We start from the raw sequence: 576716 nt of genomic DNA on the forward strand, positions 1-576716 counted from the left end.
CACTGACAAGATGCAGAGCCTCCTAAATGAGCAACATCAGGGCGCCTACATATTTGTTGGCCAAATACCTGACGGGAATATTAAGTCCTTATGTGGGTAAATGCCCTCATCACATCCGTAATTCCGTGGATTTTCTTAAACGCCTTGACAGCTTCAGGTTGGATGAGTCAGATATCATGGTGAGTTTTGACGTCGTTTCCTTGTTTACGAGGGTACCCCTGCGAGAGTCACTAGAATTGATTAGTCACAAGTTTGACGAGAAGACCAATGAACTTTTTAGGCATGTCTTGACTTCCACGTATTTTCTTTTTAATGGAGAATACTACGAACAAACGGAGGGAGTCGCCATGGGTAGCCCACTCTCACCAGTGGTAGCGAATTTGTACATGGACAACTTCGAGGAGGAAGCCCTGTCGTCATCCGAATGGAAACCTACTTGCTTTTTCCGTTACGTGGACGACACGTTCGTCATCTGGACACATGGTATGGATAAACTCCTTGACTTCCTTTCACATCTAAACTCTATACACCCCAACATCAAATTCACTATGGAGACTGAAACGGAGGGTAAATTACCTTTCCTTGACGTCTTGGTCAAGAGAAGGGCTGCGGCACCCTAGGTCATGGGTTGTGTCGGAAGACAACGCACACTGATCTGTATTTGCACGCAGACAGCTACCACCACCCTTCACAGAGGAATGGGGTACTATCTCTGACGCAGAGAGTCTACCCCAGGAATTGGAACATCTGAGAATTGTATTTCGAAAAAATGGGTGCTCAGTGTGGCAGATTCAACGTGCTCTCCGCCCAACCACTACAGCACAACCTGTAGAGATGGATGAAATCACGAGGGAGGAGGTAGGCACTGATTTTATTCCACATACAGGAGCACTCTCGGGGAAAATCGCCCGCATATTGAAGAAACACCGGGTCGGAACTGTGTTTTTCCCTCCGGATAAAAGTCGTGCACTGCTGGGGAGCGCCAAAGATGACCTCGGTTTGAGGAAGGCCGGGGTGTACCAGATTCCGTGTCAATGTGGCAAGTCGTATATTGGTCAGACGATGCGTACCGTCGAGGATCGATGCCGTGAACACCAGAAGCACACTCGACTGATGTATCCGAGTAAGTCGGCGGTCGCTGAACATTGTTTGTCGGAAAATCACGCTATGGAGTATGAACGCACGAGGATTCTGGTACAGACGTCGAGATACTGGGATAGCGTTCTTAGAGAGGCCATCGGATTCGCACCAATGACGATCTCATAAACCGTGACTGTGGCTATAATCTTAGCAAGGCTTGGGAACCAGCGATTGGGTTAATCAAGAGTAAATCGAGCAAACGTATAGGAGTCAGGCTCTACTGCTGTTTAGTAAGACCGATACTCGAGTACGCCTGTCCGGTGTGGGGATATGCAGCTAAGTCGCACATAGCGCGGCTGCAGAGAACTCAAAATAGGGCACTGCGACGGGCATTACACGTCCCCTCTCGATTCCCCACGGCAGACACACACGAAGCCGCGGGGATGAAACTGCTGACACAGAGATTTCGAGAACTCGCGGCCGCGTTCTACCGAACCGCGCCCAACTCCGAAAACCCCCTCATTAATACACTAGGGAACTACCCCAACAACACAACAAAATTCAGGAGACCAAAAGCAATCCTGGACTAATCACAAAACATCTGATCACCAATGCATAAAAAGTTAGGCCAGAACCAAAAGTTAGGGGCATGCCCTGCATGCCATAAATCACTGCACAGCCAGCTAGAAGGAAATGTCAGAAGACAATACTCTTCAATGCAGACATTCTCAAGTAGGTGTGAAAATCATATATGCAACGACGACGAACCGAACCCAGTTCCCTCTGAGCAGCCATAGTGTACGGATCTCTGCGACGGCACGTTCACAGGAGCTCAGTCCGTCAGTTCACCTGATGATGGCTACATGTATGATCGCCGAAATATTGTGTCCGTTGGACACTGTAGACCGGCAGTACACCCGCGGATATTTTGATTATCTCACTTTTGTTTGTTTGTTTGTTTATAAGAGTTGTCAAGTTTGCCACCAACCCCGCATCTAATTTGAACCACCTATATATAAAGGGAACGAAAACTTTTTTATCTGAACTCCCACGTGCAATAAGTTTCTTAAAAATTTCTTACATCTTGTTAGTCATTGTTGTTAGGGTCTTCAGTCCAAAAACTGGTTTCACACAGCTCTCCATGCTACTCTATACTGTGCAAGTCTCTTCATCTCCAAGTAACTACTACAACCTACATATTACTGAATCTGCTTACTGTATTCATCTCTTGGTCTCCCTTTACGATTTTTGCCCCCCCCCCCCCCCTCACACTTCCCTCCAGCACTAAATTGGTGGTCCCTTGATGCCTCAGGATGTGTCCTACCATCCGATCCCTTCTTCTAGTCTTACACAAATTCTCTTCTCACCAATTCTATTTCATACATGGCTACACTCCACATAAATACTGTCAGAAAGGACTTACTGAGACTTGATTCTATACTCGATATTAACAAATTTGTCTTCTTCAGAAATGCTTTTCTTGCCATTGCCATTTTACATCCTCCCTACTTCGACCATTATCAGTTATTTTGCTTCCCAAATAGTAAAACTGATCTACTACTTTAAGTGTCTCATTTCCTTATCTAATTCACTCTGCATCACCTAATTTAATTACACTACATTCCAGTTTCCTTGTTTTGGTTTTGTTGATGTTCATTGTATATCCTCTCTTCAAGACACTGTCCATTCTGTTCAGCTACTCTCCCATGTGCTTCGCTGTCTCTGACAGAATTACAGAGTCATCGCTTTTATTCCTTCTCCAAATTTTTCTCTTGTTTCCTTCAGTGATGGTTCAATATACAGATTGAATAACATTAGGGATAGGCTACAACCCTATCTTACTCACTTCTCAACCACTGCATCCTTTTCTCGTCCCTCAACTCTTATGACTGCCATCTGGTTTCTGTACAAATTGTAAATACCGTTTCGCTCCCTGTATTTTACCCCTTCTACCTGTAGAATTTGAAAGAGAGTATGCCAGTCGACATTCAAAAGCTTTCTCTAAGTCTACAAATGGTATAAACTGCCTTTCCTTAACCTATCTGCTATGAGAAGTTGTAGGTCAGTACTGCCTCCTGTGTTCCTACATTCCTCCAGAATCCAAACTGATCTTCCCCGAGGTCGGCTTCGGCCAGTTTTTCCATTCTTCTGCAAAGGATTCATGTTAGTATTTTCCAGCCGGAATTAATTAAACTGATAGTTCAGTAATTTTCACCCCCGTCAGCACCTGCTTTCTTTGAATTGGAATTTTCTTATTCTTCTTGAAATCTGAAGGTTTTTCGCCTGTTTCGTACATCTTGCTCACCAGATGGAAGAGTTTTGTCATGGCTGGTTCTCCCGGGGCTATCAGTTACTCCAATGGAATATTGTCTACTCTCAGGGCCTTGTTTTGACTTCACTCTTTCAGTGGTTTCTCAAATTCTTCACACTGTATTATATCTCCTCACTCATCTTCATGTATCTCTCTTCTAGTTCCATAAAATTGCCCTGAAGTACATCTCCCTTGTATCTCTCTATATACTACTTCTGCTTTCCTGCTTCCCCTTCTTTGCTTAGGACTAGCTTTCGATCTGAGCTCTTGATGTTCGTACACGTTGTTCTCTTTTCTGCAAAGGTCTCCTTAATTTTCCTGTAGGCATAAAGTACTTGATCCATTGTTCATCTTCTGAAAAAGCGATCCTAGCTTTCTATGAGTTACTGTTACTCGTCGCAAAGGCTAAGAAAAGTCAAAAGCTAATCATACTATAACTGTACATTGTTGCTGTTTGTATGCATTTTTCATTATTTTTAAATGTGTTACCGAGTTCACACAAAATAACACCTCCCCCCTCCACCCCCGGATATAAAGGATTGTGATACCAAAAACCAACTTACATAAGACGTCAATAGAATATAGCAAAAGTGCTGAGTGTTATTCTACTTTCTTCACAAAATTTTGCGGTTGTATAAACATTAGCATGTTTGATAACATAAAACTTGTAACATGATCACATTATTCGTGACGAATTCTAAATGACAAAAAGGACATTCTATTTAAAGCACAAATAAAAGGGCATTTCTTAAAAAGAAAAAGAATGAAACTAAATGTGAATGAAGATTTTTTTTTAAACTGTTTTTGTTGTTTGTTTATTCATATGCAAATACATAATTGAATAAAATTTTGTGAATGTTAAAAAAAGATTATAGACCGAGTCATGGCACAAATTTTAATTCGTTTCTCCAGCTCCTGTCATCATCAAAGATTATATGACTTGCTTTTGAAGTAGTCGTTAGCTCTGTACAAAATAGCATTTCGTTTTTAATAGTTTTGTTTTGTACGTATAGAACAAAAACCAACAGTTCACAACAGTCTGCAACATCTGTACTCTTGTCTAACCATATTGCAAAAAATTCTGATTCTTTCACAGCTGCACTACCTGATTTGTTATGTCTTCGGCTTTATCATCAATTCAGTGTTTGATAGTGTTGTCAGAAAATGGTATTTGTGAAAGTTTCGGTTTACTTTATGGTCGAAGAACAATATCAGTGGCTTTCAACAAATAGGGTTTGACTTTTCATAGCCTTTGCGATGAGTAGCGGTTAACTCATAGGAGATCGCTTTTTCAGAAGACTGAGCAATGCATCAAGTACTATCCAACTTCATATGTTTCAAAGTAGCACATTATGCAGCAAAAAACTCCATGAGCTTACCTTTTAATCCTTTTTTCTGAGCTTATACACATGACACTTGGTGGTTCAATGACTTGCTATGAACAAACTAAACCAAACCATGGAACAATTAAACATTTTTAGGCATCCATTTTTTTTTAATATATGTAAGAGGATGACTTCCCAAGGACAATGAGATGATACTATCAATTTTTTTTAGAAACTCCAGAACAAAATAAGATGTCTACTGGTTGCTAGATTATCTTTTGTTCACAAAATGTTAACTAAAATTTAATTAGTTGGTGGTATTGAACAGTCTGAAACACGGAATTACACACAAAACGACATTGCATTAGAGCATATTACTCTTGTTCTTTTTTCCTCTTTTTTTGTACTGCACTTACGACAATGCCTATAGTTCACAATTTTGTTTGGCAGATGTTCACCCACGATAATCTGAGTTCATCAGGAACCCCACTGCTGTTCAGTTTTCTTTTTCTTTTTTTAAATGAACATAGGCAGACACCGACATCATTTCTGTGATGAGAATTCTGACAGCAATTCTCTTGCCAACTGTAGACTCAATGTTAGCTGATGTCCATTTCCTGTGGCTGCTGCATGCATTGCGAACACACTCACAATTAACTAGAAAATAAAAAGATTCTGTGTCACCACGCTAGAGATTACCATCCAACTTCATACCGTCCTCACTTCTGATCAAAGATATCCACACCGCCAGTTACGCTGTTGTAGAAACGTCTGTCCTAGGGAGATGTTGCTGTATACAGAACTATTACTGTTCTTGTGTCTTGCCACAATCACAACGACTGAATCTTTGATCTGTGCTTTGAACTCGCCACGTGAAAGTTTATCGTTTTTCTTCATTTTCTTTCCAGGCCTTTTATGTTGACTCTGTCAGTGCCTACAGAATATATTTCTTTATCCAAAAGTGTTTTCATTAGGGTGCACTAAGTGAAATAGTTGTCAAATGCAAAAATAGATTTACTGTTTTTCAAAGGAGAACACAATACAACTCCATCACCAAGAGGGATATTGGCATTATTGTCTTCCCCTTTTCTGTAATAGCTCCGAAACTTCAGACCTAGTACCCTCTTTTTGTAGGCTTCATGGGCATATATTGTTTTATGATTATATGCCCCTAAGAAATTACTGTTTAGGGCCTCAATTAGTAGCATGACTTCACACAATTTATCACAAGCCGGACCACCTTCCCCACTGCCTTCGAATTACCGTTGAGACGAAGTCTTCTGAAATTTTTTGAACCTTTTTGGGGTCATCACTTTCGACACTGATTCAACAACCAAAAGAGTATCTTATTTCCCGTAGTCTGGTAAATATTCCAATTTGTGGATGCCCATAATGATGTGCAACCCAATAAATGTTTTGATTTCAGAGTCTCTTTTGTCCACCTAGCTCTTAGTTGTTGCAGATGTTTCAGAGCTCATTTGAAGACTTTATCGCTCTTGGGATGCATACAAATTCGTTTATTCAACAATATTCTGAGCAATACTTTCACTGAAGATATCAAGAAAATACTCATATGGACTATTCGTTTTAGAGTATGCTTTCTTTGGCAATTCTAACCTTTCTGTAACAGGATATATGTCTGACACTTAGGCAGTGTTTCATCCCAGTCAATTTCAGGGCTCTTATCCCACAGAGCTCAATTTTTGTCGACCATGTGGAAGAACTTGAGACCGAACGCAGTACATGGACTGAAACACCGTTTGATATTGAGGGCACTTGTTATTGAAAAGTAGCAAGAGATTGTGAATTGATATTCAGTATATTATTTTCCTCATCTGTTGAAATATAGTCTGGTTCAATGTCGGAATGTGATTTGTCCTCAAGAAGTGAGAAGAGATACTCGAGCACGTCTTCCTCTCTGGTAAATTAATTCTGCAATAAAAAATACCTAAGCTAATTGACTATGCCTAATAAGACCTCAATCAATTGGCATATTGTATACAGTAAAAGTGTGAAACAGTGCTACTTATATGGCCAACTTGGACCGTGGGAGCAAATATTACCATATGTCTACTACATATTTTAATGTGTTAGTGTACAGTAGATTAGAAATTTTCTTTCGTGCGTTAACTTCAAGAAAATTGCATAAAATACGAAATAAGTACCGCGGAGTTAGTTAACAAACGCCACTGTCTGCAGATAAGGAGACACAACCGCGGAATAACACCCAAACGAGGTCTTTCTGCCACCACATTGAGCACAACGTAAGTATAATACTCTGTGAATTATTGCTAGTGTGACTGCTGACAGCGGCGGAAATTTTAATGTGTTTCTCATTCTCATCCGCAGATGGCAGCACCATTAAGACGTGGGAACGTCGAGTTCCTTTGACCCTGGGTAACTATCTCCAGATGAGAGCGTATTAATGGTTAACCATAACCAGACGTACGCACACATCGCAGTACCCACATCCTGCGACACCTCACATTAGTGAATACTAACCCTTATGCAGAAATGGCAGTAGACCTTTTGAGTTGGCCATCATGCCGGTGTGGGCGTGGAGGGGCTCCACCTCTATTATTAAAAAAAATTGACCCTGGAGGACATTAAAAGTATGTGGGAAGGTGTCTTCCCATTGCCCATGAAAGGTTATAGTGCTATGTTAAGTCCACAGATAGCGTTCGAGACAACAAGATCTCGTGGCATCATTGCCCACTACTTAATAACAAATAACATATTGCGGCTAGTGGACACCATTGTTTTTTGCAGCAAACAAAACCATATTTAATGTAATCGTCACTGTATTTGCGTTTCTGCGACAAACTTCAGATCAAATAAAATAAAATAAAACAGCGATGCAGGTCGACAGTTCACTTTCTCACAAAAAGTACACACGACTAAATTGTTTGATCGATGCGCTTGAACAACACGGTCCAAGAACCACACAAACACTGCTTTTAAACAAAGCCACTACTGGCAACAATTGCTATATGGTCGAACCTGTGAGAAATTCCATACAGCAGTCGTCATTTGGCACGAAGAGTTTCGAATCGGACCGACGAGAGACGATGGCCAAGTTTTCGCACGCCTACCGTTCTCGTACGCTAAGAATTCCAGAGGTCGGATTGGTTACGGTCAGTTACTGCGCTTGCTTTCAGACCAATGATCTACGACGGAAATGACTGTCAGAGTACACAGGAAATACTGGGTACCCAATACACAGATTGTTGCAAGAACGAACATTTTTGTCTTCATTACATAGCTACTTTTTTTAAAAATAAAATAATGCGTTGGTACCGCTTGCCCCCCTTCATAAGTTCCCCTCTGGGGGGGAGGGGGGGCGGCTGGGATCTCGCCCCACATTTTGAAAACCAATGGAGTAGGCAGTCGTATATGTTCATTTGAAAATGCTAGTAATTTTTAGAAAAACACCATTTATGACAACTTAGTTTTCCTTCACCGATTTCACTGCATGGAGTTCTCCCTGACACAGGACAAAACTCTCTTCCTCAATTGTCTCCCTTCACCTGTGCCATCTATCTTCAGTATAAAACAGTAGTCAGCCACCACATTTACAATCCACCTTTCCTGCTCTCTCTTTCCCATCTCTGTGATGTCCTGGTGGAACCGTTTTCCTTGTTCTTCACTGATGTCTCCAAAGTTTGTAGGGAGAAAAAGCAGTATGTGAATGTAGAAAATGAAGATTCACACTCATGCGATGTCCGAATATCATGAAAAACTGCAAAATTGTGTTAACCATGGGTTTATAGTTTTGATTCCTGTTGTCCAAAAAGTAGGGGACTACTTCTTTAAAGTAAAGCCCTTTTTTCCATAGAATTCACTGTACTTTTAAAATAATTGTTTTTCATTCAATTTCTGATCTGCATCCCGAGAAACATTCCTTCTTTAAGTTTCTCTTAAGATGCATCTGGAAATCTTGTTACCGAGTACAGGGAGCATCATAATTTTTTACAAGTGCTTTTGTAAACTGATCCATTAATTCAAGCTTGATCTGGAGAGGAGGTAAGAGTATCTTGCTTGGTTGAACGATTGGTTCATTTGGTATAATCTGTGAACCAGGTTGTAGGGTTTTTGTTTTGGACCAATTAGTTAACTCACAATGCTTGCCTTTGGCTCTGCTGCCCCAGTCACATATGAAACCAAGCACTTTTTTCCCTATCTGGATTATTGACCAAGTAACATTCCAGCTGCTTTCAAAACTGTGCTGTCAGATGATTTTTCATGGTTCAGATATTTCAACACAGCTTTGAGGCTTTCATATGTCTCCTTCTGGTGAACTGGGTTTACAGCAACTTCTGTCTTTATCACCAAGCCTTATACCAAAGTATCTGTAATAGACATTTTGCACAGAATTATTAATATCCTGTATTTGCTTAACAATTACATAGCTATCACAAACCAAATATGTTTGCAGTTCATAAAACATTTGCAACAACTCATTTCTAAGAAACTGCAAAAGAACATTTAACAGCACAATTACAACCTCACAGCCCTATAGCATGTCAACAATGAACAATAAAGTTACCTGCCAAACAGTCACAATGGTGCGACAAGAGTAGCAAATTACTCTATTTTAACAAAATAAAATTTCTATTACTTTGCAATAGAATTTCTCTCTGTCAAACTTTGGATTAAATGGGAAATGAGTTTACTTCATTTGTGGAAAAGAAACTGTGCATGACAGAAAGAAACTAATGACAGATATGAAATCAGTACAGAAACGTACTTCAGGAATAGTTATTATCATGCAAGTATCAAACATCATGTGATTCTTCAGTTTCTCTTGGTGTATTTGTTGATCGAACAGTCCAAAGATGTACTGCCGAGTCATAGTGTCCAACGGATGCAATGTTTCGGCAATCAGACATTTCACAGTCGTCAGGTACGCTGGCAAACTGAGCTTACAAACGCATGTGGCCAACTTACATCCCCTCCCACCACAAACCGTTCCCCTGCGTTCCGCACCCTCAGCATGAATATAGTTGCTCCATCCGTCCTGGTTGCCAGATCGTTGTGTTTGCTGAGTGTCTTCTTAATTAGACCTAGTGCTGGTTCGAAAGTCTTGCTGAGATTATAGGCAAAGCCCAGATTGTTAAAATTATCACCGCTCCAAATTTCGATGGGTTTTTTAATGACACTGTCCCAGTAGTTGGAAATTGCTGCTAACATCCTGGTACATTCGTATTCCACAGCATGCTTCCCTGATGAACTGTGCTCACAACCACCTAATTATTGGCGTATACTAGTTGAGAGTGCCTCTCGTGTTCTCGGCATCAATCTTCTATGGTGTGCACTGTTTGCCCGCTGGAACGGGATCTGATATACCCTGGCCTTCCACAAACCGAGGACATCTTTTACACACCCCAATAATGCCCATGTTTTACTGGGCAGGCAAAAGCCATTTCTTACACGGCACTTTTTCAGTATGTGTGTGAATTCCAATTAGTGCGCCAGTGTACAGTCTAAAGGCTGTGGCTACCTCTTCCTAAGTGATTTATACTGTCTCCACAAGTTTTACTGTAGTGATGGAGCGAAGAGCACGCTTAATCTGCCACTCTGAGTATAAGTTTTTTTTTTTTTTTTTTTTTTTTTTTTTTTTTTTTTTTTTTTTAAAAAAAAAAACAGTACAAATGTGTTCCTGTTACTGGGGCAGTCTCTTGGTATCTGATATGGTTTACTAGTATTTTTAGTACCTCATTCCTCTGTGTATGGTGGTGGCACTGTCTGCATGCAAATACAGATCAGGGTCAGTTTTCTTCGAATACACACTGTTGCCCAGGTTGCTGCCAGCTCTTCTTTTGACCATGACGTTCAGGAATGCTAGTCTTCCTCCTTTTTCAGTGTCCGTTCTAAACGTGATATTGGGATGTATGGAGTTCAGATGTACAAAGAGTCTGTCCCTTCCATGGGGCAGATGACGAACTTGTCATCTACATAACATAAAAACCAGGTGGGTTTCCGTTTGGCTGACATCAAGGTTACTTCCTCGAAGTACTCCACATACAAATTTGCAACCACTGGAGAGAGTGTGCTGCACATTGTGACTCCCTCCGTTTGCTCATTGTGTTCTCCGTTACACAGAAAATATGTCAGGTTGGGACATGTGTGAAAAGGTCAGTGGTCTTCTCGTCCTATTTCTGACCAATGAGTTCCAGTGACTCACATGCAGACATCTGGTGAATAATGAAACGATATCAAAGCTCACCTGCGCCCTGAAGTTGTTGAGGCATTTCACAAAATCCACATAACTGCAGATGTAATGTGGGCATTTACCCACATATGTGTCTCTGGACAGTATTTTGCAAGCAAATATGTAGCAGCTCTGATGTTGCTGACAGTGGGGTGTAATGCCAGCCCATCTTTGTGGGTCTTGGGGAGTCCATTAAGTCTTGGTGGCACAAGTCCTTGTGGAGATAGTTTCTTCGTAACCCCCTCTGGTAACTCCGATTCCTTGAGAAGTGCCCTAGTCTTTTTCTCAACCTTCTTAGTGAGGTAAGCATTAATAGGAGTCATTATTTAGCAGGCTCTGCATCTTTTTGGTGTAGTCGTTATGTGAGAGAATAACAGTAGTATTGTCTTTGTCAGCAGGTAAGATAACAATTTCTCTGGACTCTCTCATGGCAACATATCTGATTGCTGAAATATTGTGCTCGTCAGACACTGTGGACCGATAGAGCACCCGTAGACTTTTCATCATCAAACATCATGTTGTGTAGTGTAATCAGTTACAGGCACATTTGCTGAGATCAACCGTAAACGTCGAGGAACTAGAAAACAATCAGTAAATGGTCATATAATTAAACTATTAAGACAGAACTTAGTGTTCAGTTTTCTTAGTTGCTGTTCCCTTCCTAAGATAAAAGTTCTTCATTACAAAATGAACAATTATCTTTTCTTCTGAGATGGAAAGAAATTCAGTAACTTTAGTTATCTCAGTTAAACTCATAAAGAAATAACAATGCTCTGTAGTTAAGTATTAATATTTCTCATTTGAACCCACTTGATCAAGAACTATTTTTTTTGTCAAAATTGATTCAGGCAGTCTGACAGTGTAATTTTAAATTACACAATATGAACACGAGCAACGAAAACATCTTTGTTCTTGTGTCAGTTTGTTTATTGCATCACTTCTCTATTGAGCATTTATGAAACAGAACACCATTTTTATGTTGGCATTATCATCTGGAATTGTACAGTAATGTTCTACAAGTTTCAATAATTCCAATTTCTTCATTATGAACAGTATGTTTCAACAGAGGTAAGAACAGAGCAGGTTGGGATAGTTGGTCAGTTGGTTGGCGGCGGGGGGAGGGGGGGGAAAGGGGACCACACAGCAAGGTCATCTGTCCCATCAAATAAGGGAAGTAAGTTGGTGGTGCCCTTCAAAAAGAACCATCCCAGCATTTCCCTGAAGTGATTTAGGGAAATCACAGAAAACCTAAATGAGGATGGCTGGGTGAGGGTTTGAACTGTCATCCTCCAGAATGGGAGTCTATTGTGCTAACCACTGCGCCAACTCGCTTGGTATGGGGTGAGTTATCATCTGCTGATCTGCACATTCTAATTGCTCTGTTCGAAGTGTATCTCTTTACTTCCTCACTAAAATGCCTAACAAAATCTAGACAGGCCGAACTTGTATATATTTGACAGTAAATAATCATAAAAGTGGCACCTGTCCAGCCAAAGCCAGACACCTGGGAACTTAACTGCACCGCTTCGTAAAATCGTGGCTCTACTCTCACACACGTGGAATGCAGGCTGCACTTTACTTGACACAACCACCAATCAATGACACGTGCATACAGTCGCACAAAAAGATAAATATTTATGGTTTGCATGGTTGGCCATCGCACTGAACTGACACCAGACATGCAGGTCATGGGCGTAGCTTCAAATGAGAACAGGAGAATTTGACAAGCAGACAAATACCTCTTATTTTGGTATAAGGGATATGACTGGCATACCTAGGGAAGGCAAACAGACCACCAACTGCTAAGGGAAGCCATGACAGCTCAGACACTATGGACTGAAAGTCAGAGTGAACGAAGGCTACGTGTCATCAGGTCAGAGCCTGTAGGCAGAGAGAGGGAGATCCTTCTATAATTGACACTGTGGTCGCACCCTCACTTACCACACCTCTCATTTGCTGCTGTAGGTGATGCCTGTAGAGCTTGCCTACCCAACTAACTGGCACAAACTACTTGTGGCCTACAACATGCCCAAGTCAGGGGAGTAGTCCTGCAAACTGACAACTTTCAGTGTGAAAGAAAGAAAATTTTATAAAACGAAATCATTAATTAAATTATTCCCAAATTTCTCCCTGCAGCTGTCTACCTTCATGCTACATTTAATATGCACTCTATTAGTTACCAGCAAGGTAATGGAAATTTGCGTTCCTGAACAGTGAACCAAGACCAGGGGGTAGATTCTGTAAAGATGTTTCTGAATTCACAGCATAGTTTTTGGTCCTGGAAAACTTTGGCTTGGCTTGACGTGTTATTCTGAAATGTACCAGCACAACATCACGGAAGGAAAGCAAGAAGAATAAACCACCATTTCTTATTTTTACATCACCTTTCATAAAATCTGTATTGCGAACAAAGATTTGTTTAAAGGTTTAATAAATTCTGCTAAATGCTCCCATCAACTGAATTTATTATTAAGTTTTAATCTTATTTTCATGTTTTTTGCACATGTTGGATGGAAACCTCATGCAGACTGTGTGTTCACTAGTTAGCCATTTTTAGCCAACAATTGATAAAGAAAAGGCAATATATATCTATATGTACAGTTAGAATAAATCCAGTTTATTTAATGTTTAATCAAAATGACATGTATATTTTAAATTCAGTTATTGTTCAGTGAGCTTAACAGCATCAGCCATGGTAAATTTTTGTTTGTTTGTTTCAACCATTTATTTCTATATTTTTAGTGTCAGTTGCACAGATGTCACTGACTAGAGGTCAATTTTGACGTTAGTTCAGATATTGAATTTAGTTCAGGTATCTGTCCTGTTGTATAACTTTAACGTGCCTCAACTAAATCACATTCAGTTTTGTTCTAAATTAGCACAACATCCCTACGTTCAGATATCGACACAGTTATTGTGCTTCAAATGAATTATACATTGTAGATACACAGTATTTATTGTTGAAAGTTTCATGTGGTAAAGATGGAGGGAAGTATGCAGAAAAAGGCACTGTTCAACACTTCTTCATATCTGAAAAACATTAATACAGTAGGGACCGATGACCTCAGCAGGTTGGTTCCTTGGTAATTTGCACACATTCATACAGACCATTCTTACAGAAGGCCATGTTGGATCAGTATAAAGACATAATAAAAGGCAAAAACTGATAAAGTTAACACATAAAAAGAAAGAAAAAAAGAGCAATATAAAAAAGGGATCAAGAAAGAAATGTGGTATTTTGCATATTAACGAACATTCCTAGTGCAAAAGCAGTGGTAAGTGAGGGGAAAAAATCTGAGAACTGACCTATGGGACCTATGATTGAACCTCAGACCATCTGCATCATAGTCCAGCCCATAACCACTAAGAGACGTAAAGAACCTTCATCTGACACTAATTGATTTATGTCCATTATTTCTTTTCATCAACACGCATGCACTTTTATGAGCTGTTTAAGCATATTTTTGGTAGTTAAAAATTCAACATGAATCATGTAGTTACTTCTCTAGGAAGCTTTTTTGTCAGAAATGCTACACCATTATTGTCTGCTGTAAAACTTCATATACTTTATTATTCAATGGAAATAGTTTGAATTTGGCTTCCTTATTCTGCCACTGAAGTGTCTATGAAATGTCTAAACCAGTTATATTAATTATGAGTCTTTACCAAGAATAGTTATGACATCAGTTATTATCTGGTCCCATTACTTACATCATTGATAACCTGAAAGAGCATAAAAATGATTTCGAACTTCAGTAATATGGAAGCCGCCTATTCACATGTTTACTTACCTTTTTTTATGTTATCAACAACTTTACTTCTTTTCGACATGGATTGGCACAAAATGAACAATTTCTTGGTAATGTTACTGGGTTGTGAACTAAACTTTTGCCAGTCAAAGCTGATGGTGGTTCTAATCTCAGTTGCTTTATGCAACCAGTCCTTAGTGTAATAGTCTCACAACAGGAAAATTTTATCCTCTTCTCTGCGCTTTTTTACCTCTTGCTGCCAGCTTTCTGTAACTATTTTTTTCTGAACCAATTTATTTAACTCTAGTATAAATATGTATAACATGCCCTTTTCCCATAAACAACAATACTGTCTATATTTGTTGCCACAACTCTTATTTCCACATGATAAGAATGCATCCACACAACACATGACAGAAATAGCTTGCTATATTCCAATTCTCTTCTGTGCCTCCTCTCTCACATACATACATACATACATACATACATACATGCATACACCACATATCTCTCTCCTACTGAAACAATCAAAATATTGTGTATGCCTTACAGCCATCAAATATGAAACTGGAGTACAATGCAAGATGTACATACATGATTTTAACCACAAAAACAAAGAACAGTGTTTCATAAGTTTTTTATTACACAGCTTTTCACTTAAACCTCCCACGAGTCTTTGGCATTTAACATGCTATTAAAGAATTATTGTGCTATACCATGCCAAATGACATGTAAGAGAGCTGCTGTTAACACCCATGTGAAATTTTAACAAGTAATACTTTTTTGTTTATTGTTTGCCTATTATTTGCACTCGACTAGAAGAATTCTATGCAATGCTTATCACACACATTGTTATATCAACATTATGTACACAGCAATGAAAGAAAAACAATGCACATTACTATACAAACATACATTTTCTAACCATAAAAAAATAAATTACTAATAAAGACATGGCCCCCTAGTTGTTTTAATTAGGTACTAAACATAAACAGTCTATGTCAAGGAGGAGATGCCTTCATTTATGCAATTCCTGTGTACACAGGTCTGTTTAATACAAAAATGGAATGCAAAAATTCTGTTCTATTAATGTTGTACCAAATATCACTTCTACTTCATTCTTTTAGTCTCAGTGTCAGAGGGCTAATTTACAATTACTTTGTTACATATTTAAATTATCATTACAGTGGTCACAACACACAGAGGTGACAGAATAGTAGTGCTACAAAGACAAAACAAAACACTAGAGCAGTTTCCGTGTTATCCATTCCAGTTGCCTTCTTATTTTATCTTCTAAATTTGTTTATCTTACTCTTGTAACCACAGAAATAAAGCCTTGTACATTGCAATGACCTTCTCACAGTAATAAATCTTGAAATGGAAAAATTTGCTGCACACTTGGTTAATTAAATCTGCACTGTTTCGAAACTGCTCCAAAGCTCTGTTAAACTTAATTGCCATTCAACAATTTCCAGTCTTTTGTTTTTAATTCACTTCAGACTTGGGTACAGTTAGGTACACTGTGTAAAACATACTTTAGGCATTCTTAGCAGTTTATTCTTCTGTTTCAAAATGTTATAAATTATTAATTCTTGTCAAAATTCTGCAATTCCTACTAAACTAATGTCTATGTTCTCAACAATCATCATAACCAGTACTATTCCATATAGCAGATCAATTCCATAGTCCAGAAAATGATCCAACCTTTGACTTTCTTTCTCTCTTTTACGAAAACTGAGCTGACTAAAAAGGGAATGGGAGAGTCATGGTGTGTGCGAGAGAGAGAGAGAGAGAGAGAGAGAGAGAGAGAGAGAGAGAGAGAGAGAATGTCACACCACTACATCATCCATGCCTGCTATTTGCGACCTGGGAGAGACAGAAATTGCAAAGGAGTGTAATGATTAAGTGAATGCCTTTGCCAATGAGTAAAATATTTGATCTAAGATATGATATGAGAAAAGTGAGTAAAATGAGGGAGGTACAGGTATAGATCAAGCAAAAACAGAAAAACAGTAGAGGGAACTGTTGCCTCATACATAATAGTGTGCTCTGGGAAACATAAAATGGTTTGACATAAATAAACATACAAAAATTTGCAGTTACGTGGACACCAAAAGTGTACAGACAAATTGCAAGGAAGGGCGAACTTACAAATGTGGGCAGCAGTCAGAATGACCAGTTTATTTAATGATTCAATTTTTTGGCCGTTAAAGCTCCACAATATAGCAGAAAGTATCACAATGCACAAAATAATCCACAATCATCACCACCACTACTTGGACAAGATGCCATTTAAATAGTTGATATATATGCCAACACTTCTGAGAGGAGTTCTATTGATACCATAAGGCCTATGTATTTGGTAATCTAATATTAGTATTGGAACTTGAGAAAATCATGGTGCTGTACATGTTTAGATTTTTAAAATAAAAAATAATGGTTTGCAATGAGAAAAAGAAAGAAGACACAGGTAGTTAGTAGAAGAAAAATGGCATTTTATAAATGACAAATATGATACTTTGGACAGTTGATGTTGATCTTAAACTAGCAATTTATTCTTCAGAAGTATGATCGTAACTTTTTATTCAAGTCAAATAGCAGCCAGGAGGAAACAAGGCAATCTCAATGGTACTTACACTTTCACAATTCAGAAGTAAGAAGTAGAATGACTCAGCAAGGTCAAACAGAATGTCCTTTTCACAAAACCCAATTAAAATATGGCCAAAATAAAGAAAATAATAGCTTAGAGGAACAGATAACAGCAGCTGAGCAGATTTTTCAGCCTTTTCATTTCTCGGAGATTAGGGTTATGAATTTTTCACTTGCGTATAAAAATTGTACAACTTGTATTATGTAGAACACACAAAAAGAGTCATGTTTTGATACAAGTCTGGCAATATACAAATGCAGCATTACAACGAAAAAACATTTTTATTTCTGTACTACCCAAGTGCTTTGACTTCTTCCTAGTTTAGTAAAATACTGTAGGTATGTGCCAAGCTTGCCCACTTGTATTGTGAATATAAGTACAGTTCTGCAGTTACGTTACATCTCTTATATTGCACAGTCATTTATTTGTTGGTGTGGTGACTGTCTTCACAGGTTTATTAAGTATAATAAATGCCTGTAATATAGAAAGAACTCATATATATTATTTTTTGGGCTTTACAACAAAAATACTAAATAATAATTTAGTATTAAGTGTACAAGGCAATCACGTTTTAAGACTGATCTCAGTTGAACAAAGGATCAGTTATATGAAAATTACGACATAACACAATGACTATCATGGACATAACACAATGACTATCGTGACACATTTACTTCGAAAATGACAGCACATCACAGAGAACTGAATTCCTCTTTAGCTTTTGTATTCAAAATGTGAGAGAGGAAGAGATACAGAGAAAAAGAAAGAGAAGGGAGGGTAGGGTGAGGGTGAGGGTGAGAGAGAGAGAGAGAGAGAGAGAGAGAGAGAGAGAGAGAGAGAGAGAGAGAGAGAGAGAGACTATGTATACCGAGCCATGTTGTGACTGATTTGTTTTCTTTGGGCTATTTTCACCACTCTAGTTCATCTTTTTGGTTTTTCATGTTAAGATTCATAAGTTCAAGGTATGAACAAAGTAAAAATTTGTTTGAATGGGACAACATGCAATAACAGACCCGTAAACCAATTAGAAATACAGACAAGTAGTAGCTGACACAGATGTTGCCATACTTGTAAGCACTGCAAATGAGTTGCCAAATTAATAACACCAAGTGAATAAAGTGGTGAAGATTCAAGGGAAAGAAAATAACAATAAGCACTGTGGTCTCGTATCTGCACCATGATAAAAGATGAATTTGGAACAAAGCAATATTTTGAGAAGAGGGATGTAATTGCTGTCACACAGGACAAAAATAACCTACTTTCACTTGTGAAGTATGTGTTCTTTGTAACAGCTGCTTGGTTGATTAAAGGCAACACTTTTTCAGAAGGTAAATGTAGATTTGTGTGATGCAGCAAATGCTGTACTTAATTTAGAAAACATTATATGATTAAATGTTGCTTGGTTATGCTTCATGTATTGTATTTTTTAACACAGAATTTAAAACCATGGGTTGATGAGAAACAAGCAATAAGAAACAGAATTAATCTTTCAGACTGCAGCAATTTCATACTGTACTGAGACCTCCTGAAGCTTCAGAACGTAATCATTATTTTTGTTAAACATTCAAAGACTCGAAAACAATATTTTAGGGCGTATGATGGTGCATAACTAAATTTACACAAGTGTACAGGCAAACTATGATAATTTAAAATTAATAGCTTAAAAGGATCTAACTCACATTGTTCCAGCAAGTGTAAGAAATGTAAAATGTGTTTGGTATCACTAGCATTAAAACACAATTTATTAAAAATAGATCCACACTGACTGCCATTTCTGAACTGTCATATAATGTCAACAGAAGTAAATTAGAAATGCACATTATTTTCTGGCATTCTCTATTTTATGAATGACAAATGCATTTTAGGTCTACTTTCCAGATTTAGCTTTCAAGGTGAAGGGTGTCTAACATATACTTAACAAAACAGACACCAAAACCCAAAATATTTAAGTCTATGTTGAATGCAAAAATAGATAACAACTTAATAATTAATGTGTTGCTCAGTAAGCTAGGGATTAAATTCAACAAGCAAACATCTAAGTAGCAACATATGAGACCATAAACTAATATATCGTTTACACCAGCCACACAATAATTACACAAGTCAGTGTTTGGTAACAGTATTTTTATAAGCTTTTAGATAAATCATCCTTCTTCTTTTAATTTAATACTTCATTTAAATAATGATATATGCAACATGCCATAGCCATCTTCCTCAGGTACCGCCGTTTGTAAACACACTTTTCTCTGTCATGATTTGTTCATCTATATTATAAGTTAATGACAAAGCTGCTGCACTGTCTACAAAGTGAATGGACATACATTATCTTCTATATGTACTTTCCAAATTAACTAGCAAGACATTATAGGCCTAGTAATCTCCTCTCATATTATTGAAAGATGGCAGTAGGCAAAAAATAAAAATAATATTTCCAATCTAAAGCAGGAAAACACACAAAAGTTTCAACAGACATAAAATTACTTCAAAAATCCTAGAATATTGCAAGAGATCAAGCAAAAATTATAATTTAAATTAATGTCCATTTCATTTCATATTAAAACTAACATAAAAACACTCCAGTTTTGTGCTAAGTAATGTCATTCTGAAACTTCATAATTTGTGCTAATACCTCAAAAGAACAAATAACTCCAATTTTCAGCAAATGAACTAAGTGTATCTTTACTATGACAGAATGTATAGAACACACTTTTTCATATATATATATATATATATATATATATATATATATATATATATATATATATATATATATATATATATATATATATATATATTCATTTCTTTCCTGCTTGAAAGTATTAGAACCATTGAACATAATACTGGCAAATTTTGCTGGCAACAAAAATATTTATTTTATTTATAAATACTATCCAACATCTAAGGCTACCAAGTGGAAAGAATGCCAGTATTGGAGTGCATAATTCCAAATCAATACTTTTCTTGTAAATACTGGGAGACTACAGACACAGTATCAAAACATAACTTCTTTTATACAAACCAATATTTAGGACAAAATGTAGATTAATAGCCGTATAACAAAGATTAACTGGAAATTTGAAAATTACACTTAATAACTGTAACAACAATTCTTCTTTCAGAAGAACAAAACTAGCAATTAAAATAATTCATTCAGAAGAAGAATAATTATTATTACAAAATGTAAATTAACAGCTTTATAACAATGATTGACTGAAAATTAAATTTTAGTAATTGAAAAAACAATAAAGATCAGTTTACAAAGCTATTCTAACAATAATAATTTAAAAAGACTCACAAAAAAGCTGAAGAAACAAAGTTCATTGCCATATTCAGCTCCACCACAAATGGAACTTCAAGAAATATTTGTGGAAATTCCACTGCTGTCAATTTACTATGTATTTATAACTACGACTTATTATCCAGACAGCATGAGAAAGAAAAGGAGGGTGGTAGAGACTGACACAGCCATAGGTCATTACAAGAACAACAACAAAGGGAGGAAAAACTCACAATTATTAGCATTCAAGAATTAAAATCTGAAGCTATTTCAAGTTATTAAAATTTCACATAAAACTAGTATCTGACTTGGAGCATCAAATGGCACTGACTATACATATGACTGTTGAGACTGACATTTATTAACACTCTGCAGCAAATTAAACTTACAAAATACAGTACAAAAGCATAACAAAACTATGATACACTTATTATTTGGTGTTCATACAACTTGTCTTCCAAAAAGACACAGCATTCCTCACATTTATGCCCAATAATTTGACAGTTGCATTACTCATAATTCCAGCTTTACCAATACATTAATCAACTACGTAACAAAATCCATTATTGTTTGTATCATCAATACTGCTAGTCATAATACAAGTTGCACCTTATGGAAATGAAAGAGGATTTCACATGATACAATACCTCCTGAGGTGAATTGACACACACCAGGCAATGGTGTGAACTACTATTCTCTATGAAAGATGCTGGTTGCTGTGTATCACTAACACTGGGAACTATGTACCACTATCACCTGAAGCGTGCTGGGGCCGCAACAAAGTATAGCAGCGTTGGCACACACGAACTGGCTTCAGGATACGAAGTTTCGATATTTCTGATTCGAAACGACTACACCTAAAGTTTGGAATAAATTACAACAAAGAATTAAACTTTTGAAACCATAACTAGTGTATATAAGCTATTACTTATGATAATACTATACTATAGAATGTTAGAAATTTAAGGTCATGCCTGCAAACATCAAGCTAACCTCTCTTTTGATAGGTCACTACGAAAGTGACCGAAGTAACAATGATAGAATTATTTAATTGGATAAATAGATTTTTTTATTTATCCAATTAAATAATTTTATCAATAATTGATTGTTTTAGAAGTAACAATGAGTCTCACAAAATACTGACGCAACATGTATTTAGACTCACATCAACAAAATAAGTTTCAACATTCAGGGAGCCTCAGTATCTTGACAGGGTAACATAATTATCGATAAATAAAATGAAGTAAGTGCTGTTATGTACTTAGAATGTTCAAAAATACCTACAGCAAAGAAACAGTGGCGAGTGCCTATTCTGCATTTGTGAACAGTCTACAGCGATATGGTTTCCTATTTTTGGGTATTTAAAGCCTAGTAGAACACTGCTTTATTATTCAAAAATGAGCAATAAGAATTATAAAAGATATTACACATAGGGAGTCCTGTAGGGAAATATTGAAAGAACTGGAAGTTATGACTCTTCCATCTATATATGTTTACGAAAGTATATGCCCTTTGAAAACCCATCCCCGGTTCTCTCTCTCTTTTTTTTATTTTTTCTTTAAGACAGATTACCATGACTGTGAACTAGACACAGAACTGACTTTCATAGAGAAGTACATAAGAAAGTCCAGTATCACAAAAGTGCAATGTGCAAATATCATCCAAAAATTTGTTTTAGTGGCCTTCCCTTAAAAATTAAAAAAATATACATATAAAAAGCTGCACATTTTTAAAAACAAGCTTAAGAAAATGCTTATAAGTGAAAGCTTTTACAGTGTTGAAGAGTACATGAATTTTATCAGTTTGAGGACAACCATAACTCAAGTTAAATGTAGCCATGTGTCACTGGATATAGTATAAATGGAGATTTTGTTTGGTTTATGTACTTGGTTATCTGAATGATCTGCATATTCCTCTGCATCATTCGTATGCACACATTATTACTTAATGTTCTTTTATATCAACACATGACAAGTCCTAATCACAGAATTTAAGGAGACAATCATTCAACTAGATTACAAATGCAAACTTTATGATCATTTTTGAATGTAGTACGGTGGTAAAGAGAAGAGCAAACTGAATGAAAGATTATATATTCCATTTAAATATTTAATATATTCATACAGAGAAAACTTCACCTACTGGACAAAACAATTAGCACACTATTCAAGATATTCTGAGAAGAATGTTTTGTTACTGAACTTGGACTACAACCACTCAGCATTTTCACACAAAGAAGAAAAATGCCTTCCTCTCATGTGGACAAATTATGCAGACAAATATAAGAACTTGTCTGTTGCTTAGATACTGAAAGCACAGAATCAGGTATGCCCGGAACTGTATGAATGAAGATGACAGATTCTCAGCTGTGTGATTTATCAGTGTCTGAGGAGCCACTGGAAGGACAGAAGCTGGCCAATCACAATAGTGGTACAACCAATGCCACTGAATTGTCTCGAGGCATAATTTTATGATGTGGACACTCACTTTCTAACAAGAGGTATTCAGACTAGATTAGGGCAAGACTGTCAGTAAACAAGAACAGCCAGAGAAAAATTAGCTCATGTTCGCAGCCCACTGCAATAGGTGACACACAATGATGACATGCAGAGTATCAAAATAAAATGTTTGCACTTGTGTTTGTGAACGCATGCAGCACATTAGGTCATAAGAGTATTGGCCTATATTGACTGTTCCACAATGGCACTAGGGAACTGCCTGAAGCCACTGGGCACAAAACTGTTGTGGATAATACAAATCAAAACATAGGATGAAGCTTAACAACCAAAACATTCACCCATACAGATGTACGAGACAACCAAATATCGTAGTGGTGTTCCGACTGGGTGGACATGAATTAACATTGGACAATACAAAGATCTTAACATCTACTAATTAAGCAACGAAACATAACAATATTTATCCATATAGGTAATATTATTTTCAGTACAGGAATATGAACCATTGAAAAACATTTTGCACCATGTGCATATTTGCCAACTTCTTAGGGTGCAAATTCAAGGGGAGCAGAAAATGAAAGAATAAGTTTATCAAACATAAAAAATAAAAACACTTTACTTTGGGGGGGGGGGGGGGGGGACATAAAGCAACATAAAGGCAGTCTGTTTGAAAGGGGGTATCTTTCCTTGTCTATCAAATCAAAGTCTGCTGCTACAGAACTTTTAATCCTGTGCTGCTACATCTCAGTGCACTGTGACATGCTTTCACCTACTTGACATGTATCTCATATGTAGTAACAATAAAACAAAGAGCTGTATTTACTGGATTTATACATATGTGACTAGTTGCAATTTTACAAGAGACCAGCTTCAGGGCTCTGAGCGTAACAAACATATAATTTCTCATGCTGTACAAAATATGACCCTTGAATATCTGCAGTTACTTTCAAAAAATCATATACTTACTAAATTAGATTGAACCAATTCCAGTTACATAAGTGCAGGTCACATAATATTAGGTCGGTGCATAAGTTTGTAGCATTTTTCCATAAGTTTAATAAACACAACAGACACACATAAAAGAGACTACAGTCATCAGCAATAACTTCTGTTTCACTATTTACAACAGTCTGCCAACATTTTTGCAATTCCACAACTGTGGAAATCACAGTTTCAATGCGAAGAACTCTTTGACCAATGTTCGAAGCACATTTTCATCCAGAAAGGAAGGTCCTTGAATGTTGCTCAATAGAGAGTAGAAAAGGTGAAAATCTGACGGCGCAAATCAGGTGAATAAGGTGGCTGCAAAATGACTTCCCAACGCAACTCCTATTCATGCTTTTTGTCAGTGTGGCAGAATACGGATGGGCATTATCATGGAGTAGCATTACATTCATGCAGTCTTGCTGGTCATTACTCCGAGATTGAATCTGAAAGACATCTCCGTTGTTGACAATAACTGTTAACAGTGATGGTTACATCTCAGGGAAGCAATTCGTAATACACATCACCATCGCTGTTCCAGCAGATGTATAACATTATCTTTTCTGGATACATGACAGTCTTCGCACAGGGAGTTGCTGCTTTATTTTGGCTCAGCCATTCCTTTCTTTATTTATATTGGCATAAATACATCATATCTCATCACCCAATCTTTGAACCTGCTCCATTGCATGCAAATGTTGCACAATGGTGAAATGATCACAGTTCATCACATACGCCAGTTCTTGCATACACTGACTGGGATCATTGTAGATTGAGGTGTTTAAATGCTTGTCATCAAACCCTGAAGGTCTTCCTAAATGTGGAGAGTCACTAATGCCAAAACAATCCTACTTAAAATGAGAAAACCATTTTCCTACTGTGGTCTATCCAATGGGATTGTCACCATACATGGTACAATTTTGTTTCTGGCTACCTCTGCCTCTGTCACCCGTCTAATGAAAAACAAAAGAATATGTTGGAAATGTTACGTTTTCTCCACTTGGAACTCCATTTCCTGGCATCCACATCTCCACTCACTATCTCCAAATCACAAAATGACAATATGTAAACTTAGACAGCAACAGCGAACTACAAATAAAATGTGTCAATCGATAAATAAACTCACAGTAAGTGGAACAACAACATGCAAAACAAAAATGCTAAAAACTTATGAACCAACCTAATAATTATGATACAAGACACTGTCTATACAACACACTACAAATTTCAAGTGGTCCCTGACAAGCCAAACTCGTAGCATGTTGGGAGGTACTGGGAGCAATTCCATTCAGCTCATTCCTGCCTCCTGTAGATAGGTATTCAGAGACTGATATCATGCGCCCATGCATTATTGTCTCAGAAGATGAACTCATGATCAAAATGTCCAATGAGGACTGGACAATAAGTTGGAAGATCCTGTCCTTGTAAGGTACATCCCTTAAATTCCCTTTGATATCAATGAGGGCTGTCTGTCATCACACATGGTAAAGACTCAAAACATGACTGACCCAGCTTCCTGCTCAACCTGTGGTACTGTGCGCCTGAAATACACACTCCCTGTATCCATATTCTTTTAAGATGATCGTCAGGCGTCTGACAAATCTACCACTTGTCAGTGAAGAAAACCGGACACTATTTATTCAGGTTCCGTGCCCCCCTCCTTCACGCACCACAATGATGGGATGTTTGAACTGTTGTTTACAATGGATAACTACATGCCACATTGATGTCGTGGAGATGGGTGCATACTGTCTGGGCCAAGAAGGACCTCCTAGTTGACTCCAAAGAGGTGTACCTATGAGCCATTATTTGTAGGTTGTGGAGTTGTTGAATGTGCGTAAGCACTACAAAGTGATGGGACTCTTCAACTTCTCCCTGTGTAACTCATGACAAAATAATTCACAGGTGAATGGCTTGATGTCAGTGTCCAATGGGCACAATATTTTGGCAAGCGACCAGGCTGCCATTGTCAGACGCACTGACAAAATGCCTACTTTGGAGCTGGTGTGAGGCTTCTATCTCGTCTCTCCCTTCGACCTGCCACTCTGTCTGCAGTCCTTGCTCATGGATAGGTCTGCCAGCTCGTTCCGTCCGCTGTGCGGCCCAGGAATGTGTGCCATTACTAAGGATGTAGCAACTATCACAGTCAATCAGCTGTTCTGTTGCTTGAATACCAACAGATTCTTTAACACTGTCCCAGATGTTCGATGATCCTGTCAGCACCTTGTTGCAGTTGTAATCCATTCTGTGTAATTCAGATAGACGGTGTTCTGTGATTGCCAACTTGTTAGGCTACTGCAGTAGTGTGTGCCATTCATGTTCAAGGCAGTGATCTTTGAAAGCACATATCGTGAATCGAGTGACAAGTCGGAGGATGGTAGGGAGGGGAGGGGGGAGAGGAAAGCTGCACAGCAGCTTTTAGGCAGGCAGCCCATCAGACAATGGCAACACTGTCGCATGGTAAAATATTGTGCCCGTAGACACTGACACACGACTATGGGTGGTTTCGACCATCTTATGTCTCACAGTAATATGTGAATGTTCGAATGATGGTGCTGTATGCCGTCTAGCAGGTAACAGCTTGTGGTGACGAACCTCCTTATTGTAAAGTAACAATGTGTGCACACTCCAGACACACTTATGGACTGTGGGCTGCACACAAGTCATCCACGCTGTACCATTCAAACTGAAAACATTGCGTGTTTACTGAACTGAACTGTACTGAGAAAGCAGGATTAATTTTACCTCCATTACACAGGTGGCTAAGCATAGCTATTTCCTGTGGTCAAAAGAGCATTGGGAACTAAGTTTTTGATAAAAAAAAACTGAAAACTATGTGAGCCACGAACAAGATGCAAAAAAAATTTTTAGATAATTTTATAGACAAAGGCTATTCAGAAAGTAGATTACATTTTTGCCTACAGCAACAATGGGCTGTGCTAGTGAGAGCTTGTCACCGCCTGAGCATCTGTCCATTCAGTCGGCATCCAGCTGTGTTGTTTCCCATCATTCAACAACATAAGTTTCAAATGTGTGCTGCAGTTCAAAAATCCCCTAAGTTGCAAAGTGTCATCAGTAATAATGTTTTTGTTGGCAAAAAACCAGAAACCTATTGAAATTTATTGCCAACTGTGTGAAATGTACGGAAACAGTGTAATCACTGAAGGTGGAGTGTGCCAATGATTTATTACATTTAAAACTGGTGGAACTAATGTTCACGAGGAAGAGTGAAATGGATGACCAAGCATTGTGACTGATGAACAGGTCACTAAAGTCAATGAGACAAGTCAAGAAAACCATGATGGAGCTCTCATTTACTTTTCCACAAATTTTACAATGTCTGTTGGGTCAAATCGTTGCATAGAAGCTAGGCCAGCACAAATTTTGTGCAAGGTACATACCAAAAACCTTGAAAGAAAATTGCAAGAACCAGTGTATGGCTGCATCACTGACATTTATGGATTCTTTCCAAATCCACTGTACCATCCGTATCTTCCACCCACTGACTACCATCTGCTTCCAGAAATGGAGACCTGGCTCATAGCACAGCAACTTCGACAACAATGCGGAGCCGTGGGAGGGTGTTACTAACCCACTGAAGTCTCAAGTTGGAGACTTTTATAATGATGAAATTTCAAAGCTTCTTTGCTCTTATGATAAGTGTCTGAATTTGTATGTAGACTACGTTGAAAAGTAGTATTTAATTGCCACTTTCAAAATGAAGACGAAACATCATAATTTTTCCTACACCTTTTTAGTACTGAAATGTAATCTATTTTCTGGATAGCTCTCATACATTAGCACAAGTATTAGTTTTTACAATGAATTGTGAAAGATTCTACAATGGCAATGGAAATAACACATGCCTCAACTAACACAGTAATTGAGGCAGAAAATCTGCAAGGAAATGAGGAAATTTATCACAATATAAGAAAATCTCACAATGATACCTGGAGCAGTAGAGTCCTCCGCAACTACGGCAATGGTGACGGCGCTCGTAGAGTGTGAAGCGCACTCCGCAGCCTGCACAAGTGTCTGTCCCTTCGTCCTTGACCCAGTGATCAGCTACTGTCCGCCCCGGCTGATCAGACACACTCCAAGAAAACACTCTACCTCGTGCATCCCCCACGAACACAGCACGGTGATCTCGCGACACCGCAAGAGCCGTCACTGATGCGGGTTCTGCGTTGTCCTTGCGATCGTAGGCTGTGTGCATTGTTAACTTACTGCGGAACACTAGCTGCCTCTGCCAGCGGAAACCTATGATATATAACAACAACATAGTTCAAGTACAGGAATGTATAGGACAGTCAATTACAAATATTAATTTGTTACCTTCAATATATGCTAAAACAAACCCAAACCCAAAAATTTAAATCCTATCACATTCCAAGACACTTGCCCATCTATTATATCTGATCTATAATATGAATTAATATAAAAATTTTATTCTTATGTAATCGGAGTGTATTTATAAGAGAATTTTTGAGAATTGACGAATGATGCATAAATATGGAATACACATCATAGATGCTAATGAATGCATTACATACAGTCAATCATTGTTAAAAATTGCAAATGATGCTGTTCATTTGTTGTTTTGTAGTTTGCATTCATGATAAGAATGATTTTTTTTTTAGGACAGTTGAGTTTTTGGTTTCAAGTCAACAATGTGTGTTGACCAGTGAAATACAGTCATATAATTGGTACGAGGGAAGCATTTTCTTTGGAGTAAATTGGTTGCATGCTGCTGTGATCAGTAGTTCAGCTACAAATAATGTTATTTCCACATTTTAGTTTCCCTAAGTTTCAGGGAGAAGAGACAAAACCATTACTTACTGCAGTAACATATAATCTAGGTAAAGGATGATGTTTGGGAAAAACAGTGATAATCAGTTGACTGTAAAGAAAATTAGGTCTAGAGCAGTTTGTACAGTAATTGTTCCATTCATTATCTGGAATTGGTAGCTATCTATAGCCTGTACAATGTCCAACGAGTTGAACCGCCGCTTTCTTTTTTTCGAGCTATGTGGTGGTAGGTTGTCTAGAGTGGTGGAATAGGTTAAATTGTATTTTGATAAAGAAATGGAAGCTACTGTTAATATTTTCATATAGTTAGAGATGTTGTATCAAGCCAGTGGTACTAAGCCCCACATACAGGCAGTTTTGGTTACTGATTTGGGAGTTCATGTTTTATAGAACTGTAGGAATCAAGGAACAGCATTATTTTCTGCTTAAAGAATGGACTGCTTTAAATATCCATGTTTATTGTAACCTGCCTATTTTGGTGTGGTGAGACGCCAGAATTTGAGGTGGAAGAGATTTGCTTCATTGTGTAGTAAGTAAGTTGAATGTGGCAGTGGCAACTAGCCTTTTCTTTTCTTTTTTCCCCCAGAAAGACCAAAGGTAGTTTGATTCAGAGAACACTTTAGTACTAGAAGATAGCAAATGTATGCAAGGAATGACAGAATAAAAATGCATAATACTTTTCAGCATAAAAAAAAAATCAAAAAGCATGTTAAGTAACAACCACCTGTCCAGGTAAGCTACAGAAATGACAACAGCTTCAAAAAGAAAGAAGAAAGCCTCAAGGTAAATGGATTCTTGATCCCAGGTGAGAAACACAGTGGTAATGACCTCTGAAATACCTCAGACATTTGCATCAGAGACAAGCACTTGAAGTAGCCCTGAAGAAACGGATTATAAATTTTGCCAGCCATACTGGAGCTAGATTGTTAGGAGTGTCCCAGGGAAGTGTGATAGAACTGCTATATACATAAATGACCTGACGGATAGGGTGAGCAGCAATTTTTTGGCTGTTTGCTGTGGTGTACAGGAAGATGATGTCGTCTAGTGGCTGTACGAGTATAAAAGATGACTTGGACAGAATTTCTAGTTGGTGTGGTGAATGGCAGCTTGCTCTAAATGTAGAAAAATGTAAGTTAATGTGGTTAAGTGGGAAAAAGAACAGCTTGACACAGTCACATCAGTAAAATATCCGTGCATAATGTTACAAAGTGATACGAAATAGAGTGAGAACAACAGGTTGGTAGAGAGTAAGATTAATGCTCGACTTCATTTCTTTGGGAGAATTTTGGGTAAATGTGGCTCATCCATAAAGGAGACTGTGTATAGAATGGTAGTACTACACATTCTTGAATACTGTTTGAATAAGTGGGATACCCACCATGTCGAATTAAAAGAAGACATTGAAGAAATTCAGAAGCATGCTCCTAACAGGCTCAATCAGCATGCAAGTGTTATGGAGATGCTTCCAGAACTCAAATGAGAAGCCCTGTAGGGAAGACACTGCTCTTTTTGCAAGGCACTACTGCAGAGATTTAGAGAACTGGGATGTGAGGCCAATTGCAGAACAACTCCACTGCAGCCAACATACATTTCACATAAGGGCCACAAAGATAAAATGTGAGAAATTAGGGCTCATACAGAGGCATATGGACAGTCATCTCTCTCTCTCTCTCTCTCTCTCTCTCTCTCTCTCTCTATTTGCAAGTGGAACAGGGATGGAAATGACAAGTAGTGGTACAAGGTATCCTCAAATGCAGATGTCGACGTAGATGTAGGAATAATCTGTGGCCACTAGTTTGAATCCAGTGTGCCATCATCAATGGAGGGGGAATCTTTGACAACACTAGCCATTTGAGCTGGCGAAATGCCAGAAAAATCATCAAACAAATGTTGGCCAAAGAAACGGAGGCAGAGACAGTAGACAACAGGCAGTTTGTCAATATGTGAGCAAAAAAGCCTCAATAATTTTGACATTTGGTTTGTTAGGCTGACCTGCAGCATACATTTTATTAAGTATAATATATATTTCTAAATACGATTCATTCTCTGAAACAAGCTTGCTGAACGTTGGCTGCTATAGCATAACATCTAATTACTGTGGATAAGACATAGAAAAAGGAATTTGTTGCTACTATTAATAAGTGATTAAAATGCACTGGTATTCATAGGTTCTTCAGTAATCAAGCATACACGCCCAAGCACTGCATCTTACTGCAGTCATTTGTTCTCACCTTTAACTCGGCAGTTGTACTGTGTGAAATATTCTGAAACATTCGACATTTGCAGGACAATGAGATCAAGAAGTTACAAGCAGGTACTGCATTTTCCATCTCAAGTTTTTCAAAAATTGTGGCACACTTTTGTGGTAAACTGGGTTTCTGTGCTTGTTACATTTTCTCATACATACAATCGTACTGAGTGGTATTGAGACATTTAAAGCACATATGGTAGGTTTTCTTAGTGCTGTATGAATTATTCTGCATTTATGTTCGGTATTGGATGTGAAACACATGTGCCAGATGTTCTTGCTCTGTTAGAATGGCTGCCTTTGACGAGGATGTTACTGAACACATTAAAGAGGGAACATCCTCCAGCACTCTCAAAGTTTTTAATACCACATGAAATTTGCATTTTACCCACACCTTTTGCTGCAGCAGGTCATAACACACAGCAACTAATTAATATTTTTCTCTTTGTATGGTGTGTCAGGTGGCAGTTGACGCTAAATAACGAAAAGTGTGAGATGATCCACATGAGTTCCAAAAGAAATCCGTTGGAATTCGATTACTCGATAAATAGTACAATTCTCAAGGCTGTCAATTCAACTAAGTACCTGGGTGTTAAAATTACAAACAACTTCAGTTGGAAGGACCACATAGATAATATTGTCGGGAAGGCGAGCCAAAGGTTGCGTTTCATTGGCAGGACACTTAGAAGATGCAACAAGTCCACTAAAGAGACAGCTTACACTACACTCGTTCGTCCTCTGTTAGAATATTGCTGCGCGGTGTGGGATCCTTACCAGGTGGGATTGACGGAGGACATCGAGAGGGTGCAAAGAAGGGCAGCTCGTTTTGTATTATCGCGTTATAGGGGAGAGAGTGTGGCAGATATGATACACGAGTTGGGATGGAAGTCATTACAGCATAGACGTTTTTCGGCGCGGCGAGACCTTTTTACGAAATTTCAGTCACCAACTCTCTCTTCCGAATGCGAAAATATTTTGTTGAGCCCAACCTACATAGGTAGGAATGATCATCAAAATAAAATAAGAGAAATCAGAGCTCGAACAGAAAGGTTTAGGTGTTCGTTTTTCCCGCTCGCTGTTCGGGAGTGGAATAGTAGAGAGATAGTATGATTGTGGTTCGATGAACCCTCTGCCAAGCACTTAAATGTGAATTGCAGAGTAGTCATGTAGATATTGTTACCTCAGTTAAAATAATGGCAAACCTGACACAACACTAACAATGGACGTGGACATGGATATTTATCAGTGGCTGATTGCATCCAAAATGAAAAGGACTGCCATTCTTAGGCTTGAAGTATGCTCCACTATATTAACTAACAAAGAAATGTATATTTTACTTACCTTCTCTCAGTACATTCTGCAGATTTCTGCGGCGAATCCTGTTATTGGGTACACAGCTGGTGTCGACACTGGTCCTTGTTGTAGGTGAACTTTCAATCGTGTCTGCATGCTCCACAATAACAAATGAATCAGGAAGGCTAGTATCACTTTTGCTCGCACGAATCCTAGCACCCTCCTCACCCACTGCCACGACTCCACCGGCAGGCAGAGGCCCGTCGAGACCTGCTGAGTTGCTGTCACTCTCCGACAGAGCTGCCGACATTATCAGCGTGCTGCCTTCACTTTTGCGGAATTGCGGGTTAGCACGAGCTGACGACCTGCGGCGCAACACTACTGGTGAGTCTGAAGAGTCTGTGCTAGCACCTCTGACGGCGTGCTGTCGGTGCAAGTCGCCCTTGTGGAGGCGCTCGGCCTGACAGGGTGAAACTCCGCGCACCTCGTCCTTCCCAGCTTCCTTTCCCACATCGGAGTTGTCAGGATCGTTAGCACTAACAGACCTCTCCCTGGAACGAGTGTCACAAGTGTTAGCAGCGACTCTGTCTTCTGTAAATACTTCCTCTTCTTGAGGTACCTTATCATCATCACTGCAGGCTTCTTTCTCTTCTATGGTGGCAGCTTCTAGTTCCTTCTTAGATGTGTCACAAGCTGCCTCAGGTGCATCCTCATCTGACAAACTGCTCTCAGAGCCACTCTTATTTAGCAAACCTGTTTGGAAAACAAACCAATCTTTTAAAATCAGTAACACATTTACATGACAATAGAAGTTAAAAAATTATGAGACTTAGCAGTACTTATGACACAAGAGATGAATTTACTTACCAACAGCCAGAACAAGAATAACTGCAGGAAGATTGACAAAGAAGTTTAAAAATGCAGTTGAATTTCTAGCTTTCATAACTCTCAAAAAATTCTTTATCCTACAGAGAAGGAGGAAGGTCAAGGGAAAAATAACACAAGGTGCTGAAGGAAAGTAAAAGCCACTCAGTACTTCCAATCAGGCGATACACACAACACAAGAAATGAGGTGTTATTGAACCAGTTGATATATTTAATTAGTGATGATAAAATATAACCATAGCCATTGTAGCAGATAATATGTTTAAGATTTAAATGTGACGTGAGATACTTCAATAACTGTATTTAATTTTTGTACCAGCATCAGATTTAAAGTTTTTAATAGTGTTTTACACAATGGAAAATCCAGGATGGAAGTGTGGGCACTGTGGTTTCAGTTGCCCGAGACTGCAGTTGTGTGTGTGTGTGTGTGTGTGTGTGTGTGTGTGTGTGTGTGTGAGAGAGAGAGAGAGAGAGAGAGAGAGAGAGAGAGAGAGAGAGAGAGTTGCGTTTGCATGAGTGTGTGTTAGCGCGTATGTGTTTCTATTGTTGACAAAGGCCATTGGCCGAAAGCTTTAAGAGTCAAAATCTTTTTGTTGTGCCTATCTGCGACTCAGCAACTCTGCTACATGGTTAGTGGCAACTTTTCTTCACATAATATTGTTAATGGTGTTTTACATTGTCATCTTTGAGAACTGACAGTTTTAACTGAAAAAGAATTTGTTATTGAAGTATGTTCGAACAGTTTCTTAGTCTCAGCTAGCAGACCACCATTCTACATGCTCTCTGCCTGGTGTAAATTTTATGAAATGACTGACAGAATGACCATGGTTTCTTCCTTTGTCTACAGCAGTGACCCAATTCTATGTGGAGCATTTTGAGGACTGTCTTAAATTTGGATCACATTCATCCATCCTCCTCCTTTTGTTTGTTGATGAGGACAATTGTGATTTGGCTGCATGGTGCTGAAACTCCTCCATGGTCTAAATATGATGATACACAGATTTACAATAACTTACAATCAGAACCATTTGGAGGACTCCAAGATTAAAACTCTATACGTAAAAGGCAATGTTCTGATTGTGATTCATACAATGTTCTGATTGTGATTCATAATTGCACAGCCTGAACCACTAAGGACAGAAACTTGAAATTTCCAGAGAGGTGTTCTTGTGCAGTAGGCGTTGTTTAAGAAGGGATTTTTCAATACACCACCCCTAAGGGGCTGACAGGATTTTTGAAAATATGTCGCTATTCTGGCAATTTTGAAGCTGGACCTATGAAAATTGGTATTAGGTTTGTTCAGTCAGAAATAAAGAAAGGCATGTTTCAGCACTTTTGGAAATTTAGCCACTATGGGGGTGAAATAATGGGTGAAAGCTTCTTTTGAAAATAAATCATTATTAAAGAACAACTGAATTATTTTTAAAGCCACATCTATGAATATTTGTATTTGACTTTTCAGTTACAATCAAAATTTGAAAATGTAATCCCTAAGGGGGTAAAATAGGAGATGAAATGTGAAAGCTTTTTACAGCTAAATGTGTTAAAATTTGAATTTGGCTTATCAGCTGGAATTAAAGAAATATATGTTTCACTGTATAAGGAAAGTCAACACCTATGCAGGTGAAATTGGGCATGGAAGTTTGTATGGAAACATTTCATTATGCAGTAATTTTGAAGCTAAGTCCATGAAAATTTATATTTGGCTTCTCTATTAGAAATAAAAAATATATATGCATTTCACTGTTTTTGGAAGTTCAACCCCTAAAGGGGTCAAATAGTGGCTGAAGTGTTTTATGAAAATATTTCATTGTGAAAGCATTTTTAAAGCTAAATCTTTGAATATTGGTATTTGGCTCCTAAGAAATGAAATAATACATGTTTCGCTGTTTTAGGTTTTGAAAATTCAAGCTCTAAGGGGAGTGAAATAGGGCCAGACTGATGCATTGACTCACCATTATCCAGCCAAAGGACAGAAACTAGATGTTTGGATAGGGTGTTGATCTTATACTGTAGGCATCGTTTGAGAAGGGATTGTTTGAAATTCCATTCCTAAGAGGGTGCAATAGGGGATGAATGACTTTTTCAAAATAAGTCACCATTAAGACAATTTTGATGTAGAACTAAAAATATTGGTATTTGGTTTCTCTGTCAGAAATAAAAAAAAATACATGTTTCAGCATTATTGGATATTCAATCACTAAGGGGGCAAAATAGTGAGTGAATTTTTTAAAAAATAAATCATTATTAAAGAATTACTAAAGATTTTTAAAGATACTTCTATGAAAATTGGTATCTGACTTCTCATTTAGAAATAAAAGAATACATGTTTCACTGTTTTTGAATATTCAACCTCTGAATGGTGAAACGGGGGAGAAAGATTTTAAGAAAATATTTCATTACATTAAACAAGTTTTAAAATGAAATCCATGAAAATTGGTATTTCATTTCTTGGTTACCTTGGTAGCATATAAAGAAATATGTGTTGCAAGGGGGGGGGGGGGGGGCGTCTACAGAAATATCACCACAAAAATGCAAAAGGCACGATTAACAGAAACCATGAACTCCAAATGCTAAAGTTGCTTTTTTGATCAGAAGCGCATTTAGAAAAGACCATGCTTCCATGATCTTAATTAGCATGACTACTTTAGAAGGTGTTGCAATTTGTGAACAACACAAAAATTCTATTAAAGAAAACCAGAAAAATCCCTGCAGACATACAGTGTACGCATGTGAAGAGGTGGACGCTAAGCTAGTACTGAAATAAATTTGTTCATGAAGAATCATTTTGGTGAATGATAGTCTCCCTACGATGCTGCTAAGACAAGTCATTCAGCCAATTTTCCAACAATTCAAGAAGACAAATGATGTACCACACCTGGTAAAAGAAAGTCTTTCTCTCATGATTTCTTAGATTTATATCATTAATTATAGCTGCATCAGCTGAGATGATGTTCAGTTATACACCCAAGATCCAAACATTGTGCAGAAACCAGAGTTCCTCACAGTGTATAAAATGTCCTAACAATTTAAAGGTATGCAACTGAGTGATGAATGTGACAACTGCTGATATTTTGACAGTTGCACAACTCATCATTTTCAAGGCTCGCTCAAATGCAATGACAGAGTGCTGTGCAAGGAAATTTAAAACCTCGGTAGGTGGTAAGTAAGAATGCTGTATCCTTTCCAGTGTTGTGTGTCAAAGCATGAACACCATCAGCAAACAGAAAACATGATGGATTACAGTGACACAAAACATCATATCGCAACACATCAATGATGGTAGCACAGCAGAATGAGCTACAGTAGGAGCTAGGTGGCGATCTTTAGCTTCTAGAACTTCCTGCAGTCTTCCATCTTTTTTGTGGTGGGCAGGACATTATCTTGTCTGGACAACAATCGAGACAGTAGCGAGTGCGCAAGAGCAGTAGTGCGGCAGACTCGGTCGAGTGAACATATACTGAAAGAGCTGTGAATCACAAATATGTGAAGTCGGCTTAATTCTTTAATAATGCATTAATGGGAATGTGTTGTTGGAATAGGAATGTAGAATCATCTGTGGCTTCACTGTGGTGAAAGACTTTGTATAATTTTCCATATCATTAAACTCAATGACTGCAATGAAGTCCAATGTGTTTTTCATTGTTTGAAGATAAATAAATTTATATTATTTTATTCTGGAGGGGTCTTACCGTATTTCACAATTGATTTTGTAGTAAACAGCTGCTTATGCCAAGGTCAGTCAGGCTACAGTTTCATTTTTTTATGCACATCATGATTGAAGTAAATCTCTTTCCATATAGTCCAATTTCCAACCATTAGGAACACAGTCAAAAATTTTAAAATTATTGGATTACAAGTGACATTCATGCCATGGTGCACTTTGCTAACGTTGTAACGGATATTTGCAGAAAGAAGCTGGAAACCTCACTACAGGAGCAAATAATGTGGTATTAAACGGTTTGGAAGAAGTACAAGCTTTCAACAGAGATTGCAAAAGATTCCAAACAGGAGTAAGACTACACCCAATGGCATTTTTGTGCAGGTTCGAAAGCGTGTAATACGTATTATTTGTGGAGTAAACTCACAGACGTCTTGTAGAAACCTCTTCAAAGAACTGGGTATACTAACTACTGCCTCTCAGTATATTTACTCCTTAATGAAATTTGTCCTAAATAATATATCTCTTTTTCCAACAAACAGCTCAGTTCATACATACAATACCAGGAACAAAAATGATCTGCACAAGGACTTAAAAGCACTTACTTCAGTTTAAAAAGAGGTCCACTACTAAGGAACACTCATCTTCAATAATTTGCCAGCAAACATAAAAAATTTAATTACAAATAAAGATCAGTTTAAAAGGAGCCTGAAAGACTTACTAGTGGTAAACTCCTCCTACTCCATTGATGAATTTTTTAATAGAAACAAATGATGTGTTGTATTGTATATGTTTATACTATTAGTATTGTTATTACAGCGAAAAAAAAAAAAAAAAGAAAGAAAAAGAAAAAAGAAAGAAAGACATGTTCCACATCCACGAGGATCTCGTCAACACGGATCTATCGAACGAAAAACTAATCTAATCTAATCAGCGCTCTCCAAGAAATGGGCAGATGTAGAAAAGATACATCACATTGTGAGGCAAATGGAAGATGGAACAGCCAACTGAACAGATTCTCTAAATATAGACAGTATGATGTATGATGAGTTTGAAAAAGCTTTCATAGAGAAATCTTGGCCACAAGAAATGCAAGGAGAGGTCAAGGATGAACTGAGGCTACAAACATACAACAGATAGACGGATGGGTTGATAGTTGTCACGCTGGGATACTCACTAGAATTAAAGAGACATCTGGTCACACCAATGGGAGAGAAAACAATAGGATGGTCAATGAACAGAGCACTGGCACAATATGGAGATATTTCATATGGGGTTAAGGCAGAAAATATATATAATTGTATTAAAAACAAAGATTCCAAGACTTACCAAGCGGGAAAGCGCCGGCAGACAGGCACATGAACAAAACACACAAACACACACACAGAATTACGAGCTTTCGCAGCTGGCAGTTGCTTCGTCAGGAAAGAGGGAAGGAGAGGGAAAAATGAAAGGATGTGGGTTTTAAGGGAGAGGGTAAGGAGTCATTCCAATCCCGGGAGCGGAAAGACTTCCCTTAGGGGAAAAAAAGGACAGGTGTACACTCGCGCACACACACACACACACACACACACACACATATATCCATCCGCACATACACAGACACAAGCAGACATATTTAAAGGCAAAGAGTTAAGGGCAGAGATGCCAGTCGAGGCGGAAGTACAGAGGCAAAGAAGTTGTTGAAAGACAGGTGAGGTATGAGCGGCGGCAAGTTGAAATTAGCGGAGGTTGAGGCCTGGCGGGTATCGAGAAGAGAGGATATACTGAAGGCAACTACCCTCCCAACCTGGTACAGAAGCAGATAACCAGAGCCACTTCCTCATCCCCTCAAACCCAGAACCTCTCACAGAAGAACCCCAAAAGTGCCCCACTTGTAACAGAATACTTCCCGGGACTGGATCAGACCTTGAATGTGGCTCTCCAGCAGGGATACGACTTCCTAAAATCCTGCCCCGAAATGAGATCCATCCTTCATGAAATCCTCCCCACTCCACCAAGAGTGTCTTTCCGCCGTCCACCTAACCTTCGTAACCTCTTGGTTCATCCCTATGAAATCCCCAAACCACCTCCCCTACCCTCTGGCTCCTACCCTTGCAACCGCCCCCGGTGTAAAACCTGTCCTATGCACCCTCCCACCACCACCTACTCCAGTCCTGTAACCCGGAAGGTGTACACGATCAAAGGGAGAGCCACATGTGAAAGCACCCACGTGATTTACCAACTGACCTGCCTGCACTGTGACGCTTTCTATGTGGGAATGACCAGCAACAAACTGTCCATTCGCATGAATGGACACAGGCAGACAGTGTTTGTTGGTAATGAGGATCACCCTGTGGCTAAACATGCCTTGATGCACAGCCAGCACATCTTGGCACAGTGTTACACCGTCCGAGTTATCTGGATACTTCCCACCAACACCAACCTATCCGAACTCCGGAGATGGGAACTCGCCCTTCAGTATATCCTCTCTTCTCGATACCCGCCAGGCCTCAACCTCCGCTAATTTCAAGTTGCCGCCGCTCATACCTCAACTGTCTTTCAACAACTTCTTTGCCTCTGTACTTCCGCCTCGACTGACATCTCTGCCCTTAACTCTTTGCCTTTAAATATGTCTGCTTGTGTCTGTGTATGTGCGGATGGATATGTGTGTGTGTGTGTGTGTGTGTGTGTGTGTGTGTGTGTGTGTGTGTGTGTGTGTGTGTGTGTGTGTGTGTGTGTGTGTGCGCGAGTGTACACCTGTCCTTTTTTTCCCCTAAGGGAAGTCTTTCCGCTCCCGGGATTGGAATGACTCCTTACCCTCTCCCTTAAAACCCACATCATTTCATTTTTCCCTCTCCTTCCCTCTTTCCTGACGAAGCAACTGCCAGTTGCGAAAGCTCGTAATTCTGTGTGTGTGTTTGTGTGTTTTGTTCATGTGCCTGTCTGCCGGTGCTTTCCCGCTTGGTAAGTCTTGGAATCTTTGTTTTTAATATATTTTTCCCATGTGGAAGTTTCTTTCTGTTTTATTTACATCGTCAAATATATATAATTGGATAGATAAAATATCCACTCACCAAGTGGCAGCAGGAGAACACACATACATAAAAGGTGTTACAGTCTGCTAACTTTTGGAACCAGTGGCGGCTCCTCCTGGCAGAAGGGCTGAAGGGGAAGGAAGGAGGTGAAGGATAAGGGCTGGTGAAACCCTGATCCATGGTTCTGGGTGACTTTTGCAAACTCTACCTCTTTTCCTAAACCTCACCAGTCCTTTTCCTTCACTCTTCTTCCTTCTCCTTCAACTCTTCTGTCAGAAGAAGCATCCACTGGCTCCAAAAGCTGGCAAACTATAACAGCTTTTATATTTTTGTTCTCTTGCCACCACTTTGTGAGTAGATATTTTATCTATCCAATTATATTTTCAAAAACTGGTTATTTTCATTGGTATTATGACTGAGAAAGAAGAGCAAGCAACATTTATTTCAAAATGTGTAGAAGAAAGAGAGCAACAGGAAGGCCTAGATGATAATGGGAATAACTGAGGCCTGAATTACTGAATCATGAATACAGAAATGAATGGCTAACACCTCAGTGGGGCACCAACAGGCAGCCACACAAAATGTGGAATGATGGGTGGCAGGTAGGCACAAGTGTTTACATGAGGGAAGGTTTCTAAGGCTACAGTGAATACATCAACTTCAGCGTGGGCTTTCACGCACACAAACAGTCTGAGATGATACAACTGGCGGACAAAGTGAGGCATGAAGAGTGCCATGAAAAACGGGGACAGCAGAAACAAAATTTTGCAGGTAACGAGAGGCAGTACATTGCACCAAAAGGAGAGAAAGAATAAAAACATACCATTCTGTACTATAAAGAATGGAAGACATAATGTGGAATGAAAGATGTTTAGAAAAATAAAGTTAAAGAATTGCTCAAGGATATGCATAATGCTGCAAAGCAGTTAGAGAATAGTAATGAAATAAGTAACAATATAGTGCCTAAGGTAAATAAAGAAAACTGTTGGCAGTAGTAAAGTCATGTAACTTGCACTTGTAATACTGAGCCACTGAGTGAGCTTGCAATGTCTTTCTGAAGCAGTCAGAGATGTACATGCAGAATGCAGGTGGGTGCCACCATGGGAAAACAGATTGGTACATGTCGGCTGCTGAATCAGAAACCGTAATTAAAGAAGAGCCATGAGATGTGAATGAAAACAAGACAAACATCAAAACATTATATAATATGGTACTCACAAATACAGGTGTACCACATGTATGCATTCTGCATGTTGCACCTCCACAACCAGATCTAACAGTAATTATGTGAAAATAAATTTCCATGACATGAGAAAGAAAGTATGAATTGGAAAAAGGAAGATTTATGCAAAGAATTTTTTTTAGAGTCCCTGTGTTCTTTGAAAGAGAAGGAATTAGAAGCTACCAAAACAAGAATGACAGAGTTAGAAAAGGAAAACAGTTCAACTTTGAAAATCAATCAGACATCGTGAGGAGGCAGGAAGAAAGGTGATGGTGCAAAATTCACCAGTTTCAAGTGTATTCAATTTATAACATTATATCAAAAAGAAGGTGAATGACAATGACACAAACAAAACTTCAAACAAGGCTGTGGGGAAAGCACGACGACAAAAACAGAATCAATATAAATGGAAATGCGGACTTTAAAGAATGACGCGGGTATTTGCCATACTCCCATGGAGGAAGAGAAAGAAGAAAAAATTACGGCAAGATATGTGAAGGACAAGTGGAGAAAATGATGACACTGCATAACTGTGTTGTGCTCTCCCACAAAGACACCAATAACAAGGAGCATTACATTTGTTTCTAAAACATTAAATGTGGCACAAAGGAATTATTTACAAATTGAGAAAAAGGTGTCGGATATCATGTACTTTGTCAACAAGTTTCACATAATCGATAGCGGTCCAGCACTTGCAACCTCTCTAGACTCGCTGGCACTTGCAGTGCCGCCGTATGGCATGGACAGAGACAGACTTGCAGATCATACCAGCCGAGTTAGCTACAGGTCGTGAGTGAAGTCAGATTAGAATAGCCTTCAGCTCATTAGGTTCGCAGCCTCAAGTTCGCACATGTATTACTCATGTAATACCATCACTGTGTTATCTTGCTTTTTGTATAATCCAGTTAATGTTTGTTAATGAGTCATTTGTATTAAAGAAAGACAGTTGTTATTAGTTATGATCCTGGAGTGTAGTAGTTAAGTAAAAGTTATTTACCAAAGTATTCCAGTACTAATTATTATAAAGTGTTCCAGATTCCTACAAACACCCTGCTCATCATCCCACTGCAAATCCCAGGGGTACCGATTGAAAAGCATCCTGCATTTGTGTGAGCTCATGACATGCTACCATCGACCTTCACATCAACTACCAGACCTGTACCCACAGCCAGTCAGCCCCAGGACAGCATTTCAATGCCCTGACCACCTCTGGCAGAGTGTGTAGGTTGATTTTACTAGACCATTCCAGGGAGCAATGTGGTTGCTAACTGTTGACGCCCTCTCTAACTTTATATATGTGGCACAAATGGTTACAGCTACTATCCATTCCCTGACCATCATAACTGCAATAGAGAGGGCAAATTCCACCTTAGTTTCTGACAACATCCCTCAATTCATGGAACCTGCATTTCAGAATTTTTATAAAGACAATGGGCACTGAGCACCTGATCATCACCTCCTTCCAGCTCATGTTCAATTTGGAAGCTGAACATATGGACAGGGCCTACAAAAATTCAGATGTGCAATATAATGATGACAGCTGATACTGGGAAAACACTCACCAGTTTCCACACCACCTAATGGTCCACCAGTGCGAATGGACGGAGCCCAACCAAAATTTTACATGGGCGCACACCTCACACCCTCTCCAACCTGCTGTGCCCAACTCAGTGGACCCACTACCCATGCACACAGCCATATTACCTTGTGGGCTCCCATGCGTATCCTTATACTTTCAGCTGGGACTGCAGGACAGCCAATGTGCCATCGGCAGCAGCAAAGGCCAACAAATGTTTGAAGTCACAGTCGGCCAGAAACAGCTGGTCTGGCATCCGAATGAGTTCTGTCTGCGAGACGTACCTCTCATTCATTACATTTAGTTGCCGACTGGCTGCTATCTACACAACCTTACACAGTACATGCATACTGTAATGGATCTGGGAGATGTATTATTTTCAACTGAAGTTATCGATACTGAATTTAGTGGGCAAAGTGGTGAATGTTTTTCTCTTATATTTTTGTCGGAATTTTTATAAATTATAATCTACTTATTTTTTATGTTAATTTACTATTATGTTTAAAAATTGCAATATATTGATTGATATTGGTGGATATGACGGACAATATCAAAGAGACTTATTACAAGCGGAAGTTTGGGTGTCGTGTGGAATATCTTTGAAGCTAGAGTCATTTTTTGTCACTTGTAGAGTCGGCTGTAGTCGGTTGATACGCAGTCGTGGAACAAAGTTGTACTTCCCTGTGAAATAAATCGAAAGTGAATGATGAACTTATGAGTTTTTCATATTACTTTTTATATCAAGTAGCAGCAAGCAAGCACATCCAGAAAGAAAAATGGTATTAGAAACACCCAAATTGAGACAGACACGGTGAACAGCGGAACTTCTGCATCCAACAAACGGCATTATTGGAATCATACTCATATTAGACAACTGAAGCCACCTGAAGGAATTTAACTATTATATATATATACAAAAAAGTGACTACTTTATTTGAACTATGCCAGGTTTTATTACAAAATAACAATAGCGGAACAACAGTTTCACTACCCAACAGCCTGTCTGCTGCCCCTGCAACCTCAGCTCTGTCTTAGGCGTCAACAGCAGATTGACAGTGACCAGCAATTGGAGGCAATGGAGTTGGAACCACTTCCATCCCATAAGCCACCACAAGCTCTAGCCAACACCAGTTACGCCTCCCCACACAATCAACAGAGGTGGAGCGTTTTCAGGTGCCCATGGAGGCCAAGTCATCCTGATCTCCAATATAGTCAGCATCCACTCCCTTAGGCAAGACCAAGTTGCGACCCAAATCCCACTGATCAACTGGGAAACCCACTGCCTGAGTTGGCATCTGATCTGGCAGGTCACACTAAGAAACAACCACTTTGGAGGGGATTTCCGCACTTCTCTCCCCCCATCCCCCCCTAAACTATCCTCAATGAAGTCAGCACAGGCTGGGCCATTTTGAACCCCAAGTGCTGATTAAAAGTGGGGGCAGGAAGGGGGGGGGGGGGGGGGGGGAAGTGTGGTTAGAATCAGATAAATGTTTCGAATACTACTCGTAGCCTCAGTATGGATATGGCGGACAGGTCACAGAGTCGGAATACTCCAGCCGCAGCTTGCTGCCGTGGAGGTTGCATGAATAGCAGAAAACATATTATGTGGGCCTGTTTACTGACGTGAGAGTGCTGATAAATGTTGCAGCCCCACACTTGCCAGTCAGTGTTGCTAGTTCACTGAAAACTTAAGTACACACCACTAATTAGTAGGGTGTCTGACCTTGCCTGTATTATGTTTTTATTCGAGCTGCTCGCTGCTGGAATGTTTGTGTATGCATATAATGAGTTTGCTAAGCTATGGACTTTGTTTTTTGCTAGTCATTCATTTCATGATCTCAACTACCATCAACCTCAGGAACTGTCGACCGGTCTTTGTTTTACTGCCAGTGTGAGTGATTCCAAACTGTTTTCAACCTACAGCCTCATAAGCAAATACGAGGCGTGTTTTTTAAGTAAGTACCATTTTGAAATTAAAAAAAGATGTGCTGAGATATCTCAATAATTTTATTTTTACATGAAAGCCTGTACCTTAATCTACTTTTCTACATAATTTCAGTCAATGTTGAGGCACCTGTCATAACATTATACCAGTTTTTGAATACCTTCTTCATAGAAGTCTACTGCCTGACTTGTTAACCACTGGACCACCACTGATTTGACTTCGTCATTGTCTTGAAGACACTGACCGCCCAGGTGTTTCTTCAGGTGTTGGAACAGGTGGTAGTCACTGGGCACAGGATCAGGGCTGTACAGAGGATGATTTAGAGTTTCCCATCGAAAAGATGTGATGAGATCTTTGGTCTGACTCGCCACATGCGGTCGGGCATTGTCTTGCAGTAAAACGATGCCCTTGCTCAACTTCCATGGACTGTTGCTTTGACTCTGGTGTGACATAGGCCACCGATGTTTCATCGCCCGTAACAATTTGACTTAAGAAATCCTCACTGTCATTGTGGTACCGCTCAAGGAAAGTCAATGCACTGTCTAAATGTTTGGTTTTATGCACATCCGTCAACATTTTCAGTACCCAAGGTGCACACAATTTTCAGTAGTGCAAGTGTTCAGTCACAATGCCATACAAAACACTACTAGAAACATTAGGAAAGTCATCCTGCAAGTAGGAAATCATAAAGCATCTGTTTTCTCTCACCTTATTGTCCACTTCCTGCACCAAATTTTCATTAACGACTCCATTGTTCATCATGCCCACTTTCTTACCATTCCATCACTCATAATGTTTTCTCCGTAAACTGCACAGATCACACGATGAATATCAATCGCTTTTAGGCCTTTAGCACTAAGAAATACTATAACAGCCCGTACTTCGCAGTCGGTGGGACTCGCGATTATCAGAGGCATCTTAAAACACTCAGTACACAATGTAAACAAGGAAGAATCAGACTGTAATGGCATTAGTGCGTAGATTAAGGTACAGGCTTTCATGTAAAAATACAATTATTGAGATATCTCAGTATGTCTTTTTTTAATTTCAAAATGGTACTTACTTAAAAAGCCCACCTCGTACACAAAACTATCGTTAGGGTGTTTTTTAAAAAGGACCAAGACTGGGACTACACCTCTCTTTTTTCTCTCTTGATGCTGACAGCCTAAAGAATGTTATGAGTACTTGTTTACTTTCCAACTACATCAATGATGCTACTGGCTTCCCTTCATCTCTGGTGGTGTGTAAATTCCTTGATTTTTGCATGATATGATCACAATGTAATATGGTCAATCGTGGCACGTAAAACACCTGTACCACCAGAACACCGATTATGATAGCTCCTGAAAATAATGCTGGAAACTCATCAAAAAAATTGATGATCCTTTAAAGCTAATGAGGCAAGAAAACAGTGAAAGCTGTTTAGATGTAATGATCAAATATTGAGGAACTATGTACTCTTGTACCTCAAAGTTATCCATACCTTGGGAGTCTGCTGTAAAGTCAGCTGATATACTCATTTGCTTCACTAGATCTTGGACGCAAATGTTCCTGGTGTCAGTGGGTGCACACGGTTTGCCGTCACTGGAATCCACGTCTGCAACCTCTGACACCAGATTACTATCACTTCCTTCTTTCACCAGTGGTCTTGTTTCTTCTTTTGGTACTTGGACATAATCAATGGACCACATCTGAAATCGGTAAACCACATCAGAAAGACGTAAAATGTTAATTCAAAAATTGTTTCACAATAATAAAATGTATAAATTACACAAAGCAAAGAGAAAACTTGAGGAAAGGTAAGAAATGTGTCCCCTGTGGAACATGACAAAAAGTACTGCACAAATAGAAAAACCACAATTTTGCAAAAAAATTAATAAAGAATGAAATTCAAATCACAGGCATTTCCTTATTCTGAAATGAACATCAAGAATTACAGTCTGATACTTAGACACACACCATGGTTGTCAGTATATTATGTAGTTCATTAAATGTAAAAGGTTTACAACAGTTATTTTCAAAATACTGCTTATTTGAGTGACTGTATAAAGTATTGATCATTAGCCGAATCCTTTGTGTTTTGTGCAATCTCCAAACATTGAGATTGAGGAGGAGATCCTGTCAATATTCATTCCTGATACAATAAATTAGAAAACAATAATAACTAAATGATTGCTTGTACACTCATACGGAAAAGTTTTAGCCAACTGAAAGCAATTTCAATAAAATGATTGTGTATTTATATTAGAGAATGAAGGCTATAACATACCTAAAAATATAGGAGAGTCAAGAATCAAGTATATAAGCACTTGCATATGAGATTGGAGAACTGTAACTCAATTAATTCAAATTTGTTAAGTCAAATTAATGGTCAATGACATGGTCCCCTATGAGGTCTATGCTGGTTTAGAAGTAGTTTCAGTGTCTATTGAAGTAAGTACTGGTTGATTCTCCACACACAACTAAAGCAGTTAAAATAGAAAATACTCCAAGTAAAGTCTTCAGATGTCGTTTACCGAAAATGTACATGGAACATAATAGGACAGTTATGAGTAAACTGGAAAGTAAAAAGTAATTGCAATGTAGGTAGATGTAAAAGACAGGTTGTAGCCTTTGATATCAATTTGTAGTTTATCTTGAAGTAGAAAGCGCACACACACACACACACACACACACACACACACACACACACACAGAGAGAGAGAGAGAGAGAGAGAGAGAGAGAGAGAGAGAGAGAGAGTGTGTGGCCGCTGTGTCCAGAGACAGTGGATATGTGTGCGTGTGCAGGTGCGCGCGCACCAATCCTATTATGAAAATTACATTACAGTTGGTTCAAACTACAAATGGTTTAAAAATTAAGTACCAAAAGCTCTGAAATTCTAAAGAAGTTATTTACAATACTATAGTTGTGCAACTAATTTCATAAGAATTTTGAAGCTTTCTAAACTTAAATCTTAAACCATTTGTAGCTTGAACCAACTGTAATTTAATTTGTGATAGATCTGAGGATTGGCAGTTGGCTCAAAATCAGTCACGTGGAAATAAAGGAAAGTGATCCAGAGACTGAATGTGGACACTTTTATATAATTAATGATTGCTTATACTCACTGATGACTATACCCAGTTTTGGGAAATACTTAAGTAGTTTATTTATAAGTTGTATATTTCTTAGTTCACTATTTTGAAATCGAATTTCATAAACTGTTATGTAGAAGAAATCAGTATTCAGTACAACAAATTATTTTGAATGTTTTCTTCATCTATACAGAACTTGCTGACACCCTTTGAATAATATGACTATTTAATTCTTCACTATAACTAAGAAAAATTGACCATGACTATGATGTATAAAATGTTGCTAATTGTTATTTGTTCATACAAGCACCAGTGCTAGACCAGTCTGTGTATCAGTTACAAACTAGTCATGGAGCAGTTTTTTTGAGGCAGTTTTGTCACAGTTTTTGTACAATTTTCATACTCCATCTAAATCAGACAAGGCTGTAATAAAAAGTTTGGCAATACAAGTCTGCATGATATCAAAGATAAAGTTTTGTTGCCAAAATGGAAAATATATCTGGACCTACTCCTAAGTGAGAATAAAAAACATGACCATGAGTGAAAATGAACAAGATTCTTTCTAGAGTTAACTAATTGGTGTCATTTCTGGTGACTGTTCACAAGTTTAAAGCTGAAGGCTAGGTTAGAACACAGATTGAAAATTCTGTGGTCTAGCCGGGATCTGATTCTGTGACCTCTCTGTTTCCACGTAAGCAGACACTGTCATGTCAATATGGAATTTATGGATTCAGGAGGGACGTATTCAGTGCAATGAAGGACGGCAGCAGCGGCACACCACTGTTGCCAAAAGGGAGACACTGTTTGTTTGGCGACGCAGACTGAGTCAGAAAATTGGCCAGTCTTTGCAATGACATCTGGAGCACCGGCCTTTCAGTACGGTGGCCGATACACTGCTTGCCTTGATGGATCCCGAGCACAGTTCGTCTCAATGTTCAGCGGCATTAGAGCCAATGCTGTTGTTGCTGGCACGGGTGGCAGCTCTGAGTTCTGAATTTCACACGCTCTACACTCCACAATCACCTACAACCTTTGAGAGAAAGAGAGAGAGGGGGAGAGAGAGAGAGAGAGAGAGAGAGAGAGAGAGAGAGAGAGAGAGAGAGAGAGAGGGGTAGGCCTCCAGGCCCTAAGGCCCTAGCGTCAAAAGTCAGACTGACTGCAAATCTAGTCTCCTCTGTGCGGCAACTACCAATCTGTCAGTCCCACATAGTTGTCATTCTATTCCAGATTTCCCATAAGTAAGATTTCGTTACTTGCTGCCCTTCCTGGTGTTGCATGTTTAATGGGCAGCAGTTTTCATCCAGAACACGTTAATGTGCCGAGGCATGGTTTTCATTAAGTTACAGCAGCAATGTGGTTTCTTCCCTTGACGTACCTGTTACATTCTCCTGTGCCACCCAGATGACATCCCTTTGTATAGCATGGTATCACAGATTGCATAATTGGCAGATACAGCTATTTGGCAAGGCTGACATTGATGGCCACTTCAAGAGGGCGCCTTAGCCAGTGGAAATACTTTGCCAGCCTTCCCCAGAAGCTAATCAAACGCTGGAGGACATCAATGAATAAGCAGTTTATCAACCCTGCCATTGGCTGCCAATCGTGCAGACTGACTATGTTCATCGTGCAATAAAATAACCGGCTCTGCTGGGCCCCTATAGTCACTCTATAATCAGTTCACAGTAAATTCATGACATGACCAGTTCACAACATGACCAGTCCACAGTTGGAGTCCGCTCTAAAAAGCTAGCGAGCTACCATCTATGCCAGTCATCAGTGAGTTGTATGGCCATCAGTACACTGGACCTACTGGAAGTCATCTTGGAATACAACTTAGTTTCTCTTACAAGTTAATTTATACTATCAGACTTGCACTTTTTTGTCAGGTTGCAGACATAGTTACTAGAAGTTACCTGCTTCAGAAAGTGCTGTTTGTGTTCAGTTATACCAGAGTTCTACACTCCTATTACCTGTTGTAATAAATGCAGTTACTGGGCTTGCATTGTTTAGGTGTGTAGTTCTTTCTGACACTACACGGACAGTTGTTAACACACATTCCCACTTATCAACATACTGTCTCGCCTACAGCAGAGCACTCGCAAGCTACACTGGTGGCAGTTGATCACTACCAACCAACAGAACAGTGGCACAGTTGACACATATACAACAGTATGCAAGTGAGTTTTAACATTTGTAGGCGGTGAATTACGACAGGCATTTTTTATACAGTTACATATGTTTTTCTGTGACCTTTGAAAAAGCCAAAAGGAAAAGGTTCAACGATATAACACATGTGAAACTTTATTAAATAGTAAAAAGATAACAGTACCACATACTACCGTCTCACGATTAGGAAATGACATTTCACATTTAATATGCCTTGCTATATCAAATAGAACACCACATGTCACTCAGGTATGGTTCACTTGTGCTCTGCTGATGTAGCGAAAAGACAACTTGCTCAGGAGCTACTTGTACGAGTGTCAAGAAAGAGAAACTTGTTTTTGTTTCTGCTGAATGTCACTAAGCAGTGGAGTGATTGTATGCTGAAAGGTATCCTCATCGTCACAAGCCCTCATGATCTGGCTTTGAAAATATTATAAAATAGATCAGGTACTGGAAGTGTGAGAAAGTAAAATATACCAATGAAAAGTAACAGCAACTGAGAGTGGAGCAACTAACATTTTAGCAGCAGTAACAGAACGCATGTCACCAAGAATTTGTATGTTTTTGTTTGTTAGTTCTGAAAAAGGTCATTGTTTGAAAGCTCAGCAACAGCAATAATTTCACAATCATTTATGTGCTCGTCGACTGGTCAATGATATGATAAGACGAAAATTTAAACTTCCCATTTAAGCTTGGAAGAGGATGTAGATGAAGATGAAATGGGAGATACTATACTACGTGAAGAGTTTGACAGAGCACTGAAAGACCTGAGCGAAACAAGGCCCCGGTGTAGACAACATTCCATTGGAACTACTGACGACCTTGGGAGAGCCAGTCCTGACAAAACTCTACCATCTGGTGAACAAGATGTATGAGACAGGCGAAATACCCTCAGACTTCAAGAAGAATATAATAATTCCAATCCCAAAGAAAGCAGGTGTTGACAGATGTGAAAATTACCGAACCATCAATTTAATAAGCCACAGTGCAAAATACTAACACGAATTCTTTACAGACAAATGGAAAAACTAGTAGAAGCTGAACTCGGGGAAGATCAGTTTGGATTCCGTAGAAATACTGGAACACGTGAGGCAATACTGGCCCTATGACTTATCTTAGAAGAAAGATTAAGGAAAGGCAAACCTACGTTTCTAGCATTTGTAGACTTAGAGAAAGCTTTTGACAATGTTGACTGAAATACTCTCTTTCAAATTCTAAAAGTGGCAGGGGTAAAATACAGGGAGCGAAAGGCTATTTACAATTTGTACAGAAACCAGATGGCAGTTATAATAGTCGAGGGACATGAAAGGAAAGCACTGGTTGGGAAGGGAGTAAGACAGGGTTGTAGCCTCTCCCCGATGTTATTCAATGTGCATATTGAGCAAGCAGTAAAGGAAACAAAAGAAAAATTCGGAGTAGATATTAAAATCCATGGAGAAGAAATAAAAACTTTGAGGTTCGCTGATGACATTGTAATTCTGTCAGAGACAGCAAAGGACTTGGAAGAGCAGTCGAATGGAATGGACAGCGTCTTGAGAGGAGTATATAAGATGAACATCAACAAAAGCAAAACGAGGATAATGGAATGTAGTAGAATTAAGTCGGGTGATGCTGAGGGAATTAGATTAGGAAATGAGACACTTAAAGTAGTAAAGGAGTTTTGCTATTTGGGGAGCAAAATAACTGATGATGGTCGAAGTAGAGAGGATATAAAATGTAGACTGGCAATGGCAAGGAAAGCATTTCTGAAGAAGAGAAATTTGTTAACATCGAATATAGATTTATATATCAGGAAGTCTTTTCTGAAAGTATTTGTTTGGTGTGTAGCCATGTATGGAAGTGAAACATGGACGATAACTAGCTTGGACAAGAAGAGAATAGAAGTTTTCGAAATGTGGTGCTACAAAAGAATGCTGAACATTAGATGGGTAGATCACATAACTAATGAGGAAATATTGAATAGGATTGGGGAAAAGAGAAGTTTGTGGCACAACTTGACCAGAAGAAGGGATTGGTTGATAGGAAATGTTCTGAGGCATCAAGGGATCAACAATTTAGTATTGGAGGGCAGTGTGGAGGGTAAAAATTGTAGAGGGAGACCAAGAGATGAATACACCAAGCAGATTCAGAAGGATGTAGATTGTAGTAGGTACTGGGAGATGAAGAAGCTTGCATAGGATAGAGTGGCATGGAGAGCTGCATCAAACTGGTCTCAGGACTGAAGACCACAACAACAACATACTGTCAATTACATAATATGCCTAGAGAAAAATTGTGACCTCCGATCGTTTCCCTGGATTAGATCAGATCAGATTCCATTTTCGTTCCATAGACCCAAAAAATGAGAATGTCAAATAGAAACATTAAAAAGAGAAAAGCCTGGATTAGCATAAACATCCAGCAGTACATGCTATGCACGGACAATTTTTTTTTGCAGAATTCTTTATTTTAGTATTTAAGTATTTTTAGCATTAACACAGTACGTTTATTTACTTACCCTCGCCACACCATCTGTCGAGCCAGTCATGATCACATTCTGCGAGTCCCACTCGTGGGTCTGAGAAAATGCAACACACAGTATTTGCTGCATTCTATCTGCTCTGCCAACACATGTATTGACACTTGCAAGCTCGTCGCCATTAATACTCCACAAATGTAACCATGTCCCTGCACAGGTTGCTATCTCACCCTGCAAGTCCAAAATTACAACTATTAATAAAACACTTCACACTCTGGAAAAATACCGCATGTAAAGTTCAAAATTGAAATTCAAAAAGATCAAGGATTCTCATTTAATGTATAAACAAAACTACTAATGACATCCTCAGATGTGAAAATACATCAGAATTATACCTGTTAGTCCCATTTCGAACCCAAAACAGTTGTAGAAACAGAATATAGTTAATACAGTTATAAATTATGGTTCCATTTGAATATTGTATTGTATGGGTTGGTCATTAGAGAAAACAAGTGCTCTGAGATTAAAATGGTTATGAGAAACCTGAATCTAAATGTGACAATTAAAAAAACTGGTAATGTTAACTCTCAAGGATGTCAGATGCAAAGATAAAAGTTATGTTACAAAATAGTGTTTAATTAAACAAAAATGTTATCCTTATTACTTGAGCAGAAACATTTATTGCAACAATGAAAATTTCTTTGACAAAACTGAAACAATACCCGAGATATAAAGTTATTAGTGAAAAACAAGAAGAAGCAGACTGCGATTAAGTCATGCAGCACTTTTCTTCACTCACAAACCAGTTGAAATTATGAATTTAGTGTGAAACTTTGACTAATACATATTTAACAGTTAATAACGAGGGAACAGGCCTTATCATAGGCTGTATCTAATTGGAATTGTGGACAAAAATGTTCTAGACGTGATTCTGTTCTGTAATGATGTTTCTCATGGTGTTGAATACTATTAAAATTTAATATTTAGGTTTGCAAAGCAAATGCCTTGTCGGCAACATTAGAAGTGCTTTGAATGAACAGATTACACAGAGTTAAAAGTTAATTCCATGATTTTGTGTTACCATTACATGATGCTATGGTTATCATCTTACAAAGAGCAAGTGCAGCAGCAAAAGGTGAGTGGTGAGTTGTACTTAATTTACTGCCATATATGAGTACTGAATGAGAGATGCATTGTTAGTTGTTGCACGTCAAGAATGAGTGGCTGCTCAACAGAGACCTATGAGGAAATGGCTCTTGGAAAGAAGGAATGGAGCCGCAATAAGAGTTTAATGAGATGTGCCTGTCAATTTCATACAGACTGAACACAAGCCTGTATTGGGCAAGGATGGTGAAAGACATCAGCCTCATCCTTCCTAAGGAAACCATCCAAGAATTCTCCTTAACTGATTTGGAGAAATCACATAAATTTTAGATTTGAATAGTTCAACATCTGACCCATACACTTCCTGAATGATGAAAAAGTTTCTTAATCAAGGTAACTCACCGCCTTGATGGTCATACCATGTTGCCATTACTCTTGCATGTTGTTATTACTCTTGCAATTATTTTTTGTAATTGCTTGTTGGGATGTTATGCTTCAGAAAAATGGCAGTAATATGATCAATATGCAAAAAATCTAAATGGTGTGGACAAAAACTTATAGGTGAATGAAAGTAATGACTAAAGTTTATTACCCAGAGAACAGAAAACTGTGGATAAAGGGAGCAAATATCAGTGCCAGTGGGATGAAGGACAACACGGAGAAGGAAGGAAACAGTAGACAAAGCAACAACTGGAAAAGCTTATACAAGGATAGGATGTTTGCCCTATTTATAATAAATTCACATAATTTACTATACCTCTGTGTGGAATGCAAGTTAATGATTAAAAAATAAACATTCAGAAAGCAAACCATCACACACTGACATTTGAATTATACAATAAATTAACGGATGAATGACAGTAATGATTTTAAGCACAGCGCCACTTACAGTGAGTTCATTCACAGCAACGGCAGCTACAGGAGCAGCATGGCCCCGTAACTGCCGAACAAAGATGCGGCGCGACAAGTCCCACACAATAGCTGTTGCGTCTCGAGAGCCTGACACAATCACATTGTAGGCTGGGCTTGCAGCCAGGCATGTCACTGCATCAGTATGTCCGTAAAGGCACTGCTTTATGTTTAACTGTTTCTTGTTGTACTCCCAAATGGTCACAACCTAAGGGAATATTAGTTATACAGTACAACAGTGAGTTAATCTGAACAGAATACAAAAATTATTGGCATTAAAACAAATTACATCCTAAAATTACATCTTCCTTCAACAACATGAATAAAAGATGTACACACATAAGTTGCTGGCTATTTTTCTGTACAACAGAGAGGAGCAACCTATCAGTCCCTTACAAAATTTCCATCAGTTTCCAATAACCGGTATAATGTAAGCTGTGCACCATCAGGATCTTTTCACAAATTATTACGAATAGCTTTCACTCTTTCATTTTTTCATATGTGCGCTGTTAAAGCCCCAATTATACCTCAGACACGTACACTTTGTTAATCACCTCTGATGCATACACCAAATATTGGCAAAATGAAACACACTAACAGAGGACAAAAATTTGCTTTTCAAGGAAGACTCCATAGAAATCATCTGGACAGACAGAAATCATCTGGACAGACAGAAATCATCTGGACAGATAGAAGTCATCTGAACAGTATAAAATCAGTGTTATAGTGACTCACAAGCAGTCTACCTTGGTGTCAACTGTTGATTATATTTCTTTTACAGTAGAGTGTGTGTGTGTAATTGTGTGTGTGTGTGTGTGTGTGTGTGTGTGTGTGTGTGTGTGTGTGTGTGCGCACAGGCATGTGTGTGTGCACAGGCATGTGTGCGTGCGTGCACACGCACAATTTTGAGGGTGAAAACATCCTCTCCAAAAAGTAATATGACATATTTGGTTTTAAGTTAATATCTCTCAAACCATGAGAGAGATAAAATAGTTTAATGGTAATAACATTCTTAAAGATAGTATAATCACATTTTGCAATAGTGATATTTTGCAAAATACCCCACTACCATCAGTTAATTTTACAAAATTTTTATGATAAAAATGAAAGAAAGTATGATGCTAAACACAATCATGTACAACAATGATGGCTTTTGAAATTCCATTTTTGGAAAATAACCCATAAACCATTCACTATGGTAGTATTTTGTAAACTATAAAATTGTTACAAAATGTGATTATACTATTTTCTCGACTTAACTACTGTTAAATGTATCTCAAACAATTTGGTAACTTCCACGTTTTCGAAAATAATCCCCCAAAACCAAGTATAGTGAATTATTTTCCAGGGGTTGTTTTATCCCTTAAAAGTAAGATTAGGCATTTATAAAACTCTGTGTGTCTTTTACAAGGAAATCTGCCATCTTGTCCGTCACCAAATTTTACAAGAAAAAGTAATTAATTCATTGCATTTAAGCTCAGGTTATTAGAGACGTTTGTAAAATCTAAGGAAATGTTAAGCAATTTTCATGTTGCTGAAATTAAATCTAATGTGAGCATTGTAGAATTAAAAATGATGGATCCATAATGGCGACCTGATCAAAATAATTTTATCTTGCTCTTTGCTGAGCCCAGAAATAACCTACAACGAGGTAGCAACAATTTACTCCAATTTTATTTTCTTGTTGTATGGGCCCACAGCCTCTATAAATTTTTAAAGGATATTATCTTGCTTACAGGTATTAGAATTTTATTTCGCGATTCCAATTTCAGCATTAAGACATTTTCAAGAACAAGATTTATGCTTGAAAATGGCTTAATGCTGAAATTGCAATCGCAAAATAAATCCTAACTGCTGAAAGCAAGACGAAATCCTTTAAAAAACATCCCCATTTCATTTTTTTCATTTTTTTAGTTTATGTTTTTCATTTATTATTCTTTTGCACTATTTGTCTTGGTTCTATTTGTATTTTTTCCACTAGTGTGTAAATACAAAACAGCAAACAACAGCAAGTCAGAAAATAAAAGATATAGAAAACTAAAAGGAAACAAAGAAATGATAAAGACCAATTAAAGAAAATAATTAATTTAAGTTACTGCCACGTGGGTGGCGGGAACCATGGACAAATTCCAGCATCAGCTCCCACCTGCACAGTTCTGAGAAACTTGTGTCGGCGGGAAAGAATCTACATGGCGTGTATGCTGAAACAGGCACTGAGGTCACGACTACCATGTTGTAGAGCATGCTCTGCAACAGCATAGTGTGTGTTGTCTGTATACACCCACTGTCTATGGCCGTTCATCCTAATTGGCATCTTGCTGGTAGTCATACCAATGTAGGAGGCCTAACAGTGTTTACATGAAAATTTGTATACAGCATGTTTCATTACACAGGTGGCTTTCCCTCTGACAGTATATGTTTTGCTATTTGCAGGTCTGGTTTTTAGTTTTCTATGTCTTTTATTTTCTTACCTATCTATTTTTGCCCCCCCCCCCCCCCCCCCCAATCTCAGCTCTTATAAACTTTACGATGAGGATTGTCAGTATCACTGTCTTGCTTATTACCCTATCTTCCACCTTTATGCTCTCAGATTTTCAAATCTTGTCCTGTGCAGCCTCAACAATCAGTCTTTTCTTCTCATCCTGTCCGGTAAGTCTCCCCCGATGTGGGATCTGAGCGACTTTTCCAAACTCTCTCCATTTCCTAAACCTTGCCAGTCCTTTTCCTTAAATCCTCTTACTTCACCTTCAACCCCTCTGCCAGAAGAAGGAGCCACTGGATTTGCAACCTTACACATTTCTTTAACCTTTATGTGTGTTTTTTCCTGCTGCCACTTGATGAGTAGATTTTTTTTACCTATGCAGTTAAATTATGTTTTCAAAGATTGATTATTTTAATTGATATTGTAACATTTTGTAATTCATATGTGAGACCTATGCTATAGCATTACCTTGTAATGGCTATGTTTAACCTCTACTGTAGTTGGAGGTATCAATGGTTCTGTGTGAAGTATGTCTAGTAGCAGCAAACATAAAAAAAGCACATCGCTGAATGAATGGCATTTGAAACAGCATGGACACTAATGGATGATATTCGAGTTGTTAAGAACTTAGCAGGTGTTTATTGGATTGCAAGAGTATTCTCGCAAACAGTAGAAACAATTTCATTCCTGTTTGCCACAAACACTGTTTACTAAGAGGCAGGAAACTTGCCATAATAAGAACAATGTATGGTGGCCAAGAACCACTATATACAGGGCCTCAAATAGCTGGGAATGCTGCAAAATGCCTCCCAACTGAAGCCAAAATGCACTCAAGAAGGAAAGAAATACTATTAACATATGCTGAATGGCAGATCTTGGTTTATGACTGTAAGTCAGTTATTTTTTAGGGCAAAGTTGGCTGGCAGTAAATAATGTGGAGATAGATTTGGACAATACACTGAGATGGCAAAAGTCATGGGGTAGTGATATGCACATATACAGGTGGTGGTTGTACTGCATACACAAGGTACTAAAGGGCAGTGCTTAAACAGAGCTGTCATTTGTACTCGTGTTTCATGTGAAAAGATTTCCAATGTGATTGTGGCCCCAATGGCCGTCACTTAATGACCAAGAGCAACGGCATTTGTGTAGAGATGTCTGGCTAACAGACAAGCAACACTGTGTGAAGTAGCTGCAGAAATCAATGTGGAACATATGACGAATATATCTGTGTGTTGAAACTTGGCATTAATAGAGCACGGCAGCAGACAACCATCGCTAGTGCCTTTGCTAAAAACATGAAATCGGCTGCAGCTCCTCTCCTGGCTCGTGACCATATTGGTTGGACCCTAGGTGACTGGAAAACTATGGCCTCGTCAGATGAGCCCCAGTTTCAATTGGTAGGAGCTGCTGATAGGGTTTGAGTGTGATGCACACCCCTTCAATCCATGGACACAAGCCGTCAACACGGCACCTTGAAAATTTGTAGTAGCTCCATAATAGTGTGGATTGTATTTACACGGAGTAGACTGAGTCCTTAGCTCCAACTGAACCAATCATTGACTGAAAATGGTTATATTTGGCTATTTGGAGACCACTTGCAGCCATTCATGGACTTCATGTTCCCAAACATGGAATTTTTATGGATGACAACAAACCGTGTCACCAGTTTTTAGTGATTAGTTTGGAGAAAATCCTAGACAATTCTAATGGATGATTTAGTCCCCAGTCTGCCCAACATGAATCCCATCGAATATTTATGGGACACAATCGAGAGATCAGTCTGTGCACAAAATCCTCCACCAGCAACATTTTTGCAATTATCGATGGCCATAGGGGCAGCATGATTCAGTATTTCTGCAGGGGACTTCCAACAACTTGTTGAGCCCAGTACACATCAGGCTGCTGCACTATGTCTGGCAAAAGGGATATCTCCATGATTTTGTCACCCCACTGTAATTCATAGAAAAATAAGTATGAGAAGGAAATATTTGCACATTAGGCATATATTGTATAGTTTGTGAACTCAGAGAGAAGAACTGGACAGTGGGAGCAGGGCCCGCCCTTCCTGCTTTATAGAGTGCATCTGATGTAAGTATGTGTTGTGTTTTGGAGCTTGCCTCTGAGTCTATATCTTCTCTACTTGTGAACAGTAAATCATTTTTCCTCAGGAGGAGTCATAGGCAGTGCCAACTATGGACCAGAAACTGATCCCTCCAGTTTCTAGCACAAGCAGCATGAGATCAGTACACCTAAATGAAACATGGCAGGCATAAACAACAGCTTCCACAGTCCTACTACACTCTTGATAATTAAAAGCTGGCAGTCACCAGGCACAAAGTGCCTACTTTCCACAGAATTCTACCAAATTAAGAGTATTGCTGCTTTTTGATAATACTATAAACTCTTGACACTTCTTGTGAATGATTTTACAATTGATCACTAATTCTTAACATTCTCATCTATTACGAATGGTGATTGATATGAGAGTTTTGGAGTCCCACAGAGCAATGTTTATTGTGAGTGGATAGAGCCATCATAAAAAACCCTCATGTGCATTCCTTACAGAGTTACCAACAATGGTAACTGACCATAGTGTGTACTGCACCCCTGAGCCAATTAGGGTGGCCCTGCAATTTCAGTCCTGTAGCATAATGTTGTCATAGATTCTCCAGATCAGGCCTCCCACATGTCTCAAAACCACCTGTCTGCTGACGGTTCCAGCAAAAATGCCGCCTTATGTGAGTTTAGTTGGAACACCATGGTCAAGATTGATTTTTCCTGGAAGGAAAGGAGTACGATCTCAGAACCCAGACAACATACATTTGTTTCTTCCAGCATGAGGCACAGTCTGTAATTGGCACCAAACTTTGTCTTCAGTTGTTGGCAGAAAAGCTTCCAACTTGTTCAACGAGTCACCCAGGTATACACAATTAGAACAAGTGTTTATTCTTCCGAGTTCCTGCCTCCAATTCCCTCAGAGATACTATTACTCACTGCATGTACGAGTGAATGAAGATTAATTGGTGCCTCTGCTTCTGCAACTATTTCAGTGTGGCGTACAATGGTGAAGGTGGTAAAAGAAGATGAGTGTACGATGTGTAGCTCTCCTCTCACACAAAGCTTCCTCTGTACGTGGCAGCATTTACTACTGTCACTGACACACATCCACAATAAAATGAACGAGTAGTTTGCAAGCTTTTTTTTAAAAAAAAAAAAAAAAAAAAACAGAAAGAAAGTCCATGGGAGTAGTTCATCTAACACACAAAACTGCATCAGTTGCCAGTTGCACAAAATTTGGCAAACTTATTGTGCATCTAGAAACAGAATTTGCACTGGGGTTCCATTCTAATTAAAATCAATGAACTTTTATTCCAAAGCAGTACTATGTACATTCACACAGAACAAGAAATATCGAAGTTAATGAGTGGAGCAGATAAAATCAAAATTTTCCACACCATGTATAGTTATGAATAATAAAAGTACCTGAATTATGAATCTCTCTATCAAAAATCTAACATGCCACAAAATTTCAGTTGGACAGTGTAGAAATGTAGTACTAACCACATAATATACACTGCAATTAAGGAGAAATAACTGTTTCAAATGAAATATTACTGCCCAATTTGCGGAAATCACAAATGTAGGTCACAACCACCAATTTGGTACATATTACATTATGCACAGCTTTGAGAATTATAAAAAATACATGGTATATCATATTTGTGGCTGTACACCTAACTGCACACCTGACAAGCATGCATGTGAAAGTATGCTTGAGCATGTGTAGGGTAAATGTGCACTAGTATCAGGACTGTAGAAGCTGCTTGATGATTGATAAAATTTTATGCAAGCTTGTGCAAGTATGCGAGTGTGTGAATATTGAGTGTGTGAATATTGAGTGTGTGCGCCAAAAATGGGAGACTCCCCCAAGCGTACATCAGTTGTGATTTCAACTTTGTATAGTTGGAAGATTTTATTCATGTAGAAGTCAGACTTTACTGTGGAATATCAACACAAATGTGCATCATTATAAAGCAAAAAGGGACACTGTGTACCGAGATCAAATTACAGTAGGGGGAGGGGGGGGGGGGGGGGGCAGATTGGAAAGTAGTTATAAATTAGGGGCTGCTGCATATCAGGTGTAAAAACAGTGCCGTGGTACTTTCACAGTTAGTACATAATTTAGAAGATAAGTGATCTACGTTTTCCAGAATACTGGTTATTTGTAAAAACAAAGGTTCTGTAACTTACCAAACGAAAGCGTTGGTACATTGATAGCGACAAAAAACACACACACACACACACACACACACACACACACACACACACACACACACACATATATAAAGGCAAAGAGTTTGCCCAAAAACTCTTTGCCTTTATATATGTCTGCTTGTGTCCGTGTGTGTGTGTGTGTGTGTGTGTGTGTGTGTGTGTGTGTGTGTGTCCACGCGAGTATACATGTCCCTTCCCACCCCCCCCCCCCCCCAAGGTAAGTCTTTCCGCTCCTGGGACTGGAATGACTCCTTACCCTCTCCCTTAAAACCCACATCCTTTCGTCTTTCCCTCTACTTCCATCTTTCCTGAAGAATTAACTGTGGCTTGCAAAAGCTTGAAATTTGTGTGTCTGTCTGTGTGTTTTCTGGCTCTATCAACGTACCAATGCTTTCATTTGGTAAGTTACAGAATCTTTGTTTTTAGATATATTTTTCCCACATGGAATGTTTCCCTCTACTATATTCATACCCTTTTATTTGTTTACACAAAACTTTCATGTGTAGTTTTATTGTACTTATTCTGATTTTATACAGTTCAATGCACAATATTTTGCACCCAAGGGACTTGTCCTTCTTTACAAAGGACTACATGAACTCTTTAATGTGCTTAGCATCAAATGTAATGTTTCCAGCAACAGACCTTTGTAATGGTAACATGTACAAATTATCCGATGTTATGCCAGCATCAATTCTGCCATACTCCACATCACCACAATCTAGATATTCACAATAAGCAAGGGTTTGACTCATCATAATCATTAAATAATTATGTAAACCAACAGTTACTTTTATTACTTTATCAATCCGGCCTACTTTCAAATTTCTAGCCGTGTGGAAAATCCTAAGAAGTGCTGTAAAATTCCTGAAATGTGCTCAATAATATGCCTACTGCTGAATGGTAGCTGTAATATTTATTCTTACAGAGTTCAAGTCACACTGCCTGAATTGTTTTAGTGTATTAACCTCCAAAGTAAAAGCATCATCTCCTGCAAATACATATGGCACTTTTCATGAACTATTTGCAACCTTAGTTTCTCAAATTGTTAAATCTCCTCGAAATTCTCTATTCTGAAGAACACCACCACCCAATACTCTACTATCTGTGCCAAAATATAACACAATAAATCTATAATTTACACCTGCTATGGTAAGTAGGTCCATTCTACGAGTATATTTGTAATTAATATACAATGAGTGACTTACTGCTGAAGAAACTATCTCAGCATGTTTTCCATCAGTGCAGCAAAGTAAGTACAGAAAATTCCATCTTCCTGTAAAGTCATTACCTATTATGGGCCAGTCATGCGAACACACAGTCATCAAAGTTCGACATATTTCAGATATGAGCTGATGCTTGTACAAGGATGCTTGAGCCGTGTAGGGGTGAGAAGGATTTGTGCTCGATTGTGTGAAACGCTTGATCATGCGTGCTTTTCAAGTGTGTAGTTACATTTATAGCCACCTTAATGCGCACAAATTTTTATGCAACCAATAAACAACAGAAAATGATACCAGCAGCCAGTTTAGTCCACATACAACACATTAAAATGACAATATTTGAAGCCAATTTCCCAAAACCACATGATCACACTAGCTCACAAAGGAAAAACTGAATGTTGGCTACATGCATACATAACAAGAGACACAAATGAAAGTACAATCATTTTTATTACTTAGCCTCTGTATGTACCATATATTCTACATTAATGTGCAGAATTTGTACTCTAAAACTTAAGTTTATCCCACTAAGACAATGAAAAATGAAGGCCACATTCAGAGTGTATGTTCCTATTGTAGCCATTCATTCAAAGCAACCACTTCCTCCTCCTCCACAAAGAACTTCCTATTATTCTTTCTGCTTCTCTATATTGCTTGAGCTTCCATGCTTTTCAGTGTATTACCTTCTGTCTTCTTACTCCAGATAGGGCACTATATTCTGTGCTGTGACTCTTCCTTAATTCTCATTAAGAATGTGCATGCTAATTCTAATGTTCTCTCTCTTAATAGCCTCATTGGTTAATGGTTGCTGTTCAGATTGTTTTCGGTACTTAACAGCAGATGTCATACATTATATCTGATTGTGCCCCAAACCGTAACATTTCAGAGTTTCTCCACGGTGAAAGTGAATAGTACATGCTGTCAAAGTATAATCACCACTTTAGTGTCTTACATGTATGTATCCACCATCTCAAAATAACATATTTTGCCACTCAGCATGTCAGTGATCACATGTGTCTGAATATACCCTATGATATTTATGGTATCTGGGGAATGAGAGTCAGTACACTGGCATACATACCACCAACTCATTTTCAAGTTCACAAATGAATGTGGACACACTGTCCTCATTATGTACTAATGAGCATAATATTGCCATGTTGATGTGTGCGCCTGAAAGTAAGCACAAGTTCGAAACAGATTAAAAAATTAGATTAGATTAATGATTGTTCCATGGCTCATGAATATGACACTTCATAATGATGTGGAACATGTCAGTTTCACGAAAGTTTTTTACATGTTTAATTGTGTGATTACTAATTCATATCTAAAAATTTGATTGTTGAGTAGAAGGTGTTGTCATTCAGAAATTATTTTAATTTATTTTTAAATGCTGATTGATTATCTGTCAGACTTTCAATGCTATTTGATAAGTGATCAAAGACTTCTGTGGCAGCACAACTCACACCTTTTCCGCGCCAAGGTTTCATTTAACCCAGAACAATGAAGATCAGCCTTAGTAAAGTACTCATTTAAAGTAACAGCCTGATTGAAATCATACCATACTTTGAGTACGTTGGAGTACAAGTTGCACTCTACAGTTCACAACCTGCTACCAGATGGTGGGAGCAAGCTGCTTGCACAAAATGCTAGACACTCAGGTCTCATGCATCACATTGTTCAGCTGGATGCTCAACGTCATCAAACCACAGGGCACATCTGTCTCTGTAAATTTCTTTAATACATTTGCCTGTTTATTTAATTGTATTCCTGTTTTTGTAAGGAGATAGCATATAGAATCATTATCAGTCTAGCTGAAACAGAACTGCTGAAATGACTGCAGAGTTTTTTCAGAGGAGCCTTCTGGGCCCTTTGCTGAATATTGTTCAAATGTAACAATGAAAACTCCAAGTTGAAATATCAAGAATATTATGAAAAGGATAGACTGCTACTCACCATAAAAATGACATGTTGACTTACAGATTGGCAAAACAAACAGACTGTTTTACACTGTTTTTGGCAATAGCCTTTGTCAGAAAAGGAAACACACACATCAACACCTCACACACATGAACACTATCTCCGGCCATTAGAGCCAGAATGTAACTGTTGCATTGAATGAAAGCAGCAGTCCGGAATGAGGCAGAGAGGGATAGTAGGGTACACGTGGGGGCAGAGAAGTGTGCTGTCTGGCAGAGCGTGCAGGTACCAGGCAGTGGCAGGACAAGGTTGCCAGGCACATCACATCAGGAGCCTGTGGGGGAGGGAGGAAGGGGGGGGGGGGGGGGGGCAAGGAGTAGAAAAGTAGAGGAGCAGAGAAGGAGAAAAGATCAGTGGGTGCACACAATGGGGGGGGGGGGGGGGGGGTGATGGGATGTGAATTGGGAGGAGGTAATGGGACAGAGGGGGCAGAAACTGTTGGTGGAGAGTGGATGAACAATAGATTTGCTGTAAGTTAATGCCGGGATAATTTTAGGTGCAGAGAATGTGTTGTAAGGATAACTCTCACCTGCGTGGTTCCAAAAAGCTGGGGTGGAGGGGAGGACGCAGATGGCATGGGTTGTGAAACAGCCATCGAAATTGAGCATGTTATGTTCAGCTGCATGTTGTGCCACAGGATGGTCAAGTTTCCTCTTGGCCACAGTTTGGCAGTGGCCATTCAGCCTCATGCACTCCTAGCTGGCAATCATACTGACGCATAAGGCTGTGCAATAATTGCAGCAGAGCTGGTATACGACATGGCTGCTGTCACAGCTGGCCTAGCCTCTGTTGGGGTATGATAAGCCCATGACAGACTGGAGTAGGAACTACTGGGTGAGTGGACCAGCCAGGTATTGCACCTGGGTCTTGGGCCTGGGTGTGGCATATGGATGGACTAGGATGTTGTGGAGGTTGGGTGGATGACAGAACACCACTTTAGGGGAAGTGGGAAGGATTTAGGTAAGATGTTCCTCATTTCTCTTTGGGGAGGGGGGAGGATTGAAGATGTGAGCCAGGCAGCAGCAGAAAGCCAAGACACACGTAGCAACAGGGAAGTAACTGAGTTTGTGACTTTTACGAATTCCTAACCAGGAGCAAATTTTATATCATCATCTGTGTGTTTTAATAGTTTAGTCTCTTGAGTTTCTGCATGTTAATTTATTATCTAACAGTTCTGCATTTTAGTTTGCATCGGAAAGTAAACCAATTTTTTGACATATTATGCGTTCCTATCAGGAGCGAATAATTTAGTTTCACCTGAGTGCTTTGGTAGTTAGGTGTTTGAATCTCTGCATGTTAATCTAATTTCTTAGATACACTTCATGCATTTTCGTCATGTCTACAGTAGAGTTTTGCAGCACATGCCGATAGTCTGTTTATCTGCATAGTATAGTTTTCCACGGTCTTTAGTACGGACAGAGACTGCAATTGGTGTGCGCGCATGTGAGCTATGTTGGTAACACTTTGTTCTCAGTTCCAGGCGGTGATGGCCTTGGTTACACAGCTTGAGGCTTCGAGCGGTTAGTTCATGAGCCCACGCGAGTAGTAAACGGTTGAGAAAACACACTTAACCTATCCTGAGTTAATAACAAGCACCAAAATGGATATAGAGATTAGTGAACAGAGGGTTGTCATAGCAGGACTGAATATTGTAACCCCCAAATCCTCCAAAAATAAACAACAAATATACCTATTCAAAAAAGCAGACAAAAATTCACTTGACGCCTTCCTGAGAGAGAATCTACACTCCTTCCAAATTAACAATGTAAGTGTAGACAAGATGTGGCTTGAATTCAAAGAAATAGTATCGGCAGCAATTGAGAGATTTATAGCAAATAAATTAACAAACAACGGAGCTGATCATACTTGGTAAACAAAATGGGTCAAAATACTGTTGCAGAAACAAACAAACATGCCAAATTTAAACAGATGCAAAATCCCCAAGATTGGCGATGCGATCGTTTACAGAAGCTCGAAATTTAGTGCGGACTTCAAAGCGAGATGCTTATAATAGTTTCCACAACAAAACTTTTTCTCGAAACCTGGCAGAAAACCCAAAGAGATTCAGGTCGCATGTGACACATGTTAGCAGCAAAAAACAATCAATGCCTTCTCTGCGTGACTGAAATGGGGATACTATCGAAGACAGTGCTGCTGAAGCAGAGTTACTAAATGCAGCCTTCCAAAATGCCTTCACAATAGAAGACGAAATAAATATTCCAGAATTCGAACCAAGAACAGCTGCCAACATCAGTAACGTAGAAGTAAATATCCTCGGAGTAGTGAAGCAACTTAAGTCACTTAATAAAAGCAAGTCTTCTGGTCCAGACTGTATATAAATTAGGTTCCTCTGAGAGTATGCTGATGCGTTAGCTCCATACTTAACAACCATATACAACTATTCGCTCGATGAAAGATCCGTTCCCAAAGACTGCAAAGGTGCACAGGTCACAACAATATTCAAGAAAGATGGTAGGAGTAATCCACTAAATTACAGGCCCATATAATTAACGTCGATATGCAGCTGGATTTTGTAACATACATTGTGTTCAAACATTATAAATTACCTCGAAGAAAATGATCTATTGACACAAGCCCTTGTGAAACACAACTAGCTATTTATTCACATGAAGTGTTCAATGCTATTGACAAGGGATTTCAGATTTATTCCATATTTCTGGATTTCTGGAAGGCTTTTGACACTGTACCACACAAGCAGCTTGTAGTGAAATTGCGTGCTTATGGAATATCATCTCAGTTAGGTGACTGGATTTGTGATTTCCTGTTAGAGAGGTCACAGTTTGTAGTAACTGATGGAAAGTCACTGAGTAAAACAGATGCGATTTCTGACCTTCCCCAAGGTAGTGTTATAGGCCCTTTGCTGTTCCTTATCTATATAAATGATTTGGGAGACAATCTGAGCAGCCATCATAGATTGTTTGCAGATGACACTGTCCTTTATCTACCAATAAAGTCATCAGAAGATCAAAACACTCCAAAACGATTTAGAAAAGATATCTGAATGGTGCAAAAAGTTGCAATTGACCCTAAATAACGAAAAGTGTGAGGTCATTCACACGAGTGCTAATTACATGATAAATCAGTCAAATTTAAAGGCCGAGCCATAAATTCAACTAAATACATAGGAATTGCAGTTATGAACAACTTAAATTGGAAGGAACACAAAGATAATGTTGTGGGGGAGGCTAACCAAAGACTGCGTTTTATTAGCAGGACACTTAGAAAATGTAACAGATCTACTAACGAGACTGTCTACACTACGGTTGTCCGTCCTCTTTTAGAATACTGCTGCATGGTGTGGTATCCTTACCAGATAGGATTGACAGAGTACATACAAAAAGTTCGAAGAAGGGCAGCACGTTTTGTATTATCGTGAAATATGGGAGAGAGTGTCACTGAAATGATGCAGGATTTGGGCTGGACATAATTAAAACAAAGGAGTTTTTCGTTGCGATGGAATCTTTTCACCAAATTCCAATCACCAACTTTCTGCTCCAAATGCGAAAATATTTTGTTGACGGCGACCTACATACAGAAAAACAATCACCACAACAGAATAAGGGTAATCAGAGCTCATACGGCAAAATATAGATGTTCATTCTTTCCGCGCGCTATATGAGATTGGAATAATAGATAGTTGTGAAGGTGGTTCGATGAACCCTCTGCCAGGCACTTAAATGTTATTTGGAGATTATCAATGTAGATGTAGATGTAGATATATGTCATGGTAAATCTGTTTGTGGACTAGGTCTGGAGGATAGTGCCTGTCTGTAAGGGTCTTTGTGAGATCTTCTGAATACCAGGCAATGGAGTTCTTGTCACTGCAAATATGCTGTTTCCGTGTGACCAGGCATTATAGGAGGCATTTTTTGGGTGGAAGGGATGGCAGCAGTAGAAATACAGACACTGCTGGACGTTGGTGGTAATATAGACTGAGGTGTGAATGGAGTCATCAGAGATGTAATGGTCAACATCCAGAGAGGTGGCAGGCTGGATTGAGGAGGAGATAGTGAAAGAATGGGGGAGAAGGTGTTGTGGTTGTGAAGGAATGAAGATAGAGTGTGTTAGCCCTGAGGACAGATTATGGAGATATCATCAATGAACTTGAACCAGACCAGGGGTTTGGGGTTTTGGGGCGCTGGGAAGGTCTCCAGTAGACGGCCCACAAACACAGCTGTGATGAGACTTTGTATGTACATTCCCTTCAAAGGAGAAATAGCTGTGTGTTGGGGTGAAGTTAGTAAGATGTCTGAGGAATGAGGTAATGGGGTTTGGAGTCTGAAGCATCAGGGAGAAATGGCATCAACAGTGACATGTAGAGATCCAGGATGTTATTGGGTGGGGCTGATGGAGGGTCAGTGAAGGAAGTCGTTGCTATATCTGACGTGAGAGGCTAGATTATGGGTACCTCGTTGGAGGTGTTGATCAATGAAGGTAAATTTTTTTTCATTTGGGGCACAATAACCAGCTAGGATGCTTTACAACCCAGGCCATCTGGATCTTCATCTCCACTCCCAGCTTTTCTGAACTTTGCAGATGGGATTATCCTTGTAACACATTTTTCGCTCCTTAAATTGTCCCAGCCTCAATCTATGGTAACTTATTGCTTCCAGACTCTCCACCCAACAGTTACCCCCCACCCCCCTTATCACCTCCTCCCAGTTCATGTCCACTCACCCTTATTGTGCACTGGTCTTTGTCAATGCACCCACGGGTCTTTTGCCCTTCATTGAACTTCTCCTTTTCCGCTTCTCGCCCCCCACCCACCTCTCTCCTGGCCCTTACCCACGGGCTTCTGATGCTGTGCCTGGCAGCCTTGTCCTGCTGCCCTCTAGTCCCTGCACAATCTGCCACATGGCACTTCCCCCCCCCCCCCATGCAAATACTTGGCTATACCTCCCCATTCCACACACCACTCCAGATTGCTGCTTTTGTTCAATGCAGAAGTTGCAATTTGGCCACGGTGGCCAGAGTGCTTTTCTGAGGAAGGTTTTGCCCGAAAGCTCAATGTACAAAGAGTCCTTTCATTGGTTCAATCTGCAACTCGTGTGTCACTTTTACAGGAAGTAGCAATCTATTCTTTTGATAATATTATTCTTGAACTGACAGTTTTTAATGGTCAGGGGAACAAGTGCCAGTAGTGCTCACAAGACACACTATAAAGTTAACTATTTGTAGCACATATGTAACTCACTTGCAGAATATAGCATAAAAAATGACACATCTCACTTCACATGTTGCAGTCATTCACCATTTCACATTACATATCTTATTCCTCGATTTTGTGCACACTCTCTTTACAGTCTCTCTGTTCTACACTGTACTCTTCCATTTGGATTTTTTACTGTCTTTGATTTCACTATTCTTTTCTTGGTTTTCTGAACTTCCTCCTCCGTTTCCAGTTTACAAATATTCAATCTTACACATGTTCAATTCAAATAGAATCCAATGTTTCCAAACGTAATATATAGGGCTGAATGGAACAAAGCACTGTTCAGTTGTAATTTATGTAGCAACAACCAGTGAAATTTTAACGCACCCACCTGGATGGAAGCCCAAGATGATTTCATCAGCATCAACCAATTCTCAGGATGCCCCCGGCATTGAGGTGATGTATTTTACAGCACTAGCAAACTTAAGCATTATAGGGGACATGGTTTGTAGTGCAATTAATTATAGTAACAAGTAATTTATGTTACTTCAAATGAAATGGTAGCCCTACATACTTTTGGTTACTACGTTAACAGTAACATTGTTCTCTAATTTTTCCTTAACTCAGTTCTTCTCAAGAAAATTAAAAACACAATTTAGCCAGAATAATAGATAGGAAAATTGATATATGTTCAAGGGAATCTAAAAAATATACTACAGAAGAGATTAAAAGTTTGTATAACTTACCGTACTAGTACCAGCTGTGATAATTAGCTTAGGAGAGGGACACACACAAGCAACAACTTCCCCATTGCTCTGTACCATTGCCTCAGAAACAAACACAGCCTTTTCACTGTCATAATTACCAATGCGTAAACTGTGATCTGCAAAGCCCCAAGCCACGTACTTGTTGTACGCCGGAGGTACCAATACTTTGTTCTGCTCCACTGCTAAAATGTTTTTTTCAGCATGTAAGATTTGTCCAACTGGACCCTTAAGTTCTGCAACAAGATAAACAGTTTATTAAACATAAAATAATGGTTATAACTAATTCTTTACAATGACATTGTCAGTTTATGATAAAATGTAAACTGAACTCTTTTGTTTAACTCGACAGAAAATACATCCAAACCTAAATTTACTCCAATACTGAAAGTGTAATAATTACAAAATATAATAATGTTTATGTTATTGATCACTGCTTCAACATAGACACTAAGCAGTGTCAGGAGAACATCTTATCTACTGAAATATTCACCATAAGCTTGTAATTCAATTGTTCTTGTGAAATGTGTGAAAGATTACAAATTAACTCTTAACCGGAATTGTGGGTCATATGGACCCGCCGACAACAATAAAAACATCTAACAATGGAAACGCGTGGAGTTGCAGATTCACGCGCCAGTGTAATCTCAGTACATTGTGAGGTGCACCAGGGACTGGGAGCTTGCTGCTTGAAATTTACTGGAAGTGGAGGTAAGTGTCATCCCTTGGTCCAATTTGACCCTCGATTCCAGATATAGGATGTTTTTAGTCAGTGCATACTGACATATTTTGTGGTGTTTCAGGCACTTTATTGACACAATGTAGCGGGGTCTCACTGAGAAAGAAATCTGTGAATTATTATTAGATGAAAATTATTTATACACAGAATCTTTAAGTGATTTTCGACCTTGTTCTCAAGAGAACGTAAGTGGTGATGAAAATGCACAACAAGAAATTTCCTCCAATTCAAGTAATTCATCGTCTGATGATTCAGTAGAGAGAGATAGCTGGCTGTCTAGAACTTCTTATTTTCGAGGTAAAAATCAATTCAAGTGGTCTACTCATCCACTAGCTATGTCCAGAGTCAAAAACCACATCATCACTCACCTGCCAGGTCTCATCAGTACAGCTCGTGAAAAATGAAACATGTCACCAATTTAATCATAAGAGTTGCTGATTCAGATGAAATGATCGCACATATTTGCACTAACAGTAATCAGAAAATAACAGAACATTCAGAAAAGTATAAAACTAATGCTACTTACACTAACCATGTAAGTATTATGGAAATGAAAGCATTTATTATTTGGGTTGTTGTTGTTATCAGGTGTATTCAAATCTGGTCATGAAGATATAGTAAGGTTATGGGCAACTAATGGAACAGGCTGAGATTTATTCAGAATAACAAAGTCAGTAAAGCAATTTATGTTCTTGTTATCTACTTTGAGATTTGATTATGTGAATTCTAGGGAAGAAAGAACAACTAATGACTACACTGCTCTCATCTCAGAAATATTTGGAAATTTCATTCAGAAGTGTCAAAACAACTATAGCTACTCAGAATAAATGACAGCTGATGAAATGCTTTGCCCTTTTAGAGGGAAATGTTTTTTCAGGGTTTATATGAAATCGAAGCCTGATAAATATGGCATCAAGATTATGTGCCTTTGCAACACTAAAACACACCATTTCTACAATGCTTTCATCTATACGGGCAAAGTAATCACTAGTAAAACAAGCCAACTTTCAGTTCCAACACAAAATGTACTTCAGCTTGCAGAACATTTATTTGGAACAAACAAGAATATAACTGCCGATAACTGGAGCTCTTCTGTGGAGCTGGTTGACAAACTGATTGAAAATGATTTGACTTACGTTGGAACAATGCACAAAAATAAAAGGGAAACACCACCAGAATTTTTAGCCAATAAACAATGGGTTGGATCTATGTATTTGGTTTCATGAAGGATAAAACATTGGCATCTTATGTCCCAAAAAAAGAATCTCATCAATGCACCATGACAATTCAGTCAATGAAAACAATGGAAAACCTGAGATAATTACATTTTACAACAGAACAAAAGGTGGTGTCGATACATTAGATCAGAAATGCGCCAATTATTCAGTCTCTAGAAGAACTCAACAATGGAAATGTATAATTTTTTCAGCATTGAATGTTGCAAGTGCAAATTGAATCGTATTATGGAAGGCATCAAATGATGGGAAACATATGAAATGTAATCGTTACGTAAAAGAAATTGGACTAAATTTGATAAGGTTATTTACATAGAAAGAAAGATGGAATATTCTTCATTTTCAGTAGATTTGAAGAGAAGGATATATAATTTTCTAGGGGCAGCTGACGAACCATAAAATCACCTATGATTTGAAAAGTCACCTTGTAATCAGAGTGGTTCACAAAAAAAGAGGTAGATGTTATTAATGTGGTCCTAGAACTGACTGCAAACAATCACAAAAATGCAACAAATGTTTCAAATTCATCTGTAAATGACATGCAGAAAAAAGTGTGTTGTGTACCAAGTGCCATTCTTAGTTCAGGTGCTGATATAGATAACATTTGGACACTTCCATGTTTCATTTTATTTTTGTTTCTGACGGATAGCATAAAGAATCCCTATTTATGTTAAGGGGAAGTATGAGAAACTACAAAGTATATCTAGGTTTTATAATCTAAGCCTTTTTTCTAATCATGTAGCATTCCAAAGTAAGGTACTAAAAATTATTGTATAATATGAGACATAGGACTTGAAGTTTAAAAAATAATACAATGTAAGAGTTTTGCTCAATAATACTTGATTTATATTTGAAATAAAAATTATTTTGATACAATCATTACGTATGTACATATGAATTATTTCTTTTATGGGGATTATGTTGAATTTTTAGTCAAGTGTCCATTTGGACCTGCGATTCCAGTTATGTTCGTCAAAATATTGATTCCAATTAAGGATTGATAAAAACAGTTTGAGAGATTTTTCCTTTAGGGAATTCTGTACAATCTGAAAGAGAAAATTATTTATTAACTTACTAAGTCTTGTTAACCTTTACATTTATTTGTTTGTTGCTTATTTGCAGACATATATAGTAGTTATTGTCTAACAAATTACCCCTTCACTGATGGTTATTTGGTTTTGAGATCTTCCTCTCCAGGATATTTAAGAATAATCTGCATATAGGAAAAATCCTTTTTAATTCAGTCTCTAAAATCAGATGCAAAGTCGGAATGCAAAATTTTGACAATCCCTGTTTCAGTAGCTAAGTACAATGAAAACTTCAACACTACCACATTGTAAAGCAATATCTTTGAAAACAGGGTGAACGTATTTCAGATATCAAATGGGGCACTAAGTGCACACTGTCGTTCGTAAGTTGCTGTTGCTGGCATTAGTGAATTAACATATCTTAAAGAGCCAGCACCCAGTGAGATTCATATGACTGTTGACTGCTCGTACTTGAGCATCACCTCTTGTTCTTAGAGTAAGCTAACTCTCAGATTTTTGTCAATACAAAGAAATATCATGTTTTACCTAACAAAAAATGAATAAAACTGTACTAGGTAGGCTATACCAAAGTCATTGCATAGTAATTCCTACCTTTGATGGGTTGTAGTGAAGGTCGAAGATTATCCAGGTTATGAAAGAATAACCTGTCTCCTGTCGTAAAACTCAGGCCTGGTGTTATTGGGCCTGGATCTATCACTGATGTACGATGACTTATTTTTTTAGCTGGGTGCGGCTTCTTGAAGAGCTGTTTTGGAATCTGACCAAAGTTGTTGATGAAACCAATAGTAGCATTCTTCTTCAGAGGATCATCAATACTGAAAAAAATTTGAAATAATATATTCAGTTAATGTGACTTCAAAAGTGTAGCACCTGAGTAGGCTCAACTAAAAAATTAATATATTTTTCAAACACACTGACTTTTATCAATGTCTGACCATCTACTTTATCAAAACTCCATATTAGAGTAAAAAAGAATATTTTTTGAAATTATGTGATTCAGGTCACACAGGCACGAACCCCTTTTTTTTTTACACCGCAAATCTTTGAGAGTTAAAGTAATACTTTATGGTACATAAAACCACTGTGTTGACACTATTTTAATCTTTTTTTTTAATTTAACAAAAAAAGTAGGCTAGGTGTGGTGGGAAATGAAAGCAACAGTAGGTTGCTCTGACCTGGGAAAAATGAAAGTGGAAACCAATTCAACCATGTTTTGCTAAATATTTGCTTATTCCAAAGTAGCAATCAGATAACAAAGTCTTCAGATGAAAGAAAAACGTGAAAAGTCACTCCAAAACTAAGGATTCCTCACAAAATTTGATTGGATTAAAAAAAACCATGATCAGATTGTGATGAGGCTCAGTAATCTCTCTACCAGACAGAGGGACAATACAACAGAGAAATAGCAGTGGAAAATGAGTCTGAGCACTGTGATATCTGTCTCCCTCATAGGCGAATTTGATTTCATAATTATTCTTCCAATGAATTTTACTTTACTGGCAGATGTATATGATTAAATGAACAACAATAAGGAAAGAATAGATTTCTACTGAACTCAGAGGAGGTGCTGAGTCGCAGACAGACACAATAAAAAAGAATGCTGGAAATATTCAGCTTTAGAACAAATTTTTTCTTCAGAAGTGGAAAACACACACACACACACACACACACACACACACACACACACACACACAGATATAAAACAAAGATGATGCGACCCACCAAATGAAAGCGCTGGCAGGCCGACACACATACAAACAAACACAAACACACAAACACACACACACACACACACACACACACACACACACACACACACAAAATTCAAGCCTTCGCAACCAACGGCCACCTCATCAGGAAAGAGGGAAGGAGAGGGAATCCGGACTGCAGCTGCATCTGACATGAGCAGCAGTGTAGCTGGACTAAAGTGGTCCATGACCAACTGTTATATTTGATGTTACTAAGAGCCATAACATTTAAATATTTACATGATACTGGATGGTTTTGCTTGTGAGAGGGGAAAATAAGCACTATCCTTCCTTGAAAGTGACACGCTTGGCAATGGGGGGAGAAGGGAGGGGGAGAAGAGAGAGAGAGACAGAGAGAGAGAGAGAGAGAGAGAGAGAGAGAGAGAGAGAGAGAGACTGTTTTTTGAAAATTTGGTACATGAAATTATGCTTTCAGATTCAATGAATGGTTCATATCTGTCTTAGGTTTGATTTGTTTCCATATATCGGTTGCTTTGTTATTAATGTTATTCCTTACTTTTAGTTCGCAAACCTGTTCGGAATGCTTTCAGAAGTTGTAATTACACCATGGGAGACCCATATCATCCTTCACTAATACATAAGGAACATTATTATTGTTAATGCCTGACAAGACATTTGAGCTCGGTCCATGCATATTCCACATTGATAACCTCACAACTAAAAGTTTTCTGCTGGTTCCGCATGTGATTTTTATCTATTTACTAAATAAATTTATTTCCCTGCCTTCTTAAAATTTCTTCCAAACCAAGTAACCTGCTTGTGACAATACTACGAGAAGGATAGACTGCTACTTGCTGTATAATGGAGATACTGAATTGCAGATACACACAACAAAAAAACTTTCAAACAAATAAACCTTCGACCAAAACAGCCTTCATTGGACAAAACACACACACACACACACACACACACACACACACACACACACAGAGTCTCTGGCTGCGGAGGCCAGACTGCGAGCAGCAGTGCATGATGGGAGAAGCAGTCTGGGCGATGGGGGCAAGGAGGAGGCTGGGGCAGGGAGGGAAAGGGATAGCAAGGTAGGGGTGGGGGGATGGTGAAGTGCTGCTTTTGGGAGCATACAGGGACAAGGTGGAGAGAGGGTAGAGCAGGTAGGTGTAGTACGGAGGTTAGACAGAAGGCGGAGGTGGGGTGGGGGGTGGCAATGGAAAGGGAGACAAGTAAAAAGATTGTGGATGCTTTGGTGGTGTACATTGCTGTGTATTGCTGCAGTGGGAACAGGGAAAGGGGGAGGTGGTTGCAGGACAATAACTTATGAAGGTTGAAGCCAGGAGGGTTATGGAAATGTAGGATATACTTGCAGGGGAATTCCCACCTGCACAGTTAAGAAAAGTTGATGTCAGCAGGAAGGATAGCGATGGTATAGGCTCTGAAGCAGTCATTAAAATGAGGAATGTTGAGTTGGGCAATGTTCTCTGGGTGCTCCAGCGTTTTCTTGGCCACGGTTTGTCGGTGGCTATTCATGTGGACAGGTAGCTTGTTGGTTGTCATGCCCACTTAGAAGTCAGCGCAGTGGTTGCAGCGTGACTTGAAGATCACATGACTGGTTTCACAGGTAGCCTTACCTGTGGTGGGATGAGTGACGATTGTGATCAGACTAGAACAGATGGTGGGGAGGGGGAGGGGGGGGGGAGGATGCATGGGACAGATCCTGAATCTAGGTGTATTACAGTGTTATGAGCCCTGAGGCAAGAGTTGGGAGCAGGGGTTGTGTAGTGACAGACAAGGATATTGTGTACATTTGGTGGCAGCCGAATGCCACCGTGGTTGCATGGGAAGGATAGGGGGTAGGACATTCCTCATTTCAGAGCATGATGAGAGGTAATCAAACCCCTGGCAGAAAATGTGACCCATTTGCTCCAGATCTGGACACTACTGAGTCACGAGGAGGACGCTCCTATGTTGCCAGACGGTGGGACTTTTGGGATGTGGGGGGTGACTGGAGAGATAAGGTAAAGATAGTAATTATGGTCAGTTATGACCTTGGTACATTTTGAGAGGGATCGCTCATCACTAAAGATGTGATGGCGATAGGTGCCTAAGGTGAAGAGAAGGGATGGAATGGATGGCAGCTGTCAGAGCAGAGGTATTGCTAGTGGTTGGTAAGTTTGATATTGACAGAGGTACTGGTGTAGCCATCTGTGGTGAAGTTGAGGTCAACATTGAAGAACGTGGCTTGTTGGGTTGAGGAGGACCAGGTGGAGAAAATGGAGGAGAAGGTGTTGAGATTCTGGAGGAATGTGAGGATGCCCTCACACCTGATTCAGATCACAAATGCCTAATCAGGGGCACGGCTACCTGTGAATCACTCATGTGATTTACAAGCCGCAACCACTGCGCTGCATTCTATGTCATGACAACCAACAAGCTGTCTGTCTGTATGAACGGCCACCAACAAACTGTGGTCAAAAAACAGCTCGACTACCCATTGCTGAGCATGCTGCCCAAAATAATGTTCCTCATTTTAATGACTGCTTCACAGCCAGTGACATGTGGATCCTTCCAACCAACAACAGCTTTTCTGAACTGCACAGGCTGGAGCTGTCCCTGAAGTATATCATACTTTCCTGTGACCCTCCTGGTCTACACTTTCATTAGTCATTTCCTCAAACCAACTATCCTCTTCCCTGTCATTCCCACTCAAGCACTACATAGCATCCCCCCCTCCACCCCCATCTAAAGCAGAATTTTACTGTTCCCCATTCCTCTCCTGCTACCCAGCCTCCTCCTCACTTCCACCACCAAGACTGCTTCTCCTGTCATGTGATGCTGCTGGCAGTCTGGGCTCGGCAGCCCATGCATGTTAGTTGTGCACGCATGTGCGTACATGTGTTGTCTAAATTCCACTGAAGGCTTTTTTGGCCGAACACTTACTTGTTTGACAGTCTTTTTGTTGTGCCTGTCTGCAGTGCAACATCTCTATTTGTTGAGTAGAAACTATTCTTTTCATAATATTGTTGTTATTCTGTTCTGGAGTTTCCACTGTTTGAGCAACGTAATTGTCATATATTTCTTCTTCTTTAATTGAGGCAAAGTGGCTTAATTGTTGAAAACTCCAGGATATCACAATACTATTTGGGCTCTGTAACTGTTTGAGATAAAATGCACAAATATGCAAATTTGATGTCAGTATAAAGGCATGGATATCCCAATCAGTAGATGTCAATTTTAAATTGCCTGTTATTATCATGGTATGACTGACAAAAATTACACATCTACTGTTCTCCTGTTTCTCTTTGCTGCATTTATTCACTGAATCATTCAACAAAAGTGGCCAATTACAGTAACCATTTACAATTTCAGATCCTTCACTTTCACTCAGATTACTTCACATTCTGAGAAATTAACTATTTCACTAGACTTGATACAGGTATTGGCAACAGTAAATATGTCACCTGCATTGGCACCCAAAATATCTTTCTGATAATAGCAGTCAGGATTTAAGTTTTTACAGTCAATTATATATTTTTAGTGAGATTTTCATTCCCAGTCCTAGACAACAACTACTACTGTTAATCATTGACAATAATTCTGAGACCGTATTCTGCATGCCCTGACAGTTGACTAATATTTAATTTAAATTCTTTGTATGACCTAATAAGACATACTTTCCTCTCTGCAGCACACAATCTACAAGGTCAATATTTAGTAGCTCTATAGTAACTGAAATCTAACCAAAACCACATGCATACTCCATCCATACTTTGCAACTTAGCTGCTGCTTTGTGTTTGCAGCCACTCCCACCCCAAATCAGAGAAGCACCACAGTCGTCAGTCTTATAGTGCAGATCATTCTATCAGAATGGAGTTAAATAAAAATAACTTGCAATGATCAGGGTATCACAGCAGCATAAAAAATGGTTCAATCAGCTCTGAGCACTATGGGACTTAACTTCTGAGGTCATCAGTCCCCTAGAACTTAGAACTACTTAAACATAACTAACCTAAGGACATCACATACACCCATGCCCACGGCAGGATTCGAACCTGCGACCGTAGCGGTCGCGCGGTTCCAGACTCAAGCGCCTAGAACAGCTCGGCCACTCCGGCCGGCACAGCAGCATACCATGTCAAGTTCTGGTGCCTGAATCTTGATAAAATTTAAACTGGTTTGTACACATAGACTACTTAGCAAAATAACTGACTATCTTGGCATTTTCAGTGTGAATTTTGTCAGCTGACACAGACACCAGAAAGATAACCTATAAGTTCTACTTCAAGTCAGTTATTCGTTATGGCATAATCTTCCGGGCAAACACAGAATATGCTATGAGGCTCCTAGTATTACAAAACAAAGTAATTAGGACCATCTATGTTGCACACACACACACACACACACACACACACACACACACACACACACACTATATTTTGTTTCCATCACAACTACTGCAAAAGAGAGGATTTTAGACTTCTGATGCAATGTTTAAAACTGGATATATGTGGTTAAAATTTACAATAAAATATATGGCTGTAATACATTTAACACTGAACTTGGCTCACTGAAAAGACTGCTCTTTACTCTTCTGATGGAAGAGAGTTGTTATTCTATTGAATAATCCCTTAAGGATAATGACAGTGGTTTTTTTTTTTTTTTACTGAAAACTGAAAAAAAGATAAGATCCAAAATAGAAATAATCAGAATGATGCAAAATTATTATAAAATTCCTGAGAAAACAGGATTATGTGTTCATGGAGAAAAGACATAATATCTGGTCATAAGTAAGAAAATCTGACGTAATGTACATTTGGCTGCTTATGGATTCACTTTCAGGATAGTTGACTCAGCTACACAGAGAGCCTTTTTAGTAACAACAATACAATGGATACAGAAACAGATATCCATCTAGCAACAACAAACAAAACACGTTTTAGTTTTAGTAAAATCTTCAAGAAAAGTGCACTTACTACTAACTTCAGGTGCCCTTACACGTATTGTAACAGTAAAATTACACAGATGTGGACACACGGGAATCAGTATTTGAGTGGTTGTGTGTGTGAATGTGTGTACTGTTGCAAGAGAAAGAACCAGTACTCCAAAGCTAGTGTGAATATTGCTTTCTCTTATATGGTCCTGTGCTCCACACAGTGATTCATTGTAGGCAAGATGTCATCTTCCCTTTATTCTAAATATTGCTCCAGCCAGGAATTTCCATTATTACAGGAAATCTCATCTTAGAAACCCATATAAAATAGTGTAAACTTTTGGATTTCTCCTAATAAAAATTTATTCTAAAATTTAACATCTCTTATACATCAAATTATTTGAAAATTGTATGGAACGAGATGAATGAGTCACATTTCATACTCTAAAATGAGACAGGTAACATATTATACTTCCTTCGACGAAATGACCATGACAGGAAAATCTGTGGAAATGGAACTCACAAGTAGGTTTTTCGTCAGTGAACCTTCCCATACACTACTTGTAAGTGGTGCAGAAAAGAGGGGTGTGGAGATGGGAGTGTGTGAATACTGTAATAACAGAAGTTCCCTCCACCACCCTATATAATGTACTGTTTGTCCACAATAGTAAAAAGCTTTTTACTTTTGTTGCCAGTAGCAGCGAAACTTGACAATAGCTGAGAGAAACTCAGCTGTGTACAAACATTGGAAACGTTTCCACAGGTGTCGCCTCTGCTTTCGTATAAGCACAAAACACAGGTAACATTGCCAGCAGTGCAGAACGAACTTGGTCGGTAAGACATGCCTCCAGCCATTCTTGACTGCCACCGCATAAAGACTCTTCATACCATGGCCAAAAAGTAGGTGGCAGAAAACAGTAGCCTAACAAAAGAATTTTTAGAAGTTTGTGCAACAACTATAAAATTATGTATAAGTTGTGCACTGACAATGTTTTATCAAACATTGGTATGAACTTATACAAATTGCCAGCCAAATGCCAAATTGTCTGGTTTATGTGATATACAGACTTGTTTATAAGAACTAATGGAGAAGTGTAAAAAACTGACTTGTAAATGTCAACGTTTCCTTCATAGAAGAGATGGTGGAACACATTAACAGCCTCAACAGCAGCCTGTCCTTGCTGCTTGCATCCAAATATCAGGTCAATCCACTCGTGCAGATGCTGCGACACGTAGTCACACTCAAGTGCCAGCCGGTGCACCCGTATGAACTCTCTCGGATCTTCCTTGGCCCAAGGTGGCAACACTACATCACCCAACTGAACACCATTCTGCTTACAACCTGTAAACAGTAAAATATTCACACAATGTTAGAGGTTACATCTTTTTTAATGGCTCACATCCAGTAACACAAAACCGCTGTTTTTGGTGAATAATTTTCATTGACAGTAATTACAGATCACATAGAGTATGGTAAAAACAAAATGTTATTTAACATACTTTATTGCAGCTACCACCAATTTTTAAATTAAAAAAAAAAAAGGGGCATGCACATGAAATCCCACAAGTACACACTACACAGGATTATGGAAAACTGGTGGTTCACAAAGAGACCACGTGCATTTTGAAGTAAATTATAAAGCATAAAGAGAAAAGCTGTAACAGAGATGATGGAGCAAGCTGTATTTGTATTATGGAATGCCTGGTACCTAACACAGAAGAAATTTAGATGACTATGGAACATATGGAGAGAAAAGTTTAAGCAATAAATTCTCACCTAAATCGAAGTTATTTGAATTACAAAGGAACTCTGGGAGATAGAAAAATTCAGGTATCAGTTCTTTAACATCCGCCATATTATGTTTCGACGCTGATAACCATGCTTCTCGTACTGAGTGGAACATGCGATCAGCCAAATCAAAATGTCCTCCCTGTAGTAAAATACAATTTATGTCAAGAAAATATCAGTAAGTAATAACAAAATACAACACTCAATTATTTTCATAAGCAATTATTTTCATAAGCAATTACTTTCACAGAACTTAACATTGTAAACAGAATGAGATTTTCACTCTGCAGCGGAGTGTGCGCTGACATGAAACTTCCTGGCAGATTAAAACTGTGTGACCGACCAAGACTCGAACTCGGGACCTTTGCCTTTCGCGGGCAAGTTTGGTAGGTAGGAGACGAGATACTGGCAGAAGTAAAGCTGTGAGGACTGGGCGTGAGTCGTGCTTCGGTAGCTCAGATGGTAGAGCACTTGCCCGCGAAAGGCAAAGGTCCCAAGTTCGAGTCTCGGTCGGGCACACAGTTTTAATCTGCCAGGAAGTTTCTTAACATTGTAAAGTTTACAAGCCATTCTGAAACACTTAACGTCCATCTTGTTGCTGGACTTTAGGTTTCCCAATAACAATAAAATCCACTACAACATACTACAATACTGATGATCAGACAGATACAAATTACTAGTTGGCACTGACTGAACATATGCCATAGAAGTATTGCAGTGATCATGTTACACACACACACACACACACACACACACACCTCTCTCTCTCTCTCTCTCTCTCTCTCTCTCTCTCTCTCTCTCTCTCTCTCTCTCTCTCCCTCTCTCTGACCCTTTTGCAAATCATACACCTCATCATATAGCTCTAATCAACAGGACATAGTTTAAAAAACCAGCTGTATTGAAATAATTGTGACACGAGTGACTATTTCTCAAATAAATTATTAGCAGTTTACCTTTTAATAACATGAAGCTCACCTGCAAACGAAGGAAATGCTGAGTAAAAGGTTCCATTCTCACAAGATAAGAGCACACAATCATGGCTGATGAATAATGAGTGCCATAATGATAAGGTGGAGTCTCACCATGAGGATCGTCCCATTCCTTATACCTAGGAAAGTAAAATGTCATAGATTGGATCATAGATAACACGATTCCTTCAAACATCTTGACCTTTTTTTGCACTTGTTCACTTGTTTTGCTTTATGAGACAATGATATAGTGCAAAATGGGAAATTTGGACAAGATAAGCCTCATTTTAAATCAGCTTTATGGAATGTGTGAGGGGGAAAGGGGGGACATGGAATATAAATACATAAAATCCTAAAACTATAAAAAAAATTACCTTTTTTTGAACTGTTCCAATCTCTCTGGACTTTGAGCTCCCATCGGCTTTGTGAAATCCCTGAAAGTTTGCGAGTCAGTCAGATCTAACTCTTCACTCTCATAGTCAGCTAGTATCCACGGGAATACAGGGTACTGCATTAGATCATTATATGATCTGCCAGCTAAAGTATTCAGATGCATCAGGTACTGGAAATTGGAGATTTCCCCACGCTGGAAAAAAAGCAGTGATTCAGGTCTGACGATCAAATTTGAGAGGGAAAAGTCTATAATATTATAAAAATGAGGAACAAAACATGAGCATTAATAATATGAATAAAATGTTTACATCATTCCATATGAAATTAAGTTTAACTGTGAGCAAATTACCACCCATCTCTGTGTGACAGACGTCTCTCCGATTAGAGTGGAAAGTAACCCTGCCCCTTGTTCCACATTTGCCGTTCTCTTTTGACCAGCTACAGATTGCTGTGCACTATCTGCAATGGCTGTGGCAAATGTCATAAACCTGCAAAAGTGATTTTTTGGTTATATTTACAGAAAAAACTGTTTATATCAAAATGCAAGGAACTAACATCTTTAAATGTTCAAAAAATGATTATGTTGAATTCTGTACAGGAATTATGGACAAATAAATATCATCATCGTCGTCATCATCATCACCACCACCATCACCATCATCACCATTATTATTTATTATTTCTTTCTTATCTCAGACGTTATGTCTGGTCAAAAGTGGAAAGTGACGCGGACCTTGATCAAGCGTGACTTCCTTTTAACTGTACGGTATATGTTTTATTGCATTTAGGAACTTTCGGGTAATTGAACATGTATCAATAATTACGGATTTCTGTAGTTGTATATATAAGTTTGGATGTAGCTGTATTTCATTGATGTACTGGTGGATATTGTGTGGTATGACTCCTGTAGTTGATAGTATAATTGGTATAATGTCAACTTTATCCTGATGCCACATATCCTTGACTTCATCAGCCAGTTGGATGTATTTTTCAATTTTTTCTCCTGTTTTCTTTTGTATATTTGTTGTATTGGGTATGGATATTTCGATTAGTTGTGTTAATTTCTTCTTTTTATTGGTGAGTACGATGTCAGGTTTGTTATTTGGTGGTGTTTTATCTGTTATAATGGTTCTGTTCCAGTATAATTTGTGTTCATCATTCTCCAGTACATTTTGTGGTGCATACTTGTATGTGGGAACGTGTTGTTTTATAAGTTTATGTTGTAAGGCAAGCTGTTGATGTATTATTTTTGCTACATTGTCACGTCTTCTGGAGTATTCTGTATTTGCTAGTATCGTACATCCGCTTGTGATGTGATCTACTGTTTCTATTTGTTGTTTGCAAAGTCTGCATTTATCTGTTGTGGTATTGGGATCTTTAATAATATGCTTGCTGTAATATTTGGTGTTTATTGTTTGATCCTGTATAGCAATCATGAATCCTTCCGTCTCACTGTATATATTGCCTTTTCTTAGCCATGTGTTGGATGCGTCTTGATCGATGTGTGGCTGTGTTAGATGATACGGGTGCTTGCCATGTAGTGTTTTCTTTTTCCAATTAACTTTCTTCGTATCTGTTGATGTTATGCCATGTGTTGGATGCGTCTTGATCGATGTGTGGCTGTGTTAGATGATACGGGTGCTTGCCATGTAGTGTTTTATTTTTCCAATTAACTTTCTTCGTATCTGTTGATGTTATGTGATCTAAAGGGTTGTAGAAGTGGTTATGAAATTGCAGTGGTGTAGCCGATGTATTTATATGAGTGATTGCTTTGTGTATTTTGCTAGTTTCTGCTCGTTATAGAAAGAATTTTCTTAAATTGTCTACCTGCCCATAATGTAGGTTTTTTATGTTGATAAATCCCCTTCCTCCTTCCTTTCTGCTTAATGTGAATCTTTCTGTTGCTGAATGTAAGTGATGTATTATATATTTGTGGCATTGTGATCGTGTAAGTGTATTGAGTGCTTCTAGGTCTGTGTTACTCCATTTCACTACTCCAAATGAGTAGGTCAATATTGGTATAGCATAAGTATTTATAGCTTTTGTCTTGTTTCTTGCTGTCAATTCTGTTTTTAGTATTTTTGTTATTCTTTGTCTATATTTTTCTTTTAGTTCTTCTTTAATATTTGTATTATCTATTCCTATTTTTTGTCTGTATCCTAGATATTTATAGGCATCTGTTTTTTCCACCGCTTCTATGGAGTCGCTGTGGTTATCCAATATGTAATCTTCTTGTTTAGTGTGTTTTCCCTTGACTATGCTGTTTTTCTTACATTTGTCTGTTCCAAAAGCCATATTTATATCATTGCTGAATACTTCTGTTATCTTTAGTAATTGGTTGAGTTGTTGATTTGTTGCTGCCAGTAGTTTTAGATCATCCATGTATAGCAAATGTGTGATTTTGTTTGGGTATGTTCCAGTAATATTGTATCCATAATTAGGTATTATTTAGCATGTTGGATAGTGGGTTCAGAGCAAGGCAGAACCAGAAAGGACTTAATGAGTCTCCTTGGTATATTCCACGCTTAATCTGTATTGGCTATGATGTGATATTATTTGAACTTGTTTGGATATTAAGTGTGGTTTTCCAATTTTTCATTACTATGTTTAGGAACTGTATCAATTTAGGATCTACTTTTTATATTTCCAATATTTGTAGTAACCATGAGTCGGGTACACTATCAAAAGCTTTTCGGTAATCAATGTAAGCGTAGTGTAGCGACCTTTGTTTAGTTTTAGCTTGATATGTCACCTCTGCATCTATTATCAGTTGCTCTTTACATCCTCGTGCTCCTTTGCAACAGCCTTTTTGTTCTTCATTTATAATTTTGTTCTGTGTTGTATGTGTCATTAATTTCTGTGTAATGACTGAAGTTAATATTTTGTATATTGTTGGTAGGCATATTATGGGGCGGTATTTAGCTGGGTTTACTGTGTCTGCTTCATCTTTAGGTTTCGTATAAGTTATTCCATGTGTAAGTGTATCAGGGAATGTGTATGGGTCTGCAATGTAACTGTTAAATCATTTATTAAAACAAAGATTCCAACACTTACCAAGCGGGAAAGCGCCGGCAGACAGGCACATGAACAAAACACACAAACACAAACACACACACAGAATTACGAGCTTTCGCAACTGGCAGTTGCTTCGTCAGGAAAGAGGGAAGGAGAGGAAAAAATGAAAGGATGTGAGTTTTAAGGGAGAGGGTAAGGAGTCATTCCGCTCCCGGGATTGGAATGACTCCTTACCCTCTCCCTTAAAACCCACATCCTTTCATTTTTTCCTCTCCTTCCCTCTTTCCTGACGAAGCAACTGCCAGTTGCGAAAGCTCGTAATTCTGTGTGTGTGTTTGTGTTTGTGTGTTTTGTTCATGTGCCTGTCTGCCGGCGCTTTCCCGCTTGGTAAGTCTTGGAATCTTTGTTTTAATATATTTTTCCCATGTGGAAGTTTCTTTCTGTTTTATTTACATCATTGTTAAATCATTTAGTTAGATGTGAATGTGTTGATGTGAACTACTTTAGCCAGAAATTTGCTATTTTATCTTTTCCAGGGGCTTTCCAATTGTGAGTAGAATTAATTGCTTTGGTGACTTCATGTTGCAAAATTATCACTTCAGGCATTTGTGGTATCATCTTGTATGTGTCTGTTTCTGCTTCTATCCACCGTGCATGCCTGTTACGTTGTACCGGGTTTGACCATATGTTGCTCCAGAAGTGTTCCATGTCTGTTATGTTTGGTGGATTGTCTATTTTAATGTGTGTGTTATCTGTTGTCTGGTAAAATTTCTTTTGGTTTGTGTTGAATGTTTGGTTTTGTTTCCTTCTATTTTCACTTTTTTTTTGTATCTTCTAAGTCGTTCGGCCAATGCTTGTAATTTCTGCTTCTTTTCATCTAATTGTTCTATCGCTTCTTGTTGTGAGATTTTACCTAACCTTTTTCGTTTTTTTTCTTCTTCTGACATTTGATGTCTTATAAATTGTGTTAGCTGTCCAATGTCTTTTCTCAGTTTTTCTATTCTGATCTGTAGCCTGTGTTGCCATGCTGGTTTTGTGGGTTCCTTCTGCGTGTTGGTTGGTTCTGATCTCTGCCTAGTGTGTATATTTAGTGTAGTGAGTGCTCCTATATAAACCAGTAGTTGTAACTCTTCCATAGTTGTGTTTTCATTTATTTTGTTGTGTATGATTGTGTTGATAGTTTTTATTGTTGTTTCGACTTGTGGGTTATTTGGCGGTCTATGCAAGAATGGTCTAATGTCTGTATTTGTGTCTTTGTATTCTATATATGTCAGCTGAAATTTTTCTTCTATATCTAACGTGTGTCACTTCGTGTTCTATTTGTACTTGTTCTGGTGGCAGTCTTAAGATTTCGTTTTCCTCCGATTGTTTAATTGATGTGTGTTGTTCTTTCTTTGTTTGCTCTGGGGTGTTTGAGTCCATTGCTGTATTTTCTTCTTCTTCTGATTGCACATTATTTTGTTCCAGTATTTGTTGTACTTATTGTTTGATGTTTTCTAATTCTGATTGGGGTATCCTGTTATTTTTTATTATTACACGGATCTGATCAGCTAGTCATTGTTCTGTGGTTCCCTTTTTTTCAACAGAATTGAAATTCCATCTAGTCTTCCTGGTTTTGATTTCGTATGATATTTAAAATAACTGTTGCCACAACACACGATGGGCCTGCAAGATTAAATAAGCATGAGAAACCAAAGGTTGACCATGCCTGCTTTAGAGGGTCATTTTCTCTTCATTTTGCTGTGTCATTCATCATTTATCAGTTGTTACATCTATGCTGAAGTCAGCATATGTAACTACTTTCTTCTGCAGTTTTTCTGTTTTTAATTTACTTATCAGCACTTCATATGTACAATTGAAACTATTAAACAATAACTGCTATTTTCTCAGCATGATCATTCTCAGTGGTTAGCACATATCAATTGATCATGATGATGAAACTAACATGAAAAAGAATTTGAAATTATGTGGATCTAAGAATAGCTGAAAAATATGTTGCAATACTAATATGATTCAATATGTGGGCAGAAGAATTAAAGAGAAACACTGAATTATGAAGTTTTAATATCTGCCACCAGCTTCCTAGTATTAGTAGGTGGAACATAATGTCTCACATCTATGCTGAAGTCAGCATATGTAACTACTTTCTTCTGCAGTTTTTCTGTTTTTAATTTACTTATCAGCACTTCATATGTACAATTGAAACTATTAAACAATAACTGCTATTTTCTCAGCATGATCATTCTCAGTGGTTAGCACATATCAATTGATCATGATGATGAAACTAACATGAAAAAGAATTTGAAATTATGTGGATCTAAGAATAGCTGAAAAATATGTTGCAATACTAATATGATTCAATATGTGGGCAGAAGAATTAAAGAGAAACACTGAATTATGAAGTTTTAATATCTGCCACCAGCTTCCTAGTATTAGTAGGTGGAAAATAATGTCTCCAAGGATATCTATTCACTAAATCTCATGAAATCTTGACTGATATTATATGTAGAGAACAGTCAATTTTTCAACAATGTTTTCAAAATTACTAGCATGAAAGGCAATTTCATTTTCCTGCTTTAATTTTTTCATTCTGAAACTTCTACATATAAATCTCATGATGCCTTTCGCAAAGAATATGTGACACAAATTTAAAGTAGTTGAGTGATCACTTTACAATACTGTTACTACTTTAACCTCCATCTATAAAAAAATTCTGCACCTCTTTCATTTGGAAATATCTAAATACATGTTTTTGGTAATATGTATTACTGTATTAGTTAAACTGAGCACAAATATTCTGTAATTTATAAGATATGTTATAATAAACTAAATTTAAACATGATATTACCTCTGATACACCTTGTTACGCTGCTTTTTTTGAAATGCAAGTAAGTAATTGCGGCCATCTCCAGAAAACACTTCAAGAGCCATGGGTTGGAGAAGATAGCGCCTTTTATGAACTTCCCTGAAACAGTGTTGCAATTTAATGAAATGTTCAGCCAAGAATCACATAAAAGTTACAATCACCGTTGATATAAAAGGTTATGACCTACAGCTAATATGAAGACAGATACGTCCAGCAACATAAGCTTTCACCTGCTACATCATACACCACATACGTTCACAAATAAAAGCCACTACACCTAACAAAACCTTGTTATTCTATACAGAGTTCAGAACCATTGTTGTTGTTTTTTTGTGGTTTTAGTGCGCACAACTACAATGGTCATTAGCGCCCTGACTAAGTTAGGAATACACTGCGAGCCACAAGGTTAAAACAGCAACTAAAAGGGACAACACTATAAAAGACGTATTAACAGGCATAGGATTAAAAAACAACAGCATAATCAAACGTCCTTAGACAGGTGTGTCAAGTTGATAAAACGAAGAACGCGAGCAGCAGCTCCTGGGTCATCCGCTAAAATGCATCCAGAGTACATGGCAGGCCAAGATCAAGACACAGTGTAGTAAAATCCGGACAGGACGTTAAAATGTGGCGGACCATCAGCAATTGCCCACATGGACAGAACAGCGCCGGCGCAGCCGCCAGCAGATGGTGATGGCTGAATCGGCAGTGTCCAATTCGTAGCCAGGCCAAAACGACCTCCTCCTGCCAAGAAGGGCGTGAGGAGGAAGTCCAAGCCGCGGGAAGAGGTTTCAAGGCCCGAAGCTTGTCATCCATAAGTGCAGCCCAATCGGCATGCCACAGCGATAAAACGCGCCGACAAATGACCCTGCTACAATCTGATGAAGGGACACAACAAGAAGCCGTCCGAGACTGGAGGACCGCAGCCTTGGCCGCGGCATCTGCAGCTTCGTTCCCAGGGATACCGACATGGCCAGGAACCCACATAAAGCTAACTGGAGACCCGTCGTCCACCAGAGCGCGTTGGATCCGGTGCATGAAAGGTAAACCGGATACGGATCACTGAGGCTCTGGATGGTGCTCAGAGAATCGGAGCAGATGACATAAGCAGAATGTCGATGGCGGCATACGTAAAGAACAGCCTGGTAGAGGGCACAGAGCTCAGCTGTGAAGGCTGAACAATGGCCATGTAGCCGGTATTTGAAACTTTGTGCCCCGACAATAAAAGAACACCCGACCCGTCATTGATCTTAGAGCCATCTGTATAAATGAAGGTCATATTATTGAACTTCGAACGAAGTTCGACAAAACGGGAGTGGTATACCAAACCGGGGGTAACCTCCTTTGGGAGCGAGCTGAGGTCAAGGTGAACGCGAACCTGAGCCTGGAGCCAAGGTGGCGTGTGGCTCTCGCCCACTCTAAAGGTTGCAGGGAGTGAGAAATCAATGTGTTGAAGGAGGCGACAAAAGCAAACTCCAGGGGTAGCAGGGCAGAGACATACACACCCGTATTGGCGGCTGAGAGAGTTGTCAAAAAAAGGAACGATACGATGGGTGGTCGGGCATTGACAGTAGCCGACAGGTGTAACGACAAAGCAGTATATCGCGCCGGTAGGTGAGTGGCAATTCACCGGCTTCAGCATGAACTCTCGACGGGACTAGTATAAAACGCTCCGATCGCACGACGTAAACCCCGATGTTGTATGGATTTGAGGCAGCATAAGATGGACGGCCGTGCAGAGGAGTATACAAAGCTCCCATAATCCAGCTTGGAGCGGATGATCGACCGATATAGGCGAAGTAGGACGGTTCGATCCGCTCCCCATGACATACCGCTGAGAACAAGGAGGACATTTAGAGAACGGGTACAACGGGCAGCCAAATATGACACATGTGGAGACCAGCTAAGTTTCCTGTCAAATGTAAGACCTAAAAATTTTGTTGTCTCCACAAATGGGAGAGGAAGGGGACCGAGTCGTAAGGATGGTGGGAGAAACTCTTTGTAGCGCAAGAAGTTAATACAGACAGTCTTCTCGGCAGAAAAACGGAAGCCATTGGCGACACTCCAGGAGTAAAGACGGTCAAGAGAACGCTGAAGACAGCGCTCCAGGAAACATGTACACTGCGCGCTGCAATAGATGGTAAAATCGTCCATGAAAAGGGAGCCTGATACATCAGCTGGGAGGCAATCCATTATTGGATTGATCGCTATGGCGAAGAGAGCGACGCTCACAACGGAGCCCTGTGGCACCCCATTCTCCTGGCGAAAGGTGTCTGACAGGACAGAACCCACACGTACCCTGAACTGTCGATCCATTAAAAAGGAACGAGTAAAAAGAGGGAGGTGACCGCGAAGGCCCCATGTATGCATGGTGCGGAGAATGCCCGCCCTCCAACAGGTGTCGTAAGCCTTCTCCAAATCAAAGAACACAGCCGCGGTCGGGCGCTTCCGCAAGAAGTTATTCATAATGAAAGTCGACAAGGTAACCAGATGGTCAACAGCAGAGCGGCGCCTACGAAATCCACATTGTACATTGGTAAGTAGGCGTCGAGATTCAAACCAAACGAGAGTTAACCATTCGCTCCATCACCTTACAGACACAGCTGGTAAGCAAGATGAATCGATAACTGGAAGGCAAGTGCTTGTCCTTCCCCGGCTTAGGAATCGGTACAACAATAGACTCACGGGAACATGTCCCTCAATCCAAATGCGATTGTAAGTACGAAGAAGGAAACCTTTACCTGCTGGAGAAAGGTTCTTCAGCGTCTGAATATGAATAGAATCAGGCCCTGGAGCAGAGGACCGTGACCGGGCAAGTGCATTTTCGAGTTCCCTCATGGTGAATGGGGCATTATAACTTTCACGATTCGAGGAGTGGAAGTTAGGTGGCTGAGCGTCCTCTGCCTGTTTTCGGATGAGGAAGGCAGGGGGGTAATGAGTGGAGCTCGAAACCTCTGCGAAAAAGCGGCCGAAGGCATTGGAGACATCCTCAGGGGCCACAAGAACGTCATTCGCGACCGTCAAACCAGAAACTGGTGAGTGGACCTTAGTGCCAGATAGCCGGCGCAGGCTACCCCAGACAACAGGAGGAGGAGCAAAACTGTTGAAGGTGCTTGTGAAAGCAGCCCAGCTGGCTTTCTTGCTTTCTTTAAAAATATGATGACACTGCACACATAATCGTTTATAATTGATACAATTCGCCACTGTAGAGTGGCGTTTAAAGGTGCGGAAAGCACGTCGACGAGCACGTAAAGCATCTCTACATGCTGCGGTCCACCAGGGGACCGGTACGCGACGTGGAGAAGAAGTCGTGCGAGGGATGGAATATTCAGCAGCAGTGAGAATGACTTCCGTGAGGTGTGCGCCTGACTATCGCAGCTTGTGAAGCTTTGATCCTAAAAGGTCGCCCTGGAAGAGAAGAGCCCCCAGTCTGCTTTGGAGATGTTCCAGCTAGTTGAGCATGGTGAGGGGGTATGATGCAGGAGATGGATAACACACGGGAAGTGGTTGCTCGAATATTTATCAGAAAGTGCATACCACTCAAACCGGCGTGCAAGTTGGGTAGTACATACAGAGAGGTCTAAATGGAAATAGGTGTAAGAGGTGTCTGAAAGGAAAGTAGGGGTGCAAGTATTGAGGCAGACAAGATTGAGCTGGTTGAAAATGTCTGCTAACAGGGAGCCCCTCGGGCAGGATGCTGGAGAGCCCCAAAGAGGATGGTGAGCACTGAAGTCTCCAGTTAACAAAAATGGTGCAGGAAGCTGAGCAATAATTTGCATCATGTCTGCCCTGGTAACGGCAGATGACGATGGAGTGTAAACGGTACAAATGGAAAATGTAAAAGTGGGGAGAGTAATGCGGACGGCAACTGCCTGCAGGCCGGTGTGCAATGTGATGGGATCATAGTAGATATCATCCCGGACCAGCAACATAACCCCTCCATGAGCCGGAATACCTGCCACAGGGGGTAGGTCAAAACGCACAGAGGTGTAGTGTGCCAAGGCAATGTGATCGCATGGGCGTAGCTTCGTTTCCTGGAGGGCTACGACGAGCGGATGGTGCAAGCGGAGCAGAAATTTCAAGTCCTCTCGGTTGGAGCGAATGGTGCAAATATTCCAGTGAATAAGTGCCATCGTGAGAAGAAGGAGATGCAAGAAGGGGTCATCTCGAAGGCCGGTGAGGGCCCGGCTTCGAGCGAGCACTGCCGCCGCTAGCAGTAGGCGGACAATCATCGTCTATTTGTTCTATAGGTTCATTGGCCATCTTGTTAAGATGGCCGGGAGGGGGAGCTTCCTCCGCTGGTGAACGGCCAGATGTTCAGCTACCAGGGATGCGGCCAGGCGAAACGGATGACGGCCTGGGGCGGCAACCGCTGGGTGGCGCAGGAGAAGAAATGCGCCTTGGCGGGGAAGGAGAACTGTGCTTCCTATAAGCCTTCTTGGAAGGTCGTTTTTGGTCAATGGCTGAGTGTTCGAGGTACGTAGGAGGTTTGCACGAGACGGTTCCTTCTTGAATGCCCGTGCATTTGACTTCTGGGTCTTCGTCCTGGCAGAAGCTGATAAAGGTGCTTGTGTCGGAGGGGTGATGGGAGGAAGAGGAGATGTCGAGCGGGCGATCTTAGCACTGGCTGAACGGACGACCGTAGTGCTGAAGGCCAGATCGCATGTTTGCGTCGCCACCTCCCTGGTAGTCCGAGGAGAGGCGAGGACGGTACTGTATTTCCCCGCTGGGAGCAGCGTGGGCTTCCTACTAGCGAATAGCTTGCGAGAAGCCGAGGTGGACACTTTCTCTTTGACCCGAATTTCTTGGATACAGAGTTCTTTCTTGTTGATGGGACAGTCGCGGGAGGACGCGGCATGGTGACCGTGACAGTTCACACAACGAGGAGACGGAGATGGACAGTCACCCTCATGGGCATCCCTGCCACAAGTGACACATTTGGCCGCATTGGAACAAGACTGGCGAGTGTGATTAAAACGCTGACACTGGTAGCAGCGCGTAGGTGTCGGGACATAGGGGCGAACAGAAATAACCTCGTAGCCCACTTTGATGCGCGATGGCAGCTGAACACTATCAAAGGTCAAGAAAAGTGTCCGGGTCGGTACAAGGTCATTGTTGACCTTTTTCATGACCCTATGGACAGCCGTCACGTCCTGCTCAGCGAGGAAAGACTGAATCTCCTTGTCAGTCAATCTGTCAAGTGATCTAGTATATACCACACCACGACACGAATTTAAAGTGCGCTGAGCCTCCACCCGGACAGGGAACGTGTACAGGAGTGTGGCCCGAAGCAGTTTTTGTGCCTGAAAGGCACTCTCAGTTTCTAGTAACAAGGTACCATTACGCAACCTGGTACAAGACTTGACCGATCCGGCTATGGCATCTACGCCCTTCTGGATAATGAAAGGGTTGACAGAGGAAAAATCCTTTCCATCCTCAGATCGAGAAACTATGAGGAACTGTGGGGCAGGCGGTAGTACTTTTGTCACTGGTGGCTGCTCAAGTTTCTGTTTGTGGGCAGAAGTCGAGAGAGAAGAAGAAGAGAAATCCATTGCGGAGGAATCCCCATGATTGCCAGCATCTCCGATGGCGCGCTCCTTCCTTGTGGGGACCCTCTCAGAGGGCACTCCCACCTTAGGTGATTGTTCGCACCTCAGGTCACACATCCCTAGAAACGGACGGAGGGATCAATCGGCATGGTCGGAAGGTGTCAGCTCAGGCAATCACCCCTCCCTGGGCCTGGCCTTTACCAGGTACGTGCGTGCCTTACTTGTCTTCCCAGGGCGGGGAATTACGCGTTACCCCGTCACCGGCTACGCGTGCAAACGCGTGGGTCGGCCTTCAGGCATGCACAGGGAGGAAGGAAGAAGAGGAAAAAGAAAGGAGAGAGGGAAAGAAAGGGCAGACTGTCTCAAATGCCGAGGCGGAGACCAGAGAAGGCAAGGAGAAGAAGGCAAGGAGAAGAAGGCAAGGAGAAGAAGGCAAGGAGAAGAAGGCAAGGGAAAGAGTAAGTAAGACAGTGAGATGGAGAAGAACAAAGAAAGGAACCAACTAAAGGAAGGAAGAAACCAGAAGAAGTGAACAAACCAAAATGACCACAAATATAGGTCGTGGAACTGTCCGTCTCCAGACGCAGGCGCCAACTACCCCCTTGAGGGGGAGGGACTCCTTTTAGTCGCCTCTTACGACAGGCAGGAATACCTCGGGACTATTCTAACCCCCGGACTCGCAGAGGGGCTGAACAATCTTGAAAACTAGCAGCTAGCATGAGTCCAACCATGTGAACTATCGACACACAACCAGCATAGGTTCAGAAAAAAAAAAAAACATTCTTGTAAAATGCAGCGGCTCTTGATTCATGTGAAGTAATGAGTGCTATTGATAAGGGCTCTAAAACTGATTCTGAATTTCTAGATTTCCAGAAGGCTTGTGATGTACTGCACAAATGGCTAATCAATTTGCAAGTGTATGGAGTTCAGTCTCAGTTGTGTGATTGGATTTAGGACTTTCTATCAGAAAGGTCGCAATTAGTAGTAAATGAAAGAAAGCATCTACTGACAGTAAAGTTAGAATAACAGTTCTCTGAGGAAGCATTATAGGCCCTCCATGTTCTTAATCTAGACAAACTATTTACGAGACAATCGGAGCAGTTCTCTTAGACTTTTATTACTGAAGCTGTCACATACTATCCAATAAAGTAATTAGAAGATGAATACACATTACAAAATGATTTAGACAAGAAGTCAGCATTTTAAAAAAGTGGCAACAGACCATGAAATATAGGAAATGAGAGATAAGACACACAAGCACTAAAAAAATTTTTTCAACAATATCATGAGAAGGAAAGCTGCTACTCACCATATAGAGGAGATGCTGAATCGCAGGTAGGCACAACAAAAATTGTGGTTTCAGTTGCCTGGGATTGCAGCTGTGTGTGCGCGCGCTTGTGTGTGTGTCTATTGTTGACAAAGGCTATAAGCTGAAAGCTTTAAGTGAGAAAATCTTTTTGTTTTGCCTATCTGCGAATCAGTATCTCCCCTATATGGTGAGTAGCAACTTTTCTTCTCACAATATTGTTACATTTCATTCCGGATTTTCCATTGTTTGAAAAAAAAATCTTTACATGATAAAATCAAATTTCAAAGTTGTCACTTTCACTAAATACATAAAAATTACTATTATGAATAATCTACAATGTAATTATCACATGTGGTGGGGAAGGTGAACCAATGACACTGTTTTGCTGGTGAACACTTAGAGAGAATGCCATAGAGGCTAGTATGGCAACCATTAAAAAAAGTTGGCGGGCGGCATTTTTCAATGTTTTTAGGTGTTAATTTTCCTCACATGCTATCTGAGAGTGGTACAGTCAAGAAATACAGTATTCTGAAAATGATTCTTCCACATATGTTATAGAATAATCTTGTAGATTTAAATGTGGACTTCTGACCTGAGCATATCACACAACCTCTATGACAAAACTGTTAAAACACTGTGAATCTCTGAACAATATTTCTACCAATCTCTGGCGATTTCTTGAATGGGAGAAGATCGGAAATCACCTATACAAAATCCAGAGTTTGTTCTCACAAACACTTCCACATTCCAATTTCCCATCTACCTTACAGACACATTTGCTGTCAAATAATTGGAGAAGTACACTCAGACAGAGATGTCAAAACTATTATTCTCTTGTTTCTACATTGAAATACCACTATCCACCCAAAGATCCTTTAAACTTGTTCAGTTAGTTATGTTTTCCACAGATCATCTTCAAGTTTCTTATCAAAATTAAGGGGAACAGGATAGGGTTACATAACTTGATTTCAAATAATGGCTACATGCTGTCTATTTACAGGTTGCTATGTGACAAAATAAGCGGCTTGGCCAATCTTTAGAGTGCTACAAGGAGGTGTGTGGTGGATAGCCAGCTAGTTGCGTGTGGCAAGACTGGGTGAATTGGGAATGTTGGACAGGGCCACAGCACGAGCAAAGTGGATGAAGACTGGCTTGTCCACAGACAGGGCATGGCCCCGGGCAAAGCTCAAGGCTAACACACTTGGCAACAAAGGAGGTGAATGCCAACATGGCCTGGCAACTGAGTGTGTTAAATTAAAAGTATTGTACACCTACTAAAATTGCCAAAACCGCCTATTGCTGAGATACAGAAAATATAAGGACATTTTTGGAATTAGCGGAAGTCCTAAATGCAATAAAATTATTAGCATATTTATATGTCATCTTGTTTACAGGTCATTAAAATTTAAATGTTTATTTATTTATTATGCATAATAATCATTAGAAAACATCTTATTAACACATACAATACCCCAACAAATAGGTCATGAGCTAGCTCATTGTGTGATATCCATGAAAAGAAATTGTTGAATTATTTTTAATTTTAATTAAAATTTAATAAAGCAGAATTCTGCACACAAACACATAGTTAGTGTCAGCATGTTGACACAGCAGTCGGGTCTACATGGTAATGATTTATGTAAATATGACTTGTTATGTTTGTAAAAAAAAAAAAAAAAACATTAAGAATGTGCTGAGTCTTGTAGTGCCACAGTGATGAGTAAAACACAGACATGTATTTGACTAGCTTCTGTGATTTCCTTTCTGAACAGAAGTAAAATAATAAATTAAAAACATAAAATATAGATATTAGTTATGGGATAAGACACAAATATAAAAGGTAGATTTAAGAACATCTGTATTAAAATTTTATAATTTATACAAAAGAGTGTAAAGTGTATAAGGGGCGTTCAAAAAGAAACGAGCTTGAGACATAATTACAGAAGCCAGTACCTGTATGTTTGAAGTATTGGCCCTGCCTGTAGAGACACTTGTCCCACTGTGACACAAGGATGTGATGACTGTCTAATAAAATTCCCGGGGCTGCGATGTTAACCAGTTCCACGCATACAGTTGGACATTGTCGTCAGAGGTGAATCGTTTGCTCCTCAGAGCCTTTTTAAGGGGACCAAGGTGGTCCCCTACTGATTCACTTCCTGCAGCACAGGACAACAGTGGATGCCCTGTGTTACTTGCAAACCTTGACCACCCTTCGCCAAGCGATCAAATCAAAACGACCAGGCAATCTCACCCGTGGGGTCATTCTGCTCCACGACAATGCAAAGCCTCATACAGCCAACACAGTCTCAGCACTCCTCCAGAAATTCAAATGGGAGGTTTTCAGTCACCCTCCAAACAATCCGGCTCTCTCCCTGTGATTATGCTATAGATCCCCTTAAAAAGGCTCTGAGGGGCAAACGATTCACCTCTGACAGCAATGTCCAGCTGTACGTGCAGAACTGGTTAGCATCGCAACCGCAGGAATTTTATAAGACAGTCATTTACTGCCTTGTGTCACAGTGGGACAAGTGTCTCAGCAGCCAGGGTCAATACTTCTAACATACAGGTACTGGTTTATGTAATTATGCCTCCGGATCTTTTTTTTTTTAATGCTCCTTATATTTCTGATAAGGTGGGCCAAGGAAAGTAACAGACATGACTGCAGTAGGTGGTCATGTGACCAAGCTCTGGAGTAGGCAAGCAGAAGAGCCTTGTAATCTTTTTTTTGTTTTGGTTGCAGAAGTGAAGAGGGGTTTCTGATCTTTGTTGTTGGAAGAGCAGAGGTCTTTTTAACCAAGTTTCAGTAGAACTTTGAGAACCTTACAAAATGTTGAAATTGTTACACATGCTACAAACTCTGACATTCATTAGTCTTTGGAACTTCTGATTTGGTGCTCTGTATGACACACTGAATCATTTATCTGCTGCAGGTTTATTTAGAAATGTATGACCACCTTTTCATACTCCACTTGTCTGATTCTTTACTTGCAAGTGAAATTACAAGTTGAATTTAAACCAATCCATTAAACTACTTCATTATCCTTTGGGATACTACACCTCATTTCATTAGCAATAATTTTGATTTAATGTATTTGGAAACACTTGCCTAATTCTATAAAATTATGATGATTATTACACAAAGCCACATCAATGCTTAATTGTTTGGACCAAAAGGCAGCAGCACACCATCGACCATTACATGCAGTCAAGTCAAAGTTATTCTAGGTTGTGCACTTGTACAATCACTTTAGGTTGGTACTGACAGGGCCATAGTGATCATGCTGTTAGTTCACTTGTCAGAAGGTAGACAGTGAGCTCAAGTCTAAATAGTACACAGGCTTAACATACTGGTCCTAAATACAACTCATGTAACTAGCAATAAACCTAATGGTTTAAGATTCACATGGTGCCAGTTTTTTAATAAAAATTCATCTAACCCACACTGCTTTCAAGCAAGTGGTGTTAACTCTCACTCTGCACAAAACAAAGAACATAAAACTATAATCAGTTTTGGCACCCTATCCTCCAAAAACATGCAAAGGTCTCAGTTCTCTCCAAAGATCTCTCCTTTGGCTCCTCATACAGTTTAAATTTTAACTTCCAGAAGATTCACTTTCCTTCATGCTAACTTATCAGAGCTAAGCTAAAGAGAAGTTCAAAAACTGTCTCACTTGTTTCCTACAGCCATACAAATGAGACACTCCCCCACTCCCACAAAATAACCCCCAGCAAACCTTCCATAAATTCATCACGTTCAACCTTGCACCAGCTTTGTTGCTTACATTTTTATTTTTTGTACCATTCGCACGATCACTGAAAGAACTGTCATTCACAGTCTTGTATAGATCTTGAACTAATCAACTCACTGTAGCCAGAAGTTCCGGGACTTTCACAATTAATCTGGTAGAAAATCACTTCCAGCTGTTCAACACATGCATCCAGAAGTCTTCCTATAGTGATCCAAAAAATTCTAGCTTGATCTCCAATGCTTCCTCTTTATTCCTTCTGAATCTCAATATCCTCTTTTCAACTTCTTCACTTTCACTTGGTGGAGCTCCCTTCTTGAATACTGACTTCAATATTTATTCCTTCATAAAAATCACTGTCTATATTAAACCAACCAATAATGTCTCCACTCTGATAGCACCCTGCCCCATTCCATTCCAAAGTGTTCTACACTTACAACTTCATACTTATGCATGCTGCATCTGCTCTGACAAACATTCCAAATATGCTGAAATCTTTTCAAGACTAATGGAGACAGGCACCCGAATCCACATATGGTTCATAACACAAAAGATCTCCAATACATCGGAACTAATCCTTATGGAAGTACTATTCCACCATACATCAAATTTAAGAAAAACCTTGTCCAGACTTATGGGAATCTTGGTCTTGATGACTTGGCTCAACAAGTTGTATTCCAGCAAATGGGTTAGATGAAAGAGTTGCTGGTGTATCCACAAAATACTTTATACTCACTAAAATTCATTACCATTAGAAGCAGGCTATCTGTGAAAGCAGCCATCTCAAACACCAACCACAAGCACTGAACAATATTATATGCAGACATTATCATAACTCAAATGTCTGCCATATCAAAGCCCACAACTTAACTGTGACTATTTAGTAATGAGATAAATTTCACAAACCATGTACCATTCAAATTGATCCTGTTACAACATACACACAATTGCAATGCAGGCAAAAGTAGTTGCAAAAAGTACATTAAAATTTAATATTTTGTACTTTCCCTTGTGTATTTAAGAATGAACTTTAGTCTAGGCCAATGGTTCTGATCGTGAGGGTGATTACCCTCCTGAGGGGTAAAATGTAATCTTCTGAGGGGCAAAAACAAAAGGCTTGAACTGACTTTCGGTCACAAGACTAAATTATTTTTAAAAATCATTACTATTATCACTATTCTGTAAGACTGTAATACTGATTAAATAAGTTTTCCAATACTATACCAGAGAAGGGAAGTTGCTACTCACCATATAGCGAAGATGCTGAGTTGCGATATGCACAATAAAAAGATTCACACAATTAAAGCTTTCGGCCATTAAGGCCTTTGTCAGCAGTACACACACACACACACACACACACACACACACACACACACACACAAATGCAACTTGCACACACATTTGCAGTCTCAGAGAGCCGAGACCACACTGCCTCTCTGAGACTGCAGATCTGTGTGCAAGTTGCGTTTATGTGTGTGTGTGTGTGTGTGTACTGCTGACAAAGGCCTTAATGGCTGAAAGCTTTAATTGTGTGAATCTTTTTATTTTGCCTATCACGACTCAGCATCTCCCCTATATGGTGAATAGCAACTTTCCTTCTCTGTTTTTGTTACATTTCATCCTGGATTTTCCATTGTTTGATTATTACCAATACTATATTTATTTTTCAAATGCTAGTGTGTGACACAGTGAGCTGAGTGTTACAACTTGTGAAACAAAGGAATGATGATCATCTGCATATTGTCCAACCACAGCACAAGTACTGTGCATAATACATCTATGAACGTAAAATTGAAACCTATACATCACATATACTCCAATATCTCATGAAAAGACCTTGTCAGAATTATATGTAATTCCCAAAATAGGCTAGAATTGACTTCAATATTCAGTTTGCAAAATAAACAAGCTAATGGACAGCACAACACAACAGTAACTACACAATGGCTACAACAGTGCTGTAGGGTCTACACTTCTTTATTATTATTATTATTATTATTATTATTATTATTATTACTACTACTACTACTACTACAAGCGGCAGTAGTAAGACACAAAGCAAAGTTCTCGTAGCCTGAACCGTTCCAGTTTAGAGAGAGAGAGAGAGAGAGAGTGTGTTAGAAATTAGAAGTACCAACTGCCGCATCGACTCGTCAGTTACTGATTTCATACACATTTTTATTTCAAGTGGATACTGAATGGCTTTGTGAGCCATGGAGTATTTATCAAGGCCGTTTCTATGGTACAGTGGACAACCAGGGGAAATCTGGTGATTTTGGACAATACACAAACCGGTGTAACTCATGCACAATAAGGAGTTGCCATCACATGCACCCCCAAAGATAGCAAGTCTTAATAAAGAAGTAATCAACATGCAATCTCTAGAAGCATTACAAATAACAAGATTTCTCACCTTATATCTTCATAAGCAAATTTTGAGCACTGTCTCATAGCTCGTGAGCGTCTTGGACTGCCAGGACTCGGAAGAATTGGATCGTGGTCATGTTCAGGTAGTAATTCTATATCACGTATATCACGTGATCTATCAACAGTGAAGCCATCTATTACATAAAAGTGTTCTTTACCAAACAATAGAACCCCTTCAGTTGTGTCCAGGCCTTGAATACGTGCACATCTAAACATGTAACTGATCTGCAAAAAAGTAATTAGTCTTTTAGTACCTGTGAATCAACCTTATGATTAAAAGCAAGATCAGTAAGTAAAATGGAAACAATAAACCTTTTTACAACACATGTAGATATAATGGAAAATGAGAGGTATTAACTGAAGATGCTACATTAATTCTAAATGATCTTTCCACCAGAATGAGTGCCTGATGAAACAAATAAATACTGACTAAACAAAAAGCTTCAAATTCACTGCAAAAATATTGAACTGGGCAAAGGGTAATCAAATTTCCTCTTTTAACAGGACAATTTAATCCCTGATTTCATAACAATTTTAAATAACTCCATGATAACAGATGTCAGTTAGCCCACCCAGACAGCCAAGTGCTTTAAAGTGCCTGCTTCTAGGATTTGAGGAGGTGCAACTAAATCTGCCTCACCGATTAACGACAAGTGTTGGTGTACCTGCCGGCCCATGTACGTGAACACCAAGTCTCCACATTTTGCCTGTGACACATGATGTGCAAATACTTTAAAAAACAAACACTAGATGCAGAAAGAAGGGGTACATGTGGATTCCTCCATGGGGGAGAGGGTGCAGGGGAAGTTTCTGGCAGGAGTGTTAAAATACCTTTTTGAGTGGTGACCACATTGTAATAATAGCATATGTATAGGTGCAGTTGGTTCTCCATAAACGTTGGAGATGTATCATATGAGGACTGACCTGGCACTGGCTGGACATTGGTCACCCGAGAGGAAGGAACGGACTTCTGTTAGAGAATTAAGTGAAAGTATTGTCCCCTTATCTCAAGAATAATGCAAATCAATTAAATTTTTAAGTGCATCATTCAATATACAACAAAACAGAGATTTGCTTTTAAAGGCAAAAAAAACTGAAATTAACAAAACTGTAGTTGCTCCTCACTTAATTTTCTTCTTCTTCTTCTTCTTTTCTTTGCCTGTTTAATTCTCTTGCCCTTTGATGAAAACTTTACATGATCAAATTTTAATAATTTAAAGAATAAAATATTTAGCTCAACAGGCACACATATGTATATTTCTCACCCAACATAGATGTGCATATTACAACAGCACATTACCTTTTCTTGTTCTTCCAGTAAACGAGGAAGTGTATGGTTATCTGGAGCAGAATCCTGATCTTCACTTCCTGTTGTGTCTGTTGCGTCATCGTCTCCAGCATCTTCAGGTTCTGATATAGAACGATGCACACCATGCCTTTCCAATGCACATGGCACATGGTGCAGACCTAGACAAAAATAAATAATGCGCTGGATGTAGGTACACTAATATCACAAAAAATAGTACTCAGGTTAAGGACCCAAAGCATTAAACTACTAGCAATAGTAATAATGGAATCTTTCATTACTGTTTCTTTCATAATAAAAAAGTGATATCTTGAACTGCCATAGGTGAAACATGTCAATGTGATGAGCACAAATGCCCACATTCCATCTTAGTGTGACTTAATATCTAGCATCTGTCAATAAGAGTAATCAGTTATTGTAGAAGCAAACATGGTTGCTGTGCGGGCAATGAAACAAAAGTAGTAGCGGGTTTAATTAAGAGAGAGAAATCAGAATTCAGATCGGTATCTGGAATGGGGCAAGCTGGCAAGGACCACAGAGTGGCAGAAGGGAATGGTTCAAGAGTGAACTGAGTTGGGTGTCGGCATGGTGTTGCATGAGCCAGTAGGTGGAGGAAGACAGCCACAGTAGAGGTGCAGAAAAAATGCAGTATCCATAGGCGGTATCCCTTCACATTGTGAAAGGCGCACTGGTCCTACCAGTGCCCTCCAGCAAAGGAAAAAAAAAGTTCTTTCAATACACAATTAAGGTGAGGCAGGATGCAGTGGCAAAAATTAGATAAAATCAAAATACTGTAATTCAACAGCTACAGAGTTAAACTGAAGTACATTCAGCTTTGTGGAACAGATAGTGGCTGACACAGTGGTCCAGCGAGAGGAAAGGGAGGCAGGTACACCACTGTTAGGGACTCTGACTTCTGGCTATGAAAGAGACAGATGGGCATCAATGTCGCTAGCCCAAATGTCACAAATAAGCTTTGCATTTTGCTCAAATAGAACCAGAATGTGTGCAGTCGCTTGCATGTAGGTTGTGCAATTTTGTCATAGTGAATTAAAAGTTTTCTCTGGACTGTGATGATGACAGAGGCACAAATGAATGTAGTTCACTTAGCAAAGCTTACTCTGTGCAACAACACAGATGGCACCAGTCTTGGTAAGTCAGCTACTGTGCTCGCTCCTGCTGCTTACTTCTTATTTGTGGTCAAGCAACGATCAATGATAAATTACTGGTTACAATCGCAACTAATTTGAATTGTGTTAGTGGGGCATGACTGGGTAGTTCCTTAGCATTCTTCTGGAAAAGATCCTGGCATTGTGCAGGGAAGGCATATGCAGCAGAAAGAGCGTTATACTTGTGACAGTACAGTTGGTATTATCCTTATTGTGACAAGATTTATTGCAACTATGAACCAGATGGAAGGCTGCACCAGTGGCATAAGCACCACACAGCAAGGCATGACCACACAGCCACCATCATAGTGGATTCTGAGTCGCACAGTACAGAAGTGGTGTTGTTTGTAATAGTCTGTAAGAGGGCTTTATACAAGCCAACACACATAAGGATATACGTGACTTTTATCAAAACTTTGTTACTTTCTTTAGCGACGGCAAACCTACACTTACCTGAGTTCGTATTATGATTCGGTAGTGATACAGGATTCCCAGGGTGGTGAACAGTGCACGAGTGGCTGCACAGCACATAAAGTCAGACATGTTACAGGGCGAAGTCAGACAGCAGCTACTGGCCAAGCAGCAGCAGCAGCAAAAGGGGAAGTAACTGATTTTGTGACATTTTACGAATTCCTAACAAGGAGTGAATAATTTAGTCTCACTTCTGTGCTTCGGTAGTTTTGTTTTTGAATCTGTGCTTGTTAAAGTAATTTGCTAGACACATTTCTTGCATTTTTGTCAGAGTCTACATTAGGGTTCCATGGTGTGTGTTGATAGTCATTTGTTTGTCTACGTAGTGTAGTTTTCCATTGCCTTTAATGAAGTTAGGTACTATGATTGCTGTGTGCGGATGCGAGCCGATTTGGTTCCACTTTGCTGTCAGCTTCAGGTTGTTTTGCCTTCGGTTACATGGATTGGGGCTGCAGTGGGGATCACTGTTGTGGACTGGCCGTGGGGATACAATGGATGTCCAGCATGACCCACATGTCTGGCATTCGGTCCACACTGGTGGCCAGCCCAGTTACTGAGGTTGACCCCTCAGTCATGGCCAACTGGAAGGTCACCTCAGAATGTGGCAGGCTGCGAAAGACTTCCCCAAGTAGGGGAGGTGAGGACAAATGTAAGGCCTTCACGGCTATTCTGACAAACAGCTTCCAGGTGCTATCTGGTCTGATGATGTCCCTCTGCCAGATGCAGTTGCTTGTCCCATTTCAGAGGAACCTCTCAGCCTGCAAGAGGTGGGTTGTCACAGACGGTCAGATTATTGGTAACACCATGTTGACGACGACAATAATAACTATGCAGTTAAAAGGAATGATGATAAATAATTTTAAAGTAATTAAAAATCTGTCACTCTGCAGTGGAACGTGTGCTGTTTTAAAACTTCCTAGCAGGTTAAAACTGTATGCAGGGCTGGGACTCAAACCTAGAAGGAAGGAGGGAAAGTTACGGTTCACCATCCTATCAACAATGATATAATGGTGTCATTAGATGCGGAACACAAGTTTGTAATGGGGAAGGAAATCGGCCATGTGTTTTCAAGGGAGCCATCTCAGCATTTGCTTGAAGCAGTTTGGCAAAAGCTTTATTTTACACAGTTTCTCATCCAACAATGACTTTCTGCACCTTTATGAAATTTTGGTTTTGGGAAGGTATGTATTCAAAAATATTCTTGGGGCATTCATTATTCGGTCATTCTTGGGTCTTTTTTGTTAACAAATTTAATGATAATGTGTTAAGCTATGGATAGTTGTAAAGTCTTCTTATTTGCTTTGCTATTGAATGGTCATAATCCATGAGGGGAGTGAACTTTGAATTTCAGACTACACTCAAGGCCAATGAGTGAGCAAACGACTGTGTGAACTTCTACATCAAAATTATAATGTTCAGTCTCATAAATATGTGAACTGCATCACACTTACCTAAGTCTCTGATATCGTCACCATTCTCTGGCAGCTGTATGTCTGTTGTAGTTTCTTCAGAAGGAAGAGCAGCTTCCATGATGGGATCACGTTCACGCTCAAACAAGGTCTGGGGGCGGTATTTCTGATAAAACTCTTTACTGTCCCAGCTTGTTGCAACTTTGTATTTCAGTGCTCTCTATAAAATACAAGAAACATACATAATACAAGATACAAACATTAAATCATAATGCTTAAGAAATAATTAATGAAATAAATAAATTAATTAATGAAATAAACTGAAAAATCACTAAGGATCATTTACACAATAAATCAATGATAAATACAGATTTATAAATATATGGGTACATTTCTTTAAATCAGTATAGGTTCAGCTTCCTTGGTCAACACTTTTCATGCCCTGTGTATGTAAATTGTACTTTGTTGCAAAGTGCTAGCATCAGGATTGCTGGCATTTGGCGGTGCTTTTATTAACTTCATACAATATGAGTGGTGACAGAACATCTCTACCTCACTGAGGAGAAAGTCGAAATTTGCAATAGAATAACAATAGTTCAGTGACTGCCCTTCAAACTTGAAAGTATCTGGTGGAGATAGAGATGAGACATTGGAAGTGGAATATTAAGAGTGTTTCCCAAACTATCTGTTTTAGCAAAAAGAGTGTTTTGTGTTCCAGCCTCTAATGCGTTGGTGAAAGAAGAACTTTATCTCATATAGACAAAGCAGGCTCAATCCTAAACAAGTCAATAATATTCTGACAGTTCAATGTGATTATTATGTTAAAAGAGAATAATTTGAAGACTTGTTTCTTACTGTTAGATTTTTGATTTCTTTGTTCATAATATTCACACTAGTGCTGGCAGATTTTCTTACATAAGCTATAGTTAATAAAATTATAGTTAAAAAACAAAGCATGTTATAACAAAACAGCAATGTGATGTTCCAGTCAATGAATAACCATCACTACATCAGCTGGTAACCAGTTAACATTCCAGTGAAACTTTTAATGGTTTCTAAAATTTTGTTGCTGTTTGCTTCAAGCTCTTATCTCCTGTAAGCAGAGATTTGAAAAATTCGTATTTGCATAAATTCAAATACAGATGTGAATTCCAACTCAAAATGCGAAAAAGCAAATTTACCTAATAAGTGATATTTTACACCCAGTTGTGTCCAGACGAAATATTTTATCAGAGGTAGTTTGAAGTAAGTTTATTTTCTAAATATAAATATCAAGAACATAACCAGTTTGGAAAGATAATGAGTGTAATAATGTTTTTCCAGAAAAGAAAGAGCACCAATGCAATTGTTTATCAGTGTGCTCAATGCTCTAATGCCACAATGATTAGAGGCAGTTGAGGCTGTGTGTGTAAGATACACACTGCACAATGTACACCAAAGCACTCAGCTATGGGACCTACCATCTTGGAACAGATAAATGCATATGTCAGTCTGGAAGCAGAAGTTTAAAAGTGGTACAATGCGGAACCTTTTCATGTGGCAGTTTTAGGTAGTGAGTGTTTTGAACTGTGTATCTAAAACACTATGTAGTTTACAGCATTACCAATATCAACAAGCAATTGCACAGTAGCCATTACCAAAAATTTTGTTATGCATGTTGCTCACTGCTTTCCAATTTTGATAATTCCAGTTTGTCTACATTTGAAGCCAACTTATAAATTATAGTGCCTGCACTTTACACAATAGCGAATCGAAAACAAAACCTGTCAATGTAATTTGACCATGCTGACAGTCTCCCCCAAATGTGCAAATAGAGTTATTTTTGACTATTTCAGAATAAAAACGGTCTTGGTTATTTTTGGTTCTGTTTCTATGCTAAGTTCTTCATTGATTCTATTTGTACTGCTGTCAAATATGGGCTATGGGTTGCACATGAATGCCATAAAAGGTTGAAATAAATATCCTGCAGCTTTTGTAATTATCAGATTGTGTGGCAAAAGAAAAAAAATGTCGAGGAATGCATTAAATCAAAGGACTGTGCTCACCTGTGGGAAAATATTGCTGTTACTCAACAGAAACAATAATTTGTTGAAAGCTTAAATTTGGGAAGAGCATAGAAGTTTTGCTAAAGCAAGCATTCCAGTCAATTAGTTTCCCTGCTATTTGGGGAGCAAAATAACTGATGATGGTCGAAGTAGAGAGGATATAAAATGTAGACTGGCAATGGCAAGGAAAGCATTTCTGAAGAAGAGAAATTTGTTAACATCGAGTATAGATTTAAGTGTCAGGAAGTCATTTCTGAAAGTATTTGTATGGAGTGTGGCCATGTATGGAAGTGAATCATGGACGATAAATAGTTTGGACAAGAAGAGAACAGAAGCTTTCGAAATGTGGTACTACAGAAGAATGCTGAAGATTAGATGGGTAGATCACATAACTAATGAGGAAGTATTGAATCGGATTTGGGAGAAGAGAAGTTTGTGGCACAACTTGACCAGAAGAAGGGATCGGTTGGTAGGACATGTTCTGAGGCATCAAGGGATCACCAATTTAGTATTGGAGGGCAGCGTGGACGGTAAAAATCGTAGAGGGAGACCAAGAGATGACTACACTAAGCATATTCAGAAGGATGTAGGTAGCAATAGGTACTGGGAGATGTAGAAGCTTGCACAGGATAGAGTAGCATGGAGAGCTGCATCAAACCAGTCTCAGGACTGAAGACCACAACAACAACAACAACAACAACAACAACAACAGTTTCCCAGTCATCCCTTTTTTTCTAACCACCAATTTCTGGACACTAAGGCCTCATTTCAGGCATGTAGCATGACTATCTTTTTTATACATACATCTAATTATATAAAAACAGAAAATATTTAGATGTGAATTTTGTCAAAAATATGTGCTACATTTTCAGGTCCCTACCTATGAGTCACAATTAGATACTCTCACACTACAATATAGGTGTTAAGTACAATCGAAAATGATCTGAGCATAATTCTGTAAGCTAGTGGGAATATTGGGCTCCGGATGGAGTGTTACAGGCAAATCTGAGCCAATCTGATGGCATCAGCCCTCCTCATTGTGCCTCAGTTGATCACAGTACACCCACTCTGAACTGAAGTGTGGCACAAACATGTGCAGTCAGGCAGGAGTGGGCAATGTCTTCAATTTGCACAGACTTTGCTATATACGCTATAGTATGCATATGCTTTTCACTCCACCTACTATTGACTGAGAGGAACATAAATACATTGTCCAATTGTGAAAGGACCATTGACATGTTCACTTCTATCCATTGCATTAAGAACATGTCCTATGACTAGATTCCAGATGATAGGTCCACTCCTCCAGGTGTCTGTTAATGAGTTTGTCAGTATTGTATAACAGCTGTTTGACAATGGATGAGTGTTCTCCTAACGAAGCAGTGCTTCAATATGCAAGGACACACAAAATGTCATGTTGACCACAAAGAAGCCTCAAACAGATTGTGATTTCATGTTAATACAGGTGACATAATGATCTGAACACTTTATCATTTATTTTGGAACTATCCACATTTATCATTTTGGCATTATTCGCAATTACCATAAATTTAATATCTTAATATGTTTCTTAAAATTCCTGACATTGTATTTTTTTCTTACCGTCTTTATATTTTGGAAATGTCATGATGGCAACACATGCAAGTGTTCATGTTTTGTTTGTTCATGTTTTATCAATAGACTTCTCTCAACGAAAGAGAATATGAAAGACATTAATAATATGAGCAGTTTAATTTACATGTTTACCATACATTTGCTGATTATATCACTTGTGGTAGTGTGACCTACAAATGCTCAACCATTTCATTGTCTTCAAATACTACACACAGTACTGTCTTACTAATTTTGATTCAAAGCTTTGATTTACTACTTTACTTACATTGTCTCCGATTTCAAGCTCAGGTCTGTAAGGATAATGTATATAAAACAATTCATTTTTCATCATCTTCTTCCTCATTCTACATGGCCCCTCAGTCATATCTAGCATCCACTTATCTAACCTGGAATGAAAACAAAAATAAAAAACATAGAACAAGTAAATAACAACACTTTGTACTGAGATCAGTAAGTTCTGTAAGTAGCACAAAATAACACAATGAGAAACATTACTACCATTTTAAACATCAAATTAAGAAAAAATTGTGATGTAAAACAATTCATAAAATAAAAAATAAAACATGAAAACAAACAATAACAGTGATGCTTATTGTATGTGCCCACACATACTTTTCAAATCCTCCCTTACTGACACTTTTCGTAGCATTGAACAGGTTTTTGTATATGTATGTCCTATAAATTTCTAATCTTTGATGGTAACAATCAATGACAGTTTCTTTTACTGTGACATCACAGTTAAACTGCAGAAGTCATCACTGTGAACATAAGCTGTCTCGGCCTGCAGCTTCAACCCTGTCCACCAATTCTTCAGCCACTTATGGTTGACACCTGCTTTGATCTTTACACCAGCTTTGTTTCTCTCAGTCTACAGTACACAATTTAATCCACCTGGTTCATTCATTACCTTGTCTTCATAAATGTAACAGATTTCATAGTTTTTATCAAAGGTGTCAAGTTTCACTCACTTCAAATGCGAATCGCTGTTTGAATCTCATACACAGTAGTAGTTTTGATTCTGGTGTCTTCATAATGATTTGTCATCACTCAAGCATAGACTGCTGTTCAATGAAAATGGTGTATACTCCAGCCAAACAACCTTTTGTGGTGCCTGACCAGTACAACATCTGCACCACATGACTGCCAGAACTCATCAACAGCATTTGTTTTTCCAGTAAACTCAAACAGGAACCAATTAAAATGAGACAATACATATGTATTAATTACTTAAGCACAGCTTGTTTCAGTTGTTACACTTTGCAGATGACAATCTTTCTGAAAGAAAGAATATTCCAATGATTGACATGGTTGATCTTAATAACTTACGGCCCTGGAATACAGTCTTTCAATGCGAAAAACATTCCAACTGTGAGTATTGCTCATAATCAACTTCAGTGAAGGGAATTACTACGAGTGACAGGAAAACAGTTTTATCAGGGAGGAGACTGGAGTGAAAGATGTAATTATGGCCATACTGAACATAAAACTGAGGTGGACAGGCTTCTTGAAGGATGATATGTATGTAAGACAAAACCTCAAACATAAGAAAAAATTTGTAGGTTATCATTCAATATGATTTCTACTGATGAAGCAACTGTTAGCTCAACATACTCCCCAACATAATTGGTCTTGCACAAAATGCATGGCTGCAAAAGCAATCTCAACCAACATCTTCCACAAAACTTTTACAATTAACATCAACTCTCCGACTTACCGACTGCTTGTGACTGGCCCCCAAAGGCCCCGCTCTCGTGTCAGTTCTGTCTCAGTCTGCAGCCACTCCTCGAATACATATCGTTGAGTGTGAGTCTGAGTCTGGTGATGCATCTTTGCCCGTATTTCTACCAACTCCCTTACCAAATTGACATGGTTGAGAGTGTATGTGGCAACATCAACCATAGATAGATGGGACTGCTTTACACGCAACGTTTCCTCCTTTTTCACCTTCGTTCGACTTGCCAAGCGAGTCAGGCCACCAGTAACTTTCTGGATTTTCTGCAAGGTAGAAATAAATTCTGAATAATACTGATAAATGATCAAATTTTTAGAAAATGTTTTTAATATCAGTAACAAGAAGAAACAACCAGTGAAAAATGTACACTTACAGATTGTATCTGATTATGTAATTCCCAAGGAACCCTATAAGATGCTTTTCTTTCCATATCCACATAATTGAGCCACAGGCGGGTAGCTGATTCGTACACTTGTTCCCTTACAGTGGTCAAATCTGGAGCTTTGTTGTTTGGTGAATTAAGTGTTATTTTAAACACCTATAATGAAAAGAAAATTAACACATTTTAATCACATTCATGGTAATGAACACTGATAATATTATTCATTATTTTCAACTATAAAGTGTTGTAAGTGATATGGATTAAAATTTTACGTACTCGCACCTCCTTCCCATGTTAATCAAGTGATTATGCAAGAACTAATACAGTAGGTGTATGCTCTCCAATTAAAATTAAATATAATTATGCAAGCATTTTGAAAGTTTCTTTTGTCTACAACAGAAAAATAAGAGCACATCTGCTTTATTACAAGGGTAATCCCAAAAGTAAGGTCTCCTATTTTTTTTTAAGTACAGAACTCTGTTTGTGCGGCAGTTGGTCACACCGTTATGAAGAGTGTTTCACGCGCTGTGTGCAAAAATGCGCACGCCACACTGAGGTGCTCAGTCTTGGCTTGGCAGCCGTTGAGAATGGAGCTCCCATTGGATGTTACCACCAAGTGCGAATTGTGCGCAGTCATTCACTTTTTGAATGCAAAGGGCACTGTGCTGATTGAAATCCATCGCCAATTGACAGAAGTGTATGGTGAGTTGTGCATGGATGTCAAAAATGTTCGTAAGTGTTGAAGAGAGTTTGCAGCTGGTCGGACCGAAACTCATGATGAACACAGGAGCGGGAGACCATCAATTTCTGAGAAGACAGTGTTGATGGATGAGCGAAGCATGTATGAAGATCAGCGGATCACCCTAGATGATCTCTGCACATTGGTTCCTGAAGTTTCCCATAGCAACGCTCACAGAATTTTAACAGAAACATTGAACTACTGGAAGGTGTGTGCAAGATGGGTGCCACATATGCTGACTAAGACAACATGTGGCAATGAGCTGATGCTTCCTGTGCATTTCTTCATCACCTTGCAGCCAAACAGGACAACTTTCTGGACTCAATTGTCACGGGTGACGAAACCTGGGTATACCACTTTACACCTGTGACCAAGCAACAATCACGCCAGTGGCATACAAAAACTGCCACAGCGTCTACAAAATTGCATTGACAGAAATGGTGATTATGTCGAAAAATAGTTAAATGTTCAAGCTGTAAACTGATGTAAACCATTGTAGAAATGAACAGGTCTATGTACTTATAAAAAAAATAGGAGACCTTACTTTTGGGATTACCCTGGTATTTTAAGTCTGAAATGTGCCTCGTAAACTGAAAAACAGTTAAACATGACAAAGATGTGTCAAAGGCAACAGGAGAGAGATACTGAACATATCACCAGGAAATCGCATCCGTAAAATGTATGATTGAGTAAAGATTTGATGAATTTGTGATGTAGTGGATTTCCACTGATTTTGTGGAAGAGTAAATACAACAAAACACCTACTTATTAAAAAGCCTATCATTGTTTAAAACTGCTGATTTGATGCTATTTCATTGTTATTTCCCATGTGTAAGGTCTTTACATGACTGAAAAACTTTCAAGCATCATTTACTTAATAATAATTCTCAGCTATACTGAAAATTCTCAATTTCAACTTCAGACCTGAGATTTTACTTTCACAGAAAAGAACATTAATCAAGTAAATTAAGAAATATTTTACACCACCTATTCAAAGAGATTATGTTGTAATGATACATTATTTTCAATTCACTACCCCTATTCAGTGGAAATAATCAAAGATTATCCCATTTTAATGTTACTAAAAGTCACCCAGAAAGACTTAATGAACAACTGTTAACAGCAATAACCTGGGGGAAAAAGAAGCACCAAATCTTTTGAGAAATGATTTATCTAACTGTAAGAAATAACATAGATTAGAGGAACATTTAACATGCCTTTGAATGATACTCAAGATCATGTACAATAGCTGACATACTCATATGTTAGTAAAGAGATCAATGAGTGAAATTCCACCACACAAATATCCTCTCAGATTCTTTAAAATTTTATGATTCTAAGTTAAACATTCAACTTTAAATTCTCAATCAGCACAACATTTGCTGTACATCATTTCGAGAATCATTCAAAGGAACCCAAATGTTTTGCTAATCTATATTCCTACTATGAGACAGATCATTTCACAATACATCTGACTGTTTCTTTTTCTCTGTTTTTTAAATTTTAAGATTTGGTTCCGACAATCATGAAATATAATATATTCAAATATATATTGGTGTTGTTTTATTATTATTATTTATTATTATTGTTGTTGTCATTGTTATTAAGAGTTCATAGACCATGAAAAAAGGGCAAGTTTCAATTTATGCTGTGGGTCGATATTTTTTGACATTTCATATACAAAACTATCAAAAGCTATTTCTGAAATATTTCAGATTTTCCCTGAAATAACTAATTAACTTTTTCTTAATGACTCTGGTTACTTTCAGAGAAATTAAATCTCTTTTTTCCAAAACTAGATCTCGACTGGCCAGTTTGATACCCCACTTTCTAATTTCTCACTATTCATTTGGCTATGAAAATTCAGACAAGAGTTTCCCCTCATATACTAATCAAGTTTTTCTTAAGTACCCTTTTTACTTCCAAGATGTTAAATCTTTCTTTGCAAAACTAAACCTGGTTAATTTGATATCCCTTTTGTCCACTTCTCTGTCTTCATTTCACTATGAGAATTCAGATAAAAATCCACTGTGCAATTTCTAGGCAGTCTTGTTTCCACTCTGTGCAAACACTCCAAAAAGCGGGCACTGGTAAAGTTGTTATAAAGTGCACAACTACTTCCACAAACAATTTAGCAGATAAACACAAGATAAACATTTATAGCATGTGATTTATGTGGTATCATTTAAACAATTATGCCTACTCAATGCTGCAATCAAACAAAAGACTTGTGATGCCCAAGTTTTTATTTACTTCTTTCTCTTCCATTTCAGATGATCTGTTATCCTGTGTATGAAGTGCCTTTTTAATTCCTTTTGGAGAGAGTTAATTTTCTGACATATGACATGTATATTAGTGTTGAATTTTCAATTTGTTTTTCATGTTGGCTTTATAATGTTCCAGGCTTATGTTTACCACCCATGCATTATGTATTACTAGATCAATACTCTTATATCTCTAGTTGTAATTAAATTCAATTACTTTTCGATAATAGGAAAAAGGCTTTTAGAAGAATATTAGCAATATCAAACAATAGGAGTTACTCTGTACCATAAAGAATCAAAATCAGATTCAGGAAATTAATACAAGGAAAATGTTTAGATAAAACAATAATATACTTTATTCTCATCATCTCGAGCCTAGTTACCAAAATATAGATAATTGATCATTTAGCATTGTTTCAGTACTTATTTCTGCAATTTCAATATTGATGTGATTTTTATGTGTTTAGAAAATGTCTTAAACTTGTTTTCGCAAAGTAGGGAATATTATAGAATGTTTGATAATGTTGTTAAACTATTTCATATTATAAATTATGTTTTGCATTATTATAACCAGTAGTACATTGTAGGAAGAGTATAAATACTTGGCCTCGAGTACTGTTAGGACAAAAGAGTGTTGGACACACTAGAGGACATATCTGTGTGTACAGTTGAGATAAGTTCTTGGTGCATGATTCAGGTTATGATTTACAATAGACCAATTCATGTATCTGACACTGTCTAAACTGTCTAAAATAGCATATTAGAACAGTGCAGTGATGGATTATTTCGGAGCGTGAAACAGTTTAATTTAACATCACAAAAGGCAGAATGATATGTGACTTTATATTCGTACTTTGTTGAGTATTAGTGTTGAACAATGCAATGAATCGCACACACTCATTTCTATCAAATTACTGCATCTGAACTATTTAATATCACCGGTGTAGTATGTACTACCATCGGTTAGCTGTAGTAGTAACAACGAGGCTTATTACACCGAAGATTGATCATGAGTTCATAAGATACAGGGTTTGAAGTGAATAAATATGCATCCTTACCTTACTTCAGTTGTGGTCTACATCATTGTAGTGAAATCCATTATAGTATTCTGTATTTATTGACTAAGCGTATTTTAGCTCATGTATGCAGTCAACGAGGGACACCGAAGGCAAGATATTCACAAGTATTTAAACCATTTTTAACTACTCACTAACCAGTGGGACATTACAGCTTCTACACTCCTGGAAATTGAAATAAGAACACCGTGAATTCATTGTCCCAGGTAGGGGAAACTTTATTGACACATTCCTGGGTCAGATACATCACATGATCACAATGACAGAACCACAGGCACATAGACACAGGCAACAGAGCATGCACAATGTCGGCACTAGTACAGTGTATATCCACCTTTCGCAGCAATGCAGGCTGCTATTCTCCCATGGAGACGATTGTAGAGATGCTGGATGTAGTCCTGTGGAACGGCTTGCCATGCCATTTCCACCTGGCGCCTCAGTTGGACCAGCGTTCGTGCTGGACGTGCAGACCGCGTGAGACGACGCTTCATCCAGTCCCAAACATGCTCAATGGGAGACAGATCCGGAGATCTTGCTGGCCAGGGTAGTTGACTTACACCTTCTAGAGCACGTTGGGTGGCACGGGATACATGCGGACGTGCATTGTCCTGTTGGAACAGCAAGTTCCCTTGCCGGTCTAGGAATGGTAGAACGATGGGTTCGATGACGGTTTGGATGTACCGTGCACTATTCAGTGTCCCCTCGACGATCACCAGAGGTGTACGGCCAGTGTAGGAGATCGCCCCCCGCACCATGACGCCGGGTGTTGGCCCTGTGTGCCTCGGTTGTATGCAGTCCTGATTGTGGCTCTCACCTGCACGGTGCCAAACACGCATACGACCATCATTGGCACCAAGGCAGAAGCGACTCTCATCGCTGAAGATGACACGTCACCATTGGTCCCTCCATTCACGCCTGTCGCGACACCACTGGAGGCGGGCTGCACGATGTTGGGGCGTGAGATGAAGACGGCCTAACGGTGTGCGGGACCGTAGCCCAGCTTCATGGAGACGGTTGCGAATGGTCCTCGCCGATACCCCAGGAGCAACAGTGTCCCTAATTTGCTGGGAAGTGGCGGTGCGGTCCCCTACGGCACTGCGTAGGATCCTACGGTCTTGGCGTGCATCCGTGCGTCGCTGCGGACCGGGCCCAGGTCGACGGGCACGTGCACCTTCCGCCGACAACATCGATGTACTATGGAGACGTCACGCCCCACGTGTTGAGCAATTCGGCGGTACGTCCACCCGGCCTCCCGCATGCCCACTATACGCCCTCGCTCAAAGTCCGTCAACTGCACATACGGTTCACGTTCACGCTGTCGGGGCATGCTACCAGTGTTAAAGACTGCGATGGAGCTCCGTATGCCACGGCAAACTGGCTGACACTGACAGCGGCGGTGCACAAATGCTGCGCAGCTAGCGCCATTCGACGGCCAACACCGCGGTTCCTGGTGTGTCCGCTGTGCCGTGCGTGTGATCATTGCTTGTACAGCCCTCTCGCAGTGTCCGGAGCAAGTATGGTGGGTCTGACACACCGGTGTCAATGTGTTCTTTTTTCCATTTCCAGGAGTGTATATTTGAACTGGTATTATTGTAACTGTTTGTAGTTTCATTTATTTTCATTCAAATTTGAAAAGCATTTGGAACTGTGTTATCAAATGACAACCATGTGTGTTCCACTTATTACTTCAGATTTTAAGTTGAATTCTAACAGGTTTGAAGACGTGAATTATCTTGCACTGGTATCAGTTCACAGTGTGCAAGTTAAGCTTGTAGCCATGATCCAATGGTCTGGTGTGACCAAAAAATCGATTTCCTGGCAGGCAACTGTGTTTTGCTAAATTATTTTGACGAACCCAAATAATCATTTTGGCTATATACTTACACATTTTGAAATTAAAATTTAATTTGGATACATTATATTAGTTTATGCTCAAACTATAAGGTATATGTGTAAATCAGGTGGGGGACTGCATTTGGTGATCTGATTACCTTTTCAATGTTATGAAAAGGATAGATTGCTACTCACAACATAGAAGGGATGTTGAGTCACTGAGAGGCACAACAAAAAGACTGCTACACATCTGTGTTATAGGGCGAAAGGCCTTATTCTGCTTGTGGGAGCAGGCGGAGACATGGTGGGGACAAGGTAGGGCAGCTAGGTGCACTTGGGCGGTTTGAAAGACAGAAGGGGAGGGGGTGGCAAGGGTATGGGCAGGGGAGTGGAAAAGGAGAGTAATGAAGGAGGGAAAAAGACTAGCGGGTGAGTTTGTAGTATAGAAGGCTGTGTAGTGATCCAGTAGGAACAGGGCTAGCGAACTAGCGAAGGTTGATTTGATGCCGGCGGAGGGGGGGGGGGGGGGGGGGTTGGGATCATGTTCAGAAACTGGGCGGTCCAATTGTCTCTTGGTCACAGTTTGTCAGTTGCCATTCATGTGGACAGACAGCTTGTTGGTTCTCATGCCAAGTAGCTCTGCTTTTGGTAAGATAGGTGATGTCTCTGACTGGGCTCAAGTAGGTGGTGGTGGGAGGATGTATGGGACAAGTCTTACATTTAGGTCTATTGCAGGGATATGAGATATTGGACTAGGGGATGGAAAAGGATACTGTATAGGTTTGTTGGGTGGCAGATTAGCAGTGTGTCATGGGCGGCGAAGATGGATAGGACATTTCGCATTTCAAGGCAGGACTAGAGGTAGTCAACACCATGGCATAGAATGTGATTCTGTTGCTCCAGTCCTGGGTGGTGCTGAGTCAGGAGAGGAATGCTCTTTTGTGGCTGGAGAGTCGGTATGTGGGAAATGGTAGGTGACTGGAAAGACAAGACACAAGAGATCTGTTTATGAACAAGGTTGGGAGGGTAATTTTAGTCTGTGAAGGGATCACCGAGACCCTTGCTACATTTGGAGAGGGACTACTTGTGACTACAGATGCAAGAGCCATGAGTGGCTATGCTGTATGAAAAGTATTTCTTGGTATGGAATGGGTAGCAGCTGTAGAAATAGAGGTATTATTGATGGCTGGGAAGTTTGATGTGGACAGAGGTACTGATGTAGCCATCCCCAAGGTGGAGGTCAACATCAAGAAAGACAGCTTTCAGGCTGAGGGGGACTAGGTGAAGCCATTGGGGGAGGAGGTGTTGATGTTCAGATGGAATGCAGATAGGGTTTCCTCACCCTCAGTCTGGATCATAAAGATGTCATCAATGAATCTGAACCAAATGAGAGGTTGGAATTCAGGGTGGTTAGAAAGGTTTTCTCTAGAGCGTCCATGAACAGGTGGTGCCAAGCAGGTGCCCATTGTCATATCACAGATATGTTTGTAGGTATTGCCTTCAAAGATGAAGTAATTGCACGTGTGAATTTAGTTGCTAATGGTGACCAGATAGGAGGTTGTAGGTTTGGAGTCAATTGGGCATTGGGAAAGGTAGTGTTCAATAGTGCTGCTATTGAACACTACCTTTGCTAGCTACTGGCCACTACCTGTGGATTGGGAATGCTAGCATAGACGGTGGTGGCATCAATAGAGATGGGTAGGGTGCTTGCGATAAAGGTACAGGACCTGCAGAGTCAATGGAGGAAACAGGGCTTTGGGTTCAGTCCAATTGGCAGGGTTGGTGACAAAAAGGTCTTGCCACTGTAGGACTGGGGAAGGAGAAGTTTATCAATGCAGGAAAAGACAGATTGCTACATACCATAAAGAACACATGTCAAGTTGCAGACAGGCTGGCCCAAGATGCTGAAGTTGGCAGTTGTGTGCACCTGAGGTGTGCTTGCTTCTTCTTCTTCTTCCGTGCGCGCGCGCGTGTGTGTGTGTGTGTGTGTGTGTGTGTGTGTGTGTGTGTGTGTGTTTTACTGACCTGGAGTTTCCATTGTTTGAGAAGGGGAGGTTTACTTTTTCAGAAACTTAATAACCTTTTATCTTACACTTTATTTGACACCCACTACGGTTGATGCACTAGAAATCATTTCCTGTATGTGTATTTACTTATAACAATGGTGAACAGAGATGATATTTTCATCCTTGTTTGACTACCATTTCAACATGGATAAAGCTAAAGGTTTCCATGGTTGTTCATAAACAGTAATTACCATAATTTATGAAGTATGAAGTAATAAGAAGGAATTAAACAGTACCTCTTCAATTGCAGGTTTCTTGCACACGTACAGCTCTTCCCAGACTCTTCGTGCAGCCACTGCCATCAGGTTGTGGCCCTGGTGAGACGTCAACCTATCCTCTGTTTCATCTGTCTGAGGATTTACATGCCATGTTGTTTTTATGTTTGTGTCCAACCTGGAAAGAATTTCATCAATTACTTAAGTTAGATACATGAAAAAAATCTACCTATCCCATAATACAAAACACATTAGGAAACAACAAAACATCAATTGTATATATGAAGACAAATCACCACTCAATGGCCATTTGCTGCTCAATATATACAAATTTTTCCACTCCAAATTTCCTAGCGGAATAACTGAATAGTTACATCCAAAAGTAAACGTCTGGGAAAACTCATATCAATATGACCCAAAAAGGTTCTGGTCCTATGCAAAATCGCAAAGCAGGTCTAAGGCTTCCAGCAAAGTAGTCGAAGGTAGCAAAACAAAAGCCGAAGGTTTAATTTCACGTTTAAGAAATTGTTCACACAGGAGAATCGTATAAACATACCACAGTTTGACCATTAAACAGACTCCCATACAGGTGGTAGTAAAAAGCATCCATGGCATAGAGAAACAACTGAAAGAAACGAAAAGAAATAAGCCTCCATGTCTAGGTGGAATCCCAATTCTGTTTTAGAATGAGTCATCTACAGCATTGGCCCCTTAGTTAGCTTACATTTATTACAAATCTCTCACCCAACACAAAGTCACAAGTGACTGAAAAAAAGTGCAAATGGCTCCTACGTATAAGAAGAGTAAAAGAACTGACCTGCAAAATTACAGACCAATATCCTTAACATTGGTTGGTTGCAGAATTCTAGACCATATTCTCATTTTGAATATAATAAAATTTCCTTGAGACAGAAAAGCTTCTGTACACAAATTAGCATGGTTTTAGAAATTGTTGCTTGTGTGAACCTCTGCTTGCTCTTTTCTCACAGAATATACTGCAAATCATGGATGAAGATCAACAGGCAGATTCCACATTTCTAGATTTCAGAAAAGCATTTGACATATGGAACAGGTTCCCAGATACGCACGCGGCTCAGGCTTAAGTAATAGAACCCAGTTTCATTGACCTTGAAGGTGAGTGTTCATCACGAGAGAAGAGTATCGTTAGGAATGTCCCAGGCGATTGTGGCAAGAGTGTTATTATTGTCTATATATATAAATCATCTAGTGGACAGGGTTGTTTGCTAATAATGATACGGTGTATGGGAAGGTGTCATTGTTGAGTAGCTGCAGGAGGATACATACTGGCAGGCAGATTTTTTAATTGGTAAGATGAATGGCAACTTGCTCTAAATGTGGAAAATGTAAGATCATGCAGCTGAATAGCAAAAACATACCCGCAACATTCAGATACAGCATTAGTAGAGTTCTGCTTGATACAGTCATGTCTCTTAAATATAAAATGAAAAGAAGGGAAAAAATAGAAGTATATCTTTTAACAATACTCTAACAGTTAAATTCTCAGCAAGCTATAGGATGTAGGTGAAATTACCGACTGACTGTATTTAGACAGGTTTCTTTCCAGAACTGTGTAACATTACTGAAAGATAACATTAGATATCACAAGTAGGGCAGGAAAAAAAGATGATTTACCTATTACGATGTATATTCGTAAGCTTCCCCCAGAAAATGCTGTTCTCTGAACAGTATTTGTATAATTAAAAATTTCTCTTTTTTTCCTACTGTGTTTTCCAATACAGCATAAGTTAAGATTTATGGAAACATTGTTACATACTCACATAATTTTCATATCAGATGTGAGTTGCAATAAACAGTACGTTAGGCAGCCGACAAAATCCAGTTCATGATTTCCTGCACCAAAGATTAGACCTCTGAAATCAATAAAGTCCATAATTAAATTAAATGCCTTTGGAAATATTATTCTAAGTAAAAACGAAAGATAAGGTAAATATTGTATGTCATTGTAAACCACAGAGAAGCAAAGTAAACACAAATACAATGTGTGTAATGGCAGATACAACAACCTTAATTCCAACTGCGAGACAAGAGAATTTCGACATCTGTGCCACTATATAAGTCATTTGGATCAACTTCGTCATCAATGGATACCTCAACCTTCTCAATGTATCTCACCTCCTGCAGTTTCCTTTAACTTTCCCTGAACATTTTTCAGTACCTTGTAATACAAAATTATTTCCTGGGTGCTGCTTTCATACAACTTTAGTTACAGACTCTATTTCTTAAAATTTACCTCGAGTTATTCCTTATCTTTTCCCTCCCTCTTTTCCATCTCACTATCTTTTATCTTGCCATTATTTCATTCATTTATTTAGTGATGTGACTATCCTTGGCACAAATATTATGAATATTCCCTCTCCTCTCAATTATTTCCATTTCATTAGCTCTCTTTTACAGTTACGAAGACCATTTCATTCACCTCAGTACACTGTTCACCGTCTCTGATAACATTTAAATCACTAGAATTTTCAACACCCTAACCCCCGAATAGTTTGCTGGGAACAAACTTCTGATTGCAAATCTTATGAGCAAGTGTTTGATGCATATCTCAGGAACAAATATGACTGTTTTCTGTTCTGGCACATGATATTCACTGCCACTTTCTGCCGTATATAATTCAGCATAATTTTATTCATCTAATCCTTTGAAAAGTCTACAAATGTTCCCTTCTCTTTGGATGAATGAAGTCCCAGGATCAATTTACTGACATTCAAACAAATATTTGTGTGCGATTGTGGATCTGTGATAACAGCACAATCTGAGTTTACTTTTGTTAATATCAGCGAAGTTCTGCTTGTGGCAGACTTTGGTTTACTGTTATAATACTAGTGAATGCAATCAGTCTACAAAGGAGTACAAAAGACCTGTGTGATCCATCCTAGAATACTGCTCACATATGTGGCACCTATACCAAATAGTACCAACAATATTGAATGTGTACAGAAAAGGCCAGCACAAATGGTCACAGGTTTGACCTGTGGCAAAGCGTCACAGAGATGCTGAAGAAACTGAAGTGGCAGGCACTTGAACATAGGTCTAACTGTCCAAAGAAAGTCACTTCACAAAGCTTGAAGAACTGGCTTTCAATGATCACTCCAGGAATGTACTACAATTCCCTATATATCACTCTCAAGGGAATCAAAAGACAAGATTAAATTAAATACAGTGTGCAGAGAGGCTTTTACGCAATCCATACATGAATGGAATGGGAAGAAGCCCTTATAACTGGTGCAATAGAAAGTATCCTCTGCCATGCACTTCAAAGTGGTTTGCACAGGACGGGTGTCGATGTATATGTAGACAGGTTCATTGAAAATTGACCCCCGTTGCTTTGCATCAATATTTGCTCTATAACATAAATCAGGATCTCCACTGTTTCTATCAGTGCTAGTTCCACACTGATGAGTCAAACTGTTATGATGACATGCTTAATACTGTGTTGGTGCACATTTGGAAAACAGTACAGGTGTGATTCTGCACGGCATGGATTCGATAAGTGTTTGGTAGGTTTCTGGAGGTATATGGTGCTAGGTGTCTACACTCAGATCGTGTAATTTCTGTAAATTATGGACTGGTTGTTTATGGGTGTGGAGTTGGTGCCTGATAGCATTCTAGAGGTGTTCCATGGGGATCAGATTAGGTGAATCTAGTGACCAAGACGCCAGTACAAATTCACTATCATGCTCCTCAAACCACTCCAACACAATTCTGGCCTTGTGGCATGGACAGTCATCCTGCTGGAAGGTGCATGCCACCACTGTCGGTGGAGACATCAGGCATGAAGGGCTGGAGGGATGGAGGTGGTCTGCAATAATTGCGTAATCCACAACTGTTGTGGTGCCTTCAATTAGTGTGACAAATCCTATATAAGATGAGATAAATGTCATCAATAGAATAATACTGTCCCCACCGGCCTGTGTTCGAGGCACAGGACAGGTAGTGAGCAGTCGTTTGCGTGGGTTATGGATATCTGGACAGGACCATCAACCTAGTGTAACAAAAAAATGGTGATACATTCGACCAGGTGACACATTTCCATCCATCCGCAATCCAACCTTGATGACACTGTGCTCACTGCAATTGTAAACGATGACATCACTAGGAGAACACAGAGCTTCATCTCCTGTGAAGCCCCACATTCAAAATTGTGCGCTGAACAGTGTGCACCAAAGCGCTTATGCCCATACCAGCATTGCACTTTTGTCATCAGATATGCTGCAGATGCCACTTATCCTGCTTTATAGGGTGGAAAAACCTATGAGCTCCTGTTTCATTACGTGATAAAGTGTGTACATCTGGCACCTTGAAACCCACTCCTGTATTCAACCGTCCATCAAAAAGTTTCCACAGGTCCTCACAACAGTAGCACGTGAACAGCTGTCCAGCTTCACCACCTCCAAGATGCTTATTCCCATGTGCCAGGCCGTAGCACTCTGCCCCTTGTCAAAATCGTTTAAGTAGATGGATTTCTCCATTTTTGGCCCCTACAGTCACTAGAACTATACCAATATGTAATCCACTCAATTACACAGTATGTTGCTCAATGCTGCCCTTCAATAAATGAAGTGGAATGATGACTTTCTGACATGCAAACAGAGCACCTCAGGTGGACATCTAGATTAGCAATGCGCAATCATATCACAATCGATAAAGTTCGTAAGTTATATGAAGTAGCAGCAATAGTAAACACAAACAGAGAAAGCCTTCTATGATGGTATCGGCATGTTCTTAGAGCAGACACAACAACAGTAGCAAAGACTAGTTTTAGTTTGAGAGCACATGGTAAACAGCCTGTAGGACAACCCACATAGCAATGGCTTGATAGGTTGCACAGAGATCTCTACATTTCAGAGCTGCACCCCCATCCACCACTACATTGGATTTAATGGTAACAGAGTGCCAAAACACTGGGCATCGCCAGCAAGGAGGACAAATGCTAAGGAAGAAGATGACTGTCACTAGAATGATTCTGCATTTGTGCATCATAATCACAATGCCACCAGGTGACTCATAATTTCACAGTTGGTTGGTTGGTTGATAGTTATGGGACTAAACAACAAGGTTATCAGTCCAATAGCGTAGGAAAAGAGAGACTGATACTTACAGTAAATAAGACACATTAAGTTGCAGACAGGCACAATTAAAAGACACTTTAAAAAAGCTTTCATCTACGGCCTTCATCAATACAAGATGGACACATATCATTCATACACACAACCAAGCATATCACATGCACACATGACTGTCAATTGCAACATCTCTGGCTGGATGACTGTTTGAAGGTGATCAGTCCCACAGTCACAGGTAGCTCATCTGACGTTATTGATGTCCAGCAGAAATTTATTTGACTTATGAACATATGCAGGAGCGGTAAAATTGAGACACTAACACAATACTGATGCCGGAGCTGATAAATAATTTAAAGAGGAGTGAGTGTATGGTTCAGACTGGCACAAAGGTCAGAGCAGACAAGGGGTCCCCAACGACTCATATGTGGTGAGAGAAATCTTGCCAATTAAGAGGATAATAGTAACAGTGAGAAGGCTAAAAAGGTAATGGAAATCAAATGAAACTTCCTGGCAGATTAAAACTGTGTGCCTGACTCAGACTCAAACTTGGGACCTTTCCCTTTCATGGGCAAGGTAGAGCTCTTGCCCGCAAAAGATTCTGCCAGGAAGCGCACAGTCCATTGCAGAGTGAAAATGTCACTTTGTAATGGAAATGAGTCAGACCAACAATAGTAGAAGGAGTGGAACGAAATAATCAGGCTAGTGGGTGGATGGGGCCAGTGTGCACCCCCCCCCCCCCCCCCCCCCTCTCAGAGCTCTGCAAGTGACAGGGGCCAAACAAGCTGACAGTCAAAATGTTCTCGCTCATCAGTGTAATGCTCTTGTTTGTAAAATCCTGTGTTAGAGAAACAAGCCTTTCGGTCCAGTTCACTCAATTATACCTCCACACACCCCATTAATACTCTCACTCAGAGCTAGATAATGAAGGATGGAACATACATTTCCTGCAAAATTATTTGAAAATAGCAATTAATTCCTGCACTCGCAGCAGCTGGGAAATTAATGTGTGTCATCAGGCAAGTGGCAACATTTTCTGGAAATCCATTTCCTACTCACCCTCTTCAGGTGAAGACTGAAGAAGACTTTGCCATAATATGATGAGTACAAAACATATTGAAAGATAGCTTCAATAAAAGCACTGAAACTTAGCTGATAACATGAGATGTTAGAAAAAAATTCACTGAGGAAGCCCACATTCTCATGATGTAATTTTGGTAACATTATCCAACTTTCACATTGTAGAAAATATGTTTGGGATGACAGGCACCTCTGCTTAAAATATTTACTTGCTTCCCACGTTTCTCTGATAAAACATGTCATGTAGTCTATCATTCATTTATTTATTTCACATACAGGTTTTTAAGAACAACACTGAATAAAATATAAACAATAACATGTAATTTACAGACATTTAAAATTTTAATATAATCAATTGCATCATTTGTTGCCTTGTGAGTGGCATAGAGGTTGCACCACTGACCTGAGTATTAAGTATCAGAGAATTTTATATAGTAAACCTGATGGATTAGTACCAACACAAGTTTTCTTTTGAAAGAGAGAGAGAGAGAGAGAGAGAGAGAGAGAGAGAGAGAGAGAGAGAGAGAGAGAGAGAGAGAGAGAGAACAAGGTGGAGGGAGGAGAAAAAAAGAACAAAATTTACTGCTTTGTTCAAATGGTTCTAATGGCTCTCAGCACTATTGGACTCAACTGCTGTGGTCATCAGTCCCCTAGAACATAGAACTACTTAAACCTAACTAACCTAAGGACATCAAACACACCCATGCCCGAGGCAGGATTCGAACCTGCGACCGTAGCAGTCGCACGGTTCCGGACTGCGCGCCTAGAACCGCGGGACCACCGCGGCCGGCTTACTGCTTTGTGCTGGCTGGCACTGCATAATTGAAGAAATTCTTTCTTAAGCAAAGGAATGGCCAGAGTAGTAACCAAATTAATTAACAACAAGGAGTTTCTATCCAATGAGTACCATGGGGCAAATAACAACAACACCACTCAACTTACCGATGCGTGGTAAGTTTGTGGAGAGCCTCCAGTACAGCCATCTGATCAGCTATGTTTTCAGTAGAGCGGGACAATAGGAACAATATAGTGCGATTCAGGCAATGGTAAAGACCTTCCAAGGAAACTGTTGATGGGCGACGCTTTGCCTGCATTATTAATTTCACCACAAACTCAAACACTTCATGTGGATCTTTTGCAAAAGTACCTGCAATGTCACAGAAAGAATGGCAAAAGTGGTGCATATCAGTATGGTTTTAAAGCATTTAAATGCATTGCAGTAAAGCTGCACAATACAAAAACATACAATCATAAATATCACCAAATAACTACAGAAACATATCTATATATTGGGAAGCATTTTTTGTAGTTATTTTCATCCTCGTAAAAGCAATTTTTCTCATCATCATTATTAAATTTTTACACTGTTGCTACTTTAATTTTAAATGCTATGACATAACATAACACTGGCCTTGTCTTCCAAAATGTGAATATTGATATTTTGAATTTTCCTGTAGAGTGCAATGATGCAATGACAAAGAGCATAACTGAATTCGAGGCCTTTGTGAGCCTCATTTAGGAGCTCTTATACCTAAAAATACTTATGCTGAGCTTGAAATTTCAACTATTTTTCTATGTATATCAACTGGTTTCTAGGCTACAATCTGAAATTAATTACATTTCTCATTATACTGTTGTTAACTAAGTTATTTATTTAGTTAGTTACACCATCCATGGGTCACTTTGCATGATATATTTTAAATATGTAAAACGAATCAATTTACAGAATATTCTACTTATTTTGAACATGATAAATAATGAGTGATGTTATATCATTGCTTCATGTTCAGTGGAAGTAGGGGGAAGGGTATGGAGAAAGGAGGTTGCCTTTCTCATTTTAGTTTGCATGGGTTGCCTAAATCACTTCAGCTGAATAGTAAGGTGGTTTCCTGTCTAGCATAATTATCCATTTCTGTCTTCCCAAGCTGAACTACTGGACATTAGAGAAAAAAAAATTGAAATTGGAGGGAGGGGGTGGGGGGTGTGGTGGTGGTGAGGGGTTGGTCCATTAATGTGCTACTCCCACTCCCAACCCAAACCCAATGTCACAGGAGCCTTATCCCCATGGAAGACCCACATGCAAGACCTGCCCAGTCCACCAATCTAGCACTTCCTACTCCAGTCCTGCTACAGCCCTATCCAACACCATCAGAGGCAGGACGACGTGTGAAAGCAGCCATGTCACATACTAACTTGCAGAAATCAGTTCACAGCTTTTTATGTTGAAACTTTTGTGGATAAAAATCCTACATCAAGACTTATAAACACTTTTTTTTTAATCAACAGATCAAGTACCTCCCCACTGACAATGTCAAAGAATAACATTTTTATGTTGGTATGACAACCGGAAATGAATGGTCACCACTAAACTGTTGTCAACAACAAAGTTGACCAACCAGTGGCGCAACATGCAGATGAGCACAACATGCTCAACTGCAATAGCAGCTTCACAACTTGTGCTATCTGGATCCTTCTACACACAACCAGTTTCCTCAACTAGACAGACGGATGTTAGCCTAATCCTTCACTCCCATAACCCTCCCGGCCTCAATCTTTACTAACCCATGTTTCTACACCCACCCCTTCCTCTGTCCTGTCACCCCCTCTCAACCCCCGTCACCTTCTTCATGCGCTGCAACCCACTGGCTCCAGCACCCGCACATCGTATGCCTAGACCGTGCATTGGCTACACATCCCTCCCATATTCCTAGCTGGCAAACTCACTGCATTCCTCTGAGCTGCACATTCTGCCAGAACTTATACAGTAAATAAGCAACAAGTTTCCTAAAAAGTTATTTTATGAAAAAGAAGAAGGTACCCAGATGGAACTTTTTAATTGTAGCTTTACTCTCTATACTTAACTTCTCTATCCATGTGGTTACATGATGTCCAGACATGCACAGAACATAATCATTTCAAAATTTTGTAAACCTTCTACAGAAACAAGAAGCTCATTTGGCTCACTTCTTAATCCCAAAATTTGTCTGAGTCTTCCACCACTGTAATTTCCTATAAGACTAACTGCCTCAACTCTTTCTCTACCCCAAAAAGTGCCTTTTTGACACCAGTAATTGCAAGGGTTTATGCAATTGTAGCCCCTGTATATTTTTTGCAAGATGCTCAGCTAGGCTACCCTTCCTTGTCTTATCAGCAATAATGATAGTACCTTTAGCTGTTTGTATTTTTTTATTTATTTGTAACGGTTTTTGGTGATACAATCCACCATCTTCAGACCCCTAGATGCAGCAATAATATCATTTATCATGCCATACAATAGACAATATAATAAAAGCTATATTTACTTTCTAATGATGACATGTTAATTATTTTGTGACAAGGATAGATAGCTACTTATTGCATAGAGGAGACATTGAGACAAAGACAGGCACAATGACTCGGGTATCACGGGGATGTCAACCTCATCCCGTCTGTCCCCAGATCGGTCTGCCACTGTGGTTGCCCCGGTTGCTGCCCGCAGTGGGGCTGAGCCCTCACCTGTGATTGATTGGGAGGTCGTTCCAAGGCGTGGCAGGCAGCGAAAGGCGTCCCCGGAGGCTGATCAGAAAGCCTCCCCGGTGCGTCTGACAAACCGGTTTCAGGCACTGTCTCTGGCTGAGCCAGATGCAGCTGCCTGCCCTGTTTCAGAGGATCATTCTCAGCCTTCAAGGTCCGGGTAATCGCAGAGGGTGGGCTTATTGGTAGTTGGGAGCTCCAATGTTAGGCGCGTAATGGGGCCCCTTAGGGATATGGCGGCTAAGGAGGGGAAGAAATCCAGTGTGCACTCCGTGTGCATTCCGGGAGGAGTCATTCCTGATGTGGAAAGGGTCCTTCCGGATGCCATGAAGAGCACAGGGTGCAGCCAGCTGCAGGTGGTGGCGCATGTCGGCACTAATGACGTGTGTCGCTTTGGATCTGAGGAAATTCTCTCTGGATTCCAGCGGCTATCTGATTTGGTGAAGGCTGCCGGTCTTGCTTACGAGATGAAGGCAGAGCTCACCATCTGCAGCATCGTTGACAGAACCGACTGCGGACCTTTGGTGCAGAGCCGGGTGGAGGGTCTGAATCAGAGGCTCAGACGGTTTTGCGACCGTATTGGCTGCAGATTCCTTGACTTGCGCCATAGGGTGGTGGGGTTTCGGGTTCCGCTGAATAGGTCAGGAGTTCACTACACTCAGCTGGCGGCTACACGGGTAGCGGAGGCTGTGTGGCGTGGACTGGGCGGTTTTTTAGGTTAGAAGGCCTCGGGAAAGTGCGGGATGGGCTGCAATGTCAAAGGGTGCTTGGCAATTACAGGACGTGCTTGGATCAAGGAACAGTCGGAATTATAGTTGTAAACTGTTGTAGTTGCGCTGGAAAAGTCCCTGAGCTTCAAGCGCTAATAGAAAGCACAGAAGCTGATATCGTTATAGGTACAGAAAGCTGGCTAAAGCCTGAAATAAGTTCTGCAGAAATTTTTACGAAGTCTCAGACGGTGTTCAGGAAAGATAGATTAGGCAGAATTGGTGGTGGAGTGTTGGTGTCTGTCAGTAGTGGTTTATCTTGTAGTGAAGTCGAAGTAGATACTCCGTGCGAATTGGTGTGGGTGGAGGTTATACTTAACAGCCGAATTAAGTTAATAATTGGCTCCTTCTACCGACCCCCAGACTCCGATGATACAGTTGCGGAACAGTTCAGAGAAAGTTTGAGTCTCGTAACAAATAAATACCCCACTCATACGGTTATAGTTGGTGGGGACTTCAACCTACCCTCGGTATGTTGGCAAAAATACTTGTTCAAAACCAGTGGTAGGCAGAAAACGTCTTCCGAGATTGTCCTAAATGCATTCTCCGAAAATTATTTAGAGCAGTTAGTCCACAAACCCACGCGAATTGTAAATGGTTGCAAAAACACACTTGACCTCTTGGCCACAAACAATCCAGAGCTGATAGAGAGCATCATGACTGATACAGGGATTAGTGATCACAAGGTCATTGTAGCTAGGCTCAATACCATTTCTTCCAAATCCATCAGAAACAAACGCAAAATAATTTTATTTAAAAAAGCGGATAAAGTGCCACTAGAAGCCTTCCTAAAAGACAATTTCCATTCCTTCCGAACTGACTATGCGAATGTAGACGAGATGTGGCTCAAATTCAAAGATATAGTAGCAACAGCAATTGAGATATTCATACCTCATAAATTGGTAAGAGATGGAACGGATCCCCTGTGGTACACAAAAAAGGTCCGAACGCTGTTGCAGAGGCAACGGAAAAAGCATGCGAAGTTCAGAAGAACGCGAAATCCTGAAGATGGGCTAAAATTTACAGACGCTCGAAATTTGGCACGTACTTCGATGCGAGATGCCTTTAATAGGTTCCACAACGAAACATTGTCTCGAAATTTGGTAGAAAATCCGAAGAAATTCTGGTCGTATGTAAAGTACACAAGCGGCAAGACGCAGTCAATACCTTCGCTGCGCAGTGCCGATGGTACTGTTATCGACGACTGTGCCGCTAAAGCGGAGTTATTGAACGCAGTTTTCCGAAATTCCTTCACCAGGGACGACAAATGGAATATTCCAGAATTTGAAACACGAACATCTGCTAGCATGAGTTTCTTACAAGTAGATACCTTAGGGGTTGCGAAGCAACTCAAATCGCTTGATACGGGCAAGTCTTCAGGTCCAGATTGTATACCGATTAGGTTCCTTTCAGATTACGCTGATACTATAGCTCCCTACTTAGCACTCATATACAACCGCTCGCTCACCGATAGATCTGTACCTACAGATTGGAAAATTGCGCAGGTCGCACCAGTGTTCAAGAAGGGTAGTAGGAGTAATCCATTTAACTACAGACCTATATCATTGACGTCGGTTTGCAGTAGGGTTTTGGAGCATATACTGTATTCAAACATTATGAATCACCTCGAAGGGAACGATTTATTGACACGTAATCAGCATGGCTTCAGAAAACATCGCTCTTGTGCAACGCAGCTAGCTCTTTATTCGCACGAAGTAATGGCCGCTATCGACAGGGGATCTCAAGTTGATTCCGTATTTCTAGATTTCCGGAAAGCTTTTGACACCGTTCCTCACAAGCGACTTCTAATCAAGCTGCGGAGCTATGGGGTATCGTCTCAGTTGTGCGACTGGATTCGTGATTTCCTGTCAGGAAGGTCGCAGTTCGTAGTAATAGACGGCAAATCATCGAGTAAAACTGAAGTGATATCAGGTGTTCCCCAGGGAAGCGTCCTGGGACCTCTACTGTTCCTGATCTATATAAATGACCTGGGTGACAATCTGAGCAGTTCTCTTAGGTTGTTCGCAGATGATGCTGTAATTTACCGTCTAGTAAGGTCATCCGAAGACCAGTATCAGCTGCAAAGCGATTTAGAAAAGATTGCTGTATGGTGTGTCAGGTGGCAGTTGACGCTAAATAACAAAAAGTGTGAGATGATCCACATGAGTTCCAAAAGAAATCCGTTGGAATTCGATTACTCGATAAATAGTACAATTCTCAAGGCTGTCAATTCAACTAAGTACCTGGGTGTTAAAATTACGAACAACTTCAGTTGGAAGGACCACATAGATAATATTGTCGGGAAGGCGAGCCAAAGGTTGCGTTTCATTGGCAGGACACTTAGAAGATGCAACAAGTCCACTAAAGAGACAGCTTACACTACACTCGTTCGTCCTCTGTTAGAATATTGCTGCGCGGTGTGGGATCCTTACCAGGTGGGATTGACGGAGGACATCGAGAGGGTGCAAAGAAGGGCAGCTCGTTTTGTATTATCGCGTTATAGGGGAGAGAGTGTGGCAGATATGATACACGAGTTGGGATGGAAGTCATTACAGCATAGACGTTTTTCGTCGCGGCGAGAGCTTTTTACGAAATTTCAGTCACCAACTTTCTCTTCCGAATGCGAAAATATTTTGTTGAGCCCAACCTACATAGGAAGGAATGATCATCAAAATAAAATAAGAGAAATCAGAGCTCGAACAGAAAGGTTTAGGTGTTCGTTTTTCCCGCTCGCTGTTCGGGAGTGGAATAGTAGAGAGATAGTATGATTGTGGTTCGATGAACCCTCTGCCAAGCACTTAAATGTGAATTGCAGAGTAGTCATGTAGATGTAGATGTAGAATGCAAAGATCGCTAAACATTTAAGCTTTTGCACAAAAAAGTCCCACTTTGGAAATAGAAAATATACACACATTCACACATGACCACCGTCTCCAGCCACTGTGGCTGTCTCCATGTGGGCACCCCATTGAGGAAAGTGTCCATGTGTGTGTTACTTGTGCTCGTGTGAATGTGTGTGTGTTTTCTATTTCCAAAGTGGGACTTTTTTGTCCAAAAGCTTATATGTTTAGCAGTCTTTTCATTGCACCTTTCTGTGATTCGGCACCATCTCTGCATGGTGAGTAGCAATCTAGCCTTTCCATATGGACTTTTCATTGTTTGAAATGTTAACTACATTAGACTGAACCAATTTTCACTATACACGTGTGACACTACATTACTAAAACTGTAAAAAAATTAACTATAGCGTCTCCACTGCAACAAACCTCTATAGTTGTCCAACAGTGTCTAAAACTTATTAAGCTACAATAACCTTAGGAGCAGGGCTGCATTTCTCTTGTGTTGGTCACCTAAAACTTTCAAATGCTGAAATGCTGTGTACAATGTGTCACTTGGTGGCACACAACTAATCCATACAGCTAAAGGTATTATCATTTTTGTATGTTTACCCAGCACTGATCATGATGCTGCAAGACCCCCAACAATGCCACACTGGCACTTTATGACAAGTTGCCGACCATGTTTTGCCCAGGACACCCACTGGTTACATAGGTCTTTAGCCGGACTGTTACCTATGCCACCTGCTATGATCACCTGATCTCTTTCACCAAACTGCCTGTACAATGTTCCTATATCCTCTGTCACATAGTGAAGACTGGCACTTTGACATGCAGCATTCGGCCTATGCCACTCTAGCAACTAGTACCTAACAGAAGATTATTTTCTTTGTAGTGCCTTTTGTTCCTGATTTAGCTGTAGTTGTTTGTGTATCACATTACTCTATTTTCTGCTACATCTAGATGAGCTTCTCTCCAATTTCCCTATGCAACAAGTCACACTAATGGTCTAATGTAATGAGACAATATCTGCAGCCACTGCTTACCCTCATGAGGCAAAATATTCATTTTGTGAACAGCAATCAACAGCACAACATAAAGACATGGGAATTTCAATGTAAGTGATCTAAAATTCAAGCAGTTCTATCTTTGAGAATTGTTTGCACTGTTTTCATTTGTTACAGTTAAACAGGCCGTTTACTGCTGTAGGGCATCATCACCCCAATGAACTTTTGTCACTAGAGAAGAAGGAAAAAAAACCCAGCAACTGTATATGACAACAAATGTTAATAGCTCTCTGAAGATGAACCTGTTGGTTCAAAATTGGTAACGGGGCTACTTGTGTAAATAAACAGCATTATTAACAGTGCCTGGTTGCTGTTTTCTTCTTTTCAAGAAACGACTATTTTTCACACAGCCACAATACAGTCAGTAGGCCCATATAAAGGTACATGACACTGTAATAGTTTTCAGGGAGCGGTGAGGAATAGGTTGGGGAAGGTTAAGAAGGATTGAAGCTAGACCCACCTGTTGTAGCTGGAAATTTGGTCAAAAATTCATGCCTGGGAACAAGTCAGAAAGACTTGTTTTTAAATACTGATATTGTAACCATTAAAAAGCAACCATCTCCAAACAATATCTCTGCTGGTACATAAAATGATAATTATTGCCTCAGTTACTTATAGAAAGTATATGTCACACTTAATTTTCTTTTTTACCACACCTGATACTAACCAACAATACACTGAAACTTGTATTTAGTAGGAAGTTATGTACAATCACAAATCTTGTTTTGCAAGCAGCAAAACCTTTCCGTTGACCAAGAAGACTATCAGTTGGCTGCATTTATATAGCATATGCAACAATGTTTAAAAACTGAGCTAAACACAAATGAGATGGCAGTTAAGGCTGCAGTAAAGCAATTTACAAATCATAAACTTCATGTGAGTGAGTTACTATGAATAGTTGAAATTTTGCAAACTGCTGCTGCTTAAAACATTTGGCTAATTCTGACAGTAGGTACTGATTTTTCTAGTGATTTGATAAATGACATATCTCTTTACACCTACCCTCACTCCTCAAACCGACTTTTTTTCACTGATGTTCATTAGTTCACCTAAGCAAGACAAAGAACATAAACATGCAATTGTGCTAGAGAGGCAACTATCTCACTATTCAGCTGAAGTGATTTATGGAGACAGCTCCCCTTCTCCTCCCCTCTACTATTCACAAATAAGAAACCATGACAGAGCTTCACTCTGAATTGCGTTCACAAAAATTACATGTAAGAATCACATAAAAGATTTGTGACAACGGTAAGAGGGAGACTAGCAAATTATTGAACAGACAATTTAATATTTACAGTGCAACAACTTTAGAATGCAGAAACTGCAATAATGTGACTCACCCTGCCAAAGCTTGTCTACAATACGTGAAGCAAGGTAGCACACATTGGGAGCAATGTACTGGGGCGCCCCCCCAGGGACTACCGGCAGTGCAGCCTGCTCCCCAATGAGGACATCAGCCGCCAGCAGGTGCTCCATCAGAGTTCCCAACACCTCCGTCTGATAACGTGTCTGCTGAGACATGCTTGCATTTTCTGGTGATGCCTGCATAGAGAATGACACTCAACACTTAATTTGTTTCATATATTCTAAAAAATTCTATTCTAAACAAACAGACGAGTTCCTATTAAGAAAAAGGTTTTATGCAGACTACAGTACAAAACAACACAATCTTAAGAACTAAAAATTGACAACAAATAGGGAGATATCAGGATAAAAAAAAATCAGTCCATGATGGAAAATATTTGTGTTCCCTCACTGTAATAAAATTTTGTAATTTCACATTCATTAACAGAAGAGTTTGTCTGAATAAAGGTATGCGTGGAAGTTGCACTTGTGAGTGCATGTGGCCTTAATGGCCGAAAGCTATGATTGTGTGAATCTTTTTATTGTGCCTATCGCAACTCAGCATCTCTGCTATATGGTGAGTGGCATCTTTCCTTCTCTCATATTGTTACATTCCAACTTAAAATAGAACATTATCCCACTAAGTCTCCTATGACACAAAGCTATCAATTCAAATTTCCTGAACCGAAAGCAGGCTGCCAACTAAAAGAATCGAAGATCATACTGGGTAACATAAACATTTTGAAACAATCTTATATCGGGTGAATAATATTTCAATATGGATTTTGAATACCGGCAGAGTAACCAGTGTGGTGACAGACAGTTTGTATCTTGTGTTTATTTCCTTCATCAGCTTACTTATATGTACTGATGTTATCAGAAAACTTTGAGATCTTTTACACTTGGTGAATAAGACGAATGTTGGAAAGCTATCTGAAAGTAGTAAAGCATTATTCATAGCAAGCTCTACGCATCAGTGCTATGTCACACAAGCATACCAAATTTCATAAAAACTTTACATTCAGTACTCAGTCAAAGAACAAAGCTATTTTAAATTAATAGTACAACAATTTATATTCTACAGCTGTCCCTCAATGGCCATTAACAATAAACAATTTCTGTTCTTTTTGCAAATAGCATGTACATCAAATTTGAGCATAGTAATTTTGCAATTGTTAAAATAATTAACAGTATTAAGCAATATCAGTGGTCACACTCAAAATATCCAGTTTTGACAAAAAAGCAACACATTTGATACAGTCAACAGGCCCATATAAAGGTACATGACACTGTAATAGCTTTCAGGGAGTGGTGAAGAAAAGGTTGGGGAAGGTTAAGAAGGCATGGCAGGTCACCCAGACCCAAGGATGAGATGACCCACCTGTTGTAGCTGGAAATTTGGTCAAAAATTCATGCCTGGGAACAAGTAAGGAAGACTTGTTTTTAAATACTGATATTGTAACCTTTACAAAGCAACCATCTCCAAACAATATCTCTGCTGGTACATAAAATGATAATTACTGCCTCAATTCCTTATAGAAAGTATATGTCACACTTAATTTTCTTTTTTACCACATCTGATACTAACCAACAATACACTGAAACTTGTATAATCTGTGGTATCCCAGAAGAACAATTTATCAACGAATCTACATACCTCAAGGATCTGTGGTAGCCCAGAAGAACAATTTATCAACGAATCTACATACCTCAAGGACTAAGTCAATTGCAAGAGGACCTTTTCCAGGTGATGGTAGTGATAGCGAGTCCACTACAATCACACGCAGGAAGTCCATCACAAATTTCCTTGCTGGGTGGTTGCTCAAACCCGAATCCTTTGATGGAGATCTAACAAGGACAGCGGAGTCAGAGCCAGGATAAGTCTGAGGAAAGATAAATATCATGTTTCAAGATTACAAAATTGTCTTAAAAGTGATTGACATGTGCGGTTACTAAAAATGTGAAGTAGCAGGGAATATATACTTATCCATATGGTGAAACAAGGAGGGACAGTAGCCTACAAGCAAGATTCACTTTATGATGTAATTATGTTCAGTTACAATAAATGCCATAAAGGAATATAAGAGTGTTAGGAATTATAAAGATATTGGAGTATTTCAAACTTGATAGTTGGGCTGTTACAAGAAAATGGGAAAACGGGAAAATAGGAAAAAGGTGAAGTATACATATAAGGAAGAGTACACACACACACACACACACACACACACACACACACACACACACACACACTAGGTGTAGGTAAAGACTGTGAACTAACACTGTACTTTAACAATTTAGGTACATATAAATTCTATAATACTAATATTGGTATGCCACAAGTAATTGCAAAAGAATGGCAGAAACTGAAATGGCAAAACAAGTGCAGAAAAGGATGAGTAAACAGAATGAACTAGTATAAAGCAGAAAAATTAAGGATAGGTTATAACTTGTTTACACATTGAAGGTAATCTGCAGAAAATAGAACAGAGGAGTGAAAACAAAGTTTTACAAGCAGAACTGAGAAGAGGGAAAGGGAGGGGAAACCACTATAAATTAAGACTACATGGGTGAAAAGTATTGAAGGTTGGTTCAGATCTTCAAAGTTAAGAAGCTATAGAATTACAGTATTGAGAAGGGTGTCTAACAACAGCCCAAAGAGATAAAAAAAAACTGTTCCTATTATTTTCCGCAGTGTAATAAGCAAATGAGAACTTCTGAAAGGTTTTAAAGCTGTGCAAAAAAAATTAGCAGCTTAAAGACTTCAGAGAGAGTTAATTTTAAAAACAAAATATGACTACTGTTCAAGCAAAAATCATTATGGTCTACTGCAACTGTAATCAATTTCTTATAAACACAAAACTCATGGACTCAACATCATTTTATAGTCCCATGTCTTCTGCGCACCTTCACTAAAAATTCCAATATCCTTGCAACTGTCACAGGTGCAAATAGAACTCCATGTGCCCTTCTGTCCTACCCTAAACTCTAGTGCTATCAGTATTCTTCACAATAACAGTGTCAAGGAGCATTGAAAACATTAGTATCACACCAAACAAATGTACACAATATTCAATTTGATATGTTGGCATGATCATTACAAAGTATATTCCATAAATGAATGAATGAATTGACATAACCAATTTAGGTACATATAAATTCTATAATACTAATATTGATATGCCACATCTAATTGCAAAAGAATGCAGAAACTGAAATGGTAAAACAAGTGCAGAAAATGATGAGAAAACAGAGTGAACTACGCTTTTAGATGCTGATAATTCAGTAACTATAGTAGCCATATTAACAAGCAATAAAGAACTCAGTTTTGTAGTGAAGCCAACTACACACAGTCTTTATTTCATTCGGTACAAGTTGCCCCCAGGCCTCCTAACACGAGTAATTTTTATGATTTAAATTTTACAAAGCATCAAACAGTTTGCACAGGAATAGGCCAAATCTTCGTCAGCAAAGCCACTCTTCCAATAAAATCATGTCACAGGATCACTTGACTTATAAAACTGAGGGCTCTCGGAGCTGTGACTGAAAACTCTGCCTCTCTTCTGTTCCAAGCCACCACTTTGAGCAAGGGTTCCCACACTTTTCCTCTGATGGAACTGTTTGAGAATCCTGGTACTTTGATGAAACACATTGTTTATTTAAAATTGAGAAAAACTTGCTTTATCCAGTGATTACTTCATTTTTAAATCACAACTAGTGACACAGAAATCATATTCCTATTTTAATAGAATAAACAACTTGTTTAACTCAACTGTTGTGACATGGCTTCACCGTTTCCAGTTCTTTGTGTCCCTGAGCTAGTAAGTGGAGTGCGCACTGAGTTGAAACTAACAGCTTCACCTCTGCCAGTACTGTAGACATGGCACTGGGGAAAGTAAGATTGTAAAGGCAATTGTGATTCCAGCTCAGATTGCTCAGTCAACAGAGTGCTTGCTTGCCAAAGGCACAGGCAAAGATCCCATGTTTGAGTCCCAGTCCAACATACAGTTTTATCTGGAGGAAGCTTCAAATGAGTGCACACTAAAATGCAGAGTCAAAATTCATTCTAGCAATGGATAGTGTCTCAAAAATTTATCATATGATGCTAAGGAAATTAGATTAGGGAGTGAGACCCCAATAGAAGTAGAGACCAAAATAAATTACAACTGGGAAAGCTATTTCTGAAAACAAACACAAAAAAAAAAAGAATCGCTATCACTGAATATACATTTAAGTGTTAGGAAGTCTTTTCTGAAGGTACTTTTCTGGAATGTAGCTTTGTACAAAAATGAAATGTGGATGGAAAAGAGTTAAGAAAAGAAGAGACAAGAAGCTTTTGAAATGTGAAGCTACAAAAAAAAAATGCTGAAGGTTAGGTGAGTAAAATGTACAACTAAAGAGGTGGTACTTAATAGAACTGGGAAGAATAGAAATTTGTAGCACAACCTGATTAAAAGAAGGGATCAGCTGATAGAACACATCGTTATGTCTGAAGAGATTGTCTACAATTTTGTACTGGAGGGATGTGTGTAAAAGGGGTGGGGGGTGCGGAGAGCAGGGCAAGCTTGTTGAAATCGGAAATCAACAGCAGCAAAATTTTCGAAGTTGAATATATATTGGAAGGATAAACTAGACAACATTTTCGAGTGCTGTGAAAAACTTAATAATATCTAGTGAGATAATTATAGTAGTGGCAGAGTATGTCACAAGAAATCTTGAGTACCTTGCACGTAAATAAGTTAAACATGTTGGCATCTTTTCAAACATTTTTACATCTGTGGAACAATTGAATTAAGTGATAGCAGAATAACCAAAACCATGGGCTTTTATGGATTTTCATACAAAAAGGGTATTGTGCCACAAGAAAACTGAGCTTGGAGGAGAAACTAATTTCATTTTCAAATTCTGCACCAAGGACATACTTAAATTCATCCTAACCAAAAAAGTTAGTGATCACTGTTGTAAAATTACATATACAAAATCATAAAAATTGAAAAGCAACTGCAGATGACTAAAGATAACTTAAAATTATAGAATGACCAAAGGACTACGATCATGTGATCACGTAATAGAAGAGTGGCTGAAGTTAACAAAGGTCATTAGTAAGACAGAGTTGAGTAATCGAACAAAGAAACCCTAAATTGAAAATAGCGTTCAGTTATCCTTGGTTGTCTGATCAAATAAATATTGGCAATATCACTGTCTGTAAAAAATAGAACTGGACAGAACAAAACAAGATTTGTTAGGTTGCCAAGGCTCTCAGGCATTGCGTCAGATGATCCCACTGAAATTTCATAATATTTCAGTGCAGCCCCCACCCAATAATAATAATAATAATAATAATAATAATAATGTGGCATGTTGACAGAAAATCTTACCAATAATACCATGATGACTTGAAGATGACGAAGATATGATTTGTTGCAACATTATGTACCTTCACTCATGACACATGCAATTTCAAAAATCGTGTGCCCATACAGTACACAGGCTTGCTTATGGAGACCACCTGGGTTGGCCCCTGGTGCACTCTGGTGAGCAGCTAATGAAACAGTATTATTCAAGCAATCACAAACGAGTGCTCGGCCTATTCTGTAACCTGAATTACTGTTGTCCATTCAATTTGCTCAGTGCTAAACACTACCTGCACTTCATTATCTTATGTTGGCTCTATAAAGTTCTATGTTCCATAAATCACATTTATTGTTGCTATAGCACAATATTGTAGTATAAATGACAACATCCGAGAGTGAAAATAATTACTATGTTGGAAAAAAACTTAAAAAAACATAAGAGATGAAAGGGGAGGGGTTGAGAGAGAGAGAGAGAGAGAGAGAGAGAGAGAGAGAGAGAGAGAGAGAGAGAACCAGACAGACCACTGACCTTTACTTCATCGCCGGGTGTTGAAGCTGCACTACCTGCTTCACTTCCAGCTTGCCTGGGGAAAAGAGTGCCTGCCAATGCCCCCAAAACTTCACCAGTCATGCACACTGGTGTGAAATCTGCCATATTGTGGTATAAAAAGAATAGGAACTGTATAATTGTCACTGGGTAATCCCGCAACCATTCAGGTAAACTATCTGGGCTGTTAACAGAACATAATAAAACACAATAATTTGCTTGATGAGTGTTATATACATATTATTATTATTATTATTATTATTATTATTATTATTATTATTATTATCACAATAATCAAATCTTTAACTAATTTTTAGTCTTATGATTTATGGGGAGTATCACTTCTTTCCTCAATAAGAATTGAAGAGATAATTCTGTAGGAATTTGATGAAAAACAAAGGTCTTGTTAAGTATGCTGTTCCCTAACATTTTTAATCAAGCATTTTATGTTAATTGGGCTGACCCCCCCCCCCCCCCCTCCCATCATTTAGGTTCCATTCTGTGTGTCAAGTCAAAGTTTCTCACTCACAGACTGAATATGGTAAATAATTCACAGAATTCTGGTCTGATCTCCCTCTCATAAATACAAGGGATTTATGACAATATATACTAAACAACAAGCCACAGCAAAAGGTTCTAAACAGTTGCAAAGGAGCTGTTTACGCTATGTTTCTAATACCTCCATTCTGTTGGAAGGCTTTTGGCAATGGAACCTACAAAACTGTGCATATTATTCTGTGGCATTCTCAAATGGATGGATTCGATTGCACATGCTAAACATTGAATTCATTTGTGCCCATATCTAGAAACAGTATATTGTGAAAATTATCTACTTGCTACTGGAGTGGAAATAGTGGTCACCTTTTAATTGTACTTGCAGTAGGATGCATTTCTGAATGTACCCTCGATCTGCATATGATTGGAGATGTCAACCTTTAGTAACATGCTTCTTCATCACTGGACAGAAGGATCCATAGGTATAGGCAGTTGATTTATTTAGATAACTTCTTTGGCTCAGGATAAATCACCTACTTCATGACTAATCTCTTGCACCTCATTTTCCTCCTCAAAAACTGGGAATGAGCATGTGGTTTCTGCTGTGTGGGTTGTCTTGTCCCATTTTTCTGTCACCTGCCCATTACACACAAGTAGTGGCAGCAACATCACTGACACTTAACATATCGAAGAGATCAGTCCATGAAGTAGGAGTGAAAAGTTCACTTCCAGCATTCTAAGTAAATTGCTCCAAGCAAGAAGTATGGATCTGAATCTGCAGTTTTTCAAGAGGAAAAGAACATGCAAAAAATTTGTCTCAAAAACTCAATGTTGTAATCTTATTTCAACTGATTTCTGCATTCTTTTGTTATTAAAATGAGAAAACTATCTCAAGTGCCCCCCCCCCCCCCCCCGCCCCTTATCTCATTAGAACAATGAATAAATTAATGTGTATTGGCATTACGGTATTTTCACAAAGATGTTTTAATATGACTGTCAGCCGAAAGGCACTTGTAAAGCAGCTGTTATAACCCTCCCTTAGTCCAACTATACCATTGGGATTTTATGGTTTAGAATTGTTGAGCCCCATTATTAGCTATGACGTCTGTTGGCAACTCAACCATACTCCTGGAACCTGTTTTGCCTCAACAGCCACCCACATTATCAGCATGCAGTTCACCACATCTCATGGCAAGAGATAAAAGTTGTAAATACAACACATCCAAAACATTTGAAAGTCGCTCTGGATCGTACTCTGAACTACAAGCAGCAATACGAGAATATGAGAATGGAACTGGAAGCCAGAAATAATATCCTCCACAAAATCACTGGAAGCACATGGGCCTCTCTATCACAAACCCCGAGAATGACGGGACTAGCAACACGTCACAGTGCTGAAAAGTATGTGTGCCCAGTTCAGTACAAATCTACCCTCACACAGTACAAATCTACCCTCACAAACATAGTGGACAAGGTGCTTTTTAAAAAAAAGTAGGCTTATTGCACGTTGTCTTAACCAATTAACTGGCATGATCCCCATTTCAGGATTTGTTTTTGTAACAGTAATTTTGCATTTGTAATCATGTTGGCATCAATTGTTACTATTTTGGGTTGTTTCCAGGCCTTTCTCAAGCTTGTGCATTGATTGTTAGTTAGATCTTCTTACAGTGCAGGATTATTTGTATGAACACACAAAGCTTTCCGGCATTCCAAGTTTTGAACATTTTCAAAACAGCAACCAACACTAAAACCTACCCCAATGTAGCACAAATTGAACAGCACAAATGCCATTTGGCAGCAGTACTAAAAGTAAAGTCTGCAGTTGATTGTGTTGAATACTTTGATGAACAAGTAATGAACTTGAATGCTGGTGAAAGTGTCCAATATGCTACACAGAAGAATAATCACAGCTTAGATCCAATGAATACCAGAAAGTTCTTTGGTATACTGCTCTTCATTAGATACCATGTTCACATGAACAGCCATATTGGAATGAAGATGAAGTCTTTGATATAAGGTGCATTTGGCAGTGTATGAGCTGCAATAGATATCTCAGAATCAAGTGCTACATTGACTTCAATAACAACACACATCTCAACAAAATCCTAGCTGTCAAAAGGGATGAACTTTTCAAGATACATCCCATGATGGACTTTCTGAATAACAATTTCATTAAATTTCAAGTTTCTTCTGATAGCCTGAACACTGATGAGCAGAAGGTTCGATATTAAGGACACCATTATTTGAAACAATTCATTCGCAGGAAACCTGAGATTCAGGTTCAAACAGAGGGCCATGTACAGTTCCCATCATCTACTGCCTCACGAATGAAAATATTCCACTGCTTCAATTTAGAAGGATAGTGGAAAGGGCATGTTGTGCACAATCATCCACTGCTTCTCATCAAAAAGTGGTAAGACATCCATCATACCCAAATGCATCAACATCCTGTGTTCCAGCTGAACTTAGGACTCTCCAAACTGGACATGTGATCGCAAGCATGACATTGGGGAAACACAGAAATGTTGAATTTGCATAAAAAATGCAAGGAACCAATGCTTTGTGACCAATGGCCAACTCCATATTGAATGCTTTGTTGTTTGGCACAAAAATTAAATGAAAATGTAAAAAGAGAGGGTCATATGTCATGATCCCCATTTGGGGACCGAGGTTTTTCTTTTCATTTCACAATCTTCTTCCCAGTCTCTATGTCAATAAGGCAACCTAGAATTACATGTAGATTGAAGGAAAAATCATCATCAGGTAATGGATTAAGCCCATGCCACTTGTAAAACTCTACCAACTAGCTGTCATAGTGCCACCAGACTTTCATCATGAGTAGCTGCCAACACAGAAAGAACAAATCAGTCTCCTCAGGAAAACCACCCGTTACATAAGCACATTCCAGCAGCTGCAAGATTGAGATCCAGATCACTGTTGAGGCCAAGAAGAAGTTTCCTCAAGACCACTTCAGTCTCACAAGCAGCAGCAGCAGCAGCAGCAGCAGAAGCAGCAGCTATAGCAAGAACACAATTGTGGATCTCTCAAACTGAGAATAACTCCACCTGGCCTCTCCCTTTGGAGACCCTCCAACCTGGTCATGAACAAAAATGGATCGTGTGAAGGTCACTCAGCTGTCTTAATTCTGGAGTTGGAAGATACAGGAGTAATCTCAGAAATGGCTCTTCAACTATGCCCCCCATCTTGAACAGCAGAAGATCTGCTTACAGCCCTGGGTGCAACTGAAGGTGCACAATTTTGGTCAAGAGTAGTGTAGCTTGGTAATTCTTTCTTTTATTTGTTTGTAATGGTAATTACCACAAATTGTCTTTGTTTTCTGACTAATCAATAAATAACAGCTCTCCTTAAGATTGTTTTAAAGTTATTCTAGCATCCTCACAATCTGGAGCTAAAAACCTCTGTTTCCTGCAACATACAACATTCCTCTGTTATGCAGGGTGGTGGTCACTGAGTCACCAAAACTGGCAGAGAGTTTGAAAGTAACGTCAAACTGGTGGAAAAGATAAACTTTCACAGCTTGTGACAGTACACCCCTTTGAGGACTAAAAGATGATATGCATACAAGTGCACCCAGTCTGAGAGCTGAACAGGTGTGGTTGCCAAGCGTGTCTTTGGCAGAGGCAAACATCAGAAGTAAGGAGGCAGCTCATGGCTCAGCCTACAGATGATAGCATGTGTCATGTGCCTGTCCAAAGTGATTTGTCAACTTATATTTTTGTCAAGGTGCGAGGAAAGGAGATAGCCGAGTTTGAATGGACACATGTGGTGTGATCCGCGGTCCTCTGTGTCCACTGTGGAAGCATGTGGCAGAGTAACACACTTTTAAAACCATAGTCGCAGTAGAAGGTGCATGAAACACCAAAGCTAAGTAAAAGTTAAGCATTTCAGATTAAGGGTCTTGTTGAGACCAAAACAGATTAGCCTAGGCTGAAGCACATGGCACATTTAGTTTAGGAGTTCCACACCCATAAAGACATACAAATTATCATAAAGTAAGAAAATCAGTAACTTCTGTTATATTGACTATAGAGCCAAGTGATGCTCCAAAAGAAGTGTAAAGTAAAGTAGAATGCTGGTCTGATACCAAACATTAGGAATTAATATTTATTTATGAGTTACTAGTATATTTGGCATGTAATTTTAATAAAAATATCGTTAACAGTGGTAAAGATACCACATACCTTTTGCCCTCTTGGTTAAGCATTGTTCGGACCATTCCCAAAAGAACTATGATAGCTTCAGAACACAGAGACACCCGACTTGCCACACTTGTCACCGATTGGCTAACAGGTACACCAAACATGAAATTCCATACACTGTCCAGGTCAAGCTGAAAAGTAAAACAGTTACTCTTTAAAGTCTGGGAATATTTTTATTTTGGTCATATACACATTCGTAAGAATATGCAAAATTTCCATTCTCATTTTTATTTTCTGTCAGTATCCTTCAGTTAGCTGCTGCTTATGTATCTTGATGCCCTGGTTAATATTTCTAGGAAAAAGCATGTATATGACAGACATTACCTACAGACTATATTTGCTTCAGCATGATGACTTGTAAACATTGCCATTGAACATATAAGTAAACTAAGTCTTCTTTAGTGATTTCAGCAACATAATTACACTCTCTAAACAACACACTTAATCTACTGGTACAGTTATAAGAGAAATTAGATGAATATCTTTGTGTGATATATTTTTACCAACCAAATGTCATTCATTCGCAACATTCACATGTGTAACATCTCCTTTTAAGAACAATATATAAATTACATGCAACAGAACAGTACTAACCTTCGAGTCTGCAGGAAGCAGCTTCACTGGTTGTCCCATCATTAAAGCCATAAGAAGAAAATAAACCTCTGGTACATCAATGTGCAGAGGCATTAAGTACCCAAGCCTCTGAAACCCAGGCACTCCCAGTGCTTCTGCTTTTATTTCTCTACAAAATGGGTACTTTGGCGTAGATGGTGTAAACTGACAACCTAATAAAATAAAATTGTAAATGAGGAAGATGTTGAAATACCTGTATGAGTCATGATTGTCATTTGAAAGCATACACATTTTTGTCCGAGTATAAAGTAAGCAAATAATCCAAACTGGAAAACAAAAACAAACAATTACCTCCCCATGTCACACAATATGCATTTCACATATTCATAATGTTTGTAATTGCAAGACTAACCAAAATTCCAGTGTACACTGCCCTCAATGTTGAAATTAATGGGATTCCATTTTTACACAACTTATAGCCTCTTTCCCAGTTAACAAGGTTTTCTGCCATGTGTATCTGCATGGGCTCTTTAATAATGATACCCCAAAAGAAAATTATCAGTTGCCAAAACTATTATCTTATCATAGTCCACTAAATGTCTGGTGCATAAGCAATGTTCATCAATGGCAGACTTCACTGGTTGCAAAAGGTGAATGGTACACTGATGATGTTCTATGGCTCATGCGTATTGACAGTACCCTGTTGAATGTCAAAGTATTCATTTTCCTTACAGGCTGCTCCTAAGGTGTGTGAGCTCCTAAGTAGACTGTCAAAATTTGGAACTGTGTTTACCTTTTGCACAAGTGTTTTAGGAACAGACATGGTTTATGATGGATTAAGAAACTTTAAGTCTGCAAATTCAAACCACTATGAATCGGCTTACGGTAAACTAATGACTCAGAGTGTCATCGTTCTTCTACATCTTCATCTACATCTACATACACACTATGTGAACAACTGTGAAGTGTATGGAACAGGGTACATGCCACTGTACCACTTATTACAGCTTTTCCCCCTGTTTAATCCACCTTTGGAACACAGGAACAATGATTGATAACATGCCTGGGCACACTAATTAGACCAATATACCGTATTTTACAGACTATAAGATCCATTTTTTTCTTAGAAAAATTGCCTCCAAAATTCAGGTGTGTCTTACTCTCGAAATTAATACAAAAGTGCCCAATGTTTCATATAGAATTCCCACTAGTCTTCAAAATGGCCATATATTTGATGCTGCGTGAAACCTATCCCTATCTAGCAATACTAGATTCAGCTGGCAGCAACAGTGCACTGATGCTACAAACTTGAGTTGCAAGGATTCACAAGCTTACTAACACTGTCTCCCTCCCACCTCAATATCACAAACCCAAAAAATTGTCTGGCCTATGATGTGTCATTGCAATCTAATGTGCCAGTAAACTTGAACTGAAAGTGATTTGTGTTATTGGTAACAGTCCAATATTTTTGTTAGTAGCATATGCATAAGAGCATGGAAAGAGAGCAGCTGAGCACCATTTTGGCCCTCCAACTACAGAAAAAGACCACTCGTGACTGGTGGGCTAGAGAGAGAGAGAGAGAGAGAGAGAGAGAGAGAGAGAGAGAGAGAAATGGATGAGGAAGGCTAAATGTGCAAATAGAGGACTGAATGCAAAATGGATGATGATGATTTTCAGGGATTTTAAAGGTCAGTTTGATTTTATACATCAAGATTTTTTTTTTTAGTCAGACATTGCAATCTAATAACAAAATCGTAAAAATGTTATTTTTAAAACTAATTGCTTAAAAATTAATGTGCATCTTACAGTCAGCAAGATATAGTAGGTCTCTCAACCCCTAAAAGAGTGATATGTGAAGGGTTTAAGCATATTCCTACTGAAATAATTTAAAGCTGGTTCTTAAAATTTTGTAAGCTGCCTTTCTTGGGATAGTTTATGACTAACTTCAAGAGCATGACATTGCAGTTTCTTCAGTATCTTTGACACTCTCCTAAAAGTCAAGCAAACATGTTGCCCTTCTATCTTGGCATTCAATAACCTCTGTTAGTCCCATTTGATGCATGTCCCACACACTAGAGCTACATTCTAGGATGGATCGCATAAATTATTTGTAAGCAATTTGCTTTGTAGACTGATTTCATTTTCCCTGTACTCTGCCAACAAACCAAAGTCTACCATCTGCTTTACCCATGACAGAGACTATGTGATCATTCCATGTCATATCCCTAAGAAATGCTACAGCCAGTTATTTGTATGAGATAACTGATTCCAGCTATGACTCATTCATATTACAGTTATGGGACACTACATTTTTTATTTTATTTTATTTATTTGTTTTTTCATTCATTTTTGAAGTGCTCAACATTACATTTATGAGCATTTAAAGCAAGCTGCCAATCTTTGCAGCACTTTGAAATCTTATTAAGGTCTGACTGAATATTTAAGCAGCTGCTTTCATACAGTACTTCATTAAAGATCTGCAAAAAGTCTGCAGTTACTACTAGTGATGTCCACAAGATGCAACATGAGCAGCAAGAGTACCAACATACTTCCCTGGGGCACACCCAAAGTTACTTCCACACCTGACAACAACTCTACAGCCAAGATAATAAGCTGTGTCCTCCCTACCAATAAATCCTCAATCCAGTCATGAATTTCACTTTGTGTCCCATATGATTTTACTTTTGATAATTAGCATAAACGTGGTACCAAGTCAAATGTTTTTCAGAAACTGAGACATACTGCATCTATATGACTGCCTTGATCCACTGCTTACAGAATTTCATGTGACTTTAGGGGTTGAGAGAACTACTATATCTTGCTGACTGTAAGATGCACATTAATTTTTAAGAAATTAGTTTAAAAAATAACATTTTTACTATTTTGTTATTAGAATGCAATGTCAGACTAAAAAAAATTCTTGGGTTTCACATGATCAATGTTCGTGGATTCTATGCCGATTGGCACAGAGGAGGTCATTCTGCTCAACATACCTGATTATGTTTGCATTCAGAACATGCTCCAATATTTTACAGCGAATGGATGTCAAAGATATTAGATGACAGTCCTGAGGATCACTTCTACTACCCTCCTTGCACACAGGTGTGACTTGTCCTTTCTTTCAATTATTAGGCATGGTTTTCCATCTAATTGGAATATCCAAAACCAGCAAAAAAAAAAAAAAACATCTTTTTCTATTCCCATAGTAAACCAAATGTTCTAATTATCTCAAAATTAATATAAAAATGTCCAGTGTCTGATTTAGAATTCCCACCAGTCTTAAAAACCGCCATATATTTGATGTCGTGGGAAACCTATCTCTATCTGGCAAAACTGGATTCAACTGGGATTCACAAGCTTGCTAATACTGTCTGTCTCCCTCCCACCTTGCCATCACAAACAAAGACATGTGTCACTGCAGTCTTTGGTGCCAGTGAACTTTAATCAAAAGTGATGGAATTTTTGTTAGTAGCTAGTTTCTTAATGGTCAGTACCAAATAAAACAGTGGTGCCTCAAGGTGGAGTAACAATACTGTCCAGAACAGCAATTTGCCCTGTAAATAACTCTACACAAGGTCCAAAATGAGAGTGAGGACACAGAATAAAATCACTAACTTGGCAGCATGAGCTTCTAACAAATGTTTTAATACCACAGGGTCCAGAGAAGAGAAGATAATGTCTTCTTCTTGTTTTGGGGGAAGAGACCAACTGCGAGGTCATTGGTCTCATCGGTTTAGTGAAGGAAGTCGGCCGTGCCCTTTCAAAGGAACCATCCCGGCATTTGCCTGGAGCGATTTAGGTCAATCACAGAAAACCTAAATCAGGATGGCCGGATGCGGGATTGAACCGCAGTCCTCCCGAATGCGAGTCCAGTGTGCTAACCACTGCGCCACCTCACTTGGTAGAAGATAATGTCTCTTGTGGGAGATTGAAACATAGACGGGAAAAACGATGCCAGGGGCAGTGCATATGAATAGTAACTAGCTACTCAGTGTTCACCAGCAGTAACACAAATTTGTCACCTCAAGACGCAGAAATGATTGACATCTCTCGTGGATCGCAATGGCACGATTCAATTAAATTGTACACAGTCTTCATGCGAGTGTGCTCGCCACAATGGCTGGGTGCTCAAATCTTGCCTAGTACCCACATGGGTACATGCACTTGCTGGTGGGGAAGAATGTCATGCACAGTGTAATGAACAACTTTATATACTGTACTGTAGAGATGCCACAGCACTGGCAAGTTTCACGACTTTTTCAACAAGCATCTGAGAATGGACTCAGTACTGTGTACTACACTATTAGAGATATGAAGTCCATAGATACGTGGCATGTCCATCACAGTGTGTGCTTGGGATTAAACTCTGGTGTTGTAGCCCCAAAGAGAAATAGAGAACTGAGAACTTGGTTAGGTCAACACAAGTTTCTTGGTCTAATTAGCCAGCAACCACAACAGACATAGTGAGAGTCATATATCATCAGATTTCAAGATATCTGTCATCATGTGTAACATTTGAAAGTAAATTTATCGATCTTCGTCATTCCTGTGTATGTTGCAGATACCTCTAGTTTATCAGAGGCAGAATTCCAAGGTAATCGCTGCCCACTGACAATGTTTAGAATAAAGTCTGATTGTTGATGCTGGCTGCGAGCACTCAAAATCGCAGACTAATGAAGTACAGTCTGAGAGTCCAAGCCTAGAGGCTGGACTGAGACAATAAGTGGACCAGCACTGTTCTGATGAAATTGTTAATTTGTTTGGAATATGATTACCAGCACAGCTTTTGTTCTGTGTGGAATTTCAGTGGGAAAAGATTGATGTCATACGTTGGCATGCAGAATATTGCTAAACTGTGTGTGTTTAAAATTGCTTGCTATAGTGCTCTCAGCAACAGCAAAGTTTGTGATCTGCTAATGATGACTGTTATTATTTGAAGCAGTCATTATTCACTTTATTAAATTATCATCCATTGGAATGTGTCTCCTTTTATTAATGGTGTAGAGAAAGGCAATAATCATTGTACAATACCATGCACCCAATCGTGGTCTTATTAAGGGTGTTCAGTCACATGGCACAACCAAGAGTTTTGGGCAGAAGCAGACAGAGGTCTACGAAGAAAGAACCTCACTGCAGATGGCTGCAAAGAGCTAGGTGTGTACAGTTAGGGCATAACTGCTGAAACCAGTGTGCGATGAAGGGTTGCCACAATGCCATACATCTAATCAACTTAAAGGTCAGGTTACCATCCATTTAGAGACTGGGGACTGTCATTTTTACTTGTAAATAATAGATTTCAGTAATCAGTCATCCTTTGGAATTTTTATTGGCAGATTTAGATTTCAGCTAGAAACTAGCCATTCTCAATGCACTATCATTTTTGATTAATGAATATTCAATAACTGTGGATGAAGTCCGACCAACAGGCATTACATGCATTGATAAAAAATGATAGTGCATTGAGAATGGCTAGTTTCTAGCTGAAATCTAGATCTGCCAATAAAAATTCAAAAGGGCAACTGATAGCTGAAATCTATTATTTACAACTTAAAAGGTTGTGAGGGAACAGTATTGTCACATTAACATCTCTCTGGAGATTATGTGGCTACTGGAGGAGTTGTTAAGAGTGCGAAGTCTGATACTGTGGAGAGTTACTCATCCACTGAGTATATAAAGAGAAATGAGAAAAACAATTTTTCCTATAGTAATTAATGTTGATTCCATTATTAAATAGTCCATTATGGAGGTACGTACAGCAGAAATACTTATTAACCGAGACAGCAGCTATCAGTTGGTTAATGCATGGTATCCCATTATTTCGCAAGTTGTTCGCAGTTAAGCCAAAAGTGTGCCGATGGCCACAGTGAATGGCAACCAGCCAGATGACTGAGTTTGAAATTTACAGCATAAACGGTGCTACCTCCTGGTGGTGTGGTTGGTGTTGCAATCACGATTGTGATGCATGCCCCATACACATACTGTGCACAAATAATTAGTGTGATTTGGGTGGCCAGTGTCAACCTTTGATAGCTGATCTGAAGATGTCTGGCTGGTGCCCAGATGAAGTGTCGTGTGTGGTAGTAAATGACAAATGGCTGCCCTCTTGAAACATAGAGTATTCAGTACACTGGGAAAATTTCAATGTCACATTTGTTATAAATTAAAATGATAGGAAGTAAGGGAAAGAAGAAGCACAGAGTCAAACCACGAGACATACACAGAAAACTCAATTGGTGAGAACAAAGCCAGTAGAATGGAGAAATCTAGGTTTGAGTTCCATTCCAACAAACACTTGTACTAGCCACAAATATTAAACCTAGTTTATTTAGTGCTTCCATAGCTAAATTAGACCGGGTGCAACACAGAAAATTCCTTATTTGAAAGGTGCATTATGTGGGCAAACACATTTATGGATACTGGTAGTAATCAGAAAAAGGAACCAAACCCTTCAAGAGCCACCAGGACACCAGAAACAATGAGCAAGTAAGGCTTGCAATTTTGAATTACCCCAAGCGATCTGCATGCAAACATGCACTGCTCTTTCAATAAGGCAAATTCTTCATAAAGACTTGAAATTTTATCCATACAAACTGGCAGTGGTACACACACTTAATTCACACAACTTTGTTTCACAAAAAAATGCATGTGACACCTTATTAATGCACATAATTCTGTTTCACAAAAAATTCATGTAACGCCTTGTTAATGCACACAATTCTGTTTCACAAAAAATGCATGTGAAACCTTGATTGAAAATCCGCCTTATGATGCCCTTGTGTTCTTCAGTGACAAGGCACATTTTAATTTTCCTGAATGTGTGAATAAAGAAAACATGCAATACTCGAGTAGTATGAATCCCCAAGAATTTCATGGGCAGCCCCTGCATATAGGATATCTGACTGGTGTGCAATATCTAAAATTGGTATTATTGGCCCCAGGTTTTTGAAAAGAACAATACGGCAGTTACCATCACTTCTGAGTGTTATGTCCAGATAACTGAGGAGCTTTCTCTCACTGAACTTGAAGAAATGGATGTGGGAGATGTCTGGTTCTTATGGGTCTATCTTAACTTCTTAGTGTACACAAATCGTCCAAGGATCCAGGGTGAGCTGTGGAACAGTATTTCTGCTGCTATTGGCAACACAGACAGAAAGATGTTGGATGAAGTTGATCAAAACTTCTGCTTTTGACTCTCCAAATGCATTGAGCAGAATGAAGGCAACCTTCAAGATACCATTTTCTAAACCTAATGAAATAAAACTTTGAATGTACCTCTGTGTAAAGAAATGGAAACTAAACTAATATCACCAATACTTTCCGCTTTCTTCTTCTTCTTTTTTTAAATAAAGTCCCTGCACCATACCCTGTACTACCTTATACTTAAGTTGACAAAAGAATTCCCATTCTGAGACACTAAGAACACAGTCAAATAAAAATTAATGATGATTGTGCACTTGATTAAGTCTAGTATTTTTCACTTCTCCACATAAGTAAAAACATGTAGAAAATAAAATTAAGTTTGTGGTCTCTCCATGACTTTCAAAATTATAAAACATATGAAAACAAATATGATATACCAACACCTAACATAAAATTGTGTGAAACATCACTTGTAACTGAATTCCTTGTCCAACACAAAGTTTTTATTTGAGACAAGAAGGTTTATTGCACAGTTGAGCCAATGAAAACAAAGGGCTGTAGGTACACCAGCAGTAAAGTTCACTAACTGTATCTTCTGTGGCATGCCAAACTGCTCTTTTTTTCCTCCTTTTAGAATTTATCATTGGTAATTTCTTAAACACAGTCAACTGATGACAGACACTGTTAAGGCCAACTGAAATTTTTAAGTCTAACTTGTAGAGATGAAACAAGATGATATGTTTCACACCATAACAAATTTGATAGCAGAACATCAATAATTAAACTGATGAGATAGATCAACATACCCAGAACACTAGCTGCCATCTTGTTACGAGTCACTAGTTCGGCATCTCTCAACCATCCTCCGCAAGAACTACCTTCACGAAATTTCTGCAGCAATGGTGGACAGGAACACAGCACCACAAGTATCCTGAGTCCCCAGACAACTGTTGACGGATGCAGCTGGCCTTGGAGGAACAAGAGCACCCAGTCTAGACCAAGAACCTGGACGACCTCTTCGCAGAAGCTGTTAATGAAGCACAATGTTGTCACTTAATTATAGAAATGTAATTAACTCCCCACTCTGATTTTTCAATTAGGATTAGACAGTACAGGAGCAACAACATATAAATTGGACATTTAATTAATAAAAAAAGGCCAGATCAGTAATTTGACATCTAAAAAATTAAATTTCATTTGAAAATCAAAATTTATTCTTCTGTAAGTAATTCATGTCAATATTTTACAACCATGACTTATTAAAGTGATAGTTTGGTAATATTTGCACCTGTCAGCACCTGCCTTCTGTGGAATGGGGATTATTACATACTTCTTGAAGTCCAAGGGTATTTCTCTAATCTCACAAATCTTGCACACCAGGTGGAATAGTTCTCTCATAGCTGGCTCTCCCAAGGATTTCTGTAGTTCTGACAGAATGTTGTCTAGTCTAAGAGTCTTTCAACTTAGTTCTTTCAGTACTCTGTCAAATTCTTCTGACAGTATCGTACCAACCATCTCATCTTCATCTACTTCCTCTTTACTTTCTATAATGCTGCCTTCAGGTTCCTTAATATAGCCTCTCTATATACTCCTTCCACCTTTCCCTTCTTTGCTTTCCATCTGAGCTCTTAATATTAATACAGCTGTTTCTCTCTTCTCCAAAGGCATCTTTGGTTTTGTTATAGGTGGTATCTACCTTTCCCCTAGTTACATATACTTCTATACCCTTGAATTTGTCCTCTAGCTGTTCCCGTTTAGACATTTTGCACTTTCTCTCAATATCATATGTTATATGTCCGTATTATGATTCATCTGCTTCATTCGCTGCATTTTTATATTTTCTCCTTTCATCAGTTACATTCTATATCTCCTATGTTATCCAATGATTTCTACTAGGCTTTTAATTTTCTTTAGTTTTAAATTTCTTTTTTTTTAATCTACCGTCCATACTCAATAAATTGTGATTAGAGTCCACATCTGCCCTGGGAACATCTCATTATCTTATCATTATACAATCAATCTGAAATCTCTCACAGTTTCCATGTCTGTTCCATGCATACAACCTTTTTTGATGATTTTTAAATCAAGTGTTACTGATGATTAAATTATGCTCTAGTAAAATGCGCTGATAGCCTCCTCAGTATTGGAACCCTTTAAATATCCTAACTCTGACTTCAACAACGTATTATTTGCAGTCAGAGTGTTAAGAAGCCAATTGTATATTATGTGATTTGTCAACTTGTCCTCACAATGCTGCAGTTCACACATGAATATCTAGATGTTGATGTCCATTAGGCGCATTATTTCAGCAAGAGAGCATGCTGCTGTCATCATGTCCACTGATGAATTGACTGCTTATGAGCTGGGGTGTTTTTTTTCCCCCTCCCCCCCCTTCCCTCCAACTTGCCACTTGACACTCTATCTGCCAACTGTGCCCAGGAGCAAGTATGCGTCTAGAATCCCCCCCCCCTCCCCCTTCCACTATCTCATTTCTCAGTCCCATAGTTCATGCCCAGAGGTGCATACTACAGTTGTAGTCACAAGGGATGGTGGTCGAGTTTAGGCTTGTTCTGCACACCTACATCATGCATACTCTGACAGCCAATGTGCTTTCAGTAGTGTACTGAGTGCTCTGCTCTGAATGCCGTAGCTAATGAGAGCATTAAATGTGATCGTAGTAAGTTGTTTAGTGAAATCCTATTTCATTTGTAGCGAGTTGTCACCACTGATGGTGGTGGTAAGTGGTAAATTCTACATAAGCAAGCAAGAAACATAATTTACAGGATATAAGCTTCCTTCAAGTGGAAAGTACACACATGCACGTACCGCAACTGTCTCTCAGAATCATCAGCAATGCCATTCCCGTCCACCCCTCGACATGAGCAAACTGCCATCGTTCATGGGTCAGATTATCGTGGTCTCTCTGTGGTTGCTTTTCCTGTCCCTGAAGCCAGTTCATAGTGGGATATCTACTGCACTTGTGCCATTACTAGGCAGTCAGTTCATCAGCAGATCTGATGATGACAACATGGTCACTAGCCAAAATATTGTGCCCACTGGACACTGACATCTGGCCGTTCACCCATCGACCATTTCGTTGATATTATGTTTTTCAAAATTTTCAAGAATGCTAGAAAACTGCAACTGGACAGAAATTTGAATCTGATTTGTTCCTTTGTTTTCTTTTTTACACAAATTCTTAAGCTCAGTACATATCAGGCAATGTTTCAGTGAGAAATGACTGGTTACACAAATAACTTAATATGTTACTAAACTCAGAAACACATTCTTTCATTAATTTTGTTAATATTTTACTGTAACCACTAGAAATACTTTTATTTTAGATTTTATTGTGGACATTACTTCTACTGGTGTAATGATGGTAATATTCATATTAATAAAGTTATCTGTAATGACTGGTCTGAGATGTTCCATCACAGCATCTACTTAACCTGAAAGCCTCATATTGTTGTTGTTGTTGTTGTTGTGGTCTTCAGTCCTGAGACTGGTTTGATGCAGCTCTCCATGCTACTCTATCCTGTGCAAGCTTCTTCATCTCCCAGTACCTACTGCAACTTACATCCTTCTGAATCTGCATATTGTATTCATCTCTTGGTCTCCCTCTACGATTTTTACCCTCCACATACCCCTCCAATACCAAATTGGCGATCCTTTGATGCCTCAGAACATGTCCTACCAACCGATCCCTTCTTCTAGTCAAGTTGTGCCACAAATTCCTCCCCAATTCTATTCAATACCTCCTCATTAGTTACGTGATCTACCCATCAAATCTTCAGCATTTTTCTGTAGAACCACATTACGAAACATTCTATTCTCTTCTTGTCCAAACTATTTATCGTCCATGTTTCATTTCCATACATGGCTACACTCCATACAAATACTTTCAGAAATTACTCCCTGACACTTAAATCTATACTCGATGTTAACAAATTTCTCTTCTTCAGAAACACTTTCCTTGCCATTGCTAGTCTACATTTTATATCCTCTCTACTTCGACTATCATCAATTATTTTGCTCCCAAATATCAAAACTCCTTTACTACTTTAAGTATCTCATTTCTTAATCTAATTCCCTCAGCATCACCTGACTTAATTCAACTACATTCCACTATCACCATTTTGCATTTTGTTGACGTTCAACTTATATTCTCCTTTCACGACCCTGTCCATTCCATTCAACTGCTCTTCCAGGTCCTTTGCTGTCTCTGACAAAATTACAATGTCATTGGAAAACCTCAAAGTTTTTATTTCTTCTCCATGGATTTTAATACCTATTCCTTTTTTTTACTGCTTGCTCAATATACAGATTGAATAACATCGGGGATAGGCTACAACCCTGTCTCACTCCCTTCCCAACCACTGCCTCCCTTTCATGTCCCTCGACAATATAGTGTTGCATTTTACATTTATCCCATGAGCACTGTATAAATCACTCCAGTCTATGTCTTTGAGTACCTTAAAATAATCAGTTTTTGACTTATGGACTATTTTCAGTAACAGTTATGAAAAGTTTGTTAATAAGTTACGCAACACTGCGCACATCTGTTGCCAACATATCATTTACTCGCAGTACTATCTGCTCCTCTACATCTCTGATTCTATCAATCTCCTCCATCACTATATCCCATATTGCCTGTATTTCTGTTTTCTGATGTGGTTATCTTTTTCTCATAATGCATTTGCTTTGACATCTATATTACTATTTTCAGTATTTTGCACTGTGTCTTGTAATACGCTATAGCATCAACATCAAAGTTGTTTGTGGCTGACAAGTACAGCTGCTTTTTGTGTAATAAGACACCTTTTAGCCATGGTTTCCTTGTGTACTTTGGTCTAATGTGCATAAGTCCTGGTGGAAAACAGCTTTAAAATACAATTTTATCAATATAGTGTTACATTTTACATTTATCCCATGAGCACTGTATAAATCGCTCCAGTCTATGTCTTTGAGTGCCTTAAAATAATCAATTTTTGACTTATTGACTATCCTCTTGAACTGAGAATTTGTACATTTTATATCCCAATGAATACACTGAGGAAAAAAATTGCAACATCAAGAAAGAGTTGTGCAGTGTAAACAAAAGATGGCAGGTGGGTTGCTACATCTGAAAGGTGATGCTTTTTCCAGTTTCGCACCAGTCGCAGAAAAGTGGTGTTTGTAGTGCCACTATGAGGAAGCAAAATCATGTTTGCTTTGAATACATGCTGCAATGGTTGTGATCATTAATTACCTTTAAGACTAAACACGGTGAGTTGATGTTAATCAAGAATGTCTTTAAGGCGACAAAGATGCCAGTATTGACACCTCACTGAGTTTGAATGAGGTCATGTAATAAAGCTACAAGAAGCTGGATGTTTTTATCTGCAATATTGTAGAAAGACTTGGCAGGAGCATAGCCACTGTACATGATTACTGGTAGTGGTGGTCACAAGAAAGTATAATTGCAAGAAGATTGAACTCTGGAGAGTCACCTGGCACTACAACAGGGAAGGCCATTGTGTTAAGGTGTGTGGCTCTGTCGCATCATACTGCATTTGCACCAGCAATTTGAGCTGCAATAGGCACCACAGTGACACTGAACTGTTACAAATGAGTTACTTGAAGGGCAGCTCTGAGCCAGACACCCGGTAGCATGTATTCCACTGACTCCAAACCCTCGCCATTTGTGACTACAATGGTGTCAAGTGAGAGCTCATTGGCAGGCAGGGTGGAGGCCTGTTGCATTTTCCGGTGACAGATGGTTCTGCCTCAGTGCCAGTGATTGCCATGTGTTTGTTATGAGGAGGCAAGCTGAGGGCCTGCAACCAACCTGTCTGCATGCTAGACACACTGGAATTACATATGGAGTAATTGTATGGGCTGTGATTTCATATGACAGAGGGTCACTATCATGATTATCCCATGCATCCTGACTGCAGGTTTTTACGTCAATCTAGTGTGTCTATCTGAACAGCATTGCAGATGGTGTTTTTCAGCAAGATAATGCTTTTCCAAACCAACACTGCTGTAACCAAACATGCTCTATGGAGAGTCAACATGTTGCTTTGGCCTGTTCGCTCACCAGATGACAACTCCAGTTTCATTCACAACCAGCATTAACTGTTCCTGTATTGATTGACCGAGCACAACATGCATGGAACTCCATCCCACAAACTGACATCCAGCACCTGTACAAAACAATGCATGCACTTTTGCTTGCTTGCAGTCAACATACTGGCAGTTACACTGGTTATTAATGTACCGTCATTTCACATTTGCAATAACCAATCTCACAGTTACATTAATGTCTGATACTGCAATGTTAATCACTTAAATGCGTTACCTAGACAAATGTACACCTGAAATTTCATTACTCTACATTAATTATTCTTTGGTGTTATGATTTTTTTTCTCCTGTCAGTGTGTTAACATTTCCAACCCTCCTGACAGAAGAATTCAAGTGAGGTTAGTCATGGCATCTCCCAATATGTACAAACTCAACATTAGTATGTCTTGATGCTTGAGCAATCTAAACTGATTCACACTCTACATAGCAACCAACATATCTGCCAATACTTTTGCCTGGCCCGACCACAGTGTTTTCCCTGATGAAGCCTTTGCAAAGGGATCCAAAATCTTCTGTTATGTGACCCAGACCAGCACTAGTACATGCTGCAAAAATTAGCCAACACCTCAAGCATGAGAACTACTAAACAATGAAATTTTCTTTCTCTTTGCTGGCTTCCCTAAATTCTTACTGTTCAATTTATCACTGAAAGTTACTTGTGACTGTCCACACTTACTTCTGCCGTAGGGCCTTCAGTTGCTTATTGAAGCAACAGGTAAAACTTATTTTTCATATTCACCAAAAAGCTGTCAGATGAAGTTCTAAGCTTGTTGTCATTCTCTACCCTTTTTTACCTTTGTCCCTCCTTAACCTGTCCAGATTTTTCCTAGCCTTATCTAATTCAGCTTGATGTGCAGCAATTTCCCCCTAGTGTTCCACAACCTATGTATCTCCATTCTTAAAAACCACTGAAGAGCTGCATTTACTTCCCCAATTTCCATGTCTTTATAGTCACAGCTGAGGCTCTGTTTTCAGAATAATCCCTCAAAAACCTGGCTGGAGTGAAATATTTTTATTTTCTAATTGTTCACTGTACCTAACCTCTTGCCCATTCCAGAGACTGAAGCAACTTCTCCTCCCCACAGCATCTATGTATGCGCTCTTTCCAGTTTGCCAATTTTAATCTGACAAAGCAAGTGATGAAAATACCAAAAGACATAATTTAACAGTGTTAGTGATCCAGCTGTGGCTGGTAAGTGAAAATACTTCTTCTGTCACGTAGATCATTAATGTTTATTTTCACCCTGAATTTCTGTAGTTTTGTGAGTTTCTTGCCAGTGGAGCATCAGGCAAGTGTAACAGACCATTAAAAGCCCTCTCTACATACATCTTTCACAAAGTAGACAATCATTACTTCCACATGATTTCAGTACAATATCATCACTTGCTTCTCTTAGCTAGATCACAATTGCTGCAGATAATCAGTAGATAGTTTCTCTTTGTCTTTAAACAACACTTTTACTTCGAAACACAGTGTGTCCTTAAGAAACTGCTCAGATGACAAATTTAAAAATCTAAATTACTACTACTACTACTACTACTAGTAGTAGTAGTAGTAGTAGTAGTAGCAGCAGCAGCAGCAGCAATAAACAGCACCACAGCCAGAGGTGGCTCTATGTGAACAATCCAAAATGCATGTCTTTATTACTGTAACTAAAAATGCTAAATTTCTCTACCTCTCTACGACATATATTTTATAAAAGATGATCATACTCACGTTGTACTAACAGCACTCCGTGGTGTGAACAGGAGAGAGTGGAGCAATTGTAAACATCGATTACGTAACACTATTCCTGTAATCATGTCAGATTCTTCATCTCCATATATGGGTACTACTGCTATGAGACTCAGTTCATCTCCAGTAATGGTAGGCTGTTGCCTATTCTGACCTTCTTGCAACGTTATCTTCTTTTCATCTGCTGTAGGTGAAGTGGGAAGTGTTGCTGCTACAAATTGGCCAAACCTATGGAAAATATTAAATCCATACTGTACGCAGTATTTCTTCTTTTAAACAATTGAATTAATTAATATCCTTAATCCTAAACCATTTTTTAATTTATTTTAAAATGCACAAAGCAGCTGCAACTTGTGGTTTTATTTATGGTGAGATGTTCTTTACCATTCTGAGCTATAGCTGTGCCCATGTGCACCTAATATGGCTAAATGAACTGTCTGGACTGACAATCTGATATTATTAGATTTTGAGTGAGTATTTTTTTCGTATAAATACTAGACAGACAAACACATACTTAAAATGTATCTACTGATAAGAAGGCTACATAGGACAATGGAATGTAGTTACAGCTATACGCAGTGGAAATACTGCCATATGGTGAACTCAAGAAATGTAGACACACTTAAATTAAACTAACCATATCTCACAATATAACTGTTCACACCCTGATTGGGAGACAAAAGGATGGTGAAAATAGGGAAGAGTATTTGCAGACCTTGAGTCATGCAACAACTCATGCCAAAATAATTCAATGAATAATAGCATTCTCATAAAAGGTAAAGGTCCAGGTTTGAGTTTTGGTCTGGCATACGATCAAAAAGTTTTGTAAAAAACACAGTCATGGCAGACTGAAAGATTCATTCTGGAATGGTACGTACAATGTTGATAATCTTTTCTCTACCATGTCTGTTCTCTCTGAGATGCTAGAGTAGCAAAGATATCAGGAGAGGGGCAGCTTGACAAACAGGAAAAAAGGCACTTAAAAAATGGAGCTTTTATTCAGGCTGTGGGGCATAATTTTATAATTCCACAGGTAAAAATGTTGCCCGTGAAAGGTATGAATTATCCAGTTTTGAATTTGGTGTGCACAGTTTGAATCTATCAGGAAGGCTTCCCCCCTCAACATGTCCGGTAAGCCTTCCCTGATCCTGGCTCTGGGTGACTTCCCTGAAATCTACCCCTTTTCCTAGACCACTCCAGTCCTTTTCCTTCACCCCTCTTCCATCCCCTTCAACCCTTCTGCCTGAAGGAGACACTGGCTCAGAAAGATTACCTAATTAGAATCTCTTACACGTGTTTTCTACCACTGTTTGGTGAGTAGATTTTTTTATCCATCCAATTACCTCATTTTATCAGGAAGTTTTGTTACAAACAATCCTGTTGGAAGAACATCTGCAACTGAGCATTATAGCAGAGGTTGAAAATACCGCTTCAGTTGTAAATTACGTTATTTTCACATGACCAGTTTCGGACTGTCATAAGCCCATCCTCAGGTGTCGTAGCTGTGCTGTGGTTCCCAAGTGCCGTGTGTACCGGGCGAAGTGTGCTGGCTATGAGCGCAGAACAGCATACGCAGCACACCGCGCCTGGTAAACGCGGTGCTTGGGGACCGCAGCACAGCTACGACACCTGAGGATGGGCTTGTAACAGTCCGAAACCAGTCGTGTGAAAAGAAAGTAATTTACAACTGAAGCAGTATTTTCAACCTGTGAGGAAGTTTTGTAACAGCATTGATTCAGCTACCAAGTGAGAGAATCATTCAGTATACAACCTACCATCTAAGTCCTGGAAGACAGTGGAATCTGCATTTTACCTCTGTCGTGCTATGGATGAACTGCTTTGAATTACATTGACATTCCTTAATGTTCAGAGCACAGTTGCAATTTTAAAAAGTTTATGAACTATGCAGCAAATATTTACTTTATAATAAATAAAATTTTATTTATCCGCAAACACAACAATACTGCAAAAATTTGAAGTTCATAATACTGATAACAATAAAAGCTAATTCCAGCCTATTTTACCAACTATGCAAGCATTTCAAATTTATGGCAATGAGCAAGTAATGCCATGAAAATGTCACTTTTTATTGTAATCATACGCTATGAGCTACTGTTATCGCTAGAACACTGGAATTACCTCAATATTTTAGTAACAAAATTAGTAGTAATATATTACCACTGACCCTAGAAGGTCAGAATGCCTCGGAGTTCCTGCCAGAAGGGTGCCGAGCAGTTGTAACAAGACCTGTCGTGTGGGAGCACACGACACAGAAGGCAGGACTAACAGCAGGCGGGGCACTAGGCCAAGGTCTCTCACTGTACGCAAATTGGCACGCTTCTCACTAGACTCCGAGACTAGCTCCAGGAGGTGCTCAAACAGAGAACGCTGGAGTTCACCTGGTGCTTCATGCCAAACCTAAAACACATTGCTGGAATCACAACTACCTTCCAAACAAGGATAAAAAAACTGCACATCAACCTGACAAGTTCACACACCAGGACTTTTGCCTGACTTCATCTTCACTACAGGTCTGTTCCTGTTGGAATGTAACAATATTATGAAAAGGAAAGTTGGGGAGATGTTGAGTCACAGATAGGCACGACAAAAAGACTGTCGTAATATAAGCTTCAGGCAACCCTAGCCACACTGCAAGCAGCAGCAGCAGCAGCAGCAGTGTATGATGGGAGTGGCGACTGGGTGGGGTTAAGGAGGTGGCTATGGTGGGGAGGGAGAAGGGGAGTGCTGGAGGTTTGACAGAGGACAGGCATGAGGTGGGGAGGGGGCTAGCGGAGAAGGAGAAAAGTAACCAAGCTTGTACAAAAACAAATCTCCGGTGCCTTATTGTTCCAGTCTCCCACCACCTCCCAAAGGCCCACCATCTGGTCACAGAGGAGCATTCCCCCCATAACTCATTACCGCACAGAACTGGAGCAACTGCATCACATTCTCTACCAGGGTTTCGACTACCTCTTGACGTGCCCTGAAATGAGAAATGTCCTGCCCACTTATCCTCCCCACCGCTCCTGCAGTGGTATTCTGCCACCCACCAAACCTACACTATATACTCGTCCTTCCCTACACAATCCCTGCTCCCAACTCCCTACCTCATGGCTCATACCTCTGTAATAGACCTAGATGCAAGACCTGTCTCATACATCCTCCCACCACCACCCACTCCAGTCCAGTCAGAAACATCACCTTTCCTGTCAAAGGCAGGGCTACCTGTGAAACCAGTCATGTGATCTACAAGATATGCTGCAACCACTGTGCTGCATTCTATGTGGGCATGGCAACCAACAGGCTGTCTGTCCATATAAATGGCCACTGACAAACTGTGGCCAAGAAACAAGTGGACCATCCAGTTGCTGAGCACGCTGCCAAACATGACATCTTTCATTTCAATTACTGCTTCACAGCCTGTGCCATATTGATCCTTTCCACCAACACCAGCTTTTCTGAAATGCGCAGGTGGGAACTTCCCTGCAATATTCTACATTCCTGAAACCTTCGTTACTCATTGTCCTCACTCATCCAGCCTCTCTCTTCCCATTCCAGCATTATACAGCTCTCATTCCACCATCACACCCAGTCTTTCTACTTCTCTCCTTTTCTGCCTCCATTCCCTCCCCATCTCTCCACTGCCCTCCGTCTAACCTCCCAACTGCACATAGCTGCCCTACCCTCTCTTCACCTCGTCCCTGGTGCTCCCCAGCTCCACTGCTCTGTCTTTCACCCCCACCCTACTATCCCTCCCCCTCCCTGCCCCAGCCTCCTCCATACACCCAACAAGTCACCACTCCCACCATGCACTGGTGCTGCTGCTCGCAGTATGGCTACAGTTGCCTGAGAATGCAGTCTCGTGTGTGTGTGTGTGTGTGTGTGTGTGTGTGTGTGTGTGTGTTCGTGTGTGTGTGTGTGATCTATTTTTGATGAAGACCTCACAAGCCTATAGCTTTATTTATGACAGTCTTTTTGTTGTGTCTATCTGCGACTCAGCATCTCCTCTATATGGTGAGTGGCAACTTTCCTTTTCATAATATTGTTACACATGCGTACCTCTTATCCTGAGCTCCGAGTGAGCTGACATTCCTTTGAATCTTCACAAACCTATTCCTCTCCCCTTCCTCAGGAAGGAGCTATTAGTTTTTCTAACTAGGAAGTTTATCTTTTTGTTTCTATAAGCAGTACTATACACTTGCACTTCCTCAAGGTTAAGTATTGGCCCACAGTTCTATCACGAAGTAAACATTCCAATGCATACGCATCATAACAAGCTGATCATCAGCCAATGACATTAAAAATTTTACCTAGTGTTACTAATGACTCGTTTCTGAAAATGGTGTTTTGGAAGAAGGAAAAGTCATTTAGAAGTTCATGCAAACACAACTACAGAAAAAAATGGGCTATTGCTTTTGGGATGGTACGAGTGCTGAGAGTAATCTGAACTGTCCTGAAGATACTGAAAGCAAGATGTAGCATGTGGCTTTAAATATATATTTAGTACTTATTACAATAAAACAGACCCCCCTCCCCTCAAGTCAGTTTTTCTCGTAACACATATTTATAAGTAGCTAGTGATATTGTTTAGTTGAGGGAATCAATGAAATATTAGTCTGTAGAACATATGTTCACAGCGCACAACTCAGTAAGCTCTGCCTGGCTAACAACTAACCCTCCTGACCCCAAATGCTGAAGGTGAGTGAAAAAAAAAATTTACACATTTTCATTATATTTTCACCTTTCTTCCATCATTTGTCTGCACATCATTAAGGGAAAGAATAATTTCAATTGTTAATGTGCTTGTGCTGATATAATGGTCCAATAAAGTGAATGTAGTTTTTTAGCTCTTTTTTCAGAAATATTTTAAAACATGTAAATGGAGAGGATATGTCACACATTATAAAGAAGATGAAATGGAGATTCACAACTGCACTTGCTTTTCACTGTATTCAACAAAAACAAAAATTATGAGCCAAAAAATCTGCATTTTAAATTTGCATATAAAATTATCCTGCCTAATAAAGCTACCAACAAGGCAATATCTGTACCTCCACATCACAGAGGAGATCATGGAATGCAGTTGTGTTTGGAATAGTAGAACTTTCACGGCCACTGTCAACTGTTCCAACAAGGCTGAAAGTTAAATGTAGTATGTGGCTATTCAGAAGAGGGCGCTTCTTGCGCAACAGCATAGCTAATGTCTGGTATCCACGGCGACGGTCCATTTCTAACTGTGCTGATCTGTTGCTGCGAACGACACACACAAGTGCCTTGACTGCAGCGTACAAACTTTCCACATCTTGAGCCATAGCGATTAACCCTGTACCGAGAAAACAAGCTTAATTAGCTCATACAGTCTGACACAGACATGTGAGAAAACACTGAAACACTAATACTGTTTTAATGTCATTCTACCTCTTCTTTGCGGCAAATGACTTAACATATGCCTACAGTTTCATACCTAGTAGAACAGAACAGCCTCCAACATTGTCCACCATTTTGGTAACTGGTCTTGGGGAGAAGACACGTACTCCCAAGTACCCGATAACAACACCTCCAAGAGAGCGTGCAGGGCCACTCAAATGACCGGCAGAGTTATGCAGTATCCTAATTGGTGTAGCATTTTCATGAGATGACATACCAAGCTGAAACACATTTTGCAGATTTATGTCAAAACTTTAACAAGTTTTTAATGTAAGGCAATAATCTCCAAACATTTTCAGGCTACAACTTCATTATGTCAAGCGAAATTCCCTTCACTGACATCTTTAAGCCCTGGTTCATTCTGCACATCTTCAATAAACATTAAAGATTACGAAATACACTACAAGAACACAATATATTTCTGACAACACAATACCCTAGACTTAAGATTCATAACTGGCACAACCACTTTGATAATGCATACTACACATTTAACATTCAATACACACATGCAATACTAACGCACCTCTACTCGAAAAAGAAGGGGAAAAAAGCCATACATACCTGCTTGGCAATTGCTTTATTGTCAGCTCTACTGTATACTTTTCTGATCTTTGCCAATGTAAGCTGTGACACAGCTTTTGCATTTAATCCAAATATTACTTTCTCCTCTGCGATTAAGGATGGTAGTGGTTCAATCCCTAACAAAAGGGAAGACCACTGTAAAACACAAAAACTACTACAACTGACAAAATATTATTTTATCTATCAATTTTCTCTTTTAAGAATACATTAACCCACCACCTAGTAGTCTAAAACGAATAGCAGTTAAGGCATTGCTTCATAATGTTCATGAAAAAGATAAAAACACATTTTCATTTATAATCATTATTATATAATTTCCCAGTACCATGTACCACAATTGTACAGGAGGCATGCAAAAGAAAGGTGTTGACTAATTGTAGCGGTGCACAAGTGTTTCCACATTACATTAACCTAATATTAGATCTATAAACTAAAAGATATATTATTGCATGTGAAGAATTAGTATAAACTAATCGTGCACACAGGCACTTGAAAACTAACGTGAATTTCCAACTTTCAAAATTACTGAAATCCCTTAATCAAGATTAAAGGCAAGAGTTACATAAGAAACAGCAGAAAGAGGTATAGTTGCCGAAGACAAGGATAACCACCTTGTCATTCACCTGACCTACATAATATACTTTCCACCCCCGGGAACACACTTAAATCATGCCTCCTTACCTGTGTGACTGAACCCATTGTAAATCTGTTCTGAGAAAACAGGAAAGAACATAAATCATAGTTTCACTATTGTTACGAAAACTGTAACTAAAAGAATGGACACTTGTTAGTGTACACATGTTATCTGTCGGTTACCGTGCATGTCTGACCTAGCTTTTTATATTGATTTTACTGGTACTTAGATATTATTGAGAATGAATGGCCACAAGAAAATTGCCTACAAAAACAACACAGAACAATGTATTGCTGAATAAGTTATCAAACTTAACAGCAGTCACGAATTCTTATTTTACGGCTCATGCCATTATGCTTCCCTCACTCAACATTATTTCTTCAAACTTGTGGAAATGGGAATTCACTCCCCAACACACATTTGGTTCCCGTCATCAATTTGATTTTAATTCACACTAATGTCCTCCCCCATGAATATCAACCTTCTCCCCCCCCCCCCGCCCCCTCCCCCCCCCCCCCTCTCTCTCTCTCTCTCTCTCTCTCTCTCTCTCTCTCTCTCTCTCTCTCTCTTCCCCCCTGTCTCTCTAACTGTGCTGCCTTTGTTATATGTACTTTTTATTAACTTGACACATGTATTTTATTTATTTAATTAATTTTCTCATTCACCTACCTTCCCTCCTCATTCCAATTTTTTTCTTTCTTCCTGCCTTCATTTATCTTTTGCTTTACCAAGCATCCTGTTACTCCTTTTCCAGTTTAACACTAAGTGGAATATGTGATAGGTTCTAAATATTTCAACAAATATTTTGCAAAAACTGATAGGTTTATCTTTTTGAGACTGACCACTCCACAGTATTTTTGCATCTTTAAGACTAACATTTTCCCCCTCCAGCTTGTATGAAATGAAGTACATATAGTGCTACACTCTCATTTTTCTACTTGGCTGTTCTGCCACTTCTTTAAAGATGACAGAGAGAACTCCCATTAGAACACTTGAGAAGTTGGTGCCACACAATCCTTAGTAGTACTAACAAAGAAAATAATTATTGATAATATAATGTAAATGGACAGATAAAAAAAAAATCTACTCAACAAGCAGTGGCAGGGGAGCACAGACACAAAAGGATTTAACTTTCACAAGCTTTCAGAGCCAGTGGCTCCTTCTTCCGGGGGAAGAAATAAAGGGGAGTAAGTTTCCCCTGACGTGAGGTGCTGGGTGACTTTTCTAAGCTGTTGTTCTTTCCCTAAACCTCTCCAGTCCTTTTCCTTCACCCCTTCCCCTTCAACTCTTCCACTAGAAGAAGGAGCCACTGGCTCCGAAAACCTGTGAAAGTTAAATCCTTTTGTGTGTGTGTTCCCCTGCCGCTGTTTGGTGAGTAGATTTTTTTTTTATCTGCCCAGCTACATTATATTATAAGTAGTGATTAAGTATAATTGTACCCCCATCACACATTTAGCTCAAATAATTAACCAAAGTCTTTAGGCCAGGTGTCACACTGTTTTCCATCAGAATTACTTTGTGATAAGAAAACCATCTGTGCAAAATATCCTACACTTCTTTTAACAACATGCTGCTCCTGTATGTGACAGATATTGCTAGAAACATCAGAGCATACCAACAATTTTCAAGAGAACTGTTCCTCATTTTGTCTTTAGTCAATGATTCAGATTGATTTTCCTTTGATGACCACTTCAGCTGATTTATAAAGGCTGACTCTAAGAGACTATTTCATGCATAAATAGTCAAAATACAGTCTGGTATATTAGAAATATGGAGCAGTATAATACATAAGATAAAAGAATAACCTCCATTCAGATGAAGAGTCATACTACAGCATCACAGAATGACTCAGCTCGAAGTCTGCAAGCAACTTTAGGATGATTTATCATTACAACAGTCACATAAATGGCAGTACATATCCAGAACAGCGAAATCAATGGCCTCAAATGTTATCACCCCTTTCTTAAACCTTACCGAGACCTGATAAATTATAGGATCACAACACAAATGTTAATTACTATTATTATACTATTACAGATATGTGAGTAGTTGAAGCTTTCAAAATAATCTGACACATCAAAAAAATTTTGAAAATGCAAAAGTATGTTCTTGACTGCCTGATATTTCAACTGAGAGCCAACAACCACTTGGTTAGCCATATGTTCACATCACAGTGTCCTGAACTGTTTCAGTCACCACATACTTTCTTTTATTTTTGCACCTTCAAAATTCAGTAGGCTAGGTTTTCTCAAATAGCTCGCTTAGTCTAACACTATCATTTTGTGTAACGAATTAATTAATTTAACACATTCCACTCAGCCCATAGTGACTGCTGCAGCCTCCAGGTGACAAACTTTTTCCACTTCCTTGTGTGTCCTGCTCATAAAATCAAGAATTCAAGCAGATTACCATTTTCTTCATCAGTCAAACTGTTCCCCATTTAACAACAAACTTTTGCATGCAAGACAACTATGGAAATGAGGTACACCAATGAATATGTGAGAACTGATTAGACCTGTAATATGTTTTCAAAGTTACACAGCGCTTTGTGGAAGTAGGGACATCCATTTTGTGGCTCTCCAAAGTACTAAATGAGTGAACAACTGAGTTCCAGTCATCACCCCTTGGAAACAATGCATCATGAAGTAACAGTCAAGAAAACAGCACTGAGACACTCTTCGAATGCCAACTTTTAGGGAAATCACAACACAATGTAGTTTCTACGGGCACTGACCAGAATGAGTTAATTCACGCACAAGCCTTAGATCTCCTAATTTCTTTTAACTTTATCTGTACAGAGAATGTTAATTTGTTTTGTTGCATACATCCTGAGCTAGGTTTTACATTTGCACATTCTTCGTCACTGATTTTTTGCAATACAAAAATTCTCTTTTAAATACACAAACAAAAATAAAGTACAAGTGGTTCAAATATCCATAGTAATTAAAATGCAATATACCATTAAGTTCTGGTGCTTGTAAACTGCCCATATAGTGTGGCCCTAGTTGATGCAAAAGAGAGACAGTCTGTGGGCTCAGAACCTCTTCTAGCAAGTGGCAAGGTCCTTGTTTCCAAACAAGTCGCGAGTTGCGACGCCAGACTGGCGGTGTGCCTATGTACCCGTACACTGATGATGCCACAGTCAGATTTGCTGCACCGCCTCCTGGGTTCTGCGAGATGTAGTGTAGCTAGACAGAAAAAGAGAGAGAGGGATCTCAGTCTCTATTATTAATAACCAATGCACAATAGAGGTGACACATTATAGGAAATTTGTTAGCTATAAAATGCAATTTGCTGAAGAAAAACATTACATCAACATCATCTCTTTCATGGTCAGAAAAGAGCATAATGGTGTAATGTCTCATCTATAAATCAAACACTTGTACACTGCAGAAATGTGCTGAAACTATGAAGTATTTATACATACACAGTCTGAGATTATATGACAAGTTGTGATTTTATCTGAAGAAAAGTGAGTTGCATAAACTTAGCCAGTTGACATCATTTGACAAGTACAATTCTCCCACATGCTTCAGCAGATACTACAACAAGCATGTGGCATTCTGACATGTGTGTCCCTCTAGCATCACAGCTTGGAAAGTTAGAGTGCTTGGTGCAGGCGAGTCATATGGCCACAGATGTTTCTTCCACATACTTCAGTGTAAAGAAGCACATGGCTTTCCACTCCAATTTGTGAAGTGACTTCAGTGAAAGTTTACAAGAAAGACCACAATTCTAGTGATGAAAATAGTGATATAAGTGTAACTATTTTGTTCATTTATTTGTGGTAGAGGCCTCTCTTTCACAGACGCAGTTTTACAAGTAATATGGGATTATTCTGTCTTTTATGGCTGTAATAAAGTATTATATGGACCAGACGGATTTTGCTGTTTATTTAAAGCATCTTCTGTGGTGACTGCAAAAAAATAAAAGAGAAACAAATCTGGTCCAAATAATACTTTACTACAGTTTCAAAAGGTGTAAGAACTCCTATATTACTTATAATTGTTACAATCACTGAAGCTTCAAGAACAAGACTGGGCTTAATTTCCAATGAATATCTGGGAAACTGAAAATATGATGACATTGCCCATTGTCCTACAGTAGAGGAAATGATGTGACTGATTTCTAATGAAAAAATGCTGTGTCCCTCCACACCTTTCAAGACCCCATGTAAAGCAGTCATCAATCAAAAGACTGTGTTGAACACCATAGTGCTTTATGGGCATGGCAATGTTAGAGGTGGTACGCCGTCACTTGCTGACCTTTGAACTGATTAACCAACCCAGTTGCAGGCAGGCTTTTTCTGATCAACGAATACTGCCAAAGATGAAAGAACTGATAAGGGGCAGTTTACCACTGAGCCATTTTGAGATCTATCACACAAAAACGTTGTTCTGAACCTGAGTTGCTGGTAGTGCAGAGTTTCTAAAATATCCTACAAAGTATTTAGTACCTGTTATTTAAGCAAATGTATGTACTTTTCCAGCAGAGTGCCCATTACAGCCCATCTGCTGAAGCACATTTAAACTTGGCACAAGTGATTTAACAAAGATTCCACTAAATTCAAAAAATGCTAATTTCTGTTAAACTTTTAACTACAAGCTTTAATTCTAAGAACATCTATTCTCTGAGATTATTGTTGTCTGGTGCTTAACATCTGTTCTGAACTGTGGTCTTGTCACGAATATTTTTTGGCATAACACTACACGAAAGAGAATCTTAATTTCTCCAAATGTTGATGCAATATTCCTATGAGGACTATTACTGCATTGATTTGATTATTTCCTTGGATGACATTCACAGAGTGATGCAAAAATTTATAAATAGGGTACATATATTTTTCTGCACTATTAATTGTACAGCAGTTAACACTGCTGGTGCCCATCCCATGAAAGGTAACGGTTTCTTAGAATTTTTTCACAATGTAGCATCATATAACCCATACTCATTCTCTTTTATTATGCACCTCCAATCAATACACATACTATGTGATATGGCAAATCTCTTGCATCTCTGCAATTTCTCCCTGTTCTCATAGAACTGAAAGCCTATTTAAAGCTCGTGTTTCAGAGTACACCAACTGTAAATTGTTACGAATTTTGTAACTGCCTCTGGTATATATATTTGTCCATTGTACACTGCTTTTAAGGGTGTAATGCATAATGTCTTGGCTAAAAAATTTCATTAAATAACCCACTACGTAAAAACTATTACAGCATATACACAACATAACAAATCAAAATGACTGAATGGTGAAACACGAGTTCGCTATAAGAACAGTCAGAGACGAGGAGCATTATTAAAGAGAACAACCGAATACCACAGCATCAAAATGGTACATTTACTCTGTTATTCTGGAAAAATATTAAAAGTAATCAGCAAGAACTCCAGATGCAAGAGGTGTTGAGCATCAGATACGTACATAGCTAAGGTGCTAAAGCATTTGTTACTGTAGCTCATCTGTCAAATAGTTTCATTCTTCAGCAGAGCACATATGAAGAGGTCAGCAGAAGAAAATGCCAAGCATCATCTTAGTAGGGATTAGCCCGATCAAGTTATGTATTCTGCTTTCGAGTGCTCCATAAGCTGGCAACAACTAGTTCCATATGTACCATATTCCGGAGGTAAAATAGTCCCCCATTTGGATCTCAGGGCGGGGACTACTCAAGAGGATGTCGTTATCAGGAGAAAGAAAACTGGCATTCTACGGATCGGAGCGTGGAATGTCAGATCACTTAATCGGCCAGGTAGGCTAGAAAATTTAAAAAGGGAAATGGATAAGTTAAAGTTAGATATTGTGGGAATCAGTGAAGTTCGGTGGCAGGAGGAACAAGACTTCTGGTCACGTGACTACAGGGTTATAAACACAAAATCAAATAGGGGTAATGCAGGAGTAGGTTCAACAATGAATACGAAAATAGAAATGCGGGTAAGCTACTACAAACAGCATAGTGAACTCATTATTGTGGCCAAGATAGATACGAAGCCCACACCTACTACAGTAGTACAAGTTTATATGCCAACTAGCTCTGCAGATGACGAAGAAATTGAAGAAATGTATGATGAAATAAAAGAAATTATTCAGATAGTGAAGGGTGATGATAATTTAATAGGATGGGTGACTGGAATTCGGTAGTAGTAAAAGGCAGAGAAGGAAACGTAGTAGGTGAATATGGATTGGGGAAAAGAAATGAAAGAGGAAGCCGCCTGGTAGAATTTTGCACAGAGCACAACTTAATCATAGCTAACACTTGGTTCAAGAATCATAAAAGAAGAAGCCTGGAGATACTAAAAGGTATCAGATAGATTATATAATGGTAAGACAGAGATTTAGGAACCAGGTTTTAAATTGTAAGACATTTCCAGGGGCAGATGTGGACTCTGAGCACAATCTGTTGGTTATGACCTGTAGATTAAAACTGAAGAAACAACAAAAAGGTGGGAAATTAAGGAGATGGGACCTGGATAAACTGAAAGAACCAGAGGTAGTACAGAGTTTCAGGGAGAGCATAAGGGAACAATTGACAGGAATGGTGGAAAGAAATACAGTAGAAGAAGAATGGGTAGCTTTGAGGGATGAAGTAGTGAAGGCAGCAGAGGATCAAGTAGGTAAAAAGATGAGGGCTAGTAGAAATCCTTGGGTAACAGAAGAAATATCAAATTTAAATGATGATAGGAGAAAATATAAAAATGCAGTAAATGAAGCAGACAAAAAGGAATACAAACGTCTAAAAAATGAGATCAACAGGAAGAGTAAAATGGCTAAGCAGGGATGGCTAGAGGACAAATGTAAGGATGTAGAGGCTTATCTCACTAGGGGTAAGATAGATGCTGCCTACAGGAAAATTAAAGAGACCTTTGGAGATAAGAGAACCACTTGTACGAACATCAAGAGCTCAGATGAAAACCCAGTTCTAAGCAAAGAAGGGAAAGCAGAAAGGTGGAAGGAGTACATACAGGGTCTATACAAGGGCGATGTTCTTGAGGACAATATTATGGAAATGGAAGAGGATGTAGGTGAAGATGAAATGGGAGATACGATACTGCGTGAAGAGTTTGACAGAGCACTGAAAGACCTGAGTCGAAACAAGGCCCCTGGAATAGACAACATTCCATTAGAACTACTAACGGCCTCGGGAGAGCCAGTCCTGACAAAACTCTACCATCTGGTGAGCAAGATGTATGAGACAGGCGAAATACCCTCAGAATTCAAGAAGAATAAAATAATTCCAATCCCAAAGAAAACAGGTGTTGACAGATGTGAAAATTACTGAACTATCAGTTTAGTAAGTCACAGCTGCAAAATACTAACACGAATTCTTTACAGACAAATGGAAAAACTAGTAGCAGCCAACCTTGGGGAAGATCAGTTTGGATTCTGTAGAAATGTTGGAACACATGAGGCAATACTGACCCTACGACTTATCTTAGAAGCTAGATTAAGGAAGGACACACCTACGTTTCAAGCATTTGTAGACTCAGAGAAAGCTTTTCACAATGTTGACTGGAATACTCTCTTTCAAATTCTAAAGGTGGCAGGGGTAAAATACAGGGAGCGAAAGACTATTTACAATTTGTACAGAAACCAGATGGCAGTTATAAGAGTCGAGGGACATGAAAGGGAAGCAGTGGGTGGGAAGGGAGTGAGACAGGGTTGTAGTCTCTCCCCGATGTTATTCAATCTGTATATTGAGCAAGCAGTGAAGGAAACAAAAGAAAAATTCGGAGTAGGTATTAAAATCCATGGAGAAGAAATAAAAACTTTAAGGTTTGCCAATTAAATCGTAATTCTGTCAAAGACAGCAAAGGACTTGGAAGAGCAGTTGAACGGAATGGACAGTGCCTTGAAAGGAGGGTATAAGATGAACGTCAACAAAAGCAAAACGAGGATAATGGAATGTAGTCGAATTAAGTCGAGTGATGCTGAGGGAATTAGATTAGGAAATGAGACAAAGTAGTAAAGGAGTTTTGTTATTTGGGGAGCAAAATAACTGATGATGGTCGAAGTAGAGAGGATATAAAATGTAGACTGGCAACGGCAAGGAAAGTGTTTCTGAAGAAGAGAAATTTGTTAACATCGAGTATAGATTTAAGTGTCGGGAAGTCATTTCTGAAAGTATTTGTATGGAGTGTAGCCATGTATGGAAGTGAAACATGGACAATAAATAGTTTGGACAAGAAGAGAATAGAAGCTTTCGAAATGTGGAGCTACAGAAGAATGCTGAAGATTAGATGGGTGGATCACATAACTAATGAGGAAGTATTAAATAGGATTTGGGAGAAGAGAAGTTTGTGGCACAACTTGAGAAGAAGAAGGGATCGGTTGGTAGGACATGTTCTGAGGATCAAGGGATCACCAATTTTGCATTGGAGGGCAGCATGGAGGGTAAAAATCGTAGAGGGAGACCAAGAGATGAATACACTAAGCAGATTCAGAAGGATGTAGGCTGCAGTAGGTACTGGGAGATGAAGAAGCTTGCACAGGATAGAGTAGCATGGAGAGCTGCATCAAACCAGTCTCAGGACTGAAGACCACAACAACAACAACAACAACAACATGTACCATTTTAATATACTGTCTCACTGTTCAGTCTTGTTGTATTTATGTCCTTGTCTTTGAATTTAACCAAACTCATATCATGCAGTAATGCAAAAGATGCTATTTTGGACTATATCTGCATGGACAGATCACATGACTAATGGGGAGGTACTGAATAGAACTGGGCAGAAGAGGAATTTGTGGCACAATTTGATCAGAAGAAGGGACTGATTGGTAGAACACATTCTGAGGCATCAAGGGATCACCAGTTTAGCATGGGAGGGAAGCGCAAAGGGTAAAAATTCTAGAGGGAGACCATGAGATGAATACACTAAGCAGATTCAGAAGGATGTAGGTTGCAGAAGTTACTTGGAGGTGAGGAGGCTTTCACAGTATAGAGCAGCATGGAGTACTGCATCAAACCAGTCATTGGACTGAAGACCGCAACAACAACATATATGGAAAATTTGTTCAACAGTCTAACATCTAAACTGTAATACACGCTAAGTCTGCTCTCGAGCACAAAACTGCCTCAGTCTAAACACCTCTGTCTCATTTATCTACTGTACACCCCTGGCATGCTGTGTGTACACTGCTTTCCACTTTCTCATTTGAAGTGGACATGGTTGGCCATCTAAGTGTGAATAGGCAGTTCTGCCAGCAGTTCTCTAGGTGCCTCTGCTAACAGTATCCAGAAGATTTACAAATACTGGCAGTAAATTTGTCTTACTGCGTGGAGATTATTTTGAAGGCCAATAAAAGTTTGTTTTTTTCTTTTGTGTTACCTTCATATTACGTTACACACACCTCTTAATAGTCAGACAAAGAGTTGTGAGGCAATGAGGGCAGAAAGATAAGCTTACAGGAGTGAATTCCACATATCATGGAATTTACCTGGGAATATGTAGAAGAAAGCTTTACATTCAAAAAAATCAGGGATAGATGAAATGGGTGTCAGGTATTTTTGTTCACACAGAAATTTTAAAAAAATATTCTTACAAAGGTCCTAATGTTCACATGTGTTCTTTTTGGAATTGCAATTATAAAGTTAGAGAAATGAGGTCACATATGTAAGTCCACTGGCAAAATTCTTTTTTGCTCCATTTTATTAATGGAATATGTAGTGGGAGACCACAATATATCACACACAGAGTGTACATGCAGAGGAAAATGTACACATACACAAGGGTATTCTTTCTACATAAAGTACATGAATGTACACACTAAGAATACTGCATCCTATAAATTACTTTGTAAGAACTTTGATATGTGATACCAAACAGAGCAGGCAGTGAGGAGCAGAAAGGTACATTTAAAAGTAAACTGTCTCACCTCAGTACCAAACTGCCTCACCTCAGTACCCAGAGATGACAGAAGGTGTGCATTTGAAAATTGTGAATGTATGAATGTGTGTGTTTTCTGTATCTGAAGAAGGGCTTTGTCCAATAGCTTATTCTATTTTTAAATGTGCCTCTGTTGCCCAGCACCACCACCACATGGTGAGCAGCACTCTGTCCTATGCACATAGTTCAACAATAAAGGAAATTCATAGACGGAAAAATATGTAAAATACAGAAAAGGCAACCACTCACCTATAGAGGAAAAATGTGTGGCAAACTGAGTGCCTGCGTACGTGTGTGTGTGTGTGTGTGTGTGTGTGTGTGTGTGTGTGTGTGTGCACTTTTACTGGAGTAAGTGCAGAGCTTGAAGTCTACTGTCAATACTATCATGTGTTCCTGTGCACCAAACATTGGTCTGCTATAGGTCAGTGGTTGCCTTTTACTTATTTTATGTACTATTCTCACTACTGTTAACCCATCCCAGATTTTCCATTGTTTCTAAGAACTTTACACCTACAAATGTTATAATTTACTCTGAAATAATTTTAAGCACTACACACAAGAAAGTACCTTTCTTGTATGCACAGGGCGTCCATCAACATACAGGGAAAATGTAGAATTCTTAAGGACAGCTCTATTGACAATTAGCACTAGATGGTGCCATTGACCTTCTTGCAAAATTTCTGGACACCAAATTCTCACACCCGAGTCTCCCATCGGCTCTGGTTCCCATTCTCCTGCATCTGAAAATAAAAATGTGTGTTTACACAAATGGATAAAATAGAAAATACAGAGTGTTTGGAAACGCCCATTACAAACTTCTATGGCTTGTAGAGGGGATTGAGTACATAATATTTTGAAGAGGAACCTATGTCCAGAAACTTACCATTTTCATTCTACAGTCGTTTCCATTCAGATGTTCAAATCTTCAACTTCTGCTTGAGGAACTAAATTATATGTAATACGGTACAATTGTCAGGTAACAATTCAAATGGAGACTTAAAAAAACTTCATTTATGACTTCAGCACATTTATTTGTAATAACACTTGAACACTACTAGTTTACATTACTCCAAAATGAAAAAGAACCCAGCACACTGTACATAATAACAGTATTGAAGCATTAAAACAGCAGCTCAATGTGGCGACCACCAACGCTGTTACAGATATTGTACCTGCAAAGCATGTTCTGGTACATGCTCTCCATCCCACCTGGTGTCTCTTCAATTTCTAGCACAGCAGCCAGAACTAGTGTCAGCAAGATCTTCCTCTGACTCTGAGGGAGTCTTGTAAATTAAACTTTGCATATGATGCAACAAGTAGTAGTCCTTCGGAGTTAAATGCAGCAATTACGGAGGCTACACAGATGGACCACCTCAAACTATCCCTCTTTCAGCATATTGTTTGTTGAGATGTCTCTAACGGCACATGAGAAGTGCGGTGGTGCACCATCATGCTGAAACTACATTTCCAGATAGACAATCAGTGGCATAGCTTACAAGAACATGTACAGTGGATTCTGTAGGCAGATCAAGTATGCAGGTCCAGTTAGCTTGAGTGGAAGGAGGTACAGCCCAATTACTTGAGCATCCAGAATACCGGCCCACGTAGAATACCGGCCCACGTAGAATACCGGCCCACTTAGAATACCGGCCCACTTAGAATACCGGCCCACATAGAATACCGGCCCACATAGAATACCGGCCCACATAGAATACCGGCCCACATAGAATACCGGCCCACATGATAATACCAAAACGGTGCCAAAAACCCTGAACATGCTTGGCATGAGGATTTTTGTCTGCCCAGACACGGCTGTTTTGCTAATTCAGAACACAGCCCCTATTAAATTTATTTTCACCTGTGAACAGAACTCGCCGTGGAGTCGGGATGTGTTGATGCAGCAGTGCAGGAACCACATGCAGTAAATAACAACACCCATTGCACGCATATTTGTTCGAATAGTAGTTGACGGGTTCTCTTCAATGTGATGCAGTAGATCTTCTACAGGAAAATTTTTGTGAAACAGCTGACTAGCAGATCTTCCATTATTTTGAGCCTCGCCATATGCAAGGAGCATGTATGTGCATTTTGAAAACATGCACCGAACCATGTTTATTGTTTCCCAAACACACAGGCACTGAAGAGGTCTCACAGTTAAATGACATCAAATGACCATCTGATATAAAACATGCCATACTGTCTACCTATATTGTATACCAAGACAAGCAACTCTGAAACTTTTCTCTTTCCCTCAGCAGAAACTGTGGTAGAATGGGAACAGTACATTTCCGGACAAGGGTTCCTATTCACAATATTACATTGTAATCAGTCCAAGTATACAAACTGAAACAGAAGAAGTGGTAAACAATTTTCTTAAAAGTATCACTGACTAGTTTTTTGTGAATGGTCTCAATGTCAGTTTTACAAAGACACAACATATTCAGTTCTGCATATCTATGGGCACTACATCACTGATTTCCTCACCACATGGAGACGAAATAATAAATAAAGCGGAAACTTCAAAATTCTTAGGTGTCCATACTTATGACATTTAAACTGGAAAAAACACATTTTGGAACTCCTAAAACAACTTAATACAACTACTTTTGCACTTAGAATCACTGCAAATCTTGGAGAGAGACATAGCTGTCAGTTGAAATATTTTACATATTTTCGTCCCGTGTTGTCATATGGAATAATTTTCTAGGTTAACTTATCTTTAAGAAAGTGTCTTCATTGCTAAAACCATGCTGTAAGAATAATATGTGGTGCTCACCCACAACCAACTTGTAGACATCTGTTTAAGGAGTTGGATGTCCTGACTACTGCTTTACTGTATATTTAGTCCTTCCTGATATTTGTTGTAAATAATCCACTACGGTTCAAAAGAAACAATGATGTACATATTAGAATACCAGAAGAAAAAATGACATTCGTTACTCCACATTAAAGTTGTCTTTAGCATCAAAAGGGGTGCACAATGCAGCAACAAATATTTTGGATCACCTATCCTATCCTATAATTCAGAGATTATTTGCAGAAAATCAGTCAATGATATTGTTAAGAACATTGTTTAACATTTCTTCTGTTGCTGTATGCAAGCTTTCCTTCTCATCCTGTACAGTCAGTCTCCCATGACCTAGGGTTTTAGGTGACTTTTTCAAACTCTACCCTTTTCCTAAACCTCTCCAATCCTTTTCCTTCACCCCTCTTTTTACCCCTTCAACCGTTTTGCTGGAAGAAGGAGCCACTGGCTCCGAAGGCTTGCATAAGTGAAAGCTCTTTTCTATGCGTGTGTTCTCCTGCCGCTGCTTTGTGAGTAGATTTTTCTATCTATATAATTACATTGTATAAAAATGTAATTATATAGATAAAAAATCTACTTATCAAGGGGCAGCTGCACACACACACACACACACACACACACACACACACACACACACACACACACACACACACACACACACACACACAAGAAGAGGAAGATGGAGGAGGAGGAGGAGGAGGTTATAATCAGGTAAGCTTTCAGAGCCAGTGGCTCCTTCTTCAGGCAGAAGGGTTGAAGGGAAAGGAAGATGGGTGAAGGAAAAGGACTAGAGAGGTCTAGGAAAAAGAAATAGATTTTGGAAAAGTCACCCAGAGCTACAGGTCAGGGGAGACTTACCAGACGGGATGAGAAGGAAAGACTGATTTCTGGCAGCCCCCGACAATCAGACTTTTTATCTACACAATTACATTATTTTGCCAAACTTGATTGTTTCAATTACATTGTATGTATGCTTGGATTGATTACAACCGAGAAACAATGGCAGGCCATAGACTGTGTTTTGGAGAACTCCATATGTGATTTCTCTCCAATCAGAGGAATCTCCTCTGATTACATTAGTTGAATTACTAAGTACAGCTTCCTGTATTTGAGACAGGAATGGGAAGTTGCCAGAAGTATAATGCAAAAGGAGAAGGCCCAAAGGAAAAAGATGTGATCCAACGAAGTAGAAACAGGAGAATGATTTAAAGCAACCTGGTTGGAGCCATGCACTCCGTCTTCCGGCCACAAGGGGGCCATCGGGACCATTCGACCGCCGTGTCATCCTCAGCTGAGGATGAGGATAGGAGGGGCGTGTGATCAGCACACTGCACTCTCGGTCATTATGATGGTTTTCTTTGACCAGAGCCCCTACTATTCAGTCGAGTAGCTCCCCACTTGGCACCACGAGGCTGAGTGCACGCTGAAAAATGGCAGCAGCGCATGGCGGCCCAGATGGTCACCCATCCAAGTACTGGTCATGCCCGACAGTGCGTAACTTTGGTGATCTGATGGGAACTGGTGTATCCACTGCTGTAAAACTGTTGCGGTTGGTAGTCATACCAATAAAAAAATGTGTGCAATGATTGCAGCAGAGTTGGTAAATGACATGGCAGCTTTCACAGGTGACCCAGCTCCTGATAGGGTAGAATAAACCTGGGACAGGACTGGAATAAGAAGTGATGGATGGGTGGATTGGGCAGGTTTCACACCTGGGTCTTCCGCAAGGATATGATCCTTGTGGCAAGGGATTGGGATTGGAAATGGGATAGGAATGGACTAGGATGTTGTAGAGGTTGGGTGGGTGATGGAACACCATTTTAAGAGGGGTGAAAAGTTTCTCAGGTAGGATGTCCCTCATTTCAGGGTACGATGATAGGTAATCAAACTGGTAAAAAAGGATGTGGTTCTGTTGCTCCAGTCCAGGGTGGTACTGCTTGATGAATGGATGAATGGGACACTTCATTGTGGCAGGTTTTTGGGGGTGGTGGGAAGATGGGGGTGTGAGGTGAAATGGTACGGGAGATGTGTTTGCAGACTAGGTCTGGGGGATAATGCCTGCCTGTGAAGGCCTTGGTGAGACACTCAGCATACTAAGCAAGGGAGTTTTTGTCACTGCAGTTACCCTGTCCCCAGGAAGCCAAGATGTATGGGAGGGATTTTTTGGTGTGAAAGGGATGACAGCTGTCAAAATGCAGGTATGGTTGGTAGGTTTAATGTGGACAGAGGTGCAGATGGAGCCATCAAAGAGGAGAAGGTCAACTACTAGGTAGGAGGCAAACTGAGTTGAGGACGACCACGTGAAGTGGATGGGAGTGAGGTTGTGAAGGAATGAAGATAGGGTGCCTTGATTCTTTCTACATTCATATTTAGATATAAAGGAAATGGCTCAAAATGTTTCAACAAGAGCCACTTACTTCCATGGACATTAATAACCCGACTGAATTTTATCTATAGAGTAATAGAAAACTTTAGGACTAACTCAAATGCACACCACCACCACCACCACCACCACCACCACCACCACCAAAATTTTGAGCATAGGGATTTCAAATCCATACAGTTCTGATGTAGTAGCCTTAATGTATAAGTAATAATAATAATAATAATAATAATAATAATAGAAAAATATTACATAAAATTTCTTGAAAGTTTACAAAAAGAAAAAGATGAGCATTAATCTTATAATTTTATGATCATACAAACTCGAAGAAAGAAGGAAATGTAAAACAACGAAAGGCAGCCGTTCACCAGCAGATTAATGATGGGTGGTGCATAACCACACTTAAAAAATAAAAGTTCTTATCAAACCAGTCTCAGGACTGAAGACAACAACATCATTCCTAGTGCCTGCAATCATCCTAGCTACTTTCATGTTCCACTCATAGCAGGGAATTGTATCTATGCTTTATAGATATAGAAAAGGCATATGACCGGGTTACTAGGAGGAAGTTATTGTCTGTTCTCCAAGATTATGGAATAGGAGGCAAACTTTTGCAAGCAATTAAAGGTCTTTATATGGATAGTCAGGCAGCAGTTAGAGTTGATGGTAAATTGAGTTCATGGTTCAGAGTAGTTTCAGGGGTAAGACAAGGCTGCAACCTGTCTCCACTGTTGTTCCTATTATTTATGGATCATATGTTGCTAGGCCAGATTAAGATATGTGAACACAAAATAAGCAGTCTTGCATATGCGGATGACTTAGTTCTGATGGCAGATTTGATTGAAAGTTTGCAAAGTAATATTTCAGAGCTAGATCAGAAATGTAAGGACTATGGTATGAAGATTAGCATTTCCAAAAAGAAAGTAATGTCAGTGGAAAAGAAACATAAACGGATTGAGTGCCAAATAGGAGGAACAAAGTTAGAACAGGTGGACTGTTTCAAGTACTTAGGATGCATATTCTCACACGATGGCAACATAGTGAAAGAACTGGAACGAGGTGTAGCAAAGCTAATGCAGTCAGCACTCAGCTACAATCTACTCTCTTCTGCAAGAAGGAAGTCAGTACCAAGACTAAGTTATCTGTGCACTGTTCAATCTTTCGACCAACTTTGTTGTATGGGAGCGAAAGCTGTGTGGATTCAGGTTACCTTATCAACAAGGTTTAGGTTACGGATATGAAAGTAGCTAGGATGATTGCAGGCACTAGTAGATGGGAACAATGGCAGGAGGGTGTCCACAATGAGGAAATCAAAGAAAAACTGGGAATGAACTCTATAGATGTAGCAGTCAGCACGAACAGGCTTAGATGGTGAGGTCATGCTACACGCATGGGAGAAGCAAGGTTGCCCAAGAGACTCATGGGTTCAGCAGTAGAGGGTAGGAGGAGTCGGGGCAGACTAAGGAGAAGGTACCTGGATTCGGTTAAGAATGATTTTGAAGTAATAGGTTTAACATCAGAAGAGGCACTAATGTTAGCACTGAATAGGGGAACATGGAGGAATTTTATAAGGGGGCTATGCTCCAGACTGAACACTGAAAGGCATAATCAGTCTTAAATGATTATTATTATTATTATTATTATTATTATTATTATTATTCCTAGCTTTTTGTTTGATCTCATAATTTCTTTTTATACTAAAAAACTTTTTTAGTAAATCACCACACTACATGAAGCCCTAGCCCAATATGCAACTATAATCAAACATTACAACTCAATTACTTACTACTATGAGGCATCACAGTTTCTTGAGTGGAGACAATCACAGCCTTGTCCCTTGCTGACAGCACTACAGCTAAACAAATTAGATGATGATCACGGCCATTGCGAACAAGTGTGAGCAACCGAACACAGTGTGGATCTGTGCGTGGATCAGAAAATTTGTCTACACAAATCCATGATGAGTAGCTCAAACCAGTCTGTGGTGGGAACATTCTGTCACCTAAAATCCAGAAACAAATAAAATTAAAACGTGATACAAGATATAGTTCTTGTGCATGAGTATAGGTATGAAACTTCAGTGGTTAACAATGCAGTTACCATATTCAAGAAAATTAAAAATGTTAATTAGCAACATTTATCAATTAAATTTGCAAAGCATGTACTAAATATTGTAACAATGAAAGAAAACGGCTGGCTCTATGACCTAGAAAATTGTGCAGTCAGTGCTCAAACATTTGCAGCTTCTGCATTTTCCTGTAAACTTCCAAAACATTTGTCATTGATCATTTGTTACTCAATCAAGCAATGGCCCAGAGGTCAGTAAGTTTAGGAGATAATTCTATGCTATGACTACAGTTACAAAATCAGAAGGTGTCATTACTTGTAACTCACTTTTGTGTGTGACACAAACTTCAAAAGTAATTTATTTTCAAGAAAAAAGCAAATGGTATCAAGAGAGCACATAAAATAAGCTAAATTATAGTGTCAAATAGACAATATTTTTATAACAGCACATTTTATCATCAGACCCAGTGATGATCTACATCTACATCCATCTAAGTGCTTACAGATATGATTTTCCACACAAATCATACGTATTTGGTATAACAATTGTTTTACACACTCCTCTTGGCCGTAAGAAGAACAAAATTGAAAGTTGGAGTTTGAATGCATAAGTTTGCGAGATAGACAAGATAACTAATCCACACATAATACTACTAGTACATACAGAATAACATCTTTTGTGACAAAGTGTTGAATGACTGACTGCTGCTATCTGGATATATGGAAGGTCAGAAACTACCTTGTGAAACTAGTAAGTACTGTCTTCTTTTTTTAAATATTTTTCTGTGGTAGTTTATTTTTCCAGCAAGTCCAAATATGGCGTGAATTCAAATGTGCCACGAAAAATTGGATGCCATAGGCTGTTAGAACTATTACGGTCCATTTAACATATTGTGCCACACCTGGCATGTCAACTGAGAAGTAAGTCCTTGACTAACATACAAGATGTCCACAATTCAAGTTTCAGTTTCAAAATTCTGTAAACAGAAAACCACTGCTCACAATGACATCAAATTTGAACAGTGTATTATTGAAGCAAGGGGAAACAAAATGGAGAAAAAAACCAACAACAACAACAACAACAACAACAACTGAACGAAAATCGGACCAATAGATGGCACTGTAAGCATCGAAATATGCACATCAGCAGATGTGTTGGAACATTGCTGTTCCTCAGTTTGCATCTGCGTTGCCCAACATGACTGTCTCCATGAAGGATCACACACTGCTGGTAAAGCTCTTTTACAAGAATGGTGACTGTGCGCCAGTAGCCCTACAGAAGTTCCAGACATTCAAGGGTACGAAAATAGGCATTGGTCTGATGTCTGCTAAGACTCTGGAGCAAATGATTACAAGATTAAAAAATACAGGTTCTTTCTAAGTGCAATGTGGCAGAGGGAGGAAAGCCACTGATCCGACGTTTGTCAAAGATGTGGCCACAGCATTGCAGGAGGGATCAAGCGGTGGTGTGCAACTACGCAGTGCATAGGGAATTGCTTGAAGGTTTGACATGCCATTGAGAGTGGTGCATAAAATCTTATGACACATCCTGCTTTTCTATCCACACGAAATCACCCATATTAAGAAGTTGCTTCCTGCTGGCCTGCCACCAAGATATACTTTTGCCCTGGAATTTCTTGCTTGCATGGAAGAAGACAATGAATGGTAATGAAACTTTCTGTGGGCAGGCAATGCCCATTTCCATCTCCAAGGAAATTGTAGAATATGAGCAACAGAAAATTCGTTTGCTCATCAACTGGCACAACTTTAATCTGCAAAGGTGGCTGTGTGGTGGGGGTTGATGGCAGTTTGTTTCGCAGGGCCATATTTTTTCGAGGAGACAAATCCTGCCAATCCTGATACCTTGTCACTGGTAAATGCTGCGAGAGTCTTTTGCACACCAACATCATTCCAACCCTTCAGCAGCGTGTACATGTGGGTAGAATCATTTGTATGCAAGGTGGCACTCCTCCGCACATTGCACAGCCAGTGGAGTGTCTGCTGCAGAAGCATTTCGGAAATGTAGAATTATCAGCCATCATTATCCTACAGCCAGGGTGACCACATCACCCATCTCAGTCCTTGTGACTTTTGGCTGTGGGGTTTTCCGAAAGGTATTGTGTCTGGGCTCCACTTACAAATGTAGCTGAATTAAAGGCACGCATTTCACAACACATTCTGAATGTGACCCCCAAGACATTCCAACCTGTTGTGGAACGTGCTGTTTCCTGATTTCAACTTGCGGCAGAAAACAGTAGACAGCATATTTAACATGTCTTGCGCTAGTCTCATGACAATTAGAAACCAAAGTCATTTTGCTTTTTATGTGGTTTTTGGTTCCAGAATGACTAAAAACTGATTGCAATTCATCTGCCATTTGTAGCCGACTCCATTTACATTAAGACAATTGCAGCACCATTTACGTTAAGACTCTTGCACTACCATCAACTTGTAAAGTTGTCTTTACATCTTTTTGTGCATGATGTTTCCACCTGTGTCAATAATATGCTGATCAAATTTGACATCATTCTGAGCAGTAATTCTCTTTCTGTAGCATGTAGAAACTGAAACTTTAATTATGGACAACCGGTGCTTACAAGAGAGAGGTGAAAAACTAGTATTTATCAGAATTGAGCTGCTGTCAACAATAGATAGATCTGCTGCAGATGAATACGGTTTCAGAAGATCCAAGAAAAGAAGAGTCAGTCATAACATGAATGTAGCTTACTGCCAAGGATATGTGCTACCATAACAGTCAAAACACATTTCAAAAATTGAAAACGTAGAGTTTTGTAGCAATAAAAAAACACAGTATGTCAGGAAGAGGCTGTCAATTGTAGGGCTGACATTCTGCAAGACCTTCCAAACAATATGCACCAGAATGAATTTTCACTCTGCAGTGGATTGTATACTGATTTAAAACTTCCTGGTAGATTAATACTGTGTTCTGGACTGGGAATTGAAGCTAGAGATCTTTGTCTTTCACAGTCAAGTGCTCTGCTGACTTAGCTATCCAAGCATGACTCAAATGCGGTACTGGTGGAAGCAAAGCTGCAAAGGTGGGGTGTGAGTCACATTCGGAGAGTTCAACCGGCTGAGCACTTGTCTGCAAAAGACAAAATTAACTCTTGGTCCAGCACACAGTTTTAATCTGTAAGCCAGTTTCAATGCACTGCAGAAATACCCACATACCTATCTTCAAAACTGTTTACCTACAATGAAAAAACTCCAATTCAAAGCACATCTGTCTTACTCACATTCCATGACATTTAATCATTCTAATATTGACATTCCAGCAAATGGCTATTTCCTTATAGCATTTATTGGTGATGAGATGAATTGTTTTGAAGTCACTCCATTTCCTTCTATAAAAATTACCACCTCTTTCAAATCAGCCTCCTCCTTTCATGCTCCGCCTCTCCCTCTGCAATAAATACCTGTTTCCATTCATATACAGTTCTCACTCTTCTAATGTTTGCAATTAATCACAACACTTTCAGAAGTGATAGTGACCAAACATTATCTGACTTTAATTGCACAATTTTTGTCTGTAGTTATGAATGATATAAAATGTTTAGACATTACTTTTTAGGAAACATGACAAGAAATTATTTATATAGTAAGATAAATGTCCTTGTACCCGCATCTTTGAAACACTCATCTGGAAGACAGACACAACAACATGTTAACTTGAAATCCTGCTATAGAAATTATAAACAGAATATTACACAAGTAGTACACTGTAATGTTACTTTTATCAACATCTCAGTTTCAGGATCCCTCTGTGACTGAAAGCATAGTTCATACAAAAGATTCATTTAAAGTCAAATTACACAGATAGGGAAAAAATATAACAAAATTCACTTAATTGTGCAACAAAATCTATAAACAGGATTCACCTGATCCAATGCCGCCAACAACACTTGTATCAGCTGGGACTCCTAAACCACCCACGGTGACGACAGGTGGTCCTGATGGGCTCTGAGGTGCTACACTTGGCAGATATAAACATCCAAAACCCTCAGCTGACATATCGAATTCAACAAATGGAGGCAGTATGGAGCTCCCATGCACAGTACGAAAATCACGTGGTGTTGTCATAGATACAAGAGTTTTCACACGTGTTAATGGAACAGGACCACCAGGCTTACAATGAGGCGGTCGCAATGGATAAATACGGTCAACATCATCCATGGAAATGCAGCACAGTGGATCGCCAAGTCGAAGAAATTCTCTGCAAAAGTAATCAGTAGTCCCTTACTAATGGAAATCATCTACACAAGAACATTATAGATATATTTCAAATGAAAAGTTATTTAAATAACAGTTATATATTTGCAAATGAGATTTTAATTGTATGCCTTAAATGTATGCCTTTTTTTTACAGAATTATTCTAAAATTGGCAACAATTCCTTAGCTATAATGATGGAGTTCGTTCACAAAATCCAAAGAACAAATAATGATTGCTTGGAAAGACTAAAAGATTCAAGGACATCAGACTTTCTAATTTAAGTCATGCGGTCAATATGTTGTATTATCTGAAAAAGATTAATGGTCCAATTACTGTTATCTTCTTGCAAATAGTAACTGTTTCACTTTCAAACTAGAGCCAAAGTGATAAATTACCAACTGTTTGTTACTAATTGTCAAAATATGTAGCAGCCAGATATAAATAATATATAAAAATAGCAGTTGTATCTATTATGTAGCACTGTTATTTATTTAATAAAATGACAATACCAAATGCTGTCTCTTAGCATTGTCAACAATCTCGACACCTTTGTCCTACCATATTTCATATGCCATTATGACACACACTGGTGACTCATATTTCAGGATAGCAATCCCACTCTCCAGAACCTTGTTTCATGAACATGTCTTGGTTTGGTTCCTTAATCTACCTCCAATCAAGCAAAAATAAGAGAATGCAAGATTTTTCCAATTTATGTCAGTATCCATTTGTTATTTACAAGTTGTTGTTGTTGTTGTTGTTGTTGTTGTTGTTGTCGTCATCTTCAGTCCTGAGACTGGTTTTATGCAGCTTTCCATGGTTATTTACATACTGTTCAGAAAAAGACTGAGCAGCTGTACCAGCTCAGGTAATGGTGACACATTTTAAAATAGCCCTCTGCTTAGTGTAAACAACTGGATAGATAAAAAATCTTCTCGCAAAGCAGCAACAGGAGAACAAATATATAAAATATATTGCAGTTTGCTAGCATTTTGAGCCAGTGGCTCCTCCTTCTGGCAGAAGGTTTGAAGGGGAAGGAAAAGGGGTGAGGGAAAAGGACTGGTGACATTTAGGAAAAGGGGTAGAATTTGGAAAAGTCACCCAGAACTCCGTGTCAGGGGAGACTTAACAGTCGGGATGAGAAGGAAAGACTGACTGTTGGGGACTGCATCGGATGAGACTGGAAAATATCTTAGCTTAAAGGAGAGGATAGAGCAACATGCAAGACAAGGACTACTGCTAAAACACCATGCAGGAGTTAATAAGAGCAAAAAGCTAAGTGTATTGGATGTGATCAAGGTGGCAGAGGGGTGGTGAAAAATACACACGTCATAAAATTAAATATGTAGAAAGCAAAAAGAGAGTGAGGTAAGAAATAGATACTGTAAAGAAATGCTGAGACTGAAGAAATTAATGTAAATTAAGGGCAGGTGGGAGGCAAGAACCAACGACATCATGTAGTGCAAGTTTCCACCTGCAGAGTTCTCAGAAACTGGTGTCTGGGGACAAGACTGCAGATGGCACATGTGGCGAAACAGGCACTGAGGTCACAACTGTCATGTTTTAGAGTGTGTTCTGCAACCAGATATTGTGTGTCACTAGTGTATGGCCTCTGCCTATGCCCATTCATTCTGGTAAGTTGGTGGTAGTCATGCCGATGTAAGAGGTCAAACAGTGTCTGCATAACACCTGGTATACAACTTCTTGTTTGATGGGGTACATTTTATACTGGCTTTTATGCAAATGCTGTGAAAATGTAAACTTTCACAGCCAGAAATGTCACAATTAATAAAATGTTCTGGGCTATTATGCTCTGGTGAAATGGATTTCACATTAAAACTCAATGTTTCATCCCTATCTGCAGAGGCCATTTTCAAGGGGGATCGTAGCTTCTTTGAATGCGCAATTCACATCCTGGCTCAGTAGCGAGCCATGAGAATTTTAATGTGAAATTGATTCGAGCACAGTATAACACAGCCTGGAACATTTTATTAATTATGCAAACATTGTTTGGCCTCTTATGTTGGCATGACTACCACCAAGTTATCAGTTAGGGTGAATGGGAACAGGTAGAGAATGTATACTGGCAACACACGATATCCTGTTGCAAAGCATGTTCTACAACATGACATTCATGACCTAAGCACCTGTTTCACCGCACGTGTTATCTGAATTCTTCCCCCTGACATCAGTTTTGGTAGGTGGAAAAAGGCACTACATGATGTCATTGGTTCTCACCACCCACCTGGCCTTAAATTACATTAATTTCTTCAGTCTCAGAATTTCTTCACAGTAACTATTCCTCTCTTCATTTACTTTTTATTTTCTACTTACTTCATTTTCTGACTTGCCTATTTTTTCACTGTCCCTCTCCTACCTCTATCACATCCAAAGCACTTCGCTTTTTGTTCTTATTAACTCCTTTACGATGTTTTAGCAGTAATACTTGTCTTGCATATTACCCTCTTCCACCTTTACGCTCCCAGGTTTTCCGATCTTGTCCACACATCCCTAGCAACCAGTCTATCCTTCTGTCCTCACCCCATTTGGTAAGTCTCCCCTGACCCGGAGTTCTGTGCGACATTTCTGAGCTCTAATCCTTTTCCTAAATGTCACTAACCATCTCATTCAGCTGCTTTCCTTCCTCTTCAGTCCTTCTCCTGGAAGAAAAACCCACTAGCTCCAAAAGCTAGCAAACTCTCATATGTTTTATATGTGTGTTCTCCAGCCACTGATTGGTGATTAGTTTTTTTATCTATCCAATTACTTATATTTTCAAAAATTGATTATTTTTGTTGATCTACTACTAAGTATCTGTTGCTGTTTACTGTTTCATTGTTCTGCTCACCATGGAAGATCACAAGTCCACAGTCCCTTGTCACTACTGACAGTTACCATCCCATTATTACTTTGGCTTTGTCTCAATTCTCAGGTTAACAGCCACCACCGACAAAGGTCTAGACTACATTTTATTCACATTTCCATACCATTAAATTCAATTTCTGACATTAACATGTACTACTATTCTATTTCCTTGGTTCAGTCATTACAAAGTGTGTCGGCATAACCTCATGACTGTCAGGCACTTACTTCTTTAGTATTATGTAGTCTATCACTATGAGCTGTTCCTTAGAGTCAAGTTCTACCAGATATGTACCACTTCCAGTTTGTATTATGTGACTCTGAATCTTGTGTGCATCATCAGCAATTTAGAGCGTTTGCACTTTTAGTTCCAGTTCTTACTGTCTGTATTCTTGATAAATTTTTTGACCCAAACTTCTGTTGTCTCACAATGTATTTGTTTTCACATTTCTTAAACAAGATTTACATCATCTAATCTACTGTTTATTTTTTTAAGTATATTGTGGTTGTTTTAACTTCATCTTGATTTATTCATGCTGCTAACCTGATGTTTGTTATTTATATCGTTTGGCCAGAAAAGTTTTCTCTTCCAATGAAATACAATATGACATTTGAAGTGTATCTTCACATGTAAGAAACTCTGTTCGCCACAAACCTTCACAATCAGTCTAGCAACATATTATAATGTTTTTTACAGCATCAGGCCACCATTCTTTTATTAAGTGACTCCACTTCAATCTGGTAACTACTTTATACTGATTTCTGGCAAAAAAATACTAATGTGGCACTGCATACAATTAAAGAATACTGATTTCACGAAATATGACACACGGACAACAGATTCTAACCTGAGATCTCGTGGTTCCAGAGTTTGGGCTGCTAATCGCTCCAACATGTACTGAAGTGGAGGGTGAAGAGGATGCGTGTCTTCTTCAAGTGCTGCACGGCCGCATGCCAACAATTGTCCAGGTAGCCCAGCTTCACACATTATCTGCTGATTTCGCTCTGATCGAACAAGACTCTTCAGTACCTAGCACAAATAATACAAATATTTCTTTTCCCATTCTTTCACCAAATGATCAAACACATAAAACTAACTAATAATGAATTATGCCACAGTGCTTAAAAGCTATTTATTGCATATGAATTAGAAATTAATAATCTACTGGATACTGTAAAATGCAGATACACCTCAATACTACAATTGCCATATTTTTGTGGGTTCCACAATCCTACATAACCAGGTTTATGTACTTAAAGGACTCATCTCAAAACTGAGACAAGATCTGATCCTGCAACTCTGTCAACATGATGTTAAACCTTAATCTTTGTTTCTCTGATTACATGAACACAATCCTTTAGTTTCACACACAAAATGGAATGAGCACTGCAAGGTCATTTTTGATAGTCACTTTTTGGTTGGCTGAAATTACTGAAGTCACTCAACAACTGATGGCTTGAAATTGCTACATTACTCCAGACAAGTATAAAGACATTATTTTAACTTGTAACACTTTTTAAGAAAAGCTGTCAATCTCTCTACATATGAGGCAGCAGACCACACACACATAAGAGACAGTTGTAATTGGCAAGCTTTCGGAGCTAGTGGCTGCTTCTTCAGGCAGAAGGTTGAAGGGGAACAAAGAAGGGTGAAGGAAAAGGAGATTACTGCTTAAACATCATGCATGAGTTAATAAAAGTGAAAAGCTAAGTGCATTGTATGTAACAGAGGTGGGAGGGGAGGGGGGGGGGGGGGGGGGGGGAGGGGAGGTGCAGTGAAAAAATAGATGGGAAAGGCAATGAAAGATGTAGAAAATTAAAACAGAGTGAAGCAAAGAATAGTTACAGTGAACAAACATCTACATCTACATAATTACTCTGCAATTCACACTTAAGTGCCTGGCAGAGGGTTCATTGCATCATTTTCATACTACTTCTCTACCATTCCACTCTCAAATGGCGCATGGGAAAAAGAAACACCTAAATCTTTCCGTTCGAGCTCTGATTTCTCTTATTTTATTATGACGATCATTTCTCCCTACGTAGGTGGGGGTCAACAAAATATTTTCGGATTTGGAAGAGAAAGTTGGTGCCTGAAATTTCATAAATAGATCTCGCCACAAAGAAAACAGCGTTTGTTTCAGTGACTGCCACTCCAACTCGCGTATCATATCAGTGACACTCTCACCGCTATTGCGTGATAACATGAAACGAGCTGCCCTTCTTTGCACTTATTTGATGTCCTCCGTCAATCCTACGTGATAAGAATCCCATACTGTGCAGCAATATTCCCGCAGGGGACAGATAAGTGTAAAGTAGGCTGTCTCTAGTGGGTTTGTCAGATCTTCTAAGTGTTCTGCCAAAAAAGCGCAGTATTTGTTTTGCCTTCCCCACAATATTACCTATGTGGTCTTTCCAATTTAAGTTGCCCGTAACTGTAATTCCTACGTTTTTAGTCGAATTGACAGCCGTTAGATTTGTGCGATTTATCTTATACCCAGAATTTATCGGATTTCTTTTAGTACCCATGTGGATGACCTCACACTTTTCTTTGTTTAGTGCCAATTGCCACTTATTGCACCATACAGGAATTCTCTCTAGATCATGTTGTAATTGGAATTGGTCGTCTGATGATTTTACTACAAAGTAAATTAAAGCGTAATCTGCAAACAATACAATCTAAGGGGCTGTTCAGATTATCTATCACCTGGATCATTTATGTAAATTGGGAGTAGCAGAGGGCCTATGACACTACCTTGTGGGACGCCAGATATCACTTCTCTTCTACTCAATGATTTACCGTCTATCACTACGAACTGTGACCTCTCAGGGAGGAAATCATGACTCCAGTCACACAACTGAGACGATACTTCATATGCACGCAATTTGATTTATAGTCGCTTGTGTGGAACGGTGTCAAAAGCCTTCTGGAAATCTAGGAATATGGAATCGATCTGAGATCCCTTGTCGACAGCATTCATTACTTGATGGGAATAAAGAGCTAGCTGTGTTGCACAAGAACGATATTTTCTGAATCCGTGTTGATTATGTATCAATAACTCATTTTCTTCAAGGTGATTCATAATGTTCGAGTACAGTATATGCAACAAAATCCTACTGCAAATTGAGGTCAGTGATATGGGTTTGTAATTCAATAAGTCACTCCTATTTTCCCTCTTGAATATTGGTGTGACCTGTGCTACTTTCCAGTCTTTAGGAACAGACCTTTCGTCAAGTGAGCTGTTGTATATGATTGCTAAGAAAGGTGCTATTGTGTATGCATACTCTGAAAGGGTCTTGACTGCTTTACCATCTGGTTGATTTGAATTGTTTCACAACACCTAAGATATCTTCTTTTATGTCACTCACACTAACAACTGTTCTGGTTTCAAATTCTGGAATATTTACTTTGTCTTCTCTCATGAAGGAATTACGGACAACTGTATTCAGTAACTCGGCTTTAGTGGCACCCTCATCGGTAACATTTCCATCGCTACCGCGCAGTGACGGTATTTACTGTTTTCTTGCCACTCGTGTACTTTACATATGACCAGAATCTCTTTGGGGTTTCTACCATATTTTGAGACAATGTTTCATTGAGGAAACTATTAAAAGCATCTCACATTGACATTAAATTTCAAGCTTCCGTGACACTTTGCCAGTCTTGGGAATATTGCGTGCTTCTGAATTTGGCTTGCTTTTTTCGTTGCTTCTGCAACAGTGTTCTGACATGTTTTGTGCACCGTGGTGGATCAGTCTCATATCTTATCAACTTATGCGGTATGAATCTATCTATTGCTGTCGACACTGTATCTTTGAATTTTAGCCATTTCTGGTCTACACTTACATAATTAGCTTGGAAGGAATGGAGACACTCTTAGGAAGGCATCAAGCGAATTTTTATCTACTGTTTTAAATAGGTATATTTTGCATTTATTTATAGTGGTTTTGGTTGATATAGTTTTGAGCCCCGTTACAATCACCTTGTGTTCAGTAATCCCTGTTTCTGTCATGACGGTCTCTATTAGATCAGGATTATTTGTGGCTAAGAGGTCAAGTGTGTTTTCGCAACCATTTACAATTCATGTGGGCTCATAAACCAGTTGTTCAAAGTAATTCTCAGGGAAAGCATTTAGTACAATTTCGGAAGATGTTTTCTGTCTACCACCGGCTTTGAACATGTATTTTCGGCAACAAATCGAGGGTACATTGAAGTCTCCAACAATTATAACTGTATGAGTGGGCTACTTATTTGTAATGAGATTCAAGTTTTCTTTGAACCATTCAGCTATTATATCATTTGAGTTGGGGGGTCGGTAGAAGGAGCCAATTATTATTTTGGTACAGCTGTTGAGTATAACCTCTACCCATAGCAATTTGTAGATACTATCTATTTCAACTTCACTACAAGATAAACTGCTACCAACAGACACAAACACATCACCACCTACTTTACTTAATCTATCACTTATGAACAGTGTTTGTGCCTTTGTAAAAATTTAGACAGAATTTATCTCCGGCTTTAGCCAGCTTTCTGTTCCTATAACGATTTCAGCTTCAGTGCTTTCTATCAGCACTTGAAGCTCTGGTACTTTTGCAACACAGCTACGACAATTTACGACTACAATACCGACTGTTGCTTGATCGGTTCCTGTCATTTCTTTGTCCTGTACTCTTTGAGACTGGAGCCCTTTTTGATCTTTCCTGAGACAGACTAACCTTAAAAAAAATGCCCAGTCCACAGCACACAGCCCCTGCTACCCGTGTAGCCGCCTCCTGTGTGTAGTGGACACCTGACGTATTTAGTGGAACCTGAAACCCCACCACCAAATGGCGTAAGTCGAGGAATCTGCAGCCTACACAGTCGCATAACTGTCTGAGCCTCTGATTCAGACCCTCCACTCGCCTCTGTACCACAGGTCCGCAATCGGTCCTGTCGGTAATGCTGCAAGATGGTGAGTGGTGGTGGTTAGTGTTTAATGTCCCGTCGACAACGAGGTCATTAGAGACGGAGCGCAAGCTCGGGTTAGGGAAGGATTGGGAAGGAAATCGGCTGTGCCCTTTCAAAGGCACCAACCCGGCATTTGAATGAAACGATTTAGGGAAATCACGGAAAACCTAAATCAGGGTGGCTGGAGACGGGATTGAACCGACGTCCTCCCGAATGCGAGTCACAAGATGGTGAGCTCTGCCCTCATCTCGCTAGCAAGACTGGCAGTCTTCACCAACTCATATAGCCGTAGGAAACCAGAGAGAATCTTTCCCAATCTATAGTAACACACATGATTAGTGCAAACATGAGCCACCACCTGCAGTTGCCTGCACCCTGTACTCTTCATGGCATCCGGAAGGACTATTTCCACATCTTGGGTGACTCTGCACAGTATGCACACAAAGGGCACATTGGCTTTCTTCCCGTCCTTAGCTGCCATATCCCTAAGGGGATCTATCAGTGAGCAGTTCCAACCTGTTACGGAGATGTAAGGGTACAGCCTTGCAGCCAGCACCAACTTTCACCTTCTGTCCAGGGATTCGTGACCCCACCACAGTGAGCTAATCATCGTTAGGCAAGTATCAACCGGCAGAAACGTTTGAATGAGAGGGCACAGTGGCATCAGAGATCCCTGGTAATATTACAGGTTCCAGAGGCACCAAAGCGCTCACCTCGGGTGTCCCAATGTCACCGCAGCCCAGGGCAACAACCTGGAGCCGGTCGACCACGGCCAACACAGATTCCAGCTGTTTACTGATGGTGGCCAATTCCCCCTGAATCCGTACACAATAGGCGCATTCCCTATCCATCCCTAACAATTTTTTTCCTCTCTTTTATCTCAGAAGCTGTTCAAAACAAACAGATTACTGACAATTACAGTATTTACTTGAATCTAAGCCGCACTTTTTTCCGGTTTTTGTAATCCGAAAAACCGCCTGCGGCTTAGAATCGAGTGCAAAGTGGAAGTTCTGAAAAATGTTGGTAGTCTAGGTGTTGCCACAACTAACTTCTGTTGTCTAATATATGTAGCACTTCGCAGACACAAAGATAAATACTGGCACCCACCAAAACCTCTGCATCAGTAAATAAATTTTAAAAAAAGGTGGAAGATGAGCTTTTTTTCTCCGCCCTGAGTTTCAACCACTGCATTTTCATACATTATCCAACAAAGTAAATACAAATTCTGTATTGTTCATCTTCGAATGTAGCAGCATTTCAATGCACTACGAAAATCTGACTGGCAGGACTGTTTGGGATGTTTGTCAGTATGGCCAACTCTGGGTTCTGATTTTTTTCCTACCTGTGAGAAGGGATGGTTGCTAATAGGAACTTTTAAAATGTGAATCACATGCAGTAGTCTCTTCACCATAATAATAATAATAATAATAATAATAATAATACAAATATAAACATTTTGCCATGTATTGTTTCATGTTTGCTGCTATCTCACTTAAATCCTGTCTGCCTAATAAACTACGAAACTAGAGTGAGACTACAGCGAACGCAGAAGAATATACAAATCATGTCGTGTTTATATTCGTATTATTCTTATGCCGACAAGTGATACAGTCAGAAATGAAGCACGGCAACAAATCTAAGATGACTCTAATTTCTGTGCAGAATGTAATGTACTAAAGAGGTGTCTGCAACGATTTTCAAGTAGAGAAAAATTTTTGCTAAACTCTCATTCAGAACATCTTCTAACATACACAGTCTATTATTTGGTTCTTGTTGATCATTATCAAAGAAAGCAGCATTGTAAGTAACAACAAATAGCAGTCTCTTGTCATTGTTTCGCTAATGAGACGATTCCTCTCTCACTCTTTTTTTTAATTGTAAGCAGCAGTAGCCCACACAAAAGCAAGCCATGCCGCGAGTCGCATCAGAATGCGACAAACAATGCATGACACAGTACAGTAATGCATTTTCAGCTTTGAGTGACGTAAACACCTATAACAAAGAGAACGGCATTTATCAGATCAAAGAAAAAATAAGCAATCAATTCAAACCAGACGAAGCACGTGAAAAAGGAAGGGTACCCGTATAAATACGGACGGAGCGCTTGACGCATAGCAATGGCTACCTGGTAAAGCTTAACTGCTAAGCTTACGACTCGAACCAAACTACTATAGCTCTATCGTCTTTCATTTGACCTAAATTGTGTCTCATATTACAATGGACCAACTTTGTTTCGATTTGGAGGTGCGGCCTAAAACTTTTCTCTCCCCTTGAATTTCGAGTCTCAGATTCCAGGTGCGGCTTAGATTCGGGAAATTTTTTTTTCCTTGATTTCGAGTCTCATTTTTCAGGTGCAGCTTAGATTCGAGTGTGGCTTAAATTCGAGTAAATAGAGTACATGAATTTACACTACACAGGTAGTAAAACTCAATGCTGCAAGTCTCAAATACTATAACAGGCCCAAAATTTGTGAATTAAACTATGCAAGTACCCAAAAACATGCAAAGAAATTAAGAATTAAACTATAAAACAAAAAAGTGAGCTAAGAGTGTGATTTGCTGCTGGCTGTTGCTTATCCAAAGGTAGGAGGGAGCTCACTCAAATGCTGAGACGGAAGAGTTTTGATAGTGCAAAGGCATGTTTTCAAAAAGAATTGCAAGTTTTCTAATTTTTCCAACTTTTTCCTTGGTTTTTTTTATTTATCTATCTTTTGCCTCTCCCACTATTTCTAACTCTCCAAACTGCCCTCTCTTGCTATGATGAATACCATCTCATACTACATCCATTCTTTTCGAAAACATGCCTGTGCACTATCAAAACTAAGGCCCCACATTCTTTTCTCTGAAACTTGCTTGTCCCTTGGAGTTACTCCAAAAGGCCTAACACTGAAAGTCCCTATTTCCCCATCTGCAAAATCCTGCAGTTATCTGCTCCTCATGTTTCCTTGAATGGTATCATCTGCCAAGCCAACTTCAAACTGCAACAACATGCCAGACTTCACCTCAGAAAGCCATCCCACCTTCTCCTAAAGTACCTGAACAATTGTATTTTCCTTCCTGTCCCTCTGCAGCTCCCTAAACAGCCACACCATCAACTACCACTCCTCTCCAACAAACAGAGCTTCGCCAACCTCCTTAACATCCCTCAGCCTTCACCACTGACTCCCAGACCAAGAATAACGCATAGTCCCAAGAATCAGTCACAACAGTACAGTGTCCTTAACCTCTCGTCTAAAGTACTCTCCCCTCCTGAATTATCTGTATTGTCTAAGGGCCTCGCTTTCAGTCCTAAACCTTTATTTGACCATGCTGCTTTTGTAAAGGACCGCCTTTCATTCGCACATAATATCCATTTGAAATATCACTTTGCAACCCAACCCCAAAACCTTTCCAACAGCAAGCCTGACATTGAACCCTGTCTTGAACAGTTCAGACCATGATCCCAACTTGATCAACCACCTCTACCTCAAAATCATCCCTTACAAGCCTTCAAAGAATTCCTTACACCCACCATTGCTTCACAACCCTTCCTCAAATCCCTACAACATGACCCTAACCAAACCTGTCTTCTGCAAAGCTCCAGGCTCTATGTTCCCTAAAAGCTGATGAATCCATCAATATCCTCCCATCTGACAAAGGATCTACCACTACATTACTTGACCGAAAGAAGTACATTAGTGAAGGTCTACACGAGCAGTCTGACACCTCTACTTGCAGTGTCGGCCATCAAAATTCCATAACTGTGATTCAAATTCACCTACAGTCCCTCCTTAAAACCTCAGGCCCCTCACAAGCACTAACACCTCCGTCCACAGAACTTCTCACCCCTCTCAAAACCACGCAACCCCACCATTTACCTTCTTCCTAAGATCCACAAACCCAATCATCCTGGCCATCCTATAGCTGCTGGCTTCAAAGCACCTACCGAACGTATATCTGCCTTAGTTGTTCAACACTTGCAATCCATAGTAGACTCTCCTCCTAAATCATAGATACCAAACATTTCCTAGATCGTCTGAAATCTGTGCCTGCCACACTCGCACCACATACCTAGTTTGTCACCATTGATGCCACCTACCTCTATACCATCATCCCCCACATACATGGCCTGTCTGCTGCTGAACATTTCCTCGGTCAGCATCCAGCTGATTCCAAACCTATGACATCCTTCCTACTCACCTTAATCAACTTTATACATACCAACAACTACTTCATCTTTGAGGGGCAAACAACAAACAGATCAGGGGGTACAGCCGTGGGAACCAGGATGGCTCCTTCCTATGCCAAACTTTTAATGGGTCACTTGGAAGGGGCTTTCCTGGAATCCATAAGTCTTCAGCCCCTGGTTTGGTTTAGATACATTGATGACATCTTTGTCATATGGGCTCATGGTGAGGCTGACCTGCAAAAATTCCTGGGATCTCTGAATACCTTCTCTTATTTAAATTTCACATGGTCCTACTTTGAATCCCATGCCACTTTCCTTGATGTTGATCGCATCCTCACCAAAGGCTAACTACACACTTCCAACCACATTAAATCTACGAACAAATAACAGTACTGAGATTTTGACAGTTGCCTTCCCTTCCATGTCAAATGCTGTCTACCTTACAGCCTTGATATTCAAGGCAAACATATTTGTTCAGATACAAACTCTTTATAGCAATACACCACCACTCTCATCTCAGCCTTTGGTGGACGTGATTACCCCACCAGCCTAGTTAAAAATCAGATTTCCCAGACCGTCACATCTAATCCTGGTACTGCTGGTCACTCCACAAAACAGCTTTGAAATAGTGCCATGAAATGAGATCCATTCTGTTTGAAATAGCTTTCCATTGCCCTCCCAATTTCCACAATATTTTTGTCAGACCCTATGCTGCTTCTGCACCCATCTCCCTACCCTAAAACTCCTACCCCTGTGTCCATCCCCACTGCAAGACTTGCCCTATGCACCCTTCTACCATCACCTATAATAGCCCTGTAACTGGCAAAACATGTACTATCAAAGGGAGAGTCACCTACAAAATGACATGTCATATACCAGCTATTATGTAAACACTTTCAGCCTTATACATCGGCATGACTACCACAAAATTATCAATTGGGATGAATGGTCATAGGCAGAGGGTGTATACTGGCAACTCGCAATATCCTGTTGCATAGCATGCTCTACAACCTGACATTTGTGACATCGGTGCCTGTTTCACCACACACGCCATATGGATTCCCCCCCCCCCCCCCCCCCCCAATGTTTCTGAATGTTTTGGGCACAAAATATGTAGCAGAAAAGTTCATTAAGAATTGTTAAATTTCGACCAAAAATGATGAGTAGACATTGCTCAGGAATTGCTGAATGAAGTTGACAACTTCTAAAGGAAAAAGATTACAAAACATGGGTATATGGGATGTCAAAACCAAGGACCAATCGTCCTAATGGAAACTGCCTGAGGAGTAAACAACGAAATATTAATTAAGTTTGATCACATATGAAGGTTCTTCTCACTGTTTTCCTTGACTACAATGGGATAGTGCAGCTTAAGATCCTGCCTCATGGTCACATTGTCAACAAGGAATATCACCTGGAAGTTATGAGCTGCTTGCATGAAGAAAAGAACCGGAATTATGGTAAAACCACTTGTGGAAATGGCATCACAACACTGCTCCTGCTTGCATCTCAATGTGCTTGTTCATAATTTTTTGGCAACAACACATTGTGTTGCTTCGGCCACCGTATTCGCCAGACACGGTCCTCTGTGACTTCTTTCTATTCCCAAGGCTGAAGAGAACCATGAAAGGATGTCGTTTTGGCACCACTGATGAGATAAAAACAGAATCACTGAAGAAGCTGAACACTATAATGGCAAAGTGAGTTTCAGAAATGCTTCAAAGATTGTGGAAAGCACTGGTATAAGTGTATCATATCTGAGGGGGACTACTTTGAAGGAGACAATGTTGTTACTGATGAATAAATAAAGATTATTTATGAAAAACAAAAATTACTTTTTGATCACACCTCATACCTCCTTTTCAGATAAAAGTAAGTTAATCAAGTAATTCACACCACATTGTTTAAAGGGTTTTGGTGGAACAATATGTGGTTCACCATGAGGTTTCTAGGTATTATACATAAAAAGCACAGTGTAAGTGTGTATGTATGTCCATGATCTCCCCCCAAACCTCTGGATCAATTTCAACCAAATTTGGCACAGAAACAGTATGCATCACATATATCAGCACTGTAGGATTTATAACCACCTAGATCCAACAGGAGCACAGATACGGCCAAAAATGTGTTCTTCCCAGGCTCTCGTATAGAGGCTGTTTTGCATGACAAGCATGTTGTGTGGGAACAATATCGGCCTGCAAACCTACACATTAGGAGCAAGAAAAGGTTTTCTGGGCCCCAACATGTAACCTGCCCTGCAGGAAAGGAATGTTATGGGAGTAGTATCGGCCTGCTTTATGGAACTATATTTCAGGGGCTACATGAGCTAAAGAGCATGGCTGGGGACAGATTAAGATGGACAGAGGAGGGGATGGACAGGCAAGGAGGGGAGGAAATGGACAGAGACAGAGTATTAGAGAGAGAGAGAGAGAGAGAGAGGGGGGGGGGGGGGGTCATGAGGCAGGTGGAAGGTGTAGAGATGTAGTGGGCAAGTGGAAAAGGAAGAGGAGAAGACAGGGTGTAAAGAAAGAGAGGAAGGATGATTGGTCAGAGGGAAGGGGGAGAAAGATATGGTCAGAGAAGATGGGTGGAGAAAATGGACAAAGAGAGGGGGAGGACGAGATGAAGAGACAGAGAGAGCGAGGAGAATGTGGTGGACAGGGAGAGGGAAGAAGAGGGAGACACAGAGAGAGCCAGGTATAGGTGTGTTCAGAATACGTGTTGAATACATATATGGGTGAAACGATGGGGAACAGGACAGTATTCCACGAATGTTTCAGACTTATCAATTATTTATGGCAGTGGAGTCAAGTATGAAATAATTATGATGTGGCAAGGGACTAGTTAGTAGCAAATGAGTTGTCTCCTTCCAGTGTCAGGGCTTTCAAATTTTTTCCTCCCCTCCAGCACCTCTGCATATACCATCCCAATTTGTTCCTCAACTTCATCCAAATTAAACAATCTTGAAAAATTCCAACAATTAGAGATTCATCAGTTCTTTTAAAATTGTGTGTGTGTACAGCCTCACTCCAGTTGTTACTACTGTGGCAAGTAGTATGAAGATATTTCTTTTCTGTTACAAATATTCTTAATTTTTCTTTTTTATTTTAATTCTCGCTATAATCTGTATTAAAAAATGTGAAAATCCTACACACACATGACACTCAACACTGAATATTTAAAACAGGACTGGAAACTGTTAAACATGAGCAAGGTATAGTCCTACAGATGTCACAGGTTTATGCTTTTAGATTTTTTTGATATAATCTTTGCTCCCCCCATTAATAGTGGACCTTGCCACCATCTCATGGTGGACACGGGGAGGAGGGGCAAGGGTTACGTGCCTCAATCCTTAACAATGCAGATGGCCATTCTTCAACAGTGATTACATTGGAGGGGTATCTGTGCAGAGGCCAGACTAGTCTTTGGCTCCTGAAGATGGGAAGCAGCTTTCTAAATAATTTCAGGGGCAATAGTCAGAAAGATTGAGTGATCTAGCCTTGGAACATCAGCCATCATAGCCTTGTTATGTTGGTGCTGCAAATGGCTGAAAGTAAGTGCAAACTATGTTGGTACATTTCACCAATGACATGCTGGTCTACTGTATGATGATGGCAGCATCCTCTTGGGTAAAACTTCCAGAGGTCAAATGGTATTTCATTTAGATTCCAGAAAGGGACTACTCAGTAGGATGTTGTCATCAGGTACAACTAATATAGCTTTTTCCTGGTCAGAACATGGAATTCTAGAGTCCTTAATTGATTATGTAAGTTCAACAATTTAAAACAAAAGATCAATAGTTTAAACTTAGATATAGTGGGAGTGAGAAGTTAACAGTAAGAACAGAACTTTTCATCTGGTGAGTATGTGGTTATAAAATACAAAATCAAATAAAGATAATGCCGGAATAGGTTTAATAATGAATAAGAAAATAGAGATGTGGACAAGTTACTATGACTATCATAGTGAATTCTTTATTGTAGCCAAGACAAACACAAAGCCACATTCACCACAGTACAAGTTCATATGCTTACTAGAGCTCCACAGATGAAGATTGAGGGAAACAAGAGACTACTTCAAAAATACGTGAATTCTTTAGTTAAAGAATGCCCTCTATAATTATGAGGCCATGAAAATTTCTCATTGTCCTCATAGTTTGCCCTCTGTTTTATATCCCTTCCATAAACCAACACATATTTCTACACTTTGCTGATTCATGCCATCAATTTCAGAGGGGTTTCACTCATTTGGTCATAGATTTGACAGTACAAGTCACAGCCTTCACTAAAATACAACAATGTAAGTCATAATACGTTTAAAGATACATTTTATATTGGAAAAAACATACTGAATGCATCATATGGTAGCTGGCGGATATGACATCAGGCAAGGGGGCAGAATGTAGCTCTGAGAGCAAGGAGTGCTTGGCTGCCACGGGGGTAACATCTGTTGTATAAGATCATGAATGGTTCCAATACATGTGTTCAGTGGAGATCAATCAGTCACAATTATTCTTCAATGTTTAACAGTTTCTATTTCTATAAACTAGCTTTGTTTGCCCGATGGACTATATAACAACAAAAATAATCAATTACTGACAATATAACGTAATTACACAGATAAAAAAAAATCTACTCACCAAGTGATAGCAGGAGAAACACACACACACACACACACACACACACACACACACACACAAGTTTAACTTATGCAAGTGTTCAGAGCCAGTGGCTCCTTCATCTGGCAGAAGAGTTGAACAGGAAGGAAGAGTGGTGAAGGAAAAGGACTGGAGAGATTTAGGAAATGGGGTACATTTCACAAAAGTCACCCAGAACCTCAGGTCAGGAGAGACGCATCGGAGTGATGAGAAGGAAAAACTGATTGTCGGGGACTGCACCGGGTGAGATTTGAACACCTGAGAGCTTAAAGGTGGAAGATACGGTAGTATGCAAGACAGAGATGACTATTAAAGCATCGTGCATGAGTTGATGAGAGTCAAATATTAACTGCATTGTACGTAACAGAGGTGGTGGGGCAGACGGCGAAAAATAGCCAAGTCAGAAAATGAAAAATGTAGGAAACTAAAATGGAGTGAGGAAAGAAGTAGTTACCATGAATAAATGCCGAGACAGAAGAAATTAACGTAAATTAACCACATGTTCTTGATTCTCACCACCCACCTGGCCTTAATTTACATTAATTCTTTCTGTTTCAGCATTTCCTCACAGTAACTACTACTTTATTCACTCCACTTTAATTTTCCACATCTTTCATTTTCTGATCTATTTTTTGCAGTCTCCCCTCCCACCTCAGTTACATACAATGCACTTAACTTTTCACTCTTATTAAGTCGTGCACCGTGTTTTAATAGTAATCTCTGTCTTACCCTATGTTCCACCTTTAAGCTCTTAGGTTTTCAAATCTTGTCCAGTTCAGTCCCCAACAAACAGTCTTTCCTTCTCACCCGTCTGTTAAATATACCTTGACCTGGGGTTCTGGGTGATTTTTCTGAACTATACCCCTTTTCCTTCCCCTTCAACTCTGCTGCTGAAAGAAGGAGCCACTGTCTCTGAAAGCTTGCATAATAAACATTATTACCTGTGTTTTCACCTGCCGCCACTTGGTGAGTAGATTTCTATATCTATACAATTACACTATATAGCTTTGTTTGTACCCCAAGGAAAACGTTATTCAATCTTCTTCACACAACACAGAGAGTGCATGGAGGGTGTGAAGTACCTGTTATTGAGTGATGCTAGTCCCTCAATTCACTGCACTGTCACTCACAAAGTTATTTTAATCAAAGAACAACATCATAGATGCTTACCTCTGAAGCATACATCTGCAATGTGAGTGACAACTGAGCACAGTCTTGATGGTGTATTGAAGGCAGGAGATGAAGCATGGCTACAACCACACCTGGGTGGACAATAATTGGGTCCGGCGCAGGTGGATTCAAGTTTAGAGAATTCACCACCGCACGACGAGCTGATACTGGTGACTCTGGAGGACGATTTGACTGGAAACACAATTCATATTAGATCCACAACAATCGACTGGGATCTAAACATGTTTGCAACTTATGACTATACACAATACTTTTCTCATCTTAAGCATATATAAGCATCCCCATAAGGTTAATTTACTGTTAAATAAATGGCTATAAATGGATTGCTTTCTACTTAAATTAAGTGTTGAATCAGATAACATACAGGATGGAACACAAAATACTGCTTTTGAAACATGGTGCACTATAAATGAAGTTATTGGTAAATAAGCAGTTTCATTTGTACTTGAAACATTTGAGTGCAATGGAGGGAGATCTCTCAAACAAACTCTAATAACATGCTAAAATACATGTCCAACCCATTTTTCCCAGTGCCAAACATGGAAAAACAGTACTGTTTGCTGATGACATTAACATTCTAAACAGTGAAGAGTCGCCAAGTGTACTAAAAGAGAAAGCTGAAAGTGGATAGAAGACAATAAATAACCCTAAGTGTAAAAAAAAAGACACCCATGAACAGCATTCATTTCGACATAAATAGAAAACTCAAAACAACAACTGTAATAACATAAATAGAAAACATCAACTCACTTTGTTTTACTGTACACTTACCACTATGTACCAACAGACAAACTGCTGCAAAACTCCTTATACGACACAAAGTAACATCAAATAAAATCTTCCAATTTGTATCAAATAATGACTTAAAATGCTATTGCAGAGAGGAAATGACTAAAATTTCCTTATTGCTGACGGCAAGCTGTGAACACCATACCGCAATGTACGCAACACAAAATTTTAGCTACTTTTGTATGAGATTACATTAAATGTTTTGTTTTTATATATGTCTAAAAAGGGTACCTTAGCTGTAATTCTTCTAATCATATAAAATAAACCTTCACACAGTTTGTCGTACTATGAAATGTGATGCACAGATAAATATTTTTGCATTAAAGGAAACTAGTTACTGAAAAGCAGACATGCTGCGTCATTGAGGGACACACAAAAATGAAAGAAAACTTGTTAGCTTTGGGAGTAATCCTTTTCGAGCTAAAGTACACACACACACACACACACACACACACACACACACACACACACACACACACACACACAACTTTTGTGCCCCCAGTGAAAGAATGAAAGAATTTCTGCTCTTGTTTGATCAATATATCCAACCAACTGCATGGAACTTAGCTCCCATATCAAAGCCACTGTCCACTTCCTTTACCAACTCTCCTCTATGCTCTAAATCCACCACCTCATTCCTCATACAACTCACTGATTACATCCTGACTCACAACTATTTTTTCTTTGGAGGGAAGGTATACAAACAAATCCTCAGCGCAGCCATGGGCACCCACTTGGTACCCTACTAAGCCAACATGTTTATGGGACATCTACAGAAAACCATCCTACCTTCCCAAAAATCCCAACCCCTAGTGTTATTCAGGTTCACTGATGATATCTTAATGACCTGGACTTAGGGCCAAGAGGTCCTATCCTCATTCCTTCACAACCTCAACACCTTCTCATTCACCCACTTTACCTGGCCCCCCTCAATCTGATGCGTCACCTTCTTGGATGTTGACCTCCATCTCTCTGATGGCTCCATCTACCCTTCTGTCCTTGTTAAACCCACTAGCCATGAACAGTGCCTTCATTCTGACATCTGTCATCCCTTCCACACCAAAAATTCCTACCCATACCTCCTAGCCACCTGTGGATGACATATCTGTAGTGACAAGAACTCGTTTGCCCAGTATGCTGAAGGTCTCACATACCGTATTTGCTCGAATCTAAGCCACACCTGAAAAATGAGACTCGAAATAAAGGAAAAAAAATTTCCCGTATCTAAGCCGCACCTGAAATTTGAGACTCGAAATTCAAGAAAAGTTTTAGGCCGCACCTCAAAATCGAAACAAAGTTGGTCCATTGCAATATGAGACACAATTTAGGTCAAATGAAAGACGATACAGTTACAGTAGTTTGGTTTGAGTTGTGAGCTTAGCAGTTACACTTTACCAGGTAGCCATTGCTATGCGTCAGGCGCTCCTTCTGTATTTATACGGTACCTTTTTCACGTGCTTCGTCTGGTTTGAATCGACTGCTTATTTTGCTTTGATCTGATAAGTGCGATTTTCTTTGTTATACGTGTTTACGTGACTCTAAGCTAAAATGCATTACTGTACTGTGTCATGCATTGTTTGTCGCGTTCTGATAGTGCATGTTTACGGCCTGTCACCGCTCGCGGCATGGCTTGCTTTTGTGCACGCTACCACCACTTACAATAAAAAAAGAGAGAGATGAATCGTCTCATTAGTGAAACAACGGCAGGAGACTGTTATTTGTTGTTACTTACACTGCTGCTTTCTTTAATAATGATCAACAAGAACCAAATAATAGACTGCGTATGACAGAACATGTTCTGAACGAGAGTTAGGTGAAAATTTTTCTCCATTTGAAAATCTTTGCAGCCGCTTCTTTAGTACATCAAATTCTGCACAGAAATTAGTCATCTTAGATTTAAAAATCTAGTCAGATTTGTCTTTGTGATTGCACAGCCACTGCTGAGTGTTGTTCAAATGATTGCACAGCCACTGCTGAGTGTTGTTCAAATGATTGCACAGCCACTGCTGAGTGTTGTTCAAATGATTGCACAGCCACTGCTGAGTGTTGTTCAAGTTTGTCAAACTGTGTGTGTAGTTGATGTCATTTCTACTGACAACTTGTTTTAAATGTTGTCGGTGTACTGGCAGTCACTTGGTCGGTTGGAGCAGATCAGCAAGCAAGTCTCCGCATGGCCCAGTCGGCCGGGCCCGTTGGCGAGCTCTATGCAGTGTCGGATCATGTGGGGGCTATTCAGAGTGCTAAGAGGTTCGTGGTTCACTAACCACGAACATGAAAGTTGACTGGTGATTTTGTTACTGAAGCCACATCTGTTCACATTGTTCCCTTGGTTGTTGGTTTTCTGTTGGCTGTATTCCTGGGAGCAACAGCAAGTGTTCAATTTGGTGAAGATTTAGCTGCCATGTGGTGGAATTAACTATATTTGTTGGTTTGAAATTCAAGTGCACCAGCGGAAGTTTCTGCCTTGTTGCTGTTAGTATTCCGGATACCTGTCCTGGTCGCTGACGTAAATCAGACAGTGTCCTTCCTCACCTGTTGTCACTGTCCAACATGGTGTGTAATTTTGGATAGCTTAATGTATTGTGGACGGCTATGTCTGTAATGTTTTTGCTTTGGAATTCTCGTATAGTGGTCAGTGGTTAGCAATTTGTCTTGTCGGTGGGTCCCTGACTGTCTCTTGGTTGGGTTGCCAGTGGATAGAGAACAGTTGGACCGACTTCTTGTCTCACCTAAGCAAACGTTAAGATTTCAAGGACAGACCCAGCCCCCTGGAAACTTCTGAGTGCTGTTGCCTATACTGCCTTCTTATCAGCTTTTAATTGTGTATTTTTAATGGCTCATAGACAATGGTTGGAATTTGTATGCTTGTAATTGTGTTTTTTAAAACAAAGGCCTTCAACTGTTTTAAAAGTAAGTTTTTCTAAATTGGGCAAGTCTTACATTGTCTGAAGATAAAGCTTGGGCCTTCTGCCTGTTGAAAATTTATCCTATTGTTTTTAAAAGCATCAGCTTAAAGTTGCTTTAAAATTTAAGGATCCTACTTATCAAGTATTAACTTTTGGAAGATAAAGCTGTGGGCTTTCTAACTGTTGAAAATTTATTGTAGTTGTTTTGTTTTTTAAAAAGCATGGTGCTTTAAGTTTTAAGGTTCTTACTTATAAAGTATTACATTCTTTAAAGATAAAGCTGTGGGCCTTTTGGCTGTTAAAATTTATCATAGGTGTATTGTTCCTAAAATGATGGGCCTTCAGCCGCTATAAAATTCTGGATTCTTACTTATCAAGTCTTACATCAATTTGGCTTAAATACTATTTAGTGTTAAAAGCTTTGGGCCTTCTGCCTTGAAAAATTGATTGCCCCCCTTTTTTTTAACAATGGCCTTCAACCATTTTGGAGTAAGATTTCTTATTGGTCATAAAACTTGGGCCTTCTGCCTATTGAAAGGTTATAAATTTATCAGTCTTCAGCCACTTTTAAAAAACTCAATCTGACTGACTAGTTAAGTCTTACATTGCTTGGCCTTAAATACTGTTTAAGGTTTAAGCCTAGAGCCATCTGTCTAAAAAAATTGCCAGTTGTATTTAAGTCATGAGCCTTCAACCGTTTTAGAATTAAAGACTTTTCTGTCGATAGTCAAGCTTAGAAGTTGTGCTGTAATGTTTGGACAACTAAATATAAAGTGTTATGTTTGGAGTGTAACTGACAGCCACTCATTCTGGCCCCCTTCCACAATTCCTACTACTTGTCCTGTCCTGCGGGTTTATCAGGGCGTCTCACCCTATATCACTGTAACAACTGAACCACATCCTTTGTCAGGGCTTTGATGACATATCATCCTGACCAAAAATGAGGAACATCTTATCCCTTACTAAAGTGGTGTTCCATCGCTCACCCAACCTACACAACATCCTAGTCCATCCCTATGCCAATCCCAATGCCAAACCCTTGCCACAGGGATCGTATCCCCTGGGGTGGACCACGGTGCAATACCTAACAAACCCACCCACCCAACACTGCCTAGTCCAGTCCTGTCACAGGGTTATCCTATCACATCAGAGGACGGGCCTCCTGTGAAAGCAACTGTGTTGTACACCAACCCTGCTGCAAACTGTGCACAGCTTTTTATGTTGGTATGACAACCAACCAACTGTCCACCAATATGAATTGCCACTGACAAACTGAAACAAATTTGACCACGTGGTGGCACAACAGGCATCTGATTAGGACATGCTAAACTGCAATTGCTACTTCACAACCCAGACCATCTGAATCCTCCCATCCACCACTAGATTCTCTGTACTTCACAGATGGGAGTTATCATTTCAACACATCTTTCACTCCCATCATCACCGTGGCCTCAATCTCTGGTAACCAACTGTCCCCACACTCACCATCCAACATTTCCCCTGTCCTGCCACATCTTCCCTGTTCAACTCCCCATATCACCTTCAGCACGCACTGCTCACCTCTGGCTCTGACAACTCTGTGTCACATGCCTAGCCCACGTATCTGACACAGCAACCTCCTGCATCCCTAGCCAGCAAACCAGCTGTCTCCCTTCAAGCCTTTAGCCACCCATCCCCAATCCCTCTCCCTGCCTCCCACCTCTCTCTCCTCTACCCATCCCATTCAACACTAACCCCACTACAACCTATCCTATTCCACCTGTTGAAATGCACCACTGGCACTGCCCAGCATCATGTAGTCTAATAGTGTGTGTGTGTGTGTGTGTGTGTGTGTGTGTGTCTGAGCACTATGGGACTTAACTGTTGTGGTCATCAGTCCCCTAGAACTTAGAACTACTTAAACCTAACTAACCTAAGGACATCACACACATCCATACCCGAGGCAGGATTCGAACCTGCGACCTTAGCGGTCGTGTTGTTCCAGACTGTAGCACCTAGAACCGCTCGGCCACTCTGGCCAGCTGTGAACCGCTCGGCCACTCTGGCCGGCTGTGTGTGTGTGTGTGTGTGTGTGTGTGTGTGTGTGTGTGTGTGTGTCCAAAAGTTAGCAAGTTTTCTTCTCTTTTGTGTGTCCCTTTCAAAGACTCAATTTTCAGCTTTTCTCCTTAAATGTGAAAGAAACTTACATTCTACCAGAATTTTCATACAACATTTGTCCCACAGATATCAGTTAGAAATCAGTATTAAAAACCATCAACATTTCCTCAGTTTTAGAAAAAGAAGTTTTAGGTCTAATCTTGCACTTGTATTCAACTGTTAAATGTTCCCAAATATTCAGGCAATAAATAATAATTGACTGAAGACAGGATGGAAAGTGTTCAACATATGTGAGTCAAATGAGATTGATTTACTGTGTACTGCATAAGCTGAAATTTTTATGCCATTTTTCTTTCAAAACACAGGCGATCAAATAATAACAGTCTTCATGTTATATTAAATAATAATTTTGACAAACAGGAAAAACCAACTTTGAACCCTAGTTAGCCTGCATGAATAAGGACATCATCCAGAAGCTCAGCAATGTATCCATCTACATCTATGTGATTATTCTGCTAGTCACAATAAAGTGCCTGCCAGAGGGTTCAATGATCCACCTTCGAGCTGGCTGTCTACCGTTCCACTCTCGAACGGCACACGGGAAAAACGACCACTTATATTTTTTTTTTTTTTGTGAGCCCTGATTTCTCTTATTTTATCATGATCATTTCTCCCTATGTAGGTGGGTGCCAACAGAATGTTTTCATAATAGGAGGTGAAAACTGGTGATTGAAATTTCATGATAAGATCCCGTCGCAATGAAAAACATCTTTGTTTAAAAGATTGCCACTCAAATTCATGTATCATGTCTGTGGCACTATCTCCTGTATTTCTTGATAACACAAAACTACTGCCCTTCTCTGTACTCTTCCGATGTCATCTGTCAGTCTAACCTGCTGCGGATCCCACACCCCACAGCAATACTCCAGAATAAGGAGGACAAGCACAGTGTAAGCAGTCTTTTTAGTAGACCTGCAGTAGAACCGCAGTCTTTGGTTTGCTCTACCCACAACATTATCTATGTGATCGTTCCAATTTAGGTTATTTGTAATTGTAATCCCTAAGTATTTAGTTGAATTTACAGCTTTCAGATTTATCGTGTAATCGAAATTTGGTGGATTGCTTTTAATACTCATGTGAATAACTTCACACTTTCCTTTATTCAGGGTTAGTTGCCACTTTTCCTCACTATACAGATGTCATATCTAAATCATTTTGCAATTTGTTTTGGTCATCTGATGACTTTACAAGATGGTAAATGACAGCATCATCTGCAAACAATCTAAGATGGCTACTCAGATTGTCTCCTATTTCCTCAATGTAAATCAGGAACAAAATGGTTAGAAGGCACTTGTGAGGAACGGTGTTGAAAGCCTTCTGGAAATCTAAAAATATGGAATCAATTTGACATCCCCCGTCGATAGCACTCATTACTTCATAAGTATAAAGAGCTAGTTGTGTTTTGTAAGAACGATATTTTCTGAATCTGTGCTGACTATGTGTCAATAAATCGTTTTCTTGGAGGTACTTCATAATGTTCGAATACAGTATATGTTCCAAAAGCCTACTGCAAATCTACATTAGTGATATGGGCCTCTAATTCAGCAGATTACTCCTACATCCCTTTTTGGGTATTGGCGTGACTTGAGCAATTTTCCAGTCTTTAGGTACGGATCTCTCTGTGAGCTAGCAGTTACATATAATTGCTAAATATGGAGCTATTGTATCAGTATACTCTGAGAGGAACCTGACTGGTATACAATCTGGACTGGAGGTCTTGGCTTTATTAGGTGATTTAAGCTGCTTTGTTACACCAGGGATATCTACTTCTATGTTTCTCATCTTGACAGTTGTTTGTGATTGGAATTCAGGAATATTTACTTTATCTTCTTTGGTAGAGGAGTTTCAGAAAACTGTGTTTAATAACTCTGCTTTAGAGACAATGCCATCAGTGATTTCAACATTGTTTATCGCGCAGTGAAGGTATTGATTGAGTCTCTTTGGGTTTTCTGCCAGATTTCAAGACAGAATTTCGCTGTGGAAAATATTAAAAGCATCTTGAATTAAAGTACACACTATATTTTGAACTTCTGCAAAACTTTGGCAGTCTTGGGGATCTTGTGTGTTTTTAAATTTAGCATGCTTTTTCCACTGCTTCTGCAACAGTGATCTGACCCGTTTTGTGCACCATGGGGGATCAGTACCATCACTTATTAATTTATGTGGTATATATGTCTCAACTGCCGTCGATACTATCTCTTTGAAGTCATTCCACAACTTTTCTATGCTTACATGATCAGATTTGAAGGAGTGAAAACTGTCTCTTAAAAAGGTGTTAAGAGCATTTTTATCAACCTTTTTAAATAGATATACTTTGCATTTCTTTTTGATGGTTGTAAGTGTTATGGTATTCAGCCTAGCAGCAGCTGCCTTGTGATCGCTAATCCTTGTATTTGTCACAATACTCACTATTTGTCCAGGATTATTTGTTGCTAAAAGGTCAACTAGGCTTTCGCAATCATTTATGCTTCGAGTGGGCTCATGAATTAATTGTTCAAAATAATTTTCTGTTAAAGCATTCAGTACAATTTTGGGTAACATTTTATGCCTGCCGCCGGCTTTAAACGTATAATTTTTCCAGCATATTGAGCGTAGATTGAAGTCACCACCGACTATAATTGTATGAGTGGGGTACCTTTTTGAAATGAGACTCAAGTTTTCTTTGAACTGTTCAGCAACTGTATCTTCTTAGTCGGTGGGTCAGTAAAACGATTCAATTAATAGTTTAGTCTGATTTCATACAAAGGGCTGAAATAGCAATCAGTAACTGAAAGTAAGACAGAATAGAAAATTACAGACAGTCCAGCAGAAACAAAAAGAAATGCGGAGGGAGGTAGGGGAGGGGGGAGGGGGGAGGGGGGAGGAGGGAGGAGGGGGGAGGAGGGAGGGAGGGAGGGAGGGGGGAGAGAGAGAGAGAGAGAGAGAGAGAGAGAGATACTCAAAGTAAGGAGCAGCTGTATTAAGCTTTCTCTACTTAATTTCCCTCTTCTGTACCTCTGATTGATGTCTTCGATGGGTTGGAGATTTGAAGGTTACGGCCGACATCAAGTTAGGTTTTTCAAATGCATCAAGAGCCACATCATACAGCATCCGAAGAACTAAACATGCGTATGACAGCTGTACTGGAATGTGATCTGGAATGCTTAAAAAGGAACACAAGTGGAATTAAGCAAAAGAATAGCAATTTTGTTATACAATGAGAAAACTGCACTCATATCTACTGCTTATGCAAATAATCTGTGACAACTCTACTACTGCTTATGGAAACAATCTGTGACACAACTCTATCATGGATTCTAATTATTACCTTGGTTCGAGAACATTCCCTGTAAATAAATTATGGAATGTATTTTCCTCTTTCGAAAGCAGTGTGTCGTCACACTCTTCTAATTGTTGCTGACTAGAAAAACAGCCCAAGAGCCTCAGAGTGTCACAGAGACTTGTTAAGCATATCTGGAAAGAAAGAGGGACATTTATCATAATTTTAACAGTCTTTAATACACAGTGATACACGCTAAAACAGCAAAGAATATGTAAGTTCTGCTGTGGTGTCATCTTAAGAGCATCACTGTCAATGTTAAAGAATAAATGTCTTTAAAAAGCTTGGGATTTTTGTCTTATACAGGAGCAATGATTAAAGATTCAGAAATTATATTCACTGTTGAATGGACAACAAAAATGTTTATGTAATCGTACACATAGTTTCTTTAATGACACTGATGTAGGGTAACCATTAAACCTAATTTCCTTCCTTAATTTCCTTGTATTGAAATTTAATTTTGTTTCCAGAACAAACTTTAAAAAATCTCACTGAATGTGGTTCTGAATCTTGTTTCATATTTTCACCAGCTCATTAATTTGTGAAAGGAAAAGCAACTATGGCACATCCGGTAACAAATAAAGAGCGTGTCCACAATGAGTTCTAAAAATAACAACAACAGGATAGAGCACGGGATCTGTTGTTTATCAAATAATCAGAGGATGATTTAAAAGAAAAAGAAGAAAAAAAGCATTTAAAAAAATGCAGTTGCTGCAGACAGTGCCCAATGGTATCCACAAGAAGCTCTCAAGCGATAAAAATAGACTATTTTGTAGCATTCCTCAACAGTGTAAAATGTTCTCTTTCAACTGTTACTGTGCCTCAGTTGTGTCCTAGACTTGACCCAGCAATACTGTGGCTATTTTATTATTGTGGATGGAATGTAATAGTCAAGATCCATAGAGAAGTAAATGTTTTCATATACTTGAGGCAGCCAATAATGATTCCTACACTGACAACACATTTTAAGAACCAATACACTTTTTACATTAAAAGCACTTGATTACTGTAAATGACTTCCTAGTGGAATAATTTTCCAGCTCCTCTGAGTCATGTGCACTGATTGAGCTGCCATGATGGCCAAGACAACAAGCTCATGTTTTGGATGAGTGAGGTTAAATCTCCCCCTTGCCCTACCACATTTAAATTTTCCATGGTTTCCCTAAATTGTTTAATGTAATATCTGGTATGTTTCCTTTAAAAAGGGCACACCCAATTATCTTCCCTATCATTTCCCAGTATGAGCTTATGCTTTGTCCCTATTGACCCCATCATCAACAGAACACTGAACCCTAATTTCCCTTGAGAATCTTTGAGTCATATACCCCACATGAAAATAATCATGCTCACCAATGCTAGTATTAATTTTCCAAATATCAAGCCACCTTGTCTCTCAAAACTCTGTTCTTAGCACAGTATGGACTATGCTTCTCAGCATCGTTAGTTTATTTGAAGTGGTAGTAGATATAAGGTAATATTTCTCATACAGAATAAAAGTTAATTCCATCCTAATTTTTAATTAAAAAATCGCAGAAGTATCAAGTTTACTGTGTCTACCAAATTTAATTTAAAATGGATAGATTATTATGTAGGAACAATATGGTGTAGGTCAATTACATACAAAGCAAAACATGAATTTCTATCTGTCTGAATCTGCTTACTGTATTCATTCTTTGGTCTCACTTTATGATTTTTATCCCCAACACTTCCCTCCAATGTTCAACTGGTAATCCCTTGATGTCTCAGAATGATCCTATCAACCAGGAACTCCGTTTGGTCAAGTTTTGCCACAAATTTCTTGTCTCCCCAGTTCTACTCAGTACTTCCTCATTAGTTATGTGGTCTACCCATCTAATCTTCAGCATTCTTTTGTAGCAACACATTTCAAAAGTTTCTATTCTTTTTCTGTCTAAACTGTTCATTGTTCATGTTTCACTTCCATACATGGCTACACTTCAGACCCATACCTTCAGAAAAGACTTCCTAACACTTAATTATTTATTCAGTATTAGTAAATTTCTTCCTTCAGAAATGCTTTTCTTGCCATTGCCAGTCTACATTTTATATTCCCTCTACCTTGGTCATCATCAGTCATTTTCCTTCCCAGATATCAAAACTCATTTAATGCTTTAAGTGTCATGTTTCCTAATCTGATTCTGTTAGCATCACCTGATTTAATTCACATGATTTAATTCAGCTGCATTCCATTATCCTTGTTTTGCTTTTCCACCTGAGCTTTTCATATTGTCTTTCCCCCAAACGCCTCTGTAATTTATCTTTCCCCTAGAGAAATGCGCTTCTAAATCCTTACATTTGCGCTATAGCCATTCCAGCTTAGCAGTGTTGCACTTCCTACCAATCTCATTTTTTAAATGTTTGTATTCCCTTTTGCCTGCTTCATTTGCTGCATTTTTAAATTTTCTCCTTTCATCAAATAAATTCAATATCTCTTGTGTTATCCAAGGATTTCTACACCGTGTCTTTTTACCTACTTGATCCTCTTCTGCCTTCACCGTTTCATCTCTGAAAGCTACCCATTTGTCTTCTACTGTATTCATTTCCCCTGTTCGAATCAACTGTTGCCTAATGCTTTCTCTGAAGTTCACAACAACCTCTGTTTCTTTCAACTTACCCAGGTCCCATCTCCTTAAATTCCTATCTCTTTTCAGTTTCAGTTCCAATCTGCAGTTCATAACCAATAGCATGCAATTAGAGTTCACCTGCCCCTGGAAATGTCTTATAATTTAAAATCTGGTATCTAAATTTCTGTCTAATCATTATACAGACAATCTGAAACCTTCTGGTGTCTACCAGTCTCTTCCACATATTTTATTATTCTTGAACCAATTGTTAGTGATGATTAAATTCTGCTCTGTGCAAAATTCTACCAGGCAGCTTCCTCTTTCATTCCTTTCCCCCATTCCATATTCACCTATTTTTCCTTCTCTTCCTTTTCCCACTATTGAGTCCCAATCCTCCATTACAAATTTTCATCTCCTTTAACTATCTGAATAATTTCTTTCATCTCATCATAAATTTCCTCAATTGCTTCATCACCTGAGGAGCAAGTTGGCATATAAACTTGTACTACTGTGGTAGGCATGGGCTTCGTTGTCTATCTTGGCTATGATACTGTGCTCACTATGCTCTTCATAGTAGCTTACCTGCATTCCTATTTTCTTATTCATTATTAAATCCACTCCTGCATTACTCCTATATGACTTGGTATTTATAACCATGTATTCACATGATCAGAAGTTCTGTTGCTCCTACCACCAAACTCCATTAAATCTAACTTCCACCATCCCTTTCCCTTTTCAGATTTTCTAACCTACCTGCCCAATTAAGGGATCTAACATTCTACACTCCAATCCGCAGAATGCCAGTTTTGTTTCTCCTTACAACGATATTCTCCTGAGTAGTCTCTCCCTATAGGTCAGAATGGGGGACTATTTTACCTCTGGAATATTTTACCTAAGAGGATGCAGTAAAGCTGCATGTCCCCGGGAAAAATTAAGGCTGCAGTTTCTCCTTGCTTTCAGCATACAGCAAGCACAGCAAGGCCGTTTTGGTTCTGATCTGGCCAGATCAGTCAATCATCCCCTGAAACTACTGAAAAGGTTGCTGCCCCTCTTCAGGAACTACACATTTGTCTGGCCTCAAAATAGATACCACTCCACTGTGTTTGTACCTACGCTATGATTCGGCAAGCCACCTCATCGACAGCAAGGTCCGGATTCATGAAGGGGATACATACCAATGTCACAGTGATGAAAATGATTAATAACAACAAAGGAATTTGGGAGTGGGTCTGTTATAGATACAAAATAATGCTGTAACATTAATACAAGAAAGAGGACAATTTTTAGTGTGTTAAAATATCATATGGACAGACATAAAACAACTACTAAACATTTGCCTGAAAAATTACATACCTCATTATGGAAAAATTTTGCATTTGCAGGTTCGAAGCGCATGGCAACAGTAACTGTATTAAAGACCATGTGCAATAAATGCAGCACCTGGGTGTACGGTATACTCTCCCAGGGTTGAGATGGCTGTCCAGACAGGCAGCCCTCCATAGATACCAAAACACTCATTACATACACGAAGCCACCAACTTTGCGAAATACCGTACGGCATCGATGGCTTTCACGCAGGCAAATCAGCAATGACTATAAAAAAGAATACAACATCAAATTAATTTTGTTAGTAAGAAGTTTTGCACAGTTCAAACACTTCTGCAACTTGGTAATAAATGGTAATAACTTGAAGTACTACTATACATGCGCAAATAATCTGCACATATTTTTTCCTGAATGTATGGACGAAAAATTGGGGTGCATGGATTAATTGTAATAAGGTTAGTACTGTTCTGCCATCAACAATACACCCTGTTATCCTATAGTGTTGTTGGAGCCTCAGACTGTGAAGTGTCAATAATATGTTAGAAGTGAATTATTAAGCTTGTGCTAACTTGTTAATTAGGGCTACAAGTTCTTGTTATTACTCATACACAGCTAAAGACAGACTTAAAATTATTGAAGAAACAGAGAACACTGGAATCTGCAACAGGAAGAAAGTACGATGTGAGTGAGGGTTGTATTCATGACTGACAAAGAAACAAAATGTGGCTTCAAGAAACAAACAGTAATCATTGGGCATTTCGTTGTCAAAAAGTGAAGCACCTGGACCTCGAAAAAAGGCTTTTTGAATATGTAGACGGCAATTGACAATATGGATGCAAGGTGGCTAATGAGATGAGCCAACTCACAGCATTGCTTTAGCCAGAGAACTAGACATCACCAGTTTCAAAAGCTAGCTGGGGCTGGAAACCAACAGTTTTAAATTGAAATGGATTATGCTTCTGGAAGAACACTACCTTCTCTCAAAAGCATCCAGGCATTACAAGGTAAAAGTAGTGAAGTTTCATCACAATGTGATAAATTTGTGCAGTGGACATTCCTATACACAGGGTGAGTGAGGAGGAAAAGTACATGCTTTAAGGGGCGATACTCATGGCGATTCTTAACAAAAAAAACTCCTAATAAACATATGCCTTTTCTTAAATATTTCTGGGTAAACCAATGAAAACAACTAGGAACGGGAAAGATGTAGCATCGTCCTTATAACCTTGTCAGTATGCAGGATGGATGGAGAGGTTTGTATGGGCACACGACAGCAAGGTCTTCAAGTGCCTGCTCAAAACCAGATTGAGATGGGTGTCAAGAAAATACCCAGAACAGGAAGATAAAACAGATTGTAAAACACAGGTAACAAAGGTTAGAAAACTATGTGCACACCCACACCAAAGCATTGGACGAAGCATGGCGTCAGCAGTAAAACGTGGACTACACAGGAAGAAAGCGAAAACAATGGAAGTGGCTAGCTGCCCGCAAGGAAAAAAAGGGAGGAGCCAGCCACTCTGCAAGCCTAAATGTTTAGGTCAGAGTCCAGACACATTGTAAAACTGTAAAACGCTAGATACATTTGTCTCATCATCAGCTAAAATAGAGGGCAGATCCCCACCAATTTTTTTCCGCTGCCCTTGCATCACAGTATAACATGCATTCCATTAAAATGTGGCAGATAGAGATCTGCACACCACAAGCATCACAAAATGGAGGATCCTCCTGCCGTAATAGAAAGCTATATGTGAGAGGACAGTGTCTGATCTGAAGATGTGAAAGGGTCACCACATCCCGCCTGAGCAACTAGCAGGAGGAATACCACTGCCGAATTGCTGGTTTCACCAACCATAGCTTATTGGCAGTCACCTCCAGCCATTCTTCCTCCCACAACTGCATGCACTTCCTGTGGAGTGCAGAAATGACAGACTGCAAGGCAACAGGATACTGTGCTACATCCTGCTCTCTCCAACCCTCCTCGGCAGCTCGATCGGCCTGTTCATTGCTCCATATTCCGACATGACCTGGCACCCAGCAGAATGACACCTGCTTACCCTGCTGGTGGAGCAAGTACAGTTGGTCATATATCAGCTTGACCAACTCCGCAACTGGGTACAGATTCTGCAATGATTGTACGGCACTAAGGGAATTGGAGCAGATGAGAAACCGATTGCCTCGAATATGATTCAGCTGCTCCAATGCCTGCAGGATCGCGTGGAGCTCCGCTGCGAAAATGGTATATTCATCAGGCAAGTGAATCCTGGTGACATGATCAGGGAACACAACAGAAAAGCCATGGAAATCCCCTTGTTTGGAGCCATCAGAGAAAACTAAGGTAAAACCATGATGCACATGTAAAACTAAAGCCTGGGTCTCTAGAGGAGCCATGGTGGAAATCTGCTCCAACCTCAACATAAAACATTAAGACCAGCCATATCCATTGCAGAAAAGGAATCCTGTGCGCGAATGCCATAGGGCCTCATTGCTTGTTGCCAGTTATGAAAAATCCGTGCCAGAGGAAGCTGGGCAACGGTATGGTATGCAGGTGTATATGGTGTGGACATAGTTTTATATGCCTGCTGCATCGTAAGTAGCCATCACTGCATATGAAGTGGCGGTTCACCAGCCTCTGCAGAGAGGCTTGGTATGGAGCTTTTTCTGAATGCCCCAGTGGCCAACCTAATCCCTTCTGGTGCACAACGTCCAACATCTTTAAATAAGAAGGTCTTGCAGACCCATACACCAAGCACCCATAATCAAGCCGAGATCGCACAAAAGCCCTGTAAAACTGGAGCAGACAAGTCCTGTCTGCTCCCCATGTACTGTGGCTACGACATTTTAAAATACTTAAAGCCTTAAGTGACCATTGTTTCAGGTCTCTAAGATGAGGTAACCACATGAGCTTCAAGTCAAAAACGAGCCCCACAAACCCCACTGTGTTTTTAAAAGTAAGGACAATGTCCCTCATTCTAAAATTCAGGAAATGTTAAAATCGAACAAGAACGGTGAAAAAGAACAGACAAGGACTTCCCGGTGGAAAACTTAAAATCACTCTTCTGCGCCCATTGATCCAAACATCTAAAGGTAAGTTGAAACTGACACGTTGTCATTGCGAGGTTTGAAGAAGAGGAAAAAACAAGGAAATCATCCACAAACAAGGAACACTGGACAGGACTTTTCACTATGGATGTAATGCTATTAATAGCTTTGGCAAAGACAGTCACACTTAAAACGCTACCTTGAGGGGCACCATTCTCTTGCTCAAAGCGATCAGGCAGGACGTCACTGACTTGGTATCTAAAATATCGTGGCGAGAGGAAGGACTGAATAAAAATGGAAAGACAACCACGATAAACCACATTCGTGGAGCTGCTTTATGATGAGACGCCTCCAAGTAGTACCATAGGCCTACTTGATGTCAAAAAATACACCTAGAAGGTGATGACAGCATAGGAAAGCTTGTTGTATAGCTGCCTCCAGGAGGGCAAGGTTATCAAAGGTGGAATGAAACCTCCTGAACCCACACTGAAAGCGACTAAGGAGTTGCCACGATTCTAAGATCCAGACAAAGTGGTGGTTGACCATCCGCTCCAAGGTCTTTCCCATGCAACTAGTGAGTGCAACACTACAGTACCTACTTGCGCATGCGCGGTCTTTCCCAGGTTTCAAAAGAGGAATTAAAACTGCCTCACGCCACGAGCCAAGAAAGTGACCTGATGCCCAAATGGCATTAACAAGTGCGAGAAAGATACCTCTGTCGCGCCTTGTGAGGTGCCGTAGCATACTGTAATGGATCCTGTCGTGACCAGGGGATGTGTCACGAGCCACAGACAATGCACAATCCAGCTCCCACATGGAGACTGAACAGTTGCAAATTTCATTAGAGGTGGACTGGAAGTTCAAACTACACCTCTCAGCAACCGCTCTATGGTGATGGAAACCCAGATCCTGACTGGCTGTTGTGGTAACAGTGGAAAAATATGCTGCTATAGTCTGGGCAATGTCTCGTGGATCCATGTGGAGAGTGCTGCTATTCATTACAGCAGCCATGGGCCACCTCCCTCCTCTCCCACAAATTATCCTGATTGTTTCCCACACAATGGAACTTTTGGTGGAACAATGAATGGTATTCAGGAACTGTTGCCATGACCTCTTCTTCCTCTCTCAAATAATTTGGCGACATTTTGCCCTCGCCACTTGAAAGGCTGCAAGATTCTCAGCAGTTGGCTGACATTGGAACCTACGCAGAGCTGCACACCTGGTCCTGATTGCAGAGCAGCATTCTGCACTCCACCAAGGGGCAGGTTACCTCTTCTGGTGGCTCATGGACTGTGGAATGGATGCTGCAATCACGTGGTGGACCATTTTGGTAATATGATCCACCCACACCTTGACATTCGCACAGTGTTCGAACTAGGTCAACTGGCTATAAGTGTCCAGTCAGCTCTACTGAGAACTCATCATGGGGCTTTCATTTTGGGGCCTACACCATCTGGAAGGTGAATCCAGATCAGGAAGTGATCACATCCACGCAAGTCACTGGCCACTTCCAATTGAGCACTGTGGGCAAGAGCTGGAGAGCAAAGCGAGAGATCAATGGCAGAGAACAACCCAGTCCCTGTGCAGAAGTGAATGCTCTGTCTCACATTTAGCAAGTATGCACAGGATGACAGGAGGAGCCTCTCAATTGCTCTACCCCTGGGACAGGTAATTGTCGAGCCCCAAAGCACATAGTGGGCAATAAAATCACCACAGATGATGAATGGCTGGGGGAGCTCTGTAATAAGGGCAATGAGGGCCCTTCATCAAGGGCATCATGTGAGGGAAGTAAAGGGAACATATAGTCAATGGATGATGCACATGCACAGACGCAGCAATGGCTTGTAAAGTTTTCATAAGTGAGAGAGGCGAGGAGTGGCAGTCCATCCTGATGAAAAGATCTACACCGCCTCCAGTTCTCTCTCCACACAGGTCATCCCTTTTACGGAGTGTATAACCTTGGAGCGCAGGGGAGTATGAGGGATGTAAATAAGTCTCCTGGAGACACATACACAGTGGACTACCCTGTGAGAGTAGACGAAGTTCCACCACATGTGTCCTGAACCCCCGCCAGTTCCACTGAAGTATGGGAGCCATGTATGATGCGGGTAGCACCTTCATCCTATCTTTCTGACAGGGTGGGCATACTGCAGCAGGTGGAGGGGCAGTCACGGGGCAAGGTGATTGCCCCACACATACATCATACTCCATCAGCTCTGGGGAAGAGTCAGGGGTCAGGGAAAGGACATGTAAAATGACATCGACATGGTCAGACGGTTTACCACATGATCTGACCTGCTGTGCCTGCTTTATAGGAGCTTTTAGCAGTTTGTTGGGCTTTGGTGGAGCTGGCGTGGGAGTGGTAATGGCCGTACTGGGCTTCTGAACAGCCTCAGCTGTTGGAGGCGCCAGGGGCTGGCCCAAGTTGGCCACTGTACCCTTTTCTGCTGTTTGAGCAGAGGCCACAGCCTCTGAAACATTTGCTGCCTTGCAGGTGTACTGACATCTGCAGGTGTTAGTGCCAACATTCACCACCTCCATCTTCATAGAGGCATCCACTTTTGGAGTAGGCTTCTGAACCATTGCCGCAAAAGATGTAGCAAATGTGGGAGGCTTCATCGACTTGCTGATGCTTTTGGCCTCACCACAGGGGATATGCTTGGTTGTTTTTATTTACTGGACTTTGCATTCCTCTAAAAAGATTTGGCAGTCCCTACCCCAAATGGGGTGGGTTCCAGAGCAACCGATACATTTGGCTGGAGACGAGCAACCAACTTCTTCATGAGTGGCCTTACCACAATTGCCACAAGTCACTTCATCTTTACATCCTCAGGTGGTATGCCCAAAATGCTGGCATTTAAAACAGCACATTGGGGTCGGGAAATAAGGCTTCACAATAAGGCGAAGAAAGCCAGTCAACTATACCTTCCGGAGCCCACTCACGTTGCCGTTCCTCCTTGGGAATGTCTACTATATCCTGGAATGTCAAAGCACCTTTGGTATAATTCAAGGTGCTGTGCAGTTCACAGTCTATGGCATATTTCCCAAGGCATTTAGCAGTGTGGAGGTTAGTTGCCTGCTAGGAATTGGAAGTTTCCACTAGCAAAGTCCCATTGCACAAGCACTGCACCAATTTTAAGGAGCCACAGATTCCCTCCAAACCCTTTTGTATATAGAAGGGTGAAACCTTCTCGAAACACTACCCTCCTCCTGTTTCACTATGAGAAACACATTCCGAGGAACAGAATGTATTCTGTTACTGAAGACTGGACTTGTCAAAGAAGCCCCAGAGTCAGGGGGACTGACTACACGAGTCCGCTTGATAGACTGGGTGTTAGAACCTTCCAGCGGCCCACCCTTCCCACTGGGAGGAGAAAAAGAAGATTTCATAGGATACATTTCGGTCCCACAAGCAGCTAGAGTAGTAAGAGTCCACTCAGACAAAGCCCCACGTGCCTGAGTAAGCCCTATACAACTGAGGTGCGGCAAGTTCCCCAGAGTTTGCCCGCTAATGACTGTTCCACCTCAACAGCCATGCATCTCATCAGCACGCAGCACACCTCACGATTGAAGTTTTTCTTATAGAAGTTTATTACATCCTCGCAATCCGGGCAGTCAAGCCAAGATCCCTATTCGCTGAGACACACAACATTCCACCGCCGCACTGCACGGTGGTCACTGAAGCATGCCCAGAGTTTACGGTGACGGGGGACTGGCGGCGCTTACCAGCTCTAGAAAACTTGGTATTCCACAAACATGAATGATACGCAGAGTACACGAGCATGGTCTGTATCCCTTTCACCGGCAGAGTGTACAACATCTGCATGAAGAAGATACTGTCGCCCGGCAAGAATTCTGTCAATGTATCATTGCCAATGAGCAATTAATTCCACATATTGTGTTCACTGACAAGTCAACATTTATCTGCAACAGAATCAACACCATGTGCATCTCTCATGTATGGGCAAATGCGCATGCTACTGTCAAAACGAATTTTCAATGACATTTCTCAGTCAACGTGTGGTGCGGTCTTATTGATGACCAACTCATCAGCCCAGTTATTTTAGACAACTGTCTCACTGGGAAACGGTATCTTGAGTTTCTTCAAAATATGTTACCAAAATATGTGGAGGATATTCCGTTGGCAACATGAGCTCGTATGTACTTTCAGCATGATGGAGCTCCTACACATTCCATACGGCCAGTGACACAGTAGCTCAACACAGCATATCCTGGTAGTTGGATCAGTCGCTGTGGAGTCACTGCTTGGCCACCGAGGTCACGCAATCTTACCCCATTGGAATACTGTTTTTGAGGGTGGTTGAAGAGCGATGTCTACAAGCGCAGAGTGGACACAAGAGAGGAACTTCTTGCTTGTATTTTACATGCTTGTGCCCATGTAAAGGAATGCAAAACTGAGCTCTGATCGGCGACACACCTGTCTACAAGAGCAGTAACATGCATTGAAGTGGACAGTGGACTGTTCGAACATCTTATGCGAGGAAACATACACAATTAAACAAACCATAACATAACAGTTCTTAATCTACCATCACCTGCACCTTTCCCATTCCTAGCTGTGTTCATTGGTTTACCTGGAGACATTCAAGAAAAAGGCATATGTTTGTTGGCAGTTTCTTGTTCAGAATCACCAGTAGTATCATCCGTCAAAGCATGCACCTTTCCTCCTGACTCACCCTATATAATCGCATATTGGTAATGTGGATCAAATTCCAGTCTATTTTGAGATGTCACTAGACAACCAAAAACCAGAACAAGGAATCCAGCATCATGATATGAACTGGAGGCAATGAGAAGCAAAATTGTACAGTGAAGATGTGTGTAACTGGCAATGGATGAAAGCTAACGCCTTATGTGATACCTAAAGGGAAAACTATTCTGAAAAAATCAATGAATCCAAAAGGGTGGATGGACAATGACCTCTTGGTTGACTGGGCGACTCACATTTGGCAATGTTGCCCTGGCCATTACTGAATTTACATAACATGTTGGTCTTGGACAATTTCCGCAAACATACAGCTGAGGAAGTGCGAGACAAATTACTAAAAGGGAAAACTGAGTTGGTCATTATCCCTGGAGCCCTAACATCTGTCCTGCAATCACTAGATGTGTGTATAAACTGTCCATTCAAAGCCGTATTTCAACAGTGATATATGCAATGGACAGCCAATGAAAACCACAAGTTCATACCAAGTGGAAAAATCAAGCGGCTGGATTTGTCCCAGATTTGTGAGTGAGTAAAATGAACATGGGCCTCCATTCAGCTACCACTAGTGGAAAAATGTTACAAAAAATGTGTTATCACAATTTTATTGGGCGGATCCGAGAATGGCACTTTATGGAAAGGTGGCGATGACAAAATGATACTTCCACAACTGATGATGGCAAAAAAGGGGTAAATAGAATCATTATGTTAGAACAATTATAGGTAAATAAAAACAAATTAAAGCCAATATCCTCCTGCCCTCCTCCTTAAAATTCGGGTGCGCAGATTATTCGATGGCACAGATTATTCGTGTGTGTATATGGTATGTGTGACTGCCGTAGGCACTTTTAATATCTGGTATTTACTGAATTGCTATGAGGTGGAGAGAGAAAATTTTCTGGTGCAAAAAACTTGATGTTCATGGTTAGCTTTGCAAGATCATAAACTCTGCTGGTGGTAGTGGAGAATGCTTCCAGAGGGCCTACAGTGACAATAATTCACCAGCAAAGGCAACCGGTTTAGACAGCCAATGCATTCCTGCCCCTCATAACATTTCTGTAGAATAGCTTTTTTCTCCTACCAGTACACCATTGAAAAAATTGATAACTGACCTTCAAAATGTGGGCTTTTAGCTGCAGAGCTGATGCTGGTGCAGAATGCATCATACCCAGGAGAGTTCCCATGTCATCATCACCTCCAGCACCAAGCAGAAGTTCACGAACAATTCCTGAAAGATATGTCACAAAATAGTCCAGAATTAGAGAAAATCTTTTGTGTCATATTACATGTTATTGAAAATTAGATTTGGCAGTTACAGAACCTGTCACATATCACAGCTGTATACTGGCTACTGGTTATTTGTTCCGAGAATTGGGATGCGTACAATGTTATGACATTCAATGTGTAAAATCTTTAACATTTTTAAACAGATCAAGGAAGACAGTGAAGTTAAACATCTCACTGACAACATTCTAGATGGAATTTCAGCTGAGAAGGACAGGAAAGGTATTGTGTACGTCCTTGTTGAAGGGTTCATCTTGGCATTTACCCAAAGTGAATTTTGTAAACATATATCTGCATCTTTTTTAGTTAAGGATAACAGGTACCAGAATAATCTTCCTTCTCACTATTCTATTCACAGAAATTATGTGGGAAGCATACGCTGTGGTAGCCTTTTGCACAAGCCCAAATTTCTCTAATTTAACTATCACAGTTGTTACATTGGATGCAAGATGCAACAAATGATATGTTTCTTGTTTCATAATGGAATATGGGCTCTTTGAATTCTGACAGTACAGCATTTTTTGGAGCATCTGCCAATGGTGTTTGTTAATCCATCTTTACAAGGGTCTCAGAACAACAAATTATACTCAAGAATTGGTCACACAAGGATTTTGAGAGAAACTTCTTCATAGGTGATTTAAAATTCTTTAGGAACCTTCCTTTGTATCACAGTTTGGCATCTTACCTCTCAACACACAGATTCATGTTACCAATCTATATTAAATTTCTTCCAATAGAAACCACTGTATACTTGACAGTTGTGACTGACTCTTCAACTATGTAATCAAATGATATAAGGGATTTTCAATTATTTATGCACATTAGATTAAATTTTAGTAATTTTGGGGTTATCTGCAGGTCTTTGCACCAAGTGCAGACTGCAAATCAACATTATCCACAAATGTCATTTATGTAATGGTGTGAACAGAACTGTCACATATCACTTCCTTATGACATGTCATTTGCTGCTTTTGTTTTATACAATGTATCCATATTAACATAAGTTTCCCGGAGAAGTATTTTATCTAGCCACATGCCTGTCTCAATACTCCATATGCATATATTTCAGTTGCTGAACTATGTTGTGAAGCTGTACTGGCGGGTTTCTGGAAATCAAGAAATGTGCCATCACGGAAGGCCCCTTCACCTACAAACTTGTACACTAAATGAGTAAAGAGAGCAAGCTGGCCTTCACACAATCTCTGCTTAGAGAATCTGAGATGGTTGCTCCCAGAATGATACTCTGAATCTCAAAAAGTTGTCACATGCTAGGCATTCGAGTCCTGCATGATATGCAGGAGAGGTGGGAGACAAAGTACTAGAAGAAGTGAAACTGTGAGGGTGGGCCATGATCCATGTTTGGATAGTTCAGTCGACAGAGCGCTTGCCCGTGAAAGGCACAGGTCCCGGTTTGAGTTCTTGTCTGGCACACAGTTTTAATCTCCCATGAAGTTTCAAGAGTTATGGATGTTTATTTGGTGTGTAAGTATTATATTAATCAACCAATACTCACACATGACTGAAAAACGTACAATCAAGCTGGTGGGTTCTGAATTTAACTGCTACTGCAAATGAGGAGGGCTTTCTTGTGAACCAACACAGTTGTCCAGGATGTGTACAACTATCTTTTTGGCTGGCCTCCTTTCAAAATTGCCCTACATATATGCACATGCTCTGCAAATGCTCTCCTTCACTGTTGAAGTTCATTTGACTAAACTCAAATAATACAATCCATCAGTCTCAGGACTGAAGACCACAACAACAATCAGCAAAAGAAAGATACTGCAGTTATGTTCCATTAACACAAATTGTTATTATATACATGACTATTTTTAAATATATGGTTGTCCATTGTCAAATTTCTTAAAATGGGCTATAGGTAGGGCATTACTTTAACATTCACTAAATGATAACAGAAACACCCAATTTTATTATACATTATAGGTACAAAATTTATAAATACTAGTATGTTATGAACAGTTATCTATGCAGAGGGAAACAACATTGACCCCAATGAATTAAAACCACCACTTTAAGACTCAGTACTAAACAACAACAAATAGCTTCAAAAACACAGAATTAAAGTCTACAGAAACAAAAGATGATTAGGAAAAATAAGATCATACAAATTCTTGACAAATAAGCTATCATCTGTGTTGCACACTAAAATAAGTTTGATACAGTGATCTGTACGTGTTCATGACAGAAAACTGATTACCTTTCAAGCAAATGACTGAAATTAACATACTCAAGGTTTTAAAATGTGATTATTCAAAAAGAAGATATCCAATGGCTGCCAGATCAAACACACTCAAGACACTAATTGAGAAATCAAGGGATGCCAGGTGGTGTCATCTCTATACAATATACAGAGGTTGGACAAAAACATGAAAACAGCACAAGAAATGCATGCTTAAACATAAATGCAGGTGCTACATATGCCTGCAGATTGTTCTGTTGTATCTGACCACATCCAGTGTCCTCAATATGTCGTGTCACTCATGCTTATTACAGTGTTCTGTGTAGTTGTGAGTGTGTTATGTCAGGGCTAAGTGAAATTTGAACATGAGATGTTTCCATAACCAACACAAAGGAAGTGTCTGGTGTTTCAAGAGAGACTGTATTGAACATTTATAACAGGGAAAGTGAAAAAGTATTACCAGCTAAGTCACAATGCAGATAAAAGTGAATGTTGAGTGATCTGGCAGGAGGTCATTGAAGTGGATTGTGATGAAAAATTAGACAACAACTGCTGTAAAAGTCACTGCAGAATTGGATGACACATTCAGGAACCCTGCAAGTACCAAAACAAAATGAAGGGAGCTCTACATACTGGGAAATGCAGGGTGAACTGGTATGCCAAACTACACATCAGTGGTGCAAATGGCCATAACACAAGAATGTGGTGCCAAAGCCATAGAATATGGGTTGTGGAGCCATGAAAGAAAGTTATTTGGTTGGACGAGTCTTGTTTCACACTGCTTCCAACTTCTGGTTGAGTTTACATCTGAGTTATGCTGTCCCATGCATATGATGCAGACTGCTTGTAGCTAAGAGTGAAACATGGCGGAGGTTCAGTGATTGTTGTGAACCCATATCATGGTGTTTCATGGGTCCCATGGTACTAGTCACGGTCTCATTACTGTCGAAGATGACGTGACCATTTTAGCCAATCAGGTTCATCCCAAGATACAATATTTTTCCCCAATGATGATACTGTAATCCAAGAAACAGGATCCTAGTTCACACAGCTTGCACTGTACACAACTGGTTTTGCAAGCATGAGGATGTCATATCTTCCCTGGTCACCATAGTCACCAAAATCTCAATTATATTGAGATTTTGTCGTCTATTGTGGAGAGAAAGGTCCGTGACCGCTAGCCACCTCGATCACAGTTACCTGAACTTGCCACTATTTTGCAAGATGAATGATTTAAGATTCCCTTGAAAACCATGCAGAACCTGTATGTAACCACTCTGGGATGACTGAAAGCGGTTTTAAAGCCATCAGTTTTCTTATGATGTATTAGACACAGCAATGTGTTGGGTTTTTGGCGTTTCGATATTTTTGTCCATCCCCTGTACTGATTGTGGCCACAATAAGCTCTCAGTTCATAAAACTATCATAACACTCACGAGAAAGAGAGAACCGAGAACTTTTAAGACCCATTGGTTACGAGAATCCCACTTCAAGATTCAAGTGGGTTACCAGTAACACATTTTAGCTTGTTCATAAGGCATTAAGCATGAAAAAAGCTAGATGTTCAGCTCATTTCACTGAGAGTGTGAATAATGTCAGACCAATCCGTTTGCATTAGAGAATGATGGGTCACAAATCTGAGATGACTCAGTAGGCAAAGTTTACAAGAGTCTTACTTCTATGCATAGCATCCTTTGTTCTGTTTCCATCCAATAGAATAAGACGGAGCCATTAGAACATATGCTGTTCTCTCATAAATCTGTTCTATAGACCAATATTATGAAAAGGAAAGTTGCTACTCACCATATAGCAGAGATGCTGAGTTGCAGATAGGCACTATGAAAAGACTGCTGCAATATAAGCTTCTGGCCAACGGCCAACAAAGACTTTGTCGAAAATAGACAAAACACAAAACACACACACACACACACACACACACACACACACACACACACAAAATGACTGCAGTCTCTGGCAGCTGAAGCCACAGTCGTGTGTGTGACTTGCATTTGCATTTGCATGTATATATATGCATATATTTTCAACAAAAGATTATATTGTAGTAGTCTTTTTGTAGTGCCTATCTACTAATGAGGAGGTATTGAACAGAATTGGGGGAAAGAGGAGCTTGTGGCACAACTTGACTAGAAGGGATTGGTTGGTAGGACATGTTCTGAGACATCGAGGGATCACCAATTTATATTGGAGGGCAGTGTGGAGGGTAAAAATCGTAGAGGGAGACCAAGAGATGAATACACTAAGCAGATTCAGAAGGATGTAGGCTGCAGTAGGTACTGGGAGATGAAGAAGCTTGCACAGGATAGAGTAGCCTGGAGAGTTGCATCAAACCAGTCTCAGGACTGAAGACCACAACAACAACAACAACAACAACAACAACATCTGTGACTCAACACCTTTGCTATATGGTGAGTAGCAACTTTCCTTTTCATAATACTGTTACATTCCATTCTGGATTTTCCATTGCTTGAGTGTTCTATAGACCATTAGCACGCATTTTTGTTAGGTATATCAAAATCACTTGTTCAAAAATAGCTTAACAAAAATACAGCTTCCTTATCGATTTTAGCTATATGGATATTAGACTATGGTCCGAGGCATGTTGTGTGGCTAACATTTCATCTCTTAATACTGGAGACATTCTCAAATGCTATAAATGCTTTGTAATCGTTCAATGATTGGGGGATGACATTCTGTCATGTCACCCGGGTGGTGCCGAAAAATCACAGAATCGCACTAATGTGGGTTATGGAGCTTGTGCACCAAGAAAGATGGCGCTGTTTGCTTTATTTGGCAATAAGGCTCACAACTTATTTAGTTTCAGTCCTCCTGCTTTTCTGTTAAAGTTGCTTTTGTATTTTTGAATTTCTATTGGATGATAAAACTATAGTACCAGGAAACTGAATATGGTGGTTTCCTGGTCCCAGGGCGTGATCTGCCACTGTCGACTTATCCGTATTGCCATGACAACAATTGATCCTGTGTTCTGTAAACCAGGTGTCAGCAGTTTTCAGTTCCGATTCACACTTGACTGCATGTGCAAGGGAATTTGTACACTCCTGCTGCAGCAAATGGTGGGCTTAGATCCTCCACAGTATTAAAATATTAATGCAACCCTCTTGTCAGTTTACACACTATGACAATATTCCAACAAAGTATCCTACTTTCTGTATTACAAGTTGGGATATGGCTTTCTAATGTTCCCTCGAGATTTTGCATTTTACAGTTGGAGCTATGGCACTGATCCAGCTACTGAGTGTTGTAGTTTGAATTTCCAAGGATATATTTCAATTGTCATTTAAATTCAAACAATGAAATTAAAAGACTTTGAATCTGACACAAAGAGAGGTATTTTTTTTTAAACCACTGTTCAACTCTTCGCTGCTTTATGGGTGATAAGATAGCCTACAGAAAATAAAATGAACCTTTGGAAAATTATGATTGCAATTAATGCTAGTCAATAACCAACCATAAAAATTGTATGTGACAATTAGTTAACTACACATGCATTATTGCTGCTGTTTCTTCATCTTGTTGGGCTTTATGGAGCATGACAAGTCAATAATACATACCTAATGCCTGCTGCCTGCATTCAGAGTAAGGAACAAGATTGTGGGCACAGCGAGCACCACCACTTTCTCTGAAAACTGCTGCATTACTTGCATTTGAATGCAATAACAATGTTAGGGCTTCCATTACAAGCATTCCCAGTTTTTCACTTGGTGCTGGAATCTCATAATCTGCAATTCATTAAATAAGATAACTATAAATACCCAGCAACTGTTCCATATAATCACTAGTAATGTATATTCAGTACTAGATTTTTGCCAAACAGGCATATTGGAACTTAAAAGTGTTAAATCACACCTCAACAGGAGTCAGCAAAACAATAAAAAAGTTTTACAATTGTAAGAGCATAAAAAATCATCTCATTTGATTCTCTGCCTTAATATATACACATTCAATTAAAACACCATCTAGAAATGAATTAATTACTAATAAAATTATTGCTCCGTTACAGGCTGTTTTACAAGATTAACACCACACAAACTTCATAAAAGAAAGTGTACACAAATAACTTTTAAAAATGCACACACTTACACAACAAAAACACTAGTTAATTACAAAGCAACCATTTCTACCTCATTACACGAGTAAAACTAGCGTTATGCATTCCAGAATGGCACAGTTTATACTGTTTTATTACAAAGCAATTTACTACACTTTATTTCTTTTATTACACTAGTGAAACAAGCATTATGCATTCCAGAATGACACAGAGACAAAACAACAGAAAAGTGAACATAGTTTTAAAACCTTACAGGTGTCTCTGTCTTATCTGAAGACCTAGTCATTGCACCAAAGTAAATTAGAAGAAACAGAACAAACAGAAAAAATGAGAAAAGACAAATAGTAACTCAATTTAAATTTTTAATGTGAAGAGTACAAAATTAATATCACTGCTATGAGAAATTTCATTAATATGTACAAATACATATTTTTAACACTTGTAATGATAGTAAAGTGATGAATGAATATAAACTTATGAAAGCAATCAGTCATAAATACAGTGGAACTTCACTTACAGAGCACCTCCCACAATGCATAATTCACATGTCGTTCATGTACAATGGGGAAAATTTTCAACAATATGAACACCTATCACTGTCTGTAGTGGCATATGAACAATGCCTTTAGTACATACTGTAGTCTGGATTTGGCACTCTTTCTGGTACCATCTTAGTACAGCTTGTAATCACACATTTTTGTAAACTTTTGTACACACAATGTTTTGTTGTGTGCAAATTTTAATAACCTTCATATAAATGTCCCTGAAGATACAGCCGCAAGAAGACAACCATAAGAGAATGAAAATGAGCTTAGGAATAAACGTAAAATCATTGAAAAATGCAAACGTGGTGCGAGCGTTTCTGATTTAGCACACACATACATTAGGTCTACCTCAACTGTCTGCACTATCCTCAAGAACAAGGGACAAGATTAAGGAGATAGAGGTTTCAAAGGGAATGATAGGAGTATCTAAACAATGGTTTCGTATTCTGGATGATGTTGAAAGGCTGCTCCTTATATGGACAAATGAAAAGCAATTGCAAGGTGACACCATTAACAACATCATATTTGTGAGAAGGCGAGAATGATTTTTGTTGACCTCATTAAAAGGACGCCTCGATCATCAGCGGCCAAAGAAGTTTTTAAGGGAAGCTGTGGGTGAATCAAGAAGTTTAAGAAAAGAACCGACATCCACAGCGTTGTGAGGCACGGCGAAGCTGCCAGTTCCGACACAAAGGCAGCAGAGAACTTCTCCAGCAACCTCAAGATGCTGGTAGATTCTGAGGGTTATCTGACGTAACATGTTTTTAACTGTGCCAAGAAGGGTATATTCTGGGAAAAAAATGCTGAAGCATGCTTTATAACAGCAGGGGAGAATGAATTTCCAAGTCACAAGCCAATGGAAGGCCATCTCACACCGCTATTCACTGCCAATGCAAGTGGCAACTTGAAAATCAAACCATTGCTTGATTACCATTCAGAAACTCCACGAGTCTTCAATAAGTATAAAGTCCAGAAGAGCAGGTTAAATGTGATGTGGAGGTCCAGTAACAAGGCTTGGGTGACACGTGATCATTTTTCTGATTGGATCAATGAAGTGTTTGGTCCTTCAGTGAACAAATATTTGCTTGAGATAAATTTGCAACTCCACATCTTGGTTATTATGGAAAACGCTCCTGCCCACTCTCCACGCCTACAAGACCATCTTCTTGGATAATTTCAATTCATCAAGATCCAATTTCTGCCTCCCAACACCATTCTGTTAGTACAGCCAATGGACCAACAGATTATTTATAACTTTAAGAAGCAAACAATAGGAAATCCAGGATGGAGGACGGAATGGATAGCTGCTACTCTGCATCTCCTCTATAAGTTGAGTAGCAACTATCCTTTTTATGATACTGTAATTTTAAGAAGCTCTATACCAAAGCACTTTTCGAGCACTGCTTTGAGTTGACTGAAGCTGCCACTCTCACTTTCAGAGAGTTTTGGAAATATCACTTCAACATCATTGCCTGCGTCAAGATGATCAAAAAGATGTGGGAAGGGGTTACCAAGAGAACTATCACTTCTGCTTGAAAGAAGCTTTGGGCAGAGTGTGTTGTCAAATGTGACTCTGAGGCATTTCAGCCAGTACCTGTGGAGCCTGTCATCAATGAAACTGTGTCTTTGGCCAAGAGCATGGGACCACAAGTGGATAACATTGACATCAATGAGCTTGTGGAAGATCACAGCCAAGAAATAACCACCGAAGAGCTGATGGTGTAGTGTGTTTCACAGCAGGAAGCTGTAAGATTGGTTCAGAGGAGGAGGTGGTGGTGGTGGTAACAGCAAAGCAGCTATCTTCTGGTGCAATAAGAGAAATGCTGAAAGCATGGGAATCAGTTGCATCATACAATGAAAACCATCACCTCAATAAAGCAGTGGCTACAAGCACAGCAAATTTGTTTGACAATAATGCTGTCTCACATTTTTGGCAAGTATTGAAGCGTTGACAGAAAGAAACGACTATACATAGCTTCCTAGTAAAAAAGAATTAGTTATGTACTATGAATAATAAAGTATATAATGCAGCACGTATAATATTCTTCGAATAAATGGCATGAATAAAATAAAACTTTTATTACTTTTTCTGTACGGAATGCATTATTGTATTTTACATTAATTTATATGGGATAAATTGCTCACTTAATGAGTGTTTAGCACTATGAGGAAGATTCTGTAGTGAATTATGCTCACTATGCAGATTCCACTGTTTCCTTTAATTAAAAACTGCAGAAAAATAAATTGTATCATTTATATAGACATACTATATGAACCAGACATCCTAGACTCTATCATTCTTCCAAAAAAATCTGCAGGAAGGTACTGTGAGTGGGGGACAAAAACACACACACACACACACACACACACACAGAGAGAGACACAGAGAGAGAGAGAGAGAGAGAGAGAGAGAGAGAGAGAGAGAGAGAGAGAGAGAGAGAGAGAGAAGGCTATCTGAAAGGCTATAAATAGGGAACAAACAAAACAAAGAAAAATGTAATAACATAAAACTAAAGGGCATAGGTAGGTAAATAAATGATCCACAGGAACAAGTAAATTGTGAAAATGAATACTTTTAATTTATTGCAAAATAATGACAAAATTACTGTAAGAGGTTACACGACAATGATGTGGCTCACCACACAGATTCAGGTTAGGCAAACAGAACAAAAATTAAAAAATAAAAGCCAACAGTCATATGTGACCAACCGGTTAATGTAGTGAAAGAATACATAAACAACTAAATAGTTCAGGTTACTACACAGTATCTAAAACAAGTGAAAGTCATATCTCTATTAAAGTTAGTATAGAATAGACAAATTTACAAGCCTGTATCTCTGCTGTAATCACTCCCAAAAGTTATTAAATCAATTGTGAAAGACAATCTAATGAATTTCCTGAACAAATCTAGCCTTCCCAGCAAGTGCAAATCGGTTTCCGAAGTGGCAGAAGCACAGAATCAGCCTCAGTGGAATTTACTAAAGCACATAACAGCTATATTTTTCAATCTGCCCATTACCTTTGACACTGCTGGGCATAAAATTCTACTGATGAAGCTAAAACTATTAGAAATAAGAGGAGTATCAAACCCAGGAAACGGAGTGCAGAGGGTAATGAAATTTTAATAAAAAATTGATCAGCTCCATATCCATTAATGTAAGGAATGGAGATCCTCAATGCAGCAACGTAAGACCATTATTCTTCTTTATACATTGAGACACACAACTCACTTTCCACACAGTGTCAGGTACAGGGAAAAAATCACTGTGCAGATAAAAGCAACACTGTAATTACTGGTAAATCACCAGAACTCCTGGTACAGAAAGCAAATGGAACCCTCAAGGATTTTTACAGTTGGTGAATTACCAATAAACTAACACTGGTAATAAGCTTCACAACAAACATACTCTAAAACTGGCAAAGAAAATGAAGAGAAAAGAATTGCAGTTCTGTTGGTATATTAACGTCTCACGCGTAATTTATAAAAGCTGAGGACAAGCAGAATATTTTACAAGTAAAAGATTCTGAGAAAAATCTTAGGACCATTAATAAAAGATGGAGTATTTCCCCTAAGGCCCAAATGCAAAAATCTACAGGCAAATCCCTAAAATCATGATGATGTATAAAAAATGCAGCTTATGAGACATGTAGAAAGAATGGACCAAACAAGTTAACCCATCAGATTCACACATTCTTGAAACACAATATCGGTACAAACAAACAGAAAAAAACTTTAGGATTTCGTTTCAGCTACAGAACAGACTTGCAATCTGGAACATCAAAATGAGAAAAGAGAAGGAGCAAATAACACATATGGATGAAGAAATGGTAGTGCTTTCACTCATTGCAAATTTCATTTTTTATATTTGCTGCTGTACATTACAAATTGTACAGGACGGTATTTTTAAACTATGCTAGTAGGAAGTTCAGGAAGTGATGATTTTGTGTAGTATGAAATTCCCTTTTGTGAAATAAGAAGAAGAAGAAGAAGAAGAAGAAGAAGAAGAAGACCAGAGGGAGACATTTATTTATCACTGAAGTAAATCAGTACTTGACAAAGATTTGCAGCTTACACAAGTAACTGAAAAATCCACAATTTTTCAACTTTGGTATCAACAATAAATCCATGGATTCCATCACAAAGGCCAGATATTTAGTACTTTCTATCCTATTCTATACATTTCAGTTGATATAACGATATGAAAGCAAGAGTGTCGAAAAGAACTGACAGATTGAAATTTTGAAAAAAAACATAGGTAATCTACAAATAAGGGGCCTTACGAAGTACTCTTCAACCCACTTCAAGATATTCATTGTGGATTTGTTTAGAGAGCACCAAAATAAGTCAAACACATTCCACAAACTCCAAAGACAGTAGGGCATCAAAGAGAAGTATTATGAAAAACTTGCTCTTAATTTTACATGAATTTATTCACAGAATGAACATATTAAAAGCCCTAAATATGTCAGTAACGCAACAACAGTGAAATAATAGAAACTAGGGCAAATTCATAAACATACATGCAATTAGGCTTGGTGCATAATGGACATCCAAGAAGTCAAGTACGAAATGAAATGATGATGATGATGATGATGAGTCCCATACTCCGTTTACCGAGCGTAGGGGAGCGACGCGGGAGACCCGCGCCGCCATACTAGGCAAGGTCCTAGTGGAGGTGGTTTGCCATTGCCTTCCTCCGACCGTAATGGGGATGATTGATGATGATGATGATGAAGACGACACAAACACCCAGTCATCACGAGGCAGGTGAAAAATCCCTGACCCCGCCGGGAATCGAACCCGGGACCCCGTGCTCGGGAAGCGAGAACGCTACCGCGAGACCACGAGCTGCGGACACGAAATGAAATAGCAAGCAAAAACAACTCTGGTACACCATGCATCTTCTGATAGACGAGTCTTTATGGCTGAGCAGAGACTGTTGACAGCAATTGTGTGACCATTGAAGGAGGGGGAACTGCAGACACACACCGTTTCAAAGTATTGTTGCAAGTGAGTGAAATATCGGCACACACATCATTCACATGGTGTGTCAGAAATAGCCTGAAAAGCTGGTAACAGCACTGCAGGGGAGGTTGTACTGAGAAACAATTGTTAAGAAACCACTTTGCAGTTACAGAGTTATTTAGCACAGAAGTTAGCCAGTCAGGCCATCACTACAGGAAGCCTACTGTAGATGGTGTTGTCAAACGTGTTCGCCATTTGGTTAGCTGAAACTTGTATTTGCGCACACAAGGACGTGACTGGCTAACTTCAATGCTAGATAACTAGGAAATGGCAAATGTATCGAATTTTTTTCTTAACAATTATCACTCAGCACAACCTAACCTGCAACTCCCTTACAAACTTTTCAGGATTTTTTCTGATGTTATGTCACTAAAACTAAAGTATTACTCGCCATTACCCTTCTAATTGGATAGTATACACAGGGTTAACACTTTCATAAATAATGTTTCGGCAATAATAAATTCTACTGTACCACACACAGCTCAGCAGTACTATGCCTTCGAAAACTCTACTAACCTTTGCCTTCATCCACTGCTTGCTTCTTCTCTTTCAGCAGTGCAGCATACCTGTGCAAGCATGTTACAAATACTTCCAAGATTCCAACTTCTCTGTAGACATTCTTGAAAATTTCATTGTGTTTAGAACTGGAATACAGAAGGGTCTCTCCTTAACAACAGTATATATCATCAAAGGCATAACTTTCTCAAACTGTTAACCTTGAAGTAAGATTCACATCCTTTGCTTGTACAAATGTTTTAGTCACATATTTATGACGTATATTAAATGAGAATAAAAGCAAATAAGAAGGGCTTGATAACTGAAATTTGAGAAAGTTCTCAGTGAATTATACAAAAAATTATATAAATAGGCGTCACACACATTTCCACAATTTCTGTAATTGAAACTGTTATTTGATCTATGTGCCTGATAAGAAACAGATGTTAGAAGCTTTCAAAACTTGGGTCTGAGTAAATGGTTCGATTCTTTTCTTTAAGCCATTACTACTATTTTATTTACCACATACACATACTTTCTTTGTGGTACTATGCCACAAAATATAAACAAACATTGGAAACTCCGGGTTGGAATATCAACAATGTAGGAAAAGAGAGTGCTACTTACTGTATAGATGGCACATTAAGTTGCAGATGGACACAATTAAGAGACCCTTACACATAAGCTTTCAGACAAAGCCTTCATCAGATCAAGACAGAGCTGCCAGAGTTGGTGGTCATGTGTGTGTGTGAGGTGTGTTTGCTTGTGTGAAGGAATGGTGTGTGTTTCTGTTTTTTGTTCTGACATAGACTGCAGCTGAAACCGTATATGTAAGTGTCTTAATTCCAAACAGGAGTAGCAATCTATCTTTTCCTATGTTGCAGATAAAAACAAAGCCTTTTATGATCAATAATTAGTGCTTTATATTCTATCCAATTAAAATGTCCACATTAAAGTGAGATACATAAAGTTCAATGAACAAAACATTTACAAACCTCAGAAGGTTTTCTGGTGTTACAGTTCAATGGCCATTGGTGGTCCAGTTAAGAATTCATCTGACCATGGTCTTGTTTACCGCATTTACTTGAATCTAAGCTGCACTTTTTTTCCAGTTTTTGTAATCCAAAAAACCACCTGCGGCTTAGAATCGAGTGCAAAGTAAGCGAAAGTTCTGAAAAATGTTGGTAGGTGCCGCCACAATTAGCTTCTGCCGTCGACTATATGTAGCGCTACACAGGCATGCTTTGCAGGCACAAAAATAAATACTGGTACCAAAACCTCTGCGACAGTAAATAATTTTTTTTAAAAAAAAAGGTGGAAGACTAGCTTTTTTCTCCACCCTGGGTTTCGACCACTGCATTTCATATATTATCCAATGAAGTAAATACGAATTCCATATTGTTCATCTTCGAATGTAGCAGCATTTCAATGTACCACGAAAATCCGACTGGCAAGACTGTTTGGGATGTTTGTCAATATGGCCATCTCTACATTCTGAATTTTTCCTACCTGTGGGAAGAGATGGTTGCTAATAGGAACTTTTATGAATTGTGAATCACATGCAGTATCCTCTTCACCATAAGAATAATATGAATATAAACATTTTGCCATATATTATTTCATGTTTGCTGCTATCTCATTTAAATCCTGTCTGCCTAATAAACTACTAAGATAGAGTGAGACAACAGCAAATGCGGAAGAATATACATATTATGTCATGTTTATATTTGTATTATTCTTATGCCTAATAGTTATACAGTCAGAAATGAAGCACGGCAATCGACTAGATTTTTAAATCTAAGATAATTCTAATTTCTGCGAGGAATGTAATGTACTAAAGAGGCATCTGCAACGATTTTCAAACGGAGAAAAATTTTCGCTAAACTCTCGTTCAGAACATCTTCTATCATATCCAGTCTATTATTCGGTTCTTGTTGATCATTATTAAAGAAAGCAGAAAGCAGCACTGTAAATAACAACAAATAGCAGATAGCAGTCTCTTGTCATTGTTTCGCTAATGAGACGATTCCTCTCTCTCTCTCCCTCTCTCTCTCTCTCTCTCTCTCTCTCTCTCTCTCTCTCTCTCTCTCTCTCTCTCTCTTTAATTGTAAGCGGCGGTAGTGTGCACAAAAGCAAGCCATGCCACAAGTGGCGACAGGCCGTAAACACTCATTATCAGAATGTGACAAACAATGCAAGACACAGTACAGTAATGCATTTTCAGCTTAGAGTGACACAAACACCTATAACAAAGAGAACGGCGCCTATCAGATAAAAGGAAAATAAGCAATCAATTCAAAACAGATGAAGCACGTGAAAAAGGTAGGATACCCATATAAACATGGACGGAGTGCCTGACGCATTGCAAATTGCTACCTGTTAAAGCGTAACTGCTAAGCTTATGACTCAAACCGAACTACTGTAGCTGTATCGTCATTCATTCGACCTAAATTGTGTCTCATATCACAATGGACCAATTTTGTTTCTATTTGGAGGTGCGGCCTGAAACTTTTCTCTCCCCTTGAATTTCGAGTCTAAAATTTTAGGGGCGGCTTAGATTCATGAAAATTTTTTTTCCTTGATTTCTAGTCTCATTTTTCAGATGCAGCTTAGATTCGAGTAAATACGGTATGTGTGTAGCAACTGCTTAATGCTTCAGCTACACAAATTTGTTACCTATATTTCTTCCCTCATTTATATTCCAGCCATAACTTTCCATTATCATATGAATATAATATTTTATTGTTATATCAAGTTCCATTAAATTACTTTCACTTTTAAAAAATAGGTTAATTTCTTTACATATAGCCTTGGATACTTTAATTTCAAATATTATTTTTTTGAATTACTCACATTACTGATTTTTGCTCAGACTTTTATTTCTACTTAACTATAGAGTTCAATATATTAAAAACAAAGATTCCAAGACTTACCAAGCGGGAAAGCGCCGGCAGACAGGCACATGAACAAAACACACAAACACACACACAGAATTACGAGCTTTCGCAACTGGCAGTTGCTTCGTCAGGAAAGAGGGAAGGAGAGGGAAAAATGAAAGGATGTGGGTTTTAAGGGAGAGGGTAAGGAGTCATTCCAATCCCGGGAGCGGAAAGACTTCCCTTAGGGGAAAAAAAGGACAGGTGTACACTCGCACACACACACACATATCCATCCGCACATACACAGACACAAGCAGACATATTTAAAGGCAAAGAGTTAAGGGCAGAGATGTCAGTCGAGGCGGAAGTACAGAGGCAAAGAAGTTGTTGAAAGACAGGTGAGGTATGAGCGGCGGCAACTTGAAATTAGCAGAGGTTGAGGCCTGGCGGATATTGAGAAGAGAGGATATACTGAAGGGCGAGTTCCCATCTCCGGAGTTCGGATAGGTTGGTGTTGGTGGGAAGTATCCAGATAACTCGGACGGTGTAACACTGTGCCAAGATGTGCTGGCCGTGCATCTAGGCATGTTTAGCCACAGGGTGATCCTCATTACCAACAAACACTGTCTGCCTGTGTCCATTCATGCGAATGGACAGTTTGTTGCTGGTCATTCCCACATAGAAAGCATCACAGTGCAGGCAGGTCAGTTGGTAAATCACGTGGGTGCTTTCACATGTGGCTCTCCCTTTGATCGTGTACACCTTCCGGGTTACAGGACTGGAGTAGGTGGTGGTGGGAGGGTGCATAGGACATTTACACACATATTCTTCGAGATTTTATTCGAAAATTTTTTTCGAATTTTATTTTTTCGCAAATTATTTTTTCGAAACTTTTTTCGAAAAAAATTTTTTGTCGAAATTTTCTTGAATTTCTCGAAATTTTCTTGAATTTCCCCACCCTTTAACGTGATCTGGAGACAACATAACTACCCAACCTTTGCACCCATTGTTGTTCACCAACCTAAGTTCAGCACATGATCAACATAGCTCATCTCAACCAACACTTTTTCGACTTTTTTCACACCTTTATCTCTCCCTATATAAATCTCTCTTTACTTTCACTTTAACCTCATATTACCCTTTCCACCTACCAATACCATGTCAACCTCACAACATCCCTACAACGACCCCATTAAATTTTATTTACATTCCCTCCGCAAACATGCCTTCACCCTAGCCAGATTACGCTCCCATATTTTATTTACTCAGGCTTGTCTGACATTTGGCATTACTCCCAAAGGCCTCACACTTAAAGTTCCCATCTCTGGCTGCAATCCTTCTTTCCATCAGTCCTTATACCAGTTCCAAACAGCACAATCCATAGCCCTCACCCGCCTAATCCTTCACCTATACATCGACTCGGCCAATGAACACACCCGTCAACTCCTATCCCAAATCAAAGTCCTCAATCTTTCCTCTCCCACATCCACACCGGCTGTACATAGCATCCTCCTACAGGCCAACCGCAAATTAGAACAACATGCCACCCTCCACCTCAAAAAACTATCCAATCTCCTGGTTTCCCACCTCCGGAAAGGCAACTCACTCACCCTCCACAACCTTTCCAACAAACCTCAACCTCCTCTCATTGCACACAGACCCAGTCTCTCCCATCTACTCAATCTCCCACTTCCAGCTCCACTCCCCCCAACACCTCAAAACTCTAGTCAACACAATCTGGAACCACAACACCCCAATTCAGTAGTTAACCTTTCCTCCAAACCCCCCTCCCAATCCGAAACCTCTGTCCTATCCAAAGGCCTCACCTTCAGCCCCACTCCCAGGTTCAACCAAACTGCCCTTGTCAAGGATTTACTGTCCTACACTCGTAGTCTCTGCTGGAAATATCACTTTGCCACGAAGAAAAACAATCCTGATCCCACTCCTAATGATCCAACTCCCCAAGACACTATCCAAATTGAACCCTGCCTGCAACAGTTCCGTCCTCCATCACAGCGGGACCCACCTCCTCTTCCTCAAAATCACCCTCTCCAAACCTTCCAGGAATTTCTCACTTCCAGCCTTGCCTCTCAATCTTTCTTGAAAAACCTTAATCCTACTCCCAACATCACCACAGCCGAATCCCAGGCTATCCGTGATCTGAAAGCTGACCGATCCATCATCATTCTTCCGGCTGACAAGGGTTCCACGACTGTGGTACTTGATCGTCGGGAGTACGTGGCTGAGGGACTGCGTCAGCTTTCAGACAACTCTACATACAAAGTTTGCCGAAGTAATCCCATTCCTGATGTCCAGGCGGAGCTTCAAGGAATCCTCAGAACCTTAGGCCCCCTACAAAACCTTTCACCTGACTCCATCAAACTCCTCACCCCACCGTCACCTCGCACTCCTACCTTCTACCTACTTCCTAAAATTCACAAACCCAAACATCCTGGCCGCCCCATTGTAGCTGGTTACCAAGCCCCCACAGAACGTATCTCTGCCTACGTAGATCAACACCTTCAACCCATTACATGCAGTCTCCCATCCTTCATCAAAGACACCAACCACTTTCTCGAATGCCTGGAATCCGTACCCAGTCTGTTACCCCCAGAAACCATCCTGGTAACCATTGATGCCACTTCCCTATACACAAATATCCCGCACGTCCAGGGCCTCGCTGCAATGGAGCACTTCCTTTCACGCCGATCACCTGCCACCCTACCTAAAACCTCTTTCCTCGTCACCTTAGCCAGCTTCATCCTGACCCACAACTTCTTCACTTTTGAAGGCCAGACATACCAACAATTAAAGGGAACAGCCATGGGTACCAGGATGGCCCCCTCGTATGCCAACCTATTTATGGGTCGCTTAGAGGAAGCCTTTTTGGTTACCCAAGCCTGCCAACCCAAAGTTTGGTACAGATTTATTGATGACATCTTCATGATCTGGACTCACAGTGAAGAACAACTCCAGAATTTCCTCTCCAACCTCAACTCCTTTGGTTCCATCAGATTCACCTGGTCCTACTCCAAATCCCATGCCACTTTCCTAGATGTTGACCTCCATCTGTCCAATGGCCAGCTGCACACATCCGTCCACATCAAACCCACCAACAAGCAACAGTACCTCCATTATGACAGCTGCCACCCATTCCATATCAAACGGTCCCTTCCCTACAGCCTAGGCCTTCGTGGCAAACGAATCTGCTCCAGTCCTGAATCCCTCGACCATTACACCAACAACCTGAAAACAGCTTTCGCATCCCGCAACTACCCTCCCAACCTGGTACAGAAGCAGATAACCAGAGCCACTTCCTCATCCCCTCAAACCCAGAACCTCTCACAGAAGAACCCCAAAAGTGCCCCACTTGTAACAGAATACTTCCCGGGACTGGATCAGACGTTGAATGTGGCTCTCCAGCAGGGATACGACTTCCTAAAATCCTGCCCCGAAATGAGATCCATCCTTCATGAAATCCTCCCCACTCCACCAAGAGTGTCTTTCCGCCGTCCACCTAACCTTCGTAACCTCTTGGTTCATCCCTATGAAATCCCCAAACCACCTCCCCTACCCTCTGGCTCCTACCCTTGCAACCGCCCCCGGTGTAAAACCTGTCCTATGCACCCTCCCACCACCACCTACTCCAGTCCTGTAACCCGGAAGGTGTACACGATCAAAGGGAGAGCCACATGTGAAAGCACCCACGTGATTTACCAACTGACCTGCCTGCACTGTGATGCTTTCTATGTGGGAATGACCAGCAACAAACTGTCCATTCGCATGAATGGACACAGGCAGACAGTGTTTGTTGGTAATGAGGATCACCCTGTGGCTAAACATGCCTTGATGCACGGCCAGCACATCTTGGCACAGTGTTACACCGTCCGAGTTATCTGGATACTTCCCACCAACACCAACCTATCCGAACTCCGGAGATGGGAACTCGCCCTTCAGTATATCCTCTCTTCTCGATATCCGCCAGGCCTCAACCTCCGCTAATTTCAAGTTGCCGCCGCTCATACCTCACCTGTCTTTCAACAACTTCTTTGCCTCTGTACTTCCGCCTCGACTGACATCTCTGCCCTTAACTCTTTGCCTTTAAATATGTCTGCTTGTGTCTGTGTATGTGCGGATGGATATGTGTGTGTGTGTGCGCGAGTGTACACCTGTCCTTTTTTTCCCCTAAGGGAAGTCTTTCCGCTCCCGGGATTGGAATGACTCCTTACCGTCTCCCTTAAAACCCACATCCTTTCATTTTTCCCTCTCCTTCCCTCTTTCCTGACGAAGCAACTGCCAGTTGCGAAAGCTCGTAATTCTGTGTGTGTGTTTGTGTGTTTTGTTCATGTGCCTGTCTGCCGGCGCTTTCCCGCTTGGTAGTTCTTGGAATCTTTGTTTTTAATATATTTTTCCCATGTGGAAGTTTCTTTCTGTTTTATTTACATCGTCATTAATTTGAACCCAACAATTACGTTTGTTATTGTCTCCGTTGCATTTCGAAATCTTCTCTATCGTCTTACTTTCTCTTTTCGTTTGTACAAGAAGTTTCACTTTGTATTCATCTTCCATTTTTCCGTAATCTACCATACATTTTATGCTGCCTAATTATACTCAATAATACGTAATTTACTTCCAAACCATAACCTAAAATTTTCAACGCTTTCAACATAACCGCTGCTATAAAATCCATTGTTCCAAGTTTACAAACATTTCGTGTAAACTCGTGAATACTATTTCACAGCTTCAGTTCCTTTCACCCATTACACAACCATCTCTGTTTTTTTTTTTTTTTTTCCAACAACTTTCGTTTTATTTCCATTCCCGTTTTTCCCACAAAACCGATCATTTTTTAGCAGCTTCCCACAGGTTTACACGTTATTATTTCTTCATCAAACAATTGTTAGCCTCATTATCATAACCTGCCAGTACATAACCAGTCCTTTGAATACATTTACACACATATTCTTCGAGATTTTATTCGAAAAATTTTTTCGAATTTTATTTTTTCGCAAATTATTTTTTCGAAACTTTTTTCGAAAAAATTTTTTTGTCGAAATTTTCTTGAATTTCTCGAAATTTTCTTGAATTTCCCCACCCTTTAACGTGATCTGGAGACAACATAACTACCCAACCTTTGCACCCATTGTTGTTCACCAACCTAAGTTCAGCACATGATCAACATAGCTCATCTCAACCAACACTTTTTCGACTTTTTTCACACCTTTATCTCTCCCTATATAAATCTCTCTTTACTTTCACTTTAACCTCATATTACCCTTTCCACCTACCAATACCATGTCAACCTCACAACATCCCTACAACGACCCCATTAAATTTTATTTACATTCCCTCCGCAAACATGCCTTCACCCTAGCCAGATTACGCTCCCATATTTTATTTACTCAGGCTTGTCTGACATTTGGCATTACTCCCAAAGGCCTCACACTTAAAGTTCCCATCTCTGGCTGCAATCCTTCTTTCCATCAGTCCTTATACCAGTTCCAAACAGCACAATCCATAGCCCTCACCCGCCTAATCCTTCACCTATACATCGACTCGGCCAATGAACACACCCGTCAACTCCTATCCCAAATCAAAGTCCTCAATCTTTCCTCTCCCACATCCACACCGGCTGTACATAGCATCCTCCTACAGGCCAACCGCAAATTAGAACAACATGCCACCCTCCACCTCAAAAAACTATCCAATCTCCTGGTTTCCCACCTCCGGAAAGGCAACTCACTCACCCTCCACAACCTTTCCAACAAACCTCAACCTCCTCTCATTGCACACAGACCCAGTCTCTCCCATCTACTCAATCTCCCACTTCCAGCTCCACTCCCCCCAACACCTCAAAACTCTAGTCAACACAATCTGGAACCACAACACCCCAATTCAGTAGTTAACCTTTCCTCCAAACCCCCCTCCCAATCCGAAACCTCTGTCCTATCCAAAGGCCTCACCTTCAGCCCCACTCCCAGGTTCAACCAAACTGCCCTTGTCAAGGATTTACTGTCCTACACTCGTAGTCTCTGCTGGAAATATCACTTTGCCACGAAGAAAAACAATCCTGATCCCACTCCTAATGATCCAACTCCCCAAGACACTATCCAAATTGAACCCTGCCTGCAACAGTTCCGTCCTCCATCACAGCGGGACCCACCTCCTCTTCCTCAAAATCACCCTCTCCAAACCTTCCAGGAATTTCTCACTTCCAGCCTTGCCTCTCAATCTTTCTTGAAAAACCTTAATCCTACTCCCAACATCAGCACAGCCGAATCCCAGGCTATCCGTGATCTGAAAGCTGACCGATCCATCATCATTCTTCTGGCTGACAAGGGTTCCACGACTGTGGTACTTGATCGTCGGGAGTACGTGGCTGAGGGACTGCGTCAGCTTTCAGACAACTCTACATACAAAGTTTGCCGAAGTAATCCCATTCCTGATGTCCAGGCGGAGCTTCAAGGAATCCTCAGAACCTTAGGCCCCCTACAAAACCTTTCACCTGACTCCATCAAACTCCTCACCCCACCGTCACCTCGCACTCCTACCTTCTACCTACTTCCTAAAATTCACAAACCCAAACATCCTGGCCGCCCCATTGTAGCTGGTTACCAAGCCCCCACAGAACGTATCTCTGCCTACGTAGATCAACACCTTCAACCCATTACATGCAGTCTCCCATCCTTCATCAAAGACACCAACCACTTTCTCGAATGCCTGGAATCCGTACCCAGTCTGTTACCCCCAGAAACCATCCTGGTAACCATTGATGCCACTTCCCTATACACAAATATCCCGCACGTCCAGGGCCTCGCTGCAATGGAGCACTTCCTTTCACGCCGATCACCTGCCACCCTACCTAAAACCTCTTTCCTCGTCACCTTAGCCAGCTTCATCCTGACCCACAACTTCTTCACTTTTGAAGGCCAGACATACCAACAATTAAAGGGAACAGCCATGGGTACCAGGATGGCCCCCTCGTATGCCAACCTATTTATGGGTCGCTTAGAGGAAGCCTTTTTGGTTACCCAAGCCTGCCAACCCAAAGTTTGGTACAGATTTATTGATGACATCTTCATGATCTGGACTCACAGTGAAGAACAACTCCAGAATTTCCTCTCCAACCTCAACTCCTTTGGTTCCATCAGATTCACCTGGTCCTACTCCAAACCCCATGCCACTTTCCTAGATGTTGACCTCCATCTGTCCAATGGCCAGCTGCACACATCCGTCCACATCAAACCCACCAACAAGCAACAGTACCTCCATTATGACAGCTGCCACCCATTCCATATCAAACGGTCCCTTCCCTACAGCCTAGGCCTTCGTGGCAAACGAATCTGCTCCAGTCCTGAATCCCTCGACCATTACACCAACAACCTGAAAACAGCTTTCGCATCCCGCAACTACCCTCCCAACCTGGTACAGAAGCAGATAACCAGAGCCACTTCCTCATCCCCTCAAACCCAGAACCTCTCACAGAAGAACCCCAAAAGTGCCCCACTTGTAACAGAATACTTCCCGGGACTGGATCAGACGTTGAATGTGGCTCTCCAGCAGGGATACGACTTCCTAAAATCCTGCCCCGAAATGAGATCCATCCTTCATGAAATCCTCCCCACTCCACCAAGAGTGTCTTTCCGCCGTCCACCTAACCTTCGTAACCTCTTGGTTCATCCCTATGAAATCCCCAAACCACCTCCCCTACCCTCTGGCTCCTACCCTTGCAACCGCCCCCGGTGTAAAACCTGTCCTATGCACCCTCCCACCACCACCTACTCCAGTCCTGTAACCCGGAAGGTGTACACGATCAAAGGGAGAGCCACATGTGAAAGCACCCACGTGATTTACCAACTGACCTGCCTGCACTGTGATGCTTTCTATGTGGGAATGACCAGCAACAAACTGTCCATTCGCATGAATGGACACAGGCAGACAGTGTTTGTTGGTAATGAGGATCACCCTGTGGCTAAACATGCCTTGATGCACGGCCAGCACATCTTGGCACAGTGTTACACCGTCCGAGTTATCTGGATACTTCCCACCAACACCAACCTATCCGAACTCCGGAGATGGGAACTCGCCCTTCAGTATATCCTCTCTTCTCGATATCCGCCAGGCCTCAACCTCCGCTAATTTCAAGTTGCCGCCGCTCATACCTCACCTGTCTTTCAACAACTTCTTTGCCTCTGTACTTCCGCCTCGACTGACATCTCTGCCCTTAACTCTTTGCCTTTAAATATGTCTGCTTGTGTCTGTGTATGTGCGGATGGATGTGTGTGTGTGTGTGCGAGTGTACACCTGTCCTTTTTTTCCCCTAAGGGAAGTCTTTCCGCTCCCGGGATTGGAATGACTCCTTACCCTCTCCCTTAAAACCCACATCCTTTCATTTTTCCCTCTCCTTCCCTCTTTCCTGACGAAGCAACTGCCAGTTGCGAAAGCTCGTAATTCTGTGTGTGTGTTTGTGTGTTTTGTTCATGTGCCTGTCTGCCGACGCTTTCCCGCTTGGTAAGTCTTGGAATCTTTGTTTTTAATATATTTTTCCCATGTGGAAGTTTCTTTCTGTTTTATTTATAACTATAGAGTTCATATTATTTGTTTCTATTTGGACGTTTAATTTTCACTTGGTGTATTGATTGAATTAGAAACATTTGATTGGATATGTTTCTTCAGTTGTGATATACATTCTTTTTAATGCTGTTTATAACTGATAAACCACAAATTTCATTTGTAGAAGACTTATTATCATGACTTGTTTGAAATTTTTATTTGAGAGAGAAATGTTTAATTTAAATGATTCTATAATCAACTGCATATTAAATATTTGTGCAGTGTTACTTACATTTTCTCTCTTGCAATTGGGGAGATTACTGTCTGTCTAGTGGAAAAAATTTCAATTGACGTATTTTCTTATGTTAATATTTATAATTATGAACAGAATATTCGGGTATTGTTCTTTCAATGTTATCTACAATTCCTCGTACTGTATTTTTAACTTAACGTAATTACAGTAGAAACCAATGAATTTCTGCACTGAAAAGAATATAAAACTAGGTGACTTTATATCTCCTAAACTATTTTCGGTGGTCCTAGAAAACCTAATTGGATAGTAAAGGGAATCCAAGTTCTGGGAAAAAGATTACATAAACTGAGCTTTGCTTATAGTATTGTTCTATCAGAAAATAAAATAGAACAACTTCAAATACTAGTTAGCAAAGTAACATTAGTCTGCTCCAAAGTTGGTCTAAAAATGAATTATGATAAAACCAAGATCATGATGAATGAATGAATGGACACCGGAAGGAAATACAGGTTGAAGAAAAAATGTCACACTTAGAGACTGGTATGTGATTTCTCATCCAGATCCAAGGAAAAGCTTATCTAGCAAAATCGGATCAGCTTTGTTTTTAACACATGTATGAAAACAAGGACCCGGCAACACTACGACGCCATGCAGCACTCCAAAATGTACAGAGGAACATGCATCACCCCACAATACTGTGCCAACCATTGCAGCTCACCGAGTACACTGCTGGGGCGTCAAACCAAGATCCACCATGGAGCTACAATTAAAAATGTTGATGTTGCAATATTAGTTTTATTTGTTGTGCCTAATTTTGAGCCCTGTGCTCATTATCAAATCATCCAGTAAGTTATACTATCCATCAAGACAGCCACATGACTGTTTATTTTAGTCAAACACATCATTGTAAAGTAGTGCATAACCAAACTTCAGTTTGTTTCTAGTTATTTAAAAGGCTCTCTCCATTTTATGCACTGTAGTCTCCACTGCTGTTTTCCTGGATGTTGTCTGATAAAAATTCTCCTAGAATTTAAAACAATCTAGTTTAGATATTGAGTTGTCATTTTTGCACGTTTTTGATATGCATTACTGATGTCTACCATGAATTGTGTTTTTCAAATGATATTTATAATCCTGTTTTTGCTGCTTGACGTAATAGTCTTGCAATTTGTTTTTCTGCACTTTCAAGTGAATCTGTAATAAGTGCTATGCCTAGACAATCTACAGTGATCTTTTTTGGCTTTACTCCTAATTGTATCCCCTTACTGTTTATGGTCTTCCTGCAATCTCTATGCACTTTCTGTAAAGCACTGTTAAAAAAAGTGGTGACAAATCATCTCCTTGTCTCACTACTGATTTTATTTACAACTTTCTCCCATAAATTTCACTTCTGATGGTGTTTTGGTTAACACTGTTTTATTTATATTGCTTTTTTTTCTTAGTCCAAACCGTTCTGAAATGTTGAGCAGCGTATTTCTATCAACAGAATCATATGTCTTTTTGAAGTCTATGAATGTTATATCAAGCTTATGATTTTTCCTAATTTCTAAAATTTGTTTTAACTTTATGACTTATGAAGAGGCATTTAAACAGTCATTCTTTGTGCAGTCCATACGTGACTGGAAAGAAGTCCCAATAACAGGTACAATGGGACATAACCTCTGCCATGTACTTCACAGAAGTTTGGAGAGTATAAATGTAGATGTTGACATGTTCTACGTACTATCTGCCTTTCCTAAACACTCCCTGATACTCCCCTAATTGTGGCTCAAGTATTCTTTCAGTTCTGCTTCAAAGTGCCTCCAACAAGACCTTATTTGACACTGGCACCGACACTTGTTGGGATATGTTTTAACTCCCTTTTTATGTGGGTCATGTATTAATGCTGACATCCAAACCAGGAGGCACCACATTTGTTTCCCAGATTTCTGAATTATTTTTGCTAGGCGTACGATCATATTGTCTCCAGAATGCTTCCGGAAGTCCGTAACTAAATTGTCTTTCCCAGATGCTTTCTTATTTTTAAGTTGTCTAATGATTTCTTCAATTTCTTTGAATGTTGTTAGCTTCAAATCTGGTTCTTTTCATACTGTACTGCCAAAACTGAAATTTTTATATAATGCGCTGCAATTGCATAACTGTTTGAAATATTCGAAGAAGGGATCGGTTGGTAGGACATGTCCTGAGGCATCAAGGGATCACAAATTTAGCATTGGAGGGCAGTGTGGAGGGTAAAAATCGTAGAGGGAGACCAAGAGATGAATACACTAAGCAGATTCAGAAGGATGTAGGTTGCAGTAGGTATTGGGAGATGAGGGAGCTTGCACAGGATAGAGTAGCGTGTAGAGCTGCATCAAACCAGTCTCAGGACTGAAGACCACAAGAACAACAACAACAACAACAACAACATTGAAATATTCAGCAAGTATTTCACAGTGTTCAGAGCCACTTTATGCAGTTTTGAACTTTTTTGACTGTCTAAATTGTAAGCTTGGTGGTATATATTTTCTTAAATTAGTTTTAGACACTCTGTAGAAGCCAGCCACTTGGAGTAAGTGCCCATTCTTGCAGAACTGGTAAGATCCTTGGCAGATGCTGACAGGTAAAGATATTCCTGAAGCATCAGTTCAAAAAGTCATGGCTGCAAAATACTAACTTGATGTATCTACAGAAGGAAGGAATGACTGGTAAGAGCTGAACTTGGGAAAGAGCAGATTCAGTTTTGGAGAAATTCAGGAATACATAAGTTAACACTGACCCTAATACTTATCTTGGAAGATGGTTGAAGAAAGGTAAAACGGAACTTGTAGCTTTTGATCGTGCTGGCTAGAATATGCACTTTAGAATTTCAAAGTTATCACCAATAAAACAGAGGGAGCAAAAGTATAACAATAATGGGAATTCCTGGATCGAATAACATGTAAAATAAGGGAAAGGCAACCACTGACCTACAGCAGGCAGACGTATGGTGCATAGAAACATGTAACGGAAAACAGTATTCACATTTGCTCTTTTTCTAGGAGAATCACATACATTCACAGACACAACCATACAGACACACATTGCTGTGATCACACAGTTTTCTGTCACATGTTTCTCTGTGCCACACACGAATCCACTATAGACACTATTTGGGCAGCAAAATAACTGATGGCAGCAGGAATAAAAAGAATGTAGTATGCAGATTGGTAGTAGCATGTAAAGCACTCCTAAAAAAAGATATACTGATATTAAATTTGCATTCATTTGTTAGGACATGTTTTCTGAAAGTATTTCTTTGCAGTGTAGCCTCATATGGAAGTGGAGTGGGGACAATAAACTGAATGGACAAGAAGGTAATAGAAACTTTTCAAATGTGGTGCTACAGAAGAATGGTGGTGATGGATAGACAAAGTAGTTAATGAAGAGAAACTGACTCAGATCTGGGAGAACAGAAATTAATGACACATTGCAACTAAATGAAGTGATAAGTTTAGAGGACACATCCTGAGACATCAAGGAGCCACCAATTTGGTAATGAAGTGCAGTGTGGGAACAGTGAAAATTGTAAAAAGAGAGATCAATGCTTGAATACAGCAAACAGGATCAAATGGGCATAAGGCACAGCGGTTATGCAGGTGTGAATAGACTTGCACAATGCAGACTGGTGTGTAAAGCTCCATCAAACTAGTCATCAGATTGATGATGACAAGGATGAGACAAGATATCAGTTTTGTAGGGTCATTTGTCAATCTTATTTCTTCATTTCTTGTTTGTTTTACGGTTTCTCATTTCTAAGTGGTATACTTTTTTGTTGCATTTTGTTAAAAAATTTAGTAATGATTACATTTGCACAAGAAATACTTTTTTATATTGTATTTTACACCTCCAAGTATTATACCATACCTTCAGTTCATCTCTCAACAACAGATGATCAAATTTTTATTGTAGTTTATAATTTGACGATAAGGCTATAAATGGTTCCCTTGTTGCAGCTATTTGTAAAGATAAAGTAATGAGGACTCAACAACATGATCTGTTTACTATTTTGATTTTTTACGAGTTATTATTTCTTAGTTTATTTATATTATCTTGTTTCTAATTCTGTTTTTTCTCTATTTGTTTTCTTAAGGCATTATATCTGTTACAGGATGTGCTATATCTATACATTACATATTATAACTTTTAACTACATTAGAAGTAGAAAGTACTTCATCTGTGTAACCCATGGTTTTTCTTTTCCCCAAAAGAAGTGATACACTTTAGAATTTATATATTTTTCTTGTACAGCATAGTTTTAGGAGAAAAAAAACTTGTGAAGTACTTTTGGTCAAAACTGAAGTATTACCTTAGAATGTTGAGCAAAGTTTGCATACATATTATGCTGCAACTGACAGAAGACTGTGCCTTCAGAAGTATTGACAGTGATATGAGTTCTTTGCAGGGTACAAAATTCAGTTGAAATACAATAAATTCCAGGAGCTGGAAAAATTTCTCCTGAAAAATAACAAAGGATAAGTGCCATTAGTGCAGTAATTTAAACATCAGATCAAGTTTGTTTTTAATAAGATACCTAGATAGTTGAATACACAATTTCATTATTAACACCTGAGTTAAATTTATACGTCTCAGTACATATACATAGTATTTTCTATTCTTATATTATCAAGACATTGAATCTTCAAGCATGGTGACACATTTAGAAATTTAAAAAAAAAAGGTCAGTTTAGAAATTAGGTAACAAGTGCTGGCAGAACTGAAGTTGCAAATGCTTGGATCGTTTAGCTGGTAAGAGCACTGTCCATGAAATGCAGGGTTTCCAGGTTTGAGGATTACACTGTATTTCACACTAGTTCACTATACATGGCACCAGATGACATCATTTCTGCACTTCAGCATGTCCCATCTAATAATTGCGGCAAAATCTGCTTTTAGATAGTATAGTGTCCGATTCTAACCTCAACCTTCTTGGCTTCTGATAGAAGATATCACATGTTGCCTCCAAATATTTTTGTCTTCCTCTACTCCCTCCCAATAATTTTTACCCGTCCTGTTGCATATTGTTTTAATTTCATTTACCCATGTACTCCTAGTTCTCCCTCTTGGTCTCTTAGCAAATGATTTCTCCACGAATATTCTTTAAACTACTTAATCCGCTTCCATTTGCATCAAATCACCTGTTGATTGAAGTCTTTTGTAATTATTGCACTCATTATTGTTGCTCGTCATGATAGCATGTAGGTTTTGGTGTTGTGTATTCTCTTCCAGCTTTGGGATTCATTATCATAGTACAGACCAAGGATTTTCCTATAAACTTTGTTTTCAAATATATGGAAGTGATGTTCTTTCATTGTAGTTTCATTACATGTTTCTGCTCTGTAGTTTAGGACTGGTCTGATGATTGTGTTATATAGCTTCATTTTAAACAATGGAAAATCCAGGATGGAATCACAAAATATTATGAAAAGGAGAGACCGCTACTCACAATATAGAGGAGAGACAGAGCCATAGACAGGCACAACAAAAATCTGCTACACCTTGGAGCTTTTGGAGAAAAGGCTTTCTTTTAAAGTAGAAAACACATGCACATTCACACAAGCACAACTCTCATATACATGACCATTCTCTCTGCCGGCTGAGACCCCTGCTTGCCTGCGACTCCATGTCTTTTCTATTTGGTGATTACCAATCTATCCTCTTCATAAAATTATAGCTTCATGTTAGTTTTACTTGTCAGTAGTTTAGACTCTAGAAGTTTTGTATAGAGCAGTATGATCTATTAGCATTTTGCAGTCTGATTTTCACTTCACTTGTCTCTGATTTCATTTATGTATCATTGTGTCCAGAAATTTGACCTGTTCGACACTTTTGAATTTTGTTTTCCAATTATTAAATGCAACTGATTGTCTTGTTCGTATCTCCATCCTTGACCTATGATGCACTTTGCTTTCTTATCATTTATTTTTAGTACAAGATTGGATGCTTCTTCTACAAGCTTCCCAAATAATTGCCTAATCTCTATTTCACTGTTTTCAATGAGCGCTATATCATATGCATTTGTTAAAACTTTATTTCTTTGGAGGACCCCAGAAGACACTAGCTTGAGCTTCCTTACAACTCTCTCCACGGCTGCATTTACGAGAAGAGGAGACAGAGCTTCTCCATGTCTTGGTCCCTGTTTATTTTTAAAAATGGTCAGATTTTATTCTATTTAGCAAAGTACTACTCATATTTTCATCAATGCACATTTTACAAAGATTAAGAAGACTGACTGGAAATCTCAAGCCTGTTATTACATTCCACAGGCTTTGCCTGTCAATAGAGTCATAAGCTTTCATAAAACTGGTGAACAAGTAATATAATTTTTCTTGACTTTCCTGTATTTTTCATTTACTGTTTTGATTACTGGTCAATTATCAGTAGTGGATCTATTTCTTTGAAAGCCATTTTGATAATCCCGATAATATTTTCTGCGTATGCCTTCACATGGTTTATGCGATAAACAAATTACAATCTTACAGACTGTGTTAACTCCTCATATTCCCCTATAGTTTCTGAAGTGTTCCCTGTCTTCTTTTTTATGTACTGAGACTACTGATTCTTTCCAGTCTGCTGGTATGTTCTCAGTTTTCCAGGTTAACTGTATCATGTGAAACTAACGTCTGTGCAGTGGTTCTCCTCCATATTTTAATATCTCAGCAGCAATTCTGCTGCTCCCAGTTGTCTTGCCATTTTTAGGTATTTCATACTTCTCAACACATCTCCACATGTCAGTTCTGGAATTTAGTTATCATTAGGGCTGGTGCTGGAACTTGTAATTGGTGACTCTGGATCAGAACAGTTCTGTAGGTTGTCAGAATATTCCTTTGTAGTTGATAAAATTCTGCATGGTTCATTAATTATATTTTAACCCATAACCTTCATCATCTCACATTTGTAATTAAAACCTCTTCATTTAGATAAGTTGTGGCCAGAGAAGCTATGTGCCAACTATAGGCTAGATGGACAAGCACTCCAGTACACTGCATCAGAAATTGAGTACCAGTCATCTCATCATAATCCAAACGCAAGGACTAATTTACCTAGTACCCTAACTATGCCCATCTATAAATCAAGATAACTCATGAACTCCCCCTCTGTTGCTGCTATTTGGCTCTGGAATGAGCTACTCTGCACTTTGAGCACAATTAAATGCCCTGTTGCTCTAAAGGAAGAGCTGAAGCACTGCCTCCTGTCACCCTCTAACAACTCCCCAAAAATTAACATGTATAGTCAGTTTTCACCCTGTCAAACAGTAACGTAAATGTGCCTGCCTTCTCCCATTCACACTTCTTGCTTTTTCATTTCTCAGTCAGTCACATCACTTTACTTTCTATTCACCCTTTTTAATAGTATTTTGTAGCCCCCCCCCCTCTCCCCCCCCCTCTCTCTCTCTCTCTCTCTCTCTCTCTCTCTCTCTCTCTCTCTCTCTCTCATGCTCATGGCTGTATACTTCCCAGTTTACAACTATCTCCCTTTATCTTGTCTCTATTGTTATTTCCATGGAGAAATGTTCTGTGTTTTCTTTCTCTTTCATGCTACAGTAATCACATAAGTTGTATACATGTTGTATACTAGAAGTAACTTGTTTTTATTATATGAACATAATACGTATAATGGCTGATTAGATGTGACAGAGAGTCTGATGTCCCAGAACTTGCCAGGTTTAGTAAATCAACAAATAAGTAAATAAATATTACAGCCACTTTCTTCCCGCACTCCTGACTCAGGGCACATGAAAAACTTATTACTGATTATGACATGTTGCACAAAATGAAATGCTGAAGCATTTCACAGTTTTTGTCACATTTTTACACCACCTGTATTGCAGTAAGAAGATGTATGTGAATTTTGAAAGTATTTTCTACATCCTTATACTTTATTTACAAATCACTTCTCACTAGACATTCACATACATAGTTTTCCTTCTGCAACTAAAGTTTCCAGACATCCATCTTCAGGACAATATCCTGCATGGCACCCAAATTGTCGTACGATATAGAAAAGAGTCCAGAAATGCTCCTTGTAATTTCTGTATGCATTCCAACTCATTTAAATTAAATCGTCATAAATGGCATGAAAATAGTTTTGATACACAGTAGAGAATGGTGCCCACTGAGATTCCCACGTTGTGTGGAGTACCTAATTTGTAGTTCACAATGCCATTTCTGATGTGCTTTGCTAATGAAGAGTCAACCTTTATGATCACATGAATGAAGGATTATTTAAAAAACCAGAAAACTTGTACAACATTTAACGATTTCTAAATTAAAAGTCATTTTATCTGAATAATTTTCATGAAGTTTACCTGTATTTCTTGTGTTTTCAGATGAATTTTTTCGGCAAATTGAGAAAGGGTGTTCTGTCCCTCAAGTATAAAGTAATTTGCGTTATCTGCATGATATACACTAGAAATTGCATCAAGAATGGTGCAGCACAATGCAGGGCAGTTTGATTTAAGGAAAACAGATTGTAGTACTTGAAAGGCCTGTATATTTCTCACACTGGCACCTGTAAGAATGAATATTAGTGTCAGTTAATGAGACAAATTAAAGCAAAACTGCATAAGCTCCATGAAAACTATATTTAGGTGTAGATGGACATAAAGATTGAAAGAAAATTCTACATATCAGGGAGCAATAGGCATGAAAGTAAAGGTTTTTGCAAATACTATCTCTTGAACTTCAATAAAATTAGTTTGGATATACGGCTGCAACATGAAATAAAAACGAGATTTAACATTTCAAATTGCAACGGTACTTGGGGGGGTGATGAAATTTTTGAGTAGTCTAGGGTTAAAACGGAGAGCCATTCAGGGGAAACACAACATAACAGGACTAAATATGAATTATTACCCTTTTTCTCTTATCCTTTCAACTGTGTCTCCCTCAGACTGAATTGATGGCTCCACCAAATACTTTAACTACTCAAATACCTCCAGCTCTTTTCATGTTTGAAAAGCAATATTTCTGGTTTCTTTTAAGTTCCACCACTACATAGTTAACAGCTGCCTACTGCGAGTATTATTTCTTTATCTTTTTCATGTTAAATTTTAGATATTCGATGTAAATAGATGTTGATTTCAAAAGAAATACTTCACTATTTTTAGTGGCTCAATAGAATATTTCAAACTGATTATGTATATTAGATGATGCTAAAACTACACCTGTAATGTATGTAGTTATTAGCTAATGTTAAGACAGAAACGAATGCACTGCCATTATGTTTGACAAGTATTTTTAAAATAAACTCTCCTACTGTTTCCCTTACCTCTCCCTGAAGGCTGCGGTAATGAGAAATTGCTGATTTTAAAGAGAGAACCCATACTAGCCTGGCTAGGGCGTAGTTCAATGTAACCACACATCGCAAGAGAAGCCACCATCAGAACCAGGTTACGGATGGCTTCTTGAGATTCTGGGCTAGTGTCATGTTCTAACCTAAAACATACACAATTTACGTATCAGTCCAAAAGAGGCAAATAACATGCAGTGTCATTAAGTGCACGATTTTTCCTCTCTCATAGTTCACATTTGCACAATGCATTAATAACATAAATAATATCCACTAGTAAGTTTGAATTTCTTCAATTTTCAATGTGTCAGATTATAAGATATCTTATGAAAAATAACACAGATCTGATTACCATATCTAGAGACAGAAACCACGAAACCGCTTGAAATCTCTTAATTAATATGCTCAAAGGAACAGCATTCCTAACAACTTTCGACCATAATCTTGCAAATATGCAGATGTGTTTGACAGATCCATGCCAAATATGAACACAGGCTGGTTAATACAATAATTACAAAGCCCAAGACAGTCTTCAATATTTTTGAACATTCTATTTCACAAATTTAACACTGGGCTTTTATGAGCAATTACACTTCTCATTATTAGCAGTGCTATCAGTCACAGCATGTAGTCGTATTTTATTTTATTCACTGTGCACTAGTTCTAACACTTACATTGCACAAGTTTAGTGAAACATCACAGTTTAAAACTCAAACTCATTGCAACAAGTCAGTTCACATGAAGTAAATAATTTCTTCATAATGTAACAGTTCCAAGTGGTCCTCAAGGGCATGGCTTTAACCCAGCACCATACTGAATATTTCCCTAAGGTTTCCATCTGTAACTGCATTTCGAGACATCATTCACATGGGCCTTCTTCAAGGTATGTATGGTGACATCTGAATTCAGCCACCCATTTCTTAACTGTTCAAAATTAAGGAATAAATTCATTAGAAGCCTTCACACTAACTTTGGAGGAATTTATGCAATCACGAATTCATTCGGCATATAGAACTTTATGACTGCATGGAATATCGGTTCATAAATGTCAATAAAATATATGTACAACTATTTTAAAAAGCTGTATTAATAAAACAATGCTGGAATCCTTAGAGCATTTCCTGGAATTAAGACAGGCAACATTAGTGCATTACAGATAAGTCAAAACACTGTCTGAATGTAAGTAGTCTCTACCAAGATGTTTATATTATTTTATCCAACCCTTGCTCGATACATCTATTTGCTATTTTTACCAGTCCTTCAGCTTTACTTACTCTGGGTGAGCACCAAGTCTCACTAAATTTAAACAATGAGCTCTTCCCACGAGGCTGTTAATTTAAATGGGCACTTTATAAAGCACTAGTAGCCGGTTTCAGCATGTGCTCATAACTAAACGCACAATAGATGTGGATACGACATCAATATAATTAGTCTTCTTCTTCTTCTTCTTCTTCTTCTTCTTCTTCTTCTTCTTCTTCCCGAAATGTTACCGCTTATGCAGGTCATTTCATTATAATTAGTATAAAACAGAAATCACATGTCAAGCACATTTACACATAGCACTATCATCAATTCGTTGACAACCCTGCCATGCATAAATGTGCACGACACATGATTTTTGTTTTATACTACTAACTAGGATGATACATCCACGTCCACTGTGCACTTGAAAATGAGCACACACTTGAAACTGGCTTAGTAAAGTTTTCACTTTAAATAACAGCCTGGTGGAAACTATATTGTACTTTAAATCCTTCAACTTGCCAGTACTTCCTATACATAGGTCCTTTTCAAACACAATATGCAAAAGCTGACTTTGCATTGAATTTTATAAGCATTTTACAGTGAGGCAAGCAACAATGGAAATCACACATTGTTCATAACAGAATGTTTAAGCTGCAAAGTCACTTAAAGAAACTCAGAAGCTCTGTTCAAGCAATGACTTACTTCAAAAGGAATTCGGACAGGAAAACATAACCCTGACAGCTGCGAAAATCATCAAGCAGTGTCTGAGAGACTTCACTGGAATCTTTCAGGAAGCAGAACACAGTTACAAACATCTCAACAATTTCTAGGGGTGTCAGTTCTTGAACTCTTTGCATATTTTCAATACAGAGAGCTACACAACCCTTATCTGAAACATAAAATGTTACATTAACACTGCAATGCACAAGAACACAAACAAACATTGAAAGTAACGGATGAGCAAGCTTTTAAGACGACTCACAAGACAAACAATGACAGTAACATTTTGGAATATTCAATGCACCTAACATGAAATATTTTATATAACACACTTCTTGCCTATAATTCTGACTGATCATTGACTGAATATAAAATCCTTTCCTCTGCTTCAAGAACCATCCATCATATACCCCTGTGGCACAGTTCTTCAACATTCACAGTTTCTGAAGAAAACCATAGTGATTTCAGACCCAGAAATAACAAGTGAAAACTGTCATTTCTTTGAGAGAATAGAGTCATATTAAGATGTTACTCATGTCTCCTATACTTGCATTATGTCTTTGGCACTGAAAAATGATGAAGTGAAATTGAGATGGTTTGATCCACTGCTATAGATTCAAAGATTTATTTGTTTACTGTTGTTTTTTTTCCTTCTATGGAGCCATCACAGTGACGACATTCTTAAATGTCAGAAATGATAGCATTACTATAATTAAACTTGCAAAATATGTTTTATACTGCAACAATTGTACCTTATATCTATGTTATACATTTATTACATTACAGGTGAAATGCCAATGGTTCACATTTACAAACAGTGTCTTAAAATTCTTTGGATGAATATAAACATTTTTCTATCAGAAAAGATTTTAATATGGTTTTAAAATTCTTTCCCTGCATACGTCTTAAGGAGTCCAATGTGTGGGCTTCCATCTGACATTTTTAGCCCAATGTTGTTGTTTCCTGGAAACTGTTAACTCTATCCTGGTGTTGTGTTCATGCACATCATTGCACTTGATAACTTACATGTAAAGAATATATTTTTAGATATTTGTGCTGCATAAACACATCACGACATGAATCTCTATGCCACATACCATGTATAAGTCTTACAGCTCTTTTCTGTAGGAGCATTATTCTTTTTCAGTGTACATCAGTTGCACAGCATCACAGTTCAATCACATAACTAAGGAAGTGGTAAATTGTTCCATAATATACTATTTTTCAATGTTTGGCTTGATACTATCTTTGCAAGCTGGCTGAGAGGGTATAAGGTATAACTGACTTTTTCGCATACAAAATTAGTGTGGTTCTTCCATCACAGATTTTCAACAACATACATAACTAGGAATTTACAGCTTCCATTTTCTGTAGCTGAGATTTTGTGTATAAGGGGCGTTCAAAAAGAAATGAGCCGGAGGCATAATTACAGAAACCAGTACCTGTATGTTAGAAGTATTGCGACCCTTCCCTTCCTGTTGAGACACTTCCCAAGGTGGTGAATGGCTGTCTCATAAAATTTCTGGGGCTGCGATGTTAACCAGTTCCACACGTACAGCTGGGCGTCATTGTCTGAGGTGAATCATTTGCCCCTATGCTGACGTTCTTCTTAGACCAAGATGGCCTCCTCCTGATTCACTTCCTGCAGCAGGACAACAGTGAATGCCCAGCGTTACTCGCAAACCTTGATGACCCTTTGCCAATCGATCAAATCAAAACGACAAGGCAATCTCACCTGTGGGGTCATTCTGCTTCGCGACAATGCATAGCCTCATATGGCCAACATGCTCGCGGCACTCCTGCAAATGGGAGGTTCTCAGCCACTTTCCATACAGTCTGGACCTCTCTTCCTGTGATAAAGCCAGTTTTGGTCCACTTAAGAAGGCTCTGATTCACCTTGAATGACAATGTCCAGCTGTACATGTGGAACTAGTTAACATCGGATCCCCAGGAATTTTATGAGAGAGCCATTCACCGCCTTGTGTCACAGAGGGACAAGTGTCTCAACAGCCAGGGTCAATACTTCTAATATACAGGTACTGGTTTCTGCAATTATGCCTCTGGCTTGTTTCTTTTTGAATGCTCCTTATACATTATTTACATTGTTGGCATGAGAACTGCCCATTTGAAATACCAGTAATTGAACTTTGGTGACATTCACCTTTATGCCCTGGTCATTGAAGTACTTCATTACTCCTGTTAGACCACTAGTAGCAAAAGATTCTAGTTCCTTATATAACCTTTTCACTAGTGGACTGAATGTTCATAATTTTATCATCTAGCTTGAATGACAGTTTAGTGCATTGCTTACGATTCAGCAGGTATGTTGCTCGAGGATTCATGGACGGATCCGCAATATGATATGACTTCAGCTTTCTCTTTCAGAAGTAACATATGGTTTACCATGCTAAAAGCTTTTGTCAGGCCTAAAAATATACCTGCAGTCTGCATCATGTGGTCAAACAGACAGTAAACTTCTTGAAAGAACTGTATAAATGCTGCAGTAGTACTTAGATCTTTTCTGAAGCCATGCTGCAAATCTACAAGCAGTGTGTTTTGAGAAAAAGGCACTTAGCCAGGAAAGGGTAATACTTCCATACATCTTATTAAAAGTGGGTCTGGAAACATCTTCCTTTCTTCCCTTTTTATACACCAGTTTCACTACGTTTATTTTTAGGACAGTTGGATACATATCGTTTCTCATGCTGCAGTTAGTCAGGTAAGTAAGAGTTCAGAGATTCCTTTTAAGCACACCCTACTAATAGCACTGCATATGCCATCCCATCCAGATGAAAATTTTTCTTTAGCATGCATCTGCCTTGCATACTTCCCACTCGTTCACTTTCACACATTCAAATTCAGTACACCGAGTGAGGTGACATTGGGCAGAGCACTTGCCCGCAAAAGGCAAAGGTCCCGAGTCTGAGTCTTGGTCCGCAACATAGTTTTAATCTGCCAGGAAGTTTCATATCAGAGCACACTCCGCTGCAGAGTGAAAATCTCATTCTGTAAGACATGTGCAAATCAGCAATACTTTGTTACCGAAGACCCAGATCAAAATGAAAAGGTGATACAAAATCATTTGGTACCCATCCTAGCCTCGACATCCACGTGGCATTTGCCCACAAAGCTCGGCATACTGGTACATGAGGTGTGCTCACAGTCAAAAGTTCGTATCCTAGGCAACAGGTAGGGACCCTAACGCCTCCTATCTAGCCCTCCCACTCTAGCCCTCCCTCATCCCTGAGGAAGTAACTAATAGTTCTGGAAGCTTTTATGTTTACCTATCAGCAATACTGAACATTTTGCGTCCTGAATGAAAAGTGCTGGGCAGTAATTTTGTGTCTTATTTATTACTTTCATCGATAGAATTTTCCTTTGATGCAACAACATTAGCAGGATATATTACATGAACCTTTCCCGTGAACTGTGTCCTCTCATCTTACTGAGCCTCACCACTGTTTCAGGGGTGGTTAGATATTAGAAATACCAATAAAACTGCGCACTTGCAGTTTATTATAAGAGTTATGTCTGCCAGAGAACTGCAGTTGACACAACTGAATGCTTATCTTCAGTTTCCTCTAATCTACTCAGCACACAATAATGTCAGTGGCGAAAGGTATATCAGAAAGGTCCTTATACAAACAAATATATAAATGAGGAAAAGCCATTGTCACTTGATTCAGCACTATCAACATTTACACACAGAAATTCAAAGTCTATAGAATGTGTGCCGCAAATAGACAAACCAACAAATATATTCAAACTCTTATTGATCTACTGCCCCAACAATGATTACAAGTACTCTAAACAATATGTAAGGCAATATGGATTGCCTGACATAAAATATTCGTTCTACAATTTCAATTGTTCCTCTGACTGTACGGCATGGCAGACAAATTCATCATCCTTAGGAAACCAAATACAATTTAAATATTTAAGATCTGTTTCAAAAAGATAACAAGTATAATTTAATTCTCAGTCAGTGCATCGCATTCTCATTCTTAGTCATCAGACATCCAAACAGACAAGTACAATACATAAAACTCACTTTACAGTCATATTGTAAGATCAATTGTAAAAATACAAGGATTGGTAACAATGTAGAAGCTGAAATAAGTGCTACAGCCAGATGAACTAGCCAGCCACTCTGAAAACATAGTGAATTCTTTTATTTGTAAAGGTGCTCATACATAACATAAAATATTCAAACAAGTAACACATTCATTTCACGGTCATACAAAATAGAGAGCTGATCAGCGGATAAACCAAATATTGCTTCTCTCTTGTAACAGCATAAATCACATTCTGTTAAAACATGATGTATAGATATGAGTACACCACAAAAATTACATACTAGTCAGTTCTATCACTGGAGATGGAACTTGTGCATCACAGGGAAATGATGGTTGTAGATGCACACAAAAACCAGGTGGGTAGAGCAGAGTCTGACTAGGGAACATTATGTTGTGGGGTCCCCAAGCATCTGTCCAAGGCCCCTACAATTTCTTATATACCTTGATGATTTACCTTTGCCCTCCAACAAAGCAAGTAATTTCACAATTTTTGCTGATTATACAAGCACTGTGACTGACAAAACATCTGGCACCATAGAGACTAAAGCCAACCAGTTGCTTGCAGATATTCTGAATTCATTCACAGCAAATTCACTTGCAACAAATCTCAGGAAAACAAATTACAGCCTGTTCCATCCTGACCACAGAAGCTTACAGGAGATTGTTATTGCACAGGAAGGACAGCAGATACAGAGTGTAAACTATACAAAATTCTTAGGTTTCCTAATAGTTGGCAGGCTTAGCTTGGAAAATTGTGTCCTATAAATCCCGAACTGGCTGTGCTCAGCAGTGTTCGCCATCAGTATAATTTCCAATATCAGAGATATTTGTAAATCAAAGTCTGCTTATTTTGGTTATCTCCATTTAGTTGCCATAGTCCATATCAATTCAGGCAGGCTAGGAAAAAATCTTATCTTCATAGTCTCAGATGTTATTGAGTTTAGCATATCTTAAAATGAAGGACTAAGTAATGAAGTCTTATGTTTTTGTTTTCTCCAAAAAAATTTCTGCTCCGAGACACAGCCCTCCAAAGATGACGCTGCACATACCATTTCAAAGAAGCGAATTTTCGAAAAAATTTTAAAATTCTGTATCTTTGTAACAGTTTTAGATATTTAGTTGGTTTTTTTTTATTTGAAAGATAAATGCTTTATGATTACAAAGAAATCCTCCATTTGGACTTATCTGTCAAAGTTCTTTTACTATAGTGTTCTGAACTTTTTTATAATTTATGGAATTTTTTTTTCAGAAATGCCAATCCATAAAATTTTGATTTTTTTTTCTGTTGATTAGTACCATATGGTTCTACATTCCCTGAAAAGGAGAGCTTTCACTTTTAGGTTGAACAGGTTTTATAAACATTTGATTTTTTGCCGTACATAAAACCTGATTTATTACCACATTATCACATAACAGGTTCACAAAAATCAAAACCTAGTCTTATTTAACATAATTTTAGTTTTGAAAGTTCAATAAGAGACTCATTTTTTAAGCATTTTAAATGGTTCCAAAATATAGGTGAAAGGTCCAAAGACTTAAAGGTTTCAGTTTATACAACTTCTGTGCACTCTGTTTTGTACTGAAATTAGCCAGTCAATGAACTAAAAATATGTAACCTGCTTCAATATCTTCCTTTGATATAGAGTGATGCCCTCCTGTTGAACCAATAGGAACTGGAGCATTTACAATCTTCAAAACACTGTGAACAGAGAGTGATCACTGATGGCATTGTTGCTGTCCTTCAGTTGGAAACCTAAATCCAGCAGTTGGTCCATGTGGTAGAATAAAGTCCACTACAATTTCTTTTAATTCATAACTGGTGTCTCTGCAATCCACCAGTCACAGTCACACAAACATCCCTCTTCTCAGGTTGTGAATCTGAATACTATACTGCTATTTCTGAGGTGCTGGCCAAACGAATGAAATTTCTTCTTTCTTGCTCTTTAAAGTGTGTGCAATGTGAGTTCATCCATCACTTTGGGTCCAAAAATCTGTCTTCCAAATTCCTTTCACAAGGGTAGTTTGTTTGGACCATTCTTTTTTTTTTCTGCTCACAGAATTCTACAATTTCCTCTTTGGAGGAAAGAGTGAGGGCTGTGGATGTGTAAGATTTCACAACTCTCATAAAATCCTCAGCATTCTGAATTGCAGCTGTATTTGATCTGGAAAGATTATGTTTTGTAGCATGGTGCTTCAGCAGGTCTCCTTCACCATCACAAGGCCACTTCCCGTGATCATTAGCACTGTATACCCAGTCAGTTGGCAAAAGCAACTTACTAAATTCAAACAGCTGGTAACGATTTTTAAAATGACTAGGAGTGACATCAGAAATAATGATGACTTCTCTGCCTCTGTTTGCAGTTGAAGAATTTTGCGCATTGCTAGCAAAGCATGTACTGAGTCATGTTCTATGTTATCACTCGAATCCAAGCCGCACTTTTTTTCTAGTTTTTGTAATCCAAAATTTGAGTGCAAAGTAAGCGGAAGTTCTGAAAAATGTTGGTAGGTGCCGCCACAACTAATTTCTGCCGTCGAATATATGTAGCGCTACACAGGCATGCTTTGCAGGCACAAAGATAAATACTGGAGCCAAAACCTCTGCGTCAGTAAATAAATTTTAAAAAAGGTGGAAGACGAGCCTTTTTTCTCCGCCCTGAGTTTCAACCATCGCATTTTTTCATACATTATCCAACGAAATAAATACAAATTCCGTATTGTTCATCTTCGAATGTGGCAGCATTTCAACGTACTACGAAAATCCGACTGGCAAGACTGTTTGGGATGTTTGTCAATATGGCCAACTCTACGTCCTGAATTTTCTCCTACATGTGAGAAGAGATGGTTGCAGATAGGAACTTTTGTGAATTGTGAATCACACATGCCGTATTCTCTTCACCATAAGAATAATATGAATATAAACATTTTGCCATGTATTCTTTCGTGTTTGCTGCTATCTCATTTAAATCCTGTCTGCCTAATAAACTACGAAACTAGAGTGAGACAACAGCAAACGCAGAAGAATATACATATCATGTCATGTTTATATTCATATTATTCTTATGCCTAGTAGTGATACAGTCAGAAATGAAGCACGGCAATTGACTAGATTTTTAAATCTAGGACGACTAATTTCTGTGCAGAATGTAATGTATGAAAGAGGCGTCTACAAAGATTTTCAAACGGAGAAAAATTTTCGCTAATCTCTCTTTCAGAATATCTATCATATGCTGTCTATTATTTGGTTCTTGTTGATCATTATCAAAGAAAGCAGCAAAGAAAACAAATAGCAGCCTCTTGCCATTGTTTCACTAATGAGACGATTATTTTTTTTTCCTTAATTGTAAGCGGCGGTAGTGCCTATAACAAACAGAACAGCACTTATCAGATCAAAGAAAAATAAGCAATCAATTCAAACCAAATGAACCACGTGAAAAAGGAAGGGTACCCGTATAAATACAGACGTAGCGCAATGGCTACCTGGTAAAGCTTACGACTCGAACCAAACTGCTGTAGCTGTATCGTCATTCATTCGACCTAAATTGTGTCTCATATTACTATGGACCAACTTTGTTTCGATTTGGAGGTGCGGCCTAAAACTTTTCTCTCCCCTTGAATTTCGAGCCTCAGATTCTAGGTGCGGCTTAGATTCGGGAAATTTTTTTTCTTTGATTTCGAGTCTCATTTTTCAGGTGTGGCTTAGATTCGAGTGCGGCTTAGATTCAAGTAAATACGGCAACTGCAAACACTTGTGGTCTTGTTTTGAAAATATGTCTCTCCTGTAAAATTGAAACCTGGCCATTATTCCAATGATACCCTTGTACCTCTTGTGAGAGAATTACACACCAGTTCTCAGAAAAATCACAATGAAGCACTAAACATACTTCTTCAGCCGGTACACACCCTTTCACTTCTGCAACGTGTTGCAATTTCTTCACATGCTGGTGTGTGACTGCTTTCACTGACCATTTACCAAGATCAGTTTCCTTAATTAGTTTATTTTCCTCCCATGCCACATATGGACTTTCTGCCGAGTTATATGCAACATCTTCCAGGCCAAGTGTCTGTAAAGACAGTCCTCCCTTTCCAGGGCAGTCACCACATTCTTGAAACAAACAAGTCTCTCACTTTATGTCACAGACTACTAATAACTTCACACGCCCAACCAAGGTGTCATATGTCACATGCTCCAGTAAGTTCTTCGAAGTTACACACAAAGTTCAAAATTCGCACAGTACACACATAAACAGAAATCTCTAGGTGGGTGTGGAACTACCCACTTAGGTCGTAGTGCATAAAATTTTGATCTTCCAATATGTGAAGTTGTGTAGTTGCTCTAATAAATTGCAAAAGTAATAGGCATCTGGTATTCCAAAAACTCCTTTTACAGACCTCACATTTCTTGATTTGTCTACCATTTACTTTGATACTGATGGGACATGGTTCAAAATTGTTTTCTTTGAAAATGTATCTGGAATAATAGTTAAAACTTGCACCTTTTCACTGTGGGATGCACAATATTCAACAGCTGTTTTTGATATTTGTGAAAAATTCCTGGCAAGAGGTACAAGAATGCTTTGGTCCATTTTCTTCTGAAGATGTAATTTCTACTTTGAAGAGTGTGGTCAATTCTGCTGTAGTGTATTCATCCATAGCTTTAGTAATTTCTCTGCACTTTCTTGATTCATCAAGCTTATGACTCGACTTCACTGACCACAGTTTCTTAACAGGACTAACACCTGGTTGACTGATTCAGGGTACTTAATTCTTCCTCTATTGATGCAAAATCTGCATCATCTGCACCATGGGAGGCTTCACCTTGTTCAGATACTACCATTGTTGTTATTTTGTCAAAACATTTAGAACACAAGAAGACGTCACTGAAAACATCTTCACTTTGAAACAGTCTTCAAATGAAAACACTTATTCCCAACCTGAACAAAGTCGGTGTTTTTTGTCTTATTTATCACTCTTTTATGGATCTGCAACTAGTCAGCACACTTCACTCTTCTGTGGCCCCAGTCAGAAGACATTTCAATAAAACACACTGTAACTGTGTAGACTGGCAAATTCCTCATGAAAACACAGAACTCACTGGATAGTCTCAGATTTCTTAGAAGCCTCTTCAGTAAACAAATTAGCACTGAACAACTACGATACAGAAACCTGCAATGAACCATGACGAAGAAATTGACAAGACACTACAACAAAGTGAAAGAAATATCTGCAGCAGTGAAAGTGAAAAGAAATAACTGCAACAAAGACAACAGAAATAAACCTAGTAACAAAGAAATTAGTAAGAAACAACTTCAGTGAAGAAATAAATTTACCCTTGAAAGTTAAAAAAATAATTTTTTAAAGTAAAACCTGTCCGACTTAAAAGTGGAAGCTCTCCTTTACAGAAAATATAGTACTACATGGTACTAATCACCAGAAAAAAAACTAACTTTCCTGGACTGGCACCCCTTGGGGGGCAAAAAAAAAAAACTTTAAATTATAAAAAAAATAATTCAAAAGGCAACAGTAAAAGAACTTTGATAGATATGTAGATATGTCCAAATGGAGGATACCATTGTGATCATAAAGCAATTATATTTCGAATAAAAAAAACTAACAAAATATCTACAACTGTTAAAAAGATGCAACATTTTTTTTAAAAAATTGCTGAAATTCGCATCTTCAAAATGGTGTTCGCTGTGTCGTCTTTGGAGACCTGTATCTCGGGGCAGGAATTTGTTTGGAGAAAACAAAAAATTATGTGTTTCTTGCTTACTCCTGAATTTTAACATATGTTAAATTAAATAACATCCAAGACTATGAAGGTAAACCCCCCCCCTCCTGAAATGATACGGATTATGCCAGTTATGGAATAACCTCCTGGATCAAATCCCAGCATAAAAATAATTATTTATCATGCAGGAGGTCATCAGAATTAGGTGTATAGCACCCCCCAACACTAGAAGGAAATTATACCTACACTGTGGCAGAAGAATTTGTCCAGTTTAGAAAGGGTTAAAATACATCAGCACCAAAATCTTTAACACATTTCCAAGTAAAATTAAGTCCCTGTGAAACAATAAATTATTCAAGAGTAAATTAAGGAAGCTTTTCTTGAAAAGATTGTTTTCTGTAAATGAGTCTTTTTTTAACAAGAACAAATAGATCATTTCTCACATGCTTCTATTTGTTGTTCCTGCACAAATTTTACATTTTATTTTAAACATCACAACTTAAATGGAAATATTAAGTAACACAAAAAATAATGGAAATAACATAAAGAAAGAATAGATAATGAATGTATTCCAAAACAGCTGCCACAGTACATCACTAAAGGGAGGAGTAACATTGGTAAACCTAAGAGAAGATGGATGGATTAAAAAAGTCACAGCAGACCTATTGATCTAACGTTTGACCGAGAAGGAGATTTCAAACATTTTGTTTACCTCTTACAACACATAATACCATTCTCTTCTACTAGTTTAATTAACATGAATCTCTATGTAAACCCTTAATTATAGTCTGTAAATCATAGTTAGATCCCTTCTTATCCATAAGGGAAACGATAAACAATTTGTATGCAAATGATATAAATGTAAATTGAAGAAACTGGGCAGATAAAAAATCTCCTGTTCCATAAATGACATGCATGTAATAAAATCCATGTTTTGGCTTGTTCCACATCCTTGCATCCACATACACTTATGAGTCTGTGGAATTTGCATCACAAATAAAGAATTTAAGGCATGCAAGCGAATGACACATTACATCATAATATTTCGCACACAGAAACCCTTAATCATTTCACCTCATTTTCTGAATTTCTAAATATCCTGGCACCCCATACAATGAATTATCTGCCACTGCTGCCAACCTAATTCTGTAATCATTAAGAGCTTTGAGGATTTTAAGACACAATGGTCAAGCGGATCTATATGGCAACTGTGCATCCATATTCAAGGTAGGGCTACACAAAAGCCTTGCAATACTTCACAATACAAGTTTGGTCTAGTCTCGTGAAGTGTAATTGCGTCATGTTCATATGTATTCAATGAGTTTTTGCTTATAACCCGTAATTTATCATCAGGTGTGACTATCGTTATATACACCCACAAACTGAAAGAAGTTTTAAAATTGAGAACAGTATTTCCCCATTTAGAGTGCAAGTAAGTTAAAAAGGTAAAAGATAACAATGGAAATTCCTGGACATAATAATATGCAAAATAAAGGAAAGGCAGCCCCTATATCTGACTGCTTTGTAGTACATAGAAACACACAATAGAAGACAGCATTTACACACTAGGCAAAGGTAATATGAATTGTTAAACAGATTTCAGTGAGAAAAATTTACAACTTTTGCTACTTGCCACTAATCAAATCATATTATCAGTTGCAAGTGCTGAGAGTTGTTGTAAGCCTGGGGAAGGAATAAAATATAGCAGTTACCCACAAACAAGAAACATAAGAGGGAGAGACTGAACTGTGGATTTAATGCCATTAATGGCTGCAGCAAATATTGTTATGCTTGAAATAATTCTGTAAAAGATATCATTCTCTTCCTCACATCTCTGCAAAAAAGTATCACACACCAATATATGCACACAAAAGACTTTCTGAAGATGAATACAGGTGCAAACAACCCCACTTGCAGAGACTTCTAAGCTACAAATAGTGTTGTAGGTGCTCTCAAGAAAACTACACATAAAGGATGTTGTCAGTTGTATTTTAGCCTCCAGTGGCACAAGGTAGTGAAGAACTTTATATTGAAAACAGTCATGGAGTGTTTTTAACAAGCTTTATTGGAATCAATCACTGCTTCCAGAACCTCCTACCATATGGAGAAAAGGTATTTCTGTTCCAAAGTGTTGGAATGCTGGTGGTGATCAAAGTAAAGTACCCTGCCATATACAGTATAGCCGATGACTTTGCAGTGAAATTGTGTCGACAAACACCTACTACAGTAAAGCATTATAGGTAACCTGGATTGCTTGCAAAAAATTGTCTATATGGCTTTCCCATATCTTTGTATAGCCAGTGAGCCATGAGTCCAGAAATACTTCTAATGACTTCTTTCTGCCCCTCTGATTGTTCTTGAAGCCTTTGTCCTCACAATCCTCTGCAGAAGTTCAGAATTTGAACTGTTATGGAGCCTCATGACTGACCTTTGTAGCACAATAATATTAGTCACACTACCCAAGACATGCACACTGCCCCTGAAGTTCACTCGAAGACTCTGGGATACATGTATCAGTGACGCAGAGGCTAACACTTACGATCTGATCTACACAATCCTTGGGTACTCTCTCTGTGTTTTAAGAAACAGCATTCATTTTGCTCAGCTGAGCATGCATCATCATGGTGAGACTCGATAGGTCACTCAAGTTGACCCCAACATGCAACACACAGATGTCATCATCTGTGGTAACTGGCGTTTTATTGTCTGATGGGTTTCACTTAGCTTTCATGGCACTACTTCATTTTCCGTACTTTCCCCTTGTGACTCAATGGCACTGTTGAGGCCAACGGACATTAATTTCAGCTTTTGCCTTCCCAATGGTGTCCCTATTTCAGGAGTTGAGGATTTACTGATCACTGGAGCTGATTTGGATTCAACTGCAATTTTTGTGTATTTGAACTAGGGTATGTTTGTGTTTGTTGCCATATGTGGATTATTTTTTATCAATGCTTTTATTGGTGCCAACAATGGTTATAAAAACATATGGGGCTGGAGATACTTTTACATTTTTCTTGCCTTGGGGTATCACATAAAATTATCAACCTTCAGGCTTTTTTTCTTCTATCTTCCAGGAAGAGATGAAATTTTCTGCTGCACACTGAATGTATGGGAGAGATGTATGGTGTTACATTTAGTCTAATAAATCCAGATGTAATATAAGCTGACGATATGGAAATTTTAATGTCAATGTAAATGAAACTCTTTTCTCAAAAGTACTATCTACCTGACACATTAAATTGCACACTTCCATTTATTTGTTTATATGACACTGCCCCCTAAAGCTCTGCAGTGTTACTGCATATAATATCACTGCATGTTACCACACCTTTGTTAAAGTTGAAGACAAGATGCAGTTCTGCTACAACTTAGTACTTTCTCCCCATTGTTTTAATTTCAAGACATTGACAACCTTTTGCAACGTCACAGTTACAAAAATCAGTTGGCAGTTTCTTAATGGATCTTAGGGACTTGGACTATGCTTTAAGGCCCTTTCCAATATAGGAAGATAAAAAACTCTCTGAAGTACCTTCCTTTCAGTTACTTATTACAAATAAAAATCTGATGTGCTAAGCATGCCATGTTATGATGTGTCAGTTTAATTCTGCAGACACGTGAATAGGACAGCACTGTCTTCAATGACTTTGTTGAATGAGTCATCTCCAGTGCTCTGTTATTGTTCCTTTTAAGCATACAATGAGAGTCTACAGAGTTTGCAGACTTCCTAAACTGCTACCCCCACCTTGCTGCTTCATGTTGCACGGAACCAAATGAAAGTCTATATTCATGCATGAAAGTGCATCCACTGATATACAAATGGTGTTGAGAGAAGCTGAAGCATTCACTCACAGGTATGCTTCAAAGCAAGGAAGACATCTGGAGCTGTGCTCTCTACAACTCCTGCAGTGTGCCTACAAAGATGATTTCGAGAAAAATGAAGGCAGAATACGGAAAATTGATGCAAAGGACACAAGAGTGTTTTAACTAAACATTAACAATGGAGTAAAAGACAGATTGCTACTTACTGTAAAGGAGACGTCAAGTTGCAGACAGGCACAATTAAAAGACATTTACACACACACACACACAGAGAGAGAGAGAGAGAGAGAGAGAGAGAGAGAGAGAGAGAGAGAGAGATTTTACTGATGAAGGCTGTGGCCGAAAGCTTTTAATTGTGCCTGTCTGCAACTTAACATGTCTTCTTTGGGGTATGTAGCACTCTGCCTTTTCTTACATTGTTAATATTCCTACCTGGAGTCTCCATTGTTTAACTGAACATTATAAATTGAAGCTGGGTCTTTCTGACATAAGAAGTAGACTATCAAAACAAGTACAAACCCAATACAGCATTACACAAAATATACTGTACTTCAAAGGAATGTAGACCACTAACAACAATGAAGGAAATTAAAGAAGAAAATAAAAAATCTGCTTTCACATTATCACAGTAGTGCCAAGAAGGATACATCAATCAGACCTTGAATAGAAGTGGTGTTGGTAGTGATGAGGCGTATGTACTGAAAGTATAATTTGACAGATTTTGGGTCACCATTGCCCTCGAATCATAAGTGGCTTATCACATCTTGAAAGACGTAATCGTTTTTCTCATCACGGCATCCTCTACACCAATTTCTGCTGCACAGGGTTTAGCAGTAACCAGTGACTTTCCTCACTCATCATCAATCAATTTGAAATAAGTATTCATCCTACAAAATTAGCTATTTTTGAAGAAATGTCATGCTTCCCCTCTCCTCCCGTCAGCTCAACAATTTCTTCACCCATAACAACTGGTTTCTTGTTTTCAGGTTGTTCGCTGCCATGAGATATAATGCATCAATGCACAGAAAGTAAGAATTGCTAACTTCCTTTTAGCACTCAACAACATGATTCCCTTATCTCTGTGTGCACTGCAGTGTCTACAGAAGTGCACTTTGTGGCATGTCAAACCAGTCACAGCTTTCCTATTCACTTTAGCATGTGCTTTATTGTGTGGTTCAAGGAACATGTGGATGGGCACTTACTGCCCAACAATGAATGTCTTCTCATTCCCACAAGAAGCTACAACAATTAAATTTAGACTTAGATGGAGTTCTGCATGCCTGAGCAAGTCTAATTCAACTTAAATGTAGCAGGTGCTACAGAGGTATCTTGTTAATATGTGTTTCTCTACATCTACATCTACATCTACATGACTACTCTGCAATTCACATTTAAGTGCTTGGCAGAGGGTTCATCGAACCACAATCATACTATCTCTCTACTATTCCACTCCCGAACAGCGAGCGGGAAAAACGAACACCTAAACCTTTCTGTTCGAGCTCTGATTTCTCTTATTTTATTTTGATGATCATTCCTACCTATGTAGGTTGGGCTCAACAAAATATTTTCGCATTCGGAACAGAAAGTTGGTGACTGAAATTTCGTAAAAAGGTCTTGCAGCGACGAAAAACGTCTATGCTGTAATGACTTCCATCCCAACTCGTGTATCATATCTGCCACACTCTCTCCCCTATAACGTGATAATACAAAACGAGCTGCCCTTTTTTGCACCCTTTCGATGTCCTCCGTCAATCCCACCTGGTAAGGATCCCACACCGCGCAGCAATATTCTAACAGAAGACGAACGAGTGTAGTGTAAGCTGTCTCTTTACTGGACTTGTTGCATCTTCTAAGTGTCCTGCCAATGAAACGCAACCTTTGGCTTGCCTTCCCGACAGTATTATCTATGTGGTCCTTCCAACTGAAGTTGTTCGTAATTTTAACACCCAAGTACTTAGTTGAATTGACAGCCTTGAGAATTGTACTATTTATCGAGTAATCGAATTCCAACGGATTTCTTTTGGAACTCATGTGGATCATCTCACACTTTTCGTTATTTAGCGTCAACTGCCACCTGACACACCATACAGCAATCTTTTCTAAATCGCTTTGCAACTGATACTGGTCTTCGGATGACCTTACTAGACGGTAAATTACAGCATAATCTGCGAACAATCTAAGAGAACTGCTCAGATTGTCACCCAGGTCATTGATATAGATCAGGAACTGCAGAGGTCCCAGGACGCTTCCCTGGGGAACACCTGATATCACTTCAGTTTTACTCAATGATTTGCCGTCTATTACTACGAACTGCGACCTTCCTGACAGGAAATCACGAATCCAGTCGCACAACTGAGACGATACCCCATAGCTCCGCAGCTTGATTAGAAGTCGCTTGTGAGGAACGGTGTCAAAAGCTTTCCGGAAATCTAGAAATACGGAATCAACTTGAGATCCCCTGTCGATAGCGGCCATTACTTCGTGCGAATAAAGAGCTAGCTGTGTTGCACAAGAGCGATGTTTTCTGAAGCCATGCTGATTACGTGTCAATAGATAGTTCCCTTCGAGGTGATTCATAATGTTTGAATACAGTGTTTCATCTCAACAATCATCCAGACCATTAGTATGTAGTCCAAATGGATACTTTGGGTTTTTAGAAATGTCTGTGCCATCCACACAATTAAGCCACTGTTTGTGTGACACACAATGTTCCATCATTTCACTGAACAGCGGTAAGTAAAGCTCATCCAAAATAAGCAGAAAAAAAAAGACTGGCAATGCTGCCCATGTCCCAGCTTGGAAACCCCAAGTTGTCTAAACTCAAATTCAGTCAACAGTGACCAAAGTCCCTGAAGTATTATTCACATATATGTGATGTCTCAAACGCTATGCAATGAACTTTACACATCCTCCTGCGTTTGTCTTAGAAGTTTGCACTCACTGTACTATGGTTGATACCCAAGTTCATACTTACCAATTGTCTTCAACAATATGAAATCACATCTTTGTTATAATATGAAATCACTTCTTTGTTATTAATTGTGTGATTATTATCTGAAAATGCATAAGGCAAGTCACAAGTTGTGTAAACCTAACATGTACAAATGCAGGTACTATAAAGAGCAAAGTAAGTTTCTACTGTGGGAAAATTTTAACATGTAATCAATTAATCAAAGCTATCAGTTCTATTAACCGTACTCAAATATGTAAAATTGGAAGATAGTAATAGAGAGTGATTACAAGTACACCTCCTACTTTTGTGACACTTTTTTTAGACAAGGATAAAAACAAACTGAAAAACTGTACAAAAGCAGATGTTATGAAAGAGACACACACAAAGCATATTAGAGAAACAGAGAGGCATATAGCGGTGAAGAGTGAACTTCTGGAATATTTATATGTTAAAAGCATTTCACAGATGAGTCATGGGTGCAAGCAAAACCTACAATAGAGAAACACAGAAGGAAGGAAATTAATAACTACACATAAATGAAAAGTTAACCAGATAACTGGTTAATGCACTATGCCTTGACTTACCACTGCAACTTCCCCACTCATCACTGCTCAGACAAACTAAGCTGCCAAGTTAATAATTTTCATTATGATACACCCTCCTCCCTCCTCTCCAGTGAAACATTTATAAACCTGGAAGCCACAAACCAGCAGCTTAAAATTCCCTGACAGATCTCATATCTTTCTCTTACACGTGTTAAAGGTCACGTTATTTTGCTATATACACTTTAAATCATAGAAACTGTTTAATTCTTTAGAAAACAGTTCTTCCACCCTAGTGAGTGAATGAGTCAATCGAAAGAATCTCAATTCCCCACTGAATCCTACAGAAAGCAAACATATTATCTCTTCTAATTTATATGTCAAATTAGAAACGCCCTTGACTTTTTTTGCTTCTCTCCCTATTTTTATTTTGAGAGATACAGTAAGAAATTGGAAAATTTTCATCATGATACTACTGCAATTATGTAGCAGTATTCTGCTAACACATTACACTCAAGAGAGTTTTAGCACTGCCCAACTTAAACAGGAGTTTTGAATACTAATATCGCTTCTCTCGTCTACTCTACTTCAGTACTACCTATTGTTCCTCATAGCTCTGGCATACCTACCCAAAAAAAGACAAAGAAACATAAAAGCTGATACTATTTTTCCTCTTTCTTCATTTTTTATCAAGTACTCAATACTCATTCATGTCTCAACAAAGCAGAATTATACCTGCTATGTCAGCCGATCCTTAATGATAAGCTGACTAACGTGTGCTATGTTGATTGTCTTTACTAAGTATAATAATAAATATAATGTAACTACTGACTGTGTATGTAACTGACAACAGGCTGAGTGAGACCATGCCGCGACAGTGTCATCAGGACTTCTGCCGCACTCTTGCGCCACATTACATTATGTGGAGGACACCAACTGGTTATGGCAGAGAACAGAAGTGTGAGATCGTCCTTGCGAGCGAGTTCCTCTGCAGGTGCAGTGTGGCTACAGAGCCTCACAAGTACCTGCAACAAAAGCAGATTATAGATGAACGGTAGATAACTACAGATCTGAACAATAATTAGAACAATATTAAACACAATATTAAAGTTTTATCAACTAATAAAGTCAGTCAAACGAAAACTGAGCAACTGGGAAGAAGTATCTTCTTCTTCCCCAGGCAGGGAATGTGTGTAGCCTGAATGCCTGCATGCAACATTATGCACATGAAAGTCAGTGAAAATTCTCTAAATGTTTGTGAATCTTGTTGAGGTGGGAAATCTAGAATTCACCACGTGGGATGTGAGAAACTGCCTAAAATGCACATGCAGACTTGTCATCAGATGGCCCCTTGTAGTTACTCTGCCAGGTGGATTTGATCTGGGGCCAGCACACTTTCCCATCCTGCATGTCACGCTTAAATACACACAGCTATTCAGGTGGGCAATTGGGAAGAAATACAATCAAAAATTTATTGACACCAAAGTTATCTATGTTATCAAACATTTAGTCCTCTTAGAGAGACAATAATTAAACTACTAATTTTGAAAAAATCTTAAGATGCCGACAGAATAATATGTCTAATTGGATCCCAATATTGATGATCGTACACCAAAACTGAGAAGTGATAAGCAATGCATAAAAATTAAGAACCAGTGCCACCACCCCAAACCAGAGGGCACGGCACTCGGCCCCCCTCCCCTTCCCAGACACACACGCACACACACACACACACACACACACACACACACACACGTGCCCTTACATCGTGTAGGGATACAGGCACGTACGTGTACGTGTACGTGTGTGTGTGTGTGTGTGTGTGTGTGTGTGTGTGTGTGTGTGGCACGTGCGTGCGCGCACACAAGAGAGACAGCTCAATGCTTCTGCTATGCACAAATAAAGAAACAGGTGACTAAACAAATCTTATATATAATCTAAATCAGAAATAGTTGCACATATTTAAAAATATTGTGAGTGTAGGGGGTGGGATGGGGTGGGGGGGGGGGGGGGGGGGCAGACCAAACTCCCATGAGATTTACTGTAGACAACACACCCTTGTTTGAAATAAGCAGTTGCATCCATTCAGTAAAGCCAAGACAGAGAAACAATGTACGTATGGAGAGCACATCTTTGCACATTGTTCAGTAAATTTTTGTTACTTGGAATTATCAACATGTCTTTACAACAGCTGGAATCAGGTAGTGACAGCCACATATTTTCAAGACAAAAGTGACATAATTATTTATATGCCTTGAAGCAATACATCTGTAGATATTGACCAGTGTAAGTAATTTGGCAAAGGTCGTTAGGGAATGACAGATGCAGAAGTTAACATCTGTGTGAACATAAAGGGAAATAAGAAAATGAAATTCCCTTAAATTATTATGAGGATACTGAATACTTTACATATAAATAATGAAATATCAACAGGAGCACAAGCACTAAGTATATCAAGAGATTTTTTGGCATGTAAATACCTGCACAAATATCTTTTGTAACAAAATTCTTCTCTCTCTAGGAGTAAAATCACTTCCAGTTTCAGCTGTCTCTGGGTTCTCTATCTCAGGAAGATCAAAAAAGAGGTACAAGCATTTAACAAGTGTGGAAGGCACTGCTACAGACGTCATAACCTGAAAGTCATCAGAATTAATGTGAGATAACACAGTTTGTAAACCAAATAAACAAACAAATGAATGTTTTGTTCAACTGAGGACTGTTTTAAATGAATATTTTTGTTCATTACCTGCACCAGTGAAGCATCACCAGCGGCTAGAAGATTAAGAGTCGAAAGCAACATCCAGCCATTACTTGACTCCTCCGAGTTTTCTATTTCAAGAAATTTCACAATGGCACAGCTAGCTGCCTCAGTCGACTGATTTGAAGCTCGACGCCTCATTTCTGACACCATGAGTCTGGATACTTGTTGACAAAATGCTAGAATGTCACGGAACTTTTCCATCATGTCAGCTGATGGACTGTTGCCAAATACCTGTAGCATAGATCATTTAAACTGATGTGACATTAAAGCAACACCTTATCAGCAACCACTTTCAAAAAATTACATGAAACCTAGCACAATTTGGAACAAGTGCAAAATGAAATAAGTTATGCCACATATTCAAATCAAAATAAAAGCATGAGTTGAATGAAGTGCCTCCCAAATGCACTAAAATCATCAGAAACAGTACAACATGACAAAAATTATCTTACCTCCGTTTTTCGTTAAAGTAAAAAGAAATGGTATGACTCACTGTACTTACAGAGCAAAATTTGAGATGAGTAGAAGAAAGTCATACTTCACTCAGCTACAAAGTAAGACAGAAAATGACCTCACATTAAGCTTAATGTGGAAATCATGTTGTATAAACATTAATCGTACATCACAATGCCATGAAGTCCGATCATATTTGACTGGTGTAAATTCGTAGTTCAAAGTCAGGTTCAGCTCTAAACGTCAGTTAATAGTGTAGCTGCACTATGATTCATTGCTTTTCTTTTAGCAGATTTAAATTGAAATAATAAAAAAAAATTATTATTAATATTAAAAATGGCAACTAAATATGTAACAATGGTATTCTCACACTGCTGATGCTCAAAATACATTTGTTTAAATGTGGAAGGTTCGGTCAAGAAAATTACTGGCTACCATAACAGCTCTTGGGAGATGACTCATAATTTATGTGATTAGTTCAACGGCATTTTATACACACTCAGCAGAGAGTAAGAAAGGAAATTTTGAAATATTTGCAGTGAACAATTAAGTCTGGGAATTCTGAAAGCAGCTGATAGTGGTTCAACATCATGTATGTACATTCCCTTTCAGATCGAGAAGCAGTAACTATGCAAATCGTATTAATTTTTAACTACCAAACATGTACTTAATCTGCTATGATAATTCCAAGTGATACAACATAAGCAAGTATTTTGAAACAAACTAACAACATACTAGTGTTTCACTCGTTTTGGTGGCTCAGAGGTTGTGTTGTGGACTTAGGTGAACCCACGTCAATTCTTGAATTTTTTTTCCATTTGTTACTACTATCTCTACTTTACTAGATTAGATTAGTTTTTCATTCCATAGATCTGTACTGAGGAGATCCTGTGGCTGTGGAACATGTCAACACCACCCCCCCTTAAAAAAAAAAGAGGCTGAAATAACTATACTAATAATAGGAGTATATACCAGACATTTTTTTAAGCTGAAATAACAATACTAATAGTATGACTATATACAATACATAATTTGTTTCTATTAAAGTCTAGAAAGCCTTTCAGGCTTCTCTTAAACTGATCTTTATTTGTAACTAATTTTTTTATGTTTGGTGGCAAATTATTGAAGATGAGTGTTCCTGAGTAGTGGACCCCTTTTTGAACTAAAGTAAGTGCTTTTAAGTCCTTGTGCAGATCATTTTTGTTCCTAGTATTATATGTATGAACTGAGCTGTTTGTTGGAAAAAGAGATATATATTATTTAGGACAAATTTCATTAAGGATAAATATACTGAGAGACAGTAGTTAGTATACCCAGTTCTTTGAAGAGGTTTCTACAGGACGTCTGTGAATTTACTCCACAAATGATACGTATTACATGCTTTTGGACTCTGAAAACTTTTGTTTGACTTGAAGAGTTACCCCAAAATATTATACCATATGACATTATGGAATGAAAGTAGGCAAAGTAAGCAAGCTTTTTCATTTTTATGTCGTCTATGTCTGCTAACACTCGAATTGCAAATAGAGATTTGTTAGGGTGTTTCTGCAGTTCTGTGGTGTGCTCCTCCTCCCAACTGAATTTATCATCAAGTTGTAATCCCAGGAATTTAAGACTGTCAACCTCTTCTGTCTGCTCTTCTTCATACTTTATGCATATGCTGGGTGGAAACCTCTTACAGGTTCTGAATTGCATATAGTGAGTCTTTTCGAAGTTTAATGTCAGTGAGTTGGCTTTAAACCATTTATTAATAACCATGAAAATATCATTAGTATATCTTTCTAGAACTACACTCGACGTACTATTTATTGCAATATTTGTGTCATCTGCAAACAAAATGAACTCTGCTTCTGGCAGTGTAACTGATGAGAGATCATTAATGTACACAAGAAAAGGCAATGGCCCTAAAATGGATCCTTGTGGGACACCACATGTATTTTCTGATGACTTAATTCACTAGTCCCTTGCACTGACACCCTTTGTTTCCTGTTGGCGAGGTATGACTTGGACCATTTTGCAGCGCTGCCCGTGACGCCATAGAATTCTAATTTATTTAAAAGGATGTTGTGGTTCACACAATCAAATGCCTTTGACAAATTACAGAAAATACCTGCTGCTTGTAATTTGTTATTTAATGAATTAATTACATTTTCACTGTAGGTGTAAATAGCCTTCTCGATATCAGAACCCTTCAGAAATCCTAACTGTGTTCTCGATAATATGTTATTTTTGGTCAGATGGTTGAGAAGCTGCCTGTACATTACTTTTTCTAAAATTTTTAAGAATGCTGGCAAAAGTGAAATAGGTCTGTAGTTTGATGGTATCTCTTTATCCCCTTTCTTGAATAGAGGCTTAACACCTGCACATTTAAGCTAGTCAGGAAATGTCCCAGTTATAAATGATTGGTTACACAAGTAACTTAGAATTGTACTAAACTCACAAGAACATGCCTTAATTAACTTTGTTGATATTTCATCATAACCACTAGAATGCTTTGTTTTTAAAGATTTTATTATGGAAGTTATTTCTTTTGGTGAAGTGAGTTACATATTCATGTACCTGAAGCTATTTGTAAAGGCTAGTTTCAGATATTCGAGGGCATTATTTACTGATCCTAACAATCCCATTCTATCAGTAATGGATATAAAGTACTTATTAAATAGATTTGTCATACTATGCCCCATTGTTTACTAATGTGTCATCTACCCTTAATGCTATTTGCTCCTGTTCCTTTCTCACTACGTCCCATATTGTTTTTATTTTGTTCCCTGACATTGCTATCTTCTTCTCAGAGTGCATTTGTTTAGCTGTCTGAATTACTTTTTTTAAAATATTTTACAGTATTCCTTGTATTTGGCTAAATCACCAGCATTGGAGCTATTCTTGGTCGACAGATACATTTTCCTTTTTGTCTTACAGGAAATCTTTATTCATTGTGTAATCCATGGTTTTGTTATAGACTCCTGTATAATATGAGTAACTTGTAGAGGAAAACAGTTTTCAAGCATGGTACTGATATTGTTCATGAATGTGTTATATTTTGCATTCATGTCATGAGCACTATAAACATCTTTCCAGTTCATATCTTTGAGCAGTTTTCTAAAACACTCAATTTTTGGTTGATTGACTACTCTCCTGTACTCAGATTTAGCAGTCTTGATAATCTGCTTAGAATTTACATCTAAAACAAGGAGCTGCATGTCATAATCTGATAGTCCATTTATAAAAGGTTTTATAAATGATTTTGTTCCTTTGATTTGTCTCTAAAATGTTATCAATGGCTGTCCTTGAGGATTTAGTGATCCTAGTTGGAAAGTTTACAGTGTGAGTTAGATTGAAAGACAACATTACTAACTGCAGTAAATGTTTACTGGAAGATTGCATTAGAAAATCTGTATTAAAATCACCAGCAATCAAAATTTCTTTGTTTCTTCCTGTTGAATAACCCAAAAGAGCTTCTAGATGATTTATGAATAGATTATAATTTCCTGCAGGTGCTCGGTAAATAGTTACTATTATATAGGATCTGTTATGTAACTCTATTTCTGTTGCAAATGCTTCTAGATGCTGGTCTAAACAGAATTTAATAATGTCAATGTTCTTGAATTTATGGCAGTTTTTAATAAATGTGGCAACTCCTCCTCCATCCATATCTACACTGCAGAAGTAGGAAGCTAACTTAAATCCTGAAATGTCTAACATATCTATACCAGTGGTCACTTGATGTTCAGAGAGGCAGATTATGTCAATTTGGTTAGATGAATTTATTTCATCAATACAAATGAGTAGTTCATCAACTGAGTTCTGAGTCCCATTCTGAGTCCCAGAATGTTCTGGTGTAATAAAGATAACTGATGCTGCATACTAATGGGATTATAACTGCTTACTTTCTGTTAAACATTGTTTAAATGGAGGCTGTATGCAAAAATCTGACTCCTGTTCATCTGTTTTCTCAAACTGAGTGTGTCTGCCGATCTCCCTTAAAACTAGTTTTCTTTCCCCCTTCCCTATCCTAAAAATGGCATCCCTCTGACACCTGTGACCACTGGTATTTTACCACTTGTGACATTGTCCCCCCTTAAGTTTTCTGCAATCAACCCAGACAGTTTTCCCTTCCCTTTCCTATTGAGGAGAAGCCCATGCCTAGCGTAGTCCCACCTATCGATAGCATCCACAGGAACCAAACCAATATGGGACCCCATATCTGTCCTAAGCAGCCACTCCAAGTTCACCCTACCTTTCGCGAGAGTTCAAATGAGGCCAATCATGGCGTCTCAACACAGACACAAATCCCACACTCGTATGCTTTGTTGCTCATGCTATGTGGTCATAGAGATATTTATAACGACATTAACAAGACATTCCACACCTCTGAAACCATTCCATACCATATTCTCCTTTTTCAGAGCATTCTAGGCCACTGCTGAGCAAAATTCTGTGTGCAACAACACTGTACGAAGTGAATTACTTTGTTTCCTTTTCTTTACTTTACAAATAACTGAGCAATCAAATGTGTCCACTGAGGATGACATGATGAGACCCAACAAGCTCCTCACACATTTCATGAAAGGGTAAACCCATTCTTGGAGTTAAATAACAAGTCATTTAAGCTGACTTTTCTTTTGGATAAAAGTACTGTAAAGCAGTTGGAACTAAGGCTCAGGGACTATCTGATGAAACAAACCAAAAGAAACCAACCTCTGTTTGCAATGTGCATGCTGCTGTTAACCTTAAGATTTTACGCCACAGGAACCTTTCAAATAGTGGTTGGTGATCTGTTTAAAGGATACATAGCAACAGCTTGCAGAGCTATCCATGAAGTATCGGCCTTATTTGAGAATTAAAGTTAACAGCAACTTTCCTTAACCTTGTTGGCCATAGTGACTTTTATCTGGCCTCCTCCTTTTTTTTTCACTCAGTTATATCTTTATACTAGGCCAACACAATTTTCAGCACCACATCTTTCTCAAATTGAAAGGGTTTGACGATCGCTCCTTTTTCTGTTTACTTGCTCCTACAGTTATAGCACGAAATGTTGGATAATGAACGCTGCTTATCGACAATGTACAATAAATAATTTCAGATGAAGCACAATAATCATGTTGATAGTCACTTTTAGCCATGTTGCCAAGCACGTTACGTGCTACCTAAGATCAAACTGAATCTGCTTCGGTGGACCCAAGTTTAACATTATACAATAGAGCCAACTCCTGAACGTAGTTCAATTTCTGATCTAATGTCAAATTTGATCTCCAGTCAGCGATTTTTATAAGATCAGCACTAAATTTCATGTTAAATAATATTTGATGATGTCAGTAATTAATGATTCATAGACTATGATAATATACAATATAAAAGTAATTACAGTAGTACTTTTTTTTGATAACGTACCTTGCAAAACAGTGGTAACATATTATACAGCTTATCATCACGTTCTTTTTCAGTCAGTGGGTGTGAGGGATGTGTATATTCAGAGAATAACTTCTTAAGGTGCATTAATCCCAGAGCTGTATGCTGAGGGTTAGAGTTAGCTTCATCTTGTGACATGGAGGGGAGGGTCCCTCCCCGAAACTTCCGCATTATGTTCATTTTGCTGTCCTGCAATTTCACACAAAATTTTCATTATCGTCCAAGTTTTGTAACAACAGCAATAATAATAATAATAATAATAATAATAATAACGGATCATTACCTAACACCAAATGACTACATAATATTCCTGTCACATTAAATACACATTTGACAATACCAAAAACTGCTCCAAATTATGAACATAATAATTTCAGTTAAAAGACAGTATATATCAGCAGTGTCAGCTTCTAAGCAGTGCAAAAATGATATTTCCTTACATCTCTGTAGCTAGCATAGAAACTCACAAAAAGCAGGTGATTGAATATTGTGTTTCTTGTTGACTTCTTTGAGCTACTATTTTAACAAGGCAACAAATCCTTGTGCCACATGGTCTGGTAAACAGCACAATGTCGGCCTTTTACCATAATTTTGGTTTGTGCGTTGACTGTGTTCTGAATGCGTTTAATTATTATTTGCAATTGCCGCGACAGAATCAGAGTAGTCCATTCAGCATCACATACTGTTCCAGATTGCACACTATGAACGTACCGGCTACACAGAAAATTCAAAACACAATTAAAAAAAAAAACTAAACAGCAATTGAAGATTGCTCCTATTACCCTCATGCTCATAAATTAAGGATAACTGCAGAATATGATGCCACACAACGTGGCACTACACAAAACTGCAGCTAAGAGCATAGGCACATAGGGAACACACACTACACAGATCAGTGAGTCCACAGCATTGATGATAAGTTGAGAAAACCATCCAGAAAAAAATGTGCTACAAAATGCTACTGTTTCCTGCACATGTACCCCAACATCAATATGGGATATGATCACCATACACACGTACACAGACCGCAAAACGGGTTGGCATACTCTGGATCAGGTGGTTGTGCAGATTCTGGGGTATAGCCTCCCATTCTTGCACCACTGCCTGTCGGAGCTCCTGAAGTGCCGTAGGGGTTTGAAGACGTGCAGTGATACATCAACCAAGAGCATCCCAGATGTGCTTGATGGGGTTTAGATCTGGAGAAAAGGCAGGCCACTCCATTCACCTCTTATCTTTTGTTTCAGGGTACTCCTCCACGATGGAAGCTTGGTGGGGCCATGCGCTATCATCCATCAGGAGGAAGATGGGACCTACTACACACCTGAAAAGGTCGACACACTGGTGCAAAATGATGTCCCAATACACCTGATCTGTTAGAGTTCCTCTGTCAAAGACATGCACGAGTGTACATGCACCAATCATAATCCAACCCCACACCATCAAACCACGACCTCCATACAGGTCCCTTTCAAGGACATTAAGGGATTGGTATCTGGTTCCTGGTTCATGCTAGATGAAGACATGGCGAGAATCACTGATCAGACTAAACCTGGACTCGTCCGTGAACATAACCGGGGACCACTGTTCGAATGACCATGTACTGTGTTCTTGACACCAGGATTTACAGGCTCCTCTGTGGCCAGGGGTCACCTTGCAGGTCTCCAGGCAAATAAACCATGTCTGCTCAGTCATCTGTAGACTGTGTGTCTGGAGACAACTGTTCTAGTGGCTGCACTACTGTCCCGAGCAAGAGTGGAATAGAAGGGAGAACCGATACAGGTACTCAGGGTACCCTCCGCCACACACCGTCAGGTGGCTTGCGGAGTATGGATGTAGATGTAGATGTAGACTAGCTGTAGAACTCCGTGGCCATCTGCGGGCACTGATGGTAAGATATTGGTCTTCTTGTGGTGTTGTACACTGTGGACATCCCACACTGTAGCACCTGGACGTTTCCTGTCTGCTGGAATCATTGCCATAATCTTGAGATCACACTTTGCACCATAAGCATGTCTGAAAACGTCTGCACATTTACTCGCTGCACCGTACTCTGACGTGCAAAAACACACCTCTGTGTATGTGGACTGATGCCAGCACCACCATGCGACGACTGCAGGTCAAATGCATTGCATGTTCATACCCCGAGCTGATTTAAACCCACAAACTGCCCACCAGAGTGTTGTTTCACCATGTATCAGCATTATCCTTAAATTATGAGCATGAGTGTAGATACAACAGTAGAGGGTCTGCAGCTTGTAATGCCCTAAATTCATGGCATTCTAGATTCAAAGTAACATAAATGCAGACAAGTCAATCATACAGGCAATAATTCAAACAGTTTGTTTCAAGTCTGCTGTGTTAGAAAAGTTGATTACTAAGATGGCATCAATTCAAGATAAGGTGCATCTGTTGTGATAAGCCAAAATTTGCTCTATCACTATGGAGCAATGAAGTTTCTCAGCGTGTCTCACAAAACAACACCAAATGTTGACAGGATAAAAATGTAACAGACTGTTTTTGGACACAGTACATCTGTGTAAAACATCTGAATGCGGAAAGTGTTTCATTTGAGGTAGAAGATGCCTTCAAATGATCATGCACAGTCCAAGGAAGTCAACTTGGCATACTTCACACAAATTTTAAAATCCTTACACAACCGTGCATGATATCCTGAAATAGTATCTTTGGCTGTGTGCATTAAAAGTGCAGATCCTGAAGATGCTGCTGGCTACAGACAAGAAACAGCAAAACAACTTGGTTTACAATGTGCCGAGACATATTGAGAAAAAGAATATTATTCTGAGAAAGGTTATGTTGCCTATTACAGACACATTTCAATAACAGAAGGCATAATGTCTGATGTAGGGTCCACAGTGTTCAGGAAAACAAATCTCACACAGCAACAAAATTGATGTCTGTTGTGGCCTGTTTTGTAATATGATCATTGGGTCATTTTTATTCACAGAAGAAACCAAATAAGTGTCAACACACACAGATACGTTGGCTGAATAGGTATTTTTATTGCTTGTACAAATACAGCCACATCTTGTTTCAGCTGTATGGTGTTGGTGTTCTGTTCCACCAGGCACTAGAAATGCCAGGGGATCTACAAGAAACTTTTAGGTAAAAGTGGATGTGCAATTACTTTGCCACTTGAATATTGTGTCCCTCTTTTTATTATTCTGGGACTACAGTAATGATCAGGTTTACACTGCTGAAATGGCTGACCTTCAAATCATCTGGGACCAGACTGCAAATGCCATCACCAGCACAAGTATGCAAATGTTACCGTGCCTTTGGGTATATACTGGGCATTCTCTGTGCACCCAGAAGAGCCCACTCTCCAGTGCTATGGTTGTTATTAGAAAACAAACTTTACACCTCTGCAAGTTTGTAAATGGGAAGACATGAAAATTTTGGTTCATATCAGGAATCTGTCCTCACTATAGACATCAAGCTTTTAGTTTTGAAAAAGAGTTGTATGTAGCACCAACAATAAAACCTCATAACTTTTTCTATGACTAAATGTTTCTCTTATCACCCACTATAAGTTGGTTGGTGAAGCATGGGCATGGATAAACAAAACAGTACTGAGAAAAGCAGCACAGCATTCACCAATGGCTACTACATTGATAATTCATGCAGTATTGTTTGATCAGCAACACAATACAAAACTAATGAGCCAATATATTCTGCCATCTACTCAAGCAGGGAACCAGAAGAAAAGAGAACAACCCCCCCCCCCCCCCTTGCGTGTTACAACTGGTGTACCACCCCAGTTAAACTATACCTCAGCACAGATGAATAACATACTACTCTCACATCGAAACCCCCAATCTAGTCCAAATCCATCAATGAAGTACAAAATGTAAAACTGAAAGCATGTTTATTACTGACAGCAACATGCAGCCAGAATGGAACTGATCTCCTGGACAGAGAATGAAGGTATATTTACAAACATCAAATATTCCAGATCTTTAAAAAAAATTGCAAAGACAAGACATTTCAAGAACACCCAGTAATGATAAACAGTGAATAATAAATAGCTGCTGATGGTTGGTTTTGAACCAGTTACTTGCAACCACTGACGCTTACAACTACACCACAAAGCAAGCAGCATAGTCTGTGGCATCACTACCTATACTGGACAAACAGCAACCCGCTGTTTCAAAAGTCCTCACTGAAGCCAACTACAGCACCCTGGACCTACATTTTGTCAATCGTCCCCTGTATGGCAGCACTTGCAGATCCTCATGTTCTGGTCATTATCATTACTTTCTCTTCAGTGTAATGAGCATCAAAGGTAGTCCCTCCTGTTGGAGCTCCATGACCAAGTGAGTCTTCAGTTTGTTCCTTCCCACTATTGATCCGTACCTCTGGATTGTAATAGGGCTTCATACAGAGGAAACTGACAACATCCCCATGCTTTTGTCTTCTTGATGAATGGTTGTAGTCCTCAACTTCATATGTCACATCCGAAAAGCAATGAAGGAGAAGATACAGCACAGAGTAGCATTTTACTAACTTTCACAATAGACAAACTTTCTGCACAGGTATAAAAAACCATACTAAGTTTCCCGAGCTACCTCTCACTGTCAGTGCTTATTTTTAAAACACTCCTGGTATTTCTTTGGGCGTCCACAGTCTGTATGTGAGCCAGCTGCCTTGTTTCTTTGGCCCTGGTAATGAGGTGTTTTGCACAATTATCTTGAGTATAATACAGCTGACCAGTATAATACAGTTAACGATAATCATTTCAGGCTTGCGGCTGTGGAGCAAAAAGAATGGAGGGAAGCCCATAGTGTCTTGCTGCGCTCTTTAGTAAGCGTTGTATCCCTATCTTTCTGTTTGACCTCAAGATACACAGACAGCATATATTCCACAGTTTTATTAAAGTGTTCTTTGTGGCCATTTGCCTGTGGCTATTGTCATCCTGTGGGTGATGTTGCAACATGAAATTATCTTCAATTTTAGTCTTGACTGGAAAACTTTCCCATGATCAGAGTCATCACACAAGAACTTTGCAATTTTCGGTCTTCAGCAGCTGGCACAACTTTGCTGACAGCATAGCAAGTGAGCTCATTGGAGACTATTACCCATCAATTCGAGTTTATCGACTGTGGCAACCTCCATAAGAGTTCAAGCTTAATTAGGTGGAATGGTGCTCTACAGGCAAGAGTGGTACCAGATGCCCCAAACTTAATTGCAGCGCATGCTTCTTTCATCGGCATTCCTTAAAGTGGCTCACACATTCTCTAATGAACTGATAAGAGACCTGGCCAGTGATACTGGTGTCTCATTTGGGTAGAGTCTTCACCAAACTCTGCAGATCAGATGTCGGAACAGCACTGTGGAAATCCTTCATGACTGCTGGCTGCAGATGAGCTGGGGTGATGAGTAACCATTTGTGCCCCATCATGTCACAGACCCTCTTATACAATCGTCCAGTTATTAACTGGTACCCTCTTCAGGTTGGTTCCTCATTCTTCAAGGCTTCTCCCCCTTTTCAGCAGTGATGTCATTTAACACAGTGATGACAGATTTCTTCCACACTGCTGTGTTCCGTCAAAGCATTCCTTACGAGGAGGTCAATGTCCTGGTGTTTGCTTATGGTTTTGTGTACCATTGCAACATCGTACTCCTGAAGCCTCAGTGCCCAGCTTGCCGTTTAACCAGATGGGTCCTTCAGATTACTCAGCCAGCACAGAGAATGGTGATACATCACAATGATGTATGGTTTGCCAAATCAAAACAGACAGAACTTGTTCAAGCCCCAAACAATTGCTAAGAATTCTTTCTCAGTTGCAGTTTATTGTTTTTTTTTTAGGGAAGGAGACCAGACAGTGAGTTCATCAGTCTCATCAGATTAGGGAAGGACGGGGAAGGAAGTTGGGCATGCCCTTTCAAAGGAACCATCCTGGCATTTGCCTGGAGCGATTTAGGGAAATCACAGAAAACCTAAATCAGGATGGACGGACGGGGGATTGAACCGTCGTCCACCCGAATGTTTCTCCATTGTAGAGTAGTTGTTCTCAGTCTTGGACAGTACTTGACAAGTAAAAGTTATCATCTTTAGAGCACCTGCCTGAATTTGTATTAGAACTACTCCTATCCCAAAGCTGCTAGTGTCAGCATGAAGTTGTGCCTTGGCATTCAAATGAAAAATACTAGAACCGGAGATGATGATAATACCTCCTTGAGGAAAAGGAAAGATCTTTCTTTCACCTCATTCCAATAAAGTTTGGCATCTCTCTGCAGTAGTCCTTGCAATGGATGTGGCTTGATAGAGAATTCTTTAATGAACTGCTGGTAATATGAGCACATCCCAAGAGAACTTCTCATATCATGAATGTGCCATGCAATCAGATAGCCTTTAAATACTCTTCTTTTCCCTGGACCAGGGCGGACTCCATCGCCATTCACTAAGTGCCCAAGATTTATATTTCTTGGATGACAAAGAGGCACTGTTTTGGATTCTGGTGGAGACCTGCAGTTTGAAAACTCTTGAACACAGTTGTCAGTCAATTTAGAGGTTCTTCATAGAAATGACAACCTCATCCACATAACAAAGATATGTCATACATTTAATATGTCACAAAGCAGGTTGTCCACCATGGGTTCAGTGACTGGAGCATTACATAGTCAAAACAACATACCTTTGAACTCAGAGGCCATCAAGAGTTATGAAGTCAGTCTTTTCCCACTCAGCCGCATCAAACTTGATTTCCCAGTAGCCTGTTTGTATCTTCATAGTTGAGAAGTACTTCGCTCTTTCAAGCAGTCCAGAATGTCGTCAATGTGTGGCAATGGATACACATATTTCTTCATTATTTTGTTCAGCTGTCAGTAGTGATCACAGAAATACTGTGTGCTGTCCTCCTCCACAAGGAGGATAGGAGAGGACCAAGGACTCTCTGAAAGTTCAATGTCATCACCTTGCAGCAGCATCGCCACTTCCTACCAGATTAATCATTGTTCAGCCAGTGACTTTATATGAGCACTGGTTAATTGGTGGACAATCCCCAGTGTTAATATGGTTTATCACTGCCTGCTTGGTCTGTCTTTCTTCCATCTCGGATTTAAAAGCATCCAAAAATTGATGCAGAATGGTTTTTACTCGCCCACATTGTCCCTTGGTCAGATCATATCCTACTGGCAATTCAATAGTAGCTTCCTCCCTTGCATTGTCTGTAGAGCACTAAACTTCTGTTCCTAGACTGGTCTGACTGCACCTATGGACACACCTTTAGGGATTAGTTGTGAATGCTCATGACAATAAGTGATCCAAAATTCTCCTTGACATCCAAAATGCTTATAGCAATTACTGGGATGTATATTTCTTTTGAGTTGTTTTTTTGCAATAGGAAAAAATCTTTGCACTATAGCTGTGCATCTAAACTGACAATTGGAATTCATCTCAATTATGATAATGAGATAACAATGTCTTCAAAGGCAGACAGATGTCCCGAGCAATCTTTGTTATATGTGCTCAATGAAACAGCTTTGTGAATCTGAAGCTCAGATCTTTCACCGTCTGTGATTGCTTGTGATGCCTGCAAGAAGTCCCATCTGAGAATAACATAATGACTACATTCTGTTAAAATGATAAATTTGGAGGGCTCTTTTGTATCATTGATAGTTATTTCACAATACATGTACCTGTTTGCTAGGGATATTTCGTATTTGTGACCTTCAGCACAATCAGTTTTCTATCATATAACATAGTCTTCTTTAGCTGGCAACGATAAAGCATTTGATATTAGGGAAAAGAGCCCCCTGAGGCAACTAGTGCCTGTACCAATTGCTCGTTGATGAGGATGTCAATGAGATATCCTGTCATCTTGATAACTGTCATCCTTGGAAGTTTTTCAGCTATGGTGCCCTCACCTTCATAGACAGTCGTGCTGCTTAGTTTTCCCGAATTCATCAACTAGGTGAGCAGATGGTATCTTGGTAAGATGATGAGGAATGGCTATGGCATGCTGGCAAGTAACCTTGTCCAGGGTACAGTAACAAGCTTTGACCCACAGTTCAACTATATTATCTGCAGTTGACCGGCTTGAATAGGACTACTGAGATGGTTGACGTCTTGCAGCAAAATAATTGTTGAATGTTCATCTTCTTTCTCTCTAGTAGTGTACAATGTATCAAGGATGCCCACAGTGAAAACAGATTGGTGTATTGTCCTCTGTCCTCCAAATGTCTGCTATTCTATAAGGTCTTGATGGAGGAGTTGGTTGTACCTAGCTTCGTCAGATGCTGGGTTCTCATTTGGCAGCGATTGCATAATGGCGAGCTGGCTAAATTTCATTTTTCATTATGTGTTTAATTGGTGCCAAAGATCAAAACACATGTTCAATGTTGTCCTCTACCTCCTGACATATGCGGGTCAATATTCACGGCTGCTGTCCCTTGTGTACTCAATCCAACATTTCTGGCTGCCACACACCTGTTGTATCTTTTCTCCTGTGATCTGACTTGTGGTCATCTATCACAACTGTCTTAGAGACCACATTTGGGAGCCAATCATGCTTCTTATGTCTGACTCTATTCTGCTGCATTTCCTCAATGTGCTGGGACCATCTGATGAATTATTCTGTTGTTGTGACATTGTACATCAGAAGAGCTTGCTATGTGTCTTCGGCAACTCTTCCATCAAATGTAAGATTTTGTCAGCTTATGTCATATTTGCATTTATAATGCTGCAAAGAGCCAAAACTTCCTGTATTTATGACTGTTGTTTCACTATGATGTTGGGCCCTGTTCCTCTGTCATTGTGCTAAGCGGACTTGCTGTTGATTGTCAGTAAAGGTTTTCTTTGGTTCAGCCTGTAATTTGTCCTAGCTGCTGAGCTTCTCTTTGTCATTCTCAAACTGTCACCGGACTGTCCACCCAAGTGAAAGTACGCATTTGCCAACCACACCATATTATCCCAATTGTTGTATTTGGAGACTCGGTCAAATCCTTCCATTTCTTTAGATGGGTCTTGCCTGATGTGCAAGTGGCTTACTGCTACTTGGGATCCACATATCCTGAATCTATTAATCTTAGCAATGATGTACTCCTTGTATTCCACTTACTGTCCATGAAGGTGAGACTTTTACGCTGACTAATTGGAGCCACAGTCATGTACATGTCTTCAGGTCCCACGTCTCCGTCAAACAATGACACAACAAACCCACAATCAAGTCTAAATGTGAAGAAGGCAGGGTTTTCAGTTAAGCATAACACTTAGAAATGAAATCACATTTATCACTGACACCAACAAACAGGCAGAATAGAATTGATCTTCTGGATAGAGAACGCAACTATCTCTACAAAAACCAAACATTCCAGAATGCTAGTATTTATACAAACATAGAATATTACAGGTACACAAACACCACAAACATACGCTATTTCAAGTAAATTCCAGTAACAACAAATACTAAACAACAGATAACGGCTGGTGGTCAGTGGTCAGGTCTGAACCGATGACCCACAGCATATTAGCCAGTGGTGCTAACAACTACAACACACTGCATGCACCAGAGGTTACAGCAATGTTAGTGTCAGTTGATCTGAGAAACAGCTGAAATAGCTAAAATTGAACAAAATCCATGGAGCAATGAAATCTGTATCAGATCCTATACATAACTTAAGACTGCGGGATGATTCTACGGCCACAAAAGTACATTTTGTGTAAGGACTGGAAAAACAAGACAAGACAAGACAAAAGACAAGACAAATTAGGGCTTGCATGAAGACATATAGAAAGTCATTTTTCACTTGATCTATTTGGGATTTCTTGGAACAACATCTAGGAAGTGGTAGTACCTAAACTGCACATTGTGCACATTTTTTGCACCTCTAACGACTTTAATGTTGATGACAGGTCATATTTCAATCTTTGTTCCTGGGGTAACACATCTTTAAGAAAAAAAGTCTTCTGCCCTGTAAAATGTGCTGTAAGAATAATATGTCATGCTCGTCCACAATCGTTTTGTAGATATCTGTTTAAGGGAGTTGGGCAATCTGACTATTGCTTCACAGCATATTTATAACCCCACAAGGTCTTTTGTAAATAGTCCACTGCAGTACAAAACAATGATGTACACTATTACAATACCAGAAGAAAAAAATGACATTCACTACTCCACAATAATGTTGTCTTTAGCATAAAAGAATTGCACACTGCTGCAACTAAATTTTTTGATCACTTAACCAGTGAAATAAAATGTCTGATGGACAGCAAAGGAAAATTTGGAAAGAAACTGAAGAAGTTACTCCACGAGAACTATTTCTATTCCACAGAAGAATTTCTGTCATTGTAACATATAAAAGTTGGTAGGCAGCAATTACTAACTCACATCTCACCACTCAATAGTAAAAAAATAATAAAAACAAAAATAAAAAAATTTTAATGTTCAGCATGTCGTCATATTTACAAATCAATTTGTAATGAGAATGTAAAATGACTCATTCCACATCATTCCCATTTATCGTGCAAAACTAACCAACCCATACTATCAATTAAAAGGCCGTATCTCTTCTCTGTTCCTTATTATGAAAATAAGAATAGTGCAAACAAAACATAAAACTTAAATTAACTAATATGTCTTCTCAACAGTGAGATACTAAAAGAGTTCATGTTACATTATTAATAGCCTACCACTAAAAACTATTAATTACTGTAACATAGTGGCTCACTCAGTATTATGTCATCTGTGGAAGTGAAATGTTTCACTAAGTATTATGTCATTTATGGGAGTAAAATTAGAAAAATATAAGTACCACAACATCAACAAAAGCAAAACGTGGATAATGGAATGTAGTCGAATTAAGTCGGGTGATGCTGAGGATATTAGATTAGGAAATGAGACACTTAAAGTAGTAAAGGAGTTTTGCTATTTGGGGAGCAAAATAACTGATGATGGTTGAAGTAGAGAGGATATAAAATGTAGACTGGATATGGCAAGGAAAGCGTTTCTGAACAAGAGAAATTTGTGAACATCGAGTATAGATTTAAGTGTCAGGAAGTCTTTTCTGAAAGTATTTGTATGGAGTGTAGCCAAGTATGGAAGTGAAACATGGACGATAAATAGTTTGGACAAGAAGAGAATAGAAGCTTTCGAAATGTGGTGCTACAGAAGAATGCTGAAGATTAGATGGGTAGATCACATAACTAATGAGGAGGTATTGAATAGAATTGGGGAGAAGAGGAGTTTGTGGCACAACTTGACAAGAAGGAGGGACCGGTTGGTAAGACATGTTCTGAGGCATCAAGGGATCACAAATTTAGCGTTGAGGGGCAGCAAGGAGGGTAAAAATCGTACAGGGAGACGAAGAGATGAATACACTAAGCAGATTCAGAAGGATGTAGGTTGCAGTAAGTACTGGGAGATGAAGAAGCTTGTACAGGATAGAGTAGCATGGAGAGCTGTATCAAACCAGTCTCAGGACTGGAGACAACAACAACAACATAAGCAACACTGGCAAACTATACTTTTTGTTGGTAATAAATTTGTAAATTCAATTACATGAAAATAATTGTAATGTGCAACTTCAATGTAAATGTCACATTACACAAAAATTAATTAATACCAAAGGATCCAATATTTCAATATTTAAATCTTACTGGCTGTCTGCTCCCACTGTGTTTTAAATTACAAGCTACCTGAAACAGATTGTTTGTGAAATGAGAAACATTGCAATAGTTTTAGTAGTAGTAGTAGCAGCAGCAGCTTTATTCATCCATAGATCTCTTTTTACAAGAATATAGGACATGGCAAAGTATTTACAAGTTTAGACCAATTTAAAATCAGCTAATTCATATACACGTATATTTACAGACTTCTAGTTAGAGATAATCATTAGATTTACACCTGATATACAATACTTTTTTTATAAATAAAATATTACATAGTGCGGCACACACACACACACACACACACACACACACACACACACACACACACACACACACACACTGGTGATCTCTGGGCAATTTTCTGTACCACAACTTCCCATCTGCTACCCTGAAAAACTGAGTCAGTTTTCTCTATAATGAGTGAGCTGTTGAACTCAGAAGATGTGTTAGTACTGTGCTATGCATAGCTTGGGGGTAAGTTTTTCTAGAAAAGGAAAAAAAAAGAAGGAAAAAACAGTGTCAAGGAGTTATGTGGAATGTTGGATGTTTCATAATCATCATTATTATTATTATTTATTTATGTAACATTTTATTTACAAAACCCCTACTCTGTTTTATCTATGTAATCCTTCAATGTATAAAATGGATTGCACAACAGGTATGTTTTAGCTGCCTTTTTAAATAAGTGTATTTTTGCAATTTCTTTAATCTCTTTTGGTAATTTATTGTACAGTTTTATTCCTTGGCAGAAAATGCTGTTTTGAGTTTTATGTTTATTTTGTTCTTGGTAAATGTAAGTTGAGTCTAACTCTTGTTTCATGGTCATGGACAGAGCTGTTTGTGCAGTAATTACTAATGTTATTTTTTATGTGTGCAACTGACTGGCAAATGTGTTCACATGGATCAGTTAAAATCCCCAGTGTTTTAAACAGACATTTACAATGAGCTTGACTATTATTTTTAAAAATTTTGTTCATATTTTGTGCATTTGTTCCCCGAAAAAGGAATGCCAGAGCAAAGAATCGAGTGTACATATGAACAGTATGCAACTATAAGACACTGCATGTTACACACTGATGATAGGATTCCAAGGGAAAAACATGCTGATGATATTTTGTTTGCAAGTACCTTTGTGTGCTCACACCACTTCAACTGAGAATCAATATTCATTCCTAGAAATTTTGCATTTGTTACACAGTCTATAGGAGTGCCATCTACATTTAATTTAACATTGTCATTTTCCCTATTCAAACTGAAATTAATGTTCAATGTCACTTTATTGCTCATTGACCAATCGTAAACTTCCTTGAGAGTTTCGTTTACTTTCTCTGCAAAGAGTTCTCTTGTGTTTTCAGTGACTATAATATTGCTGTCATCAGCGAAGAGATTTTTTTTGCCATGAGTAACATTACTGGGAAAGTCATTGATGTGCATCAGGAATAGTATTGGTCCTAATATGCTACCTTGTGGAACCCCTATATGATTGTATTTTGGTTCTGATAAGTGTTTCACTAAATGTTTAGATCTATTCGAAGTATGTGTTATCTCTACTATTTGTACCCCCTCTGCTAGGTATGATCGAAACCAGTCATTGGCTACCCCTCTTATTCCTAATGCTTCTAATTTATTGGTCAACTGTATCAAAGGTCTTAGAAAGATCCAAAAATATGTCTGTAATACCATCATCTTTGTCAAGAGCATCAAGTACAACTTCTGAGAATTCTACTATGGCCGACTCCATATTTCTGCCTATTCAGAAACCACACTGTAATTCACTTAAAAGGTAGTATTTTTTCAGGTAATTCATTAATCTGCCTTTCATAATTGCTTCTATTATTTTTCAGAATGGTGACAGCAGGGAATGGACTAGTAATTTTCAACGTCTTCAACATTACCTTCCTTAAGCAAAGGTACAACTTTTCCCTGTTCTAACTGCTCTGGAAATGTCCCTAACGTGAAGGATTCATTTAGTATATTTGTTAAGGGGTCTTGTATAATCTCTATGCACTGTTTCAGTACACATATTGGTACTTCATCTAAGCCTACTGACTTTTTATTTTTTAGTTTTTGAACAGTTTGACTGACTCATTCTCTGTGGTTGGGAGTAACATCATTGTATTTAGTGCAACATCATTTACAGGTCCTATATTTGTTTTGGGGAATTTTTGCTGTAACTTCTCTGCAGACTTCTTAATACCTGCTGTTGTCCATTTGTGTTCATGAGATGGTGATATAGACGTGCATACTTTTGGAAACGCCTCTTCAAAGTTTAATTTAAATAATGTGGAGAATTTAGAGAATTTCATATTCACATTGGTTTACTCATACACTTCATCCCACCTTTGTTTTGCTAGTCCTTTTGAAAAATCTTTTATTTTGATTCCTGATAGAAGTCGTTTGTAGGCTTGTAGTTTAGGGAATGATTCAATGCCTGATTTTACTATTGTTATTTGACAGAGATGGTCTCATAGTCTGAGATCTTTTGCAGCTACATCACATTTTTCCCTGTCCATATTTGTGGCCACATGGTCAATTACTGATGCACTATTGACCACTAAAGACATGCCAAAACTTTGAAGGATATTTATGAGGGTGCTGCTGGATTCATTTATGATATGAGTGTTGATGTTTGTGTTCATGTTCCCACACAGAATTGTGTTGACCTTTGTACTTGAGACTTTATCTAGAACGTCTGTTAATTTATTGAAAAAAGTGTCCACACTACCACTGGGAGATCTATACGCACACAAAATGATTAATTTCTTGGTGATATCAAGCCTTGTTAATTCAGTAGATGACATGTCAAAGCGCTTGTCTGCACTTCCTGTACTGAGGTCATGTCTCGATCTGAACTGCATTTGTTTTCTTATATAAATGCATGATCCTCCACTCCTTGAGGCAGTTCTGCAGTAAGAGTTTTCCCTTTTATACAATGATAATACTACATGTTGGGTTTCTGTGTTTCTACACCAGTGCTCGGTAACACAAACTACTGTGCAGTTCAAACATTGGAGCTCAACTTCTAATAGTTGTATTTTATTTTTTATTGATTGCATGTTCTGATAGAGGATTGTTACATCTGTGAAATGTCTTATGTTAATCTTTTCAATTGATTCTTTTTCTTTGTGACATGTGGTATGTGTGATATTTACAGTGTTAAAATCTGTCTTGTGCATAATTGTTGCAGTACTTTTTAAACTGCTGGAGGTATTCTTTAGGCAGGGGAACCTGATGAAAACACAGTTATGAATCAGCTGTACCAAACTTCCGTTCCCAGTTCTGTTTAGGTGTAGGCCATGCCTAGTGAATCCCCATCTGTTGATGGTCCCGACGGGCACCAGAGAAACATGAGCAAAAGTTGGTATACGATTGAGACTAACCAAATGAGGCAGTGCAGCAGTTAAGACACTGACCAGTTGCTCTTTCTGGTAGGGTTTATTCATGAGTTTTCTAAACCACACAGGCAAATGACAGGATGGTTCTTTACTAAAGGCCACAGCAGACCACTGCCTTATCCTCATAAAGCATGTTATGTATGCTGTATGTTGTTTATTTTGATCTACTGATTTGCATTGTAGTGTATTATCTTGACAAATTATATTTAATTGTGAAAATATCTGGGAAAAAATAAAATAAAATAATGTGAGACATGTGCTGCCAACCCACAGTAGGAGGACCAACACACAGCATAGCTTCCATTCTACATTACAACAACAAGAAAGATTGGCAGACAATTAGGGACAGGATCTTCTGGCCACCCAGAAAAATTAAAGAAATGTTGCAACTTGTTAAAGATAATCTCAGCCTGAGATCACTAGAGATTCATAATATTCCTTGTGTGTATGATAGCAATTATGAAAGACAAGAGGACACACAATTAAACAAGAGAAAATCCAGGATGGAATGTAACAATATTATGAAACAAAGTTGCCACACAACACACAAACACACACACACTCTGACATGTGATTGCAGTCTCTGGGAGCTGAAGTCGTGCGTGTGTGTGTGTGTGTGTGTGTGTGTGTGTGTGTGTGTGTGTGTGTGTGTGTGTGTGTGTGTATTTTTTGACAAAGGCCTTGTTAGCCCAAAGCTTATTTGAGACACTTTTTTGTCATGCCTATCTCCAACTCAGCACCTCCACTATATGGTGGGTGAATAAACATACAATTATGTTCCAACAGATGATGATTCTGGCTCACACTATGGGTTATTGGGAAAGTGGCGGGCATTAAGACACACTGGTTGCATGTAAGTATCCACTTTTATTTTATGGATGCAGAGATTGTCACCTCAGCATTCACCATCTCTTCAGTGATCATGACATAATGTGGCCAATCAGATGCCATTCTCTGGGCATAAAAGTGAGAGCCTCGCCAGTTTCAAGAGCCAGACTAAGCCCTTGATGACACTGATGGAAGCAGTTCTTAAAACCTAAGGATTTACACAAATCTGACATGGCAAATTAACTGAGAAATATGTTTTCAAAGATTCCATTATGAAACACTTTGTACTCATACAAGAAAACTGAAGATTTGCTATAATGTATAGAAATGAGCAGCACATTAACTCCGTCAGGAATTGCTGCACAGAATAAAATTATTGTGTCACAAGAAAATATTTCAACTTGAATGTGAAAATATTAGTTTTCTCTCTCAATTGGAGCTTTACATGGACAATGGTTAAAAAGTGTTATCAAAGCAAATACTGCTTTCCTGTCACACGTTCACTGAATGACTGCTGCAGTTTCTTGGGCGGCAGTCTTCATTTCAAACCACAAATCTCTTGTGGAATAGGCTATATACACAAGGATGACGGAGTTGGAATTTTGAGAGACTTTATTTAACTTTATTTGCTTTAAAAATATCCTTTGCTACTTCACTGGCTACTCCAAAGTATGACCCCATAGGAAATAATAGGGTAAAGGTTGGCAAAATGAGCAAGCTTTTTTTTATCAATGCCAGTGACAGTGAAGATCATTCTCATTGTTAACACACCAGGATTCACTTTCTGCACAAGATCCTGAGATAATCGTCAATCAAATGCTGTTATCAGTCATAAAAGTGAAGTCCTTGCCAGTTGCACAATAATCAGTCTTCATTCCTGACAATGCTGATGGAAGCAGTCAAAGCTGCCGATGCCCAAAAGCATAAACCTTGAGATGAAAAACAATTTTTATTTTTTTTATTTTTTGGAAGGCTGTTCAAGATGACAGAAATCAATGTTAGGAAAGACTATTATCAGGTGAATTGGACAAGGAAGTTTTGAATATATTTTACAAAAAGGTAATGATGGGGAAAAGGCCCCAACCAAGTGAATCGAAGGGAAGGATGGTTAGGTGCATATTACCGCGTGAATCATTGCTGAAGACTCTTAAGTAAATGCATACTGTACGGTAAGAATTACAATGGCAGGATTAGTTATGAGTAAATAATGCAAATTATTCAAGATATAGGATGCACCAGTTAAGCTGAATGGGAACAGCTAGCGAGTGACAAGAATGGAGAGCTGCATCATACCAACAGTAGGGTGTGAGCCAAAAAGAAGAATGTTAAAATTAATTTAAAATAATGGGCATCTGTAAAACTAATGTACTGTTCTAGTCATTTTACTAAGGTATGAAGCTCCTCTCTCGTTCTTTCGTGTTTACTATTTAAAAAACTACTCGTGTTTGCATAGGGTTGATTTCCGAAATAACCCAGTTTTTTAATGTATTGTTGCTAAAACTACACATTTATACACCTGTACACAGAGCAAGATAATTTTCAATTACCTTACTGGTGAACAGCTACAAAAATTATTTCACCAGCAAATTTCATATATTTATAACTTAATGTAATGAGTCACGAATGTATCAACAAAGTAATGGAGTTAAAGGCCAAAAACATGTTAATGCACAGGTTCTTCGAAATGTAAACAAGACATACAGCACCACAGATGCGTAATGATGAATGGGTTACACACATTTTCATCTTACCTACACCGTTTTTATCAGAGATTTGTGGGCCCGGACCATTGCACAAATAGCTAGTGCACACTTCGCTCTCAGTCAGACGACACGGGACAATGATAACAGCAAAGTCAGTTTTTCCAACTTTTGTTTGCAATGACAAACAATTTATGAAAAACGGCACTTACAACGGTATGTGATTCTCGAGTCGATATTGAAACGGATTGCGACTACAACTTACTAATAAGTCAAAATGTTCACACGACACGTAGAGATACTGCTTCGGGAAAATATTCTCCAAATGAATGTAAAATAGGGTGATACATGAAAACGCACAATCTGCGTGTAATGCATTCGATTCAGTGGCTAGTTCATTTTCTCATTGGTTAAATAATGTTAAGGTGGATGCAGAAACTTGAGAATTATTGAGTCATATGTATTACACGGAAATTCCAAAACAAACTGATCTCTTCTGAACTTTTAACTCAGCAATAATGACAGCATATCCAGTCCAGTATGACTGGTGAGCGGCGACTTCAAGTTTGAAAGGCTACATTATTTATTCTCTGTAAAAGTGAGCACCTAACACTGAAAGCACTAATATTGCACAACTCACCAAACAGCTCCTCTTTTCAAGTCATCTTCATTATACATCCATTGATTAGGACACTGTTTTCTGTTTACAACAAACAGTTTTGACGTTCATTCTCACTGACATTACACGCAAATAACCTACACCGCCACTGAAACTGACATCACTGACAGTTGACACCAATATTGTCATCTGTCGGCCATACGAAGAGTAGCAGTATGGTAAAAACCTTAAATAATATCAACATGAGTATGGAACTTTACATATTGTCATTTCTTATAATGCCATCCCGCCCCCTGAACAGCTAAACAGCTGATGTTAGCCATCTTGATTTTCATCGACTAAATATTTTCATCACAGATAAAAACCCTTGCTACTCGGTCTCAGATACGTCATTAGGGAATACTTTCTTGTAACAAATACGTCTCTGACCAGTGACAGTACTGAAGCTGAGGGCGGTGCACTAGAAACTAAATATTAGCTACCCAGTTATTTCTCCAGGTGACTTTTCCGTAAGCGTCGAAAAGCCCCAGTGCGTAAAGACCGGTTCATACGCAACGATCTGTCTGTGTAAACGTCTGCGCACACCACATCGGCGCAGACCGATCGTAAAGTGGGGATTGTAACTTTGTGCCGGAATGACTTGTGCGCAAACCTGGAAGTCGGAGTTGGAGGTTTCGCCAAAATTGCTGAGGGAGTGCATAATCATATATGCAGAGGCAAATATTAGCGTGTTGACGGCAAATTGCCGCTAACCTGTTGTTCACTTCTTTGTGTGTACACTTGAATTTTAAATGAGCGATATGCGTCAGTATCCTACAGAGTTCATTGCTGAATCTATTAAAATTTATTTAAAATACAAATACATTTATGTAAAGTTAATAGAAAGGTGTATTAAACTGGAATAAGAAGCCATCTGCTTATAATTATTTAACAAGGAAGAAAACAGCAGTTGATCATGCGCAAACAAAACAAGTTTTCTCATGTCCTGACCACATTTTTATTTTTTCTAAAAACACCTTACGCGTTTCGACTTTATGGTGTTTTAAAAGGTACGTTATGTCGGTCATATGTGGCCGCTTCGTCTCACATCATTTTCATGTAAATTGCAGCTGATAATAAAAATAATTAAAAGTTCATTCGCCCTGATTACCACAAAAATGGAGCAAAGTAACACAATCTATTGAATCTGGCACCTAGAACAAACCATTAAATAAGGCAAGTTTATTGTATTTTGGTCTCACAGGCTTTCTGGTCAACCAGAAAAACCGAAAACAACCAGCAACAAGGTTAAGATAGAAATTGGAGAGCAAATATCAGATTAAATGGAATGAGAGGATTTACAAATATCAATAGGTATTTATAGGTCTCCATGTCCAGTCTGCAAATCATTTATTTCTCTATTCGGTTTTTCAACTACAGACAATTTCCATTCTAGAGATGTTGTCAGCTCATGTGTAGTTTCTATTATATTTATACATATAAATTATTGCAGGCATATTTTAATTTAATCAAAACGTAATTTAACAACCTCTTAGATGAATATGTGAAGGCATTTCAAGATTTGCATAACATAAACTGTATAAGATAAAAGAATGATTAATCACACTTTAATATTCTCAGGAATTCGCATACTCCTCTTCACATTTTCATAATCAGACACTTTCACCATATCACTGTTGCATCATCCAGCATACAGTCACTAATTTTCACCATCTTACACCCTGGAAGCCTTCTTTGCTGCACCATGTCTGTTCAAGACACTTGGAACAAAAAGAAAAAACAGAATGCAAGCAGCAGCATGACCATTCTTACGTAGTGAGAATATACAGCTATTTTATTTTTATGATTCATGTTTTGTGGATACATATATATCTTAATAATTCCTTGTGTGAAAGTATTCTTTCAGGCTATATGGAAATAAAACGACTAAATAACCTCTTAATTTATTTTTGGATATAGATGTCATGTCAATGCATTTTATAATTTGTATATATTTCTATATAAATTGAATAAAATGTGTTCAACAGCTATGAAGCCTTTTTGGGTTAATTTGAGATGCTTCCTATGTTGATAAAAAAGACTTGTCAAAAATTACTACCACATATGTCTATATGTAACTCATCCATGCTATTTGCTTTCAAGTGCATAATAGTTATATATACACTCCTGGAAACGGAAAAAAGAACACATTGACACCGGTGTGTCAGACCCACCACACTTGCTCCGGACACTGCGAGAGGGCTGTACAAGCAATGATCACAGGCACGGCACAGCGGACACACCAGGAACCGCGGTGTTGGCCGTCGAATTGCGCTAGCTGCGCAGCATCTGTGCACCGCCGCCGTCAGTGTCAGCCAGTTTGCCGTGGCATACGGAGCTTCATCGCAGTCTTTAACACTGGTAGCATGCCGCATAGCGTGGACGTGAACCGTATGTGCAGTTGACGGCCTTTGAGCGAGGGCGTATAGTGGGCATGCGGGAGGCCGGGTGGACGTATCGCCGAATTGCTCAACACGTGGGGCGTGAGGTCTCCACAGTACATCGATATTGTCGCCAGTGGTCGGCGGAAGGTGCACGTGCCCATCGACCTGGGACCGGACCGCAGCGACGCACGGATGCACGCCAAGACCGTAGGATCCTATGTAGTGCCGTAGGGGACCACACCGCCACTTCCCAGCAAATTAGGGACACTGTTGCTCCTGGGGTATCGGCGAGGACCATTCGCAACAGTCTCCATGAAGCTGGGCTACGGTCCCGCACACCGTTAGGCCGTCTTCTGCTCACGCCCCAACATCGTGCAGCCCGCCTCCAGTGGTGTCGCGACAGGCGTGAATGGAGGGACGAATGGAGACGTGTCGTCTTCAGCGATGAGAGTCGCTTCTGCCTTGGTGCCAATGATGGTCGTATGCGTGTTTGGCGCCGTGCAGGTGAGCGCCACTATCAGGACTGCATACGACCGAGGCACACAGGGCCAACACCCGGCATCATGGTGTGGGGAGCGATCTCCTACACTGGCCGTACACCTCTGGTGACCGTCGAGGGGACACTGAATAGTGCACGGTACATCCAAACCTTCATCGAACCCATCGTTCTACCATTCCTAGACCGGCAAGGGAACTTGCTGTTCCAACAGGACAATGCACGTCAGCATGTATCCCGTGCCACCCAACGTGCTCTAGAAGGTGTAAGTCAACTACCCTGGCCAGCAAGATCTCCGGATCTGTCCCCCATTGAGCATGTTTGGGACTGGATGAAGCGTCGTCTCACGCGGTCTGCACGTCCAGCACGAACGCTGGTCCAACTGAGGCGCCAGGTGGAAATGGCATGGCAAGCCATTCCACAGGACTACATCCAGCATCTCTATGATCGTCTCCATGGGAGAATAGCAGCCTGCATTGCTGCGAAAGGTGGATATACAATGTACTAGTGCCGACATTGTGCATACTCTGTTGCCTGTGTCTATGTGCCTGTGGTTCTGTCAGTGTGATAATGTGATGTATCTGACCCCAGGAATGTGTCAATAAAGTTTCCCCTTCCTGGGACAATGAATTCACGGTGTTCTTATTTCAATTTCCAGGAGTGTATATATATATATATATATATATATATATATATATATATATATATATATATATAGTGGAGGGACAGTCATTATACTAAATTCACTGAATTTATTTTTGTAGGGTTGTCTTGGGTCAGATTTGCAATGCATCAGACAGCCTTCTGAAGTTTCACTAACCTACGTATATGCATATGTGCTGCATTTCCCTAGACTCTAATGTGTTATGAAAGGTGAAGGTAGAGTATTCCATAGTATGTTGTTAACAGTATGTCTATATATAGTGTCCCAGATACTAGAGGCTTTTTTTGAGCATGTTTTCCTGATATGATTCACCCATGTCAAGTGCTTATCAACCACATCACTCAAAAATTTGTGATACCCTACTTCTTTGAGAACTGAATTGTCTATTTCAAGGCGGATATTGTAGTTTTATTTGTTTGTAATTTTACATATTTTCTCTTATATGCATTAACAAATTAATTGTTTTCACAGAAATTTCCTCAAATTTTCGGAGTGCTTGATTCTAGTCCTTCTACTGAGTCACTTTTCCCTACTAGATTATTGTAGTGTCATCTATAAACCGTTACTGACTGCTGGTGGTATACTGTCTACATACAGAATGATAATTAGGGACTCTAGAACTGATGCCTGAGGTACAGCAAATTTACTGTAGTTGATTTGTCATAAAGTGATCACCCACATTTGCAGTGGGCTGGGCATGGCAGCTTCATGTGCCTACCTCAACTAACAACATAACGTGATTTTACAAATGTCTGTGTGGCTAAGCCACAGCGTTGTCACAGCTCTGTAGACAGCTACTGTTTTTGCCTGCAGTCACCAACACTTTGCAATTGAAAACTGGCAGCCATGGAGCGAGTTGCCAGAGACTTTTGTATGCCATCTCGACTATAACTGAAAATAGAACGCATATTTACTGTGGTGGCATTCGTTTTATTCTATGCTTCTACCGACTGTTCTTTGCTTTCCACAAATGACTTCATTTTAGCTGCCTTGCCCCTCATACCATCGCACCTTATTTCGGGTATTAGTCTGTTGTGACATACACAATCAATAGTCCTTGAAAAGTCAATGAAAACTCCATAGACTTTTCCTTGATCTTCTTACACCCCCGTAACATCAGCTACAAAGTTAGCCATGACTGTGACGGTAAAGATACATTTTCTGAAACAGTGCCGTGCCTCACTGAGTATGTTATTTTCCCATATCAAAAGTAATATTGTATCTTTTTTTAAAGACAGTTTCCACATTTTAGGCAATGAAGATGTGATTGTAATTGGCCTATACAGGGTGGTCCATTGATCGTGACCGGGCTAAATATCTCACAAAATAAGCGTCAAACGAAAAAACTACAAACAACGAAAATTGTCTAGCCTGAAGGGGGAAACCAGATGGCACTATGGTTGGCCCGCTAGATGGCGCTGCCATAGGTCAAAGGGAAATCAACTGTGTTTTTCTAAATATGAACCCTAATTTTTTATTACATATTCGTGTAGTACATAAATAAATATGAATGTTTTAGTTGGACCACTTTTTTTGCTTTGTGATAGGTGGCGCTGTAATAGTCACAAACATATGGATAACAATTTTAGACGAACAGTTGGTAACAGGTAGGGTTTTTAAATTAAACTACAGAGCATAGGTACATTTGAACATTTTATTTCGGTTGCTCCAATGTGATACATGTACTTTTGTAAACTTATCATTTCTGAGAACGCATTCTGTTACAGCGTGATTACCTGTAAATACCACATTAATGCAATAAATACTCAAAATGATGTCCTTCAACCTCAATGCATTTGGCCATACCTGTAATGACATTCCTCTCAACAGCGAGTAGTTCGCCTTCTGTAATGTTCGCCCAGGTATTGACAATGCGCTGACGCATGTTGTCAGGAGTCGTCGGTGGACCAAGATAGCAAATATCCTTCAACTTTCTCCACAGAAAGAAATCCGGGGACGTCAGATCGGGTGAACGTGCGGGCCATGGTACGGTGCTTCGACGACCAATCCACCTGTCATCAAATATGCTACTCAATACCGCTTCAACGGCACGCGAGCTATATGTCGGACATCAATCATGTTGGAAGTACATCGCCATTCTGTCATGCAGTGAAACATCTTGTAGTAACATCGGTAGAACATTACGTAGGAAATCAGCATACATTGCACCATTTAGATTGACATCGATAAAATGGGGGTCAATTATCCTTCCTCCCATAATGCCGCATCATACACTAACCCGCCAAGGTCGCTGATGTTCCACTTATCGCAGCCATCGTGGATTTCCCGTAGCCCAATAGTGCATATTATGCCGGTTTACGTTACCGCTGTTGGTGAATGACGCTTCGTCGCTAAATAAAACGCGTGCAAAAAATCTGTCATCGTCCCGTAATTTCTCTTGTGCCCAGTGGCAGAACTGTGCACGACATTCAAAGTCGTCGTCATGCAATTCCTGGTGCACAGAAATATGGTCCGGGTGCAATCGATGTTGATGTAGCATTCTCAACGCCGACGTTTTCGACATTTCCGATCATGGCGTAATTTGTCTGCTACTGATTAGCCACGACAGCAGCGAAAACACCTACTTGGGCATCATTATTTGTTGCAGGTCGTGGTTGACGTTTCACATGTGTCTCAACACTTCAAGTTTCCTTAAATAACGTAGCTATCCGGTGAACGGTCCCCACACTTGGACGATGTTGTCCAGAATACCGAGCAACATACATAGCACACGCCCGTTGTGCATTTTGATAACGATAGCCATACATCAACACGATGTCGACCTTTTCCGCTGTTGGTAAACTGTCCATTTTAACACGGGTAGCATGGAGAGCTGCATCAAACCAGTCTCAGGACTGAAGACGACAACAACATGTATCACGAAGCAAATACCGTCGGCACTGGCGGAATGTTACGTGATACCACGTACTTATACGTTTATGACTATTACAGCGCCATCTATCACAAAGCGAAAAAAGTGGTCCAACTAAAACATTCACACTTCTTTACGTGCTACACGAATATGTAATAAAAATGGGGGTTCCTATTAAAAAAAAAAAAAAAACCCGCAGTTGATATCCGTTTGACCTATAGCAGTGCCATCTAGCGGGCCAACCATAGCGCCATCTGCTTTCCCCCTTCAAGCTAGACAAGTTTCGTTCTTTGTTGTTTATTCGTTTGATGCTTATTTTGTGAGATATTTGGCCCGGTAACTATCAATGGACCACCCTGCAGTTTGCAGGATTTTTCTTATCGCCATTGTTATAAATAGACACATACTTACTCTTACTGATACAATGCCACAGAATCGGAGCAAACTTTTACCAGTGTGCTGCAGTGTGGTGGCCTGTAGCCATTATTAATTTTACGGACATAAATTGAACTTTTAAATACACTTAAGTTTTGTAATAAATCATTTAACATTGCAATGAATAAAAGAAAATGAGAAAAAATGATAGTAGAAGCAGGAATCGAATGTGAGCCAACAAACTGTCAGCAGTGTGCTTGACCACTGAGCTACTGCTACGGTACATGAATTTCCTACTCAAGAACCTATCATAAGCTATGCATAAATCTTTAGATGGTGTTTTAGCTTTTCCTACAGCCCACTCAGGCGAAATATTTTAGGATCTTGACTGGAGCATCTATCTGCTTCTACTCACACAGTTTTAGCCAAATTGGTGAGCCTCATCCCATCCCCTCCTGTTGTCACATTTTTGTTTGGACTAGGTCTACCTAACTTTTAAATCTCACTTTCTGCTCCAAAGATCAACTAGAAAAGGACCTCTTTCGCAGATCATCTACAGAAAATACTTTTATGCTAAATTTTCTCATATACTCTTTTTTTTACCACAATATATAGGCGTTTTACTTAGAACCTTAATAATCAAAACAAAATTGAATACTGTATATTAATACTACATACATAAATTGAATTGTTTGAATATATTTAATGTATTTAAATTTTAGAATTAATAGTAACATTATAAGTAACAAAATGAAAAAATAATGATGGTGTGGGACTCAAACCCAAGCCAATGAACTGCCAGTCACTGCACTGGACTACTTTTTTTTCCCCAGCGCCCAAAGGGAAGCGTATGGAACGTGAGTGGAGGTACACAGAACATCAATGATTTCCTCAGTCATTTAATTCTTTTTTATGTTTTTTAATTATTATTAATACTACCAATAATACCATAAAGTGGCGTCAAACGATGTAGGGAGTGGAAAGTCTCCAGACTCGGTGAGAATATCGAAGCACAGTTTTTCAGAGAAGAACTTTCTGATAACCAGAGGATAACCGATTCTAAGAGTGGAAAAAGCATGGGTCAACTTCTTACTGCAGTAACATCCTACTTGTGGGGCGCGTTGAGAAAGCCAATACAAAGAAAACTAGAAAAAAATTGTCTGCATTTGGGATTGTGGACAACTGCACAATGTTGTTCATTAAGGATGTGCCAAAAATCAAGGGTATTTTACTCGTCCTCAACAAACAAGTAGTGAACTGTGTGTCTACAAATGCACTTCACAGAGTTCGTCTTTGCTTACGTGAAGTATCCCGCTTAAAGAAACAGGAGCAGTTGTATCTGATAAGTAGTCGTACAGGTAATTAGGAACAACGCCTGTCGCAACTTTAACCATAATAACCAGACACCTCTTGCCAATCTGGATACCAGACGACGCTCGCCTGTGTCCCAAATATCACAGGCGACACAAAACGGAGAGTCTGTGAGGTGAATCCTGTGAAGGCGTGACCGGCATACTTCCCATTGACAGTAAGTTACCACGCAGACTGAACATCAGTGTTAGGATAAGGAATCCAAACGGCACCCCAGTCGACGTGGGGATGCTTCCCCTCAATCACATTCGTCGACATGTACTGCTGAAGAAAGCCATAGATCGCCTTCGTGTACGTCACGTGCACTGGCATTATCGCAATGCAAACGTAGTTTAGGTCGAGGAACAAGTGACGGAAGTAATAGAAGGGCGGTGGAGCGTCCGAAAGCTGGATAGGTGCTGAGAGTGTGGTGCAAGGGCCTCCAGGAACAGGCCGATACAAGTAAGACAACAGTGCCACAGGGTCATTTGAGAGCTGAGGAATAGGGATATCGCTCTGTCAGGGACATGATATAAACCTAAAGCGCTCGGGCACCAAGGCAGTGTGGAAGTCTCGTACCTTACCTTGAACAGGAATCCATGATAAGCATACACTGAATAGCCAAAGAAACTGGTTCACCTGCCTAATATCGTGTAGGACCCCCACGAGCATGCAGAATTACCGCAACACAACGTGGCAAGGACTCCACTAATGTCTCAAGTACTGCAGGAGGAAATTAACACCATGAATTCTGCAGGGCTGTCCATAAATCCGTAAAAAAAGTACGAGGGCATGGAAATCTCTTCTGAAAGGCACATTGCGAGGCATCCCAGATATGTTCAATAATGTTCATGTTTGGGGAGCTTGGTGGCCAGTGGAAGTGTTTAAACTCCAAAGAGTGTTCCTGGAGCTACTCTGTAGCAATTCCGGATGTGTGGTGTCTCCCATTGTCCTGCTGGAATTGCCCAAGTCCGTCGGAATGCACAATGGACACGAATGGATGCAGGTGATTAGACAGAATGCTTATGTATGTCTCACCTGTCAGAGACATATCTAGATGTGTCATGGGTCCCATATCTCTCCAACTTCATACGCCCAACTCCATTAAAGAGCCTCCACCAGCTTGAGCAGTTCCATGCTGACATGCAGGATCCATGGATTCATGAGTTACACGTCCTACCGCTCGATACAATTTGAAACGAGACTCGTCCTATCAGGCAAAATGTTTGCAGTCATCAACCGTCCAATGTCGATGTTGATGGGCCCAGGTGAGGCGTAAATCTTTGTGTCATGCTGTCATCAAGGGTACACGAGTGGGCCTTCAGATCCGAAAGCTCATATAGATGACGTTTCGTTGAGTGGCTTGGGCGCTGACACTTGTTGACGGCCCAGAATTGAAATCTGCAGCAATTTGCGGAAGGGTTGCACTTCTGTCACGTTGAACGATTCTCTTCAGTCGCCGTCGATCCCGTTCTTACAGGATCTTTTTCCTGCCGCAGCGATGTCAGAGATTTGATGTTTTACCAGATTCCTGATTACATGGTACACTCGTGGTATGGTCGAAAGGGAAAATCCCCACTTAATCGCTACCTCAGAGATGTTGTGTCCCATCGCTCGTGCGCCAACTATAACACCACGTTCAAACTCACTTAAATCTTGATAGCCTGCCATTGTAGCAGCAGTAACCGATCTAACAACTGTGCCAGATGCATGTTGTCGTACATAGGCGTTGCCAACCGCAGCGCCACATTCCGCCTGTTCAAGTTTCTGTGGCGCTTCAGTGTACGAACCCAATGTCTCTAATATGCAGTGGACCTTACACAGAGGAATATGATGTGTCTATGCCACAAGGTGGATATGTGACATCAAATGTACACCTTAAAACTGGGTCCATTCCAGAAGATTGAGGACAGTAAGCGCCGGCAGTTGAGGGCCATCATGCGCCAAAGATACCTCGTGAAATCAGATAGTAGCAGCTACACACAATGGAGCAGTGCTGTCCCCAGGAATCCCCGCACCTATAGCAATGCTGTTCGATTTTCAGACTTTCATGGAGCTACCAGAAGCTTCGCACTAGTTGGCAACCCATGCCGGTACCTCCCTGACCTTAGCACTGAAACGAATAACGCTTACAAGATCGTCTTAATAGCTACTACAGTTGAATACATGGCCACCAAGAGACTCCCAGAGAGATGCTGATAGACGCAGTAGAGCAATGGTTCCAGCACGAAAGCACACAGCAGTGCAAAAGTGGGCAGCTTTGACGCACCAAACGGTGGGTAAAGATGGGAGGAGTGAGACGGCCATTGCACAGGACACAGGACACGCGCTAAGGGAATGCATTACGACGTTGGCGGTAGCATCAGGGTATCCCATACTGCAGAACATCCCCTCCAGGCAGTCGTGATCGACCCAATCGAAAGCCTGGCTAAAGTCAAGAGCTGCCAAAGTCCAGGCACACGACGAGCATTAGCAAGAGTGATTATTCCTCAACAGCTACAGATGGAAGTGTAGATGTTATTGGCACTTCCAAAAGAAGTTTGATAATGGAAAACCATGTAGAAGGCCGTCTGTTTAATCCACGGAGCCAACAGCTGGGTAAAGATCTTTGCGTCGCAACACCAAGGGGCTGTAATCGCATGTCTGTGAGGCTTTTTGATGAGACCTGTCTGGGACCTACACGAGAGTCGAAATTACGTTCTGACAAATTTCCGTCCACACCAGCACTATTAAGGGGCGAAATGTTCGATAAAATTCCTATGGGAGGCCATCAGGGCCAGGCGACTTGTTCGTAGAAAAGTGGGTATTTGTAGTAAGATCTCACGGGACCAAACTGCTGAGGTCATCGGTCCCTAAGCTTACACACTACTTAATCTACCTTAAACTAACTTACGCTAAGGACAACACACACAACTATGCCCGAGGGAGGACTCGAACCTCCGATGATGGGAGCTATGTGAACCGTGACAGGACACACTAGACTGCACAGCTACCCCCTGGGGCACTTGTTCATAGAACATGCCTGGACAGCATCATGGACTTCATCCTCTGTGATAATGGCGAGAAGATCTATCATTGCAGCTCCAGGAACTGAGTCAAAGGAGAGTCATGAGACTGCCATAATGTTGGCAAGGTGGTGACATTGTGCCAAGTACAGCATAACATAATGTGCATGGGGGGCAGACCCTACATCATGTTGTGTATCTAAGCACCACCCATCATCAGTCGTAAGAACGTTAGTCGAAGTGTTCTGACAATGGGACCATTCAGCTACCACGTGATATGTAGATGGAAGCTCCTGCACTAACATGTTGTGTGTGCACACCATGACCACAGTTCCTCCAAGGTGACCATGAGTGAAGGATGTGAGCTGTGCCTTGGCATGATTCAGCATTGACTGGCATGCTGACGGATATAGTGTCATATGCTACACCCTTTGGCAGCATAGACTGATTTTTTTTATTTACATGTCAAGTTCTGTAGGACCAAATTGAGGAGCAAGTCTCCAAGGTCATGCAACGTGTCAGTACATGAATTTACAACATAAAAGTAAATACAGATAAAAATAAATGTTTATGAAGCCGAAAAAAGTCAATCCATAAGTTTAAGTAAACGCAATTAACAATACAATAAGAATCATCTTAATTTTTCGAAGAACTCCTCGACAGAATAGGAGTGACCCATGAGGAAACTCAGCAATTTCGATTTGAAAGCGTGTGGATTACTGCTAAGATTTTTGAATTCGAGTGGTAGCTTATTGAAAATGGATGAAGCAGTATACTGCACACCTCTTTGCACATTTCTGCCGAGTATTGGCCTGCCGGAGTGGATGAGCAGTTCTAGGCGCTACAGTATGGAACCGAACGACAGCTACTGTCGCAGGTTCGAATCCTGCCTTGGGCATGGATGTGTGTGATGTCCTTAGGTTAGTTAGGTTTAATTAGTTCTAAGTTCTAGGGGACTAATGACCTGAGAAGTTAATTATTGCCCAAACCGCCCGTTTCAAAGCCAAGAATAGCCTTTTAGAATGGGAACAGTTATCCCAAAATTGATACCATACGACATAAGAGAATGAAAATTAGCAAAGTAGACTAATTTTCGTGTCAAACGATCACTCACTTCTGATACCGTTTGAATAGTAAAATTGTAGTATCAAGTCTTTGAACAAGATCTTGAATGTGGGGTTTCCACGACAGCTTGCTATCTATCTGAACACCTAGAAATTTGAGCTGTTCATTTCACTAATCATATGCCCATCAGGTTTTGTTGAATTGTGTGTTAGAAACTGCAAAAACTGAGTCTTACTGTGATTTAGCGTTAGTTTATTTTCTACAAGCCATGAACTTAGGTCATGTACTGCACTGTTTGAAACTGAGTCAACGTTGCTCACAATATCCTTTACTACCAAGCTAGTGTCATCAGCAAACATAAATACTTTAGAGTTACCTGTAATTCTAGAGGGCATATCATTTATATAAATAAGGAACAGGAGTGGCCCCAACACTGATCCCTGGGGCACCCCCCACTTGACAGTACCCAACTCAGACCCCACATCACAGTCATTCTCAAAATTGTGAATGATGACCTTTTGCTGCCTGTTGCTAAAGTAAGAGGTGAACCAATTGTGAGCTACTCCCCATATTCCACAATGGTCCAACTTCTGCAGCAATATTTTGTGATCAACACAATCAAATGCCTTAGTTAAGTCACAAAATATGCCAAGCATTCGAAACATTTTGTTCAGCCTGTCCAGTACCTCTCAGAGAAAAGGGAACATATCATTTTCAATTTTTAAACGACTTCTAAAGCCGAACTGTTTATTTGGTAGCAAGTCGTGTGATATATAATGATCAATGATCCTTACATACACAGCCTTTTCAATAACTTTTGCAAACACTGATGGCATAGAAATAGGTCTAAAATTATATACATTTTCCCTTTCTCCCTTTTTATAAAGCAGCTTTACTACTGAGTACTTTAATCATTGAGTACTTTAATCACATATTCCGCCAAAATATCTCCTCAATTATTTGTTCACCTTCCTCGACGGAACAAATTAAAGATGCCTATTTCCTTCCCACCTAATTATCTATTTCGTTCGTATTTCTTCACTTCCTTTCGTCTACAAGAATGAATTTCCTCCTCCTTCACACTGCGTCTTTAACAGAGAATCTACTACTATTTTGTCAAACTATCCACATGCTGATCTCTATTTCTCTCCTTACTTTCAACTCTTTACCCAGAACACATTTCGTTTGTAGAAGAGTTACTTTAGTTCATGTTTCCTTGTCATTTATTCGCCATTCTCCATTTACTTTCCCGCCACATTTATTTTAATTAATTAACTGAAATAAGTACAAGTTAAAAATTTTATCTGTGTGCATTTTGCTATCTTTCATACTCTTTAATTTCTGGACATTTAATACAACTAAATTTTCATGTGGAGTTACACTTTTTTTCTTTTGTTTAGCCTTTATATACTCTTAAGTAACTCACATGGTGCAAAACTTAATGATTTCCCTGTTTTGGATTAATCAATTCGACTGCATTATCATGGACTACTTTACTTAAATCCATGGGGCCTTTGTAAATAGAAAAGAATTTGTTTTCAACGCTGCAATCTTCCTACTGTTTGGTGCTAATTTTACATAATGTCGACGTTTTACTCTAGGTACTGGTGGGACTTCTAACTTGGGTATTACCGTTGGTCTTCGTACCGTTCATATCGTCACCTCTGTCTTTACCTGGATTTGCCGGCTTCAACTCGACTTCTTCTGGCGGTTCATTTCCCGTGTCTTGCCCCACTGAAGCTTTATTTTCCCCAACCTTTGTGCGTTCTGGCCATTCCATAGCCACCTGAATAACCTGGATTTTGTTGCTGAAAACGTCTAAACATTCCACCTTCGTTCGCACAGGGCTTGTATGTCGGCTCATAGTTACCACCGTAGTTTCAAGGACTAAATTCACCATTGTAATTCCGCGGCCCAGCACAACCATAATTGTTATTTGCCCTCTGTGCATTTCCAAACCCATAGTTATTGTTGTTATCCCATGAATGATTACTGCTCCTCTTGCAGAATGCGGAAAGGTGAGTACATCGTTGTGATGGGTGTAGCAATAAGTGAAGCGGAACAGAAGATCTTCAATGAACAGATGCCAAGTCTGCGCAGCATTTCTAAGCCCATATGGCCTAAATATATACTCAGACATTTCGAACGGAGTTACAGTGGCATCTGTGTTTGTAGTCGATAACACTGAAAATTGCAGTGCCTGCGGGGTCACGCCTGAAGTCCCGTATGTTGGGAATGGGGTAGCTGTCATGCGCTGCTTCAGAATTGAGGACCCTGTAATCGTTTCACAATCTGGTAGAGCCGTCTTCATCTACATCTACATGATTACTCTGCAATTCACAATTAAATGCCTGGCAGAGGGTTCATCGAACCACCTTTAAGCTACTTCTCTACAATTCCATTCTCGAACGGCGCATGGGAAAAACGAGCACATAAATCTTTCCATGCAAGCTGTGATTTTTATTATTTTATTATGATGATCATTTATCCCCAGGTAGGTGGGAGCCATCAAAATGTTTTCAAACTCTGGGCAGAAAGTTGGCGTTTGAAATTTCATGAGAAGGACCTACTACTGCGGAAAACTCCTTTGTTTTAATGACAGCCACACCGATCCGTATATCATATCTGCGGCACACTCTGCCTTGTTCCACGATACTAAAAAACGACCTGATCTTCTTCGAGCTTTTGCAATGTCCTCTGCCAATCCTATCTGATGCATATCCCACACTGCACAACAGTATTACAGAAGAGGGTGGACAAATGTACTGTAAGCAGTCTCATTTGTAGACTCTAAAAGTGACCTGACTGCCATACAATCTGGACTGGAGGCATTGCCTCTCTCAAGTGCTCTAAGCTGATACACTACACCGAGGATGTCTACTTGTAATACATGTTGGCAGTTATTCTCGATTCGAATTCTGGAATAATTACTTCGCTTTTTTGTGAAGGAATTTCGGAAAACCCTGTTTAGTAACTCTGCTTTAGTGGCTCTGTCGTGAATAACATCACCATTGTTATTGCACACTGCATCTTGTCACTGGTGTACTTTACATATGGCCTGAATCTCTTTGCGCTTTGGCCAGATTTCGAGACACAGTTTCGTTGTGGAAACTATGGAGAGCATGTCGCATTGAAGCTTCTCAGGAGCAAGATTTATTCTGGAGGCCTAGAAGCTATCTGAAGAGAAGGAATTCCTGCTTGAAGGGGTTCGTTAACTAAGTTGTAGATCTGCTGGGGCTAACTGTGGTGGTTTATATCGACTGGAGTCCATCTGCAGTTCCTATGGTATACATCGTTGCATTACAAACATCACAAACATGTACGCATATAAGACAGGATGGGGAGTACCATCAACAGACGCTGCGCACTGTGGTGTATTGACACTTTCGAGTGGCTGTTGGCAGCTGGTATCATCTCTGTTTAGACTCGTTCAAGCAAGATGTGGTTGATGAGTGTGGACTGTAAGAGACTGGGAGAGCTGGTGACGTCGTAAAAAGTCGATTCCGATGTCTAGTTGCAGCACATCAGTAACCAGGAAGATCTTTTGACACTGGAGTGTGTCTGACAGGTGCATGGTGCCATATATGTTATAATCATTAGCCACCTGGAGCATGAGGACGAACAGAGGTTCGAAAGTCAGGGAAGAGGAGTGGAATCAAGCCTGTGTCGGCTAGTAGATATTGGTTCGATGCTCTGTCCAAGACAAAGAGACATCCATGAGTAACAGTTGAGGCAGGCATTCGTATATTAGATATTCAAGTGGGTTGTAGACGACTTGGTGAGGCGTCGCAAGCCAGATGGTCTAAAGTGACGTGCTTGTGGAGTTTCGCTGCCTGTAAGGGACCAGGCATATGCGTGCGGCACGCCGAATTGTGTTTGATACCAGCAGTGAGCAGGACGTGGAGCTGGTATGGGTTGTGTGATGATGGCCAGGGCAGCAGTCGCACATTTTCTGTATTCAGAAAGGCCCGTACAGGACCTGCAACGTGCGGTCGTGCATTATCCTGCTGAAATGTAAGGTTTCGCAGGGATCGAATGAAGGGTAGAGCCATCTGAAATGTAACGTCCACTGTTCAAAGTGCCGTCAATGCGAACAAGAGGTGACCGAGAGGTGTAACCAATGGCACCCCATACCATTACGCTGGGTGATACACCAGTATGGCGATGACGAATACACGCTTCCAATGTGCGCTCACCGCGATGTCGCCAAACACGGATGCGACCATCATGATGCTGTAAACAGAACCTGGATTCATTCGAAAAAATGACTTTTTGCCATTCGTGCACCTAGGTTCGTCGTTGAGTTCACGATCGCAGGCGTTCCTGTCTGTGATGCAGCGTCAAGGGTAACTGCAGCCATGGTCTCCGAGCTGATAGTCCATGCTGCTGCAAACGTCCCCATCTACTGACACAGGGATCGAGACGTGGCTGCACGTATCCGTTACAGCCATTCGTATAAGGTATGCCTGTCATCTCGACAGCTAGTGTTACGAGGCTGTTAGGATCCAGTACGGCTTTCAATAGTACCCACCTAAACCCACCGATTCCGTATTTTGCTGACAGTCAATAGATCTCGACCAACACGGGCAGCAATGTCACGATACGATAAAACGCAATCGCGATAGGCTACAATCCGACCTTTATCAAAGTCGAAAACGTGATGGTACGCATTTCTCCTCGTTACACAAGGCATCACAACAAAGTTTCACCTGGCAACGCCGATCAACTGCTGTTTGCGTATGAGAAATCTCTTGGAAACTTTCCTCATGTCAGCACGTTTTATGTGTCGCCAGTGGCGCCAACCTTGTGTGAATGCTCTGAAAAGCTGATCATTTGCATATCACAGCATCTTCTTCCTGTCGGTTAAATTTCGCTTCTGTAGCACGTCATTTTCGTGGCGTAGCAATTGTAATGGCCAGTAGTGTAAGTCTGTCAGAAGTGACAAAGAATTTGTAAGAGTAGTTCAACGGAATGGACAGTGTCTTGAAGGAAGGGAATGAGCTGCACATAGTGGCTCGATTAACCCTCTGCCAGACACTTAATTGTGATTTGCAGGGTATCAATGTAGATGTAGATGTAGAACACCAACAAAAGTAAAACAACGATAATGGAATGTAGTCGAATGAAATCAGGTGATGCTGAAGGAACTATGTTAGGAAACAAGACACTTAAGGCTATTTGGGAAGCAAAATAACTGGTGATGGCCGAAGGAGAGGATATCGAATATAGGCTGGCAATGGCAAGAAAAGTGTTTCTGAAGAAGAGATATTTCTTAACATTGAATATAGACTTAAGTGTCAGGAAGTCTTTTCTAAAGGTACTTATTTGGAGTGTAGCCATGTATGGAACTGAAACATGGATGATAAACTGCTTAGACGAGAAGAGAATAGAAGCTTTTGAAATGTGGTGCTATAGAAGAATGCTGATGATTAGATGGATACATCACGTGGCTAATGAGGAAGTTCTAAACAAAATTGGGGAAGTACTAAACAGAATTGCATAGCAAAGGAATTTGTGGCATAATCTGTCTAGAAGAAGGAATCGGTTGATAGGGCACACTCTGAGACATCAAGGGTTCACCAGTTTAGTATTGGAGAGAAGTGGGGGGGGGGGGGGGGGGATCGTAGAGGGAGTCCAAGAGATGAATACATTAAGTAGATTCAGAAGGATGTAGGTTGCAACAGTTATTCAGGGATGAAGAAGCTTAACAGTATTGATTAACATGAAGAGCTGCATGAAACCAGTCTTCAGAGTGAAGACCATAACAATAATAAGATGCAATTTGAGATTTGTAGTACTGGAAATAAATTATTAGACTTGGAACACTTTTTAAGATAAAAAAAGAATATAATGCATAGTGTGTCTAAGAACGATGGCCCACCGAAAGTGAAGTAAATTTTTTCATACCTATCTATTACATTCTGGCAGTTAAAATGTGTAGAACAGAGAAAAAAATTTGAGAGGGTTGCAGTATCTATCATATAAGATACAAAATTTTCTGAAATAAATGTAAGCTCATACTCTGAATTTAATTGTGCAAGACTGATCGATAAGAATATCACAACTGTTAGTCTGTATAGAGCTCCAAATGGAGACTTGAATTCGAACAAATCATGAATAGAATACTAAAATTCAAAAAAATTGTTACTAAATGTGTTGATTTCAATATAGAGTTTTTAAGCTGAGATGAACTCAACTCAAAAACATTTTAAACGTATTCAGATCATTCAATTTATATTTACTAACAGTAGCGCTATATGTGGGAATGCCTATTTGGACAGTATTATAGTTAATTTCTCAAGAAACCTGTGCGGTGTTTGTATAGCAGGTTTCACAGATCATAATCGACTACTCCTCACACACCATTATATACAATCAAGCATGACATGGGTTAGAGGTCAGAAACATGAATTTTAATAAGTTATTTGTGCACTGCCTTAGAAATGTAAACTGGGACTTCGTTTATGAATACATTGTTGATAAATCAACGGTTGAAACACTCTTGAATAATCTTCTTACGTTATCATGGATGGTTATAATTAAGCTGCAACTACTCATGGAGGTCCAGTGTGGGCTGTAATCATCGTATGGCAGTGAATATTGGTAGATATACTAATGCATTAATGCAGAACCAGTTTACGCCAGAAAAAGGTCTTTCCAAGTTTGGTCACCAGGTACAGATCGGCCACTGTAATTATTTGTATGAGTGTAACACATCCACGCTGTAATTTGACAAGCCATAGCGTGAGTGGACAGTATGGCTATCGAGGATAGAAATAGTCCGGTGTTAGTGAAACCGTTTTATCTGAATGGCGGCAGTTACTGTGCTGTATTGAGAGACTATTGATGGCTGAAAGGTCTGAGGGGGGGCCCAACCTCATTAAATGATTTAACGAGCATGATAATGAAATTTTTGAAAAAATCGGTGTGCTTGGTGTGGCACCTGGAAGAGAATAGCGTCGTATTCAAGTGGAAGTTATTGGCGAGGTTGATGCTGCTGTAACTGACAATGCAGCGCATTCTCCATGTAGAGCTAGTGCATGTGCAGTGTAGCGAGAATTGTACATCCCATAGTCAACAGCACAGAATTTTTATGGTCTATCTTATGCTGATACTCCTACAGGATCCAGAGAGTGCACCAACTGAAAACTCATGATGCTCAGTAACTTTCTGAATTTGCTCTTCGTTTCTGGCACAGGTCGAAGTTGATGGCATGTGGCCAGGAAATATCCTATGGAATCTAGAAGTAAATTTTACACTGCACAGTGCAGTGAATACACAGAACTGCCAAATTTGGCATCCTGTTAAATTGCGTGTTATGCACAAAAAAAAAACAGTGCTTTGTGAGTCTGTGGTGTGGATCCACAGACACCTTTATTTTCAGTCCATTGTTCTTTGAAGGGAACACACCCAGGGGCCTGTCAGCTGCACCACGATGTCTGCACATTATGTATACCTCCTTGTACAGCATACGATTCCTGCTGTGGAAGAGCCCAGATGGGTGGAAACCACTGTTTTCATGCGAGACTGGGCAAGACCTCATATCGCTCGCCCAGCGAAAGATCTGCTCAACGTGACCTACCATGAATGAATTATCTCCAGAGATTTACCAGATGCATGGCCCGCTAGATCAGTTTATCAGAGTCCATCTGCATTTTGGCTTAGGGGATATCTAAAAGAGTGCATTTCCCAGGGACACATTCAGTCTCCAACTGATCTGAAGGCCAGTATACAAGAACATGTTGCTCAGATTCCACCTGAACTGCTGTGAGCAACTATTGATTACTAAGTTTTACGGATGCAGAATCTCATTGACGTCTCCTGAGTTCACTTTAAAATAATTGTGTGTTAGTTAATAATAAAAATCAGTATTGTACCTTTCTCATTTCTTTAACCATCTCTGCCCATGCCCTGTTCCTAATCCATTACACAGGGAAACATTTCTAAACATATTACTTTTTTCCCCACATAGATCTGTACCACATTAATAGATTAGCGTATCTATCAAATTTCACTGCCACACAATAATTTAGAACCACAAGGTACCTCCATGAGTAACAGCACTTTAATTTATCATCACCAGCTGGTACATTCACTTGTGGTATCGATGTACACCACTGGAAAGAAAGAGTACCAAAACGAATAGAATCAGTAAAAAGCTAAATAATACCCTGATGACATTGCTACTATGAGGTAAAATATACTCTCACTATAAAATTTATGAAAATAATGAGAAATGTGGTATAGTGAAGTATGATATTTATTGTAAGGTGTACCTGCAATGTAAAACACCTTATAAAGCCAAATTTAAATTTGTCAAAGAAGCTATCTATAAAAAAACTCAAGATGTTCCAGTTGCACTGCAAGAGCTCAATGGACATTTTACTACTACAGCAAATGAATCAAGATAAAAAAAATTAGCCAATCAAACATATCAGCAATTGATATATTTGTTGATCAGCTTCTAGAAGGCATGAACTTCATTGGGATAATGTCACACCCCTAGATATAATAAAATTCCATTTCAAAACTTTCAAGCTCGAATAATATAGACTAGATTTGTAATCTATTTGTTTTCATTGTGAATAAATGTCTCGAATTTGGAGTTTTTCCTGTTCAGTTCAAATTTTGAGAAGTTGTACCTACACATAAAAAGGAGAAAGTCATTTCAATGAGAACTACAGACCAATGTCTATGGTTACAATCTTTTGTAAAACATTTGAAGCAATTTCTCACATGCAGCTTAATAACTATTATGAGAAACATGAACTTTGTAGCAAAGCACAGTTTCTGACAAGGAAAAAATAGCAGTTCTACAGTCCTTGACATTGTTGTTTGCCATTAACTGCATTTGAAAATAAAAGTAATTGTCTCTTGGCTTATGTACTATGAGTAAGTTATTTGACTTTATTTGCTTTTACATCTTACTAGGAAAACTACAGTATTATGGAATAAATAATACAGCATTATTCATAATTCATCCTTATCTAAATAATGGGAGACAATTTGTGTCAATTCGGAATAGGAATCTTTCCTGAAGAAAATCACAGTTGTTGGGCTTCAGGCTCTGTCTTTGGAGCATTCTTCTTCATTGTTGCAATTAATGATTTGCCAAATTATATTGGGCTTCAATCAGTTAGCTGATATGCTGATGATACAGTTTTGATCACCACTGATCTAGATATGTGAAGAGTACACCAAAAATCACAGGACACTCTCTCCTTAGCATTATACTGGTTCTCATCTAACAGACTATTGTGTATTCCAGAGAAAACTCAGGATCTACAGCTGGGACTAGCTAAAGACGTAAAATCAAAAACTGAAAAACTGCTTTGAATACATGTTGATTCCTAACTAAACTGTCAACCCCACATGAATCACGTCTGCAAAAAGATACCACAGGTGTCCTATCTGATATGGAAATTAGCTGACTTGGTGAGTAATAAATACTTTAGGACAGCTTACTCTGGGCCTTTCCAATTTCAAATATCATATGGGCTGTTGCTGTAGGGTCACTTGTAGCATGTCAATAATGTACTACTGATCCAGAAAAAGGTGCTACAAATAATGTTTAAGGTTGGTCCAAAGGAACACCGCTATCCTTTATTCACTTAGATCAAAATATTGACAGTGGTAATTCATTATATCTGTTCAACACTGATTTTTGTAAAAACAACATAACAGAGTTTAACACAAGAGAGAATATACATTGTCAAGGCATCAGAAACAAAAAGAGTGTCACATTCCTAGGCATAGCCTGAGAAAAACAGGCAACTCTCACAAAGTGAACTGTTGGAAATTATTTAATAAATTGCCACGTTCTTTGTTAAATATAGCGCTCAATAATTATAAAAGTAAGCTGTATAACTGGTTAATAGGAAATGCATTTTTTGGTTTAAGAGAATTCTTGCATATTTGTGGTGTAGAAATTGAGTATGGACATTATGACTCCAATTCAGTACAACTGGTTAATGTAGGATAACTAATTTGTTCATGAAACGTAAACATTAAGATAATGGTTGCTATCTCGTATCATGTTGTCAATGTAAAGTCTGTTCCATTATATTTGGTCAATACAAATAAAGAATCTGAATCTAAATCAACTTTAATATCCTCTGGTGGCTAGTTAGTATGTCATCTGCTTGTTTGGAAGTTAACACTCTTGCTTCAAGTCATAGGCTCTGTAGCACATTCCTTACCACTCCCCAGCAGAGATGTGTAATCACTAGACGTATTGCATCCAGTTTGGACATTCTTGGTGATACAGAAACCTGGGAGAAAGAGATTTACGTCATTCTCCCTCTTCTATTGAAAAGGTAAGGTGTACACAATTCAGCAATACATCTACACTCCTGGAAATTGAAATGAGAACACCGTGAATTCATTGTCCCAGGAAGGGGAAACTTTATTGACACATTCCTGGAGTCAGATACAGCACATGATCACACTGACAGAACCACAGGCACATAGATACAGGCAACAGAGCATGCACAATGTCGGCACTAGTACAGTGTATATCCACCTTTTGCAGCAATGCAGGCTGCTATTCTACCATGGAGACGATCGTAGAGATGCTGGATGTAGTCCTGTGGAACGGCTTGCCATGCCATTTCCACATGGCGCCTCAGTTGGACCAGCGTTCGTGCTGGACGTGCAGACCGCGTGAGACGACGCTTCATCCAGTCCCAAACATGCTCAATGGGGGACAGATCCGGAGATCTTGCTGGCCAGGGTAGTTGACTTACACCTTCTAGAGCACGTTGGGTGGCACGGGATACATGCGGACGTGCATTGTCCTGTTGGAACAGCAAGTTCCCTTGCCGGTCTAGGAATGGTACAACGATGGGTTCGATGACGGTTTGGATGTACCGTGCACTATTCAGTGTCCCCTCGACGATCACCAGAGGTGTACGGCCAGTGTAGGAGATCGCTCCCCACACCATGATGCCGGGTGTTGGCCCTGTGTGCCTCGGTCGTATGCAGTCGTGATTGTCGCTCTCACCTTGCACTTTGCCAAACACGCATACGACCATCATTGGCACCAAGGCAGAAGCGACTCTCATCGCTGAAGACGACACGTCTCCATTCGTCCCTCCATTCACCCCTGTCGCGACACCACTGGAGGCGGGCTGCACGATGTTGGTGCGTGAGAGGAAGACGGCCTAACGGTGTGCGGGACCGTACCCCAGCTTCATGGAGACGGTTGCGAATGGTCCTCACCGATACCCCAGGAGCAACAGTGTCCCTAATTTGCTGAGAAGTGGCGGTGCGGTCCCCTACGGCACTGAGTAGGATCCTACGGTCTTGGCGTGCATCCGTGCGTCGCTGCGGTCCGGTCCCAGGTCGACGGGCACGTACACCTTCCGCCGACCACTGGCGACAACATCGATGTACTGTGGAGACCTCACGCCCCACGTGTTGAGCAATTCGGCGGTACGTCCACCCGGTCTCCCGCATGCCCACTATACGCCCTCGCTCAAAGTCCGTCAACTGCACATACGGTTCACGTCCACGCTGTCGCGGCATGCCACCAGTGTTAAAGACTGCGATGGAGCTCCGTATGCCACGGCAAACTGGCTGACACTGACGGCGGCGGTGCACAAATGCTGCGCAGCTAGCGCCATTCGACGGCCAACACCGCGGTTCCTGGTGTGTCCGCTGTGCCGTGCGTGTGATCATTGCTTGTACAGCCCTCTCGCAGTGTCCGGAGCAAGTTTGGTGGGTCTGACACACCGGTGTCAATGTGTTCTTTTTTCCATTTCCAGGAGTGTATATTGCCTTACAGTACCCTGTAACGTGTGCAGTCATACTGTAAACACCCATGATTGAAACTCCAAAAACATAACACATAACATTAACAAAATAAATTAGCAATATAGCCCCAATATTTTAAAACAGTTATAACAGAGTTTCACCCATTAGTCCTAAGCGAAGCTACACTCTGATCACATTACTATTCGTTGACATGATCTAAGTGCATAAGGTATTTTACATACACTTTGCTCATCCTCCCTTGCCTCCTTTCTTCCTTTCTTAGATTTAACGCCGTCTACTTGCATAAGAGCATCTGCAGCTTCCTTAAATGTCTTAATGCGTCCCACTTGCACAATGCAAGTCTTTGTTGGTAATTGAAATTTGGAGTGATGGGTGACATCATTGCAATGACATGATAAAGTCGATGGTATCACATCACCAACTTGTTTATTTTACCCTTAGGCGTGTAGGGATTCATCAGTGACCTCCTGACCAATTCTGTGCGGTAATAATTTATCTATTTGCTCTTTATGCTTGGTTTCTTTCATGTTTGCTGCTTCTACCTTCTTCCAGACACCTTGTAACATCTTTGCAAACTTCTTTACTTGTTTCCGATTTTTGCCACGCTTAGGCTTAATCATCTCAAAAGGAGAAGACTGTATATTACCTCGTATGGTGTAAGATCATCAATGCTATGTACTTTAGGATTTTATGCTGACAATATCTATGGAAGGTAAACTGTGGCCCTTGAAGATAAGAAACAAGAAATCACTGTGTAATACGGCTGGACATCAAATTAGTCATCGAGGAATATTATGGCTACGATTTTCTAGGATCACAAGGTAGTTTTACAGGTTGAATTTATGGTGAATAGGACGACAGTCACTTCAGATCCCTTCTGTGAAATTTTGAAGAAACTTAACCTCGCCGTTCAAACAAACGCCGTGGTATGCTGGCATTCAGTGTTGTGTTTTTATATGACAACATCTGTCCTCACAGTGCCAAAAAAAACTTTCCAAGAATTTCAAATTGGACGTTTTTGATCATCCCTCGTAAGGCCCAGACTAAGCGCCAAGTGGTTTTCATTTACTTGCTCACATGATGAAATGGCTTACTTCGCAGCACTTCAGTGATGACGACGAACTTCAGAATACCATGAAAGACTGGCTATGTGCCCAGAATTTCACGAAGAAGAAATCTGTAGATTGGTGAAATGCTATGGCACATGCTTAAATCTAAATGGTGACTGCGTTAAAAATAGCAAAGTAAGCTTTTATTTACAGCCAGACAGAGGTTAGTTTTCGAACTGCCCATGTACAATTTCGGACAGACTGCTCAGCATCCTGTCCCCTTGTCCTCCACCAGAATTTCTCAGCGACATGACGATATGTCGTTTTTAACTAATCACGACTCATTCATCTGGACAACCTGCCTCAACAAAACTTCAGCTGTGTCCTGATTCGTCACTGCTCGTGTTTGTGGCCTCTATCTAACAAAACAACACGAATGATCGACGTCAAACATAAAACACAGACGTAGGTACAAGAACAAATTACACTAGTCCTTACGAAGTATCATAGTGAAACGTGATTCAGAACACTGGTGTACAGGTTACCAACGTGGAACATATAATAATATAAAAGGCAATGAGTTGAGAAATAATTGAGATATTTATTGATGGTGTATGGCAACTCAAAATGTACCTAATACACCTTGATACCACACCGTTAGTGCTGCGATGTACATCTAATCTGTACTCCACTTTTCTACAAGTGCTTAGAAGCACTGCAGTTAAAACATTTGCTATAGTGCGCGAATGTGATGGTGCAGATCTAACAGACCACGAACTGCTATCAGGTTCACTTGATTTTTGATAAACCCCCACAGAAAAAATCATGTGGCAGGATGTTTGGACTTCTAGGGGCCAAGCAATCGATAGACGACGTCTCCTAGACCAGCAGTCTATGTCACAGCAAACAGCCCCAACATATCTGCATATGTTGCGAGGGACTTCTTGGATCATGAGTTCCCAGCTCACTGGACCAGGAGAGACAGTCCACTAATTGTTTGGCCCCTAGAAGTAGTCACATTCGGCCATTTGCTTCGTTTCTGTGGGGGTTTATCAAGAATCAAGTGAACCAGACACCAGTTCGTGATCTACCAGATCTACGAGGTCACATTCGTGCCGTTATTGCAAATGTTATGATAACAAGGCGGCTAAACACTTGGAGGGAAGTGTAATACCGATTATAATACTGTCGCGCCACTAGTGTTGCGCATATATGTGTGTATTATGTGTGTAAAGATACATTTTGAGTAAGCAAATGCGTAGAATCAGGCTGTCAATGAATATCTCAAGTACTTCTCAAGTTATTACGTTTTATATTATTGTATGTTCAACCTGGATGCCCTGTAGCTCAAGGCCATTCCATCAGCATTTACTATGCGCAGCTGGCATCACTTCTATGCATGCAAGCCGTGCCAAGCCAAATTACAATAATGGCACCTCACTGGTCTTAATTAATATTCCCTATAATTACACCTAAAATGTGACAAATCAGTAGGCTCCTACCGCTTTACAAATCTGACCTTTAAAATCTGAGAAATGTCCCATTTAGTCACCAAAATCGCAAACAAAAGAAAACAAAAAAAGGAGAGCAAAAAGTCATTCAGCAAAGTCGCGCCGCTGGACTGCAACTGTGGCTGAAGTCGTGGTCCCAGACCCAACTGCAGATGTCAGTGACCATTTCTGACACAACATGCAATGACCAGGTTAGTCAGCCCTTGAGGTGGGTGATGGTGAAGAATAGACTGACACAGGAGGGCCAAGAAGTTCTAGGCACTTCAGTCTGGAACCGCATTGCTGCTATGGTCGCAGGTTCGAATCCTGTCGCGGGCATGGATGTGTGTGATGTCCTTAGGTTAGTTAGGTTTAAGTAGTTCTAATTTCTAGGGGACTGATGACCCCAAATGTTGAGTCCCATACTGCTTAGAGCCATTTGAAGAATTTTGAACAGGAGGACGACGTACCACCACTGCAAGACAGGGGTGAGCAGTGGTGAGATGATTGGATGCTTGTTGCACGCCCAGTGAGATGGCAATTAAACATTTTTGATAAAGTAAACGGTTGTTATTTGTGGTACAACAGTACTCGAGGTGCCACTCTAGGCAGCAGCTCTCACAAGGCGTCAGCAGTATGCATCTGCTGAGATAAGCGCTGACTGGTATGTGCCTCACAGCCACTGGAGTGTGGTATCAAAGGAAGCAGCAGTGTCAGCACTGGCAGTGCTGCAAGGTCGATGATCCTACGGTGCATAAACAACATGGTAGATGGGCTGCTAGCAGCTTCTGTAGTAGGTGGTAGTGCAAGCACAACCACTACACAGACTACGTGCACAAAGAGCAGACCGCCATTGGCAGAGTCTGCCCACTGGAATGGTGTAGGCAGCAAGCAGAGTGCCAGCAGAAGTGGGGGTGGACTAGGAGCTCCCACCGCCAGTCATCTACTAGAGGCCACCAGAGTGCACTCTATTTGCAGAGCTCCAAGTCACCATGGATCTCGTAGATCAGTAGACATGAAGACAGTGGACCATACTAGATCCCACCCATAACTGGATGGAGACACACTGAGACTCACCAAATTGAAACTGAGGAATATTTATACGGGCCTGGCCCATGCTTGTTCTGCTACTGCACTGACTTCTTCCACATGAGTAGCAACAGAACTTTGGCTTTGCATGAAGTAAACGAACCTTCCATGCCAGGGGCACACTGTCTCCCTACTGTGCAAGTACTTCTGCACCTCTGGTCACTCAGTTAGTTGGCAGTGTGAAGCAACTGCTTTGATGGCGCAGCTGTAACCATTGCTACATCAGGGAGCCCTGCTTAAATTCTGCCTGGCTGTCGTGACCTGACCCCTTCCTTAGCTTCTTGGGTTACCAGGGAATGTATCTTAATTTTACCCAGCTATGCTCTTACTCCAGGCGCAACAAAATAAATGTATTGTCAGTTTACAGATCGCAAAGGGAGGCCGTGACTAAACAACAGCAAGATATGGTTATTTAATTCGCTAGCGCATCTGAAGATACTATTAGGTGATTCTGATGCTCATCATCCTGCTTGGGGTTTGGACCAAAAAAATAGCATCAGAAAAGTAATTTGCAATTGTTGATGAAGATCACTTAATAGTTTTAAATGACAGTTCCCCAGCAAAAATAATGGCATCAAACCTACTACTGAGTGCTGTAGGTAAAAGTTTGTGCAACCGAGCTTAACATCAGACTGTGCATAGGAGGTAGTTGCAGAAACTGTTGTGTCTGACATCTACTGACCAATCTCACAGGTGTTGCAGGGACGAAACGTGCTGTCATAGGCGCAGCCTACAAGTGGAACGTTCAGGAAGCATACCAGAACAAGTAAACTACTACATCTTCAGAAATATACAGACAATTCAGGATGTGAAGAAACTAAAAGCGACTACATGAATTTAATTTCTTATACTGAACAAACTGCACTGATAACCACCCCACAAAAGATACCCTTTGCTCTGAAAACTGAAACATTGCCAGCATGGTGAGATGAAGAGTAAAATAAAGCACTGTAGAATGAAGGGAAGCATTAAAACTCTACAGAAAGCGCGCTTCTGAAGAAAAATTACATGAACTTCTGTAGACTGCGGGCGAAAGCAAAGCGTCTATTCAGACAATAAGAAGAAATCTGAGTGATAAACTTCAGCTACAATCTTAACAAAGGTGTACTATGACCGTCCCCACCCTCTTGTTGTCCAATGTTGAACATAGTGATGTTTGGAGTAAGTTAGTAATTTGGGCGGCAGGTCACAGTTTCATAGCACTTGCCGCAATGCAGTGAGTGACACGGACAGTCGAATTTCAATAACCAGTTCCATTAATAATAAAAACATTCGTCTTTTTGTTCCTCTTCTTTGCTGTACGTCGTTGTTCTCTTCCTTTCTGTGGTTCATCTTTCTGTAATTGTCTAGAGGATGATCGGGACACTAACAATGAGAATAATAACTAATAACAATGTGAAATCTGGTGGACTTTCTGTAGAAGTACACATATATTTTCAGTCATTTCACTTAACAATCCAAATCAATAAAACGCTCATAACTCGTTCTCCATCCTCGCATTTCCGACTTATAGAACCAACTGCTTAAAAGCACCAAGCTTTTCCTCTAACGATTTGTAGCAAAGAAATTACTATCATATATATATCGATCTATTTATGCAAAATAATCTTTGGGTCATACATTTCGTAAATAAAATACAATTAACTGTCTATCTTCTTTGAGAAGTCCATAATCATCATCGTAATTACATTAAGTAGTTATAAACATTGACATTTAAACATGTTCACATAGATTTTCAGTTGTGAATTTTTGGTTTTTAAATCTTCACTGCAGTGTCTTTCACTTCATATGATTCAAGATCGAGTAGTAGATTTATCTCATTATAACCAGTTTTATTACAGTACGTAGCTCAACCATCTGGCAAGGACTTAACAATACACATCGAGTGTGTAGCCTGCAACAACAGTAGTATAACAGCTCTACTGAACAAAGTGGTGGGTGACTACTTGAAAAATATGGGGCCAGATTCAGTTGAGCAATACTTTAATGGGGAAGAAGAGAAGGCGACCATGTCATGTACGAATGCTTTACTGTTGTGGAGAAGTTGTGCCCCGGACAGCGACAATATACCGGGTGATCAAGAAGTCAGTTTACATTTGAAAACTTAATAAACCACGGAATAATTTAGAAAGAGAAGTAAAAATTGACACACATGCTTGGAATGACATGGAGTTTTACTAGAACCCCGCCAAAAAAAGTATTGCTAGATGCGTGAAAGATCTCTTGCGCGCGTCGTTTGGTGATGATAGTGTGCTCAGCCGCCACTTTCGTCATACTTGGCCTCCCGGGTCCCCAGACCTCAGCCTGTGCGATTATTGGCATTGGGGTTACCTGAAGTCGCAAGTGTGTCGTGATCGACTGACATCTCTAGGGATGCTGAAAGACAACATCCCACGCCAATGCCTCACCATAACTCTGGACATGCTTTACAGTGCAGTTCACAACATTATTCCTCGACTACAGCTATTGTTGAGTAATGATGGTGGACATATTGAGAATTTCCCGTAAATAATATCATCTTTGCTTTGTCTTACTTTGTTATGCTAATTATTGCTATTCTGATCAGATGAAGCGCCATCTGTCGGACATTTTTTGAACGTTGGTATTTTTTTGGTTCTCGTAAAACCCCATGTCATTCCAACGATATGTGTCTATTTGTATTCCGTGATTTATTCAGTTTTCAAATTTATATTGATTTTTTGATCACCCGGTACACTGGCGCATAAAATTTAAGGATGAAAGTAATTTTCACACAATGTATCGCTACCCAGTAAGATAGTTCTATGAAACTTGCACAATACACAGAAAGAACTGCTACAGTATAGTTAAATGACGGAAATATGCAATGAGGTGAATGGAAATGACACTTTTATTCAGAGACAATAATTACACTAAAGTCACTACAATTTATCATGGTCCCCGGGACATTAAAATGGTTGGCCGTGATTCTTAACGGGGGATGTGATCACCATGGAAGACAGTGGGCTCCCATACTGGCCACAAGGTTGGTAACGAGTTCTTCTGAGTGCAGCTGACAACTACTATGATGATCGTTGGTGCATGTGTACACGCTGCAGGTCAGTAAATTCATACAGTGTTATACCTCTCTGCACCATAGCACATGATCCACCCAAATTATCGCGTTTCACAATGCTGGACAGACCCTCACATGACGAGAGGTAGGAGAACGTAATGCACCCAGGAACACTGTCGGACATGATCGTTTTGGTGGACCAGGTGTTGTGGTATGGAGAGCCATAACGTTCTAGGAGCATACTGACTTCCAAATACTTGAATACAGTACATTCAGTGGTCAACATAGTTTTAACACTGTACTCTTTTTTGATGTACATCTTTTCAGGGTTGCATTTGGCCCTGCCTTCGTGTTTATGGATGACAATGCACGACTTCATTGAGCAGCACAGGTGGAGGAGCTCTTGGAATGAGAGGATATTCGTCGAATGGACTGGTCTCCCCATTAACCTGACTTAAACCCCATGAAGCAAGTGTGGGATGCATTGGGGACATGTATCAAAAGCACATCCACGTGGACCAACGACCATTCAACAATTGTCAACCATGCTCATGTCCTCATTTCTGTCTGCTCAACCGTCCAGCTCCACAGATCAAACGACCCGAAAATCCGAGTCTACAGATCTCAGACCTGCTCACTGAACATTGGTTTTACCAACGTTTTGACCTGGGCGTTTCCAGTTGTGGATATGGGTGAACCAGTCGTCAGTGCAGACTTCCTCCAATACTTCCGTTTGGTACCCTATCTGTCTTGTCGCATTTTGATTCACACTGCTAGCGGCCGCTCTACTATCAGTGTCATTGTCCCTTTCTCCTTGGTGGCCTGGAAAAATGGTGCTGCCCACTTCATACAGCAGCTTCCGCCACTCACAGTAACACCCAACCGCCATTGGTGCCTTCAGGACTACCTTCTCGCCTCTGATTGTGTTCAGAAAGCACAACAGATCCATTTTTACACAAATGTGACGAACATCCACCTGCAACAGTGGTAGACGAACCTCTACAACTTGGCATTGTATGGCCCTCGGACAGCTTCTGGGTTTCACCCATCAAACTGGTTCCCAAAAAATCTGGATCTGTCAGGTTGTGTGGTATTACCTGCAAATATTTATGTGCTTGGACGATATTCACAAAATGGATATTACGAGTATCAAGCCTTTTGGTTGGTCTGAGTTTATATTTATGCCATACTGACTTATGAGCACCTTTGAAACATGGCGACGCTTTACTGATGGTGTACTGTTAAAGTTTCCAGTGTGTTATATCTATCTCGACTTCGTCTTGAGTTTCTTGCCTGACTATGACTCCCACAACACAAGTCCCAAACACGTTTTCGATGCTCTCTCTGACGTGGCATTGTCATCCATGAGGAGAATTGCCAACTCTGCAAAAGGAAGTCGTTTTCCTCAGCCATGTAGTTAACGTATTTGGCATTCGCCCTACACCACATTGTACAGATGGCTCTGAGCACTATGGGACTTAACATCTATGGTCATCAGTCCCCTAGAACTTAGAACTACTTAAACCTAACTAACCTAAAGACATCACACACATCCATGCCCGAGGCAGGATTCGAACCTGCGACCGTAGCGGTCACGCGGTTCCAGACTGAAGCGCCTAGAACCGCACGGCCACACCGGCCGGCACAATGTACAGATGCCATACAACAACTGCTGGCACTGCAGGAATAGCAAGAACTACATCGGTTGCTGGGCTTGGTAAATTTTTAGCGAAGGCACCTTCCATAGGCAGCTTCGTTTCGGGTGCCACTCACTCAATCCTTCACTGATAAGAACATTACTGGCAAACACAAACTCTTGCAACCTGCTTTCGAATGCTTTAAAGACCGCCTCGTCTGAGCCATTACTTTGGCGCACCCTCTCCCCAGCTCCCAGTTTATCATAGCTCTGGATGCTAGTTACTCCACTATTGGCACCGTCCTGCAATAAGAGGCGAAAGGGTGTCCAATAGCCACTCCATTTTTTCCTCACACAGACTCTCACCTTCGCAATGTAAGTGGTCAGTGTATGGCTGAAAGCTACTAACAGCTTCAAAGGAGTACATTGTTTCAGGCAAGACGTCAAAGGATGCCATCTGATTATTTACATGGACCGCCATCTGCTCACTGACTCTATCTGAAACCTAGCCAAGGACACTTGTCGGCGACGGTTTCGGCATTTGGAATATGTTGCACAGTTTACCATCATCCGGAAGGTGTGGAAACGTCATGCCAGATTACTTCTCATATATCACCATTATGTCATCTCACTTAGACTATGAACAGTTTATTGAAATGCAACAGCAAGACCAGCAGTTACAGGACAGGCTCTTCCTCATGACTGTTCCACGATCCTATGGATCAAACTTTGGCCTATGTTGGGCACGACCCATCCAATTGTCTGTATTGTTTCGTAAAACTGGTCTTGTGCTCTTGTTCCCTAACCATTCCACAGTGCCATCTTTGACCAGTTACATAACTTGTCACAACATGATGTACTTCCACTATGTGCCTGGGGATGGCCCAATGTGAAGAAGGCCCAATGTGAAGAAGGATTCTAAACTTTGGGCACATGTGTGAGTCCCATGCCAAAAAAGCAAGATTTCACGCCACACTCAACCACCTGGGTCGCTTTGAAGATCCAAAAAGACGTTCCCAGTGTGTGCACGTTGATCTCATGGGACCACTACGCATTTATGATGTCTATAGCTACATGCTAAGTAAGAGTGATTTCAGGTGTGCCGCAGGGGACTGTTGTAGGACCGTTGCTATTCACAATATATATAAATGACCTTGTGGACAACGTCGGAAGTTCACTATGGCTTTTTGAGGGATGATGCTGTAGCATATCGAGAAGTTGTAACAATAGAAAATTGTACTGAAATGCAGGAGGATCTGCAACGAATTGACTCATGGTGCAGGGAATGGCAATTGAATCTCGATGGTGACAAGTGTAATGTGCTGCGAATACACAGAAAGAAAGAACCTTTATCATTTAGCTACAATATAGCAGGTCAGCAACTGGAAGCAGTTAATTCCATAAAATATCTAGGAGTAGGTATTAGGAGTGACTTAAAATGGAATGACCATATAAAATTAATAGTGTGTAAAGCAGATGCCGGAATGAGATTAATTGGAAGAATCCTAAGGAAACGCAATCCGAAAACAAAGGAAGTAGGTTACAGTACACTTGTTCGCCCATAGCTTGAATACTGCTCAACGCTGTGGGATCCGTACCAGATAGGGTTGATAGAAGAGATAGAGAAGTTCCAACGGAGAGCAGCGTGCTATGTCACAAGATCATTTAGTAATCGCGAAAGCGTTACGGAGATGATAGATAAACTCCAGTGGAAGGCTCTGCAAGAGAGACGCTCGGTAGCTCTGTGCAGGCTTTTGTTGAAGTTTATAGAACATACCTTCACCGAGGAGCCAAGCAGTATATTGCTCCCTCCTACGTATATCTCGCGAAGAGACCATGAAGATAAAATCAGAGAGATTAGAACCCACACAGAGGCATACCGACAATCTTTCTTTCCATGAACAATAAGAGACTGGAATAGAAGGGAGAACCGACAGAGGTACTCAAAGTACCCTCCGCCAAACACCCTCATGTGGGTTGCGGAGTGTGGATGTAGATGTAGATGTAGATGTTGCCCTTCATCGACCATATTTTTCGATGGGTAGAACCTGAATCCCTTATGGCTGAGTCCACCACCAAAGCATTTACTGAAAATGGCGCCGCCCACATCACACAGCAGCTTTGGTTGTCCCACATATATAACAAGCGAACAAAATCAGCAATCTGAATTCACCCACTTCCTCGAATTGTGCAACATGGTCGGCACCCATAGATTTAGAGCGACAGCCGATCACCCACGGAGTAACAGGCTCGTCGAACGGTGGCACTACACATTAAATGTGGCTCTCTTGTGCCACGGCGGATTTTGGATAGAGACATTACTGTGAGTACTCCTATGAGTGAAGACTGCCCAAAAGCGCGACCTTGGAGCTTCGCTCACTGAAATTTTGTGCGGTGAAGTGCTCTACCTGCCTGCGGCCTTTGTGGTTCAACAACCTTCAAATACACCTCCAGACTTCCCCAACCTCGTATCATGAGTAAAACGACACATCGCTCACCTCCACATACGTCCCCCTCTTCTGCACTCATTGTCTAAGGTTTTCCTTCACAAGTCTCTAACAGACTGCAAGTTCGTGATGTTCAACAATGGCATAATACGACTAGCCCTGCAACCCCCATACTTGGGTCTCCACAGGTTCACTAGCCACCACAAAAAAACAGATCATCCCTGAATTCCAATGTGTAGGCGACAAATGAATGTATGCAATCATCATAGCACAGCTGTGTCGCAGGTCCTCTAACCCTCTGCAGTACAGATGTTTTACGATATGCTGAAAAATTTATATGCACGAACCATGATGGTTACTCGTGCGAAAAGCAGCTTGCATTTTTCTCACGTGATATACTGAGGGCTGTGGATGACGAGCGTCAGGCAGATCCCATATTTCTAGATTTCCGAAAATTACTTGTCACCGAGCTCCACTGCAGGCTGTTAAAAAAAGGTACGAGCATATGGAATAAGTTCACAGATATTTGTGTGACTCGAAGACTTCTTAAATAATAGAACCCAGTAGGATGTCCTCGACGGCGAACGTTTGTCAGAGACAAATGTATCGTCAGGTGTGTTCCAGGGTAGTGTGACAGGACCGCTGTTGTTCTCTATATACATACACTGAAGTGAAAAAGCTACTGGTATAGGCACACATATGCAAATACCGAGATTTGTAAACAGCAGAATACGGCGCTGTGGTCAGCAACGCCTACATAAGACCACAAGTGTCTGGCGCAGTTGTTAGATCGGTTACAGTTGCTACAATGGAAGGTTATCGAGATGTAAGTGAGTTTGAACATGGTGTTATACACTCCTGGAAATGGAAAAAGAACACATTGACACCGGTGTGTCAGACCCACCATACTTGCTCCGGACACTGCGAGAGAGCTGTACAAGCAATGATCACACGCACGGCACAGCGGACACACCAGGAACCGCGGTGTTGGCCGTCGAATGGCGCTAGCTGCGCAGCATTTGTGCACCGCCGCCGTCAGTGTCAGCCAGTTTGCCGTGGCATACGGAGCTCCATCGCAGTCTTTAACACTGGTGGCATGCCGCGACAGCGTGGACGTGAACCGTATGTGCAGTTGACGGACTTTGAGCGAGGGCGTATAGTGGGCATGCGGGAGACCGGGTGGACGTACCGCTGAATTGCTCAACACGTGGGGCGTGAGGTCTCCACAGTACATCGATGTTGTCGCCAGTGGTCGGCGGAAGGTGCACGTGCCCGTCGACCTGGGACCGGACCGCAGCGACGCACGGATACACGCCAAGACCGTAGGATCCTACGCAGTGCCGTAGGGGACCGCACCGCCACTTCCCAGCAAATTAGGGACACTGTTGCTCCTGGGGTATCGGTGAGGACCATTCGCAACCGTCTCCATGAAGCTGGGGTACGGTCCCGCACACCGTTAGGCCGTCTTCCGCTCACGCACCAACATCGTGCAGCCCGCCTCCAGTGGTGCCGCGACAGGCATGAATGGAGGGACAAATGGAGACGTGTCGTCTTCAGCGATGAGAGTCGCTTCTGCTTTGGTGCCAATGATGGACGTATGCGTGTTTGGCGCCGTGCAGGTGAGCGCCACAATCAGGACTGCATACGACCGAGGCACACAGGGCCAACACCCGGCATCATGGTGTGGGGAGTGATCTCCTACACTGGCCGTACACCTCTGGTGATCGTCGAGGGGACACTGAATAGTGCACGGTACATCCAAACCGTCATCGAACCCATCGTTGTACCATTCCTAGACCGGCAAGGGAACTTGATGTTCCAACAGGACAATGCACGTCCGCATGTATCCTGTGCCACCCAACGTGCTCTAGAAGGTGTAAGTCAACTACCCTGGCCAGCAAGATCTCCGGATCTGTCCCGCATTGAGCATGTTTGGGACTGGATGAAGCGTCGTCTCACGCGGTCTGCACGTCCAGCACGAACGCTGGTCCAACTGAGGCGCCAGGTGGAAATGGCATGGCAAGCCGTACCACAGGACTACATCCAGCATCTCTACGATCGTCTCCATGGGAGAATAGCAGCCTGCATTGCTGCGAAAGGTGGATATACACTGTGCTAGTGCCGACATTGTGCATGTTCTTTTGCCTGTGTCTATGTGCCTGTGGTTCTGTCAGTGTGATCATGTGATGTATCTGACCCCAGGAATGTGTCAATAAAGTTTCGCCTTCCTGGGACAATGAATTCACGGTGTTCTTATTTCAATTTCCAGGAGTGTAGTTGTCGCAAGAGCGATGGGACACAGCATCTTCGAGGTTGTGATGAAGTGGGGATTTTCCTGTACGGGCATTTCACAAGTGTACCGCAAATATCAGGAATCCGGTAAAATATCAAATCTCCGACATCGTTGCGGCCGGAAAAAGATCCTGCAAGAACGGAACCAACGACGACTGAAGAGAATCGTACAATTGTGACACAAGGGCAACCCTTTCCCAAATTGCTGCAGATTTCAGTGCTGTGCCATCAACAAGTGACAGCATGCGAACCATTCAACAAAACATCACCGATATGGGCTTTCGGAACTGAAGGCCCTCTCGTGTACCCTTGATGACGCACGACACAAAGCGTAGCGCCTCACCTGGGCCGTCTCAACATCGATATTAGACTGTTGATAACTGGAAAGATGTTGCCTGATCGTACGAGTCTCGTTTCAAGTTGTACAAAGCGGATGGACGTGGGGAGGCTCTGTAATAGTGTGGGGCGAGTGCAATTGGAGTGATGTGGGACCACTGATACGTCTAGATACAACTCTGACAGATGACACGTACGTAAGCGTCCTGTCTGATCACCCGCATCCATTCATGTCCATTGTGCATTCCGACGGACTTGGGCAATTCCAACGGCACAATGCGACACCCCACACGTCCAGAATTGCTACAGAGTGGCTCCAGGAACACTCTTCTAAGTTTAAACACTTCCGCTGGCCACTAAACTCCCCAGGCATGAACATTATGGGCATATCTGGGATGCCTTGCAGCGTGCTGTTCAGAAGAGATCTCCACCCCCTCGGACTCTTAAGGATCCATGGTGTCGTCGTGTCAGTTCCCTCCAGCACCACTTCAGATATTTGTCGAGTCTATGCGACGTCGTGTTATGGCACTTCTGCATACCCGTGGGTTTCCTGCATGATATTAGGCAGGTGTACTAGTTTCTTTGGCTCTTCAGTGTAATTTTTGACGTTATGAGGAGCGTGGTTTATGCATCAGAAAACAGAGTCTGAACGGAGTAATGTCTAAAATTTGTATCATTCTGTTTCGTTTGTCTTTAATAAGAAGGTGAAACCAGTGGAGGCAATTTGAAACACGCACGATCTTTTTGAGCCGGCCGGAGCCGGAGAGGCCGTGCGGTTCTAAGCGCTACAGTCTGGAACGGAGCGACTGCTACGATCGCAGGTTCGAATCCTGCCTCGGGCATGGACGTGTATGATGTCCTTAGGTTAGTTAGGTTTAATTGTTCTAAGTTCTAGGCGACTGATGACCTCAGAAGTTAAGTCGCATAGTGCTCAGAACCATTTGAACCATTTTTTTTTATCTTTTTGATATAAATCAATCACCAGACTCAGGAAGACAAACAGGCGTTGATGAAGAACGTTTCTACGATTTACTACTATGGCCAATGACAATGTGTCAGATAATTAGCAAGTGTGGTGATCATTAACCTTCATGCGACACTTTCTTTAGTAGTCATATTGAAGTTAAAAGAAAGAAAGGAGGATTACGGTACAATGTCTCATCGAAAACGAGATTAGACGCGAAGCAGAATCTCGAACTGGGAAGGATGGGGAAGGAAGTCGTCTGTGCCCTTCCAAAGGATTGAGCCTGACATTTGCCGTAATAGATTTAAGGAGATAAATGTAAATCTAAATCAGTGTTGCCCGGTAGCGATGAGAAGTGTTGTATGGTAACTTCATAAGGAGAAAATCATGGGTACGCCGTAACAAACATTTTCTAAAAGAATGGCCTGTGTACTTCCACAAAATGTATTGTTATTGATATGCATCTGGTGGTACAAAGAAGATATTTTGTGTTACGAACTGTTTCACAGGAATGTGTCCTTTGCAGTTGATATTTATTGGCAGAAAATGAGATACCTTGCAGATGCAGAGTATCAAATGCGACCAGGAAAATAGCAGCAAGGTGCTTGGTTGGCAAACACACCTATCGTACGAACGTCTTCTAATCTGGCACCCGCATTTGTTTACCTTTCTCGCCGCTTATCAGTCAGCAAGGAAGTCAGTTCGAACTCAGATTCCAATTTTTCTCTGGATTTGAATCATTTTGTAGTTTCCTCACGATGCCAAACTCCTCCAGGCCTCTTCGTGTGTGGCTGGCCGCGGTGGTCTCGCGGTTCTAGGCGCTCAGTCCGGAACCGCGCGACTGCTATGGTCACAGGTTCGAATCCTGCCTCGGGCATGGATGTGTGTGATATCCTTAGGTTAGTTAGGTTTAAGTAGTTCTAAGTTCTAGGGGACTGATGACCACAGATGTTAAGTCCCATAGTGCTCAGAGCCATTGGAACCATATGAACCTCTTCGTGTGGGATCAACAACGACAGTACGCGTGGCGTTGAAGTCCCAGGCAGCAAAGGACTACTCGTCGTGTTACCTCTAGCCAAACATATGCACATTTCGCTACTGATGAAGAAACAACAAATATTTCATGTCTATTCATAGCTATAAGACAGTAGCGAAAGGAATCCCCCACCAGGCAAAAATCATTTGTAACGTCGTTTCAGATTCCAATATCTACATCTACATGACATCTACATGAGTACTCTGCAATTCACATTTAAGTGCTTTGCAGAGGGTTCATCGAACCACAATCATACTATCTCTCTACTATTCCACTCCCGAACAGCGAGCGGGAAAAACAAACACCTAAACCTTTCTGTTCGAGCTCTGATTTCTCTTATTTTATTTTGATGATCATTCCTACCTATGTAGGTTGGGCTCAACAAAATATTTTCGCATTCGGAAGAGAAAGTTGGTGACTGAAATTTCGTAAAAAGGTCTCGCCGCGACGAAAAACGTCTATGCTGTAATGACTTCCATCCCAACTCGTGTATCATATCGGCCACACTCTCTCCCCTATAACGCGATAATACAAAACGAGCTGCCCTTTTTTGCACCCTTTCGATGTCCTCCGTCAATCCCACCTGGTCGCTGTCGCTGTATTTAATATCTGACATCTGATAGTGCTTAATTAACAATTCATATAGGTACTGGTTTCTACTCCCTGACCATTGCCACAGCTATATATCATGAAGTTTCACACTTGCGTGTTACACTTTTTTCAATATTTTTCGTGGTTACCTCGCAGGGGCATCATGGCGTTCCCGGTGAAGTGCTAAACGTCTCTTCATTTATTTCCAAGTTCGAACATTCGACCTTGTAAACTACAACTGGCGGAAATATTGATATTTTACGTCTCTTTATGTCTAGTTGAATCTCGATCAGACACAACATTTGTTTGGTTAACAGTGGGTTTAAATTCAGACCAGAAACAAGAAGTCGTTATTAACTTAACGGGTGTGATTAGGCTTCAGAAGTGTCTTGTAAAGAAGTTTAATTTACAATGGTTAAGGACTGTCTCATCTCTAATATCGTGTTTTCTAATATTTGTTGTATCGTTGTTTACATCTGGACTGACTGTCGTACAGAGCAGTGTTCTCTAGTGGATTCTTGTGTTAACCATTGTGTATAGTCAAATGACTGTACACCACAGGGTTTCAGCATTTAGAGGACACGCAACACAGCTGCTCTATGTGACGACCTCAGTAGTCATCAGACATCGTGAGAGAATAGAATGGGGAGCTCTGAGGAACTCACTGACTTGGAATGTGGTCAGGTGATTGGGTGTCACTTGCGTCATCGTCTGTACGCTAGATTTCCACACTCCTAAACATCTCTAGTTCCACTGTTTCCGAAGTGCTAATGAAGTGGAAACGTGAAGGGACACGTACAGCACAAAAGCGTACAGGCTGACCTCATCTGTTGGCTGACAGATACCGCCGGCAGTTGAAGCGGGTCGCAATGTGTAATATGCAGACATATATCCAGACCATCACACAGGAGTTACAAACTGCATCAGGATCCACTGCAAGTACAGCTAGGCAGAAGGTGAGAAAACCTGCTCTCACCTCCCATTTCTCTGCTGACAATATCCTAGACATTACTGCTGAGCGCCTGATGAACTCTCCGCCACCCCTCTAACCCCTGACACCACCATGCACTCATGCTTGAGCCATTCCCAATACATACCATTGCACCTTCACAATTACTACCCGTACTCCGCACAGTGCACATCACCTCCTAGCAGATGCTATCATGCCCTTCGTGTCCACACGATGCCCGGACAACCTCTCCATCTCCACATTTTCTAGTCGCCATGTGCTTCACACGTGTCCCCTCACAGTGTTCCACACTATGGGGGTTGGGGGGGGGGGGGGGGGGTAGAGGTTCTGTTGGAACTTTTGAACGACAAAACGTTGGTGGCTGTCGACTGAGATCACGTGTGACTGATCTTTGACTGACCAGTTCACTTAGTGGCTTCTGCATTCTCAGATGTATTGTGGTTGCACTGCCTTACCCAAAAAAAGTGAGTATATTCCGATTCTGGTTGTGTTATTTTACATATTATCCATTATGTAGCACTATAAATATAATAAAATGATTTTCGTTGATGATACAGTTCACATCGCAGACGAAACTTTGACATAACCTGTGGTTGTTCAGCGTCCCATGGAAGTCTCCCTACACTGTTCAGTAATAATGTCAATAACATTGTGGCTTGGAATGTTGGGTGATAAAGACACTGCTGTTGTTATAATACCTCTTAATACTTTACCGCAGCAGTAAAATAAAGTTGAATGAAAAATTTATTCAAGCAGTGTAAAAAATGACCCATGAAAATTTGTTGGGAGAATTGAGGTTGTACGAAAAAAGAAGATCATCGTAACTTCCGTATTTCAGTAGTTCAGCACATTTGATACACTACTGGAAACATGCCTTTACATAGGCACCTGTCCTTGATCTCTTCCTCTGGAATCTGGAGTACAGAGCTTTCATTCATTATAAAATTTTCATACACTTCTGTAAGTGATCCCAAGATTAAGCTAAAGCTCTCGCTTAGCAATATGTGTGATTATGTCACTGATCACGATGAGACAATACCACAGCTTTAGAAGTTGCTGTATAGATTTAAGTATCAAAGCAATGTACCTACAACGAATATTGAGTGGATAACCATCAATTCTCTGAAATTTAATAAGTTTGTAGTTACTAACATCTAAATGGACCGGAAATCCTGATGGTCCAACACACTGTTTAATGAATAATAACCACTTTATTGAATATTTCGAATACTGCTTTAGACAACGTGAAACACCTGAAAAACACTGCCGTACCAAGGCGTACTACCTCAGCCTTTGGCGTGAGAAAGATTATTTCTTCACTCTGTCGATCTTGATTGGTTGGACTGCCATTAACTTTTCATGTTATTCTTATTGTCGTAGCTGCATAGTCCTCCCCTTGTGCCCCCCCTCCCCCCTTTCAGTGGAGAGCACTAGGGGAATGATGTATCGTACCTATCAGTGCCCTCCCCCCCCCCCCCCATGAACCATGGACCTTGCCGTTGGTGGGGAGGCTTGCGTGCTTCAACGATACATATATACATATAGCCGTACCGTAGGTGCAGGTGCAACCACAACGGAGGGGTATCTGTTGAGACGCCAGACAAACGTGTGGTTCCTGAAGAGGGGCAGCAGCCTTATCAGTAGTTGCAGGGGCAACAGTATGGATGATTGACTGATCTGGCCTTGTAACACTAACCAAAATGGCCTTGCTGTTCTGGTACTGCGAACGGCTGAAAGCAAGGGGAAACTACGGCAGTAATTTTTCCCGAGGGCATGCAGCTTTACTGTACGATTAAACGATGATGGCGTCCTCTTGGGTAAAATATTCCAGAGGCAAAATAGTCCCCCATTCGGGTCTCCGGGCGGGGACTACTCAGGAGGATGTCGCTGTCAGGAGAAAGAAAACTGGCATTCTACAGATCAGAGCATGGAATGTCAGATCCCTTAATCGGGCAGGTTGATTAGAAAATTTAAAAAGGGAAATGGATAGGTTAAAATTAGATATAGCGGGAATTGGTGAAGTTCGGTGGCAGGAGGAACAAGACTTTTGGTCAGGTGAATACAGGGTTATAAATACAAAATCAAATAGGGGTAATGCAGGAGTCGGTTTAATAATGAATAAAAAAATAGGAGTACAGGTAAGGTACTACAAACAACATAGTGAACGCATTATTGTGGCCACGATAGACACGAAGCCCACGCCTACTACAGTAGTACAAGTTATTATGCCAACTAGCTCTGCAGATGATGAAGAAATTGATGAAATGTATGATGAGATAAAAGAAATTATTCACGTGATGAAGGGAGACGAAAATTTAATAGAATTCGAGAGTACGAAAAGGGAGAGAAGGAAACATAGTAGATGAATATGGATTGGGGCTAAGAAATGAAAGAGGAAGCCGCCTTGTAGAATTTTGTGCAGAGCATAACTTAATCATAGCTAACACTTGGTTCAAGAATCATGAAAGAAGGTTCTATACATGGAAGAACCCTGGCGATACTAAAAGGTATCAGATAGATTATATAATGGTAAGACAGAGATTTAGGAACCAGGTTTTAAATTGTAAGTCATTTCTAAGGTGCAGATGTGGACTCTGACCACAATCTATTGGTTATGAACTGTAAATTAAAACTGAAAGAACTGCAAAAAGATGGCAATTTAAGGAGATGGGACCTGGATAAACTGAAAGAACTGGAGGTTGTACAGAGTTTCAGAGAGAGCATAAGGGAACAATTGACAGGAATGGGGGAAATAAATACAGTAGAAGAAAAATGGTTAGCTTTGAGGGATGAAATAGTGAAGGCAGAAGAGGATTAAATAGGTAAAAAGACGAGGGCTAGTAGAAACCATTGGTAAACAGGAGAAATATTGAATTTAACTGATAAAAGGAGAAAATAGACACTCCTGGAAATTGAAATAAGAACACCGTGAATTCATTGTCCCAGGAAGGGGAAACTTTATTGACACATTCCTGGGGTCAGATACATCACATGATCACACTGACAGAACCACAGGCACATAGACACAGGCAACAGAGCATGCACAATGTCGGCACTAGTACAGTGTATATCCACCTTTCGCAGCAATGCAGCCTGCTATTCTCCCATGGAGACATTTGTAGAGATGCTGGATGTAGTCCTGTGGAACGGCTTGCCATGCCATTTCCACCTGGCGCCTCAGTTGGACCAGCGTTCGTGCTGGACTTGCAGACCGCGTGAGACGACGCTTCATCCAGTCCCAAACATGCTCAATGGGGGACAGATCCGGAGATCTTGCTGGCCAGGGTAGTTGACTTACACCTTCTAGAGCACGTTGGGTGGCACGGGATTTATGCGGACGTGCAATGTCCTGTTGGAACAGCAAGTTCCCTTGCCGGTCTAGGAATGGTACAACGATGGGTTCGATGACGGTTTGGATGTACCGTGCACTATTCAGTGTCCCCTCGACGATCACCAGAGGTGTACAGCCAGTGTAGGAGATCGCTCCCCACACCATGATGCCGGGTGTTGGCCCCGTGTGCCTCAGTCGTATGCAGTCCTGATAGTGGCGCTCACCTGCACGGCGCCAAACACGCATATGACCATCATTGGCACCAAGGCAGAAGCGACTCTCATCGCTGAAGACGACACGTCTCCATTTGTCCCTCCATTCACGCCTGTCGCGACACCACTGGAGGCGGGCTGCACGATGTTGGGGCGTGAGCGGAAGACGGTCTAACGGTGTGCGGGACCGTAGCCCAGCTTCATGGAGACGGTTGCGAATGGTCCTCGCCGATACCCCAGAAGCAACAGTGTCCCTAATTTGCTGGGAAGTGGCGGTGCGGTCCCCTACGGCACTGTGTAGGATCCTACGGTCTTGGTGTGCATCCGTGCGTCGCTGCGGTCCGGTCCCAGGTCGACGGGCACGTGCACCTTCCGCCGACCACTGGCGACAACATCGATGTACTGTGGAGACCTCACGCCCCACGTGTTGAGCAATTCGGCGATACGTCCACCCGGCCTCCCGCATGCCCACCATACGCCCTCGCTCAAAGTCCGTCAACTGCACATACGGTTCACGTCCACGCTGTCGCGGCATGCTACCAGTGTTAAAGACTGCGATGGAGCTCCGTATGCCACGGCAAACTGGCTGACACTGACGGCGGCGGTGCACAAATGCTGCGCAGCTAGCGCCATTCGACGGCCAACACCTCGGTTCCTGGTGTGTTCGCTGTGCCGTGCGTGTGATCATTGCTTGTACAGCCCTCTCGCAGTGTCCGGAGCAAGTATGGTGGGTCTGACACACCGGTGTCAATGTGTTCTTTTTTCCATTTCCAGGAGTGTAGAAATGCAGTAAATAAAGCAGGCAAAGAGGAATACAAACGTCTCAAAAATAATATCGACAGGAAGTGCAAAATCGCTAAGCAGGGATGGCTAGAGGACAAATGTAAGGATGTAGAGGCTTATCTCACTAGGGGTAAGATAGATACTGCCTACAGGAAAATTAAAGAGACGCTTGGAGAAGAGGAAAAAAAACTTGTATGAATATCAAGAGCTCAGATGGAAACCCAGTTCTAAACAAAGAGGGGAAAGCAGAAAGGTGGAAGGAGTCTATACAAGGGCGAGGTACTTGAGGACAATATTATGGAAATGAAAGAGGATGTAGATGAAGATGAAATGGGAGATATGATACTGCGTGAAGAGCTAGAAAGAGCACTCAAAGACCTGAGTCGAAACAAGGCCCCCACTGTAGACAACATTCCATTAGAACTACTGACAGCCTTGGGAGAGCCAGTCCTGACAAAACTCTACCGTCTGGTGAGAAAGATGTATGAAACAGGCGCTATTCCCTCAGACTTCAAGAAGAATATAATAATTCCAATCCCAAAGAAAGCAGGTGTTGACACATGTGAAAATTACCGAACTATCAGTTTAATAAGTCACAGCTGCAAAATACTAATGAGAATTCTTTACAGACAAGTGGAAAAACTGGTAGAAGCCGACCTCGGGGAAGATCAGTTTGGATTCCGTAGAAATGTTGGAACACGTGAGGCAATACTGACCCTACGACTTACCTTAGAAGAAAGATTATGGAAAGGCAAACCTACGTTTCTAGTATTTGTAGACTTACAGAAAGCTTTTGACAATGTTGATTGGAATACTCTCTTTCAAATTCTGAAGGTGGCAGGGGTAAAATACAGGGAGCGTAAGGCTATTTACAATTTGTACAGAAACCAGATGGCAGTTATAAGGGCGAGCGCCGTAAAAGGGAAGCAGTGGTTGGGAAGGGAGTGAGACAGGGTTGTAGCCTATCCCCGATGTTATTCAATCTGTATATTGAGCAAGCAATAATGGAAACATAAGAAAAGTTCGGAGCAGGTATTAAAATCCAAGGAGAAGAAATAAAAACTTTGAGGTTCGCTGATGACATTGTAATCCTGTCAGAGACAGCAAGGGACTTGGAAGTCAGTTGAACGGGATGGACAGTGTCTTGAAAGGAGGGTATAAGATGAACATCAACAAAAGGAAAACGAGGATAATGGAATGTAGTCGAATTAAGTCGGGTGATGCTGAGGGAATTAGATTAGGAAACGAGACACTTAAAGTAGTAAAGGAGTTTTGCTATTTCGGGAGCAAAATAACTGATGATGGTCGAAGTAGAGAGGATATAAAATGTAGACTGGCGATGGCAAGGAAAGCCATTCTGAAGAACAGAAATTTGTGAACATCGAGTATAGATTTAAGTGTCAGGAAGTCTTTTCTGAAAGTATTTGTATGGAGTGTAGCCATGTATGGAAGTGAAACATGGACGATAACTAGTTTGGACAAGAAGAGAATAGAAGCTTTCGAAATGTGGTGCTACATAAGAATGCTGAAGATTAGACAGGTAGATCACATAACTAATGAGGAAGTATTAAATAGGATTGGGGAGAAGAGAAGTTTGTGGCACAACTTGACCAGAAGAAGGGATCGGTTGGTATGACATTTTATGAGGCATCAAGGGATCACTAATTTAGTATTGGAGGGCAGTGTGGAGGGTAAAAATCGTAGAGGGAGACCAAGAGATGAATACACTAAGCAGATTCAGAAGGATGTAGGTTGCAGTAGGTACTGGGAGATGAAAAAGCTTGCACAGGATAGAGTAGCATGGAGAGCTGCATCAAACCAGTCTCAGTACTGAAGACCACAACAACAACACCTATCAGTTGGACAACCAAATGAAATATGTTCAAAGATACACAATAAAACATGTTACACAAAGGATAGACAGTGCTTCAGTCCAGTTAATATGTTAAGAGAAAGAAAAGTTAGACCTGTAAAACACATAATTAAAACACATATAAGAACCTCATAGACAATAGAAATGTAAAACAATAGTGGCAACAGAATCAACACAGACTCTACAGCAGCATGTATGTACCTGTGAGAGAAGTAAAGGTCAATACAGTAGTCTGTGAAAAAACGCTTAAACAACGGTGTTTTAACATTATAACTGCAATTTATTTACCAGAGAGCGACAAAAGAAGCAATTTCTGCAAAGGTACCTGTTAATGCACAGTTTTTGCACTGTGAACAATACTTTAATTTAACTATTTGACAATATCGTCCATCAAGTGGTTGCCTGCGCCAACGTTCATAGCGTGTGTCGCATCAGCTGATGTAACAGTATGGATGTGGTCCAGAGCAATCAGCGGCCTCCCTGAGTGATGAGAATTCTCCAATCTCCCTGTAAGGTAGGTGCAGACGCTCAAACTGGCGACTCGGATGTTGTGTCACCATCTTGCAAAATTCACGCCACTTTCGGCGGATGTACTGAAACTGTTGATGGTCTTTCATGTAGGCTGACGTCAAAAGTATTATCACCTCAGGGTGTCAATTTTTGTGGACTCAAATATAGCCGCTGGAGTGGCGATCTCACTGCCTCATCACGCAACATTACAAAATAACAGTGTTTCAGTTATTTGTGTACAAACATGTTTGCAGAACCGTGAGATTGCGGGGAAGGAGCGTGAATCTCGGCGATATGCTAGTCGAAATAATTTGGGCAAATCTTTGGAGACCGTTTCAAACAGTTCTTCCGGTAGGTTTAGTGTGTGTCCATACAGAATTTCAGACAGGGAGATTTGTAACTCTTTCAAAACTGATCTCATGCCTAGTAACACCCAAGGAAGACTTTCATATTACTCCCTCCCCCCTTCCCCGGTCCACCAGTGATCCACTATTGCCGCTTTTAAAGTACGATGCCGCTGCTCTACCAACCCATTGCTTTGCGGGTGGTAGGTAGTGGTTCAAAAACATTTCACTGTGCACATTTGACAAAGGTTCGAGGGCAACACTGACTCAAACGGACGACCCTTGTCCATTGGAATAACTGTGGGGCATCCAAAATGTGCAATCCATATTTCTACAAATGCTTTAAATGTTGAATCCGCATGATACCTGGCAGTGGAGTGACCTCGGCTCATCTCGACACTTTGTCAATAGCTGATAAGATACATTAAAAGCTCCATGATACTGGAAGAGGGTCCTCCAAGTCCATGTGAACTAGTTGTAGGAATTCTGAACGTGCTTGAAGCTGTGGTTGAGTGTGGGCCTATTTTGCACCTTTAATCCTCCACAGGATAATGGAATGTAGTCGAATTAATTCGGGTGATGCTGAGGGTATTAGATTAGGAAATGAGACACTTAAAGTAGTAAAGGGGTTTTGCTATTTGGGGAGCAAAATAACTGATGATGGTCGAAGTAGAGAGGATATAAAATGTAGACTGGCAATGGGAAGGAAAGCGTTTCTGAAGAAGAGAAATATGCTAACATCGAGTATAGATTTAAGTGTCAGGAAGTTGTTTCTGAAAGTATTTGTATGGTGTGTAGCCATGTATGGAAGTGAAACGTGGACGACAAATAGTTTAGACAAGAAGAGAATAGAAGCTTTCGAAATGTGGTGCTATAGAAGAATGCTGAAGATTAGATGGGTAGATCACATAACTAATGAGGAGGTGTTGAACAGGATTGGGGAGAAGAGAAGTTTGTGGCACAACTTGACTAGAAGAAGGGATCGGTTGGTAGGACATGTTCTGAGGCATCAAGGGATCACCAATTTAGTATTGGAGGGCAGCGTGGAGGGAAAAAATCGTAGAGGGAGACCAAGAGATGAATACACTAAGCAGATTCAGAGGGATGTAGGCTGCAGTAGGTACTGGGAGATGAAGAAGCTTGCACAGGATAGAGTAGCATGGAGAGCTGCATCATATCAGTCTCAGGACTGAAGACCACAACAACAACAATCCTCCACAAATACCTATTTTCTAAGTCAGCACTGTTTTTTCATATCTGGTCATACAAAACGTTCCATCACCAATCTCACCGGTAGGTGTACTCCTGGATGAGCCAGTCGTGCAGGTTGCTGAAGATGGTTTTTCTGTAACTGTTGGGTACAGATGGGTGAACACATCCTTGTAAAGTGTCACATAATAATTTGGTTATTGTAACAATCATTTGTCCATGTTCTAATTTTAGGTTTGTTGTATTATTTTTTATTAACTGTTGGAGTTCCTCATCAGTCTCTTGTGCTGCCACAAGGTCATCAGAATCAAGACAAGCTGACACAGAATTCATTCTTGAAAGGCGGTCAGTGACCGTATTGTCCACCCCCGTTATGTGCACAACTTCTGTGCAGAATTGACTGATCAATCCAAGTACCTAAAAACGTCATGGTGAACAATCCTTACTGGGGTTTTTGATCGCCTACACCAGCGGGCGGTGGTCAGTAAATACTTTAAATTATCGTCCATCAACGTTTGCCTTGAAATGTTGTATGTAATGGCCTCATAAACCACCAATAGCCCCCAATCAAATGCAGACCATTAGCACTGAGCTGTAGTCAACTTTTTTGAAAAGAATCTCAATGGGTATTGTCTCACTTGGTTTTGCAGTTATAACTAGCTTGGTAGTAAAATTGGAGCACCCTTCACAAGGCTCTAATCGTCGAATGGTGTGCTGCAATGTGAGGTCTGCTAAAATCTCCATGTTCTGTGTAGTTTGTAGAAAATCTGTCTCTTCCAATTTTATTCATCCTTTGCTGATGAAATGAGAATGGCGTGCTAATCGCCATCAGTGTCTGTGTCCTGAGTGACAACTTTCATTATTTACTGGTCCTCTAATTTATCCTTTGCGACCTAGTGTTTGATGTTGTGCATTCGTTGTTGTCAAGTATCTGCTGACTCAGGGTCACGACTGTTGCTACTGACATTTCAGTGTATTGGAACTAATGACGGTCGAACACACTGTTTAATGAACAATAACTACACTCTATTCAATATAGCTTCACTCAACATAAAACATTTACAAATACAGTGCATGACTAGAGCACGCTGACTCTTTTCACCTGAAGAAGCCACATTTCTCAGTATTTTGGGCGGTAAAATTCGTTTCTTCACTCTATAGATCCTGACTGCTTGGATTACCTTTAACTTTTGATGTTAACGTTCTTGTCGTTGTTACAAGTTTAATGTATGTAATTTAGATCTTGTGACACGACACGTCTCGAAACTGAGCAGTTCATTTTTTTTTAAAGATGCCCTGCGTCCTGAATAAATTCTACCAAGTCAGCTTTATATCTATCACGTTATAATACCTTATTATTGGCAATTATTTCGAAGGTTCCAAATCTACAAACGCAGTTTCACTTTAAACATAGTTGTGGAAATGTGTCATCCAATAATACGTGTCCTTAAGGATTATAGTCGGGTAAGTAATATACATATACATACACATAAATATCTATCTATATTTTTATCCATATCTTTCCATTAATTAAATTGTTTTAAAACATTTTCCTTCGTGTTTAGACCTTATATGTCAGAATTCAGTGTATTTTCTGAGTAACAAATCATACGATTAATTCTTAACATTTCTTTTTTAGTCCTAATTTTTCCTAACATTCCACAATGCCGGCATTGGTTTTTACATTTCGGTCCACCCCAATACGAACTCATTTTCAACACAACAACAACGGCGACGACGATATCTATCCAGAGAAACTGTCCACCGACGGCATAATATTTTCAGGCAGCGCGATATATTTCAGAAGTTTTTGGTGTGCTCAAAATTATTGCGCTACTTCTCATCTCACTCGTACACGTTTTGTTCCAGCGTATTTAAGCTCCAGAACCAGTTTTTGGATTTTGTAGAGTAGACATGTGAACAAGAGACTTTAGTTAAAGTAGCGGTTGTAATGACACACCTTTTAAAATTTTTTAGCTTTTTTGTGAACGATGAATATCCGTGGTAATAGAATTCGTTACCGGTACCTGTTTTGTAACGTATGTGGGAGCAAAGATTTTTCAGCCCAGTCAGTGACAATGCGAAGTGCATTGGGTATTGACGGCCCCGGGCTAGGTAGGCGTCGAGGAGAAGCAAGGTTTTGCGGGTCAGCCAAATAATTCACTAGAATTGGCAAATCAAATCGATATAATCGGAGAGTGCTGACTGTTGCCTGCGGGAGATGGACCACATCACTGCAAAGGCGAATGTCGGACCGTTTCACTGTACAGAAGCTGGTTCACTGTACAGAAGCTGGAACTTCCCGAAGCTGCGAGAAGTTAATTACTCGCCTGTTGACAAATCATCATCAAATGGCTCAAAGTTTACTGTTATTTCTAATAGTTTTGGAGGTTTTAGTGCAAGAAGGGAGTGAATTTGTGGTTAAATTTAAAACGGAATGCTGTTTGAAGGTCTCATATTCACTGAACGCATACGAGAGAAGGAATGAAAAATTGGATTTAACGTCTCGCCGACAACGAGATCGCTAGAGCGGAGTATAAGCTTGGATTATTGATAAAAGTTAGAGAACTAAATCGCTTTTTCTCCCTTAGCAAAGGAACCATTCTGGCATTAGTTTTAACGAGTTTAGGGAAGAATACAGAAAACGTCAATCCACTGGACGCGTATTTGAACCCCGCTTGTTTAAATTGCCCATAAATGTCTGCACCACATCGCTCTATGAAACCGATACAAACTTTTAAATGTGGCGTCAATACCATCTGATTGTTTACAGATACCCAACTGCATCAAAGAATATTAGCACAGAGGGTATAGGATTACAGGACTGCATTACCGGTAAAGGTATTCAATTGTTGACTCGAAAAGAGGCACAGGACGGAATAATAAATTGAAAGTGTCGCAATGGTTTTCCAAGTAAAAAATATTTGTGCTAAGGGATGTTGGGAATGTGAAAACTTACAAAGTTGTATTCCCAATAAGTAGAGTATTTGCATCTATTTTTCATCTACTCTCATAACGCAAATTCATTAATCAATTTAAAGTGATAGAAACAACTGAAGTGATGTTGAGCTGCTGCTCTCCAATCCAGAGGTTTGTACTTTCAGTAATGTTTTTAAGCGCGGTACTGTAACTAAAGAAACAGCACAGTTTGTATTTGTAATTATCTAGCCCGTGAGGAGGTAAGGAATCAGTTGGGGTTTCGCGTAGCAGCGATTGTTACCGGAGAAACAGTTGCTGGCTTTTATTGATTACCGATCCTATATACTCTTCTAAGGCAACGTTTTCAAACTTGGCTCCAGTGTGGTAGTGACCCCCTCCCCTCACCCAACTAAAATCTTGGTTATGGTATTACGCTAATCTGGAGCTTTGGTAGAGTTCTAGGGTGGTTGAAAATGTCTGCCAGAAAATCCGATCTGGAACGTATTGAAATGTTTGTACTTGGTACGCCTATAAGATCAAGTAACATACATAGACTTTTAAGAGAAGTAATTAAACTTTCACCACCTGGGAGGGCCACTGTGAGAGTGAAACTTTGTGGAAACATTTGTAGGGGAAAGCGGAAGAGAAGTAGGGATAAACCATTGAAGGAACACATTCTAATTTCCACACTAGATGCAAACATTCATTAATTGCATACAATATTTAGATTTCAGGTTACGGACGTTGCATAATGTGACAACCATCTGCATCCATGCATGATTGCCTGGAAATGCACTACTTAAGATTGCTGTACTGCTGCTCAAAGCAGTGATTGACAATGGAATGTTCAAGTGTTGTGAGACTGCTCGTGGACTGCTTGAAGATTGTACATTGCATCCAGCATTCTCAGTGATGGTGGCATAACTTTTCCAACAATTTGTGGTGCAATTTGCTATCAGCCTCTCTCAGGAGCAGTTCCCAAATAGCCAATTAATTTGAACTTCTAAATCAAGTTCTCCAACCCAAGTGTGGAAAGACTACCTCTCCATATTCGTTTAAGGCAATAATACTCACAAACAGTGACACCACTATCGTTACTGTTCTGGTAAAACAGTAAAGCCGTGCTCATCTTCTCCAGACCCATATTGACTGACTACAGCTGTAATGCATGCTGATGCTTGTATTTCAACCCTACGTCACTATACTAGAGCCGGCACCTAAACATAAGTCATAACACTTACACTACTAACAAGAAACTCTGCAGCACACAGTCTAAACATCATTCCTATAAAGTTGGGTACCCATATGGTAAATAGTTTTCCATCTACACTGGCTCAAATAGTGAAAGTTTAATTTTAACTACCCTGTATATAGGTACTGGTATTCCAGATGTTAACAATCACTCTTTAGCCGAAACTTCGATGATTTCCAACATTTGAAACACAGCTGTGAACCCATGAGGCCAAAGAAAAAGTCACTGATGTGTGAGCACCAAGTAAATGAATGTACTACCAGACAGAGTTTAGCAATAAGTTTTAAGCTATCATCTACAAATGTAATATGTAATACGTTCCAACTGTACAGTTGTTCAATAGAGTGCGATATTGGACCATTCGCCTCTCCCCTCCAACCCCCTCCCCCACCTCCTCCCCCCCCATCCTGAAATCTTGATTGTGGTGACAGATTGGTTTGTAGCATAGCCCGAGGCTTAGGATAGGATGGAAGGTGATAATTTGTTTCTGAGTTGGCAAAGCCAATGATTGTGAATGCTAAACAAAAGTTGTGATAACAGATTGATCTATAGCATAATCTAACGTTTATGTTTGCACCATATTTGATGCACTTTTTTCTTAATGTATAAAGCTCCTAGATAACACTGTTCGGCATGGGTTCTATTTCTAATATTAAAGTATGTGCTTCTAGACCATTTTACCGTGAGAAATTCAAATATGTAAACAAAATATCATTATCAGGGATACTTTTTATGTAATATGTATATATATGTATATTCACAATTCATTGCAAACACAGAGACATTATAGAGAAATACAGGTATGTTGCCCTCATCCAGTAGTGATAGAACGTGATAATTTCTTGTGCAACAGCAGGTGGGAAGAATCAGACATCATTAGGTTATCCCCCACCACACCTATGTCATTAAGACCACCTGAAACATCTCATTAACTCAAATAGCGACAGCCTGTCACTGCCTCGGCAGTAAAGCTTCACACCTCCTAGGGGCAGGTGCATCGAGTTTACAACAGTGGTGTTAGCCGCAATTTCTGTCAGACTTAACGAGTGTGTGTTTTGGCTGACAAGTAACTGTCTGTCATATTTCCGAGCACGGTTGAATTTTTTAGTTCCTGTGTGTAAACTAATTGAGCCTGGTGCTGAAGGGAAGGCGACTGCTTGTTTTTACACACCAGTGTTCCTCTAGTTCCCTACTATTAATTTAATACAGGTTTATTACCAAAGTGGTATTTTCAAATTTGCAGAAATGCCACGTCATCATGGATGTCGATATAACCCGGACAACTTCTGCTACATCTGTGGGAAGTTTACTTTTGCCAGAAATAGGGAGAAAATTTCTTCAGTCATAAAGAAAGCATACAAACATTACTTTGGAGTAGAGGTAGGAGACCAAGATAAAGAATGGGCATCACATTTATGTTGCGCTACATCTTACTGCAAACTAATTCAGTGGTGGAAAGGTAAAGAGAATGTGGCGTTGTTTGCTGTTCCCATAGTGTGGAGGGAGCCCAAGGACCATGTTACTGATTGTTATTTCTGTCTAACAAAAATTCAGGGTTTTACGAACAAAAAGTGGAAGAGGCACATTGTTTACCCAGATCGGGCTTCAGCGAGAATGCCAATGCAGCATTCCGACAACCTTCCGGTACCTTCAAGAGCTTGAGGTCAAATTCCGAGTGACAGTGAAATAAGTAGTACTGAAGAAATCACAGATGATGAGTCTTTATATCACTGAACAAGTGAGTCATCGCCACATTTGTTAATACAGGCAGATTTAAATGATTTAGTACGTGATCTAGGACTAAGTAAACAAAAGGCGCAGCTGCTTGGTTCAAGATTACAAGAGTACAATCTACTGCACCAAAGTACTAAAATCAGTGTGTTCAGGCACAGAGAACATGCCTTTATTTCTTATTTTTCAACTGACGAAGCACTGACATTTTCCAATGATGTTGCTGGCCTGATGAAAGTGCTGAACTGCACTTATATTTCACAGGGGTGGAGACTTTTCATAGATGCATCGAAAACAAGTCTGAAGGGTGTTTTGCTCCATAATGGAAATAAAATACCCTCTGTTCCAATAGCTTACACTAGTTTGACAAAAGAGAATTACAAATTCGTACAAATGACACTAAATTAATTAAAATACAAAGAACACAAATGGAAAATATGTGCAGATTTCAAGGTAATTTCTATGGTACTGGGAATGCAACAAGGCTACACAAAGTATGTCTGTTTTCTTTGCGAGTGGAATAGTCGAGATTGAAATTCTCACTACGTGAAAAAGAAATGGCCTAGGCGAAGATGGAAAGTTGGCGAAAAGAATGTACAACGTGAAAGCCTGGTAGCTCCTGAATATATACTACCTCCACTGCTTCACATCCAACTTGGCCTGATGAAACAATTCGTGAAGACCATGTATCCAACAGGCTGTGCGTTTGCATATCTAGCTACCAAATCCCCCCGTCTTTCAGCTGAAAAAATAAAGGAAGGTGTATTTCTGGGCCCACAAATCAGGGAGCTGCAGAAAGATACAAATTTTGAAGCATGTTTAACTGATAAAGAAAAAACCGCATGGAACTGTTTCAAGATGGTGTTGGAAAACTTCCTCAGAAGAAGAAGAAGAGCTACTAACTACAAAGCAATGGTGAAGGATATGATCAAAGAATATCAGGATTTGGGGTGCAATATGTCTTTGAAGGTACATATGATGGACTCTCATCTGGACTACTTCACAGAGAGTTGTAGTGACGTATCGGATGAACATGGGGAAAGATTCCATAAAGACATTTTCACAATAGAAATGCGCTATGAAGGGAGGTGGGTACCGTCTATGTTAGCAGATTATTGCTGGAATATCATTTGAGAGAAGAAAGATTCACAATACAAGAGAAAAAAGTTATGTGCATTACAAGGCAGTGGCTCATTGTTTGTCAATTTTCTGTAATTTCTCATGTCAAATAAATGCTTCAAAGTGTATACACAAAGGTTACTGTGTTATATGTTAGATCCCACCCTCCATTAATGTGATGAACTTATAACATCATAAAAATGCGCATTTGTTTGTTGAATTTCACCTCACGTTTGCTGCACTATATCAGAAACTGAAAAGAGAAATAAAATTGTGATTACTCATAAACTATCCCTGACAGAAGAAAACCAAAAACAGTTTTCAATTCAGCACTCAAAATACAACTAGGATCACAATATTTTTTATTAGAAATAGAAAAAAGGGTTTTTTTTTTTTTTTTTTTTTTTTTTTTTTTTTTTTTTTTTTTTTTTTTTTTTTTTGTAGAGCAGTGTAATTTCAAAAATCCTGTATTAGACAAGGTACATGACTCCTTTGAGTATTTTGATGTATACAGCGTACCAGATTATACTGTGAATAGTGCAAGCAAGGGCCACTAGCCTACACAACTTTCACCAAATTGTTCATAAGAAGACTTCACATTTATAAATTATTCTGAATAAGACAGGGAGCAGAGCTACCATTACCTGTATCTTGGATAGAAAACATGGTATTCTTTGCAGTTTTGAAACCAAATGATTTCCGAAGTATGCTCATGTATTTCTTTTAGGGTAATAACTAATAAAGAGATGGATGGGCAGGCCACTATTTCCTTCAGCATGCTTATCCAACAATTCAGCTGATCGAAATACATAAGAATAACAAAACTACTAACTTTCAATACCCTGGTCCTCTCTTCTAGGTGAGAAAGAGGAAAATGTCTGGGAGGTAGGAAAGGAGGGTTGCTCGCTCTGAACCCAAGTTAAGAGGGATCCATGAGGTATAAGGAATGCAAAGGAGCAGTCTGATTATCATTTCCTTTCTCCTTCATATTTTTTCTCTTCTCATGTTGAAGAATATGTGAAAGGAAAAAAGATTAAGATTTAACATCTTGCCAATAATGTGGTGAGAGGTAGATGACAACCCCAGTTGAGAATAAACTGGGAAGAGGGCTTTTTTTTTTTAATAAAAAAAACTGGCATTTATCTCTATCAATTTAGGAAAAATTCCACAAGCACAGCCATACTCTGAAAACCACTATGAAGTACACAGCATTTTATTTATTTTTTTCCCAACATCCTGAACAAGGGCTCCCTAGTTTGAGATTGGCTGAAATTAGTCAATTTTTAGCCATGAGTGTTTTGTATCTGTCCACTGCCAGACTTAGCGATCTGAAAATATAGTGCCAGTGTGTACAGAGTGATTGTCATGTCATGCTTTTGCAAACCAGCAACTAAATGTATAGTGTCAGCAGTGCGTGAGGAACTCTGCCTATCTCCCCCCCCCCCCCTCCCCCCCCCCAGCTGCAGATGTGTCGGGCTTTAGTGGACAGAGCTTACTTCCTCCGCTCCCACAACCCCCAGAAAACTAAGCCAGGACATTGGGAACAAACTATAGGATTTCTTCCCATTCCATTCCTATATGGAATGTAGGATGAATGACAGCTTAAATGCTTCTGTGTGTGTATTCTCATAATGCTCTATTGTATTGGCTAAAAACAGTCTTGGTTGCAATTTTAGTTTTTTTATTTTTCAACGACACAAATGACACATTTCACCTTATTTAGGCATCTTCAGGTTATTTTTTCTAGATGGGCGCGAGAGACACCAAGCTCTGCATAACGCGTTCCCATTAACTGAAGCGAGTAACAGAATAAGATGCATTATGCTTACTATCTAAGCCCCCATCTTATTCCGTTACTCACTCCTGTCAACGGGAACATGTTATGCAGATCTTGGTGTCTCTCACGCCTCTCTAGAAAAGATAACCTGAAGATGCCTAAATAAGGTGAAATGCTTCGTTAAAAAATAAAAAGAACTAAAATTGCAACCAAGACTGTTTTTAACCAATACTGTTAAGCACTGGTTTGCTGTATGCCACATAAGGATTGGAAGAATTATCATATTGCTCCCTTTAATACTGATTCCTGAAACTTTATAATTAAAATTTTTCAGCATAACTGATGTCTATCTTCAAGTGCCTGACAGGCTAAAGTATTTCAGGATGGTTGGTGACTGTCTTTTTGTGACACTCTCCTGTTAGCCAAACAAACATATGATAATTTGTGTTGCCCTTCTTTGTATATGTTCAACATCTCTTTTTAGTCCTGAGTGGGAAGAGAATAGTCCAGTCTTGTCAGAGGGTTATCCTGTCCCATCAGAGGCTGGCACTGTCATATACCAGCTCTGCTGCCAACACTGCACAGACTTTTATGTTGGTATGACTACCGACCAGCTGACCACCATGATGAATGACCACCCAGTGACATGACATGCAGCGGAGCAAAACATGCTCAATCTCAGTGGTTGCTTCACAACCTGAGCCACATGAATCCTTCCTTCCATCACCAGCTTCTCTGAACTAGGCAGTTGGGAGTTATTCTTACAACACACCCACCATTTCCGTAATCATCCTGGCCTCAGTCTCAGATAACCTACTATCTCTTCACCCTCCATCCAAGAGTTTCCAGTTTTCCATCCTGTCACCCACTCCCAATTCATGTCCCCACATCAACTACAGTGTGTGCCACTTTCCAGTGTCCACTACAACTATACCTGCCACATTTGCCTCCAACCCTCTTAGCCAGTAAACAGCACCCGGCCCCCTCCAACCCATTAGCCTCTCACCTCCAGTCCCTCTCTCTGCCACCTGCCTCCAACTCCCTCTACCCACCCCATCTGAGACTTACTGTCCTAACAGCCCTCTTATTACAATTATCTGTTTAAACTTCAGAATGAGCAAGAAAATTACCCTTATGGAAAAAAAATTTCTGAAACGTGCAAGGTGAGACAAAAAGAAACTTATTGTCCACCATTAACAGACCTAAATATACTAAGTGTTCCATCCCTGTACTTACATGGAATAATCCTCTTCACAAATAATAGTCCTAAACTGTGACTACGAAGGCTTTCCCGGCGTAATAATTGATAATCTTCGTCTCGGGTATGCAGCCGGATCATAACGTCTTCATGAGACAATATTTGCGCGGTCCAACTGGCCGCCATTTTCAGGTGAGAGTGCTGGTGCACGATCTCGCCGGAACTGACTTCCCAGCGCAAGCGGCAGCCCCTATATAGGCAGCAGAAGACCCACAACGTGTGCGCGAGAAGGTGCCGTAACTGCCCTCTAGCGCAGTAGACATACCCCGCCGCCAGTGATGGAAACAGGCGAAATCGAGATATTGCTGTCAAAAACTAAAAAATAAAAATAAAAATAAATAAAAATTTTATTCCGACGATAGAACCACAGACCGTTGTTTTTTAATGTCAGATAACACTGGGTCCCAAGTCTTACTTAAAAGAAAACCCTTGTCTCTATTAATAAGATTGTCAGATAACCGAATCTCTATGGATTCTTTTAAAATACAGTCCCAATAGCGAGATGCAGGGGCAACCATTTGTGTCTCGTAATATAATATTCTGTGTCCCTCGGTGAGACAGTGTTACGCCACTGCAGACTTCTCAGGTTGAAGCAGCCTTGTGTGCCGCTGATGCTCAACACATCGTTCCTGAATGGTCCGGATTGTCTGATCAATATAAGCCTTTCCACAGTGGCAGGGGATCTTGTAAACACCGGGCTTCCTCAAACCCAAGTCATCCTTAACAGAGCCAAGGAGCACTCTAATCTTGGCTGGCATCTTCTCGTGCACGCATTGTGGGTCTTCTGCGGCCTATATAGGGGCCACTGCTTGCGCTGGAAAGTCAGTTCCGGCGAGATTGTGCACCAGCACTCTTACCTGAAGATGGCGGCCAGTTGGAGCGCGGAAATATTGTGTCATGAAGACGTTATGATCTGGTTGCATACCCGAGAAGAATATTATCAGTCCTAAACTGTGTCTGCCAAATAACTTCCAACACAGGCATGAAACTAGAAACAGAGCAACTTTTATAGTTCCTACATATAGACTTCATCTTTTCATGCAGGCCCCCCAGTATATGGGAATGAAAATGTACAACAAGGTAAAAATCATAAATTTTCAAAAGGTTGAAACTGAGTCTATAGAAAAAATGCAGGATGAGTCAAAAAGGACTTTGGAATGATATAGTAATTCAAGCAATATAATCCAGGGACATAATTCTGACTGCGGAGAAATCACAAATGTGATTCCCCAAGGTTCAATCTTAGATCCACTATGTTCCTTACACATATAAACAATCTTCCATCTAGTAATCACCCAAGCAGAATTAGTTCTTTTTGCAACTGACACTAATACTGGGAATGAACTATATAGATGTAGCAGTCAGGGCGAACAGGCTTAGATGATGGGGTCATGTTACACGCATGGGAGAAGCAGGGTTACCCAAGAAACTCATGGGTTCAGCAGTAGAGGGTAGGAGGAGTCAGGTTAGACCAAGAAGAAGGTACCTGGATTCGGTTAAGAATGACTTTGAAGTAATAGGCTTAACATCAGAAGAGGCACCAATGTTAGCACTGAATAGGGGATCATGGAGGAATTTTATAAGGGGGATTGTGCTCCAGACTGAATGCTGAAAGGCATAATCAGTCTTAAATGATGATGATGATGACTATTACTATAATCAATTGAAGCATACGTACAGAAACAGAAGAAATGGTAAACAGAGTTCTCAGAAGTACCATTGACTGGTTTTCTGTGAATGGTCTCACCCTCAATTATAAAAAGCCACAATATAATCATTTCTGCATATGTAGAGGGACTAAAGCAATAAATGTAATACATGGCGAGGAAATAATAAATAGGGTGGACAGTTCAAAATTCTTAGGGGTCCATATTAATGAAAAATTCAATTGGAAGAAACACATTTTTGGAACTTCTAAAACAACTTAGTTCAGCCATATTTGCACTTAGAATCATTGCAGACATATTTGTCTGCTTGTGTCTGTGTATGTGCGGATGGATATGTGTGTGTGTGTGTGTGTGTGTGTGTGTGTGTGTGTGTGCGTGCGAGTGTACACCTGTCCTTTTTTTCCCCTAAGGGAAGTCTTTCCGCTCCCGGGATAGGAATGACTCCTTACCCTCTCCCTTAAAACCCACATCCTTTCGTCTTTCCCTCTCCTTCCTGAAGAAGCAACCATCGGTTGCAAAAGCTAGTAATTCTGTGTGTGTGTTTGTGTGTTTTGTTCATGTGCCTGTCTGCCGGCGCTTTCCCGCTTGGTAAGTCTTGGAATCTTTGTTTTTAATATATTTTTCCCATGTGGAAGTTTCTTTCTATTTTATATATATATATATATATATATATATATATATATATATATATATATATATCTGTGTATGTGCGGATGGATATGTGTGTGTGTGTGTGTGTGTGTGTGTGCGAGTGTACACCTGTCCCTTTTCTCCCCTAAGGGAAGTCTTTCCGCTCCCGGGATTGGAATGACTCCTTACCCTCTCCCTTAAAACCCACATCCTTTCATTTTTCCCTCTCCTTCCCTCTTTCCTGACGAAGCAACTGCCAGTTGCGAAAGCTCGTAATTCTGTGTGTGTGTTTTATATACTTCCACATGGGAAAAATATATTAAAAACAAAGATTCCAAGACTTACCAAGCGGGAAAGCGCCGGCAGACAGGCACATGAACAAAACACACAAACACACACACAGAATTACGAGCTTTCGCAACTTGCAGTTGCTTCGTCAGGAAAGAGGGAAGGAGAGGGAAAAATGAAAGGATATGGGTTTTAAGGGAGAGGGTAAGGAGTCATTCCAATCCCGGGAGCGGAAAGACTTCCCTTAGGGGAAAAAAAGGACAGGTGTACACTCGCACACACACACACATATCCATCCGCACATACACAGACACAAGCAGACATATTTCAAAAAGGACAGGTGTACACTCGCACACACACACACATATCCATCCGCACATACACAGACACAAGCAGACATATTCTGTGTGTGTGTTTGTGTGTTTTGTTCATGTGCCTGTCTGCCGGCGCTTTCCCGCTTGGTATATATATATATATATATATATATATATATATATATATATATATATATATATATATATATATATTGTGGCTACAGTAAAGATCTCTAGCTCTTTAAATAAGTGTCTGCAGGATGATCTGGGATCAACTCCAGCGATTATTCTGATTACATGCTTTTGTGCAATGAACACTCTTTTACTCAATGATGAGCTACCCCAGAATATGATGCCATACAAAAGCAGAGAATGAAAATAAGTGTGGTAAGCTAATTTACTGAGATGTATTTCGCCAAAACTTGCAATGACCCTAATAGCATAAGTAGCTGAACTTAAACGTTTCAGCAATCTTCAGTGTGTTTTTTTCTAGTTCAACCCCTCATCAATGCATACACCTAGAAACTTTGAATATTCTACCTTAGCTACAAATTTCTGATTAAAGTCTATATTTATTAATGGTGTCATTCCATTTGCTGTGTGGAACTGTATGTACTGTGTTTTGTCAAAGTTTAATGAGATCCCATGTGAAGAGAACTACTTAATGATTTTCTGAAAAACATCGTTTACAATTTCACCAGTAAATTCTTGTCTGTTGGGTGTGATACCTACACGTGTATCATCAGCAAGAAGAATCATCTTTCCATCTTAGTGAATATACAATGGCAAGTCATTAATATATATTAAGAACAGCAGAGGACCCAAAACCGAACCTTGTGGCATCCCATTCATGATTGTTCCCCAGTTAGAGAAAACACCTGTTTTTTTGCATATTATATTTCAACTTTCTGCACTCTTCCAGTTAGGTATGATTTAAACCATTTGAGTGCTGTCCCATTCATACCACAGTACTTGAGCTTATCTGTAAGTATTCCACGATTTACACAATCAAAAGCCTTTGAGAGAGCACAAAAAATCCCAATGGGTGACTTCCGGTTACTCAGAGCATTTAACATTTCATTAGTGAAAGTATATATAGCATTTTCCGTTATTTATTCATTTATTTATTCATGTTCTGTAGATCCGGTATACAAAAGAATTGCATGGATATGGAACGAATCACAATATAAAGTAATATAGTAGCCTACTTGTCTATGCTAACAAACGTAAAATGCAATTGGTGTATAAGAAACAAAGTATGTTAATAGTTACAGGCTTAAGCATTTTCTATGGTAAAACAGAGGTATAAAATGATAAAATAATAAATTACAATTTTCCATTACAAACTATACATTAGCAGGAACTTGATAGTGCCAATTGCCTGAACATGAATTCCCATTCTGGTGTAAGATGTATTAAGTTACAAAGTGGCAATAGCAAATATTACAAGTAAAGTATTACATCTAAGTTACAATGTTACATTAAAGAATTGATTAAGAGAGTAAATTTACTCTTAAATTTTTTTCTTATGGAGGTCATGGAACACCAAGTTGGCAGATGATGCGATATCATTTTCAGGTGTTTTTTCAAGGGCCAAGCACCGAACACTGCAACACGCTTACACTAACTGTTCCCCATCCAGATGAAGCTGTAGATCCATCTTCATGGTTCAGCAATACCCTCTGCTTTCTGTCAGTAAGGTATGATCTGAGCCACATTCCCAATGTGTCAGTTAAACCATAATACACTGCTTTTGAAAGGAAGATTTATTATTATTATTTTTGATGTGTATAACTGACTGGTAAATGTATTCATATGGAGCAGTTAAAATCCCCAGTGTTTTAAACAGATCTTTACAATGAGCTCAACTAGTATTTTTGGTTATTATTCTTATGGCTCTTTTCTGTAGTTTGAAAATTGTGTTCATATTTTGTGTGTTTGTTCCCCAAAAAAGAATGCCATAGTTAAGAATTGAGTGTACATATGAATAATATGTAACTAAAAGACACTGCAAGTTACACACTTTAGATTAGATTAGATCATAGGATTCTAAGGGCATGACATACTGTATGCAAGTAGCTTTGTGTGTTCACACCACTTCAACCGAGAATCAATATTCATTCCTAGAAATTTTGCATTTGTTTCACAGTCGATAGAGGTGCCATCTATATTTAATTTAACATTGTCATTTTTCCCCTTCAGACTGAAATTCATGGCATTAGTTTTCTTTATGTTCAATGTCACATTATTGCTTATTGACCAATCATAAACTTCCTTGAGAGTTTCATTTGCTTTCTCAGCAAGGAGTTCTCTTGTTTCCTCAGTGAGTATAATATCGCTGTCATCAGTGAAGAGAATTTTTTCACCATGAGTAACACTAGTTGGAAAGTCATTGATGTATATCAGGAATAGTACTTGTCCTAATATGATACATTGTTGAACCCCTATATTAATGTATTTTGGCTCTGATAAGTGTTTTACTAAATGTTTGGATGTATTTGAAGTATGTGTTATCTCTACTCTTTGTACCCTATCTGCTAGGTATGATGAAAACCAGTCATTAGCTACCCCTCTTATTCATAATGCTTCTAATTTATTTAATAGAATCTTGTGGTCAACTGTATCAAATCCCTTAGAAAGATCAAAAAATATGCCTGTGACACACTCATCTTTATCAAGAGCATTAAGTACAACTTTTGTGAATTCTACTATGGCTCACTCCATATTTTTGCCACTTTGTAAACCAATCTGTGATTCGCTTAAAAGATTGTATTTATTCAAATAATTCATTAATCTGTCTTTCATAATTGCTTCTATTATTTTTGAGAATGGTGACAGCAGGGAAATGGGCTGGTAATCTCCATTGTCTTTTGCATTACCTTCCTTAAGCAAAGGTACAACTTTTTCCTGTTCTAACTCCTCTAAAAATGTCCATAATGTGAAGGATTCATTTATTATATTTGTTAAGCGGCTTTTTATAATCCATATGCATTGTTTCAGTACACAAATTGGTATTTCATCTAAGCCTACAGACTTTTTATTTCTTAGTTTGTGAACAGTTTTTATTGACTTCATTCTCTGTGGTTGGAAGTAACGTTATTGTATTTAGTGCAACATTATTTACAGGTGTTATATTTGTTTTGGGGAATTTTTGTGGTAACTTCTCTTCAATACTTGAAAAATGCTCGTTTACATAGTTTGCTAAGTGTTGTGGATCATTTGTTACCTTATCCCCTTCCCTTAGCAGTATGCTATTCTGCATTTGTTTGCCTCTCCCCATTTCCTTTTTTATAATATCCCAGACTTCTTTGCTTTTATTCTCTGAATTATATATTATTTTGTCATTAAATGACTTTTTTGCAGCAATCAGTACCTTCCTATAAATCTTTTTCTATCTGTGATAGAAATTTAAGAATTCTGGATCTTTGCAAATCTTTTTCATAGAACTGAGGTGTTTTAAGTGTTTGTGAGGAATTCTTAATACCTGCTGTTATCCATCTGTTTTTGTGAGATGTTGATACAGACATACATACTTTTGGAAATGCCTTTTCAAAGTTCAATTCAAACAATGTGGAGAATTTAGAGAATTTCATATTCACATTGGTTTCCTTATACACTTCATCCCAGCTTTCTTTTTCTAGTTCTTTTGAAAAAGCTTTTATTTTGATTTCTGATAGCTGTCATTTGTAGGCTTGTAGTTTAGGGAATGATTCAATGCCTGATTTTACTATTGTTATTTGACAGAGATGGTCTCATAGTCCAAGATCTTTTACAGCTACATCACATTTTTCCCTGTCCATATTTGTGGCCACATTGTCAATTACTGATGCAGTCATTGTAGTAACCATTGTTGCATTATTGACCAATAGGGACATGGCAACACTTTGAAGGATGTTTATGAAGGTGCTGCTGGATTCATTTATGATATTAGTGTTGATATTAATACCCCCACACAGAATTATGTTGACCTTTGTACTTGAGATTTTATCTATAACTTCCACTAATTTATTGAAAGAAGTGTCCACATTACCACTGGGAGATCTATACACACACAAAATGATTAATTTCTTGGTGATATCAAGCCCTATTAATTCAATAGCTGATATTTCAAAGTGTTTGTCTTCACTTACTGTACTGAGATCATCTCTTGATTTGAAAGGTGTTCCTTTTCTGATATAAATGAATGATCCTCCACCCCTTGAAGTAGTTCTGCAGTAAGGGTTTGCTCTTTCATACAATGATAATACTACATGTTGGATTTCTGTTTCTCTATACCAGTGCTCAGTAATACAAACTACTGTGCAGTTCAAAGATTGGAGCTCAATGTCTAATAGTTGTTATTATTTTTTAATGATTGCATGTTTCAATGGAGGATTGTTAAGTCTGTGAAATGCCCCATGTTACTCTTTCCAATGGTTTGTTTTTCTTTGTGACATCTGGTATGTGTGATATTTGAAGTGTTAAAATCTATCTTGTGAGTGATTGTTTCAGTATTTTTGAAACTGCTGGAGATACTCTTTAGGCAGGGGAACCTGTTGTCTGAATTTATCCTAAAAAAGACCTACATTTCCTACCTATGACAACAAGTATTTGACCACCCCTATACTTTCATGAATCAGCTATACCAATCTTCCCTTTCCAGTCCTGTTTAGGTGTAGGCCATGCCTAGTGAAACCCCATCTGTTGATAGCTCCGACAGGCACCAGAGAAACATGAGCAAATTTGGCTCTCCTCAGAGCCGTCCCTAAACCCACATTGATTTGCCTCACAGCTACATCAAGGCGTGGTCGATCATGATGCTGAAACAGCTCAGTAAAGCGTACTTTGGTGCCATTAGTCAGGGAAGCTATCTTGTCCAGGTCACCACGTATGTCATATTCCCCATACCTGTCCAAACTCTTTCCTGCCCCACCCACTATCACTACATGGTCTTCTTTTGTAAAGTCCTTATCTAAAGACCCTAGGTCCTCTATCACATGACTTAGCCCTGCATTTGGCTTGAAGATACTGATGGCCTGGTATACTGCCCCTAAACTTTCCTGTAACTGAGGGCCTACACCTCACCCACGGCTACTACATAGCAGCAGCACATTCTTCTTCCTAACACAGCAGCACATTCTTCTTCCTAACACATTGTACATTCCTAGGTTTCTTGGCCTCAGTTGACGTGTGCTGCACATTTCCTGCTCCTTGTTCTACCTGAGGCTCTTCTCCACTTCATGTGTAAAAGATGATCAGTAGGAATTACTAACTCACAAAAAAAAAAGAAGAAAGAAATGTTCAGAATGTAATTGAATGTACTAATTAATTTGCAATTTGAATGTAAAATGACTTGTTCCACATAATTACAATCTGTCATGCCAAATGATGCATGGAACTTGCAACTAACTAACCAGAAATTTGTTAACTTACAGAATCAATAGATGAGTCATTTTGTAGCAAACAATGTTGAGTTTGTTTCACATAGTGCATCAGTACCCTATTCCATCGCCAAGAGTGCTAGTATAATGCACAGTTAAAGCAGTTGCTTTCACTGGTGCGGAGCTTGCTCGCTGTGTGGTTTTGTTTGATGTTTATCTGCATATGCTTGAAAACTTTGTAATTGCACAGAAAGATGAAGATGACAGAGATAGGATGGTTTACTACCAACAAGACAGCGCACCACCATATTTCCTCACAGAAGTTCGAGGTTTCCTCAATAATCTCTCCACAGTTTGGTGGATTAGCCATGAAATGCCAATCACATGGCCACTTCACTCCCCACACTTGACATCCCTGGATTTCCTCCTCTGGGGTTACGTTAAGGACTGTGCGCATGTTCCTCTCCTACAAACTAATTTAGCCAACCTAAAAAATCGAATCCACACTGTCATTGTACAAGTTACATCTGATCTACTGCAATGAGTGTGAGAAGAAATTTATTACCCGTGGGATGTTTGACACATCACATAGAACCAAAATGACACTTGACACTAATGGTATCAGAGCAACGCAGCGCATGCCCATTGAGGAGCAGGCTAGTTAACAAACTGCAAGCGCATACATGCCAAAGAAGCTGAACGTGTCGGAGTACCCAAAACAAACAAACCCTATGAGCTACAATCTGCACTAGCATTTGTAAAGGCTACTGCATAAACAGGAACATAGAAAATTAATGGAGAATCTATACTACAACTACGACTATCTACACAATACACACAAACAAAGATAAGCTAAGGAATTATATACACGGACAGGGATCCTAAACTACAAGATATTTACTAAAGTTATGCTACTATATACATTATGTCTATTATATTTACAAATTTTAGTATTGAAAGTACACGCACTAATTATATTTGATGGACCAGAAAACTCTTGCTGTAGATAAACAGGCGAGTACAATATAAGTGGCAAACTGAATAACAGGTCGCAGCACGTCTGTGATACACTTTATCTTTCAGATATGTAAGGTAAGTAGGGACACACACATGACATTAAATGAGTTTGTGATAGCATGACTGCACTCTGAAGTAAATGAATACATGGTTGAATATATGAAAGAGGTATTAGCAGCCATCGAGCCACTGTACACTTATGCATGAAGATTTAGTTTTAAGTTACTATTAAGTTTTTCTTCCAGGGAATGATGCATCGACACATCCTAAAGTGAAGAAAGATAAATGTTTGTATTCCTACAAGCTGCAGAAACTAATTCATTGCTTTTGTTGGAATCATGGTCTGGACGTAACGATGCCTCATTTTTGTGGAGGATGACAAAAAATCTGTAGATGTAATGTGGATTCTGCCTGGAAGTACTAGTGCGGTTCAACCTCTCGATAAAGAATTATTTGTGTTTTACTAGTTTTCTTCGGTATGCTTTATGAATTTGATCAAGTATGCCTGATATGCAGCTCAATATGCAGAACAATGGCTGAGACCATTTCTGATTCCATCTCAGTTATGCCTAAATAAAACTAGTGGTTACTGTGAAGTGCCTGAGTGCATCATTTTTTCCTTTGTCTGATGTGCCTGGTGCAAGAAAAATGTTTGTTTTTGCCATTCAACAGACACTTCTTATTTTTTTGATGACTACAGGGAGTAACCAAAGAAGTTTTTCACTGATAGTCAAATGTACAACGTTCAAACACTGTTATAAGGAATAGCCTACAGGAATTGTAATAAAATGCAGTAATGCAAGACACATTTCATTTCAAAAAATTACAAGGCCTCATTGATGGAAGTCGTCTGTAACATCAAACACTGTCCTGATTCTATTTTCTCTAGTAGCCACTTTTATCAGAATTACATGTGCAAGAATTGAACTGTTGATATGAAGTTATTAAAAAAATATTTGTATAGTTTAAGCCAGATTTTCACCAGAACAAACAAGCTCAAGCAAAAGAAAATTCCATCTGGTGTACCAGTAGGCCTCTTCCAGGTCTTTCAACTGGACGCCACTGCAGCTAATTATGTATCCATAACATTCCCCAGTTACCTAATCAGAAATTGGAGACCTGCAGTTTAATGAGGAATCTGAACCACATGTCTTTCATGGCCACTCCAATATCTGTGAGAAGTGAATGCTCAGTTAAAACTCAGTGAAAATGTTGTGGTCTGAATAGGACTTGATCCCACACTCTCTGGATCACAAAGCATGTGCTTTGCCACAAGACCATTTTTGTTAAAAAAATGAATAAATAAAAAAATCACTATTAGACCTTGCACAGGCAGTGGAAACACTAGCAGTGTCACCTCTTGCGATTATGCTCAGCATTGGTAGTTAGTGTTTTGTTTATAAATTTCCCCTCAATGGTAATGAGAAGCCACGGAAAAATGGCAGTCGACATACATGGAAAATTTTGGACCAGTGCTAAGGAGAGATGGAAATGCAATTCTGTGTTAAGTGCAGGATCTCCACGCATGTCACGTTTCCATACAAATTGAAACACTCAAATTCTTCCTTCCCTGTGCCATTTTGCGTACTTCATCAAAAAAAAGTGCGCTTGCCATGCAAAATAATCCTCACTGAATAGCAAAGTTTCGCATTATGGCTCTAACAAGTTAGAGTTGTATCCAGTAAGTCAAATATTAGCTCCAAAAATTAAAAACTAATAACACAGGTTCATAGGCAATGTTCACCAACTTTTGTTCTCTTCCGTTCCCTCTAGTAGAAACAATGCTATGCATAAACAAGCAAATGTAGTGCATTTTCTGCAAATGCTCATTTGCACATGTTCGCTTCCATTTCCTCCATTGTAAACCAGGCTTTAAGTGTTTAAAAGTGGTGTCTGTGAATTGCGGATAATTCTGCTTCACACGAGCGGTTCACCAAGCTGCACACTAGGCAGGAAAGGCTGTACGAACTGCTGTTACAAGCTGTTCTTCACATGGCAAAAATGTTTAACTTCAATATTTATTAAAAAATACTTGCAGTGCCTCTTAGTAGCTAAAATTTTGGCAGTTCATTTCTTTTGTCGTCTTCTTCCTGCATAAAAAATTTCAGGGTAGGTTTCAATATGTCTTGCTGTACCATTCGCTTGTGAGTGATTAATATTTTGACAATAGACTTTGCTACATCCCAAAGACTATGTGGCTGAACAGCCTAAGAATGATTACATCAATTATTGATATACTAATTGTGAATAGTGCAGACCAAAATATGAGGTGTTGATTGTCAGAATATACACTCCTGGAAATGGAAAAAAGAACACATTGACACTGGTGTGTCAGACCCACCATACTTGCTCCGGACACTGCGAGAGGGCTGTACAAGCAATGATCACACGCACGGCACAGCGGACACACCAGGAACCGCGGTGTTGGCCGTCGAATGGCGCTAGCTGCGCAGCATTTGTGCACCGCCGCCGTCAGTGTCAGCCAGTTTGCCGTGGCATACGGAGCTCCATCGCAGTCTTTAACACTGGTGGCATGCCGCGACAGCGTGGACGTGAACCGTATGTGCAGTTGACGGACTTTGAGCGAGGGCGTATAGTGGACATGCGGGAGGCCGGGTGGACGTACCGCCGAATTGCTCAACACGTGGGGCGTGAGGTCTCCACAGTACATCGATGTTGTTGCCAGTGGTCGGCGGAAGGTGCACGTGCCCGTCGACCTGGGACCGGACCGCAGCGATGCATGGATGCACGCCAAGACCATAGGATCCTACGCAGTGCCGTAGGGGACCGCACCGCCACTTCCCAGCAAATTAGGGACACTGTTGCTCCTGGGGTATCGGCGAGGACCATTCGCAACCGTCTCCATGAAGCTGGGCTACGGTCCCGCACACCGTTAGGCCGTCTCCCACTCACGCCCCAACATCGTGCAGGTGTCGCGACAGGCGTGGATGGAGGGACGAATGGAGACGTGTCGTCTTCAGCGATGAGAGTTGCTTCTGCCTTGGTGCCAATGATGGTCGTATGCGTGTTTGGCACCGTGCAGGTGAGCGCCACAATCAGGTCTGCATACGACCGAGGCACACAGGGCCAACACCCGGCATCATGGTGTGGGGAGCGATCTCCTACACTGGCCGTACACCTCTGGTGATCGTCGAGGGGACACTGAATAGTGCACGCTACATCCAAACCGTCATCGAACCCATCGTTCTACCATTCCTAGACCGGCAAGAGAACTTGCTGTTCCAACAGAACAATGCACGTCCGCATGTATCCCGTGCCACCCAACGTGCTCTAGAAGGTGTAAGTCAACTACCCTGGCCAGCAAGATCTCCGGATCTGTCCCCCATTGAGCATGTTTGGGACTGGATGAAGCGTCGTCTCACGCGGTCTGCACGTCCAGCACGAACGCTGGTCCAACTGAGGCGCTAGGTGGAAATGGCATGGCAAGCCGTTCCACAGGACTACATCCAGCATCTCTACGATCGTCTCCATGGGAGAATAGCAGCCTGCATTGCTGCGAAAGGTGGATATACACTGTACTAGTGCCGACATTGTGCATGCTCTGTTGCCTGTGTCTATGTGCCTGTGGTTCTGTCAGTGTGATCATGTGATGTATCTGACCCCAGGAATGTGTCAATAAAGTTTCTCCTTCCTGGGACAATGAATTCACGGTGTTCTTATTTCAATTTCCAGGAGTGTATTTAGATCTTAGCTGTTAAACTTGGATCTCATTGTATGAGTGTCTCCCCAGCTTGCTAATTAAAATTGCAGGAGCAAATCTTTAGCTGGTGGTGTGAGAAGCAGGAAGACAACCATGGGTAAATGAGCTACATAGGGCTCAGGGATGCTGCAGTCATTAAATAGCGAACCCTTGCCCTTGTATTTATGTGACTTGTGCAGTGAAAAAATTGAGAAGTACCAGTGAATTTATCTGTGTCGTACCCCAGGGCATCTTATAAGCTCATGGCAGTGATGCTATTGTACCTGGACCCCTCTCTGTCATAACTGATATAGTCTTGTGGCCACCCGTGTTGCACCAGTTCGAGAATCTCGCTGAGCACCAGGTCCTTGATGGCATGGCGTGCATTGGGTTTGGCATACAGTGGCAGGCTAATCATCACTTCTTCAGTGGCATTGTCCAGGTGAAAACAGACTTCAGGATCTGCATAAAAAGATGGATCCTGTCCTAGAGATAGGTGTTAAAGGAGGTCTGCATTTACTTGATGAGAGGCAGAACAGAAGTGGATGTCAAATTGTAGCTAGACAAAAAGAGGATCCAATGCTACAGGCAGCATGCTGTCGTAGTTGGAATGTTGGGCAACTCTTAAAAGGAGGAAGTAAGTGCTTGCGATTGGTAAAGAGAGTGAAATGATGGCAATAGGTATAATCATGGAATTTTTTGATGGCCAAAGATGATGGATGAATTCTATTTCTATTTGAGTATAATTATATCGGGCTGATGACAAGGTCTTGGACACAAAAGCAATAGGATGCTCAACCCCATCAATCACATGGGAAAGAACCACACCAACCTCGTAGTCCAAGGCGCCAAAGGTCAGGTGCAGAGGCTCAGCGTGGTCATATGCAGTGAGGCACATAGGGCAGAGAAATCCTGAAATGACTTATCACACACAGGGGTTCAAGTCCAAAAGACAATCTTATGCAGAAGGCAATTTACAGGTTCAGCAGAGGTAGCTGCATGCCAAATGAATTGCTCCACCACTGATATTAGTTGGCTGGTGTTAGTGGGGGCTAACAGTTTTTGAACAGCCTCAACATATTGTGGGTTAGGGCAAATCTTTATTACAATTGAGGTTTGCCTGATGTAGGACCATGAAGGGCTTATGTAAATTGTCAGCCAAATATTGAGTGTCTTTGCTGGCCACAAGAATTTTATCTAAATAGCTGGCCATGCTCAGGACCCGATGGGTGACGGGTTCCAGGCATTGCTGGAAGATCACTGGAGCACTGGCGATGCTAAAGGATAACCTGTTGTATTGGAAAAGACTGAAAAGTGTGTTGATCACCACACAAGACCATGACTCCTCGTCGAGTGGAAGCTGGAGGTATGAATCCCTGAGATTGACCTTAACAAACACCCTGTCACCCGAGAAATGAGCAATACCATGGGAATTGAATAGGGATTAACTGAGGACCACAAATATGCATCATCCCCTTGGGTTTCTCCACAATGACAATGGCTGTGGCCCAATGGCTGTTGGAAGCCTGAGAGAGGATGCCCTCATTCTGGAACCACTGTAGCTCCAATTGAAGCTTGTCACAGAGTGTGTAAGGAACATTCCTGATTTCACAGAATAGTGGTGTTGTGTATGGAATAGGGCCACATGTTCCTCAAAATTGTTGATCACTGAAATGGAGTGGGAGAAGAGAGAATTAAATTCGGAAGAAAGAGCTCCCTCAAGTAAGTCCATCCCGGGATGGGTTCTTGACTATGTTTGAGTGTGGCATGTTGGTTGGGCAGTGGCCGCTTGTGAATGGTCCTGTAGAGTGCTGGAAGACTGAGGAGACTGATGGAATGCCCGTATAATTGGGAGACAAGTTTCTGGTGACGGGACCAAGGCAGGGACTTTCATTAGGGGGCAAGTTCCAACATCATGTCTTTGACAAGGAGGCTGTATATGATTGCCTACATGGAGCGTTACTATGCTGGAAACAGCAGCATTTGCAGGACAAGCCCTGCAGGCAGGCGACCCATTCCTTGTAAGACTATTTGTGAAGCTTGTGGCAGCTACAAAATTTGTCGGCTGCTACCACATACATCAGAGAATCAAAGTAGTCCAGTAAGCTAGACTTCACTCTATCATAAGGGAGGGTGTGTGGTTCCACTCCCAGGTTGAGTTGCTGCAGGAGGTGGTAGATCTCAGGACCGGCATGCATTGACCTAAATACAGCTCTGGGCACCAGGATACAGGTGGTCCTATTTGCAGTCACATGGCCTGTGTAAGAAAAATGTCTGTGGGGCCAGCAACCTCTGACAGTGGTGGTGTTAATGTCTCACAGCCATTGGAATGTGACCAATGTCATGTCACTTGCAAGGAAGCCCACATAGCCTGGGTTGCTGGCAGAGTCGAGTTTGGCCCACGGTACAGCAGTTTCAATAGAGTCAACAGAGACAATTTTTATAGTTTTTGTTGAGAACTGATATATTAAGAAGTTGCCTTGTGTTTATCTTAATCTTTGGAATCAGCTGCACACGACCCAAAACATAGGTGATACAAAAATATTGAATTTTTCTGTAATACCATACAAGATAATACAAGTGATAGTAAGCAAAGCAAACCCACCTTTGCGTTTCAGTGTCAGTTACAGCCAAAATCATTTTTATTTTATCGGTATCTTGTTCTGTATCTAGGTAATGAGTGAATCGGATGGATATGGAATGTGTCAATATGTATACAGTGCAAATGCAACTCAAATAATACAATAAAATGTACAATGTAAATAAACTGTCAATAAAGGACATATACTCAACTAACAGAAACTTGTGTTACACAGTGGAAGGCTGTGTAATATACAGGGTGAAGAAAATTCATGCACTCAGACTTCAGAGTACGATTCCTCACATACTAGCAACACAAAAATGTCTGTCACAAAATTTCATCCCCCATGTATTTCCAGCAGTAAATGGGTGTTAAAGATTGTCAATCCGGCAACACTGTAATCACTTGTACGATACCTACCTCTGTTAGCATTCAGCATTAGTTCTGTGCAATTGGTGCAGTGAAGGGTCTCCTAGCTCGCAAGGTTTATTAAACACAATCTTTGACTGAATGATTAGTGTTGTTGAATAAGAGCTACTATTATCAGTGCATTTGAGTTGTCTGCATGTTGTAGCCAGGAAATCCAATATCTGGTCTGACTACCTACTCGTTGTAGCTCATTTAGCGTTATCCAGGATGCACATGTAGTATTCCACTATGGATGCAAGCTAGTTTACAGAATGTCCGGTTTGTGACCGTGGGGCTCTGAAACAGACTATCAAGCACATTAGAGATGAATGCCCCTTGCGTTCCTATCAGGGGAGTTGGAGCAACCTCATTAAAGCTGATGGTATGGCTTTTATATGGATTAGGAACCTAGACATTAACATTTAGTTAGTTTTATACGTAGTTTTGTATTTTCAAATTCCTGTTATATGTAGTTGTATTAATGTTACATACCTGTAATTTTAAACTGCATGTGAGTGATACGAATAAATAAATAAAAATCAGTACATTAACTCTTCTAGTACCGCCCACAAGCATATGGCCCCACAAGCACATTGGATATATATATATTTCATTTGTTTTCAAAACTATTATGTTCAAAATATTTGACTTTGTTTCCTTGAGTCAGTTGTATCCATTGATGTTACGTTCAGTTTCATATTTACAACACAATAAAATTCTGAGTACTGCTGGGGTCAATATGTCCCCAATGTACTTTTCTTGAAGATATTATTTATGAAAATAGAAAGATGACTGTTACTTTGAAAATTGTGATGATGCACATTTTTATACTGTTTCATTAAAATGCTTCCAGTATATTTGGTGTTAATTACTTGGGGTCTTTATGAACCCAATGCTACTCAGTGAAACAAACGAATCCTGGTAGTGTCAAGATTAATAGTCAAGATACTGAGAGCAAAACATCAGCAACAGAATGTAGCGTATTTATTTTTCAATTTTATTACTAAATAGAGCTGATCTGTGTGAGATTCAGCGCAAAAAAATTGATTAACATAATTATTATAGATAAACAGCCACTAAAATGGGTGATAATAAAGAGGAAGCAGTAATTTTCTTTCTCAATAAAGCAATAAATTTTGTGGAAATTGGTAAAAATAGCCTTGACGAGATTTAAAAGAAATTATGTGTTGAGACACAAAAGTAGTCCTGAAGCAATACTATCAGTCTTAAAACAGAAGAAAATGGTTATCGAAAGTTTGGCTGATGTGTTAGAGGTAAATATATACTTCTGTTACTATTTTGAGTTATTTCATGTATAAAACTGGAGGTTCACATGGCACCTTGATGAGTGCATCATTGGGGCTGTGCCCTGGCACCTGTGGCAGTTTGCACCCTAGTGATTGGGGAGGCATGTAAAAGCACCATGTCACATGAAAGGGAGAAAGTTTTAGAAAAAACATTGAGAAGCAAGGAAGATTAGAAGGCAGAGATGTGACAAGAAATTAAAAATCACGTAGATATCATCACGATGGCAGGATATAATGAACCCATTGGCTTTTAGAGTGTTAAACTCAATCCAAAATGAAAACAAGAACTTTGATGACTGGATCAAAGGTATAATTATACCATTATTCAAAAAGAAACGAGCCAGAGGCATAATTACAGAAATCAGTACTTGTATATTAGAAGTATCAACCATGGCTGTTGAGACACTTGTCCCACTGTGACACAAGGTGGTGAATGGCTCTCTCATAAAATTTATGGGGCTGCCATGTTAACCAGATCTGTATGTACAGCTGGACATCGTCGTCCACACGAGTGCACAAAGGGTTATGCTGACGTTCTTCTTTGACCAAGATGGTGCTCATCTGATTCACTTCCTGCAGCCCAAGACAACAGTGAATGCCCAGTGTTACTTGCAAACCTTGACCAGCCTTCGCCAAGTGATCAAATCAAAATAATCAAGGCAATCTCACACGCGGGGTCATTTTGCTTCACGACAATGCGAAGCCTCATACGGCCAACACAGTCGTGGCACTCCTGCATAAATTCAAATGGGAAGTTCTCGGCCACCCTCCATACAGTCCAGACCTCCCTCCTTGTGATTACACCATATTTGGTCCCCTTAAAAAGGCTCTGAGAAGCAAACGATTCACCACGGGTGATGACATCCCGATTTATGTGCGGAACTGGTTAACACTGCAGCCCCGGGAATATTATGGGACAGCCATTCACCGCCTTGTGTCACAGTGGGACAAGTGTCTCAACAGCCAGGGTCAATATTTCTAACATACAGGTAATGGTTTCTGTAATTATGCCTCTGGCTTGTTTCTTTTTGAATGCCCATTAAAAACTACCTCAAGATTGCAGAGGTAGCAGGGGTATAATACAAGGAGTGAAGGGCTATTTACGACTTGTACATAAACCGAATGTCAGTTATAAGAGTCAAGAGGCATGAAAGGGAAGCAGTGTTTGGGAAGGGAATGAGATAGGGTTATAGCCTGTCCCCAATGTTATTCAGTGTATATTCTGATGGAGCATTAAAGGAAACCAAAGGAAACTTTGGAGTAGGAATTAAAGTTCAGGGAGAAGAATCAAAAACTTAATGAGGCTTACCAATGACATTGTACTTCTGTCAGAGACAGCAAACAACTTGGAAGCGCAGTTGAACGGAATGGATAGTATCTTGATAGGAAGATATTAGATGAAAATCAAGAAAAGCAAAACTAGGATAATGGAATGTAGTCAAATTAAGTCAGGTGATTCTAAGGGGATTAGATTTGGAAACAAGACACGTAAAGTATTAGACAAGTTCTACTGTTTGGGCAGCCAAATAACTGATGATGGTTGAAGCAGAGAGGTATTTAAATGTACTCTGGTAATGGAAGGAAAAGCAGTTCTGAAGAAGAGACATTTTTTAATGTCGGATATAGATTTATGTATTAGGAAGTCATTTCTGAAGGTATTTGTCTGGAGCCCTGTATGGAAGTGAAATGTGGATGATAAACAGTTTAGGCAAAAAGAGGATGGAAACTTTTGAAATGTGGTGCTACAAAAGAATGTTGATGATCAGATAGGCTGATCATGCAACTAAGGAGGAACAGCATAGAATTGGTGAGACAAGAAATTTGTGACACGAATTGAACAAAAGAAGGAATCAGTTGATAGGACACAATCTGAGACACCAAAGGATCACCAATTTAGAATTGGAGGGAAGTATGGAGGGTAAAAATTTTAAAGGAAGACCAAGAGATGAATGCAGTAAGCAGATTGAGAAGTATGTAGGTTGCAGTAGTTATTCGGAGATGACGAGGCACACACAGGGCAGAGTAAAATGGAGAGCTGCATCAAACCAGTCTTAGGACTGAAGACCACAACAACAACAATGACATTGCTTTTGCATGGGTTAAAATTTTTAGAGGAAATCATAGAAAGAGACTTTGAAGATAACTGAATCTCTCTTGGAAGTAGAACAGTATGGATTTAGGAAAACCAGGTTTACAATTGATCTGATCTTTGCAGCAAGATCTCTCCTTGACAAAATATGTGGAAAAGGATAAAAGCATCACAATAGCCTTTGTAGACATAGAAAAATAGTATGATAGTGTACCAAGATCGAAAATCTGAGAATACCAAGAGAGAAGAACTAGGGTACTGACTGCAAACGTGAAAATGCTCTATAGAAGATGTGTCAACTGTGTTCAAATGGAAAGAGTGAACGGTTTGAGACCAAACGTGGAGTCCAGCTGGGGAATGTCTTGTCTCCACTAGTCTTTATGTTGCAATGGACGCTATCATGAAAAGGGTAAAGGAACCGTATGGACTTGAAAGCAGTGGTATTTGTTGATGATATTATGATCTGAGGAGATACAAATAATGTCCTAGATAAGTAGTGGTGGTTGTTGGGATGTTTAAGGGGGACTAAACAGCTAAGGTCATTCAGTCCCCCACCAAGATAAGTAGTTTGGTCTCAAAAGTCAGTGAATCAAATGCTGCTCCATGACAAAGTAAACAAGGACCACCCAAGTTACAGCTGAACGGGAGACTCCTAGAGAATGTGCAACATTTTTCATATCTGGGCAATGTGATAGATTGTAAAATCTTAACTTGAAGTAAAGTTCTACATTCCATTGGTTTTACAATCAAGTAAGGTGTCTCATTTGTGAGAACCAGATATTACCCAACGAAAAACTATCTTCAGTACCTGCTATGTTCCCATTTTGACATACTCACTGGTGACCTCAGCTCTGACAAAGAGAGAGAGAATAACCAAATCCAAGCTACTTAAATGAAATATGTTTGATCTATGCTGAGGTGAACAAAAATGGATAACATAAGGAATGCAAGGAAAGGAATGGATGTAGGTATAAAACTCAGAGTAGTCGGCAAACTCTGCCAATCTAGATTTAGGTGGTATGGACATGTAAAGCAGATGGCACAAACCAGGATAGCCAAACAATTCCTTGAAATGGCTATAAACAGGAAAAGACATGTTGGATGGCTAAGCAAAAAATGGATAGACTTAGTTATGTAGGACATTACCAAAAGTGTTCTCCTTTGCGGTAGGATCTGTGAAGAAAAACTGCAAGTGGGTATAAAAAATTGAGAGACACTCACCACCAGCATCCAGAAAACAAGAGCAGTGACATGATGATCAAGACCTGTGGGAATAGCCTTCATGTGAGTAAAGTACACACAGTGCACATCAGCAGTTTATCCCTTGGAACTTCTGAAGTGACAGTTCCATTATTCCTTTGGCGTTAGATTATTCTTTTGTTTATTGAGTTTGACATTTATCTTTAATCTTGTAATTATGGTTAGAAAAATAAATAATAAATTATTATTTCATCTGTATGTGGAATCAGACTAAACAGGATTGCTATAACCCCAATTTTGGAAAAAGAGGTCAGCAAGGATGATGTCTCCATTGTTCAAAAGATTCTGTACTAGTTCCCTATTTGGATCTCAGAGAGGCAACTGACAACGGGATATGTACACGAAAAAAAGATCAAACAACTAATGAAACAATATGTTCTAAGAGTGGGAGCATAGAATACCAAAGTTTCAACTTGGTAGGGAGCTAGATGATCTGAAAAAAGAAATGCAAAGCCTCAGTCAAGATAAAGTGGGCATCAGTGAAATAAAATGGAAAGAAGACATGGATTTCTGGTGGGATGAGAATGGGGTAATACCAGCAGCAGTAGCAGAAAGTGGTAAAATGGAAGTAGGATTCATTATGAATAGGAAGGTACAGAAGAAAGGGTTACAGGAGAATATGGACTTGGTAGTGGGACTGAGAGAGGAGAAAGACCAATTGAGTTCTGCAATAAATTTCAGCTAGTAATAGCAAATACTCTGTTCAAAAATCACAAGAGGAGGAGGTATACTATGAAAAGGCTGGAAGATATGGGAAGATTTCAGTTAGATTAAATAATGATCAGGCAGAGATTCTGGAATCAGACATTTGATTGTAAGGCATACCTAGGAGCAGATATAGACTCAGTTCAAAATTTTGTGATGATGAAATGTAGGCTGTAGTTTAAGAGACTAGTTAGGAAGAAACAGTGTGCATAGAAGTGGGATATGTTAATATTAAGGAATGAAGAGATATGCTTGAAGTTCTCTGGGGCTATAGACACTGTGATCTATAGACATTGTGTTAAGGAATAGCTCAGTTGGCAGTTCAGTTGAAAAGGAGTGGGAAATCTCTAAAAAGGGCAATCATGAAAGCTGGAAAGAAAATAATACAAAGAAGGTAACTGTGAAGAAACTGAAGGCATACCTCAGTTGATTGACAATAGAAGGAAGTACAAAAATTTTCAGGGAATTCAGGATTACAGAAATAAAAGTCAGTTAGGAACAAAATAAATAGGAAGTACAGGGAAGCTAAGATGAAATGGCTGCATGAAAAATGAGAAGAAATCAAAAGATGAATTACTGGAAGGAGGAACTCAACATATAGAAAATCCAAAACAACCATCAGTTAAATTAAAAGCAAGGGTGGTAACATTGAGAGTGCAATGAGAATTCCAGTGTTAAATGCAGAGGAGAGATTGGATAGGTGGAAAGGCTACATTGAATGCCTCTATGAAGAGAGGACTTGTCTGATTATGTTGTAGAAGAAGAGAGAGGAGTAAAAAATGGACAGATAGGAGCTCCAATATTAGAGTCATAGTTTAAAAGAGCTTTGGAGGACTTAAGTTCAAATGAGGTAGAAGAGATTGATAACATGCCATTGGAACTTTAAAATCATTGGGAGAATGGCAACAAAGCAACTATCCATATTGGTATGTAGAAGGTATGTGATTGGCTATATACCCTCAGCCTTTTGAAAAAACATCATCCACATAATTCCGAAGATAGCAAGATCTGACAAGTGCAAGAATTACTGCAATATCAGCTTGTGCATCCAAGTTGCTGAGAAGAATGATATATAGAAGAATGGGAAAAAATTGAAGAGCTGTTACATGATGATCAGTTTGGCTTTAGAAAAGGTAAAGGCACCAGACAGGTTGTTCTAGTAGTAGTAGTAGTAGTAGTAGCTTTATTCATCCATAGATCCCTTTTTACAAGGGTATAGGACATGTCAAAATATTTACAAGTTTAGAGAAATTTAAAATAAGCTAATTCGTATACACACACATTTACAGACTTCTAGTTAGAGTTAGAATCATTAGATTTACTCCTGGTATACAATACTTTTTTTTTTACAAATAACTTATTAAATAATGTAATGCCACACTGTTCACTCATATATTACTATCAGTCACTGCACACACTATACACAAATGGGAAACTGGATATGAATAGTAGTATATGGAATAAACTGTGCCCACTAATATCTGCACATATAAATATTTTACCCTCCCCCCATGAACCATGGACCTTGCCGTTGGTGGGGAGGCTTGCGTGCCTCAGTGATACAGATAGCCTTACCGTAGGTGCAACCACAACGGAGGGGTATCTGTTGAGAGGCCAGACAAACGTGTGGTTCCTGAAGAGGGGCAGCAGCATTTTCAGTAGTTGCAAGGGCAACAGTCTGGATGATTGACTGATCCGGCCTTGTAACAATAACCAAAACGGCCTTGCTGTGCTGGTACTGCGAACGGCTGAAAGCAAGGGGAAACTACGGGCGTAATTTTTCCCAAGGGCATGCAGCTTTACTGTATGATTAAATGATGATGGTGTCGCCTTGGTAAAATATTCCGGAGATAAAATAGTCCCCCATTTTGATCTCCGGGTGGGGACTACTCAAGAGGATGTTGTTATCAGGAGAAAGAAAACTGGCGTTCTACGGATCGGAGCGTGGAATGTCAGATCCCTTAATCGGGCAGGTAGGTTAGAAAATTTAAAAAGGGAAATAGATAAGGTTAAAGTTAGATATAGTGGGAATTAGTGAAGTTCGGTGGCAGGAGGAACAAGACTTCTGGTCAGGTGAATACAGGGTTATAAATACAAAATCAAATAGGGGTAATGCAGGAGTAGGTTTAATAATGAATAGGGAAATAGGAATGCAGGTAAGCTGCTACAAACAGCATAGTGAACGCATTATTGTGGCCCAGATAGATACGAAGCCCACACCTACTACAGTAGTACAAGTTTATATGCCAACTAGCTCTGCACATGATGAAGAAATTGAAGAAATGTATGATGAAATATAAGAAATTATTCAGATAGTGAAGGGTGATGAAAATTTAATAGTCATGGGTGACTGGAATTCGAGAGTACGAAAAGGGAGAGAAGGAAACGTAGTAGGTGAATATGGATTGGGACTAAGAAATGAAAGAGGAACCCGGCTGGTAGAATTTTGCACAGAGCACAACTTAATCATAGCTAATACTTGGTTTAAGAATCATGAAAGAAGGTTGTATACATGGAAGAACCCTGGAGATACTAAAAGGTATCAGATAGATTATATAATGGTAAGACAGAGATTTAGGAACCAGGTTTTAAATTGTAAGACATTTCCAGGGGCAGATGTGGACTCTGACCACAATCTATTGGTTATGACCTGTAGATTAAAACTGAAGAAACTGCAAAAAGAAGGGAACTTAAGGAGATAGGACGTGGATAAACTGAAAGAACCAGAGGTTGCACAGAGCTTCAGGGAGAGTGTAAGGGAACAATTGACAGGAATGGGGGAAACAAATACAGTAGAAGTAGAATGGGTAGCTTTGAGGGATGAAGTAGTGAAGGCAGCAGAGGATCAAGTAGGTAAAAAGACGAGGGCTATTATAAATCCTTGGGTAACAGAAGAAATATTGAATTTAATTGATGAAAGGAGAAAATATAAAAATGCAGTAAATAAAGCAGGCAAAAAGGAATACAAACGTCTCAAAAATGAGATCGACAGGAAGTGCAAAATGGCTAAGCAGGGATGGCTAGAAGACAAATGTAAGGATGTAGAGGCTTATCTCACTAGGGGTAAGATAGATACTGCCTACAGGAAAATTAAAGAGACCTTTGGAGGTAAGAGAACCACTTGCATGGACATCAAGAGCTCAGATGGAAACCCAGTTCTAAGCAAAGAAGGGAAAGCAGAAAGGTGGAAGGAGTATATAGAGGGTCTATACAAGGGCGATGTACTTGAGGACAATATTATGGAAATGGAAGAGGATGTGGATGAAGATGAAATGGGAGATACGATACTGCGTGAAGAGTTTGACAGAGCACTGAAAGACCTGAGTCGAAACAAGGCCCCCGGAGTAGACAACATTCCATTGGAACTACTGACGGCCTTGGGAGAGCCAGTCCTGATAAAACTCTACCATCTGGTGAATAAGATGTATGAAACAGGTGAAATACCCTCAGACTTCAAGAAGAATATAATAATTCCAATCCCAAAGAAAGCAGGTGTTGACAGATGTGAAAATTACTGAACTATCAGTTTAATAAGCCACAGCTGCAAAATACTAACACAAATTCTTTACAAACGAGTGGAAAAACTAGTAGAAGCCGACCTCGGGGAAGATCAGTTTGGATTCCGTAGAAATGTTGGAACACGTGAGGCAATATTGATCTTACGACTTATCTTAGAAGAAAGATTAAGGAAAGGCAAACCTATTAGGAAATGAGACGCTTAAAGTAGTAAAGGAAAGTCGGGTGCTGCTGAGGGAATTAGATTAGGAAATGAGACACTTAAAGTAGTAAAGGAGGTTTGCTGTTTGGGGAGCAAAATAACTGATGATGGTCGAAGTAGAGAGGATATAAAATGTAGACTGGGAATGGGAAGGAAAGCGTTTCTGAAGAAGAGAAATTTGTTAACATCGAGTATAGATTTAAGTGTCAGTTAGTCATTTCTGAAAGTATTTGTATGGAGTGTAGCCATGTATGGAAGTGAAACATGGACGATAACTAGTTTGGACAAGAAGAGAATAGAAGCTTTCGAAATGTGGTGCTACATAAGAATGCTGAAGATTGGATAGGTAGATCACATAACTAATGAGGAAGTATTAAATAGGATTGGGGAGAAGAGAAGTTTGTGGCACAACTTGACCAGAAGAAGGGATCGGTTGGTATGACATTTTATGAGGCATCAAGGGATCACTAATTTAGTATTGGAGGGCAGTGTGGAGGGTAAAAATCGTAGAGGGAGACCAAGAGATGAATACACTAAGCAGATTCAGAAGGATGTAGGTTGCAGTAGGTACTGGGAGATGAAAAAGCTTGCACAGGATAGAGTAGCATGGAGAGCTGCATCAAACCAGTCTCAGGACTGAAGACCACAACAACAACAACATACATTTTGACAATTATCATACACGTGCACACAGTACAAGGTAAAAGAACAGACTGAATTAACATGTCAGCTCAGATGAGCGACCTGAGTCCCAAAGATTAATGTCGCCTATGGTCGATATGACCTATCGATGACGCGAAGCCCCTCCCTTCCATAGTACAGAGTACCGCATGTGAGTCTTGAGTGAAGACCATGTGAGCATTGGCACTGTTGGTGGTCATATGAGCTGGTAGATGCACGACTGGGACCTCCACCCCAACCGAGGCAGGATGAGGACGTGGAGTGATGGGAGGCAGGTTCCCCTCGAAGTCGTTGAGCCAGCGAGGATGGACGATACAGTGGCCAGCCCAAGAGCAGGCTGACTGAACAGTGGCTGGCAGGGTGTAGGTGTGGCAAGCCCGGATGCTAATCAAGCTGTCCGGTGAGATGAAGGTGTGAATTGTTGTCTGGTCGCACTCACGAGGGAGGTGAGGCTATGCACAACGCTGACATTTAACTGGTCATTGGGTATCGGGGCCGCAGTGTCTGTGAGTAGAATGAGAACTCGGTCATTGAGAGTGACAATTGAAATGTCGTCCACACGGTGCGTGGGTACATTACAGAGTCGGGTGACTATGGGAGAGGGTGTCTCTGTAGTCAATGAGGTAGCAGCGAAACCCACACATGGTGTGGAGGATGACATGTCTGAAAAACCCGTGAAAGGTGATGGGGAGGTGTCAGGTGAACAATATGACATGATGGCCCGAGGAGAAACATTGTTGGACTCCACGGCGTGAGGGAGACTGGCGAGAGAGTCGTTAGGAGAATCAGACTGAGCCAGCAGAGGGATGTCGGGGTCCACAAATGCTGGTTTGAGTCAGTGTAATGTAACAGTTTGTGGACTGAAACTTCCTGTCAGATTAAAATTGTGTGCCGGACCGAGACTCGAACTCGGGACCTTTGCCTTTCGCGGGCAAGTGCTTTACCAACTGAGCTACCCAAGCACGACTCACGAAGGAATGTACAGAGTGTCTACACAAGGACGATGTACTTCGGGGCAATCTTATAGAAATGGAAGAGGATGTAGATGAAGATGAAATGGGAGATATGATACTGCGAGAAGGGTTTGACAGAGCACTGAAAGACCTAAGTCGAAACAAGGCCCTGGGAGTAGACATCATTCCATTAGAACTACTGACAGCCTTGGGAGAGTCAGTCCTGACAAAACTCTACCGTCTGGTGAGCAAAATATATGAGAAAGGCTAAATACCCTCAGACTTCAAGAAGAATATAATAATTCCAATCCCAAAGAAAGCAGGTGTTGACAGATGTGAAAATTACCGAACTATCAGTTTAATAAGCCACAGCTGCAAAATGCTAACACAAATTCTCTACAGACGAATGGAATAACTAGTAGAAGCCAATCTCGGGGAAGATCAGTTTGGATTCCGTAGAAATATTGGAACGCATGAGGCAATACTAACCCTACGACTAGAAGCTAGATTAAGAAAATGCAAACCTACGTTTATAGCATTTGTAGACTTAGAGAAAGCTTTTGACAATGTTGACAGGAATACTCTATTTCAATTTCTGAAGGTGGCAGTGGTAAAATACAGGGAGCGAAAAGCTATTTACAGTTTGTACAGAAACCAGATGGCAGTTATAAGAGTCGAGGGGCATGAAAGGGAAGCAGTGGTTGGGAAGGGAGTGAGACAGGTTGTAGCCTCTCCCCAATGTTATTCAATATGTATATTGAGCAAGCAGTAAAGGAAACAAAAGAAAAATTCAGAGTAGGTATTAAAATCCATGGAGAAGAAATAAAACCTTTGAGGTTTGCTGATGACATTGTAATTCTGTTAGAGACAGCAAAGGACTTGGAAGAGCAGTTGAATGGAATGGACAGTGTCTTGAAAGGAGGGTATAAGATGAACATCAACAAAAGCAAACCAAGGATAATGGAATGTAGTTTAATTAAATCGGGTAATGCTGTGGGAATTAGATTAGGAAATGAGACACTTAAAGTAGTGAAGGAGTTTTGCTGTTTGTGGATCAAAATAACTGATGATGGTCGAAGCAGAGAGGATATAAAATGTACACTGGCAATGGGAAGGGAATCCTTTCTGAAGAAGAGAAATTTGTTAACATCGAGTATTGATTTGAGTGTCACGAAGTCATTTCTGAAAGTATTTGTATGGAGTGTAGCCATGTATGGAAGTTAAACATGGACGAGAAATAGTTTGGACAAGAAGAGAATAGAAGCTTTCGAAATGTGGTGCTACAGAAGAATGCTGAAGACTAGATGGGTAGATCACGTAACTAATGAGGAGGTATTGAATAGGATTGGGAAGAAGAGGAGTTTGTGGCACAACTTGACTAGAAGAAGGGATCGGTTGGTAGGACATGTTCTGAGACATCAAGGGATCACCAATTTACCATTGGAGGGCAGCATGGAGGGTAAAAATCATAGAGGGAGCCCTAGAGATGAATACACTAAGCAGATTCAGAAGGATGTAGGCTGCAGTACGTACTGGGCGATGAAGCAGCTTGCACAGGATAGAGTAGTATGGAGAGGTGCATGAAACCAGTCTCAGTACTGAAGACCACAACAACAACAACAGGGCGATACGAGGCATAGCCATTAGGGCAAGTGGGAAAAGGGAGCTGAAAGTCACATGTCTAGTACATGAGCGTGGTTTGTGCTTGTTTGGACAGGACGGCTGCACACGAAGGGGGAACGGGTTGGAATGGACGGCGACTGTCTGCCGTCGACCTCGCACTTGGTGCCCGGAAAGGGCGAGAGTGGCGTTGGTCTCGCATGTGGAGCAGCGATTGTTGCCGAGTCATGTGGTTGATTCATGAGAGAGGGGAAATGTTTATCAACACGCTGGGCGGCTGCCCACGTGGTGGGCGAGGTCATATAGTGCACGCGGCTGTTATTAGAAGCACTGTCTGACACATATGGCAGTGAATGTGGCGAGTGCATTGGGGATGCGGAGTCTACCAGACACAAATCGTCACATGCAATTAATGTTTTTGGACTAACCTGTTGAGTGTCCAAGTTTGTGTCTACTTGAGAAACACAATTAGCTGGTGGGACTGTGGACTGCAGTTTCAGCATTGTGGTACGAGCCACAGCGAGCTGTGATATTCATTGTTTCAGCTCATCGTTTTCCCGGCGGAGTTGTGCCGCTGAGTCATATTCTGACAGTAGGTTAGTGACTCAGGTAACAATGTCGCCTATGACGGCAGAGCACTCACATACCAACTCACATATCACGTAAGTCGGGAACACATTATCTGAGTGTTAGTGGGATGGTGTAGCGCTGATCCCTGAACTCCATTCGGTGGGAGTTTGTAATGGGACAAAAGCTCCATACCGAGAATTGGTTCATCAATGTCGGCAATGTAGAAAGTCCACGGAAAACACAGAGAAGGAGATAGGTGCACCATAACTTTGACAGAGCCTGAGGTTTGTAACGTTGATGCATTGACAGCTAGTAGAAGTGACTTCGTTGGTGAAAAGATGGGGGGAGCCATCGATGTAGGTATGACAGACATGTCAGCACCAGTGTCGACTAGGAAAACAAGCCATGTCAAAATGTCAGTCATATACAAACGACCGCTCGTCCGGGCACACTACTCGACAGAGTGCAATGTATGAGGATGCCTGAGAGGTTTCCCACAGGACTCGGCATCTTTTAGGTCCGGCGGTCAGGGTTTGGGTGCTGGCAAGGTAATTGGCACATCTTGGCATTATCGCCTAAAATCTTGTGGTAGCAGCAGTATGGATGAGCCGGATGCAGTGGTGGTGGTGACTGCGGCAGCGGAGGAGGCTTGTCCTTGTTGATGTGTTCTGGCATGTACACCAACACGTATGGTGCGTGGGCAGTCCTGGAGTGCTCAGACAGTGGAGAGAGTGAGCAGATACTGCCAGGTGATGTAGAAGGCGCGGAGGCAGAGCGAGCCCTGCCTCTGCCAGCAGACGGCCTGTAAGCAGGAGCAGTTGTGCCAACTAGCAGTTAGTGGTGACATGGTTGGTGCTGTCGTTGCAATGAATATAGTTGGTCTGTGATGTGGAGATGAGAGCCGATTGACTTGAAGGAGTGCAGTAGCAGTTGGATCTGTAGGTCGGTAGGCAACTTGGCAGACCACACAGCCCACAGAGTGACGCCTGGCATGGTATGCTCACTCACAAGTAACCGAAGGGGGCACCAAAGTTGTGATGGTGTTCGGTCCCCCAGGTGCTCCTCATACAAGGTCTTGATAATTAATTATTGTGGTGAGCAGGCGAGTCGTTCCATGATCATTTTCTTCATGAACTCATACTTCAGTGGAGGTGGTGGTGAGAGGAGTGATCGCAAATTAAGTCTGAGTGATCATGGAGATGCGTGATGTGGCACAGGGATTTAGAGTTGTCACTGGACACGTGATGCAACTCGATAAGATGCTCAACAAGGGCAAACCGTGATACAGGGTTGTCTTCGTATAAAGGTGGCAGCTTCGGCATACGATCTGGAGGAGGGGACAAAGGCGGCTTTGGTGCCCCTTGGAAAACCGGCTGGTCCGTGGCAGGAGAGACTGTACAGCAGGCCAGCACAGTAGGTGTGAGTGAGTTACTGGCAAGAATGACCATGGCAATGGCGGGTTGCATTGTCCTTGACATGTCATGAAAACACGCTGTGGCTGGCATGGTCGGTACCGAGGAAATGAGCGGTTGCACAATACCTGTAGGGTTCTTGTAAACTAGACAATAGGTTACAGGTACAGATTTGAATTTGCCCAGCTTGGAAATAAAGTGGAAGGCCGGCGCAGCAGACACAGGCGGATCTGTGGAAGAGGTGAGTGGCTGAGCTGTCAGAACCAGGGCCCCCTGCGAGTGTGTGTGTGTGTGTGTGTGTGTGTATGTGTGTGGGGTAGGACTATAAATTACTGGTGGAACTTGCGGAAGATCACTGTGGTGTGGTAAATTGCGCCTGGAAGGTGAAACACCAAAATATGAACTCAAACCCACGTGGTCAAAAAGTTGAGCAACAGGTCTGGGGAGTGAGCAAGGAGAATTTTGTGCACGAAAATGTCCATCATTAGTCTGCGAATGAGGCAAAACTGGAACAGGTCGTAGTGGCCGAGTGCGTTTTGCACAAATGGCAGCATTGCACACAGCACGACAGTAACTGTCATTGCGACCCATTGAGAGTCAAAGTATGTGTGCGAATGTAGATCACTTTGAACATTATACAATTGATCAGTAGGTACACAGTTCTGAATATTATCCACTTCACACTTCACATGTTGGCAAGCATAATCCGGCAACACGAAACCCAAGTCCATTGTTTGAGTTAACAGTGTAGCACTTGACCTTTGTAGAACAACAAAGTTTGAGGTTAACATGGTTGGAGATCGCGAATCACTATGGAGTAATGGAGAGCTGGCCATTGGTGAAGAATTAAAGGGGCCCGGCGGTCATAGTTGGGCTTCCAAATCAACGAACAAAGCATTGGCTGAGGTGGTCATAGGGGTGTGTGCATAACCTGTTGATTTACAACACCAGGCATGGAAGTCGCAGAAGACGTAGAAACTTCGGGGTCACCAGTATGAGAAACGGGATATGCATAGTGGTATAGGGAATAAACTGTCCCCACTAATATCTGCACATACATATATTTTTACAATTATCATACACGTACACACAGTACAAGATATAAGAAAAGACTGAATTAACATGATGGCTCGGATGAGTGACCTGAGTACCAAAGATTAATGTTGTCTATGGTCGATATGACCTATCAACGCCACGCACACACATTGTTTCATAACACTTCACTCACTACACACACACGCACACACACACACACACACACACACACACACACACACACACACACACTGGTGATTTCTGGGCCATTTTCTGTACCACAACTTCCCATTTGCTATCCTGAAAAACTGAGTCAGCATCACTCTATAATGAGTGAGATGTTGAGCTCAGAAAGAGAAAGAGGTGTTAGTATTGTGCTATGCATAGCTTGGAGATAAGTATTTCTAGGAAGGAAGAAAGAAGCGAGAAAACATAATGTGAAGGTGTTATGTGGAATGTTGGATGTTTTATAATAATAATTATTATTTATTTGTATAACATTTTTTATTAAACCCCTACTCTGTTTTATTTAAGTAATCCTTCAATGTATAAAATGTATTGCATAACAGGTTCTTTTTAGCTGCCTTTTTAAATAAGTGTATGCAATTTCTTTTATCACTTTTGGTAATTTATTGTATAGCTTTATTCTGACTGGTAAATGGATTCACATGGATCAGTTAAAATCCTCAGTGTTTTGAACAGATCTTTACAATGGGCTCAACTAGTATTTTTAGTTATTATTCTTATGGTTCTTTTCTAGAGTTTGAAAACTGTGTTCATATTTTGTGCGTTTGTTCTCCAAAACAGGAATGCCATAGCTAAGAACAGAGTGTACATATGAATAATACGTAACTAAAAGACACTGCCTGTTACACATTGATGATAAAATTCTAAGGGCATAACAAGCTGATGACATTCTGTTTGCAAGTACCTTTGTGTGTTCACACCACTTCAACTTAGAATCATATCTGATCTGATATTGTGGCTGATAATGGAAGCAAGACTTAAGAAAAAACAAGACATATTCATAGGACTTGTTTTGGAAAAAGGGTTCAACTATGTAAAATGATACAAGTTGCTTGAAATTCTGAGAAAAGTGGGGGGGGGGTTCAGCTATAGGGAAAGACTTATAATGTATAATGAGTACAAGAATCAAGAGGGAACAATAAGAATGGGAGATCAAGAACAAAGCACTCGGATTAAACAGATGGGATGTAGCCTTTTGCCCCTACTGTTCAATCTATACATTGAAGAAGTAGTGACAGAATAAAAGGAAGATTCAAGTGCAGGAGTAAAATTCAGTGCAAAAGGATATCGATGAAAAGACTCAATGCTGACATTGCTATCTTCAGTGAAAGTGAAGAAGAATTACAGGATCTGTTGAATGGAATGAATAGTCTAATGGATACAGGATACAGATTGAGAGCAAATTCAAGAAAGATGAAAGTAATGAGAAATAGCAGAAATGAAAACAGCAAGAAACTTAATATCAGAATAGGGGAACATGAAGCAGATGAAGTTAAGAAATTGTGCTGCCTAGGCAGCAAAATAACCAATGACGGACAGAGGAAGGAGGACATCAAAAGCAGACTAACACTGATAAAAAGGGCATTCTGGCTGAGGGAAGTCTAATAGTATCAAACATAGACCTTAATTTGAGAAAGATATTTCTGAGAATGTACTCTTGGAGCACAGCATTGTATGGTAGTTAAACATGGACTGTGGGAAACTGGAACAGAAAAGAATCAAAGCATTTGAGATGTGGTGCTACAAAAGAATGTTAAAAATTAGCTGGACTGATAAGGTAAGGAATAAAGAGGTTCTGCAGAATCAGCAAGGAAAGGAATATATGGAAAAGAGTTACACGAAGAAGGGATGGAATGACAGGACATGTGTTAAGACATGAGGGAATAACTTCCATGGTATTAGAGGAAATTGTAGAGGGGATGAACTATAGGGGAAGACAGAGGCTGGAACATCTAGAAAATAATTGTGGATGTAGGTTGCAAGTGCTATGCTGAGGTGTGAAGACTGACACAAGAGAGGAATTTGTGGTGGGTTGCATCACACCAGTCAGAAGACAGATGACTCAAAAAAGTAAACTGGATGATAATTATTAAGTCTTGTGCCAGTGATGCATTCCATAAATTACTTTCTTCTCACTTTTCATGCAGCCATTTCACCTTAGCCCCCTGCACTTCCTATTATTTCGTTCCTAAGTAACTTGTATTTCAGTAATCCTGAATTTCCCTGAACATTTTTTGTGCTTCCTTCTTTCATCAATCAGCTGAGTTATGTCTTCAGTTACCTGTGGTTTCTTCGCAGTTACCTTCTTTGTATTATTTTCTTTCCAGCTTTCATGATTGTCCTTTTTAGAGAGTGCCTACTCCTTTTCAACTGAACTACCAACTGAGCTATTTCTTATCACAGTATCTATACCCTCAGAGAACTTCAAGCATATTTGTTCATTCCTTGATATTAATGTATTAAGGACATTACTTAATAAATTAGGACAGCTCTCCAGAATTCTGTTTGAAATTCCATCAAACCATATGAGCTTTTTGGTTTATAGAATTTTTAAAATTATATCTTTTTCAGTAGACCAGGAATCCCCTCATCCTACTCTTCCTGCTTGTGTAAACCACACTGTATAATTATGTTTATTTATGTCTTATAGCAGTATGCATCACACACCATTGAATCATAAATAGAATCTGTTTGTTACAAACCTATGATACTCATGTATCAAACTTGTATAATCCAGTCCCAATCTTATGTTCAATTGAGCCTTTGCCTGGTGAAAGTGCCTTGCTGATTATACACTATCCACATGTGGTGGTTAGCTTATTCTTATGCCAAGTAATTATAAATATAACAGATTATATTGTCATCTTCTTAGGTCTAAAAGTTTTTGTGAAAATGCAGTTAAAAAGTTAATGAAATGAGAAAATGAAGTTATTTGAGGTGTACAAGATTTTACTTAAAGATTGTACACTCACAAGTTGCAAATAGAATGCCATCCAACTTCAATACAAATAACTTAAATCTTTTTTTATTGTAGTGAATCAATACAAACAACAAATTTTCTGAACTACTGGATATATATGTTAAGTGTAATTTTATAAAATGTGACATTTGCTTGCTTGAAGAGACTAACATTGCACAATGCTTCATAATTGTTTTGAACCAAATGCAGTCAATATAATGGTTTCACCATTACTACAAGGCAGGGGGGTGTTACAATATCTTCCTGGGCCAGCAGTATATGTGATGGTGGACGCACTGATGGTGGTAGCAGGATGCATTGGTGCTGGTAGCACCATTGGTGGTAGAGCCAAAGATGGTGGTAGATGTGACATTTGCCGCACTTGTGGGGAGGGGGGATGAGGTAGGTTCTGTGCTCACTGCTGCAGTGGGAGTTCCCATTGTCAGTATATTGTGGACACAGTTTTGGTGCAGGGTGAGCCCTGTGCCCTCAGCATAGATAGTCAACATGCAGTATCCCAGCATCTCATCAGCCAACATTGGTATCCAGCCTGGCCAGGCTCAACAATTGTGACCAGACTGGTGTGACCTGGCTACATCAGATTTGGAGTAGTAGTCACCTGGAGATGTCTTCTGTGGATACAGTCCATGACAAAGTTCAGCCGGGCTCTCTTTGTTAATAGATGTGTTTTTACAGGTCCTTAGTGAGTTAGGGTAGACTCTCTGGGGGATTGCTCAGACATTTTCCTCATCTGTGACTCGAATGTGTGACAAACACCTCTGTCTTACTCTTTGACTGCAGATGAAACAGTGTGACCATGAGATGTTTTATTCCATTTCTGGAATCTGACAGCACGGAGGTTGAATGCACACCAGAGGAGATGGACTTAGATAGTGATTAGAGAGCAGTGTGGCCGCGCTGCATTGTGCTCACACAGTGAGAGTTTCACCATCTCTCCACGTGAGTACTACAGCCAGTACCATTCCATGTGGCTGATATATAGGCAGTCACCCAGTGCACAGCCCGTCAGTTAAGTGTTCATGCTTGACACTTTAAGATATTTCTTCACTGTAATATGACTGTTTGATAACTACCTTGCTTATCACCCAGTTACTGTCTCTGGTCGCATCTTTAATTCGTCTCTCTGCTGCTCTTGGCCTTGTTCCCATCGTTGTGGTGATGGCTTTGGGTAGCACCTCATTGTCCTCTAGTTTGTTTGCCCCAATCCTCATTTATTGTCTTGTCCGCAGTCTACCTGTCACATTTCTTTTGCCTGTCTTAGTTTGGTTTACTCTTTTGCAGACAGCTCTCACTGGGTGGCTGCCTATATATCGGACGCATGTAATGGTACTGGCCTCAGTACTCACATAGAGAGATGGTGGCATTCTCGCCATGCAAGCACAGTGGCCTAATGGTTATCTCTTATTATGTGGTGATTTTGAGGATACCATCAATGCTCATTCACTGGTCAAAACATACCCAATTACTCTGATGGAAGACCTCATTACCAGATTTGCTGGTGGGGAATATTACTCAAAGATTGACCTTGTCAATGCTTATCTCGGGTTGCACTTAGATTAGGAATCTCAGAATGTTGTTGTTATTAACATGCCCTTTGGCATTGACTTGATCCCTACAGTTTTCCAAAGCTATCTGGGACAACAGAAGCAGCACATGCTAGCTTGTGGAAATTATCTGGATGATCTCACTGTTATAGCAAATGTGTCTAAGTGCTGGCTCCAACCTTGTGTTGATCAACAATAGGTCCTCTACTTTCACATTGATAACTCATCCTCCACAGTGGTAGCTTGTCATTGCAGTAAACTGGTACTGAGCTGCAAGTGAATGATTTTATCACAAAGTTCTTCAATGACAGGGACTTGCTTGGGGTCTGTATTCACTACCCACAAATCAAGAACATCGTTACATGAGTGATTTAAATGTGCTTGAATCCTAAAAATCTGCAAAAATGGAGGGGACATGCCCTGCAGCACCTCAGTATCCACCTACACCACTGAAAGTGAAGTACCACACACTGCACAGGTTGCACCTACCTCACCAATGTTGTCAATCATTATGCAGAGATGGTAGTCTAATGCAACTCATTTATGTTGCCTGCTATAGCTAGACCATATATTGCCAGCTCATACTGTAGTTGGTTTCATGTCAAATATGACACATCAAGTACAACTCTCATGTCAGTGGCAAACACCATCTTACAGGACCTGCAACAAACAGAACAAGCACTACACTTTGTCTACACACTACCAGAACATACTCTGCTACCACTTAAATGGTAGGGAGCTTGCATCCAGGAATTGTAAGGCATTGGCCATACAAGTCTCAAACTTTTCATACTTTTATTATTATTATTATTATTTTCAATATCAGGAACATTTAAGAAAATGTACATTTAAAAGACAATCCACCATTCAAATTTATAAAACTTTTAAATTCCAAAAATATTTGACTTAAGCAATTTTTTAATTTGATTAAAACAACAAAAGTTATTAAGCTGCAAAAAGAGTTAATGATTAAATCACTATGAGGCAAAAGTAAGTGCTTTGATTAATAGATTCACAGTGTAGCTAAAATGGAGTTGAAATTAAATTAATCATGGCAAGGTTACTGGCTTGAGCTTAGGCCACATATCAAACAATTGCTTGATTCAGCTCAGCCTCTAAAACATACGTGGCGTACACATCGAAATCATATAATAGATACATGTTACAGTTCACATATGGATGCTTGTCCTCTGTGGCTCTTTAGCCCACCAAAACAGACACTTAGGCATACAAATATTTTAAAACATTTCAGCACCTGGTTGTCCAGAATGAATATCCAAAAATAATTCAAAAGAACCAATACAACAGCACTGAAAGATATTACAAGGTTTGAACCCCCAAGCGTTCCACATAAAGCACAGGTACAAATTAAAAAAAAAAACAATGTCTGTACTTTATCGTGTAAAAATGCCAGTCAAAATATGACCTGATTTGCAACTGTCTCAAAAATAAATCTGACATGTTTTGATTATCAAGGATAAAGGTCCACTGTTAAAATTTGGCTGAAATAATGGCCACTGTTAAAAGATACACAACATTATAGACTTGAACCCAAAACAGATCTCATTTAGCAGGGATCAGCAAAATAGGGATCTGTGCAAATTCCATTGAACACATAATTACATGCAAACAAGGTTCTCACCATTTATTTCTAAACCGGACCCCGGAGACATAAGGAATGCTGATAGGACCACATCTATACACCTAGTGTCCAGAAATATGAGCTGGCTGTTCCAGAAGACAGAACCTGGAGCTGCAGAGTCAGAGAGAAGCAATGAACCTTCAAATGGTGTCAGCACACTCCACATGGTAAACAGCCACCATCCACAATGCAGTGACCTCCTCCTCCTCCATCCTCAGTGAACAAGAGCTCTTAGTGTGCAGAACTGCAACAAGACATGCCTCCACAGAGAACAGTGTGTGCCTTTAAAATTGCTTGTAGCAGCTGGGAGACTGTCCAGTAGCATGACACCAGGAAATTCATCACTAAGGAATGAAACCAAAGAGGCACAACTATCAGCTGGAATTGATATGAGTGTACATGTGGCTCAGTATACATCAAGTAAAATTTGCAGTACTTGGTTTCTGAGTCGTGTGTGGATTCATGGTATGGAGGGCTTTGTTTGAGCTTTGTAGGTGAAGTGAAATTTGTGCTATGGAGTTTTCAAGTTGTGTGGGTTACCAGCATTGTGGTCTTTTCTTGGGCCATATAGGCAAATCAAAATGTATAATACTAGTGGCTTTTATTCTTGCATTGTTTAGTTGTGTTGTACATTGAGAATTTTGTGTGTTTGCTATTTGTTAGAGAATGTTGTTGTTCTTATTGTCATATATTTAGTTTGTACCTGTCCAAAAGCCCTGTCCAAAACTTCCTGTGGTTGTCCTTACAGTTTCATTCTATAGCTGGAGTTAAATATTTCACATATTATTATTTTTGTTCAAAGATGTATTGTGTGTTTTCATGGTCACCATATTGTATCTGCTTGAAACAAGGGTGTCCACCATCTTGATGATGTCACAAGTCAAAGTAGGTGGGTTGAATCACAACTTCCAGTTTGGGCTTTCTTCTTTGACATAACCTTCAAATTTTACAATCTCTGTCACAGTTTTGTAGCTGCAAATGGTAACAGAAAATTTAGTGCCACAGATATATTTTGTGTGCTTTGTATCTATACTGTGTACATCCTAGAGGAAACTCACAGGCACTAAGAGCACTGTTCCCTAAATCCAATGTTACATTGCTCATATATCTGTGCTATCAAAATAAATCACATGTCTCTATGACATTATAATGCTAGTGTAAATGCATCACTTCAGATACTGAGTAAGTAAAAGTGTACTATGTTTTGTAGATGGATATGTAGGTGCCCCCCCCCCCTCCTTGCATATTTTAATATCAGCTAATACTTAATTAAGTACTTGCTATGTCCATACATAATATTTATGAGTATTATGGCATATCTGAGTAAATGATGTAATTCCAATGTTAAAATGTTTCAGGTCATACAGAACTGGTGTTTAAGACTCATTCTTTTCTTAAGACACCACACTAGACTCAACATTCTGGACATACACAAGGAACTTAATATGGCCACCCTGTGTGACATGGAAATTACAACCGAGCGAGGTGGTACAGTGGCTAGCATGCTGGATTCACATTCGGGAGAACAATTGTTCAATCCCGCATCCGGACATCCTGAATTAGGTTTTCCATGATTTCCCTAAATCTCTCCAGGCAAATACCGGGATGGTTCCTTTGAAAGGGCACGGCCAACTTCCTTCCCCGCCCTTCCCTAATCCAATGAGACCGATAACCTCGTTGTCTGGTCTCCTCCCCCAAACAACCCCAACATCCAATGGAAATTACTCGTAAAACTAAAAGAACTGAGATCAATTACATGTCATCTGTAGTATACAGGAACAGTTAACCTTGAACTATGGCACCGCATAAGGATCCCAAAGTCGATTATTGAAGATTCAATAGAATAATAAATCGCAACCTGACATGTTGATAGGGCAAGAGCCCACAAATCCTGGTGCTGTTTGAAAAATTGTCAAAATAATCATGAGACCAAAGAGAAAAAAGCTTAGAATTCAAAGAAGAAAAAAACATAAACCTTATTCAAGAACTGTCTGCATTGTTTGCAAGTCTTAATTTTACTTAAGTACATGTATTTGCAGATTTGGCTAATATAGCACCTAATTTATTGGTTTCTGCTGCAGTCCATGTTCTTTTGCATAACAACAGAGTAACAGGTGTAGAGGTATGAAAGCAAAATTTGGTTGTAATAATTATACGTCTGTTGTTTGAAACTAATAAACAATATTTTATCCAAAAGAATCTCCATTGCTATTTATACAGTTCTCCCACCTCTCTGGCAGGCTATGAATGCCATGAAAATAAATAAATAAATAAATAAATAAATAAAGACCACACACAACAGCTCTTATTTTGGAGCGAACGAGTCAGCTAGCCATTTTCATATTAACTGAAGCATTGTTTTGCACGAGCATATCTCAGTGATGTAAATAGATGGCAATCGGACGGAACCAAGTCTGGAGAATAAGCTACATGCCCTAATATTTCCCAACTGAATGCCTCAATCTTTCCCTGGCCTGTTTTGCTGTGTGCGATGGGGCGTTATCATGGGACAATATGACTGTGTTGCTTTTTTCCACATTCCCATCATTTTTAATGTAATGCTCAATTTAAATCAATCAATTGCTGTTGGGGTTTAGCAGCTAATAATAGATGATACCCTTCTGATCCCACCAAACACCAGAACATTGTCCTCTTTCCAAAGTGATTTAGTCTTGCAGTGGGTGTCGGTGTTTTGCCTGGATTCACTCATGATTTATGATACTTAGGATTCTTAAAATCCATATTTCATCACCTATCACTATTTCATGGAGAAACGACTTTCTTTTATATCTAGTAAGCAGCATTTCACAACTGGTCTTTCAATTTGCTTGCTGTCTTTCATTCAGTTCATGTGGAACCCATTTGTCCACTTTCTGCACCTTTCCCCTAGCTTTCAACCACAGAGTAACGGCTTTCTGCATCACATTCAACTGTTCCATGAGTTTCTGTTGAGTTTGAGTATCATCTTCATCCAATAAGGCGTGCAATTTGTTGTCTTCAAACTTTTTTGGTGGATTCCCACACTCGTCATTTCTCACATCAAAATCGCCACTTTTGAATTTTTTGAACCACTTGAAACACTGTTTTCCCAAGAGCATGTTCACCGAAAGCTTCGACAAGCATTCAGTGTGACTCTGCAGCAGTTTTCTTCAAATGATAACAGAAAACCAGTGTTGTCCACAAATCATAATCCGTAGGTAAAAAACTCAACATGTTTATGGGTTTGAAACAGATATTGATGTATGGAACTTGGGTTACTGTCTGTTGACATTCATCATCAGCCATTACAGTAAGAAGATGGCTAGCACTGTCTATAGGGAAATTCCATACTTCTACACCTGGTATATGAATCAACAATATGTTAAATAATGAAGAACCGTTTTTATGATCAGCCTGGATCATACGAGATTTTTGAAATGATAAAAAGAGAATTTTCGTCGCTTCTTGCACTAGTCTTGAAACAGTTCATGTTTTTCTTCTCCAGAAAACTGGAACATGTGGTGTAATAAGCTCATGTGGGAACAGAACCAGAAATTTTCTTTTGCATAAGAGACAAGATTTTCTGGCACATTTAGAATGAGTTGCTGAAATATGAACACTACAGCTGGTGTTTGACTGAAATTGGTCAATGTAGTTTTGGTGACAGACTCGTCTGTGGCACTGCCCAAGGTTAATGTTAGGTCAAAAGGTGATAATTTGGTTTCTAGTTGGCCCAGTTAATTGACTGATTTCAGCCAAGTGCCACTTGTAGTGTAGTCCTTTTACTTTCCAGGAGTGTAAAGCTAGTTCGCGTCTGTAGTTGAAAACTACATCTGCACCCTGGGTAACGCTAAATGAACTAGCACCATACTGGCAACCAGACAATCGGTAAATGATCTCCTGGTCATAATCACATCACGATGACTCACAGAAAACGGAATGCTGAGTGTCCTTCTGAGGGCAACTTGATTAGACAGCTCGGACCGATTGTACGAGTCTGCCAACTTAATATTGAAGGCATAAGTAAAGCCAAATGCCAATACATGCATAAAATGTTAACATTGTACAACATTGGCATAGTTGCAATCCAGAAGACCCATACAGAAAACGATGAGCAGCTAAGATCAAGAGGTAAAATAACGGGCCATGACCTGATAGGTGCTACACATCACAGGAATTATGGTACAGTAATGTACGTTAGAAAGGACATACATAATGCAGTCCTTATTTCTACATCTACCACATGTGATATCCACGAAGTTACTGTAAAAGTAGGTGAACTAACAGTAAACAACATCTACAAACCTCCAAGCCACTCGTGGCCTCCACAAGTTCTACAACCCCTGCCTCAACCGGCAATATATGTGGGTGACTTCAACAGCCACCACAAACTGTGGAAATACCGCACATCTGACCAGAATGGTGAAGACTTGGTGAAATGGGCTGAAGATTGCAATACACAGCTAATCTTTGATGCCAAAGACCAAAGTACATTTAAGTCAGCTGCATGGGGAACTGAAACCCACCCTGATCTATGCTTTGTTACGGCTGACACTAATAACAAACATATACCAGCCTCCCGCAGAATACTTGAGGACTTCCCTCACTGCCAACATTGTCCAGTGCTCATAGAAATAGGCCTTACCATCCCCTAATTTCCTCGTATCCTCAGCCCAGATGGAACTTTGGGAAAGCGGACTGGGCTACTTTCTCAGAAAAACTTGATAAACGCCTTGGATGGATACCTCCAACTTATAAAAATTACAAAAGATTTGTAGGAGCAGTCATCAGCTCAGCTAAGAACAGCATTCCCAAGGGATTTAGAAAAGAATACGTGCCGGGGTGGAACGAAGAGAGTGAGTGCCTCTATAAACAGTTCCTAGAGCATGTGGATAGGGAGGTTGCAGATGACTTATTGCACAGTCTGGACGCTGCCAGGCACACTAAATGGATAGAGACTGTTGAGGAAATGGACTTCACAAAATCAAGCAGAAAGACATGGTCGCTACTTCGGAAGATTGGTGGCAGTAGCAGGAACCAACGACCAACCAGCTCTATTTCTCCAAACACAGTTGCGGCGCACATCAGTAAAACCTCTAGAGCTCCAGGGGATTGAGCTCATACCATAAAAGTTAAAAAGGAACTTAAAAAGTTGAAATCTTTAGTAGGAAACAATTCACTACACTCGCAGCCCTTCTCAATCGAAGAGATAACACTGGCTCTCAGAGACATCAAGCCACAGAAAGCCCCAGGTTTCGATGGAATTCATCCAGAGTTTCTGATTCACTGCGATAAATTTGCAAAATTATGGCTTGCACAGTTCTTCTCCAGCATGATGGAAACTGGAAGAATACCAAATACCCTTAAGAAAGCAAAAATCATAGCGATATTGAAACCACGTAAACCGAATGACCAACCAAACAGCTACCACCCAATTGCCCTTCTTAGCACGATCTTCAAACTCCTGGAGAGACTTATACGTAACAGAATAAGTCCAGATATCCTAAAGTGTATCCCTGTGGAACAAGCAGGCTTCCGGCCAAACAGGAGCTGCACAGATCAAGTCCTCTCACTAACTTCCTACATCGAGGCAGGCTTCCAAAGACAAGAAAAAACATCCGTGGTATTTATAGACTTGACAGCGGCTTATGATACTGTGTGGAGGCAAGGCCTGATTTACAAACTACTCCGCATCGTGCCATGTTTGAAAATGGCTAATCTTAGCAATGAGATGCTCTGCAACAGACCATTCCAGGTGATACTTGGAAATTATAGGAGCAAAACAATGAAGCTCAATAATGGCTTGCCCCAAGGATCAATTCTGGCACCGCTACTTTTCAGCATTTATATAGCCGATATGCCTAATACTAAATCTGAAAAGTTTGGATATGCAGATGACTGGGCCATAGCTACACAACATTGAGATATGGAGCATACTGAGACTGTCCTGACAAGCGACTTGTCCTTGCTGGTAACGTACTTTCATGAATGGAGACTGCAACCCAGTCCAACTAAAACTGAGGCTATGTGTTTCCACCTGAATAATAAATTGGCTAACAGACGCCTTAAGATATATTTTGATAAAAATATTCTGCCTTATAATAAAAATCCAAAATACCTGGGAGTGACATTAGATAGAACCCTGAGCTACAAACAACACCTCATCAACACTGCTGCAAAAATCCATACTAGGAACAATATCATTCAGAAACTATGGGGTACCAGCTGGGGCTCCTCCGCCTCTACCTTGCGATGCTCTGCTTTGGGACTTGTCTATTCTGCAGCAGAGTGCTGTTCCCCTGTTTGGCTAAAGAGCACTCACACCAAGATGGTGGACACAGTACTGAACCAAACTACACTCCTGGAAATTGAAATAAGAACACCGTGAATTCATTGTCCCAGGAAGGGCAAACTTTATTGACACATTCCTGGGGTCAGATACATCACATGATCACACTGACAGAACCACAGGCACATAGACACAGGCAACAGAGCATGCACAATGTCGGCACTAGTACAGTGTATATCCACCTTTCGCAGCAATGCAGGCTGCTGTTCTCCCATGGAGACGTTTGTAGAGATGCTGGATGTAGTCCTGTGGAACGGCTTGCCATGCTGCCATTTCCACCTGGCGCCTCAGTTGGACCAGCGTTCGTGCTGGACTTGCAGACCGCGTGAGACGATGCTTCATCCAGTCCCAAACATGCTCAATGGGGGACAGATCCGGAGATCTTGCTGGCCAGGGTAGTTGACTTACACCTTCTAGAGCACGTTGGGTGGCACGGGATACATGCGGACGTGCATTGTCCTGTTGGAACAGCAAGTTCCCTTGCCGGTCTAGGAATGGTAGAACGATGGGTTCGATGACGATTTGGACGTACCGTGCACTATTCAGTGTCCCCTCGACGATCACCAGAGGTGTATGGCCAGTGTAGGAGATCGCTCCCCACACCATGATGCCAGGTGTTGGCCCTGTGTGCCTTGGTCGTATGCAGTCCTGATTGTGGCGCTCACCTGCACGGCACCAAACACGCATACGACCATCATTGGCACCAAGCCAGAAGCAACTCTCATCGCTTAAGACGACACATCTCCATTCGTCCCTCCATTCACACCTGTCGCGACACCACTGGAGGCGGGCTGCACGATGTTGGGGCGTGAGCGGAAGACGGCCTAACGGTGTGCGGGACTGTAGCCCAGCTTCATGGAGACGGTTGCGAATGGTCCTCGCTGATACCCCAGGAGCAACAGTGTCCCTAATTTGCTGGGAAGTGGCGGTGCGGTCCCCTACGGCACTGCGTAGGATCCTACGGTCTTGGGTGCAATCGTGCGTCAATGCGGTCCAGTCCCAGGTCAACGGGCACGTGCACCTTCCGCCGACCACTGGCGACAACATCGATGTACTGTGGAGACCTCACGCCCCACGTGTTGAGCAATTCGGCGGTACGTCCACCCGGCCTCCCGCATGCCCACTATACGCCCTCACTCAAAGTCCGTCAATTGCACATATGGTTCACGTCCACGCTGTCGCGGCATGCTACCAGTGTTAAAGAGTGCGATGGAGCTCCGTATGCCACGGCAAACTGGCTGACACTCGCGGCGGTGGTGCACAAATACTGCGCAGCTAGCGCCATTCGACGGCCAACACCGCGGTTCCTGGTGTGTCCGCTGTGTCGTGCGTGTGATCATTGCTTGTACAGCCCTCTCGCAAAGTCCGGAGCAAGTATGGTGGGTCTGACACACCGGTGTCTATGTGTTCTTTTTTCCATTTCCAGGAGTGTATGAGGATTATTTCAGGTACAATAAAATCAACCCCCATTCACTGGCTACCTGTACTGAGCCACATACCGCCACCTCAGTTATGAAGAGAACATGCGCTTCTCAGAGAATTTAAAAAATACAATACAACCCTCAACTTCTGATTCACGCTTTGAGCCATGGCATTGACAGAGATAGATTGCACTCTAGATATCCACCTCTTATAAGGGCCAAAGATCTGGAGGAAAAGGGTTTCTGTCTTGAAAAACGCTGGAAAGTGGAATGGGAAGAATCAGCACCACCACAGGTAAACACCTTACTGAAACCGTCGAACAGACCTCCAGGCTTTGGCTTACCACATAAAACCTGGACCATCCTCAACAGGATCAGGACGGGCCACGGTCGATGTGCGGACTCTCTACACAAATGGGGAAGAGCACCATCCCCAAAGTGCGACTGTGGCACTGAGAAGCAGACGATCTGGCACATCATTGCAGAGTGCCCTCTGAGAGCCTGCCCAGGTCAAACAATGGACTTCCTGGTTGTGACTCGAAGTGCAGTTCAATATATTAAAAACCTAAATGTTAATGTGTAATTATATATATGTTGTTCATGACATAACTGTATTTAATTCTTTATGTCTTGTTTTTAGTGTCAAAGTTATAAAGTTATTGTAGCAGCTCATTTCTCTATAAACGTGATTTGTACTTGCCAAACGCTAAATAAATAAATTTACTTTTTATATTTTGGCATCTGGAGCTTGACATTTGGTTTAGATAGAGATCACTGTGTTAGTTTTGCTTCTGTGGCATTGTAGACTAATTGTGTGTAAAATCACAAGAATCTTATGTTTAGGATATGCTGAGAAAAAAAAAATCCCTTAAAATTCAGCCAGTTCCCTAGCCATGACTAACCAGCATTCACTATTCTAAAGATACCTACACGGGTCTCTCACTTTTCTTCATGTACCAAATAGATACAAGGACGTTTTATGCTGTTCAGTCATTTCAACCTATTCTGTATACAAATTTGTCCACTGTACAATATCAGTATTTCACTGCTAAGACTTAAGGATCCACATCAGAATCAGAGATTCAAAACATGGTACTTTCATACATTACCACATAGTAAATAAAAGATTAAAGTGACAAAAATACAACAGAAATAAACAGCAATGAACATACATTGGAATACACAATCATTAAGTTTACATAAGTTGTCACAGGAATTGTTTTATTGATGTGTGTGATTGTTTCTGTATGGTACACAAATACAAATTAATATTGGACTATTGGACAAATGGACAAATCAGGTGTTATGAGATGAGACAACACAAATTAATGTGATGAATATAAACAGTTTATATAGTACAAATGTACATAAGTTTATATTTGTAAAAATAGTACACACACACACACACACACAAAATCAATTTTCTTGTCAGTTCAAACCGTGATAAGTTTCAACTCTGTGCAAATTTCCAATTAGAGAATACATATATAATGAAATTCCTTACACACCTTTGATGTAAATGCTCAGTATATATTTTCTTGAGTAGCATACAATATACTTTCAATCTCTTTCTTCCAGTAATCTTAATACCAAAATTACAATTATTCAGTGTGACTATTTGGTGCAGAGAAGGTCCTAAAAGTCCTCTCAACACACCAGAGAGAATATTACAAAGAGTAATTATGCGCTCGTAGAATAGTAATAGTACTGTACTACTTTGTGCATCGATTTTGCAAGTATATAGATGGTCAAGTAGGAAACGTAATTCACTCATAGAATTATGCAGGGATAATTAGTAGAATATAAAGAGATATTACAATCTGTTGTCAAATAAAAGTTAAGTGTTAAAGTTAGTAGTAATGAAATATCAGGGATTTAAATATATAATAACTTTATTGTAAACCAAGCTCAAATATATGAGTGTTTAAATGAATTCTTCATGAATGTGGCAAAGTCAGATGTTGATGTAGCAGAGTATCAGAGAACAGTAAATCCCTTTGTACACCACCAAGAAGCTAAGTCTCTCTCAGATTTTAAAAAAGTTGCAATAAAGGATGTGGAAAATGTTGTACTATCATTGAAAAATAAAAACTCTGATGGGTGGGATGGGATACCCACTAAAGTTATTAAAACAGTGTGTGACATAATAGCACCTCCCCTAACTAAAATATTCAACCAACCTTTTCAGCAGGGATGCTTTCCCAACGATTTGAAGTACACTGAAGCTGGACATCTGTTCAAGAAAGAATGAGGGAAGTCATGGGAAACTATACCGACTGCTTGTGTCTGTGTATGTGTGGATGGATATGTGTGTGTGTGCGCGAGTGTATACCTGTCCTTTTTTCCCCCTAAGGTAAGTCTTTCCGCTCCCGGGATTGGAATGACTCCTTACCCTCTTCCTTAAAACCCACATCCTTTCGTCTTTCCCTTTCCTTCCCTCTTTCCTGATGAAGCAACCATTGGTTGCGAAAGCTTCAATTTTGTGTGTATGTTTGTGTTTGTTTGTGTGTCTATAGACCTGCCAGCGCTTACCTTTGGTAAGTCACATCATCTTTGTTTTGTTTTTAGATATATTTTTCCCACGTGGAATGTTTCCCTCTATTATATTCATATCATTAATGTTTAAAAAGATATTCATAATTGTAATTTCTACCTTTCGTAAGAAATTTTTGTTATTTTGGTCTTTAAGGCTGAAGAATGCATAGCAATGACATAGTAATTGTGTTACCCTTATTTTCTTGAACTGAAAAACACACTTGGCTAACAGAATAATAAATTTTAAATTAATAATTTGTTGCCCTGTCACAGTATTCACCTGCAGGATTATCTCAAATGTAAAAATTTAAGTGAAATGTACAACGCATGGACAACTGCCGTGACACCAGCTGCCCACAGGAAAGGAAAACAAGTTTAACATCAAAAGTCATCAAATAAATAAGTACTGGCAGATCAAACACTGAAGTATCACAATCATCTGTAAAAAAACTACTGCAACTTACATTCTGAAAGTATGAAAGAAATGATGAAAAACTTCAAGGCCCTGATGTTGAAGTTCAATCAATTTCTGAGGTCATCAGTCCTCTAGAACTTAGAACTACTTAAACCTAACTAACCTAAGGACATCACACACATCCATACCCGAGGCAGGATTTGAACCTGCAACCGTAGTGGTCGCGCAGTTCCAGACTGTAGCGCCTAGAACCGCTCGGCCACCCTGGCCAGCAAAGTTCAATCAAACTAAGCTCCATGTGCTGTATTTGACTGGTGTGCTGTACTTCATCACAGTGCCGTGATCCACAAGCTATTTTGTACACTGTCCTTTATGAACCTACACACTGTACACACAGAAGTCAGTAAGTCAAAACATCAAAATGAATAGTCCATATTTAAAATAAAAGTAACATTTTATCTAAAACATCTACCTGTAGAAAGTAACAGCACATTTTCTGCTTCTGTTTGTGCATCTGTAGGTAACAAATAACCATTTTACACAAATTTATATTTCGATGAATAACACTACAATACACAAAAACCACTGACAATGTTCTGGTGTCAATCGTAGTGAGTGCACAAGTCACTGGCTTCACATATACAGTTAAGTAAGCAGTGCACAGCTACATTATACATGCTGTTGACTAATAACCTGCTCACTAATGAATAATACAAAAGAGTTCCACTGTCCAAATAGTTTGTAATTAAGTGCATGATCGTCATTCAATATGAGGCATTTTACCAAGCTGCCCATCAAGTAAATATATATTTTAATAAAAGTGGAATTGTGACATAATTACTGATGCTGCATTGTGTACATCGTTTCAAAATTAGTTTTAAATGAGATTACAGCTAGCTGAGAGATGACAGATATTCACAGAGAAGGTACTGAAGGCTGTCAATGAATTGTAGGTAAGTCACAATACAGTTGGTGCCCCTGTGGTGAAGAATACTTTGTGGAGATGACACAGTGGAAAGGACTTATAAAGGAGCAAAGTGACAGTGAAAATATAGTGATGTGGCATCAAGGTGCCCAAAAACTTGAAACTTTAAAAGTGAACCAATGGAGAGGTCATAATTAACATACAGCGTTGACAACATGCGATAATACTGGGAAGGTGCCAAACCATAATCGGTTCAGGATATTCATGGATGCAGGTGACATACTGGTGCAGTCAGTAAGTGGATGCCAGAGACTCTAACATGCTGGGTATGATGGGGGATGGCTGAGTGGTGGTGATAGGCCATGGGGTCCAGGGAAAACACTGTTAGCAGTTGCAAGGAACTTTACTGATTTTGATACATGATGTAGTGAGGCAAGCATCCTCGCTGACCCTGACTTAAGCCGATGAATGGGTGGCATCTCCTGTCTGGTCCTGCTGAGCTGTTGCCTCGCGTTACTAAGACCAGCAGCCTCTGTAGTCCATAGGCATTAATGTCAGCGGCACATTGAGTTGAGCTGTGATGGTACCCATTTGGGAGGTGGTCCTGTCAGCTCTGCTTGTGTCCACAGTGGCGAAATTTGCGTTACTTCTCCCGGCATCATGTAAGCTTAGCAGCCTCTCGCCCTCCGTCATATCACTGTGACAGAATGTGAAGGCAGCTGTGTGCAGGCTAAAAATCGCTGCCCTCCGACAGCAGTCAACTGGTAACTGGTGGTGTGATGCCAAGTTGCACTAGAAACTCAACATTAGAGTCAGTAGGTGCAGGCAGCAGATTGGCTGGGCGGAGACAAGAAGTCCTGTGAAGGACTTTGTGTAGACGGCAGAGACAGCCTGTTCTCGAGCCTGTGGATGCTGCTGGCAGAGCTCAGTCATCTCGCTGTCCAGCTTCGCTCTGGCATTGTGGTGGTACTGCTGACTTCTGGTGAAGATGAGTGAACCATGCCCTAAAATCCAGTCTTATTTATATGCCTCCAGCGCCCATTTGTTTCATTAAAACCTAGTGCCTAGTCATGTTGCCATAACAAGAGACTTGACTTGGTGTGGTGAAACCGCCCCACTTGCTGCACTGTTATGGCTGTCAGTGCTGTTTACTGCTGGGATCTGCTATCCTCCCGGCATAGTCCACTGTCGTGTCTGTTATTGCAACCCACACTTGCAGCTACTGGCTTGCGGCTGTTAATGCAATGCTCTCTGACACTTCCATGCTCCTTTTCCTTATTTTTTTTAAAAGATTAATAATTTTCTGACAAAAGACTGGGTCATGGCACTACACAGCCAATGACAGACCGGCACTACACAGCCAATGAGCAACCAGATGCACAGCAACAGGTAACCTTGGGAAAATATAAGAATTATTGACTACAATAGTGACCAACTCAGAGCAAGAATGGTGAAGATTTTGCATTCTCAAGCGTTTATTGAAGCTGAAAAAACAAGTAATAATGAAGTTGAAGGTAGTGTATCAGATGTTGATGATGAACATAATTTTGAAGTCAGTGGGGATAGTTTTGTTTACAAGCAAATTATGTGAAGACAGTAGATTTAAGTGGAGACAGATTTAAACTTACATGACAAAGTGGCTGACAGTCAAGTTGTTTATGAGATGACGAGAGCTTTACCTACTGAATATTGTGGTGTAAGCAGAAGTAATAAGTGTAAGTGAAGTGAAGCGGGGTCAAACCTAAAGCACAGTTAGAAAGTGATTTAGGACAAGGAATGTTAAATATGGGTTGCAGCAATGATTGGTTGGTAGCAATAATAAAATATGTAAATAGTAACTTACTCAGCTAGATGCACTTAAAATAAGACAGTTTAAAGTTAAAAAATGGACATGAACAGAAGTACTTTTAAACAAGACTTTACAAATTTGGACAAAAAGAATAGTTTTATGAAAATCACATTGAAATTAAAGGCAAAATGTTAATGAGGAAGGCATTTTTGCAGTTGATTCTGCTTATACTGTTTTGGTATTAATGGTAAGGAGACTGAATGTAAATGTTATAAGGAAATGGAAGCAGTTATTGCTAATCCTGGCCAAACCAAGTCAGTAGTCATTCAAGCTTGTTCTGATAATGACAGTAGTGAACCAATTTCTAAGACAGAGCAGGCAGATCATGATGACAGAGAATGTGGGGATAATTAAAGAAACTGTCAATGCATATGTTGATGTATTTAATAATGTAATAATGTTGATATAGAGTTTATTCAGATAATAAATGAAATTATGTAGAAAGTTGATTGTACTGTGAAAGGTTATCAAGTTGAAGGAAGTTTTAATGCAAAAGCTAGTAACTTTGATGATGATGAAACAGAATGTGTACAGGCGGTAACTGAAACTGTTGACAAAGTAGATGTGATTGTGACTGAGTTCCAGTTTGGAAAAGAATGTAGGATCTTTGTAATTAACAGTAGTGAAAATGATTTTCAGTTAACTGCATGTAATGCACATGAACTTGAAATGACATGAGTGCCAGTGGTAAATGAAATGACTAACAAAGTTAGTGAGTTTGTTGAAAACAAAGGTAAGACATGAAATTGCCAGGGAAGTAAAGAAGTTGCAATTAGGTAAAAATAATGTAAGTACTGTTGAGAAGGTATGTAAGAAGGTAGGTAGTGGAAATACTGAAAAAGTGAAACTTGCCAAAGCATATGCAGTAATGACAAAATTGCCAGCAGTAAACATATCCAAGATTTTCAAAACTGTCTACAGAGTAACAAATGTCCATAAGTGCTGGACAAATTTTCATAGTTCTTTTTCAGGCAAATTTCAGCAGTCAATATACATTTCAAAAAACTCTTTACTCTGTCCAAAAAACCTCATGACCCTGAACTATGTTAACTGGATTTTATTAGTATTACCAGTTTTGGCTGTAAGCCACTATCTGGTACAAAAATCAGTACCAATGGCAAATGAAATGTTTTGGCCGTAAGCCATCATCTGATACAAAAATCAATATTCATGACAAATGTGATGTTTTAAGTTATTTTCATTCGACATGATTGCTTATGGGCGAAACTGGTAGTACTAATAAAATTCAGATAATGCAGTTCAGTGTCATGAGTTTTTTGAAAAATGTGCATAAGGTAGCTATAAATTTGTGTCCTATGTCTAACAGAATAGTGTTAGTGGCTAATGCAGTATTTAAGGAGCCTGCTTAGTTACTTTTAACAGAGCGAGTGGGACAAAGTCTCCAGATAATTTCAGCAGTAAATATACATTTCAAAAAACTCTTAACACTGTCCAAAAACTCATCACACTGAACTGTGTAAACTGGATTTTATTAATACTACCTGTTTTAGCTGTAAGCTATCAACTGGTACAGAAATCAGCATTAGTGACAAATGAAATGTTTTGGCCATAAGCCAAAATTTGATACAAAAATCAGTATTCATGACAAATGTAATGTTTTAAGTTATTTTCATTCGACATGATTGCTTATGGGCGAAACTGGTAGTACTAATAAAATTCAGATAATGCAGTTCAGTGTCATGAGTTTTTTGAAAAATGAGCATAAGGTAACTATAAATTTGTGTCCTGTGTTTAACAGAATAGTGTTAGTAGCTAATGCAGCATTTGAGGAGCCTGGTTAGTTACTTTCAGTAGAGTGAGAGGGACAAAGTCTCCAGATGATTTTGAAATGGAACAGAGAAATTGTTGATTTGTAGGAAATGAATAAGGGTGCAAAGACTTAGGGATACCATTTAAGAACAATTATTTCCTAACAGTTTAACCTTATTTGGACAGGTGTCTTACAGGGGCTTTATACCTTTGTAAATCAATGAGTACACCCTACCACTCTATATGTAAGTCCTCCCCAGCAACTCTACAATTCCTGAGTTCTACCACTCAATATCAGAGAGAAGCACTCTGCTTGCAACTCATTCCAACAATACACAGTCAAGTTCTTTAAACTTAATGGGAGACAAGTGCCAGGCAGCACTTCTTTACTGTATACTGACACACATAAAATATCAAATATTACTTGTTCTCAGTGTACGCAATCATTTACAATAGGACACAAGTGCGAGACACTTGTTGCCCTTCATATTCTGACACACAGAAAATATCAATTATTTACTTGTTGTTACTACTAGAGGCAAACTCTACAGATGTTGCTGTTTCTTAACAGGCATAAAACTCAAGATGATAACTGTTGCTGGATACTCACTGGTTGTTCAGGCATCCCCGACACAGAGAAGAAACTGAAAGAGTAGAAAACAAACAAGTCACCAGGTCTGGACGTGATCCGAATTTTGTTTTTCTGGGATTGGCATTGGCTCTTACTTAGCTTGCATTTATCATGAATCTCTTTCTCAGTGCAAATTCCCATAGACAGAAAAAAATGCAGGTGACACCTGTGTACAAGACAGGTAAAAGAAGAGACCCACGTAATTACAGACCAATATCCTTCATACTGCTTTGCTCCAGAATTCTTTAACACATTCTGAGTTTGAATATAATAAATTTCCTTGAGACAGAAGAAATTCTGTCCACAAACCAGCGTGGATTTAGAAAGCATTGCTTGTGCAAAACTCTGCTTGCCCTTTTGTCATATGACATCCTATGAACAATGGATGAAGGGCAAGAGGCAGATTCTATACACCTAGATTTCAGGACAATTTTCAAAACGGGCCCCACTGCAGATTGTTGACAAAGTCCGAGCATATGGATTAGGTTACCGAGCATGTGAGTCGCACAAAGTCTTCCTAAGTAATAGAAACCAGTACATTGTCTTTGGCGTCAAGTGTTCATGACAGACAAGGGCATTATCAGAAGATCCCCAGGAAACTGTGATTGGACCATTCTTATTCTCTATATTCATAAATGACCTGATGGACATGATAAGCAACTTACAGCTGTTTGCCAATGATGCTGTGGTGCACAAGATGCTGTTGTCGTTGAGTGACTGTAGGAGGATACAAAATAACTTGGATGCAATTTCTAGTTGGTGTGATGAATGGCAGATTGCTCTAAATGTACAAAAATTTGAGTCAATGCAAATGAGTAGGAATATCAATCCTGTCACATTTGAACACAGCATGAGTAGTGTGCTGCCTGAGACAGTCACATCGATTAAATGTTCACACGTAACTTTGCAAACCGATATGAAATGGAATGAGCTTATCAGGCTGGTAATAGGGAAGGCCAGTGCTTTGGGAAAGAGTTTCTCATCTGTAAAGAAGATGGTGTGTAGAACTCCAATGTGACCCATTCTTGAGTTCTGCCCAAGTGTCTGGAGTCGCCACAGATTGGATTAAAGGAGCACATTGAAGCAGTTGAGAGGTGTGCTGCTACATTTGTTGCTGGCAGGTTTGATCAGCACACAGGTATTATGGAGATACTTCATGAACTCAAATGGGAACCCCTGGAAGAAGGAATGTGCTCTTTTCGCGATGAGCTATTGTGAAAATTTAGGAGAACTGGCATTTGAGGCCAAATGCAGAATGATTCTACAGCTGCCAACATACATTTCGTGTAAGGACCACGAGGATAAGACGAGAGAAATTAGGTTGCACACAGAGGCTTATGAACAGTCAGTTTACCCTCACTCTATTACCATGCACTGTTTTTGCAGAGTTTGTATGTAGATGTACATGCACTCTCTGAACGTATGCAGACTTCTTGGTTTTACTGCATCAACAGTGAGGTGTCACTTATAGTGACTGTTCCCACCAAGGTACTGACTGCAACTGCCTTGGTGCTGTGCATTAATCGGTTTATGCTGATTTTTCAGGGGTTTCTGGATGCGTTTCTCAAGCAGAGCTGCTTTCCCCTGATATTACTCAAGGTCTTCATTATGACAAAAACCTTTCCAGAACCTTCCACAAGTTTCTCAAACATTATGGCTGCAGGCCTGCATTCACTATTCACCTTGGCGCCCGAGGGTGTTATCCTCGCTAGCCCTCACCACACTGTCATTGCCTCAGCAGTCTTATTAACAACAGTCTAGCTATGACACGCCCACATTGATTTTGTAGACATCTGTTTAATGAGTTAAGTATTTTGACTAATGCTTGACACTATATTTATTTCCTCAACTGCATTTAGAAAGAAACAATGATGCACATAATTACAATACCAGAAGAAAACAAAACATTCGTTACTCCACATTAAAGCTGTCTTTTACACAGAAAGGGGTGCACAATGCTAGAAGCAAAATTTTTGATCACTTGACCAGTAATGTAAAATTTCTGACAGACAGCAAATTAAAATTTGGAAACAAAGTGAAAAACTTTTTCTTTGACAACTCCTATTCTGTAGAAATATTTCTATTATTGTAATGCATAAAAAAGGTGGTTAGGGACTAGTAACAAACATCTGTATATTTAAAAAAAATGGTCAGTGTGAAGCCATATTCACACATGAATTTGTTATTTGAATGGAAAATGACTTGTTACACATTGTTATGATTTATCATGCAAATGATCCACGGACATATGACTAACTACACATTTAAATGTTGCTTGAGGCTGTACTGGCGAACAACTCTCTCTGTAGCAGCAATGGTTTTGCACATTACAGCCTTGACTTTATCAATACTCTGCACACTAAAGTTTCGGCATCTCGAACCAGGGACAGCTGTATGTAGAGATGTCGTAAGGATAATAGGTCAAGAGAAGTGTTTGATTCCAATTTTGATGGTTTGTTGTGTTTTTGAGCTAGTGATGATTGTGGATGTGGTTGTAGTTTTGGGTTTTATGATTTGGTATGCGTCGTTTCTGTTACCTATATAGGTCAAGGGAAGTGTTCGATTCCAATGTGTGGTTGTGGCTGTGGGTGTTCCGGTATCGGGAGTTTCTGTTGAGCTATACAGGTCAAGGGATGTGTTCGATTCCAATTTGTGGGATCGGGAGCTGCTGTTGAGCTATACAGGTCAAGGGAAGTGTTATTTGTGGGATCAGGAGCTGACGTTGAGCTATATAGATCAAGGGATGTGTTCGATTGCAATTTGTGGCATCGGGAGCTGCTGTTGAGCTATATAGTGCAAGGGAAGTGTCCGATTCCAGAGGATATTGTGTGTTGTGGAATTTGGAGAGTTTTATGTTGTCGGTTTTTTTCGTCGTTGGTGTGGTTTGGTATGGTGGTGTGTGTCTAAATATGTTTATATTTACTTTGTCCCCACCCAAAAACCCCCAATTTCCTACGCTTGTCCTGTTAGTTTCATTAGGTTTTTTTGTAGAACGTGTGTGTCTCGGTTTTTCAATGTATTTTTGTGTTTGTGACCATGTTTACGTAATTACGCCATATTGGAGTCGTAGTGTATGGTCGTTTCCGCCATATTTGTGACGTCATGGGTCAAAACAGACGGGTGGAATCGGACGCTTCTGTATTTCCCTTCATTCACTACACGTTCACTCAGGGCGGTATGTTGTAGAACGTGGTCAGCGCTCAGTAGTTTCGAGTCCCGTACCCAGCAAGGGTTGACAGCGGCAGATTTCTTGGCACTGTGGCGGAGGCGTCGCGTCAGTGTGGTCCCCTCAGGTGGGCGACCGCAGGCAGCTTCCGTGGCTCGGTTCCCCTCCCAATCCAGCGTCACTCACGAGCCTCTCTCTCGGAACTTCGTCGCCGAGGTCAGCCTTGAGGCAGCCACTAGCCTCAGGGCAGGAGCGTAGCGGTGTCCTTCCTGCGTGATTTACAGCGTTTGTCTTCCCGCGCCGCGTCACAGCTTCCGCCACAGACCAGGCGGTGGGCGTCCATCGCAGCTTTCTCTACTTGTCTTCGGCAGCGTCACATAATGCAAGGCGTAATCGTCCGAACTACAGCAATCTATTTTCTTTTGCCGTGTCCTTTTAAAAGGCAAAGAGGTTAATTCTACAATTTCATAACATTCATAAAAGGCAAAGATGTTAATTTTTTATTGGCTTCTAGCATACAAACGTTTTAGCCATCCCAAATAAATGTACTGACACACATAACAAGGTAACATTTTTTCTCCGTCATACTACTGTTTAGGGCGTACATTCATATGTTTTCAGATCAAAATTATTGTAATCAGATTACAAAACACAGTTGACTGCTAAAAATTTATTTTTTGATTAAGTTCTTTAGTTAAGTTCAGTTAATTTTAGATTCTTTTATGTCTTCTTTCGCTAGAAATCGGGATATGGCATCGTATGTACTCCTGGTTGTGTCTCCGAGAATTGGGATCGTGCAAAGCGGCTGGCAGTGACCAAGTCTTAAGAGCTCCTTTCAAAAGTTGACTCTGCCTTCTCATAGCATCTACACTGAAATAAGACGTGATTTACATCACCAATTGTTTCCTCTTCACATTGACAGTAAGGTATTTCCGATACGCCGATTCTATGTAAGTGGGCAGGGAAAGATCCATGATTGAGACGCATTCTCACAATGGACGTTATAATTTTCCTTGAATGTTTGAGTTTTCGCAAACCATGTCTGTCTTGGTATCAATGTCTGTATACGTGCATAGCTTTTACCTCTTGTTTGTTGGCTTTCATTCCATTCTTCCTGCCATGAGAGAATCGCTTGTTGTTTTACTTTTAGGGGGTATTCTGTGTATGGGAGTTTAATGTCCATCGGTCTTCCACTGTTAATCGCATTTCTCGCTAGTTGATCCGCTTTGTCATTGTATAGAACGCCGGAATGTGATTTGACCCATACAAACTCTATAATTTGGCCAGTCTTCTTACCTTTGTGATAATGATTCAGTAGGTCGAGGGTGTATTTACTAGTTCTTTTGTACCAATTCCTGTAACTAATGGGTTTGAGAACGCTTTGAGAGTCAGTGACTATTACTGCCTTGGTTATTTTGAGAGATCATGCATATTTGATTGCCTCTATAATAGCGAAAGTTTCAGCAAGAAATATGAAAGCACCACCTGGTAGCTGAAACTTCCTTTCTTCTGCAGATTCTGGACAGAAGAAAGCACATGATTTTCCGTCCCCATTTTTGAGCCATCTGTATATAGTTTAAGATATGCTGCCTACTTGTCTGCCAGATGCAATGTAGGTGAAAACTGCCCATATCCTTTTCCTTTGCTGGAACAGTCGACGTATGTTACAGACATATCGTGATAAGAGCTGTGATAGTCATATAGGAATATCGGAAGAACCTCACTTCGATAAACTTTCTTTCGGAGATATTTCCAGTCTTCGTACCGCTTATAGATATAAATCTGCTGTTTCCTGACATTTCTGTTATTCCCAATTTGAGAGAGCGTTTCACACTTTTTTTAACAGTGGATGTTCAGTATCTGCCATCCGCTGTAAGTTATAACGATTGCACATCATTGTTCTGCGAATATGTAGAGGCATTTCTGATGCTTCCAGGAGAAGGGCGTTGGTTGGAGAAGAATGCATAGCTCCGAGGCAGATGCGTAAGCTTCTGTACTGCAGTTTATGCAGTAGGGCTAGGTACTTGTTAGCAGCAGAGTGATAGACCGTGCATCCGTAGTCTATATGGGAACGTATCAACGTGCGGTAGAGAGTGTTGGGGTGAGCCCCCCACCACACTCTTGTCACTGATCTGATAAGGTTCAATGCTTTTTCACACGTATTGACGACGGTTAGAGGTAACCAACTCATTCTGCAATCGAAGAGAACACCAAGAAACCTCGCCTGGGATTTTAGTTGTATTTTATGACCAAAAAGTCTTACACTATTCAAGCAGCCTGGCATAGTTTGGTTCGTGAAAGGAACAAGTACCGATTTTTCTACCGAAATCTGTAACCCACAGCTACATACTGTTTGATCCAGTGTGCCCAACGCCTTTGGTAGCTCACACACAGCCTGATCAATTCCTTTGGTTGACACAGACGAATAGATATCATTTGCATACTGGAGGATTTTAACTGGAAAATGGATAATCTTCGCCAGCTCGTTAGTATGCAGTGCAAAGAGTAGAGGGCTGAGGATAGCTCCTTGTGGAAGACCTGTTGTAAGACGACATGGTCCAATTAATTTGTTTTGGAACCGAACCCACATGTGTCTTTCAGCGAGGAAAGTGCTGACTCCATCAATCAGTTGTGGCGGGATTCCAATGGTTTCCAACTTCCGTAGCAACACAGGTACAAGAACATTATCATACGCTCCCACTATATCCAGGAATATAGCTGTTACATTCTCTTTTCTTTTTGTTGTGTCTTAGATCTCTGAGGTTAGGATATTTAAATTATCTGTTGTTCCCTTGCCTTTTCTAAACCCATACTGACTCGATGACAGGGTCTGATTTGATTCCAACCAACATTCCAAACAATTTTTTTACGAGGCTTTCTAAAGATTTGCCAATACAGGAAGAAAGAGAAATAGGTCTATATGATTTGGCCTGCTCTTCATCCTTACGTGGTTTCAGTATGGGTACCGCTACTTGAGTTGTCCAATCTTCTATTAGCGTGCCATTCATCCATATTTGGTTAAATATCTGTAACAGTTAATTCTACAATTTCATAGTATTCTAAACAATCTTTGATAGCAAATTTCTTTCTTTGTTTTGTCATCTGTTTCGATCTATACCGTTGTTTCAGGACACACTCCGAAGAACCATTTAAGCCTCAGCTACGCATATAAAACATTCGAGTATTGCAATTTGATACTAATTACTATGTGAATTACACAACAGTTAATAAGGCAGTTCTGGTTAGAAGCCAAATAGAAAGCGAATGACTGCAAAAGATTGAAGTATACTTAATATCTAGACTCTGTAATTGGTGGAAATATTCTTTGTTAACATTGAAGCCACTAATTAGCTAAATTCTTTAATGACTACCAGTGTCACTAGAATTTATATTTGCCTCACAGTCTATTAGCATTGTATGTGTTATTTCATCAAAGCTTGCAACAATGTAAAACACTTACAGCAACGTTTGTAACTAAAGAGAAAGTAAGCAGTCCTTCATCACAAATGTAAACATATACATCTTTCAGTCCCAGCGATAATTTTGAGCTATGTGGCTATTCTTAAATGAAAGCATATTCATTTTGTAACTCCATTTTATGTTAGGAAAACGACGCAACTTATATTTTGCTTATAAAGTAATCAAAAGTAATATGTATTGCTAATTTCCGTACATTATCTTGTGTCACGCTTTTAAACTGTTTATTTCACAAATTACCAAGACGTACTCATCAGGAAATAATGTACCTACATTATGCTCTCCGCAGTTTCTCCCTGTATGCTTATTTTCTGTTGCTCTTTTGTAAATTTGTGTATTAAACAATACTACTGATTGTTACAGAAAGTATAAATAAACGTGCAACAGCGTTGTCATTACGCAGATTGTAGCCAAATTTTCAGAGTCAGGTGTATTCAGTTTGTAACGGCAGTTGTTCATTGCTGCACACCACCTACGCAGTAATAAAAGAATTCATTGCAACTGCTGAACTTTATTGATGATTCCCACGATGTGGCAAGACTGCTACAATTGCTTACAGCAACACATTAAACAACGGGATGTCAGCAGCAAAGCAGGTATGAAGCTCTAAAAGCTAAGTATTAATTCTACCGCCGAGTTTACATCACTCAAGAACTTTATTGACATTTTCATTCTTATTACTTTCAGTCTAAATATTCAATACAAGTACACCATGTTATGTACTTGGAAGATCCTTCTTTATTATTTGTTTTTGGTGAGACTATTCTTCGTGATTTCAAAGTGGACATTACTATTTAGCAGCTTTAACTAATTATATATACTCACATTCCCAACAGTAATGTTACAACATCGTCATCAGATTTGTTTAAAAAAGACAATTAGAATGGGCAAAACTTATCGAAGAGAGCATTACGGTAGCAGGCAACGATATCAGTAATACCGGTAACGTAAGTAATCTGAAAGCAGCTAATATGCAACAAACCTCTAGTAATAAAATCCTGTATCCAAGACAGGCACCATCAAAAGATGCAAAACCGTAATCAAACTGTGATAAAACAGTAGTCACCCCAGTGTGAGTGTCAGCGGACTGTGCCAGCAGCTGCAGCGCGAACAACTGAACGCATTTGGTCACTAGCCCCTTCGTGCTCGCACAGTTAACAGCAGAGTGTTGGTGCAATAGCGATAGGGATATCAAAAATCAACATAAGCGATTGTAACTTGAGTTAATAATGTAATGAAAATGAAGCTGGAACAATGTAATTAGGTCTGTGGTAAAAGAGTATTTAAAAGTTTAATATGCCAGCTCATCTTCTTTATGTTTTTACACATTTTGGCGGTATCTGTGTTGGCTGTAAGGTTGTTGTATGTTGTTTACTAGTTTTGGAAGGTTTTAGCTACTTCTCGGTTCATGTACGTCAACGCCGTTACCAATACTATTGCAAGCCATCGTAATGCTCTCATTGAACAGTTTGCACCATCTTTTTGTCTTTTCTGCACACATCGATACGGTGGGTCATGAAATAAAGAAAAAAAATTGATGTCAATACTGTTTTAAATTCCGAAAATTTTAAATTTTGGGTCGCTGTATGCTTCAGTGTGACATAGTCACACTTATTAAAGCATAAAAACAGTATATACACTCCTGGAAATTGAAATAAGAACACCGTGAATTCATTGTCCCAGGAAGAGGAAACTTTATTGACACATTCCTGGGGTCAGATACATCACATGATCACACTGACAGAACCACAGGCACATAGACACAGGCAACAGAGCATGCACAATGTCGGCACTAGTACAGTGTATATCCACCTTTCGCAGCAATGCAGGCTGCTATTCTCCCATGGAGACGATCATAGAGATGCTGGATGTAGTCCTGTGGAACGGCTTGCCATGCCATTTCCACCTGGCGCCTCAGTTGGACCAGCGTTCGTGCTGGACGTGCAGACCGCGTGAGACGACGCTTCATCCAGTCCCAAACATGCTCAATGGGGGACAGATCCGGAGATCTTGCTGGCCAGGGTAGTTGACTTACACCTTCTAGAGTACGTTGGGTGGCACGGGATACATGCGGACGTGCATTGTCCTATTGGAACAGCAAGTTCCCTTGCCGGTCTAGGAATGGTAGAACGATGGGTTCTATGACGGTTTGGATGTACCGCGCACTATTCAGTGTCCCCTCGACGATCACCAGAGGTGTACGGCCAGTGTAGGAGATCGCTCCCCACACCATGATGCCGGGTGTTGGCCCTGTGTGCCTCGGTCGTATGCAGTCCTCATTGTGGCGCTCACCTGCACGGCGCCAAACACGCATACGACCATCATTGGCACCAAGGCAGAAGCGACTCTCATCGCTGAAGACGACACGTCTCCATTCGTCCCTCCATTCACGCCTGTCGCGACACCACTGGAGGCGGGCTGCACGATGTTTGGGCGTGAGCGGAAGACGGCCTAACGGTGTGTGGGACCGTAGCCCAGCTTCATGGAGACGGTTACGAATGGTCCTGGCCAATACCCCAGGAGCAACAGTGTCCCTAATTTGCTGGGAAGTGGCGGTGCGGTCCCCTACGGCACTGCGTAGGATCCTACGGTCTTGGCGTGCATCCGTGCGTCGCTGCGGTCCGGTCCCAGGTCGACGGGCACGTGCACCTTCCGCCGACCACTGGCGACAACATCGATGTACTGTGGAGACCTCACGCCCCACGTGTTGAGCAATTCGGCGGTACGTCCACCCGGCCTCCCGCATGCCCACTATACGCCCTCGCTCAAAGTCCGTCAACTGCACATACGGTTCACGTCCACGCTGTCGCGGCATGCTACCAGTGTTAAAGACTGCGATGGAGCCCCGTATGCCACGGCAAACTGGCTGACACTGACGGCGGCGGTGCACAAATGTTGCGCAGCTAGCGCCATTCGACGGCCAACACCTCGGTTCCTGGTGTGTCGGCTGTGCCGTGCGTGTGATCATTACTTGTACAGCCCTCTCGCACTGACCGGTGCAAGTATGGTGGGTCTGACACACCGGTGTCAATGTGTTCTTTTTTCCATTTCCAGGCATGTAGTAACAGACAACAACCTTCAAGAAGAATATGCCGATCGTATATTTCAAACACTTTGTGATGTTATGATTATGCATCGAAACATTATTGTTACTCATCTACTAATGTTTTGTCTAACGGCATACTGCTAGTAGCAGCTTCTTTATCCATTAACGATCTGCAGCTGTAAGTGTCCATACTCTGCTGTTTTGTAATGACATATGGGTACCCACCTGCCACCAGGTCATTCTCTCAGTCCTTTCTTAACTGTAGGGGTGTGTATCAGCTACAGTGATGAAGACGGACGATCGGTGATTTTCTAGTGTGTCAGAAACTTTGCATGCTTTCAACATTTAACCTCTCGAGACTAATTACAACTCGGTTACTTTCCATTGGCGTACTCGATCGCGATTAACAATAAATCTTGTCAATGGGGTGGCATTGTATGGTCAAACTGCTATGTAGTAGTCCCCTAGCATGTTATAAAACACACATAACGTGCAATGTTTGTGGCGTGAACTAACAGGTTAAGCAGCACTTGCGAACATCCATAGCTTGATATCAGCACTACATTTGGTTTAAGGCACAGTGGACCCTTAAGTATTTCCACATCTAAGTTGTTCTACCATGAAACACCTGATCCTTGTCGAGTGCCACAATTTTTTCCAATGTTTGCAAAAATACGTCAAAAACACAAATATGCAATTTTTATGTCCCCCCCCCCTCCCCCCCCCCGACACACACACACTTAGTTACTTCAATACTGAGCCTAAAACATGACTGAATTCTTACCTCAAGTGCCCCCATGCTATTTCCGTGTCTAAATTGCTACAAAACACATGTGGCTAAGAAGTAACGTGCTAAATAGGCTGTTGACACTTCATTTTCAGGACTAAATGAGGCTTCAAGTACCGGCTTTAAATGATGGATATAGATGTAGCAATTTTAATGGCCAGTAGTGTATTCTACAACAAGAAGAAATGCAGATGATAAACGGGTATTCATTGGACAAATATATTATATTAGAACTGACATGTGATTACATTTTCACGCAATTTGGGTGCATAGATCCTGAGAAATCAGTAGCCAGAACAACCACCTCTGGCCGTAATAACGGCCTTGATACCCCTGGGAATTGAGTCAAACAGAGCTTGGATGGCGTGTACAAGCACAGCTGCTCATGCAGCTTCAACACGATACCACAGTTCACCATCATGATGCTGTAAACAGAACCTGGATTCATCCGAAAAAATGACGTTTTGCTGTTCGTGCACCCAGGTTCGTCGTTGAGGAAACCATCGCAGGCGCTTCTGTCTGTGGTGCAGCGTCAAGGGTAACCGCAGCCATGGTCTTAGAGCTGATAGGCCATGCTGCTGCAAACGTCGTCGAACTGTTCGTGCAGATGGTTGTTGTCTTGCAAACGTCCCAATCTGTAGACTCAGGGATCGAGACGTGGCTACACGATCCGTTACAGCCATGCGGATAACATGCCTGTCATCTCGACTGCTAGTGATACGAGGACGTTGGGATGCAGCACGGCGTTCCGTATTACCCTCCTGAACCCATCGATTACAATCATTGGATCTCGACCAACGCGAGCAGCAATGTCGCGATACGATAAACCGCAATCGCGATAGGCTACAATCCAACATTTATCAAAGTCGGAAACGTGATGGTACACATTTTTCCTCCTTACACGAGGCATTACAACAACGTTTCTCCAGGCAACGCCAGTCAACTGCTGTTTGTGTATGAGAAATCGGTTGGAAACTTTCCTCATGTCAGCACGTTGTAGGTGTCGCCTTGTGTGAATGCCCTGAAAAGCTAATCATTTGCATATCACAGCATTTTCTTACTGTCGGTTAAATGTCGCGTCTGTAGCACGTCATCTTCGTGGTGTAGTAATTTTAATGGCCAATAGCGTATGTAGATGTAAGTTGCATTCCCACCAGACTGTACTGATATGAACGACGAACATTCGGAGCACTTTCTGTATGAATTTTAACTGATCGCACAAAAGTACAAAGGTAAATGGAGAGCTACCATTTTAAATGATTATTGCTGGACAGTAAAAGCGGACGCCGCTACCATATAGTACCACAGGGACGCCATAAACAAGTGCTCTTAAAGAGTTTCACATCTTTTATCTTTTCTTGTAACTTGCGTTCGATACATACTATAAGCTCAACACTGCTTATCGCTAAATTTAAGCGTCATTCTCGGGTTCTGTTAATTCAAACACACAAGGATATTCTATTCACCATTCGACTGAATTTTTCAAATTTTGTAGAACTGTGTTATTTGCTAGCCAGCTATAAAAATTTCTGTTGTCTACTGCTTGGAGACGACGCGATTAGGTTGTAGCGTTCTGCTTTGCGATCTTTTATTTCAGTCCTTGTGTGGCAGTAATGTTATTCGGGATGAGTACTTTATGCGCCACCACTTGGTCTCACCCTCTTTCAGTCATTACCAACAACACAAACACAAATCTAATAAAATCGCGATGTCGTGGTTTGTGCCACACACATTAAAAATGTTCAGATATGAAATTTTCTGACAGATTAAAATTGTGTGCCGGACCGCGACAGGAGAGGGACCTTTGCTTTTCGCTGGCAAGTGCGCCGATGACTGAACTATTACATGATACTAATAATAATAATAACAAAAATGTAGAACGCCAGTTTTCTTTCTCATGATAACGACGTCCTCTTGAGTAGTCCCTGCCCGGAGATCCGAATTGGGGACTATTTTACCTCCGGAATATTTTACCCAAGAGGACGCCATCATCATTAACCATACAGTAAAGCTGCATGCCCTCGGGAAAAATAACGGCTTCAGGAACCAGATTTTAAATTGTAAGACATTTCCAGGTAGAAATTTTAAAGTGCAGCAGGTCAGGCCCATATGTCGGAGGATAAGAGTGGAGATACTTCAGGATACGGAAATCAGGCATAAGTACATAACAGCGATCTCAGAAAGGTACCAGTTAGTTGAATGTAGTCAATTACAGTCATTGGAAAAGGAATGGACAATATACAGGGACACAGTACTAGAAGTGGCTAAAGAATGTCTTGGAACAGTAGTGTGTAAAAGTACACTCCTGGAAATTGAAATAAGAACACCGTGAATTCATTGTCCCAGGAAGGGGAAACTTTATTGACACATTCCTGGGGTCAGATACATCACATGATCACACTGACAGAACCACAGGCACATAGACACAGGCAACAGAGCATGCACAATGTCGGCACTAGTACAGTGTATATCCACCTTTCGCAGCAATGCAGGCTGCTATTCTCCCATGGAGACGATCGTAGAGATGCTGGATGTACTCCTGTGGAACGGCTTGCCATGCCATTTCCACCTGGCGCCTCAGTTGGACCAGCGTTCGTGCTGGACGTGCAGACCGCGTGAGACGATGCTTCATCCAGTCCCAAACATGCTCAATGGGGGACCGATCCGGAGATCTTGCTGGCCAGGGTAGTTGACTTACACCTTCTAGAGCACGTTGGGTGGCATAGGATACATGCGGACGTGCATTGTCCTGTTGGAACAGCAAGTTTCCTTGCCGGTCTAGGAATGGTAGAACGATGGGTTCGATGACGGTTTGGATGTACCGTGCACTATTCAGTGTCCCCTCGACGATCACCAGAGTTGTACGGCCAGTGTAGGAGATCGCTCCCCACACCATGATGCCGGGTGTTGGCCCTGTGTGCCTCGGTCGTATGCAGTCCTGATTGTGGCGCTCACCTGCACGGCGCCAAACATGCATACGACCATCATTGGCACCAAGGCAGAAGCGACTCTCATCGCTGAAGACGACACGTCTCCATTCGTCCCTCCATTCACGCCTGTCGCGACACCACTGGAGGCGGGCTGCACGATGTTGGGGCATGAGCGGAAGACGGCCTGACGGTGTGCGGGACCGTAGCCCAGCTTCATGGAGACGGTTGCGAATGGTCCTCGCCGATACCCCAGGAGCAACAGTGTCCCTAATTTGCTGGGAAGTGGCGGTGCAGTCCCCTACGGCACTGCGTAGGATCCTACGGTCTTGGCGTGCATCCGTGCGTCGCTGCGGTCCGGTCCCAGGTCGACGGGCACGTGCACCTTCCGCCGACAACTGGCGACAACATCTATGTACTGTGGAGACCTCACGCCCCACGTGTTGAGCAATTCTGCGGTACGTCCACCCGGCCTCCCGCATGCCCACTATACGCCCTCGCTCAAAGTCCGTCAACTGCACATACGGTTCACGTCCACGCTGTCGCGGCATGCTACCAGAGTTAAAGACTGCGATGGAGCTCCGTATGCCACAACAAACTGGCTGACACTGACGGCGGCGATGCACAAATGCTGCGCAGCTAGCGCCATTCGACGGCCAACACCGCGGTTCCTGGTGTGTCCGCTGTGCCGTGCGTGTGATCATTGCTTGTACAGCCCTCTCGCAGTGTCTGGAACAAGTATGGTGGGTCTGACACACCGGTGTCAATGTGTTCTTTTTTCCATTTCCAGGAGTGTAGGATGAAGCAAACAGCTTGGTGGAATGACACAGTCAAGGCAGCCTGTAAAATGAAAAAGAAGGCGTATCAAAAATGGCTACATACTAGAACTCAGGTAGACAGAGAAAGTTATGTTGAAGAAAGAAACAAAGCCAAACAGATAATTGCAGCACCCAAGAAGAAATCTTGGGAAGACTTTGGAAACAAGTTGGAGACTATGGGTCAAGTTGCTAGGAAACCATTCTGGAGTGTAATTAGCAGTCTTCGAAAGGGAGGTAAGAAGGAAATGACAAGTATTTTGGACAGGTCAGGAAAACTGCTGGTGAATCCTGTGGATGCCTTGGGCAGATGGAGGGAATATTTTGAAGAGTTGCTCAATGTAGGTGAAAATACGATCAGCAATGTTTCAGATTTCGAGGTAGAATGGGATAGGAATGATGATAGAAATAGGATCACATTTGAGGAAGTGGAGAAAATGGTCAATAGATTGCAGTGCAATAAAGCAGCTGGGGTGGATGAAATTAAGTCGGAACTCATCAAATACAGTGGAATGTCAGGTCTTAAATGGCTACACAGAATAATTGAAATGGCCTGGGAGTCGGGACAGGTTCCAACAGACTGGACAAAAGCAGTAATCACACCAATCTTTAAACATGGAAACAGAAAAGATTGTAACAACTACAGAGGTATCTCTTTAATCAGTGTTGTGGGTAAAATCTTCTCAGGTATTGTTGAAAGGAAAGTGCGAGTATCAGTTGAGGACCAACTGGATGAAAACCAGTGTGGGTTTAGGCCTCTTAGAGGTTGTCAGGATCAGATTTTTAGCTTACGGCAAATAATGGAGAAGTGTTATGAGTGGAACAGGGAACTGTATCTATGCTTTATACATCTAGAAAAGGCATATGACCGGGTTCCTAGGAGGAAGTTATTGTCTGTCCTACGAGATTATGGAATAGGAGGCAAACTTTTGCAAGCAATTAAAGGTCTTTACATGGATAGTCAGGCAGCAGTTAGAGTTGACGGTAAATTGAGTTCATGGTTCAGAGTAGTTTCAGGGGTAAGACAAGGCTGCAACCTGTCTCTACTGTTGTTCATATTATTTATGAATCATATGTTGAAAACAATAGACTGGCTGGGGGAGATTAAGATATGTGAACACGAAAGTAATGTCAGTGGGAAAGAAATATAAACGGATTGAGTGCCAAATAGGAGGAACAAAGTTAGAACAGGTGGACGGTTTCAAGTACTTAGGATGCATATTCTCACAGGATGGCAACATAGTGAAAGAACTGGAAGCGAGGTGTAGCAAAGCTAATGCAGTGGGCGCTCAGCTACGATCTACTCTCTTCTGCAAGAAGGAAGTCAGTACCAAGACTAAGTTATCTGTGCACCGTTCAATCTTTCGAACAACTTTGTTGTATGGGAGCGAAAGCTGGTTGGATTCAGGTTACATTATCCATTAGCTTGAGGTTACGAATATGAAAGTAGCTAGGATGATTGCAGGTACCAGTAGATGGGAACAATGACATGAGGGTGTGCACAATGAGGAAGTCAAAGAAAAACTGGGAATGAACTCTATAGATGTAGCAGTCAGGGCGAACAGGCTTAGATGGTGGGGTCATGTTACACGCATGGGAGAAGCAAGGTTACCCAAGAGACTCATGGGTTCAGCAGTAGAGGGTAGGATGAGTCGGGGTAGACCAAGGAGAAGGTACCTGTATTCGGTTAAGAATGATTTTGAAGTAATAGGCTTAACATCAGAAGAGGCACCAATGTTAGCATTGAATAGGGGATCATGGAGGAATTTTATAAGGGAGGCTATGCTCCAGACTGAACGCTGAAAGGCATAATCAGTCTTAAATGATGATGATGATGATGATGATGATGAGACATTTCCAGGGGCAGATGTGGGCTCTGACCACAATCTATTGGTTATGAACTGTAGATTAAAACTGAAGAAACTGCAAAAAGGTGGTAATTTAAGAAGATGGGACCTGGATAAACTGACTAAACCAAAGGTTGTACAGTGTTTCAGGGAGAGCATAAGGCAACAATTGACAGGAATTGGGGAAAGAAATACAGTGGAAGAGGAATGGGTAGCTCTGAGAGATGAAGTAGTGAAGGCAGCAGAGGATCAAGTAGGTAAAAAGACGAGGGCTAGTAGAAATCCTTGGGTAACAGGAGAAATATTGATTTTAATTGACGAAAGGAGAAAACATAAAAAATGCAGTAAAGGAAGCAGGCAAAAAGGAATACAAACGTCTCAAAAATGAGATCGACAGGAAGTGCAAAATATCTAAGCAGGCATGGCTAGAGGACAAATGTAAGGATGTAGAGGCTTATCTCACTAGGGGTAAGATAGATACTGCCTACAGGAAAATTAAAGATACCTTTGGAGAAAAGAGAACGACTTGTATGAATATCAAGAGCTCAGATGGAAACCCAGCTCTAAGCAAAGAAGGGAAAGCAGAAAGGTGGAAGGAGTATGTAGAGCGTCTATACAAGGGCGATGTACTTGAGGACAATATTATGGAAATGGAAGAGGATGTGGATGAAGATGAAATGGGAGATACGATACTGCGTGAAGAGTTTGGGAGAGCCAGTACTGACAAAACTCTTCCATCTGGTGAGCAAGATGTATGAGACAGGCGAAATACCCTCAGAATTCAAAAAGAATATAATAATTCCAATCCCAAAGAAACCAGGTGTTGACAGATGTGAAAATTACCGAACTATCAGTTTAATAAGTCACGGCTGCAAAATACTAACGCGAATTCTTTGCAGACGAATGGAAAAACTAGTAGAAGCCGACCTCGGGGAAGATCAGTTTGGATTAGTTAGAAATATTGGAACACGTGAGGCAATACTGACCCTACGACTTATCTTAGAAGCTAGATTAAGGAAAGGCAAACCTACATTTCTAGTATTTGTAGACTTAGAGAAAGCTTTTGACATTGTTGACTGGAATACTCTTTTCCAGATTCTGAAGGTGGCAGGGGTAAAATCCAGGGAACGAAAGGCTATTTACAATTTGTACAGAAACCAAATGGCAGTTATAATAGTCGAGGGACATGAAAGGGAAGCAGTGGTTGGGAAGGGAGTGAGACAGAGTTGAAGCCTCTCCCCGATGTTATTCAATCTGTATATTGAGCAAGCTTGAAGGAAACAAAAGAAAAATTCGGAGTAGGTATTAAAATCCATGGAGAAGAAATAAAAACCTTGAGGTTCCCCGATGACATTGTAATTCTGCCAGAGACAGCAAAGTACTTGAAAGAGCAGTTGAACGGAATGGATAGCGTCTTGAAAGGGGGATATAAGATGAACATCAACAAAAGCAAAACGAGGATAATGGAATGTAGTCGAATTAAGCCGGGAGATGCTGAGGGTATTAGATTAGGAAATGAGACACTTAAAGTAGTGAAAGAGTTTTGCTATTTGGGGAGCAAAATAACTGATGATGGTCGAAGCAGAGAGGATATAAAATGTAGACTGGCAATGGCAAGGAAAGCGTTTCTGAAGAAGGGAAATTTGTTAACATCGAGTTTTGATTTGAGTGTCAGGAAGTCATTTCTGAAAGTATTTGTATGGAGTGTAGCCATGTATGGAAGTGAAACATGGACGATAAATAGTTTGGACAAGAAGAGAATAGAAGCTTTCAAAATGTGGTGCTACAGAAGAATGCTGAAGATTAGCTGGGTAGATCACATAACTAATGAGGAGGTATTGAATAGGATTGGGGAGAAGAGAAGTTTGTGGCACAATTTGACTAGAAGAAGGGATCGATTGGTAGGACATGTTCTGAGGCATCAAGGGATCACCAATTTACCATTAGAGGGCAGCATGGAGGGTAAAAATCGTAGAGGGAGACCAAGAGATGAGTACACCAAGCAGATTTAGAAGGATGTAGGTTGCAGCAGGTACTGGGAGATGAAGAAGCTTGCACAGGATAGAGTAGCATGGAAAGCTGCATCAAACCAGTCTCAGGACTGAAGACCACAACAACAACAAACAAAAATGATTTTAACTTCTTGCAGAACATTTTCTCTATGCTATGTCGATGTAAATTAAAGAAATTAGACAGTAGAACTTTAACAATTGCCAGAGGTCATTAGTTTTATTCCTGAAAGAAGAATTTTATGTGTATAACAAGAAAGTGAACGTGTGATATTTATGTTAATGATTTCTTCGAACTTATTGTAGATGAGAATTATTTATTCAAATTTCTGTTAATTTAATTTTAGTCATAATACAACTAGAGGTGAATAATTTTTGCTTTCACTGAAAAAGCAATGGAAACAGCCAAACACGACTGCCAGCGAAAGGCAAAAGTTCCGGGTTGGAGTCCCGGTCCAGCACACAGTTTCAATATGCCAAGAAATTTCATATCAGCCCACACTCCGCTGCAGAGCGAAAATTCGTTCTGGATTTTCAGATACAGATCACAAGTAGCGGCAGCCTATGATAGCATAGCAGTGATGCGATCTTTTTGTACTTTGAAACCTAGAGCAGCTTTTTCAGAGAGTGATGCTAATGTCTTTTGTGGTAAAGCCTTCCAATAAAGCCCAGTTTCATCACAATTGTAAACTTGCTCCCTAACAAGATTCAATTCAGCCATTTTTTCTTTAAATTGTTCCCGGAACTCAGCATTTACAGAGCTATCCGCGCTGAGTTTTTCCCCACTGATATCAAGTTGGCGAATGCCATGACGAAATTTAAACTTGTCAAGCCATCCTATACTTGCTTTAAAAGACGAGTCACCATCAAGTTTGTTGATCATTTCAACAGTCTTGGCCATTATTACAGGCCCTGAAAGTGGAATCCCCTGACTTCTTGCTTGTATAAACCATCGGTACATTGCAGTGTCCAATTCATCATATTTTGCAGGTTTCGTTGTCTTTCTTGTTCGCACATCTCCATCCATGCTCCGCATTATTGGCAAATGTTCTATTTTATCAGCATCACGTTTTATATCGTTAACTGTTGTTCTTCCAATACCATAAATCAGCGCCACACTTGTCGCAGTTTCGCCCTTTCTTGAGCGTTTTATAATTTCAAGTTTTTCATTAAGTCCTAAAACAACACGTTTAGGTTTTTCAGACATTTTATCAAGTCACTGTATCACACACACCTGCACTAAATACGGTAGTGTAAAATATTAGTCACTAAAGCTTATTCAAGTGGAAAACACGTAACACGGCACAGCCCGCTAGATACACTGTGACAATTACAGTCTTCTCGCCACAATTGGAAACCGATCCAGTGGTGATTGTTGACTCACAAGTGAGACAAAGACAAGAAAAGGGGGAGATGTGTTAGCACGTCAACTGAAGGTCATATTTTATGTACCATTCTACGGCGGGCGGATACATTCGCTTCGCACTAAAATAGAGTAAATAAAAAGCGAACGCGTCATTGCACCTTAGAGCATTCTGTTATTACAGTATTGTTATGCTGTTACAGCAGTGACGGTTAACAGAAACTGACGGTTTAAAGAGTGACGGTTAATCGAGCTTTTACTGTATTATCGACGGCAGTGCTACCAAAGTAGAGTTACTGAACACAGGCCTTCGAAATTCCTTCAAACAAAGAACACGAAGTAAATATTTCAGTATTGGAACAGCTGCCAACATGAATAACGTGGAGTAGTGAGGCAACTTAAATCACTTAATAAAAGCAAATATTCTGGTCCAGACAGTATACCAGTTAGGTTTCTTTCAGAGTATGCTAATACGACAGCTCCATACTTAACAATCATAACAACCGTTCGCTCGATGAAAGATCCGTACCCAGACACTGGAAAGTTGCACAGATCACACCAATATTCAAGAAAGATACAAAGAGTAATCTACTAAATTACAGGTCCATGTGATTAACTTCGATATACAGCAGTATTTTGGAACATATATTGTGTTCGAAGATTATGAATTTCAGAGAGAACTGCCTATTAACGGACAGTCAACACGGATTTAGAAAAGATTGTTCTTGTGAAACACAACTAGCTCCCTACTCGCATTAAGTGCTGTTGACAAGGGACTTCAGATTGATTCCGTATTTCTGGATTTCCGGAAGGCTTTGGACACTGTACCACACAACCGGCTTGTAGTGAATTGCGTGCTTATGGAATATTGTCTCAGTTATGTGACTGGACTCGTGATTTCCTGCCAGAGAGGTCACAGTTCGTAGTAATTGACGGAAAGTCATCGAGTGAAACAGAAGTGATTTGTGGCGTTCCCCAAGGCAATGTTATAGGCCCAGGCAATGTTATAGGCCCTTTGCTGTTCCTTGTTTGTATAAACGGTTTAGGAGTCAATCTGCGTAGCAGTCTTGTGTCGTTTGCAGATGATGCTGTCGTTTATCGACTGCTAAAGCCATCAGAAGATCAAAACAAATTGCAAAACGATTTAGTAAAGATACCTGTGCGATGCGAAAATTGGCAATTGTCCCTAAACCTTCAAAAGTGTGAGGTCATCCACATGAGTGCTAAAAGGAATTCGGTAAACTTCAGTTACATAATATACCAATCAAATGAAAAGTCCGTAAATACAACTAAGTAGCTAGGAATTACAATTAAGAACAACTTAAATTGAAAGGAACACGTGGAAATGTTATGGGGAAGGCTGACCAAAGACTGGGTATTATTGGCATAACACTTAGAAAATCTAACAGGTCTTCTACAGATTATGCCTACACTATGCTTGTCTGTCCTCTTTTAGAATACTACTGCGCGGTGTGGCATCTTTACCAGATAGGAATGATGGAGTACACAGAGAAGGAAGTTCAAAGAAGGCCAGCGTGTTTTGTATTATCGCGAAACAGAGTGTCACTAAAATGCTACAGGATTTGGAGTGAACACCATTGTGCGTTGCGGCGAAATCTTCTCAGGAAATTTCAATCACCAACTTTCTCCTCCGTATGCGAAAATGTTTTGTTGACGCCGACCAACATAGGGAGAAACGATGATCACAAGAAAATAGGGAAATCAGAGCTGGCATGGAAAGATATAGGTGTTCGTTTTCCCCACGCGCCGTGCGAGATACGAATAATAGAGAATTGTGTAGGTGGTTCGATGAACCCTCTGCCAAGCGCTTACATGAGATTTGCAGATTACCCATGTAGATGTAGATGCGGACAATGTTCTAAGAACGTAACCGCTATTGGCAATAAAGCGCTCTACAAAATAGCAGCTGATGTGGTTAATTACGATTTTTTTTTCAGTTACAATTCGGATAGTTACCACGCAAGCCAGCAAGTGCTGTCAGCCAAAAAGGCTTGCGCCAGGTTATAAATCACACCAGACGCCAAGCGATACTTCTTTCGGATTATTGCTGTCTTTGTTATCTTACCCTGACTTCTTGAAATGAATAAGCTTTAGATAACTACACTTTAGACAGAACAATCCAAATTCGACAAGGTGCTGTGTAAATGCGTGCTAAGGGAGAAATTCTTTTCCAGTGAGACGACATACGTAATCGTTCCTCCAGCGTACCCAGCCAACAACGCCGTACGACTTGACTTTCTTTACTTCCCTAGTATATTCATTTGAGGTGGCAGTGGAAATAATATTTTCGCCTGAACAGGTTTCGTTTGACGTGTAAAAACAGTTGTATTCTGATTGCTGGAAATTGCCTTGTAAACTGTAATTATCTAACAGTGACTTTGCAAATGAACTGCGCCGCAAGATGAGTCATTAGTCTGAAACGAGAGGCATAAAGAAGTTAAGGATAACCGACCTAATCTTTACCCTTCTACCTCATACAGTAGTCTAATTACCGACAATTACAAACAACTCAGTCCTCTCAAGCGGAAAGTTCTGGCATTCCTGCGTTGCGGTAAGGTGTCGTAAGAGAGTGGGAAGAACCCTGGCCGATATTAGCTGGTACGCAGATTTTAAAAGCAGCTAAATGTGATGTTTGTTCTGGCAAAGTTTCCTTTGTTCCCTGAAACTGCGAAGCAACCCAGATTTCTCCTAGAACTGTGGGTGTCTTGAATACATATGAAACTTCAACTGGATTCCAGAAGTGTCTGTCGACATTTTTATTCAGACACTATCGAGACAGACACTGGTTGAATAGTCTGTCCTGCCATCAGTTTTCGGCATAGTAGTGCGTATAAAACACTGCTGATGGAATTTTGTTCGTGTTTAAGACACTGGACTCGAATTCGGATCCTCACAAGATGGTTCAAATGGCTCTGAGCACTAAGGGACTTAACTTCTGAGGTCATCAGTCGCCTAGAACTTAGAACTACTTAAACCTAACTAACCTAAGGACATCACACACATCCATGCCCGAGGCAGGATTCGAACCTGCGACCGTAGCAGTCGCGCGGTTCCGGACTGGGCACCTTAACCGCGAGACCACCGCGGCCGGCTCCGCACAAGAGAAGCCCTGATTTGCGTTCTTCGCAATTACTCTGAATCACCTTAGGCGAGGGGCTTCTTCAATATGTTCGAGGCCGATTCCTGTACTGTAAGATGAATGGTACAGAACTGCTCATGAAACAACTAAATACTTAACACGCGTCTCATTCTGACGTGAGACGAATCGTAGCTACATAAATTACACACCAGACCAAACCTGATCCTAGACCGTGCTAAGCATTGACATTAAACCATTTCCAGTAGTTTATGAACACCTGCAAGATTCGCATTAGAGGTGCGTAGAAACTTCGACTCCCAAATAAACGATGCACAATCGTATTATTATGTAAAAGACAGGGTGACAATTATTGAACTATTTGAAAAAATGTAAATTAGTTACAAACTACTGCGTGCACGCACTTTATTCAACATGTAAACGTCACTACAGATATTTGGATTCAAGTTATGACGTGTTCGATGTGCCTACAAATATTGGCGATGATGTGATGCAGACGAATAGCGAAATTCTGCATGACCCACTGAAGTGTCGCAACATCGATGCTGTGGATGACTTCCTGAATGGCTGTTTTCAGCTCAGCAATGGTTTTGTGCTGTACACCTAGTCTTTAATATAGCCCCCACGAAAAGGAGTCGCATGTGTGCAGATCCGGAGAATATGGCGCCCAATAGAGGTCCATGCCAGAATGCCGTCCCCAAAGCGCTCCTCCAGGATCAAACACTCTCCTGCTTCGATGGGGTCAAAACCCGTCTTGCATGAACCACGGATTGACGAAATCAGGGTCACTTTGGATAATGGGGTTGAAATCATCTTGCAAAACCTTCACGTGCCGTTCGGTATTCCCAGTGCCACAAAGGAATATCGGACCGATTATTCCGTGACTGGATGTTGCACACCACACAGTCACCTGCTGGGGTTAAAGAGACTTCTCGATCGCGAAATGCGGGTTCTCAGTCCCCCAAATGCGCCAGTTTGCTTACTGACGAACCCGTCCAAATGAGAGTGGGCTTCATCGTTAAACCAAGTCGAATAAACCACACCAATTCCCATCGTGGCCCACCGCTAACTGCGCAGTTTGAACGTCCTAACGCAAACCGTTCAGAACCCTTGACGATTTCATTTCATATAGTTCATTAATTGTCCCCTGTATTAAGTTCTATGAAATCACTACAAATTTTTCCCATGCCTGGTTCACTGTTGACAAAAACCGCTCTAAGCGCTTCACATATTTTATTTAGGCGATCAGTTTCGATTCATTTGTAAACCAGGTTTTGTTGTGTCGCAGATGGGCGAAGACCGGCTGTAATAGACCTGAAAAAATTTGTCAGTGGATCATAGCCTGCTGTCAAATTAAAATACGGCTTTCAGAATGGATTTTAGCTCTGCAACGAACTGTGCGCTGATCTGAAACTTCCTCGTAAGCTGTAGCTATGTTCCTGACGGAGACTTCGAATCTTGCACTGGTAGGAGATGAGGTACTGGTGGCAGTAAATTTATGTGGGCGTGTTGTGAGTTCAATCGGTAGAATGTTGCCCACGAGAGGCAAAGGTTTGGAGTTCGAATCCCAGTCCGGTAAACACTTGTAATCTGGCAGGAAATTACAAAATACAGGGTAATTTGCAACTGATGCAGTTTCATTTTAACAAATATACAATTAACTGGTGCCACTAATAGTTAACGGAAGAAATCTGGCGCTTCAAAGATAGGTAATTTAACTGCATATCCGAGTGAAGGCGATTCAAAACGCTGTGTCGTTCAAAACGGCCGTAGAGCCGATGACTTCTTTAGAGTTAACTCCATGCCACTCATTTGTCTGGACTCCAGATACACAACTGTCTTATGCTGTTGGTAGTGCCACAAGTTCTTACTGCGCATTATTGACCTTTGTTGAAACAGAAGTTATTAATTTATTGAATATTCATTTTTACTTACAAATTTTCACATTAAATGTTGAAAGTGTGCCCCCTGTTGTTGAATACACAATTCAATTCGTCTAATCATGTTTCCAAACACAAGCTGTAACATTTCTTCAGTAACAGAAGCAGTGAAAGTCGACATGGCAGTTTTCAATTCATCGATGGATTTTGGACGGTTTTTATAGACAGTTGCTTTCGCTGTACCCCAGAAGAAAAAGTCAGGTGGTGTTAGGTCAGGCGATCGTGGAGGCCAAAGTCCCTGTGAAATTATGCGATCACCAAAAACATCAGCAAGCAGTGACACTGAAACGCGAGCTGTTTGCGCGGTTGCACCATCTTGTTGAAAATAACCGTTCAGTATTTCACTTAGTACAAGTTCTCCTTTGAATGGGTACAGAATATCACTGCAGTATCGTTGTGCGTTTATTGTTTCGTTGGAACATATGGGACCCACAATCCGACGTCTAGAAACTGCAATCCAAATTCCGATTTTCACAGATTGAAGTGGTTTCTCATGAATACACAATGAATTTGCAGTACTCCACATAGAGAATTTGGCTAGTTCATGTACCTTGATATATGAAACCACGCCTCATCAGTGAAAAACTTTTCATTAAGAATATCCCTTCCATTTTGTTGAACGAAATTTTTGAACCATTTACAACAATGCAGTCTCTTGCCATGATCAGTATTTTTCAGTTCTTGCACGACTGTCAATTTGTATGGGAAAAGTTCTAATTTTTTTCTTACAGCTGTGTGGGCCGTTCCGACACTAATATCGATTTCCTGGGCGAGTTTTCTTACTGACTTGTTCGGACTCATGGACATTTTATCGGAAATATCGAGTAGGTTATCCTCAGACATAACAATTGGACGACCGCTTCTCGGTTCATCTGTCACTGAACCCGTACTTCGAAATTTGTTAATCAAATCTCGCACAGTGTCGCGATGTCGAAGTGTTGTCTCCAGGAATACTGAATTAACTGTTCGACGAACTGAAACTGTGTATTTTCCTCCAGCTTTGACCACTTGTTCGACTAAAAACACACGTTCTTCAATGGTTAGCATTTTAACAATGACAAAAGCGAAACAAACGAACGAAGGAACCAAACTTAAACGTTCACGTCAACACGTAACGACACACACCAAAGATACTACTGACGCTGAGGCAAACGAAACGGTTGAATGTTGGGCGAGTCCACTTGAAGAGAAGTCACCCAGGCAGGCGAACAATCATACGCCACGCGTGGTTATCATACGGTACTGCGGAGAGACTTTTTGAACACCCCGTATTACGGAATGCTGTACAAAGGGTGTGATTTCCAGCAGTGCTTCACTTTTCTGTATCTTACTACAGCTCTTTGGACAAACGATGAACCACATATGAATGAATTTGCGCACTAACGAATTATAAATGTGTGTTATGTTTCACAGTCTGTGATTTACAGACAACGCTCCTACCTGCAGTGACCTTACAGTTTTGACTTGTCGCCTCGAAACACTCTTCGATTGTGACCTCGTCCTCGTGTCTCCAGTGCGTGTACAGCTCCGGGAAAGTAGCATGCCTACAGAAGCATGTGTACGTACATCTGAATAACAGACAACTTCACGAACACAAGTTCCTGGACAACCGTTCAACGGAATTTGTAACAAAAACGTTAATAAAACAAACAACGTGCTGCATCACTTTCTTAGCGTCGTAGTAACATATCTTCGCTCCTCCGCATACATCCGCCTGTAATGTAAATGAGCTCGTTTCAGGGAATGTTGACGAAAAATAAAACTTGTACTTTTTTTACGGTCTCTCATTTACGGGCGTCACTCTGTACCCTAAAATGGGTTTGAAAACATACGTGGCGTTAAGGGCACTAGACGTCAGCTAAAATGACGCACTGAAAAATTCTTGTAATGACGAGTTCCTGATTGAGGAGGTACGTCACCTGCTGTGTTAGTGAGGAAGAACGTGTCCCAACACGGACGCATCTGCTTCTCTGCTCTGTGGGCACTTAAGCTTGACACGTTTGACTGACGTGTGTTCACAGCAAACAGAGTGACTTTCAGTTCCTCTGAAGTACCTCTCAACACACCGTCGCAGATTTCGTGCCTTTTTTTTATGAAAAAAATGATGTTTGTAACTGATGTTTGATTGTGAACGTTCAGCAAGAAAAAAATGCAAGTGTCTGAACATGGATATATCGGCACCGATGGCAAGACTTTGTTGCTTTGTCTCTCGTAACACTGAAGACCCCTCCACATATTTTAACCATTAATCGATACCATTTGTTCTCATTTTTTTACAGCCTCTTCTATGATACCTCATGAAGAGTGCAGAAGTACGAAGGCCGTTTTAAAAGTCCGTGCAGAAATAAAAACTACTTACGTGTTTGGGATAAACCTTTTTATTTTTCGACATAGTCTCCTTTTAGACTTATACACTTTGTCCAACACTGTTCTAATTTGATGATCCCTTACGAATAATAGGAATTGTCTAAGTATGCAAAATAGCTATTAGTTGCTACAATCATCTCTTCGTTTGAATAAAATCTTTGTCCTGCAAGCCATTTCTTCAAATTGGGGAACAAATAATAGTCCGAGGGAGCCAAGGCTGGAGAATAGGGGGGATGTGAAACGAGTTGGAATCCTGTTTCCATTAATTTTGCAACCACAACTGCTGAGGTGTTTGCTGGTGCATTGTCGTGCTGGAAAAGGACTTTTTGTAGTCCAATCGCCGGCGTTTTTCTTGCAGCTCGCTTTTCAAACGGTCCAATAACGATGAATAATAGTTTTACCCTTTTGCAGATAGTCGATGGAGATTATCCCTTGCGAATCCCAAAAGACAGTCGCCATAACCTTTCCAGCCAAAGGAGTGGTCTTCGCCTTTTTGGTGTAGATTCTCCCTTGGTAACCCATTGTTTAGATTGTTGTTTGGTCTCGGGAGTATAGTAATGTGTCCATATTACATCCACAGTGACGAAACGACGCTTTAAGTCCTGTGGATTCTTCCTGAACAGCTGCAAACCATCCTTGCTCAAACGATTCCGTTTTTGGTCAAGCGTGAGCAATCGCGGAACCCATCTTGCGGATAGCTTGCTCATGTCCAAATGTTTATGCAAAATATTACGTACTCGTTCATTTGGGATACCCAAAGCACTAGCAATCTCACGCGCCTTATCTCTCATGCCATCCATCACCATATCATGGATTTTATCAATGATTTCTGGAGTCGTAACCTCCACAGGACGTCCAGAACGTTTAGCATCACTTGTGCCCATATGACCACTCCGGAAATTTTGAAACCACTTATAAACTGTTCTAATCGAAGGTGCAGAGTCATCGTAATGTTTATCAATCTTCTCTTAAGTCTCCTGAGGCGTTTTGCCTTTAATAAGTAATGTTTAATCACCACACGAAATTCTTTTTCGTTCATTTTTTGACTATCACTAGACTTCCGTGATTCACACGACTGCCAAACACAAGGAAATAGACTAATATGTCTGAATCGTGGTGTGCGTTCTTTCCAAAGATGCTACTAACTAAACATGACCTTGATACGCTCCGGTGGTGCCATCTCTCGGTCTTTGCACGGACTTTGCAAACGGCCCTCGTGTAGTTGTCTATATACAACATACGAGGCTTATTTCTCCTCCATTCAGTTGCAGTATCTACTGTGATATTCAGCATCACAGTATCTACAGCAACAGAAAAAAATGGCTCCGAGCACTATGAGACTTAACATCTGTGGTCATCAGTCCCCTAGAACTTAGAACTACTTACACCTAACTAACCTAAGGACATCACACACATCCATGCCCGAGGCAGGATTCGAACCTGCAAACGTAGCAGTCGCGTGGTTCCGGACTGAGCGCCTAGAACCGCTAGATCATACAGCATCAGAGAACTCAGCACAAACATTACCATTCCTCAAGACCTCCATATCTAACTCTTTATACGATCATTATTCTTGACGATTCTTTTACTTCAGCCTACAATTCATTATTGCTAAATTGTGGTTTGAGTGTGTATCTGCTCCTCGATCTGCGTTGCTTTTCGGTATCAAGATTTCGGAATCTATATCTGTCCGTGATGCAATGCAGCTGATGTCTTCCTGTGTCTGCTGTTTTTTTCCGAATACACCTCTTCCTCTTTTTGTGATTTTTGAACAGTGTATTGGGTATTATTCGCTGAAATTTACTGCAGAAGTCAAGAAGTCTTTCTCCTCTCTCATTCCTGTCACCGCACCCGTATTCTGCCCATACTCTATCTTCTGTTCCATCTCCTACTCTAGACTTCCAATCCCAAATGATTATTAGATTTTCATCTCCTTTAAAATACTGAATTACTTTTTTAGCAGTTTACTGGTGCAGTCTCTGTATCTCCTCATCTTCAGCTTATGACTTCGTCATAGACTCTTGAACTATCGAATTGTGAAGTTAGATATTGTTTTAACGGGTTCTGTCATGACAGTCTGTCCTCCTTGAAGTGAGAACCAACTCGCGTTTTGCTGGTTATCTAATCTAATATTACCTTCCAGTTAGATATACAGGGTGATCAAAAAGTCAGTATAAATTTTAAAACTTAATAAACCACAGAATAATGTAGGTATAGAGGTAAAAATTGACACACATGCTTGGAATTACATGGGGTTTTATTAGAACAAAAAAAGTTCACAAAATGTCTGACAGTTTGCGCTGGACAGCAAAACTGCTACCGTGACGGGTGAGAGGTACGCCGGCCTGGCTGATAAACACCTGCTGGAACGTACCATGTTTATGCAGGACGGCGCTCCACCCCATATTGCTAGACGCGTGAAAGATCTCTTGTGCGCGTCGTTTGGTGATGATCGTGTGCTCAGCCGCCACTTTCGTCATGCTTGGTCTCCCAGGTCCCCAGACCTCAGTCCTTGCGATTATTGGCTTTGGGGTTACCTGAAGCCGCAAGTGTATCGTGATCGACCGACATCTCTAGGGATGCTGAAAGAGAACATCCGACGCCAATGCCTCACTATAACTCCGGACATGCTTTACAGTGCTGTTCACAACATTATTCCTCGACTGCAACTATTGTTGAGGAATGATGGTGGACATATTGAGCATTTCCTGTAAAGATCATCATCTTTGCTTTGTCTTACTTTGTTATGCTAATTATTGCTATTCTGATCAGATGAAGCGTCATCTGTCGGACATTTTTTGAACTTCTGTATTTATTTTTTCTGTTCTAATGAAACCCCATGTCATTCCAAGCATGTGTGTCAATTTTTACCTCTCTATCTACATTATTCCGTGATTTATTCAGTTTTCAAATTTATACCGACTTTTTGATCACTCGGTACTTCAAATACAAAAATAGCGTCTCATACAGGGAGTGGACAAAAACATGGAAACATCAAAAATACAACAAATTATCATGCTGAATACGTTGCACGAATCCCGTTGGCATTCAAAAGAGATTAAAGTCGTCTCGTAATACATAAGTCAGGTCGTGTACCTTTTTCGACGGAATATTATACCATTGTTCCTGCAAAATAGTGGTAAGTTCAGGTGACGACGATGAAGGTCGATAGTGATCGCACACCCCTCTTTTCAAACTTCCAAATCAGACCACAAAGGTCGAATAACACTGAGATATACTGACTGTGGCGGCCAGGGGGATGCGACAGTTCATTTTTGTGCTCACAAAGCTAGTCTTGGACAATGTGATATGTGTCAGCAGGGGCTTTGTCATCATGCAACACAGTATCATCACTGGGGAATGGACATTGTACCATGGGATGGACCTGGCCAGCCAAAATGGTCACATAATCCTTGTAACTAATGCGGCCTTGAAGAGTAAGCGTGGGGGGCATGTAATACCATCATATGGCCGCCCAAATCATCGCCGAACCACAGTCACGTTGGACTCTTGGAATGAAAACTCGGCCAGAACTTGGAAATAGTGTGAAACAAGACTCATCTGACCAAATGACTTTCTTCCATTTCTCCATAATTCAAATTAAAGGCATCGTCACCACATTTTCCTGATACGGTCATTTGCATCACTGAGGAGTGCTTTTGGGATTCCACCTCGCCCTGCAAATACCTGCCAACTTCGTGTTATTTTCGTCCTGCTAGGATTTGCGAGTGGGACATTTAGTTCTGCAGTGATTTTTATCCCTGTATACCTCCTATTTTTTGTCACAGTTCTCAACAATACCGTCAGTCGCGATCACTCAACATACACTTTCGTCCACGTACTGACTTACTGGGTGCTACATGTTTTGCCAGTACTGCACATCTTCCCAACACGATATTTCGCCACCGTAACACGATGTCTTCGGCACTGGCAGAACACCTGATCTCAACGAGATGACAAGAGAATAGAAGCTTTTGAAATGTGGTTCTACAGGAGAATTCTGAAAATTTGATGGGCAGATTGTGTAACTAATAGGATACTACTAAGTAGAATTGGGGAGAAAAGAAATTTTGTGGTGTAACTTGCCTAAAAGAAGGAACTGGTTGATAGGATACATTCTGAGACATCAAGGGGTCACCAATTTAGTACTAGAGTTAGGTGTGGGGGATAGAAATCATAGAAGGGAACCGAGACATGGAAACAAAAATGGTTCAAATGGCTCTTAGCACTATGGGACTCGAAATCTGAGGTCATCATTCCCCTAGACTCTGAACTACTTAAACCTAAGGACATCACACACATCCATGCCCGAGGCAGGATTCGAACCTGCGACCGTAGCAGCAGCGCGGTTCCGGACTGGAGCGCCTAGAACCGCTCAGTCACCGCGGCAAGCAGACATGAAAACAGTTTGCTGATTGAGAAAGATGTAGGTTGCAGTAGTTATTTGGAAATGAAGTGCATTGCACAGGATAGAATAGGATGCAGAGATAAATCAAACCAGTCTTCAGACTAAAGTCCACAACAACAACAAAAACCTATATTTAATGGCCAAGAAAGTACAGGGTATTTATAAATGAATATCGGGGTTTTAACGCTTTATAATATTTATTATATTAAACTTACACTTATAAATGACATGTCAAATGAAAGAGCAACTCAAACAGTTTTACCAAGAACTGATCAATGTGAGCACCATTTATCACACGGACACATCAAGTCTATAGCCAAGTTCTGCCCAAACGTTGATAAGTGTGTCTTCAGTGATTGTAGTAAGAGCTGCTTCAATCCGATTTCTTAATTCACGCAGGTCTTCTGGTAGCGGAGGAACGTACACACGATCCTTGATGAAACCCAAAAAGAAAAAATCGCTTGGCGTTAGGTCGGGTGAACGTGAAGGCCATGCAAAGCAAGCCCTGTCATTGGGCCCCTTGCGGCCTATCCAGCGCTTGGGTACAGTGAAGTTCAACCATTGTAGCGGATTGAGGCGAAAACATTGCGCACTGGTGCCAAACACAACTGTTTGAGTTGCTCTTTCATTTGAAATATAAATTATAACTGTAAGATTAATGTAATAAATATACTACATCTACATGCATGCATGACTACTCTGCAATTCACATTTAAGTGCTTGGCAGAGGGTTCATCGAACCACAATCATACTATCTCTCTACTATTCCACTCCCGAACAGCGAGCGGGAAAAACGAACGCCTAAACCTTTCTGTTCGAGCTCTGATTTCTCTTATTTTATTTTGATGATCATTCCTACCTATGTAGGTTGGGCTCCACAAAATATTTTCGCATTCGGAAGAGAAAGTTGGTGACTGAAATTTCGTAAAAAGGTCTCGCCGCGACGAAAAACGTCTATGCTGTAATGACTTCCATCCCAACTCGTGTATCATATCTGCCACACTCTCTCCCCTATAATGTGATAATACTGGGCATTAAAATTGCTACACCAATAAGAAATGCAGATGATAAACGGGTATTCATTGGACAAATATATTATACTAGAAATGACATGTGATTACACTTTCACGCAATTTGGGTGCATAGATCCTGAGAAATCAGTACCCATAACAACTACCTCTTGCCGTAATAACGCCCTTCCTACGCCTGGGCATTGAGTGAAACAGAGCTTGGATGGCGTGTATAGGTACAGCTGGCCATGCAGCTACAACACGATACCACAGTTCATCACGACTTGCGGTCGTACATTATTCTGCTGCAATGTAGGTTTTTCGCAGGGATCGAATGAAGGGTAGAGCCACGGCTCGTAACACATCTGAAATGTAACGTCCATTGTTCAAAGTGCCGTCAATACGAACAAGAGGTAACGGAGACGTGAAACCAATGGCACCCCATACCATCACGCCGGGTGATACTCCAGTATGGCGATGACGAATACACGCTTCCAATGTGCGCTCACCGCGATGTCGCCAAACACGAGTACGACCATCATGATGCTGTAAACAGAACCTGGACTCATCCGAAAAAATGACGTTTTGCCATTCGTGCACCCAGGTTCGTCGTTGAGTACACCATCGCAGGCGCTCCTGTCTGTGATGCAGCGTCAAGGGTAACCGCAGCCATGGTCTGAGAACTGATAGTCCATGCTGCTGTAAACGTCGTCGAACTGTTGGTGCAGATGGTTGTTATCTTGCAAACGTCCCCATCTGTTGACTCAGGGATCGAGACGTGGCTGCACGATCCGTTACAGCCATGCGGATAAGATGCCTGTCATCCCGACTGCTAGTGATACGAGGCCGTTGGGATCGAGCACGGGGTTCCGTATTACCCTCCTGAACCCACCGATTCCATATTCTGCTAACAGTCATTGGATCTCGACCAACGCGAGCAGCAATGTCGCTATACGATAAACCGCAATCGCGATAGGCTACAATCCGACATTTATCAATGTCGGAAACGTTTGGTACGCAATTCTCCCCCTTACAGAGGCATCACAACAATGTTTCACCAGGCAAAGCCGGTCAACTGCTGTTTGTGTATGAGAAATCGGTTGGAAACTTTCTTCATGTCAGCACGTTGTAGGTGTCGCCACCGGCGCCAGCTTTGTGTGAATGCTCTGAAAAGCTGATCATTTGCATATTACAGCATCTTCTTCCTGTCGGTTAAATTTCGCTTCTGCAGCACGTCATCTTCGTGGTGTAGCTGTTTTAATGGCCAGTAGTGTATTATAAAGTGCTAAAACCGCGATATTCATTTATAAACACCCTGTACATTCGTGGGAACCACTGCTGTGAGCTGCAGCGAGACATTAAGCGAAATCAATGGCGATGAGTGAAGATGTGTACCGGACCGGGATTCGAACCCGGGACCGCGCCATCGGGCCACAGTGTTTTTCGCAAATGCACAGATTGTCTCGGCACGCCTCACGGCCGGTTCACACTCCTACCGAGTGCCACCTATCCTCAACTCCCGTCCATTATACTCCCGTTCGTTACTCAGAGATTCCCACAGGAGGGCGGACGTATTAGTGCATCCGCACTGAAGAAGGTGGATCCAATTACCATCTAGGATTATCAGATATACAAATGCACGTATTCATAGAATTCATAGAATTACTGGATACTGTTTTCCACTTTCCTGGTATTGTGCCTCTTGAAACACTAAACACTTCGGCAATTTTGGCTACGGAGGCACTCACCAGTTGTCCATGTCGAATTCACTTAGGTCCGACATACAGCAATGCACTCACAAGTACACACAACACTACTCTGATCAAGACTGGCACTTGCGACGCAGTGTTGTGGTTGGCAGGAGAGCCAACACCGTGTTGCTAGAGGAGGCCGAAATGCACGCGTCTCAGCTTACGCAGGCTGGCGTGAGGTCTGGAACAGGACAAGGAAATTAGAATTTAGAAAAACGGACGTAGCTGGTGGAATACTTAACTTTAATCCATTAATGATGAACGTCGGCCTGGACGGTACATGATTCACAATATCAATAGTAACTGAATATGGCGCCTTGCTAGGTCGTAGCAAATGACGTAGCTCAAGGCTATGCTAACTATCGTCTCGGCAAATGAGAGCGTAGAAGTCAGTGAACCATCGCTAGCAAAATCGGCTGTACAACTGGGGCGAGTGCTAGGAAGCCTCTCTAGACCTGCCGTGTGGCGGCGCTCGGTCTGCAATCACTGATAGTGGCGACACGCGGGTCCGACGTATACTACCGGACCGCGGCCGATTGAAAGGCTACCACCTAGCAAGTGTGGTGTCTGGCGGTGACACCACGCTCCTCCCCCGCAAATCGGCGTACGGTTGTGGTATAAGGCTTCCGCCCGGCGTGGGGAGGACCCCATGTTGACGTATGCGACGAGGTGGGGAGCCTAACAACAGAGGAGGCTGTGCCACCCGCACCCTGCCATTCGGACCGCGAGGAGCTAGGAAACGCCTGAAAACCTGCTCCAGGGTGCACGCCAACATGCGGTGTATGCGCCCGTAGAGAGACAGGAGGGGTCGAAGGGTCGACCTCCATTGGGACGGGGCACCCGACGGGCGAAGACGACACATGGTCCGGAGCGGGCAAGAGTTCCATGTCGGAGGACAACTGGTCACGGGAAGCGATCGGCGGCGCGTGACCCAGGGAGGCGCCCGGCGGTTGCAGCGAAGCTTCCACTGCGGGCGTTGCCGGCGGAGAACAGGCGGCGGCGGCAGCGCGTCGCCATGGGGCAAAATGGAAGGCAGCGTCGATAACACCTGGGGCTGAGGCGAGCCAGTAGATGGGTCCTCAGGGCGCTGACCTGAGTGACCGTCGCTGAAAGCAGACGGAGAGCTTCAGATCCCGTATGACGACAGAGGCGCAGGTCATTGAGATGCCGACGCACCTCACCAGAGGCCCCCAAAACCAGATACATAGCGCGGCCGAGGCAGCGAAGAATGCGCCCTTCGAGCCAACGCCGTGAACCTCGATAGTGGCGATAGTAGACAACGTGGCCTGGAGCAAAAGCAGGTGTCCGCCGCTGCACAGCATCCTGATGCGGCGGATGTAGCAAAGACATCAAGGTTCTATGATGACGACCGTGGAGCAACTCAGCCGGCGAGCGACCATCTCGGGGGCTGAGAGCGATACGGGGACAAAAAGAGCAATAACGCGTCCTCCCGAGAATGCGACTCTTTCAACTTCAACATCTGTGACTTGAAAGTCCTGACCAATCGTTCAGCGGCACCGTTTGACTGTGGCGAAAACGGCGCGGACGTCAGATGTTGAATACCATTGGCCTTGCAGAATGACTGAAATTCTGCGGACATGAATTGTGGGCCATTGTCGGAAACAATAGTCTGTGGAAGACCTTCAATGCAAAAGATAGCAGATAACGCTTGGATGGTGGCAGATGGCGTTGTGGAAGGCATCCGAACAACAAAAGGAAAATTACTGAATGAATCTACCACAACCAACCATCGAGCATTCCAGAATGGACCAGCAAAATCGATGAGTAAGCGTTGCCAAGGGGAAGTGGCTTTTGGCCATGCAAAGAATTTCCGCGGTGGTGCTGATTGTTGTTCGGCACACGCCATGCAAGAAGAGCACATATTCGTAATCGCGGCCTCGATTCCGAACCAAGTACAGTGCTGACGAGCAAGTTGTTTCGTTCTCACTATACCCCAATGTCCTTGGTGGAGAAGCTGTAAGATAGAGGACTGTAACGAACGTGGTACCACGACCCTGGACTGATCATTATCAGAACGCAACAGCAAAACACCACGTCGTACAAAAAGTTTCTCCTGGTGAGCAAAAAATCGGCGAACCAACGGATCCCCGATCCGTGACTTTGACAAGGGCCATTGCGTAGAACGGTAGCAAGGACAGGGTCGGCAGCTGTGGCTGTAGCTACACAACGAAAATCAATCGGAAACGATTCGACCACGTCATCGGTTTCCGCATGAATGACCATGCAAGCAAGTTCAGAGGAATCGAATGCTCTATCCTCAGCAACAGGCAAACGGGACAACGCATCGGCGTTTCCGTACTTAGCAGTGGACCGATACAAGATATCGTAGCGGTACTGCGAGAGGAAAATAGACCAGCGAATGAATTTCTGCGCTGTACGTGGAGGTACAGGCTTGTTCGGATGAAAAAGCGATGTCAAAGGTTTGTGGTCTGTGATGATGGTAAAGTGACGACCATACAAGAAATCATGAAACTTTGTAACACCAAATACGAGAGCCAAGGCTTCTTTCTCGATCTGTGAATAATTTCTTTGCGCAGATGAGAGCAATTTGGACGCAAAGGCAATAGGGCGATCCATCTTTGTGCACAAGCACAGCACCGATCCCGAAATCCGATGCATCCACCATCAACAAAAGGGGCTTCTGGGGATCGAATGGCGTAAGGCAAGTATTGGAAAGCAACGCCGATTTCAACTGGCGAAAGGCGCGTTCGCATTCCGTCGCCCATTCGAACGGAACACCTTTACGGCGTAAGCGATGAAGTGGAGCTGAAATGGAAGAGGCGTGTGGAACATATCGGTGATAATAGTAGATTTTTCCCAGCACACTCTGTAGCTGCTTCAAATTCTGTGGCGAAGGCAAGTCTTGTATGGCACGGAGGTGCTTGGGACTGGGATGTATGCCTTGGGCATTGAGTACATGGCCCAGGTATGGCAAGTCACGAACAGAAAACACACATTTGTCCTTCCGCAAGCGAAGACCATTTTGTCGCAAGACCTGAAATAATGTTCTGAGATTGGCCAAATGTTCTTCTTCCGTTTTTCCGGAGACCACAATATCGTCCAGATAATTTGCTGCAATAGCGAGCGACACACAAACAGTTTGTAGATATTACTGAAACAATGCAGGGGCTGATGCACACCCGAATGGCAGTCGTTTGAATTAATACAATCCAAGATGCGTGTTAACCACCAAAACGCGCTGGGATTCTTCGTCCACTGGTATTTGCAAGTACGCATCTGCGAGGTCCAACTTCGAAAAATATTTACCCGCGCACAGTTTGTCAAAAAGATCTTCCGGGCGGGGTAAAGGAAAAGTTGCAATCACTAGTTGTGGATTCACTGTTGTCTTGAAGTCCACACAAAGTCTCAATTTTCCCGAAGGTTTTGGCAAAATTACTAAGTGTTATGCCCAGAGAGAAGCCTACACACGTTCAATTACACTTTGTGATTCCAAATCGTGTAATGTTTTTGCGATCTCATCATGCAATGCGTGGGGAACATTGCGCGCTCTGAAAAATTTCGGTTGCGCGTTTACACTCAATTCCAAATGTGCTTTATAGTTCTTAGCACAATCAAGGCCCGGTGCAAAAATGTCTGCAAATTCTTCACATAGCCGAGAAACACTGTCTGAAGGCACAGTCTGGTTCACTGAAAGGACATGATTTACTATATACAAATTAAACAACTGAAATAAATCGAAACCAAACAAGTTCACTGCAGAAGAAGAACGAAGGACGTAAAATGACACAAGTTTTGTTTGTCCTTTGTTTGTTGCAAGAAGGCTGCAATGTCCTAACACAGGGATAACTTGACCTGAATAACTAGTTAACTTAACATTTGCAGCACGCAACAGAGGTGTGCCCAGCTATTTGTACGTGTCTTGATTGATCAGTGAAACTGCAGCTCCGGTATCGAGCTGGAATGGTATCACTTTGCGGGACGAACACAGTCACTGTTAGAGAGAGTGGCACTGGGTGGAGTGGAATGAACTACATGAATTTCCATGGGCGAAGTTTCGCGAGCCTGAGTATCCTTGGTTCGATTCTGATTCCGGCGCGAAGCAAAGGGCCTCGAATGGTTTTGAGCTTCCGATCTGAGCTTTCTCTGGCAAACACTCTGAACATGTCCTTTTTTATTACAATAAAAGCAAATAGCTTGGCATGATGAGCAATTCTCACGAGGATGTTTAGTAGCGCACCGCGGGCATGATTTTAGCACTGCATTTGCTTGCCGGCGCGGCATACGTGGCTGAGAGCCTGGCGGCAGCGGCGCGGCCGGGCGCGAGGGCTGTTTACTGCTCCGTGCAGCTCGCTCGGCGGGCCGGTTAATCTGACACACGGCTGGTGAAGTTTCAAATGATTCCTGAGCAAAGTCAAGTGTGTCCTGCCGATCCAATATGTCCATCACTTGTTGAAGGGAGGGATTGACTAGTTTCAAAATCTGTTCTCTTGTACAAACATCAGAAACTTGCTGTGCAATTGCATCACGTACCATAGTATCTGAATAAGGGAGTCCACATTGACACTCAAAAGCACAATCCCTAGTAAGGCCTTGCAAGGTTGCAACCCACTTCCGATTAGTCTGACCTGCCGTATGTTTCGTACGAAATAAGGTATATCGTTTCGCAACTATAATGACTGATTCTTTGTAATATGCATCTAATGCAGACAAAATTTCTTCCGAGTTGCTACGTCTCGTCGGGGAAATAATTTGACTATCACACGGTACTTGTTCACCTCGACTGATGATAACAAAAAAGGCTGCCGCTCGTTACCTTGAATTCTGTAGGCGGCGAGATGGTATCCAAATTGGCGTGACCACTCCGTCCAGCTTTCCAGTGCAACATCAAAAGGTCAAAAAGTTGGTGCAACTGCGTGTTGTGGCTGCGTTAGCGGTGGAGCGGCTGCTGCCGCATCGTTTTGCATCGCACGTTGACCCTGGACAAGCTATCCAAGGGCATCCAGTAAGGCCTGCATCTGCTGATTCTGTAAGTGATGAAATACGGACAGTACATCTGGAGATTGTGACGAAGCCATTACACAAGTAAATCAAGGCAGTATAGTTAAGAACGCGGTTTTGCCTCGTCGCCAATGTTGTGGTTGGCAGGAGAGCGAACACCGTGTTACTAGAGGAGGCGGAAAAGCACGCGTTTTAGCTCACGCAGGCTGGCGTGAGGTCTGGAACAGGACCAGGAAATTAGAATTTAGATAAACGGACGTAGCTGGTGGAATACTTAACTTTAATGCATTAATGATGAACGTCGGCCTGGACGGTACATGATTCACAATATCAATAGTAACTGAAAATGGCACCTTGCTAAGTCGTAGCAAATGACGTAGCTCAAGGCTATGCTAACTATCGTCTCGGCAAATGAAACTAAGTAGGTAGAGAACCATCGCTAGCAAAGCCGGCTGTACAACTGGGGCGAGTGCTAGGAAGTCTCTCTAGACCTGCCGTGTGGCGGCGCTCGGTCTGCAATCACTGATAGTGGCGACACGCGGGTCCGACGTATACTACCGGACCGCGGCCGATTGAAAGGCTACCACCTAGCAAGTGTGGTGTCTGGCGGTGACACCACACGTAGAGCACAGGTGACGTGAGATGTCGTCAGTCATACGACCGCACCGCCGCCTGAGAGATCGATCCGCCGGATGCGATTCTCTCGATAAACGGAACAGAAGAACGGCTGTGCTAGCCAAAGAGTACACAGCCAGTCGCAGTACTTATGCTCGCCCCGAGGCGCCCCTGGGCCACTTCCTATGCAGCAGGAGAGTAGTGCAGTTGGGCCAATCTACAGTTCGTAGCCGCGCTCAGTGGTCAGCCAGCACCCATGTTAGTCATCGTCTGCAGCTCATCCATTGCTGCCATCAATTATTTGCAGCTCCGTTCCAAGTTAGTCTTCAAATTCACCGGATTCGGCATTCAAGATTACGATGGATTAATTCGTCACTGCAAGATTTGTGACTTGTAAATTATGTCATTCTACAGACGCTTAGTCTAGTCGCATCTTCTGTAATTGTCAACCAACTGATCATGGACTACAGCAAAGTTAAGTAATACATACTTTCTTATGTTGTACTCCTGCTAATTAATTGTGTTTTCCTGTTGTAGCTACCAAGCAGTCTTGGCATAGTGGAACCCACGTTTCCACCTCCTTGGCTACCTCATATGTGCCACCTCATGTTGATGGACTCGATTATAGTGGGAGATCGAGAGCCATCATGACGTTTGGCTCAAATGTCACAGCGCAACCTGCAGGATTTGCTATCGTCTTGTAACGGGACATCCTCCTCTAGCATTACTTCTCCTCAACAGTACTTGTCGAAACCAGTATTACTTTTCGAATTTAGGACAGGTCAATATTATCTCAGTTGATTTTCTGAAAACTTGCACATAATTTTATACACAGTATGTTATATTTCAAGATAAAATTCATGAAAAGGAATTACTTTATAAAATATTTTAGTTTCGACGTTACAATCGTTAATTACTATTTCTGAATCTACAGTTAAAATTATTTTTTAGAAACAATTGAAATTACGAATTATTGGCACACTGAAAATTTATATTGTTAATTACGCAATCTTGAACTGTTTACTTTTGTGTATTTCTGGATTCATTTATGAAATAATAATAGAAATTAATAATGTAATGGGAAGTCGTAGAAAGCTATTTGTTAACAAAAATTGTAAACCCTTAGGAATGTGTTTTTTTTCTGCAGAGTCTGGGAGTCGTGATCATGACTCCGATATTATAGGACGTAATTTTGTATTTTTGTGCGAAAAATGTAATTTCGGCTTTGTTAATGTGAAAAATCAAAATACTGTATGATATACTAAAACGCGAGAAAATATATTTACATAAAAAAATGCAACAATAATCTTCAAATTTATTGAGTTCAAACCAACTGTGAGGACCTGATGTGACATTTAAATTTTCAAGAATCAAACCCCTAGACAAGAAGAAGTGGAGCCAACTCAACATGGCAAGCTAATTAAACTTGAAAATTTATTGTAATCTTCTCTCCTCTCAATAGTTTGCTTACTAATGTGGACAATAGATGGAAGAAGTAAAGGAGGGGAGGGGGGGGGGGAGGGTTTACAATCTGCCTCTGCGTTCAAGCATTCATTTCTGCCGAGGCTGTAACAGTCTTCACAAATGTCGTTCAACATGTTGTCATCAGTATCTTCTAATACACTGACGCTCGACATTTCGGATGGAGATGGTTCGTATTCAGTTACACCTGAATGTTCCCGTTGCTCTGGAAATAAAAGCCTTATGGTGTTGGGAGAGCCAGCTTCTGGCATGGGCTTCTCCTGTCCTTCAAAATTACTGTACCTATGCAGCGTATATTCTTGCATCTGTCCATCATACCCACTGTATTTGTGAATCATTATGCTATTTAGCATATTCGTGAACTCTACATCCTCCATTCAGATTACGCTTCCGTATTCAGCATCACATGGAAGCTTTGCCTCTGACTTTTTGACAACATTCGTGGGATTAACTCGGCTCGAGACAGCGATGTACAGTCTCTACACTCTAACGTACAATCGAACCCTGTAACAGACGGCCTCCTACCGCAGCTGTACCGCTCACACAAACCAGTGTGAGTACTTTTTAATTCACGGCGGTTAGCGCTTTCGGACAACAGCTGCTTTTTCAAAGCGAATGGGTCATAGCACAGTTTTTGGGTCAAGCGATTTATATTCTAAGCGCGTCTTCGTGTGGTTCCGAGCGTTCAATATCACGCACTTCCCTTCTGAGGATAATTCTGTAGCTGAACTGTTCGCAGTAAGTCACCGTATGCCCGTCCGGTTAGTCGTGCGGTCTGGCGCACGGCTTTCCGGGCTGGGAAGGAGCGACTGGTCCCCGGCACTAACCCACCCGGCGGGCTTGTGTGGAAGTCCGCTGAGCCAGCTAGTCTGTGGATGGTTTTTAGGCGGTTTTCCATCTGCCTCGGCGAATGTGGGCTTGTTTCCCTTATTCCACCTCAGCTACACTATATCGGCGATTGGTGCGCAAACAAGTTCTGCACGTACGCATACACGGCCATTACTCTACCACGCAAACATAGGCGTTACACTCGTCTGGTGTGAGACGTTCCCTTGGATGGGGGGGGGGGGGGGGTCCACAGGGGGACAAACAGCACAATAACCCTGAAAGAGTGGTTTGGTGTGGCGCGGCGGAGGGGTGAAGTGGACTGCGGTAGTGGTTGTGGGGTTGTGGACCACTGCGGCTGCGGCGGGGACGGAGCCTCTCCGTCGTTTCTACGCCCCCAGCTAACAGACAATACAATACAAGTCACTGTGTTCACAAGGAATCCTGGTGCCGTTGTACAATTACGTGGTGCTTCTGGCGTTACGCTGTATTCGTGTGACCAGAAATTATTACCTTCTGTCCATTCCACGTCACTGGCCCCTAGTACGACGACATCTAGTTGCAGCCTTTACATCTCCCATTTCAGAGTCAACATCTTCCCCACTGCATTCAGACTTTCGACATTTCAAGCTCCGACTAGTAGAATTTTACCTTTTCGTTGGTTTTCCCGTATTTTGCTCATGGTCAGCTCTCCCTTCGCAGTCTTTTTTCCACGAGATCAGAATGGGGAACTAATCCGGAATCTATTGCCAACGGAGAGATCATTATGACACTTTTTCAATTACGGGTCACACGTCCCGTGGATACACATTATGTGTCTTTAATGCAGTGTGTAAGGTAGCAAATTAATAGGAGTTGTGGTCTTGCATAGAAAGCATAGCTTGAGAACAGGTTTCCGTTCTCACGCTCGCCCACTTGACGCTGCTACTGGATCGGGCGAGCAGTGTACCTGCCTAACGCTGCGTGCAGTACGTCACACATACTGTCTCTGAATCTGAAGAAGTACTGTAAAATATTAGTCGATATTTTCATACTTAGTAATCCAAATTCTATGGACAAAACAGCCATACTGTTAAAATTTTAAAATCAATAATTTTAATATTTTCGGAGGTATAAATTTTTGCCTAAAACAATTAATAACCGCGCTGACATTGATGACTCGAGTTAGGAACTGTAATGTATTCGTGTATAGCTTCAATTGACAGTACATCGAAGAGGATAAGTTCATATAATCTAATTTTCTGGGATTTTTAAGGCCACAGATTTCTGACAATACATTGGAAAATTATTATTGCGTCGTTTTTTGGTTGTGTGAGTGTTTTTGAGGGTCTAGAGAGTGAATGGAGGACATACGTAACGTGAGAATGTGATATTTTGTTACAACTATGTCAATGTATGCTTGAGAAAGCTGTTGTGCAATAGCGAATTTGTGACATATGTCCACATGAGCCTGATCAGGGCGTTGAATATTAAATTGATTAGTAATTATTTTGTGGAAAGGAATCTCAGTTTGTTTTTATTAAATTTTATTTAGTTTCCGATATACCGCGCTGATCAGATTTGTACCAAAATGAAGAAAATCGCACGTTTCATTGGTTCTCGTGTCACGGACGAAAAGCAACTGCAGTATTATTTTGTGAAAATTTGAGCCTTGTGAGTGGTTTACTTAAGGAGTTATTCGCGTGTGAACAATTCATGTCTTGCATAAACTCCGTGTAGCGTGTTTCTTTACAAGAAGCCTACTGAACGACTGAATGTGTCAACTCGCAAGTAATCGTGGGTGAGAGACTGTTTACGACGTTTAAAATATCGAATCGGGCTAAATATCTTCTGGTTGCTTTTGTGTGTGAACTCGTTACAGAGACCAGTAACTGATGTCGGGATGTGAAATACGAACTTGATAACATTTTCCTTCTGTTAGAGACAATACTAAAAGGAAAATTTGACTTTTTTTTTTTTTTTTCAAACGACTCGCTCAAGAATACCGAACGCTCGATAGTTTAACTTTCAGGTACTGCCCATGGATCCGAGTTACGTGACCTTTGCGTGATAGGTCGACTAAACAAGTATCTACCATTGCAGAGTGAAGGAGCAGACAATCTGAAACTATCCAGCTAAATGTTTAAAGTATAAGTAGGCTGTTTAGGTTTTTATGTTGGTAATTCCACTTAACTCTTTGTATGAAAATCACTGACTGTGCTGTGTGCAGTCTGTGGCTGGTTAGCATTGTTGGAATATCCGCTATTGCTATGTTGGGCAGTTGGATGGGAACAGCGCATAGCGTTGCGCAGTTGGAGGTGAGCCGCCAGCAGTGGTGGATGTGGAGTGAGAGATGCCAGAGTTTTTAGAGGTTGCTAGAAGCGGACGGTCTGGACGTGCGTCCGCCAGAAAAAGGAAATTTGTAAAGATGGATATCATGAATTGATATATATATATATATATATATATATGATGACTTTTGAACACTATTAAGGTAAATACATTGTTTGTTCTCTATCGAAATCTTTCGTTTGCTAACTATGCCTATCAGTAGTTAGTGCCTTCAGTAGTTAGAATCTTGGCGCTTGCTGTATTGCAGTAGTTCGAGTAACGAAGATTTTTGTGAGGTAAGTGATTCATGAAAGGTATAGATTTATAATTAGTCAGGGCCATTCTTTTGTAGGGATTATTGAAAGTCAGATTGCGTTACGCTAAAAATATTGTGTGTCAGTTTAGTGACGACAAGAACAAGTAGAGAGAGAACTGTCTGAGTGCGTTCAGTTTTACTCAGCTGTCTTTGTATCAAATAACGTAGTTTACTAGCACAGTCGTTCATAATTTTTCTAACGGGACGTTTCAAAAGGATAGTGAGAGACCAACCCGCCCCACCGCAAGTGTTTACATTGCCCTTCGGCATCCTCATGCCGTTGATCAGTGCTGATTCTTCCGCCCTTGAGGAGAAGTTTCCACCCTAATCGCACGAGGATGCCGTGAACTTCTCTCCGCTCTTTGCCCTGTTTTGACGAGGGCATCAACAGAATATGGTTGACGCCCTACACCAGAAGTCTTACTTTCTTATAGAGTGTAAAACTGCAGTGACAGTTCGCTGCAAGTACTGAAGCACTCTTTCTAGTGCTACTACACCACCATAACCACCACCAATACTACTGCTACTACTACTATTACTATTCTTTCCCACTTTTTTCTACTACTACTACTTTTTTCCCTCTTCTTTCCCTTTTTTCGTTAAGCTGTTGGATCAACGTAGGTGAGGCGGTGGAAAATGTACACAAGCCTGGTTTTTCTTCTCTATTCACGTACTTGTTTTATTACCTTCATCTGCTCATTTATTGAGTCTCCGTAGTCGAAGGGCTTAACGTCCGACAGAGGCGACACAATAATAGACAAGTTCGGACTGCAAAAATGTAAGGCAGGATATTAGCTGTGTCCATTTGGATTAACTCACCCCAGCACGCCTATTAAGTGAGTTATAAAGAGCTACGAAAACGTAGATCCAGGTTGAAATGAAATGAAATGTCGTGTGACGAGGGCCTCCCGTCGGGTAGACCGTTCGCCTGGTGCATGTCTTTCGATTTGATGCCACTTTGGCGACTTGCGCGTCGATGGGGATGAAATGATGATGATGATAAGGACAACATAACACCCAGTCCCTGAGAGGAAAAAATCTTCGACCCAGCCGGGAATCGAACCCGGGCCCTTTGGATTGATAGACTGTCGTACTTACCACTCAGCTACTGGGGGCGGACTATCCCCGTCCATTAATCCGAATCCATGATGGGAATGTGTGTCTTTCGCAGGCAAGTGCTCTACCGGCTGAGCTATCAAGCACTAAATGACGACCAGTCCTTTACAGCTGTACTTCCGCCGGTACCTTGTCTCCTACCGTTCAGACTTCACCGTTCTCCCGCATATCTTGCATAACCAGCACTCCTGGAAGGGAGGATACAGAGGAGAACTGGCTTAGTGACAGCTTTATTCTGCAACTTATGCAGTACAACTTCTGTAATGTTTGGTAGGTAGGAGATGAGGTATTGTTGGCCGAAATAAAGCTGTGAGGAGTGGTCGTGAGTCATGCTTGGGTAGCTCAGTCTGTAGAGCACTTGCTTGCAAAAGGCGAAGGTTCCGAGTTCGAGGGTCGGTCCGGCACACAGTTTTAATCTTCCAGGAAGTTTCAGCCCACATAAGTTACTCGGCCTTGCGCTGTTGTAGGTGCCGTGCCATTAACTTCCTCTCACCTTAAAACTGAGTTACGTAGCCAGTTACTCGTGGACCAATGTGCAACATTGCATGTCCACACGTTAACAAACACTGCCTGAGGTGAAACTGGATATAAGCGACACTTACCTATCCTAGGACGCACTGAGGGTGGAACCCCACACCTTCAGGTCAGTAATCTCGCACGGAGTCAGCGAGCCACGAGTCGGTTCCGTAGAGACCAATTCGTAACCAAAACTATAAGTACTCTCTGGAGATACATTTACGCCATAAAACTGAATTAAAAATAATCCTCACCCACCAATAAAATACGTATTGGCAATGGTAGCCGGTTTCGGTCAAAATGCGACCATCTTCAGATCATATTACACCGTGATGTCAGGCGGTGGTCAGTATCCTGGCGCCACGAACGCCAACTGGTCCACGATACCGGCTCCGTTCTCCGCCACCGCCTGTTCAAAAATGGTTCAAATGGCTCTGAGCTCTATGCGACTTAACTTCAGAGGTCATCAGTCGCCTAGAACTTAGAACTACTTAAACCTAACTAACCTAAGGACATCACACACATCCATGCCCGAGGCAGGATTCGAACCTGCGACCGTAGCTGTCGCTCAGTTACAGACTGTAGCGCCTAGAACCGCACGGCCACTCCGGCCGGCCCCACCGCCTGTCATCATGGTGTCATATGATCTGAACATGGTCGCATTTTGACCGAAACCGGCTACCATTGCCAATACATACTTTATTGCGTGGTCAGGACTGTTTTTAATTCAATTTTAAAATATTTTATCAAGACCGCTGATATTCTCCACGAGAAATGTACTCAAAAATTACATCTGTGTTACTAAAGGGCCAAAACGGTTCCAAGGACACAGTGCAGGATGTCTATCTAACGTATTGTCAGGGCGCCATGGATACACCGGTTCCCAACGCCAGAACACCGGAGTTAAGCGCCGTCGACCGTGACGGGTATCTGGATGGGCGACCACCCGCGTGGTTTGAGGCACCATATCACAGGTAATGTGGCCCCTCCCGCCGGGGGTTCGAGTCCTCCCTCGGGCATGGGTGAGTTTGTTTTGTTCTTAGCGTAAGTTAGTTTAAGTTACTTTAAGTAGTGTGTAAGTCTAGGGACCGATGACCTCAGCAGTTGGTCTCTTAGGAAGAAAAAAAGAAAAGAAAAAAAAAACACCGGCGCCGCCACCCGCTGTTGACCTGCCGGGGCGCACTCTGCCTCCTGACGTCAACTGAGGGGCAGCTCGGCAGGGCATCAGCGGCTGCAGGTCACACCAGCTGACAACGGTGGCGAGAGTGCGGTGTGAGTGGTGTGCTGACGTCACGTGCCGCTGCATCCGCGGATGATAGCGCAGGCCGGCTGGCGTTGACACGGCGGTCGGTCGGTGCCGTTGGGCTTTCCGAGGGCTGTTCTCACGGAGGAGCTCATCTAACGTTTTCCAGACCAAACAAATATTAGAGTGTCAGTATTTCAAATAATAATTGTTGTTGTTGTTGTGATCTTCGCTCAGCTCTGCGTGTGTGAAATCTTATGGGACTTAACTGCTAAGGTCATCAGTCCCTAAGCTTACACACTACTAAACCTAAATTATCCTAAGGACACACACACACACACCCATGCCCGAGGGAGGAGTCGAACCTCTGCCGGGACCAGCCGCACAGTCAGTCAGCTCTCCATGCTGCTCTGTCTTCATCTCCGAATAGCTGCTACTTACTGTATTCCTCTCTTGGTCTCCCTCGACGATTTTTACACCCATTTTCCCTCCAATACTAATCTGGCGATCACTCAATGCCTCAGAACGTGTCCTACCAACCGATCCCTTCTTCTGTTCAAATTGTGCCACAAATTTCTTGATGCCCCTCCTCAATAGTAACGTCATCGCCCATCGATTCTTCAGCATTCTTCTGTAGTACCACATTTCGAGTCTTTCTATTCTCTTTTCATCTAACCTGTTTATCGTCCATGTTTCACTTCCATGCATGGCTACACTCCGGACAAATACCTCCAAAAAAGATCTTCTAATACTTAAATCTACACTCGGAGAAATGCTTTTCTTGCCGTTGCCGGTGTACATTTTATATCCTCTCTACTTCGTCTACCACCAGTTAAGTGAATTTTATCCATAGAGGATGCTGTTGAACTCCGTGTCTGTTCTTTTATACTCCCCTCCCGAACAGGTCATGAAGTCCCAAAGGTACCGACCGACCGCCGTGCCATCCGCAGCCCACAGGCGTCACTGGATGCGGATATGGAAGGCCATGTGGTCAGCACACCGCTCTCCCGACCGTATGTCAGTTTACGAGACCGGAAACGCTACTTCTCAATCAAGTAGCTCCTCAGTTTGCCTCACAAGGGCTGAGTGCACCCCGCTTGCCAACAGCGCTCGGCAGACCGGAAGGTCACCCATCAGAAGGGTCACAGTTTGTAGTAATAGACGGAAAGTCATCGAGTAAAACAGAATTAATATCCAGCGTTCCCCAGGAAGTGTTATAGGCCCTCTATTGTTCATGAACTATATTAACGACATAGGACACAATCTGAGTAGCCGTTTGCAGATGATGCTGTCATTTACCGTCTTATAAAGTCATCAGATGATCAAAACGACTTGCAAAATGATTTAGATAAGATACCTGTTTGGTGCGAAAAGTGGCAGTTGACCGTGAATAAATAAAAGTGCGAATTTATTCACTTGAGTACTAAAAGAAATCAGCTAAATTTCGATTACGCGGTAAGTCACATAAAACTGAGGGCTGTAAATTCAACTAAATACTTAGGGATTACAATTACAAATAACCTAATTTGGAACGATCTCATAGATAATATTGTGGGTAGAGCAACCAAAGACTGCGATTCATTGGCAGAACACGTAGAAGTGGAACAGGTCTACTAAAGACACTGCTTACACCAAGCGTCTCCGCCATATTCTGGAGTACTGCTGTCCGTTGTGGGATCCGCATCAGGTGGGACTGACGGATGACATCGAAAAAGTACAACGAAGGGCAGCTCGTTTTGTATTATCGCGAAATAGGGGATATAGTGTCACAGACATGAGAGCTGAATTGGAGTGGCAATCATGAAAACAAAGGCGTTTTTCATTGCGACGAGATCTTCTCATGAAATTTCAATCACCAGTTTTCTCCTCCGATTGCGAAAACATTCTGTTGGCACCCACCTACATAGGGAGAAATGATCATCACGATAAAATAAGAGAAATCAGGGCTCGCACGGAAAAATTATGTGCTCGTTTTTCCCGCGTGCCGTTCAAGAGTGGAACGGTAGAGACAGCATGAAGGTGGTTCGTTGAACCCTCTGGCAGGCACTTTATTGTGAATAGCTGAGTAATCACGTAGATGTAGATGAGAGCCAACTTCTAGCCCAGCCCGAATGTGCATAACTTCGGTGATCTGACGGCAACCCGTGTTACGACTGCGGCAAGGTCGTCTGCTGTACCTTCATAGGTTGTAGAAAAATTTCCGCTATCAGTCACAATAAGAGATTATTTATTATGTTATATATATTTCTTATGTATATAAATTATTTCTTATTGTGACTGGTAGCGGACATTTTTCTACACCCAATCGTCAGTTATTTTTCTGCCCAAATAGTAAAACTCATTTACTAAATTTTCTAACCCACCTGCCCGATTAAGCTAACATTCCACGCTCTGACCCGTAGAACACCAGTTTCGTTTTCCCTGATGACGACATCCTGAGTAGTCCCTGCTCAGAGATCCGAATCGGGGACTATTTTACCTCCGGAATATTTTACCCAAGAGGACGCCATCACAATTTAACCATACAGTAAAGCTGCATGCCGTCGGGAAAAATTACTGCTATAGTTTCCCCTTGCTTTCAGCCGTTCACAGCAACGCCATTTTGGTTGATATTACAAGGTCACATCAGTAAATTATCCACACTGTTGCCCCTGCAACTACTAAAAGGGCTGCTGCCCCTCTTTGGGAACCACACGTTTGTCTGGCATCCCAACAGATATTCCTCCGTGGTGGTTGCACCTACGGCACGGTTATCTGCATCGCTGAGGCACGCAAGACTCCCCACGAACGGCAACATAAGTGGTTCATGGACGGAATTCAAAAATTTAATACGCTATCACACACACTGTCACACAAACTGTCTTGAGGTATTATTACTGATTGAGCGAAGATTACCTAGATTATTTTTATGCAGTGTTTCAGAATGAGAGCACGTCAGAACTTCCAACAAACTTTACTGATAATGTCAAACGTTTTCGAAACTTCTTCTAGCTAAAAATGGTTCAAAGGGCTCTGAGCACTATGGGGCTTAACATCTGTGGTCATCAGTCCCCTAGAACTTAGAACTACTTAAACCTAACTAACCTAAGAACATCACACACATCCATGCCCGAGGCAGGATTCGAACCTGCGACTGTAGCAGTCGCGCGGTTCCGGACTGAGCGCCTAGAACCGCGAGACCACCGCGGCCGGCTTCTTCTAGCTGATACACGCCACATAATCAATAAAGGACAAAAAGTTATGTTTTACTACATTTTCCCTGTTCCTGCAGTGAAAATAAGAATCAAGCATGACGCTTTAATATACTAGTCTAATTCTTTACTACCAACAACATTCGCAACAGATTTTTCAGGCAGTATTCACAATTACCACTGAATATACCAGCAATATTATATCAATGTACGACTCATGGTTGAGGGGATGTGAAGTCATGAACGACGAGATGCGTGGTGAAAAACAAGCTTAACACATTAACCCTTGACTGTGTAATCACAAGTCTGGATCTGTTTTAAGCGTCATCGATTGTTGTTTAAAGAATCGGAGTGGGGAAGGGTGAGCGGATGGTTCCTGTTGTTCCACATCGTGCTTCTGGATCTTGGGTGTTGTATTGAGTCATCCCACACACAATCTCTTCACCACGCCGCGTAAAGGTGTGAGACAAAAATATGGAAAACCATGACAAGTGCGCGCTTCAGTATAAATGCAGAGTCTAACCAAGCCTGGAGCTTGCCTTGCTGTTTTTGACAATGAATAGCACCTGCGCCATGTCCGTAGTTACGTTGCAAGTGTCGGTAGCAGTAAGACGAGCGTGCGTTATGTCGGAGCTGTCCGATTTCGAACGTGGGCAAATTGTTGGCGCTCATTTCGTGGGTGCTTCGGTAAGCAAGGTAGCCGAAGTGTTTGGCGTTCCAAGGGTCGCGATACCGAAGACTTATTCTGCACAGAGGGACAGAGGAGAAACATCAGCCGCCAAGTCACAGCGTGGATGCAAGTGTGTGTAGTAGACTAATGGTGACAGACAGTCATTGACGAGGCGTGCGGCGAGAAATAAGAGGAGGACAGCTGGTAAAGTCTTTGCAGAACTTAATGCCGCACTAGTGATTCTTGTCAGCACGAAGGGAGCTCCTTAACAGGGAACTGCAGGGCGAGTTGGAATTCCAAAACCGCCGACGAGTGATGCAAATGCCCGTAACAGGAAGGCACGGCGCAGAGGCAATAAAAGCAGGAGTGTAGAGTACTGCAGGGAAGTCATTTGGCCGGATGAGTGATATTTCACAATTATTATTATTTTTTTTTATTTTTTGCTCGTTTAGTTTCGTAGGACCAAATTGAAGAACAAATCTCCAAGGTCATGGAACGTGTCAGCACATGAAATTACAACATAAAAGTAACAACAGAGAAAATAAAATGTTTATGGACCCAAAAAAAGCAAGCCATAAGTTTATGTAAACAGAATCAACAATATAACACACGAATCAGTTTATTTTTTTCAAGAAATTCCTCGACAGAATGGAAGGAATGGCCCATGAGAAATCTCTTCAGTTTCGATTTTAAAGCGCGTGGGTTACTGCTAAGATCTTTGAATTCTCGTGGTCGCTTATTAAAAATGGATGCAGCAGTGTACTCCACGCCTTTGTGCACAAGAGTCAAGGAAGTGCGATCCAAATGCAGATTGAATTTCTGCCTAGTATCGACTAAATGAAAGCTGCTAATTCTTGGGATTAAGCTGATATTGTTAACAAGAAACGACAGTAAAGAATATATATATACTGAGAGGTCACTGTCAGAAAATCCAGACTAATGAACAGGAGTCGACAAGAGGTTAACGAACTTACACAACTTATTGCCCGAACCGCCTATTTCTGAGCCAAAAACATCCTTTGAGAACGGGAAGAGTTATCCCCAAAATAAATACCATAAGTCATAAGCAAATGAAAACTTCCCGTGGCGAACTACGAGATATTTCAGACACTGTTCGAATAGTAAAAGTGGTACCATTAAATCTTTGAACAAGGTCCTGAACGCGGGCTTTCCATGACAGTTTATATCTACCTGAACACCTAGAAATTTGAACTGTTCAGTTTCACTAATCGCATGCCCAATCTGTGAAATTAAAATGTCGAGTTTTGTTGAATCATGCGTTAGAAACTGTAAAAACTGAGTCCTACTGCGATTTAGCATTAGTTTATTTTCTACAAACTATGAACTTGTCATGAACTGCACTATTTGAAACAGAGCCAATGTTGCACACAACATCCTTTACTACCATGCTAGTGTCAACAGAAAACAGAAATATTTTAGAGTTACCCTTAATACTAGAGGGCACATCAGGAACAGGAGTGGCCCCAACACTGATCCCTGGGACACCTCTCTCGCATTTGACCGTACCGCACTCAGACCCCACATCACAGCCATTCTCAACATTATGAATAATGACCTTTTCCTGTCTATTGCTAAAGTAAGAGGTGAACCAATTGTGAGCTACTTCCCGTATTCCATAATGGTCCAACTTTTCGATCGATATTTTGCGATCAACACAATCAAACGCCCTAGTGAAGCCAAAAAAGATGCCTAGCGTTCGACACCTTTTGTTTAATCCATCCAGTGCCTCACAGGGAAAAGAGGATATAGCATTTTCAGTTGTTAAACCGCTTCTAAAAGCGAACTGGACATTTGATAGCAAATTATGTGAAGTAAAATGATCAATTATCCTTACACACACAGCCTTTTTAATAACTTCACCAAACACTTAGAAATAGGTCTAAAATTGTCTACATTATCCCTTTCTCCTCTTTTATAAAGCGGCTTTACTACTGAGTACTTTAATCGTTCAGGAAACTGACCATTCTTAAAGGAAAAATTACAGATATGACACCAATTACAGGGCTAACATGTGCAGCACAGATCTTTAAAATTCTGATAGGCACTCAGTCATAACCATGATACTCCTTAGTCTTCCGTAACTTAATTATTGACTCAGTTTCCCCCTTTGTCAGTATCACAGATGAGTATTTCAGACGTCGGTCTTGGAAAGGCATTTTCCAAGAGAGTTATATGATTCCCTGTAGAAACTAAATTTTTATTTACTTCAACAGCAACGTTCAGAAAATGATTGTTAAATACAGTACATACATCTGATTTATCAGCAACATAAATATTTTTACTACGAACTGACTTTATATCGTCGATTTTGGCTGATGACCAGACACTTGCTTCACAACTAACCATATGGTTTTAATTTTATCCTGTGAATCAACTAATTTATTTGCGTACCACATACTCTTTGCCTTCTCAATAACATTTCTAAGCACCTTACAATACTATTTGTAAATGGCTACTGTAGCTTGATTGTTACTACTACTAGCATTTTGATATACTTCCCGCTTTGTTCTACGCGATATCTTTATCCCACTAGTCAGCCACCCAGGCTGCCTTTTACTGCTAGTACCCCGTTTAGAACGTTCTAATGGAAAGCAACTCTCGAAGAGCATGAGAAATGTGTTAAGAAAAGCATTATACTTGTCATCTACTGTATGTTATCCGCACTATAAACATCCAGCCACTCTTGTTCCTTGATGAGTTTTAAAAAAACTCCGTATTGCCACTGGATCAGCTTTCCTACATAGTTTGTAATTATATGTGACATTTGTTTGAGTACAAAAGCCTTTTAGTGTTAAAATTTGTGGATGATGGTCTGACAAGCCATTACTAACAGACTGCCCATCTAGTAATGAAGAATGAATAAAAATATTGTCTAGGGCTTTGCCTCTCTTCCCCTGCACCCTAGTCTGCTTCAGATCATAAGAGTTTTGGAGATCTACCAACATCCTGTTTCTCGCACAATCACACCCAAAATTAATACACTCCTGGAAATGGAAAAAAGAACACATTGACACCGGTGTGTCAGACCCACCATACTTGCTCCGGACACTGCGAGAGGGCTGTACAAGCAATGATCTCACGCACGGCACAGCGGACACACCAGGAACCGCGGTGTTGGCCGTCGAATGGCGCTAGCTGCGCAGCATTTGTGCACCGCCGCCGTCAGTGTCAGCCAGTTTGCCGTGGCATACGGAGCTCCATCGCAGTCTTTAACACCGGTAGCATGCCGCGACAGCGTGGACGTGAACCGTATGTGCAGTTGACGGACTTTGAGCGAGGGCGTATAGTGGACATGCGGGAGGCCGGGTGGACGTACCGCCGAATTGCTCAACACGTGGGGCGTGAGGTCTCCACAGTACATCGATGTTGTCGCCAGTGGTCGGCGGAAGGTGCACGTGCCCGTCGACCTGGGACCGGACCGCAGCGACGCACGGATACACGCCAAGACCGTAGGATCCTACGCAGTGCCGTAGGGGACCGCACCGCCACTTCCCAGCAAATTAGGGACACTGTTGCTCCTGGGGTATCGGCGAGGACCATTCGCAACCGTCTCCATGAAGCTGGGCTACGGTCCCGCACACCGTTAGGCCGTCTTCCGATCACGCCCCAACATCGTGCAGCCCGCCTCCAGTGGTGTCGCGACAGGCGTGAATGGAGGGACGAATGGAAACGTGTCGTCTTCAGCGATGAGAGTCGCTTCTGCCTTGGTGCCAATGATGGTCGTATGCGTGTTTGGCACCGTGCAGGTGAGCGCCACAATGAGGACTGCATACGACTGAGGCACACAGGGCCAACACCCGGCATCATGGTGTGGGAAGCGATCTCCTACACTGGCCGTACACCTCTGGCGATCGTCGAGGGGACACTGAATAGTGCACAGTACATCCAAACCGTCATCGAACCCATCGTTCTACCATTCCTAGACCGGCATGGGAACTTGCTGTTCCAACAGGACAAAGCACGTCCGCATGTATCCCGTGCCACCCAACGTGCTCTAGAAGGTGTAAGTCAACTACCCTGGCCAGCAAGATCTCCGGATCTGTCCCCCATTGAGCATGTTTGGGACTGGATGAAGCGTGGTCTCACGCGGTCTGCACGTCCAGCACGAACGCTGGTCCAACTGAGGCGTCAGGTGGAAATGGCATGGCAAGCCGTTCCACAGGACTACATCCAGCATCTCTACGATCGTCTCCATGGGAGAATAGCAGCCTGCATTGTTGCGAAAGGTGGATATACACTGTACTAGTGCCGACATTGTGCATGCTCTGTTGCCTGTGTCTATGTGCCTGTGGTTCTGTCAGTGTGATCATGTGATGTATCTGACCCCAGGAATGTGTCAATAAAGTTTCCCCTTTCTGGGACAATGAATTCACGGTGTTCTTATTTCAATTTCCAGGAGTGTATTAAAGTCACCACATATAATGAACTTTTGCTACTTCCTGTTAAGCGAACCAAGAACCCTCTCCAGCTTGAGCAGAAATGCTCTGAAGTCGGAGTTTGGTGATATATAAAGAACAACAATTACAAGTTTGGTTGTCCCTCTGTTTAGCTTGCCTCCCGTGCAAGTAGGCCTGGTTTCAATTCCCGGCGGGGTTGGACATTTTCTCCGCTCGCGGACTGGGTGTTGTGTTGTCCTCGTCACCTTTTCATCCTCAACACCGGCACGCAAGTCGCCCAAATTGGTGTCGACTGCAATAAAACTTGCCCTTGGAGGTCGAAGTTCTCCGGATGGGGCCTCCCAGCAAGCAATGTCATACCCTCATTTAATTTCAGGAGTTTAGTTTCAGTAAATTCAACTGCCCCTGCACAACATTCGAATGCGTATTCTGCATCTTCATGGTTACTCTGCAATTCACACTTAAGTGCCTGGCAGAAGGTTCATCGAACAATTTTCATACTACTTCTCTACATCCCACTCTCGAATGGCGGGTGGGAAAAAGGAACACTTAAATCTTTGCTTTCGAAATCTGATTTCTCTTATTTTATTATGATGATCATTCCTCCCTACGTAGGTGGGTGTCAACAAAATATCATCGCATTCGGAAGAGGAAGTTGGTGATTGAAATTTCGTAAATAGATCTCGCCCCAACGAAACCCGCCTTTGTTTCAGTGACTGCCACCCCAACTCGCGTATCACATCAGTGACACTCTCACCCCTATTGCGCGATAACACGAAACGGGCTGTCCTTCTTTGCTATTTCTCGATGTCCTCTGTCAATCCTACCTGGTAAGCATCCCATACCGCGCAGCAATATTAGAGCAGAGAACGGACAAGTGTGATGTAGGCTGTCTCTTTAGTGGGTTTGTCGCATCTTCTAAGTGTTCTGCCAAACAAAGTGCAGTCTTCGTATCGCCTTCCCCACAATGTTATCTATGTGGTCCTTCCAATTTAAGCTGCTCATAATTGTAATTCCTAGGTATTTAGTCGAATTGACAGCCTTAGATTTGTGCGATTTATCGTATACCCAAAATTAATCGTATTTCTTTTAGTACCCATGTGGATGACCTCGCACTTTTCTTTGTTTAGTGCCAATTGTCACTTTTCGCACCACACAGATAATTCTCTCTAGATCATTTTGTAATTGGAATTAGTCGTCTGATGAGTTTACTAGACGGTAAATTACAGCGTCATCTGCAAACAATCTAAGGAGGCTGCTCAGATTATCACCTACATCATTTATGTAAATCAGGAACAGCAGAGGGCCCATGACATTTCCTTGCGCAACGCCAGATATCACGTCTGTTCTACTCGATGATTTACGTCTATCGCTACGAACTGTGACCTCTCTGAGAGGAAATTACGAATCCAGTTACACAACTGAGACGATACTCCATATGCACGCAATTTGATAAATAGTCTTTAGCGAGGAACGGTATCAAGAGCCTTCTGGAAATCTAGGAATGTGGAATCGATCTGAGATTGCTTGTCGACAGCACTCATTACTTCATGGGAATAAAGAGCTAACTGTGTTGCAGAAGAACGATATTTTCTGAATTCGTGTTAGTTATGTATCAATAAGTCATTTTCTTCAGGTGATTCATAATGTTCGAGTACAGTAAATGCTCCAAAATCTTACTAAATCCTACTGCAAATTGAGGTCAGTGATATGGGTCTGTAATTCAGTGGGTTACTCCTGTTTCCTTTCTTGAATACTGGTGTGACCTATGCTACTTTCCAGTCTTTAGGAACAGACCTTTCAAGTGAGCGGTTGTATATGATTGCTAAGAAAGGCGCTATTATGTAAGCATACTCTGAAAGGATCTGATTGGTATACAATGTGGACCGGAAGACTTGCCTTTCTTAAGTGATTTGCAACACCTAAGATATCTACACTACTGGGCATTCAAATTACTGCACCACGAAGATGGCGTGCTACATAAGCGAAATTCAACCGACAGGAAGAAGATGCTGTGATATGCAAATGATTAGCTTTTCAGAGCATTCACACAAGGCTGGCGCCGGTGCACCTACAACATGCTGACATGAGGAAAGTTTCCCACCGATTTCTCATACACAAACAGCAGTTGACCGGCGTTGCCTGGAGAAACGTTGTTGTGATGCCTCATGTAAGGAGGAGAAATGCGTACCATCACGTTTTACGACTTTGATAAAGGTCGGATTGTAGCCTATCGCAATTGCGGTTTATCGTATCGCGACATTGTTGCTAGCGTTGGTCGAGATCCAATTACTGTTAGCAGAATATGGAATCGGTGGGTTCAGGAGGGTAATACGGAACGTCGTGCTGAATCCCAAAGGCCTCGTATCACTAGCACTCGAGATGACAGGCATCTTATCCGCATGGCTGTAACGGATCGTGCAGTCACGTATCGATCTCTGAGTTAACAGATGGGGACGTTTGCAAGGCAATGGCCATCTGCACGAACAGTTTGAGGACATTTCCAGCAGCATGGACTATCAGCTCGGAGATCATGGCTGCTGTTACCCTTGACGCCGTATCACAGACAGGAGCGCCTGCGATGGTGAACTCACGGCGAACCTGGGTGCACGAATGGCAAAACGTCATTTTTTCGGATGAATCCAGGTTCTGTTTACAGCATCATGATGGTCGCATCCGTGTTTGGTGACATCATGGTGAACAACACATTGGAAGCGTGTATTCGTCATCGCCATACTGACGCATCACCCGGCGTGATGGTATGGGGTGCCATTGGTTACACGTATCGATCACCTCTTGTTCGCAATGGCGGCACTTTGAACAGTGGACGTTACATTTCAGATGTGTTACGACCCGTGGCTCTACCCTTCATTCGATCCCTGCAAAACTCTACATTTCAGCAGGACAATGCACGACCGCATGTTGCAGGTCCTGTACGGGCCTTTCTGGATACAGAAAATGTTCGACTGCTGCCCTGGCCAGCACATTCTCCAGATCTTGCACCAATTGAAAACGTCTGGTCAATGGTGGCGGAGCAACTGGCTCGTCACTATACGCCACTCACTACTCTTGATGAACTGTGGTATCGTGTTGAAGCTGTATGGGCAGCTGTACCTGTACACGCCATCCACGCTCTGTTTGACTCAATGCCCAGGCGTATCAAGGCCGTTATTACTGCCAGAGGTGGTTGTACTGGGTACTGATTTCTCATTATCTATACACCCAAATTGCGGCAAAATGTAATCACATGTCAGTTCTACTATAATATATTTGTCCAATGAATACCCGTTTATCATCTGCATTTCTTCTTGGTGTAGCAATTTTATTGGCCATTAGTGTACTTTTAAATCATTCATACTAACAGCTGTTCTGGTTTCGAATTCTGTAATATTTACTTCGTCTTCTTTCATGAAGGAATTATGGAAAACTGTATTTAGCAACTACGCTTTAGTGACACCATCAGCGGTAACATTTCCAGGGCTATCGCACCTGTTCAGTGGAGTGCCGTAATACGTCTACGGACTCAAATGCAGTACTGTTTCTTACGTACGCGGCCACTCCCCCACTCCGCAAAGGACTCCTTGAAAAACAGCCAGACAATCTGTGTGCTAGTGACGGATACTTTTGACCGAGCTTACGTCCCAAGAGTGACACTTGGACAGCCGCATTGTGGTATTCCACGGGCCCCTTGATTACTCTGAAAATTCGCATTACCACCAAAGATTATGCGGCCATTTTGGCTGACTGCGCGCTGTCGTGTGGTACAATGTTTGTTCCCTAATGGAGATGTGGCATTGAAGAGGACAGGTCCCCACTCAGACAGACCACCTCGTCCAGGACTGGTTTTGACAGCACAAGAATGAGTAGCCCCATCTCCCTGACACCACAGTCACCAGGTGTCAGTATTACTGAGCCTTTCTGGTCTACTTTGCAGAGAAGAGTGTGTGGTCGCCATTCACCTCCACATCGTTACCTGAACATGCCACTATTTTGCAGGAAGAATGGTATAGTACAGCACTGAAGACGTACATCACCTGTATTTAACCATTCCGAGATGAGAAGTTGTTTTGAATGCCAAAGGTTTTCGTACGTCGAATTAGTTGGTGGTTAGTGTTTAACGTCCCGTCGACAACGAGGTCATTAGAGACGGAGCGCAAGCTCGGGTTAGGGAAGGATTGGGAAGGAAATCGGCCGTGCCCTTTCAAAGGAACCATCCCGGCATTTGCCTGAAACGATTTAGGGAAATCACGGAAAACATAAATTAGGATGGCCGGAGACGGGATTGAACCGTCGTCCTCCCGAATGCGAGTCCAGTGTCGTAACCACTGCGCCACCTCGTTCGGTGTACGTCGAATTAGGTGTGGTAATGTATTAAAGTTAGATATAGTGGGAATTAGTGAAGTTTGGTGGCAGGAGGAACCAGACTTCTGGTCAGGTTAATACAGGGTTATAAATAGAAAATCAAATAGGGGTAATGCAGGAGTAGGTTTAATAATGAATGAAAAAAATTGGAGTGCGGGTAACCTACTACAAACAGCATAGTGAACGCATTATTGTGGCCAAGACAGGCACGAAGCCCACGCCTACCACAGAAGTACAACTTTATATGCCAACTAGCTCCGCAGATGACGAAAAAATTGATGAAATGTATGATGAGATAAAAGAAATTATTCAGATAGTGAAGGGAGACGAAAATTTAATAGACATGGGTGACTGGAATTCGACAGTAAGAAAAGGAAGAGAAGGAAACGTAGTAGGTGAATATGGAATGGGTGTAAGGAATGAAAGAGGAAGTCGCTTGGTAGAATTTTGCACAGAGCATAACTTAATCATACCTAACACTTGGTTCAAGAATCGTGAAAGAAGGTTGTATCCATGGAAGAGGCCTGGAGATACTGGAAGGTTTCAGATAGATTATATAATGGTAAGATAGAGATTAAGGAACCAGGTTTTAAATTGTAAGACATTTCCAGGGGCAGATGTGGACTCTGACCACAATCTATTGGTTATGAAGTGTAGGTTAAAACTGAAGAAACTGTCAAAAGGTGGAAATTTAAGGAGATGGGACGTGGATAAACTTACACAACCAGAGGTTGTAGAGAGTTTCTGGGAGAGCATTACGAATGATTGACACGAATGGGGGAAAGAAATACAGTAGAAGAAGAATGGGTAGCTTTGAGAGATGTAATAGTAAAGGCAGCAGAGTATCGAGTAGGTAAAAAGACAAGGGCTAATAGAAATCCTTGGGAAACAAGAAATATTGATAATCAAAATATCCACGGGTGTACTGCCGGTCTATAGTGTCCAACGGGCACAATATTTCGGCGATCAAACATGTCGCCATCATCAGGTGAACTGACGGACTGAGCGGGCGGAGGGTATTTCAATCGGCCGCCGCCGCGACCGAACCCAGTTCCCCCTGAGCAGTCATAGCGTACGGATCTCCGTGCCGGCACGTTCACATGAGCTCAGTCCGTCAGTTCACCTGATGATGGCGACATGTTTGATCGCCGAAATATTGTGCCCGTTGCACACTATAGACCGGCAGTACACCCGTGGATATTTTGATTATCAAATACGCCGGGAGAAACTCAAGAATCACAAGAAATATTGAATTTAATTGATAAACATAAAAATGTAGTAAATGAAGCAGGCAAAAGGGAATACGAAAGTCTCAATATTGAGATCTACAGGAAGTGCAAAATGTTTAAGCAGGGACGGCTAGAGGACAAATGTAAGGATGTAGAGGCTTACCTCACTAGGGGTAAGATAGATACTGCCTACAGAAAAATTAAAGAGACCTTTGGAGAAAAGAGAACCACTTGTATGAATATCAAGAGCTCAGATGGAAACCCAGTTCTAAGCAAAGAAGGGAAAGCAGAAAGGTGGAAGGAGTATATAGAGGGTTTATACAAGGGCGATGTACTGGGGGACAGTATTCTGGAAATGGAAGAGGATGTAGATGAAGATGAAATGGGAGATACATCACTGCGTGAAGAGTTTGGGAGAGCCAGTCCTGACAAAACTCTTCCATCTGGTGACTAAGATGTATGAGACAGGCGAAATACCCTCAAACTTCAAGAAGAATATAATAATTCCAATCCCAAAGAAATCAGGTGTTGACAGATGTGAAAATTACTGAACTATCAGTTTAATAAGTCACGACTGCACAATATTAACAAGAATTGTTAACAGACGAAGCCGACCTCGGGGAAGATCAGTTTGGATTCCGTAGAAACTTTGGAACACTTGAGGCAACACTGACCCTATGACGTATCTTAGAAGATAGATTAAGGAAAGGCAAACATACGTTTCTAGCATTTGTAGACATAGAGAAAGCTTTTGACAATGTCGATTGGAATACTTTCTTTCAAATTATGAAGGTTCCAGGGGTAAAATACAGGGAGCGAAAGGGTACTTACAATTTGTACAGAAACCAGTTGGCAGTTTTAAGATTCGATGGCATGAAAGGGAAGCAGTGGTCGGGAAGGGAGTGAGACAGTGTTGTAGCCTATCCCCTATGTTATTCAATCTGTATATTGAGCAAGCAGTAAAGGAAACAAAAGAAAAATTCGGTGTAAGTATTAAAATCCATGGAGAAGAAATAAAAACGTTGAGGTTCGCCGATGACATTGTAATTCTGTCAGAGACAGGACTTGGAAGAGCAGTTGAACGGATTGGAAAGTGTCTTGAAAGGAGGATATAAGATGAACATCAACAAAAGCAAAACGAGGACAATGGAATGTAGGCAAATTACATCGGGTGATGATGAGGGAATTACATTAGGAAATGAGACACTTAAAGTACTAAAGGAGTTTTGCTATTTGGGGAGCAAAATAACTGATGATGGTCGAAGTAGAGAGGATATAAAATGTAGACTGGCAATGGCAAGGAAAGCGTTTCTGAAGAAGAGAAATTTGTTAACATCGAGTATAGATTTAAATGTCACGAAATCGTTTTGGAAAGTATTTGTGTGGAGTGTAGCCATGAATGGAAGTGAAACATGGACGATGAATACACTCCTGGAAATGGAAAAAAGAACACATTGACACCGGTGTGTCAGACCCACCATACTTGCTCCGGACACTGCGAGAGGGCTGTACAAGCAATGATCACACGCATGGCACAGCGGACACACCAGGAACCGCGGTGTTGGCCGTCGAATGGCGCTAGCTGCGCAGCATTTGTGCACCGCCGCCGTCAGTGTCAGCCAGTTTGCCGTGGCATACGGAGCTCCATCGCAGTCTTTAACACTGGTAGCATGCCGCGACAGCGTGGACGTGAACCGTATGTGCAGTTGACGGACTTTGAGCGAGGGCGTATAGTGGGCATGCGGGAGGCCGGGTGGACGTACCGCCGAATTGCTCAACACGTGGGGCGTGAGGTCTCCACAGTACATCGATGTTGTCGCCAGTGGTCGGCGAAAGGTGCAAGTGCCCGTAGACCTGGGACCGGACCGCAGCGACGCACGGATGCACACCAAGACCGTAGGATCCTACGTAGTGCCGTAGGGGACCGCACCGCCACTTCCCAGCAAATTAGGGACACTGTTGCTCCTGGGGTATCGGCGAGGACCATTCGCAACCGTCTCCATGAAGCTGGGCTACGGTCCCGCACACCGTTAGGCCGTCTTCCGCTCACGCCCCAACATCGTGCAGCCCGCCTCCAGTGGTGTCGCGACAGGCGTGAATGGAGGGACGAATGGAGACGTGTCGTCTTCAGCGATGAGAGTCGCTTCTGCCTTGGTGCCAATGACGGTCGTATGCGTGTTTGGCGCCGTGCAGGTGAGCGCCACAATCAGGACTGCATACGACCGAGGCACACAGGGCCAACACCCGGCATCATGGTGTGGGGAGCGATCTCCTACACTGGCCGTACACCTCTGGTGATCGTCGAGGGGACACTGAATAGTGCACGGTACATCCAAACCGTCATCGAACCCATCGTTCTACCATTCCTAGACCGGCAAGGGAACTTGCTGTTCCAACAGGACAATGCACGTCCGCATGTTTCCCGTGCCACCCAACGTGCTCTAGAAGGTGTAAGTCAACTACCCTGGCCAGCAAGATCTCCGGATCTGTCCCCCATTGAGCATGTTTGGGACAGGATGAAGCGTCGTCTCACGCGGTCTGCACGTCCAGCACGAACGCTGGTCCAACTGAGGCGCCAGGTGGAAATGGCATGGCAAGCCGTTCCACAGGACTACATCAAGAATCTCTACGATCGTCTCCATGGGAGAATAGCAGCATGCATTGCTGCGAAAGGTGGATATACACTGTACCAGTGCCGACATTGTGCATGCTCTGTTGCCTGTGTCTATGTGCCTGTGGTTCTGTCAGTGTGATCATGTGATGTATCTGACCACAGGAATGTGTCAATAAAGTTTCCGCTTCCTGGGACAATGAATTCACAGTGTTCTTATTTCAATTTCCAGGAGTGTAGTTTAGACAAGAAGAGAATAGAAGCTTTCGAAATGTGGTGCTACAGAAGAATGCTGAAGATTAGATGGGTGGATCACATAACTAATGAGGAAGTATTGAATAGGATTGGGGAGAAGAGAAGTTTGTGGCACAACTTGACCAGAAGAAGGGATCGGTTGGTAGGACATGTTCTGAGGCATCAAGAGATCAACAGTTTAGTATTGGAGGGCAGCGTGGAGGGTAAAAATCGTAGAGGGAGACCGAGAGATGAATACACTAAGCACATTGAGAAGGATGCAGTCTCTGGACTGAAGACCACAGCAACAACAATGGATTGGGGTTTTGGAGTTTCCATATTTTTGTCCATCCCCTGAATCAAGCCGACGGAGATTAGTAAGTGAAAATTAGGCTCGGTGTGCTCTTGCTGGACAGCGAGAGCAGCAGCAAAGTGGTGACTGGAACGGGACGAGAAGAGGCCGCGGAGGTCTCGGCGAGACCCCCCGGCGACCGCCTTCCGCGGCGGCTGACGAAACGGCTTCTGCGGCTGCGTCACTCGCTGCTGGGGACACACCTCCTCCGCCTCGGCCGTGGCCCCCGGGGCTGGCAACAGACAGCGGCCGACAGCTCTCGCCGTTGCGTCAGCAGCCGCGCCGGCCACGCCCACACGCCACAGCCAGTGACCTCGCTAGCTATCGGCGTCATTCGTCGGCGCTAAGGAGGAACGGTCAGTATTCAGCGACGTGCCAGGAACGACTATATGAGGCAAAGAATTTCACATGGGGTCCATAAAGTCCCTTTACAACTACAAAATTTTATTACATCTACATCTACATGGATACTCTGCAAATCACATTTAAGTGGCTGGCAGAGGGTTCATCGAACCACCTTCACAATTCTCTAATAGAAAATAGGGCGCGAAAAGAATGAGCAAGTGTATCTTTCCGTACGAGCTCTGATTTCCCTTATTTTATCAAATGGTTCAGATGGCTCTGAGCACTATGGGACTTAACTTCTGAGGTCATCAGTCCCCTAGAACTTAGAACTACTTAAACCTAACTAACCTAAGGACATCACACACATCCATGCTCGAGGCACGATTCGAACCAGCAACTGCAGCGGTCGCGCGGTTCCAGACTGAAGCGCCTTTAGCCTCTCGGCCCCTTATTTTATCGTGGTGATCGTTCCTCCCTCTGCAGGTCGGTGTCAACAAAATATTGTCGCATTCGTAGGAGAAAGTTGGTGATTGCAATTCCGTGAAAAGATTCCGTTGCTACGAAAAACGCCTTTCTTTTAATGATGTCCATCCCAAATCCTGTATCATTTCTGTGACACTCTCTCCCATATTTCGCGTTAATACAAAACGTGCAGCCTTTCTTTGAACTTTTTCGATGTACTCCGTCAGTCCTACCTGGTAAGGATCCCACACCGCGCAGCAGTATTCTAAAAGAGGACGGACAAGCGTAGTGTAGGCAGTCTCCTTAGTAGGTCTGTTACATTTTCTAAGTGTCCTGCCAATAAAACGCAGTCTTTGGTTAGCCTTCCCCACAACATTTTCTGTGTGTACCTTCCAATTTAAGCTGTTTGTAATTGTAATATCTAGGTATGTAGTTGAATTGACGGCTTTTAGATTATGAAACGTCCCCTTAGAAAAATTAATGAATTACTGTGCTGATAAACCTCTTACGTTATTTGAGTTTCAAACAGCTGAGCAGAACTGAATGTACTCAGACATTTCGCTCTTTACCTATTCTGATCAACACTAAACTGACAGTCAAGATTTTTAGCGCAACGCAATCTGACTTTCAGTAATTCCTACAAGAGAATGGCCCTGACTAAATTAACCTATACGTTTCACAAATCACTTACCTCACAAAAATCTTCGTTACGCGAACTACTGCAATACAGCGAGCGCCACTACTGCCAGCTAAATAACAGATTCAAACTACTGAAGGCACTAAGTACTGATAGGCATAGTTAGCAAATGAAAGATTTTGATAGAGAACAAACAATGTATTTACCTTAACAGTGTTCAAAAGTCATAATATATATCAGTCCATGATACAAGGGCGTACCCAGGATCTGAATGGGGGGGGGGGGGGGGGGCAAGTCATACTAATCTCAGGAAACAAGGACTCGTGCAACATACAGCACTTCTTATTGAATGAAACAGTAAACCAGTGAAAAACTGCTTTTAATAAACATTTCAAATACAAGAATGCTGCCCCCCCCCCCCTGTGCCCCTCGCTGGGTACGCCCATGCCATGATATCCAATAATACAAATTTACTCTTTCTGATGGATACACGTCCGGATCGTCCGCTTTCAAAATTCCGCCATCTCTCTCCCCCACATCCAGCACTGTTGGCGGCTCACCTCCAACTGCGCAACGCTACGCGCTGTTAACAGCCAACTGCCAACACTACAGTAGCGTATACTCCAACAATGCAAACCAACCACAGCCTTCACACAGAACACTCTGTGATTTTCATATAGAGCGCTACGTGGCGTTACCATCATAAAAACCTAAACAGCCTACTTACAATTAGACTGATATATCGTGTAACCTAAGTTTAACGGTTTCCTTTTAGTACTCATGTGGATGACCTCATACTTTTCGTTATTTAGGGTCAACTTCCAATTTTCGCACCATATAGATATCATTTCTAAATCGTTTTGCAGTTTGTTTTGATCTTATGATGACTTTATTAGTCGATAAACGACAGCGTCATCTTCAGACTGTCTGCTCAGACTGTCTCCAAAATCGTTTATATAAATAAGGAATAGCAAAGGGCCTATAACACTACCTTAGGGAACGCCAGAAATCACTTCTGCTTTACTCGATGTCTTTCCGTCAATTACTACAAACTGTGACCTCTCTGACAGGAAATCACAAATCCAGTCACATAACTGAGACGATATTCCTTAAGTACGCAATTTCACTACGAGCCGCTTGTGTGGTACCGTGTCAAAAGCCTTCTGGAACTTCAGAAATACGGAATCGATCTGAAATCCCTTGTCAGTAGCACTCAATACTTCATGTGAATAAAGAGCTAGTTGTGTTTCACGGGAACGATGTTTTCTAAACCCTTGTTGACTGTGTGTCTTCGAGGTAATTTATAATGTTCGAACACAATATATGTTCCAAAATCGTGCTGCATATCGACATTAACGGTATGAGCCTGTAATTTAGTGGATTACTCCTATTACCTTGCTTGAATATTGGCCGGCCGCGGTGGTCTCGCGGTTCTAGGCGCGCAGTCCGGAACCGTGCGACTGCTACGGTCGCAGGTTCGAATCCTGCCTCGGACATGGATGTGTGTGATGTCCTTAGGTTAGTTAGGTTTAAGTAGTTCTAAGTTCTAGGGGACTGATGGCCACAGCAGTTGAGTCCCATAGTGCTCAGAGCGATTTTTTAAATTTTTTTTTATATTGGTGTGACCTGTGCAACTTTCCAGTCTTTGGGTACGGGTCTTTCGTTTAGCGAACGGTTGTAAATGATTGTTAAGTATGGAGCTAGTGCATCAGCATACTCCGAAGGGAACCTAATAGGTATAGAGTCTGGACCAGAAGACTTGCTTTTATTAAGTGATTTAAGTTGCTTCACTACTCCGAGGATATTTACTCCGGCAGTAGTTGAAATATTTTAACAACATTTCTTTTCTTATAATCAGTGTTTATAAAAGTTTTTTTTTTTTTGACAGTGTTGAATAGGTTTCTATATGGGCGCCTTTAGTTGCACGAAGCACATCAAGACGGTACTCGATTACTTCCCATGTTCGCTGCAGCATAGCGTCATCAATGATGGCAATGGCGTTACGAATCTTTTGCTTCGAGTCAGCAATGTTCCGTATCTGTGTTTGATACACGATATCTTTTACATACCCACATAAAAAAAGTCCAAGGGAGTGATATCTGGCGAAAGCGGTGGCCAAGGAATTGGTCCATCTCTCCCAATCCCTCTGCATGGACATTTTTCATTGAGGAACCGACGAACATGCAGTCCCCAATGTGGTGGTGCACCGTCTTGCTGGAAAATGATAGTTGGTTGTAAGTCAGTCAATTTTGGTGCTATATATTCGTTCAGAAGGTCGAGCTAACATCTACAGTAATTGTTGACTCGTTGAAGGAGAATGGACCAATTATTGGTTGCACATGATACCACACCACACATTCACTTTTAGACTATCCCGGTTGAAGCTCCCTAGTCACATAGGGGTGTTCAGATCCCCAGATTCTCACATTGTGCCTGTTTAATGTCCCAGGAACATGAAACGTTGCCTCGTCACTGAAGCAAACTCGCTTGAGGGATGCTTCATCCTACGAAAGGCGTTCCAGCATGATGAGTGCAAACTCTGTCCATTTTGGCTTGTCATTTGGCTCACGTGTCTGTAACAGTTGCACTTTGTAAGCGTGCAACCGTAAGTTCTTGTGGAGGACAATTGAACGTGGTAGTTGCAACTATCTGGCAACAGTGCAGATGGACTTCGTAGGTGAACGAGTGGAGACGCTAAAACGCGATCGATGTTTTCCTCGGATGTTCTTGATCGCCCGCTGCTCCCTTTATCCAACACTGTCCCTGTCTCCATAAATTTTTTGTGGCATGCACGGACTGAAGGGCGCGATACTTCGATACTTCCATACTTCGTTCTGAAGTTTCGTTGAGTTTAACATCCGATTTTGTCTCAATAAACCAGGACACATATTGTACCTTCTCTTGAGGAGTTGCCATTTTATAGAGGTTCAGTTCCTTCCATCAACAGAGTACCTGAAACAGAAATTTTTAGTATATAAAAAACTTTAGTAAACTGTGTTTACAATAAAAGAAATTTTGTTAAAATGTTTCGACAACTGCCATTGTAATAAAATTTTGAAGTTGTAAAGGGACTTTATGGACACCCTGTACATCGTTATTTATTTTCTGTATTACTCAATACATTATCAGGTTTACACACGTACACAGTTGCTAAACATTACAACATGTGTTTTTCACAAGTAATTCGAGGGGCACTGATACGAGCGGAAAGTCGCCATTTGCTGGCAATGGGACTACGCTACACCGTTTCAACAGTGTGTTGATGATCGTGCACACATTCTTGGAATACACGTCCAGAAGAAAAATGGTAACTTGGGAGAATACTTGTTTCACGCTGTGTGCTGAACATTCTGCTAACCGCTCTACGATCAGAAATTCGGCTTATCGGAAAGCACCAACGGTGTTCTTCGACACCCGGGTTCCCGGGTTCGATTCCCGGCGCGGTCAGGGATTTGTTCTGCCTCGTGATGGCTGGATGTTGTGTGCTGTTCTAAGGTTAGTTAGGTTTAAGTAGTTCTAAGTTCTAGGGGACTGATGACCATAGATGTTAAGTCCCATAGTGCTCAGAGCCATTTGAACCATTTTTTTTGTTCTTCGACAGCGAGAATGTTCTTCGATATCTCAAAACAAAGTCCGCATTCATTCAAACGAAACTGGCCGATGATAATGAGTTTTTACTCTGTAGCGGAGTGTGCACTGATATGAAACTTCCTGGCAGATTACAGCTTTGTGCCGGCCAGGGACTCGAACCCGGGACGTTTGTTTTTCGCGGCCAAGTGCTCTACGGACTGAGCTATCCAAGCACCACTCGTGAGCCGTCCGCACGGCTTTATTCATCCCGGAGATAATCCCCCAGGCTGTGGCTAAGCCATGTCTCCGCAGTACACTTTCTTCCAAAAGTTCTAGTCTTGCAAGGTTCGCAGAAGAGCTTCTGTGAAGTTTGGAAGTTAGCAGTCGAGGTACTGGCGGAAGTAAAGCTGTGAGCACTGGGCGTGAGTCGTACTTGTATAACTCATTCGGTAGGCAAACGCCCCGGCTTCGAGTCCCGGTCCGGCCCAGAGTTATAATTTGCCAGGAAGTTTGACACACCATACCACCATATGTTTCATTAGTGAAGAGGTGTGGCATTTCAGTCAGAGCGTGTACAAAAGCATTTAACCGCATTTAAAAGATTCTCCATATATGAATACAGTGACGCAAATCGGTTGACGACGACACGGCGGTCGGTACGTACCGTTGAGCCTTACGATGTCTCTCAAGACAGAGAGAGAATTATGACTGGATGGAAGGCCTACGCAAAGTTTTTTTATCTCTTTATAAATAGATGGAAGAGAAGATAGGTTACTTCCAGTTTTAGCAAATGCATCTTATTTATTTACCCTCATTTATCAAAAATGCTAAATTACCGGTGAAATGTTTCATCAAATGTGTCGTGCTATAGGTGCGAACAAGTAGCTTTCTTAACCTGATACTTTTGAAAAGTTGTAATGCACAGTTTTTCCCTTAAAAATGCACAGTGAAATAAAAATTTATTCCATTCTTTGAAATTTTCTTCATTCTGAATATTTGATTAATAGTTATCCTTCTGTCTGAAATATTTGCTTGGTTTGAAACGGTGAAAGTAAAATTACGAATGAGTGTGCTGGCTGTAGAGAATATTTCTCATAGTAATTTATATGATTTTTGGTTGAATATCCAACTAATAAATTGTGTTCTGCATTGAAAGGTAAAAGAGGCCTTTTCATTTACCACATTCAACTTTCCTTAAAGATACGTGGGGAACTTACAGCTGAATGCTGGGCCTAAACTCGTAGGTAATCCTCCCGTGCACTCCTATCATTTAAGCACAACATTATTAGTAAAGAGTGTGAAGGGGGTGGTTGTGGAAAGGTATGCCTATTGAGCTTTTCTTGCAATTTGTTTCGCCTACTAGCAGCAAATGTAGGCATAAAAACGCGGGTAATGAGTTACTAATGATTTTCACGTTTCACGTGATACATTACATAGCCCCCGTTTGACATGTTTATTGTTCGCTCAGGATACAATAAAGATTAAAATGCCATAAATACTAAGTTAAACTCGAATTTTTTTAATGATCGAAACCAATCGTTAGAAAATGGTGCTATTTTCATATTCATGTACCTACACAAATTTATCCACACTAAGAGAGCACCAGTAATGTCCACAAACGGAGCGAGGTGGCGCATTGGTTAGCACACTGCACTCGCATTCGGGAGGATGACGATTCATATACGCGTCCGTCCATCCTGATTTAGATTTCCCGTGATTCCCCTAAATCGCGTCAGGCAAATGCCGGCATGGTACCTTTGGAAGGGCACGGCCGATTTCCTTTCCCATCCTTCCCTAATCCGATGGGACCGATGACCTCTCTGTTTGGTCCCCTCCCCCCCCCCCCCCCCCCCAAAATCAACCAACCACCCAATGCCCACAACATCTGTAACTGTTTGTACGGATGCTTCACTAGCAGACGTGATACCTACGGCTTGTGCTATGGTTGTGCTTCATCCGATTTCCTTGTCAAGTGTCTAAGTCGTGCAGCTACCGTAACCTTTACGAAGACTTACCATTTTGTGACTCTTCAAGCTTTGTGACTCAGTCGTACCCAGCCACGAGCAAGGTTGAACCACCTGACGATGTCGAACAGTTGCTCCGAGGAAATGTTGTGGAATCTGCACAACGTGATCCGGCGGCAAACCGTGAAGACTATTTACTCACAATTTTACTCAAACAAAATTAACAATCTACGCATGATCAATATTTTATTAGGTTGGTGCATAAGTTTGTAGCGTTTTTGTTTAGGATGTTGGTATTCCCGTTGCTAAGGGTTTAGTTAGCCTATCGATTGTCATTTTTTATTTACAGTTCACTGTTGCTATTTGAGTTAACATACTGTCACTTTGCCATTTGGAGACAGTGAATGGGGCTGTGGACGCTAGAAAATGGAGTGCCAAGTGGAGAAATCGGAATATTCCTGAGACATGTCCTTCTGTTTAAGTTCAGTAGAGGGGTTATAGCAGCGGAGGCGGGCAGAAACATTTGCGCCGTGTATGGGGACAATGCGATTGGAGAAAGTACTACAAGAAAATGGTTTTCTCACTTTAAGTAGGATAGTTATGACGTCAGCGACTCTCTGCGTTCAGGAAGATTTTCGCAGTCTGATGAAGAAGACCATTGAACGGATTAACCCACAATTACCACGTCACTGTACTCGGGAGCAGAAAAATGTGATAAACTGTGATCATTCGCCCATCGTGCGATATTTTCATGCAGTGGGGAAGATTCAGAAATGGGGTGTATGGGTACGGCATTCTCGAAGCCAAAATCTCAAAAAATCAGCTGTTGCCGATAGTACATCTGCTCGTCATCAATTGGCTTGTGAACAACACCGACCATTCCCGTCCTGTATCGTTAGTGGTCGACAGGACCGACTGCGGACCTCTAGAACAGAGCCGCGTGGAGAGTCTGAATCAGAAGCTCTGACGATTCTGCGTCGGTGTAGACTGCAGATTCCTGCACTTGCGCCATGCGGTGGTTTCGTTTCGGGCTCCACTAAACGCAGGAGAGGGCTACACGGGTAGCAGGGGCTGTGTGGCTAGGACTGCGTGTTTTTTTTAGGATGGAGGCTCTCGGGGAAACATAGAAACGGCTTCTGTCTCAAAGTGTGCATGTCAAACACAGGAAGAACGTAGATACAGGAACCAGCGGTATGACAGTTCTAAATTGTCGTAGCTGTGTTGGGAAAGTACCAGAGCTCTAAGTGGTAATAGAAATCACTAATGTTCAAATAGTTATAGGCACAGAAAGCTGGGTGATGCCTGAGATAAGTTCAGCCGAAATTTTAGTTAAGGACCTAACGGTGTTCAGAAAGGATAGACTAAACACAGTTGGCGGTTGTTGTTAGTAGCTTATATTGCAGCAAAACTGGAGTAATAGGTCCTGGAAATTCGTATGGGTGGAGGTCATTCTTGGCAATGGAAATAAAATGATTATTGGATCCTTTTACCGACCTCCTAAATCAGATGATACAATTGCTCAAAGGTTCAAAGAAAACATGAGTCTGATTTAATAAACGTACCCGACTCGTACAGTTATAGTTCGTGATGGTTTCAATTTATTCTCGATATGTTGGCGAAAATACATGTTTAAATGCGAAGGTACGCATAAAATATCATACGAAATTGTGCTAAACGCATTCTCTGAAAATTATTTCGAGCAATTAGTTCATGAGCCCACTCGAATTGTACACAGTTGTGAAAACACACTTGACCTCTTAGCAACAAATAATCCTGAGTGAATAACGAGCAGTAAAACGGATACAGGGATTAGTGAACACAGGGTTGTCGTAGCGTAACTCCTGACTCCTCGAAAAATAAACGAAAAATATATCTATTCAAAAAAGCGGATAAAAATTCACTTGACGCCTTCCTGAGAGACAATCTCCACTCCTTCCAAATAAACAATGTAAGTGTAGACACGATGTGGCTTGAATTCAAAGAAACAGAAACAGTAAATTGGCAACAATTGAAAGATTTATACCAAATAAATTAACAAACGATGGAGCTGATCCTCCTTGGTACATAAAACGGGTCAGAACACACAGAAACAACGAAAGAAACATGCTAAATTTAAACAGACGCAAAATCTCCAAGACTGGCGATCGTTTACAGAAGCTCGAAATTTAGCGTGGAGTTCAATGCGAGTTGCTTATAACAGTTTCCACAACTAAATTTTGTCTCGAAACCTGGCAGAAAATCCTAAGAGATTCTGGTCTTATGCGAAGTATGCTAGCGGCAAGACACAAACAATGCCTTCTCTGCGCGATAGCACTGGAGGTACTATCGAAGACAGTGCTGCCAAAGCACAGTTACTAAGCAAGCTTTCCGAAATGCATTCACCGAAGAGGAAGAAGTAAATATTCCAGAAATCGAGTCGAAAGCACCTGCCAACATGAGTAACGTAGAACTAGATATCCTCGAAGTATTGAAGCAACTTAAATCACTTAAAGCAAGTCTTCTGGTCCAGTCTGTATATTAAATAGGTTCCTTTCAGAGTATGCTAATGCAATAGCTCCATACTTAACAATCATATACAACCGTCCGCTTGACGAAATATCCGTACCCAAAGACTAGAAAGTTGCACAGGTCCCAGCAATATTCAAGAAATGTAGTAGGAGTAATCCACTAAATAACAGGTCAATATCATTAATGACGATATGCAGCAGGATTCTGGAACATATATTGTGTTCGAACATTATGAATTACCTCGAAGATAACGGTCTGTTGACTAACAGTCATGGGCTGGACTTCATTAAAAGAAAGGCAGGGGTCTTCGCACGAAATTTCAGTCGCCAATTTTCTTCTCCGGATGCGAAAATATCTTGTTGACACCGACGTACATAGGGAGAAACGATCATAATATCAAAATAAGGGAAATCAGGGCTCGCACGGAAAGATATACACACATCAAAAAAAGTTTTGCGTCACCTCGATTCCGAGAGTTCCGGAACCTGACAGAAAATTGCAATAGAGATTAACATAAACATCCTTTCCGCCCTTTTTATTGCTCATGAAAACACATATTGCATGTTGTACCACCGTACAGCGAGGCCTTTAGAGGTGGTGGTCCTAATTGCTGCATACACAGGTACTTCTAATAAGCAGTAGCACTATCTCTTGCTTTGATGCATGCCTGTATTCGTCGTGCCATACTATCCACAAGTTCATCAACGCACTGTTGGTCCAAATTGTTCCATTCCTCAACGGCGATTCGGCGTAGACCCCTCAGAGTCGTCCATAAACAGCCCTTTTCAATCTATCCTAGGCATGTTCGATAGGGTTCATTTCTGGAGAACATGCTGGCCACTCTAGTCGAGCTATGCCGTTATCCTGAAGGAGGTCATTCACAAGACGTCCAAGATTGGGACGCGAATCGTCGTCCATGAAGACGAATGCCTCGCCAATATGCTGACGATATGGTTGCACTATCGGTCGGAGGATGGCATTCACGTGTCGTACAGCCGTTACGGCGCCTTACATGACCACCAGCGGCGTACATCAGCCCCACATAATGCCACCCCAAAAAAGCAGGGAACCTCCACTTTGCTGCACTCGCTGGACAGTGTGTCTAAGGCAATCAGCCTGACCGGGTTGTCTCCAAACCCGTCGCCGGCGATTGTCTGGTTGAAGGCATATGCTACACTCATCAGTGAAGAGAACATGATGCGTTATTCAACATGGTGGCGTTGCTGTCAGTGTTCCTCCGAGCCATAATCCGCACGTAGTGGTCATCCATTGCAGTAGCAGCCCTTGGGCGGCCTGAGCGAGGCACGTCATCAACAGTTGCTGTCTCACTGTATCTCCTCCACGTCCGAACAACATCGCAATGGTTCACTCCTAGACGCCTGGACACTTCCATTGTGGAGAGCCGTTCCTGGCACAAAGTAAAAATGCGGACGCGGTCGAACCGCGGTATTGACCTTCTAGGCATGGTTGAACTACAGACAACACGAGCCGTGTACCTCCTTCCTGGTGTAATGACTGGAGCTGATCGCCTGTCAGTCTCCCTCCGTCTAATAGGCGCTGCTCATTCATGGTTGCCGGCCGGTGTGGCCGAGCCGTTCTAGGCGTTTCAGTCTGGAACCGCGCGACCGCAGGTTCGAATCCTGCCTCGGGCATGGATGTGTGTGATGTCCTTAAGTTAGCTATGTGACAATCAGAGCTCAGCAGAGCGCGCCTGTTCCCGTCTTTTCTAATGTGGTTCTGTCTTGGGTGTTCATTGTCTGAGTTCTCACTACAGTTCTTGTTGTTGTTGTTGTCTTCAGTCCTGAGACTGGTTTGATGCAGCTCTCCATGCTACTCTATCCTGTGCAAGCTGCTTCATCTCCCAGTACCTACTGCAACCTACATCCTTCTGAATCTGCTTAGTGTACTCATCTCTCGGTCTCCCTCTACGATTTTTACCCTCCAATGCTAAATTTGTGATCCCTTGATGCCTCAAAACATGTCTTACCAACCGATCCCTTCTTCTAGTCAAGTTGTGCCACAAACTTCTCTTCTCCCCAATCCTATTCAATACCTCCTCATTAGTTACGTGATCTATCCACCTTATCTTCAGTATTCTTCTGTAGCACGACATTTCGAAAGCTTCTATTCTCTTCTTGTCCAAACTAGTTATCGTCCATGTTTCACTTCCATACATGGCTACACTCCAAACAAATACTTTCAGAAACGACTTCCTGATACATAGATCTATATTCGATGTTAACAAATTTCTCTTCTTCAGAAACGCTTTCCTTGCCATTGCCAGTCTACATTTTATATCCTCTCTACTTCGACCATCATCAGTTATTTTACTTCCTAAATAGCAAAACTCCTTTACTACTTTAAGTGTCTCATTTCCTAATCTAATTCCCTCAGCATCACCCGATTTAATTTGACTACATTCCATTATCCTCGTTTTGCTTTTGTTAATGTTCATCTTATATCCTCCTTTCAAGACACTGTCCATTCCGTTCAACTGCTCTTCCAAGTCCTTTGCCGTCTCTGACAGAATTACAATGTCATCGGCGAACCTCAAAGTTTTTACTTCGTCTCCATTAATTTTAATACCTACTCCAAATTTTTCTTTTGTTTCCTTTACTGCTTGCTCAATATACAGATTAAAAACATCGGGGAGAGGCTACAACCCTGTCTCACTCCTTTCCCAACCACTGCTTCCCTTTCATGCCCCTCGACTCTTATTACTGCCATCTGGTTTCTGTACAAATTATAAATAGCCTTTCGCTCCCTGTATTTTACCCCTGCCACCTTTAGAATTTGAAAAAGAGTATTCCAGTCAACATTGTCAAAAGCTTTCTCTAAGTCTACAAATGCTAGAAACGTAGGTTTGCCTTTTCTTAATCTTTCTTCTAAAATAAGTCGTAAGGTCAGTATTGCCTCACGTGTTCCAACATTTCGACGGAATCCAAACTGATCCTCCCCGAGGTCTGCATCTACCAGTTTTTCCATTCGTCTGTAAAGAATTCGCGTTAGTATTTTGCAGCTGTGACTTATTAAACTGATAGTTCGGTAATTTCCACATCTGTCAGCACCTGCTTTCTTTGGGATTGGAATTATTATATTCTTCTTGAAGTCTGAGGGTATTTCGCCTGTCTCATACATCTTGCTCACCAGCTGGTAGAGTTTTGTCATGACTGGCTCTCCCAAGGCCGTCAGTAGTTCTAATGGAATGTTGTACTCCGGGGGCCTTGTTTCGAATCAGGTCTTTCAGTGCTCTGTCAAACTCTTCACGCAGTATCGTATCTCCCATTTCGTCTTCATCTACATCCTCTTCTATTTCCATAATATTGTCCTCAAGTACATCGCCCTTGTATAAACCTTCTATATACTCCTTCCACCTTTCTACCTTCCCTTCTTTGCTTAGAACTGGGCTGCCATCTGAGCTCTTGATATTCATACACGTGGTTCTCTTCTCTCCAAAGGTCTCTTTAATTTTCCTGTAGGCAGTATCTATCTTACCCCTAGTGAGATAAGCTTCTACATCCTTACATTTGTCCTCTAACCATCCCTGTTTAGCCATTTTGCACTTCCTGTCGATCTCATTTTTGAGACGTTTGTATTCCTTTTTGCCTGCTTCATTTACTGCATTTTTATATTTTCTCCTTTCATCAATTAAATTCAATATTTCTTCTGTTACCCAAGGATTTCTAGCAGCCCTCGTCTTTGTACCTACTTTATCCTCTGCTGCCTTCACTACTACATCCCTCAGAGCTACCCATTCTTCTTCTACTGTATTTCTTTCCCCTATTCCTGTCAATTGTTCCCTTATGCTCTCCCTGAAACTCTGTACAACCTCTGGTTCTTTCAGTTTATCCAGGTCCCATCTCCTTAATTTCCCACATTTTTGCAGTTTCTTCAGTTTTAATCTACAGGTCATAACCAATAGATTGTGGTCAGAGTCCACATCTGCCCCTGGAAATGTCTTACAACTTAAAACCTGGTTCCTAAATCTCTGTCTTACCATTATATAATCTATCTGATACCTTTTAGTATCTCCAGGGTTCTTCCACGTATACAACCTTCTTTCATGATTCTTAAACCAAGTGTTAGCTATGATTAAGTTGTGCTCTGTGCAAAATTCTACTAGGCGGCTTCCTCTTTCATTTCTTAGCCCCAATCCATATTCACCTACTATGTTTCCTTCTCTCCCTTTTCCTACACTCGAATTCCAGTCACCCATTACTATTAAATTTTCGTCTCCCTTCACTATCTGAATAATTTCTTTTATTTCATCGTACATTTCTTCATCATCTGCAGAGCTAGTTGGCATATAAACTTGTACTACTGTAGTAGGTGTGGGCTTCGTATCTATCTTGGCCACAATAATGCGTTCACTATGCTGTTTGTAGTAGCTTACCCGCATTCCTATTTTCCTATTCATTATTAAACCTACTCCTGCATTACCCCTATTTGATTTTGTGTTTATAACCCTGTAGTCACCTGACCAGAAGTCTTGTTCCTCCTGCCACCGAACTTCACTAATTCCCACTATATCTAACTTTAACCTATCCATTTCCCTTTTTAAATTTTCTAACCTACCTGCCCGATTAAGGGATCTGACATTCCACGCTCCGATCCGTAGAACGCCAGTTTTCTTTCTCCTGATAACGACATCCTCCTGAGTAGTCCCCGCCCGGAGATCCGAATGGGGGACTATTTTACCTCCGGAATATTTTACCCAAGAGGATGCCATCATCATTTAATCATACAGTAAAGCTGCATGTCCTCGGGAAAAATTACGGCTGTAGTTTCCCCTTGCTTTCAGCCGTTCGCAGTACCAGCACAGCAAGGCCGTTTTGGTTAATGTTGCAAGGCCAGATCAGTCAATCATCCAGACTGTTGCCCCTGCAACTACTGAGAAAGGCTGCTGCCCCTCTTCAGGAACCACACGTTTGTCTGGCCTCTCAACAGATACCCCTCCGTTATGGTTGCACCTACGGTACGGCCATCTGTATCGCTGAGGCACGCAAGCCTCCCCACCAACGGCAAGGTCCATGGTTCATGGGAGCCGCAATTAATGTTGGGTTAGCTGGATGTTTCTCTTAAGATTTGAGTTGCAAGGAATTGGCTCCACATTTCACTTGGTCATAAATGTCACAATCTACTTTATGGGCAACTTCACCTTCACAGCATTTATTTGAGTATCCAATTTGACGTATTGTAAATGTTTCATGTGCTTTGTTTATTATTTTGAGTTTAGTCATAATAAATCAAATTGTTATTTTGGACAGAACCTCCATTCTGTTGATCGGTAGAGCAACCCTTTCATTTCTCACTGCGTTAATGAAACTTTCCTTTATCAAATTAATATCTATCAAATTAAATTATTGGAGATGCCAAACTCTTTCTACTCCATTTCCAGGGTCGATTACAGTCAGTTCGTGTTTCTTCTTAATCCGTGTGTAGCAACAAAAGTCGGAGTTAGAAAAGGGAGGGCTTAAAGAATCATTTCCGTATGAAGGTTCTAGAAGAATTTAGTGTTAAATACGCTGCTAGCGCCGGCATCTCGCAGTCGAACGAGTCTCTTTTCAAATTGTATCGAGCTGATAGACGTGTACGGATCTGGAGACAATCTCACGAATCCATGGACTCTGTATATCACCAGGAAACTGTTCAAACTGGTGGAGTCTCTGTTAATGGTGTGGGGCACGTGAAGCTGGAGTCATATATGACTCCCGATACGTCTAGACATGACTCTGACAGGTGACACGTACATAAGCATCCTGTCTGATCAACTGCATCCATCGCGCTTTCCGACGGACTTTGGCAATTCCAGTAGGACAATGCGACACCCTACACGTCCAGAATTGCTAGACTGACTCCAGGAACACTCTTATCAGTTTAAACACTTCCGCTGGCCACCAGACACCCCAGACATGAACATTATTGCGCATATCTGGGATGCCTCGCAACGTGCTGTTCAGAAGAGATCTGCACCCCTTCGTACTCTTATGGAGAGCCCTGCAGGATTCATGATGTCAATTCCCTCCAGCATTACTTCAGGTATTAGACGAGTCCATCCCACGACGTGTTGCTGCACGTCTGCTTGCTCGCAGGGCCCTACACGTTATTAGGCAGGTGTGCCACTTTTATGGCTCTTCAGTGTAGTTGGCATAGTGATACTATAATATATATTAATTTCCAAAAAGTAGTTTCGCGAATAATGGCAAGACTGAAGCGATAACGACAAACCTCTTTACCAAGACGGTCGCAAAACTAATCGGTTGTCAGCGCGGGGGGTCGCCTATCCCGATACGACCGTCCAATTATAAAATTTTCCTCGGGCAGAAGGCTGAAAACAATCGAGCGTTGCCACGCGGTATGAAGCAATCACTTGACCATTATGACACCGAGGGCTATCGCCTGCTTTGTATCGCCCAGTTGCGGTTACTTGTTAATGACGTGTTTGTTGCGAAAGATATCTTGTCGCTAGGCTTACTTCGGCCTATCTGCGTCAGCTGTTGTCGTGGCAGCTAATCGACAATGTCGGAAACAGATAATTTTTGACAAATAGTATTTGTCTGGCGCTGGGATTGCTTGGCGATGAGTGACGTCGATTTGCTGCAACCTCTTATTCTCGCCACTTCAGTAGGATGTATTTTCTAGTCTCCATTCTTTATTCAAGACCTTAGTCTTTCCCGTTTACTAGAAAATCATTACAATCTCTCAAGGCTTTTTGGTTTTCATTCCTCTTTACATACTCCAGCAAATCCTGCTTCCCCTTATCTTCTCTATTCAGTCATAATTAGCTCGTGATAGAAACACAAAAACGTAACGTAAGTAGGCTGTTTAGGTTTTTTTTATTGGTAACGCCAAGTAGCGCTCTGTAAGAAAATAACTGGCTGTGCTGCGTGCAGTGGGTGGCTAGTTTGCATTGTTGTCTGCCATTGTAGTGTTTGGCAGTTGGCTGTTAACAGCGTGTAGCGTTGCGCAGTTGGAGGCGAGCCGCCAGCAGTGGTGGATGTGGGGAGATAGATGCCGGAGTTTTGAAATTTGTCAGACTGGTTGTACTCGTGGTATAGGGTCTTTGATTCATAATCAAAACGTCTTCGGTCCCGTGTTCGATCCCCGCCAGTGCCTAAATTTTGATGAATAATCAAAGACTTCCGGCATAAGAAGTCAGCCTCATTCTGCCAACGGCCTTGTCAAAGAGGGCGGAGGAGCGGATAGAGGCTCAGGGCACTCTCTTGTCCTAGGGGTGGGAAATTGCCCCTAAAGGCGGAAGAATCAGCAATGATCAACGACATGAGGATGCAGAAGGCAATGGAAACCACTGCATTAAAGACACGTAACGTGTATCTACAGGACATGTGGCCTGTAGTTGAAGAAGTGTCATGATGATCTCTCCATTGGCAAAAGATTCCGAAATAGTCCCCCATTCGGATCTCCGGGAGGGGAGTGCCAGGGGGGAGGTTACCATGAGAAAAAGATTGAATAATCAACGAAAGGATAACGTTCTAGGAGTCGGGACGTGGAATTTCAGAAGCTTGAACGTGGTAGGGAAACTAGAAAATCTGAAAAGGGAAATGCAAAGGCTCAATCTAGATATAGTAGGGGTCAGTGAAGTGAAGTGGAAGGAAGACAAGGATTTCTGGTCAGGTGAGTATCGGGTTATATCAACAGCAGCAGAAAATGGTATAACAGGTGTAGGATTCGTTATGAATAGGAAGGTAGAGCAGAGGGTGTGTTACTGTGAACAGTTCAGTGACCGGGTTGTTCTAATCGGAATAGACAGCAGACCAACACCGACAACGATATAATTCTTCATGCTTTCCCGGCGATCTGTTGACATCTTGGATATTCGGGAATCCAGCCGGATGTTCGCGTCGTTCTCGCACGATATCTCTACCAAGATCAGCAGGATTCTCCAGAAATATGACATCAGGAGCATATTTTGCCCACCCACAAAAATTGGGGCTATGCTGGGGACTGTAAAAGATGACCTGGGGCTACGCAAGCCAGGTATTTACAACATACCATGCCAGTGTGGGATGTCATACATTGGCCAGACCACCAGAACTGTGGACATCAGGTGTAAAGAACACCAGAGACATACCAGACTCAGACAGGCAACTAAATCAGCCATAGCAGAGCTTTGTCTGGAACTTGGTCATTCAATGGATTACAATGACACCAAGATTGTGACACAGACCTCAAGATATTGGGACAGTGTCATTAAAGAAGCAATTGAGATTAAGGTCACAGACAATCTAATCAACCGTGACTCGGGATACCAAATCAGCACTGCCTGGAATCCTGCGCTTGAGCTTGTGAAAACTCAACGCAGGACACTCCAGGATTCAGAAGGAAATATAAGTGGAGGCCGAGGGAACAGCTGTGAGACAAGGTGTTGGACATTAGAGACCAGATCTGACACACCCCAGGTCATGAACTCGACTTCAGAAGACGGCCAGGCCGGGCGCGGACGGCGGAGGGAACACCGGCCACCAGAGAGGGACAATGTAGCCGCGTCTGGCGGGCGCGGACCTCAGATGGAACACACGACGCGGCGCGGACCGATTAGGGAGCGCCCAGCACGCAACAGAAGTGGAAACCGTAGTAACAGTCATGAGATAGAGTACCTAACATCTCAGATCGGGCCTGACACACCTCAAATGACAACCACAACCGTTGAGGACGGCCAAAACCGGCGCCGACGGCAGTCGGAACATCCGCGACTGGAGGGGTCCGTTGAAGCCGAGTCTGGCGGGCGCGGACCGATTAGGGAACGCCCAGCTCCTCCCAGGCATAAATACTGGACTCGATCGACCCAAGGACCAGTCTCAGGTAGCACCTGAAGAAGACAGCGAGGTACGCTGTTGAAATATCGTGCGAGAACGACGCGAACATCCGGCTGGATTCCCGAATATCCAAGATGTCACCGACAACGATAGTTCAGGTATACATGCCGACGTCGCAAGCTGAAGATGAACAGATAGAGAAAGTGTATGAGGATATTGAAAGGGTAATGCAGTATGTAAAGGGGGACGAAAATCTAATGCAGTTATAGGGGAAGGAGTAGAAGAAAAGGTTACAGGAGAATATGGGCTTGGGACAAGGACTGAAAGAGGAGAAAGACTAATTGAGTTCTGTAACAAGTTTCAGCTAGTAATAGCGAATACCCTGTTCAAGAATCACAAGAGGAGGAGGTATACTTGGAAAAGGCCGGGAGATACGGGAAGATTTCAATTAGATTACATCATGGTCAGATAGAGATTCCGAAATCAGATACTGGATTGTAAGGCGTACCCAGGAGCAGATATAGACTCAGATCACAATATAGTAGTGATGAAGAGTAGGCTGAAGTTCAAGACAGTAGTCAGGAAGAATCAATACGCAAAGAGGTGGGATACGGAAGTTCTAAGGAATGACGAGATACGTTTGAAGTTCTCTAACGCTATAGATACAGCAATAAGGAATAGAGCAGTAGGAAGTACAGTTGAAGAGGTATGGACATCTCTAAAAAGGGCCATCACAGAAGTTGGGAAGGAAAACATAGGTACAAAGAAGGTAGCTGCGAAGAAACCATGGGTAACAGAAGAAATACTTCAGTTGATTGATGAAAGGAGGAAGTACAAACAAGTTCCGGGAAAATCAGGAATACAGAAATACAAGTCGCTGAGGAATGAAATAAATAGGAAGTACGGGGAAGCTAAGACGAAATGGCTGCAGGAAAAATGTGAAGACATCGAAAAAGATATGATTGTCGGAAGGACAGACTCAGCATACAGGAAAGTCAAAACAACCTTTGGCGTCATTAAAAGCAACGGTGGTAACATTAAGAGTGCAACGGGAACTCCACTTTAAATGCAGAGGAGAGAGCAGATAGGTGGAAAGAATACATTGAAAGTCTCTATGAGGGTGAAGATTTGTCTGATGTGATAGAAGAAGAAACAGGAGTCGATTTAGAAGAGATAGGGTATCCAGTATTAGAATCGGAATTTAAAAGAGCTTTGCAGGACTTACGGTCAAATAAGGCAGAAGGGAAAAGCATCATCCACACAATTCCGAAGACGGCAAGAGCTGACAAGTGCGAGAATTATCGCACAATCAGCTTAACAGCTCATGCATCGAAGCTGCTTACAAGAATAATATACAGAAGAATGGAAAAGAAAATTGAGAATGCGCTAGGTGACGATCAGTTTGGCTTTAGGAAAAGTAAAGGCACGAGAGAGGCAATTCTGACGTTACGGCTAATAATGGAAGCAAGGCTAAAGAAAAATCAAGACACGTTCATAGTATTTGTCGACCTGGAAAAAGCGTTTGACAATACAAAATGGTGCAAGCTGTTCGAGATTCTGAAAAAAGTAGGGGTAAGCTATAGAGAGAGACGGGTCATATACAATATGTACAACAACCAAGAGGGAATAATAAGAGTGGGCGATCAAGAACGAAGTGCTCGTATTAAGAAGGGTGTAAGACAAGGCTGTAGCCTTTCGCCCCTACTCTTCAATCTGTACATCGAGGAAGCAATGATGGAAATAAAAGAAAGGTTCAGGAGTGGAATTAAAATACAAGGTGAAAGGATTTAAATGATACGATTCGCTGATGACATTGCTATCCTGAGTGAAAGTGAAGAAGAATTAAATGATCTGCTGAACGGAATGAACAGTTTAATGAGTGCAGAGTATGGTTTGAGAGTAAATCGGAGAAAGTCGAAGGTAATGAGAAGTAGTAGAAATGAGAACAGCGAGAAACTTAACATCAGGATTGATGGTCAAGAAGACAATGAAGTCAAGGATTTCTGCTACCTAGGCAGTAAAATAACCAATGACGGACGGAGCAAGGAGGACATCAAAAGCAGACTCGCTATGGCAAAAAACGCATTTCTGGCCAAGAGAAGTCTACTAATATCAAATACCGGCCTTAATTTGAGGAAGAAATTTCAGAGGATGTACGTCTGGAGTACAGCATTGTATGGTAGTGAAACATGGACTGTGGGAAAACCGGCACAGAAGAGAATCGAAGCATTTGAGATGTGGTGCTATAGACGAATGTTGAAAATTAGGTGGACTGATAAGGTAAAGAATGAGGAGGTTCTACGCAGAATCGGAGAGGAAAGGAATATGGGGAAAACACTGGTAAGGAGAAGGGACAGGATGATAGGACATCTGCTAAGACATGAGGGAATGACTTCCATTGTACTAGAGGGAACTGTAGAGGGCAAAAACTGTAGAGAAAGACAGAGATTGGAATACGTCAAGCAAATAATTGAAGACGTAGGTTGCAAGTGCTACTGTGAGATGAAGAGGTTAGCTCAGGAAAGGAATTCGTGGCGGGACGCATCAAACCAGTCAGTAGACCAAAAAAAAAAAAAAAAAAAAAAAAAAAAAAAAAAAAAAAAAAAAAAAAAAAAAAAGACTGGATGTCATGAACTGCTATATATATTATGACTATTAAGGTAAATACATTGTTTGTTCCGTATTAAAATCTTTCATTTGCTAACTATGCCTATCAGTAGTTAGTGCCTTCCGTAATTTGAATCTTTTATTTAGCTGGCAGTAGTGGCGCTCGCTGTATTGCAGTATTTCGAGTAACGAAGATTTTTGTGAGGTAAGTGATTTGTGAAAGGTATAGGTTAATGTTAGTCAGGGCCATTCTTTTGTAGGGATTATTAAAAGTCAGATTGGGTTTCGCTAAAAAAAATATTGTGTGTCAGTTTAAGCACAGTCATGTAGAATTGTTTAAAGGGGACGTTTCAGTAAAACTTGGTCACTCAAATTTATTTCATTTCTATCACGAATAGAATAATTCGATCATTGTGATGCCCAATGTTATTTATTGGTACCCACCTTCCCATTTATAATTATTTCCACACACTTCAGTACTGTGCACATAGATATTCACACTTATCTACCTTCTTGTTCGGGATAGTGCCAACAACCAATGTTCTTGTGCTTAACATACAGTAGTTTGTTTTATGCACTTTTCATTTCAATGCACGAATCTGATTTCAGCCAGCTCATCGTCTCGCACCCCTTTTCTCTCCCCTCTCTCTACTTGTGATTGATTACTTCCTCCTGAACATTTTCTTTCCTGTCATTTCACACTTCTGCCCGAAGAATGATGCCCTTATTCACCCCCCCCCCCCCCCCCTAGTGCTATTCTTACCCGGAGTCCGAAGAGGATCTCGTGTATTTCTGAAACGTTTTCCACGAAGGAAGCGGTCATTGTGAGATTGTTTTAGAAGATGTGGTGTTCTGCGGATACATTTCCTGTGTCTGTAATGCAGAAGGTTCCCTTCGTAAGGCGATGAGTACTCTGTGAATATTCATTTTTTAAATGTTGTGGAGAAAATAGGATCTAGATCTTCACTAGAAGAGGCAAGGCTATTAATAGAAGAGGCCATACCTGCGCAGTTTGAAACAACTGTAATTCCACCAACCTCTCCCTCTGAAATCAGTAAAATAATAAACTCACTGAAAAGTAAAAGCTCTTACGGAATTGATGGCATTTCCAGCAAAGTACTTAAAGCTTGTTCCCCACAGATAAGTAGGATTCTCAGCCACGTATGTAATAGCTCTTTGGAGCAGGGTGTTTTCCCTGATAGACTGAAATATGCCATTGTAAAACCATTGCATAAAAAGGGGGATACGTCGGATGTCAACAACTACCGCCCAATCTCTCTTCTGACAGCTCTATCAAAAATTTTTGAGAAAGTAATGTATTCAAGAGTAGCCTCCCATATTTGTAAAAATAAAGTACTAACAAAATGTCAGTTTGGTTTTCAGAAAGGCTTTTCAACAGAAAATGCTATATATGCTTTCACTGATCAAATATTAAATGCTCTGAATAACCGGACATCACCCATTGCTATTTTTTGTGATCTCTCAAAGGCCTTTGATTGTGTAAATCATGGAATTCTTTTAGATAAGCTAAATCATTATGGTTTGAGTGGGGCAGTGCACAAATGGTTTAATTCATACTTAACTGGAAGAATGCAGAAAGTTGAAATAAGTGGTTCGTGTAATGTTAAAACAACAGCTGATTCCTCAAACTGGGGTGCTATCAAGCACGGGGTGCCACAGGGTTCGGTCTTAGGTCCTTTACTGTTCTTGATATACATTAATGACTTACCATTCCACATTGATGAAGATGCAAAGTTAGTTCTTTTTGCTGATGATACAAGTATAGTAATAACATCCAAAAACCAAGAACTAAGTGATGTAATTGTAAATGATGTTTTTCACAAAATTATTAAGTGGTTCTCAGCAAACGGACTCTCTTTAAATTTTGATAAAACACAGTATATACAGTTCCGTACAGTAAATGGCACAACTCCAGTAATAAATATAGAATTTGAACAGAAGTCTGTAGCTAAGGTAGAATTTTCAAAATTTTTAGGTGTGTCCATTGATGAGAGGTTAAACTGGAAGCAACACATTGATGGTCTGCTGAAACGTCTGAGTTCAGCTACGTATGCTATTAGGGTTATTGCAAATTTTGGTGATAAGAATCTCAGTAAATTAGCTTACTATGCCTACTTTCATTCACTGCTTTCGTATGGCATCATATTCTGGGGTAATTCATCGTTGAGTAGAAAAGTATTCATTGCACAAAAACGTGTAATCAGAATAATTGCTGGAGCCCACCCACGGTCATCCTGCAGACATCTATTTAAGGATCTAGGGATCCTCACAGTAACCTCACAGTATATATATTCCCTTATGAAATTTGTTGATAATAATCCAACCCAATTCAAAAGTAATAGCAGTGTGCATACCTATAACACCAGGAGAAAGGATGATCTTCACTATGCAGGGTTAAATCTGACTTTGGCACAGAAAGGGGTAAATTATGCTGCCACAAAAGTGTTTGGGCACCTACCAAACAGCATCAAAAGCCTGACAGGTAGCCAACTAACATTTAAAAATAAATTAAAATAATTTCTAGATGACAACTCCTTCTACTCATTGGCTGAATTTTTAGATATAAACTAAGTAAAAAAAAAATTCTTGTACATACATCTTTTATTAACCTGACACGTTCCACATCATTACGAAGTGTTGTATTCATGATCTATGGAACAAGTATTAATCTAATCTAATCTAATCTAATCTATCCTTCTCTCTCTATTTGAAATACCTGTTAGTAGAATGAAAGTAACCTCATGGATAGGAAATCTTTGATCACATTACCCCATGATTTTTATGTGTAATCGCAGAAGTGCTTGGACTCTAAGGTGAACATCTTAAATCAGTAGTGCCTAAGCTAATAACTAGAGCTTGGTGTTTATTACAATTATTTTTGATCTGAAAATTTGTTACAAGTAAGCTGTCCAGATTTTAGACGTCTGGATCTCTGATGACATTGCTCGAAGTCTCTTTCAATTTACCTACATACAGTAAATTTCCTCGTAATTAAGGAAAAATATTTTACCCACATGATTTTTGTTTTCGAGGAAAGCGACTAATCAGAGGTTCAGATCCCATACGTACGAGGTCTGCTCAAAGTAATCCAGGAACTTCGTCCGCAAAATTTTCCAACGCTTACCTTTTACTTATTGTGCATGATCTCCTTCGAAATACTCTCCTCCACGCCGTCTCCACTTTCGGAAACAGTCTTGGAACGCCTCTTGCTGGATCTCATAAAGCGCCGTCTGCGAATTTTCTTTTATGTCGTCTATAGTTCCAAAGCTTGGTCCCCTCAACGGGGTTTTCAAATTTGGAAATAAAAAAATGGTCTGCAGGGGCCAGGTCTGCAGAATACGGAGGATGAGGTAGCATAGTGCTTTCGTTTTTTGTGCAATAGTCGCGCACCAGTAGGTATGAATCTGCAGGGGGGGTTATCGTGCTGCAATAAGTACGAATTGCCTCGCCACATTTCAGGCCATTTCCTTCTCACATTTTCTCGCAGGCGTCGCAAAACGTCTCGATAGTTCCATCGATTAGTAGTTTGTCCCTGTAGCACGAATTCGTGATGAACTAATCCTTCGAAGTCAAAGATAACTATCAGCATGGCTTTGATACTTGACCCGTCCTGAGGAGGTCTTTTTGGTCTAGGAGAACCTTTCCCGACCCATTAAGAGGTTGAACCTTGGTCTCAACGTCATAAAGCGTAGACCCACGCTCATCACCAGTCATGATTCTCTTTAGGAGCATCTCGTTCCCACTTGCGCGATCCAAAAGCTACACAGATTGCGAGACGAAAGTCTTTCTCGCCTAGACTCATGAGTCGTTGGACGAACTTGGAGGGAACACGATGCATTCCTAGATGCTGTGTCAGAATTTCATGACATGATCCAACTAAAATGTGATTACATTATTCTGCAATCTCTTGAACAGTTAGTCTTCGATTGAACGTCTACATGTACATCTACATCTACGTGGATACTCTGCAAATCACATTTAAGTGCCTGGCAGACTTCCGTAGACTTCGAATGGCGTCCTTAGAGAGGGCTATGAACTTCCGTTTGGCCATTTATAAACCATGGGAACCATACCTAACACAGAGTACGGTTTAAGCACTCATCACCGTAGGCTTCCTGCATCATTTGGTGTGTCTCTGTAGAGGTTTTCTTGAGTTTCACGCAAAATTTAATGTAGACGCTTTGCTCCTCTAACTCTGCCATCTCGAAATACGCTCACTTTGCAACACAACGTTCAACTCAATAGAGCACTGAACAATAACGGACATACAACAATGAAACTTTTGGTAGTCACACTGACGCGAGATTACGAATGTTCCGGAATTATACGAACAGACTCATATATTTAGTACGTCTGAATAGAAAGATTCTTTGTGATATACTTGCGTGCATGTGTCTTGCCATTTAACGTTGTGAATCGAGTCCAGATTTCGGTGACAACGTGATAAATTTAGCCACGCATGTGCCAGTATTTTAGTATTATCATCGGTTGTTTCTTTTAAATACCGTGAAGGACACATGTCGAATGCAGGTACACATAGGTACAGAAAATATCATTTCACTGAAAAATACGTACTTCATTTCCATATTTGAATGTTTGTGTGCTTCTCAGCCTTAGCTGGTACTAGTGTGCTTTCGTGTAGTTTCTGATTGGTTCAGAATGGTTAAAATGGCTCTGAGCACTGTGGGACTTAACATCTGAGGTCATCAGTCCCCTAGAACTTATAACTACTTAAACCTAACTAACCTAAGGACGACACACACATTGATGCCCGAGGCAGGATTCGAACCTGCGACCGTAGCGGGTCGCGCCGTTCCAGACTGAAGCGCCTAGAACCGCTCGGCCACTCCGGCCGGCACGGTTTCTGATTGGCAGCCAACGAAGTTTTATTCAGCACAGTGTGTGCACCAGAATTTAGGCTCAGTGTTTACTTACTGGAAGGCGATTATTTGAGCTGGTATCACGCAGTACGTGTTGTGGTTCTTCATGTACTGGTTATTCCGCCGGGACTCCCTTAAAATTTCAATTGATCGCAGCTTTTTTTGGACGTGAGATTCTACGTCTGAATTTACATGATCGAAATTCTGTTGCTTCAGAGTTTTCGTGCCTATTAGTTTGAAACTTGTTGTTCAATACTGAAATGGTATAATTTCGGAGTTGTTAGATACTAGATGTATTCAGCGCCATTCGTTTATTCTCCTCAATGCAGAGGAGACTGCGTGCGATTTCTGCACTCATATTGTCCAAACCTGACAGTAATCCATTCGACTCGTAATGACCCAGTTGTCAGCAAGACGAGAAACTCCAATACTCATTGCTTCCAGTAGGATGTGCTTTCAGAAGAACCTATGTGTGCCTCACGAGCCAGCAGTTCAAACTAACTCTGAAAGAGCTACAGATTGGGTGACAACTAAGCCATATAGCATAGCTAAATGAATGCAATACAGAAAATGATACGTTGGAAAGAGAAATCGACGTCACAACGAATGCACGGTCTGACATAACACCACTGGAGCTGCACCAGTTTGAGTTTGTGACAGGATGCCTTATCAGAAACAGGTAAAGATCTCACTGAACTCAGGGCTCTGTTGGAAAATTATTTATGGTAATTTTTTCAGTTAAAAGATGTTCTTTGGCTTCCCTAAAAGCAAAGAGAAATTAATTACAGCGCATTGAACAATTCCTGTGAAACGTAATTCTCTGAAGTACCCGAAAGATGAACCGCAATTTCTGTAAAGAATCGCGTTGGACAGTTCCAGAGGATTTATATCAACTACTCGTACTTACTGGGCTTTGTAGCATCCTCATCTAATCTTAGATTTTTCTTCTTTGTCCTGTTCGAGAGTCCATTGGAACTCCTCCACTACGTCTTTCTGCATAAATTTCATACGCACTTCCACTTCAAAGTAAATATTTAAAAACTTTCTGTTGCTTTGCAACAGTCCATAGTACATCACACACTTATACCATCAGTGAAACCTCATTGTTAATCTATTGGAAAGGGAAATGAGCGTTTGGTGTCATTGACCGGGAGGCCCCTTACAGGGCAGGTCCGGCCGCCTTGGTGCAGGTCTTATTACATTCGACGCCACATTGGGCGACCTGCGCGCCGGATGGGGACGAAATGATGATGAAGACAACACAACACCCAGTCCCTGAGCGGAGAAAATCCACGACCCAGCCGGGAATCGAACCCGGGCCCCTTAGGACGGCAGTCCGTTACGCTGACCATTCAGCTATCTATCTATCTATCTATCTATCTATCTCTCTCTCTCTTTTTTTTAAAAAAATCTCATTTTGTTAGTTCTCGTTCGTTGCATCTGTTGGAGGTGGATGTCGTAAGACACCCGTTTCAGTTCGTCGTTGATCCACTAACTCAGTATTTTTTTTATTACAGAGGGCACCTAACCCTCTGACCGAACACGCTGAGCTACAGTGCTGGCTTCATTTTTGTTCTACATTGTTAGATGAATTCGTTCGGGCCGGACGTCCGATGACACCCGTTCAGGCTCTTCGTTGATCCGTCCACTCAGTTTTTTTTTATTACAGAGGGCACCTAACCCTCTGACCGAACATGCTGTGCTACCGTGCCGGCTCTATCGGGGCGGAGAGTGATAATCTATTAAGAGACAGGCAGCATTATCATCTCTGTGTACCTAAAACACGCGACATCAACTACAGTCTGTTTGTCATAAGTCAATCTTTGATCGCTCATTCAGTATCCATCTTCGACAGTTTTTTTTTCCACTGTCATGTAAACTTTCCCTGGACGCTGTAAAAGGTATCGCACGAACCTTTTCTGCCTGACACCCGAAAGTTACCAGCACAGCTCACCGAAAGATAACTATTCAGAGTAGCGTCGTGTGCGGATGTTACCATAGGTTAATTGGTGTGAGAGAAACATGTCACGTTCGTGGTTTCGTCTTTCACTGGCTGGCAAGCAGAAGAGGTTCTCCCACGGAGTTGTAGATTATGTAGTCGAGATAAGACCATAGCGGAAAATTTTTGCCTTTCAAGCAGGATTGGAAATTACATATTTTGAATTACATAGGTTGAAGGGGGAAAGGGACACTGGGAGCTGAGAGAAGGTGACAAGTAATAGACAAAAGGAGAAAACCTCAAAAACAATTTTGAAATTCTGGTTAGCAATCCGTTTGACTAGTTACATCAAGTAGGAGAAAAGTCTTAACCAGTTTTTGAGCAAAACAGTATGCAGCAGATTCGCAGAAACGACTTTAATCCTAGGTGGCAGAAAAGTCACGTGGATGTATTATTTGACTGGATTCGTGATTTCCTGTCAGAGAGGCCACAGTTCGTAGACGGGAAGTCATCGAGTAAAACGGAAGTGATTTCTGGGCTTCCCCAAGGTAGTGTTATAGGCCCTTTGCTGTTCCTTATCTATATAAACGATTTGAGAGACCATCTGAGCAGCACCCTCAGGATGTTTGCAGATGGCACTGTCGTTTATCGACTAGTAAAATTATCCGAAGATCAAAACAAATTGCAAAACGATTTAGAAAAGATATCTGTATGATACTAAAATTGGCAGTTGACCCTAAATGACGAAAAGTGGGAGGTCATCTACCTGAGTGCTAAAACTAATTAGTTAAACTTCCCTTACACGACAAATCAGTCAAATCTAAAGGCCATAAATTCAACTAAATACCTAGGAATCAGAATTATAGCAACTTAAATTCGAAGGAACACACAGAAAATGTTGTGGGGAAGGTTAACCGAAGACTGCGTTTTATCGGCAGGAGGCTTAGAAAATATAACAGATCTACTAAGGATACTGCCTACACTACGCTTGTCAGCCCGCATTTAGAATGAGACACGATTTGTCGTGTACACCATTAAAATAAAGGCGTTTTTCGTTGCGGCAAAATCTTCTCACGAAATTCGAATCACCAACTTTCTCGTCCGAATGCGAAAATATGGTGTTGACACCGACCTAAATAGAAAAGAACGATCACCAGGGAAATCTAGAGCTCGTACGGAAAGATAAAGGCTTTCCTTCCGCGCGATATACGAGATTGGAACAATAGAGAATTGTGAAGGTGATTCGATAAACCGTCTGTCAGGCACTTAAATGTGATTTAAAGAGTATCCATGTAGATGCAGATGTAGATTAGAGTCTTGCCACTAGGTAATACTCACAGTAGACGTGTAGGCCATTACTATAGGAAAATCTAGGCGTATAATACCAGGTCACAGGCATCATGAAACTTAGCGCCAAGCTTAGGCAAGTGCCAGAGAACATAGGGGCTTTGTGCAGAGATTTTGATGGCGAGCATAAGGTACTTACTGTAGGAGGAGCAGGAAACGCCCTGGCTAACAACTTGGAATGTAGCATTAAAGGTGACCTGCAGAAAGTATGAGAAGCAACAGCACACACCCGTGGGGGAGGGGAGTGGGGGTTGTCGAGGTTTTGCAGTGAAATTACAGGCAATGGGTGAACACTGCTGACCCAAGTTAACAAAGAGCTCAGCGAACTGCTTTCGACTGAAACGAAGTCTCATACCTGTGCCACCCCTGTTGCTGCAATTAAGGGGGCCATAACCACACAAGACAAAGTGCTTGTGACCACTGGAGTCAAAGGGGCGTATGTTTAGGTTAAAATAAGGTTAAGATAGAGATTATTGAAAGAAATTGGAAGAGTTCAGGACCATAAAACGTGTAACAGTTTCTCCAAAAAAATTAACTTGTTTCGCCAGAACATTAGAGGGTTGAAAAACAAAATAAATGAGTTTATTGTATGCCTGAAGATGTGGAATATTATCAAGTGTCATATGTTCTGTGACTCTCTGAACACCACCTAAACACAGAGATGGGAAGTCATATATCAAGGGGTTTAGAGTAGCACCATTTCTGTGTAGAGTTAACATGGAACTATGAGGATTTGCAACATATGTAATAATTGAACGCAAAATCAAACATGCTGAAACAAATAGTTTTTGTGTTGATCAAAACCTAGAAGCATGTGTTTGTGAGTTGTTACTGTAGAATTCCTCTCTGATAATAGTAATAGTCTACAGATGCCCACTAGGAAAGTTTCCGCTATTTATGAGAAATATAGATGCATTATTGAGCTACCTGAAGGATGAGAAGCAACATAGATTGTGATTTCAAAGCAGATTTCTTAAAATATACCGACAGGTAATATGGACTAGATTTATTATTTGGGTGTTTCAATCTAATTTCAAAAGCCAATTTTCCAAGTCGTGTGCAGAGGAGTGTTAGGACATTCATTGATAACATTTTTATAGACAGTGCTCAGGCTGAAACAATTAACGTATGCCCAATTGCTGACGGACTATCTGATCGTGACGTACAATTAATAGAAATAAACAGTATGGTACCTTACAACCTGAAGGTAGGTTCATACAGTGCAGTGAGGCTTATTAATGAAAACACGATACAGTGCATTAAGAGTAAGCTAAAAGAGGTGCTATGGAATGAGGCATACATAGAAAGTTATGCTAATGTCAAATTCAATGTATTACTAGAAGATTCTCCCCCCATGAACCATGGACCTTGCCGTTGGTGGGGAGGCTTGCGTGCCTCAGCGATACAGATGGCCGTCCCGTAGGTGCAACCACAAGGGAGGGGTATCTGTTGAGAGGCCAGACAAACGTGTGGTTCCTGAAGAGGGGCAGCAGCCTTTTCAGTAGTTGCAGGGGCAACAGTCTGGATGATTGACTGATCTGGCCTTGCAACATTAACCAAAACGGCCTTGCTGTGCTGGTACTGCGAACGGCTGAAAGCAAGGGGAAACTACAGCCGTAATTTTTCCCGAGGACATGCAGCTTTACTGTATGATTAAATGATGATGGCATCCTCTTGGGTAAAATATTCCGGAGGTAAAATAGTCCCCCATTCGGATCTCCGGGCGGGGACTACTCAGGAGGATGTCGTTATCAGGAGAAAGAAAACTGGCGTTCTACGGATCGGAGCGTGGAATGTCAGATCCCTTAATCGGGCAGGTAGGTTAGAAAATTTAAAAAGGGAAATGGATAGGTTAAAGTTAGATATAGTGGGAATTAGTGAGGTTCGGTGGCAGGAGGAACAAGACTTCTGGTCAGGTGACTACAGGGTTATAAACACAAAATCAAATAGGGGTAATGCAGGAGTAGGTTTAATAATGAATATGAAAATAGGAATGCGGGTAAGCTACTACAAACAGCATAGTGAACGCATTATTGTGGCCAAGATAGATACGAAGCCCACACCTACTACAGTAGTACAAGTTTATATGCCAACTAGCTCTGCAGATGATGAAGAAATTGAAGAAATGTACGATGAAATAAAAGAAATTATTCAGATAGTGAAGGGAGACGAAAATTTAATAGTAATGGGTGACTGGAATTCGAGTGTAGGAAAAGGGAGAGAAGGAAACATAGTAGGTGAATATGGATTGGGGCTAAGAAATGAAAGAGGAAGCCGCCTAGTAGAATTTTGCACAGAGCACAACTTAATCATAGCTAACACTTGGTTTAAGAATCATGAAAGAAGGTTGTATACGTGGAAGAACCCTGGAGATACTAAAAGGTATCAGATAGATTATATAATGGTAAGACAGATATTTAGGAACCAGGTTTTAAGTTGTAAGACATTTCCAGGGGCAGATGTGGACTCTGACCACAATCTATTGGTTATGACCTGTAGATTAAAACTGAAGAAACTGCAAAAATGTGAGAAATTAAGGAGATGGGACCTGGATAAACTGAAAGAACCAGAGGTTGTACAGAGTTTCAGAGAGAGCATAAGGGAACAATTGACAGGAATAGGGGAAAGAAATTCAGTAGAAGAAGAATGGGTAGCTCTGAGGGATGTAGTAGTGAAGGCAGCAGAGGATAAAGTAGGTACAAAGACGAGGGCTGCTAGAAATCCTTGGGTAACAGAAGAAATACTGAATTTAATTGATGAAAGGAGAAAATATAAAAATGCAGTAAATGAAGCAGGCAAAAAGGAATACAAACGTCTCAAAAATGAGATCGACAGGAAGTGCAAAATGGCTAAACAGGGATGGCTAGAGGACAAATGTAAGGATGTAGAAGCTTATCTCACTAGGGGTAAGATAGATACTGCCTACAGGAAAATTAAAGAGACCTTTGGAGAGAAGAGAACCACGTGTATGAATATCAAGAGCTCAGATGGCAGCCCAGTTCTAAGCAAAGAAGGGAAGGCAGAAAGGTGGAAGGAGTATATAGAAGGCTTATACAAGGGCGATGTACTTGAGGACAATATTATGGAAATAGAAGAGGATGTAGATGAAGACGAAATGGGAGATACGATACTGCGTGAAGAGTTTGACAGAGCACTGAAAGACCTGAGTCGAAACAAGGCCCCCGGAGTAGACAACATTCCATTAGAACTACTGACGGCCTTGGGAGAGCCAGTCCTGACAAAACTCTACCAGCTGGTGAGCAAGATGTATGAGACAGGCGAAATACCCTCAGACTTCAAGAAGAATATAATAATTCCAATCCCAAAGAAAGCAGGTGCTGACAGATGTGAAAATTAGCGAACTATCAGTTTAATAAGCCACGGCTGCAAAATACTAACGCGAATTCCTTACAGACGAATGGAAAAACTGGTAGATGCAGACCTCGGCGAGGAACAGTTTGGATTCCGTCGAAATGTTGGAAAACGTGAGGCAATACTGACCTTACGACTTATCTTAGAAGAAAGATTAAGAAAAGGCAAACCTACGTTTCTAGCATTTGTAGACTTAGAGAAAGCTTTTGACAATGTTGACTGGAATACTCTTTTTCAAATTCTAAAGGTGGCAGGGGTAAAATACAGGGAGCGAAAAGCTATTTATAATTTGTACAGAAACCAGATGGCAGTAATAAGAGTCGAGGGGCATGAAAGGGAAGCAGTGGTTGGGAAAGGAGTGAGACAGGGTTGTAGCCTCTCCCCGATGTTATTCAATCTGTATATTGAGCAAGCAGTAAAGGAAACAAAAGAAAAATTTGGAGTAGGTATTAAAATTCATGGAGACGAAGTAAAAACTTTGAGGTTCGCCGATGACATTGTAATTCTGTCAGAGACGGCAAAGGACTTGGAAGAGCAGTTGAACGGAATGGACAGTGTCTTGAAAGGAGGATATAAGATGAACATTAACAAAAGCAAAACGAGGATAATGGAATGTAGTCAAATTAAATCGGGTGATGCTGAGGGAATTAGATTAGGAAGTGAGACACTTAAAGTAGTAAAAGAGTTTTGCTATTTAGGAAGTAAAATAACTGATGATGGTCGAAGTAGAGAGGATATAAAATGTAGACTGGCAATGGCAAGGAAAGCGTTTCTGAAGAAGAGAAATTTGTTAACATCGAATATAGATTTATGTATCAGGAAGTCATTTCTGAAAGTATTTGTTTGGAGTGTAGCCATGTATGGAAGTGAAACATGGACGATAACTAGTTTGGACAAGAAGAGAATAGAAGCTTTCGAAATGTGGTGCTACAGAAGAATACTGAAGATAAGGTGGATAGATCACGTAACTAATGAGGAGGTATTGAATAGGATTGGGGAGAAGAGAAGTTTGTGGCACAACTTGACTAGAAGAAGGGATCGGTTGGTAGGACATGTTTTGAGGCATCAAGGGATCACAAATTTAGCATTGGAGGGCAGCGTGGAGGGTAAAAATCGTAGAGGGAGACCGAGAGATGAGTACACTAAGCAGATTCAGAAGGATGTAGGTTGCAGTAGGTACTGGGAGATGAAGCAGCTTGCACAGGATAGAGTAGCATGGAGAGCTGCATCAAACCAGTCTCAGGACTGAAGACAACAACACAACTAGAAGATATCTGTCAATATTCGAAAGTTGCTTCCCTAAAAAAAATGATCGAAAAGATCCATAAAATACAAGTAAGCTGTGGAAACTCAGGGAATTAAAATCTAATGTAAGAGGAAGAGGGTAATATAAGTAAAGACCAGAAAAAGTAGAGAGCCATCATTACTTGCATATTATAAAAAAAATACTGTAGTATTTGAAGAAAAGTCTTTAAACTGTCCAGAAGGATGCATGTACTGACAGAAACAAATTATGCAAATAATAAGATTAAAGCTATATCGGACATTCTGAAATGGGAGAAAGTAGAGTGAGCCATCGTACAAAATTTCACAACAATTAAACTAAATAACAGTGTTGTGACTGATAATTGACAAGCTGCAGGTACTTTTAACAAATACTTTCTAAATGTAGTAATAAAAGTAGTATTAAGTAGAATGAGTATTAAATAGTTCAGTTGAAGAAGCAACAGACTATACGAAAAATGTAATTCCACTAAACTTTAAGAAATTAGAAGGAGCTCTAACATCATTGATTGAAATCAATAGTATTATAAAAATTCTAAAAAATAAAAGCTCAGTTGGTGTTGATGGAATTTGAAACAGAATTCTGGACAGTTGTTCCAGCTTAATAAATAAGATCCTTAGTAATGTATGTAATACTTCACTGGCACAGAAAATTTTTCCAGGCAGAATAAAATATGTAATTGTTAAACTTCTTCATAAGAAATGTCTCAAGATAGACTTAAACTATCATCCAATTTCCTTATGACATCTTTTATCAAAATATTCGATAAAGTATGTACTCCAAAGTAGTATCATACTAAAGTGGAAAAAAATGTACTTAGTGTATCACAGTTTCGATTTCAGAAGGGTTGTTTGACTGAGAATGCTATTTATATATTCACTCACCAAACAGTACAAGCTTTAAAGAATAAAATATAGCCAGCTGGTATTTTGCTTGTGTACATCATATTATACTCTCAGAAAAACTCAACTCTTAAGGAATTGGTGGTTTATGCACAGCTGGTTTGAATCACCCTTAAGAAATTGAATGCAAAAAGTTGTGTTGAATAATTTAAACAGTGTTGGAGGGTAGAAAGTTTTAGTGGCTGGGAGAAATCACAAAGTGAGTCCCACAGGGTTCAATGTTTGGTCTTTTCCTATTCTTTCCTTATGTGAATGACCTTGCACTCACATTCAAAATGCAGTATTGGTACTGTTTGCGGATGGTACTAGCATTATAATGAATCCATCAGAGACAGTAATAGAACAGATTACACACAATATTTTCCACAGACTTATAGAGTGATTCTTACAAAATAACCCCTCCCTAAATTTTGAGAAAATGCACTATATTCAGTTCTGTACAACAAATACAATCATGCCAACAACTGATGTAGTATGTGGGCAGGAGTCAGTAAATGGGGTATAATGGTTCAAATTTTTGGGTGTACTATGCTGATGAAAACTTGAACTGAAAGAAACATATTACTGAGCTCCTGAACCTATTAAGTTCAAATACTTTTGCTCTTCTTACAGTTGATAATCTTGGAAACAAACAAGTCAAGATCCTGACATATTTTGCATATTTCTATTCAATAATGGAGTAATTTTCTAGGGCAACTAGTAACTTAGAAAGTAAACGTATTTTCGCTATTGAAATTCGTCAAAAATAATCCATCACAGTTCAAGAAGAACAGTGATGTCGTTACATACAACATTAGATGGGAAAGTGAGCCTTATTACCCATTACTGAAGTTGTCAGTGGCTGAGAAAGGAATTGAATATGCAGCACCAACAATTTTTGATCATTTTCCCAATATCACAGTAAGACTGAAAGATAACAAAGAAAATTTGAAATCTAAATTAGAATGGTTTCTACTAAGTAACTCCTTGTATTTCATTGACAAATTTATGTTTATAAACTGGTGGAAAAAAGAACGTGTTTTAATTGTAGTCGCATGTTCTGGTAAGAGATTTCGATTGGCATTTTACCCAAATATGCTTTCCAGTGCCACTACATCCATGGTAAATCTGCCCATATAATTTCTGATAGTATTACATAGGATCACGTTGCAAATGTACATAGTTTTTTAGCCTTTGGATTTTCGGTGGCGCTCTTCGAATAACTAATGAGGAGGAACTGAATCTAGTTGGGAAAATTGGATAAAATAAGGGATCAGTTAACAGGACACAACCTGAGGCATCAAAGAATCGTGAATTTGATAATGAAGGAAGTGTGGGGAGTAAAAATTGTATGGGAGACCAAAGTTTGACTACAGTAAGCAGGCCCAAATGAATGTACACCTCAACAAAAGTTTGTAATATTAAAGAGTTTACTACAATGACGTCATATAGTACACCCCTTTGAGGTTTGCACAATGCCTTTTTAACAAAATAAACATCGTTCCTATCGAAAACAAGAACTAATTTCTTTAGTTACAAGAAATCATTACAAAACAAAGCTGGCTCTCTCCTAAGTGTACATCTTGAAATCAGAAAGAGAGAAAATCTTTATCTCATCATGATGATTATCAGTCTTTAGTAGTGAGCATGACCTCTCCGCATATGGATGACTTCTTCCACTCTGCAAGACATGCCATGGATGAGGCCATCACGTTTATGTTGGGGTATGAGGTCGCACTCCTCAATAGCAACTTCAGTGGAGTCCCGAAGATTGGCAGGTGGATTCGAACGCTGTGCAATGGCCACCTTCAACAGTCTCATGTATGCTCAGTTGCATTCATGTCTGGTGACTGTTCTGGTCATTGCATTCGGTTGATGTTACGTCTTTGAAGATACCGAGGCACTGCTAGAGTACGGTCGGACTTGCATTGTCATCAACAAAGATGTAGTTCTCACCGATTTCACGTCTGTAGGGCATTACAATGTTTGTAGGAGGTATCGAGGACCAGTCAAACTGCCATAGGTGGGAATTAGAGGGTTCCGACGTCCCATCGTTATTGCCTCCTATAAAATTATGCTTCCAACTGCAAACGGATGAACTTCTTAGAAGTATCGGCGTCCCTGGTGTCGTGTAGCGCTTCTCAGAATCCTAACACGGCCAAAAAGCAATCTTGGTCTCGTCAGCAGACATGACATTACTCCAACCTGCAATAGTCCAGTATTCATGTGCAAGAGCCCAGGTCCTTCGATTGTGTCGGTTCCTTTGGTTCAGTACGAAACTTCTCATTGGTCTTCTGGAATGAAGATAACCCTGATACAATCTTCTACGCACTGTTTGGTCTGAGATACGAAACCCTGTTACCTGGGAGAAGTAATTCCCAATATTAGTGGCAGTTGATGTTGGGCGCCTGCGAGCCGACAACTGGAGGGAACGATGCTGCATCGGTGTTATGATGCGAGGGCTACCACTGCGAGGTCTGTTGGTCACATTTCCCATCCCTCTGCACTTTCTCCACAACTTAGACACACCACTTTGAGTGACTGATAACCGGTCGGCAACATCTTGCTGTGTGTGACCTGCTGAAAGTAAAGCCACTGTCCTCACTTTAATAAAGTGCTGTATGCCTCTACGTGGCACGTTACTGAAGTGCTGAACGCAAATTGAATGAAGAAGTTATTGATACTGGACTGTTTGTGGTGTGCCGCTGCGACAGCGCTGTTTACATGACTAGGAAACCGCCACAAAGCACTTGGGCTTTAACTGGATTATGCGTGAAGTTCCTAGGTCAATGAGATCTACAGTACCGTATTCTATATTTTACTACGTTATTCCAAACTTTTGTTGAGCTATGTAATCTGCGGTAGTTAGTCGGAAATGATGAGATATGCACAGGATAGAGTAGTGTGACAGCTGAATCAAACCAGTCTTTGGGCTGAAAACTACCAGAGTAACAACAACAACTACAATCGTACTGTGCTCCAGGTATACTCTACCTGAAATTTTGTTTCATAATTACTAGCTTACATTCGATAGCTGTCAAAAATATTCTGTTGATGTCTGATAACATTACCCAACAAAACATTTTTTTAAATGTCTACTTCATTTCATGTGTCAAATTCTACCAATTTTGAGTTGAGAAAAATGAATATGACGAAGAAGAAATTTCATTAGTTCTAATTTCTGTGATATACAGGTGGAAGTAATCTATTTTGACGGATTAAGAAAAGTCATTCAGTTACATAACCTAACAACACTGAAAGTCCGTATGACACTTCATTTACATGACAATTACATTCTAAAAGTTCTAAATTGATGGAAGAATATGAGGCAGTTATTTGGGTCTGAAGAGAATTTTGTGGTGACGTTATGAGATAGCTGTCTTTTGGCTTGCCTCTTGTAACTGGGTTCCACAACCTCCCTTGCATACAGACCAACAGTAATCGCAAGTGTTACTTCATTCCATTGGTCCTGATAGCTTCGCCCCATTACAGGAACATCCCAGTTAAACCTTGCTCTGTGTTCATCAGTGCAACTTTACAGATGCGTTTATCACCTTTTTGTCAAAATCAGACTGATGGAATGTGGAAGGCTTGTTGGGTTGTTCCTCTTCCACAGTGTCTTCATCTGCTACTTGAAGCTCATAACTTTAGGGGTGGAGTGGGAACTAGCGAACTATCTGAAGTTGGAATAGGTCGAATAGCAGATGGAAGATAAGTGCACTGAGCTATTCCTCATTTTTCATTGATAATCCTGCCTTTATAGGTTTATAGAAATACCAGTTATCTCTAAGGTTTGTAGACTCCCGACGAACCACAGCAGAAGCCATAGATCGTTTTTTATTTTTCAGCCACTCTCTTAGCGTAAGTGAGGAAGATTTGACACATATATGTGGGGCCCATGATTTATCCTGGTCCTCTACCCTCGTACCAAAATAATGCTGATAGGCGCTCTTCAAAAGATGTGTCACAATGCATTTTTATGACGAAAATGTTATTTCACCACATGTGTAATAAAAATCGTTCATTGAAGTAACACAGTTTCATGGCATTTTGATTTAACAAACTGTACTCTTAAAAAGCTCTAGAAAACCAAACGTTCTGCACTAATTATAACACAAATAATATGAAACTCACAGTCACAGTAGCATTAATAATGTTTACAGCCTACAAATAGCAGGAGAATGTTGTGTTTTGTCATGTAAAAGGCGTGACTACTCTAAAAATAAAATTCTCCCGAAACTTAAAAAGTACACGTGGAAAAAATGACATGTTATTGTATCCCCAAGACAAGAGCTAATCGCTCTTTTTTACGATGATTTTTGAACTGAGCAGATGGATACATAGGGATAAGCTATTTTTGAGCTTGAAACATTTTCATTGCAGGACAGTGTACTCTGTTTGTGATACCTACCTTACTTTACCAGTCTTGTGTAATCTTACATCCCAAATAAGAAACTCCATTAGTTCCTGTGCAGTGTACTTTAATGTTCCGAAGTCGTGTTTTTCCTTTATACTAATCTCCAGCAATTTCGTTATTAGTTGGTTATTCATAACCGAAATTCAGTGCTTACAGCCTGCTCATCATATTCGACAGTCATAAATTTTTCTTACCTTCTACGTGAATGGTAAGTCGGCTTCAGCTGTCCCTCGACGAACGTAAATCAGACGTCTCCTTGTAGCCGCCGTCCCTAGTATTTTGGGCTCCAGGCCCCCAATTTACTGCAGCACACTTGCTTCGATCAAATTACTGAGTCTGTGTGTGACACTACAGTAGACCGCCTATTGGTACCTTTACCTATAACTACATATTGCTACAGCGCAACGACGGCGTTTAAGAAGCAGGCTAGTTCCAATGGATGCTGAGGAACTGCTGACTCAGAGATAGGCGGGCAGCAGGTTTTGCCAGAGGTTTAAGAGTCTGAAGGTCGTCATTTTCCATTGACGCACAGTTGTGGCCTGCAAGTGTTCCAAAAACTGTCGGAAATATCCGTGACCCGTCGCTAAAATCCATTTTTATGTAGCCATCTAGTGACGGGAAAACGACATCAACAGCACTCTGTACAGTAAGATTGCTGCACAGATAAAAGGGCGTTTTCAGTAACAAGGAAATAGCGGAATAACAAATAGTTACGAATATAGATAATTTGCAATGCCTTACAAACTTAAGGCTTTTTACAGCCATTGAGAGTATCTGAGAACTTGAAAATTATTTCCTTAGCAAATATTTACAGAAGCCAGCTTCGCTAGACCTAGCTCCACGTCTTACTTATTAAGGCTTAATCATAAAGCGCTAATGAACCAAGCTACGACTTGCTAGTTTCATCATTAAACTGTTTAGGGATACTGTTCTGTGGCCTGAAACAATTTTTAACTGTTCAAATTTTTACGGGGAGATTCCGATCACACTTGGCTCAAGTTACGGACTGTGAAAACAATAATTAATTATTTACCGTTTTCGGATGTTTAAAATCTGGCTAAACAGACTTGATACTTCTCGTGTCAGAACTGTAGTACACTTTATTTATTAATATGACTTAAATCAACGCTTCTTCAACATATTCAATAATTTTAACCAAATAACTTACGAGGGTTCAGTGGGTGGTCGCCGTAACAAGTTCCATGCTGATAATCGCATTAGTAGCTTTGGATGCAGAGTAAGCCTAGCGAGTTGTGTTTGGACCAGCGCGAAGCTCACACAACGCTCTAAGGTCCTGGGAGGAATCAGAGTACAGTGACCCTTTTTACGATTCTTTTACAAGGAACTGACAAATTTAGTTGTCTTCGCAGAATGAGCTTTTTATTGTATTCTGCTGCACGAAAATCTCTCTCAAAGCGAATCATGGGTTCCAGTCCTGATTTGAGGGTTACTTTCTGTTTTAAATATGGAGATAAATAACTGTCGTTGCGGTCATTTACCTCAAGGTTGATGTAATGCAATTCCCCATTGCTATCATTAGCCTTTATTTCAGCATGGCTCCTGTATGTTACACCTTAGACGTTCCGGCCTGCGCACTTAACGTCTAGGTATGCCCCTGTGATGATTTCCTTCCTCCAGCTGTAGTATTCGGCTCCGACTAGTGTGCTAATATACTCCAACACGGTGATTCAGCTAAGCTCTTCGCCTCAGGTATTAGCTGAACTGTTTAAAATATCACAATTCTCTTTTCACCCAGGTGAATTTTGGAAAAATACTCTTTAAATGACTTATAGTCTCTTTTCATACCTTTAGCGGTATTAGTTTTTATCCATCCTCAGCAGCTGTAGTCGTATATAACGAAATAATAAGCAACCTGTTGCGTAAAAGAAATTTAATTTCTTTACTTCGCAAGTAATGCGATAGGTATAACCTTATGAAGAAGGGCACTAAGTGCCTGAAACCGGTAAAGCAATTAAATTTGTTTTCTGCAACTGGTTTTATTATCTATAGCGGTGTTAGTTCCATGTATTCAAATTGATTGATTCTAATGTGGCCGGTCTTTGTGGCCGAGCGGTTCTAGGCGCTTCAGTCCGGACGCGCGCTGCTGTTGCGGCCGCGGGTTCGATTCCTGTCTCGGGCATGGATGTGTGTGATGTCCTTGGGTTAGTTAGGTTTAAGTAGCTCTAAGTCTAGGGGACTGATGACCTCAGATGTTAAGTCCCAAAATACTTAGAGCCATTTTTGATTCTAATGTCTGTTGCTAGTATCGTAGTTGTTAAAGAGACAAATTCTCCGGTGTTTCACTCTTCAAAATCCGATTTGTTAGCTTCGGAGAAATTACAATATCTAGGATTAGAATTTAGGATTTATCTGGTTTGGACAGCAAACCGATCGCTGTCTCATACGGAAGTCCATGTTGTTTTACGTAACTGTTACGTCAGGCTGACGGGGCTAACAGAGCCTGCTTACGAAAGCGGAATAGTGCAGGAAAGTTCACTTTACAATAGGTGCTAATCACACTTGACTACTTGTGGTTGGACCGACACACCAACTGGAATGTAATGCAGTGGCATCTATGGATAGTTCACCAGTTAATTACACTAACGCTTCCGCTCTTAAATTGTTATTTCTGTGATGATCTACAGCCTCTAAACTCCTAATGAAAGAAAACATGGTCCATAGTGTATAATGGAGACAATCTTTTATTTAAATCTCGAGATGAGCTAATGCTGAAGAGCTGTCATTTTCAAGCATCATGCAAAATTCCCACTTAAATATGTAATATTATATATCCCGTGTCGTAACTGTCAAATTATAATTATTTCATCGTTACAGTGTGACTCACAAAGATTCTGCCTTGTTCACATTTGCAAATGTACATAGCTATGCTTCAAACATAGTTTTTCATGATCTCATCCGCGATCCTAAGCTTTTATTTTTGGATGTTAGCACCTTCTTCATCTCTTATCGCTGTGTTCCTAGTTCTGTGTTCCCCAAAATGATTTTTTGCTTATCTTTGGGAGGCATCTACGCTCAAAGATCCAAATGATACAAGTATGCGATCTCATGCGTACCAGATAAGAATATCCTTTAAATGCAATGGAATTTACTCTGAAATTAGTGTTTTGTCCCCTCCCCCAAATCAACTAACTAAAAAACTCTGAGAGTCCCCGGCAGATTAAAGCTGTGTGTGCGGCCTGGGACTTGAACCTGGGACCTTAGCTTGACCTGCTGGAAAATTTCAAGGCAGCTCGGGCGCTCTGCCCGTGAAAGACAAGGTCCCGGGATCGAGTCCCAATCCGGCACACAACTTTTAATCTGCCACAAAGTTTGACGAAAGAACATTCTTCATTGCATGGTGAAAATTCATCCACTACTCTGTCGATACTATGAAATGAAACGTAATATGTCCAGTTTGGGTGGGTAGAAGAAACTAGACGTCTAAATGGGAAGGAGAAATGCCGAGTGGGTGCTGCTAGCGGCTGAGCAGGGTGGCACATGGCAGTGGATCGTGCCGTGTTTAGCGGGTAGCCTGCAACACAGGCGCCGCCACAACAGAGAGCCAGCTGGTAGCGTGTAACGGTCGTCAAACTTTTGTTCAAGAGCCAACACTGACGTTGTGGGGCGCATCTCGGCCCCCATACGAACCAGTCTTATTATAGATTGGTAACCAACATAAGTCAGTGTTTTTAAGCCTCCAGTAGACTTCTTATAACAAGGGCGCGTAAGTTGGTCGCCGGCCACGGAGTACTGATCGTTAGAAGTCGATACCATTCGGAGCACTTCGTTTCGATTGTTCTGTTTCATACTTGTGCCGTCCTCAGAGACGCCAATGTTGTGACGTTGTAATTGCCTGAAGAAGTTTTGTCGTGTTGTGGAGCAGATGATTAATCGATTAATAACAATAATTGTACTTAGATTTAAATGCAATATGCGGTATGCGACGAGATCGCAGATATTCACTATAAATTTTGAATCTAGGTTTTCTTCTACTCATTGCTTTCTGTTGCAAACCCGCCAGGGTAGCCGAGAGCGCTAACGCGCTGCTTCCTGGACTCGGGTAGGCACGCCGGCCCCGGGTCGAATCCACCCGGCAGATTAACGACGAGGGCCGGTGTGCCGGCCAGCCTGGATGTGGCTTTTAGGCGGTTTCCACATCCCGCTAGGTGAATACCGGGCTGGTCCCCATGTTCCGCCTCAGTTACACGGCTCGCAGACATCTGAACACTTTCCCACATTCGACGCAGACGGTTGGGGTACACTAATTCCGTCCCGGGGGGGGGTACGGGGTGGCGGCAGGAATGGCATCCGGCCACCCCTTAAAGATTAACATGCCAAATCCGATTAACGATGGCTGATCCTGCGTAACGGTGGGACAAGGCTCAAGCGATAGCAATTGCTTTCTGTTACAAGAGCCTTAATTTAGTTTCGTATTCATGGTTACAAATATGTACTGCACTTGAAGATGACTGTCCCTACAGTGCGCATTCATGATTTCAAGCTACATCCGTACCCCAAAGAGTCCTCATTATTTACCCCTCTGCCCCTGAGGTAAGCGGCCAACTTTACTTAGCTCACGGTCGATTTCATCAGCGTCAATTAAAATTAAGCTCGCCTTGAAATATTACTGTCTCAGTAAGTACGAGGGACATTCGGAAATTAATTTTCGATCGGTCGCGAAACGGAAACCACTGACAAAATCCGATGAAGCTTTGCACAGATGTGCTCGGCAGTGTCTCTAGTACGCCTGTGGATCGCGCCACGTCGCTCTTTTCTATTCTAAGCTCACAGTGAGCATGTTAAGGTGCCTAGAAAATAGTGTCTCCCGCCAAGTGTGAGGGCCTGGTGGGAGATTTCACCTGATGTCAAGCAGCCTACATAACATAACTGTCATGCGATCGCTTCTTCATGACAATTCTCTGCCGCACTCTGCAGGGGTAATGAAGATGCTACTGGCAGGATTTTCGATAGGAAATGTGTGATCACCCACAGCACAGCCAGTAACGGGTTGCCCCTGAGTTTCATCTCTGCTCACATGAACCGCTGGCTTTGAAGGCAACATTCTGACACAGTAAAGGAGGCGTAGACCAGCGTAGAGGGTTGGCGGAAAGAACAGGCGGCCCCTTAGTATGACGAGAATATTGGAAAGTTGACACAACGCTAGGACAAATGCCCAAGTCTGAGCGGTAACTATGTAGAGAACTGGCTGAAAGATGCAGCTGATTCTTGCAAATGAAACATTTTTTATTTTTACAGTGGTTTCCATTTCATGACCGACCGGAACTTACTTTCTGAACAGCACTCGTATTTTCATTTGTTACAGAATGAGTGCATAAAACTACACCTTTAAGCAAGTTTTACAAGGGGACCCACCATACTGTAAATCACGGATTTTGAGGCTCTTCAAACGTGTTGTAGAGGAACTTACCCTGAGTAACTGTCTATCCGGCATTTTAGCGACGGGTCTTGGTTTTTAGAAAATCGATTTAGAAGTTCATTGCGCGCTTTGTATGTCTGTAACATTACATACATTCCGAACAAGTCAACGTAACGCAGCGGTAAAGATTCACAGCTACCGCGCTAGAGGTACCGTGTTCGAATCCTGCTCCCATATTTTTTATGTATGCAAGAACCGTCCGGAAAATTTGGTCCTAACTTTCAAAAACGAGTAGACATATTAACTGGGAAATACAGAAATGTAATCGTGTCCTGCACGAAATCCGGGAAGTTCACGAAACTGGTGTACGAAGAATTTTTGCGTTCTGTAATTCTTCCGTACGGGGGACAGAAAATTTTTTTCTACATTATCGATTCGTGGGGAGGACAAACCGCTTAAACTTTATACGGTCATCTATTCATTGATGAAAGGAAAGTGAGCACCTGCACCCTAAAAGTGGTCCCACCAAAGTGCGTTCCTTGTTGCCAGCCCTGTGTTGTTTATTTTTACCGACAGGAGAATATCTTCACGCAAATTATTCAGAATGCTCCCGACTTGATGAAACACAATAAAGAGATCGCTTCTAGAGAAAATTCGATAACATTACATTCGCTAATCCTACATCAATTCAGCGCACCTAATTTTGAAAGCATGTTGTGTTTCCCGATATCGCTCATGAAGAAACCGGTTGCTTTCATACGGTTGCTTTCATAAAATGCGCGTGATGCTGTGAAAATTTGTGCTTCCGTTGTTTCTATGAGAAGTATCACCCAAAATATTGTTCTGGCACATCAAGCAATGCGGATGATGAAAAATAAGATTTTTTAATATTGTATGACAGAAAAAATTAATAACTGAATATATCTCTATAATCTAGCACACCTTACACTGTTTGTTGATATTCTTTGAAATAAAATTGAAAAATTCGGTCGATTTTGAAAAGAAAAAAAACGAAAATACACCAGCAGGATTCGAAGACGGTACCTCCAGGGCGGTAGCCGTGAACCTTTTCGCTGCGCTACGATGATTTGCTCGGAATATACGTAATGTTACGGGTATATAAAGCGCCCAATGAACTTCAAAATCGATTTTGTCTACAACCAAGGCCCGTCGTTAAAAAACGGGATAGCCAGGTACTCAGAGTATGTGCCTCTACAACATATTTGAAGCGCATCAAAATCCATGATGTACAGTATGGAGGGTCCCCTTGTTAATGTTCGCTGACGCTTTTGCGTTCGGCTGTTAATTGCTAGATGCACAGTATTATAAAATACGGCCGAGAACCGTGGGCCGCAAGAACACTTGATTCGGGCCGCGTGGACGACCAATGCGCTAGAAGGTCGCACAGTTGACGCTGCCTCGGCTGCTGGTGGCTAAGAACTGCTGCAGCCTTCTCGCGTCTTTCAGGGCATACAACAACAAAGTCGCGAAAACAAACGGCTGACTCGCCTTGGTGAATCTCTTCTCGTCTCTGTTTCTTCCTCTACCTCCTCGTCAGTGCCTCTCACTCAGCGCTGTTGAGTAGATTCCTCGCTGTCAAATCGATGGGAAAATACGAGATTAATGGGATTTTTGTAACTGATTAAAACCTGCAGTAGTGGAAATCTACTAGGTGTATTAAGAGGACCCATGACCTATAATATCTAGCACATTGCGGTCTTATGTCAACATTGATTTACATGACAAATGGTTGAAATGGCTGTGAGCACTATGGGACTTAACATCTGAGGTCATCAGTCCCCTAGAACTTAGAACTACTTAAACCTAACTAACCTAAGGACATCACACAACGTCATACACATCTATGCCTGAGGCAGGATTCGAACCTGCGACAGTAGCGGCCGCGCGGTTCCAGACTGAAGCGCATATACCCGCTCGGTCAGTCTGGCCAGCAATTACATGACATAACGAAATATTATTAATAGTTTTTATTCATCTGTGATAGTTTAATTACGACAACAATTTGTGTACGAGATGAGTCTTGCACGCATGTTTACTTTACGGTACCACAGTTTAGGGCATAATGCTCCTAATATCTCTCAACCTGTGCCAGGTATCTCTCAACAGCTATAGAATAATATTAAGCCTCATATCTTCTGGTTCGGAGTATGTCTTACTGTGTAACGTTATTTTATTACGCCTAATCGTTCTTTTATTTAACAATTACCATGGATGTGTACTATACGACAAATTACGAGTGATTGCTAAAAAGTAATGTCTCCGATTTTTTTAATTGAAAACTCATAAAGCTTCTGAAAAAATCCACGTTATTACCATTCATATACATATTCTTAATGTTGGCATGTTTATTTCTCAACATATTCATCCTCACGACGAACCCATTTCTTCAAACGAGAGAGCCGCGCGGGATTAGCCGAGCGGTCTTAGGCGCTGCAGTCATGGACTGTGCGGCTGGTCCTCGCGGAGGTTCGAGTCCTCCCTCGCGCATGCGTGTGTGTGTGTGTGTGTGTGTTTGTCTTTAGGATAATTTAGGTTAAGTAGTGTGTAAGCTTAGGGACTGATGACCTTGGCAGTTAACTCCCATAAGATTTCACACACATCTGAACATTTTTCAAACGAGAGACCACTATGACAATTTATTTACTGTATTCACTGTGGAATGTTTGATATTGTTGACGGAATCACAACCTCACCCCTGCTTGTATCGCTTCATCACTAAAAACTGAAATTCTTGAAGATGGCTCAAATGGAAATGGCTCTGAGCACTATGGGACTTAACTTCTGAGGTCATCAGTCCCCTAGAACTTAGAACTACTTAAACCTAACTAACTTAAGGACATCACACATACATGCCCGAGGCAGGATCCGAACCTGCGAGCGCAGCGGCCGCGCCGTTCTAGACTAGAAGATGTTTTGTCAGTTTTGAAACTAAGATGCAAATCGGATGGGGCCAAGCTGGGGCAGCACGGAGGATGATCGATGACAGTGACACCAAGGCTTCCGATTGTTGCAGATAATGTGTATCCACAGGACTTGTTGCCTGAAATTGCCATGATGATGTCTCCGTCGGCGCTCGTGTGTTATCTGGCATTATCATACTGGAGGCGAGGTTACTCTGTGTGTGGATGAACTCTTCGAATTCGAAACTCGATTACAGCACTTTGTTCCTCAGGCACGGACTCTCTTATTTTACACACCGCCACGTTATACTCAACAATTCTTAGGCCTCTAGCGGCAGACGGTTGCAAATACGTAGACGCGAAGCATTAAGATACAGAAAGTTAATAACGTTTGTTCTATTTAAAAATCATTAACAGTTTTCATGTAAAATATTCGGAGGCATTACTTTGCCGCACAGAATCGTATAAAATGCGAGGAGCAACGATAACAGATTAATATGTGTTGATATCAGTACAAAATTTATTTCAATTACTGAATAAAAAAATTTCTGAAGTTATTTAGCTAGAATGTACTGATGGAGGACAATTGGCCACATTTGTTTTGTATTGGATTTCAATTCTATCCCCCCCCCCCTCACCCCTCCCCCCGAGAGGGACGGGCTGGCAGCAGCGTAACGTACTGCTCTACAGCCTACAGAAAAGTCGAAAAGCAGAATGAGAATATAAACAACAACAGGCAATAAAACGGTGACACGGTGACATTGTAAAAAACTGTAAAATGGCGGAACGTTGTGGGATTTAAAATATAAAAACATTGCAGTGACGATGCTGATGAAGATACACAAGAAGGCCGGGCGGAGTGTCCGTGCGGTTCTAGGCGCTACAGTCTGGAACTGCGTGACCGCTACCGTCGCAGGTTCGAATGCTGCCTCGGGCATGAATGTGTGTGATGTCTTTAGGTTAGCTAAGTTTAAGTAGTTCTAAGTTCTAGAGGACTGATGACCTCAGATGTCAAGTCCCATAGTGCTCAGAGCCATTTGAACCATACTCAAGGAGGAGACAGGCACAATTAAGAAACACGGCGACAGTCTGGTTTCTGTTCGCAAGAGATAAAAAAACACAACTAGCGACAGTATGCAGGCTGTTCGCAACACTGACAGGGGACGCTGAAAACTCACTTCTAACAGCACTAAACAGGTGACACGGCGGCAGATGGGGAGGGGGGTGGGGGGTGGAGGACCCGGACCTATGAGGGGGAAAAGTGGGGAAAGAGAGGAAAAGAAAAAAAGGGGGGAGCCGATGGAGGGAGGGGATATAGAAAAGGGCAGCTGGGCGGACGCGAGAAAGAGTGGGAAAGGCAGTGGAGAGGAGAGCAAAAAGGACTCGGGGAAGAGAATGAAGGCAGAGAGATGGTAGGCGGGGAGGCCGCATGTTTATTGGCTTTTCTTTTATTGTTTTGCTGTGGAGAATAAGCACCAAATTTGTAAACCTACGAGAGGTGTACTATAAGCAATGCAACACTTTTTTTCTGAAAGCAGGTTGGGTTTATTGTGAATTTCAATACACCATACCATTCCGCACTCTTTTTGGTACAAGACCCTATTTTTCAACATAATCTCCGTTCGATAGGACGAGAATGTACGTTTGGACCACTATATGAAAGTGACTAGACTGTGCGAAAAGCGGAGTAGAAGAGAATCGAAGCACTTGAGATGTGGTGCTACAGGAGAGTGTTGAAAATCAGGTGGACTGACAAGGCAAGGAATGAGGAGGAAAGAAAGGAATACATAGAAAACACATTCAAGAAGAAGGGAAAGGATGATGAGACATGTATTAAAGGATCAGGGAATGACTTGTGTGGTACTAGAGGGAGCTGTAGTGAGCAAAAAACGTAGAGGAAGACAGAAATTGGAATACATCCAGGAAATAATTGAGGACGTATGTTGCAAGTTCTACTGTGAGATTAAGAGGTTGGCACGGGAGAGTTGTCACCTGCATACCTGGCCCGTGATATACAGATTATATGCTACAAAATTCTCCTAGCTTTCTTAATTATTTCTGAAGTTATTAATTTTATTTTAGTTTTATCCGTTGTTTCCAGTGATCCTTTCGTGACTGTATTATTCTGGTATCAATGAAGAACAACCACCTTCAGCCACAAATTATGATTTTTATTAAAACGCACGATGCGTTTCGAGCCCTGGGGTCTCTCCTTCAGGTGCTCTGAAAGTCTGCACCCACTTTACATCATTTCCTTTAGTTCTGGGCCTGGCAAGATCACACTGATGTATTGTATTATATTGTATGGAACTGGCTACCTAGAAACGACGGAGAGGTTTCGTCCCCGCCGTAGCCCTCAGTGGTTCACAACCTCACAACAAACTACAGCAGTCCACTCATCCCTCAGCCACCCCACACCGAACGCAGTGCTGGGCCATCAACAAGTGACCCCATGCGAACCATTCAACAAAACATTATCGTGTACCCTTGATGACTGCACGACACAAAGCGTTATGCCTCGCCTGGGTCCGTCAACACCGACGTTGGACTGTTGATGAGTGGAAACATGTTGCCTGGTCGGACAGTCTCGTTTGAAATTCTATCGATCAGATGGACGTGTAAGGCCATGGTCACCACTTTATGAATCCATCGACCCTGCATGGCCGCTGGGGACTGTTCAAGTTCGTGGAGGCTCTGTAATGGTGTGGGGCGTGTGCACTTAGAGTGATTTGGGACCCCTTATACTTCTAGATGCGATTGTGACAGCTGACACGTACGTAAGCATCCTGTCTGACCACGTCCATCCATTCATGTGCATTGTCCATTCCGACGGACTTGGGCAATCCAGCAGGAAAATGCGACACCTCGCACGTCCAGAATTTCTGCAGAGTGGCTCCAGGAACGCTCTTCTGATTTTAAACACTTCCGCTGACCACCAAACTCTGCAGACATGAACATTGTTGAGCACATGTGGGATGCCTTGCAACGTGCTCTTCAGAATAGGTCTCCACATCCTGGATCTCATACGGATTTATGGACAGCCCTGCAGGATTCATGGTGTCAGTTCCCTCCAGCACTACTTCAGACATTACGCGAGTCCATGCCACGTCGCATTGCGACAACTATGAGTGCTCGCGGGGGCCCTACACGATGTTGGGCGGATGTTACAGTTTGTTTGGCTCTTCAGTGTAATAACATTCACTACTGGCTGTTAAAATTGCTACACCAAGAAGAAATGCAGATGATAAACGGGTATTAATTGGACAAATATATTATACTAGAACTGACACGTGATTACATTTTCACGCAATTTGGGTGCATAGACCCTGAGAAATCAGTACCCAGAACAACCACCTCCGGCCGTAATAACGGCCTTGATACGGCTGGACATTGAGTCAAACAGAGCTTGGATGGCGTGTACAGGAACAGCTGCCCATGCACCTCCAACAGGATACCACAGTTCATCAAGAGTAGTGACGGGCGTATCGTGAGTAGCCATGTGCTCGGCCACCATTGACCAGAGGTTTTCAGTAGGTGAGAGATCTGGAGAATGTGCTGGCCAGGACAGTAGTCAAACATTTTCTGTATCCAGAAAGGGCCGTACAGGACCTGGAACATGCGGTCGCGGTCATGCATTATCCTGCTGAAATATAGGCTTTCGCAGGGATCGAATGAAGGGTAGAGCCACAGGTCGTAACACATCTGAAATGTGACGTCCACTGTTCAAAGTGACGTCAATGCGAACAGGAGGTGACCTAGACGTGTAACCAATACCACCACGCCGGTTGATACGCAATATGGCGATGACGAATACACGCTTCCAACGTGCGTTCACCGAGATGTCGCCAAACACGGATGCGACCATCATGATGCTGTAAACACAGCCTGGATTCATCCGAAAAAATGACGTTTTGCCATTCGCGCACCCAGGTTCGTCGTTGAGTATACCATTGCAGACGCTCCTGTCTGTGATGCAGCGCCAAGGTTAACCGCAGCCACGGTCTCCGGTTTGCTGGTGCAAACGACGTCGAACTGTTCGTGCAGATGGTTGTTACCTTGAAAACGTTCCCATCTGTTGACTCAGGGATCGAGACGTGGCTGCACCATCCGTTACATCCATGCGGACAAGATACATGTCATCTCGACTGCTTGTGATACGAGGCCGCTGGGATGGAGCATGGCGTTCCGTATTACCCTCCTGAACCCACCGTTTCCATATCCTGCTAACAGTCATTGGATCTCGACCAACGCGAGCAGCAATGTCGCGATACTATAAACCCTAATCGCGATATGCTACTTTTTATCAGAGTCGGAAATGTGATGGTACGCATTTCTCCTCCTTACACGAGGCACCACAACAACGTTTCACCGGGCAACGCCGGTCAACTGCTGTTTGTGTATGAGAGATCCGTTGGATACCTTCCTCATGTTTGCACGTTTGCATATCACAGCATTTTCTTCCTGTAGGTTAAATTTCGCGTCTGTAGCACGCCATCTTCATGGTGTGGCAATTTTAATGGCCAGTAGTGTATGTAAAGAATATTGTAACTGAGTATAGAGCCATGAGAATATTTTAGTTAATACGTTGTGAGATGAATACCTTTCTAAATGCCGTACGAGTAAATAACCAGCTGTCGACCTGGGCAGCTTCCTGCAGGTAATGGTCCTGTACTGTCAACCCAACACTCCCTGCCCTCCTTTCATTCTTGCGGGCCCTGCTCTCGTGACCTCTTCATCGGCAGTTCCGCGTTACAGACGGGGGCACGTTTGGTCAACTAGAGTACGGCATGCTACAATCCGACGTTTATCAGAGTCGGAAATGTGATGGTACGCATTTCTCCTCCTTGCACGAGGCACCACAACAACGTTTCACCAGGCAACGCCGGTCAACTGCTGTTTGTGTATGAGAGATCGGTTGGATACCTTCCTCATGTTTGCACGTTTGCATATCACAGCATTTTCTTCCTGTAGGTTAAATTTCGCGTCTGTAGCATGCCATCTTCATGGTGTGGCAATTTTAATGGCCAGTAGTGTATGTAAAGAAAATTGTAACTGAGTATAGAGCCATGAGAATATTTTAGTTAATACATTGTGAGATGAATGCCTTTCTAAATGCCGTACGAGTAAATAACCAGCTGTCGACCTGGGCAGCTTCCTGCAGGTAATGGTCCTGTACTGTCAACCCAACACTCCCTGCCCTCCTTTCATTCTTGCGGGCCCTGCTCTCGTGACCTCTTCATCGGCAGTTCCGCGTTACAGACGGGGGCACGTTTGGTCAACTAGAGTACGGCATGCTACAATCCAACGGTTATCAGAGTCGGAAATGTGATGGTACGCATTTCTCCTCCTTGCACGAGGCACCACAACAACGTTTCACCAGGCAACGCCGGTCAACTGCTGTTTGTGTATGAGAGATCGGTCGGATACCTTCCTCATGTTTGCACGTTTGCATATCACAGCATTTTCTTCCTGTAGGTTAAATTTCGCGTTTGTAGCATGCCATCTTCATGGTGTGGCAATTTTAATGGCCAGTAGTGTATGTAAAGAATATTGTAGCTGAGTATAGAGCCATGAGAATATTTTAGTTAATACGTTGTGAGATGAATGCCTTTCTAAATGCCGTACGAGTAAATAACCAGCTGTCGACCTGGGCAGCTTCCTGCAGGTAATGGTCCTGTGCTGTCAACCCAACACTCCCTGCCCTCCTTTCATTCTTGCGGGCCCTGCTCTCGTGACCTCTTCATCGGCAGTTCCGCGTTACAGACGGGGGCACGTTTGGTCAACTAGAGTACGGCATGCTACAATCCGACGTTTATCAGAGTCGGAAATGTGATGGTACGCATTTCTCCTCCTTGCACGAGGCACCACAACAACGTTTCACCAGGCAACGCCGGTCAACTGCTGTTTGTGTATGAGAGATCGGTTGGATACCTTCCTCATGTTTGCACGTTTGCATATCACAGCATTTTCTTCCTGTAGGTTAAATTTCGCGTCTGTAGCATGCCATCTTCATGGTGTGGCAATTTTAATGGCCAGTAGTGTATGTAAAGAATATTGTAGCTGAGTATAGAGCCATGAGAATATTTTAGTTAATACGTTGTGAGATGAATGCCTTTCTAAATGCCGTACGAGTAAATAACCAGCTGTCGACCTGGGCAGCTTCCTGCAGGTAATGGCCCTGTACTGTCAACCCAACACTCCCTGCCCTCCTTTCATTCTTGCGGGCCCTGCTCTCGTGACCTCTCCATCGGCAGTTCCGCGTTACAGACGGGGGCACGTTTGGTCAGCTAGAGTACGGCGCCGTCCTATGCCTGAGACCCGGGGCCGCGGCTGTGGCTGTGGCTGTGCGGTTGACCCCTGCCCGCCGTGACCCCACGTGTCGCGGCTGGCGGTCGGCGCACTGCTATCGCCTGCCCGCGCAGACGCCGTGGCGCCACGCCGCAGCTGCGTGGGCGGCGCCGGCCACGGCAGCAGGCGGGGGAGGAGGGGGGAGGGTGCGGAGGACGTGGCGCTGCACTCAACCGCAGCAGCGGAGGCGGCCGTCTGCAGCCGACGCACAAGTGGGCCGTGCGCACTCGTCATCACCCACCTAGGCAAAATTTGTGCTGTATTCCGGGGTCGCAGAGAAATGAAAGTGACGGAAGTGGCGGTTCCTGACAACGGAGCGTTAAAAAAAAAAAATGACAGCTGCGAATAGGACTCGCACACTCAATAGCGTACATACTCAGCTAATCCATTTCGGGAGTAGACATTCTCGACCATTTTTGCATGTTTTCAATACTGTCAAGATACCTTTGGCACGGATTCCAAGATTCTCGAGAGTCCTGTAATTTCAATAACATAAATGTGACATACAGTCACGCAGGAGGCAGGTGGCCATTTTTATAAAATTTGGAAATTTGTGGTAATGTTCTATGGGACCAAACTGCTGAGATCGTCGGTCTCTAGACTTACACACTACTTAATCTAACTTAAATTAACTTACGCTAAGGATAACGCACACACCCATGCCCGAGGGAGAACTCGAACCTCCGTCGGGGAGATGTACGCGAACTGCGACAAGGTGCCCTTAGACCACGCAGCTATCCCGTCCGGCACCATTTTTGTAGTAATCAGTAGTTCTCCATTCAGGCTGAACGGGTCTCAATGGTAAAAGTCAGACATCAGGCAAGGGAATGACTTCATTTGTGCGGTCCTTACGTTGTGGCCTTCAGTCCAGAGACTGGTTTGGTGCAGCTCTCCAAGCAACTCTATCCTGTGCAAGCTTCTTCGTCTCCCAGTACCTACTGCAGCCTACATCCTTCTGAATCTGCTTACTGTATTCATCTCTTGGTCTACCTCTACGATTTTTACCCTCCACGCTGCCCTGCAATACTAAACTGTTGATCGCTTGATGCCTCAGAACATGTCGTACCAACTGATCCATTCTTGTAGTCAAGTTCTGCCACAAACTTCTCTTCTCTCCATTTCTATTCAGTACCTCATTATTAGTTATGTCATCTACCCATCTAATCTTCAGCATTCTTCTGTGGCACCACATTTTGAAAGCTTCTATTCTCTTCTTGTCCAAACTATTTATCGTCCATGTTTCACTTCCATACTTGGCTACACTCCATACAAATACTTTCAGAAACGACTTCCTGACACTTAATTCAATACTCGATCTTAACAAATTTCTCTTCTTCAGAAACGCTTTCCTTGCCATTGATAGACAACATTTTACATCCTCTCTACTTCGACCATCATCAGTTATTTTGCTCCCCAAATAGCAAAGCTCCTTTACTAATTTAACCGTCATTTCCTAATCTAATTCCCTCGGCATCATCCGATTTAATTCGACTACGTTCCATTATCCTCGTTTTGCTTTTGTTGATGTTCATCTTATATCCTCCTTTCAAGACACTGTCCATTCCGTTCAGCTGCTCCTTCCACCTTTCTGCTTTCTCTTCTTTGCTTAGAACTGGGTTTCCATCTGAGCTCTTGATATTCATACAAGTGGTTCTCTTTTCTCCAAAGGTCTCTTTCATTTTCCTGTAGGCAGTATCTATCTTAGCCGTAGTGGTATGCGCCTCTACATCCTTACATTTGTTCTGGTTCTTTCAGTGTATTCAGGTCCCATCTCCTCAAATTCCCACCTTTTTGCAGTTTCTTCAGTTTTAATCTACAGTTCATAACCAATAGATTGTGGTCAGAGTCCACATCTGCTACTGGAAATGTCTTACAATTTAAAACCTAGTTTCTGACACTCCGTCTTACTATTATATAATGTATCTGAGACCATCCAGTATCTCCAGGCTTCTTCCATGTATACAACCTTCTTTTATGATTCTTACCAAGTGTTAGCAATGATTAAGTTATGCTCTGTGCAAAATTCTATCAGGCGGCTTCCTCTTTCATTCCTTACCCCCATTCCATATTCACCTCCCACATTTCCTTCTCTTCCTTTTCCTACTATCGAGTTCCAGTCACCCATGACTATTAAATTTTCGTCTCCTTTCACTATCTGAATAATTTCTTTTATCTCATCATACCTTTCGTCAATCTCTTCGTCATCCGCGGAGCTAGTTGGCATATAATCTTGTACTACTGTGGTAGGCGTGGGCTTCGTGTCTATCTTGGCCACAATAATGCGTTCACTATGCTGTTTGTAGTAACTTACCCGCATTCATATTTTCCTATTCATTATTAAACCTACTCCTGTATTATACTTATTTGATTTTGTATTTATAACCCTGTATTAACTTGACCAGAAGTCTGGTTCCTCCTGGCATCAAACTTCACTAATTCCCACTATATCTAACTTTAACCTTTTGATTTCCCTTTTCAAAATTTCTAACCTACTTGCCCGATTAAGGGATCTGACATTCCACTCTCCGATCCGTAGAACGCCAGTTTTCTTTCTCCTCTTATAGGGTTCCTTTAGGCACCCTATAAGAGGAGAAAGAAAACTGGCGTTCTATGGATCGGAGCGCGGAATGCCAGATCCCTACTTTCTCGGGTAGCTACACAACAATTCAAGAAAATCACATTAATGGTTTTTATTACAATAAAGTAGATTGACAATACTTAACTTCGGTTCACAATGAGTTGTCGCCTGCGATGGGCGACATGCAAATAATCAATGTCCTTCGCTATAGACGACGTCCAGACAAAGAGTTAACATAAGACACTAGTCTCGGTAGAACAGTTAGGATGACGGCTCTTCTAGTGCTCTCTCCTAGCGTCCTGTCTTCTAGCGTCCGCCTTCTACTGTCCGGCCGAGGCTGGCAGGAGCTGCGCTTACATTCTCTTCGTATCGGGGCGGCTCCCGTCGTCGTGCGGTCCTACTCAGCGCTCTAATGGCTGACGTCGTCTCCCACTCTTCTCGGCTGTTACGTTCTTCATCTTCGTGCCCGCCTTTGTCGTTGCGCCGGAACATTATTGCTCATATGACGCGGTTCGGAATTTATCCATCATCACAGTTCCAGGAGCGATTACTGCACGCAGATACGGCCTTTCCGCTCGTATCTCACAGAAAGATTCAAGACTAGTCAGCGAACGGCTGTTTCACATACTACTGATTGTTTCCATTTCACGTTTGACCTCTCGTAACAAATGAGAAAAGAATATTCTTTTGTTTCATATAATTACCGATTAACGATTTTCGGATTCTTTTCCGTCACTTGTACTGTGAAACGTTGCTTCAATGGGAGGTATCGAGTCTCAAAATTCCTGACATAAACGGCCGTATCTTTTGATTGCACTTGGCTTCCCATGCTTATTCCACATATTGTATCTTACCCGTCTACCCTACAGAACAACTTTACACCTGCCGAGCGTTTTTTCAGGGGAGACAAATCCTATGGGCGTGTCTTGATTCACACAAATTACAGCGTGGTACGTCTACCCGTTTCTGAGAAAAAAGACCTCATAAAAGTCGGACAGACAGAAAAACGGACAGACAGACAGACAGACGGATGGTCAAAAAGTGATCGATAAGGGCTCCGTTAGCTCTCATGGACGTATGGAACCCTAAAAGTAGCGTTGTTGGTGCGGGCAGGCTTAGGCGCGAGCCATTTACGTCCACGTAGTTTCCAGACTCGGGTTCGGACACTAGGGGGTAGTGCGGAATGGCAGGGCGGAGGGCGGGGGAGACGTTCAGTTCCTATGTGGAACTTTTTTTATTGTTTTTAAATTGCATTTTTACCTTACTTACACTGCAAACAGACCAGATGAATGTGCAATATATTGTTTTTACTAATATTTTTATAAAAGGCATGCAAATGGAAAGGCAATGGAAAATCTTGTCGATGAGTGGTCTGCGTGGCAAAATATAGGAATTGAAACGCAAAGGTATTACAGATATTGGTTGCAAGCGCGTATTGATTGAAATCAATGGAGAAAGTTCAAATGCACCATACGGACACAGTGGTCATTATATATATATATATATATATATATATATATATATATATGTGTGTGTGTGTGTGTGTGTGTGTGAATGTCGCCATTGCTTCATCGAATTCTCGGAAACTTAGAACAATCTTGATACAATAATTTTTCGACTCTTGTGATGGAGCTTTAATTGCTTTCATTAACTGACTCGAGGGGAAGACAAACAAATACACAGTCATATCACGAGATTTTTCAAGATGAAGACGGTCTGGCGTCATCCAGTATTAAAGTGATTTAAGTTTTAGAAACTATTTTGTAATTGCAGAAAAGCAACCATCGGTATAAAATACTAAACATATCGATCACCTTTTCATAGTTCAAATGGTTCAAATGGCTCGGAGCACTATGGGACTCAACTGCTGAGGTCATAAGTCCACTAGAAATTAGAACTACTTAAACCTAACTAACCTAAGGACATCACACACATCCATGCCCGAGGCAGGATTCGAACCTGCGACCGTAGCGGTCGCGCGGTTCCAGACTGTAGCGCCTAGAACCGCTCGGTCACTCCTGCCGGCTCACCTTTTCATATTTTTATTCGTTAGCAACAGGTTCCGGGGCTTTCCTCAGACCATCTTCAGGCTTTCCTCCGCCATTACTGCTGCTGGTAGCGGCAGACGGAGCAGGATGCGTAGAAGGTAAGCATGTCACTGACACCCTTACCTCCGTTTGCCGTCACCACTAGCCATAATGGCGGGGAAAAGCCTGAAGATGGTCTGAGGAAAGCGCTGGAACCTGTTGCTAACGGCTGCCCGGTGTGGCCGTGCGGTTCTAGGCGCTTCAGTCTGGAACCGCGCGACCGCTACGGTCGCAGGTTCGAATCCTGCCTCGGGCATGGATATGTGTGATGTTCTTAGGTTAGTTCGGTTTAAGTAGTTCTAAGTTCTAGGGGACTGATGACCTCACATGTTAAGTCCCATAGAGCTCATAGCCATATGAACCAATTTGTTGCTAACGAATAAAAATCTGAAAACGCGATCGAGACTGTGTTTATTTGATTTTTAGAATTAAAGTGATTTCCGCTTGCCCCCGCCCCCCCCCCCCCCCGCCCCATCTCTCCCCCCTCCCCTCCCCAAACGAACTCGCTAGTACAACAGTGCCATGTCTGTCTTTGTCGCCAGGTAACAAATTTCATCAAAAAGCTACAAAACTGCTCTTACCTAATCGAGTGAGAAACGGCAATCACATCACGACAAGACTCCATCAGAATACATTCCATTGGCAGTATTTCATGCAATGATGCATTACGCATTGTTTGCTGCCACACTTTGCAATGACAGAGAACCTTTCATCACTCAAAAAGGCAATATGTTTTTTATAGGAACTTTAAAACGACCAGGTAATTGTAAAAATACGACGTTTATAACGCGAGCAAGACGGCAAGAAAATTGCTGCTTGCCCTGTTTTAACGATGAGTGTCACCCCACCACGTGTAATTCATCAGCTGTGAAGTAATAAAAATACATAATTTAATATATGAGGACTGAGTGTACGCCTTACAATTCCCGTCCTGGAAATTTATTTGAAATGCCAAATATTCTTTCACCTTTCCTTTTCAAGCCTTTTATGAAAATATTTATAAAATGCTAAATACTAAGCAAGATTTCGGTTTCTGCATCTACATGGATACTCTGCAAGTCACATTTAAGTGCCTGGCAGACGGTTCACCGAACCACCTTCACAATTTTCTATGATGATCGTTCCTCCCTATGTAGGTCGGTGTCAAAAAATATTTTCGCATTCGGAGGAGAAAGTTGGTGATTGGAATTTCGTGAGAAGATTCCGTCGCAACGAATCCCAAATCCTGTATCATTTCTGTGACACTCTCTCCCATATTTCGCGATAGTGCATAACGTGCTGCCCTTCTTTGAACTTTTTCGATGTACTCCGTCAGTCCTATCTGGTAAGCATCCCACACCGCGCAGCAGTATTCTAAAAGAGGACGGACAAGCGTAGTGTAGGCAGTCTCCTTAGTAGCCCTGTTATATTTTCTACATTTTCCACAACATTTTCTGTGTGTTCCTTCCAATTTAAGTTGTTCTTTATTGTAATAACTAGGTATTTAGTTGAATTTAGGACTTTTAGATTAGACTCATTTATCGTGTAACCTAAGTTCAGCGAGTTCCTTTTAGCACTCATGTGGATGACCTCACACTTTTCGTTATTTAGGGTCAACTGCCACCTTTCGCACCATTCAGATATATTTTCTAAATCGCTTTGCAGTTTGTTTTGGTCTTCTCATGACTTTATTAGTCGATAAACGACAGCGTCATCTGCAAACAACCGAAGACGGCTGCTCAGATTGTCTCGCCAATCGTTTATATAGATAAGGAACAGCAAAGAGTCTATAACACTACCTTGGGGAACGCCAGAAATCACTTCTGTTTTACTCGATGACTTTCCGTCAATTGCCGGCAGCTGTGGCCAAGCGGTTCTAGGCGCTTCAGTCTGGAACCGCGCGACCGCTACGGTCGCAGATTCGAATCCTGCCTCGGGCATGGATGTGTGTGATGTCCTTAGGTTGGTTAGGTTTAAGTAGTCCTAAGTTCTAGGGACTGATGACCGCAGATATTAGGTCCCATAGTGCTCAGAGCTATTTGAACCATTTTTCCGTAAATTTCTACGAACTGTGACATCTCTGACAGGAAATCACAAATCCAGTCACATAACTGAGACGATATTCCATAAGCACATAATTTCACTACGAGCCCCTTGTGTCGCCCCGTGTCAAAAGCCTTCCGGAAATCCAGAAATACGGAATCGATCTGAATTTCCTTGTCAGTAACACTCAACACTTCATGTGAATAAAGATATAGTCTCACAGGAACGATGTTCCTAAACCCATGTTGACTGTGTGTCAATAGACCGTTTTATTCGAGAAAATTCATAATGTTCGAGCCGGCCGGGGTGGCCGAGCGGTTCTAGGGACTACAGTCTGGAACCGCGCGACCGCCACGGTAGCAGGTTCGAATACTGCCTCGGGCATGGGTGTGTGTGATGTCCTTAGGTTAGTTAGGTTTAAGTAGTTCTAAGTTCTAGGGGACTGATGTCCTCAGAAGTTATGTCCCACAGTGCTCAGAGCCATTTGAACCATAAATTTCGAACACAATATATGTTCTAAGATCCTGCTGCATATCGACGTTAACGGCATGGGCCTGTAATTTAGTGGATTACTCCTACTACCTTTCTTGAATACTGGTGTGACCTGTGCAACTTTCCAGTCTTTGGGTACGGATCTTTCGTCAAGCGAACGGTTGTATATGATTGTTAAGTACGGAGCTAATGCTTCACCATACTCCGAAAGGAGGAGCGGGAGTTCATTTGTAATTAAAGTAACGTAACAAATGAAAAAAAGGGAAAACAATTGTCCGTATGAAGTCTCGTCCCCACGACTTGCGGACTACCACTCTGCACATTTTCCGCTGTGCCAACCGCTGGCTGGAAACGACGCTAACACAGATGTCGTGTCTAGTTTTCAGCAGTATCGGGTCTTGATTTCAGCAGCCATGTCATTTAACGCACCAAGGACAGATTTCGTCCACAGTGCCGTGTTCCGCCAAAGGATCCCTTGAATGGCACTCGGCGTCCTTGTGTTTGCGCCCGTTTCTGAAGACTACTGTGACGTCACACTCCCGAGGCCTCAGCGGCCATCTATGCAGTCGACTCGACAGATCGTGTGTACGGTGCCTGCTAACAGTCAAGTGTAACCGTATCCGAGCACGGTACATATATTGCGCAACGATACAATCTGTCACTACTTCCAAGATATTCTGGAGTGCCTCAACCAATTAACAACTTGTGTATGCCATTAACGCCTAGTTCCTACGCTTATAGAAGGGATAATGAAACTAAATGGTAGATACGTTTACTCAGGCATCGACTGACAATGCCTTAGCATCTGAAAGAATGATATACGAGCTCGGCAGGCGCAGTTTCGCCGTTCTGCAGCGTGACTTAGCATACAGTTACAAAACTTCAACATAGGATTATGCAGCCAATCAGTTGCACATAACTGATAGGTACATTGACCTAGGTTTTGACCACACCTACTAGGGGTATCTTCATCGGAACCAAATTTTGCTTGATCGTGAAATTACATTGTTAAAAAGTAATGGTCAGAATTTAGAGCACCTTTGTCTTGAGCATAGCTGCATTTGGCCGTTGTTGGAAACTCGGGGTGATTTCACAGTAAACATGCTCAGTGGTGACTAACGAAAGCGAACTGCATAGTGAACGATTTCGAGAGAGCTGCACATATACTTCCAAGCAATGGCCAGAATTTAGAGCACCTTTGACTTGAGAATAGCTGCATTCTGACCATTGCTTCTTAGCAATGTAATTTTACATAATTTTACGATTTATCAAAATTTCGTTATGAAGACGACACCACTGGTAGGTGTCGAAACCTAGGTTAAAGTACCTACCAGTTATGTGCAACCGGTTGGCTGTAGAATCCTATGTTGAAACTAGTATACAGTTTCTGAATAACAGCCAAGTTTAAAACTGGAAGATGTTCACAAAATTGATCTTGTTATACGACACCGACTCCTCATAGACATCTTACTTAGGCTGAAATAAGTTAAAAATTCGGGCTAGCATTTATCACCAAATTTTGTTATTACTCAGAAAATTATGAGATGAAAATTTTAATCTGACGAGGGTAATGAAAATAGGAATTTGAAATAAACTTCTGATTTATTAGAATAATTACTATGACAAACCCTCACATACATTAAGACAGCTCGACTCAACTGCTATACTTAACACAGTCGCATTCTGATCGATTCCTGAGTCGACAATATTTCAAAAAGAAACATACATTGAAGTATTACCAATACGTTTGGCGAATGAAACAACGACTTACTAGCTTCCGATCGCGGGTTAAACATGGCTCGGGAACGCAATCAAAATGCTATATATTGATCTCTGTCTAATCGTCACTCTGCTAAACGGTTCGTAGGAAAGCCTAATTAACCACACTGCCTCTGTGAAACTCGCCAGACCGTGAGGAAAACAATAATAGTTTATTACCCGAACACAGTATTGCTGCATCTGGCCTGCACCTTATTGGAAACTCGGGGTGATTTCACAGTAAACATGCTCAGTGGTGACTAACGAAAGCGAACCGCATGGTGAACTATTTCGAGATAGTTGTACATATACTGCAGAGTGGTTCAGCGTGTCCTCGCGAAATGACACGACAAAAGCTGACAATAAGCTGACCCAATAATACCGTGGTCTGCTGATACTGCTTATCGCTGAGCAGAATAAAAATAGAGGAGCGACATGTGCTAATCGTAATCAGTTCAAAATAGGTAGCTCACTCTCACAAGATACGGCGTGTTCAAAAAGTCTCTCCGCAGTGCCGTATGATTGTTAGACGCGCGTGCTGTATGGCAGTGAATATACCGAAATGAAACTCAGTGAAATACAAGTTATTAATTTACTGAATATTCAGTTTTACTTACAAATTTTCACTTCAAAAGTTGAAAGTGCCCCCCCCCCCCCCCTCCCCCTGTTGTTGAATACACAATTCAGTTCGTGTAATCATTTTTCCAAGCACAAGCTGCAACATTTCTTCTGTAACAGAAGCAGTGAAAGTGTATATTTGCAGTTTTCATTTCATGGATGGATTTTGGACGGTTTTTATAGACAGTTGCTTTCGCTGCACCCCAAAAGAAAAAAATCAGGTGGCGTTAGGTCAGGCGATCGTGGAGGCCAAAATCCCTGTGAAATTATGCGATCACCAAAAACATCAGCAAGCAGTGTCACTGAAACGCGACCTGTTTGCGCAGTTGCACCGTCTTGTTGAAAATAACCGTTCAGTATTTCACTTAACGCAAGTTCACCTATGAATGGGTACAGAATATCACTGCAGTATCGTTGTGCGTTTATTGTTTCGTTGGAACATACGGGACCCACAATCCGACGCCTAGAAACTGCAATCCAAATTCCTGTTTTCACAGAATGAAGTGGTTCCTAATGAATACACAATGGATTGCAGTACCCCACATACGACAATTTTGCTAGTTCATGTACCCGGATAAATGAAACCACGCCTTTTCAGCGAAAAACGTTTCATTAAGAAAATACCTTCCATTTTGTTGAACGAAATTTTTTGAACCATTGACAATAATGCAGTCTCATGCCATGATCAGCATTTTTCAGTCCTTGCACGACTTTCACTTTGTATGGGAAAAGTTCTAATTTTTTCCTTACAGCTGTGTGGGCCGTTTCGACACTAATATGATTTTCTGGGCGAGTTTTCTTACTGACTTGTTCGGACTCATGGACAATTTATCGGAAATATCGAGTAGCTTATCCTCAGACAAAACGCTGTGACGACCACTTGTCGGTGCATTTGTCACTGAACCCGTACTTCGAAATTCGTTAATCAAATCTCGCACAGAATGAGATTTTCACTCTGCAGCAGAGTGTGCGCTGATATGAAACTTCCTGACAGATTAAAACTGTGTGCCCTACCGTGACTCGAACTCAGGACCTTTGCCTTTCGCGGGCATGTGCTCTACTATCTGAGCTACCGAAGCACGACTTACAGTTTTACTTCTGCCAGTATCTCGTCTCCTACCTTCCAAACTTTACAGAAGCTCTTCTGCGAACCTTGAAGAACAAGCACTCCTGAAAGAAAGGATACTGCGGAGACATGGCTTAGCCACAGCCTGGGGGATGTTTCCAGAATGAGTGCTAGTTCTGCAAGGTTCGCAGGAGAGCTTCTGTAAAGTCTGGAAGGTAGGAGACGAGATACTGGCAGAAGTAAAGCTGTGAGGACCGGGCGTGAGTCGTGCTTCGGTAGCTCAGATAGTAGAGCACTTACCCGCGAAAGGCAAAGGTCCTGAGTTCGAGTCTCGGTCGGGCACACAGTTTTAATCTGCCAGGAAGTTTCAAATCTCGCACAGTATCGCGATGTGGGAGTGTTGTCTCCGGGAAAACTGAATTAAATGTTTGACGAATTGAAACTATGCATTTAGCGCCAGCTATAAACTCTTGTTCGACTAAAAACACAGTTCTTCAATGGTTAGCATTTTAACAGTGACAAAAACAAAACAAGCGAACAAAGCAACTAAACTTGCACGTCCACGTCAACACGTAGCGACACACACCAACGATACTACTGATGCTGGCTGAGATAACGAAACAGCATGCGAACAGTCGTACGGCACGCTCCGCTAACAATCATACGGCACTGCGGAGAGAATTTTTGAACACCCCATATAACAGTGTAACCACACCCAGCACCGATTCCAATATTATGCACTTCTTGTCTTCAACTGAGCTGCAGCAGAAGTATCGGACCGTAGCGTCTCTGATACAAACAACTTTCAAGCGCTCTCCGGTTCAGCACTGTCTGCCAGAACGAAGTCACAATAACAGGCACTTCGTACGTAAAACTACTCAGCGCAGAGTAATTCGCGATAACATGCACTGCATTACATTGTGAGACCAGTTAGGACTGCCCATGTCTGACCATAACAAACTAACTGACTCCGCACAACGGCTGTCATTCTTGCTTTCAAATTTTACCTGCTCACATGGCATGACCATGGCTACTCGTTCAATGGCCCAGATACTGACTCCAATGACTACTAGTAAAACGTATTTCTCATGTAGTAGAGATAAATGTAGAAATCAGTCAACCTGCAGTTGGAAAATAAAGGCAAAAAAACTTCGCATAATCGATGCGAAAACTACGTGATCAAAATGAAGGGTGCCTGAATGTACAGACACCTTTCAATCCTTTGGGCTAATCAGCCAGGTCCATTACAACAGTGAATGGTTTACCATATAAATACTACTGGTGCTTGTGATGGCTCATTGCAAAGCACTCTTTCCGGTTGTACAGTAGTTCATCTCAGTCTTGCGGAGTCCTCTGGAAGCGTAAGCTTTAGTTTTTTCAGTACTTTCCGAATCTGCACTGGAACTGTACCCATCCCATTACCGCTATGGTCGGTGCGAAGTTCCATCGTCGTACAATGGTAGCACTGGAGGAGATGTTAGTGCCACCTTAAGGACAACTGAAGTATTTTTTCTTACTCCTCGTTTCAGGAAAATTTGACGTCTCTTTGCAAGAAATGTGTCTTGCTATAGGGGTCCCTTATGAATTGACGGTAGAGTAAAGACATTCTGAGAAAACGTATGAAATCATAAATGTGGCATGGAGATGAAAAATCCGTGATGACTTTTATTTTCTGCAGGTCGCGATGGAATCTACCGTCGTTGACTAGGTGTCGCTAGAATTTTGTTTCTTGGACGACGAAGAGTCCCTTTCTCAGTTTCAGCTACAGGCTTGCGGTCTGGACATACTTCAACACAGCTTTCAGGCAGCTTGGATGTTCTTCGAATGTCTTTGAAAAAATGAGTGTCATCCAAATGCAAAGACACACCATCCGTTTATGGTGCAGAAGCAGATTGTGTTTCATACCCTTGAAAATGGCTGGACCGTTACGAAGTCCAAACGACACAATTTTGAACTCGTAGAGTGGTATGAACGCAGTCTTTTCCCAGTAAACCTTGTCAATCTCATTACACCATCAGCCTGTCTAAATGTCGATAACTGATAAATAGTTTGCTTCTTTCAAGCAGTCTTGTGTGTGATCAGTGCCGAGCAATGGGTACACATATTTTTATGTGACTTTGTTTAGCTTTGGTAGTCTATACAGAAACACCCTGTGCTGTAGTTCTTTATAAGGACCACAGAAGACAACCAATGATTCTGTGAAGGTTCAGTGATGTCAGGTTCCAGCTTCTTCCCAACTTCCTCCCGAATTATGCATCGTTCAGATGGTGACACCCACACAAGCACCGGCTAATTGGTGGACGATCAACAGTCTTTCCCACGGGGCACTTGGTATGTCGTTTCTGCAATTCGGATTTGAAAACTGGCAACCTCGACGAAGTTGGTCCTCGGTCAGGCCTGATGCTATTGGCAGCTCAGTAGGAGCTTTCTCCAGTGTGGTCCGGAACCGCGCGACTGCTACGGTCGCAGGTTCGATTCCTGCCTCGGCTATGGATGTGTGTGATTGCCCTTAGGTTAGTTAGGTTTAAGTAGTTCTAAGTTATAGGGGACTGATGACCTCATATTTTAAGTCCCATAGTACTCAGAGCCATTTGAACCATCTGAACCTCCAGTGTGTTGCCTATAATGATATCGAAGCACGATTCTTGTTTGATAGCACTTAGCTTCCCGTACTGTTGTGGTTCGGCTGTTCCCACTTTGTAACTTTGTTTAGAAGTTGGTAGGCTATGCAGAAACGCCATGTGCCATCCTTCTTTACAAGGACCACAGAAGACGACCAAGGATTCTGCGAAGGTTCAGTGCCGGCCGGGGTGGCCGAGCGGTTCTAGGCGCTACAGTCTAGTATTTAAGGATGCGTCGTGGCTGCTCATGACAATCGACAATACACTTTCCACGTCTGATTCATATTTTTAATTTAATTTCGAATGATCGTAATTAATAATAAATTGATGTTATTTTTATTTTAAAAAATTGTTTCAATATTAACATTTGTATTTGTTGATAAATACTAAATTTAAATAATGTTAGGTGGTTATAATTTCGAACCTCACAAGCACTCATCCACATACTTTGATCCACAAACACAATTAGGTATCATGTGATAGGTTGTACATCGTATATACGAATATATAAAGGATACTGACGTTGTCACGTACGACTTGTAAATAATAGTAAACGCTTATTGCATGAAAGGTGACGGAGTGTGTTTATCATCAGAACGGCGTAATCAATGATTGCCTATACTAGTAGAGGTTGGAACGACAGTGGAAATGAAACTGCAGGCGGAACTCAAGCCCTGGGTGGAAGGCTCACACAGGTGTGGTAGTCCTCCTTAAACACAGGAAGTAGCTAGACGGACGTTGGGACATCTGAGCGCTGGAACACAATAGAGTCGCGTCTGGGTGGTGTTGTAGCCTGGTGGGAACGATTATACTTCGGAAACTATGAAAATCTTGGACGCAGCTTCTAAACATTCATGGTGGTGTCTGATTGTACTATATCATATCTTCCTACCACTTTCGCGCAACGACGCTCTGAGTGTGTTTTTTAGGGAATTGACTAGTTTGAACCTGTGACCTGTTGCTGGTAAGGAGACGCCACACATGACATGTAGAATTCAGAAGAGTTCAGTGAGACTAGCGATGATATAAACAAATACTAAATGATCTCAGCGTCAGCTCCACTTAACTCCCTGTAAAAGAATCTTAATACTAACTAAATTTAGTGGAAAGGGTTCAAGGCTTTCCTATTTTTAGTTAGCTGGTAAAATAACGTCGGAAAAACCGTTAAGTTTACCATTGATAGTTTTATTCTACTCAAAAAACATCGTTTATAAATTGCACTATTGATAAAAGGAAATGAAATGTTTTAATACAGGATGGTAAAAACCAACTGCGTTCAACAAAAATGTGAACGAATATTCCCTGAATGGGTTTCCAAGTTCTACAATCGATCGAAGGATGACATATGCCATATCACATCTATAATCTAGGTTTAAATTAAGTTTCACAAAAGAGCAAACTATCAAAATGGTCTATAGTGACCCTCAATTATCTTTAATTACTTATCTAACTTGTCGTAAATTACAGTGGCTGATGTGGCTTCTCAATAACTATATAAAAGAAAAATCATCGCGTTTCAGATCTTTTCTTCAAGTGGCAAATGTGAACACCATGAGTTTTAATTAACGATCGACACTAGTATTACGCAAAAAAGGGGTGTAACAGATGAGTCTTCTGCAGTTCTGAGTGAAACCTTATGCGCTCAAAAATGCGGCATCGCGTGCGTTCATTACCTTGTCTGTGTTTAGGCAGCGTCAGGGCGACAGTGGCCGGCGCACCAGCCATCCAGCTCGCCGTCTCGGAACTAACTCTCTTAACTTCTCCTATACTGTTCTTCTGGAGGGCTGTATCTTTAAACATGGGCTGGGGGGTGGTCCTTGACGTACCTGAGACGCGAAAAAGTCTCACGCTAAAACGTGCGGGTGGTGAGCCCTAGTGGTTAGCTGCAGACGTGGGTGTCCGTCCCTTATCGTAGGCCCTTCTAGCTTAACACGGTTCTGCTCTCGGCTTCTGTTCTCGTTTCTCCCCTCGGAACTGCGTCTGCCTCACGGTGGGAAGGTACGACATGCATTTAGGCATTCTTGTGTTAGTCTGTGGCATTCCATTTGCTCACTCGTTACTTGTATTACTTTGGTTAATTTAATGTCACGATTTATTCGGAGCTATGTGACATACTAGTAGATTTGCTTATTATGTCAGGGTTTTCATGGAAGGTGTTGGATTTGCCTGACACCTTACAAGCTGAGAGGAACGAGGAAGCGTCACCTTGTAAATCATGCAGGCTTTGTTATTTCCGCGGATTTTTAATCAGAAGCGTTCCATTGTACGAGTATAGGTATTTTCCCCGCAAAGTTTCCACGCTGGACGACAAAAGACTAAAATATGATTGGTCGGCGCTCGGAAGACTCTGTAGCGAGGGATACTATCCCGTGGTTTCGGTAATATGATTCGCTTTTGGAATTATGAGAGTGGGGAACCGAGCCTTGCTGGGAGGCCAGCAGTGGAGAGACGAGGTCTTCCGTGGTGAGCGGCCCTGTGTGACGGTCGCGCGATAACAACTTTGTTGGTACAGACGGACTTGCCGTCTTTGCTCTCAGGAGAGTTTATAGTTAGAACAGTGAGGCCCTGTACTGTTGCGAACCTGTACGATTCTGGACTTCACCTCCGGGTTGGAAGTCGTCGTTGGGTACGCAGCGTTCAGTAATTGAGAGCACTTCTTCTGCCTGTACTTAAGTTGAGACGTTATCTGAACCGCCTTCTGCCGTCCTAGTGTTTGAAGGAGTTTTATTTTGTGGCTGGAGTTCTTCCATCGAGGCAGACGTGTACGAGACCCAGCGCGCCGACGCACCACTCGCAGTACATACGGTGATATCGCAAACTGCTTCGGCTTATTACGACTATAAAGCTAAACAGCTGTGATCACGTTAGTATAATTCCACTAAGGTTCCACACCCCTGTAGATCATATTTGAAAGTAGTGTCTTCTAGTGTTTGGTACGTAGATGATGTCAGTCATTTCGCGTTATTTATGTTAGATAGTGTGGTCATAAAATGGGGCAGAGTTGGGCAATTAATTAATAATTTTACTTAAGAAATATAGACATTTGTCATAAAGGGTGTTTTTTTAAACTGCAATAAACGAATAAAAGAAACAACGTTTATCATTTAGTAGTATTAGTAGCCTTCATCATTCATTTATGTTTAGAACTAAGAGATCCTAAGATCTGCTTCAGGGCCAAATCATCATTTTAGCGTTCATTATTTTCCGTTGCGCACATTCATTTTACACCCGTCTGGAGTAGCATCATGGATTAAAAATACACTACTGGCATTAAAATTGCTACACCACGAAGATGACGCGCTACAGACGCGAAATTTAAGCAACAGCAAGAAGATGCTGTTATATGCAAATGATTAGCTTTTCAGAGCATTCACACAAGGTTGGCGTCGGTGGAGACACCTACAACGTGCTGACATACGGAAAGTTTCCAACCGATTTCTCATACACAAACAGCAGTTGCCTGCTGAAACGTTGTTGTGGTGCCCCGTGCAAGGAGGAGAAATGCGTACCATCACGTTTCTGACTTTGATAAAGGTCGGATTGTAGCCTATCACGATTGCGGTTTATCGTATCGCGACATTGCTGCTCGCGTCGGTCGAGATCCAATGACTGTTAGCAGAATGTGGAATAGGTGGGTTCAGGATGGTAATACGGAACGCCGTGCTGGATCCCAACGGCCATGTATCACTAGCAATCGAGGCATCTTATCCGCAGGGCTGTAACGGATCGTGCAGCCACGTCGCGATGCCTGAGTCAACAAATGGGGACGTTTGCTAGACAACAACCATCTGCACGAACAGTTCGACGACGTTTTCAGCAGCATGGACTATCAGCTCGGAGACCATGGCTGCGATTACCCTTGACGCTGCATCACAGACAGGAGCGCCTGCGATGGTGTACTCAACGACGAACCTGGGTACACGAATAGCAAAACGATATTTTTTCGGGTGAATCCAGTTTCTGTTTACAGCATCATGACGGTCGCATCCATGTTTGGCGACATCACGGTGAACGCATATTGGAAGCCTCTATTCGTCATCGCCATACTGGCGTATCACCCGGCGTGATGATATGGGGTGCCACTGGTTACACGTCTCGGTTACCTCTTGTTCGCATTGCCGGCACTTTGAACAGTGGACGTTACATTTCAGATGTGTTACGACCCGTGGCACTACCCTTCAGTCGATCCCTGCGAAACCCTACATTTGAGCAGGATAATGTACGACCGCATGTTGCAGGTTCTGTACGGGCCTTTCTGGATACAGAAAATGTTCGACTGCTGCCCTGGCCAGCACATCCTCCAGATCTCTCACCAATTAAAAACGTCTAGTCAATGGTGGCCGAGCAACTGGATCGTCACAATACGCCAATCACTACTCTTCATGAACTGTGGTATCGTGTTGAAGCTGCATGGGCAGCTGTACCTGTACACGCCATCCAAGCCCTGTTTGACTCAATACCGAGGCGTAGCGAAGCCGTTATTACGGCCAGAGGTCGTTGTTCTGGATACTGATTTCTCAGGATCTATGCACCCAAATTGCGTGTAAATGTAAGGCATGTCAGTTCTAGTATAATATATCTGTGCAATGAATGCCCGTTTATCATCTGCATTTCTTCTTGGTGTATCAATTTTAATGGCCAGTCGAAGCGAGAGAGAATCAAACCAGCGAGTTCACCACTACTACACATGTACCCTATATGTTCATACGCTGACGATGAACAGTATACTTATGCTGCTCCTACTGCTTTCGATAACTTATGAGAAAGTTGAAGAGTGCCACTCCGAAAGGTCGCCTCCTCAGCAAGGCCTCATTCGCCACGAGTAGTCGGCTGAGACAAGAGATTCGCTCGTGAGAAACTGTCTGTAACGATCAGTAGACTGTATCAGCTTTAAATGTGAACATTTTAGGTTAGGATCTATCGTGACTGTTATTGACATTAAATTAAACAACAAGTTTCCTGTTACCAGTCGCCGTTTTATTTATTTCCACGAGACATTTCAAAGGTTTAAATCTCCATCATCGGGTGGATTTACATTAATTAGTATGACATTTGTATTTGCGTTGTGTTACGATTTTTTTTAGGAACTTGTGGCAAAACGGGATTTATTTGCCACCTGAAGTACACACACATATATTCGACACCTCAAAACAAACATCTCCAAATGCTTTAAACAATTATTCTGTAATAATGTTGTTGCGATGTATATTTTTTGCACTTTGCGATTATGTCTTCTTCCGCTATACGAACCTTGCACCCAGCAGATTCCAGACGCCATATTTGTTTACAGACGTGACAGTATACATGTGATGTGTTACGACAGCGAAAGGAATCTGTGACCACTGGAGGTACTCTAGTTTACTTATTTTATGTTTACCATTAGATATCAGTTTAATCAGAAGAAACACAAAACCATGTTCCGAAATAGTGTCTTGTATCTCCAGTAGGCAGTGCCACAAGTTCCTCAAAAAAAAAAAAAAAAAAAAAAAAAAAAACCGAGTGAGGTGGCGCAGTGGTAAGGCACTGGACTCGCATTCGGGAGGACGACGGTTCAATCCCACGTCCGGCCATCCTGATTTAGGTTTTCCGTGATTACCCTAAATCACTGCAGGGATGGTTCCTCTGAAAGGGCACGGCCGACTTCCTTCCCCATCCTTCCGTACACCGATGAGACCGATGACCACGCTGTCTGGTCTCCTTCCCCAAACAATCAACCAACCATCCTCCAAAAAATCGTAACACAACACATACACAAATGTCATACTAACTAATGTAAATCCACCCGATGATGGAGGTTTAAACCTTTGAAACGCGTCGTGGAAATACATAAGACTGTATTAGGCTAGAGGAGCGCAGCGACACAGTTTCCAGCAGAGGGCGCACCCTTCGCCAGCCCGTGCAGCGGCCGACCGAGGCGAGACAAAACTCTCCTCTCGGCTGGAAGGAGGCCGAAGCAGCGTGGGTGGCGCTCGCCGAACAGCTGACTGCCTGCCTGCCTGTCCGAGCCTCGAGGCGGGACCGCGCAGCGCCTACGTCCCCCCTACTCGCCTACGTCACGCTCTGTCCCGTACGCGGTGCGCGGTTCAGAATAAAAGCTACGCGAAGACTCAAGTCATCGCTGCTTCGAGAGAGGCTAATAGTAGCAGCAAGGAGATGACAAAAATACGGACAACAGGTTTTCCCCCAAGTGTTCAGCTCAGCAGGCTGTTTTGCGCAGAAGAGAGAAAAGCCCGTATCCGCAAATCAGCGCGGGTTAAGAAAGCTCCACTCGTGCGAAACTCTGCTTGTCCTTTTCTCGCTCGACAACGATCGATCCGCGGATGAAGCACAATGGGCAGATTCCATATTCGTAGATTTCCAGACGGGCTTTGAAACGACGGTCCAGTGCAGACTGTTAACAAAGGTCCGAGTGTATCTAATTAGTTTCCAGATTTTTTTTCCCTTTATTGCATTTCGATTCCCCCCCCCCTCCCCCTCCAGAAGGGGGCGGGCTGGCAGCAGCTTATTACGCTGCTCTGCAGCCTACAGACTTTTTAAAACGTAAGAAGAAGTTAAGAAACAATACAAGCAGGCGATAAAACGGGGACTTAAATTGTAAAACGGTGGAAAATTGTGGAAAGTTAAAACATAAAGCAAAGGGTTGGCAAAGCGAATAAAATACACAGGATGCAGACAGGTAACATAGTAGACAGACAAATAAAAGCCTGGTTTCTGTTCGCAATAGATATAAAATCACACCCAGCGACAGTATGATCGCCGCTCGCAACACTTCGGAAAAGGCACACAACACTGCACACTCACAGTAAACACTGCACTAAAATGTCGTCACAAAGAGGACACACCATAGCCTAGAGCAGATTGAGGGAGGGGGGGGGGGGGGGTGGAACTGGACAGATGAGGGGGAAAACAAGGAGGGAGAAGAGGAAAAACGAAAAGGGGGGAGGGAGGGTAGTTCCCAGATATGTGACTGGCTCAATAAATTCTTAAATAATAGAAACCAGTAAGTTGTCCTCCACGGCGAGTGTTAACTGTCACAAGTACCACACGAAAGTGTGTTAGAACCGCTGTTACTCTCTGTACACAGGGTGGTCCATTGATAGTGACCGGGCCAAATATCTCACGAAATAAGCGACAAACGAAAAAACTACAAAGAACGAAACTCGTCTAGCTTGAAGGGGGAAACCAGATGGTGCTATGCTTGGCCCGCTACATGGCGCTGTCATAGGTCAAACGGATTTCAACTGCGTTTCCTTAAATAGGAACTCCCATTGTTTTATTACATATTCCTGTAGTACGAGAAGAAATACGAATGTTTTAGTTGGACCACTTTTTTCGCTTTGTCATAATATGGCGCTGTAATAGTCACTAACGTATAAGTACGTGGTATCACGTAACATTCCGCCAGGGCGGACGGTGTTTGCTTCGCGGTACATTACCCGTGTTACAATGGACCTTTTACCAATTGCGGAAAACGTCGATATCGTGTTGATGTAAGGCTATTGTGATCAAAATGCTCAACGGGCGCGTGCTGTGTTTGCTGCTCGGTATCCTGGACGACATCATCCAAGTGTCCGGACCGTTCGCCAGATAGTTACGTTATTTAAGGAAAAGGGAAGTGTTCAGCCACATGTCAAACATCAACCACGACCTGCAACAAATGATGATGCCCAAGTAGGTGTTTTAGCTGCTGTCGCGGCTAATCCGTACATCAGTAGCAGACAAATTGCGAGAGAATCGGGAATCTCAAAAACGTCGGTGTTGAGAATCCTACATCAACATCGATTGCACTCGTACCCTATTTCTAGGCACCAGGAACTGCAGGGCGACGACTTTGAACGTCGTGTGCTGTTCTGCCAATGTGCACAAGAGAAATTACGGGACGATGACAGATTTTTTGCACGCGTTCTATTTAGCTACGAAGCGTCATTCACCAACAGCGGTAACGTAAACCGGCATAATATACACTATTGGGCAACGGAAAACCGACGATGGCTGCGACAAGTGGAACATCAGCGAACTTGGCGGGTTAATGTATGGTGCGGCATTATGGGAGGAAGGATAACTGGACCCCTTTTTATCGATGAAAATCTAAATGGTGCGATGTATGCTGATTTCGTACGTAATATTCTACCGATGTTACTACAAGATGGCGATGTACTTCCAACATGATGGATGTCCGGCACCTAGCTCGGGTGCAGTTGAAGCAGTATTGAATAGCATATTTCATGACAGGTGGGTTGGTCGTCGAAGCACCACACCATGGCCCCCACGTTCACGGGATCTGACGTCCCCGGATTTATTTCTTTGGGGAGAGTTGAAGAATATTTGCTATCGTGATCCGCCGAAAACATCCGACAACATGCGTCAGCGCATTGGCTCTGAGTACTATGGGACTTAACTTCTGAGGTCATCAATCCTCTAGAACTTAGAACTACTTTAACCTAACTAACCTAAGGACATCACACACATCCATGCCCGAACCTGCGACCGTAGCGGTCGCGCGGTTCCAGACTGTAGCGCCTAGAACCGCTCGGCCACTTCGACTGGCGCGTCAGCGCATTGTCAGTGCACGTGCGAACATTACCGAAGGCGAACTACTCGCTGTTGAGAGGAGTGTCGTTACACGTATTGTCAAATGCATTGAGGTGACGGACAGCATTTTGAGCATTTATTGCATTAATGTGGTATTTACAGGTAATCACGCTGTAACAGCATGCGTTCTCAGAAATGATAAGTTGATAAAGGTACATGAATCACACTGGATCAACCGAAATAAAATGTTCAAATGTACCTACGTTCTGTATTTTAATTTAAAAAACCTACCTGTTACCAACTGTTCATCTAAAATTGTGAGCCATACGTTTGTGACTATTACAGCGCCATCAGTCACAAAGCGAAAAAAGTGGTACAACTAAAACATTCTTATTTCTTTACGTACTACATGAATATGTAATAAAAATTGGGGGTTCCTTTAAAAAAATGGTTCAAATGGCTCTGAGCACTATGGGACTTAACATTTATGGTCATCAGTCCCCTAGAACTTTAGAACTACTCAAACCTAACTAACCTAAGGACATCACAAAACACCCAATCATCACGAGGCAGAGAATCCCTCACCCCGCCGGGAATCGAACCCGGGACCCCGGGTGTGGGAAGCGAGAACGCTACCGCACGACCACGAGCTGCGGACTGTTCGTTTTTAAAGAAACGCAGTTGATGTCCGTTTGACCTATGGGCAGCGCCATGTAGCGTGCCAGCCATAGCGCCATCTGGTTTCGCCCTTCAAGCTAGACAAGTTTCGTTCTTTGTAGTTTTTTCGTTTGACTCTTATTTCGTGAGGTATTTGGCCCGGTCACGATCAATGAACCACCCTGTATACAAAAATGAACCGATGGACTGGGTGAGTGTGGCTGTCTGCTGAAGATGCTGTGGTGTAAGGGAAGGCGTCGCCTCTGAGTGACTGTAGGAAAATACAAGATGACTAAAACCAAATCTATAATTGGTATGATGAATCAGATACTGGACTGTGGGGCGTATGCATGAGCACATACAGACATAGATCATCATTTAGTAACCATGAACGCTAGACTGAAGTTTAACAGAACCGTACGGAAGAATCAATACCTATGGAATTGGGATACTGAAGTATTCAGCAACGGCAAGACACGTTTGAATTTCACTAAAGACGTTGCGACAAGGAATATCAAAGAAGGAAGTTCAGTTGGAGAGGAGCGGACATCTCTGAAAAGGGCAGTTATACATGTTGGGCAGTCAAAGGTATAAAGAAAGGAACTCCGAAGAAACCTTGGGTAATAGGAGAAATACCTTAATTGGTCGACGAAAAGAAAAAGCACAAAAACGTTCAAATTAACTCAGGAATACAGAAACACATGTCACTTAGGAATGAAATGCAAAGGAAATGCAGGGCAGCTACGGTGAAATAGACGCAGGTAACATGTAAAGAAATCGAAAAAGAAATTGTCTTCGGAAGACTAACTCAACATATAGGAAATCCAAAACAGTAATCGGTGATATTGAGGTAAGGTTTTATAACATTAAGAGTACAATGGTAAGTGCACTGTTAAAAACGCAGGAAGGAACGCATAGGCGGAAAGACTACGTTGAAGGGCTCTATGAGGGTGACGAATGGCCTCATCACTTCATAGTAGCAGAAACAGGAGACGATATGGAAGAGATACGGGACCCAGTATTAGAGTCGGAGCTTAAAATGGCTCTGGAAGACTTGAGCTCAAATAAGGCAGAAGGGATGGATCACGATCCGTCGGAATTTCTAAAATCACTGAGGAACGAGGGGGACATCAAAACGCAGACTAGCACTGGCCAAAAGAGCATTCTTGGCTGACAGAAGTCTACTAGTATCAAACATAGGCCTTAATTTGAGGAAGAAACTTTTGTGAATGTACGTTTGGAGCACAGCATTTTATGGACTGTGGGAAAACCGGGACAGAGGAGAATGGAAGCATTTGGGATGTGGTGCTACAGACGAATGTTGAAAATTAGGTAGACTGATAAGGTGAGGAATGAGGAGGCTCTGCGCAGAATCGGAGAGCAAAGGAATATGTGGAAAAATCTGACAGGAAGGAGGGACAGGATGATAGGAACATCTGTTAAGACGTGAGGGAACGACTTCCATGATGCTAGAGGGAGCTGTAGAAGGAAAACAAATTGTACAGGAAGACAGAGATTGGAATACATTTAGCAAATAATAGATGACGTAGGTTGCAAATGCTACTCTGAGATGAAGAGGGACAGGAATTTGTGGCGGATCGCATCAAACCAGTCAGAAGCCTGATGACCAAAAAAATGCATTCAACATGCTCTTAGGCGAGAGAAGTGGTCATTGGTTGTACTTTCCGGTTGTTTTCTTTAGGCTATCGTCTTGTTAAGGAGCCATTGGGAATTTCCCAATAAAACAATACCAATCATTGTTATTTAGGTTTTCTTTTTAGGCTACCAGTTTAAACGATACTGTACGTCATCTTCAGGTCTGCTTCAATAGAGTTACAAAATGCAGCAGCACTCTTAACTGGTCTCGTAACGACTATAATAGTGAGCAACCACTGACAGTTGTCCAAGGAGCACACATGCCCGTAATAATCGTTACGAGACCAGTTAAAAGTTGTGCTGTATTTTGTAGCACGAAGGTTACTCGATTGAAGCAGGCCTGAAGATGACGTAGTGTGTCGTCGAAATTGGTAGCCTAAAAATTAAACCTAAATAACGGCGATAGGTAATGTTTTATTGGATATTGACCAGCCGTAGTCCCATACTCCAGACAAAAGATGGAGTTACATTCATTGGGAATTTTCGTGAACACAGTTTTCCTATCACTCTACCTGAAGCCCAACCACCTGCGCTAGAGTACGAGGGCGAGTCAAATGAAAAACTTAAATATTTTTAAAAAATATTATTTATTGTGCAGAAGTGGTACAAAGCTGTATCACTTTTCAACATAATCTTCCCCGCGCTCAATGCAAGTCCTCCAGCGCTTACAAAGTGCATGAATTCCTTTAGAAAAAAATTCTTTTGGAAGTCCGCGCAACCACTCATGCACCGCGTGGCGTACCTCTTCATCAGAACGGAACTTCTTTCCTCCCATTGCTCTGAGTGGTCCAAACATATGGAAATGACTTGGGGCAAGGTTTGGTTAGTATGGTGGATGAGGAAGGCACTCAAAATGCAAGTCTGTGATTGTTGCAACTGTTGTACAGGCAGTGTGGGGCCTTGCATTGTCATGTTGAAAAAGGACACCTGTTGACAGCAATCCACGTCGCTGTGATTTGATTGCAGGCTGCAGATTTTTTTTAAGGGATCTGTGTATGATGCACTGGTGACAGTGGTCCCTCTAGGCATGTAATGCTCCGAAATGACGCCTTTTTCGTCCCAAAAGAGAGTCAGCATAACCTTCCCTGCTGATGGTTCTGTTCCGAAACTTCTTCGGTTTTGGTGATGAGGAATGGAGCCATTTCTTGCTCCCTCTCTTCGATTCCGGTTGGTGGAAGTGAACACAGGTTTCGTCCCTAGTAACGATTCTTGCAAGGAAGCCATCACCTTCTCTTTCAAAGCGCCGAAGAAGTTCTTCACAAGCATCAAGACGTCGTTCTCTCATTTTAGTAGTTAGCTGCCGTGGCACCCATCTTGCAAACACTTTGTGAAACTGGAGCACACCGTGCACAATGTGGTGTGGTAACCCATGACTAATCTGTAAACATGCTGCAATGTCATTCAATGTCACTCGGCTGTTTTCCTACACTATGGCTTCAACTGCTGCAATGTTCTGTGGAGTCACAGTTCGGTGTGCCTGACCTGGACGAGGAGCATCGTCCACTGAAGTCACACCATTTGCGAACTTCCTACTCCATTCGTAGACTTGCTGCTCTGACAAACGTGCATCACCGTACTGAACCTTCATTCGTCGATGAATTTCAATAGGTTTCACACCTTCACTACGCAAAAACCGAATAACAGTACGCTGTTCTTCCCTGGTACAAGTCGCAAGTGGGGCAGCCATCTTCATATTGACACTGCGATGGTTATGTGTGCATCTGCACTATGCTGCCACCTACAGACAAATCTACACTCTGTTTGTAGCATGCTTACCAACTTACAGGATAACGTCGCGAAATTTCGATTTGTTATTACAAATTTAAGATTTTCATTTGACTCAGCATCGTATTTCGTAATGTATTTGCATCCTCATGACCCTTTTTAGTTACCTGTATTGTTCATTAAGTGATTAGAATCATATATGTGCATCAAGTAATAAATCGGATTCGTATAGTGTTCTGTAGTTTCATTTAGTACCATGATGGGAACCCTTATCAGTATTTCTGTGAGAGCTGTGATACCTATATTCCACGTTCAATTGGGCCACCACTGTTTTATTCAGATAATCAGTTATCCTTTGCACGACTTTGCTTTTTCATTTCACATGACCTCATGAGGAGCAGTCGGTTTCACTGCCTAGGTCACCGGATTCTGATCTTGTAGCAACTCAGGGGCATGCCATACGCTCAACCGACACCTCACAATACGACTTCTGTTTTTTCAGACGGTGTCTTCGCCTTCAGGCAAAGCACCTCACCATGCTAGCGCGCCTGTGAGCTGCGAGCAGTTGTTCGCGGAATCGCAACGACGGCCACGTGTTCCCCACGTGGTGGGCCACCAGACCAGCCTCCCCCCCTCCTCCCGCCTCCTCTGGCAGGCGGCCAATGGCTCTCGGGATTACACCGGACGGCGGTGCATTGTCTGCCTCTCTGCGCCACGCTGTTCCAGGAACCGTGACGCCTTTCAGCTCACGCCCTGATTGCGGAAGGCATTAAAAACCATTTCAGCCCCAGAGTTGGAAGTGCTTCATTTACAGGAGAATATTAAAGCAGAGCTCTCGGTCTCTTATCCTGTTGGTGCTTCTGGGAGAAAAAAGGGAACTTAACTAACCAGAGTTCCTTTCCTGAGGGTGGTGGGGCAGTAGCGACTGTTCCTCCCGCTATATCTACACCTACATCATACTCCGCAAGCCACCTAATAGTGTGGCAGAGCGTACTTTCAGTACCACTGTCTCATCCCTCCAACCCAGTTCCACTAGCGAATAGTGCATTGGAAGAACGATTGTCGGTAAGCCTCTGTATTGGCTCAACTCCACGAATTTTCTGCTCGTGGTCAACACACGAGATGTATGTGGAGGGAAGTAATATGTTGCTCGTCCTGAAAAGTGCTGTCTCGAGCCGGCCGGGGTGGCGGAGCGGTTCTAGGCGAACAGGCGCAGGTTCGAATCCTGCCTCGGGCATGGATGTGTGTGATGTCCTTAGGTTAGTTAGGTTTAAGTAGTTCTAGAGGACTGATGACCACCCATAGTGCTCAGAGCCATTTTAACCATTTTTTGCTGTCCCGAAATTTCAATAGTAACTGTCTCCGTGATGCACAACGCCTCTCTTGTCACGTCTGCCAGTGGAGTTTGCTATAGCATCTCCGTAACGCTCTCTCTCCAGCTAAACGATCCCGTGACGAAACGCGCCCCTCTTCGTTGGATCTTCTCTATCTCCTAAATCAGTCCTACCTGGCAGGGATGCCAGGTAGATGAACAGTACTCAAGAATCGGGCGAACAAGCGACTTATAAGCCACTTCTTTCGTGGATAAATTACATTTCCTTAAGATTCTTCCGATGAATGTGAGTCTGGTGTGTGCTTTTCCCACTATCTATTTTATATGGTCATTCCACTTAAGGTCGCTCTGGATAGTCACGCCTAGATATTTTATGGCAGACGCTGTCTTCGGCTGTTTGTTATCAATAGTGTAGCTGTACCGTAGTGAATTTCTTTTCCTATGTATATGCAATATCATCAGTAAACACTTCCGGGCTAAATTGCCGTGGTCGATCTGTAGAAGCCCGGAAGTGTTTACTGATGAAGACGCTGGCCGTGAAAGCCTACATGGGATATATGCAATATGTTACATTTATTTACGCTCAGGGTCAACTGCCAGAGTCTGCACCACTCATCAGTTCTCTGCAAGTCGTTCTGCAAATTCTTAGTGTGTTCTGGCGTTGCTACTTTGGCATAGACAACTGCATCCTCTGCGAACAGCCTTAAAGAACATCCGACGCTTTCTGCTTGATCATTTTATTGTAATCGCAACGGTCCTATCACACTTCCCTGTGGTACTGCGGAAAGTACCCTTACATCTGTCGATTTTGTTCCGTTAAGGGCGACGTGTTGAGTTCTATCGGCAAGAGAGTCTTAATCCAACTGCAAGTCTGCTCCGATACTCCGTAAGCTCATTTTTTTTTTTTTTTCATTAAACGGCAGTGCGGCGCGGTGTCAAATGCCTTACTGAAATTATGGAACACGGCATCAATCTGAGCGCCGTTGTCCACTGCGCAGTGGGTGTCATGGAGAAAGACAGCGAACTGAGTTTCACAGGGCCTTTGTTTGCGAAATCCATTTAATTTTTAGAGAAGGGATGTCCATTTCACAAAAACATCATAATTCTTGAGCATAGGTGGCTCTACTGTCCCGCAACAATACAACCGGTTCTCCTTGTTTAATTGAAGGAACCCATACATATACTGCGCAATAATATCGTGTCAATGCATTGCACAAAAGTGAGAAGCCAAGAAGAACAGTATTATTGCGCAATATTTATGCCCGGGACGTGTCTGTCGGAACTCTGCCTCCATAGCGAACTTGTTCGGCGTTCGATGTAGACCTCACATGTGTTGCGAGTGTGCGAGTACAGTCGTTACGTGCTGCGAAAAGAAAAGCAAGAGTAAGAAACGGCAATGGGCGAAAAAGTGGCTTGGAAGGCCACACTATCATGCAAAAGAGAACTTGATGCAGAGCTAGACAACTATTAGAAATTTTTAAAGATGAACGAGGAATTATCTAATCAACTGATGAACCTCGTTAAAACTGATGCACACAGAAAAGTTACTGTTCTTATACAGTCCTCGTCAAATTTCACTTTACACAATGCTGGAAGCTATCTATAAACCTGAAAAGAGTAAACTACAGTATTGTAGAGGTTTGGTACGTTGTACTGTTATCAATTCCTGATATAAATAATTGAAGCTTCTTTCATGAACAAATAACCAGTTGGAGTGTTATTTCCCTGAACTTAAAATACTTTTGTCGAATGCGTCTGGAGCTAATTATTGAATAAGTAAAAAAGCGTGGTAAAACTACTTTGCTGAATGCACTTGAAGAGATGATTTCTTTCCACTCTCTGTCTTGATTGCATTCATACCCACATGGCGTCACTGTATCAGTTGTCTCTATGTCCGAAAATCACGAAGTGTAGGCAGAAACAGCGGTGTATTGAGCAATATCATTCATATTGTGCAATATAATGAGCGTGCGTCAGTATTTTCAAAACTCTGTGGTCCCCTTCAGTACATTCTGTATTACGTAATAAATATCGAGAATATGAGGGCCACTTAAGTTATTAACGTTCCGCCCAACTGGAAAACCGTATGACAGTGGTCCAATTGGCGCCCTTTACAATGTTGATTACATCATCTTTGAACTTAACATAAAAGAAAATAAGAGCGTGAAAGTAGGTAACGACATTTATCACAAGATGAAAGTGGTTGCGATACTATGTAAAGGACGCTAAAAATCAAGGCCATCAGCGGCCTTAATAATCTAATTCCAGACTGTGAAAGGTCTCTGTTGGATTCCTTTCGTGTTAATTTCTTAAATCTGTTGTCATTTACGGCATAAATTCCTCTTCTAAATTTACTGTGGCGTTTCTGACTATCTGCGAGGAGACTGAGCAGTGGAACGTGTTACTTTTGCACATAAACAAGAACGATCTGTCACACTACTACACTTTAAAGCACAGTTTATATCTAATTCATATATGTAATTCATGTCACACAGTCTCATACGGAACCTACATCCGCTTTCTTTTATATACTGTATATGATAAGATACTGTCATCCCCCTTTCCTTCTGTGTGAAAGAATGAATGAGCAAATGTATTTCTAGTTGCATGCTTGATGGTAGCAGACAAGCCTGTCTGCTAGAGAGCAGTAGGACCAACGTCGGAACAGATAGCTACGCTTTCTAGAAGCAAAGAGGTTTCTATCCTTAGTACTGTCCTGTCCGTCCCTTGTCATGTTGGTATAGGAAGCTGCCACTCTGGTCACTTCCGTTTTGTATACGGAAGCACCCTTGGTAGGAGCGCAGGTCAGTCTGACGGCGGCGAACGTCTGAAAGTGGTAAGATCTCCGGCTAAGCGCGTGTCTGCTAAGTCCGCAGGACAATGGATTTCTTAAGTTCAGCCTAACTGAAAATTTAATCAACTTTATTTCAGGTTTAGCTTTAAAATATCTAATGTTATCTTAAATTGCAATGGAGGGTATTTCCAGTGTGAACTTCAGAATATTTTCCAGTAGTTGCTTTGTCACTACTTTGTGAGTAAAGTGGAACCACGTGTTGATCAATAACTCTAACTAAGATCATCAATCTTAAATGCGAATGTGCGTGAGATTATAACGTCTCGCCTTAACAATATTTTTCAATATAGCAACTTTTCTTTATGTTCAACCCACGTGGGGTGTAGTTCGTGAGACCAGTACCACGTGCTTATACAATTGTTAGACCCATCAGGTTAATAGTAAGACGATAGTAACCAGTTCGAGGTTTTTCTTTTGTAAATTGCTTTTCGATCTAATTTATTTTAACTATCAAAATTATTGTGGAGTTACACTCTTTGTGTAAACCAAGTTAACCACGTGAAGCATGTGGTGTAATCATCAAAGTAGCTCTCAGCTTTTCTTTTCGGGAAGATTTCACAGAGAGTTAGTATGAATTTAGTATACCAGTGTGTGGTAATTTCATGACGGACAGGATTGCGCTACGAACGTTACTTCTTTGGGTGAAAATTGGTTGGTTGTGGTTAATTTCCTCTTACATATGTTTCAATGTTCTTCGTGTGTTATTTTATGAATGTAGTGTTGTATGCAGTCTCCCAATCTTGGCTCCCTATTTGATGTGTTCCGTAAGATTACAAACTCACATTTTCACAATCCTAAATAAGGCACCAGCTTAGTTATGACTCGAGTTTAATATCCTGAAATTTCAATGATCAATTTTAAAATAAATTTCCAAATATAAACTGATTTATTTATTTTTATTTAAATTCTCTTTTTTATATATGTATCTCCGGTTTACGTATGACTATTAAAAGATTATAATTAATGTTAGTCTGGTTGGAAATTTGGTAAGCTAGACTGGATACCTGGTGAAACAGTTGCTCAGTAATGCAACGTTAACTTCCTCAGATAGCTCACAACTTTTAACCCTCTTTTATTGTCTATCAGCACCGCTTTCACATAAAATTAAAGCAACAACATTACAACTGATTTGGTTAATTTTTTTCGAAAAATAGGTGCCAATAGATAAAAAAATTAATATAATTCTCAGCCGCCCTACCACGCAGACTCTAGCTGAAATTGACATTTTTCACGCAGAAGGCCAAAATATTTATGCCTCTAGTCATTTTATTGTTAGAATCTTAAAACGTGAAGCACATACGGGTCATAGTCTCCTAAAAATAGAGGGAAGGTCAGCTGGTAAGTCGGTTGCAGCCCTCATGGCTTGGTATAGAACTTATTCTGTTAAAATGTCATGTACAGACACCAGTACACCGCAAGCACTGCACACTGGTGGATCCTCCTGCCGGAGGACAGCGCCCTATCCGGAGACGTATTAAGTGTACTTCCTCCCGCCACAGTGTCCGGCAGGAGGGACGCCAAGCTGGTTTCACCGACTGCAACTTGCCAATCACTGCTCCTCCCTCAGACTCATGGCCCTGTGCCTCAGCAGCGAGCTAACTGCTTCTACAGGGATTGCACACTGGGGAATGATATATTCTAAGCACACATCCTTAGGTGATTCATCCGCTGCTTTGTTACCCTGAATTCCCACGTGGTCTCGTATCCAATAGGAATTGGCCAGGCTCTGTAGATGGAAAAGGGTGTCGAGGATCAGCTGAGTGTATTTTTCTCCTGGGCACATGTGATGGAGGGACTGAGGACTAGTTGGGAAGGTGTGGTGATTGGGCTACCTTGTACCAGTGGGTAAACGTTCTGACAGGCGAAGTATAGGAGGGGATCTCTTATGGAAAGGGATGTTTGGTAGCTATCTGGAAGAAGATTAGGGTTTTACATCCTCTGGACAAGGAGAGAAATATCTAGAAAGCAGCGTGTAGGTGGGCTGTAGGAGTTAGGAGCCCATTGGGAGTTTTATCTGCGTAAGGCCAGGCCATGTTGTGACTTTAATTTTGGTTGGGATGGATATAATACATAGTGGTTGGGAAGGAGGTTAAATTTCAGAGATTGTGATCTGAGAGGGAAAGCGATTGAAAGTACAATGATGAAGGACATGGAGTGTTCTGAGATGAAACAAAAGCTTTAGAGTGAATGTGTGACGATTTATTAGGCTTTCAATGAGGGACATTTCGATTTTTGATTAATCGTCTCCAAGTAAACGAGTTGGTGGAGACGCGATGGTGGGTCAGCGTTCTCAAGGACAGGGCAGATCATGTTTCAGGGTGTTCGGAGTTACTTTTAAGGAAGATTTATGAGAAATGAAGGTCTGCCATGTGTCTGAAGTGTGGTAATTTTACGAGCTTATGCAGGATAGAGGAGGCAGAAGGCGCCTTAGACGAAAGCGAAGTGGGGCGGGTCTCAATCAAGGATCTGGAGGGGATGATAAAACTTGGGAGAGGGACAATACAGGCAGAAGTTCACTGCTTCAGAATCGAAGCCGAAGAATTCGGAACAGGTGGGAACCAGTATGACAACACGTTGACTTGTATCTTTGACACGAGAGGCTATTCCACCATGAATTGATTCCCGAAGGCACGGCACTTAACGAAGTGCTAAAACGACTGTGTAGGCTTGTGGAGAGATAGTGTTATGTATTATGACGATCAAACGATTAGCTCACAACCGCGCGGCTTTAAGTGTAAGATTATTTATTTATCTTTTTTTCGCCCAAAACGAAATGATGACGATTGTCTTTTCTTGAGCTTGCTTCAAAGTCATGCAACATCCTTAAGGTGCAACATTTTCCCCTTTGAGTTTCATTATAATGTGGAAAATTTCGTCTTTAAGTAAACATGTATATTTATATACAAATATTCCATACCGTAATGAACATAGTTCGTTTCCAATAAATTATCATTTCCCAATGTCTGCACAAATCTCAGGAAAAAAAAGTTTCGTTCCCGAAAATTACAACATTTTTTGTACAGTGTTTTGGTTGTGGAATCTTGTTATAGTCTCCCTTGAACATACACACATGGTTATGGTTTTGTATCGTCTGAGTTTGTAGGTACTGCACCATCAGTGCCACATTTATAATAACATGCAGAGAGTAGTGTTAAATGTTACCTTAGCTTTACGAGTAATCACAGAGAATGAAGGGTCCATTAGCTATCCTTTTTATTAATGATGATCAAGTAGAGATTAAACTGATCCCTGATGAACCTCTCCACTTAGCTCTGATAATGCCCAGCCCTCTTCTGAATGACAGCATGCAACACCATGTGTTCATGTGAAATCTTTCAGGTACAAAAGTAGAATGTGTTTGCGCTGTGCAGCCCCTGCTGTAACCTTACTGTACTTGGGCGTTGTTGAAATCACATAGTAATTGTACACAATATCAATATACATAGTAGCTTACAGTGTTGTAGTACGACTGTTTGGGCAACTTTGACTCAGCTAGGACATGCAGTTAATTTCAGTCAGTGGTTATTAAGTGTTCTTAGGTACATTGAATTTTAAAGTGAACTTGTATTTGGGTAGACAGATGATATAACATTTTCTTGTTTATTAAAATATGCTTGGATTCGAGGAGGAGACACCAACATGTGTTCCATGCAACTAAATCCTATAAGGAAGAACTTTATTACACTGAATTTTCACTCCAGTCATCTAGCCATTCATTACACTAGAGGATGCAACTATTCACTTTGTAATACTCAAGAGCTTAAATACCTTCCACTTGGCGGCCCTGCCAGGATGTATAAGCAAGCAAATAAGTATGTTCCAACTTGTAAATACACTTAAGTTCAGAAAAACCAGAACGACTAGAGAAAGGACGGTCAAGTACAGCCGGCCGCGATGGTCTCGCGGTTCTAGGCGCTCAGTCCGGAACCGCGAGACTGCTACAGTCGCAGGTTCGAATCCTGCCTCGGGCATGGATGCGTGTGATGTCCTTAGGTTAGTTAGGTTTAAGTAGTTCTAAGTTCTAGGGGACTGATGACCACAGATGTTAAGTCCCATAGTGCTCAGAGCCATTTGAACCATTCTTTTGGTCAAGTACATTAGTACGTTCTCCAGAAATGACTAGCATTTGAACCATGTCGGCCGGCGAGTTCAAAGTCAACATTGCTACTACGGCGCCACACTAGCAACCAGTAAAATGCGCCTGTGGCAATGAAATTTGTTAATAGAGGTTTCAGTTGTCAGCTGGAATTGGTTTGTATTTTCTTTCTCTTTTTTCATTGAAGCTTTCTGTGTAGCTTTTTCTATGACGAGTCGCTTGCTGAACTTCTCGGTGAAGTGACTATTCGCGCGGAATGGCCGCGCCGTTGGAGGCGCCATGTCACTAACTGGGCATCCCCTCCCACCGGAGGTTCGAGTCCTCCCTCGGACATGGGTGTGTGTGTTATTCTTAGCATAAGTTAGTTTAAGTAGTGTGTAAGACTAGGGACCGATGACCTCAGAAGTTTGGTCCCTTAGGAACTCACACACATTTGAACATTTGAAGTGACCAAAAGTAGTCCCCCATCATGTTGGTGGTCCAGCGGCCTTGGTAGCGTTTTTCCATCACTTGTTTTTGTATTCAATACCAAACTGACCCTCCCCCCCATGAACCATGGACCTTGCCGTTGGTGGGGAGGCTTGCGTGCCTCAGCGATACAGATGGCCGTACCGTAGGTGCAACCACAACGGAGGGGTATCTGTTGAGAGGCCAGACAAACGTGCGGTTCCTGAAGAGGGGCAGCAGCCTTTTCAGTAGCTGCAGGGGCAACAGTCTGGATGATTGACTGATCTGGCCTTATAACAATAACCAAAACGGCCTTGCTGTGCTGGCACTGCGAACGGCTGAAAGCAATGGGAAACTACGGCCGTAATTTTTCCCGAGGGCATGCAGCTTTACTGTATGATTAAATGATGATGGCGTCCTCTTGGGTAAAAAATTCCGGAGGTAAAATAATCCCCCATTCCGATCTCCGGGCGGGGACTACTCAGGAGGACGTCGTTATCAGGAGAAAGAAAACTGGCGTTCTACGGATCGGAGCGTGGAATGTCAGATCCCTTAATCGGACAGGTAGATTAGAAAATTTAAAAAGAGAAATGGATAGGTTAAAGTTAGATATAGTGGGAATTAGTAAAGTTCGGTGGCAGGAGAAACAAGACTTTTGGTCAGGCGAATACAGGGTTATAAAAACTAAATCAAATAAGGATAATGCAGGAGTAGGTTTAGTAATGAATAGGAAAATAGGAATGCGGGTAAGCTAGTACAAACAGCATTATTGTGGCCAAGATATATACGAAGCCCACACCTACTACAGTACTACAAGTTTATACGCCAACTAGCTTTGCAGATGACGAAGAAATTGAAGAAATGTATGATCAAATAAAAGAAATTATTCAGATAGTGAAGGGTGACGAAAATTTAATAGTCATGGGTGACTGTAATTCGATAGTAGGAATAGGGAAAGAAGGAAACGTAGTAGGTGAATATGGACTGGGGCAAAGAAATGAAAGAGGAAGCTGCCTGGTAGGATTTGGCACAGAGCACAAATTAATCATAGCCAACACTTGGTTCAAGAATCATAAACGAAGGCTGTATACATGAAAGAAGCCTGGAGATACTGACAGGTTTCAGATAGATTATATAATGGTAAGACCGAGATTTAGGAACCATGTTCTAAATTGTAAGACATTTCCAGGGGCAGATGTGGACTCTGACCACAATCTGAAGAAACTGCAAAAAGGTGGGAATTTAAGGAGATGGGACTTGGATAAACTAAAAGAACCAGAGGTTGTACAGACTCTCACGGAGACCTTTGGAGATAAGAGAACCACTTGTATGAACATCAAGAGCTCAGATGGAAACCCAGTTCTAAGCAAAGAAGGGAAAGCAGAAAGGTGGAAGGAGTATACCGTGGGTCTATACAAGGGCGATGTACTTGAGGACAATATTATGGAAATGGAAGACAGTGTAGATGAAGAGGAAATGAGAGGTATGATACTGCGTGAAGAGTTTGACAGAGCACTGAAGGACCTGAGCCGAAACAAGGCCCTGGGAGTAGACAACATTCCATTGGAACTACTGACGGCCTTGGGAGAGCCAGTTCTGACAAAACTCTACCATCTGGTGAGCAAGATGTATGAAACAGGCGAAATACCCTCAGACTTCAAGAAGAATATAATAATTACAATCCCAAAGAAAGCAGGTTTTGGCAGATGTGAAAATTAGCGAACTATCAGTTTAATAAGTCACGGCTGCAAAATACTGACGCGAATTCTTTACAAACGAATGGAAAAATTAGTAGAAGCCGACCTCGGGGAAGATCAGTTTGGATTCCGTAGAAATATTGGAACACGTGAGGCAATACTGATCCTACGACTTATCTTAGAAGCT

General features: G+C 40.9%; 1 protein-coding gene across 1 annotated transcript; it reads right to left on the reverse strand.

Moving 5' to 3' along the window:
• Positions 1 to 20103: 20103 nt before the first annotated feature.
• Positions 20104 to 309883, reverse strand: LOC126281874 (WD repeat and FYVE domain-containing protein 3). The gene is made up of 55 exons (XM_049981155.1): positions 309494 to 309883; positions 291284 to 291490; positions 285425 to 285670; positions 285159 to 285311; positions 283511 to 283703; positions 265543 to 265729; positions 263575 to 263741; positions 262613 to 262815; positions 258614 to 258762; positions 242623 to 242750; positions 236039 to 236206; positions 230077 to 230192; positions 221227 to 221466; positions 217280 to 217425; positions 216967 to 217114; positions 208100 to 208291; positions 194003 to 194184; positions 189960 to 190294; positions 185780 to 185995; positions 179372 to 179544; positions 171879 to 172107; positions 168265 to 168401; positions 167738 to 167921; positions 167325 to 167596; positions 164459 to 164691; positions 162256 to 162501; positions 155218 to 155438; positions 147293 to 147483; positions 146681 to 146829; positions 141966 to 142167; positions 137795 to 137968; positions 136082 to 136283; positions 127500 to 127704; positions 122172 to 122264; positions 120394 to 120550; positions 112171 to 112335; positions 111780 to 112060; positions 110331 to 110451; positions 106449 to 106626; positions 103352 to 103518; positions 102038 to 102276; positions 89003 to 89119; positions 83489 to 83627; positions 83121 to 83332; positions 82754 to 82886; positions 81767 to 81920; positions 81097 to 81331; positions 73926 to 74149; positions 70294 to 70547; positions 54395 to 54622; positions 52441 to 52632; positions 46186 to 46393; positions 32445 to 33149; positions 27997 to 28306; positions 20104 to 21460 (listed from the first exon to the last, which is right to left on the reverse strand). The coding sequence occupies exons 2-55, from the start codon at positions 291479 to 291481 to the stop codon at positions 21343 to 21345; spliced, it is 10815 nt and encodes a 3604-aa protein (XP_049837112.1). The 5' UTR covers positions 291482 to 291490; positions 309494 to 309883; the 3' UTR covers positions 20104 to 21342.
• Positions 309884 to 576716: the final 266833 nt, after the last annotated feature.

This window comes from Schistocerca gregaria, chromosome 1 (assembly GCF_023897955.1).
Source record: "Schistocerca gregaria isolate iqSchGreg1 chromosome 1, iqSchGreg1.2, whole genome shotgun sequence".
Lineage (NCBI taxonomy): Eukaryota > Metazoa > Arthropoda > Insecta > Orthoptera > Acrididae > Schistocerca > Schistocerca gregaria.

Bases quoted from the DNA above. Each gene is read 5' to 3' on its own strand.
- LOC126281874 (XM_049981155.1), bottom strand. From the start codon at position 291,481: ATGAACATAATGCGGAAGTTTCGGGGAGGGACCCTCCCCTCCATGTCA. The intron at 230,193-236,038 runs GTATGTATTATT...CATATCTTTCAG, and splicing joins ATGCAGGCAGCAGGCATTAG to GAATTGTTCGTGAACTTCTG. The intron at 81,332-81,766 runs GTGAGAATTTAT...TACTGTTTACAG, and splicing joins TTCAAATAACTTCGATTTAG to GTTGTAAGCAGAATGGTGTT.